The following is a 572,858-nucleotide window of genomic DNA, read 5'->3' as shown; positions in this document are numbered from 1 at the left end:
CAACAGTCTGTGGACTGAATGCAAGCACAGATGCTTTGCCATCATCACTTGGATGTAATCATGGCTTCTTGTCCCCAGTTATTATGCAGTGCTACTTCTCTTTTTATTGATTCTTAATGATTTTGCTTTATTTAGGCAAACTACCTATATTAAACCCAAGTTTTAAATGGAGTATCTACAAACTTGGGTGTGGAGGGTTTTGTTGAGTTTTCTCGTACCAAGTTTGAAAAACTTCTTTCTTTACAAGTGAAACGAGGTTAAAAGCTTCACTTGTAATTTTCATGCTTGGTGTTTAGCAGTCTGAAAGAGGGTTGGTTTCTTCTGGATTTTAATTTTTTCCAGGTGTTTGGAAGCAATCTGCTAGACACAGCACAAACTAGTAGCCAGTATGAAGTGCAGCTTCAACAGTGTCCTGTTAGTTGGGGAGAAGTCTCTGAACTCACTGAGTTCACTAGCCCCACTGTCTGGAGGCTGAGGATGAAAACAGCACAGCACTTTTCCTACAGTCCAAATCTCATACTCCACCAGTCTTACTGAAGGTCTTGGGTGTGGAGGAGCAGCAGAGAGGGCAGGTGGGTACTCAGCGTTGGCTGTCCAAGGGGGAAAAGCTACAGGAGAACTTTAGACATGCTTTTTAGGAATAGATCAACCTGGGTGACAACCATCCCCCTGCTGAAGGACATGTGTAGCTTCTGCCCCTCAGACTCTGAGCAACAGATAAAAATGTTTTAAGGGGTTGCAGTTGCAGCTCTGGATGGCTAAATTCAGCTGTACCATGTCAGTGTAACTGGAAATGTGTTCCACTTTGGATTTTATTCACATCAGCTAGTACCACATAACAAATTGTTACTCCTCTATTTCAGCTTGGTGTAAACAGAACAGAACCACATGAAACATCTGAAGAAACATCAGAAAATAACGGGAGAATAAAAACATCTCTCAAATTGATTGTACAAATAATTTTTATTGCTAAAAGGAAAAAAGAAAGAAAAAACAAAACAAACAAACAAAAAGCGCACCACCTCACAGCAGGATACTCAAATTCAATTGCTGTGTTATTTTAAATCAAGTTCTGATTAACTTCTGATTCTTGCACTTCAAAACTTCTTGATTACTTTAGATCAGTCTGAAGGGCTCAACTTTATTGTAACTCAAGGCACAGCACCAAAATCCAGTTCCAGCCTGACATCCAGTCAGGGTTATTCTGTGGATTAATCAGGATGCCTGATTCCCAGAGATTTTGTGCACATTGGCTGAGCAACTGATTATGGCTGTGCTACAAGTGAGTCAGGCTATACATCATACAGCTTTCCAGACAGCACAAGATGTATTCTACCTGAGGAAATTCAGTTGCTTATTATTACTTCACAGCTTGGATTCCAGTTGCTCACAGAAGTGACTTCCATGTTCTGGAATTATTTGGGAAATTTGTTGCACTCAGAAAGGATCTCGTTTTACTATCATGGTGAAATTCAAGCATATGATCATATTATTCTCAGAATCATCAGAAAATCCTTGCACAATAACACTATAATTGCCCTAAAGAAAAGAAAGCAAGAAAAAAAAAAGACAATTAGTGCATAATTCTGCCTGCTTTTGTCTAAGTAGCTGCGTGGAATGGTGATTTCTGTTAGAACTGAAAAAGACATTCCTATCAGGGACTGTTATCATGGGTATAGTCAGATATATGAGTACATAAAAATAAATAGTGCTCAATGCTCTTCTCATGACCAGGGTACTCAGGAACAGTATTTCCTGGTCTAGCAGAGTTCCATTAGGAAGTGTCAGGTCTGCCATAAGTTCCTCATCTATAGGAGGACTGCTCATGGCAGAGGATGTTCCTTTCCACTTTCAGCTCTGGGGCTACAAGAGGTGTTGGGCTGGATGGAGTCCAACACTTCAAGGCCCATGAGCTTAAGGGGGTGCTGAGATTTTGGACCACTAGGAGCTCCTAAGGACATTTTTAGGGACTAATAGGGATTACACGGGTCTTGGAAAGGCTCAGACAGCTGAAGAGGCAGTTGTTGGATAGGAATGGGTTAACCTGAGGACCGATGTTGCTCCTGGTTTAACACCAGAACACTGCTTTTACTTTTTGGATATTGCTATTCCTCTGCAAATCTTTGAAAATGGTTTAAGAGAGTAACAAAGCAGCATGTGAAGAGAACGTAAAATAAAGAATGAAATGGGCAGAAGGAATACAAATTTATTTACTCTAACAAGTAAAAGGAAAGAGAGTAATTACCAAACAAAATGGAATTATTAAGGTGACATTAACTGATTTCTTTGGTCTTTTCTTTTATAAAATAAAGAAGGAATGATAGAAGAATAATAACCTCAGAAAACCTAACATTTTGGAGATGCTACCATTTTAATATCATCACTTCTTTTACAAGAAAGTTTTCTGACGACATTTCCTCTTGTTTTCTACAGTTTGGGTGAACATCTCTCTTCAGAAAAAAATATACCTGTAAGTATGTGATTTTACTATAATTACTTATTTATATAAAATGTTGAAAAATACCTTTGGAAACTTTATTCTTGAACCTTTAATGTCAAATGCTGTTACAAGTGATTCTGTAAAACAGAGATAATTGTAATACAAAGGGTTACTTAACCATAAAGCCATCAATCAGACCGCTTAAATAACTTCAAAGCAATATGGCATATCTCTCAGCAGCAGTTGCCAATGTCATTTACTCTTTCCCTGATAAAGCCCTCACCTGGTTCTTCTCTCAGAGCTCTGACTATTTGTTGAAACCATGTTAGAAAATAGAAATGAACCACAGCGCTCCTGCAACATCTCCTCCAGACACAGCCTACTGTGACAACTCCAGTAATTTAACTTGTAGTAGTAGTTCAGTTGAATGGTAACTGAAAAGAGCTGGTACTGATTTTTAATGAAAGGAACACACAGACTGTATTTTGACCTCCTTACAGGTCTTTTTGGCCTAGTCCAACATCCTGCTTGAATTATCTGAATATGAGCCTGTGTCATGGTAATGCTGTGTAGGGTTAGCCCCCTACACAGGATTGTCTCTATTAAAAAAAAAAATCATACCTGGGTGTAGAGAATTTCTTAAAAAATCCATCCAGACATTTATCTACATAAACTTTGTTCTGGATATTAGTAGTGCCCATAGAACCTCTCAAGTTTCCTGTTCAGTCCATTGAAATGCAGTCTTTCCATGTCATTTTAGAGAAGTTAATAATAAGTGTCATAATGAGATGAAGGATATAAGTATCCTCATTTATGGAGATGGAAACTGCAGTGCAAGAACATTAAAACATAGAATTTGGACACTTTCTACTTTAATGAGGTTTTGGCACTGGAGAGCTGCCTGCTCTAAGGTCTGCTGCCTGCTAAGCAAGGTCTAGATTGCAGAGAGAAAAATCTGTTTGCATGGGTTGATTGCACCATGTATTTTCACACCAACCTCCTTTCAGCATTCCACACACTGAGTATTCATCGTCAGCTCCGCTGCAGAGGAGTTCTTTCCAGTGGAATGCTCTGGCACCATCATACCAGACATGGAAGACAATCTTCAAAAAGGGGATGTCACTTCCTAATTAAAACATGGAAAGCAGGAAAATGGTAACTGGTGGGGATAAAAAAATATATATGGAGATATGCTATTTAGATGAAAAATAGGTTTTGCTGAAATATACTATTTTTGAAAGACTCCCCCCAAAAGAAAAAAAAAAGGTATATCTTGCAAACTGCTATTTCCAGGAAAAAAAATCAAAAAGCTGGTTTTCAACAACAAATAATCAGTCTTAAAAAATATTTGGGAGAACAATTTCAAAGTCTGTTTTAATTTTTTCAGTAAAGAAAACAGAGCTCATTCAGCTCCACAGCTAACTTAAATAAATGTTCAGATGAAGACCTTGGTTTTAAGCAGGTGTTGCAAACTATCCTGAATGCTGCTAGCCATCATAAAGATGTCTTTCTAGGGAAGCAAACCTAGTTCAGAAGGTGATGTTTATGATACAGGCATTCATAAACATTTCATTAGCTGAACTTGTCAGCTTAAAGCTGTGTTTAAAGATTACTGTTGGGTTTGCACACAAAATCCTGTACCATTTCCAGCTTCTGGAACATGCCTACTCTTTGTAAAAGTCCTGCCATACTTGGATGGCCTGATGATACTCTCTCTCCTTTAAAAGACTTGGATCTTCTCCAGGCCAGGAGAGCAAATTGCACATACACCTAAACTGTCTCAGATTTGCATGTACAGTGACAGTCCATGTGCTCTGGTAACTGCTCCAAGTAAAACTCAAACACATTTTCACAAGTCATCATTTCTGTTCATCGCTATAGTTTATCCATTCCATTATTAATCACAGAAAGGGATTTCCTAAATCATTTGGCATTTAGGATGCAGTGTCAGTTTTTCAGTTGTATTTGATTTTTCAGCATTTCCAGAATATAATTGTCTAGTTAAGAGAGACTCACTTGGAATCCAGGTAAGAGTAGCATTCCAGTCAGAGTTGATCATTGTGCTGCAAGGTGTCAGATTAAATACGAAAACATGAGCTGCACAATCTACAGAAAAAAAGTATTTCACATTGATAGTGTGAATAGGTTTCTCCAGAAAAATAATAAGAATATACAGTTTAATACACAAAAACCACATATATATTTTAAATGTATTAATATAAGGTATATAGTATAAAATTATCTAATATATGTACTAAATAGTAAATATGTGTTTTATATTATTAATATTTTTTACATTGAGAGGGCAAAACTGGTATCATATTTCTTTAAGTAAGAAGAGAACTCAAGTTTTGGTTGATTATACTTTACACACAAAAAACAGAGACAAAAGTACCTTTATTTCTCTTTTGAATATATACAAACTTTTTATTAGCATTAAGTCAGCATGGTCTTCTGATAAAAATATTCCTACTTACGCTAATAATGCTGACAACAGCTAAAAATATTTTTAATGTACCAGCATATTTTCCAGGATAATGTAAATGAACTTTTGAGTAGATTTGCTCTGTTAGTGACTCACCTAGGATTTTTAAAACACACAAATATCAGCCCATGACACAGACACGGCAAGAAGGGACACATTGTGCTGTCCCAGAGCCTGACTGGTACCCCAGCCTGACAGAATATCACATTCCCTCTTTTCTTTCACATACTTCAAGCTTTTCATTGTAACACACTAGTTGATTCAATAGGCATAATTTATACAACAGAGTACTTGCAAAACAAGTTTAAATCCATTATCTTCTAATATTTCCTGAACCAAAATGTGCCTACTTCACTTGAGAATAAAATTCTTTCTCTCCTAACTGCTGGAACCAGCATTGTGGTAATATTTACATCTGTGAAGTAAAATTCTTATAATAGGGTAACTAATAAGAGAAATACACTTCTTTTTATTTTTCTGTATTCATCAAAGAAACAAATTTGAAAGAAAATTCACCATCCCTCAGACTACAGTAATTATCATGCAAATTTAACAAAAGAATTACCTGTTTTTCACTTACCACAAAAAGTATATGACATTTCAAGATCTGATGATGTACAAACAAATTCACTGATTCCTGGGGTGAATAAAATGAAAAAGAGGAGGCCAAACATAGTTACTTTCTTTTGCTCAGTATTCGATGGTATAAAACTTCGTTTTAGGGAAAGAGGAACAAAATTCAGCGCAGTCATCATCAGTCACATGTCTTCAGGGAAAGTTCTGTTGTTTATCAAATTCTCTGCAATCTTAGTTAATCCTACAGCAGCACTGTCAGTTATCATCAAACTAAATTTTGTCAAGAAAAAGAATTTCTGCTTTTGTTGTTACATTTTCCCCAGACAATGCAGCTCAAACCACGAGTGAAAAATGAAAGAGAAAAGTGTGTGAAATGCGGAAGTGAAATGACGTTATGACTACCAGAAGCAAGTTTAGTTGACTCATCATGTGCAACATTTTTAAAGGCGTAATTTCAAACACAGAGTTTCCTGTACATATTAAAGAGAAAAATCCACAATTGATGAAAACCAAGACCATTCTTTAATTTTTATGGTAGTCAGTAACTCTCTCATGTTAGTCAGTAACTCTCTCATGTTTTTATTATAAATTCCTTACAAAGTTCACTGTGTTTTAAGAACACACCAGAAATCTGGAGGAATGTAATTAGATGATGTATTTCAAAAGGAGTTGAATGCAACCAACTGACATTATTGAGTAGAACCCCTGCTGTCCTGCATGATGTCAGATACCACCTTCAAAGCTGCATCTATCACAGCTATACTTCTTAGTGGGAACAAACTCGAAAATCAATAACATTACAACTGATAATTCCCACATTGGCCTCCCAGGGTCTCTCTGCCACGTTCTCCCAGATTCTTCCCCACAGTCTCTGCTGGAGAAACAGCACTGTATGGTTTGCCCAGAGCACAGAGCCACACACAGGCCTGTGGCCAGGGGGACACCAAACATGAGTCAATTACTGCCCAAGGCTGTCCAGTTTTGACTGGCATGTTTCTGTAACAACACAGAAGTCACAGCTGAAGGCAGCTTACAAGCTGATTTTATCTTGGGAAGCTGAAAACACTCCAGGTCACAGATATTGATACTCAAGTTTGAAACACCAAAACAAAAGCCTCTTATAGCACTTTTGATATTAGGTACATGTCCCTACTTCTGTCTGTTAGTGCATTACTCAAAGAATAACATATTTGCCTTTACCTGCTGTATCAGTTCTGTGGACTGAATGGGACCAGCTCTTATTGCACAAACCCAGCAGTAGTGCTAGTCCCAGTACAGAAACAGATCAAATTAAGCCTAATGCCTCATTCAAGAGAGCACAACCACCACCTGACAGGAAACACAACTAAATTTTTTTCTCGCTATAAAAAAATATGGAAATCTACTGAATTTAATGGAGAAGTGACTGACAGAAATTAAGCAAATTATTTTCACACAAGTTACCTTCTTAGTTTGTCTATATGTCTACTGATTTCTCTTAGATCTGAAACTCTTTTAAAAAATAAAAAAAGAAAAAGAAGCAGTACATAAAATAGGCAGGTATTTGGGTTTGTGCTGAGCAGGAAACTCAATAAAAATTACAAGTGTAACTTAATCAATTGTTCTGAACCTTCCCATTCCCCATCACAGTGCCTGAAAGTTTTTATTCTCACAAATTCTATGCATAACAGGGTAATATTTTATATGTTACAAAGGTAAAGTAGCAAAAGATTAAGAAATTGCTTTTTAAAAGTCTGAACAGGTAACACAAAAGATAATGTAGGAATAACAGCATGCACAAAACCATGAGTGATTGTGCCCAGAGATAGGGAAGTTCCTAGATTAGTTCAGGAAGGTGAAAATTCAATCAAAAGTGCCTGGAACTACCAAATAATGAGCTACTACATGTAATAATTCATAAAATATTATTAAAAATTTGAAAATTAAATGTGGCTAGAGAATTCTCTTCAGTATTTCCAAATCTTTCTATAGACCACAAGAAGAGTCCCACTGGTCTGACAGAGTTCAAAATTTTAGAAAATTTCTAGCATTTGGCTTTTAAGTGGGAATTCAAAATTATATAACTTTCCTGACAGACCTCCACAGTACACACATTATGCACAGATTTTTGCTGTTGTTTAACAGGATGCTAATGAAAAATATAAGTCCTTTGTGAGCATAGCAATAACACAGTTCTGTTTAAAGACTGACAAATTTTGCTTAGAAATAGTAAAACATGCAGTGAAATTGAAATACACCAGGAAGGCTGTAATAGTTGAAAAAAGAAATGGAGCAGTAAGACAGCCACAAAGGAGCAATGAAGCAGCTACTAAAGAGCTACCTTTTGCACATACCGCCAAAAAAATATTCCTTTCAACCACAAAGCCATGACCAGTTGTGTGAAGTTTAATCAGTGAGAAGCCAAGCCAGGCTCTCTGCTGAGTCTTGTGTCAGTCTAATAGGTTTAGCACAAGTCACAGGTCAGTCTGAAGTGGGCAGGAGATGGCACTGACCATACCCCACTGATACACAGCATTTCCCAGCTGAGCGTGTGTCCCTCTGTGGCCAGACTTGGTCTGGTGTCACTGCCCTGTGCGTTGGGTGGCTGATGCACTCACGGGCAGAGTGGAAAGAGCACTGCAGATTGACAAGATTTTACATAAAAGCTCTCTCAATATAAAGGAAGACAAGCTCTCTGCCGAGCTGACTTTCTAGACCTAGATCAGGCAGAGGTGTTTTTTTTCTGACAATCCCTGAAGAAAAGTCATAGATGAGGAATGGCTCCCCCCTGGTGGTTCAGACAGACACATGCAGAAACCTCCTTCTCTTTCCTGATTGCACTTCTATTTCTCAAGTCAAGACTATTCCAATGCTTTAAAACAGTCAGCATAAGAAAGCTCAATTTTAAAAGGATCTGGCTGGCTAAATGGGAAAACAATAAGTGCTACTGTGTCACAGCTAAAATATTCTCTATGACCATGATTATAAAACACACAACCTTGACCACTGTGTTTGGTCAAATGGTTGTTAAATCAAAATAACCTAAATAATTTTAAAATATTTTAAGTAAATTCAGTTTTACATGCTTGTGGCTTTTGATGCCCACATAGATGCTATTCACAGAAGTGACCTCTTGTGATGATCACTGAAGTCCCAAACTTGGGCACTAGTGATATGAAGAGTCTGTTCTGTTCCTTTCAAGTCAGTATGAAGATCACTGCAGAAGATTATAAAGTTCTATATACTTTAATTTTACCAAATCCTCTTTCTTTACTATAATCTTTTTCTCATATATTCTGATCCAGAAGGAAGGTGAAAAAGAAAGAGAAGTGGAAAGAACTACACAATAATATTACTTCACTGAGGTTTTGTCACAATTTACTTCATTTATTTCAAAATTCTTTGCAAGTATATTCAGTAGGAACCAACACTCATACCAATTAACAGTACATAAATCCAGGTCTAAAGAATTTAAGACGTCATACCTATGACTTTTAATTTCTTTACATCTGAGATGCTGAGAATGGAAGTTTATTCAAAGCCTCCTCACTGATTTCTGATTAAAATCCTTAAAATAATTCATTATATTTTTATCTTCTTTCTCAATGCATCTAAAAAGAGCTTAACATACTTGTGATTGCTTTTCAAAATAATCACTTTGTATTTGGATTGTTGGCTGCAGATTAGTATGTTGACCAGATAAGCACTTATAAATCACTGAAATCTCCCTCAGGAAAGATTTACAACATACATGATCATCATATCCCATCATAGAAAAATAAATAACAGTACACCAGTGTAGCAGAGGAAAGTACTCGATTTCAAAGTGTTAGTCAGACAGAATTAAAGATTACATCCTAGTTCTCAGCATGTAACAAAATTTCACTTTAGTGGAAAACTATACCACATTTATTCAATAAAGAAAGAGGCAGTAATAATTTTCCTTGCAGGATAATTTGTGAGTTTTTGAAGTAAATAGTTTTACATCACATTTATTCCATCTGATTCTGGGTTTAGGGTTGATATTGAAGGCACTCCAACATAAAGGGCCTCCATATGAGGCATAAGACTGCATTCACAAAATAAAAATGCACTCAACTATCTGCATGGTGGATAAAAAGCCGTAGACTCTCTTCTCAAATCCCCTCACCCTATCTTTGACAATGTTTATATTGAAAGTAGAAAGTCATGCCCAGGGATACAAGAAAGAGGTACATGATTCATTTCCTCTACATGCAGCTGATGAAGTGCTTGAGAGTGCCAGGGGAGTCCAATCCAAGAGCAGTGTGCTGGCACATATCCAGCAGTGAGTTGGTAGCATTCAAGTAAAAAATGAGAGAGCTGTTGAAATATAGAAAAAGTGCTGTGCATTATCCTGGATATATTTTGTTAAATGCTGTATGAACTTTGGCTTAGTGGTTTGATTTGAATATATCACATTAAACCACTGGAGACTATTAAAATGAAGCAAATACATACCAGGTGGTATGGTTTTCCTGTGGAAACAATTATGTTGGAAATAACTCCATGCCTCTTGCCAGTAGGCTTATGGTTTATTCTCTGCAAGCCAAGTTTAGGATTAAAACTTACAGTTACGCTCTAAAGTCTTAATTAAACTATTAAAATTGTCAAAAAGAAGAGAAAGCAGAGGGTGAAGGGAGAAGAAAGGGATGTGTCCTACCTGAGGCTCACGGTAAGCACACCACAGCAACACTGTTCACCCTGGAATTCTAGAAATGGAGACAGCTGGACATGTTTCGCGGCTGTTTGCTCTTGTTCTCTGTTATTCCCTGCTTAAAATAGCTGCTTGCTGAGGTCTGTACAGCTCTGGGATAATCTCATTATAGTGGATCCAACTCCTAGCTAGCACACTTGTCCCATTTCTCAGTCAGGCTGCAGCAAGCTATGCTGTACACAGGGGCATGAAGAAATCCATGGTATGAGGCATGAAGAAATTTGTGGTATGGCCACAGAACTCCAGAGCAACCAAATTACAGCAGCTTACCAAGTTTCCACCTATTAATTTGTACTGAGCAATTGTAATAATCCACATGTCTGCTCTTAATTTTTAGAGCACAAAGAGATTTTCATGAAGTTTCCATCACCTAAATTAGGCCCTCACAGAGCCATGCAAAAATTTACAGCTTTTCTTCATCTTTGCCAGATGACTTTGGTTTGTAATAAAGCAAGATCCAGTCAAATTAGTTACCTTTTAATCCTACAGAGAGTGGCTAAGAGTGTGAAGTACTTCAGAGCTTTAAAGATTTCTCTTTGAAGTATCAAAAGGGGATGATTTTCTCATCACAAATTTTTACATTTGCAAGAAAAGGATGAGGGTTGAAGGATAATTTAATTTAAAAAATAACTTTTAAAAATGACAAGGAGCTTTGTACTTTATAATTAAGAACAGATAGGGACTAATGAATAATAATGTGGACAAAGCAAAAAACTTGAGAAAAGGGAGAGGGTCACCAGCAAAAAACCAGCATGTAGTCAAAGACTGAAAAGAAAAATTTACATATAACATGACTGTTCTTCAAAGGGAAAAAGAAAAAAAAAAAAGAGAAAACCCAGTCATCTATCTTTTGTGGAAGCATTTAAGGCTGGAAGGGGATAGGAAGAATGTGCCTAGGAAGGAGGCTTCAGGCATTTCATACAGAATCGCAGAACTAACTAGGTTGGAAAAGGCCTCTGAAATCACCAAGTCCAACCTGTGGCCAAACACCACTGTGTCAAGCAGACCAGGGCACTGAGTGCCACATCTAATCTCTCCTTGAACACCTTCAGGGACAGTGACTCCACCACTTTCCTGGGTAGTCCATTCCAACGTCTAATTGCCCTTTCAGTGAAGAAATTCCTCCTGATGTCCAACCTGAACCTCCCCTGGAGCAGCTTGAGGCCATTTCCTCTCATCCTGCCACTGGTTGCCTGGGAGATCAGTGACCCCCATCTGGCTACAATCTCCTCTCAGGTAGCTGTAGAGAGTGATAAGGCACTCTCCTGCACCTCCCTTCCTCTGGGCTAAACAATCCCAGCTCCCTCAGTTGCTCCTCACAGGATTTACCCTCTAGACCCTTCACCATCTTCATTGCTCTTCTCTGGACATGCTCTAGCACCTCAATGTCCTCTGTAAATTGAGGGGCCCAGAACTGAACACAGAACATGTGGTGTGGGCTCACCAGTGCTGAGTAAAGGGGGGCAATCACTGCCCTAGTCCTGCTGGCCACACTGTTCCTGATACACGTTGGTACCTTCCTGCTCTTCACACCAGATCAAGTGAAACTGCTACCAGGGTGAGATGTGAGACCAAGCTGCCATGAACACGTGATTGGCTGGTCCTGAAAAGGCTGCAGGAGCTGGCAGCCTTCATCTTAACTGTTGCCTTGCAAATAAGACAGCTTGAAAATCACTGATTTTAGAAAACTGGGCTTCTACATCAGTATTTCCTTCAGAACCCCAATGTGTACAAGCACATTCTCTAGATCTCATAAATTGTTTCTTCCATATCACATGCAAGGTACCTACACCCAAAGCAATTTCAGCAACTTCCAGCAATGAAAATGTTAGCAAGTAGTAATACTTCTGCAATTTGTACCAGTTTTAACCAAGTGTCTAAAACTGAAGAAAAATCCACTAGAACAAAATAGTGGTTCACATATTAATAGGGTTGCTAAATAGACATGGAGCTAACAGACTCTGGGAATCACCTGGTAGTAATTTGTTTATTGAAACACTTACACCACAGTTGATTCTCTTGCAGGATTTGTTGGTAGCAAGAGGGCCTGTTCTGGTTTACATATGTTTTCTACCTTAGAAGGACACCAAGCATTTCAGAGCTTCCCACTTGGAAATGCACTCAATGCACTACAAAATATCTTTATTAAGACAGACTGCTCAGAACCCAGAGCAAAGCAGAAACACATCTTGAATCTTTTTGGATTACAGCGCCCTTCCTTTATTTTGATTTTAACAACTCCAGGGATCTAAACCAGTCACATATGTGCAAGCATTCTCAAATCCTGTGCAAAGCATTCTCAAATCCCATTTTTGGGCCTCTCACTACACAAAAGACATTAAGGTGTTGAGTGCATGCAGAGAAGGACAATGAAGCTGGTGAAGGGTGTGGAGTATGAGTCTTATGAGGCACAGCTCAGGGAACTGGGGCTGTTTAGCCTGGAGAAAAGGATGCTCAGGGGTGACCTTATCACTCTCTACAACTGCCTGAAAAAAGGCTGTAGCCACATGGGGGTCATTCTCTTCTCGCAAGTAACAAGCAATATGACAAGAAGAAACAGCCTCAAGTAGCACCAGGGGATGTTTAGACAATATTAGGGAAAATTTCTTCACTGAAAGGGTTGTTGAACATTGCAACAGGCTTCCCAGGGAAGTGATTGAGTCATCATGCCAGGAGATATTTAAAAGACGCATAGATGTGGCACTTAGGGACATGGTTTAGTGGTGGTCTTGGCAGTGCTGGGTTAATAGTCAGAGTCAATGATCTTAGAGGTCTTTTCCAACCTAAATGGTTCTATGATTCTAAATAAGAATCTACAATCTAAATGTAGCACAATCTAAATAAGGTAGAAGCAGGCAGAATATTTAGCATCTTCTGTAAGTCTGGTCTTCTCTTTTCTTAATATAATAAAAGTACTATTGTTTTCAAGTTGCACATTGGAAGTACTAAATATTTTTTCTGAGACTGCATCACAGCCAGAATCATCATCTGTCTTCTGGCAGAATTCTAGATTCTTTAATATTATATTTAATCATCTGTGTGTCAGAAAGCCACCTACTAGCTTAACTTGCATTTTGCAACCAGAACATAAGCGGAAGAAATATTTATCTTCCACAGGCAGAAACTTAGCCATTGGGATGGAGATATCTTACTCTTGCTGCTTACTTCTGAATTGGCCAGATCTCAAATTTAGAAACAAAAATATTTTGCAGTGAGAAGAAAAAGATGGGGAAACTGATATTTGGGGTGGTTGTGGCTTGACCCTGGCCAAGTGCCAGGCACCTATGATACCTGCCCTCTCTGTTCTCTCTCCTGCTGCAGCTGTGCAGAAAAGACTTAACACATCACATACACACAGGCCTCATGAGCTGAGATAAGCTACCGTGAGAGGTCGCACTGTAAGGGAAAAACAGGCTGAACACTTAAAGTTGCAAAGTAATTTATTAACCTAACAGAGTTGGAGGATAAATGAGAAGTAAAAATATGCTCTTAAGACACCATTTCTTCATTCACCCCCCTCCGTCCTTCCGACCAACAGCTTGTGGGGGCAGGGTATGGGGGTTTCTTAGTCAATCCATCATCAAAATTTCTTCCGCTACAAACACTGTTTCTCCACTCACCCCCCTCCCTCTTGAGACACTGTGTCTCTGCTCACCCCTCACTCCCCTCCCTCTTGAGACTCTGTGTCTCTGCTCACTCCTCACTCCCTCTTTCCAATCAACAGCACCGGCAGGGGGCACGGTAAGGGGTTTGTTCTCCGTCAGGGAGAGGGGTCCTCTACTTAGCCATGGGGTCGCTCCCACGAGAGACAGTCCTCTGGGAACTTCTTTGGCGTGGGTCCAATCTCACGAGCAACATCCTGCCCGAATTCTGCTGCAACATGAGTCTCTTTGTCCATAGCATAGAGGCCTTTTCTCTCTATGAGACTCCCACTGGATCGCAGCTTCCTCCAGGCATCCATCTGCTCCTCTGGCATGGGCACCTCCCCACGGGCTGTGGGTGGATTTCTGCACCCCCAGGGGTGCAGGGGGACAACCTGCTCCCCCCATGGTCTTCACCACAGCTAGCAGAGGGTTTTCAGCTCTGGCGCCTGGAGCACCTCCTCCCCCACCTGCTCCACTGACCTTGGTGTCTCCATGCCGTTTTCCCCTCACATACTTTCAACTCCTCTTCCTCCTCAAACTAAAAAGAAGTGTGTGACTACTTTGTTTTGATTTCTTCTTAAATATGTTTTCACACAGGCATAACTAACATCTCTAACTGGCCCAGACTTAGGCCAGCAGCATGTCCATCTTCAGAGCCATCAGAGATTGGCTCTACTGGACATGGTGAAAAACTTCCAGAACATTCAGACAGAACACACAGGAGCCATCTTTGTGCCACACCCCACCCACTAACAAAAACTGGGCTAAGCAAAACTAACTCATGAACCCTTCAGACACTTCTTCAGGCCTACCACAACAGCTTTTGAAGGGTTTAAATTTCTCTTAGATGCTAAAGATATCTTGTTGATGTTCTGCGCTAAGCAAAACCAACACAGGTGCCTTTCCTTTACCTTCTCCGGCAAACTCTTATTTCCTGTTCTCCCTGTATTTGGCATTGGAAGATCAAGTTGACTTCACCTTTCAATGCAAGCACCAAAAGAAGTGAGTGAATGCATCAGACACGGAAAGATTACTTTTAACTAGATGTAAAACAATTTCAATGATGACAAGTAGTACAATCAGGTGATCAGAACAGCTTTGAGGTTCAATATAATTTGAACCTCAAATGTTCAATATAATTTATGAAAATTTCATATTATTGCTACCTATGGAATGATACTGGCCTAACAAGACTCAATCACGCTTTCAAAATTATAGCTGTGCCAACACAAAAGTCCTGCCTCAAAAATACTGAGATGGGATGACTTGCTTTTTAATTACTCGGCAAGTACATTGAGGGCAGAAAAACAACATTCAAACCCACTGGTTTAGTATCATCTGCAGTGTCATCCTACAAAAAGAAATGGAAGTAGTAGTGTTGGAAGACATTTAGACTCTTAAATACAGTTTTTCATCCAGAACTTTGGAAACATCTTGAAAGTTAGCTATAATAACTTTTTATTTGCCAGATCAGGATGACTGGCAGTAAGCATTAGATTTTATTATAAAAGGCACTGCTAATACATAAGGATTAACTTTAAAATTAATTTTAAAAAAACCCCAAAATTATGTCTTGAAATATTTAGGCCCTTTATTCTCTGAAAACAAGTACCTGTCAGTTTATGTGCCTCGGGCTAAAAAATTTAAATCCAACCTCTACATAATCAAGAGAGAAGAACCAGCGTAGTACCGCAAAAAGACCTGAACCCCTTTTGAGTGAGAGGTGACTTTCTTTGCACTGCTGAAAATCAAGAGGTATGTTTTCTAAAGGCACAATTTCTTCCCCATCTTACATAAATGCTGACAGATTGCATTTTAAACACTAGCTGATAGAATTTTCTGTAAGTTGATTCAAATACAGCACCTGTTGTCAGTGGGATGTTCACAGAGCAAATCTTATGCCACAGTGCTTTCCCCTGCCCAAGAAGAGAGGCTTTTGCTCTCCACCTTTGGGGACAGGGTTGCTCAGAGAGAGACTTTAGTTTAAGAAACCTGAGAGTTGCTTTGAGTAGCTAGAGATTACTGCAACACAGCCACTCTCCCCATGATGTCCTCTCCCCTGGGAGCAGGTTGTAGGAGGAATTCACAAGAATACCTGCTTTCCAAAGACTTCTCCTGGATACAGATGGTCTCACAAAGGGAAGGGAAAGCCATGTTCACTCCTTTTATACCACCACCAGCAGTGACAAAAAAGCCCAGTATTTTTTGATTAAGTACAATTAATATTTAAGGCTTAACAGCTTAACTACATACTTGATATGTAATGAGTGTTAATGATTTGTCTATTATGAATGGCTTTTTTTGACACGGAGATGGTGAGATTGCCACACAGCTCATGAATTTTACAGTTCTCTGGAGAGCTAACAATAAAAATCAAACCAAGAATAAACAAGCACAAGACGGGTCTAAGCATTTTCTTTTTTTACTGTATTTTATGTCTTGAACTCTAAAGAAATCTTCACATTGTTTAAAATATTTTTAAAAAGTGTCTCTTTTTATACATTCCAAAATGCATATGGAAAACTCCAGCTACCTGATACTTAAGCAAGTGTAATAGATTTTTACATTCTTTCGCAGACATAGTACTGCATTATGGACAATGACACTGACATTATCTTCAAATTATTTCCTCTCATCAGCTTCCTTTACTTTCTCTAATTCCTCAAATTTAAAAAATGAGGATTTGTCATAGCCCATGAGATGGTTATAATCCTGAGGATTTGGGAAAAGCGTAGGATTAACAAGCATTGATTTTGTTTTAGCATAAAATGTTGTAAACATCTTGGTGATGTCTGGAATCTTTACATCTTTCTGATGGAAAACAGTTGCTTTTTCTGCCAAGATGGCATTATAGGTAATGGCTGTATAGGTGTCCACTTCATCTTTATAATAGAGTCTGATCACGTAACCTTTTGTAAGGATATGCAAAGTAACCGGAGTTACAAATGTGAAAAACCCGATCAACCCATAAAAGGCAGCTTGGACGAGCAGACTTTCCACTCCAATACCGCTCTTGAGCATGATGTAGGGCATCATGAACAGGTTGAATATGCTGGTGGAGTAAGAGAAAAACCTCACACCTACATAAAATACAACACAAAGAAAATTAAGGTTAACTCTTATGAATAAAATTTTCTCTACAATTACATATATTCTTCTATCATATAACAATGCCCTTACTTGTACTGATGAAGTTACTGAAAATCCTTCCCCCTTTTTTTTTTGAGTTCACAGAGACACCGCTGAAAGCTCTACCCTGTCTTGTTGCCACTGTTCTGATTTGTTTGTATGTTTATGTTGGTTTTATCAAAGCTGATAGCTGGCTCTATTTCTATTAGATGCACTCAACTAACTCAGCTGTTATGCACACCTATGAAGTTTTTACTTCCCAAGCAGGAAAACTGATTTCTAACAAGACTTGACTCCAGCCATGGACATATGCAATGGTGCTCATTGAAGATATGGCATACAGGGAAATTCTCCCTTCATCAACAATTAATGTTGACATTCAGTGTGCATTACAAAGAAGTCAGTTTGGTTTCTCACCATGCATAAACCCTGGGTTATTAAATAATAACAAGTACTCCAGACCCATCTTGCATGTGGCTTGAAAGACAGTAGCCAGTGCTATTGTGGACCACCCACAGTCCTTAAGCCACTGTGAGAATCACGAGCCCAAGATGCTGTGACAAATAAGTATGTTAGGATGCATTTCAAAGACATGTATTACAAAACATCCAGTGGCTTTATTTTTCACTGTGTCTTTGTAACATTAAATGGTCAAAGCAAGATCAACGAAGTCTCATGACAGACAGACCATAATAATAACTGTCTACCTGGGAAGCATTTCAAGAACACTTCAAAGCACACAGAATGTAAACAGCAGTTCCAGCTCATCTTTGTTGCTTACTGAGTTGGCTAAAACACCCCAAGGGCTGCAAGAGAAGCTAACGAAGGCTGAGGGGTTACAGAGACGAACAGAGCTCCCTGCACACACAAGCACAGAAGCAGAAAATAAGCACTACCACTTTGTTTGTTTTGTTGTACAGAAAATTGAAATTTTGGCAAACTTGGAAAGGAGAACACTCACTTTTACTGTTCCCTTTTAAAGTTACTAAACACTGTTAACAAAAACAAAAAAAGGCAATATAAACCACTTCAAGTCACATACCTAACACTGTCTTTGCCAAATTTCCTTTATAAACTAATCTTCCATGTTCTGGATGATCATGAGGGGAGGATGTGCTGAGACTGCGAAGAGCTACTCCTTGAAAAGATGTAACCTGAAAGATGAAACCAATTCATGACTAAGTAACATCAGTGCTACATCTTATATCTTCTTATCCATCCATATACATATACACATACACGTACATACTCACACAAAGTTTCTCCTTGCCCTGAAACCATTCCCACCATTTTAAAATAGGGATTAAACTTAGGTTATGCTCCAAAGCATGCCAGAAACTCAAATTAATATACTGCCTGACCGTTTTAATAATATTCCATGTAAATATCCCAAACCAGCATTAAATGTCTGCAGACCCAATACTGAGAATTTAGGCATCAATCAATTTATACACAGCTTTGCAGGGAGACATTTACAGCACCTGTGCTCATCACATCTCTGCTTGATCATAGAATCATAGAATGGCCAGGGCTGAACCAGACCTTAGAGATCATCCAGCTCCAACAGCTCTGTTGTGGGCAGTGACACCTTCCACTATACCAGTTTGCTCCAAGCTCCATCCAGCCCAGCCTTAAACATCTCGAGGGTTGAGGCATCCACAGCTTCTCGGGCAACCTGCTCTGGTGCCTCACCACCCTCACAATAAAGAATTTTTTACCTCATGGCTGAGATTAGCTAAATGGCTTCCTTTAGATTAGCTAAAGCTGCCAGTTTGAATCCATTCCCCCTCGTCCTGGCACTTCACTCCCCTTTCCGACTTTCTTGTAGACTCTTTTCAGGTACTGGGAGCCCACAATCAGGTGACCCCGAAGCCTTCTCCAGGCTTACAAACCCAATTCCCTCAGCCTTTCACGGTAGGAGAGGTGCTACATCCCTCCAATCACCTTGGTGGCTTCCTTTGGAGCCGCCCCCGTGCTGGGGGCCGCAGAGCTGGGCGCAGCACTCCAAGCGGGGTCTCACCTGAGCCTATTAGAAGAGGTACGCCCCGGGGACAACCCCGCTTTCCTCCTCCAAATCCCCCAAGGGCAAAACCGCGAATCCCCGGGCCGCCGCCCTTCCCGCGGGGAACGGGAACACTGACCCCTCTCCCACACACAGTCCCGCAGCCCCCCACACAACCTGCTGGGGCCTCGCGGCGGCAGCGAACAGGGCGGCCCGGTGGCGGCAGGCCTGGGGCGCGGCGCCCCGCAGCCATGCGGAGGCGGAGGCGCGGCGGCAGGCGGCGGAGGCGCGGCGGCAGGCGGCGGAGGCGGCGGGGGCGGCGGCGGCCCGGAGCAGCAGCAGCGGCAGCATGGCGGGGCCGCGGCCGCACCGGGGACACCACGGGCGGTGCCGCACCGGCAGCCCCCGCCGCGCCGCCGCCGCGCCGCGCTTTGGTTCCGCCCGCGGGAAGGGTCCGGCCGGCTCCGCAGCGCCCCCGCCAGGCTGCCGGGAGTGCCAGCATCTCCCGAGCGCCGCCCAGCCACGGAATGCCAGAATCCTTCGGGCTGGAAAACCTCTGAGATGGCCGAGCCCAGCCCATGGCCCAGCCCATGGCCCAACCCATGGCCCAGCCCATGGCCCAGCCCATGGCCCAGCCCATGGCCCAGCCCATGGCCCAACCCATGGCCCAGCCCATGGCCCAACGCCACCGCGTCAGACACACCGTGCCGCCAACTGCCGCAGCCAATCCTTCCTTCAGCACCCCGAGAGATGGTGACTCCACACCTCTCTCGGCAGTCCATTCCAATGTCTAAGCATCCCTTCTGGGAAGAAATTCTTCCTGGTGTCCAACCTGAAGCTCCCTGGCATGGCATCAGGCCATTGCCTCGTGTCCTCTCACCAGCTGCCTGGGAGAAGAGGCCAACCCCACCTATTAAACATCCTTTCAGGTAGTAGTAGAAAGCCATAAGGTTTTCATTCAGCCTTCTGTTTTCCAGGCTAAACTACCCCAGCTCCCTCAGCTGCTCCTCACTAGATTCGTTCTCCAGAACCTTTACCAACTTCATTACCCTACTCTGCACACCCTCCAGCGCCTCGATGTCGTTAAGTGACCGAGAGGCCCAGAACTGAACACAGGACTCGAGGTGCAGCCTCACCAGTGCTGAGCACAGGAGACGATCACTGCCCCGGTCCTGCTGGCCACACTATTCTGGACACAACCCAGAATGCCACTGGCCTTCCTGGCCACCAGGGCACACGCTCGCTCAGGTTCAGCTGGTGTCGACCGAGACTCGCAGCACCTAACATGGCGGGGCTGCAGACTGCCCCCGGAACTACGCGCCCCAGCATGCACCGCTCCGGGCGCGCGGCATGCCGGGAGCACGGGCGCAGCACGGCCGGGGCGCGGGGGGGCCGGAAGCGGCCCGTGACCCGGGCGGAAGCGCTCGGAGGCAGCTGGGCCGACACCGCGGCCCTGCGAGCGGGGCGGAGGGAGCGGCGGCCACGGGTGAGGGGCGGCCGCGGGACACAGACCCCGCTGGCGCCGCGAGGGACACCCCGGGGGCGGGCCGCCCCGCTGGGCGGGGAGGGGGAGCCCCCGCAGGCGGCCCCGCAGAGGGCAGCGGGCCTCGCCCCGCTGGTGGCGGGGGCGCCGAGCGGGGCCCGGGCGGAGGGGCCGGAGCGGCGCCGGGGGCCGGCGGGGGGCGCGGGGCGCGGGGCCAGGCCGGGGTTCCCCCGCCGGGTGGTGGCGGAAGGCGCGTTCCTCCCCCAAAACAATCTCCTTGGAATCCCGGCGCCGCCGGGAAAGGGGCTCTCTGGAGCGGTGTTGGCTTTGAGCATCGCTCCCTAACTCCTGCCAGAGGGGACGTTCGCCCTTTTGCTATGCCAGGCCGTAGAGAGAGGGGAAAAGTTAAGACCGAAAGAATTTAGAACGCGCCCCCAGGGGTTGTTTTGCCAAGGTGAGAAGTGCTGGTTAAAGTGGTTTGGCTGTAATGGTCGGCAAATGTGAGCAAAGCAAAGAGGAGGGTGATACACCTACATACAGCAACAGAAATGAGCTTTTGAGTGCCGTGTGTTCCTCAGAAAGAGGTTTCGTTTTAATACAAGGGAACCTGAGCATTGGTAAGTTATTGAGGGCTTCACTTTTGTTTGTGAAAAGGTGATGGGGCTGCTGGCAATTTACTTTGACAGCCAATTTGGTCTTGCACTAGGTAAATTTTATTAAATATTTATGAAATATGTTTGGTGCTGTAGATTGTAAGTTAAGGTTTGCGTTCTGGGAAGACCTAGATAGTCACAGGCTATTTGTTTACTTGGCTCTGATGGCTTTTGGAATCAAACCAGAAAAACATAGATAAACAGGCAGGCGAGAGACCTTAGGATAAGACCCACTTCGTGCACATATTTCTGAATAATCTTCTATATGCTCCCAGTTTTCTTCTTTTGCTATAATAAAGACCAAAAAAAATTGTTGGGGAAGAAATAATGTTTTATTAACTGAAGAGTTACTTTGAAGGGGAATAAGTGTTCATTTGTTTTCCTGTAGTATATTGGCCACATCTTTGCACATGTGGCACACACCTTATGCCTTGAGGTCAGCCTTTTAATGAGCTTCAGTTATATCAATAAAACTTTCATGTTAGTAAAAGTTTTGCTAACATTTTCGTTGGGAGCTTTAAGTTAATTTTTAGAAACTTTTAGCACTTCAGCATTTAATTTTTTCCTTGTGTTGGAGAAAAGGTATTTGAAATTTTTTTTTTCTTTTTTTTTTTCTTTTTTTTTTTTTTTTTTTTTGTACCAGAGTAGGTGATTAACTGATTTAGATAGTTTCAGATAGTCCTAATGTTAAGACTTTTAGTATTGTTGCAGTGAGATAAATGAATATGGCACTCAAGGATACTCAGCTTCAGGTGTTTGACTGTGTTTTTACAGTTCTCGTGTTACAGGAAATCCTTAACTTACGTGATAAAAGTATGAGGTTTGTCAGATTAAATTAAGGAATTTTGATGTATTTTGTCAAGTTCTCTTTGCACCTGGAAAAGTTCAGGATTTAGTTATCTTCGTTGTGGAGTAGTTTGCATGAGAGTAGTTTTTAGTGAATGCCTGTAACAAGAGGGCAGAAATCCATGCCCTGTAAAATTTTACAGTAAGCCAGCAGCCTTTTTTCCTCTGATAGCAAGAGCTGAACAGTACAGGGGTTTTATTGTGTGTTTGGAAGAAAACAGTAACACTCCCTTGCTCGTGTTTGTTTGTTTTTCCTTGAAGCTTTCTGGGGAATTACTGAAAAGTAAAGTTTCCTTAGATACGAAAAAAATCTTAGCTAAGATCTTTGGTACTCTGTACGTGATGTCCTACCACATCTCCTGTTTATCTCAACTAGCATTCACATGTAGTATACCTTCCTGTCACATTCCAGTGTCCCAAAAAATTTTAGTGCGTGACAGTTTTGAAGTAGTGAATCAGCTGATTTGGAAACCATGCTGTACCAGTTTCTCCTCATGTTTGTTCTAAATATGCTTCGATGCTTACTTATATTAATTGTTTTTTGATGTGTACTGAGCAGTGAATGCTGAACTGAAGAGCAGAGTTTTTAAACAAGTTATCATACAGGGTAGAGTAGAATTCAGGATTGAACAGTAGGAGGCTGCTGTTGTAATGCACAGCAGCTTTTGGTAATTAATGAACTCTTACTGAAATATAAATGACACCAAAAAAATGTCACATTTGGCTTTTAAACAAACCCAGGAATTGGTGAAGGCATTTGTAATATTTGCCACACGTTTTCCAGAAATTGATAGTGTGGGATACAAATGTCAGTATACTGAAGCATACAAAAGTCATGTGTTCATCATACAGCTAATGAGTTGGAAGCCATTTGAATTTCCTTTAACCAGAATCTGAGTTTTTAAAGGGTTTTCCTGTGGGGTCAAAGAATGTGAATGCTTGAAATGTTTGCATAGATTCAGTTTTCTTGTGCTAATGAGAACAGAGCAGTGGGGTTCTGGAAGCTGTGCAGTAGTTGCTTGTGCTCAGCTACATTACTGTATGTTCTTCAAGTCTGTTCCACTCACTGACATACAAGGCATACAAAGAAATTATATCCTGGAAATTTGGGCAACCTTGGGAGGTAAGCACGCAGCTTTGGGAGTGAGCTGAGATGGTTGTGGACATGCTTCAGTTTTGTTCCTGCATTTGATGGTCAAGAGAAGCAGGAAAGAGATCACACCAAACTCACACCATCCTATTTTTTAGAGGTGTAAGAAGGCAAACAAGCAAGTAGGCAAACAAGCAAGAGCACATGCCTCATAATTGCCATGGTTTGAGTTTTATGGTATTTCACTGTATTCTTTCTACCTCATATGTGTAAATATTCTGGCAACTTGTGGCAATTTTCAGTTCTCTAATATGTAATGACAATTTTGTGTTTTCTGTAGCAGGAAGTCCTTTTTAGACTGGTTGGAAAGTTTGTGTGCCAAATATGCTGGGTTTAGTTGTATTGTACTCTCTGATTAAAAAGTGGCATGTAAACTCTCTTTCATGTAAACTGTCTCTTAATAAATGCAGGTTTTGCTTTTTTTTTTTTTTAAGGAGGTAAAGCAGGAGAACAGTAATATCTAATATATATGCTTTTTTTAGATTAAAGGCAGGGAGCTGAGCTACCTTATGGTAATGCCACTTAAGCTTCTTGAAGGGCAAATGGAATTGTGAATGTACTTCAATATAAATTAGTAGTTCTTTGCAGGAGTCTGAAATAGTCAAGTCAAAAATATATAGAAAGTACACGTTCACAAAACTTGGATTGTTCTCTTCCTGACTGCTGCATTGGTGTGGTCTTGGTGAAGTCAAACAGGGGCAGCTATAAAATGTGGAAGAGTAATTGAAATATAGGTAGTTACCAGGCATTTTCAGAAATCTGAGTCTCTTTATATTGTCTTGTCATTTATGCTGTTTTCATTGTACAGAAGAAAAATACAGAGATGTGTTTTGTAATAAACATTACACTGGAAATACACTGAGAGAAAATAATTTTTTGGAAGACATCATACAAAGTCGCTTGACTCGATGTATTATTTAAAACCTAAGACCATGCCATTGTCAATTTAAAAAAATGTGCAGAAAATTTCACTCCATACTCCTTTTATACTCCCTATATGCACAAGTGAGAATGTGTGGGAAGTATTTCTGTATCCTTTTGGTTCATTTTCTGTGTGCATTTTTATCTGGCTTTGAAAACATTCTAATCTTCATACAATGTCATGACAGACTGAACATTTCTTGATCCAGAAGAGGAACCTTTATTGGTTTTTTAGGTTTTTCAGAGCTCCCGAGTTTCTTGTTTTTCTTTTGTCTTCTCATTTCTTGCATTGACCCTCTGATTTTTCTGGGCTCTCTGCTGTTGATATTTTGTCAGGAATAAATCTATACTGCTGATAGAATTCATGATAATTTTTTTAATGACACATTATTACATCAGACTAGAAACTGAATGAAACTCAGTGTGTCCCTTATTAACATGTCAAATGCATCATATATTGGAATATATCACATATTATGTCTATTTCTTAAAAGCAGGTTGGCTTTTCTGCATCTTTTGCTTTTGGCAATAAGATGTTTGGGAGTTTTCTATATTCAGAACCAAATTTGGATTCTGGAGTAGCACTATAAATTTTATTCTTTCTTTCGTTTACGTTCATTTGTTGAACTTAAACAGTGGTATTTTGTTGGCATACTTTTCCCGCCAATGTTTATCCTTTCAATGATTTTTTTATATCTATCTTCATTCCAGTTTTGCAAAGCTGAATATGGAAGATTAATTTTTCTTTTATAAAACAGGCTCTTTGGTCATATCAGTGGATCCTCTCTGTCCTTCTTGTAATTCAAACCTTTTTCTTGAAAACGGGAATTCAGAATTGCATGTGGTATTCCAGACAAGCTGTTGTTCATGTGCAACAGTGTTCATATTTCCCTATCTCCATTGCAATGGAATCCTCAATGTGCATTTGCCTCTTTGTCCCTCACTGTTTTTTTTTCCTTTTACCCCCACAGAGTTGCATCATTTTATAGTTGACCACAGAATTACTATACCCCCAAATAACAAGCCCTGACTGTGTAAAAGAAGATTGTATTGGTCCCTCCATGCAGGAATCTTTTGTTTCATATGACTTAATTTCATGTGGCTTCAACTATGCCGTTTTTCAAGACTGGTCACTTGTGTGTGTTACGCTTTGTTCTGCTTTTGTTGCAATGCTTTCCACTTCTGCCTCATCCAAATCTACCTACTTCTTTCTGGCAGGATTGTTTTAAAAAAAATCAACATATTTTTTGGAGCAACTAGTAGTTCTTTTCTAGTCCAGTTGTTCTATGTTTGCAACACCATTCTGTATTCTTGTAGTCTTGTAGAAAGGTTCTTTCTCATTTTAAGATGACCTCTCATCACATTTGATGTTATACTGAGCCCAAATTGCATCTTGTTTGAGTTTCCTTTTTTCCAAATGACAGAATAATTTTTTAGATATTAGATTAGTTCAGCATGCCCTAAAACTACTAAGACTTACTGCATTTTTATACTGTTTTACTTTTTAGTACAACTGAATTCAGACCACTGAGCCTGATAATTTTTTTCTTGTTTGTTAATTACAGTAATTTTTTTTCTCTAAAATATGATAGTGCGTTTGATTTATTAAAATGCTCATTGTGTATTTTTGCGTCAGCTAATTTTTTTTTGTGTAGACTTTTTTTCAGTTCTCCATTTTCAATCTTTCAATGCATTAGCCTCCTCAAGTTATGCTTTTACCTTGCAAGGTCTTAATATATCTGCGTTCTCACTAACTAGCCCTTCTTTATTCCTGTATTTGGTGGCATTATTTGTATTGTAAACTAAGGAATATTTTATCATCACCAACACTTCCAAAAGGTGGTATCACTTCTGTGTTGGAGTTCTTTTTTCAAATATTATTATTTATAAATCATAAGTGGTTTCACAACTCTTTTGGAATGTAGCAAGTGGTTTTGTGGCTAGAAAAAGAGGTAGTACAAGTGATCCTCTTCTGCGAAGTAGAAGTAGTAATGTGAGATATTCCTTCAGTTCCAGAGCAACAAATACTCTCCAATAAGATGACTGATTACTATTTACAAAAACTTTTGAAATCCCATCGGTTTTGGGCCCTAACTGTCCCAGCACCCAAATGTAATTTCCTTAGATAAGTTCCTGGAATTACTGAAATTGATGAAGGCATTTAACAGTCCATATTAGGAAATCTCTGTTATTGCATACACGAATTAACTCTTAAAGAACATTCTTCAGTTGCTATATATTCAGGAATTTTCCACCTGCAAGAGTACAGGTTAAGATGTTCCTTATACCAGGGGTAAGGCAAATATTTTATTCTGTGAAGTCAGAATAATTTTCAAAGAGAGCAGCAATGTAAGCAAAGGATTATTTTTTGCTCATTTCTCCACAGACATCTAAAAACTATTGCTTTTGTGTATGTAGTTTCATTAGGTGTACCTTACAAAGCACCTTCTTGTGAAAGCTTGAGGAAACATTTGGACTATTTTATATTTGTAGCTATGAAAAAAGAGGTGGAATAAACCAGCATCCAAGTTCTGTGGAGAAGTGAAGCGATCACCAGTAGCAAAGAGATGTCTGTAGTACTTCTTCCAAATCTTGCTGCTTCCTCAGCTTGCTTACGTTTTTTGCTCAACTTTTACCAGAAACATAGGAGGAAGTGAATGTGGGGTGAGGTCTCTGTTTTGATCTCTTTACTGCCCACAATCCTGACTATCAGCTGGGAGACCACCCAGAATCATTGGTGCTATTATTTCCTGAATATGTGGGCACACAGCAGTATCACTGATTTGTACTTGGATTAATGTTTGCAGACTGGCTGTTGATTAGAAGGGAATTTTAGGACAGGTGGGTGGGTAGAATTTCTCTTCCACAGCAGAGATGGAGTTCAGGATAAAGACATATAAGTTGTATCTGAACATACCAGATTTGTTTTGCAAATAAATGCTTCCATTTCTCTAACTCTTTAAATTCCTCTTGGTGGAGAAGTATACATGCAGCAAGCTGGATGTGAGTGCATAAGCTATGGAAGCTCATAGTTAACTTACCATGTGAATACCTACATTATATGTCGGAAGTAGATTATCTAGGTGATACTGGTGGTGGTATTGGGAACTGTCAATCTTCTGTGAAGGACAGGTTGAAGGCCAGGTATTTAGTGCACACTGATTAGACTGATCCCTGAGCCTTCTCTTCTCTGGCCTAAACAACCCCAGTTCTCTCAGCCTGTCCTTGTATGACAAGTGCTTCAATCCCTCGATCATCTTTGTGACCCTTTGCAGGACTCAGTTCAGTCTGTCATACTGGACCCAGCACTCCAGGTGTTTCCCAGTAGTGCTGAGTGGAGGGGCAAGATCACCTGCCTCAACCTTCTGGCAATGCCCTCAATAAAGTCCCCGCTGCTGTTAGCCATCTTTGCTGCAAGGGCACACTGCTGGCTCATGTTCAGCTTGTCCACCAGCACCCCCAGGTCTGTTTATGCAAAGCTGCTTTCCAGCAGGTTGTCCTCCAGATGGTATTGGTGCCAAGGTCGAGGGTTTGCTTTTCCCATTGATAAACTTCATAGGTTGCCTGTTTTCAAAACACACTGCTCATCAGCACTGCATGTTGTGTACCATCATATTATTTTTGGAAGGGTGTTTATGGTAGCAAAAAGACTAATAAGTAAAGGAGACTTTAAAAATTGTACTGCTGACTCAAAATGTTGCCACTTGTATTTTTTTCAGACGCTCCTATTGCAACATCTGCAGTTGAAAAGAAACAATTTTATTTTTTAAGAAGAGAATGGGTAAGTTCACAATCTTACAGTGTTTATTGTTTTCCTATGATCTGAAGCATTTTCTCTCTCACATTGGTAGAGGAGGTGGATTCTAAGACTTTAAATGTTATCTTGTCACTTTTTCTTGTAGCCTCAAAAGTTTATGGAACTTCCTACAAATGTTTTGCAGGGGATTTTTGTCAAGTGACTGTTTATTTGTTGGAAGACTTGTTCAGAGCGTATCCATTCTAACAAAAAATTTCCCTTGCTTAACATGCACAGTCCCGAAAATATACATGCCAAAATAGGAATGCCTTTAGGCTTTTATAACACTAAACCTTTATATAGTGGACAAGAAAATTTCACTGTGTAAGTTTTAAAATAACTCTTTGCATGTTTGTTAACTAAAGTCAGCCTGTTGATTTGTGGCTCAGAGATCATAATACGGACTGATTTCTGATAAATTACATTTTGTGTGATATGACTACATGTCTGAAACTGTTGTTTCTGTCTCTACAAATGACTGGTTAATGAAACAGGATTTGACAGATTCTGGTTTTATCCGTACTTTTTCTGAATGTATTATAGCATGTTTGGCACTGGCAGTAGTTCATTAAAATTGGCTATAACTACCAGTAATTAAAGTTTAATTTCAAATTCACAAAACAACTTGATGGGGGAGATGTTTTATTTGCTATATTGGCAACAGTAATTCAACTTTTAAAAGTAGCACTGCTGGGATACAATAAATAAAGGAACAAAAAGTGAAGGGGGACAAAAGCTTCTGGAGAAACAAAGTAGAGACCAGGTATTCAGTGAAACAGAAGGGAGAATGAAAACAGAGAAAGCACAGTCAAGATTGGTGTGAGGAGAATTTTCAAATCTCCCTGGGTTCAGTGCTTTGGCACTTTCCATGCTTTCCACCAAAGGCTATAATACAGGTAAGAGTACAACTTAGGGTGTTCCTTATACCAGGGGTAAGGCAAATATTTCATTCTGTGAAGTCAGGATAATTTTCAAAGACAGCAGCAATGTAAGTGAAGAATTATTTTTGCTCATTTCTCCACAGACAACTAAAAACTGTTGGTTATGTGTGTAGTTTCATCAGGGTATGCACTGATGCTGTACGGTTCTGGGTCTGGTTGGGCAGTAAGGGAGGATGAATCTTATTTCATGTCATTTCTTCAGTACAGGAATGCTGACTGCTTTTATTCTTACCAGTGCTTCAGAAAGCACTTTTTTCCTTGACATCTGTATTTTTCAGTATCATATATGTGTTTTGCAAGTATTGCAAGTTCTAGCAAGTATTAGTATGATAAATGTGATGGTAAACTTCATGGAAGGAAGCAGTAGCATGTTCAATTCTTTTGAGAATGTCTAAAGAAAAATTTCATTCCTATGTGGATTTTAGAAATCATGTTAGAAATTGATGATGGAGGGATGTTAATAAAAGAATCCCAGCTTTTGCAAAAATGCTTACTTTAAAACAGATTGCTCATTACTTCAAGAAGAGCTGTCTTCAAATATGCAAAACTATTGTCTCATTTCTGGTTGTATTGGGTTCTTTGGTCTGCAAACATCGTAGAAAAGACTGCAACTTGCGTTTTTAGTGATGTGAATCAGTATATTGTGTTCTCAAACTGTTATCTTTTTTCCCATTATAGATGGAGAAGAGAAAACATATGGTGGGTGTGAGGGCCCAGATGCTATGTATGTGAAGTTAATATCCTCTGATGGCCATGAGTTCATTGTAAAAAGAGAGCATGCATTAACATCAGGAACAATAAAAGCTATGTTGAGTGGACCAGGTGAGTACAGGACACTTGGTACCTTCATGTTCTTTGTTTCCACTTTTGGACAGCTTGAATTTTTATCATGCAGTAAGGGAAAGTTGGAATAAATGATAACTTTTCCCCCTCCTGCCTAGTTTCTGTTTCCATCAGAACAGTCCATCTCTGTTGGGGTATTGTGGTACCAGACTTAAAATTGGACTGTGCTTTTGGAGAGTTAGTGATCTTACAGTGTCATTGCTACTAGTTTCCCATGGTACGAGAACTTGAGGGTGTTATATGAAACATGGAGCTGTCAAGTTCAGAATGAACAAGAGCTAGTAGTTCTTTATTGCTGCATCCGTGGCAGAACTTCTGGTATTTCATATGGAGTTAATTTTCTTCATAGCAGGTCACATAGTTCTGTGCTTTAGATTTGTGACTAAAACAGTGGCAATAACACACCTCTGTTTCCGATGAAAGGTGTTTGCACACTGTTCAGGCTTCCTCTGTTTCTCACTCTTTCCCCACCCAATGACCAGAGGAGGGTGTGCAAGAGGTTGGGAGGGAATACAACCAGACACATGACCTGAACTACTGAAAGAGATATTACATGCTGTATAATGTCTTGCTCAAAAGTGGAAAAGGAAGAGGCGTAAAAAAGGGAGGTGAACCGTCTTTTGCTTGGGAACTGGCTGGTCATCAGTCTGCCCATGAGAGGTGGTGATAATCTTCACTTGTTTTGTTTCCTTTCTCTTCTCTTCTCTCAGCCTACAAGTTTTCTTGCTTTTACTCTTCCTCTCCTCTTCCCTTGTACACAGCAGTGGCCGATGCGCAAGCAGTGTGTCATGTTTTGCTGCCTACTGGGGTTAAAGCCACATCTTCACAACATCCTATGGCAAGGAGTTCCTGAGCTTAATAATGACAGTTAGCTTGAGACAAACATGATAATCTTACAGAAGGGAAGGATCACATGTGTTACTGAGTATATGAGACTATATCTGGTTTAAGAAGTGTCTCAACTAATTTTTGAAGACCAAAAGGGTGGGGGAGGGAACAGGAGAAATTGACACAAGTGCTTTCTCTCTTCTGTGCCCTCATCCTGTGCGTTTACCTTTGGCCACTTGAGTGGTGGGCAGTAGGCTGCATAAAGCTCAGATCTGAATATGGTCATTCTTACGTTCTCTTTTTAGATTCTGGCGAGGGGGATTATGGGAGAGATCTATTTCTTTAATACATTTTTAATTACTTAGTAATATTTGGGCAAACTGAGCAATTGAAATTCTCAGTGCAATGTTTTGCTGTCTTTTGAATGGTTGCATTTGAAAATATGTAGTAAATGTTGTGGGTCTGTGTCAGCCTCTCAGACATCTTAAGAAGAATAGTTACAAGACCTGCTCTGAATTTATTCAGTGTGAATGAATAAGAGGCAAAGTAGCCTGTGTAGAGGGCTAGAAACTGACTCTGTAAAGGACTCAGCATTCAAGAATATTTTGTAAAAAACTTGCAAGATAAATCGGTCACAAGGAAAAGCACTGTTTCTGTCTAGTTCAGTAGGTCATCATTTAACTGATGTGTGTTTTGTTTCAGTGCTGTGACGTGGCCAACATGCATTCTTGTTTTGCTTCCAACTGTCCTTTACTAAAATTCAAGCCATACTGGCTTCAGTGCATGCAGATATTTTTACACAAATCTGTGTAGATGTTAGTAAATAGCTCTGCTTTGTAGCTAGAAGGGCATGCCCACATAAAGAGTGAGAACTAAACATTGCTAGTCTCCCATAAACATGGAGTTAATGTTAGTATTTTTTTGTATTGTCTTTCAATTTAATGAGTTGAAAGTCCAGAGATGGAAGGGAAAGAGAGACAGAAATAACAATAGGAATCCCATGGGACTAACCATAGGATCCTAACCTTTGTAGCATCCAGGATTCATAGGCACTACAGAAAGCTGATTTCAAATGTACTTGTGTTTTGAGATTTGAGTTTTGAATAAATGCTTTAATATCTAATAGGGAAAAACTCATACTGTATGTAAACTTTGCTCCAGTACAGCTAGAGTTTCCCTGTCCCTGCTGTATATCTGTTTTCACAGCTTATCAAGTTAATGCATCTTTGAGGTTTCAACTCTTTTGTCAAATCTGCCTGAAATTGAGAAATTCAAAGCTACCGGGTCATAGAAGGGGCTACTGATAAGTGTGCATATGCAGATATGAAACACCTAGAAACCTTTTTATTCCCCTTGGATAAGACAGCTAGAAATTTGGATTGATGCCTCTTAGAGTTAAGCACACTACAGTTTCTGGGCACCTATCAGCTATATTGGAAGTACACCTAAATTTCTGGTGTAGTTGTTCAGAATATTTTTGCTAGAGTTCAACCAAAATAAACATTTCATAATGCTGGGTATCTTAATATTCTGTACGGCTCTGAATGTGGCACATCCTGCTTTACAATGAAGAATCTAATACCCTGGAATATGGAACTTATGCAGGTCTGTTTAGAATGCATTATATTAGTATGGTAAATTGCTTCATTTTGCAGTGAATTGAGATTCTGACTTCTGGTTTGGTGTTCTTTTATGTTGTTTTTTTCTTTCTACAGGACAGTTTGCAGAAAATGAAACAAATGAGGTCAATTTTAGAGAGATCCCATCCCATGTCCTATCCAAAGTATGCATGTATTTCACCTACAAGGTCCGCTATACTAACAGCTCTACGGAGATTCCTGAATTCCCAATTGCACCCGAAATTGCACTGGAACTTCTGATGGCTGCAAACTTCTTAGATTGTTAAATAAAATAAATTATAATAAAAAATGTAAAACTTTTTTCAGTATTTAATACATGTAGTTCAGTTAGTAACTTTTTTCAGATAGCATGTTGCGTGTGTGCTGTTGAGAACTGTAAAGTTCACTGCAGAGGCAATTGCCTTCAGTTCTTTTGCATATAGCAATCATTCAGTTGGAGTTTGTTTTGCTGCTTACACAAATAAGGACCTTTTCACAAACTGAGACAAATAAACAAATATGCCAATTAGTAGATGGCTATGCCTTATCCTTTAGGTGTGGTAGAACTTTCTTTTAATACAATGACCATAGCAAATACTGGAGTTTAGTCGAATACTCTCTAAAAGGTAATTATAGTTACATTCAAGTAGCTGGTTAGGGTTTCTAGCTTTCTCTTATTTTTTAGGTTTCTAAACATCTGAACTTAATCTCCTTTGTAAGATAGCTGTCCTGTAGATTAGTTACACTAACTAGATTAGTAGTGCCCTCTTTGTATGCTGTCAGTGATATTCTGTTTAGGTTGAAAGTGGAGTACGTAGGAGAATGCTTAAGGCTTTTAAGTCATAGTATAGACATGTGCAACTTGTGTACTTGATAACATTTTTCTTTTATAACCTAAATTTACCCCGTTAGTAATTTCAAATATTCCAGTCACTTGTCTGTACAGTTAGACTGTGATCCTGCTGACAGTGACTTTTAAGGGGGAAAATAACTGTTACAATCTGTGTATATTATCTTCTATATAACATATAAGGTTATTCTTAATATACTGTCACATGTCCTGATAAGGATTTTATATGGCTTCAGTTATGGTTTATTTCCATTGTTCTGATTGTTTATGTAAAGTCTGTATTTAATCTCTAGAGTAGTAGCCATTTAAATTTTGTAATATAGCAATTGAAAAGATAGAAATTGTCCTACCTTTTACCTCTTCCTCGACCTCTCCCTTGTACCCATAGCAAAAGACCCTGAAATGTGGAGGTCTTTTATATTTGAAGGAAAGGACATTAAGCAGATGTTTTAGGAGCTGTTTTATAAATTTCATAGGTATTTCCAATGTTTTTACAAATATTTTAGGGGAAAAGGATTGGCAAGCCACTGACACAGTACTAGAGTGGAACGCATTATCCCTTGGTAGTTCCTGCTGGCAGTTCTGTTCTGTCAGTTCTTTGTTCAAAACAAGTTTCCATAAAGAAAACAACTTGAGACAAGAAGTTGCTTTTCGTTCAGCAGCCTGAAAAATCGTTCTGCTAAAATAATCTGTAAATGAGAATAAAACTAATGCATCATGAGAAATGATGCAAGAACAATGTAATTAGCATTTCCATCGGCCACCACTGCTTCAGCTTTGTTTTGATCAAGAAGTGATTGTGGTCTATCATGGAAAAATCCCACCAACTGATGGTGGAACTGCTTTCTTGATGTTTTAACTCACAGCTAAGTTAGAGGGCTGAAACTCTCCTCTAAACCTGTTTGTCAACATAAACACAACTTGGAAGAGATTTTCCTGGATGAAAACTAGCAATTTAAATAGACTATGCGGTCTGCCCATGGAGGAGGTCAGTTCTGACAAATGAAATTTTATTCTGGGCTTAAACAATGTTCACATTTGTCGGTGTGTTGATAGATTAGCTGACATTTATTCACGTCACATACTCTGGCACAATTTAATGTGTTTAATGTGGGGATGTTTGTGACTAGATTGACTTTAAAGCTGAAGTGCATTGTAGGGTGATTGTCTGAAATCCCATGTGTAAGCACTCTGGTCAGTGCTGTTAGTAACTCATTTTCAAGAGCTAGAATGATAAACCAGAGATACCCTGTTATGCTGCTTTTGTTAGAGCTGCTAGGAATACCCTAAAAGGTCAAGGAATACCACCATGGATATTTTAGTCACAACTACATATCAGTCTGAGCAAGTCTTAAGTTCACTCATCATTTTTAATAGTCTTGAGGCTAAAAATTATTTAGTTTTAAACTAAAGCAAAAAGGATGTAATTTTTTTAAATTGTGGGGTTTTTTTTTCTTCCCCTTTTTAGGCATTCTAAAATAATTCCCTTAATTTTGTTAGAATACATTGCATTTCATGATTCTGTACTTCAGCAGTAAGGTAAAATAGCTGGTTTAGCTCTGAATAATAATTTTGTTGGTTTTCTTTCAGCTTAATGTATCATACAGTAGCTTTGAACACTCAGGAATTGCAGTAGTGTCTTAGAGTGCACTATTTGCAAAACCACCGGCTGTTAAAACGAACCAGATTTCTAAGGGGGAGGGGGACAGGGGGAATTAGTGCAATTTCCATGATAGTTAAATGGGTATGCTATTATCAGACAATTGGAAACTTACCACGCTTAACCCCTGAGTTCTAAATAAATTTCAAAGTTGAAAATTTTTAAACCTGTGTTTCTGTTGATTTATGACTGCTCAGAGGAAGTGTTCATACGCAGGGGCATCATTTTCATGGCTATACTATATGGTGAGCAAATTGCTAATGTAATTAGTATTTGGGTAATAGGTTGTGAAACTGCATGTATAAAATTAAAGGTGGTGGGTTTTTTCATAGTTCTGAAGAATTTTTTGGATTTGAAGTATTTCAATATGTTTGTGCCGCTCTGAATTATAAGTATCCACAATTCTCAGCACCGAGTACTAAAAAGGCATGGTTTTTCTGAGCAGGCTTGAAGAGGATACTTCCAAGGATACTTCAAGGGTATTCTGCTGGGCATATTTGGAAAACTTCAAGTGTCCTATAGTGCTTCTTTTACTTAGAAAGATAGTCCTTTATTTGATGGTTCAGATTTTAAACTGAACTGCTGATTTAGCCATTAAAACCTCCAGATTCTGTACTGACTGTAAGCAGTGAGAAGAGTCATGCTGCATTATGGTTTGTCATCATTTGAGTATGTATAAGGTGCTGAAGAAGTCTCTGATAGTCTCCAGCATGGAATAGTCTGTGCATCTAGAATGATCAGAACTCCCTTCCACAAGCCATGAAGTTGCTTTTTGGTTTTTGAACTCGAAGAAAGGAGGATTCACCATGATTCACTGTGCCATTATATTTAACAGATGTTGAACACAGTATCCAAAAGGCATTTCTCAATTAACGGTAGGAAGTTTGGAAAATTGTTTGCTTCTGTCTGTTTTTTATTGCTGTGTATTTTATTTCACAGGCCTAAATTGCAGTAGTGACTTTGGTTTGTTCCCCCTTTTTACTTTGCCCACTGAAAGGGTTCTCCAAATGCTTGCCTGAATCTGTTGGTTTATGTAATAAAGTGGACAAAGAACTTTGTGGGACAAGAAAGTTAACTTTTCAGTCCATGTTTTGTATTCCTAGTTGTTTTTTGTCAGGTCTCAAATGTTGCAGTATGATATAAGGCAGTAACAGTTACTGCAGAGTCAACAAAAGCACAATGAGAAGTAGCAGTATTTCTACCTAAAAACTAAGGGTTGAAGCTGTGATACAACTTAATTTCAACACCTGAGTAAGATAAAAATAGGAGTAAGAGGAAAATAGCAGGAACACATTAAAAGATTGGGTGGATTTTGAAATTAAACTATGATGGGATGCTTGTTTTTAAAGACAGACTAAAGCTTTAGTAAAAAAGTAAAAAGGGCTTTAGGGATTTCTTTTTCCCATGGAAAAAATTCAACTTTTGAAGGATTTTGACAAATAATTAAATGTATTGGAATTGCATTTCTTTTTAAATGTAGCTCATTAGACCGCAATTTTACAGAAAGATACCAATGCTGTGAACTGCATGTGTAGCACAATGTTTGTATGAGCTAGAAAAGAGCACAAAGTAGACTCTGTTTTATTATCACCTGTGAAGCTTGAGTGTCATTCACTAAGGCAGCACAGACAAAAGAACAGGGAGTTTTTATCGAGTTTTTACCAGTGTTATGTGTCATGAAATAAAGCTTTGCATATGGTGCATCTGAAATGTAGGTTGTGCAGTTTCTCTTCTATGGGAGAAAGGTCACTGAGATAAAGAAAAACAACAACAACAGCAAAAAAGATCTATCTCTCTATCATTGCTATGTTACTGTTTTATGTTTACAGAATACAGGATTTTCCTCCCACGCTAAATGGGAGGAGATCAGAGTTGCAAGATTGTGATTGTTCTTTGACAAATGGAGTACTTCAACATTTTATCCTACTGAACTTGCGTAATCAGACAGTTTTCAAGATGTTAGTCATGTAATGTTTTGTGGCCTCACTTGTTGAGGGTAGAATTGGAAAATTAAATTAAAATTGCCCCTGAAATATGTACTGCCTTTTAGATCAGTGAAAGTAACAACTTGAGAACTTTTAGATAAATTAAAATCTACTGTACAGTGCTAAAGTTAGTAGTTTTCAGGATAGTTTTGTGGGATTAGTCTTTTGGGAATATATGCATGGATTAATGCTATTTCTTATTTATTTGTTGTTAATTTCTTTCTTCAACCAGAAGTTACTTTGAAATTAAAAACAAATACTGTTAATTCATGTTTAAAACTGCCTTTTCAGGTGAGAATTCATAGCTAAGGCTTTTCTTCCTGTGAAAAAAAATACCACTGGTATCCTATTTACACTAATAGAAAACTTTTATCTACCAAATCACCACCACCCAAAACCATAAATAATACATAATTTTTATCTTACGTTACTACAAATTCTTCTTACTCTGTCTAGCAAAACAATGGGATGCCTGTTATGCAGATTAATTCACTCTTACATAAAAAGTTCTCAGTGTTGGTTGTATCACCAAGCCTGAAAAACTTCTAGATCTTCATGCATTTGGCAAAAAGGATTTTTTTCTCTTTGTACACAGGGAAAAGCTTCCCACATTACCATACTAAGCTGACATATGTTTTTCAGAAGTGACACTCCATTTGAGTCAGAATTATTTGTAGTTTGCTACAAATTAAACATGAAAATGATGTATCAATATTTAACATTTAAGCTGCTTTCGTAGTTGTCATAAATATTTGAGTTGTAATAAACAACTGTGACTTAAGGAGACAACCATCTGAAAATACTCATCTGAAATAGTCCTGTTAACTGCTCACCTATTCTGTTTTTATATCATAGCTGTTTCATGGTAATCATATCCCATATGAAGTCTTGTCTTTCCCAAGGGACATTAAGTAAATGAACAGGCTGGACCAGTGTCATTTTGGCGTACAGGCCTGTGAAATGAAATCCTGCAAGCTCCGGAAGTAGTGTGCAGGGTCCAGCGAGGGCAGTGTGCAGACTGATGTGCGCAGTTGCTTCTTAGCCCTTGGGAACTGTAGTAGTTTTACAGACATCTGTAGAGGTTACCTGAGATGCCTCCTTTCCAGCTATTTTATCTTGCTTTTACACTGGCAGAACCAAACAGCTACTTAATTTTGAAAATACTTTATCAGTATATTCTTCATTGGTTATGAAGTCAGAGTCCTTTCTATGCATTCTTAACAACAACATGAAATAGGTATTCATGTAACTTGTGGGTCATTTGAGAAGCCTCCAGTTCACAGTTTTTGGAGGTAAAATAAAATTACTAAATTATAATTAGATTTGAATGTTGGGGGTATTATCACTGAGCAGCTTCTGAACGCTTGACACAGTAATCAGCCTGCTCACATGAGCTGTAGATGCTTTTGATATGCAAGAACTTTTAATAATTACATAATGTTACACTTTTAAATGAGTTCATCTACTTAACTGAGTCTAGTTCCTACAAAATCCTTCTTTAAATTTTTACAGCTTTTGTAAAAGTATTTATCTTATTATATATCTTATATATATATATATATATATATTAGAAGTATTTATCTTTACAGCATTTAAAAGAGTTAGAGGACTACTGGTGCCTGAAAAACACGGCTTGACAATTACTACAAATTGGTAATTACAGCACATGGTGCCAAGCAATAGGACAAGAGGCTATGGGCAGAAACTGATGCCCAGAAAGTTCCACCTGAATATAAGGAAGAACTTCTTTACTGTGCAGGTGACCATGCAGTGGAACAGATTGCCCAGAGAGGTTGTGGAGTCTCCCTCACCAGACATATTCAAGAACCTCCCGGATGCAGCCCTGAGCTTACTCTGCACTTACGTGCTCTGAGATTACTCTGCTTGAGCAGGGAAGTTGGACCAGGTGACCCACTGTGGTCCCTTCCAACCTGACCCATTCTGTGATTCTGCATATTACTAAAGCAGGCAATTCCACTCCTTTCCCTAGTCCTATGTCATTCTTCTTCCCCTGCAGTAATTACAACTGTATCTCCACATAATATGACAAATTATTTTCTGATCTGATGGAAAATTACTTTGGTATTTTTGTCTTCCTGTGGATAGGATGAAAGCCACGGGTCACCCAGTGGCTGCAAAATCGTCAAATCCTATACAAGAGAAGAAATGGAGGCATATGTTATCTGAGAACAAGACTACCTCCTTCTGTAAGAACTGCACTTGTAGCAGATCAGGAATAAGGTGAGACTTTCCCCTAGCTTCTTTTCATCCCTTTGAAAGTCCTGGGATGGAAATGACATTTTACCTGTTCCTGTTAAGAACTAAGGTGAAAATGGAGTACACTGTTGGTGAAAAACCTACAAAATCACTAAGGAATAAAACAACAATAAAATCTCAACAGCTGAAAGTTATCTTCCAAATTTAGGCTGTTTTAATTTTTAGCTATGTGTGCAATTTACTACTTTAATATTCTTGATATAATATTGTCTTCATTTGAGTCTGCATCTTTAGTTGATGATTTCTACAGGTGCATCAAGCTTGTTTATAAGATCTTCATTTCACAGACTTTTTAAACTCAGTGCCCTTTCTTAAACTGGCAGGAGTGGAAGAAACAGTTGACACAATTCTTCTGAGGGGCAGGGAGTCCTCCACACTCAGGAGATGCAGTGTCATGGCTCTGCAGATTATGGTTGTGATGCCACTTGAGTAATACAGGGAGTTAACCTGAATGTACAGTTGACTTCTGTGAAAAGACACAAAATAGAAAGCTAAAAAGTACAGCAGATACAGGCAAAAGGAATTTAGCCCCCATGTCATTTTAGTGGCAGGAATCATAAAGAAGCAGGCAGTGACAGTTCAGTGCGTAGAAGAATGATACAGGGAAAAAAAAGTGAGAGAAGAGGAAAAAAAATTGTTTTTGATGTTTGAAAAACATTATGGACAACAGAGGGAATGGAATGTAGAATTACAGGGACACAAATCAAAAACTATGTTTGACCTTTGTGAAACTGTCTTGGTATATCAGAAAATTATCTAATGGATACAGTTTGAACATTAGTGGCATTTCCCCTGTAAGTATAAGGTTATACAAACACTGAAGTGAATTTTTAGGTCAACTTCAAGAATATTTACCAAAACCATTTTAGTAGGAGGTATAATTTTCATTATTTGCTCTCTATGTTTTCAATATGTGCATCATAATCATGTATTTGACCAGATCAGTGTAAGATAGCCTCTGAAATAATAAAGATAACATTACCCCTGAAGCTTTGAATATTTGGGACCCAGGACTCTGATCCTTGAAGTCTCTGTCAAAACTTAGGTTGACTGGTGAAGGATCAGACTGCATTAGCTAAATACTATAGCTTTCTGTTTTAAAAACCAAGCTGCTATTTTGTTGTCCATCACTATACCTGCAACAAATCAGGAAGGGTTAATTGCAGAAGTGTTTTCTCCCACATTTTGTATAGGTAAAGGTCAACACTGGGATGAAAACAAAATTACAATAAGCAGCTCCTAGTGAAATTTATCCTTTCTGGGAACTGGGGCCTTTCCTTACAGGGATTACTGGAAAACTTAAGAAGAAAATACTGATATTCACATAAACTCTTTCTGGGAGTCTGGTAATAGCGTTTGTTTTCTTACTGTGCTTACGGGATTGATTCCCTAATCCCTATAGCATTATGCACCATTCAAAAACATCTCTGCAAGCCAGATTACCAAGAAATGAGGAAAGGGAAAAAACTCAATAAAACTCAGGGATAATTCCCCAGATGCCCCTATTCCTGTGATGACAAGGAGTTAAAAATGTTTCACATATATATTAGGCATTGCATGAGACTTTAAAAAACAAAGATGTGGCAACAGTGATGAAAGACACCTTTGCTAGTCCTGTAAATATAAACTTTTCTCAAAGTGAATTCAGAGATGGGGGATTCTGCCCACCATAATGCTTCAGTTACATACACACCCAGTTAAGATTGAGTAGGTAGTAATTAACTCATGCTCTATTTATATGCAGGACAAACTGCCTCTTTTTTTTCACACCTGCTATCCTCAGGAATGGGATTTGCAGCATAGATGAAGTTATCTCGGTAAACAATACTTTAGTGCAAAATAAGTAAGTGCCTTGTTTTTAATATTGAAAAGCTCTGTGTGATAGGGAAAAAAAGACTTCTTTAACATAAGGGCAGTTAAAAACTAATTTTTTTTTCAAAGGTGGCTTTTCATCCAGAGATAATTTTTCTTTATTACAGTCATATTTGTACTGAGTACAGTTTGTTTAAGACCACAAGGCTGATCGTTCCATGCAAAACCAGCTTGCAGGCTATGAAGTGTTCTGGCATTCATAAGCTTACGCTGCATCATATCTTCTGACCTTCAACAGGGTTTTCTGGAAGAGGCTTAAGAAACTGAATATAATGGTTTGAAATCAGTTTTATCTCACTGTGATTACATCAGCACAGATAGTCAATATGTCCATGTTTATAACCAAACACATGTCCATTGCTTAAACTTGATGTTCTTGCTGTCTTTGTGGCATATGGCATTAAGAGATGTATTTTAGGATAAACATATGTTTGGATCATGCAAAACAACAACAACTAGTAAAACGGAAATGGCAATGTTCCACTTAATGCTGTAACAGCCTATGTTAGTCCTGAAGAATTGCAGGAAAGAGAAACCTTTACCAAGTCTATGTGGCTACTTAATGCAATAAATCCTCTGCAACCTAAGTGGCCTTGCAAAATCATATACTAATAAATACTGACTTCCAGGGAAAATACATTAGAGCAATGTCAAGTTGCATGGCATCAGGAACCCACAGTTTGTGAATGAGAATTGAATTCAGAAGACAAATGTATAGGATGCAGCTTACATGGCGATACTTTTCCCATCCTTACTTTTCGTAGGCTAATCTCCTTTCCGACTCAAAAACCAACATATATTGATTCCATCTTCAGCAAATTCCAGCAAAGCCAAGGGGTTTGTTCACTTCTGCAGCTACCTCACAGGATAAGGATACTCCTGCTGCCACCCTCTGCTTAAAGGGTTCTGACTTTTAAGCAAATCCCAAAAGTTTGTATGCTTGCTTTAACATCAACGACACTATTGATGCTGGATAAAAGTTGGAAGCTGATGCCATGTTTTGCTGGGTTTTGTTTTCCTCCAGTTAGCTGTTTGCAAAGTTAAGGGTATTAAAAACATACCAGGAGGTAAAGCTTGAACATAGAGGTAGTACTTGCATCACACTAAATAATACAGTTGAACAAGGTAGGCAGGCTTTTGGGTGCAGAACCGTTCTAGAGGTCTAAAATTAAAGAAGATTTCAAAGGTAATACAAACTGCAAACAAATGTTCAATAATTTAATTGTTTGTATATCAGGCCATCTCTGAAGAATAAAGCAGGGGCTACCACTGGAGCAGAAGTGACCCAAGGATTTTTTAACATCACACAGGAGGAGGGTGAAGGGACAGAGAAATGGGCTTCAGTGTTTTTGGAATGTGCAGCAAGAGCAGTGGGGATATGGAGATTATAATGACCTATAAAATCAGTTTCTCTGTTAAATCCTTAGTTTTACATAACCACTGGGATTATAAATGTTATAGGTTGTCTTTGGATAAACATTTTGTAGGTTTATCTTGAGGATCCGTTAAGTCTGAAATACTACAGCAGAAATAACAGCTGTCTGAAGTGTGTTTCCGCAAGTTGTTTAATTTATCGATTGCACACAGTCACTCCACTAAGCGCTGCTTGTTTATTTTCACCTACATAGACATGACAAAATCATCTGGTGCAAAGGACAGGGGTTATTCCAGGAAAGGAAAACACAGAATCCAAAAATGCTCTGACTAAAAAATACACCCACTTTAATTTGGACGCGTACATCACTATCCACCGATGCAGAGAGATCAGATTTTCTGTGGCAGAGTAGCACCCAGGGAAGCGCACAGGAGAGAGCGCCTCAGCAGGAGAGCCGCCCAGCCCCGCGGGCCCAGCAGCCCTCCTCCCTCCCGGCCGGCCTGGAGTAATGGCACACATTGGAAGAGATCTGGGTCAGGTACCAGGAGGAAATTCTTTACTGTGAGGGTGGTGAGGCGCTGGCAGAGGTTGCCCAGGGAGGTTTGCGGATGCCCCATCCCTGGCAGTGCTCAAAGCCAGGCTGGATGGGGTTCTGAGGGTTCTGAGCAGCCTGGTCTGGCGGGAGGTGTCCCTGCCCACGGCGGGGCTGTTGGATCTAATCATCTTTAAGATCCCTTTCCACTCCTTAACATTCCATGGTTCTATGATTCCATGACCCTCCCGCCGGGGCATAGCAGGCGTGAGGGGAGCCCGGAGAAACCCCCAACAGGGAGGTGCCGCAGTCCGCGCCCAGCAAAGCCCTCCGGCCGCCGCGACGGGCGGCAGAGCGAGGCGCCACAGCCACCGCCCGCCCGCACCGCCCGCGCCCCGCGCACGCGCAGCCGCCCAACGAGCGGGCGCGGGCACGTGACCGGGGCGCGCGCGGGGCGGGGCGGTGCCGGCGGCGGCGCAGAGGGGAGGGGGGAGGAGGCGGATCCATCATGGCGTCGATGCAGGTGAGGCGTCTGCGGCGGAGCGCCCGGGGCAGCGCTGGGGCCGGGCGGCGGCGGCGGGAGCCGGGAGGAGCCGTTCCGCCGAGCGCGTGCGTGCGTGCCGGAGTGCGCGGTGCGGGAGTGCGCGGTGCGGTGCGAAGGGCGGCGCGGAGGGAGGAACAGCCCGGGCAGAGGTTGAGGGGGTCGAGCTCCGGGTAGCGGGGCCGGGGAGGGCGGGTGACGGCAGAGAAGGCCCGGCCCGGCCCGGCCCGGCCCGGCGGCGGGATGGAGGTGAGAACCGCAGGGGTGTGAGGGGCGAGGCCGGGACTCCGGCGGCGGGCGGGGCGGTGCGGGGGGAGGCAGCGGGCCCGGGGCGCGGGCGAAGAGGCGCCTCAGGGAGGCGTCGGGCAGCGATGCCGCTCCCCGGGCAGGCGAGGGAAGGGCCAAGGGATCTCTGCCCCCCGGGCCTTGAGGGGGTCCAGGTTCCCTGGGAGCAGTGGGAATGTATGGCACACCGTGCCGTGTGGGCGCTCAGGGACACCCTCCCTGTGGCATTGTGGGGACCGTGAGCGACAGCTTCGAGTTCCTGGGGTTACGGCGCTGTAATTCCCCAGCGCAGGGGGCTGGGACAGGCATGTCCTGTTCCAAGCCGCGTGTTGCCCGTGGGGTTCTCTTTCTCTGTAAAATGAGGTTGCAGTGTGGTGTCAGCCCTATGGACAGGTAATGTCTGGCTTTCTCGGCCGGATGGAGTTGCTGTAGGTTCAGTAGCACGGAACATCCTGCTGCTTGACAGGTATTTCCAGCTGAATTATTCATTCATACCTACTCTGAAAGAGTTCTTAAATAGGGGCTGCAGAAATTGCTTCGGTAGAATGGATCACTTTCACTGTGTGCTGCTCCGAGTGGGTGGTGCTTTATTATGGTTGGGGCAGGAGAAAAGATGGCTAGGTTTTGTGGCAGAGGCCCTTGTCTTTCCTTATTTAACCAGCCACTTCTCTTCTTTTCCTTGCATATTTGCAGTTTTACATTTGTTTTTATATGTGGATCATTTAGCATTCCTTTCATTTTGGTCCAGTGTAGCTTACATTTTTTGTCAGTAGTAATAGAACAGCCCAGTAGAGTGTACAAAATGAATGACATTTGTTTAATTTTCCTGATAACCTGGATTTAGCATAGACAAAAAGAATTTAAATATCGAAGCTTTGAACTTTATGGGATAAAAATTATTCTCGTGAAGTTTAGAAGCATAAATCTCTCCCCCACCCATGGTGTGTCTTTCAGTTAGTGAAATGAATTGAGATCAAGAAGTTGAACATACTGTACAGAATGTTCTTTTAGCAGTAGCTTAGGCAGGTAGTCTGATCTGCCTTGGTTTTATTAGCTCTTTCTGGCAAATGCGTTTTTGCAGTGCTCTTTTTCTAATGTTCAGACTTTCACAAGCTCAACTGCAAAACAGAGGCTATAATTTGTTAAGAAGTATTTTTTTATAACATTGTGTGAAAAGTGGGGAAATAACAGCTGTGAATGGGGAAGGAGGCACTCTGTAAAGGGACTTGGTGAACCTGTGCTGTGTTGCTGTGTCTGGCCTAGTAAATGACCTTCCACAGCGTGCCTCACCCTAATTCCTGTTGCTCCCTGTGTAAAGGGGAAAAAATGGTTACATATTAAGTGAGGTTGTTTAGGATACATGAATGACAAATGTTGCCTAAAAGAAAGATGTGTGGAGGGTAGTACTCACTTCCTGAAATTACAGCCATGGTAAGTCTAATGTTGTAATTGCTTTCATTTTAGAAATACCAGCTGCAAGATGACACTTTTTGTTTTCTTACATGATGTTCTGTCGTCTTTTGATAAGAAATTCAAGGACATTTATGAAGGTTTTTTGTCTGTGTGGGGCTAATTGCGTAATCCTCTAATTACTCTTTCCTATGTTTACTAAACTATTAATTTAATAATGTAGTTTAGCATATTGGAAAGGAGTTGTAAACAGGAAGCATAAATGAAAATTTAGTAAATGAACTGTAAAATTAGTAAGGTTATTGTAGACGTACTTCCAGATGAGCAAGATTTCAAGGCTCTGAATTCTTCTATTAATTAACATCTATGTGTTCAGTGTGAAAAAAATATTTTACTAAGGAAACTGGTCTATATAATTTTAAGTGGTTTTTTATTTGGAATAATTTAAAATTTGTGCTATCTTCTAAGTTGCCTGATACAAAAAAGAGATCTCCTTTTTCTGGTTAAGTACAATGTTTTTAAATACCCAATGTTTACCTGAAATGCTTTTGCAACTCATTGCCATCTCTGACTGTACCAGTAGTCTGACACTGTACTGTTATGACAATATTATTTATATTATTGATAAAAATGATACAATGGTGCACAAAGTAAGTTCCAGTTACTTCTTAAACTGCTGTAATTTTACTCAAGAGTGTATGATGCCCTAGGTTAACTAAATTTTGTTTTTACAGATCTGCTGAGAAGTCTCTGATTAAGTTATGAGAGTTATCTGATTAGCTTGTTCTTAGTCAATCTACTAGGGAAGTTTTGGAACTTGTAACAAATTGCCTCTTTTTGCCAATGGCTCTGAGCGTCGACCTGAAATAGTTACTGCAGTTCAGTGGATGCACAGTAGCTTGTAAAACTTGTGAGTTTGAGCCTTCATGTGTATCATTAAACTTACTGTGATTTTTGTCTGTGTGGACAGTCTTTGATGGTGGTTTTCTGTAGCCATTTTTATCTACAATAATAGAAGCCAATGTTGATGAGATCTTGTATTTGTTTTCTAACTACAGTGTTGTTGGTAATTTGCCACTGCTGGGCTGGTTTAAACCTGGTTTGCATAACTTTAGGCAAATCATATTTTTTCTCTAAAAAAGCCAACAAGACAGGCCTTTAAAGGAAGATGACTTATTTTCAAGAATTTTCCCAGAAAAAAGCCCAATCTTGTGCAACTTTCTCCTCCAAAAAACCACAGAAATATTCTGAAAAGATGTAAGTAATGTAGAACAAGGGAATAGAAGGGATTTGCTTTAGAGAATTTGGTGCAGCATCTTTAGTAATCTGAAGCTTTTAAAAGCAAGTGCTAAAGAAATAAACAGTAAACAGTTACTTTCAGAACAGCTGGAAACACAGAACTTACATTATGAATAGAAGAGAGGTAAAAAACAGCCAAGGAAGTTCAGTTGAAAATGTACAGAAAAATGTCATTGCTGTACAAAGTGTTAAATAATTAAAGCCTTTCCTTCAGTGTGCAGATATGAACTATTTACATCATAAACTCGAAAGATTTACTTTATTGATAACACTGACATCTTAATTACTACAATTTACCTTTCACCTCCTTTCAGTTTTAATACCAGGTTATTACAAACCCTGGATTTATTTGTGAAATTGTGAAAACATCTAGGGGAATAGTTTTAGGTAGTAGCTTATTCTATCACCAGAATTACTTCTCATATATTCTGTAAAGTTAAGCACGTAAGATTTGTACGTGTAGGTTTTTAAATCTGATTGAATACAGAGCTAATGTAATGATACAACTTTACTAAAGAGTGTAGGATGTTAGCTTTTGCTGTGCTTCTGTGTTATCCCTTGAAAACTGCTGTGGTGTGCCACCATCAAATTACATGACCATGCCAAAATAAAGTGGTACTTGAAAAATCTTGTTTCATCAATAGATTTTTTTCAAAATGTGTGTTTAAACAGCTGTTTAATAAAACAGCTGTGTGAGATGACAATGCAGAATTCATGTACTCTTTGAGATCCCAATGAACTTGTATCACAAAATGCAAGCTAGTAGCAATATGAAGGCTTCCTGCAAGTTTCACCCCAACATTTTCAAGCAGTGGGGTTGGGGATGGGGAAAATATTCACAGGAACTGAAATTTTAAGAAAAAATACATACGGTTTTGGTTACACTTCCTTCTATTCTTTACCTGCATTTCTAGTGTTAGTGAATATTCTGTGTTTCTAGTTGTTTTCAGAACACTTACTTATTGCTTAATCTTTGCTCAATACTGGCAGTGTTTTTATTTAGTGATTTGGCAATATATTTTTCTTATTTAAAAGCTTTGTCCAGGAAAAAGTATTAAATTATTTTTACTGTGTCTTCCAAAAAAAGCCACAACCCCAACCTTAAGTGAGGAAAGCTTTCAGTCAATCAGAACTTGGATGATAATCCACACTGGTTCTGTACTGTTAAATGTCACAGTACGGGATGCTATTTGCGTTGTTTCAAACAAGAAAAAAAGAAATTGAGTGGGTACTGTGGCTATATAACCAATTCTGAGATATAAATGTAATGAAATTATTGGTAGTTAATAATAATAATAATATGAAGTGTTTAGTGTTTCCATAGGTGAAATACTATCGAAGATAAAAAAAAAATCTTAATCATTATTTAAACTGAAAAATGCCAGTGCCATAATAGAAACCAGGATGAGTAGAGAGTAAAAATAATTTCTTCTGTCCATTAAGAGATTGTTACTCCTTTATATAACCTTTGGTAATCAGTCTGTACTGATATGTGATATATTAGCTTTGGCATATAACCATGCTACAGTAAAGTAAGATAAATACAAAACATTTAGTAATTTTACTGATGAGTTAGTTTAGTCTTGGGGTTTTTTAAAATAAAAGTTTTGACTTAAATATCAACTGAAGTTTAAATTTTATAGTCTTTATTTGGTAAAGATAAATAAAAGTTATGGCTTTAGGCCCTAAGGAGTCTCATTTGCTTATTTTTGCATCTGCCTGTGTAAATAGAATTTTGGGAACTACTTTGCTGTGCAGCAGCTGCAGAATTTTTGAGCTAGGATGGAAGAATTCACTCTGAGAAAGAGCAGAAGTTGAAAAGTTTATTGAAACCAGTGTCCCTGAGCATTATCAGCAGCTCTCGCTTACAAATAGACTAACTATACAGCTAAAATGTAAAAAACCCATTAATTCTTTCAACCTGTCACATAAAATATTGATGAATATGTGTCTGATTTCAATCAGGAAAATAGAATGGATATGTATTTATTGTAAAGAGTTATTCTGGTTGATTTCAAATATTTTTTGCTTACAGTTATATAGTGTAGTATATATAGTATTTTATACATGTGTTTACGCCTAGCTATTCAAGTTCTGAGAAGAGAGAAGTAGAACACAATACATGTGTGAGAGCCAGGGAATGTTGTCTTGTTAAGCTGCTCCCTTGGAAGGCTCTGTGAGTTTGTAATTAATAAGCTAAAGCAGCTTAGCTCAAACAATGTGCGAAACTTGGTGATCAAGTACTTTCTTTAATTGTCTGCTCCAGTTCTACTAAAAAAAAGCTAAGACTTTTAGACTAAATATTATACAGGGATGGGCCATACTGGTGACAACGCCCAGAGATTGAGATTAAATTACCCCCATTAATGTGAAAGAGAGAAGGCACAATTCCCATTGAATTTACCCATAGTTACGGCTGTGTGCAACGAAGATAAATGCTTTCAGCATAATGATCGGGTCTCTCACACAGCCTTGGTTTACATCTGAGAGATGAGTGTTCAAGCAGATTACAGACTAAAATTTCCACTAGGGCAGAGGGGAAGTGGATGACGAAGGTCTTCTGCTCAGTACTTGAAGCCAAAAATTTTGTGCATCTTGCATGGCTTTGAAGTAGTGAAGGACTGTGACAGAACTGTCAGCTGGATATATAGTTTTTGTCTTTTGAAGGGAGGAAGAGGTAATATCCATTCGCTGAAATGTATTAAAACTTTGTTTATTAAAAATAAATAGGTTAAACGTTTTAAATAAAAAGAGCAAATAAGCAACCTTTTGTGATCCATGAAGGCCAGGTAACCTGTCTTCTGCCTGCTTTTGATAGTTGAGGGCTTTCAAAATGTATTCTGGAATCTGCGTGAGCCTTTGCAGTTGTTTGGGTTGTTTTTTTCGGTTTGCTTTGTTCAAAAACGTATTCTAGAATCTGTGCAAGCCTTTGCAGTTTATTTGCTTGCTTTTCCTCAGGTGACCTTAATTACTGACATGAAAAACAGGTATCAATCAGGGATGGCAGGGAAAGAAGGGAGCGAACCTTATAATTTGCCTTCCTAAGAGCAGTATTAATGTGTTAGAAAAGAAAGGACAGGAGTTAATGGTGGTAAATCAGGAATTGTGAGACACCTCATTTTTGCTAATTAATGATCTCATTGAGGATACGAGCTATTCATCCTTTCATACACAGTACTAAAAAATAATTGTTTCTCCTTGGGTGATTACAAATACAAAGTTGTTTGTCATCTTTTTTTATTCAACTTAATTAAAAGTACTGCTTAATCAGCGTCAAGAAGAAAATCTGTATATATGTCAATAAACGGTGTTAGCAGTTTACTAGAGCATAGCAAATATAGTCTCTAAAAGTCTGCGGGAATAAAATGCTTCATCGAATTTGATGCTACTTGTTCACATTGATTTATTTATTCCTTCTTCATTAGGAATGGGTGGCTGGTAATGAGAAGGGGCAAGGAAACTGAATGGACTTAGGTTTCCTAAGTCAGAAACTCTCCCCCTGTCATATTTAGGGATATGAATTGGATGAGTATTTAAATCTTGTCATTGTTTCCTACTTCAAATATTTTAACTCTTTTCTCTCCAAAACGTTTTTTTCAGAACACAATTCTTCTTCTTGGTTACCAGCCCTTGGAATGTTTTTGTAAGGATGAGAAATTCCCTGGTAGACATATGGTTGCCCTCATTGTGCCAGCCTTCACTATTGTCTTAACTTCATTTCTTTAAATGAAGCAGTTCAAGTAGTGCCAGACTTGTTTCCTTAAAAAATAAAATTATCTGTAGTTGACTATTTATTACTGTGTGAGGCTTGTGCTGGGCATCGGCACATTTAAAGACTCCATTTACAAAGCAGATGACTTACTGTCAGTTTCATCTTATTCTGTATTAGTGGATTCCACTTAATTTGCTTTCAAATGACAGGTTCATTGTAAAAAATTTGATTATCTGGCAAAAAGCTTTTCAGACTGTGAAGTACAGAATGTTTCATTTGTGTGTGTATAGTTATTGTGATTTATCTTTAATTATGCTGTAGTTATGATTTCAGGTAGATCTTGTCTCTTTAGTTCAAGTGTGTTGCTTTGACCTTTCAGTCAAATATTTTAGAATATCTTGGAGCATATGAAGATAATATTCTGTTATCAAACTGAGAAATCAACAACCCTTCCTCCCACCACCCTCAATCCATAACTGAATTTTTAAAATTTTTAAAAGCTTGGAAGAACAAAAGAGGAGTGGTAGAAATGTATTGTAAGTAGCTCTATAAAAAATTCATGCATTGCCATTTGGTTCTTTTAAAAAGAGAGAAATGTACAAAATGCCTGACATTCAGATCTTGAAGTCTGGATTGGTCTGAGGAAATAACACTAGAACTGGGTTGCCAGATGTTAACATGTTTTATTAGAAATGAGGAGGAGACTAATCTGCTTCTACATTCTCAGTATAGATTGAAAACCTGCTCTTCAGCCAAAAATAGATAAAACTGAAAAACAATTCTTTGAACTAAAATCCCAGTACTGCTTTTTAATGGACAGAGTCTTTTGTGGAGCTGTTTTGTTACGCATTTTGCTGAAGCTTTAATTGACCACATCCAGCCAATTATTTATCTTCTCTGGGCCTTGATTAAAGCTGACTAGAAGACCTCTGATAGGAAAAAATTCATGCAGGATTGTGATAATCAAGTTTATGTGTTTGAGAGTCTGGAGCAAATGATGTCTCCTGAATTATTGGATATAATCTGCAGGGACTTTCTTGAATGACCTGGTTGACTGGGAAATAAAGGGGATTTTATTTGTAGAACTGTCCTTCTCTAGATTTCTTAAGTAGTGAAATGGAGTGTAGCGAGTAACTTTTTCTTAAATGTCACTGTTTTTAATTTTTATGTTGTTTCTTCTGTTTGAGAGATTTTTGGTACATTAAGTTAGGTTTCTAATTAGAGAGTAATGTGCAGTGAGTTCCAGGAATACTTAAACTATTTAAAATGTGTTGGGTTTGGTTTTTTTTTTCCTGTAGAGGAGTTTGGTTTGAAAAGCAGAACTATCTACCTTGTGTTTAGAATGTCATATTCTGGATTTGAGGCACTTTTCAGTAAGAAATGTGTGGATGGAGAAAACTGAAATACTGCAAATAGAGTTGTTAGCGGCCTTACTCTCTCAGGCTAGTAGCTTGAGCTAGCAGTCAAGCAGCAGCTTTGCTTATGATTCAACATGGTGGTGTTGTACAACACTGTCATTACAGCCTGTTAGCAGCTTCTCCTGTTCTGGGACAAGGTTGCTGTTTGTCTCTGTACAGTGACTGTCTCCTGCATGTAAAAACTTCTCCAAAAGAAAGGATGTTCTCTGTGAAACATTTTATAACTTGAATGGGGGAGGAGGTGACAGGCTGTAGCTCATAAGCAGAATGTAAATTCTTTGCCAGGACTCTATCATATTACTGACAGTGTTCTGGTGCTAACAGAGTTTGGGTACTTTTAAATTTTTGGATGTGGAAGAGAGTTTTGGTAGTTACGGAAGAAATATTGTTATGTCTCCCTAGGGTACAGCAGTTTTACCAATATAAAATAGAAGAGTGGGATTAATGTTTAACTTTTAACTATTTAAGAGTGAATTTTCTTCCTCTTTGATCTGTGACCCAGATTAAGATTTTAGTTTATAGTGTCCAGGAAGGCTTGGCCTTGAAAGACTATTCTATTCTTACATTCTTAGTTTCTTGCAACAAAGAGAAGGGAATTTGAGTGCATAGAAGTAGAAGGTTTGTAACACAATTCAAGTGTAGATGTTTTCATCCTGCATGCTTCCTAGTCTGTGAAGTTGGTTCCTTCATCTTTGTTTCTTCATATTGTCATGATACTGCCTTATTGGACATGGCTAGTTGAGTTCCTACCAGTCCAGGTGAAGAGGCCACCACATTTCAGTTAAATTGCCCATCACATCTTGTTTTAATGGTGAAATAAGGTGTGGCAATGGAACATTTTGTCTAGCAGAAGTGAAAGGAAGCTGTTTGCCCATTTTCTACTTTTTGCTCTGCTTGTACGTTTCTGCTCTACTGATATTTTTGCTTTTCCCCTAATTGTTCTATACCAAATTCTTACCACTTCCCTTATCTGCTTTGGGCTTAATGAACTCAGCTTTTCTCCTTCTTACTTTATTTCTCTGTAAAAAAAAAATCACTGAAAGAGGTTGTTTGTTGGTAAAGTAATTGACTATGATAGCTCATAATTTAGTTTACTCATTTAAGATATTGCTTATTTTGGACACTGCACCTTTCATGCTGCATTTCTTGAAGCACCAAAAAAGTGAAGTAGTCAAGAATTGCAATTTTAATTTTCTTTGTATCATTTACCTTTTCAGAGTTTGTAATTTCAACTCATAGGAGATAATAAGCCAGGAGTATGGGCACACATTCAAACTTGATTTGATTCAGGTGTTAATATTTTGCTGCCAGTCAGCAGAGCCAATGTCCCAGTGTGTGTATGCTTTGCCCATTCCAGTTAGGAAGAATAAAATGTTACCTGAAGCAACACTCTTTGGTTGGCCTAGGCGCTCTCAGCTGCATGTACATAAATTGTACTTGGTAATGACCCCCCTAACTTCACTGTACACATGTTTTTGTTTGCCCATAGCTCTGTTAAACTTTAACTCTCTGTGCTCCACTTTTCCAAGGAAGGGGCAAAGCTGTAGCAAGAGTTCTGACAATGGCTTAGAACTGAAAATAGACTCCTGATATTGTGATACTCCTTTTTAAAGGCATTGAGAAAGGTAATTTTCACGTGCCTACACGAGCTAGGTTCGTTTTCCTGGTGGTTAAAGAAAATACCTTTGCATTACTTCATTGTGAGGGATTGTGGCTAAAGTTGTTCTGTCTGTCCATGGGTATCCCTTGTTTGTGGTAGAATCAGAAAAAAAGAACCCTGGTTTTGGGCAGTGTGATGGTGATGATACCATATGTGCTTTAGGAATATAAGTTACTGACTTTTGTGGCAGCTGGCAGGGACAGAGAACAGTGAAATAATTTTGTATCTGTTAATAAGCATTTATGTGCGATAACATCCAGCTCAGAGGTACACAGTGACCAAACTACCTGTTTCTAGGATTGATTTTGAAATACTCTGATTGAAAACCTCTAAATTTCTTCCTGTCCTGTAGTGCTACCCCCTCTCTCTTTTCACATGTTGCATCTTTTTGCATGGCTTTGCCCTGCCTGTTTCTTTATGTGATTCATGAAGAATCAACACAAGTGAGAATTCAGCTGTGGCATTTGAGATGTTAAGTTCCAGTTCCAGAGGTGACCAAGTAAGATGTCAGTAAGGTGCCAGTTTGGATAAGGAGGAGTGTATATTTTTGGTAGAAGCTGTTGGCTTCAGACAGGTATTTAACTTGAACCCTGACAGACAGTGAGTGCTGTCTGTCAGGATTGAAATGACAGAGGTGGTTGTGAGCTGTTCTGGGGAGCTGTCAGGAATTTTACTCTGCTGACACCAGTTAATTTTGTGTTCTTTGTTCCGTATGCTTTGAGAAGTCTCATGAGTTTGATACTTCAGAAAATCTGTGGAGGATAATTGAAGGAGTTGCACAAATCCTGCCTGACAGAATTAGCAACAGGATACAAACCACTGCTATGTCAGTCCTGTCTCAAGTACTTCAATAAACTTTCTTTGGGAAGTGATGCTTGGATCAGTGTTAAGCTGTGTTCTTTGATTTCGTCCCTGATTCATCCTTTCCTGTAGTGATAAGTGAATAAGTAATCTTGGTTTCAAAGACTTCCACCTTTTTGAAAATACTTCTGTAAACTACCGATTACATCACTTCTCTGCCTTTTGCAGGTGAATATTCCTTTAGTTGTAGGACTGTGGTGTTAACCAGTCTTGGGTTTCTGATATTCTTAATCTGCTGTTCTGTTTCATTCTAGATAGTGAATGTTTTTATCAATTTGATACATTTTCATTCTGGTTTACTTTTAATTTGTATAAAAGAATGGTTAAGCATAAGATAAATCTCTCAAAAATAAGGAAAGGATCAAAGTTGGATTGTCTGTGCATCCTTCATGTGTTCCCCTATAAGTCTTCAGCCTGTTTTCTTTAACCCCTTTTCAACAGGAAGTGGACAAGCAGGAAAGGTGCTTCTATATGAAATCTTAAGATGGATTAGCAGAAACATTGAGAAGAGTGTCTTGTGATGTGAAAGGGACAGTAAAGCAAGTACAGCTCCCAAGAGCATAGCAGTGTATGGAAAACATCTGTTGGGGGTTATTTTAGGTATGACTAGCTGCACTAGCTTGTATTTTGACTTGAAGGAGCTGGTTGAGAGGCTGAAGCAACTTGAGTGTTTTATTAAAGAGATGGTGTTCTTGACTCATGGTAAGGAAAAAACCAAAAGCAATTGTGGTGTTGATTTTAGTTATGTGTATCTTAATGTAGCTGGAGTGTCAAAGGGCTACAGGTTTCTAGAAAAGAATACTAATGTATGGTATCAAGCTGTCTCAATATGGAAAAAAGTAGGAAGAATAATAAAAGTCAGTATGGCAACATGAGGACATATTCAGTGACATAAAGATTGAAGAGGCTTTCTAGAGAACAGAAAAGTGAAACTAAGTGATTACTGTTAAAGGGCCAAGCATGTAAGAGTGGAACCTACTCACAATTCATTGTCTTAAATTGGTGTATTTGAAAAGCATTAAAAGATGTTTTTATAAATTATTAGAAAGATGAGGAAAGGGATGAGCCTGTAAATAGGAAAGCAAAGCAAAGAATAGATGACAAATACTTGAATTGATGATAAATCATGTCAAACAAAAAGGACAGATTCAATATCATGTGGACACTGAATATTATGTCAGTCACTAAAATTGAGCTGTGTGGGTTGGTTTGCTTTTTTAAGTGTTTAAGCAACTGAATCTGAGACTTTTGACAATTCTTTTGAGTGACTTTCCAGATGGTAAATATTATTTTTGTTTTCCTACTATCATCTGCTAGTTTGACTTCTGGAAGTCACTGGACCGAACAGCCTCTGATACCTATCACACATAATATACAATTAGCAGAGACAATTAGCCAAATGGATTTAAGGAAAAAAACCACATTGAATTAACATGATTTTCTCCTCTTACTGGGCTGTAGCTGTTGTGAAAAAGGAGCAGTAGCTGTATTTTGACTGCAAAAAATTTCCACATGTGTTAGTGTGACTTTTGAATAAGCACACAAGAAAAATGTGGTACAAATAAGTGAACTCTATTTTTTTCTAAAACCATAAAGACCACAGGTTGTCAAAGTTGTAGTTGGTTGTTTAGAGTGGCTGTCTGATTGAGAGGGATGTTCGCTTCTGTTAAACAGAGTGAACCTGCCAAAGGGTATTTTGAGGGCAGTCCACATTGACTTGAAAGTGCTTAGTTGAGCAGAGATTGGGAAAGGTGAGTTGTAACAAATAAAAGAACTCACTTGTGTCCATGAAGCCTAAGAGAAGTAATTTGACAATAGTTTATATTCAATCCACCTAGATCTCTTACTGTAAAGAAAATTCTTCTAGTTATAAAAGCAAGACATAAAGCGATGTGAAAAAACGTTAAAGGCTTTTAACAGAACTTCCTTATGTTAGAAAGATGGAGAGGTATCTGTAGGTCCTGAGTTTATAAGATTCTACAAATGAGAGTTAAAATTGTCTGAAAACTGTTAATCTGTTATATTTTGTCCTGCTATGTATATTGCTGCCAGTTTTCTAGAATGTTTGTTTGTGAAAACAAAAATAATAATTCTGTATTCATGGCTGTCAAATATAAGAAAGGCTTTTCCACTGCTGAAACTGTTCCCTTTCAAATGCTTAATTTGAGGAACTTGCAGTTGCAGTGTGCCTTTTGTAGCTATTTTGTATGGGCTTGATATACCATAATCACTTTGTTTTTTTAAAAGTACATTTGAATCTTGAAGCTAAGAGTGTGTGTAAGAAAATTAATGTCCTTTGTACCGTTCTTGATCAGCAACACTGAAGAGAAATTAAATTCAAAAACATGAAATTAAACTTTAGATGTTTTCTGAATTACTGTGGTGATGAGGAACTCAGTTTCCTAATTAAACTATATGAATCTAGTCTTTAAGGCCTTCATTTAAGAGCTTTTTTTTAGACTAGAGCAGTCCCCTGATAATCCAGTTTCTGTATTAATGAGACACAACGGGAGACAAATTATTGCAAGTTGTAAGAAAGAGTGGAAGAAAAGAATGGTCCTTCGTAATATCTGTGGAAAATATCTTCCAAGTTTTCTGTATATCCCTAGCTGCATGTTGGGCTGTCTGTGCAAGCATGGACTCAGCAGCTCCAGGAAAGTGATTCTCCCTCTCTCCCTGGTACTTTAGCCCACATCTGGAGTGCTGTGTTTAGGGAGCTGCGGTACAGGACAGGCCTTGGGGTACTGGGGTGAGTCCAGCAGATGACAGGCAGGATGACGGGGGCTGAGCTGTGTGACCTCCAAGGAGACTGTGTTTCCTCAGCTGTAGGAAGAGAAGGCAAATGACAGATCTTGCTGATGCCTACAACAACATAATAGGAGGATATCAGGGGAAAATAGAGCCACAATGGGAAGACAAAGGGTGATAGATACAAGTTGGAACATGAGGTATTTCAATGAGATACAAAAGAAACATTTTGTATCTTTAGTAGTGAAACATTGGAATGCATTGACCAGAGTAGTTATTTAAAGGTTATTTTCTAAATGTTACTTAGTCTCTCTCTTAAAACATTTTTTTCACTGTTTGAATGAATTCTGGTTAGTAGGCCATTTGTGCCCTCTACAGTTTTGTTCCAGTTGCTAGTTGTACTCTCACGTTCTGGAAAAGGTCTATAGGCAGCTCTTTGTTATTCTGTACAGAAATAATTGAGTTGATGTTTGATAGAAAAAACGCCACCTTTTGAAAATGTGTGGCGAAAGCCTGCTAAAGATACCCAGCTATGTTCATCAGATTAGGAATGATTAACTTGTATGGTGTGGTTAATGGAATAGTAGAGCGTTTTGAAATGTAGACTATGTTGTGTTATTCCAGCTGGGGAAAATAGCCCCCAGCAAATAATGGGCTTAAATCACATCTTAAATGTGTGTCAGTTGGTCCAATAGAAGGAATTATCTTTGTGTAGACTGCCTTACTTTTATCTGTAGTGGCAAGATTAATACTTAGGGAATCTTTAAAAGCGGTTTTTTTCACTTAAGCTGTTTAACACTTTCAGAGTTCCTGTCATTGAGGACTGGAGAAATCCAGGAATTCATTACAAGATACTTCTTTAGTTCTTTAATTTCAAGGCAATTTATGCAGATAGTCGATATAGCTAGAGATAAGAAAAATTAAGTTCTGTGCCATCTCTAATAGGAGTTGTTGGTCTTCTGTCCTGATGGTCTGCAATTCTAGGGTGAGAGCCTCTTTATTTGGGAGGGAGCTGTGCTGAGATACATAAAAATCCATCAGGGTGTAGTATAATGGAGATAATGAAATACAGGTTTTTTAGGCAGACATGGGGTTAGAGTGGTTACAGTAAAGCAGACGGAAGTAATGTCTTCTACTGAAGCTTGGTTCTGTTTGGGACATTGCTGTGAATCAAGAGCAAATCCAGAGCAGGTGTATGTTTCTTCACTTCTGCACCCCTTCCTTCCCTACCCATTGTGGAGCTGTATCTAGGAACCTGCCATTAATCAGAATTGCACTGGAGTTTCCTATGCTTAATAGATGATAATCACAGTCAGGGTTTTTTTTGTAGATTTCCTTATTTCAATGTGATAAATTTATTTGATGTAAATTGTTTTCATTATAACACTAACAATGTTACAGTCTTGGTTTTCTGGGTTATTGAGTTTCTGTAACTTAATAAACGATACATTCATTTTCTACTGAACGTGCTCTTTTCAGCTTTATATGGGAATGGCATAGATTTTTTTCTTCTCATTTATTGATATTTCCGCTGAGAGCTGCAAATGGAGGTCAGATGGAACTGATTATCGAATGGTTTGGATTTGAAGGGATCATCTCATTCCAACCCTCTTGGATGTGACTGTCCAACGAATTCCTTATCCACTGAACAGTCCACCTGTTGAATCCATCTCTCTCCAACTTAGCAAGAGGGATGGTGTGGGGGACTGTGCCACAGACTCACCAGAAGTCCAGATGAATACTATCTGTAGCCCTTCCCCTCTCCACTGTTGTAGTCACTCCACTGTAGAAGGTCACCAGGTTGGTCAGGCAAGACCTGGCCTTGGCGAAGCCGTGGTTGCTGTCCTGAATCACTTCCCCATCCTGCATGTGTCTTTGTACGTCTTCTAGGAGGATGTGTCCCATGAACTTTGCGGGCACAGATGTGAGGCTGACAGGTCCCAGAGTCCTCCTTTCTACCCTTTTTCCAGTCAGCTGGAACTTCATCTGACTGCCATGACTTTTCAAATATGGAGAGTGGCTTGGCAGCTAAATCCACTAATTCCCCTCAGGACTCTGTGTTGTAGCTAATTTGGTCCCAGAGCCATGTTTATATTCAGGTTCCTCAAGGGGTCATGAACCTAAGCTTTGCTTACTGTGGGAGGGACTCTGTTCCCCCAGTTCCCATCCGCATGTCCATCCACTTGTGTGGGAAGAGAGGTTGCCATTGAAGACTGAGGTAAAAAAAAAAAAAAAAAGTTTTTGAGTACTGTAGCCTTCTACTCCTCAGTTTCTTCCAGTTGTCCGGGTCGGGGAGGGTATATATTCTTGACTTTCCTTTTCTGGCTTATGTTGATGCATGTTTGAATTGGCTAACTGGGAAATAATAATTTCTTTTTTGTCCTTAGAAGTATGATTTATTTGATATGACACTTTTGACCCAAAGTGTAAATAGTATTCCCTGCTGTTTCTCTGGGATATGGTGTTTGAATTCTGTTTTGAATTGCAAAGGCTGAGAAGCATTATGTTGTCCATATGTATCATTTATGCTGAATGTACAGGCCCTCATGCCAGTGTCAGCAAATGTTTTAGGATAAGAGCAACAGAGCACTTCAGTGGTACTCTGATGTTCAACTGTACATTTCAATTATTTTTTTCCTTTTGGTACTGTTTTTTAATTTTTTTAGAAAGGACCATAAACATAGTGTGTGAGAACCAAAAACCTGTGAAACAGAGGATATTTTTGCACTGGGGAGATGGATAAAAGAATGACTGAGTCTGTGTTAGACTGAAAAGATGGTTGCTGGAGAAAGGCCAAAGGTGCTTGAAATTACATAATATTAAGTGTTGATAATTTGCAATTTTTTTTAGGATACAGGACAGACTAAATTTTCTCCCTTCAAATTACTGTCAGATGCTGGTAGCTTAACGTGGTTGGTTCTAATTTAATTCTAAAATGGGGTTTAGGTTTCTTTTTATGAAGACAAAGTTGTGTAGTTTGTTGACATGTATAAGTAAATTGACTTACTGAATTATCTGCTGTTCTTATATACATTTCTTCTTTGCTATTTTTGAACTAATGTTTCCAAATCTCGTCTTTAGGGGAGTTTGAATTTCCATTGTTGTATAAGATTCTCATCTCTGACCTTTTAAAATATTTATCTACACGACAAAGCATACACAGGTTGACTGCCGTTGAGGTTTATTTGATGGTGGTCTGGGGAAGTGCCAGGAAGAGAATTCACTTCATCACATCTCTGCCGTTCAAATTAAGGATTTATAAAATGGTTTTGTAACTTTGCTCCTTTGCATTTTAATGCATAATTGTAGTGTTGGATACACTGTTACTGTTTTCTTAATCTGGGCAGAAAGAAAGAGGTGAACACTAGGGTTCTATCCTGTTTTTCATTGTGTGAGCAATGTATATAGCTTGTGAAAATGCTAGCATTGGGTTTTCATTTTTATGTTATATCAGTGCAAGGTAGGAACTTCCAGTAAGAAGCCCAACTAAGTTTTCAGGGCTGCTTTATAGAGATGGAAAGTTATTTCAATATTTTCAGAGTGTAAATTGTGAATGTATGAGAGCTTTTTCTATTTATGAGTTTTGTGGTTTAATTTATTGCAGTCCGATTTCGAAGATACTTGATGAGATACTGAATAATTTCTGTGTTGACAAATAAACACTTTTTTCCCCTGCGGATTTAAGTTCTGCTAAGCGCTGGACAACAGCTACAAGTGTATGATAAACCTGTATTTTAAAAAATTGGATATTGAATGGAAATGAAGTCTTAAATCCCCAAACGATAGATTTTTATTCTTTTGGAATAAAAGATAATTTTGACTAGTAGTGTGGTTGAAGTGAACTTGTAGGTGGTAAACCTTAAAATTGTTGGCAGGGAAAAGGACAGTAGAAATGAGAAAGTCTTGAATTTTTGTCATCTAGATGGCTTGGAAATTACAAAACATATTGTGTGACTGTTTATATGGAGAAAAAAGACTCTGAAAGCAGTGCCAATAACAGCACTTCACAGAGGTTGCATTTCCCTTGCTCAGTAGATTGTAAGAAACAGTTCTGGTGGTTGTTACAGAAACAGTTGGTTGCAGTTGCTAATTTATCCCTGTCAAAATAGGCAAGAGTTACCTGAGCTACTGGAATAACACTTTAATAAGTGCTATGACTGTAGGTTCTGAGATGCAGTTAGTATAAAGTTTTCAGTTTGTGTTGTGCAATCCAAATAGCCTTGTTTTAGTTTTCTGTTCTGTCCTCTGGGATGACTTAGAACAAGGCAAAGGCTTACACAGATGCCAAATAGAAATGTCTTAAATTACTTAGAGGAGGAAGAGTTGTGCTGTTAAAGTCTTGTAGATTTAATTGTAAATCTGATGCTGTTGTGGGAATATGAAGCGTTTGCTGCTGGGGGTGGAGTGCTCATTGATGTCTTCGTTATTTGACAAAATAATTTATACCTCCGTGTAGTTTGTAATGCAACCGCTCTTCCCTTTGCAGTGTTGCAAATGTTAGTGCCATTGCATTTTACCCAAAAAGTAAGTTTAAAGCCTGTGACTTATTTTGCCTGTGTCCTTTCAGTTAAATTTCTAGGAGAGGAGTTATCCTTTTTTCTCACCTTTCAATTTCACTTTGTTTTTAAATTTAAATTTTCAAATAAAACTCCTTTTACCTTTCAAAAATTGATGAAATGTACTTAAGTGTGCATGTTTATTGAACTTTAGTATTTAAAATATTCCATACAATTTCTTTATAGAAACGATTACAAAAAGAACTATTGGCATTTCAAAATGATCCACCTCCGGGAATGACTCTAGATGAAAAGAGTGTACAAAATTCAATTACACAGTAAGTATATATACTGTTTTATTTCTGCTATCATGCTAAAAACCATAAGTAATGAGAAGTTCTCTTCACATTTCCACCATTTACTCCAAATAACATTGTGAATTTTTGCTCTTAGTCTAGGCAATGAAATATTGTTCTTCTTAATAAGCATATGGCAGTAATATGTTGGACTATTTCAAGAATGGGATAGTAAATTCATTAAATTTTTATTAGGCATCTTACTGTCTAACAAACTGTCAATTGGTAAAAGCTTCTGCATATTTTAGAATAAAATAATTTAAAAATCTTTCATAGCTACTAACCTCTGAAACTCTTCTAGATTTATTGAAATAATGGAGTAGCTGTTTTAGAGTTCTGCGATATTTTTATGGAATATATGTCATAGCTCATGTTATATGTTCATTTCCATTACTTTCTTTCTCTAAAGCAAGTGGAGAAAACTTAAAAAGCAAAGTTGTCTGGGTACACGTGTTTGCACCTTTTTCCTTGCCTTGGTTTCTTTGGTGATTCTTGAAATGGGAAGAGAAACATGGTAAAATATTCTGTGTTTGTTGTAATGGACAAGGGTTGTTCTTGGTAATAGTTTGGTTTTTAATTGACTGAAATTCAAAAGATTCAGACTGTGTTGACTTCTTTTTTCTCATAATTTTCTTAGTTTAATTTTAGGGAAATGTTAAAAATTTAGCACGTATAAACGTCGATGAGAGTGTGATCTCAGGCTGTATGTCCTGGGCTGTGTTCTTGATTGACAGAGCAGCTTAAACATCGAGCTGAATTCTGATGTTTTCACACTTGCATTTTGGGAGGCACTCAGACCATGTTACACGAGGCTTTTCTGAGCTTCATATATACTGAGTTAAACACTCACTGCTTTTTAAGTGAAGCTGGCCTTTGTGGTACTTCATGCATATGAATATGACTAGAACAAATTGAAATAGCAGTTTACAGTTTTCTGCAAAAATGTCTCAATCTAATATTGCAAGTGGTATTCACTTATTTCAGAAAAAAATATTAAATCAAATAGAGCAGATGGAAAAATACTAAATCAAATAGAGTACTACCTCATTGTAATTGCTGCCATGTATAACTTTTACACCTTTCAATAACTTGCACATAAAAACCTCCTGTTTACTGTCATGCTAGATTTTGAAATTGTCACTGTTCTAGAAGCTTCCTGTCACAAGTAAAATTTTGTTTTCTTCTCTTTGAGGATTTTTGGTGTCGGGTAGCATGTTTTGAGTTCATTAATCAAGTTGCAGTTTGAATTGATTGTGTTAAAAATTTGTGTAGCAATACTTGTTTGGGCATTAAAGATGTTGAATAAAATAATTGGATCCCATGATGTAACTGGGTCATTTAAAACATTGAGCAATCTTTTATTTTAAATATACAAGGATTAGAAATTTGAGAAGGCTAAACTGTAAAGCACACAGGAAATATGGGTTCTAGTGATTCCTTGACCATAAAAGGAGCAATGTCAAGACAAAGTTATCTTCTACTTAGTAAACTATTTAAAAAACTTGAAAGTGGAAGTTCTGGATCACAAGAACCAATAAATCTGAAGAGTATTGGTGCAATGTATGTATAAATGTAAAAGCAGAAGGTGTAAGAAGAGATAGATTAAATCAAAGACATCTTCACAAAGTTGAAATATGAAACATACATCATCAGCCTTCACTGTACAGCCATCACTGTGCTACTGCTGAAGAGGCATTCCTCTTGAAGAGTGTGAGAGCTAGCAGTTCATTAAATATGCAGTTTTTCTCAAAAAACCCAAACCCCAAAACAACAGCAGCACAACCAGCAAAAAGACCCCCAAAGGGCGATAGAGGGGAGAATAAAAAATGTGCATGGCTTAAATACAGAGGGAGAGTATATATGACAGGAGGATGGAGAGGTTGGGGATAGGATCATCAGGGCTGCCAGTTGGAGATGTCGACTTTTCTGAGTGCACTGCTATTCTGCAAAATCTCAGCTGCCTTCCTTTAATTGATGTAAACCTTATCTGAGCATTTTTGTAGTCTCTTTACCTAAGTGTGTTGCTTAGATCTGTAAAACTCAATCAAAGGTGAAAAAGCAAAAATGGGAAAGTGATGCTGCAAAGGATGGTATTAAGTGGTCAACAGCAGAACTCTAAAACCGTAGAAGTTAGATAGCAGTTGCTATATATGTTGAACAATATGCAAAGCATGTGGTTTTATCTGGATTAAAAAACCACAACCCAAACCAAACAACAATAAAATCCCCACATGCAACACCACCACCCTCTTTCCCCAGCAACTCCACCTGTCAGTTACTTTAATGTTATTATGGTAAAAGGAACAGAAGCAGAAGAAAGAATACTGTCATATGTTGAGGTGTTACCTTTGTTACAGTTTCAAATCATGCCTTTTTAGTTTTGTTTTTATTTGCTGGGACCTTTTCATTTTTTACACTATTAACTTTTATGGTTTTGGTTCCACTACCTGCCAGATAACATTTTATTTCTGAGTTTTTCACAGGTGTAAGTACACTATGAGCTTTGCCCTTTCCCCTTGGATACAGGTTTTGTTTTAATAAACTGTATTGATGTTTTCTTTGAGAGAAAAGTAAAACGCAAAAGAGAATGTGTACTAGTAGTTTCCTTCCAAACCTGTTAAGCTTTCAAGGTTTTTTATTTCAGCTTTACTGTCTCACATTAACAGCCATTTATTGGGAACTGATGGGTCTGTGTATAGTTCAAGTCATAATTTCATTTATAATTGGCAACACCGTGTCAGTGCCTGTATGCAAAAAAACCAAACTTGTTTCTTTCAAATACAGACTTGATGTATTGCTCACCTTTGTGATTGTTACAGTGTTAGCAGAGAAGTTAGGTCTGGCTGTGATTGATATTTGATTTGATTAGTCCTGTGCTTCAGGAGTAAAAGTACTGATTTGTCAGTCCACAATGTTAACAGCTTTTTCCCCTATTCCATAGGTGGATTGTAGACATGGAAGGTGCTCCAGGAACACTCTATGAAGGGGAGAAATTTCAGCTTTTATTTAAGTTTAGTAGTCGGTATCCTTTTGATTCGCCTCAGGTAACTGCTGCCTTCTTTCTCTCTTACTGCTGCCTTCAGGTTACAGCTGTATGACACATGCTGAGTATTGTATCATCCACATAGCCAAATGTGAGCTTTGCTTACTTGAATTTGTATTGTGCAGATGCCTTGTCTTTAAATATCATTCTGCAGTGAAGTATAGGGCTCTGGTGTCTACTTGGACAGATGAAAGTAGTGTAAACTGGAGGCTTCTTTGATGTTGATATTCATGTCATGGAGCACAGGGTGAAGTAGGAAGATCCTCTTTACTGTGATGTAGGAGCCAAGTAAACAATAAACTGCTGCTTCATCCCTTCTTACTTTCAACATATTTTTTCTGGTTGATTTTCAAGACTCTTGCATCTTCTCTGCTGCTGTTTTTAGTATAGCTGAAGAAATAATGTGCCTCTGGTAGGGATTCTCATAGATAAATGACATGTTTGAGAGGCCTGCAAATAGCATCATAATTGAGGTATGAGCCACTGTGTTGCTTTCTTGACAACCTAAAGATCTGAAGGGACAGTAGTACTTCAAGACTGCAGAATGTGCTGTGTACATCCATTCCTCCATTACCTGAGGGAAACATTTCAAAATATGGCTGGTCAGAGTAGTGGTCAGCTGTCACCCCTGCTTTTCTGAAAAAGGAAGGAGAAAAGCAAGAGTGCCTTAGTTCTTGTCCTGTCTGTTTCAGCTCAAAGTTCTAGACGGGATCTCTGCAACTTCTCTCATTGGTGTTAAAATTGAAGCATGGAGCTGTGAGAGACACTTAACCCATAAACATTAACATACTTCCAGGTACCGTGATAAACAGTAGAATTCTGACTTTTCAGTCTTTTAAAGAACAAACTCACCACCTGTACTTCTGCACCTCATCAGGTTTGCGAGGTACTACTTATAGGTGATCCACAAGAGAGTAGCCACTTGAGTTTGGTTCCAAGTTGTTTTCATTACCCAACCTGTGTGCGTGGCTCTGTGCGATTTATTGTTAAGCAGCATATTAGATCTATACATCTACACTGAATTTTATCACAGAAAAGAATTAACAATTGAAGTACTGGATACTTGATTGTTTTAGATAGCTAGAATTTCAGTATTTAAAACATCACTGTGCAGTAAGGTCATTTTGTACTATAAACTTTGTGGTCATAATTACCTTTGCTGCAAATCTACTTACTGTGAATTGACAGTTTACACTTCTGCTGCATAAATGACTTGGTTCTTTTCTGCCTTTAAATGTATGTTGTCTGTCATAGCATGCATGCTTTTACTTACCTGGTCTGCCTAGTTCAGGTTTTCATGTAGAAATAGGATATTAGTTTACAAGTGAAATGCATTACAGGATTATAAAGGTAAGCCCTTCAATGCTTAATACCAGTTTAAAGACTTGTGAAAGATCATTCTGCATCCGGTTTCTCTTCTGCCTTAGAAACCTGTCTGCAATTTTGCAGATAATTTTAGCTCTCTAATTTCAGTTTCTTACATGATGGTGTTGCTTCTTGTCATCAGTGATGAGGTGGGTGTGTTGTGTACATGTTTATGTATTTCCATGCATACCTATATAGCTTAAGAAGCACTTAAGAAACTGCTGGGTATTACAGTTATTAGTGGTAGAGATTTATGGTTTTATTGCATAAAAGGAGTTGGAAAAGGAGTTCAGGAGTATAATACTGCTATGAAGATTTCACTTTTCCTCTATTTCCATTGGTTCTGAACCAATGATGTGTTTGACAAAAACTTGATGTAAGACCAGTAGTTGTCAAAATTGCTTTTCTAATCTTTTTTTGACTGTGATACTACCTTTTAATAGAGAGAAGTTAAGGTTCTAAATGCTTTTCTTCCATATTCATCCATGTCAGATGAAAATAGTTCCATTTGAAGTAATGTTTTAAAAAATATTTCCTATTTGGTAACATACTTTGGTTTCACAAGTCCTTTATTTTAATAGTTAATGAGATTGATGCATTTTAATTTTATTCTTCATGCTGAAACCTGGATGAGTAGAGAAGCTCTAGGGTAAAGTCTGCTCTAACATCCTCCAAAACCGCAACAAGTTGTCCCCAGTTTAATTTCTGTTATGCCCAGGATTATAGAAATATTCATTTGTGAATCTTGTTGTGCCTCTTGGTGTATAACATTGTGGCTTGTAAAATCATTAAAATCCATTGTTTTGGCTAGACAGCTGTATTCCTTAGGACATGGAAGACTGAGGCTGCAAGATATTGCACCGTCTTTGCATTGTTACCTTTGCATTTTCCTATGCTGTATAAATATTAATAGAAAGTCCCCTATATTTAACTATTTATTTAAGTCCATCTTCACTAGGTATTTAGGTTTCCATTGTTTATTTTACATTTCACTTAATAGATTCTAAAAATGAATGAACCCAGCGTGGTAAAGTGTGTTATTTAGTGTAAGTGAAAATTGCAGACCTACTTCTTGAATAAGATTATACTGTTTTCCCCAAAACAATACAGTTTTATTAAAAACATAGACTATAAATTAGTTATTTTTGTTCTTTTTTTTTTAGGTCATGTTTACTGGAGACAATATCCCTGTTCATCCTCATGTTTATAGCAATGGTCATATCTGTTTATCCATTCTAACGGAAGACTGGTCTCCAGCTCTCTCAGTGCAATCTGTTTGTCTTAGCATTATTAGCATGCTTTCCAGCTGCAAAGAAAAGGTATGGGCTTTTTTAGCACTGTTGGAGTAGAATAAGTAAAAGTTAGTAATTTTCTACTTTACAAAGTGAAATTTTCATTTCTCAAATTCTGAAATAGGCAAAACTACTGTATCTACATTTCTACTACTGAGAAAATACTAAGCTAGAACTGCAAAATAAACAGTGCAGTAAGTACTTTGTCACAGTTTTCCTGGTAACCTGCTTATACATCATTATTGGAAAGGAGTAGTGGATGGAACACTTCCAGTTGTACTAACTTTGAAGTTCAATCATGCTTTAGGACAATTCTCTGTAAAATTATCCTGCCTCTAAAGGCAGTGCGGAATGACTAGTGAAATGTCTTTAGTGCAGATGTTTCTAATACTTTGCATCTGCACTATTTCAGTGAACTTGATAGTTTGCATTTCAGGGAAGTGAATGGTGCTAAGCTGCGTTTTTGGCACTTATACCATAGACATTTTTGTAAAGAGATTGCCCTTTTACTTTTGACCATTTCTTTCGCAGAGGGCTGTCTGTGGAAGTTAGATGTGGTCAGAGCTTGTCCATGTGTGCTATCCAAACACGCCTAATTTTGCATCCCAATCAGTCCTAGTCATGTATGTAGTCAAAAAAACACCCCAAAATGGCCTTGTATTGTATTCTATCCTATGAGTTTTGTGTAATGATGACACTTAAGAAGAAAACTGAAGAATATGAAGTATTGATCTGATATAGATATTTAAGTTAATTTTTTCACCCACTCCAAGCTGAGCCTTGGAATGTGAATTGAATGTAATGCATCAGAATTAGATTGCAAACTGCAAAGGAATTTAATTTTGGGGTCTTTTTTGAAAAACAGGTGTTTCATGTGGGTTGGTCTATTTCATTTGTTTGTTTGTTTGGGGTTTTTTCTCTCTTTTTTTTCTCCCCCTATTTACCACCAAACTGTTTGATATTTTTTACTAATTTTTTTCTTGGATTATCACCAGTAAGAATTTGTTACCTGGATCTTTAAGAGATTTTTCTTGACAAAGGTCTAGTCCTGTCTCTTACCTCATTTTTGCTGCATTCACATGGTAACCTTTCATAAGCTTATTAAATAGGTCCTGTATTACAATATGAGGATTGTTTGATTATTTGTAGGTCTTTTCTTTTGTTGCAGAGGCGACCTCCAGATAACTCATTTTATGTAAGAACATGTAACAAGAATCCAAAGAAAACAAAATGGTGGTATCATGGTAAGTATCTAACTAGGACCAGAAATTTTTAACTTCTTTTTAGGCTGAAGGCAATTAAAATGTAGGAAAGTAGAATAAATATGTTCAAAGCATTAAACTATTTTTTTTTTTAAATTCAAGAAGTTATTTAAATCCTGTTTCTGAGTTACTTTGCTGTAAGGTTTTTTTCTATATCACATTTGAATAATTCCTGGTGGAAATTTAAACGTTTTAAATGGTAGGATTGAACTTTGAATGAAAATTCTTGTAAACTGTGTCAATCTATGACAAGTCTTAAGTTTGGCATTGGGGAAAGTCCATAATGAAACTAGGTTTTGCTCTAAACCATTTTTTTTTTTGCTATTGTTATTAACACTTTTAAAGCTTTTATGGTGTTGAAAAGATAGCTATATATTTGTAAACAGCTATGTGTTTTGATAGATTTCCACTCTTAATCAGAATTTCCAGTATGGGACAGTTGACTGACTTTAAAGGCTCCTAAGAAATAATACTCAATAATACAGTAATAAGATTCTCCATGTATATGATAAAGAAGAAAAAAAAAAAAACCCAAAAATTTTCTAGTGTCTGTAGTACTAGTGTTGTGTTGGGGTTTTTTTTTTTATTTTCTTTGTTTGGTTTTGGTTTGGGGTTTGCTTTTTCTTCTGTGCTTCTTTTCTTTCCATGTGTTCACTGTCTTGCTTTATACTGTGTGGTTTCTTTCTTCTGCCTCAGCATTTGTCATCTTCTACCCAGAGCTGCAATTGGCTTTGTGTGCTTGTCTTATCCACTCCATTGGTGAGGAGAGAGAGAAGAAGGGGGTAGAGATGGGCCGTGCTTTGTTTCTCTTCTCTCTTGTTGTCAATGCTTTCCTTGCTTTCCTTAGGAAAATTCTGTACTAAGGGTAGTTATTGGAAGCACAAGTACTTTGGGAAGGGATATGTTAGAGCAGGTAATACTGTATGCTGGTGTAGTACAGGAGAGTTGATTCCATCACTGCCTCTTGTTGAAGGTTCCACCATAAGACATCCTCTGTTTTTCATTACCTCCCCAGTCCAGGTTATGTTCTGTCCCTGAAGTGAAATCAGAGCAGGTATTTTGAGGCAGTGAGAGTTCATGACTGGAGAGGCAAATGCCAAAGCCTTCACCCTTAAAATTCTTAAGATTCTTAAAAGCCCATGGATGGCTTAACAAGAAAAACTTGATAGTTTCATAATACTTGCTGAGACCCTGGTAGTGTAACAGAATGAAACTCTGTTTCTCATAATACAGTAATAGTATCTCCAAAACAAGGTGCATTCAGGTACAGTAAGAGAGATGCTGTATGTCATGAGATTAAGATGTATTTAAGAAACTTGGGACCATCACATGGTTGTTTTTAAAACTGACTTCAAGAATAATAATCACATTGCACACAAGGATGGATTTTTCATCTTCACCAGATTATTCAGCTTTCTCTTCTCTCTGTGTTATTATGCTCTTGTAATGTGCTTGGTGCTTCTCCATTTCTAGGTTTGGTTTCTCTTAATTGGCAGTTTTGGGAGAGTTTTTGTTAACTTTCTATTTTCACTTGCTAATTATTTTTAAAAAGAAACAAGTAAAGTTCCATTTATTGACTTTATCTTGTGATTAAAATATGTTCTGTCTACTTTTAATTTGTACTAGTCTCATTTTGATGTAGAATAGAAATCTGTAAAAGGACAACAGTCTGCAGATATTACTTTTATTTCTTAATCATGAAATTCAATTTGCGTTACCAAAACAGCAACTTAGTATGAAATCTGAGTTACTGATTCTGAAGGTTGCTGTATTATTATGGTTTAAAACCATGAAGGTGCATACAGTTCACTGAATGGGTCTTAGTTACCATCCAGTAACAACGCAATGTTTTTTTTCCTGGAAGTCAGAAAACCTTATTCCTCCTCAAATTCAGAGCAACCTAAAAACCAACCTGAGGCAAGAGAAGGAAAGTCAGTTCATTTAAATAATTCATCCTGTCTTGCTTCTTGATTTAAAGTTCATTGGACTCCCCACCACATTAAATTCTTACAAAAAATAAAACATACCTCATGTTCACTGGACAAAAATTTCATAAATGACAGAGTGTTTTCCCTTCCAGTTTTGTGTGTGTGTCATTTGCTTCTTCTCTCAGTTAATTTTGTTTCTTCTCTGTGGACATAGAACAAAACTGCCAAAGCATGAACTTAAATTGTCAGTGTTTTCTAAACAGGTTTAAAGAAATGGTATGTTACAGTAAAATGGGAAGTGTGAAAAGATGCTTGTGTCATGTTTATTTTCTGCTCATGCTTCAACTGAAGTGTCACGTATCTAATCTCGTGGTTGAACCACATTTGGCTGGGTAAATGAGGGAAGAAAAAACAATCCCACCCAGGAAAGAAAACAACCTGTCCAAGGGTAACTGCTGGGTGAAATTAAATGCCAGTGCTAATACAACAAGCTGTGAAGGGAGATGCAGAGTGGTTCTACCACTTCTGCCATCAGCTACCTATTGGACTGGTTTAGCTTTAACGTGGCATTGGAACTCTGTGTTTTGAAGAGATAAGAAGAAGTCTGTCTTATATGTTAATACATACATTTGAAGGAAAATATTTTTTCCAGTATGTGCCTGGAATTTATTTACCTGGGAGCAAAATAGTGCAGGGTTGGGAGCTGATGTAAAGCAAAACTACATGAACACAAAGTGATAAAGTGGCACTTTGAGACATATTCTAACATGTAAATATGTATCTGCATTATTACAAAGTTTTTAATCTCTCATTTCATCCCTGCCCCAACACAGCAACTTAGTCCACAAGCAGAGTTATGGAGCCTCATTTGCTACAAAATGGTGTCCTCACAAGCTGTGTTTTGAAGCTCCTGATCCTTGATAACTGAAAATATTTCTAGATTGTCTGCTCTACCCAGTGCCTGTTTCAACGGTGCATTGACTTTCCTGTTGAATTTCAATCTCAGAGTTGCTCATGTTGTGTTAAAGACAGAGGAGGATCCTCCATATACAGTTTACTTGGGAATCCAGACTGAAATTAGTTTCATAAAGCTATTGCATGACTTTTTTGTTCTCAGGAAGAATTTTTTTTTTCCTTTGTGGGGCTGGGAAAGGCAATGGTGTTTGCTTTCAACCAGCACCTCCTTGCTGTTTTTGGGTTTGGAGGTTGGTTTGGTTTTGTTTTTGTTTTTTTCTTACGTAGGAAGTGTTTTCTCTGGTATTTGACCTAAAATTTTAGTACATCATTTAAGTATCACTTCTCTCTCTTGCATCTTTGTCCATTTTTTTTACATGTACCATAGCCTACTAGAAAAATGAGGTTTTTTACAAGTAATAGCATTGATACAATGTTTTCCCATGAGAATGTAGAATGTTTATGAGACTACGTTTTTTAGGTGTGGGAGGTTACATGTAAGTGCTTTAAAAATAAGCAGACAGTAAGTTTGCTCTCTGGTAACAACTCAGTATTTACTGCTAGCAGGTGCAAATATACTGCAGGTTGATGTGAAGGAGAATGTTTAAAAGGGAGAGCATTAACGTGGAGCATAATGCAGAAGAGATGGGCATAGAACATGCATTTTTTGTAATATGTTCTGTTCAATCACAGTACCTAAAATTTAGCATATGTAATTTACTTTCAGGTTCAAGATTTTAGGATTATAGTAGTAACCTATTTTTTTGCATAATTGTGTCAGCTATAGTTTTTTGTTGAATCTTACAAATACATGAATATACATGTATGTATATGTATGTATATATGTATATATACACACACATATACACACAAAAATGTATGAAGGGTTGAGAATGCATCAGAAGCGGCCCACTGTGCCAGGTCTTATCCCTATATATTCCTTATAAAAGGATGTCTTAATTTGATAACTGTTGTGGACCTGCTGTACTTCAAGGGTGCAAAATGCTAAGCATATTTGATTTTTCATTTTCCTGGCAAGTGTCTATCTAAATGTCAGGCATGGAAATGACTGCCCTTTTAATGGAGTATTTGCTGATATTAGTATCTTTGGGGCTGTATGTGTATATTGGAAGTTTAATTGTTGATACTCTCTTTTCTCCCTGAGTCATTATTGCACCAGATGACAGAATTATTTAATCAGGGTATTTCCTCTGCATGTTACTGTCTATGCTAGGAATTGTTTCTGCCTATAGCACCTTGCTAATTTGGAATTAGAATGTTTATATGTTTTCCATAAATGCTCTTCTTTTATTTTAAAGATGACACATGTTGATGCCACCATTTTGTGATCCTCGTAGCAGAAGATAGTCCTACTGAGAAAATGAGCACTTTGATCATTCAGTCTTTGAACTTTAACCTTTGACTGGAAGTGACCTATAGGCAATGAAGACTACTTCCTTTGACTGCATTTTTACTAGTGTGCATTCTGGGCGCATGTTGATCGCTGGTTCAGTCCATGCAACTGACATGCTTTTATTAGTCATACAGTATTAATGCAGGTGTCCAGAAATGTCAGAATAATTCCATTATTTTTATTTTGAGCTTTTGGAAGAATTCCAGGTCTTCATATATTGTGCAATAACACTGAGCTCCTTGGCGGTGTTGGTGCATCCATTGCCGGCAATGGACATTGTACCAGGGAAAGGTTTTGCTCCTGCCACTAAAAAGATTGACTCATGAGAGAACTTATAAAAGTTTTGGATATATTTGGATTATAAGCAAGGGATTAACAGTTACCTTAAATCCAGCCCATTCTTTTGTATTTGGATTCTATGCACTGTGACCACAAAACTAGCAGCATGAGTTAACATGCCTAGCTGAAGGACTGTAATGAGATCGTTACATATTTATTAAATTGTTTATCTGCTGTCAAATTGTTTTGACATGGGCGGTTTTTCAAGTGACATTGGCAGAGAGGTACAATGTTATCCCTATGGTGAAATAAAACTACTTTTTGTATATAGTTATTCATATCTCTGAAGCAAAGGTATGAGTAATTTAGGGTATGAGTGATTTAAACAAGAATTTATTTTGGAGATAGAGGATGGCAGTGATATAACTGAACTTGCTGCAGTCCATAATTGGGCTTGTAATTTGTACTTTAGAGCTTTTTCCAAATAGATTGCACACTGTTATTTCCTGCTAGCCATCAGCATGAGCCCTACTGCCTACACCAATATTTCATTTATTTATGTGTTCAAAAGCAATCCATATAACATTTTTTGTTTGCATTCACTGTTTCTTTTGTGTTGTATGTCATGTTTGAATGTTACAAAACAATATTTTGATTGAAAAGCTTTGTCAGAAGATATTTTCATGTAAATTATTTCTTTATCTTGTAAGCATCATCTTGTCTTTTAATCCTGTATTATAAAAAGAAAAAAAATACATTTTTGACAGAGGCTTAAAGTTTTCACAAAAAAGTGTGGACCTTCTTATTTAAGTTTAGACTAAAGTATATTTTCTTAACTTGCTTGTCCCACATAGCCATGCCAGTTTTTCCAGGCTTTTCTTCATGAAAAAAAGGGGAAAAAGCCTAAAATCAGACATTTTTCTGTGGAGCAACATTTATTGAAATTATAGTTGTTCTCAGCACTCTGTAATATTTTGATACTGCAATTAGGTTGTCTTTTTAGGAAGCACTTTTATAAACTTAATACCTTTACACATATGCAAAATTTCTATATTTTTTTTTTACTGTTGCCTTATTGTTGCACTCAAAAAAATAAATTCAAGCAATTAATGCATGAATGTCTAAATCAAGTAATAACTTGATGTAAAAGCAAACAAAAGCAAAAAAAAAAATTCTTAACCCAATCCAGAATGAATAACTACAATAACAAACAGAAAATTGGCTGAAAAGACTGATTTTTTTTTTTTTTTTTTAATCTGCTGTATTATAACTGACGTTTTATAGCCTTGTACATACTTCTCTGTTACCTATTGTTTAAAACATTTTAAAAAGTATAGATGCTTAACTCAGGGTGGAGAGAGTTCAGATGGATATGCGTCAGAGAAGTATTTTGTACAGCATCAGAACTATAGATACTGGCAGTGAAGTGAGGCTACAATATACTTCAGGAACTGCTTTTTTTTTTTTCTACTGTACTGAAAATATTTCTTGGCCTTTAAAACTCAATGGCCAAATCTAGCTTTGGATATGAATTTGATGTGTGTATATATTTTCACAATGAGCCTTTGAAACATAGAATTAATTTTCTTTAAAGAGCCAAAAAAAAGAAGTTGTTCTAATCAAAAGAAATACGCTCTAAACTTTTTGTTTAGCAAAATTTTATTGTTGTGAGTTCATCAAACTGGTTATTTTTGGAAATGTTTTTTGTGAAAGAGCAGTAATGTGATACTTTATATAGTCTTGTTAACTGCTCTGTATTAATTGAAACAATTGAGAAATTCACGTATGAATGGTTCACATAATGGATCCTATCAAAATAGTCCACAGGAAAGAGACCTTAATGTCACCAGGTAATGTCTGAAGAAATGGCTTAAGTACATCTCAGATTCAGTTACCTTTTCATATAGTGGCTTGTGAAACTACAATACATCGTTTCAGAGAAGCTTTATGACATACCATATGTATTTTGTTGAAGATGGGTGTTGTAGTGCAAAGCGTTATGCATTTTATTGACCTGTGCTATTACATGGACTATAGTGAAGTTAAATAACCAAATTTATGCTGCTCTTTATTAAACTCCCACCCCCTATAATATATTTAGATCAAGAAAATGCAAGGTAGATTAGAAGAGAATGTACCTCAGGTCTTCTAGTTTACAGTAGAAATGTCTCATTGGTTCTCTTGTAGATCTGTGGGTAAGTTCACCTATATAGAGAGGGCCAAGACAAAGCTTATATATCACTCAAGCCCTCAAAATAATGCAACTATTCTGACAATGCTATGATGTCCTGAAATAGGGCTTGAATTAGATGAAGGTGGTGCCATCCTTTCCCTAGGGTGACCCTGTGTATGTAACTTTCATTTGGAATTTCTCACGTGGAATGGTTACAGAATTGGCTTGAAACTATCTTGCTTTTATTTTGTGTCAATATTCATGTTGTTAAACACTTTGTTTTGTGTTTAGTGTCTTTATACTATAACACAATAAATTCTTGTTTTAAAATAGATTACTACCCTTGAATGGAAATATGTGTGGACCTTTTCATGGTGGAGTGCAGAAGCACAGTTCCTTACATTCAGCCACTCTTGAGACAAAGCTGCCAGTAATTCTAAAATGCTGTGATGCATATCAGGAGGAATTTGCATAGCTGCAAGGTGTTTCCACTTTCTCCAGAGAGTATCTGTTGTAACAGCTGAAGGAAATAGCTTATTTAGTAAAAAAAAAAATCACTAAGATGTTCAATTTCTCACAATGATCAAATAATTCTTTATCATGGTTTCTTTTTTTGGTTTTTTTTTTTTCTATTAGACAAGCACTTAAAATACTTAATGAGAAGTTTCAGATGCAGGATTCTTGTTTGCCTGCAGTGGTGGGAAGGGAGTTTCTATTACTTTGTCAGCATATATCAGGACTGTTTAATTAAATGGCTCCCTCATACCAATAATTGCTTTGAGTTTTGTACAATTTTCTCAAGAGATGATGTCTTCTGCTTTGTAAAAGGCAAGGCACTTCATGTCTAAAACATGTATTTTTATGAAAAACTAAGGTTTTTTTAATTCATGTATCATATGTTGTGAAGATTATTCTGGGTGCTTGATTTTTATTTACTACTTTCTTTGAAAGTCTGATAAAAAACTAAGATGTGAACTATATTTAAAGGTATGGTTTAAGGAGACCATAAAGTTTCCAGGTCAGTAATTAATGATGTTTTAAAAAGAGAGGGGAGAAAATCACCTGTGGTTCTCGTGTTTCTTAAAACATGTCCTGTTGATATTAAAAGGTTTGCAATAGTGCAGCTATGAAATTTCAAGGTTTGGGGAAGTCAGTATACTTTTTGCCTGCTCTGGTAGAGCAAGTGAGCATTATGTTGTCTTTGCATGTTCACAAATCCTGATCATTCTAAAAAATAGGTTTGAATGAATTTTCTTTTAAAACCAGTTACTTTTAATCCAAATCACCCAATCCAGTTTTGATTTCCTCTAATACATAGTGGTACCTGAATAGTTTGATGTTGAACTGAATAAGGGGAATTAAGCTGCCTTAGTGGTATTCCATCTTCAGCTGCAGTCACACTGCAGCATGGGAAGAGGGGCTTTGGATTTGGTTTGTGTGCCAGGTGCTTCTAGGCCTGCTGTTTCTAGGACTAATACTAAATTTCCAAACCTCCAGACTTTAAAATATCTTTATAAAATTGGAAGAGTAGAAATATAATGAGCTGCCCTTTACTATAAAATATAATTCAGAAATACAAATTTGAAAATACTTAGCATCTGCTTTTGTTTCATTTTACTGATAATAGCACTGCAGGAAAATCTGTTCATTCACCATTGCTTTTCTCCCCAGATTTTATGTACTTTTAAAAATAGTGTTAAAGGAGTTTTGAGCAGCTGATTCAATGTAACAAATTCTCTCTGGAGCTGAAGTGAATTTTTCTTAAATCACAAAGGAAGAGCATTTCAAGAACATTGTAGTTCCAAAGTAATTCCTATCCTGAAGTATGCAGGCTAAAGCCTCTAGGTTTCATTGGTAATTATCTTGTATTTGAAAACCTCAAATGAAATGCAAAATCAATGGGCTGTGCAGTGTGTATCAGTGTAGAGATTGGATTTATAAGCCTGTGTCCACAGTCTCTAATACAATACTTCATAGGAGCTTTAATGTGTGAGTCAGTGGTAGTAGGTTAGATTGCATTTAACTCCCTCTAGTTTACATACATGCTATCTGTAGTAGCTTCATCTTTTGAAGGGACGTTTTTCTCTTGACCTCTGCTGGTGAAGGAGCTGCTTACAAGAGACTCTTCTGAATAGGAATCTAGTGAAGAATTGAAAACCATAATGATAGCCTCAAAGAAAGATGTTACAATCTGGAATCGTGTAGCACTGACCACAGTTGTTTCCCTCATGCTGGCCTGGTTTTTGGTATTTAAAATCTCCATGATAAGACCTTAAAACTTTTCTCTTGCCTGCAGCAATTGGGAACCTGTTTTCTTCAAGCCCCTTGAAGTGCTCTGTGCCAAGTAGGTCAGGGTTAAATCTGTTCAGGTGAATATTGTGGGCCCTTTCTCTTCCCAGGACTACAATATTTTGGATGCTACTACAGACTACAGACTAGATCCAGACTACAATTATCAGGATGCTGCTTATGCATTTCTCGGGCATTTAATCCTTACAGATAAAATCAAGCGTGGTTTCTGCTATTATCAGAGAAGGAGGAATTTGTACTCCTTCCTTTCCTGTCTAATGATTTACATTCCTATCTTGCATCTAACTTTATTCTTGAGTCTGCACTGAGATGATTTAACATGGTTAACCTGTAGGAAACTGACTTAAGAAAAAGTGAAAACCTGTCTTCTCAATTAGCAAATTAGATCAGCTTGCTGCATAATCAATAGTTTCAGAGCTAGTGCAAGAAATGGAAAGCATTGTATAGCTGGGATTTGGAAGGTGGGGGCTAAAACATGATTTATGTTTTTAGAATTTTCTGCATAATATAAAATGTTAGCAAACTTGTGTTAGGCAGAAGGTGTTATGTGCTATGAGAAGCCTTAGAGCTGGAGGTCTGGATGGTCTATAACAGTCTGTGGAGGGGACTCTCCTATCTTTTTTAACTCCATTTTCTAGTAAAAAAACCTGAAGTTGTTCCAAAACTTCCAAGTGATCTGTTACCTCTCCATTTAGATGTCTTGAGTTTTACTGCTCAGGAACAGGTTGGCTTTTTGTGTTATGCTTGTTTGTTTTTAAGTAGCAAGTCTGTAGTCATTGTTCTGTGATGATATTCTTAGTTAACTTTTTATCAGATCAATGTTGTCAAACCTTAATCAAATATAGTTACAGATGCAAAGAAACTGCTCAGAAAATGCCAGTTATTTTCCAGAAGGAAGGCAATAATGTTACAAATCAAATGTTCTTGAGATTAGATAGAAAGCCAGATGTGTTTACAGACATCTAACACAGAAAACGTTTGTGTCCCAAGTCACAGATACAGATCTCATTTGTCTGTTGTATGCTTCAAGAACAGGACTCTTGCACTCTGGTAGAAGGTTTTCAAGACTAAACACACTGGCCACCATCTTATCCTTTCCTCTGAAGGTTTGTTCAAGGGACAGATGAAACCTGGTGGTTTTGATCTGTATGTATTTGTGCTGAGTCAATGAAGAATGTGTGACAGCTGTCACTCTGTCTGGTGATGAAGTGTGAATAGCTCTTGAGTCTCTCTCTAAGCTGTCCATATGTCTGCTGAAGACGTTAGCTACGTTTCACATGCACAGAATAAAATACATCTTTATTTATTTGGTGTAGGCAATTTATTGAAGAACAAGAACTCTGGAAGATGGCAGTATAGGATGTATACATAGCTAAGTAAACAAGTGACAAAGGGAAGTCTTCAAATCTCCAGGTGACTTAGCGTATATCAAGCCTAAAGTTGATTTGCATAAGGTTTTAAATTTGTGGGGGTTGAGGTGAGGGAAGAAGTTGGGAGCATCATCTTGCACTGGTATCTTCTGTATCACACCTGGTTTTGGACTATAACTCTTGTAATCTCTTAGATACCTGTGCATTGTCATCTGTCCCAAGCAGTAACTATGCTGGAGTAGCAGGTGACTTCAGGTTCCTTAAATAATAATAATCCAGACAGTCCTGTAGGGGGAATGATTTTTCAAATGCTGCTTTCAAATTGTGTTGACCAACACCGTGAGGATGCCACATGGAGATAAGCTGTGCTCATAAAGTAGGATGGGAGGGAGAACAACCAGTTCTTGAAGTTTTAAGTTTGATAGCATCTCAAAGATTCTCTAAAAATCAGTGGCTAGTGGCATGGTGTTTTGGGATTTCAGGTTTGGGTTTGGTTTTTTGGTGGTGTTTTTTGTGGGTTTTTTCTTAAGAGGACATCAGTAATCTATAATTCTTATGAAGTTCTTCAAAACTGGAAAAGGGCAAGTGAAATGCAACTATGGTCGTGATGCAACTGAAGGATCAAGGTCCTATATGAAAACCAATAGCGGTTTGTTGAGATATGGTATATTAGGAAAAGAAAAGGGGTAGCTCTCTCCATGAACTGACTTAATAGGTTTCTTTTTATGTTTGCAATAATTTTTCCAGAAACCCTAATAAACAGAGCAAAGCAGATTTCATACTGTGCCTGACAAGAGATTTTGAAGTCTTGGAGGTGCAAAATAGACTGGATACAGTAGTTTGCTATGTGTTTGTAATTCTGAAAATTTCTTCTGTTAGCTTCCTTTCTTTAGTCTGTAGGAATAGACTAAAGCATACCTAGGTACTACTTATGTCTTCCTGGTATCTTGGGTACTATTGGGGAATGCTGTATAGAAAAGCTTGTAATTCTTTTCCCTAAAAGCTTGTCTGGATATTTGTCACACTCAGTTCATCATCTATATGTTGCCCATCAGCTACTTTGTAATACTGAGGGTTTTTTTAACTAATTTCTGTGCAACACTTTATGAAAGTGAATATTATGAAGGCTTACCATTTGGATATTGGTATAAATTGTGATTTCATCCAGAAGGCAAGTTGCCTTACATTAGTAACTGTAGTATGCAATACAGTAAGGCTTAGGTCTTCCTGAATGATTTCTGAAATGTAAATCCATCTGAACTTTTTATTTGGTATTGGATGTACCTGGGTAAGTATAACAAGAATTGTCTTGTGCCAGCCAGCTCAGTCTGGAGCATCCCTGCACATCAAGTTTAATGTCTCAGGGTTTTCTTTGGAGTAAACCAAAGATCTGATTGGAACATTTGTGGTGATCTCTGCATAAGTTGATTCCATACTGTTTTGTGGTGAGCTGGTCTATGTATTTCAAGGCAGCTATTAATGCAGTAGTGCTTGATTCCGACTAATGGGTCCTGTCACTATTGAGTTTGTCACATGGCAAAGCACTTACTTAGTTCTTTCTTTCTTATATTTGCAAAGTATTATTTGGCCTCTGGAAGGGAATCCTGTTGCATAGTCTGCACCACAATGCTGCTTCCCTCTGTCATAGTTTTATTTCTTGATTTCAGTCTCAACAGTAGTTATATGTGTGGTTACATACTAAAGGTGGGTACTGATCTTGCTTAGGCCATGCATTAATTGAGTTGATTTTAGTGTATATCAATATTTGTATGTTTTACCTTACTTTATACAGTATCAAACACCTTATTAATTGCAGCTTTTCAATTAAAAGAGCAAGATTCTATCAACATTTACATGTTCATTCTTTGGTTTTTTTTTTAAAGCAAAGATACTGCATTAGAAATAATGTGGATAAAAGAAAGTAAGAACTTGCTAGCTTTTGTCTTGAAATTAAAACTTACAAATTCTTACAAAACACTCCTTTCAAATTTCGATTTTTTAATCTAAGATATTTATACTGTTGACTTTGTTTTTCTTTTATCAAGTGTATATATAAATCAGTAATACACTGGGTTCCATAGTGAACTTTAAGTGTAGCAAGGAAACACATAAAACAGCCCCAGGATTTTCAAGTCAATCTGTAAAGATGCAGTGCCTTGTAATTTGCTTGTGCTTTGTCTTTATATAGCTCTGAAGAATCAAAACATTTTCAGGCATGGGGATGTTTCCCTAACTTCTGTGAAGAAATGTGGGCACTATTCTTGTTTCAACTTCCAGAGAAATTCAGAGATGTACAGATCTGCCATAAACTTTGCCTTTTTAAGCATTTTTATTTATTATTCCAGGTAATAGATTGGTCCTATTCTCTCATTAAATGAACACTGAACTTCTCAAATTATGTGGGGGTTTGCTCTTGCTTAAATTGTCAAATTCAGCAACATTGAACCATCATGAAACTAATGCTTTTGGTAAATTATTAGGTGGGTGGGGAAGGTGTGGCTCAATGATGTGTTATACAGCAACATTTTAGTAAAAATATCCAGTTAGCACATTTGTGTCAATTCGCAAAATATCCTAGAGCTCCTATAACTCCCAAACTCCCATTGTCCTGGCATAGCTAGCGCATAATGGTGAACTGATGATTTGTTGACAATGCAAGATAAGGTGGGAGAGTTTTATCATTAATGGGAGAATGTTGCACTGACTGCTCATTTAAAAAAAAAAAAAAACTGCTGCAAACCTTACTGTCCACTGTATTACGCCTTCATATAGCAATAGAATTCCAGCTATTTTTGTCAGTTTATACAATATTTGTGCTTCATTACAGCCAGTAATTTATAATTTTGTCATCAGATCCAAAAGACTTTACTGAGAGGTGGAGTCCTAATTTTGGCAGAATTGTGAAATGATGTGAAGCCAAATAACTTTAACCAAATTCATCCAATACTGATGTGATTTGTCTCACTCTCAGAATACACTGTTACACTATGTGTTCATTGCTGTCCTCTGAGAAAGTTACAGTGCTTGTTGCTATGACGTGCATAATACACAGTAAACTTCTTGCCTGGTAAACTCTCTTGGAAATGGCTACTTTGAGGGTGAAACGGAGGACTTCAGTTGCATTTGATGTAGGTATAACATGCATTGATTCTGTATTTTCAGCTAATGTAATACCTGCTGCTTACTCAATTACACTCTATCTGTTTTAAAGCTGTGTGTTGCTACAGTCCCTAGAAGTAGCAGGAATCTTGTTGCTCTAAGAGCTGTTACTTAAAAAATTGGACAAACTGAGAATGAAGCTTGTGTGTGCTGGCAGGAGATAGTACTAACGACAGATTGGCAGCATTAGTAATCCTCTAAAAATAAACATCATTTGAGTGACAATGCTGCCAGTTGCCCTTGCTTTTAGTGTTTCCATTCATGAGATTCTATACTTAGAAGCATATGTAGGCAATGCTTTATTACCATTCCTATTGACCAGGATAAGCCCTTTATGTTGTGTACTGAGTCATGCTTGCAGTACTCGTAACTTCTGAGCCTTTTTTTCCCCTGGGGCTGGGAGAGGGGGAACCCTTTTTTTCTGTATGAATGCTGGGTACAGACAATTTCTCTTTTCTGCTCTTGCAGTTCGGCTTCATGTAAGTCTAAGGTAGTTCTTGTTCCAGGAGAATAATAATTTAAGAAATTACTTATTTAATACAGGTTTAATTGCTGTATAATTTTATAATGTTGCCCAATTTCCTTAAGTGAGTTTTTTACTTCTACAGAATGGTGGAAATACAGGTCCTTTTCAACTTGTTGCAGAATTGATCCACTATCCTGCAAAGTATTTAGCAGGGTAACTTAATAGAGATTATAGAGGGGGAAAATGGAGATTGCAGAAGGGAAAACATCTTTCTACTAATTAAATTCTCTTTGGACTACTTGTGTCCTTTTATCTCTTTATCAGGTAAACTTAATGTCAGGACAAGAATGTGAATGTGTTTAGTAAAATACTTAGTTTTCATGTCCAACACTGGCCTTAACTTCAAGATGTAAAAGGCCTAATCCCTGCTTTCCCTGGGATCTAGTCTGTTACAGTATACTACCTGTAAATGTGGCAGTAGATATAATTAGGTACAATCTCACCAGCATGACTCTGCAAATAAATGTAACTAGTATGGGCACTGCTGTACAAACTGGTCACATTGTGGGTGTCACTTTGGTTATGTTTGAAGTGCTGCAGTAATCTCTGCCTGCACTGAGAGGCACTTATGAGAATCCAAAGCATTTCAAGATGGGTGTGATCCTCTCGTACAACACTGTCAATGGAAATAGCATCATGTTTGGGCTTGTTTGAAGGCCTTTTTATGTAGTCAGAATGCTATCAGTAAAGCAAAACCCCCAGAATTTAATCTTATGGAATCTATTGCTTCCTTGGCCTGTAATTACACTTTGGCTTTCCCACACTTTTCTCCTGTGCAAAGCCAGCGTAGTCTCATCAGGTAGCAGTGTCTACTAATGCAGAAATGGGCCATTTCTAAATGTCTGTGTGCTTTGTAATGGAAAACCTATACACCATGATCTCCAGGTTGCTAGTACTGATATTATTCTTGCTGATTTATCAAACTGTAGTTAGATTTGTCTTCATTGCTGTAGTCGTGAGATGTGGAGCCCTGGCTGACCTGAATTATCTTGGTTTTCTTCTACCATGCTGTGCTCTGTGCTTTATAGAAGTAATCCAAATCTTGCTGGCTTTTGTTTGTGGGTTTGGTTTTGTTGTTTTTTTAATCTGCAAAACACATCGGATATATGAGAAGTTTAAAATGTTCACAATGGGTGATGAACTTGTATTAAGTATCTGTGCATATAGATACACGAAGTTTATGCAGTTAGTATACATATTAACTAGATATGAATAAATATGCAACATCACATTTTCTGAAGTTGTTAGAAGGTGGGATGACTGTACAGAAAGTTTTTATGGTACTTTGTGTTGAAAATAAGTGGAAAATTATGGAAAGAGCTGTCACAAATTGAATGTGCAAATTAAAACTAGAGGCTTGAGGTTATCTTTTGTGTAGTTTTGGATACATGAACTATGATAACGAGTGATGTGAAGTTTTCTGAATGTGCAGTACAACTCCTCATGTTTACTACAAAGTAATCTACCAGTATAATTTTAAAGTTTCATTAGCATTATTAGAAGGGTAAAGCATTTATGTACACTTTACAATAGCTTTACTATTCCCAGCACTGACGTATGAAAGCAATGGCAGCAAGTAATTACTGGGAAATACAATGCCACCTGCAAAGCAATCTGAATTTGGGCCAGTGGGTCAACTGATAAAGAAACAGCGTTGATACCTTAATGATAGAGAGACCTAGATATAAGCTGGTAATTGCAAAATCAGCACATCATTTTGGTTGGGTTCCCTTTGTGTTCTAAAAAAATGATACATGTTAAAGGAGATGAGGACCTGGAGGTTTCTCAATGTCCTTATAGCAACAGTGATGGAAAAAGTTCAATATATGCTGACAAGTGCAAGTTCTGGTTCACTTAATTTAAGTTCTTGAAGTGATTGTGTGATTCATCTGGTTTAAGGAACTCACATTTTAAACATGAATCATCAAAGATAGTGTGTTAGTGTGAGTTGTTAAAATTCATTGCTTGTGAGTCCTCGCTGGAGCATAAGAGTAAATGGTTTCCATTACCTGAGAAAACTTCACAGTATTTACTTGTAGTTTGTTCTGTCTTGGTTTGTTCATGCCTCTCATTCTATGTACTACTTAGTGAGAAATTGGTTTAATCATTTGTATGTCATGCATTGTAGTAAAAAATCTACTTTTATAATCACAGTTCTGCACCTGTAACTGGGGAGAGCAGTGGTCTGACTAGACTTAGGTTCATTAATAATACTGTGTTTTAATAAAATACAATCCCAAACTACTCGGTTTTGCTTTTAATGATTGGAAAAATATTATTAAAAAAATTAAGTGACCCGTTCTGCTGGTACTAAGCTATTAGAGGCTTTTATTCAGTTGAATGACCGACTAATGTAAATAATGCATTATTTGCTTATTATTGGTATATTATGAGCACTCTATTAGCTTCATTATGCTTTCAACTTTAGTATCAAAGAACCATCCAAATTCTTTAATAAATAAATAGTACAGCTATGAAGAGACTTTATAAAACTCTGAAACAGAATTCTGGAAGAAGCTGTAAAATATCCACTCCTGGAAATTTTCAAAAGGAACCCGAGCAACCTGCTAACTTCAAAGTCAGATCCAGCTTTAAAGTTAGTCCTGCTTTGAGGAGGCAGGGAGGGTGGTTGAGCAGAACTTCTGAACTCCTTTCCAACCAGTTCTGTCAATCTTCTACTCCTTAAATACATCTTTGGGTATTTTCTTTGAGGATTTATTTTTGGTTTGGTTTGGTTTGTTATACTAAAGTGTATTGAGGGGTGGAAACTCATTTCTTGATGATTATTTTTAAAACTACAATTCTAATAATAAAATATATTAGTAAAAATTAAAATATTTTGATTTTTCTTGCAAGTGAGTGTGAAAGTGCCAATTTATTTTTTTCTGAATCTGAGGTTAAAAATGAAAAGGCCAAATATCTTCAAGTGTCCTGCACTCATGTACAGACCAAATAGAATGACTCTGTCCTTTCCCCCACTTAGGTATTTGTGCAGGCATTTAGGCATTAATGTAGCTTTTTATTATTTTCAAACTGCATACTGAATTAAGCACTCCTATTAACAACTTGCATACTGAAACTAGATAGTCGAGCAAGTCATGACACTTGTGTTGTGTAATAATGGAGTAAAGTGAAACAAATATATGCAAACTGTGCATCTTGTTTTCAAGACCTGAGAAGTTTTTAGGTTGTATTAAGCTGCTTTTAATGAAGGTGCTGACTAACCTTTATCCTGTATCTTAGCAGTAGCAGAGAAAAAACCCTCAAACATAAAGTTGCATAAATCTAAAGAAGTGACTAGTAATGCAGTTTAGTTGTTCATAAATGTAAAACTCCAGTAATATAGGAAACATTAAAAAATAGACTTAAAATTATTACAAAATATATTAACCTTTTGTTTTTAAAATATGTATATATATGGTAAGTTTTGGGATAAAATCTGCTCCTTTGTATTACGTTTTCTTTCAGCTACATTCCATTTGCACCACAAAATGTGTATCAAGATACAAGACTTCTAAGTTGATAGATGTATCTCAAGATACATTTTTAAACTAAGCTTTAGCTTTTTGGTACTAGCAATATTATAAAAATGTTAATTTTTGAAATAATAGGACAGATTGGAGATTTTAGAGGCATGTTGGAATTACATCTATCTATTGCAGAAAGCTCACAAAACCTCCCTTGTAACCTGATACTGACGTTCATTGGATGCATTTTTTTTCTGGGTACACTGATGCTAAGTATGTGCTATACTTTAGGGTTGTTCTTCAAACTACTAATAGCAAGTAAAGCAAAAATGACATGACCTAAAATTATAAAGAAAAAACTCAAGAACAAACAAATGAAAAAAACCCCACAAACTTCTATGGACAATATCGTCATGATTCAGCATCTGAATGAACTTTACTCTCACAAAAATCTGTAGTAGTGTAATAAAAAGTACTTTACATTATTATCCATTGCTATATTGTATCAGAAGACTACATAAGAAACTGTGTTATACTGTGTATTTCTGTCCTCAGTTCTTAAATTAAATTAAGGGGTAAGGAATCACAGAATCAGAAAACAAAACAATGGAGGAATGAGAAGGGGAGAATTAACAAGCTACCACTGCTGAATACAGGGTATGAATAAAACTGTCGTAGCAAATGCTGAGTAAGTTGTAAATGGCATCTTAGTATTCTGATAGTATGAATAAAAACTTGATATCACTTAGTTGCTCACAATACAGCTCTGCCACTAGGTGTCATGACATGTATTTGGTGTTTAAGTTATCTACAATATGCAAGCTTACTACCAAAATTCACCTGGGCTCTGTGCTTTTAGCATGTTCCTACACCATGCTTGGGAATCCTATCAGGCTGCATATTTTTTCTTTTTCATTTAATACTGATCCACCTCTTGCTATGAAGTAATTATTGAAAAAAAAATCTCATGGAATAACAGATACTGGAGGAAATATGAACTCTGGATTCATTCTGATCCTGACTTAACTGTTGTATTTTTAAATTACATTTGCTGTGACTAATGTTATAACTCTCATGCCTATCATTAAAACTTAGTTGTGTAGCAAAAAGATGTAGACTTTTCCCCCCTCAAAAAAATCTAGTTTTGTTTCTAAGCCTGAGGAATTTTGTTGCTGCAGTCTTGCAAATCAGGTAGGAAGATGATTGCTTCAAGTTCTGATGCTTCTACCTGGATTTTGCATAGATTTAAAAATTTGTGGCTTGTTTTACTTGAGGCAATCAAGAAAACAGATTTTTACAAAATAAATTAGATAGATTGTGGATTAAACTGGGAAATCATTTATTAATGAACAATAAACTTTTGATGACTTTGAGATAAAGATTGGAATGTTCTCTTCATGCTAAAGAAGGTTAGAAAGTAAATTCTTGGATTCTCCCCTTTTACTCATCTATTAATTTCTAATTTGAAGGAAGAAACAGTTTGGACTTTAATCTCAATTTTACATAGGCATTTTTTGTTTCTTTTTTTTTAAATTAAAAAAAAAAAAATCTGCCTCGTTCTGCCTTCTGTAAGGGATGTGCAACCCTGAAACCTGGCAACAAGTTAAATATTTTTATGATGGCAAAACCAAAGGACTATTGGTTTTGGTTGGAAAGGCACAGAAACAGCAATTGAGCCAGGGCTTGATGTAGCTGAGCCGTGGCACTGTGTAAGGAGGGTTTGTGTCCACCTGCGGAAGGAGGAGGTGTCAGTGATGCACCGTGGAACCTCCATGGCTGAACCTCCACTGCTGCGCTCCCTGGCCCTCGTTCCTGCAGCTCCCTCCACGCAGCGCCCAGCAACTGCATCACTTATCTTCCCTTTCGGAAAAATTTGCCCTAATTCTAGACAGAAAAGAATTTTAACATAAATCATGTTTCCGATTTTCTACTTTTCTCTGAAAACGGCTTTCTCGGAGGGGAAAGGTGAGACAGAGGCACGTTGGAGTTACAGTGGTCTGAGCCAGAATGAGTAACACCAGACAGGGGAAATAAAATCAAACCTCTTCTCTGGTGTGCTGTGGTGGCTGCCCCCCTCTCCATGTATTTGTGCCAGCCATTATTTTCTTTTTCCGTGCCTCAAGTCTCGCTGCCCGCAGCCCGCTCTCTCTGGGCGCGCAAGGAGCGGAGCAGACAGCGGCGCTGGGGAGCAGAGCACACGCGCCAGGCCGCTCGAAACCCCTCTCACGGACCGGCACAGCCGCCGCGCCGCTGCTCTCCGCGCTCCCCCGGTCGGGGTTTCCCTCCTCTGCGGTGCCGAGGTCCCGCCGTGTGGTGAAGCGCGGCCCCGGCCGTGTCCCGGGTCCGGCGGGGGAAGGTGAGCGCGGGGCGCCGGGGCCCGCCGGGGCCCGCCGGCGCTGGGGGCGGGCGGAGGGCGCAGGGCCCCGCGCCGCCGCTGGGGGCGCTGCTCGCCGCCGGGCCGGGGCCGGGCCGCGGACGGGGCCATTCGCGCGGCGGGCGCGGGGGGAGCGCGGCGCCGGGAGCGCTCGGGGAGCGTCCCGGGGGCGGCGGGCGCGGCGGGGGCGGCGGCGAGGGGGGGCCGAGGGGGGCGGCGGGGGGCGACGCCCGGCGCGGGGGCGGCGGGGCGGGGCGGCGGCGCCGGCGGGAGGGAGGGGGGGGCGCAGTGGTTGGGGCCGGCGGCGGCCGCCGCGGCGGCGGGGTCAGTTCTCTTTAGTGTTTGCCGATGTTGGAGGCGTCTCCAAAGTGTCCCCGGGAAGCAGGTAACCGAGAGGGAGGGGAGGGGGCGACTTCAGCCGCGATGTCCGAATCTCCGTCCCGGCTTCCCGCTGCTCCCGCCTCCGCGGCGGCTCCAGGGCGAGGGCTCCGCCGGCCCCCGGCGCCCCCCGCCTTGCCGGGGCCGTGCGGGCGGTGCTGCGCCACGGCGCTGCCGGCCCGCTGCGCTCCGCTCCGCTCCGCTTCGGCGGGGGGCGGTGGCGCCCACCCCGCCGTTCGCCCCGGGGCCCCTGTCCGCCGCCGGCCGCCCGCCCGACGAGGGGCGCAGGAGGCGGGCGGGGGTACAGGTGGGCAGCGCTGCCGCCCTCGGGGCCGCGGGGAAGCCCCCCCTGGACCCGCTCCGCAGCGCTCCGCAGCTCTCCGCGGCTCCCCGCAGCCGGGTCCGGCTGCCGGCGGCGGTGGCTGCGCTAAGGCCGGGCCGCGGCCGGGCCGTGCGGCAGGGCCGAGCTCGGCGGGGACCGCGCCGGGCCTGCCGTGCCCCAGACCCCGAGAAGGAGTTCTATGCGACCCGAACTTGCTCCTCGTCCTATGTCCCGCCGGGCCCTGTGGCGGTGCGCGGCCTCGGGGACGCACGGTGGCCGCTCCGCCGCCGGCACGGCTGGGGCGCCGGGCACCATTCGCCCGGTCAGCGGCGCGGACCTCACAGCTCAGCCGCCGTGTGTTTGTACGTGTGTGCTAGTCAGTCCTCTCTTTGCACATCGTGCTCTGCCTCCAAACTTCGGACAGGGCCCCAAACTTTGCCATCGGTGCTGGGCTCTTCCACTCCCAAAATGGATGTCGGCATCTCTTCCAGGCGGTGGGCAGCGGAGCCGTTTACCGGCCTTCGCCCGGCACGAGGGCTTGGGGGCCGTCGGTGAGGTGGGACCCACAGAGACACTGCTGTGAAGTTGCCTAATTCAGGCTTCTCATGGGCTGGGTGGCATTTTCCCAGTGTTCAGGTGTCTGTTGGGAAAAAGTTCATCTTGATCACAGCCAGGCCTGGAAGTCACAGCCATGCCTTCCTGGAGAAGTGTGGGCTGCTTGGGGTTAGCTGTGAGGGCGAATCCTGCAGCAAAGCTGTTTGCCTTGTAGTGCTCAGGGTCCCACCTGACAAGTCAGTGATACCCATGCAAAAAATTTCCCTGCCGTGTATCTGGCTGGTGTTGCCTTACGGCCAGCAAGCTGTTTCTGTGAATACCAAGACGTAAGCTTCTCGAGCCATGCTTGGAATGCTCCCTGTGCAGCTACCGTGGTGCTAAAAAAAAGTTTATGCTGTACAAAAGAGTAGGTAAAGTGCTGCTGTTGTAACCCCTCTCTTTGCATGAAATACTGTCTTGAACAGTACTGAGGGATGTGCATGAGTAACTGCAGCCTTGCAAGGCACAAGTAAGGCTGTTGCTTGACACGTTGCTGTATCTCACTTATGTTTACCAGTGGCATCAGGAGTAAGGTCTTCCTGGGCTGTGTGGTAATTCCAGGTTACCACTCTACACCAGTGTAGTAATACTAATGAATTTAAGCCATTTACTGACTACAAGGAGGTTCTGTATAGGCTTTGTTGTGACATTGCTGCTTATATAAACAGTGCCAGCCTGACAGATTTCTGAATGAAATATTATTTTTTTTCTAGAAAGTCAGCAGCAGTGAAAGATTTCCAGCACTGTTTTCCAGCTGCTGAACCTTAGCTTTGACCTAGAAAAACTCAGAGATTTCTGCTCCTGCCACTCTTTGGAAAGATTCCTATTGCTGCCAGCTAGGAACAGGATTGAGACTGCCTGCTTGTTCATAGTTTTTGAGGGGAAGGGTTAGTTCAGATTTTCTTTTCGTTGCAGACAACTTTTCAACAATGTTGTTCAGCTTGGGTTCTGCTTGGGCTGCTCAGCCTGGAGGCCAAAGTCTTTATGTATCTTGTTGCCAGCTCAACCTACCTTGTTCCCCAAGAATTATGTCAAAATAATAATAAATTTGACTAATCTTAAATTCTGATTTAAGATAGTAGATTGTAAAGAAACTTTCTAACTTTGCTTGCAAAAGAACCTGATCAGAGGTGCGTTAATGACTGGACCAAGTTTAAGTAAGCATTTAACTCCATCAGCCTCTTCTTTTGGGGCAAAGATCAGGTTTGATTTTCCTCCACAGCCTTGTAAACTTAGCTTCACTCTAACTCTGGTTTACATTGGTGTGAATGTGGGAAGTGAGTCAAATACCATGTGTTTTATTTGTAAGGTGTCATGAAAAATGACCTTGGGAAGGTTATGCAACCTTAAGCCGTAGTGAAGCAGATCCTCCGATTCCAAGACTGGATCTCTAGCCATTGGGGAAGGTGCACCTGTCATGCTCTATCTAGACAGTTTGTTTTGACCTACCCAAAATACATGGCTATTGACTTGTCAGTCTTTGAAAACACTGAAAAACTCCCATGAATTAAGTCCAGTTCTTCACCCCAAAATACATCTTCTTGTGGTATCATTCCATTGGAGAGCTGGCCTTATAAAGGAAATGTGTAGGTTTTAGTGCCATTTTTGGGCGTATGTCTGATAGATATGTACACAGATTTTTTATCATAGGAGTGCAAAGTGTCTATTTCCTCATGTGGGTATCACCGATGTGGTGGGGAAGGACCTAACTCTGCATCTTTTCAGGATAACTGAAACAACAAAATTTCTGTTAATGAGTCACCAAAGCTTTGCTTCTCCTTCACTGCTTACATTGATTTCCTATCACCACAGCAGATAGGAAAAGAGGCCTGTTTTTCACCAGAATCTGTTATTTTGCATTTCTAATCTTTAGATCACACATAGCCTGTATTTTTCACAATAGTTCTTGAATTCCCTCTCCTCTGAAAAGAAGAGGAAAAATACAGAGGGTTCCATATGACGGAGGGGCATAAAGAGCACAAGGCAGGAGTCCTGCAGAGGCAGGTCAGGGAATGGGGCTGGCAGTTTTGCTTAGGAAGGATAGTGAAAGAGGGGGAATAGAATTGGTGGGAGCACATGATGAACTGTGAAGACAGGAAATGGAGCCTGTGTATAGTGTACTTAACATATATATATAGTTAATATATATATTAAAAGTGAAGGGCTCTGCATTTAGGAGGTCTGCTCATTGTCAGCACTGAGTCATGATCAGCATTATCCAAAGTATGTTTGCATTAAAAGATCAAGAGTTCAGTAAGAATCTGAGAGATGTCTTCTCAGGCATTGTTCTGGAAACTATTTAGAATAAAGAAATTGCTTGTCACAACTCCTAATGTAAAAATGAATTTTGAAAAGCCATCTGTAGTAGTGTAACACTAAAATCACATCCATGTCTGCAACTGCTAAAGTTTGTTCATACTTCATCTCAAGAGCAAGTGTTTTGGGGTTTGAATTTTGGTTTGTGGGTCTTTTTTGTTAAACTGGTGTTTTTTGGAGTGTTTCCCAGTAATTAAATCTGTATTCCATGGCCACAGTGTGTTTACCTTTGTCATACTCCATCTTTTCATTTGCTTTAGTTAACTATACATCTGTATAGTCCATCACTAGAATGTTACAGATTTAATGATATTTAACCAAATAAAATGAAATTATGAAATTTAAATTTTTCTCTGGTAAATACCACTTCTTTCATATTTAATGATTTAATATTGTAACTCCACTATACTTCTGTATCCCCATAACCTTCTAATGTAGTCACCATTAAAATGATGGGAAGGGGCACTTTTTAGACTGATTAGAACTCAGGCCTTGAGCTCAGATCCCCATTGGTGTTTGGGGTGGTCCCTGTCCCTGGTTATTCGCAGCAGCCAATTATTATGTCAAGTATAAGTTAACCTCCTATCCGTAGTTTCTGGGAGAAGATAGCTTACTAAGATATTTACCATAGTAGCACATGCTCACTTGGAGGGTATATTTGCAGTCTCATCTGAAAACTTCCAAAGGATCACAGTGGTCACACTTCTAGTTTCGCTGCTTGCCAGCTTTGAGGAGGCTGTTTTGCCTCCAGGCTGAAGGAAACAGTTTTGAGTGTAGGAGACTAGATTTTCTGGAAAAGTTTCTTGCAGTGATAATGGTCACCTGTTAGATCAAGAAAAGAGATGAGTAGCCTGATTTTTACCACTATTGCTGGTCTTAGTTTCATATTTCTTGCACCTGTTAGGTATTTGTAGTTCCCAGTTTCTCCTACAATGATCCCAGTTTAAAAAAACAGTATTATACAAATATAAGGAAGTATCAATATACTAAATGTGCAGATTGTTATCAGTAACTGGAATTGTCTGGATAAGTAACTGTCTGCAAGTGATAGAGTACTTTTCCCATAGGACCCAGATGACACATCCATGCAACTGATAAAATTTGAAGGATGAAATGAAGATACTCTGTTCCCAAGGTGAAAATGCAGGGCTGGTATGGGCCAATGTTGGGTCACTTAGAAGCATACGCAGTTGTTCTGATACAAACAAAAAAAATAATGAAATAACACTCTGTCATAGCTTTGGCATTGTTAGATAAGGTAAAAACAAGAAACAGTCTAAAGTTTCTTGTTAATTGTTTGTTTGTTTGTTTTACTTTTTTCCCCTTCTACTGGTCCTCCTTCACTCCTGGGTACTATGTTTCTTTTTTCCTTTCCAGACTGTGGAAAATATTTTCTCTGGTTTTTGTTTCAGTCTCGTGTCTCTGATAGTGTTTAAACCTGCCTGCTTTGAATTGTGTTTCATCTGAGGTGGCAGTGTCCATTCAAGAGGGTATTTTGCTTAAGAGTATATAGCCAAGAGACATTCCTTTTGTACCTGTTTAGGGCCTGGGAATTGCAATGAATGACTCCAGAGGAATTTTCTTGAAAACCCTTCTGACCCTCTGATAATTAAGTGCAAGACATGTAATAGTCTTGTATTAAATGAGTGTGCAGCTTCTGCATGGCAGCTAGGGCTGTCTGACCTTTGTGAAAGGGAATGAGAAGCTTGTCCTGGATCAGGAGGCAGGAAAGCTCTCCCTGGTTGTTCAGAGGCATCTTTTAGCATTATCTCTTAGCTGAATCCACTGGGTTAGATATGGGATTTGACCTCCTCAGAAGGGAGAGTGGTCCACAATCTTTTCTTCATCCCTTTTCAACGGGTCAATTTTTATTTCTTAGAACCTTAAGCAAGTGAGAGCTCACTAAAGGTGTCAGGACTGGATCCTGTTTCCACGGACGTGATGGATTTGCCATTCATGAGGACATTCTGGATCTTGACTTCCAGGCAACCATAGGTATTTGCCAAGTCCCAGGAGAAGAATTTAATGTTTAATTAAATCCTTCAGCTGTTACGTTACAAGGTTCTTCTGAAACTGGCCATTCCACAAATTACTGTCAGTGGCAGTTCACCAGAGGAGGTGGCTTTAGAGGCCTTTTCTCATGTGACCATTAAGCTACCTGTAAAACTTTGATTCTTGCTGTTTCTCCTCAAATCTCACTACAGTCAGAGCCCCTTGATACTTTTCAACACTTACAGGTTACAGGTAGGCGTGAGAGCAAAGGAGGACTGCTTCAGCTGGTGAAACTGAAGTTGTTAAGTGTATTTAAAGTGTCTTAAAAGAAATGTTAGCAGCAACTTGCCCATCCTAGATTTGAAATTGTTTCTTTTCTTGGATACAGTAGTAATTTGAATATTTTCAAGGTTTTTAAACTAGTCCTGTGCTCACTAGTAATTTTGACATGAGCACCAAAAAGAAGTGGCTTTATTTGCTGTCATTGCAAATACTGGTGCTGTTTACCTTTGCTCAGGTACCTCATAGCTGACAGGAGCAAGGGAGACATAGTTACTTGTGAGCAACTCAGACATATCCCCAAGACAGGGCAGGACAGAGCACTGCAGGTGAACAGGGTTAGCTGAGGTAGTTCTAGTTCCAGGGCCTCGGTTTTTTGAATGTGGGTGTCTTTGCTGTTGTGCTGGATTGCAGATCTGCTCCACAGCTCTGAGGTCTGCACTTCTACCCAAACTTCTGCTGTGTGTCATTGCAACCTAGATAGACGTTGGATGACCCTTGGCCTAAGAGCACAATCCCTTGTTAACAAGGAACATCCATTTTTGCAGGCAGTTAGACTGTATTAGGCATATGTCTGTAGCCTAATAGCATGTGTTCTTTTGGGGATCCTAGAAAATGGGGTCCTGTTTCCCTTTTGAAGTACTTTTTGTTTATTTGATTTTGATTTGGATGGTAAAGATCAGGAGTCTTAGTAGTGAACAGAAGTGTTAGTTCCCTACAAGTTCAAAAGTTTGTTCTTTTATGCTAGTTTAGAGTGGTTCCAGAGTCACAAAAACTAACTTTACCCTTCTGAGTCTAATGGCCCTGGTATCCTGAAAGTGCAGCAAGTGATAAGAAAGACATTCCTTTGAAGGGCAGCTCAGAGCATCGTCTACCCATTTATTCTCTAGGTGGTCATGAGCCTATGATGTTACAGTGTTGCTATTCCTAATAAATGCACATTTCTTTTTTGTTTTTGCTCAAGTCCGAGTACTCTTTTCTAATATTTTGAATAATTTCATGTTTCCACTGTATCAGCTTGCACTTTTAGCCAGAGTTATCCTTTGTTTCATTTCTGACTTTATCTGCGTAAAAATACTTGAGAGAATTCCAAATTTTAATTCCGTTTGTTTACATTTTTTTCCTCTAGTAGTTATGCTTATAACTTCCTTTGGTCTGGGGAAACAAGTTACTCTGAATCATCAGCTGTATAGATGAAGGTCTCTTATTTGCTATTTCATGATGTATCCCACTTAGTGCTCCTAAGCACTAGTACATAGGCTGGAGGAAAAAGCCTTGTCTTTTGTGCTAGTTCTGTGCCCTCACAGTGTGCTCAGCTTGAATCAAATGAATTTTTACCAGCACTCTTCCTTTCAGTTGTTAGTTGTTACTTTAGTGTCCTCCTTGCTGATTCAACTCCAGAAATAACCTTTTGCCATTCTGCCAGTTGTGCATAGCCTCTGTGCTGCAGTTGAATGTGTGGCAGGTTTATAGTGTTCAGCTAAGGATTATGTACCCAGCAAATTTTCTTCAGTGTTATCTGCCTTTTCTAACTCTGAGAGGATCTGTAAGTGTGCCACTAGGAAGTTTTTTGCCACTAGGATTTTCTTTCTCTTCCTGGATTGTCAAAATCATCTATAATCTGTAGTTTCTTCTAAAGATAAGTAATTTATTTGACTGTTTCGTTGCACAACTTGATAATTTCTGTCCAAAGCAAGGGTTTGCTACAAGGAAACAATAGGCTGTTACTGTCCTGTGAATTTTGCTGGGTTGTTGATGATTCTTTTCATTCTCAGGATGTTTGAGGAGTCTTTGATAGCTACTTGCTGCATGTGACTGGATCTGTTAGCTCCTTTGGTTTTCTCTTAAACTCTCCCAGACATGTCTCTTCCCATCTTGTTGGAGTCCAGTGTTAGTTGCCCTGTGTCACCACAGTCTATTTATGATCTGTCCACTTCCTTAATTTTTGGATTCTGTTTCCATTGTTGTTGAGTTAGGCCTGTGTCATAAATTTTGCAACATTTCTAGGCCTTGCCCCATCATAGGATCTTTAAATTTAACTTACTCCAGTTGAAAACTTAGATTTTGTACTTATCTTCAGAGCACTTGGTAGGCCCAATCCAATACTCAGTAATTGTTTTACCTTTATTCATTGACTGAGGAGAGCTGCACTTAACATGGAGAGAAGGCTCTTCCAGTTCATTGCAGAACTCCTGATCTGACAAGATACTCTGTGCCTGTGAGCAGAAGCCCAGTCCTGTCCCCCAGTGAGCAGGGAGCTAGTCTCTTTATGACCTGTATGTCAACATTATCTTACAGCCAAGCAATTCAAAAACTGTCTATGGAAGAGTTGAGAGAAGGGAGAGCCCCAGGAATGGTTCATGAGCAGAAGATGGCAATTTGACCCCAACTGTGTCTGGGAGCTGTGACTTCTTGGAAGCTGTATGAGATCTTGAAGTGGATATTAATCACTTCAGCTGTGAAATGTAGTGGTTTTGTTTAAATACACTCATGGAGAACAAAAAAAAGGCACACAAACCAGAATTTCATCTCCTCCTAACAACAGAGTGCAACACCTGTCGCTTTGTCCACTTAAACTGCCTTCTCTAAGGATCTTGTAGCTGTTAATTACAGGAAGCTGATGACAGTATGAGGAGGGCTGGTAGCAGGAGCTGTAACTTCTTTTCAAAGAAAAAGGCATGTTTCTGCTACTTCACCAAATTTGCTACTTCAAATGATATGAGAAGTAGTTTGTCACAGGCAGTCAAGGAAAAGATTTCTGAATTCCATTAATAAAATGCGATTTCTAGTTAGGGATTGAAGTTAAGAAGTAATTTTTGCTTGCCTCAGAAAATAATAATGGTTGGAGGGATGTTTTTCTTAGAGTAAGAGTATTTCGTAATTTAAAATCAGTCAAAGCATATTGGAAATCTTAGGAATATAACTACTACTTGTCAGCACAAATTGGAAAAAAAGTACAGCTTTTAGAAATATATATGAGAGAAATTTTAAAATATTAATTAAATCAGAAACTAGACACTCTAAAGGAGCTCTGATTCGACTCCAATATCACATATAAGGAACCAATTGCAGCTTTTATGCAAACTAGTCTGTAGTGTCAGTGTGTCAAGTTTGAGCCATGTTTTTTCCATTTACTTACTTAATCCCCTTCTCCACTTTTAAGCTGGTGACTGATTGTTAAACTAGTGTTTTAGGCGTCCCTTTTTCCAGCTGTTTTTCTTCAGGAAAGCTGACTAGCTCATTTTTGTTTAACCTAAGGTGAATGTGAGTTACCTGTATCTGGAGTAAGATGGTCTGATGACCACTTAATCTTTTTGAAAGTGTTACAGATACGACTATGTATCGCACAGTGTCTGGGGGAGATACAAGTTTCCAGTTTTCAAGCAGTCATATGTAGTTTGTAAGTCATGGTACGAAAGAGAGCTGAAGAGTTAAAATGCTGCACAGGCAGCTCTTAGGCTTTGGGGTAGTGCTTGCTCTCAGGTGCAGTTATCAAATACAAAAAGGATATTATCATCTAGTGTTGGGTAGTGTGTATGTCGTGCCTCTGATCCGTAAGGCATTGGAACAATCTGTAAGTTAGTTTTTGGGATCTACATCAAACCATGATGAGTTTTGCATGAGGAAGGCCTCCTACAAAGAAAGCTCTGATGATCACCTTGCTGTTTCATGAAGGAATTTTGCATTTTCTTCTCTGTAGTAATTGAGTGTATCCTGGCTGGGTCAAACTGATGGCTGTGTCTGAAGCAGTATTCTGTCTCGATGGTTCAGAGGCTTTTTTGGGCTTACATTTTGTGGCACTGTGGGAACTGGGTTAGCTTGTATTGGCTGTTGGAAATTTCCATGGCTGTTGTACCATCTTCTCTGTCTTCTGGACAGGAACAATAAATTGAGAGAGACTTTTTCATGAGATTATCTTTGTAAGGAGCAAACGTTTATATAAACCAGACTGATTTCTCCCCCTTGGGCTTTGGGTTATAAACAGGTTGAAATCTTTTGAGTGGCCAAACTGTCTCAGTTTCTGATGCAACAGATTGGCTTTCCTTGTCTTTTAGTTTTCTTCTGGCATTGAAATCTTCAAGTTGATAATCTGATTGATCTCCCTTACCATTTTAATATAGAATAGCAGTCCTTTTTTCCATCACGTTTCTAGATGAATATTAATAAAGTTTCTCTGCTTAGAACCTCTGTTTTATGTCTGTCTATGAAGTCTCTTCGTGAGTCTTCAAGTGGCTGTCTGGTATACGCAGGACCTGACTGATTTCTGTGTTAGAAGCGAAAATTAGCCACATGTACAGTCTGGGGTCATTAGTTTTGCTGTACTCAATAAGATGCACTGTGGCCTGAGTTGCTCTTTTTTCAGCTTTTTCATGTCAGCCTTGCTGTTGCCAGGGAAGCAAGGGAAGAGTTGTGTTCCTGCCTGTCAGTATGCTCCACTTTCTCTTAGGTTTCTCTTGTTACAAGTTTTTAGACTCTTGCTCATGCAAATGTGCACAATTGCAGTTGGTCCCCTAACCCCTGCATTTTCCATCATTGCTTAAAAAAAGACATGTCTTAGGCAAGTATATTAGGTGGGGAATCTCTGCAAAGGAATTTATTTACCTCTGTAATTGTGTCTGTTCATTTTAATAACATCCATGATCACTTACTTGTTGAAGACAAGTTTGGCAGTAGATTTTGGATAGGTTTCAGTTGCCTGTATTTTGGCATCTTGTGCAGTTTGAGACACAAAGTTACCCTGTCTGCTCCTTAGCTGCCACTCAGCTGTGTGGTTAGCTAATCCTAAATTAGAAGCCTACTTGTTGATCACCTTGAGTAACTCCCTGGGTCTGCTGGCTGTACTGACGAGTGGTATAATAAATTGCTTTAAACACATACATTATTGCCATTTCATTGCCTCTTCATGTCAAGGTTTCTCTGAGTTGCCTGCTATGTGCAGTGTCAGATGTGGCATGGGTCTTCAGAGAGGATGTCTGCTTCCTGAAGCAGCAGCTGATGGAGTAGGCATGTATCCAAATGTGGTATCTCGGGACGTCTCAGCTGGCATTGTGTATTGGGGTCTGTAAAAGACAACAGGGTTGAGCCTGGCTGGACACCAGACACCCACTAAAGCTGTTCTCTCACTCCCCTCCAGAGCTGGACAGGGGAGAGGAAATATAGTGAAGGGGTCATGAGTTGAGATAAGGACTGGGAAAGATCACTCACCAAATACCATCACGGGCAAAACAGGCTCAAATTAGAGGTACTAGCTGAATTCATTACTAACAAGATCAGCGCAGGATAATGAGAAGTGAAATAAAACCTTGAAAACACCTTCTTCCTACCCCTCACTCCTTCCCAGGTTACCTTCTCCCCCAGCAGTGCAGGGAGATAGGGAATGGGGGTTTTGGTCAGTTCATCACTTGTGGTTTCTCGTGCTGTCCAGGGAGAGGAGTTGTTTCCCTGCTGCACTGTGGGGTCCCTCCCACAGGAGACAGTTCTCCACTAACTTCTCCAGCGTGCGTGTATCTCATGAGCAGCAGTCCTCCCCAGACTGCTGCAGCATGGGTCACTCTTCCATGGGGTGCAGTCCTTCAAAGACAGGCTGCTCCAGCCTGGGAGCAGGGCCTTCTCTCTACAAACCTCCCACAGGCTCACAGCCTTCTCTCAGGCTGCTCTGGTGTGTGGCTCCTCCATGGGCTGCAGGTGGATCTCTGTATCCCCATGGACCTTCATGGGCTGCAGGGACACAGCTGTTTCACCATGGACTGCACCACAGGCTGCAGAGGGATCTCAGCTCCTGTGCCTGGAGCACCTCCTCCCCCTCCTTCTGCACTGACCTTGGTGTCTGCACTCTTGTTCCTCTCACATATTCCCACCCCACTCTTCTCTGGCTGCAATTACAGCTGCACAATAACTATTTTTTCTTCTTCTTAAGTATGTTATGTCAGAGGTGTTACCACTGTTTCTAGTTGCCCTAGCCCTGACCAGCAGCACATCCTTCTTTGGAGCTGCCAGGGATTGGCTCTGCCAGGCATGGAGGAAGCTTCTGGCAGCTTCTAACAGAAGCCAACCAGATAACCCTCCACTACCAAAGCTTGGCCATGCAAACCGAATTCACATTGATAAACCATCGTACTTCCATGCTGTATTTCCTTTGATTCCAGTGACAGTTTAGACACCTTGCTTATATTTATAAACCTAAATTATAGATGTCTTTAATCCTTATCTGACTCCTCATACCTGCCTGTACAGCAGAGCCATCCGATATGGGTAACTGTGCTGGTGTGAGAGGTACTGTGCATGGAGACAGCTTTGTAGATCACCGATTTCTCATATCAGTTACTTGACTTTTGCTGTAGTGGTTTAAGCAATTTACTACATCCTAAATGTTTGTTTATTGTATTTACTCTGTGACATATTCTATGTTTTTCAAGTTGTATAAATCCAATCTTGATTGCAGGGTAAGACTTCTGTTCTAGCCCTCTTGCTAACACATCATAATTAAATGGTAGCAAAAGTCCCCACCTTTGGCCATTTTGTTGATGGAGAAAATCTTTGACTTTAGTCTTTGGTTCCATAATTAGCTACCTCATTTGTCCTGTTTGTTTTTTTACTTTTCTTTTCAAAATTTCATGAAACAATTTTAAAGTGAGTTGTTAGAGACGGATTGAATCAGTGACAGATAGAAATATGTATTCCTACATAATATGATTCTGTGATAATGGTAATGTGGTCATGGATTAAGAGACTTGTATGCTTTTTGTAGCAAATTGGAACATTGTATTGGACATTAGGGAACCAATATGATTTCATGATGAAAGAAGTGTGCAAGATGAAGCAGTTTCTACCTCAGTTTTCTGAGTTTAAAGTCCTTTTTTTAAATGTTGTTTTAATGTGCTTGTTCTATGTATAATTCAAAAGGAAGGTTAAGCTGACTGCTGTTTGAAGAAGTGGTTGAAAAATATGACTGCAGATTTTAAATCTATTTCCTACTTGATTTTTTTCTTCCAAAATTACCTTCCTTCCTTTCCTCAGAAAGGTGCTTACTGACTGTATATAAGAGTTGGCAAAGGATAGTCCTCCATGGGTGAAAATATCTGTAAGCAACGATGGGATTTGATATTGTGACCTGTTGTTCGCTGCAGCTGCTTGGCCCTTCTTTGCCTTCCTGGGGCTTTATTTAAACCCTTTACTGCTCCAGTCCAAGAGCAGAGGAAACAAATTGTAAGGAACTGTAGTATTTAGTCTTCTTTAGTCTTTAGGAGCTGGGTTTAACACTGAGCAAGTAGGGGAACTTTTTTGTAAGCCTTGCAGTTCCTTAAATTTTGAGTATTAGTCCCTAACATTGTGTGTCAATTCCTTTGGTTGTAAAATGTCTCACCAAAACAAACAAAATAAAAGAGTTAGTGATTTCCACTCCTCATCTTATACTTCAGGAAAGTGAAATGCTTTTAAGGCATAACTTCACTTGCTATCAGGTATTACTTAGATGTTAATTAGCTGGTAGCTATGTTCATATACCCATTGAAACTAAGATTCTCTTCTGCAAGGCACAGTGAAAAAAAAGAAACCAGGCCACAGGTTTCTGAAGATGTAATCATCAGGGATGAGATCATGGGCTTTGTGAGGAACAGTGTGAAGGAGATGAACTTCAGTGTATGGCTTGGCAGCAAAGCTAAGCTGATTAGTAGGAGTTGAAAGGGCTAATTCCTTGCACCCACTCTGGGTCAGGAGTGTGTGGCCCTCCCGGTATAGACACAGATGCTCCTCTGATCTTTCTCCTTACCTGCACGTGAACTGGTTCAGTGAGGTAAATGGACAGAAAGTGTTGGCTTTTTGCTGTAGGGAAGTGAGGACATGGGATTGTCCCTTGCCATGGCAGCAAGTCATTAGATCAGTTTGGCTGCTGGCAAACCACTCCTCATAAGGTAAAAAGCAATGAAATTGATGAAGTAGCAAATGGAAAGGATCAACAGTGGGGACCAGCAGTAATGTAGAAAAATATATATGTTTTGAAAAATAGAGAAACCCTGTCTGATTGCATGCCTAGTGTTTCAATTTGTCCTATTTAAAATGTATAAATAAGATAAATTTTGTAAGTAAGTCTGGGTAACCATGTTCTGATTGTTGCTTTAAGTCATGCTCTTGCTAACCTACTACTGTGTGGCCATCTCGTTACTTGGTTTTAGAAGACATAAAAGTTTGAATTAAGCTTCTCTGAAGGTAATGCAGAGCTGTGTGGTTTTTGTCAACCCCAAATAAACTGCTAGATGTAACACAGTAAAAAGAAATTACATAAGACTTAGAACTTCCATAGCATTTTTTATATTAATGTCCACAAATATATAAATATTTGCTCTAAATGTGAGAAATGGCACACCAGAAATACGTTTTACCTTTAGGCAGCTTTGTATGCTTTTGTGTAACTGAACAAATAAATTAATATCAGGAGAATAGAAGGAAAACAGAGTGTTTAACGGAATTATAAGGCTAAAAGTAAAACCAAACCCTTCGTAATTAGGAAGCTGTTAACTATTAGAGTTCTGTGACTTCGGACTTTCACAGTGGAATCACATTAACAAGCTTCTAACCAAAATGGGAGTTGGTCTGAAAAAAACCCTTGAGATGCTGCCTGCTTAGACACTGCCTCTAGTCTATCGGATTGCTGTTCCTGTACCTTTCAATATTTTCAGTAATGATGTGGATGAAACAGTACACATTGAATTTGTAGATGCTATTATGCAGGCTTAGAGGAGACTTGCAAACATTTTGGAACTAGAATTAAAATTCTATGTGATCTTGAAAAATTTAAATGGTTGTCTTTTTTTTGTTTTGTTGGGTTTTTTAAAAATAAGAAAATTCAAGGAAGACAAGAACAAAGTCTCATTATCTGGAGAACAGTCAGATTCACAAAGAAAGCACAGGCTAGAATTTGCTGGATAACAGTTCTGCAGAAAAGGATCTGGGATCATTAATGTAATACTGTTGTGAAAAATAGACACTGCTTAGAAGGTATAAGCAGAACTCTTGGTTATATAAAGTACAAGGTATGTCAAGTAGTTTTTCCTGCTCAGCAGTGGCTGGCCCTCAGTTGTTCATTTGTAAAGCCCGTCACAAGTATGTAGTATGTGCCATGCATTAAATACTGTGCACAGATTAGATTTGGAACTCTGGTTTGTATGATGAAGCAGTGTGAAAGTGTGGTGACTCTACTGCATATGTGCATTTTCACTTTCTGCACAGATGAAGTCCAGTCTTCTGTTCTGACTATTCAGGTCATTCATTTCTCTAGCTGTTGGTTGTTTGTACAACTTGTCTTTCCAATCTGCTTTTTCAATTTTTCCCACATTGTGCAAGTGTGTTTGGTTTGAACACTCATTGTCCATGTTTTCTGCCTTTTGTGGTGTTTTATCTACTTTATCTGTCATTTCACCTGAGCATTTAATTCATATTTTATACCACAAGATCTAAGCCTATAAAGTGATTCCAGAAAAATAGAAAAAGTAATAATAATCAGAAAAAGCATTAACTAACTCTTTATGCTGTGTGGTGCTTTTAGCATGAAACAAGTGTATTCACAGTTGTTAAAAATATTCTACATCTATGAATGTAACTAAATATTTGTACTGGCTTTGCATGGCCAGTTTTGGTAGCAGCAAGGCTACAGGGGTGGCTTCCATGAGAAGTTGCCAGAAGTTCTACTTGTGTCTGACGGAGCCAATGCCAGCTGGCTCTGAGATGAACTTGTTGCCAGCCAAGGCCAAGCCCGTCAGTGTTGTTGGTAGTGGCTCTGGGATAACAGATTTAAGAAGCAGGAAAAGTTGTTGCACAACCGAAAGTGCAGTGAGAGAGTAGAGGAGAGGAGTGAGAATATGTGAGAGAAACAGCTCTGCAGACACCAAGGTCAGTGCAGAAGGAGGGGGAGGAGATGCTCCAGGCACCAGAGCAGAAACTCCCCTGCAGCCTGTGGTGCAGCCCATGGTGAGGCAGCTGTGCTCCTGCAGCCCATGGAGATCCATGGTGAAACAGAGATCCACCTGCAGCCTGTGGAGGAGACCCACAGGATCTGTGGCCCATGGAGAGAGGGGTTCACACTGGAGCAGGTTTACTGGCATGACTTGTGACACTGTGGGAGGCCCATACTGGAGCACTGTGTTCCTGAAGGATGCCGCCCTGCGGAAGGGATCCACACTGGAACAGTTCATGAAGAACTGCAGCTTGTGTGAAGGACTTGTGTTGAAGTTTGTGGAGGATTGTTGCCTGTGGCAAGGACCCCCTGCTGGAGCAGGGGATGAACATGAGGAGTCTTCCCCTTAGCAGGATGGAGTGGCAGAGACCATGTGTGATGAACTGACCATAACCCCATTCACCGTCCCTCTGGGTCACTTTCTGGGGAAGAGGTGGAGAATTCAGGAGTGAAGTTAAACCCGAGAAGAAAAGATGAGGGGGGAGGAAGGTGTTCTTGAGATTTTGTTTTAATTTCTTGTTTTCCTACTCTGATTTGGTTGCTAATTAATTAACTTAATCTCCCCAAGTCAAGTTTGTTCTGCATGTCACAGTAACTGGTGAGTGATCTTTTCATGCCCTTATCTTGACCCACGAGTTTTTCATTATATTTTCCCTCTCCTGTCCAGCTGAGGAGGTGAGCGATGGAGCACCTGGGATACAGACGTGGTCAACCCACAACGATGTTGTGTTTCCTGATAAATGAGATAATCAAATGGAATATTTTACAGCAATAGTTTCACTTTAAAATGTCAGCAGTTTTGTTTTGTTGTTTTCATGTAAGTTTGTTTTGGTTTAGTCATTTTTAGTTTGCCAGGAAAATTCACAGCTTGTACATATTTTAATAAGAAAGTTAATACCAACTGTTTAATGAAACCTGTGTAGCTGCCCTTGTACTAAGTGCTCAAAAGGGGAAGTGAAGAAAAGATGCAATTCTAGTACATTTACATCTCTTTACATGTTTGCAAGTGTCCATAACCACTGCTGAACATGAAGGGAAGCTCCTCTGGAGACACTTGGATGTAGGAATTTCCTAGATTTGAGTTGAGTTAGCCACCTGAAATGGGGTGTGGGGACTTTTCTAATTGTAATCTTAGTATTCTAGATGAACCATACCTTTTGTATATGCCAGATTTTTCAAAAATATCTGCACAGAAGATTTAAAAATATTTTGATTATATAACTGCATTTCATCTCTGACCAGCTTAGTGAAATCTCTCTTGAAGTCCTACATTTCATGTAGAGTGTATTTTATTATGTGTGTGCTTATGGCTGGAAGGCCCCAAAATGTTTTTGCTTCACTGTTTGTAAAATAGTATGATACTGGTATATGTATGTAAAAAATGTAAAGAAAAGGTGGAACATGTAGTTTTTGTTGCCTTTTGTCATGACATTGAAGACTGGCTGCCTGGTAGTGTGAAAATGATGTGCCATCAACATATCAGCTGTATTCTCTCTGTTGTTTCTCTCTGATAGTGGACTTTTAGAACTGATTACAAATTTATTATCTCCATGTCTCATCTGCTAAAGAGTTAGTAAGAGTTAGTCCCTACGCTTATATTACTGCCTAGGCGTCTTTGCTTATGCAGATTAATTTACAAAATAGTTACAGTTTCTAGTAGGAGTTCCGCAGCTTTAGATATATAAAAAACCCCAGCACCCAATATGTTATGATAAATTCTGATTTCAGAATTGAATATTCTATGTACTTCACTTTTAGTGTCTTTTTTTTCCCCTAAACCTTATCTTGTTAATTTTTACAGTTCATCGATACCATTCTTAAACTGATTTTTCTTCTTTTATTCTTAATAGGAAAGGATTCATCCCACAGTTTCTCCCTTTGAGACATCAGTACTGTAGAACATAGTATTTTATTTGGTTATTAGTAAGATCTGCTTTTGTGAAGAATAAACTTTTAAAATAGTGGAAGCTGAAGTGGTAATTCACAACGGGCAGGGCCCAAGACCATGTGTTCAGTAGTATCTCATGCAGTACCATATGAGGGATGCCTTTCTCATACTCATGTTTGTAAGCTAAAATGGTGTAAATACTGTGAATTTCTTAAACTTCAATTGTTGTGATGATATTTCATATTGTGTTAGTTTCATTTTAAATACGTTTAAAACACATGGTCTGATTCCACCATTATTGGCTTTGATATTTACAACTAAGAAACTTTTTCAGTTAATTCTGGTCTGTACTAATGTATTTAAAATCAGAAGTAGACATGTTGTATACAAAGACTTCTGTAGCTCTACACCTTCTCAGTCTTTAAGTTAGGCATATCTAGCAATACTGCTGTATTGTGTGACATTTGCTGTGAAGTGATAGTAGGATTTTTACAGTATGAATTTAGTCCATTTTTTAAACACATGAAGTATTTGAGTATATCTCAGCTAACTGCATATGTATATTTTTAATCTGCCACTATTTGTATTTTACTGAAGATACTTATGAAAAGGGCAGGCGATTGCATCTCAACTTAATTTTTTGTCTATTTCTACTTTTACCTTTCCAGAGATTTAAATCAGTTGTCTTCCCTCAGTAATAAAAATGGCATTCCAGTCTGAAGCTCTTCTCCAAAGCACAGAGTCACAGTAATAGGATTTATTATTTTAATTATACTAGTGCAACTGCGCTAAAGTACTTGTACTCTATGGTGCAATGAGTGATTTGGGATCTTAATCAAACAATATTGTCCCTCTGAGTAAAGACACTTGGATATTTTTTAATGGATTGGTGGGAGGGGGAGGGAAGGGGCAAAAATACTGATGGTAATCAAAATATTGTATGTAGTTGTACTCATTTCAATAAACCCTTCATTAGAATGTTTTTCAGGTGTAGGATGGGATTTCTTTTGGATAGGGAGAGAGAATTATTCCGACAGAAGTAGCAAAGAGCGTAGTGGTAAGGAGTGCTGCCAGTGATGGATGAGGGCTGAGCTCCTCATTGGCCTTAGCAGAGAGACCAGTCCTGCTGCTGGGAGAAGTCCCAGTTCCCCAGGTCCTTGTTGGCTGTTGCAGGTTGTGTCTCTCTATCTGCTCTGTACAGATCATTTCATGTGTATGAACCCTAAATAATACAGTCTGTGTCCATGCTACTGAGTAAAACATGTCATCCTGCTCCTTATGGGAAAAGAGAAGCCCAAACCTCTTTCCCAGATGACTGACTATGACTGGTTTCTCTCTTACTTGAGAGGATTACCTGAGATGCCTGCAGGCCTCTGAACTGCTGCTGTGTGGTTTTTGCAGCTGGAGTTTTCAGCCAGTAGCCCAAATTTTGCCAAGGAACATACAGTGAGTAATACGAAGGAGTGGTGCCCTGACCCTCGTTTGTTTATGCGTGTAACCTAGCTTGAGAACAGGTATTGGCAATAAAAAAACTAATTTGGACAGATGAAAAGAAATAATTAGTACCTGGCATATTCCAGGTAAGTGTTTTATCCATTGCATTAAATGCTAGTTTAGGAAAACTTGGTACCTGTGCAAGTAATTTATACGAGGATTGAAGTACTCCACCTGTTGACTGAATAAGCAGTGGTTTTTTTAAGAACTTGCAACTCTGGTGGGATTTTTTTTTGTTTGTTTGTATTTTCTTCCCCTTTTTTCCCCCCTCTTTTCTAGTTTGGTAGCAGGTGAAAAAAAAATTAGGAATTTTCTCTTGTGGCCTTATTTGGTACTTTATGTGCACTTTACTGGAGAAACAATGGCAAAAGATTGCTATGGCAGTTTGTTGCAAAGACATCCTCTCTTGAAGGTATTGGCAGGTGCTTATCTCATCTACAGAATCATTGTGTGGAATTTTATTCTAGAATAGTCATTCTTCCTGCTGTATTTCAGGCAGGGTGACCCCAACATTGAAAAACAGAACCTGGAGCCAGGGTGTGCGGGTTCTTCTCCAGTGATGTTCTTTGGCTCTGAGCTCTGTTACTTTGTGCATCCATTTGGAAGTAATGTTTGCAGAGGCATGACTTTTGTGGACAGTTTTGTGACCCAGATCCAGGAGCAAAAAAAGGAATGTTGCTAATACCACTGTAGTCATTTGACATTCAAAATGCAGAGTGCCCTGCTGATAATAATGTGTTTATTGCAGTGACAGGCAATGGCACAAGTTAAGATGCAGACTACAGCAAACCTGTCTGGACCCACCATGGCCCCTATGGTGCTACCCCTGCCAGTTACAGCTACAAATACACTGAGTCTGCCATCCTCAATGAATGGATCCATTTCGGAATCGGCTGCCAGCTGTAGCAGTCCTACTGCCAGCCTCGTGGATCCTGCACCTTCAAACAACTCACCAGGTAAGTTGGTTCAGGTATATTTTCTTTGGTGTTCAAATTAATCTTTTTGATGACTTGTTAATTTAAAAAGATAATAATTGCATCTTAAAGAGGATTAAAATAAAGGAGAAAACACATGTAGAAAAGTGTTTTAGCTAAATAAACTGTTTACTAATTTTAATTTCTTTAACTGAGCTCAGATTTGCAGTGAAGTTTTGATCAATGATATAAGAGCTCAGAAAAGAACATGTCTGTTTTGTCAAATTCTGAGTGTATCTTTTACAGAGAAGTTTTAGTGGGGCAGGAAAGTCTCCAAGTTTATTTCTCTTCCCTAGAACAGAATGTCTTCTGGCTGCTTGGCAGTATTTGGTGTTTCCTTTGTAGCCTAATAAATGGTGTAGTTCCTATGCTGAACTGGGTATAAAATGCAGAAGCGTTGCCCTAACAATTTAAGCAAGAAATGACAGTGTTTGTGTGTGTTAGGGATAAATATAAATAAATTGAAAAAAACCCACAGAAAGTGAAATAGTCTAAAAAAAGCAGAACAAAATCCTTAAAAGGGGAGGTGTTCTTTGGGAGTGCTCTGAGGGTGACTTCATTATTGTGAGAAAAGTCTAAAACACTGGGAGGAAGCCAGCAGAAACAAGTGGGGACCACGGGGTTTCATCTGCTGTATTTGTCTTGTAACTCTTATACTATTGACTTCTGCTTCAAAGTGTGGAGAAACCACTCTGAAAGAATAGTCAATTCCAGGAACCAGTATACTCCTGACAGTAAACTTTGGTGACACAGAAAAAATATAGAATATGCATATGCACCCCTGCACTGTTATTTTTCATAAAGACATTTTGGAAAGAAATCGTTTTGGGGCTTTCTTAACTGCATGTAAACAAAGCTGTTTGTTGTAAAGTACAAAAATTGTAAAGTACATATTCTCATATGATTAATATATAAGTGGTATTTAAACTTTGTATTTAGCATATAAGCAAAAATTGTGTTTTAGCCTAAGTATTTTCTTTTTTAAGCATGCTGCTTTTGCAAAGATTTGTGAAGTTGTGAAGAATACATTTCTCCACAAAAACTTTACAGACTCTTTATTTACAGCTCCTCTCCAAGATAACATGGCAAACCCCAAAGAGAAAACTCCAATGTGTCTGGTAAATGAGTTAGCCCGTTTCAATAGAATTCAACCCCAGTATAAGCTTCTGAATGAAAGAGGGCCTGCTCATGCCAAGGTAAGGTCACAGTTCCAGGTGATGAGCCATACCTTACATGCTGAACAGATAATGTCATGGTTTGGACAAGTGTGCTTGTCAGACCCAGCTACATTTCTAGTGTAAGGGCTTTCTTGCTGTTCTTTATTTTGCTATTTTTCCCCCCACACTTTCAGAAAGTATGCCTGTATTTCTGTTGAAGCCCTGTAGATCATTTTGTACCGTACTTTGTCTCTCATATTTGAGTTTATATGTGCTGATCTTTATATAGACCTTGTGAAGGTCTTTTCAGGGTATTACCACCCTTCCTTAATCTATCTGGAGCACTTGCTTTTTAGGCTGCATGAATCTTTCTCCACAGTCAACATGCCTCTGATAACTGCCTCTGCATTTTTTTCATGGTAATGCAGATGATGACGAATTTGTGACATTTTTTAAAGTGCTTCTTGATGTAATTCTGTGTCCGTGAAGTTGATACTCTATATTGGATCTTGCTTTCTGGGGCACAAACGTTATTACTGTGCAACTTTACAGTGGAGGGTGATGCTAAGACTGCTAATATGATTATAGCATAGAAGTTTCTAGTGAACTGACAGCTAATTCTGGCCAGTTCATATATCAGTTTGGATGACCAACTTAATTGAATAAGTAGAAATTAGGATGCTTTCAGGTGATGAGGAATACAGAGGAATATCCTCATGGTAATTTTCGGATATAATTTTGAATTTCTTCCCTAGTTAGGAGCAAACTGGGGGAGGAAAAAATCTTGGAAAAGTCTGAGCGAGACACTGGCATAAATAGTAGTTGCTTTGTACGTAGTATTTCTGGAGTGGCAAAATCACATGAGGCAGTGGGGTCAGGATGTAGATTAGTAACAGTTGCAGCTCCTCGTGGGCTGTCTCTGCCCTTGCCCCTTGTTTCTGAGTTGCACATTGTGTTGCCAGCTAGTGCAGAGCTGATACAAATCACCAGCCTTCTGGTCTGGCTGGCATTGCTGAATGGGTTATGGTGGTGGAAATGATATCAGCAGATGTGGGGCTGCTTTTAGCATCCCTCATCACGAATGGAAACTGAAGTGCTCTTCCTCTTCCTGGAGGCTTTTAATACCACAGGGTACACTGGGGGGTTGGTTTTACGTTGCAGCTTGGTAAATTTGTTGGGCTTTCTGTAACTTTTCACTATTGTGTTAATTTTGTTTTTTTTTTTTCATTTCTGTGAAAAGATAATTGCTTTGTTTGTGGTGTAGTTTTGGCTGTTTACATTTTTCTGTAGTAAAGAGATTTGAGTTATATTACATTCATATGATACTTAAAATTTTAATAGGATAAAAAATAGTTCACATATGGAGGAGAGGGGGCTTCTCCCAAGAAACTAGCAACAGGACAAGAGGATGTAACCTCAAGCTGTGCCAGGGGAGGTTCATAGTGTACATAATGAAAAAATTTTTGATTGAGAGGGTGGAATGGACTGCCCAGGGAAGTGGTGGAATAGCCATCCCTGGCAGTTTTCAAGAAATGGCTGGGCATGGCACTTAGTGCTATAGTTTGTGTGGTGTGGTGGTGTTTGGTCAAAGTTTGGACTTGATGTTCTCAGAGGCCTTTTCCAACTTTAATGATTCTATGATATATTTGTTAATACTTTTAAAGGAACTAATATAATTGAAGTGACTTACGTCTGCATTACCTGCACTTTTGAAAGCCAGATTTTCAATGAATTTCCTAATTTTTTGTTCTTTCAATTTGCCACATTATTTTAGTTGCACTCATAGTGGTAAAAAAAATACACTTATTTGCTTTATAGATTCAGAAGGATGTTAACTTTAATGTGTGCAGTGAGATAAACAAAATAGAAATTGATGAAGAATAACGGTGATATTAATACAATTATGCAGGCTTTGACCTATGAAAAACAAAGAAAAATATAAACTTTATTATTATGGCTCTATTAGCAGTTCAGTATAATGTCTTGCTAGTAATATGATGATATACCTGACAGAATATGTGGAACAGACCAGAGTTTGTCCTGGGAAGCATGACCCGAAGGATGTAATGCTGCTGTTGCTCTTTGCCATTTAAGGGGCTTCTCACATTGCTTTGCTCCTACAATAGTCTGTTCCTGACCACTGGTGGTTTTCACAATTTTCAGACATGCTCTACAAGATAGCTGTCTGTGTCATGACCACAAATGCTAGTAAATTTTTGTACCCTTTTTTCTAGTTGTCTCTGGAAAATAAGTTTTGGCAATTGGGGTGAAACAGTGCTGTTGGGAGAGAAGGTGGCTCTTCCTGACAGCACAGTTAGGGTTTCCAGGAGTCTGCCTTTCAGGTGGATTCTTCATCATAAGAGAAATCAAGAAGTCTTTGTTAGCATAAATGACATTTTCAAGTATGTTAGTCAGATTGATCATGTCTTCTGTCCTTCTGTGTCAGTGTCATTTCAGGACACAAATTTAAAAAGAACAGTGGCAAAAGAAAGTGGATGGTGGTACAGAGAAGAGGTAAAGGGGTAAGGGATGTAGCACTTCAGAAGCTGGGAAGGAGGAGAGAAAGTTTTACACAGAAGAAGTGAGGAGTAAAGAGTTGTCAGAGCTTAGAAAGACTGGCCTTACAAACCCAGCAGAGTGAAAACAAGCTCAAGCGTGGTGGCCTTTGCATTTCTGCTCTCTGGACATCAGGTAAATTATGTTGGGTGTAAGGAATAGAAATCTCCTCAGGTGAGAAATGTCTCTCAGTCAATAGCTGAACTGTTAGCTCTGGTATTCCAGGACCTGAATGTTCCATTGGCTGCTCCAGAGTTTGGATTATAGGCAGGTTTATTCCTTTAATAAAGGAGTAAACCTACTACTATGTGTGGGTTTTAGCAGGTGTTTTTTTGGCTGATATGTTAAGTGAAAAGGAGCTCTGACTGGTGGAAGTTTACTGAGCAAGCCCTTTATCATCCTGAATTCCTATTTATTGCTCTAAGCACTAAGAGTTATAGGCAGATAAGTAGCCATTATTAATAGTATTTTCATTTAAATTAGTTTTTCTCCTCCTATAAAAATACTACAATGATACTTTCTTGTAAAATATAAAATATATAAGCTCCAGATCCACATATCAAATTTCAACTCTTTTAGTAATAAGGATGTATGTTTGGGTACTTTATATAATTATGGGTATTTAGCTCTAATATCTAGCTTAGCTTTCAAATGGGGGTAGGGTTTGCAGAGTGTAAAATTAAGAGACTATTTCTCTCTCTTCAACAAGGAAATTGTTGTGACTGCTGTGGAAAAAACAACATGGCAATAGGAGCTGTGATACAGGGACTTGCATTGTGCTTCTGAAAATTACAGTAGGCCAAAACTCAAGGCTGTAATTAAGACACAAGTATGTATTTATAGAATTCAGTTTGAATGCACTGTGTGCATGTGCTTAGGCCTAAGTTGGGAGGCACATAGATACTTTTGTTCAAATGCTTGTTTGCAAGTACATGCTAAATGAATGTATATGTAAAGGCAGATTTAAAGGCTACCCACCATATTCATCTCAAAAAATTTGGTCCTGGATCTAGCAGGTTTAAATAATTTAAATAAGTATAAAGTTGTCATAATGAAAGCTTTACTTTATATACTGCTCATATTAATATATAGATTTTTTTTCTGTGACCTCAAATAAGTCTGTTTTCCGAGGTGGGTGAATCTTAGTTTACTGTGTGTATCTGACTATTAAATCCTGCGTTTTATCTAGGAAATTTATATGGCAAATGAATTGAGTTCCTAGCTTTTCTACTCTTGTTCTCAGATGCTAAAATTTAAACAGAACATTTATGTATCATACAGAAGATAAACTCTATCTAATATCTTAAATATGCATTGAGTTTTATCTGTACAATTTGCACAGCATTGATACTACCTGAAATAGCCCTCTAGTGCAGATTTTGAAATATATGGTTTTGATCAGTTAGTCCATTTCTGAACACTGAATGTTTACAGTTCCTGTCCTCACTATAGATTTTAAAATCAGACCTGCAGTTTCATTTAAAAAGATAGTATTTATTTTCTTTCTTACTGTATCTTTTAAAACACAGTTGAATTGTGAGTCTGCCCTAACAAATGGCATTATTTTTGGAAATTTGGGTGCGTGAGAAATTAATTCACTGTGTAAAACTATCTGGCCCAAAATCTCTGTTGCCTTGAGAAGTGTGTAATCATTTATATTCATTCACAATTATTACAAAATTACTTTTTTTTTTTCCCAGTAGCATGTTAAGTACTTGTTTTCTGCAAGTAGAGTGACTAAGCACATTCAAATGTATGAAGAAATTTGTTTGTAGCTGACCTGTAAATAGTGTTCCAAGAGCAGAGGATCAGTTTGAAGTTATTATTACTTGGTTTAAATATTATTCTGTTCTTTGATAATTGACATTCACATTACACAATTTTACTTTGTCATTTGAAAGTCCCAATGTTGCCCACTGATAAGGTCTCACTGATCTCTGGAAGAATCAGATGCATTATCTGGGACTTGAATACAATGAAAAGAGAGCATGGATTCTCTTCAGCCCTGGAAGCTTCTTTACAGATTGTTCTTATCCACAGTGATAATCGTGCCAGTGTTTACCTGTTCTTTGTCTTTGAAGATGTTCACAGTGCAGCTGACTCTTGGAGAACAGACATGGGAAGCTGAAGGAAGCAGTATTAAAAAGGCCCAACATGCTGCTGCTAGCAAAGCATTGAATGAAACTACCCTTCCCAAACCAACGCCTAGACCACCCAAAAACAATGTAAACAATAATCCAGGTATGACATTTTCCTCTGTGTGTTAGATCTTGTTAAACTGTTGGGATGTTATAGCACTAAGTAAGTTATTTTAACAAGATACTTAAAGTTTTAGGATGAAACTTAACATAGCTGTAGTATGATAAGATAATGCAGAACCTCTAGTGAGCTTTCACAGAAAAATTTTTAATGCACATATCTAAAATGGTTGAACTATAAGGGAATATATTGTTTAGATAATGCTCAAATGTGTACAAAGTGATTATTTGTGATCAACAGTAAGCAGACGGGAGAAAACCAGACTGAATTGACTAAAACACATGTCCCAGAGAGTTATTTTAACTAGTTTTCCAATTAAATTGGAAATTTTATCCGGTCCAATCCTGTGAAATTGCATCTCTGGTGTAAATAAAAGGCTGGGATTTGGCATGAGAACTTTGACAGGTAATTTCCTGCATGCTAAGTTTTCCTTCAGAGCAACCTGTGCTTTCAAAAAGCTTTCAGGTGGCTTTAGAAACTTGCTTGAATAACAGAAAGAATGTATACTGGTGTCTGGCATCCTTCATTTTGAGTTGTTACCCACAAGGTGCTTTCAGTGCATGCAAAACCTTCTAAGGTGCATATCTCATGCATGTGCTCAGTGATCTGTTCTGTCTTGATCAATGAAATAAAGAAAAAAAAAGTCATAACCTCGTTTCAGGTTAATGTAAAGGAAATCAAGCAGTGAGAATCTTTTTTATTTTTTAATAATCCTTTCTGCCCTGCCTCTTTCCCATTTTCCCTTTTAATTTCTGCCTGCCCCTCCCTCTCCTTTAAAAATATATTTTTCAGCCAGTTTCTTAAAATGGAGTAATTTTGCAGCTAATCTTCTCTTTGTTGGAAAGAGAAACGCAGGAGTAAATTTCCTTTAGAACTTGTGAGTATTATCATGAGCATTAGCCGTGAAGGATTGTTTGAGAGTGGTGTTGGTAGTGTTCTCTTGCTCCTCTGGGGATCAGTACGTTGCTTCTCCACACCCAGGACACTGGTTTTGCCCTGTTTCCTTCACAATCACTATGACTTCGGCTGCTTACAAAGCAGGAGGCTCAGACTTCTGTGAAAAGGGATTCTGAGTTTGATTCTTGACATGGCAGAATGTTACTGACTTTCTAGAGTTTTTTGGCTTTGAGCATATTCTTAGAGGGAAAATCTGATAACAAGAGAAATAAGGTTTAATTGTATTCATTAAAAATTGTATCACTTAACACTATAATTTTGCTCCAATAAAGGTGTATTGTATATGCACAGTTACCTTTTCATCAAAATAACATTTTGTATTTTTATGAAAAAGTTGAATTCAGACTAATGTCTTGCTCTGGAAAATGTAAGAATTGTTGTTGATATAAGTTTTTAAGTTCAGTGTTGCATAAACATTGTCCTCATTTGGCATACAAAGCCTCAATAGCAGACTGGAAAATTAATCATAGCTGTTTTAAGGGTAAATTTATTTGAATCTCTCATGAAAATATTTTCAGAATATATTATCTCCTTTTTATTGGAACGCACATTTGGCTCATTTAGGATTTTCTTGCAACAGTACAAGTGGGGATTACTGTAGCTGAACTTTTTATCTAAAAAGAAGAGAGAAATTGGATGTAGCTTATTTGGCATTTTTGAAACCGTGCGAGTGGATGAGTACTGGCTGCCTTCTATTTTTGCAGTCTGTCACCAGTAGATGGCTGTAGTTGCACTGATTTCCAGGAGCTCTCTGTTCAGTCTGTTGGATCATTTCTATGAGACCATTTGTTCCAAGACATAGTCTCAAGTTTTCAAGTCTTGCAAATAAAATATTTTTTCCAACTTGTGAGATTCCTGAATGACTGCGGTAATGCTCATTACTTCATGCATGTTTCAATTACTCTCTGCTCTATTCACGGTTTTATTTAATGGTATTCAGCAGAAAGACACATTATTATCTTTATAATTCTTTCAGAAAGTGTCATTATGTATTATAAGTACTTTGGAAAGATGAATAGCCAGCTTAACACTGACTTTCTCACTCATTTTTGAAGATTAATCCACTGCAACTACATAGAGAATGCTCTGAGATAGATTTTTAAATGTCCTTTTTCATTGCTTGTGATTAAGTTGGCATCTATATTCCAATCTTTAAAAAAAATGGAAATGTCTTTTTAGTTGTATCTTTTTAATTTAAGAATATAAAAAATATAATGTAGCCCTCTCTTTTCAGTCATGCTTGTGTGTTTTTCAGTATTTCTGGTTTAAGCACCTCACTTATGTTATTTGTTTTTCACAGGCAGTATAACACCAACTGTGGAGCTGAATGGTCTGGCGATGAAAAGAGGAGAGCCTGCCATCTACAGGCCATTAGACCCAAAGCCAATTCCCAATTACAGAGCAAATTATAATTTCCGGGGCATGTACAATCAGAGGTTTGTACTCCTTCTCTTATTTTATTTTTTTATCCTTATCATTATGTTCTGAATCTTCATTACTTTCTAGGTTATTTCAGAGTAAAAGAAAACTAACATTTTTGCTAGGGAGAGTCTGCAGTCTTATTTAGAAACATGCATAATTACCTCCTAAAAGAGACAGGTGCCCTGAGCACGTCACAAGGAATAAAGATGTGCAAAACCCGCTACTTGTGTTTTTTTAATCTGCATTAAAAAGCACATTATACAGCCATGGTCGTGAGGAGGCAGAGCATTGACTTCAGAGAAGGGTTTTGCTTTTCTATGCTGTTGTGTCTTGTGGTTAGAATCTGTGTCATCAAAAATGAAGCACTATTTTCCCAGAAATTGGGTAGAAAACTGGAATGACTGCAATTTGAAAATTGGCTTGAAACCATTCTCAGGTTTCTGGTTTTTTAACCGTTCTTCTTCTTCTGATTAAAAAACAGCTGTCTCAGTTTTTTAATCCTCAGTGTTTCGTTAGGAAAAATCCTTTATTTCTCATTTTTAGAAACATATATTCAGAGCTATGTCAATTTGAAATCTGAAAAACTTCTTTCTATGAGATTATTGAAAAGAATGAGGTTGTGAACTTGGAAGGAGTGTTTTGGTTCAGAATTACTCTTTATTAGAAATTGAATTTACGGCAATATTGAAAAATAAAGGAGTTTAAAAAAACCCAGTATTTCAGAATTGTCTAAGGAAAACATTTCAATTTATTTAATTCTGTTTTACTTTTCCCCAGACTTTCAAATCATGATAACTTGGTAAGTGTAGGGTTTTAACACTTCATTCTGAGTCGGAGTTTGTTTGTTTGTTTGTTTTTTGTTTTGTTGGGGGTTTGTTTGTTTGTTTGGTAGGTTTTGGTTTTTATGGCAACAGTACCTAGAACTATAGAAGACAAAAAAGCCCCAAAACAACCTAGAAGAGACCCTTTAATTACTCTATGGAACAGTGCCTGATTTTTGTATCACTTGTGTTATATTTCTAGCCACTGTTGACCTGGGTCTCTGGCTACATACATCATGGTGTGAAAAGCTGATTATGGTGCTTGAAATGAGTTTCGTTAATATTTAGAAATCCTTCATTTATTTGTATTGCTTTTTTAGTGAGATTAGTTTGACTAGCAGATATAATGCTATACTGGAAAAAATGAAAGCTGCTGATTAAAGGCATAAAATGTGGAATTCTGGAGTCTGAACTTTAATTATGGAAAGGTATTTGTGGAAGTAGAACGTCAAAATGCCCAGCAGTTACTAACCTGTAATTAGTAAAATATAATATTACTAACATGTAATATTTTATTTCTTGTCATAGAAAATTATTAGCATGTCTATTTCAATCTGTAAGTTTGCCTCTTTGGGAACTTTCTTTCGTGAGAGCCATGTTTTGGTGTTAGGGTAAAATGATACATTAATTTTATTTTTCTGGGTGCATCAGGTAGCCAAGGGCATTTGATTTTTCTGATCACAAAACAAACAGGCTGGATGGGACAGAAGGTCAGAATCTGTGCTTGCTTGTTTCATTGTGCTTATTTGAATGCAGTTACCCATGCAGAATAGCTAATAATGCTGTGGGTAGTAAATAGAATAATAACTAAAACTAAGTAGTAAGTAACTGGACATTCCTGTCTATCTGCATAAACACATACCTGCTGTGCATACACCATGTATGGCATACGCAGGAATGCCAGAGTAAAGAGCAAACAGATGAATGGTCTGTATAGACTGTTGATGGACTACTGTGTTGGAAATAATTGTTCATTGCCTTGTTTTGCATTGGGAACTGCTGGCCCTTTATGATCACAATAAGAAAGGCACTTAGCCTTTGTAAGGCATCATTTAAATGCTGTTTATTAGAGCTGCCAGTGTAAGAAGAGAATATTGCAGATAATCTTCCATACATTCAGTACTGTGAGCCCAGTGTGGTGTGGCGTCGAACAGGACTTCTCCCCATGGGCACCACACCATGCAGACCTCAGCCATAGCAGAGATTACCCCTCTTGGTCATTGACACTCTTGCAGGATTTTCTTACAAGGAGATGACCCTGTCAGGAATGATGGCCATGTGGGAGTTTCCTGCTTTGCTGTCAGATAAAGGCAGGGCCGTGCAGGTGGTACCAAGGGGGAGCTGTGCAGGGGCCCATCTCTTGCCACAAGCCTGAGAGATTTGAGCAACACAGCCCCATTCTGTGAGCCATGCTGGGCATGGACTCTTTAGCTGGGTATAGTCCATGCAGCTCAGCCTGGCTGCAGTGTGGGGCAGTGGCTGGGATGGGCAGGACCCTGCACCTCTTCCAGTCAGGATCTCTCTGCACCTCCTACTCACCCTCAGCACAGGCAAGTCTGGAGACAGATTCTGAATCTGTTACAATAGCCAGTGAAGTTTGAAATATGAAGCATATGATGCAGCACTGTATTATGTTCCTGTGGTATAATATGTTACATTTATTTTCTTTTTCTGCCATGTTGTATTTAGCATTAGTTTGCTGATTTTTGGAAATTGGGTAGTAGAATAGAAGTATTGCTGAAGTCCACAAATATATTCAGACCATATGGACTGTTAAAAACATGATTTGAAAATTAAAGTAGATAATATAATGCAAGAAGTATTTTTCATTTTCATCAGTTTCTGACTGTAAATTATTTGCTGTTATTAAAACAAAATATGTTAAGTAAGTTGGAAGCTTTGTCTTTTATACTGTGCCTGAATTACCTTTACCAATCCCTGTTTAAAAAAATGTGCTTTTCAAATAGATGAAGATACAAATTAAGATTACAAGTTTACATCAGTGAAATTTTGATTCTGGCAAGACTAATGGCTTGAGGAAAAAATAGAGTATTAAGTTCATTCCAGGGCATATCTTTAGACCAGTTAAGTCTAGTGTTTCAAGTGGCACAAAAGATCCTTTTCAGTATCTCATGGAAATGTGATCCCAGAGCTGCAATTTGTATGTAAAGTTGACGTCTAGATTCCATGTCAGGCTAAGATTATTTATGTCAAAGTGGCAGTGATTCCTCCTCCTTCATTTGTCCCCAGCCTTTTTGTCTATGAATATTTCTTGGCTTCAGCACTGGAAGTTGAGCTGCTCAGAAATTAATCAATTTTTGGGGGGAGAGGAAAGAAGTTACTCCTCAACTTACAACTGTACTTAGACACCTTCTTTTCTAGTCACACAAAACTTGTGCCTTCACCAGAGAGGGGCAGTGTGTATTTGGAATGTAAGGGCAGTTTAGGGTGATTTAAACATGTCAGGGACTACTGTCTCACATGCAGTGGAGCATATTTATGTGGGCAGTGTGTTGCACAGAGGATGTTGAAGCAGGTTTACATGTAAGGTGCAACCATCCATTTGCAAGACCTGCAGCTGATGGTACAAATTTATACTGAAGGTGATAGCTACTTTCACAGAAAAAAGGAAAAGGAGAAGGTTTTCCCAGTGGTTGGCATGGAAGGCAAGTGGTGAGATGTCCCAAATGAGCAATACAGCAAGTATTCCCTGTAACACTTTCCAGTAGTAATTCATTGGTTTTTGTCAGGACATGCCCTAGCTACCTGTTGCTTACAATGCTGATAGTGCTGCACCAGGGCTGATGTTGGATACTGTATGCTTATAGAGCTTTGCGCATGCATGACAGAGAGCAAGACATTAAGGCAGTATGTAACACTGGGATAAGGTCTTAGCCTTGTAAGTCTCTTCTTGTGCTAAGTTTGGAAGTGCAGGGCAAGTCAGCTTCCCTCTTGGAGTAGCTAAGTAGATAAAATAAAGTCCAGCTCAGAACTGGATGAGGTATGCATGTTTTCATCCTGACTCTTCACTCAAGATAGTGAATGCAGTACTGGCTAACTTGTTAACAGCATTGGGTCATTGCTATTACACTCCTTATTGTGGCAGGCTGGTAGTCTGTGTGATGCTGAGCTGAATCATGTGAAGTTACCAGCTTAGATCTCTTGTAGTCTGGGTATCTGTATGCTGCAGTTCATTTCACAGTGTAGATAAGAACTTGGAGTCCTCTCTGGATTTTCTTTATTGAAGTAAAATCCATGCAAGTTTGGTAAAAGAAATTTTGATATCCTCTGATAAGACAGAGCTTTTAAAAGTGTTGTCAGTGCTGAATCCAGCCACGTTAGACAACTTCTTATTTAACAAATATTTCTATATTCCTGACAGAGATTATAATAGTGCTCCTTTAGCACTCAAAATTTACCAGTTGTATGCTACAGATTTAAAGGCTTGCAAATTGGAGTTTCAAGCAGTTTTGAAACAAAGACACATGAAGACCTTTCAGTTCAGACACTATACATTACAGAAAAGCTAAAAATGGTGATCATTGCATTATTTCTGGGTTCTTTTATGTAGTTTTACAGGCTGACTCTGGGGAAGGAGGTGCTGATGCTTTCGGGGCCGAGTTGCTAACTGATGTAGCTTGCGTGTTTGTCAGCACAGCACTTGGCATGAGCCAGGAGAGCTGGCATGCTACTCAGCACAGGCCAAGCCTTGAGACAGCAGGTCAGGTTTGAGAAGTATTGGCAGAGCTGAGGACAAAACATGTGGCATACTCTCATATCTGTAGCCATGCTAGAACCCGTACTCCCTCACATCTCTGGCTTAAATGCAATTGGCTTAAACTATGTAAAAAAGAATTAAAAACATGGCTGTTTCAATTAGAGCAGTTAAACAATAAAATAAGGTATCAATCTGACTACAGGGTTGTCCAACTTGCCTTGTTACCATTGAATGCTGGCTTGTTTTATTTTTTTTTCTTCAGTTACAATTGAAGAGAGTTACTCCTGAAGTTTAATTATCCTGCAGTACTTTCAATTATAGAATGTCTGTGAGTGACAGAACAAATTATATCTTACAGACTTACCTAAACTAAGAATTTTCAGCCAAGAAATAAAACCACTTAAAACTGAACAGCAGCTTTTGATGTTTTAGTTTGGAAAGTAGTGTTAAAGAAATCATAAACCCCAACCCTTGTGTTTTGGGAGAATTCAGAAGTTGTTTTCATAATATATAAAATTCCTTAATATGTGTCTCACCACAATCTAGAGAGCTTGAAAAATCTATATTTAAAAAAAAAGAGGTTTCAAAATTAAAACCACTTGTGAAATATAGGAACAAAGGGAATACAAAACAATGACAAGCTAAAGAATGGAAATAAAATAATTAAAGCAGTTTCTTGCTTGGTTTTAAGGAATTTGGATGGTGTGATAGCTCTGCAAACATGTCACGCAAAGTGATGGTGTCCCTAGGATAAACTGCAGCTTCTGTGCACTTGGGCAGTTTCTGCTGCACTAAGCCTTCATCTTAGTCTTGTGTTTGGATGCTTCTTCCTGCATTTATGTTGTATACTACAGACTAGGGAGAAGACTATCCCCTTTCTGCTTAGGGCATGGGGGAGTGCACAAACCATTACTCCTTTTCTGTTTTTTCATAGCCCTGCCATTCTGAGCACATTTTTCTTTGATGTTAATGAATGCTTCTTTACAAGTGCCGTTTGCAAGACCAAACTCAGAAAAATAAAGCAGCAGCATATTGTTCCCTCTTGTGGACCCAGCTACGCTGCTTTGCCGCAAAGCACAGGGCATCACCCTACCTGGGCATGTAGCTCTGCTTGCCAGGTAGCCTGCTCCCCTGCTGGGTACTCAGTTGCTCCAGGGAACTGTTTGCATAGACTTCTTTGCTCCTGAAGTGATGTATATCAGCCCTGTGGACCAGTGCCTGAATACTGAATAAGCGCTTTAAAAATGAGGGATAATAAAAGAAAGTTTGAGGGCTGGTCTTTGGCCAACTACATCTGCAGCTGTTAGCTTCATAGTGGACTAACATGTTATCCAATCTAATGATCAAAGAGAGAATAGACTGTGTGATTATTGGATAAATTACTAAAATTGTCAAGTCATATTAATAAAAGGTTGTGTGGTGAAATAATGGAATAAAATGAAAAGTTTGTTTCTTTTGTGAATGCCAACGTAAAGATTTAATATGTGTATCAAAGGGAAAAGATTTGAGGGAGGTGTTACTTGACATGAGTGCTTAGCAATGCAATCTAAATCCTCACCCAACTTCATTTGTTTCACAAAAGTTGCACAGTCCTATGAGGGGGAAAAAAAAAAGGAAAATCTAGCCAGAGGAACAGCTGTAATTTTGAAGTGCGTGGGTTGCAATGCAGGAGACAATGTGAAAATCTGTTGATATTACCATCTCCAAAACTACACCTACAGTTAAGCAATCCAGTTACCTAACTTACAGGAAGAGAATGAAGTCTGAAATTTTCTTGACCTTTAGATGTTCTTCTGTGCTGCTTGAGCACCCTGTTTACCTTCTAGCAGAAGACTGCTCTCTGCATGGAGAGCCTCATCCGATTGAGGCACAAATACTGCAGTGCATAATATAAAGGGTTGTTGGACATGAAAGACTTCGATATTGTATTGATTAGATCGGCCGGCAGCCTGGAAAATGTAAAATTCAGATTGTTCCATGGAGTCTTTTTGTTACTCTAGGCACATTATTAGCCTAATATCTGTTGCTGAATTCCCATTATTGAGGCTTTATTTATGTTGGGGCTTGCTGCAACAGAGGAGGATTTTATGCACAGCTGTGTGTAAAGCAGATTGTTTTCCCAAGCATATATACTGTGGCAGATGTGGGACACTAAGTTGCCTAAACATAGGTCTCTAGTGCCACTTGAGACATTGTAGGGTGTGTGAGACATCCACATGGGACCAGTGGATTTGGCAGAAGACCTACAGGAGACCTTTACTAGAATGGCAGCTGAAGGTCAGGCAAGATACCCTAGAGCATTTAAAATGGCCCTGTGTAGCTAAGTTTAGGCAACTGAAGGAATCCCTAAAAGCTATGTTCAGTCATCATACCATTTCATATAATCCACTAGGACTCCAACTATTTGTGAGAAACTTGTCTGTTTAAAGGATCAGTTCTGTGTCACTTCATGTGGATGTTTTAGGTACATGACTGCATCTCAAATTGTACTGTATGCTTGTGTTTAGACAGCTAGGTGCAGCTCTTTACAGTGCTGGTAGGATTCGGGTCCAAGCTCAGATGCCTTTCAAATAGTCTCTGCCTGTGCGTTAGAAACTCAGTCTCCCTTTATAACCAGTGGATGGATTAGTCAGAACAATCACTAGTCTAGAATGTTTTTTAGTCTAAGGCTGTTTGTTATGCCTTAAACTAGGTTGTCTGTGTTTTGTATGGATCTCTCCAGAGCATCCCTTTTATAGCAACTTAGTTTCTACACATTAACTAAATACCTAAATTTAGGCATCTGAATCTAGAGCTGAATCCTGCTCTGAGAAATAATCCTAAGAATGTTGATTTGCAATAATTTTATGAGTGCTATAGTGGGAGTCATTTGACTGTCGCAGTGGAAGGATTGAAAAAAAGACAAAAATCTCTCCCCAGAGAGAAGAGGGAGAGAAAAGTATTAAAAGAACAAACTCTTTAAGGACATATCTGGGTAACAGCAGTTTTGAGGAGAGGCAGGCATGCAAGTACTGAAATGCTTTTGATTGAATAAAGTAGTATTTTGCTGCAAGAAGCTATTTGGCTATGGAGAGCAGTGGCTATGCTCCCCAAGTGAAGTGAACCCTCAGTTCTGGAGCCTGTTGTGTTGAACTAATTACTGCAGAACAAACCCCTTGGTTTGTGGGGGAGCAGCGTGGCGTGCCACTGCGATTTTTACTTTGCTACAGTTGTCAGCTTCAGACCTTAGCCATAGGGTACAAGGTCAGAAAGAGTCAGTGGAGCTTTGCTTGCATTTCCAGTCAGTGTTACAAAATTCTGTTCTTAAAATTTGCATTTTAAGGATTGAGAGGTGTAATGATAAAAATGTTTACTGACTGACTTTTCAAAAACTCCTTTCTACATTGCTTGCACTTCTCCCAGTAGTTTGGGAAAAAAAAACTTGGAAGAAATATTAATTGGAAATAAAAATTAAGAATTTTTTTAGAATAGCTTATATCTCCATAAATATGCTATTACTTTATTCTGAACAGGAGATATCGATGTCAAAGAATTAAAACTTTGGGAAATAAAGAACAGTCCGAAGAGTAATGCAAGTGGTTGCTCGGATTAGCAATTTAATTGTTCAGCTGTATATGGCTGATTTAGACCATTAGATGGCAGCATGAATTTGTGCAAGAATTTCTCAGCGAAAGCACTCTCAAAAAAAGTTGCCTTTTTCTATTCTGAAGCTTTTAATGACTTTAAAATATCATAATTCCAGCACAAATCAATTAAAACCAGGTTTTCTGCAAGGCTTTGTCTCATCATTTTCTTCAAGTTTTCTTCTCCTATAATAACTGAGCCTCTAATGCAGTAGCTTCAATGGCAGTTTTCCTTTTTTATGTAAATCTAGTGTGAGTAGAAGATGCCAGTTTGCCAGCAGTGACAATTAAATGTTTGGTTTATCTGCACAAAGCATGAGTTCTGCATTTAATCATATTAATTCATTCTTCAGGCCTGACCTAAAGACATTTTTTTAAAGATAAGGCTGCAACTTGGCCACTAAACCTGCAGTCTGTTCATACTAATGAAGCTTTCTGATGATTTGAACATCTATTTGCTTGGAAGGGACTGAAATTGCCAGCTGATACTCCATTTAGTTATGTACATTACCAGTTGAGACAGGATTCAGATCATATCTTAAACCGAAGTCTTGTACATCATCCTTTTATTTCCCCTGCTAGGGTATTGGCATTATGGTGTAATAATCCAGTCACAGGCTTTTAAATTAATTCTTTGTGTTCATCTTCTGCATGCTGCATTTCACTTCCCCTGGCCTGTTTGTTCCCACTAGTTGCCTGCCTCCCACACAGACGTATTGTTATAAGAAAAGTGTTGAGTACAGCTGTGCTAAGATTTTTCTTTGCTAGTATCTGTTTCTAGGAAAGGAAAAGGGAGAAAGTCAGTCCATTTCCTGTTGGTTTAAAACAGCAGAAACATCTGTTTGTCTTAAGATAGTTTTCCCAAAAGAACAGTGGCAAGGGAGCTTGCAGGTGATGAGCTTTGCCATTGCCAGTAGCTATCAGTTTAGACAATAGTGATTAGTATGGTTGGCTTAAAACAAAATAAGATTCCTAAAATGGCAGAGGATATTTATTCCTGCGGTATATTTTTTGACAGCTAATATTTAATTTCTACAGTGTTTTAAATCTTAAGAATACATAGAGTATCTGGGATCAGAAAAGTGAGATTTTGCTATAGAATCTATAGATTCCACTAAATTCTATCCAGGATTGATTTTTCTGCAGCCCCCTTACCCTGTTGTCATGAATTTGCACAATGCACACAAAATGGTGTTGGGTGATGTGTCCTGGCACAGTGTGCCTATAATCCTTCTGACAAATGCATCCTGTCACTACCATCCACTGCGATAATGGGTACGTTTAATCTATCAGGGATCAATAAAATATATACTCTTAAGTGTATTTACAATATTACTTTGACAGCTATTAAAATAATGTTAGGTAGGCTAAAAATCAAGCTGACAGACTAAGAGCAAGCATTGAGGGTAGTATTCCAAGTACAGTGTCTCTTCATTCTCCAAGTCAGTGCACTTACCTGGTATCATTAAAATTGTTTTAGCCTTAATGGTAGAGCATCTAGATGCTTCATCACTCTTCATGCCTAAAATGTGTTGCATCAGGCAAGACATTTACACTATTGCAGCATTCTGAACAGTCTTTGCTCAAGATGAAGTAGTTTTGTCAATGACCTCTTGGCCCTATTTGTAGAGGAGCTCCTAAGCCTTAATGCTTCCGTCTTTTCTTAATTAATAGTTTTATTCATTTTCTTTCAGGATATAGTGACCTTCCCACTTGCTTTCTTGCTCTGTCTTCTAAGAGGACTGCCCTTGCTTTTTGTGGTCCTTGACTCATGTTTTGACTATTTCTCCTGAACCTTCTTCAGTGGACAGTGTTCTTTACTTCAGGTTTCCAGCCTCCTCAGATCTTTCTCTGCTCTGGAGGAAGTACATCTGGCTCCAGATGTGTCTCTCCAAGTTTCAGATTGAATTTTTGTGTTCTCACAGAGGCTGAAAACATAAAGAAGTGTAATACAATCCTTATCTTTGGTTTCCTAATGTCTATCTTTCAACACTGCCCTTCCACTTGAGAGACTTCCTGTAAACCTTCTGATCCAAAGATCTTCAGAGCCAACAGCCTGCCCCAGCACCTTGTGAATCGCTTCAGTCTGTTGGCTTTGCAGCTCCCTGGGTGTTCTTTCTCTAGCCCTGCTTTTAACACAGCCAGCTTTACTTTCAGGTTATGGACAGAAGACTAGTCTTGTTGGTATGTATAAAAACAAGCATTTATTCAGAATGATCCTCCAGGAGCAGGAATATTTTGGGTGTGTTTTGTTCTTTCCACATATTTAGCTTTTTATTCACCCTTATCTTTTTCTTGTACTTCTGCTGAACTAAGGATATTTCAGTTGGGACACCTGTGAGATAGTGGGTTCAATGGAAACAAGCCTGTGTGGCCTCCTTGCTTGTTATGGCCTTTCTGCTGTGTCCAGAACCTGAATATTGGTTACCAGCAAATATGTTCTCTTTCCTTTGCCTGCTTGTTTTGGTAATGACAGAGGTGAACTGCTATTAGAGCTCAAACTTTACTTTGAGAGGTTGCCATAATTTTCCTGAGAGAAGAAAGCAGAAAGAAGGTTAGTGGCTAATTTTTTAAACAGCTTATAACTCGGTAAGATCTGTCTGGAATTGTACTGTATCCTTACACGGTCTTTGTCACTTTTGAACTGAAAGTTCTGCCACAGAATGAGAAAGTATTCAATATTCTGAAGAAAGGTTTTCTAGATTCTTTTGTAACAGAATATATGCAGTCTGAATGCAGAACTTTTCACCAGCAACCATTGTGTTCAGTTTCCCTTCGTATTTTGTCTATAATACTGATTGTGGTGAGTGCTTGCTTTCTGTGAAAGAAAGTACAGTTAACATTTCTTCTGAAATTCACAGTACCTTCCAAAGATCTGATTGCCTTTATAGGATATTTTAAAGAAGAATGCCAGTTTTAAATTGGTTTTTATTGTCACAGAAAAGATAGCTGCATGCACAGGTACTCATCAGGTACTTTGGCACTATAATTTATTTGGATTATATGTTTTACTAAAATGGGGCTGAATCCCTCAGTGTTGTGAGTAAAAGGGGAGTCATCTTTGTACAAAGACCAACCCAAAACTCTTAGCTTTGAGGTTTTGTTCCATCACAGAGGAGAATGTAGAGTCTAATTACCTTATTCATTTGGATTCAAGTCTGACACTAGTGTCAGGGAAATAGAAATGAGGATTCTGAAGGAGGTGGGCATCAGCAGCAGAGCCTTGATTCCCTTCAGTAAAGGTGATCTCTATGTTGACCTTGTTTACTAAGTCAAAGGTCATAATAACTATTGCACATATTAGGAAGAATTTCTTTACAAAAAGGGTTATCAAGCAATAGAACGGGCTGTCCAGGAAGTGCTTCAGTCACCACTGCAAGATGTATTTAAAAGACACATAGATGTGGCGCTTAGGGATATGGTTTAGTGGTGGATTTGTCAGTGCTGGGTTAATGGTTGGAGTCGATTTTCTTAGAGGTCTTTTCCAACTTAATAAGTAATAAGTAATTCTATGATTCCATTTTAGCAGACCTTGGTATCGTCCTTCAAGGATTTTTTTTACTCCCTGTTTTCTAGAATACAATTCAACCCCATGTTATAAACATTTCTTACATTTCCTAACTTTTAGAAAGTCTGCAACCTTGTATTTTAGTGTACTGATCTAACGGGATCTAAAATTTTTTTTGTTGATATTCAATGCTAAATTGTATTCACTGGATCAGCTGAGATAAGTCACTGTGTATTGGTGACCATTACTATGGCAGTCTTATTGCATCACTTACGCATTTTTATTAGCAATTAATTGCTATTTACTTGTCAGTCATTGGTGTAAATCTATCATGCCCATTAAAGTTTGAAAAAGAATTTTAAAGAATATTATGTCTGCTTCCCTAGGAAATCTGCTCTTTTTATATTTTGAAGTAGAAAGGAATCAAAGCACTGTAAGGCTTCATCACTCTATTTTGGATTCTGACATTTTGGCCCTTTACAAAGGCCCCTTCTCTACGGTTGATTAGCAGACACTTTCCTTTCCCCTTCCAGGTGTAGATAAAGTTTCCTTCTTAAGGCCATCCACTTTTTTGTCAGCATCCTGATATGATGTGCAGAGCACCATAAAATGCTCTCTCTTTGCAATTGACCAAGCTCTCTCTCTCTCTCACATTGCTTTTCTCTGCAAGTCTGATTGCACAGATGAGAAGATTTCTGGATAGAAGCTTTAGCTGGCCATGCGTGGCCATTTTTAGAGATTGAAGCTCTGATAACTAGCAAGGTAGGGGAGTGGGCATCCTCGATTAACTGCACTCATCTGCTGAGGCGTGGCTTGTTAAGTCAGAATTAAGTGTGATTTTTCAGCTTTTTCCATCTTTCAATCCTTTAATTGCCAATTTTAAATGATAGGTTAAATTTCTTACACATGATAATGCAATTTAATGCCTGTATGTTTACATTCCTCGAAGTGGGAAAAGAATGTAGACAAGTACACACTAATTATTTGAATTTAAGTTAATTTGGATGGTGAGATTCTCTCTGTGAGCTTTCTCAGGCCTTCTTCCTCTCTGGACTTTCAGGTTAATTAATTCGTATGAAGTCCTAGCCATAAGACGATTTTCTTAGTAACAGTTTTATTAGTATTATGTTATTGGTATAAATATATGATAACATGAAATAAGTGAGATACTTCATTTTCTCATTTACATAGTGTCTAGGCTGGCAAGTGACATGATTGGGTTTTTTTGGTATTTTGTTTTTTTTCTTTTGTTTTTTTTCTTTTGTTTTTTTTCTTTTTTTTTTTTTTTGACATGAGTTTCTTATGTAAAAAGAAAATGATACTGTAGTCAGCATTGTTTATATTCTTTTACTGTAATGGCTATTTGGACAGGATTCTCAGTAACCACTCTGCATGCTTGTAAAGATTAGTGAGTAATACAGTTCATGGGAAATTTTATGAGCTAAAGTAGATAAGAGTTTGAGATGGTTGTCTTCTGGATGTCTGCTTTAACCTCTAAATATACCATGTACATCACAACTTCATTATGTTTTTACCTTTTTTTCTTATTGTACTTGGTTTTATCTCACAGAAAAGGACCTTTTCTTTTTCCTTGTATTTATCTTTTGCTTCTCGTAGCTCTCATTCCATTTCAGCATTGTCCACTTGACATTTTCGTATGTATTAAGCTCTGGAGGCTGTATTCTTGCTATGTTCCTATATTATTTATGCTCTTTTTACAGTCAATAGTGAGTTGAAGTTTTGTTGACCATTTTCATTATTTAGTTATTCAGTTCATAAGTAAAAATACTTCTTCAGAGGCACATAACATTTTCCTCTCTGTTCTCTTTTTTGTTCTATTGTTTTTCACTTGTTTTTTCTACCTTAGTCTTCAATATACAGTACTTTGTGGGAAGTTCTTCTCATGATCATTTTTTCCCCTGGGTTTTTCCCTTTTACTTCTTCTTAGCCTTTTTTTTTGTAGCCCTTACATATCTCTTGCACAAGTTTCTCTTTGTAGCCCTTACATATGTATATGTAGCCCTTACATATCTCTTGCACAAGTTTCTCTTTGTTTTTAAGAGAGGGTATTTGGTCTGGTTTTGAGACCTTTCTGGAACTTTGACAAGTGCTTCATCTTAACTTCAAGGGTTTAGATTGAAAGAGAGAAAGCAATAAAAGTGGAAGCAGAGACCTGAACTTAGTGTTCATGGAAGCAGCTCTGAAACTAGTGCTACATAGCTAGTTCAGTATGTTTGCTCTATTACTGGTCAGCGTAATCAACGGCAGTTCAAAGTCCTTAACTTAAAATGTCTGTAGCTTTCTGCTGGTTTCTTCTAGTTACTTGTGATAAGAAACAGCTTTTTTACTTCTTGTTGTACATATTTACTATAGATGGTAAACAAAGTAGTGGTAAACGCAGAGAGTAAATATTGAAATATTTATTTCAGTCCAATGTCTGTATTGAGCAACTTGAAAGTCAGAGGAAACAGTGATGTGGCAATATTATCATCTTGTCATCACAAATTCTGCTGGGAAGATTCCACATTAGATAATGTTATGTTAAACTGAATCCTCCTCCCTCCTGTTTTTCACTCGGAAATGTTTCGATATTGTGATTGTGGAAACATGAGTCAATTTTTTTTACTAAGTTACTCATACTGCTTGAAGGAACTACATAGCCTCTAGCTCAGGAAAAGAAAAAAAAATAGAAAAGGGAATTATCATTAGCTTCATGAAAAATTCTCAGAGTCATAACAAAGTTTAAAAGAAAGTATAAATAAAGACAGACGAAAAGGTATAAAATTCAGCATGAAATTACTGTATACTAAAGGTAGATTGTGTATGACTGATGTGTTAACCTTATATGTTATGTGCTAACTCATTTTTTTAGGTAAAGAGAGTAAAGTAAATCTTATATTTGTGGGATTCAGTTAAGCATTTCATAGCATTATATAAGGATAATGTTTCCATTAAACTGAAGGAGAAGAGGATTTGTGTAAGAAATGCAGGGTGGGAAAGGAAAATAAAAATAATCAGCAGTATTAAAAGTCAAACTAGGAGGAAGATTATTATGTACAGTTCTTCCAGTGTTAGAATCAAGCTTTTAAGATATTTTTGTTGAAGATGTTTGCAGAAGAAGTAGAAAAATGTTCATGAGATGTATAAGGCATCAGTGATACACAGGAAGGTCAAGATAGGCAGGAAGACTTGGGTGATAGATAGGACTCACATACTAGAAATGCAATGAGACTAGATTTTCCAGTCTAAAATGTAAGATTAATAACATGGACACTAGTAGTACTAACTCTGTTGTCACCTGAGGTTATTCAGTTGGAAATCACAGAACAGAAATGTTATATTATCAAATATTTGCAAGATAAACTGATAAGAACTAATGTGGTTGAATTAATGGAGAGGCAGATGTGATTTTTAAGATGCCTTGAGCAAGATATTTCTGGTAAAGATACATAAATATTGCTATTATACAGAACACTGTTAGCCTTTCATATGGTATGTTGTCTATCATTCTTGGCTTTTGTATTTAAGAACAGGAGCAAGTATGGGGAAGGGCTGTGAAGGATTATCAAGACAGTAGGTAGCCTTTTATACAGAAGAGTTCTGAAATACTTTAATTTGTTCCCTTTCAAAGCAAAGGCTGACAGGGAATGGGAAAGCTCACCTTGGAGAGTAAACAACAAAAAAATAAATAAGCTTAGGATAGTATTGACACAAACCAAAATAATGTATGTAAAAGTATAGCCTAGCTGAACATTAGGACATTCCTAAGTATCAGCTCAGCTTCTAGATTATCCTCCCAGCAGAAGCAAGTAATCTCATTTGTTTTCTAATAGACCTTAACAGATAAAGAGGATTACATTATGCAGTTGACTGCAAATCATGGATCTTGACCGCTTAGTGCAGGATTTGCTTACATTCTTGCATTTGAAATAGACAAGGTTTGAGGTTTCTATGTCTTAAAATGGGAAACATCTTTGTTATGTTTTCTGACTATTTTTTTTAAATGAACAGATGCTTTTGAATCTCTTTCTGTTAATAAGTTTCCATCACATGGTTATTCTTTACAATTCTTACATAGGCAGTTAAACATTCTTTTGCTTAGGGATTTTCTAAAACTAGGTCAAAATTGGTTTCATAACTGACCATAGTAAATATTAAATAGAGAAAAAATATGGAATCATTCAGAATAATTAAATTAATTTAAAGTTTTTAAATATTTGACTTATAATTTTACACCATCTTTCAAATGAAGAATAATCTGGTGTGGCTAGCACAGTTTTTCCCATGAGAAGTTTTCTTGTGTTTTGTAAATAAAGATAAAGTTTGGATGTTGTTGGAACAGTGTCCCAGAACTTGAGCAGTGCAGGCCTGGCCAATCAGGCCTGGGAGAAGGCTTCTGACTGACCAATCTGGGTGACTTTTGAGAACTCTATAAATGTGATGAAATCAAAACAATAAAGGTCATTGCTTCTTGCCACTGAGAACCGATGCATTCATTACTCTGCTAGCTGCTCAACAGCGACAATCTGGGACAACTACACATGATTTTTCTTTTTTTATTTCTCACCTATGTAGCTGAGAGGAGGTCAGCATTCAAATAAGGGATATCTGTGTCTAAAACTGATATATAGCATGTGTTGCTCACTTTACATTAAGAATGTCTTGCTCACTTTACATTAAAAATGTTTTTGGAGGATGTGAAAGTAATTCAGAAGAAAACAGCCAGACTAATTCATCATAGGATGGTTTGGGTTGGAAGGGACCTCAAAGATCATCTTGTTCCATCTCCCTGCCATGGGCAGGAGCACCTTCCACTAGATCAGGTTGTTCAGAGCTCCATCCAACCGGGCCTTTAATGCTGCAGGGATGGGCATCCACAACTTCCTAGGTAACCTGTTCCAGTGCCTCAACACCCTTATAGTAAAGAATTCTCCACTCTTGTCCAGCCTCTAATCCACCAACATCCCCAAGTCCTTCTTGGCAGAGCTGCTCTCAATCTGTTCATCCCCCAGCCTGTGTCGATACCGGGAGTTACCCCAACCCAGGTGCATTGCTTTGCACTTGGTCTTGTTAAATCTCATGAGATTCCCATGGACCCATTTCTACAGCTTGTCCAGGTCCCTCTGGTGTGACAACCTCTCCACTCTGCTTGGTATCATCTGTAAATTTGCTGAGGGTGCACTTGATCCCTTTGTCTATGTTTTTAATGTCAGTATTAAATAGCACTTGTCTTAATGGAGATCCCTGAGGATCACCACTTGTCACTGATGTGCATCAGGACTGAGACACTAACCTCTACATTCTGGATGTAACCATCCAAACCCTTTCTTATCCATCTAGCAGTCCACTCATCAAATCCAGCTCTTTCCAGTTTAGAGAGAGAGAGATGTTGTGGGGTACCATGTCAGATGTTCTACAGAAACACAGATAAAGGATATCTGTAATCCTTCACTTGTCACTTGTCACTCCACTGCCACTAGGTTGGTCAGGCAGGACTTGCCCTTGGTGAAGCCTTGCTAGCTGTCTCAAATCCCTTCCCTGTCTTCCCTGTACCTTAACACAGTTTCTAGGAGGATCTGTTCCATGATCTTCTCAGGCACAGAGGTGAAACTGACAGACCAGTTGTTTCCAGGGTCTTCCTCACTATGCTTTTTTAAGATAGGTACAATGTTTCCCTTTTTATCAGTCATCTGGGACTTCATTTGACTGCCATAACTTTTCAAGTATCATGGAGAGTGGCTTGGCAACTAAATCCACTAATTCCCCTTGGGACTCTGTTGCAGCTCATCCAGTCCCAGAAACTTGTTTGTATTCAGGTTCCTCAAGTGGTCATGAACATGGCCTTTACTTACAATAGGAGAGACTTTGGTGGTGTGGGGAGGAGATTGCTGTTGAAGACTGTGGCAAAAAAAGTTGTTGAATATCTCAGCCTTCTCCTCATCTGTTGTTAGCAGTTTTCCACCATTGTTTTTCAGGGCAGAACACCTTCTCTGACCTTCCTGTTCTGGTTAACATACCTGTAGATGTCCTTCTTTTTATTCTTTACATCTCTTGCCAGGTTCAGTTCCAGCTTCACCTTGGCTGTCCTCTCCCCATCCCTACACAACCATACTTCATCTCTACACCCTTTCCAGGTTACCTGTCCTTGTTTCCATACCTGTGCATTTACTTCTTTCTCTTTAGTTTGACCAGCAATTCCCTACTCAGCCATGCTGATTTCTTGTTTTCCTTGCCCAGTTTCTTTCTCCTGGGAATTGCTAGCTCTTGTGCTCTATGGAACACTTAACTAAAGATCTGCCAGCTCTGTTCTGCTCCGTTGTCCCTGAGGGCAGTGTCCCAGGGGACCCTATTGACTGTCTCCTTGAAGAGCTGAAAGTTTGTTTTCCCAAGGTTCAGGGGCCTAGTTTTACTCTTTACCTGACCCATATCCCTCAGGACTAGAACTCCAGCAAGGCATGCTCACTGTAGCCCAGGTTGTCTTCAGTCTTGATGTCCTTGAGTAGCTTGCTTGCATCAGTGACCAGCACATCCAGTATCACATCCCCTCTGGTAGGGCTGTCTATTACCTACCTCTGGTAGGGCTGTCTATTACCTCACTCAGCTACCCATCACCAACTTCCACCTCTGGGACCTGGGTATTCTGAGGGCTGCTGGTCTTGATATTAAACACTGAGGCAAAGAAGGCATTAAGTATCTTTGCCTTTTCCTCATCCCCTGACACTTCTCTCTGCATTTAACAAATCATGAAGATGCTCCTTGACCCTTCTTTTGTTGCCAGTGTATTTATAGAATTTTTTTTGTTGTCTTAAACTATAAATCCAAATCAAGTTCTAGTTGGGCTTTGGTTCTTCTAATCTTCTCCCTACATGACCTTGCAACGTCCTTATAGTCCTCCCAAGTTATCTGACCCTCCTGCTAGAGATGATAGATTCTCTTTTTCACCCTAAGCTCTCTGTTTAACCAGGCTGGTTGAGAAGTTATCCTCCATGCATTCCAGGAGTCTCCTGGATTGCCTACAGCTCACCCTAGTACTTTGCCAGCAGATGTCAGGGTGGTTGAAGTCCCCCAGCAGGACAAGAGCCTGCGAGCATGATCCTTTCTGGAACTGGAAAAACAAGGCTTCATCTATAGGCTCCGCTTGATCAGGCAGCCTAGCCTGTAGTAGATACAGTTCAAGAAAAATGGACTGTAGTTCTCAAAAGGAGTACTTGGAAAAGAGAGCCTCTTTGTTCCCAGGTGTTGTTGTGGATCTGCTGAAAGAACCAGAAGGTGCACTGTGTGAAGACAAAAGTGACTATACTGGATGTTTCCTTCTTCAAAACATAGAACTCACATCTGTAAGAAATGCACGTGGCTAATGGACTGCTTAGAAAAATAGGACATAGCCAGGGAACAGCTGCACTAAGCAACTTGCTCCCCTAGAGAAATTTCAAATGTTACAGAGAAAAGGTTGTTCACAGCAAATGCTGTGTTTCCTACTCTCCTGCATGGTCTGTGGCTCTCTATCACTCCACTCACAAAACTCACTGCATTTTCTTGATTAAACAGTGCCAGCAGGGCTGCCAGTTTGATTGACTTCATGTGGAAAAGGAGCCAGATAAAAAAAGTGCAGAGAATGACCCTTTCAGCACAGAGCTGGCATCTGAAGAATGACTTTCCCATAACATGTTGTATCTCATATTTTAGTGGCCTTTATCTTGGCCAAAATGATCCCAGTTCCTCTTCAATTTGCATTATGAAATGGGAGTAGGGTAACATTTTCTATACCGCTTGCGTACTGGGGAAGTAATTGGGTTTAGTTGTTCTTTTTTACTTAGTTGAAGAATATGTTGACCGTTGGAATTTAGAGAAAACTGCACTTAACTTAACTTAACTTAACATGAAGCTAAATGTAAATAAATTTCCTGGTTTCTGTGAGCTGCGTCTTGCACTTGCTTTTTTTCCCCCCTTCTAAGAAGAAAGTTACAATATTTATCAAAAACATTTATGCCATTGAGGAATCCAGAGAAATGCAGGAAATGCGGTATGAACACATAACGTATGTACTAATACTTTATTTGTCTTTGTGTGTGTGGATTTGATGGCCAAAAAGGAAGAGGCCCCAAGGGCTCCTTAGTATGCAATTAATATTTTGGCTAGAAAAGCAGCAGATTGTTTCAGTATGCTGACATGTTATGACATCATATTCCAGTAAAATTATAATGAACAGAATTTTTGTTTGTCTCTGTGGCAAACCAAAATGAGTTTTCTAATTGTCAACAGACCTTGGTGATTTATTTAATTATAGTGGCGCCCACTCACACCAACTTAGTTAAGGTCTGTCAGCATTTCTGTTATGAACCCCTATTTTTAGGGGTTTATAACTAGTTGTAAATATTTACTCATTGCTGAAACTTGACATTCAAGGTCACAGTCATAGAGCAAGTATCCTTTTTCAGGTTGACTATTCTAGTGGCATTAGCTAAAAAGTAGATTTCTGATGCTGTGAACTTGGAGGGAATAGAGGGAACCTGTTTTCCAGACCTCTTATTTGAAGGTTCTTCTTAAGAATCTCAAATGTCCAGAGGAGCCAGATGAAAATGAGCTTCTTTTTTAGGTTATATGTGACTGATTGTGTATTATCTGTTATCACACTTTGTTTTCTTTCAATTGAATGCACCATTTCACAGGCCCTTTTGTTGTCTTCTAGCCTTACAATCTTCTGTCATTTGGCTGTGTTGGTCAGCTTATGTTCTGAGGAGTGTACCAGTATTACCTGAAAATCTCTTTTACATAAGAATTTTCTTCAAGGAAAATCCTAGCATTTGTAGCTGCCATGTAGAATGCAGGGAAATGTGTATTTTTTAGATGAAGATAATATTAAAACTTTTAGAGACCTAATGAGTCCATAAGTGAGGTGTTACTGTTCCAAATCCTGACTGTTTCAGTTCTGTGGCTTAACAGTGACAGAGGACTGAGGAGTGTAGAGCTGATGTGTAGATATTCTTGTGAGGGAAAATATTGTGCTGATATTGCATAATAATCAGCAAATTCTATACAAACAGTCCAAAGATTGCTAATGCTTTCTGCCCTTTCTAATAACTCCTATGTAGTACATTTGGAAGGTTGGATAATGATCATATACAACATTTTACCCCTGCACAGGCTTGTTCCTTACATGAGTGTACATCTTCAGGATGCAGAATCATTCATTATTAAAACTCATGCTGTACTTTCAGACTGTAATACTATGATTACTTTTGTGGCTTTTCTTAGTGCAGTCTCTGTCTTCATCACTGAAAAGAGGATGTTGTTTCCTTTGACACGGTCCTTGTTGTAGAGAAGCCAATATCCTCACATATTCAGTTCATTTTCTGAGGATTTCAGGTGTTCCTTTGCACTCTCCTGGCAATGCTCATATTATCAGTGCTCTGTTACAACTCTGCTTGAGGCCAAGGAGAGCAAGAAAAATTTAATCAAAAGCATGTAAAAGCCTAATCATTCTGCCAATGCCAAAGAGCTGCATGAGGCTCTAGAGCCACAGGCTGAATATCATTTTTCCATATTATCACATAAATAGCTCCCTAAACACTCTTTAAAAGAAAAGGTGGGGAGGGGAGAGGAGAGGGAAAAAGAGAGGGCCTGTTGTGGGAATTGAGTTTATAAAGTGGATTAAGTTCACGTGCTTTCCTCCTTTGCATGCAATGTAGAGAAAGGTACGTCTAGTAACTCAACAGGAAACAGGAACTTCTGATGGATATTGTATTTTCCCTTAATCTAGGTAGTTGCTAACAGCACTACCACATTTCTTCCTATTTAAAGTGAGGATTGTGAAGTAATGAGGTGGAACATGCTATCAAGGTGCCTACTGCTTTTGCATGACACAGCTTGTCTTGTGCTAAGCAGCAGCCAACACATGTAGCTGCTTCCAGTTCTGCATCTTCTGGGATGGTGGGAGGATTCCTGGGAACTCTTTGAGGAACTTGAGGGTGCCTGTTGCTGCAGTAAAAAGATAACTACAGGAGGCTGTGGCTTCTAGCAAGCTCTAGCAGCTGCTGGTAAGGTCTGTCAGCTATTCCTGGTCAGAATCTGCATTGAGCTTTCCTTCCAGTCATCTCCTGATTAGAAAGGGTCAAGCACCCTCTCAGCAGGTACTGGGGAAAAGCATATGTAAGTGCAGGGCCTAGAGCACCACTCCCAGAGACAGCCAGCAGACACAGCAGACTGCACAGCAGTTCATGCAGAAGGGAGTCAGAAACTCTGCTGAGGATGGGCTGTGTGTTCAGCAGTGCTGGTGATGCACCACCTCGCATGATTCCTAGCACCATCTGGAGCAGCTCTCCTGGTACATCAGAGACCTTGAGTCAGAGCTGGCTCCAGAGCTCTAGCTGGGCTGTAGAGATAGTGGTCTTGTCTGCAGGAGGTGTACACTGTCAGAGGATTTGTGTTACCAAGTCAAGAAGATGCAGGAAGATGTCAGCAAACTGTGCTGACATCACTAGAGCAAATGAGTAAGAGATCAGTTGGATCTTCCCTGAGAACCAAGTACAAGAGCATGGATTCCCAGCCATACCAAAAGAGGACCAGGGAGAGTCAGTGTTATTTGGGCTGGGAAACAGAGAGGGAGAGGGAGTCCTGTGATGGCAAAGGCTTGAAGCTGGTAATTTTTGGCATTGGGAGGAAGACTTCTGCTCCATCTGCAAATCTGTCACAATTTCTGTGCCAAGTGTTTGAATTCCATTAGGTGTGTAGGAACTTTGTAATAGTTTTCCAGAAAGTGTGGTCCAACACTAGAACAGGTTTTCCAGAGATGATGTGGAATCTTCGTCCTTGGAAATATCCACAGTACCTTGAACAATGCCTGAACAAGACAGTGCAACTTCAGGTCTTGACCATGTTCTGCCATGTGCTGCGTTGGACCAGATAACCTCCAGAAGCCTTTCCAGCAGGAGTTATTATATATAATTTTATGCAAATGTTACATAAGCAAAAGTATTTCCAGGCCTTAAAAATTCCCTCTAAGTGTGTTAAACCGTAAACAAGGAAGCAAATACCCACTTTTTGCATGTCATAAAGGCAACTTAGCTCACTCCTTCAAGGCCCTATAGCCAGAGGCTTGTTGGAGCCAGCATTATGTTTGGCTCTTTCCATATAAACGTATTTTTAGAATTAGGCACAACGTTCAGGAACATTGGGGCCAGAGTACTTATTCACACTTGTTTGGGTTTGAAGTGTGCTGCTCTCTGGTAAACTTTTTATTTTGTTTTACAGTTGAAACAACTGTGTTAAAATTATTAATGAAAATTCAGAAACTCTTAATACAAAAAAGTTGCCATCCATGTCCACAGATGAAAGTAGAGAGAGCACACTTTAAAAAGGATCCTTTGAGAGGAATAAAGAAAATGTAGAATTTTGTTTGAATAAATCTAGTACTTTGAGTAAATCTAGTTTTGTTGCGATGGACCTTGCTTTTGCCAATGCTTTTGGGATCCTGGGCTTTTTTACATTGCTGTAAAATATGGACAAGTTATTTGTCAGGTGAGGATCCATTTCTGCTAGGCATATTCTCTGTCATCTGACTTTTGCTGTCCCTTAGAGCTGTGCTGTGATGACAGGTTTCATACGAGCAGCCTTACCACCCTTGCTTCGTTCCACTTGTCTGTAGGACAGGAGTTGTCTCCCAGGCAGGGCTTCCACTGGAGTTTTCATTTCTCCTTAGGTTTCACCTTCTCAAGACTCAAACCAAGAAGAGAGCAAAGCTGGGCTGTAGGGCTGATAAATAGTGGAGCTCATTGCAGAGCTCCACAAATGTAGAAGGAGAGCTGGTTTGCAAACAGGAGCTCTGTCAGAGTTACCAACTGCCTTGATGAGGGACTGTCCATGTATTTGAGTACTGGGTTTTATTCTGGGAGAAAAGATAATATTTTATCCCCCAATGCTACTCTATTTTACATAAAATGGATGGTTAAAATTCCTAACTTGTATTGTTGTTTTCTTTTCATTACTTCCTTGCAGGTATCACTGCCCAGTGCCTAAAATTTTCTATGTCCAGTTAACTGTTGGCAACAGTGAGTTTTTTGGTGAAGGAAAGACTCGTCAAGCTGCTAGACATAATGCTGCAATGAAGGCCCTTCAAGCTCTTCAGAATGAGCCTATTCCAGAAAAATTACCTCAGGTTTGTGCTTCAGGAAACTTCTTTTTTTTTTAAATAACTTGCTTTTTCGCTGCTATGTCTTCAAGTGCTATATATATTGCTGCTTAAAAATTAAAATGTTGTGTCATATTTTTAAAAAATATTGAACAGAAAAATTGTTCTTAGAATAATCTTTCTAAATTGAAAGTGAAAATATAGTAACATTTCCTAGTCAAGGATGCCAAGTACTTGCAAGATCTCTGGGAGCAGTTGAAGACCACTTGGGATACTGTAAGTTCTCAATAGCAGGTGTGTGTTGGTAGGACACCAAATCAAATTCTCAGTCAAGTAAATCTCTGTGTCTTGGTTATGCTGAGATTAAGGGGCACTGGTTGCAGGTTAGTCATGAAAAACATCTCTGTCATTTCGTAGGTTAGAGCTGAAGGTGACTGGAGAAGGCTGGAGGTAACACTTTTCCTAGGTCATGATGGAGGGAGTACAAAGTGTTGCACTATGTGGAGCTGAGTGTAGCTCTCCAGAGAACTGGGGATAGGTTAAAAAAGAGTTTAAGGGCTTTGTGGTGCCAAGGATCAGGCTCCTCCCTGCTGCTGGCCATGGGAAGTGCACACAAGGCTGCTACACAGTGGTGGGATGTGGAACATGGAACATGGTCCATCTTAGTAAAAACTGTATTTCCTTCAGTTGACCATCTTGGTTCTTTCTTCTTTCCTCCCCAATCACTGACACTGTGCTCCTGAGGGAGCAAGGACAGACCTGCTGGTACGCATCTAGTAATTCCATTAGTAACTCAGTGAACTTGACTGGAATGGGATCCATGGAATATAGCACAGTAGTTAAATAGGTCTCTCATTTGGCCTTCACAGCTGTGCTTAATGCAGCCTTCTGTATATTCTTCTTCCATTTCAAGGTATCCTTTTTTCCTTTTATTAGAAAAAACTTAGTGAAGGATAAAATCTTTTATCCATATTAAACCACTGAAGAGGAGTATTGCCATCTTAATGCTCAATTGCAGAAATGTGTAGAAGAGCATAAGGTGAGCAGAAGCAAGAAGCAATCAGCCAACAGGGCAGAGCTGCTGGTGAATTTGAACCTGCTTTCACAAAGAGCTATTGTGTGTCTGCCAAAGCACCTCTGCTGTCTCATAGATGTTACACTAAAAAAGGCCTTACAGTTAAAGTATCAGTTGTGGGAATGAGGATCAAATTTAAATCCAAAGTGCCTGAGACACTCCTGAACATATTTTATCTTCTGTAGGGAAGTCATGTGACTAAGGCTTGAAACCTTATTGCTCAGTACTAAGGTCTAAGCCTTGATCCTCCCTTTTTCTCCACTCACAGTTATGTTCTCTACTATGTTTGGTGGAAAAATATGCAGGGAGTTAAGTTGTAGAAGGGACGATGGGGGATTTTCTGCACAGATGTGTTTGTATTAATCATGAAATTTTATACAGTAATTTCTAGTTTAGACTATACATATCTGGTTAAACCAGACTACAGCTAGAAAACCTAAATGTTCTTGACTTGAAGGCTGGCTGACAGACCAGTGGGCATTATATTATTTTATGTAAATTATACCAGTGCTTGATTAGTCTCCATTTCAAAGATAATTTGTGAGGTATTTCTTCTAGAATTCACTTAACTTTGTCTTCTATTGAATTGGTATTTTATCTTTGGTAAATGTAGCCAACAGATATCAAAAATCTCTTCCATATAAACGTTTACAGATTAGGCTTAAGTATTTTTGAATCATTTTGTACAACTAATTGTTTTCATAGTGTCTCAGTACAAAGTTGTTTTTTCTTCTAATCAGTAGTTCATTCTTGTGGCTTCTTTTTGTCAGCCTTTTAAATTATCAGTGTCCTTTATAGAGCACAAACTTAACTGAATACAATACAAAGTAATATTCTCACTTAGGTTTTTTACAGAATAGTAGTACCCCACTCTTTCTATCTGCATTTTTTTTTTTACTTTTAAATATTGTCCTTTTAACACTGCTGATCTTTCTCCATGAACCTAATCAATGCTTTGCCTATTCTATAAGTAAGGACCTACAGTCTTGATTTTAGTGGTACTTTACATTTCATTATTTGAAATGAGCTAGAGGTCCTACATAATTTCATTATAACTATCCTTGTTATTGTTTTGCACTGCACACTTTTTTTTCTGGTGGTTCTACAAATTTTATAATTTTTTCTGTTTTGTATTTAGCTCCAGATCAATATCAGGCAAATAAGTGGCTTTTTTTCACACTCAGAATTTTGCAACTATTTCATGAGACAGAAGGTTTTCCATGTCTGCATGCTGTAGATGAGTGCTGAATTTTTGGCCATGTGTTATCTTAAAGATTAATATATTAGGAGTTAACAAATGGTAGATAAAAGACTGATCAATTTAATTTTAATGTGAAGAACATAATACTTTTTTAATGCTGTTTTATAACTGTGGTATCTGCATTTTGTAGCTATGCTGGTGGCTGAAGATTTAGATCAGACTTTGTTATGTAAGATGGGAGCTCTGCAGGAATCCACCTAATTCAGCCCAACTGTCTTTGATGTTTACCTCCACTAATAAAAAATGAGGAGCCTGGCCAAGGTTACGTGGTTGTTGAGAGATCCCAGTTTGAAATGTTCAGAGCTTTGCAGTTTGAAAGTAGCTGGAAGTGAAGCCTCTGAGAACTAAGGAAATATGGCCTGGGGGACAAACACCAAAGGCAGTGGTTGTAAAAGGCAATAACTGACTGATCCCCGTGCTGATGGTTGTCTGAGAAAATTTAGATTTACCTGAAGTGTAAAGCAAAGCTGAATTTTAGGCAGAATAATGTTTCATTTGCCTTTTGTTTTTTTTGATCTCTTTGCCTCTCCATTTATTATGTTCCTATGGATAAATAAATAATGTTCTGTGTTGAGCAAGCTGTTCTCTGTCACTACCTTTTCACACTGGTCATAACTCCCAGAGGGAAGTTGATGGAGGGGCCATTAACCAGCTGGACCTGCTGAGGACACCTGTAACCTGGTGACCCAGTCAAAGTGTGGGGGTGATTGACTGAATTTCTTCTGACAGAAGTGCAGTCTTCTGTACTTTCCAAGAAGTACAGAATTCTTCTGTGCTTAGAAGGGGTACCCACAGAGAGACTGAGAAACAGGTCAAAGGATATGTTTGATCCTCATGTTTGACACAATGAGTGTGTACTCAGACAGTTGTTATCCATGTCATTAATAAGACTAACATCCATAGACATTATTTTGCCATCTGTAATTAATTTATAAATTAATATGTGTGTGTTCCTTTATTATGAAGCATAAGCACAACATATATGGCTTCAGTCAGCAGGTGTCTGATAGTGGGATGCTGATCTGGATGCACAAATGATGATTTACAGCCTGACAGGAGACTTCAAAAGTCTCTGAGAAACTGGGGGGAGAAGGATATTATATTTTGTTGATCTTCTAAGAATTGTAGTATGATTATGTATGCATCATTTTCAGAATGGAGAAACAGGAAAAGAGTCAGAAGAAGATAAAGATGCAAACAAATCTGAGATCAGCGTAGTATTTGAAATTGCTTTGAAGCGCAATATACCGGTCAGTTTTGAGGTATGTGTTACATTTTTATCTGTTACATATTTATCTTGCTAAGAATGTATTAAAAAAAAGGTACCACTGAAACTCAACAGAGTCAACATTTATACATAATAAATATGACTTTCATATTCAGGGAAATTATAAATAAAAAATTGTCAGTGTATCAGAATCTAAGACAGTGATTTTTTTTCTATTAAAATAGATGCTCTTTCAGAACTTTTAGAGACCTAATATTTGTTTGCAAACAGTTGGATGGCAGAAAGAAAGTTAAACCATCTTCTGTATAGGGCTGTGGGATTAGAAACTGTACCTCCACTCAATCTGATTTGAAATAATCTTCAAAAGCGTGAGCCAAAGTCTTTGCTTTAACTGTAGGCATTCATATGCTAGAAAAGTTCTCATTGAAACATTTTGCCTCCAGTGTGCTGTTTTCAGAAAGTCATGACTATCTGCCACCCTGTTTGGTTCTGTTTCACTTATCTATTTCTTACTTAAGCCTTCACAATTTTTTTTTGTTTGTTTGATATGATTTTATCTATGAACCTGCTTATGACACCTTTGTTTACCTGAAGTAATAAAGAGCATTTGGAATAACTCCAATGCTGTCAGTGAAGTAACTATGGGAGAATGAGTGATACTAACAGGAATGTTTTTCCTATGGGAAAGTTCTTACAAAACCTTGTTGTAAAAATCTAGCAATGTTGTGGTAGGAAGCACCAGATTTTCAAGCTGGTTCTTTTTTTTTTTCTTTTTTTATGCAGACAGTGCTAATGTAAGTGGCTTTTTATTTTATTTTTTGCATTTTGTTTTAATTTAAACTGAGTCTGCATGAAAGACATGGGCAGTGCTTATACTGGTGATGGTTATTTTCTCCAGTGCTTTTTCCTTTTAAAGTATAGGCATGTATTTGCATGTGAAAAGAACCAAAAACCCTAAGCTGTGGCATGCCTTAACAGTGTGCTGTATGCAGTTTACTGACGTGTTTGGCCCATGTCCCTGAATTGGCCAACGTCAAATATTGGACCTTCTTAGAAATCAGAGAAATCTCTCAGAAAGTAGGTAAGAAAGACAAAGAATATTGTTTATGACTAAGGAATTCTTTGGTATAACAAAGGCATATGTGTGTATGTCTTCTTCATTCCTGTTTGATCTTATTTAAGGGAGAGCATTTGGTAAGGAGAGAGTGAATGCAGACATACTTTGTACAGGAAAAATCTAATGTGTCACTTGGCCAAAGAATGTTAGCAACACTGAAAAAAGACAGTTTCTTGCTCTCCTGACAGGTTTTGTGTTATTTCCTGCCTTTAAATCTAAGTATAGGTGACATTCTCAAATAGAGTTTTGATTGAACTTGGTTCTGGCTTACTTTTCAATAAAACTGCTAAGCAATTATGAATAATCCCCAGGATCTGATGTTTCTAATAGTATTTTGTTTACTAATGGTCTTGTGTTATTCCAGGCAGGCATCAAAGCTTTTTCTAGCTTTTATTATGTGTGTGGTAGCTATAAAATGATCTGCCTTTTCTTCAACTGACAAAGCTTTAGCCAATGTTCCAACAGTGCTGGGTTATGCAACAAAGCAATGATCATAAAGTATATGTAGAGTGCTATGTAAATGTGTCCTCAGAATTGCACAAGGGGTGAACAGTCCTGTTTCGTGTAATGTGGCTAGTTTTAATTGTCTAGGAATTTTAGGATGAGTTTTAAGGACTTTCTGTCTATTAAGTTGTTAAATAAAAACATTCAATTCTAACAAAGAAAAAGCTTTACTCCATGCTTGTCACCGGTGCATTCTTGACTAACTTTGATTCATCAGCTATTAAGTTAAAATTCAGCTGCTCTAAAGCATTTGTGGGGCTCCTAATGAACAGTTTTTAAGGAGGAATACAAAAGTGATTGCTGTAGAAATCGTCAAAGTAGCTGTAGGATGGCCATTTCACTTCTTATTCCTGCCTTGACAGTACGCTAAAATCTTGCTTTTTTCTTTTTTTTTAATATGTATGGTTTTTATTCCTTATATGTCAGTAAGGAATAGCTGAGCCTGGAAGACATAACTGAGGTCATCAGCTTCAGATAATAGAACATGTTGGGGTGTTTCAGATGATCACTTTATTTTCAGTATTTTTCTTTGGATTGCAGTGTTATTTCCTTAGAGTAGCAAATATAAGATGTTTTTTCATTCTCAGTGTCAGGAGGGAAGGCAGTTTTCTGCCCCTCCATCCCAGTGTTCTGCTGGAAAGTGTTCTTATGTCTCAGTCTTACCACAGTAAGAAAAAGATTCTGCATTTAGAACCAGGGGCAGACCAAATTGCTCATTGTGGGAGAGTAATTCTCAGCAGGAAGTTTCACACCTATCTGGCTCCTGCTGTCCTGGGGATTAAGGCTTTGGATGATTGACTACTGAGTAGCTCTCAGATTTTGCAGAATGGTCACTCTTCTCATTGCAGTTTTACACTTAGACAATCATATCAGATTTTTTTTTTTTTTTTTTTGTAACTGAGGAAATCTGGTGTATGTGCCTGCACAAGCTCCTGGAAATATAGATATTTTAAAATCTTATAAATGATCATGTATTCACAGATGTAGGTGACATGGGTTTTTTGATCTGATTTTTGTTTCCTCTGGTTTTTGGGCTTTTTTTAAATGTCAATTTAATCCTGTAATAATAATCTTTTGAATTTTCTACCTGGCATCTCATTGATAATTAAAGCCGTGTTACTCTTTCACTGTAATCATACTGCTGTTTTTCATTTGTCAGCATGATTCATTAAGTTGAGCCAAATTAATTCTTGATGTAACTTGACCTTAGATGTGTTTTGGCCCCATGTGTTTTCTCTTGCTGTAATTATTCTTTAAATCCATGGAACAGAAAAAGAAAAGTGTATTGAACTGTCACCTTTAATCAAATTCTCAGCTTTAAATTAGCCATGATTAGGTCCACAGGTCGTATCTTTCAACTTAGGAAATAGTTTAATGTCCTAATGTGTACAGTGTTCTTAGATAGCAAAGGCTGAATTTCTTTTTTAGTGTTTTCTGTCCCAAGGCTCATAGCACAACTGTTTGAAATCATATGGAGTAAAAAGATCTAAAATCTGGGGTTAACCAAAAATGTTGTTAGGTAAATATTTTTTGCCTAATTACCAAATTTGGATGTTTAGCTTGATCCAGATCCCATCTGAATCCTGTGGGGTTCATTCCATTGACAACACAGACCTTTTCCATTTACACACTAACAAAGACACAGTTTTTAATGTTTTCTAGTCAATGATTTACCTTGTGTCACATACTTAAAATTTAAAAGATGAAAAATGCACCAGAATGCATTAGTTTTATATTAAGAAATATGTTTTTGTGTTTATGAAAATATAATCTGGTTTGGTATTAACATTCTTTCTCTCATATATATGTATACTTGTGTGCATTTATATAAATATGGGAAAACTTATATAAAACTAATATTTTAGGAACTCAGCAATTATATTTCTTAACCAAGTTATTTTGTCCTTTTTCATCTGGTCAATATAGAAAATTCTTGTGTATTTTATTAATACATTATATTGCATGTAAAGACAAGCACCTATATGATGGTATTAGTAGAACCACAAAAATACTAAGGACCTTAGTAAGGTTAATTTAGCTATGTTTTACAGCAAACATGTAATACTTGGATAGCAAAGTACAGGGATGATTTAAGATGCTGTAAAATAGAGTGGGAAACGCTGCAGTGCAATGAAGGAGTTCAACATGGATGCGAAGCCTGACTGTGTCTGGGAGCAGGAGATGCTGGCACTGGGCTCATCCCAGCTCTGGTGCAGGCAGTGCAGCATCCTGTGGCTCAGCATGGGTCAGTGCATTGAAAGCACTGCTGCCTTCTCATGTGGTCAAGCATTAGTAGACAACTTTCAAGTGAGGCAATGTTGAAAACACTTCTGAAATTAATACCTGGAACCTTAGAGTGGGAACAATCCTGGGCTACAACAGAAACATCCCATGCTGGCATAGATGTCATCTTATTCTGGGAAAATGAGACAAAGTTGTCTGTTAATTTTCATTTGGTGTCTTTTTATTGATATATGCTGTGGTAATTGTATTTGCTGGGTGAAGTTGCCACAAAAGAGAACTTAAAAAAGAAATACAAGCCCAAGGAGACCTCATTACAGTGCAACAGCAAAACTAAATAATGCAAGGGACATGACCTTGATAAAAAGAACTTTAATACAAAACATGTTGTAATAATATTAAGTTTGAAGGTTTAAGCACATTAAAGCTATAGTTATTACACCAAGAAGGCCCTTGTACCTTTGCCTCAGTTCCCTTTCACTGGGACATTACTCTTCTTCAACAAATTGTTTGATATAATTCCATCATCTGAAGAAAAATTGGTATTTTTATTGACTTTGAAGATATTATAAAGAGGTGCCTGTCAGATACTCTAATGTCTCCTTATACATATTACATATAACAAAGATTAAATTAGGTAGCTGCTTCCGCCCATCAAACAGAATAACTGAACCTTTTCCCAAATGAGGTCTCTTAATTCCTGATAGACATTGTCCAGACCAGTAAATGGTGCATACATGAAGAGATGGCTCTCTTAGCACTTGAAGTGCTGTGATTTGTGGGTGAATGCATCCTAGCACCAGCCTTCTAAAAGAAGATGTGTGTGCGTGTGTGTGTGTGTGTGTGTGTGTGTGTAAAAATGAAGACAGAAAAAGAGCTAAAGGAAGGCATAACATTCAGAACTTAATTTTTTTTCTATATTATTTTAACTTGTAGTAGTGGAGAAGTACTTCAAATGGGTTTTCTCATTGTCATGCTAAATATGTTTGGAAGGGAATGAATGAATAAACGATTTTTTTTCAGAAATAAGTGGCTTTTGTGTGAGTTATGGTTGCTCTTTTGATAATCCTTTTCAATACTGTTGGGAGGGACAGCTGAGAGTCATGGAGGCAAGAATGTGTCAGCGTTTCAAATGTATGGGATATTGCTCTTAGCTGTTTTCTCTGGCAAGGCAAGAGTTGAGAGCAGGCATCCTGCCTGCACCTATTGAGACTGAAGTATGGGACTATGAACATCCAATGGTTTAATGATAATAGGAAAAACATTACAAACAGGTTGAGATCATGCCAAATAAATACAATTTTGAATATATTTTGTGTAAAGAAATAGCCAAAGCCTGGTAGACCTTCATGGATTTAATTTCTTTAGCATGTGAAGCACCTTGCAAAGAAAAAAACCCACCAGCCTTGGTTTAAATATGCATAATTGTTGTATATTGTGTTATTCTATAAATCTTTCAAAAATGTAGGTCTACTCTTATTTTCTGTGAAATGCTGAATATGGTGGTTAGGTTTGCTTTAACTAACTAGTCCTAATATTCTGTCCTCAAACCTCATATTGTCAGTAATACTTGTCAAAGTTCTGTGAAAACCCATCTAATGCCTTCAGTTAGCAGGAAAACTGGACTAGTAATAAGTAAATTGCAGATATACACACATTAAGTTATCTTCTTGTAGGGTACTTTGACTCAGTGTTATTTTCTCTTAAAAGGTGATTAAAGAAAGTGGACCTCCTCACATGAAGAGCTTTGTTACACGAGTTACAGTAGGAGAATTCACTGCAGAAGGAGAAGGCAACAGTAAGAAACTCTCAAAGAAACGTGCTGCAATGGCTGTCCTACAAGAACTTAAGAAACTTCCCCCTCTTCCTGTGATTGAAAAGCCAAAACTTTACTTTAAAAAGCGTCCAAAAACAATATTGAAGGTATGTGTCCACCTTTGACACAATTAAGAATGTTTGCTGAGAGAGTAACAGTCAGATTTAAAATCAATAAAGGCTTATTTGTCATTTTCTGTCAATAATGTTAGAGTTTAGTTGTTTCTGTCAATATTGTTACTTGTTTGCCTGTGCTAATATGCTGGGCTTTTTTAAATCTTGTGAAGGCTGTGGGATTCTTCAAACAGAATGGCTTGTAAATAGCTCACATCACTGAAGTCTTCAAGACTTTGGTTCAAGTCTAGTGGAGGATCAAGCTCTCCAAGCAGCTTTGTACAGCCATGTGAACTTTTAGCATCATCTCCTCAGAGAGGCCCTTTTAGTGTATCTGGTGCTTCTCTCCCTGGGCTCTCTCCACTCCCCAGTTTGAAGGGGGAGAGAGATACCTGAAATAGTAAATAAATGGATACTACTTTAGTGCTTTAGCACTGAAAGCATGACTGTTAGAAATCTGTATACTGAGGATACCAGAAAAGCCCTTTAAAATAAGCAGATACTTTGGAGAGTGCAAAACGGAATTTGGAAAACATACAAAGGACTTATTTATCACCTTCATCTTTTCATTTGCCTTCAATACAGAGTAAGTGATTTTGCCGCAAAACCTAGATTAATTAGATACCTGTCTCCTGCTAAAATTCTGGGGATCTAATGCTCAGAAACTTCTAGGAAAAAATGGGCAGGAAAATTATTTAATGGACAACCATCAGCATTAATGCAGCTTTAAAGCTGAAAGATTGGAAAAGGCTTTTGGCTTTGGCTTTCACATCTTGGAAAGTTTTTCTCAAGAAAGACGCTAAGGGTATAATAATGAAAAAAATCTCCTATATTACCGTATACCATTTGCCATTATGAACTTAAATTTAATTATCCACAGTTGGCCTTGTTAGAAAGAGACATTAATTTCAAAATAAGCTGGATATGTAGATGGTTTTCACTTTTTGAATATCCAAACTTCTGAAATGTTTTCAATGTGCCTGTTTCTTTCAATTTAACATGCATGTGTTTTGAGCATCAAAAAAAGTGGCAACAATAAATTCTTTTTATTTGTATATATATTTATGAGGCTGTATCATATGGTCTGCTCTTTATTTAGCCTGCTCTGCATTTTGTCTCTGCCTGGCTTCTTGCCCACACAGCTGCCCTTGTGTATGACATTGTCATAGCTCTTTCACCTACATCTTCTCTAACTGCTGCAGCAGTTACACTATGTAGGATTTGCTGCACAGCTTTCTAAATATAATATCCCTCTCTGGTCTTTGCCTTCAGTTACTGATCATTTCTTCAGGTTCCTGAACACTTGTTTGTTATTTGAGAAGCTCAAGCAAGCATGAGTGCTCATCTTCTCTGAGCCTGCAAATGGTTTCACAAAAGGGAAATAGCTTAATAACAGAAAAACAATTCTACATTCAAATGCCATTTATATTTGCAAGTGCATTCTTTGTGTTATGGTATATAAATCAGTTAAGTATGCCTTCAGATAAATTTTTGGGAGTCTTAATTTCTTCTTAAAATCCACAAATAGTTTCATAGCTATGTGCTTTTAACGAGCTTTTGCTGTGTGAGCAATAATTCATTAAAAGAATTTCAGAGCTAGAGTTTTCAAGGACTGTAGTTCTTCCTTTGTCTGTGTAATCTTGGACTGGCCATTTTGTCAGTTCCTTTCTTTCTGTGCCATGAGATAATTCCCCCACCAACCATAGTTTTTTGAGACATTACTCTGAGGATTATTGTCAGTTAAGCATTTGAAATACTTTCGGGGTGGTTCACAATATGCAACAATTCTAGCTATTCATTTCATAAAAATATTTTGAGGGTAAATTCATATGACACACAGAGTAAACCCCCTGCACCTTTAGTTGCATTGTAGGATGGAAAGCCTGAAGTACTGAGAAAGAAAGCAGGAAAGCTGAGAGAGGAAGCTTCCTTATGTATGGCAAATTGGTTTTGTCCTTATGTAAATCCTACCTCTTCTTAGTGCATTGCATGTTCCAGCATCATTGCAACCTATTTTAAAGGACTGGGGAAAGGGTCCTAGAAACAGGCAATAAGATATAATTGACTGATGAACTTGCTACTTTTCAACCATCCTTGTGAGAATCTCCATAGGTAGGAGAGGGTATTCATATCTTGCCAATACCTGCAACAATGATAGACAGTTTCTTTCCACAGCTTTGAGCCTGAGGATTCTTATTTTTTTGTCTCATGATCAAAAATCATGAAAATGGAAAGTAAGTTACTTCTTATTCTCTTAGAGGGAGTGTTACAAAATCCTAGTACATGTTTCAGTGAATCAGTGTAGTCGTTATAGGGATATATACTGAAATAATGTTTTTTTCCTTTAAATCTGGTTTAGACTGGTCCAGAATATGGTCAAGGAATGAATCCCATCAGCCGTTTGGCTCAGATCCAGCAGGCCAAAAAGGAGAAGGAGCCAGAGTATGTTCTTCTTTCAGAGAGAGGAATGCCTCGTCGTCGAGAATTTGTTATGCAGGTATCATTTGCTGTCATGTTAGAGATAATGGCCTTGCTGTGTTTTATTCAAACTCAAGCAAAATGGTGGCATAATATGAAGTGGATCTCCCTCTGTTTAGTGTTTTGCCTTGCTGTCAGATTTAGAGAAGTAGTATGAAATACTACTGTCTAAACTTTCTTCTTTCTCTTGGTGAAACAAATGGCAATTTATTATGTGCCTTCTAGATGCTTTTCATGTAGTGGTTTTACATTTTTTTAATACTCTTTATTTCACCTGAGTGTTACTGTCTTTGTCTCTGATAATTCATGATTTATTTACTTTTATGGGTCTTTTTGGGGAAAAAAAAATTTGGGCTGGTGTTGATCAGAGGATTGCAACAATAACTAGTATTCTGAAATATGGGTATTAATATCTCCATAATACCAGACATTTTGACTTCAAAAAATAGTTGGTGTAAATCTTTTCAGACTTTGTTTGTCTCTGAAATACAACCAAAAAAGCCAACCACATGTTTTAGACTGTCCTCTGACTGGACCTAATACTGAAACAGTAGATCATTAATGTTCCTTTCATATTTAAATTAAGAACATGTACAAAGATTTGATATAACCGTGATATTTTGTTAGATAGCACAACAGCAGGTTGCGAAAGATTAGGAACAGGAAAGGATTCTGTACTCTTGTGTTTTCACTCAAGGGTAATTTTGTGCCGGAACAACTCAGAACAGAATACCTCAGCATGTTTTGACTTGTTGTCTACAAACCACACCAAAATGTCACTTCTGATCACAAGCAAAATTTATGATGTTCCAGCACCTCCTTCTCCAGAAAATTAGTTATGTTTTCACTTAAATCTTGAAGTTTCTCCTTCATGTCTCTGAAGATAAGCTAGTAATCTTAATTTTCTTGGATCTCAGTGGTCTTTCTTAATGATTTATTGTTTTTCTCTCTGAAAGAAAATATTGGGTTGCTTTTGTTGCAGAATCTTTTTTTGAATGTAAACTTGGATTTCTAACATTTTATGAGACTTGAAAGTATTTGAGAAAGAGTGATCCTATCACGGAAAATCTCATTTTTCATGCTTGGACCCCCATGGGACTGTCCACAGTTGGTAGTTGTTGTGTGAGGCCTCAGAAGGAGAACAATGTAACATAGCCCAATATTAGAAAGATGTCCTGGGAATTTAGTTTTCTTTTGGAAGAGTGTCAATAATGGCAAAGTCTTTGGTTTGAATAAAAAAGAAATCTTAAAAGCAGTGAATATGTAGAAGATTCCTGTGACTAAGAAGGCTTGTGAAAGAAAGAGTCAAAGAAACTCCATAGAGCAGTTGCTTTTTTACATATACTTTTAAACTCCATTTTCACCCCTTTGTAATATTTTCACACTAAAATTATACTGCTGTTTCTCCCACCTTCAGGAAGTCTCAGTGAATTCATTATGACATGCAAAAAACCTTATCAGAATAAAAAAACCTTTGTATAAACAATTTAAACCATGTTTTCATTTAATTTAATTGAATGTGGAAGTAAAATATCCAGAGATAATATGTTCATTTTTATCTGTCACACAAAGAGCAAGTTTAAATGTGATGAAATGGATCCAATTACATGTCCTGGCTACTAGATAAACAGAAGAAAACCTCTGATGACATTAGTTGGTGTTCTGTTCCCAAAGTTAATTTCAAAAAGCTCTTTCTCTTTGTAGTCAGGCCTTTAATCCTTGATAGAGGTTATAATAATAGCTAAACCAGTTTTACAGGTCTGAGAAATAGCAACACGTTGATTTATTGTGAGCTATGTTATAAATTATCTTTTTGTCTTGTCCCATTAAAGCCCCTCGATTTTATTGCATTTAAACTTGTAGCAGATTGGCTATTTTCTAATTGGTATTGTGAACTGCATAGAAGATAAGGGTTATATTTTAAGTTTATTAATATTTCTGGCTTAGGTAGACAAATCTTCTTACTTAATGATGTATATATATGTACTTTGAAGGGATGTTCATGATTATTATTTATTTTCATCCTCTTAATATCAAGAATTAAGAAGTATTTGAGTAAAGTAGAATTTAAACTTTTAGGAAAATATTTATATGGTAAGTTGAGGAAAGTGAAGAATTATTGAATTATATAAACTTCTAAATATAATTTATTCTTTATTTAGCATTTGTATGCTGGTTTTTACAATATTTTAAAGCTCCTTCCAAACCATTTCAGGTCTTTGACCTGTGGGGTTTTTTTAATTCAGATCACCTAGACTATTTTATTATTTTAATTTTATTTTGATTTCCTTTTTTTGACACAGTTTTGAAATTGTGCAGTATTTTAAGAAAAAATTTGGCAATTAGAAGGGCTTAATGGACTGAGCAAAATGCACTTATCAAAGAGCTATGAATATTGCCTAAGTGAATAGCAATGAGAGAGCTCATGTCACAAACCAGACACATACTACTGCTCCAAGAGTTTTAAGAATGGTACCAAAGCCAAGGATTAACTTGAAGCTGCACATTTTGTGAATATCCATTGCCTACAGTTTGTCCTTATTCTGGGGTTTTAATTTCTCCTGGTGTTATGAAAGGCACGATGTTTGTCAGAAACCCTTTGTGCTGTACAGACCCCAGGTCCACTGAGGAGCCTTCTTTTCAAGGACTGTTTGGATCAAAGCTTGTCAGCTGTAAGCAGTTCAGCCCCTGTGTTCCTTGCAGTTTGACAAAGTGGGAGGAATGCAAATATGGTTTTCATCCTTCTTTAGAAACCACTCTCGTTAAATCTCCAGGTCACTGTTTGTCTCTCCATTGTTCTGGGTACTGTCAATGATGCTGGGGAGCTGCTGCAGGCAACACTTCTTCCTACAAGAAAGTGGAATTACAGACCCTGGGGCAGTTCCAGTGTTAACACAGAGTGGGGGAGAGGCTCATGAGAGAGAATGGGGTTGACACAGAGGCTGGTGGAAAAGAGTGGCAACTGTGTGTGTGCACTGAGATGCAGAAAAATGTAGCTCTTGGGTATGAGTTTGGTGATCTGAAAAATCTAAACAAGCTCCTCTATGTGAATACTGTAGTTGCTCCCCTTTTGCACTAATTTAGCTTTTTCAAGATCTCATCTTCATCAAAAGAGCTGACAGCTGTTGCTAGATCAGCAAGAGTATTATATGGTGATATTAAGGAGTCTTGCATTTATTGTGATTATGATCAATATTTTCTTTTTAAGGTAAAAGTAGGCAATGACATTACTACTGGAACAGGCCCAAACAAGAAAATAGCTAAAAGAAATGCAGCAGAAGCAATGTTGCTACAGTTGGGATACAAAGCCTCTACTCCTCTTCAAGACCAGACAGAAAAGGTGAGAACCAGTTGTTATGATGTCCACATTTTAGCCTTGTCTAGATTCTTAAACTGTATCAGCCAATCACTTCATAAGAATGGAGGCTTAAATTTGGGCACGACCTGTTTTAGGGAGTTGCTTGACACAGGTTAGCCTTTGTTTAGCTGCAGCTACACATAATAGTAAGTGCAGCCTCTGCTCCAGTAAGAGTAATTAGGAACAGAAATGCAGTGGCATAGAATAGTGTGTGTGCAAAAGTGTACATGTGATTCATGTACCTATTTCTACTTACAAATCAGGATGAACGTGTCTCTTGGTTTTATTGTATTTTGGGCATCCGTGAGAGTGCAAAAGAACAGAAGGAACAGTAAACTTTAGTAATTTTCATATATGAAGTAGTAGTTAATGTTTTTCTTCCCATTGCATGTCCACTAAAAGCATTGCAGAAAAATAATGGCCTTTTCATGTTTGATCACTGATAAAGAAAATGTGTGTCACTTTTTTTAATGAAGAAGGAATTACATTTTAAATTCATATGTGTTGCAAGCATGTATTTCCATGTTAGCTATCTGTTAACTTAGCACTCCTCTCCTGTCTTGAGTTTATTGATGATGGGTTTTGTGACCAAAATTGGGTGTTAAAACTTTGCCTTTTGTATCCTGAAAAGGTATTTGTTAAGGTAGCTGACTAATCTGTGGACCCTAAACAGCTTCTGTCATATTCAGTCATATTCTGTTATATTCATATTCACTGCATGTTTATATTTTGATAATTACTTGTATATTATCTGCGGCTGCAACAGGTAGCTCAACAGAATGTTCTGCTGGGCTTTTCTAGGGACCACATGATAAATCTGAATGTAGTACACATACATACATACATGCATACATGCATATGTGTTGTGTGTATGTATATGTAAATATGAAGATACTCTATTCTATATGTTCTGTATTCCTAACCAGGAAAAAATAAAAAGTGTTCTGGTTACTGGGCTCCACCTCCTTCTGTTTTGCTCTCCTTTGAGAGTAGCAGCAATATGTGTGCTGTTCACTCTCACCTTCACTATATTCTTCACTATATGTCTTAGTCATAGACAAGTGTGAAATACTCTAAACAGAGTACTTGGAAGCTGGATGATGTTCCTGGTGAGAACACACTGTCCAGACACAGCCATTTAAAAAAAGGCTTCTGACTGAGTCAAATGATAATTCATTTTCACCAGAATGCTGAGACTTTTCTGCTGTAGAATGTACTTTCTGTGGTGTAAAACTATCAGCTTTTTCTTCACTGCCAATTTGGCCAAAGGGCTTTAATGAAAAACAAGCAAAACCAGAAAAATCAACATTTTTATTCTAATATTAAAACATAGGTTTTCATTCTTGAGTTGTATATTGGCTGAACTAATTTTACTCAGTATTTTTCAGAGATGAAGCCTGAAAAAATTCAGCCCACAACATAGTTGCTTTGGAGAGCCCTACATAGTGGAAACTTGCAGTTAAATTGAAATCCTTACCAAGAAATTGAGTGGCTAAAATGGGATGCTGCTACTTTGTTTCCCTACATTTATTAAACAATTGCTTACAAGTGCATTGTGTTTAGAAAATCAGGCTTAATTACATACTTTAAGATGTAGACATTTTAGGATTGGTAGACTGTGGCTAGTACAGTTTTTCCCATGAGAAGTTTTCTTGTGTTTTGTAAATAAAGATAAAGTTTGGATGTTTTTGGAACAGTGTCCCAGAACTTGGGCAGTGCAGGCCTGGCCAATCAGGCCTGGGGGAAGGCTTCTGACTGACCAATCTGGGTAACTTTTGAGAACTCTATAAATGTGATGAAATCAAAACAATAAAGATCATTCCTTCTTGCCACTGAGAACTGATGCATTCATTACTCTGCTAGCTGCTCAACAGCAACAGTAGACTAGTATACAATGGCCTAATATTATTCTGAACACAATGAACAAACATATTACTCTATCCAAAAAATGTGAACTACTCAACTTTGATGCAGTGGCAGTATCATAACAAAATCATAACAAATGTTTATAGCTTTTTTGAGGGTTTAAGGACATGAAATATCTAGAGCATCTGGTTTTATCTTCTGTATAGAACAGACTGAACATATTTGGAGATGCTCAACTTAGGTTGTGTAGCTTAAGGAATTTTAATTCTCAAATTAAACTGTGGTGGAGAAGAGGGAAAATAGTCCTTAGACCTCTATCAATTTGAGCATTGCAAAATTCCTTGCAAATAAAGTGTACAATAAATACTATTAGAAGGTACTTGTTTCACTGTTTGAATCCCAAATGGGGTGCAGTGTAGATATGCTGATGTAGCAGGTTGGCATCTAAATAGATAAATTTAGATTTATCTGTTTATTTAGATCTAGTTTTTTGATGATTTTAAAAAAGACAACTTTTTTCCCTGGTCCTTCCTTTTCTGCAAGTCCTTTCATACCATTCCTTCTCCCTTAAAAATGAAGCAAAACTAGATACATTGTTTTATTTTTCCTTAACCCTGGTACATAAAATGTGACTGTATTTATTGTTTTAATGGAGACCTTAAAGTGTTACAAGAGCTAAGTGCGGTGCTGATGGCAGCACACATAATCCAGGTAATGTAAAAAATAAAGGCTCTGCTCTTTTCTGAGTTAAACTGATTCCTGAAAGAAATCAGTAATGGTTGTGCAGAGCCATGAAGTGAGCAATCTGGAAGTATGCTGAGAGACATTTTGCAGTTGTCAGAATTTTAGCTCTATGGATGAGAATGGAGAGTTACAATAATATTTTCATGTTTTCGTTTTTTTGTTTCTTCTTACCGCTTGTATTCTCTTAGAGAGAAGAAAACCAGGGTAGATTGCATTCATGTGAGGTAGCAGTACTAAGGATCACTCACTTATAGATGAATTGTTGTTAAATTCCCCATCGTGATCAAGTTAATAAACAATAAAAAAGAGAAGAATGAGGAAAGTTGGAAATCTTCTTCTCTTATTGTAACAGTGTGCTTGTGCTGATATCCTATTACAGATGGACAGGATGCATTCCTGACAAAACCATGCTGTTGTCACAGCAGTAACTACAAACATATTTATAGATTTCATATTGCTTATTCATTTAAAGAACTGTTATCTTCCATATTTTCCAATATATATATTATCTGCTTCATAATATGAATAAAACAAGTTAAGTGAAAATAAAGTGCATGGATGAAGGTGACTAGTTTGAAAGCCAACTGTAATGACTGTCCTGCCTTTCCATCATGTATCTCCCATTTTCACTGCACATTGCCAAGGCTGTAAGCTCTTTGGGATGTACATGATGATAAAAAGCAGGGAAACAATCATTGAAATACCTGCTTTTAATATGTGCTCTTCCCTCCTGTTTTTGAAGTGAAATGTATCATCTAGTAGTCTGTATTATGAATGGTAGTAATCTAAACAGCCTTAATGCAACCTCTGAGAGGCAGAGGCACATTTCAGCTGGTTGATCCTTCTTCACATCTTTCACTTTTCAATCTCATCTTCCAGAGCAAATGATTACAGCTTTGTCCTGGCATATAGCCTGCTTTGCTGGGAGGTTTTCTTCTTGCATACAAAATCCCAGTGAAATCTGAAAAGAATAATTTTTTTCACATTCATAGAGCTGGTTGTCAATAGCTTAAGTAATGAGGAAGCTCAATGACTTTATCCAGTTTTATACATAAACCTAGATCATTGCTTTCCTATTTACTGTGTAAACCTCTGTAGAGGCTTCATTTGAACCTCTGTGTTAATTGTTCCCCTTTTCCACGTCAGAGTAATACCCAGTATTAAACATAATAAAATGAATTTGAAGACAATTAGCTTCCTCAAAAAGATATTAAAATAATGGAAAATTGCAATCATTTTTGCTTCCACTTCAGTAACTAAATTGATTCCTAACAAGTAAATATTTTTAAGTTACACCCAAAGTACTTTATAGTGTTTATACGTTTCTTCATAGGCAGTTATTAGGATCTTCTTGTTTTAGCATGTAGTTTCTCTGTTGGCTGTTTATGTTTTCAGTTGAGGGCTGCTTAAAACATTTAATTTTATTTAAGTCTGATTTGGTAACATATTGAGTTGAACCTAATCCTTGGGGAAACATTTATATTTCAGTGTTAGGCAATAGCTGTTAATGTTTATTCATGAAGAGTGCATTACTCAAATAACCTATCTTAGGCAAAAATTAAGATGAGTTAGCAAAATTTTGTGAACAGATGTGGCAATCTCAAGTCAACCTTTTTACAATCTTGCAACTAAATTTATAAACAGGAATGTTCTCTTTAGGGAGCAGTTTGCTCTTTACTTACTTGTCTTCTTCTACCTGTTTCAGCTTGGAGAAAACAAAAGTTGGAATGGTCAGAATGTTGGGTTTCCTGAGCCAACAAGTAACAGTAAGTATTGCTGTCTAAATTTATATTGATGCTATTGTTACTTCTCTTTGTCTCTGTATGATTTGGATTATCCAAGACAATTGAAATACTTTTTATAAATACTTTAGGGTTTTTGTTGCAATTAGATGAATTAACCCCTTAGTGTCCTATGTGTGAGTGTAGGTATGAATGAGTGTAGGAACAAGGAGAATTTTATTTACTCATTGAATCATTGAATCCTTCAGTTTGTAAGGGATTTTAGGAGACCTAAACTGCTTGCTCAAAGCACAGTCAGTACTGAGTTGAGGTAAGGTTGCTTATGGCTTTTTAACAATTCTCCAGGGGCGAAGATTCCATAGCTTCTCTGGTCAGCCTGTTCCAATGCTTAACTACCTTCACATTGATTTTTTTTCCCTTTTATTCTTGTCAGAACCTCTCCTGTTTGTTTATGACTATCATCTCCTGTTCTTCTGCTGTAGACCTCAGTAATGTGCCTGGCTCCATCTTTTCTGACAACCTCTTCTTAGGTATTGGAAGGCTGTTATTGGGTCCCAACAGATTTCCATCATCAAGTAATTTATCTATCTAGGCTCTAAAACCACTTATAGACAAGGATGCTGTGGGAGACATGATGTCAAAAGCCTTGCTAAAGCCAAGGTAATTGACATCCACTGTTCCCCATTCATGAAACCACTCATTTTATCATAAAAGACAATCACATTGCGTGCCCACAAGGGGCTTCAAGAGAACTGCATGATTTACCCAGGGACCAGAGTGAGGCTGACCAGCCTGCCTTTTTTTATTATAATGCCTTTCTCCAAGCATTGGACATCTCTTCTGATCTCCAGGACTTTTCGAAGAGAGAGTGGCCTCACAATGCTGTAAAGCTGGTTGACTCAGCACACTAAGATATTTGGTCATTACACTCAGCACATTTGGTCTAATGGATGCACAGCAATTTCCACGTGAATATGAGGAAGACTTTTACCTTGCAGGTGACTGAGCACTGGAACAGGTTTCCCAGAGAGGTTGTGGAGTCTCCTGCACTGGAGATATTCAGGAACCATCAGGATACGATCCTGTGCCATGTGCTCTGGGATGACCCTGCTTGAGCAGGGGAGTTGGGCCAGATCAGCCATTGTGGTCTCTCCCAGCCTGACTCAATCTGCAATTCTGAGATTTTGTGATTTATATGGGCTAACTTCTAGCTTTTCTCAAGACATCCCTGACTCTGATGAGGTTCTGCTGCTGGTAATTCCTCTCTTTATTGGGCTTTGTCTATAAGATACAAAAGCCCAAGAAACCTTGATGAAGACTGAATTCAGTTTCACTGCAACAGGTAAAGAATAGGACAGAACTGGGTGAGTTTATAACTAGATTTGTGCTGTTTAGAGATAATATAAATAGTACGTTGTTCAGATTTTCATGGGCCCTGGATTTTCGTCTAGAATCGTGTATAGTTTTGAACTTCTTAGGAGTCCCAAACATTATCTCATTCAGCTAAGGATTGTACCAGACATGGACATGCATATGAGCTACCTTCATTTTTTTGCCCATATAAATCTGAAAGACATGGTCCTAAAAGAAGTTTTTAAGGAGTTTCAGTGGTGTTCCAATATATATATGGTCTTCCCAGCCATCAGAGAGTGACCCAGAGACCTGAGGAATAGTTTGTGCTTCAACTTACACAACAGTTTGCTGATGTTTAAAGTAATCTTGGATTCAGCACATGCCATTGTGTTTCCCTGAAAGGGAGGATTATACAGGATCTAAGACTTCTATTAATTGCTTCCTTACAGCTCTGTCATCAGCCCCCATCAATACTTTTAGATGATTTGTGTTTGTATTGTCAAAATCTCTAAGGACAAGGCCTGTGAAATATCTTCAAATGTTAACATACTAGAGTTCGAGACAGCAGAATAAGACCTCTGGCTTTTTCCTGTCCTTGCATTGTCTTGCAGCAAAGATACTTATAGATGAAACCACAATCTTCTGTTACATCAACATGAAAAAACAATCTCTTTTTTCAGGCTGCTCAAGATAACTTTGACCTGTAAATCCGAATCTAGAAGGAGAACACAAAGGCAGACTCATTCAACAAGAGACAAGATCAACAGAAACTATATTTTAAACCTGTGCTGACCAAATAACTTATTTTTCACAGACTGACCTGCTCACAGGCCTTTTTACAGCCACCAGAGCCACAATACAGGTTTTCATTCTGGGGCACTTTTGTAATGCACGACGCCTTCATTTCCATTCTTCTGATCTACAAATAAATTGGAAGTCGAAGGACATGGAGCTAGCATACCAATAGACACAGAGCATTTGTTCAGAGACCACTGTTCTTTAATCTCTAAACCCCTTTTTTTGAGTGTTTCAATCTAGAGGCAACATTAATAATCAGGTGATTGAAGTGTATCACAGAATGTTAAAGGATGGGAATGAACCTTAAAGATTATCTAGTCCTAACACCCCCTGCCATGTGCAGGGACACTTTCCACTAGACCAGATTGCACAAGTCCTTATCCAGCTTGACTCTGAACACTGCCAGGGTGTTTTGAATAAAAGAAATCACTTTTGTGCATGATCTCTCATGCACCTGGGAAGTGCAGGTTTTTTTAAAGGCAGTCCAAACAAGTTCCACACTTTGAGATCAAAAATATCACATTCTTTCAAGTATGAATATACTAGGTTTTTTTAAGAACACTTGTTGGTAGATGAATTTACTCTTGAAGTTTTTTAAGTTATTTTTTTTGTGTTAGGAAGTTTTAAAAGAGGGCAAATGGAGCAGCTTTTTCCCTTATGTATCTTTCTTAGCAGAGAAATGTACAGTTTGGATTTCTTGTTACCATAAACCTAACTTTCAGTGGTCTTGAAACTCTGAAGCTCTGAGATTGCTGCATCTACCATTTGGCAGCTTTTATTCATATTTCCAGTAATTTTATTCCAGGAAAACAATTGTGTCCTGCTAGGGCAGGGTATTGTGCATCAGTTTCCTTTTGCAGACAGATACTCTTTCTTTGTGTGCATAATGCACTCTGTTTCCATCTGAGTCAAATAGAACTGGAATAGTAAAGGGAATTTGTATGCTTCAGTACAACAAAAACCAAAAAATCATAACAGATATATATTTTAGTACAGTTGAAGAACAGATTTCAGTGTACTCTTACTGTGTAGTTTGTTTTTGCTGAGAAATACCCTAGAGTCTGTATCCTAATTACTAGATCAATATATATTTAGTATTCTCTATTAAATATTCTTGAAAATTAACTTCTTCTGCTGCCCTCTATCATATTACTCTTGCATTACCCATGTGGCAAACCTCACTTCTGTTCCTCCTACTCACTGGCAAAGCTTCTTCCCACAGGTTTGCTTCTGTACCTCTCCTTGTCATTTCACAGTTTCAAAGAAAGATGAAATACAAAGCTACTTCTTTCTTGGTTTGGGATATCTTTGACATTCATCACGTATGAAATGGCAGGAACGTTGACTGAGTTTTTTTCCCTTATGCTTCTGGAAGAGACTTTGAGAGACTGTGAGCAGACCAGAAACATTTTTGCAACCCATACAGAAGATGTTTACTGTAAACAGAATCTCATTTATCTCTCTTGATTTGACTTAAGCAGTTATCAAGAGAAACAAAACATGAAACAAATAAACAATCCTATTACAAAGTGCATTTTCATGGGAACATATTTTTATTTTGTATTTCTGGATGGGGTAATCACAAACATCATACAGGATGTGTTCTAGGAGAAGTTGTAGATGAGCTATGAAGAACAATATGAAAATAAAAGTAAAATATAACAGTGCTTTTATTTATTATAATTCTAACAAGGAAAAAAAATGACCGTAACTGTTTTTACATGTCTCCTAAGTTCAATTTTTGATCATATAGTTTTTCTTTACCTATTTCCAACAATTTTGGGAGCCACAAAGTACTGAAAAACTGCTAATTTAAAAAAAAATACATTCAAAGCAATCATACCTCTCTGCAAAGGACAGACTCTTTGTTTTTCTTTCCCAACATTTTATTACTAGGGATTCATGCATGACTTTACAGTCTTTGTTCTTCAGAGTACATCTGCTCCTGCTGTTTGTTCACCACCTGAAATCATAACCATTTGTTTGCGACATCACAATTAGTTACTGTGAAGATGATTAGATTGTCACCAACAGATGATTATGATTTCAGATGGTAAATGAGCAGCAGGAACAGATGATCTCCTAAGGAACAAAGATACTTGATCTCATACAATTGTTCTCAGTGACCAAAAGGAAAAAAAAAAAAAAAAGGAAAGAAAAAAGCAAATAGTCATTCTGAAGAGTATCTTAAGTTTGGGATGAGAAAAAATTGATACTTTTCTGTAAATAACATTTATTTTAGTATTTTTAAAAGTCTACTTCAATATTAGTTTAAGAAATACAAAAAATACAAAAAGATGTGATACTATTGTAAGCCTTAAATATGTGGCCACATTCACACTTAGATATTTCTTCACCAGCTTTTTTGAGAAAATAAATGCAACATAAATTATGTATTTATGAAATTTTACGTACTAATACATCTTCACTTTGATGGAAACAAAATTTATATCAACTCTGTAGTTCTGGTCCTCACTAGTTTTAGAAAGACTTTTTTAAAAATAGTCCTCTATATGTTTGTTTTTCAACTGGGGATTTTGGTGAAGACTTCCAGCAGATAAGTTAATACCCCTGTGTTTCCATGAGCAGGAACAGAAGTCTACAGTTTGGGAATAAAGTTTTTGTTTTGTAATTTGGGCATTTTTAATTGGAAATTTTGTGTGTTATATTTTACTGGAATATTTAATTCTTTTGGGTATATTTCAAAGGTGATTTACAGTGGATTGTATGCATGTTTACTTGCTAAGTACTGCTGTTGCATTGGACTTGACTTCTGAATTGCTTCCAAATTTACTCAACTCTGTCAATTATAATGCAATCTTGCTAGGAGTTAGGTTGATACATCACTAAATGTTTGCTGAATTATTTGCCATTCTGACTAGAAACTGCAGTAAGAGGGATTGACAATATTTATTTGAAGACCAGAGAACAGTAGTTTTCCATCTGTTCATTCTGATATTTTTGTTCTGTTTTGTGGGAATTTTTTTAGCTAACAAACTGTCAGGTGAACATTATACTGTCACTGGAGCAGTGCCATCAGCTGAGCCACTTGTCCTCACTTTATATGTCTCACAGCCTTGTCTAGAGTCTCTTATTGCAGTTGGTTATGTTTAAATAATATCTTACCTCTGTAACTGCTGAGTTGATTTGCTAATTTTCTAATTAAATTTTCTCTCTAACTGAAGACACAGGAAAATTAAATTTAGAAGCAGAGGAAATTTGTTCAATTTTGTTTCTTTCCTGATCTACTGAAGCTATAGGCAATCCATGCTGTATTTGGCATTATTAATAACTGATGTGTTATTTTTCAGTTTCATCTAGCAATAAAAATAATTTTATCCAGCATAATACCAATTAAATGCAGCTTGCATATATTTTTTTAAATTGTTGAAAAAACTTCTAAAACACCTAATGGTAAAAACCACCATATATTGACAAAACAGGGAAGGGAGTGTTATCTTTTCCTTGCTGTTTTGAGAACTAGCCAAATTAGCATTTTTGTGTGTGAGTGGGATTTGGGCACAATTCTGGAGTGTAAGATGACAACTACAAGTGGTTCTTCTCCTTTTCCCACATTTCCCCTTTTCAGATGCTCAGTTATGTGCTTAAAGTTCTGCAAGTTTTGCATCTTCAGAGGTGATGATTGCTGAGTTTAGAGTACAATGTGTACTTATAAAGAGCTTAGTGTTTAAGCATGTGCCCAAAGCATTGGAGACTTATTTTCGTTCTTCAGCAGGAGAGTATTCATGGAGTACAGAGTACTCTGGGTTATGGCAGCTGCCTTTTGGAGATGTGTAGCTCCCAATAATATGATTTGCAGCCAAAAAAGGAAAAATCCAATGCTATTAAAATACAGGAAATTCACAGGGAAGGAGAGATCTAAAGTAATCATGACTGCAGTTTGCCTCTTGTAGTTTGCCTCTTGACTGAAACTCTTGTGAATGAAGGTGCAGATATATATTCAGGTGTTCTCTGGCTGGCTTACAGATATTCTGTCTATTTTAGATGGAGGTTAAAAGAAAAAGCATTGCAAGAAACCTGCTGCCTGGTTCTTGAGTAGTATAGATTGTGCTTATATAAGAAATACAGACTTGGGCTGTGAGGTCTGTGGTTTGGGTGCCCTCAGGCTGAGAAGGTACTCAAGTCACCTGTCTAGGAGAGTGCTTAGTCATTTTGATGTATAAAATGTATAAAGAGGAAACAGCCACCATGACAGGAGACAGCCAGCTCTGGGTAGAGATAATTTCAGATAATGTATCCTTTTGTTTTTCCCAGTCTCCTAAAATGCCGATATGAATTGCATTTATTCAAGGTTGCTAGTCTATTCATTTGAAAAAATCTGTACATAAAGTAGAAATACAGAGCTCTTGTTCGATGTTAACTCTCAAATTCAAATTCAGTTATGTAATTATGCAAAGTACCTGTATTTGGTTTTCTGTCTTCAGGTGACAAAATGGAGCTCTATCACATAATTCACCTCAGTAGTGTTACGCTAAATACTTTCAATTTTCTGGAGTCTTTTCTCCTTTTCCTACTCCCTTCCTTCCAACACATACATCACCCTTAGTCTAGGATAATAATGTCCTTGAAAAATTGAATCTCCTGAACTGAGACTTTTTTGGTGTCAGAACTAAACTTTCCTCCATGCCCTTTCCTCCACTCTTTCCTCCATGCCCTTTCCTTTACATCAAATGTCTTATCCCTCAGACTTCCACTCACCCACCACTTTCTTCTCCTCTAATTTCCTCTTCACTCATACATATGCTGTGCTTGTTGATGGACCCCTTGGTCTCCATAGCTTCAGCAACCTCTCTGTCCTTGTCTAGTAGATTTGTTCATGTTTTCATCTCTCCTTCATGTGGGTCAGGCCTTTGTTTCCATCATCACCATTCTCATTCCCCTCCTAATCTGTTAATGAATAGTCTCGCCTGCACAGGTTGCCTCCAGTTGCACTTAGGCACTCTCCTAAATTGCTTTACTCCCACAAACATCACTTTCTTGCAGCTTTTACAAGCACCTTGATCTGCCAGCTCACTAGCCTGATTTGCTCCTGCTCCAAATTTGCTGATCCTGTTTACTGATAAGAATACTGACCTTTCCTCTGTCTTTTGATTGGTTCTTTTCTGAACCTGCTTAGTCTTTATCTTTGGTTATGTGGTACATTAATATTGCTGGAAAATTATGATGCAGAAATTATCACGTAAAACTTACTGTGTAGATGTCTCTTTCATCCATATTGGATATTTCATAGAATATCCTGTAGAAATTCTCCACTGCAAACACTATGTCTCATTTTTACCAAAATCTTATGATTTCAAGCAGGAGTAAAGCTGGGGGAGAATTCAAAGGACTTTCCTCATATGAGTTAAATGCCAAATGTTACAGAAATGCACACAATTTAACTCCTGCAAGACTGCAATTTCTGTTTTGGCTATACAGAAAATAGTCCTGTGAAATTAGGGATATCAAGACCTGATTTAATGAAGAACTAAATAGTATTTACTTCAGCATCATGGTTATTTTAAGGTTAAACAAACTAGTATTTTAATGAGTGGCTTTATATAACATCAGTTTGTTTAAGGTCATGTAGACGAGATCTTTTGATTGAAAGACATTGTGTAATGACAAAACATTTTTTCATGTCTGAATATTGCAGTAGCTGGTGACTTAGAAATACCACGGATAGCTGTGTTAAGTAGGTAATGATTGCAGCTTGGTATTTCAAGCCAAGATTGTGTGTAGACAATTGCTGAGAACGTAATGGCCATGCTATTTGCCTATCCAATTGTTCGACTGACCTTTTCTGAGTTCCTACTGAGGTAATAAAATTTGAAAATATTCTAGTATATAAATAGTTTTTTACAGTGAGTGGGGTATAAAAATGATATTTACATTTTTCAGTCTTCTTATTGAAGTAGTTATTTGGTTTTGAAAATTCTCTTTTTTTTTCTTTTTTGAGGTCAGTAGATTTGTAATGGGCCATATTTTAGGGCATGTTGAGAACCTGCAAGTTCTAGGGAATAATTATTGCATTTGAGTATCCCCCATGCCTCTTAAGTTCCTTTTAACATACAAAATTGTGAAGTCAGGATTAGATCCAGTTCTAACTTTTCCTTCTCACTGGCTTATGACAAGATTTTTCCCTGTACTTTATGTACCACGTTATAAGAAGGCTTTATTCCATGTGAATACAGGTAGCATAATCTGAAAGAAAGCTTTTTGATGATTATCAAGTATTTTATTCAGTTCCAAAAATACTGATTATTTCTTTATGAACAGTCTTTTCTTCATCTAGTGATGGGTTATTTCAAATACCAGGGTGCTAAACTTGACTTATGAGCATGTCATATAGAGAATTATACCATGGTTTACTCTATATCATTGCACAAGATGTGAAAACACTCCTGTGTGCCATGTCCCGTTTCACTGGCTGTAGTGCAGGGAAGAGCATGTGCTCTTCAGCAGTGTCAGGGGAAATCATACTCCAGCTGGCACTGCTTCTGACACAAAAACAAACAAGTATAACTTTTCTGTAGCATAAGCGAAAACTTTGGGAGAAAACTGTATTCTCTGAGAATGAATAAAGGTGTGGTTTAGACCAAGTATAAATATGAAAAGTCAGTGAGTCACCCTGAACCAGAGAAGTCATTGAATGAAGGCAGAGTATCCCTACAGTACTGATCAAGTACAGAAGAGAAAATTAGCACTGACATATATATGTGTACATGCAAATTGGCAACAATAGCCTGATTCTGTAGACCATCTTGTGGAGTTGAATGATAACATTGAAATCTCAACTTTTTGTGTTTTCTGATCTTCCTGACAGAAACAGAAAATTGGAAATAGGACACGAGTGGTACCTGTGTAGATTCTAATGTCTGTGAGTGTGCAGGCAATGCTGACATCACTCTGAACATTTCTTAATTTAGTAGCCCACTGCTGTGGGGTAACTTGTTACTGTTCCTGTATCAGCAAATTCCATTTTTGCAGAGTCTTATTACATTAAGGCTTGTTCAGTAATGTTAGTTGTTCTTCTTCACCCCATTCCCCATTTAGGCAGTTCCTCTAGTTTACAAGATACTCCAGACAGTGGAGGACCCTTTTGTAGAAATGTCCCCTGTCTTCCCAGCCAATGGGACACTGCAGAGAAAGGGTTAGGGATAAAAATAACATCACTAAAATAGAACATTCAGAGACTGCCTTTATTATGGCTGCTGTGAAAAAAGGTGCAATCAATTACATTTCCAGGGGAAGGCTTGTGAGGGATAGTTGGACTATTTTGTATCTTACTCATACATTTGCCTTGGAGTCTAAGCTGTTTTGCAGTTATCTAGTATGTGACAGCAAAAGTAGACAATGGAAGATGAAGAAATTTATTCCTAGGTAAGAGAGGTCCTTGTTGTGTTTTCATAGACATCAGAAGATTGTGAGAGACTGCTAACAATTACTGCCAATGATGAGTAAGCCATGTTTTTTAAACATTAGTGATTACATTGCATTGCTAGCCTGCATATTTTTGTAGCACATTTGCCCACAGGTTTAAACAATATAAATGGAAATTATTTTAACATGTTTCATAAATGTACATCAAAGTTAATGTCCAGCAGAAGGTGCAGTGTTGTTGGTCTGTTATAGATCCTGTGATTCCTAATAATTATGATTCTTCCTGTGGTGTATGGTGAAGGTAGTATGGGACAAATATTTAGTGGATACAGAAGTCCAAGTTTTTTCCTTAGCTGAAAAATAACGAGAGTGAAAGTGTTTACCTGGAGATGTTCTCTTGCAATGAATAAAGATGTTAGAGGATAGTATTTCTTTCTCCCATGCTTTTTAATCAGCTGATTGTTAGAAGACTAATTAAGATAATTTCTGAAGGGTTCTTTTGTTCTTGCACTTAATCCTCTGTTCTTGTTGTATCCCTTGTCATTTGATAACTTTACTACTGTTACTAAATATATTTATACACTTTCCTATAATACAAAAGAGTTGAAGTAAACAGGCAACAGTGAGGAATGATATATGAAATATCCTCAGTAATGCATTAAAATTTACAATTTTTAATTACAATTAATATATGTTTTATAGAAGTTTTCAAAGAGACCAAGTTTTTATTGGCTTTTTAAAACAAGTTTGTAAGAAGCTTCATGAAACATAGGCCCTGAATATAAAAAGTTAATATCTTGCAACTATATTAATGTAATGTCTAGAATATTACATTACTTTGTTTCCAGAGATAATCAATGATGGTAATATAATATCTGCCTCTCATAGCCAATGTATGTTTTAAATTAATTATTGCTTATAAAGCACTTTGAAGTCTTTAGCAGTAAGGTGTTGCGAAGTGTAAAAGTACTATTATTAATTTAACATCACCATTAAAGTCAGTACTTTAAGAGCATTTGCTATACCCTGCTCAATATCTTTCTATTCATCATATGCTGCATATTAGTTATTTTAACATTTAGAAAGCTTAGTAATCTGGAAGTATTCCAAACCATTGTTCCAGACAGCAGTTAGATATTTGGGTGGATCATGTAAAAACAGTGAAATGGCTGAGAAAGCATGTAAAATGTTTGTTTTAAGTAATATTACATCAATGGAACAGACATCTGCAGCACTGGATTTGATTTTAAACTTCTTTAAACTTCTTTTTAAGTAACACTGTACTATGTTTTTCTAAAATTGATTGGGGGGCTAATATAATGTTATTTCTAAACAAGTAGACTGTTTTATCTTTTGTTCAGTTTTCATTTCTGTTTCTGAAATATTTGTGGGAAATCAGATTTACAGTGGGCAGCTCTTAGGAGGTGGTGAACACCTGCCACTCAGTATTTTGTTGCTGTTTGGTTTTGTAACCTAACATCAACCATCAAGATCTGTATTATCTTTTTTTCTCAGTTTTCATTAATCGTGTATCTTGTATTAGACTTTAAAAATACAAGCAGATGGTAGGCCTTAGAGGTTACAGCCTCAGAGAAAGCACATAAAGTCTCTCTTCTTATATAGTTATTATGGGCCATAAAATATTGCTATGTATTTACACAGTTGTTTATCTATTAGATTGTATTTGAAATTGTCCCAGATGGAGAAAAAGAAATTTTAGGGATCCTATCCTCCATCTTTCCCAGCAGTATTGTCTTGAATTTGTGCTTAGCTCTGGAGTTCAGCTCTGGAGTTCAGTCTACTGGCTTTGGAGCCAGTTGTAAACTAGGTAAAAGCACCCTTAATGTCAGGATCCAACCAGACTCCCCAGCCCTACCGAGTTAGGTGGGGAGAACAATCAGGTGAGTAACAGATATGTCTTGGTAAATGATATAAGCAGATGTTCCAGATTTCTGAAAGCAATATGAATTTAAAAGCCAAATGTATGAGTAAATCAATTAAAAGATTCACCTGTAAGCAGTTTGCTGAGTCGGCAGTGAGGAAGTTCCATTTTCACCATGGAGTTGAAAATGAGAATATTAATTACTGGTAATATTTTTTGAGTCTTCTCCTTGTGGTAGACATTTTATTTAAAAGTACTACTTGCACTTCTAGGATTAGAGGAATCCTTCCTAGGTACTGGAAATTAATTTCCTCCTCTTCTTTGAATTTATTCTACTTTCTGAGATTAATTTAATATGTACTGCAAATGAATTAAGCATTGAACCCTTTGATTTCTCTTGGGATTACTAAATCAGTTAACAAACAGGTTTATTATCCCTAGAATGAAATGCCATATGGCTCAGGTTCACTCATATTATATGCTAGAAGATTAAAGTATGTTCTTAATATGAAATTACACTTTTCAAGCTTATTTTCTTATGTATTAATAATAAGAAAAAGGCTTTCCTCTTGCATCAACCAACTGGTTACTTGTGTTTCCAAAAAATGCTGCATTGTATAAGAAAACTAGCAAACTTCAGACTTAATTCTTCACATTTCCATGCACAGGTTTATTAACAAAACTGATCAAGTATGTACTTCTGTTTCCAAGCAGGTTTAGGGTTGAGATATTTTCTAAAAATGTATTAAAAATGTTGAAATGTAGACACAGTGTCCCTAATTTACATGTCACTGGAAATACTTTAAAGTAATTCACATAAATAAATTTAGGTCTTTTTAATGTTTGTCTTAACTTCTGTTGATATTTAGTATGACACATACATGCTTCCTTTTTTCAGTATAAATGTTCTCGAAGGCAAGTAGCTATTTGAAGACTATAGGATGAAAACTATAGGGTATAGAGCTAAATAAATAAATACATTCCTCTTCACTGCAAAGCAGTTAGTCATGTCAGAGTAATTAGCACAGTAATACTGTAGCTGGAGGGCAGTTTAAGGTTTTTTAACCACAGGCTGCCCTTGTGATTCAGCAAACACTTTAAGCCAGCACTTGAGGCAGTCCTGTTACTGCAAAAAACTACACTGCCCTTCCTTTGCCTCTAACAGCTCATTCTCATGAACATCCCTACGTGGTCCTACAGGTGCTGGTGCTGCAAATAGAGCAGCTGGGGAGTACAAACACCAGCTGTAAGTGGGAGAAAAAACTAAACTACTTCTGGTGGCAACAGTGCTGATATAGACTAGTTTCAATTACTTGTGAAAAAACAATCTAGATTATTGTATCAGATAGGAGGTAGGTAGGGAAATATCAGATAGGTAGAGGAAGGTAGGGAAATAATGATTGTACTACTATTTTGAAGTAGCATCTCTTCCTCACGGTTTGTAGGTCTCTAAATATTATTTGTTCGTGTTGTGTATTTGATGCTAGCCACAGTTATAAAGTTAAGGCTTGTACCATTTTAAAAAGAGTTGGGGAAGAGGAAGAAGAGGAGCCCTTCAGATCTGCTTTGTTTCTAAATAAATTATGTGACTTCATTTACAGTTACTGTAAAAAAGATACTGCTAAATTCTTACTTTGTTTTTCATTGTAAAATTTGTTAATGAAAATAGTCTACACATCAAACCCATTCTAAAATAATGAGAATGATCTTTGATTTTGTTTTCAGCACCAAAGGGAATACTCCATCTCTCTCCTGATGTATATCAAGAGATGGAAGCAAGCCGCAACAAATCAGCCCCTGGTACCACTGTAAGCTATTTGTCGTCCAAAGAAATGAGCCAAACTTCTAGCTCTTTCTTCAGCATATCTCCTGCAACAAATAGCACGGCTACGATTGCCAGGGAACTTCTCATGAATGGAACATCCCCAACTGCCGAAGCCATAGGTCTAAAAGGAATATCTCCTGCTTCCCCCTGTTCTACAGTGCAGCCTTCAAAACAGCTGGAATATTTGGCAAGGATTCAAGGCTTTCAGGTATGGGAGGGGGAAAATGAAGCTCTTCAGCCAGAATCATAGCGTTGCCATCAAGGTTTCACTCTTGCCCTCTTGAATGTGGGCATGCATGTAACTTATCTTGTACAATTAGCTGGTGTCTGAGGCAGTTTCTGGGTCCAGGAGATACAACTTTCCACCAATATATGCATCCCTCCTTGTCTTTTTTGTTCTTTTCTTACATTCATCTTACTTCAGCCCATCTTTCTCTCCTTTGTCTCTTGTCCTTAAATAATTACAGGCTTTAATTATGCTTTTTCCTTGCATTTCTTTGAGAGTCTTGACCTCTTGGTTTCTCCCTTCGGCTCTGATCCAGAAGGTACCAATGCACTACCTTACCTTTGCATTTGTCTTCTAGGCCAGGTCATTAAAGGAATTTTTGTTTCCCACCCTGTACCTCTTAGATGTAACCTGATGTTGTGGTTTAGGAATGGCACTCCCCAGTTTAGTGCTCCCACTGACACTCTCAAAAACACGTGCCACTCACTCTCTGCTTCCCTTTCCCTCCTACCCTTGTGGTGGGCTGGAGAGGAGAACTGGAGGCATAAATGGTAAATATCATGGTTTGTGATAAGAAAAATATACTGGAAACAGCAATGAGGCACGAAAATGAACAGTAACAGCAACAATGCTAATGACAGAGGATAGAAGAAATTAACGATTCCCACAGAAATACCCCAAGAACAGCCAGTACCTGACCACTCCCTCTGCCATGCTCACTTGACTGGAAGAGACTCCCTTCCTCCAAACCAGGCAATGACATTAGGTTGTATAGAATAATATCCAGGTCTTAGCCATGGCCCCTCCTGGCTATTGCAAAAATTAACCCTGTCCTGGCTGGAATCAGGACATTATCCACCTTTATTCTATATCACCTATAACACACACAGATCCTACACCTTCCAACTATCTATATGTATATACAAGCACAGGTATCATTTCCATAGTCAATGGCTGTTCCTCCAAGATGTCTGTTGAGTTTATTTAATCCATGACTGTGGGTTCTATCTGTCCTAGATGTCTTCCAGGGCAGGAGGGCTGGTGTGCTGTCAGCTGGTTGCAGGCTGCATCAGGAACTCATTACTGGTGCATCTGGAGCAGTTCATACTCATTGTCCATTGCAGTTATGACATACAGGGGCAGTGTCATTCAGCAACCAATATTATACAGTTCAACACTACAGACTGTTCTCACCCAAAAATATAAACCCCTGAACATACATACGGCATTTCCCTGTCCCTCTGCGTTACCCACCAAATGCACCCAGGTCCTTGAACAAAACTAGTTCCATGGATGGCTTTGCCTTTTCTTGAGGCAGGACTAATTCAAGCTGGCTTCCCTAACACTTTCCTCATATGCACCACAGGGACTTACAGTGGTTGCTTCTACCACTGTAAGCATATAGTGCTTGCCTCAGAGGGTTTGTGGGAGTGTGGTGTAGTCAATCTGCCAAGCCTCCCAATATTTTGACCATTGATCCCCATATCGCAGGGGCTTTACCCTGTTGGTCTGCTTGATTGCAGCACATGTTTCACAGTTATGGAATAACCCGGGAGATAGTGTCCCTGCTTAAGTCCACCCCTCAATCACGAGCCCATCTATGTGTTGCATCTCTTCCCTGATGACCTGAAGCATCATGGGCCCCCTGAGCCAGAATTAATGTACACTTGTGTTGCCAGTACAGATCTACCTGAGACACTTGAATGTTGGCAGCCCAATCTGCCTGTCCACTGTTGTGATGTTCTTCAGCGGCCTCACTCTTGGGTATATGTGCATCTACATGACATACTTTTACAGTGAATTTCTCTACCCGAGCAGTGATGTCTTGCCACAGCTCAGCAGCCCACATGGGTTTACCTCTGCCCTGCCAATTGCCCTTTCTCCATCGATCCAGCCACCCCCATAGAGCATTTGCTACCATCCATGAGTCAGTGCAGAGGCAGAGCACTGGGCAGAGCACTGGGCATTTCTCTTGCACAGTGATATCAAAAGCCAGCTAGATAGCTTTCAGCTCTGCAACCTGACTTGTTCCACCTTTTCCTTCAGCTTCTGTGACTAGCTGTATAGGACTCCATATGGTTGTTTTCCATTTTCGATGTATCCCGGCATCGAATACAACAGGATCTGCCAGTAAAGAGAGAGTATTGCTTTTCATTTCTGGTAGCTGATTATATGGTGGGACCTCCTCAGCACGTCACCTTCTCTTCCTCATCTTCGGATGATAATACAAAATTAACACCTTCAGGTCAGTACATGATGGCTTCCAGGATCCCTGGGCTATTGGGGTTTTATGATCAGCACAATCCACTTATTCTGTGTAGCGTTAGTGGCACAATGTGTGGAAGAGGCTTTCCCTTGGAATATCTTGCCCAGCACTGGCAGTCAGGGTGCCAGACAAGTGCCAGTCACTTCTGAAACAGCTTGAACCCTTCACAAGATGCCAGTAACCCTTTTTCAGTTGTTGTGTAGCAGGTCTTGGGTCCTTTGTATCCCCAACTCCAGAACCTCAGGAGTCATCCTCAAGTGTCCCCTGGTACTTCTTGGCAGAGACTCCAGTAAGGACCATTCTCCCCAGCTGCAGTGTAAAGCACATTTTTCACTTCTTGTCCTGTCCTGACTGACCCAAGGGCTACTGCATGAACAATCTCCTCTTCTGTTCAGGCCCCCACTTAAAATAATTCATCTTCTGCATCACAAGATAGAGAAGCCTACAATCTGACTGGGCTCTAAAATATGCATTCTCCAAGAGCCCACAGCTCCTCGGAAAGCCTGTGTTTCCTTCTTGCTGGTTGGTGGGGACATAGATGCTGTTTTGTTGACCACATCCATTGGAATCTGATGATGTCCATCGTGCCATTTTACTCCTAAAGCCTGAGTTTCCTGGCAGGTCCCTTGACTTTATTTGCCTTTATGGTGAAACCAGCCTTCAGGGGGATTTGGATTATCTTCTCCCCTTTCTCAAAAACTTCTTCTGCTGTGTTGCCCCACACAATGATGTCATCAATATATTACAAGTGGTCTAAAGCCTCACTCTTTTACAGTGCAGTATGGATCAGTCTGTGGCAAATGGTGGGACTGTGCTTCCACCCCTGGGCAGTTGGTTCCAGATGTACTGGATGCCCTGTTGGGTCTTTGAAATACCCAGTCCTGAGGCAGTCTGTGCCAAGGATGCACAAGGCCTCTGGACCAGTCACAATGGGGTGGTTTTGCCATTCATTCCTGTAAGGCCCCAGAACTCACTCATTGAGTCTTGAAAGGGCTTACAGGTTTTTTATGTACCCTGAGTTAGATGCAAGGGAGAAATACCAACAAGATATTCTCAAGAGATCAAAACAACAAAACTTTACTGGCAAGCTTCAGAAAATCAGAGAACTTTGGCAAAAGTTTAGAGCAACATTCAGTCAACATAAAACATTTTGCAAAGCCTTAATTTAGCAAACTCTAAGCCTGTTCAGTTTAACAAACTCCAACCAATGCAAGTTTAAGTTACTCAAACTTTGAGAAAAAGGCATTAGAAGAAGGAGAATAAAGAGAAAAAGAGAGAAAAGATACAGAAAAGAGTGAATATCGCTACCACTGCTGGGTCTTGCAGCTACTATAAAATCCAAGGGAAGATAGGGTCAAGACACGTGCTTGTGTTGTGTCCTGGCTTAAGTAACCTTTGGCTTTCCTGGGCCCATCCTCCAGGGGAGACTTCTGGTCATGCAGTCACTCAGGAGCTGGGTTAGGGGCTTCAGAGATGGGATGTGGAGCATTGCCTCCAGTGTGCCAGTGATTGGCAGCCACTGTGGGGCTGGGATGTGTGGAGCAGGGTATTGCTATTGCCTCACCAGGGCAAGGCCTGACCTGCCCCTTTCCCCACACACATGCCCAAAATGTTTTGAGCAAGCAATCTCCTCCAGTCTCACAATACCCAGTCAGGTTCAGTACAGCTTCTGGTAGTCATCTGATTCCCCTGTCACTCCAGAAACAGAGATGGATTCTGCCCCTACACGTCTTGATGGTATCAGGGCACATTGTGTGCTGGTATCAACCAAAGCCTTATACTCCTGTGGGTCTGATGTGCCAAGCCATCAGATCCATACAGTCCAATAGATCTGATTGTCCCTTTCCTGCACCTCTCTGGAGGCAGGACCCCTCCAGTTCTGGTCATGGTATTTGTTGCTCACATATTTATGAGAACTGAAAGTCCTTCAAGAGGATTGGAAGTAACATCAGCCCTCCTAATCTGTCTGAGGCCTTGGCCACTGGAAACTGGAATGGCATTTATCCTTGAAGAATAGATGGGGTGGTGGTTCTTCCTCTCAACTCACGTACCCTGTGCTGCTAGGGCAGAGGTGGGTTTTCCATTTCACTTCCTCATGTCCTCTCCGTGGTCATGCAGGTAAAACCACAGGTTATGGTTACCTCATGGTGTGTACCCTGTCTCTCAAGCAGGGGGGTGCTTGCTCCCAGTAGCAAGAGCTCTGGTCCGTACTGGTGGGCCATGGGAAATTTCCTCTCTAGTTTGCTTGAGTCTTTCAAATCTGTCTGCAGTCTTGGACAGTCTTTCCACAGCTGAGGTGCAGGTTGATAGGGCAGGAAAAACATGATCATCATAGTGCCAGCGTCAGGCAGTCACCCGAAGCAGTGTTTGTTCTCCATCTTTCATTGACACCAGTACCAAACAGCTGGCATGTGACACGTGATGGCACGCTCTGCATAAACTTCCACCATATGGACTGTGTACACTGGACCTCATTTGGATCTACAGGGGACTGCTCTTTATTTGAATCCCTATTGATTACCTCCAGCACAGCTACTTCTGTCATGTACTGGATACCTTTCTCCATGGCATTCCACCTGTTAGGGTGCACTATTAGATTGTCCTTGAGAGAATATCCTTCCCTTTGCTTGACAGGAGTTGCTTCCAGAGGTTGAGAGTTTCTGTCCTCTTCCCAATCCCCTTGTCAATACCTGCATCCTGAGACAGGGATCCCAGTTTCTTGGCTTCACTACCATCTAGTTTCATACTGTGGGACACTGTGTCCCAGCATAGGAGCAGCCAGGTCACTAGGGGCTTTCATGGCTGGTGGCTGACGTATTTTTGCATATCTCACAGCTCACCTGGTGTAGTGGTGAGACACCAGGCACCCACCAAAGCTGCTCTCTCACTCTTCTCTGCAGCTGGACGGGGGAGAGAAAATATAACAAAGGGTTCATGGGTTGAGATAAGGACCAGAGGAGATTGCTCATCAAACACCGTCATGGGCAAAACAGGCTCAACTTAGATATAGGAAATTAGTTTAGTACTAGCAAAATCAGAGCAGGATAATGAGAAATGAAATAAGACCCTTAAAAACATATTCCCCCCACCCCTCCCTCCTTTCCACGGACAGCGCAGGGAGATAGGGAATGGGGGTTTTGGTCAGTTCATCACTTGTGGTTTCTCGTGCTGTCCAGGGAGAGGAGTTGTTTCCCTGCTGCACTGTGGGGTCCCTCCCACAGGAGACAGTTCTCCACTAACTTCTCCAGCGTGCGTGTATCTCATGAGCAGCAGTCCTCCCCAGACTGCTGCAGCATGGGTCACTCTTCCATGGGGTGCAGTCCTTCAAGGACAGGCTGCTCCAGCCTGGGAGCAGGGCCTTCTCTCTACAAACCTCCCACAGGCTCACAGCCTTCCCACACCCTCTGGTGTGTGGCTCCTCCATGGGCTGCAGGTGGATCTCTGTATCCCCATGGACCTTCATGAGCTGCAGGGACACAGCTGTTTCACCATGGTCTGCACCACAGGCTGCAGAGGGATCTCAGCTCCTGTGCCTGGAGCACCTCCTCCCCCTCCTTCTGCACTGACCTTGGTGTCTGCAGAGCTGTTCTCCTCACACGTTCTCACTCCGCCCTTCTCCAGCCACAATTTCAACTGCGCAACAACTTTTTATCTTTCTTCTTGAATGTGTTATGTCAGAGGTGTTACCACTGTTTCTAATTGGCTCTGCTGGACATGGAGGAAGCTTCTGGCAGCTTCTCAGAGATGCCACCCTTGTAGCCCCCCCACCCTTACCAAAAACCATGCCACTCAAACCCTGGCCCTGCCTCTTCCTCCTCTTGTGAGGGCCCTACTTCCTCTTTATCCCTCACTAAGTGAGCTGATTTGGTCTTGGATTTCTTCTTCTGTATAGGGGCAACCACTGGCACAGGTTGTTTCCTCTGGTTCATGTCGCAGTCGAGCAGCTAGCAGAGTAATGAAGGCACCAGTTCTCAGTGGCAAGAAGGAATGACCTTTATTGTTTTGATTTCATCATATATATAGAGTATTCAAAAGTCACCCAGATTGGTTGGTCAGAAGCCTTCCCCCAGGCCTGATTGGCCAGGCTTGCACCGTCCAAGTTCTGGGACACTGTTCCAATAACATCCAAACTTTATTTATAAAACACAAGAAAATTCTCATGGGAAAAACCTGTGCTAGCCACAGGTTCAGCTGCAAATCAGGCCACAGTGCCTGTAGGTCTGTTTTCCTCCTCTTTCCCCTGAGGTTGCTGTCCAATACTGATTTGTGTCCACTAAAGAGTAGCCAGGACCCAACACACTACAGTAAGTTGCCCCTCTCTGGAGTTGCCACAGCATTCCCCTTGCAAATATTCTGTCACTTTAAGAGGGTCCTGTAGTTGTTCAGGGGTGAACTTCCAAACCATTGGAGCAGAGAATTTCCCCAAAAACTAATCCATTTTCTGCCACATTTCATGACACTCATGACTGAGTGTCACTGGGGCAGAAACTGGGGCAGTTCTTTGAGTGAACTTCCTAAAAATCTCTTCCTTGACTCTAAACATGGTGCGGAATGAGGAGACCAGTGAGGCTTAGCAACAAGAGCATGCTTTCCTTAACATCCAAGAGAAATTCCAAATTCTCAACAGCTGAAGGAGGAGAAGGAGGTGAAAGGATTAATAGACTCCCAAAGATAGTGCCCGAAGTAAATGTAGGAGAGCAGCACTGAATACACATCGAAAATGACCCTCATTGCCCTTGATGTTACCAGTCATAAACTGATATCCCACAGTACAGCTACAAAACAATCCCAATCCCTCTCCCTGCTCTGAAAAAGAGCATCACATAGACCACATAGGGGGATATGTATAGGGTTAGGTGCGACAACCAAGTGACCAGACCAAGCAACGTTGTTTCCACTGGCTCTGGAGTTAATGCAGCAAAGGATTAGATTGAATTTGTTTCCAAGCTGCTCTGGGCAGATCTGTTGTTACATCAACCCTTTGTGCCACACACAGGGTGCAAAAAAAGGCTATCATGGTTTAGGAATGGTACTCCCTAATTTAGTGCTCCCACTGAGACTCTCCAAACCACATGCCACTCACTCGCTCCTCCCTCCCCCTCCTCCCACCCCTGCAATGGGATGGAGAGGAATATTGGAAACACAGAAGGCAAAGATCACAGGTTGAGATAAGAACAACTCATTGGAAGCAGCAGTGAGATAAGAAAATGAACAATACTAATGACAGAGAGTACAAGAAACAAACAATTCGCACTGAAACCCCACACCAATAGACAACTCCACACCAAGCACTCCCTCTGCCACACTACTTGACCAGAAGAGACTCCATTCCCCCTGCCCCCAGCAGTGTGTGAGATGTTATAGAATAACCTCCAGGACCTAACTGTGCCTCCTCCTGTCTACTGCAAAAGTTAACCCTTTCCTGAATCTTGGGGCACCTGAGAACTGTGTTTTTTCAGAAGGTGCAGCCTAGAAGCCAAGCTGGTGTCAAAGCAAGGCAGAATGTTTTTGCCATCACAGTCAATACTAGAGAATCTAAGATGAACCACGCTGGATCAGCATGGACATGTGACTGAACATTAACAGTGTTCAAGGACATGAGTCCTTGAACACTGTTTACCTGTATCCAGCAATGTCCAATACCATACATTTCATGGGACATTGGCAGCCTCTGTAATACATCCAGTAATTTCTGTGGTGCAGAAGATAGGAAAAGGAAGCCTATTCCCTATCCCATTACATGCAAAATTACATGTGTATATGGATAGTGGCTCATTTTACAGTGTTGAACCATCAGAGGATAGGACCAGATATGTAGAAATGTACTTTTTCCTCATGGGTTTTTGGTTTGAGCTTTAGTTTTGTGTGGAGTTTTTTCCCTTCTCAGAACTGTGAATTTGCTTTGTTTGAAGAGTTGGTTTCGTATGCTTTAGCATATGTAATTTGATCTGTAACTAAATTCTAGAAATGGGAGGTTTCTGTTGGAATTTTTGCATGCCTGATAATTAATTTTTTCATCAAAGCCCATGTAATTTACAAAGTTTGCAGTTGTTGGAAGTGATTTAAAAGAGGCTGCTAGAATTCAAGAAATAGTGTCAGATGTTCTGTTGGTATAAGCAGCATAGTTAAATTACTTTTGCTTACATCAGATGTCACCAGTTGTGAATTTGACCTAACACTGTTTCTGTCTGAAATGTACCTTCAGCTTTCTTTTGGTCTTCATTTTTGAAATGTCATTTTTGCTTCATTTGTTTGAATGTCTCTTAATGAAAGAAACAGTAATAGCCTCAGCCTCACTGTAGTAGATTTAAGCTGCTAATAGGAACTCAGTTGTCCTGAGTTCCATTTGTTACCTGCCTGCAGTAGAAACTGATGAATTCTGATAAAAAGAAACTCAATCCCTGAAGTTTTCACTGCTCACTTTCACATCTTGTCAGATTGCTTGTGTCTCCTAGTAATGCTTTATTTTCACAGAACTGATGCACAATTTATGTCACTGTTTTGGTTCCTACTTGCCTACAGTATGTGGTTACTGTAAAATGATTAGTTGTGTTTGTCCTGGTTTTTTTTCTGCTTTGGTTCTAGATGCTTTTGTAGAAACTGTTTTTAAAGGGTCTTACCTTGAGCCAAAAAATATAATCCTTTTCATCCATGAACTAGACTACTACCTTTTACTTGGCCCTAATACAAAGCAAGGGATTTGGTACAGAATCTTGGTTATTAACATCTATCTGCTGTGTATGTAACTGATGGTTTTACATCATCTTAGCATGCTTTTTAACACCTCGCTTGAATAAGCCTGGTATTGATGTGAAACTCTGCCACTGCTGGGTGGCTGAGCTGAGGTGGAGCAGTGAACAGAATCTCTGTGGGAAATGGCTCAGTGGCCTGTCAGGTGCATATCACAGGTCTCTTCACCATTTCAGCCTAGAAAGCTCTTTGTGTTTAAGAGTTTAAAAGCTGATTTCTTTACAGGTTAACTTTCTCAGGCATATTTACTGAAGGAGAAGACTACTGCATTTCCAAACAGCTAGCTTGTTTCATGTTTCCTGAATGACCCAAAATGATTTATAAATTGTTAGCATGTATTTGTATTCTGGTCCAGATGATAACCATAGTTTTGTCTTTCATTGAAGAACGTATACATTCTGTTCTGTTACAATGTATTTTTTGAATTTTTTAAAAAAATCAATAAATACTCATATGATGTTTCATTTCTAAATGTAAACAATGTTATTTGCTTATTTGAATGGTTTTCTTGAACTGCTTTAGCTTCAGGTGACACATCTTTAAAACACATTTATTTAACTTAAATTCTTCTAAACTGTTTGTATATGATCTCAGCCATGTTCTATTGTAAGCCCTTAATATTAAGTTATGGGGACCAATGTATAGTTAAATAGTAAAAAATTGCATTTTAATTCTTTATGGTTTGTTATTCTAAAGATACTTGTACTTGATAAGCAGCAGCTCAGTGCCGCTGAAGAACAGGTGTTTAGCTAGAATTCTTTCAAAGCTCAGGCTTCAAATTACCAGTGATAATTAAGCATAAATTCTTCAAGCAAGCCTTTACAAACTCTGAATAAAGCATTTTAGTGCTTGCTTCATATTCAGGAATACTATCTACCCAGTTAATTGTTTTGGAGACTTTGCCTGGAAATGGTTTAAAGGAAAATTCAGCTTTGGTAAAACTGTTATTTTTAAGTGACTATGTGGTATTTTGGCCATTGTTTTGTAACCAGACTAGGAAAGTTACAGTTATTTCTGCTGACCATTTAAGTGCAGTAAATTATTCAGAGAATTTGTTTAAATGGAAACATTTAGAGGAGCTGTTTACACATGTATAACTTGAGCCTCCAGTTTTTACTGAAGCAAAACACAAGTTGCAGGTAGTCCTGTAGAAAATTCTACTGTGAGTTTTCACAAAGGAAAGATTGTAAAAAATGTAAAAAGCCATAACTGAGTGCCCACAGTCAGTCCCAGTGCGTGGCTGTAGGCATATTTGGCTTGCTACATTGGCAGGGCTTGTAGGTCTTAACTTTTCTTCCACAGTGGCTCCATAACAAAACCTCACACAGGATATAGTTTCTATGTGATGTTCTCCTTTGATTCCAATGGTTACACAATTTTCTTTTGCCCTCCACATTTGTTTACTGGTAGCTGTTCCATTTTATACATTGATATACTTAAATATTTTATTGTGTGGCATTTCTGAATATTTCTCCTTTCCCCAATGGCACACATTTCTGAATGACTGCACGCACAGGAGAGGTTCTGCTGGATGCTCTAGAGTCAGGTTTACTTGTGGCTCATACATTCCAGTGCATGGGTTTGAATTGTTGGCAGGAATAGACTGAAATTAAATTTCTACACTTGTATTGGGGTTGACACTGAGCTCAAACCTTTCCCTACAGTGGCCTTAAACAAAACAAAACATTTTGTGGAGGTTGGATTTGGAAATCAGTGTAGGAGTGCTTGGATCTCACTACTGAGGTATGCATGTGAGAAGAATTTCAGGGACATTTAACCCTCAGTGAATTTCAAGGAAAGAACTGTAGTTTTGGTCTGATAACCAATGATGATTTCTCTGAGGAGGTCAGATTTTAAAAAGCACCTAAATACCATTTTCAAAATTGACACAAGTCCTATGACTAATAATAGGAAGCCATTTAAAGCTGTAAAATCGTCTAAAAAGGTAGATGCTTCTTGGTATTTTCATAAATATCTGTGCAGATTAGGTACCTTACCTCCAGTTCACTTGTAAGTGAGGGTATCCTGCAAACTTCAGCTATTTATTAGTTCTTTGGAGGGAAGTGTTCTATGCACTGAATCTGTTATAATGAAGATAGTTGTAGCTATAGTGTTAGTTGCCAGAGAGAGTGTATTTTCAAAGCTCCCTGCAGATGAATGAATCAAAAGGTGTTTTAGCAAATCTCCAGATAAAGTCAATGAGGGAAAGTGCAGCAAGTGCTAAAAACAAGAGTGTAAATCCAGATGATACTGTTCTGTCCTTGAATGTGTTGGCTGTGGGCACAGTTTGTGGCCACTGTCAGCTTGAGAGTGGAATCTCAGAAAATGGGCTAGCCCTGGAGAATACAAAAATCTCATCACTCGTTCAAATTAGAAAACCCAAATAATAATTAAAGGAAGGTTTTGAAATTACAGCATCAGGCTTCTTGTCATCATTAATGTAAACCAGATTTGAAAGCTGTGTCAGCAAAATATTTTTAGGAAATGGTTCTTTGAAGATACTATCTCAAAAATCAGGAAAAAATAGGGTACCAGAAAGTGAAAATGATTGCAGAATTGTGTTAGAGAATATTTTTGAAATAAGACTGTTAAAAAAAAATATTTCTTCGCTTGCCTTTGGAGTCAAGACCCCCTATAATTCTGTGTAGGTAACTGTACATCTAGTCACTTCCTTCCACACACTCCCAGATCCATTGGAGACTTCTTTCCCAGCAGGATTGACCAGACTGCAAATATTAGTGAAATTAGTCTAAAATAACAGTGTACAGTCAGGCCCAGAGGGAACTGTAATAAGCTGATTGGCTTTAGTGTTAACATTCAAAGTGTAGTGGGAATGAATGAATTTGTATTTAAAAATATAATGATTACTTACTCTAGCCCTCTTCAGGAAGCTTGAGAGTGACTGTGCTGCCATATATTATCAATACCTGCTTTTGTAAAATATGCAGTGGAATCAGGCTTTTGTTTCTTGTCCTGGTTTGTGAGGTCTTAGTCATGTGTACTAGCACTGTTCTTGCTCATTGATGAGATCAGTTTTTGTAAAATGATGTGTGGAATGATGCTGTGTTCTGTCTTCACCAAAAGCATTGAAACCTGGCCTTTGGCAGAAGGGTATTATCTCCTGTGTGCTTGTACTGTGCCATGCTCACTGGCCAGTACAATAATCTCAACAGCAATGTTTGTCTCTTACCCACAGGGAGTATAAACACCTTTAGAAATGGTTGACAAAGACCTCATTATCTCAGTTTCTGTGTCTTCTGAAAGCTGTGGGGGTTTTTTCTAATGGGAAGTTTGCACTTTCACCAATTACCAAACTATTGCCTGATATTCCGATTACTACAGGCTTTTGTTGTGGGTTAACTCTGGTGGGCAGCTTAAGCCCCACACAGCTGCTCACTCTCTCCCCCCTGGTGGGATAAGGGAAAGAATCAGAAGGGCATGAGTGATAAAACTCAGGAGCTGAGATGAAGACAAAAGCTGTATGTGCAAGCAAAGCAAAACAAGGAATTCATTCACCACTTCCTGTGGGCAGGCAGATGTTCAGCCATCTCCTGAAAGCAGGGCTCCATCACGTGTGATGGTGACTTGGGAACGCAGATGCCATAATGCTGAATGTCCCCCTCCTCCTCTCCCCAGTTTTTATCACTGAGCAGGATGTCATAGGAGTGGGATATCCCTTTGATCAGTTAGGGTCAGCTGTCCTGGCTGTATCCCCTCCCAACTCCTTGTGCACCCCCAGACTGCTCACTGATGGGGTGGGGTGAGAATCAGAAAAGGCCTTGATGCTGTGCAAGCCCTGCTCAGCAATAGCTAAAACACCAGTATGTTATTGACAGTGTTTTGGTCACAAATCCAAAACTTAGCACTACCCATGCTTTTGTGAAGAAAATGAGCTCCATCCCAGCCAAAACCAGTGTAATCTCCGTGCTTTATTCTATACTATTGACATTGTGCTCTGGTCCCACATTATCTGATAGATTCTCCCTTATTAACCACCATTTCCTGTCCTTGGATATATGCATGGATATCATTCCCTTAGTCTATGGATCACCCCGTTAAAAGTCCACAAAATGTCCGTTGAGTCCATTTAGTCCATGTGTATTCCATCTGTTTTGGTTATCTCTCAGGACAGGAGAGTTGGTGTGATGTGTGGAGTTACTGGGCTCCAAAGACAGCTCACGTTGGGTCACTGCTGCACTTCCACATCTCGTGAGACTTATCCTTGGTTGGTTCATATAGTTCCTGCTGTACTAACTTCCATAGGATGCAACTTAAATTCTGGGTTACAACAATTTAAAGGTATTCCCTTGACAGTCTCTACCTCTGGTTACTTCAGGCCAGATTATAGGGTTTATCAGTCGGGCATAACAACAGGGTTTGCAGCAAACTCCTCCCCTTTGCTGCTAGCCTGGCTAGCAACAAGGGGTTCCTGCTACAGTAGTTCCCATAACATGTAAGTCAAATCCTGTGTTACAACAATTTGAAGGTATTTCCATTACAATCTTCAGCCCATGTTCAGGCTCACAGTCCATGTGGGGCATGTGGGGCATTGTCCACAGACCATGACCCTTTAGGAATGTAGCTGCTCCAGAATGACAATATCCATAGGCCACTCTCCCTTCAGGGGAGTACCTGCCCTGCTATAGACTTCTCCATGGCCATGTATGTTTTTGAACATACATGGCCATGAATTTAGCCACAGTCACAGTTGTGTGAAGTTGAGTTCGAGCCTGTCCAGCACAGAAATGGCAGCAGTGCCCTGGCCACCTGCCAACCCATTCCTGTTATCAGTATATTCCCAGGCAGAGCAGAATAGAATGATAAGGAGAACAGGAAACAGCAGAAGCAAAAAGCAGTCACTAATGAGCACTAGTTACTAAACTACATCCAGGCGAGCAAGCCCCATGGCAAGCACAGGAGCCTGACAATTAACAGCTAAACAGATAGAAAGTTAGTATAGCATGCTCTGTTTAAAACAGTTCTTATCTCTAAGCCCTCATGCCTTACACTGGGTGCCAGAAGGGACTGTTACAGGTTTACCCTGGTGGGCAGCTCAGCTCCATGCTGCTGCTCTCTTACTCCCCTCCAGTGGGATGAGGGAGAACAACCAGAATGGTAAAAGTGCAAAAACTCGAGAGTTGAGATACAGACTATTTAATAAGGAATGCAAAAGCCAAACATGCAACTAAAGCCAAACAAATAATTCATTCATCACTTCCCCTGGGCAGGCAGGTGTTCAGCCATCCCCAGGAAAGCAGAGCTCCATCACACATAACAGTGACTTGTGAAGACAAACACCATCACTCCAAACACCCCCCACCCTCCCTTCTTCTTTTCCCAGCTTTATATGCTGAGCATGACACCATATGGTGTGGGATATCCCTTTGCTCAGTTGGGGTCAGCTGTCCCAGTGGTGTCCCCACCCAGCTTCTTACCCATCCCCAGCCTTCTTGCTGATGGGGTGGTGTGAGAAGCAGAAAAGTGCTTGATGCTGTGTGAGCACTTCTCAGCAATAGCTAAAGTATCAGTGTGTTACCCACACTGTTTCGGTCACAAAGCCAAAGCACAGCTAAACAAGCTGCAATGAAGAAAAGCAGCTCCATCCCAGTCAAAACTGGTACAGCTTTTTACGCTTCACTAACATCTTTACAGCTGTGTGCCACTGTGCAGAGGTCAGGAAATTGGAGAGCTCCTTTTATCCATGTGAACTTACAGTAATTACGCTTGGAAGAAAACTTACACCTTTTTGTCAGGTTATTTCCTATAAAACTTACCCATTTATTCAAGAGAACTACTATTTTTTGTTGTATTTAAAGGGAAAAGAGTTTTCTCCAAGAATGGCAGCAAGTCAGGCAGGATTTTATTTACCATTTTAGGGACATCTCTGATTTGCACAACTGCAGGCTACCTGATTATTGAGAGTCCTTACTTGGCTCTCAGAAACTTGCAGGTGTCCTGCTACTGAAAATCAACTTGACATCAAATGGCAGTGTTATGTAGGAAAGGACTTCTAGGTCTCCAAAGCTTGATTTATACATGACTAGCCAAAGGAAAGAAAATATGTTGGGAATGTGAAAGAGAGGGAGAGATAAAACAGAACAAGATGATAGCCAGAATTGGTCTCGAGAGAGAGCTTCATGTAAAAATCAAAGCACCTGGATTTCATTGCATTCTGGTTTGTAGGGTTTTCTTAATCACCTAACTTCTGAGGGCAGGTAGGCAGTACCACAGTTGATGGTAGTGACCCAAAGTAGACCTACAAGATGTAGTTTTATAGTTTCCATTTATTTCAGAAATTGTTCTGTGGACTACAGACCATCTAGTTTGTATTATCCTATTTTTGACCTTACAGGAAGTCAAAATGGTGATCGCATTCTGCAAAAAAATAACCAGAAGAATTATTCTCATACAAGCTTCCATAAGGAAAGGTATGCAATATGGAAACGTAGCATATTTGTTCACAGAGCATACTGCAGGAGGTAGTATTTGCTGCAACAAGAGTGTTTCTGAATTAACTGAAGAGTATGCAGAATTAGGAAAACAAATGCAAATCTAGGTCTCCAACTACCTGGCTTCTGGCCAGAATTCTTCTATTCTGGCCATCGTTGCCTCTCTTTCAAGCCCTTTATTCAAGCACTGCTGCAGTTTTGCTTTTCTTGTCTGCAGAAACAGCCAGGTGCCTCGTTTTTCTTTCATTTTCTGAAAGCAAAGAAGGTAAACAGAGAATAACTGGCTAATAGTACTGTGTGGGTCCTCAGGTGTGGTGTGGATATCACCTTGGTAACATTTTCACTTGTATGCTTGGCATCTTGCAAATAATAATTTGAAATCCTCCCATATATCCCTGCATGTAACTTGGTCTGTGGAAAAAATGTGAGTTATATTTTGATAGCCAATTTTAGAATTTAAGGGATTTGTGTATGAGAAAGTTTAAAAGCTACCAGGATCTCTCAAAGTGCTGCAGCCAGCGCTAAGCACACCGGGCTGTGTTCTCTGCCAAAATCTCCCTCAGTAAATCCTATTGTGACTTGATAACTTAGCTACAGACCTTGGCTTGGAATAGAGCCCAAACTTTGAAAGACTGAAAGTTTCAGTTGGCAAAAATGTGAAGGTGCAGTGGTGAATTCATTGCAGACTGGGGTTTAGTTTTAATTATAGTAAGGGAATTCAGCTCTCAAAAAAAACCCCTTAAAAAGAGAAGCAGCAAGAAAAGGTGAAGGAGAAAAGAGACAAGTTACAGTTTATTCCCCTGTCTGTGACTGAAGCTGAGGCTTTCAGAGAAGGTTTATTTGGCTATCATCTCCTTCAGTCTCATTCAAAACTGAAAGCACAATGAAACAGGGTGATTTTCGGAAGTGAAATGGTTGTTTCTTGTTTTAATTAAAGAAGGGTGGTTCTTTACGCATACTGCCCTATTTCTAGGTTAATGCACAACATCAGTGTCTGTACCAACCTCAGATTTCTTAGCCAACTCAGGCAGCTGATTTTCTATTCACAGTTTCACAGTGATCCTGTTCTCGCTTCATTAACGCAGCGTTTGGGGCTTTCACACGTGGTTTGTAAACAGAGAATCATTAATGTTTGCTTCACTCTTCACTTCAGTGACAACCTTCATCCTGAAAAAGAGTGTTCCTGAGAACATATTTCCATTCATGCTGTTGCTAGAAAGTTATTTTAAACCCAAGCAATTTTCTCTTTCCATACTAACCAAATTCCTCTCTCAAGTTGTGAGTTGTTCAGGTTGATACCCAAGGCACAGGCTCCTCTGCTAATGCTCCATACCATGCTCATCCTCTCTTATTAGCAGAACATAGACTCTCACCTCCCTCCTACTTTTTTGGCCATGTGGTGAAAACAAGAGGTCTCAGGGCTGCCAGTTTTTTCATGATTCCTTTGAGTGTGATTTATAAAATTAAGTAAAACTCCTCTTTCTAGAAACACAATATATACCAGAATAATTATAGGTGTATGGCAGACAAGTTGTTTGCTGCAAAAATCATGTCAGCTATAGCTTACATTACTTTGTAGGGCTTTGCAATGTGTTAATTTCTGAATAATTAATTTATTAATTTTTATCATGTTTTTATTATTCATTTGGGTTGTATGCAGTGTTTAAACTCACTGTGGTTAAGCTACTCTATGTCAACAACAAAAAAATATATTATTTATAGAATAGAAGAAGTGTACAGCACAGCCAGATAGTTTTCAATATAAGTGTGATTTTTATTTTTTTTTATAAAAAGTAATATCCTATCTCCTGATTTCAGGTTTTCTGTCAGACAAACAGGTCTTTGCACCTCTCAATGCCAGCCATTGTAAACATAGTTGCTCTCTTTGCATGTGCTCCACAGGGACACTGTCTTTATAAATACATACCTGGGTTAACATTTAACATATGGAAGGTGAGCAATAAGCACCTTACTGGACTAATTACCCTCTATGCTATGATGGCAACTGATTTTCTCTTCAGTGAAACTAAACATCACCTCCAGAGGTAGGACAGAGCTGGGTCTCCCTTGCTTGTTGAGCATAATATATGGTCAGACTTTGCAGTTCTCCTGAATCTCTGAAACATGAGACCTGAATTCAGGTGATATCTAAATAGCAGGGAAAAAAATCCTGTACAAGCTTCTTCAGCTCAGACTTGCTTTGCATTTAGCAGATATTTTATGTATTCTCTTTGGAGACTGTATCAAATAATTTTTTTCACTCTTGTTTGTACTTCGCTGTTTTTTGTAGATGTCAAGTGTCTCCCTTACTGCAGTCAGGAACATGAAATACTGCCTCAGTAACTTGTGACAACGCCTGTAGTCTGCTTGTTGTTGCCTATTTATGGTGCAGTAATGGTTTATTTCTTAGTCTAAACCCTAGGACTGTATTTTAATGAAGATTTAAGGCTATGATACAGCTGCTATTCAAACTGTGTGAGAGAGGCATGTTGGAATAGCTCAAGATTTACTGCTGAACTGTCAGTCTTTAAGCTACCAAGTGTCTTTACCCTTTGGTGCAGTAGCTGCGGTGGAAACTGTACCCACTGCTGTGAAGCAGACACGGCGATTAATGAACCTGAGGCGCGCTAATCAAACATATGTTTTCTTGGCACAATGATTGTGTTATATATCACATCCGAATGTACAGGCCTTTATCTTTCCTTAATGATCTAGCAAGGGGGCTTTTTAAAATGTGGGTGTTTTTCATGCGCTCCTTAGATTTGTTCCACAGGGGGTGGCCGTTAAAAACATCTGACGGGCATGCAGTTAGCCAGCGCCCTGCTGAGATTAGTAAAATACTATATTTAGTAATCGCACTACATCAAGGAACTCCAGCATTGCAGGAAACAGTTTGATTCAATGCTTTTTTTCTGATTTTTTTTAATTTTTTTTTTTGTATGTTGTATTATTTCATCTGGGATAATTTTTTTTTCTGCTTGGATTTGGGTTTTGTGTCTGTTTTTCAACTTTTTTTTGTAAAAGATTTGTTCATACAATGGGATTCTTTCCCCAGTTTTTTTTTGTTTTGTTTTTACTGTTTTCTTGTTCTACTCTCACAAAAGAAAATTGTAAAACAGGTAGTAAGAATGAAAAGTGGTATTTGGAAGGGATCTCATACTGCTCTGTGTCTGAAGAAACTGATCTATTATTTGTTAGGGAAGCTCTATGGATTATACAAGGATTCATGCTTTTAAGTACTAGAATACTATACAGTGAAAGCTCCTAAAACTGGCTTTGAGAAAATGTTTGAAATTAGCAAGTACATTAAATTTATTTTTGTGTCAGAAGAATTTCTTCACCAATAAATAAGCATGAAACAGACTTTGAACTCAGACAGGTTTGTTTCATTTTTTCTTTAATAGTTGACATGACTAACTATAGATGAACAATACAAAGTGAAAGATAAAAAACCCATATGAAAAAGACAGCTTTTCACCAGGATGCTAAAGGAAGTAAACTGTTTCATGATACTCTTGTCCAAGTCAAAATTAGTATTCTAACATCTGATTCTGTGCCCATTCTGGTTTTCTTGTTGCTGTAAATCCAAAGCAACCATGTAAAATCTTGGAAACTATTCTGTAAACTCAGGACTAAATTGGCCACTCTCCCTTTAAGGCGCAGATTTAAAGGAATACCATCCTTTGTTCTTACAAAATAGTCCAGGCTTGTCAATCCAGAAGATTTGTGCATTGCTGAACATAATGGCATTTTATTACCTAGTTTATTTCTGTCTAGCATTCTAAGACTCCTGCTGATGCTTTGACTCAGAGTAGTTTTCAGTTTGGAAACTTGAACTCCAGTGTCACGGATTACTTCTTTCATTTGGTAATTTGTATTATTTTTTTAAATTATTAAATGCTCAAGAAAGAAAGTGTTTGTCCTGACAGAAGTTGTGTTTCAAACTGTGAACACCTAAGCAGCAGCGTGTGAAAAGAGTAGCCTTCATTTTTGTTCCCCTCAGATTCTAGTTAGTACAGTTGGCTCATTTCTAACAGTAGCTTGGTGTATTATGGTCAAGCTTAATGATTAAGTAGTAGTACAACAGGTCTCTCACCTTCCTGTGCTGTGACTCGGTAAACCACAGCCCTTGTTCGTGCAAAAGGATAGATGTTCATATTCAGACATTCACTCTGAAGGCCAGCAGACTATGCTGTTCTTGAAGTTAGGGACATTGTATTTGCAGAATAATTTCTGCAGTTTAACTATGGCCATTATGTGAAATTGCATATTGATCCAGTTTTATAAAGCAGCTTATTGCAAAATAAATCCTGAAATATTTTTGTAGTTTCTATCAGAACACTTGCACATTGGGAAGGGTATTACAGTAAAGATAGAGTGAAGAGACATCTTTATATAAATATGAGAGAAATGGGAAATCTCCTGCTTTTGAAGCAGCATTACGATAGCAGTATCCTTAAATGTAATTCTTATAGAGTTTTATGCAGTGTAGTTTACTTTTGTTTGTATAAAATAATGTATAAATTTAAGAATTCTGGCTATGCCATTCCAAATTCTGTTCTAACACTGTAAACATTCATCTTATATCTTCCTTTATGTGTAGCTATAAATGCCTATCAAAATAATTTGCATCTCTTCAGTAATTTAAAATATTAAAAACAAGGGCCAAATTTCAACATAGTTGTCAAGTGGTTTCAAACCTTCACATACAGTTCTATATACACGCTCCAGTGAATGGTACCCACTAATACATACTCCTTCTATGGTGCTTGTTCCTGACTGAAGCAATCTGTAAAAGGAATATACACTTGCATCTCCTGTGAATATGGATACTGATAAAAAAAAAACCCATACATATATGAGTAAATATGTGGCATTGTGGAAAAATTTACTTCTAGAATTTTTCTCTTTATTTTGATGTCCAGGATGCCCTTTGTGTTATACACACTGAGGTTTCATGCCCTGCTCATACAGCACGGTGGAGTGCTGTGTTTGGGATTGTTGAGCTGGCTATACATGATTTATCTCAGGTGTATGTAGTTACCCAGGAGAAAAACTGGCAGTGCTGTGTGCTTTTCCCAATAAATGAGGAGGCTCATTTAGAGTTATTGCCAGGATCTTGTTGTGGTGACACCGCTTTGTGCTGTGTAGACAAACCTTGGAGGAGAATTATGTGTAAATCACTCATAATAGTCTGAGGCTGGAGTCTTGCATTTTGCTCAGAAACTTGCACAACCCTTACCAGAGACATCTATATGCTGGCCATTGTTTTCTAACCAGATCCCAATTCTTTTCCATCAAATCTCTGCTTATATGTTATCTAAATATAACATTCTGAATTTTAATGAGTGAAAATTCATTGCTGTTTAATCCTTAAATGCACTGAGCTAATCTGTGAATGTCCCTTAATTATAAAAAGTGAAGCCGGGAAATTAGGTCCTGGACATAGAGAGTAATTATTTTCATAACTCTTTTGTTTTTACCTCCATAACATATGAAAAGAGAAAATGACCAATTGTGGTTAGGCCAGAGGCCTTAATGGTGGATTACAGTCCTAGCACTGCCATTCAGTCCAGCCAGTGCCAAGTGGATTTGGATGAGTCATTTAAAGTCTGTCCACAAAGTGTCCTTACCTGCCTGACAGAGGTATGGTGAGATGGGCTGTACTTAAGCACTCCTGACTCTTAAGGCACTGAGGAACTTCTATATTATTTTTGTTGTCATGAATCTCAATAATGGCTACATAATCACCATCAGAGCACTTGGCCAGCCTTCAGCCACCACTTCTTGATCACAGATACTGATTCAGGTATTTGCTGTGCTTGTATGTTCCCCTGCCTTAAAGGGTATGATATTCTTAGAAGAGTTTAAGAATGTTCGGGTTCTTCCCACACTCAGTCATAATAGCATGGACTTATAAACTGAAATATTTGCAACATGCTGCTGTCCAAAACCCAAGAAGTATCTGCTGCTATTTGGGCTATTTGATAATTATTTGACTACTGTTATTTCTCTCTGAGTGCCTATTTTGGACATTCTGTTCAAATACGTATATAAAAAAACCCCAAAACTTAGATTGTAGATACAGCTTGAAGAGGAAATAAATGATGTAGTTTGAGGATGTAGCAACTGGTCTGATAAATAACAAAACAGGATTACTGGGAAATTGCACATACGCATGCCAAATATAGAAGTCTGAATGTTTCTTCTGACTGCACAAATCTGTAGACTACAGAGATTTGATGAAAGGACAAGGTTTTATTTTGTTTCTATTAAAAGTCCAGTCTTTTGTCTTTTATGTCACTATTCATATAATTAATATAGAAAGTGTTTATTTTGGTTCAGATGAAGAGCTTCAACAGAGCAAGAGATAATTAGAGAATTGTTGTCTGAGAAATTACAAAATAACAGCCTTGATACATTGAGATGAGGCCAAAACTGCATAATGAAATCCCTTTGGGAAAGTTGAGCCTAGAAAGGTACCAAAATTCTGAACTTATTGCAATTTCAATGTGGGACTCTAAAGGAGATATGAGTCAAACCTGCTGTTACAGATAGTAGTGTCATGAAATACTAATAGTTTTTCCTCTAGATATCTCCCGTTCTTTCAGCTTGTTAATAATTCTTTATTGCAGTGGACACTAGAGAATTGTATCCTCATATTATTCTGACTGAAAGTAAGCCTACAAACATGCAGTACAGTTCAGTAAGTGCCATTTTCCCGTTTCTACATGTGTGCTTTTCTTGGTCAGCAGATTTTAGCCCTTTTGCGATGTCATATTTGTGGTACAGAATCATCCTCTTGATCTTTGCTGCCCCATTTCGCCACATTGCATTCCCACAACACATACTCAGCAGAATATCTACTTTGCAACTAGTTGTGGAAGCTTGATAAGCCTTTGTCATAACAGTAGTCCCTGACATTTAAAGAACTTCAGTTTATATTTGCCAGCCAAATTTCATACCTTCATACCTCTTTCAATTAATCAAAGTTAAGCCATTGTATATGTGAAGGGGCCTCTTGTGGTTTCTAAGTAAGTAGTATGGCTTTTCTGGCAGAGAGCCACAAGCAATTTAGTAGGCACATACTGTGGGGGTTGAGAGGCAGAGAGGCAGGAATAATCTAGAAAGCTTTAAGAAGGGCTGAATGAATGCAGTATTTCTATACACAATACAAGACTTTTGCATTCTGTATCTTACTTTTGGCCACAACAAAACTGTTTTGATGTGTTGTCAGTAAAGTAATCCTGAAACGTAGCACCAGCTTGGTTCTCCTCTCACTCAGCCAGTTTTGCACTGGTTTTACATCAGTTGAAGTATTCCCAATTTGCATCTGTGGCAGAGAAGAGTTAGGCACAGGGGATTTAATACATGGTGTACAATTGTTATATTGTCACTAAACTGTTTCCACAGGAATAAACCTAATGTGGTTCCTAGTTTTCTTCAGAAATAATAATATTTATTTTGTAGCCTAAAAGTCAGGATGAGGCTTTACCATGTACCTTTTGCCTGTGAGCTATATAGCTGTAAATAGATACCAACATAAAAGGTCTGTCTCCAGCAGAGCTGATCTCTCTTTCCAGTTCTGACAGGGGTCACATAGTCAATGTAAATTACCACCATAAACTAAATTCCATCTCTGCTGTAGAACAAAGTGCTTGATCTGCCTGTCCAGAAGTCAGGAGCTGTGCAGAGAACTGTAATATTTCAACAATTCAACATGAGTGGCAACCTGTTCTTAATAACAAAATGCTAGCAACATTTAATTTAATTTTGTTTCATCATATTAAAATCCATCCTTCCTTTAGGGGACTTAAAAACCATCTGAAGGGAACCTGAAGACAAAAGAATAATTCTAGTAGAAGCACTATTTTCCTCTGTATTGCATGCAAGTTCAGGTTCAACATGCACATCTTGATGCCTGTAGGGAATGAGATACTCTTAGAAAAGGATAGTCTAGGTATCTCAAGAAGAACCTGAAATTTCCATTTTATCTGTCATTTTGATTTAATTGAAATATATACCACAATAGTAGTGTCAAAAGAGTTAGTGGATTTTACTAGAAATCCAATTGCAGTTGAAAAATTTAAACTATTATTGGCAAGGTTTTTGAGCTTGTAATGATGTACTTGGGTGTTTTATAAGTAAGCTAGAGTATGCTGTTAAAAATGACATGTAGGTTGGAAACTTTACCTTGAAACTAGATTCTTATGTAGATACAACCTCTCGAATTCAGTCTGAAAGTTGTCAGAAACTAAAGAACACAGCACTTCAAAAATTATGCAACAGACGTATCAAGGACAATTTGGCCCCAGTTCAGCACGTGACTATCTAGACTATTTTACACACTCCTTGTTTAATATTAAAGATGAATTCAATGTAAATGTCTGGAATTCTTCTTACAAGCTTGTTGAAAAGGGGCAGTATTTTAGCATGACTCCCTTGTGCAAACCTGGTGTTTAGCAGATTACGTATGTTATTCTGTTATAGGTACACTACAGTGATAGACAAAATGGCAAAGAGTGTATGACCTGTTTGACACTGTCTCCTGTGCAGATGACTTTCCAAGGTATCGGAAGCTCCATTGAAGCCAGCCATGACCAGGTATAATACCTTCACCCCACACTCTTGTAATTTTATTAATATCTGGTAAGGCCAGAATGTCAGCAGTAGTATATTTTAAATTTTGACATATCTTGTGCTTTTCATATGGCATGTTCTTGTCACAGGGATTTGCCTATCTTGCCCTACTAAAATCCTGATTAGATCCAAAGAGTGACATAAAGAGGAGACAAAACTATATTGCCTTTTACATACTTTTAAGACATATTAGGAAAGCCTGAAGATCTTGCTTTGGTTTTAAAGTCAGATGTAAGGTTTCTGCAAAGCTTTTATTTGCTTTTATGTATGTATCAGGTCTTGTCTATCCTATTTTTGCTAAAAGATTATGAGTAGTTGGAAAAACAGAGAGATGAAGCCATCATCTCTAGCATCATCTGTCACAAGAAACAGGCATTTGAGAGAGGAAAGGCATTTTTAATCAGACTGTGTAAAACTCCCATTTTGTTTGGCTGTTGCTAAAACATTTAATTCAAGCTTCTGGCAAAAAGCCAGGAGCAAAAAAAAGGCTCAATGTTAATGATTCATCACCCTGCTGCTTCAGATGGGAACTGAGGGGGACTTCCATTCTTGTTGTCTTGTCCTCCAACACTCGTATGTATAAAAGCAAGACAAGACTTCAATACTCTGAAAGTTCTAAAAGCAAAAAGGAAACAAGTAGAAGACAACATTAAACCAAACCTTGCAGCTTTTCATATCTTCAGTAGATTAGAAAAAATTGCCATGTTTACTTGCCTTTGCAGGTAATCTTTAAATTGTACCGTGTTCACACTTGCCGTGCATTTTATCAGACTCTGTGCAAGATTCTCTAAGAAAAAAAAGGAAAGTCACCTTAAGAACTGGCAGAATTTTTGGGGAAAAGTTTCAGGCACTCTTAGCCATGTTTTTGTTTGGTGGGTTTTTTATTGAAAGTTCCTAAGTTAGTTGTTAGCATAAACTAAGCCCATTAGTTATTTACATGGTAACATGAGGATACTTCCTGCCCTTAAGTGTTTGGTGTTTTACAGTAATGGAGAGCTGTGGTAAGTCAGACCATACTTTGACATTCAATTCTCATTTCATCCAGCAACTTGTTTATGCTGCTCTAAAGCTGCTCCATTTTTCTTTCAGCAAAGATAGGCTTTTAAAATATAGTTATAACACAAGTACGATATTTAGACATTTCAATGAATTTAAGGTGGTCCCTGTCAGTTTGGTAACAGCTACATTCTGGGCTACCAGCCAGCTTGGCCTTTGTTTTAGCATTTATTTAGGCTAGAGTATGATATGTAAACAGAAAAAAAGACTCTGTAAGCAGAAAGCACATTTTAACCATCTGAATAATTATATATTTAAGACTTCCAAATGAAAAACTTTTATTGAGCCTGCAAAGTCAAGCACCTAGAAATTAGGAAATTCCAGATTATGTGCAGCATTAGTTTGATCCCAAATGTACCCACCCATTCAGTCCTCCAAATACGATATTCTTCTGAGAAGAAAAGAATTTTGCATAAAATCACATAGATAAATATTGTATCATAGCAAATTCACAGATAGGTAGAATTAATTTTACTGGGGCCATTATGTAGCTAGAATTTCCTCATCTTGCTTCAATTTGAAGTTTAAAAAAAAGTTCATAATTGGTTTTAGTTACATAATTTTCCACAGGGTTCTTAAAATGGAAAGAAAAATGTTTTGTTATTGCATGATGGGGTGGTTGTTGTGTTACTGAACCCACATCACTTGTGCAAAGACTTCATCTGAGCTGAGAGCAAAAGAAAATAATAATCTGAAAGCCAAATGCCAATCAGTGGCTCACAAAATAGATCCACACACTGGACAGGATGCACAGATTTCTGCTCACGCCTTTCCTAACTGTCAAAGGAATTTCATTTTCTGGGGAACAGGGATGCTATTGACTGGGTACGTTTGATAAGGGGTTAGCAGGACTGGATTAAAGCATCATTTGCCACCACCTGAATAAATAGAGAAAAATTAATCATTAGCAAATCAAGTGTTTGTCGGGCACTGGAATTAATACATTATTGACAAAATTAGAGCTATAAATGGACTAGCTAAAAGAAAATTCCCCTTTTCTCTATTGTTTCTGTGTGACTGGTATGTTTTTCCTTGTCTCCTACAATTTTGCTCACAGTAGGTTGATTTGATACAGTTATTATTCTTTTAAGAATAGGAGACAGAAATGCTGCACCTTTGTTAAACTGAATTACATTTTAAAGTGCCAAATTAAATAAGTGCAAGATAACTGCATGCTATAAAACTTGAATTTTAGAAATTCTTCTTTAACTTGTGTAATGTGTTACTTTTAAATTATCTCTGTAGTATTGTGTGTTTATTAGGATGGGCTGGTCACCTGCAGCCTGTGATTTCAGTGGAGGGATGGTGATTTGTGTCAGCAGTGAGGCCTGGCATAGTCTGACTTCAGGAACTGTCTGCTTCTGTGCTTATGAAGATAATTTTTCTCACATTCATTCTAAAATATTGAAATCTATAATTTCTAGAAGGTTTTTATGGAACACTTTAGGAATGAGACTCTGGAATATTTTTTGGGGGAAAGGGATAAAAAGTGTTATGTGAGAGTATCTAATAAAAACCTGTATACCAGATCTGTCACTATATTGTGGCAGAAGAACTACAGTACTGTGGTACATGGCAGCTGATCACATACCTTGAGCAAAAAAAAAAAAGAAATGAAAAAGGGGAAAAAAACAGTATGTTGCCAATGGCATCTCCAGCACTATAGAATACCTTTTAGATTGGATTTGGCTTTTGCAATGTATCTCCTTACTCATATCCAGTGGGAGATTTGTTACCCAGCAGATACCAAAGTGTTTACAATCCTACATAAGTATATTATCTGGCTTTTTCAAATATGTCAAGACTTGACACTGCAGTTTTTCAAGTCTCTTGCTCTTTTCCTGTACTCTGTAGGGAGTTTTCATTCTTTAGATTGGTTTAGCTTGTGATTTTAATGAGTTCAAATATTTTCCCCACATACTTTGTCTGAGCAATTTCAGATTAATATAAACATATCATACTGGAACACTAATTAGTGTGTATTTCAAATGTCTGATTGACAAGGCATATCTCATTTGTACGTGAAGCAGTGTTGTGGAAGCAATTGCTGTTCTTTCATTTTTCTTTGGACAAAAAGAAAAACCAGGAAACATTCCTAAAGCACCCCTGCAATCTTTCCTGCCCTATGTTTTGTTGGGTTTTGCATTCAGGTATGCCAGCCTCTTTTATAAAGATTTAATGGGGCTCAGATTTTTTTTCCTGAATGATTTATTTCTATTTTTTGTTTCCCATTATCTGACTGTAACTATAAACTTCTCTTTCCTTAATGGCAACTATTCTTTGGAGGATTTTTTTCAGTAAAATTTAGCTACAAGTAGCTTTTAGTTAAAATGGTCTCCAGTTTCTATTGATTTTCTCAATCAAACCTGAGTTTTTCCGCAATGGTAGTGATGAGTGGTGTTTTTTACCTTACTGTGGGACTGGAGATGACCTGTTCTCAGGGCTTGTGATGGACTTTAGGCATATAGTGTAAAGCTGAGGAATTATTTGAAAGTGGGTGATTTAAAGTAACAGAAAGGAAGTCCAGGTAGTTTTGTATTTGTATGACTGAGAAAATTCAAGATATGAAACGTAAGAGACAGAAATGGGAAAAACTCATAGACAGGAGGCTATAGAAGCAAAAATAGTTGAAGCAGAAAACTGAGAAAGTGCAGGGAAATGGGGCAGTGAAAGTCTAAAGGCCACAGAAGTGGGATAAAGAGAGGAAATTAGAGTGAAGCAGAAGGGGTGGTCAAAAACCCCACCCAAAAAAAGACATCTTCTGCACTGCTACATCTCAGAGTACTGAAACCTGAATTTCTGATTACTGATAGAAAGAAATATCTTCCAATTTTAGAGAGCTGTGACGCATGAAGGGTTCTTTGAATTCTTGAGTGCAGACACACTAAGAACTATTAGGTAGAAGATGTAATGCTAGCAGTTGGACTAAATGGAGATTTATGTTTCCCCTAGAGGACTCTAGTCAATACCTTAAAATTATTATAGATATACTTCACTCAACAAACATCACTGGATTCACTATAATGGTAACTACGTTAAATTTGATGGCCTACGTCAAACAAGACAGCCTGTGACATAGTTTTAATCTAAGAAGTGACATTCTTCTGCTATGCATTGAACAAGCCAATGTCAAACTCAGCTTCCATGTTTACATATATATTTTAGAAACTTGCAATGTTACCATCTTTAGAGGCTTTATAATAATTGTTTTTCTGAATGTTATAGCTCTGAGTGACTGTATCTGCTTCAGGGGTATCACACTTCTGTGGTTGTCATAGCTGTGAAAGGAAAAACATCTTGAGTGAATTCTTTAGGCTTGCTGAACAGCAGGCAAATTGAAAGTATGAACATTCATTTTTAAATAAAATTATTTAAAAGTCAGTGCTGGTGATGAGAAAGAACAGCTTGGGCCCATTTTGAGATTTTGAATGCTTGCCATGGAGTACTCTTCCTGTACAAGTGAATTTTTAATTCCAAGTTACTTAATGTTCATTGAGGAGTGACCAGTTCTGTACTTGAATTCAAGGAGACAGATCAAAGAGTAGTGCATTTTCTTAAAGTCTCATTGCTTTAATACTTTTTGATTATTTTGGAGGTTTTAACATATGCATGTTTTTTGGAGCTGGCAATACTGTCCATTTGTTTATTACTGACTTCAGCTGTTTGTATTAGGTGAAGACCTAATACTCCCAATGAGATGTGCTGTTAAAGTGATACCAATGAACCTTTTATGCCTATCATTTTATTCCTTGATTTCTTAATGTTATCCATTATATTTGTGTTGTATATTAGACTGTATTTTCAAAACTCTTCGGCACTTTGCAATGCACAGACTAGAAAAATTTTACTTTTCAGGACAAATAACAATTTTTAAATGTTACATATAGTCTACCACTAGTAACGCTTTTATTTTCAAATATAAAAATAGCTGGAAAGAAAAGGAGCAGGGGCAGAAATTGCAGAAGTGGAAGAGCTATTGATAAGATAGACTTGATCAGAAAGCCCCACTTGGAGAGGATGTACTGAAAGGAAGATTCCATGCTCAGCAGTTTCAGAAATCACTGATGGAAAGCTTAACAGACAGCAGTGGCAAGCAAACTGAAATGTGGTCTGTAGCAAACCATCGTTGCTGACCTGAAAACATGCATTTCTGGGCAGGGGTAGCAGACAGTGGGGATGCCCAGATGTGAGCAGCTCCTGATGTCATTTGAATACAGGAAGGGTAGAGTAGTTCTCAAGGAACAGAAGACCTCAGAGATGTGTGACAGGCTCAAGTGAAGGTGCTTGGAGCATTAAGGTTTGAGAAGAGCTTTACGGTGTAACAGCAAATACATAACCCATAGGAAGGTCCACATCTGTTATGGGCTGAGAATTGCTTGTAGAGGACACTCAGGAGGCAGCATCCCGGGGATTTACAAAAGCCAAAGGTGACTAAAGGTGTAGTCAGTGAGTACATCAAGGATAAGAATGTGTCCAATGCTGTAACCAGAAAAGATAAATGGGGTTGTGTTTTTTGTTAAGATACCTTTCCAGGTCAGAAAACCAGATGATTTACTGGACACTACATTAATTCACGATCAAATATTGGGTTTTTTTTCTCTAAGGAGAAATTAGGATTTTCTAGGTGTTGAGATTTACTTCACAGTGGGTTTTTATGTCCTGGACATGGTCAAAAAAGAAAAAAATGTTAAGGTTTTCTTTAAAAAATACATATATCCATTTTTGTTTTCTTTTTTTCCCTGTAGTTGATATTATACGCTTCACATGTCAGCTCATTTCTGCTTTACTTATTGTAAATGCAATTATCATTTCTTCAAAGTGGCTAATTCAATAAAATGTTAAAACATGAATTATAATTAGTAAAAATTTTCTAGCATTTTTTCTGAAGTTTGGCAATTGCATTACAGGCCCTTCAGCATCAGGACTCCTACCTGATCTTGCGAAAACATCTCACACAACTAGGCCTCCTCCTGCAAGGGTCTCACTGGCTGCTGCCCTCTTCTTGAAAGCTCTGTAACCTTCAGGGGTGGGTGAAGCATGGCCACAGCTGAGTACCCAGCACTCCAAAAGAGCCAGTTCATGTAGGACAGAAATATAAACCACTTTTGATATATAGCACCACGCTTCACTCTTCTGTCTCTTAGGTTGATGCTGCAGTAAGGAGTCATCCCATCAGGTTTTAGTTAGGCTCACTGGATTGTTGTCTGCTATTTGGTATTTTTCCTCATCTGCTGTGCTCCCCATGACTCTATGTAGAAGTGTTGGTACATTCTCTCTGTATTCTTCATTTTCTGTTTCGCATTATGTCAGTCTGGATGTACGTGACAGAACATTTGCTTTTCCCTGGCAGCTGCTAAAGTTTTCCTTGATGAGCCCAAGATCAAATGTTCGTATTTGCTCAGGAAGTGTAATCTTTAATTTTCAAAAAGTGAGTTACTAATTAACTGCTGAATGGGAAAAAAATGCAAACCAAGGCATGACTATCTCCTTGCCAGATTCTTTCAGGGCTCTCATTCAGGGCTTCCTGAGTAGCTTCCCAATGTGACTGCTTCTTGCTGAAGATGCATAATAGGATTTTTCAGTGCCCTGTGTATGCATGTTTGTTTACACAGCAATGTCAGCAGGGTATGAAATGCTACTGTTGCAGTCTCTTCCTATCTTACATGCTTGGTGTGTAACTCGTAACTAATAACAAAGACTAAATGTTTTGGGGACTGTCTTCCTCTGTTGAAAAAAGAGAAAAAAGGTGAAACATCCTCATGACTGCTATTGGTGAGGTTTTACAAGAGTGATGAGGTTCACAGGATCACAGGATGGTTGAGGTGGGAAGGGACCTCTGGAAGTCTCCTGGTCCAAAGGCCCCTGCTCAAGCAAGGCCATCTAGAATAGGCTTTCCAGGCCTGTGTCAAGGCAGCTTTTGAGTATCTTCAAGGTGAGACACTCTACCTTGGTTGTTCTTTCCGTTTACTTCATCTCCAGTCCTGGCTGCTTCCTAAACTGCTGAGCTAGGTGTAAACTCAAGCTTGTAGCCAGCTCAGTAAGCTGAACTGATCCACTGGGTCTTAGATGAATACCAGTGCTGAAACAAGGGAGACATCAGGACTGCCCACCGGAGAGAAGAGGAGAGGAGAGGAGAGGAGAGGAGAGGAGAGGAGAGGAGAGGAGAGGAGAGGAGAGGAGAGGAGAGGAGAGGAGAGGAGAGGAGAGGAGAGGAGAGGGAACTATCCCTTTCCACAGCAGCAAGCTATTGGCTCAGCTTACCCACCTTGTAAAATGACATTTAAAGGGGATGAGGCAAAAATTAACTGTACAGAGAAGTAAATTTCTTGTAGAAATGTTAGTCTTCTTTAGTACCCTTAAAGCTGTTCACAGTGCAGTAGCATGACCTGGCACACATAGGAGATCAGGAGTGGCACATGGAGGGAGGAAGAGCAGGGTTGTAGCAGCTCTGACCCACAGAAGTTTAGCTGTTCTGGAACAGCACCCTTAGTATTTACTTGCATTAAAATACCTTAACAAGCTTTTCAGTGCAGTGTAACATGTGGAAGTGGAAAGAAAAGCATTAACAACATACAGTGAGCCAACCTTTCGTGGACCACAGACCAGCTGTTCGCTATCCTAAGTTTGCAATCTGTTTCTGGTTTGGTTGTTTTGCTGTTACTTTAAGCTCAGCTGAACAATGGTGGAATGTAAAAATCTTGATTTTTTTTTTCTGCTGTGGCTCTTAGGAAAGGGAAGAAGCTTAAAAGAGAAAGGTATTGGAGAAGTTTGGAAAAGTTAAATATGTCAGTTTACTGCCTTGTCACGCTTCAGCAGGAGATTCAGCCCACTTGTATTATCAAGAAATCTAACAGATTTTTCCCTGTCAGGGAAAAACATGGGGAAGACAACAGAGGTAGGTTCTTCTCCTACTCAACAGCTAAAAATGGATAGACATACACCTACTAGACAAAAGTTGGTAACAGAGATAGAAGCAAAAATCAAGTGGAAGGAGACCCACCCCCAAGTAGCTTGTCTTGCAGTTGGGATTGACAAGGATCTAGATTTTTCATCTTGACCCTTAACAGGCAGCATTTAAATTTTAAAAGCTTTATCCATTTTAATTTCTAGGACTGGTAAAACTTTTCAAAGTTATGAATTAAAACTAACACTCAGTCAAAGCCCAGCTGCCTCTTTTGTCGGCACCTCAATTTTAGACGAAGAAAGCCATTAGCTATATACACTCAACTTTGTTGCCCACCCTGTGCTTGCCAGAGTTGTTCTGGGGTATTTTCCACACACTATCAAAGTAATGCTTTGTCTGTTGATTTGTGTTTAATCACTTGTCATTCAGTGAAGTTGCTTAACGCTCTAATTATATAATTGGCATTTCAAAATATATTTCCTTAACCATTCTACAAGACAAAATAATGATTTGCACATGTGGCATTTGAAGAACTGTGCTTTTGCCAAAATTCTGTTTGCCACCTAATTTTTCCACATCTCTTGAAATAATATCACACGGCTGGTATTATGCATGCATCTAGCACAAATGAAAATTCATAATTTTTGGTTTGCACAGTCCTCATACAACCCTTGATCTACACAGTGCAAGTACAAACTAAATTTTACATTCTACACCCCTTCATTTCAAGGATTCATTTCAAGAAGCCAGGATCTCATAATAAATGCTCTGACAATAGACTTCATGGGAAATAAATGAGGTCAGGAATCATAAGTAATTAGTAACAGGTAATTTTGTAAGTATGAGCACAAGAAAGTTGTGGAGCTAGGAGCACTATGATTAAACTCAGTTCTTAGACATCCATGCTTTCTTCCATGGATGTTTTTTTAAATATACCATCAAGAAAGAGCTGAAGACTTACCCTGGCTTGGTGACTAATGGTTTATCTGAGAAAATTATTTCACTTTCCTTTTTTACATGCTTGTCATTGATGCCCTGATGGAAAATTTCAGTCATCTCCAGGAAAAAAGGTGTTTATACTCTTTCCTATAGCTCATTTAACATAAAATCCAAGTCCCTCTCTCTGCCTCCAAACTCATTTCACATACAGGTTTTTTGTAGTCACACTGGGTTTCTAAGATCATGGAGTCAGAACATCCCACTCTTTGAGACAGGAAGGAGTCACTGCCCAACCTTCTCTTCAAAGCATCAAATGTGCAATATCCTTACTTCATACAGGAGTTTGTGCTTGTATGTGCTTGTGTCCTCCATTTTGTAGCCCTTACAGACTGTCTTTGTTCCAATACTAATGCTTCATTCCAGCAAGATCCTTCACATATGCTAAATGTAAGACTGCTTCCAAGTAGTTCATTCTCTCAAGGATCCAAGACTTGAGATAATAAACACTAGAATGGAGGTATCGAGCAAAACCAAAGCAGTGAACTCTTAAGTTAAACTTTAAATTTTATCAATATTTCTTCATATTCATTCTTTCTCTTTCCCATCATTAGAGAGACTGTGAGACCTAGTTTTCCACAGATCCTTACGGCTGTACAAATAATTGATTTTACAGTCCAAAATCTCCTCTCTCATCCTTTATCCTCTCAAAAAAACACCAGTTCAAATTGGTCCAAAATAAAGAAAAAAATGCTTCTAGCCAAAAAAAATAATTAATTTTGTACTTAGGCATTTGTAGTGAAACTAAGAAAATGGCTGAGATTTACAAAACTGGTGGGAAAGATGATGAACTATTTTACCAATAAGCTCAGGAGTTCACACACTCACACAAGATGCAGAAGATGTAAGTTTTATTCCATGCTTACCCCCACAGGACCATGAATTCTCTTTAGGAACCCTTCTTATGCTACAGAGAGGCACAACTGGGTAGTCCCAGGAACACAAAGTGGTAACCACAGAGCAGTTCTGTTTTTTGACTCAGTGAACAGTTTGCTCAATAGAGCTGCATGAGCAGAAAAGTTTGGTGTAATTCTGCTTTGGTATTAACCCCTTTGTTCTGAATCATGAAAAGAAGGATTCATATCCTGGGAGATAAAGAGGCTTAAGCTATGATTTTTCACAGTCCAGTATTGACCATCAAGTGAATCTTCCCCTCCGGTTTTCACCACAAGTGGACAAAGCTGAACAAACTATAACAGAAAACTTCTAAGTTTCTAAAGGTATTTACAGTTGAAAATGCAGAATATCTGCCTGGAGCCTGGGAGCAGATTTGGCCAAAGCATAACTGCTCTTTCCAATGTAAACCCGTTTCCTGGGGGAAAATGCTTGCTTTGCTCTACAGCAAACCCCATCCCTGCCTCGGGTAGGTATCCAGCTGGTGGCGGCATTGTTCAAACCTCCCAGCCATGTGCTCCTCATGGTTGGAAGCTGCCACATGGACCCAGAGCTGAGACTGCCAGGTCAGGCTACAAAGGCAATTTTAGGTAGTAAGATGTTCAGATGGAGTCACTGTGTTCCCCAGCAGAACCTGGAAAGTCTTCTTCTTCCTCCCTTGTGTATTTCTTCTAAGCATAACCTGCAGACAGAAAAAAATCTTTCTTTCCCCAGCATTCAGTTCCTCAGCTGTCTGTAAAAGAGCTATACATTTGTTTCAGGATATTTAAAACTTGGTTGCATGGCATGGGTTCATAAAGGACATCTTGGCAGCTGCTGTTGCTGAATCTCTTTCATTGGCTGTAGATAAAGTAAGACAAGTGCCGAAACCTCAAGTCTCTTATGTTGATAGCAATGGAGCTCTGCAGCCACCATGCCTCACCCACTTGGATAAAAATAACACCTTTTGCTGATACTGGTTACAAGGCTTATCCCAGTAATGGAAAGATTTTAGATGGTTTGTGAGGTCACAGAACGCCTGTTTAGACATTTCTTCAAAACACTGGGCTTTTCAGTAAGTCAGTCTTACTTCAGACTGCCTTCCAAATATTTCCTACTTCAATATTGTTTTGAATAATTGGGGTAGTTTTTTCTAGCACAGCATGCTGTATGAAATTATGAATTGAGAAGATTTTTATGTTGTCATGTTTGATTCAATACTCCATTGTCATTTATGTGAAGTGGTATAATAACACACTGTCAGTAATTTAGTGGGGAGCTGGGCATGCATGAAGCTTTGTGCCTGTGAGTGGGGCTTCCCAGGGTGCCTCAGTTCATCAGTGCAGAGAATATTGCAGAACCTGGGGCTTCATTTTGGAATGTGCCACAAAACAGGATCATTCTTTCAAATTAAATAAAAAGTAAAGGCTCCATTTTTTGTGGGGTTTTTGGGTCATAATGTGTCTGTCCATGCTTGTGAGGAAAGTAATTGGAAAAAAAAAGGGTGAAGGAATGTTTGCTATAATTTAATGAGCTGCAGAATAGTTAAGCAAGAAGATGTGAGTTTGAGAGGGAGTTAAGGAAATTAAAAGGAAGCATCAAACATTGGCTTGATCCAGAAGTGCTTAAAACCCCATTTACCCTTACTGAACAAAAATACTAGCAAGGAAGTCTGACATGCTGGCAAAGACACAATTTAGACATGTCAAACTACTTTAAGATAATTTGAAAGTTTCTTGGCCCTCATTTAAATAAACTGGATCTTGAGTTTTTTGGAACTCTCCTGATAAGTAACACTTAAAACCCTTTTGATCAAATACCCTTTCTCAGGCAATTACACGTTAATTTAGAGGCCAGTTCAAAAGATTGCTTGTTACCTTCATTTAGCAAAGGTTCAAGTACTGCAATTTTCTGATCCTTTTAAAAAAGGCAAACAAGGAGAGTTTACACAATAAAAGTTCTTTTTTTATTCTCAAATTAATTATTTTGAAATATCTCAAGGATTACATCAGTTTCTTCCTTGCATTCATGTGCAAGATGGCGAGTATTGTATATTGTTAGTGATGCATTAAATTAGTTGTTTACATTATAAAATCTAAACATATTAGAATCTTTTGTGTTTGTCTTCAAAGATTCCTATTCTAATAAAGCTTTCTGAAACAAGTAAGGTTGTCTTTTTTGTTTAGTTTATGCATCAGTGGAGAACCTAAAGATTTGTAGCCTCTAGCCATCCCCGTCTGTGTTTAGTAGAGTGTAAGGAAATTGTGGTTTAGACAATATATATTATATTTTTATATAAAAGGGAAAGTTATACTTTTAAAGAAATCATTTTGCATTTGGGAAAGGTAACACCTGAGACGAATATAAATGGCAAGAGTCAAAATTCATACTCTTCTCTCAAAAATTATGTTTTGCTGTGGCTTTTAATCAAAATAAAAAAAGAATGTATAATGTCCTGAAAAATAAAGATTTTGGCTGCATCCTTCCTATTTTTGATGGTTTTTCCGGTCAAAGTGTTTCTAAGGGTTAAGTGATACAAGACTAACATTCAGCAAATGTTTGGTATTTTAAAGAAACTTTGCTATATGGACTCTCAGTTTTGCTCTATAACAAATGTTTTAACAGAGTTGTAATGAAATATGGAAAATAAAAGCGAAAACTGATAGCTTTAATATGACTGGAGCTGCTTGGTGAAAGTAATTTTCACTTTTGAGGGAAGTTTCTCAAAGTCAGTTGAACAGTGTGGCAGTGGATGTCCACATTTACCCCTCAGCACACTCCTTTTAAGTGCAATTTGTCTTAGTCCTTCATCTAGAGAAATGACTGCTTTAAGATCTATATACACTTACATATATACACTTTTTAGGTCATGCTGGTCATACTGCCTCTGCCTTATGAATCTTGTTTTAATATGTTTAGACATACATCTTCCTATCCTAACAGTGTTGGCAAGTCATGAGTAAACACCAGGATTTTATTTACCTATCAAAACCCAAAATAACTTACATTAAGTCAATGACCAAATACAGAGTTATATCAACTGAAAGGAAGAGTAGCAAGCTAAGTGTTAACTTCCGGAGCAGTTTATTTTCTGCGTACAAGATATGCCTTTTAGAATAACATGCCTAGAGCGCTCCATATCTCAATAGCCTCCAGGACATACAGCAATATAACAAGCATTGGGTTATAGTAAAACTTGGGAAATGTGACAAAATAAGCAGTGGAGTGAAAAGAACAGTACTGAAACCAGTTGAAAAAACAGGAAGGATAGAACTTGATAAAATTATGGAATATCTTAAGGAACATCTAGTTTCTGATCATGACAGTGAGAAAAGCGATAAGGAGTAAACTGCTATTTTCAATAAGCTTTCAACTTCAGACAAAAAACTAAGTGATTAAAAGGCACCAGAGATTTTTGATTTTAAAAAATGTAGCTTTTTTAAGTGATGTGTAAGATTAAAAGAAGAGAGTATATTATTTGCTTGAAAGATTTTGTTTTAATGAAAGAAAGCAGGAGAAGGCATGAAACAGTCTGATGTAACAGCCTGCCAGAAGTAGTTTCAGAGGTTATCACTGCTGACGTATTTAGGCAAGATGTGTTCCCTCAGCAGCCTAAGGACAGTGCCATGTGTAACAGTGTAGTAGCACTCATAATATCTGAACAGTTTTAGTAAAGTTAGAGGTTAATAATGAGGTTTTAAAAATAGTACAGACTGTGATCTGAAGTCTAAAGCACAAATCAAGGCCTTGTGAGAAAAATTAAAGGCTACATTTCAAATATACCCTCTAATTCTGACTTCCGATTTGAGATACTTTATGCTACAGTATTCATAAGCAAAGAACACCCAGAGCTTTTAAAACACTAGTTCATTAAGAAATTCTGGCTAAGTGTCCTGATCCTGTAAACATTTCCATACTCATGTAGGTCTGCATACGAGTTGTCCCATTAGACTACCAGATGATTGGTCTGTGCAAGGTACAGAGTCAAAAATGAAAGTTCAACTGGTGTGAATGGAGGTTGTTCTGAGGTGAAATACTAAATGCAGCTACATTGTCTGGGTTTAGGATCCCATCTTTGTTTTGGCTGGGATCTTGTCTAAGTGCATGAGAATCTCTGAACAGAGTCATGTTAAGAGCTGATGTTCCTATAGTAATTTTTTTAAAGCCCAGAGTACTGAAAGCTGCAGTTTCCACCTATCTCATGATTTTTATAGTAATTTTTATATTTATATTAAATTTATATTTTTATAGAATGAGTAATTTGTATTTTGAACACCATCTTGCTCTTTCTATTTTTTTTTACAAAATATTGTAGTTGGCACTTGTATGCCCATTGCCTCCAGCTGGACAAAAGTGACTGAAGGGGAAGCTTTTGTTCATAGTGGTAGAAAAAGAGGTGGTGGGAAGCATAGAAAAGTAAAGGCTCATTGTTGAAATCACAGAAATTCATGTCCCTTGTCCCGAGAACTGATATGTGGCTGGGTTGTATCTTGAAGAGCAGGGTCTCATTTTGAGTAATGCCTCTTACTTCCCTCCTAGATCTCCCTCCTAAAACCTTGTTCCAGATCACAAATCATTGACAATTGAGAGAACAGCAGCTCAGAGTATCAAAGGATGGTATTTGACTGATGGTTTGATAAGGAGTGCAGTTTTGAGGGGGATGATCTTTATCAGATGAAACAAAATTATAGGTCATATGTTATGAACTTATGCATTTGCAATCATGTTCTCCATTTCAAGTAGAAATTAGAAGGTAAACAAGCCAAGTTGCCAGCTAAGAGTGATATAACCAGGTGACATGCTTTGGTTTCTGTTGTATACAGAAGTCAGAATGCCTCTTCAGGTTGTGAATTGGACAGTGTGAGTAACTGGTGTAGTGCATTGGCTCTGGAAACTTCCTAAAGACAGTGCTCCAGAGCATGCAGCTGAAGTTTCCATTCCACTCCTTGTCTGGCAGATGAAAGAAAAATCTCAGTATCACTCTTGCTCTCCTCTGCTTCTGGGAGAAGTTGTGCACCTTTCTTCTAATCTCATCTTCCTCTACCTTTTACAAGATTTTGGCTTTCTCTTTGATACTCTTGAGACATCTTCCTCCAAATCTCTCTCACCGTAGGTATTGCAGGTCCACTGTCAGGTTACCCACACCTTGTCTCGTAAGCAGAATAACTTAAGCTTCTTTAGTCTTGAAATACTGGGAAGATTTTACATCTCCATCTTATTCGTTTTCAGAAAACATCTAATCTGTCAATATACCTTTTAAACTTTGGAGCTTAGATCTAAGTGTGGTCAAGTTCTAGCAATGCTTTCTCTACTGGTAATAGCACTTCCCTGTTTCTTAGTGTCATTGTGACCATGTGCCTAAGCATTTTCTGTTGTAGCCTTTGCATTACTTTTGATATCAATTAGTTAATGTTGTCCTTTTTCTGGAATAAATAATCTGCATCTGAATGAGATGGAACTTGCACCATTGTGAATTGCACATTGAAAGTGCCATTTTACAATGCTTACATGTCAAGGTTAGGGGTTTACTCCCTTTTTATCAATTCTTACTCTTTGCTTGGGAGAAGGCAGAGAATGCAGCAAGAATGCCTTATCTGTGCTGAAAGGTCTTTATATATGAAAAACAAGAGTAATTGTCCCCTAAATTTGATTATTTCATGAATTCCATTCCTTAAGTACTGAAAGTAAAGTTCAAAATGTTAATATGGTAGTATGATTAGGATGCTTTTGATGAATGTGGTTTGAATGAGGCTGGGCTCCCATTCAGAATGAATCCATCAGTGCCCAGCAAGTTTTCTAAGCAAATGTCATTAAAGGTTGCATTTACAGAGAATCCATTTGTGTTCTCTAAATAATCATCTGGCATACTCGCTGCATAATATCCTTATGTAGTGTCAAAAATTACAGAGAAAATAACTCCTAAAAAATGAAAATTTTCTTACAAATATGCAGGAAGCAGCATATATCTGAGCAGTGATGTTGAAACCAATTGATTAATCCAGTCCTATGTCAAAATACTTATACAATGCTGAATAAAACTGAATAAAATAAAATTACAACTATGATTAGGAGCAGAGGTCTTGCAAATTGCTACCGAGCAAAAAAACAAACAAACAAACAAAAAAACCCCCCAAACATAATGTATATATTTTATGTTCATTCTTACAGAAATTGCAAAAATGTCTGTGTCATTACAAAGCACTTGTGTGAGTAGTTAAAATTAATTCACAGGAGTCACTTGTATGTAAGATCACACACTTACATAGCATTTTCAAGACCTAGCCCAGACTACAAGTATATATCAACATATTTAAAATACCTTGTCACTGTGGTGTATCCAGTATGAAGTATACATCAGATACACAATCAAGTTATATTTCACATTTGAAATACATTTTAAATATTTTCCTTTGCTATAATTTCTTCAGTGCAATGTTTTCTTCTGCTGAAATCTGAGAAGATCTCTCTAATTGTGTAGTGTTGTGTTTCAGTAATTCAAGTCATGGTGCAGGTGGTACATGCAGTTTACTGATGTTAGAGATAGTATTTAAACAACTCCATGCTCAGAGGTAGTATATCAAAAGTTTTTAAATTGAGGGTGACAGAAACTAGTGCTGCACTTTCATGTTATCCAACAATGTGGAAGAATTTTGACATACAGCTGGAATGATCAAACCACACCAGTTTTACTGTCTAACTTCATTTGACATGCATTTCAAACATACTTCAAAATCATTAAGTTGTATACAGTCCTACAGTTGGAGAGTTTGCCTTCCTTATGGAACATTTTAATGAAGTCTGATACAAGGGAGCTTCTGATCTCAAAACATTACATAAAGCTGATATATTTTTTGGTAAATCTTCTTTTATGTTTAATTTTCAAGTCATGTAGAAGCCGTAGTTTCTACAGGAGCTGTTACTATAAAAGTGAAGCATGCTGCTACTAACCAGCCCACATTATTTTACAGGCACACTTCTTCCATTCATGCAGGAAGAGACTTGTCTAGAAATACAGAAAATTGCTTTAGCTCATCAGCATTTTTGTACATATGATAGGTAAAATTGGAAAACAAAGGTGGCGACAGGAAGCCCAGAGTAGTGTGGTGATACGTTATAAATTATATTATTTGTGCAAGCTTAAGATGAGCTGTAGAATATTTACTGGTTTGTTGTTTTTTGATAGAAAAGCCAAGAAAATTTTCTTTAAATCTTTTTCCTGATTTGCTTAATACTGATGTGACTCAAAGAACATAGGGGTAAGCATAGATATAAACACTTTGTTATTGGGTAAAAATTGTATGTAATTTAAAACTTTCTGTGAATACTTGCGTTTGTTCAGGACTCTGACATCTGGGACCCATAGGATTTGATTTACTTCTGTAGTTGCCTGAATATATGTGTCCTGCAAAAGAAATGAGGATTTCAAAACTTCAGAAAATTAATTAAGTTACAAAAAATAATGTAAAGAATAATGACTGAAAGTTAGTTATATTAAAAATATCTAAAATATTGAAAATGGCTTCCCGGGTTTTTAATTTAAACTTTTCAATTTTTTTGTCTAATTATTATGAAGCCTTTCCCCACAATTTTAGCTAGTGTAAGGTATTTTATGCCAGTGATGCCTTTTTCTGTCTGAGTACCAAGTGCATTATTGCATAGGGATTCACAAAGGGTACCTCGACAGAACAGCACTTCATAATTATCTGACAAAACGGCGAATGATGGTTTGGTGTTTGCTGTGCTTATCTGCAGCAATAACAAAGGATTAAAAGCTTCCTCGCTTCTGTGTTACAGTTCTCCTTCTTTCCCTGCTGGCTCACACAGGCGAGAGAGACATGTTTATAGCAAGTACAAAGCTCAGGAGAGGCTGGAGGAGGGAGCTGTTTGTAAGAAGTCAATATATGTCTCATGTAAGGAAAAGCAGTGTCCTGTGCAAGAGCCATTTCTGTTAAACAGAAGCCTATGGGGGAAGGATTATGACGTGTGATTGAGACACCTGTTGAGAAAATAGGCAACTATTGACAAGTCTGATTCATGACTGAGTGACTGCTCTGCTAGTCTTCACATGATCCCCACCGAGAGCGAGCCTCGACCGCCTGCTAAACAAGGGCTGTTTGAAGTTTCTTTTTAACATTTCCAAGACGTTAATTCAGCAGGACATCTCCACTGGGGTTCTCGATGTCACCAAATCAGCAGCTGTTGAAATCCATTCACTTCAGCATGAAATGTTTGCATAAGTTTTTTTCTTTTTTTCTTCTATTTGTGACAACAGCAAAGTAAATAAAACCCTAAAAATCCTGCACTACTCAACTTGTAGATGTGTGAGAACAGCTTCTGGTCACAATTGTAGCTGCTAAGGCAAAATATTTATTTGTAGAGAACAATGACAATCAGAGTAGTTTATTATGATACAGAAAAAGTACTGATTTTAGTAGACATTTCTGTGACATTTTTCTAGTGTAAACATTCAGTTAATTTTTGTGCCAGCTGTCGAACTTGTGTGAAAAGTGTTTTGAAATTGAATTGTCTTTGTTTTTCAATTCAAAAAAATCATAGAAGTCTAAAAGCAAATGTTTGCTATTCTTTCCAGTCAGTAAATGAAACACTGTTTTTCGTGAAGGAAAACATTTCTATCTGACTCACATTTCCCTGAGAAAACAGCTTGTATCATAGAATTAGTTTAGTTTGAAGGGGAAACAGAACAAGGCAAGACATGTAAACATATTACAAAGCTTACTTTGATATTTAAATGCTTTTTTTTTTTTTTTTATTTCCTGGCCATCTGAAAAAAGGTGTGGTGAATGTAGTCAATTGTAAATAGAAACTCTGTATTTTCAGTCAGCTTCATTGTTAAACCCGAGAACTGCTGACCACATATGAAGACTCCCGGTTTGAGCCATCCTTCCTCTGTTTATTAAATCTGTTAAGACTTAAGTGTATTTTTACAAGTTCATTAATGTATTCCATTCTCTCTGATGTATTTTTTCCCACTATTATCAGATTTCATTATATGGGAGGAATTATCAGATCAACCCATTATACAGCCGAGCAGCGTTAAGTCTGATTGGAATTTGGGCTTCCCTCCGTTTACAGGGGGAATATTGTGTAAATCAGACTCTCGGGTTTCAGTGGGAGGCACAGGGCTGCACAGCATCCATTTGTCAAGTTGATTGCACCTCAGTGAGGCTGCATTAGCTTGTCTTTGAACAGAAGTGAAATCCTATGCGAAGCTCCCCTTTCTGTCATTTACACTAACATCCATCCTCTTAAACTAAGGCCTCAGAGAAAAAACAAAGTGATGGCACAATATAATCAGTCACTCAGGTTGTCTGTCATCTGTTTTCTTAAGGAAATGACTTTTAAGTTAGTGGAGCAGAAAATTGAAGAAAATTAGCAGAAGGCTGTTGTAGAAGCAGGAGGAATTTTTAAAAATTACAGATGTACAGAGAGAAGCTCTAGTGCATGAAGCCAAAAGAAATGCAATTGGCTCTGGTTTTTGGTTTAGTGTTATTATAGTGCCAGCGTACCCAATATGCAATAATTCAACTTTCAATGAGACTTTATTCATAAACTTGAATTGGGCTGTAAACGCACAATAAAAAGCTGGTATGCACATTTTCAGATTTTATATCAGTGACTGTGTTTTATGATGCTGAATACTCCAGTAATTCTCACTCTTTTCCATGTGTCAGGAAAGCTGCCTACATATCTCAGAAATGTTAAGCTGGAGAGGCTGTTGTAAACAGCTCTGCAAAGAGGCTTGTAAGTTTATTGAAAGTCAGAGAACGGACTTTTTACCTGATGAAATCTAGTAAATAACATTAATTACTCACACCAGTGCCCAGTGAAACTCATACAGTACAGTTGTGACTGTTGCTACAGGGTTAGTGGTATAAATGAAGAGAAGATAAAGATGCACATGTTGCAAAAGGTAAAAAGCACCATATTTTAATATACTTCTTCTCCTCCCATCTTCCTAAACTCTTCTGTCCACTTTGGAGGTAAGTTTTTCATTAGGGATACTTTGGGTTCACTTCAATCACTAAGAGAATCAGTTTTGTCATGTGGATCTTAAGGGAACATTTTTCAGTGTGGTATTTTTTAAAGGAGGATTTTGTATAGCTATTTTAAGTTAGAGCAAAATAACACATTCCTAGTCTAAAATAAAAACAGTGAGTTCTTGCAACAAACTGGTGTGAATTTTGAATTTATTTAGTTATTTTGAAATAGATACGCCTTCTAACAGCTTATCATGTAGTAAGTGACTAGCATCTGTTAAATGTGCTTCTTTCTTTTCTCCCTTTTTCATTCTGCCCAAGGGAAAATTGCATGTGGTCTTTATTTGTTTATATGATGAAAATATAGTAGCCTAAATCTTACAGTGCAGTAATAGAAATATTACTGATGTTGGGTGAGAAACCTCTTTTCCAATATTCCTTTTTCCCCATTTTTTTTTGCTAGAGACAGGGGCACAAAACCTCACAAAACAAGTGAGGTTATTAAATTGCTCCATCTTAACATTCCTTGGAAATGTAGAAAAACGTTACTGTTTTCAATACTATGCATATCATGTTCCTATAACTTTCATGAATAACTGTAGATTGCAGCTAGTTTAATTTTTCAGTCACTAAGTATTAGATTTTTCTTGTGTCCCTTGAAGAAAACTTAAATTGGCTTGACAGTCTTTAATACACTTAAATTTGAATAGTTTTATTTAAAAAGTCAGACGTTTTTGAGTCTGCAGGATTGGAGCATAAATAAATCCATTTTTCTCTTCAAAATAAATCTTAAAATATTTCAGAAGGGAAGTATTTTTAAACAGAGCATGTGAAATTGTATAAAAAGTTACAGATACAGAAATATTAAGTGCACTGCTCATGCAACTACATTTCATTAAGATATAGATTACTCGAGGATGTGATATGAAGATGATAATGGTTACATTTTGCAATACTTTTCACTTTTATAACCTAATGTTAACATTGAGGAATTCAGGAACTTGAGAGCCCTAGAGATCAATCTTGATTAGTTTATTTTTCTTTGTTAAGATTTTGATAGCCTGATAATGCTTTTGTTTGAGAGAGTATTCTTTACTTCCTCTTGTGGGGCATGAAATATTGTTACACCCAGCTCTTCGTCTGAACTAGTGAAAAACAATTTAGGTAACTGAATCTTTGATGAAGAGACCTGAGATTGAAAGTTCTGGCATTTAATTGCCCTTTTACTCATAATTCTTCCATGTTTAACCTCAAAGGTGATTAAAAAACTTACATCTTAATTGCATAGCCTCATTCAATCATTAGTACTTTGCCTTGCGGCAATTTATTACAACTTTATTTCCCTGAACCATCAATGAAGATGATGCTGAATTTTATATTAGCCAAATGTCCTTTTGAGATTAATGTGGTAATATAGATTTTATGCAAGCCTTTTCCGCTTTAATATTTGTGTTATTAGATTGGGGTTATAGGTATAGCACCACTGCTTGGGCAGTTTAGAGAATGCTGTGTGTATTGCCTCAAGAACTGATGCTGGAGTTTTATTTGAAAATGTGCATCTGCAAGAGGAAATAATAGCAGAGAATTCTCTGATGTGCTTCTCTATAGCTATTTTTACTGCTTACTCTCACAAGGTTTTCCCCTTTCAAGATAATAGTTGGACTCCTGTTGTGAGAAAAGCACTGGGATCAGATGGGTGAGGAGGTGGGGATGAGGGTGCTGTGCCACAAATGCCATTGGTAATGTTGGGCAAGTCACTGTAAATTGCACTTATCTTTCACAGTGGTCTTTTGGAGGTTCCTACATTCTTAAAATTGTTAAGGGTTTCAGCTGCTAGTGCTATGAAATACCAAAACCCCCTTGTGTCAGTGCAGGATCAAGGTAGAACTCATCATGAGCATATTTCCTGTTATGTTCTCTAATTCATTTGCATAGATATTAAAATATGATAGGTAGAAAACATTGAGATGCTTATGCTACTCTACATAACTGCCATAATTTAAAAATTCACAGCTTCTCAGGTTAGAACTGGCAGCTACTGGCATCCACTTTGGAAGCATTTCTGCTTGCTCAGAGCTCAGGGACATTTCAATGGTTTGATGAATGCTTCAAGCGAGGTGTGCTGACACCAGTGCCAAAAGCAACGTCCTGCCTTTCCCCCACTCCTGACTTCTCATTCCTGACCCTCTTCCACGCTATCCTTTGAGCTATCACAGCTGTTTATCCTGCATGCAGTGAGGGAGAGGAGGCTGGGGGAGGACAGGACTGCTGCCTTCACTCACTGCTCTGGTACAACCTGCAGAAGTGTTGGTTTGGCTGCAGACTCTGGAGCCAGATGAGTGGGGTATGTAAGCAAACCAGAAGGGTATCCACAGCATTCCAAAAATGTGAAGTTGTAAAATACCATGGAACTTGGTGAATGTTACATCCTTCCTCTAAGGAACAGGTAAGCTCATGCTAGCAGCAGCTCATGCAGTAGTAGCCTCCACCCTAAACTGTAGCACATTTCACCTCCTGAAACAAAAGCATAAGTGAGAGCACTCAGGCACTTGAACTAAGTGGAAGAAGGGTATGACTGGATATTAAATAATCTCAGTGGAAATAGGATACGTCTGGAAGAGTAGGGCAAAAGAAAAAGAAAAAAAAAAAGGAGGAGAAAAAAAATACCAGAAGACTCAAAGGAGGAAGAGAAAGTGAAAATAAGAAAGAATTAGATAATCACTGTGGCAGTCCTACAAAGGTCTGAGTGCTGGCTGAAAAGGATTCAAGAAGGGAAGGCAAGGATTTTTTTGTTGTTGTTGTATATCTCCTGCATTGAAGGAAACAGGAGTGAAATTGGGGGTGGGTGATTTTGGAGGTGTTTTTTTAACTAGATATGCCTAAAAGATGCTTGACTTCATAATTTTCTCCTCCTAATAGAAACAGCCCTCAGGGCCTCAAACTTTGGCTAATCATTTAGGTCAAAAGGGTAATAATAATGTAGAAGACCATTAATTAGAAGTGTACCCTGGGGAAAGCTTGACCCAATGCAGAAGTAGAAAATAACCATACAAAACTCTGTAATGGGATCCTCTGAAGCTGAATGGGAAAATGTGGGCTCATACAAATATGCTCACCATCTAATATGAAACATAACTCCAGAAGTATGTATTTTTATTCCCTGTTACGAGTGAAACCACAGTGGAGTTACTGTAACACTGAGGCTGAACTAATCCCATCACAGGATCAGATCTTGGTAATAAATAGTTCCAGGTGTGATCCAGGGATTAGGAATGTTTAGATTTTTTTAAACTGAAGGTGTCATTTTTTTCAGTCTTTCCACTGAGAAGGGAGGATTGTGTGAGGTGTGAAACTCCTGTCTCTCAAAAGACAGACCTGCCTATTGCATATCCCTTTTTACTGGTATATCTATCTCAAATACATTACCGAGAAGGTTGGTATTATTCTGCATATGTTATGAATATGAGGTGAGGGATGAGGATGATCTGCATCTTGCTAGAAGTTAACTACGATGGTTATGGCAAACCTGGCAGTATAAACAATGGTGCAGCACTCTATTTCATGTGTTCTGCTGCCTTCCAGGTCATCCTTACAGTCTGCCATTTTAGTTATTGCAAAACTTAGGCCTTGTGATGGGACATGTTTGGAAAAGAGCAACTCTTGAATATGCCCATCTTGTGAGTGGCATTAGACAGGAATAGAATGAGGATGTATGTAAAGATTGTACCATACTGCACGTACATGAAGGGCCACACTGAGGCTATGTAGCCAATTTCATAGCCAGTGCCTTCACATTTCTCAGTCTTCATGCACTATGCTTAACCAAGTGCTAGAAGCTCTATAAAATAGGCTGAACTTGTGTATGAGGTTGTTAGTCTCAGTTCCTTTCCACAGGCTGTGGCTGCATGGGCAGCAGATAGATGACATAGCAGCTGATAGTGCTGATTAGCTCAGACACATAATTTGGATAAGTTTGTAGCTGAAAAAGGAGCTGCCAAAAGCTGGCTCTGTGATCACACTAAGCATTTATGTCTGTTTCTGTCCCATCATCCCTCCCCAGAATTTATACAATAGTATAACCATTTATACAACTTCATGGAATGCTACAGGCTTGGGGTGGAGTGACTTGAGAGCTGCTCAGCAAGAAGGGACCTGGGACTGCTGTTTGGCAGATGGCTGAATATGACCCAGCAGTGTGCCCAGGTGGCCAAGAAAACCAGAGGCATCCTGGCCTGGATCAGCAATAGTGTGGCCAGCAGGACCAGGGCAGTGATTGTCCTCCAGTACTCAGCACTGGTGAGGCCACACCTCAAATCCTGTGTTCAGTTCTGGGCCCCTCATTTCGAAAAGGACATTGAGGTGCTGGAGTGTGTCCAGAGAAGGGCAGTGAAGCTGGTGAAGGGTCTGGAGCACAAGTCCTGTGAGAAGCAGCTGAGGGAGCTGGGGTTCTTTAGTCCGAAGGAGATTAAAAGGAGATTGTAGTGAGGCTGGGGTTGGTCTCTTCTGCTGTGTCTCAAATAAAAGGATGAGAAGAAAGGACTGTTAAGTTGCATCAGAGGAGGTTTAGATTAGATATTAGGAAAAAAATTTACTGATACAGTGGTTAGGCATTGGAATAGGCTGCCCAGGGATGTGGTGAAATCATCTCTGGTAATGTTCAAGTGGCATCTGGATGTGGCACTTGGGGATGTAGTTTAGGGGTGATTATGGTGGTGGTAGGATGATGGTTGAATTAGGTAAACCCTGGCAATCCTGTGACTCTGTGATTCTTTATCAGACTAACAGGTAAGTGGTCACTTCCACTCATGTTCCATGTGTGCATTCCACTTATGGGCAGGATTAAAACAGATTGGGACCTGGAGCCCAAATCCTTAGCCCCCTAATGTAGAGAGATCAGAATGAAAAGAAAGTATGGTGAAAAAGAAAGAGTGCAGAGAAGACTGCATCTCTGTATCAACACTGGCACTTATGGGGAGAAAACAAGCAGGTGCTGGAGATCTGTGCAAAGAAAAGAATCACCAGTAGGCATCAATTATAGGGCCTCAGACTATGCTTTGCTTCAGTGTGTGCTGCTGAGCAGAGGCCCTGAGCCAGGGACAAAGTGTTCTGGGACATGTCCTCTGTAATACTTTTAGATTTCTCAAATAATTCACAAAGCTTTTGGACCCCTTTTCCCCAAACACACACAAAGCCAATTGTGCTGCAGAAGAGAGTTTGAGAAACTCTGTAAGGAAAGCAGCTTACTTCTTCAGCCTTTATATAGGCATTTTAAAGCAGATTGCATTATTCCCTATTTTGAGAGAATGACAAAGCTGAACACTTAGTGTTTGCAGAGTTAATATGCTTTAGTGTTTTATTTTGTATCTCTTTATGAGAGTTACTGCCTTATTTACATTGTAATAGTAACAGCGATGTTCTGCATATAGGTATATTGCTTTTGATTGGGAACAATACCAAGAAAATGGGAGTATTTCATGATTTAATTACTTGTGTTCTTTGCAAGAATAATTAAAGGGTCATGCCAAAATCTTATCAGAGCATGAATATTTAGCATGCCAAGACTGAAGCTATTCAAGTGGCATACCAATCATTTATTTGCTGACAAGATTCACTTTTAGAAACTCTCTCTTCACTCTTTCACTATTGATAGTTAGAAGCGTAAAAAGTGTAGTTATCAAAAAGCATTAGTGGGAAGCAAGAATAAATTTTCAAGTGACCTGTGGTTAGAGATGCTTCGGTTTAGAAAAAAATATCGGAGAAATGGTTTTTCAGAACCAAGCATATTTTCTGAAAAATCAAGGTATGAAAGTCAACCAGCACTGGCACAGCTACCTATGTTAATCCTTCTCAAAATCTTCACCATAAAATTTTTGGACTCTAGTTACTTATCTGGAACACTACTTTAATGTGTAAGTATTAGCTTGATTCAGAAGTGTCGCAAGTGAATAGGAAAAACTGGTGGTTAAATTGTTGTGAATAATTGAACAATCTAAGACACTGTAAAATGACTGTAGTCCATATACACTTTACAAACTAGATCCTATATTTGCCATTAGATCTTCCTAAGACACAAACATCTGCCTGGTTATTTTTTCATAAATGTTTTCTCTATAAAATTAATTAATCCATTCCCAAGCAATAGATCTAACCATTTTTCAGTAAAACACAGTTTTGAATGTTGCATATACCTTGACCTAGAGAGTAAATCCACAGCTTTCCTTGAAGTATTTTTGTATACTCACAAACACTGGTCATTTGCAGAAGAGACTTTAAAGGATTTATCTGTAGATGCTTGGAGGAACAACCATTTGCTGAAGTAGTATTAAGAATTGCATAAAGATTATGTTTAACATTTGAAATACATCAGTAGCACTGAGTCAGTTTGTTTGAGTGTCTCAACAACTAACTAGTCCCAGAAAGAATCAGCGGTATCCCACAAAGTGCTGATCTTCAGCATTTTTAGTGCTTTGCAGAATTGATTTCTCAGTCCCAAGGCAATTGTCCATATCATGCAAGTGCTGCATACTGTTATAGTCAGAAGCCTCCGTTTGAGACTAATCCAAGAAAAAAAATGCCAGTGTATTATTTCCAAGTTCTTTTTGTGAAATATTTGGCTTCAATGCATAGCTGATTTTCAAAAGGCTCTTTGAAAGTCTCTCTTTTGAAAAATACATATTTTTTTATGTGCATAGTTCATTTTTAAACCAAATCTAGCTAAAAATTGCCACATAAGCTGTTTTTCAATACAGGGCCAATAGCCATATTTTTGTGTCTCCACAGGAGGAATACATTTATATTTTTAAAATATAAGCATTTGAGTAGCCATATAAAATAAGCAGCATGAAGGTGCCATATTGAATTTATTAAGATTTCTCTCTCATATGTAATCCCAAGTATCTGGATCCTTATAATTTTATTGGCAGAGGGAACGAGTACATGGCTTGACAGATCAGCTGGGCTATGAATAGCTAAACATTAACACACAAACCTTGTGTTTTGGTTTGGGTTTCTGCCTTCAGTGTAGGTTAAGAAGCCCTCCTGATGATACCATCTCCAGACAATATTTAGCAGACATGTTTTGCCTATCCTGTTATCACTCCACCAAAGCCAGGAGATGGAGTATCCTTTGATCCCTGGTCCCTTTGGCTGTTCACTGCTCAGTTTTCTTGCTGCTCTTTGTTCACTAGGGCATAACTTCAAGCTCAGTAACACAACACACTTGCTGGACTGTGGAGCTGCCAGACCCTAGGAAGCTGTGATTCCTGTGGCTGTTGCTGTCCTTAGGATCACTGGGCTCAAAGAAAACCAAAAGCAAGGAACAGGTCACTGATTCAGTCTTTTTCTCCTTTGATATAAGTAATTATTAGGAAGCAAACCTCAACTTTCACTTCATAACCAGAAATTAGTACCATTTTTGTTTGACATAGTGACATCTTAAGTTGTTAAAGGGAGCCCTTGGTGGCTCTCAGGGATTAATAGGGGGAAATATTTCAGTTGCAGGTCAGCTGCAGGGATCTGTCCTGGGGCATGTGTGATTGACAGCTGTTCCAACGTGATGTCTGCAGGAGGCCCTGTGAAGGAAGCTGCAGGTTTGGCTCTGGGTAGGCAGGTGTCAGCACTGCAGTCCCACGCTGCCATAATTAGTAATCTCTGCCGGCAGTGCCATCACGGCTGCAGGGACCGCGTGGAAAGCCAGGCTCAGGGTGAGACCTGGGGGCTTTCTGCTGCTGGGGCAGTGCTTGCACGGGGAAACAGCGTGAAATCTGCACCTCTGAAAGCTCTCTCCTGGGATGAGGTTGCTCAAGTGAAGCAGGAGCCTGCCTTGAACTGCTTTGTGCAAGCGATTCTCTTTAAGCCTGAGCATTACAGCGTGGGGCAGCTCTGGAGAAAGTGAATGCCAAAGGGAAAGCTTTAATGCCCTTTCCTATTTCTGTCCCAGATTCCTTCCCACAAACCTGCATTTCACCAGCCTTTTTCCCTTACTGCTTCAGCTCCTTGCTACACTTTCCCATGCAAGCTTTTTTTCCTTGTAAATGATGTGAAGCAAATACCTAATGTTATCTTTAGTGCTGACACAAGAAAATTAGAGGAGGTATATTACAGTCCTGTTCAGTATTCTTTCCAGAGAAAACTGCTGGTTAGGTCAATTTACTTGGCACTGCACACTGCTTTAATCTTAACTGGAGGCCTGCTATAGATGTACAGCAGCTGGGTCTAATGTCTTCATGCATGGTTGCAAGCAAGTCACTTAATTTCTGTTTGTTGAGAGGTAGGAATCAAGCAAATTTTTCTCTGTTGAATGGAAACATTGTGGGGCTGGTAACAGGTGAATAAGCAATACTGGATAAGAAAACAACCTGGAATTAGTGTCTGAACTTTGAAGGGCTGGATTCCATAGCAGAGAATTCAGAGTTTCATCTCATTTATAGTGGCCGTAGTTTATCCCCAAACTTTCATTTTGAAGAATTTAAAGGAAAACTGGCTTGACAGACGTTGTCTGTGAGAAAACATGTTGCCAGTGAAGAAGCACTTAGTTTAAAGTCTGCTTGCTGCTAACTGGGGTGGTTTGTTTATTGCTAAACCTATATTCAGGGTACAAAAGCTAAATAAATTGCTCCCTTGTCATGCTGAGGTCTGCTTGAGCTCATGATGATCTCTTGGGTTATATTCATCAAGCCTGGTGACAAATGTCCGTAGAGGTAGCCATGGCTGTGCAGGCTGTCACCCATGGCCCAAGTTCCTGCCACATTCTGTGAAGTCCTCAAAGATTGGAGCTAAATTCATGTATCTTTTGACAGGGATTTAGTGTTATAACCAGTCAAAGAGTTAACTACTTAAAAACAGGTGCTAATAAAAATGCCCTATGTTCTGATTAAATGAAAGACGTATGAGCTATGGGCCTGTAGCTTATTGTATGACCAGTTAGGCTTCTGTCATACTAACTAATGGTAGCCTAATTCCAAATACACCTTAAAATTACCTAAAACTGTTCATATATTTATAAAATATAACTTTAGGTAAAAACGACAACAAATCTAAAGAGCAGAAAATGAAATCCAGGGGTTTCTTGTCACAGATGACATTGTGCTGTGGGCAAGGAGAGAGAAGGAGAAATAATCTTCTCAATTTGTTCTAATTCTACTTTGTTGTTCTTGTTCCTGTGTCTATATTCATAGAATCATAACATTTTAGGGGTTGAAAGGGACCTTAAATATCATCTAGTTCTATACCCCCTGCCATGGGGAGGGACACCTTCTACTAGATCCAGGTATTCAGAGCAGAAGATAATACTTCCAAGCACCATAATTTTTTATAACCAGGCCTTCTTCATCTGTACATGCTAGCTTTCATTTAGTGCATAGGCATTTATAAGAAGTGGGAAATCTCAGGCTAAATGGGATGCCAAATAACCCCTTCTTACTCCATAGTTGGCATTACTACCAAAGTCTCCATATTGTCAAATCACCAGCTGAGAGAACCTGCATTTCAGAAACATTTTACCAAAGAATCAATAAAAGGCTATTAAAAATTACAACCTGCGTGGGATAGAGAATTAGCAGAATTAATCATGTAGTTTCCATGTAATTTCCATGTATCTCTGCTTTCAGTTGAAAAAACAGCTAAGATGCAAACATTAGTGTGATATTTCCTCTCAAGCTTGGCTCCTTAAAGCACTTTCCTGTAAAGTTCTATGTTTACCTAAGCCCCTAGGGGAAAAGCCACCTTCCCCTCCCCTACCCCTAGTGGAGCTAATGAGCCATGCCTATTATCCTTCCAAAACTCTTGTTTCAGCAGAAATTAATCCACTTTCTTTGCCCGATTTTAATACGTGCCACCACGTTAAGCCAGGAAAATGAACCTTCTTGCCCTTTTATGCTCACTGGAGACTGACAGATAGGTAGTACTTCTTTGTGGTTTTGTTAGTCATGTAGTTTGACACGAAAGCTAAACCAGCTTAATTGCTCACTGCTACCAAAAGAGGCAGTCTCATCCTTTTCCTGCCATCTTGCTCCCAACTGCATGACTGCCCTGCCTCCTTTGCATGGCACTTGTCCCCAAGGTGACTTGGTTTAGAGGTCTAGACTTAGAAAAAAATATGAACCCTATAAAAATATGTTAATAGAATTACAGCTCCTCTTGGGGATCAATCAGGTGCCCTTGGTGGTGGAAGTCTGGGGCAGCAACACCTTCATGGCCTGAGAGGGGAGCGGTTGGACAGTCAATACGAGCAGTGACACGGTGTTAGGTTAGCTTAGCTGTCTTCCCAAACTAGTCTTGGTATTCTGTAGAGGGTAGCATAATTGCACTATTCCACAATAAACCCGTGGTTCCTGGTGTGAGTCAGCCTGTATAACTGAATTAACTTTCCCAGTGAATCATGTTTCTAATGTAGTCCATCGGGCATGGTTGCGCAGACCATCTGTTAGTGGTGAAACAGGGGTGTACGCCTGACACACCACCCCTTCTCTTGGTCAACTCTTCAGGCCTGTGGGAAGAATGAGATGGGGAAACTGACCAGTATTGCACATAATTTAATTTTTGCTGTCAAATTATTTGTAGGCTGGTCATTGATATGTCGTGAAAGACAGTAGTAGCAGCACAATTAATGGGGCAACACAAGGGCTGGAATGGTGATGGAGGAGTGGAGAGAGAAGGAGCAAGGAACTGCTTAAGCAGATATTGGCATCAAAAGAAATATCACTATAATCATGGCTGTGGTAAGGGTTTAGCAAAGGTTTTTCTTTATCTAAAGTGTAAGGAACATTCACATTTGAAGCAGAAACTCTGAGTTTAGCCATATTGTCAACATGCCACACTGTGGATTGTTGTGACAATCTCAAAGATTAGCAGGGTAAGGAAACTTGCTTCTTGTCAGTCAAAGCGGGTGCAACTCTGAGGCCTGAATATAGGGGAAGATAAAGCAGCTGTCTGGCCAAAACTGGCAGTAAGTTAGTTTTAGAAGGACTTTCTAGGATTAGATAGCATATTCAGTCAGCACTTGCGGGTCACACAAGATGAATGGGGAAGAAAGGGACTGAGAGCAGCAGCAGCATTTTGCAGATGTCACATCACCAGTCTGGGAACATACACAGCTCTGAAACTTCTCAGCTGGAGAAAACAGCCTGGATAGATAACAGGACAAATCTGAACCTGCAAAAAATTGGATTTGTATACATAAACCTACATTAGCATTAGGAGTTACTCTGGCATCAGTCTAACTACAGCTCCATGTTTGCTGATATCTTTCAATAAATGCTACTGCATGAAGATCTGCAGACCCAATGCACTCTGAGATTCTCAGCAGGGGGTTACTGAAGCAAAAGGAGAATGATAGAAGAATCAATCCCACAGTACAACAGTGATCTTCCACAAACAGCTTTGAAGCATTTGAATGTGTAATATTTTGTGGTTGCATGTAAAGTTCTCTGATGTCTTTCGGAGAAATTTAAAATCTTGCCATATGCTTCAACCTTCTTTTTTTTGTGTCCGTGGGTTATGTGCAAATCTTTAGGGTGACTGCTAGAACAGTTGTGAGCATATTGGATGCCTGCATGATTCAGGGAGCAATTTGAAATGTGCTCAGCATCCCACGCTGACTATAGCCCATTGAACTGGAGAGCTCTCAACACCTTGCCACAGCAGGCTCTTAACAAGTGGACTGCATTATGTTAACTTCCTTGGAAGGAAATCAAGTACTGCTCCCTTGAAATCATCTGTGCCTTTCTGCCCAAATTTTAGGGGCTGACAAACTTTCTCTCAAGTAATTCTTTAGTGCTACTTTGCTCCACAGTGTGTGAAGGAGGAAGTTTGTCACAGAAAGTGTCCTGAGGGCCAGACGCATAGGGCATGTCACTGCCACCTCAGGTTCTTAAGAGGAGGCTAAAAACAGTTTGTGTCAATGCTCCCCATTAGCTGCCCTAATTTTCAGATAGAAATGTGACTGTCACTTTGACTTAATTGCATCGTTTCCTAACAATGCAATGTTGTTCAGGTTTTGTTGTCTTGCCTGTACCATGTGTAAAGTCTTTATAACAAGACCTAAAATATTGGCTTGTTTGTAAATGAAGACTGGTATTTCACATTCATCCTATTTCTTATGGCCTTTCAAAACAGAGGCAGAGCAACCTATATACAATTTTGTGGTGCTCCTTTAATGAAACACCCCTTTCATTTAATGCTAATTGTGAATAATTTTTTTAGTCAGTACATGATCACCTGAAGTATTTTTCATGTGTGTGTACTGAGTGTAGCCACATGCTACATAGCATGTTACAAACTTGGAGTATTTCATGTGTGTAAATATCTTTTATTACTGAAAGTTTACTTTATGTACTGTAAGCCCTGATCTTTATTTTAGGACTTTGTTTTACTTCTAGCTGTCTCAGTTACTAAATTTGAGGCATACAGCTCCAATTCGCAGCTCAGTCACCTTCTATTTAAAAAATATGTTTCACTTGTTTCCCCTGAAAAATTCTGAATTTCTAATTATGAAAGGGAGCTGTTTATCGTTGTTTGAGGTGTTTGTTTGACAAGCAGTCATGCAGAAATAGTGCAATGTGTAGGCTTCCAGTATAAATAGAAGCAATCATGATCCAAACTGCAGATAAGTAATTGGAATAATAAGTAGAAATAAAGACGCTTTGTCAGTTTGCATTCCTTTTTCTGAAGCAGCTATGGGCAAGTGTAGAAACTGATCCTTATCTTTAGTTTTCCTCTCAAAATAAGGATAAAATTGGATTTAAGAATAAGATCTTACAATATGAATTTTGGTTTATGGAGGATGTATTCTAGACTGTCAAAAATAGTATGCCTAAGGCAAATTTGCTTCTAAAGAGAAGAATGCAATAAAGCTTAGGGTTATTCTGAAACTGAACTGCAATATATTATGAAATAGCTTGGTTCAGTAATTCCTGGATTGTTGTATTCAGATTTTCAGCCACTATGATTCTTTGCTGATTAAAAAAAATCCCCTGATAAATGCCAAGGACTAGTGAAATTAAGGGTCTAACTTCTTCTTCTGTCTGAACTTTCAAATCAAGAAGTAGATAATAATTTGCACTTTTCAAAAACAGCATAATGACCTGAAGCTCTTTAATGTATTTTAAAGAGGTGATTGAGAGTAATGACACTGAAAGTAGCCTCAGTGAAAAGTGACCATCATGCCTATGTAAGAGACAATATCTGACTAAAAAAGCTCTCAAAAATTGGTCCCTTTTCAGATGTTTTTCACTCTCTGAGGTAGGATCTAGAGGATGAAGTCAAAGGACTTCACATGGTGTATGGTCTGTGCAGTGTCTAGCATGACTTAATCAGCCTCAATGCTGCTCTAAATTATAGCAGAACAAAATAGTCTTCTGATTCTTCATTGTATAATCTACTGAACATGAAAGTCTCTTTTGATTATTCTTTGCTACAGGTTTGTAAATATTCTGGAACTAAAGAATAAGCAGATGCAACCCATTTTTTCTTGTACTGACAGTTCTTGTTGTAGACTAGTTGTACAAATAACTCCAGGACATCTGACAGCTTATTCATATGAAATGTGTTGGCAAAATTTGTCATGAATTGATTCCATTTCTTGAAGCTTCTTTTTGGTTCTCACTTTTTTTTTTTCTTCTCTGTGGGAGTATTTCTATTTTTTCAATCATTTTGGAATTTGGAAGTTTATTCATATCTCCTTAAGTGTATAATAGTTCAAGGAACACATAATCCCTTTCAGGCAGCAGCTTTTATAGCATGTGGTGGGTGCCTCTGAATCAGCATCAAATGTTGGCATCTCCACTTCCTCCTTCATCAGAAGTAGTGAAGTTTCATCAGAGCTAGAGAGAAAAAATTATTTCAAGAGAACATAAAGAAGTGGAGTTCCTTTCCTCGGGGTCGGGGGGGGGAAGGAAAACCAGAGCTAATATTAAATCAAAGAACACAAATCCACCTTTCAAAATCATCCTTTGTACTTCCTTCAAACTTAACACATTAGAAATTAGAAATTTTTCACTGGGGATGGACACTGGCGATAAATAATAATGAGAATTGAATATAATTTTTCATAAGCCAGAGCTCCTTTCCCTGAATATTTGTAATGTGATTTGATGTTTCTTTCAAGTATGGAAGCCTTGGATTCAGGCTATCCTGTTTCTGGCAGGTCTAGGAAAGAATAATGGAGTTCTTAATATGTATGGTCATATTAATAAAATGTCCACCAGCCTACTTTCTCCATCTTTCTGATGCATTTGATACAACTACTGGCAAAAATATTTGAGTTCACTATTTAGAAAATCACATTTGAGCTCCTGAGGCTGGTACACACTCTGTCCCTCAGCCTCCTACAGGGACAAGAAGCAGGCACCTGGCAGTTTTCCTTCCTGCCTTCTTTCCACCCTGACTTTCCCAGATATGATCCATGTAGGTGGGCCAGGGGAGCCATGGCAGCAAGGCAGTGGGAACCTGTTTCTGTGGCATTTGGCACATGCTCCCCAGGAGCTGCTCCTGTGCAGACCCAGGGAGGAGTCACCCGGGTGAGTGAAGTATGCTGGGTCTGCTCCTGAGGAGGGCTGAGAGTCTGTGGTCATTCTGCCTGATGTTCACATCTCAAATAATTCCACTGTATCCAAATCTTCCTCCTCCAAACTTCAAATCCCATTGTTCAACAATCTGAACTCGGTAAGAAATAATTCAAGAAAACGCTTCAGGCAATGGAATGTAAAAAGGTTTCTGCTTGTAATGGGATCCCAGTATTACTTAAATTCATGGATAATCTGGTCCTTTTTTCTTTTTAAACTGGATATTTATAAGATAGAAAATCCACAGTGCTTCAGCTTTCAGGAGCTTAGTGGGAAGAGCCCATTATCCTATAGGTAGGTATTACCCTCATCTCTCTTGCCAACCTCCCTGGTTGAAATAACAGCCTGAGAACAGGTCACTTTATATAAAATAATAACTGTGAGGGATTCATGGCTTTGCTCTTCCCAGATTATGAGCCCAGACACAAAAGTCTGACCAAAGCAATGGAGCCTTTACAAAACCTTTCCAGAGGAAGGGCTGGATGTCTAAGCTGTTTTCCCATCCCATCTCAGAGAAAGATTTTTGTGAGATCATATATCAACAAATAAACTTTTAGCTAAGCCATGGGAACAAAACCAAGTTGTTTTGGCCAGTAATAACATCACAGTTGAGTGAGGATGATGCAGAAACCTGAATTTTCAGATCTTAATTTTGTCTCATATTTCTAGTACTCTTTGAAATTAACAGATGATATTCTAGCTTATTTTTACTTTTACTTTATTTAACATTTAAATTTTTCATCAAAGACACATCATTTCTCAATGTTGAAATCAATATTTTGTGATAACTTAATTCCATTTCTGGATGCAGCAGACCTAGATTCCTTTCTATGCTAAATGGAAACAGAGTGCAGGGTATTTAATATCCTGTCATTGAGACAATGCAGGCTGCTACTATACAGGGAGCAGTATATAAGTATATGAGTTTTGAAAATTAAAATGAGCTGGTAAGCTAATAAAAGAGTAAGATACAAGTATAGTAATTGTTTTTACATCTAAGCGAGGCCACTCTAAATAATTATAAGCAATTTGAATGTTTTGAACAACCTCTTTAAGGGTAAACTGTGTAACCAACTCTTCATAACATTAATACCTTGAAATAATTGATTTTCAAATACTGAAGCAGGCAAAGCATGAAGCTTAAGACTGCAAGGCAATAAAGACAAATCAGATTTGTGTAAAAATCTATATTAAAAAAAGGTAGTACCAGTTCAGGGAAGCACAGATCGTGTTAAAAAACAGCCCTTGTCTTGTGTGGAAAGATCTCTATCATTTATTATAGGTCTAGCTTTCATTTTCATAAAGAAACAGTATTGCTTGAGGAGGTGGGCATGCACAGCTTTGTTATAACAATCTACAGTCTCAGGCTGCTGAATTCAGGATATAAAGCTGTTTTCAACTTTATACCCAAATAAAGTAAACACCTACTTGGGCTAGAGCAGAGCTGTAAACAGCCTGACCACTTGCTTTCATAATCTGAATTCAGCACCTGTTATTGCTCTGCTGTTGTCCAGTAGTATGCTGGGTCTGGCTGGGATGGAGTGAATTTTCTTCATAGCATCCTGTATGAGGCTACAGGTATGATTAGTGACAAAACCAGTGCTGGTAATATGCCACTATTTAGCCACTGCTCAATGGTGCTTGCATAGAGTCAAGGCCTTTTCTGTTTCACACTCTGCAAGCAGTTTGGAGAGGGCAAGACTTTGGGAGGGACACAGCTGGGACAGCTGACCCTGGCTGGCCAAGGAGATATTCCATGCTGTGTAACATTATGCTCATTAGTAGAGCAGGGGGAGAGTCCTTCCAAGATAACCATCATTTGGAAAGTGGCTGAGCATCAGTCTGCTGGCGTGAGGTGGTGAGTGATTGCCTTTGCATCATATGGTTCTACCTCCTTTTTCTTCACTTATTAAATGTTCTTTATCAACCCATTAGTTTTTTTCACTTTTGCTGCTCCAGTTCTCTCCCCCATCCCACTGTGGGGAGAGAGTGAGAAGCTGGATGAGGCTTAGATACCAGCCAGATTAAAAGCACCACTAATATTGGAAGCTTTCAAATATTTCAGTTCAGCAGAATATGGTGTTCTGGACTAACAAGGTGTATAGTACTGAAAGCTCCCAGCTTCAACTCTGATATTGCTGTCAATATTCAACTTTATTCTCACAGTATAACAAAGGTGTGGGCTAAGTATTCCTTCCTTTTTCTTTTCTTGTTTTTTAACTCTGTTGACAATGGCACATATTTCAAGACTTTGATCTCATATGTATTTCTTAAGACTAATCTGCCAAGGAAGTGTGAGAAGACCATGGATTTTGAGCATGCCATATACTAGGATCAAAAAGGAGGGTCCATGTACCTAATGTACACAGAAATTGGATAGCTTGGCCTTCAGTGTCTGTATATAAATGTCTTCATTTCAATCTTATCATTACATTACACAAAAACTGGAGACTAGGGCAGAAAATGTGATCTGGCATTTTATTATACATACAGCATTTCCTAAGTTACCTTGAGAAATCTCTTCTAGTACACAATAGACTGTATTGCTCTTTCTCTACACTGTACAGAAATAACAACTTCAACATCATAGGCAGTATGTTCATCAGTGGTCTGGAAGTAAGCATAAAATCATTTCTTGGTAATGTTTGCCCATAGCACGAAGGCCAGCGTGAAGCACAAAGGCCAGCAGAGCTTTAAAGGGTGTTAAGTTGTAGAATAAAATGCAGTAAGCCTTGCTGACACCACAAAGTGCATCCTGACTCAGCTAACTGCACACTTATTCCCAAGGAACAAGGGATGAAAGCCATACTGTCAGCATGGAGAATTTTGGCCCCAAAGTAACTGATCAGAGGTCATGTGAGATGGGCAACTGAGTAAGAACTCCCATCACAGTACTTGAACATGAATGTAACAAGTAATAGTAATTAGGATTTACAAGTCATATCCTTGTATATGGCATTGGTCAAGCTGATGCTGGAAGAATTCATCTAGTCCTGGTGTCAGCATTTTTAAAGGGATATGGAAACACTGAAGTAAGTTCAGAAAATAGCCACCAAAAAAAGTATTTACTTGAGGAAGTGGGGGAAATGCCTTCTGGTGAGAGACTTGGAAGCTCATTTGGTGTAATGTCTAAAGGAAAAAACTGGGAGCTGACTTGATTCTTTAAGGAAAAATGGTTTAGAAAAAAAATGGTTTGTTCCTAAGGGACTCTTTAATCCAGCTTAGAAGGACATAATTAGAACCACTAGCAAAAATCTAAAGGTACACAAATTCAGATGACAAAGGGTTCTGAACAGAAAAATGCTTACCTGTGAAAGAAGTTTCTAAATGTCCCCAACAGGACAGGATTTCTTTGGTCAACACTCAAGGACAGCAGTATCATAAGAGGATAGACTAGACCAACTCATGTTCCCTCCTGGCTTTATGAATTCATGACTCTACTGTGCTTTATAACTACAGAACAGAACAGAAATCTCACAAACCTGTAGTTTTCATCACTCCACCAAGTAGCACAAGCCAGGAAAATCAATGCATGTTATCAGAGAGAGAGTGTGGAGCTAAACTGAAGGATTAGCTGTACTGGGGTACTGTAGTGCCAGCTCACTTTCATAATGAAGTTTCAGGTGAAATCTGAGGAATTAATTCTACTACCTGAGGGTGCTTCTTTTTGAAATTGATGATCTGGTGTTTTTTCCACTTCCATTTGGGATTTTGAGTAGTGAATTCACTGTGCTTACATGATATTTTAGGTGTCTATCTCCTGCAGTTTCTAGCTATGATAAATTTCTCAAAATAGAGAGGAAGCCCAGCATCCGGCTCTGCTTGATGCAAGCACAATTCAGAAATGCAGTTTTGAAAATGGTTTAAATCAACACAACCAGGCTCATTTTTTAGCTTGTTTGCTGTTGTTTTCTGGGGAGAAAGCAGGACAAGTTGCTTTTTAAATTCTTATATGTAACTGAGGCCCTATTCTTACCTCTCTTGTTCAGTGCTAAATCCCACAGTTCTTGTGACATTCAAGAACAGACTTCCAAGAAACAAACACTGTTGTTCACTCTGGAGTTCTTTATCCATCCAACAAGTTACACTGCAGTGTTACTACTTTTTCAGCATTGGGTGTTTTTCCTTTTTTTAGTAAAAAAAGTGATTAATACTTTCCTGTGGATACTTACCACAGCATATATTTCCTTCCACAATATTTTTCTATTGGTAGAGTGAGCCTATTTTTCCATGTTTTATGACTCTATGAAAGTTTGAAAACTACAGAGAAAAAGTTAAAGAAGAGCTCTCAAAAAAGTTTGGTGACTTAACTTGGGCTCCAAGGCTGTGGGTTCAAAGCCCATCTTGGAGCTTAAAGTGGCAGACAGCAACACTTAGTTTAAATTCTCCCTGTTGGATACATCATTCAAGTGAAAACACAGACACAGTCTGTTTTTTTATCTGATGGAGGAGTTCTCCCTTTCTAAAAGTCTCCTTGTTCTCTACAAAGGGATATATTATTTTCTACTGCAATCTTAAAGATGTGGATTTAAGGTAGGGAATTTTTTTGTATCATAGGGGAATTTGTCCTTAAGCCACAGAACGGTGTGGCCTGCATGAAGCCTGCCCCAGTGCAGACCTTACTTTTCTTGCCCCCTTAATAATCAGAATCCATTAGCAGGGCTTAGCATATCCAGATTGGTCTTGCTCAAGTTAGTTGTTATATCTGTCCAGTTCCATTAGTACAAAACAGGGTTCTGCAGAGTACAAGGTATCCTGACTCTCCCCTGCCCCAATTCTGCATTTTTATTTCACGTACACTAAAGAACCCCACAGGCTGATTTTAAGACATCTCTGGCAGCTCTGCAGAAATGAGCAGAATTTTTCACCACATGGACAGGTAATATAATTCCATATTTTACAACTACTGTGATTTACACCTACTATGATTTATAACTACTGTGCTGGAGTTATAATACTCAAAGCTTCCTCATAAACTGTAGTCACTAAAGCATCTTGCATACCTTTCAGATGCCTACAATGCTTCTAAGTTGGGTTAATTTTATGAGTTTTACTGTAGTGGAAGTACAGAGAAAAGCATTTCCAAAGGCTCATTCCTCCCATCTACTTATTTAGGAGAGGATAAATCATGCTCTAGAGATATCTGTCTCCTTCTGCACACAGCAGACAATGAACTTTGACAACGTGCTTGGTGAATTCAGGGTTAAGTGAGCATGGGTCCATCCATCAATTACCAGCCTGCCATTTCTTATCCAACCAACAGTTTATTGGGGTTTTTATTAAAATGAAAGATACTACTGTATATGAAACAGTTAGCCTTATAAATACGGATGGTTCAAGGTTTTGCAAGAGCATTGGCAGTAGTGACACATTCTGGCATTTGCAGCCATTTTGCAAAAACTATTTGTAGGAGAAAACAGCTCTGCAGATTGATCAGATACATCTAGACCTGGGTAAGTGGTATATTGTGCAAGGATCTTGCAGGATCAGTTTTAGGAGAGGAGTTGTTCTGAGCAGTCCAGTACCCTGTAGTTATTCCTCTCCAATGAAAATCAGAGTTTTGTTAGTTTGAGGCTGGGCACAGAAATCTAGCCATATTTACCTCTATGGGAACATGTATTTCACTGGTAAAGGAGACAGTCATGAGGATGGCCTGAAACGAAAGGAAAAATTGTTTCAAAGTGGAGGGACAATTTAAATTCTTTAAGCTCTGCTTGTATTAGCTACTTCTTGGCTTCTAGTGTATGAAAGCTTCTTGGCATGTGCCCTGCCTGGGGTCGAGTAGGACGTGGGAGAGATTGTGCTTGGATGTCTGGAGTACTACCACTTGGGGGGGAAAATGTGTAGCATTCCAACAGATATAATTAATGACAAGTGTTGTTGTCTTTCTCCTGTGCCATCCACCCAATGGCTGCCTGGTGTTGACCCCTTGCTGTCCCGCTGACCTCGCCAAAGTTTATTTTAAAAAGGCATCCTTGCTTTCCCAAACTTTTCAGCTAGGCTTCCCTTGGGCTTCTTGTTCAGTACATGCCCACAGACTATGCCTGTGTCTACTGCTCAGTGATCAGACACAAGTGTTTCCATTAGAGGGATGATTAATGGAAACTTCCTTGGGAATGGGAAAGGGAGAAGTGGGTAATACAAGTCAAGAAACGTGTTAAAGCTGAACAAAGGAACTTTGTTTCTTTGTTTCAAAAATAACTTATTTTTCAAGTGTGCTGTAAATTGTCCTTACTGGCTTGCGTCCTGCCCACATCAGTAAAGTGCTGCAGTTGTTTCCACAGGGGTGGGCTTGAGAGAACTTTGTGCTTTTAATCCACTTTATAGTGAGTGACCACATCAAATAATTCCATTGGCTGAACTGGCTTCTTTGTTGGAAGATTTAGTAGATATGAGGTTTAATGCTACATAGTGCAGGTGCATGGAATTTTCTACATCTAAATGCAAAGTAATAAAACAATGACTGTAGAGGATAGAGGAATCCAAACTGGCTATTATGAGAGTGCAGCTGTCAAGTTACTCCTTGCTGGTAGCATTCTCCAAACAGAAAACTGCATGACCAAGTCCTTCATTTGCATTATGAGGATCACAGATTCTGTCTGATCTCAAGCCTCCCCTCACTCTCTACTTACCTATTTCCAGTTACAGGATGTTAGAGGCAAAAACCTGCTTCTTCCATTCCCTTTAGGCACCATGTTTAGCTCTTTGAATATCCAGGGATAGGATCCACCCTGTCAGCCAAAGCAATCTGCAGATTGAAGCAGTGCAGCAGTGAAATGGGCATGATTTTTCACTGCTGAGTGAACTGGTAAAAAACATTAATTAGGGACAGAGTGACTAATAAACTTGGGAAGAGACTAGAAGCTCTGTCCTGCTGCTTCCCAGGGAAAGCAGAGGGCTGGAGTTTCTAGCAGTACCAGGTAGGACCTTCCACAATGCTTTAAAAGGAAGAAGTTTTGCTGTTTTCCAGAAGAAATCAGAGCTTTTTTTGCTTGTTCTTTTTAGTCTAACAGTGTATTAAGAGCTCTGAAGAGACCACAATAGAAAATGCTACCTTCCCACAAAGCAAACAGCCTGGGTAGCAACTCTGCCTTCCAAACATTGCTGTTCATCAGAAACAAGCAACTCTGACTACTTGGTAATTTGTTATTTGGCATGTGCACATCATATTCTCTGTGGAGTCAATATTTCAAGGATAAATCTTGATCCTGTTGCCAAATCAGAAAAACTGGGCAGTTGCACTGTAGTGCAGCAGGGAAACTGATGCAGGGGCTAGAACTGCTGTTTTCCAGGTCTGAAGCTCCTTTGCCATCTGTACAGCAGCAAATAAATTTCATTCCATGTTTACCCCATCAGGCACGATGTGCCTGTGCTGGCTGGGACCTCCACGTTCCTGTGCAAAGGGAAGGCCTGCCCCTCCCCTACATAGCAAAGGCATTCTGCTTTTGTGACATCTGGGCCACTGCAGCTGTTATAAGGAGGGGTTTGCTCTTTTTAGAAATTATTAGCCAAGTAAGCATGTTGTTTATTAAAATATGCAGTGTATGTCTTAAACTTGTAACAGTGATATAGAAAATATCAGCAAATTATTCAGAAATTCACTGAAGACTTCTTGCTCCTGCTCAGTGAAGGGTGAAGGTTATATTTGATTGAACATGTAACTTTAAAAATACATTTTTCCCTTTTGTATTTTGTCTTTATAATGCTTAATAATTTATATTTAGTTGTAAACATTGTATGTTAAAATTGTATATGGAAAATCATATAAAAATATTAGAGGAAATTATCTGACTTCAGCTCTTTATATATGATGAACTTTGTTAAAATCACTGCAGTAGTTAAAACATGAGAGAGCTAGTGACCATGAAGAACAGATAGAATAGTTTTTCTTATGTTTCTCCAAAAACACCGTTCATGTACAAGTGTGTTGATAACTCAATGTGCAGGTGCTGGTAACACTGATACCAGTAGCACAGCTTTTAGACAGGCATGATATTGTAAATAAGACCTGAAAAATATTGAAGGTTAGCAATATAGCAATATAAGAAGCATATATGGCTATTCGAAAGAACAAAATTTGTGCAAATTCTGCAGAAGATACTTTCTTAAGAATGAGAATTTATTCATTGTAGTGGAAAATATTTTGCCACCTTCTTAATGAAGTGTCCTTTCACAGTCTGTTAAGTATAATAGTTATTGGATTTTTTTCTCCAAGATTGTAGACTTTTTGTCAGCTACCATTTTTCATTTCTTCTCTTTATATAGAGATTTTTTTGCAGTATTTGAATGATTGATATTCACTGTATTGCTAATTGTTGCACTCTTACTGGAGAAGACTAACAAGCTTTGTCAGTTCATTACTGCTTCTTTTGTTTTCTATTGCATGATTAATGCCCATTGTTGATACCAAGTTACAGTTCAGTCAATTGTGGCTTGAAAAGAAGAATGAAATTAATGTTAGGGAAATATAAATTATTAACCAGTTTGCAGGGGTGGCTGTTTCTAATGAAGTGAGTTTCTTTACTAAATACATTTGAATATCAAATTCCTCTATGGCATAGCTAGAAAGAAAGGAATGCCACAGCATTTTACAAGCAAATAAAATTGTATCAGCAACTCCTTAGTTCAGTAAAACATTTTTTTAGCCTTGTGGAATCTTAAATTGAGTAGAAACAAGACAAAAAATTGATAGGTCTTAGACCCCACCTCCAGGGCAACTGGGTTAGTCCAGTGCTTTAGCATCCTCAGTGCTGTGTGTCTTGAATCTCATGAAGCCTCACCTAAGAGGTGCACAGAGGTTTACACTTTCAAGGCCACATCTACAGACAGAGACCTGGACCCTTTCACATCTCTTCTAGACAAACACATGGTTTTTCAAGTCTAGAGCAGTTTGCTTCCAGATGATAGGCAAGGAGTAAAACTACAGCTCTGAAGTAGAAATATGGTCCATAGAAACACTGTATTTTACTGATAGAACTGAACGGTTTTCAGCATTGGATCTTCCCTTTTTGTGAGTAGTCCATAGGAAAAAAAATATGCTGTTTTGCATATGTATTTCTAAAAATGAGGGTGAATGTATCTACATAACAAATAAGGAGGGCAAAATGGGTTTCGTGGAGGAGCAGGTGGAAATACAAAAAGCAGTGGGGTCCATTAAGAAGCATTTTGCTTTATGGTTGGTCCCAGGCTCACTTTTTTATGGCTGGATGTGTTTTGCAGTGTAGTGAAAATACCCAAGAGAGTGTGTCTCTTGTATCCTCAGTGTAGGGATTAAGTTCTTTCTCTAAATTTTAAAAAAGTTTTCCTCATTTGCAAGGAAAATGGTTAGGTAAGTATGAAAGTATTCCTTATTGATGTCACTTCCAGGGACTTGCTTTATTTTTTGTTAGAACCACTGTAGTACTATCCTTTGCAGACTGACATTGGTTTACATCACAGTTTGGATGATCTTCTCCAGTTGTATAATCACAGACCAGCATGGGGAGTCTGTGGGTGGTTTTAAGAGATTTTCTAAGTTTCTTTGTTTCCTGAGTTTGGTGTCCAAACATTATATGATTTGTTTATACTGATTTCATTGTGAAGGAAAGAATAAGTCTGATCTCCTCTTTATTGTAACTTGATAGCATGACAGTTATCTCAAGCATGGTTTCAGTTAGGTCTTATTCGTGCTTGAGGGATATTACTGCTTAATGTGCATAACATTATGCTGGTATTTTCTCTGCTTCTGGTAGTAGCCTTAGAAATCCAGTGTTTCCTTCATTCTCTGATTGTACTGTTTATGTGACAGCTAAAATTATTAAATTCTTAGAGTTAACTGAGACTGGACATAAAGTTTTACTCTCTACTGTCATTTAAGTTACATTAGTATTTCTGCTTTTATTCTGAGTGAGTTGATTTTAAGTAACTTAATTTTATTCTCTGATGGCACAGTAAAATTGCTTGTATCCTGATCCTGGAAACCCTCTCCAAGGGTTTGCATACATGTGCAGGCTTATTGGATCATTTGCATAAAGACAGCTTGAATCGTGAAGGATTATTATTATTTATCTTAATAAAATCTTTTATTAAGATAGAGCTGTATATTCACTAACATGCCTTACACAGAAGAATGTTAAATGAAAGAGCATCCTGAGGGCTTCTTGGCTGTGGTTGAATAGTTGCTAGTGGTTTCCAGGCTTTACACAGTAACACAGACTTGCTCAGGAAACATGAACTCAGACTCTGCTCTTCCCACAGCTTTCAGGTATTAATAACTAAATGTCACAGGAGACTGCCTAAATGCATGTGCAGCTATTTATCTACCTGCCCAGAAAAGCAGAGCCTTCACATAACAAAATCTTAAAATAGTCAGGATTGCACAGAGAAAGGATGAGAAGGAATATTATTGCATGGTACTGGTTAAAGAAGCCCCCAAATGTCGCTGTTGAGCCGCTAGCACAGAAGGAAAACCCGGATTCTCAGCGTGGCATAGAAAAAGGCGCTTTTGTATTTGAATCCAACATATATATAGACTTTTCAGAGGTCACCCAGATTGGTCAGTCAGAAACCTCCTCCTAGGCCTGATTGGCCAGGCCTGAACTGTCCAAATCTTGAGACACTGTAACAACAACATCCAAACTTTATCTTTGTGTATAAAACATGCAAGAATGTTCTCATGGGAAAGACCTGTGCTAGCCACACCCAAAAGCGAAGTACTGGATTGCAGTTCCTGCTTTCATCGCTTCTGAATTTACTGTTAAAGCATCAATTAGATAAAGAACAGAAATTATCTAGGGAGCATGGGGTGATCCTCAGGACAGCTCAGTAACTGCTGAGATCAGTCTGCGGAGTCAGACTCCTCCTTTTCTTTGATCCATGTATGTTGACATTTCTTTTTGCAACTGCTGGATCTTCCCTATCACTGATCCTGAAGGTTAGATTGTGACCTAGGAGGTAGGATATGTAGTTTGTTGACATAAAGCTAAGAAACCTGTATGTCTCATACTCTGGACAGTAGTGCTCACATCCGTGCTCTTGACAAAAAGGGGAGTCTCACCTCCACCCACTTGTCTGGAGATCACCTTCCCAATGGCAACAGCAAGCTCTGCTCAGGCCTGTCAGAAAGCTGAAGAGCCAGCTGTCTTCAGGAGAGGATTGTACATTTGTAAACTCCAGCTGACCAAGCTGCCAGGCCTCTGCCTGTGGTCCTGTGGCTTTGCAGCTGAACTCCAAAGAGCACCAGGAGTTCACCTCTAGGCTTGGACTACTTCACTGCCTGCAGGTAGCTGCACACTCACCATGTAGCTCCACACTCACCACGTAGCTTTCTCAGCTCATTCTTCAGAGAAACTTGTCTCTGGTCTTAATGCTGAGTAAAAAAACTGAGTACTTAACTTTAGACCTTTGATTTTATTCCAGGGATGTGCTATTTAAAGCTTCACTCTTACAGCACCTAATTTGTAAGCACCTGAAGTTTTTATTGAATCTAATCCTGACAGGTGATTTTGTAACTAGCAAGATTTTGCGTTAGCTCTTTTTGACAGCTGTGGTTAATGAATTTTAATAATAGATGCTAGGATGAAATGATAAAATAGCCGTTAGCAGATCTTGCAGATTAAAACCCAGCTGTTTGGTAAAGTTTTTGGACATATATCTATATTTTTGATTGTAACTGTAAATGGAGGAAAAGCAGGTCCATAGATGCAGAGCTCAGTTAATCAGAATAAAGGAGTGTCTAACCTTCATTAGTGAGCTGCCAGTTGGAAAGGTTCCTGAATTTAAGAAGTTCTTGAGGAAATCTGGTTCCCACTGTCTCTCTTGAAGCACTTTTTGAAGCACACAGCACCCAACATATACCATTCTTACCAGAAAAGCACACAGAGTAGCAATCATGGAGATAACTGAAGGCGCCTCTTACTACTCTTTTTATCTTTCTACCTGTGCAGTAGCAGACTGAAATAGGAGTTAATGACTAAAGCAAATCCAGGTGAACAAGGCCAGTTTCTACTTAACACACAAACAGCAACACAAGCTGAATCTGAGGGTAGATTTGGCCTTTCCATTAAAAAGGAGATCTGTAAGCAGTAGAAAATATAAAATAACCTGATACAAAGTGCATCTACCACTTCTCAAAATGCACAGGAAGGTAGCTGCTACTGATTTTAAGTGAAGACTAATCCTTCACCTCAAGAGACATTTGCTAAAGAAATGCTTGAATTTATGTGTAAAATAGCAGCACTGGACTAGGCAGGGGGAAAATATATATTATGAGACTTTTCTGCATTGGTGTCATTTAACTTGATCACTGGAGTGATGAGTCACTGAAGGCAGATTAGTTTTTTATTTCACCTTGAGGAAATACCCCAATACCCTCACAGGATTTTAAGGTAAAAGGAGAAGCAATGAAGTCACATTACAGCTCCTGTATTGCAAAAAGGCAGGTCAAAATATTCTACTTTAAAAAAAAAAAAAAAAAGGCATATAAGCTTGAAAAGGCATAGGAGGGACAGAAACAGTATAGGTTTGGGGTTTTTGCTAGAAAACTAGCAAAAAAAACCTAGCAAAAAAAACTTTGCTAGAAAACTAGCAAAAAAAAAAAAAGGCATATAAGCTTGAAAAGGCATAGGAGGGACAGAAACAGTATAGGTTTGGGTTTTTTGCTAGAAAACCAGGCATTTTTTTTTCCTGCTTGTTGTATAATAAAGGCAAACTTTGGGGCACTTGACAAGTATTCTCATCCCTGAGATAGAGCCCTGAGTCAGAGCATAAGGCTCAGCCTCTCTTCTTCTGTACTAAGGAGTTAGACAATGTACAGCTTTCATTTATCCACCAGATCCAGCAGCATCTTCCCATTTTCCAGACACTACCAGAATTCTCAGACCCAAATGGTAGGTTGGAATTTATACATTTCACCTAAATTTTTAAAAATCTGTAGAAGACCTCTTTAAAAAAATTAACCTTTTCACTTCCCTCCTTCTGTCAGATTATGTGATGCTTTCCATACACTAACTCTCCAAAAAAAGTGGTTTTATTTTGCAATTCATCTCTAGTTCCATGCACTGAGAGCTGGGAATGCTGGACACTACAGGCTGCTAAGGAATGTATAGGAGCTTAACAGCAGGAGCAACAGACCCAGGTTAAAAATTCAGTGACCAGGAACAAATGTGCCTTTTATTTCATCTCCCAGCTAAAATCCTAGATACAGTTTATTGGCTTTAAACTTTTCTCATTTAGTAGAATAATCTAAGCTTAGTGTTTCTTCTTAATCACATCCACTTAAAATGGGACATATATGGCTCTATAAATTAAGCTAGCACAGAAGTATTCTTTGTTTAAAAGACTTGAAAATTGCTTGACAGTTAACTATTAAATGGTATCTAAAATACCTGGAATTTTCCCTGAAGGAGGCTATGCCTCTACGGAAAATGACAAAATCAAATTTAAACCACAAGTGATGGAAATGTACTGCTTGATTATCCCAAAGTCAGGAGCTAAGTGAATGTCTGAAAAATACTGAGCTGAAGTGTTTCTTCAAGGTGATACGGCAGCTCAATCGCAGGGTCATTCTTTTGAGTAAAACAGATTTTTTTATCCCACAAAACACATCAAGAGTATAAGTATTTCCATTCACTTTTAAATAAACCAGAGAACTGTTGAATTTTTTTCATAGAGACAGATCAACAAGTATATGAATGTGGCACACCAAGCAGTCATTAGCCCAGTGGTTATATTTTGCACTTGTATGTGATATTTTGACTGAAGAGTCTATCCTGGACCTATAAAACCTTTTCTCAGAAGTCATACATTCTCATAACATTTTTTTCTTGATTTGGTATTTTTCTGAGGAAGAATTTTGACCAGCTCTCCATTAGACTCCTAGTGGAATGTCAGATCCAGCTGCTCATGTGTCCCCCTGAATGAATAGGTACAAGTCCCCTCTTTAAGAAGCAGCAAGATCTGCAGCATCCTTGTACTACTGATGTACTTTTCTTCTCAAATTTGGGGTCCTGACATAAAAAGGCTGGAATGAAGGATATGGTGTTGCACATACCCAAGTGAAGGCAGGGAGCCAACAAAATGCTGTTGTAATTACAAGTGAACATTCTTGTATCATAAAACTGTAAAGAAAAAGCTATAAATCAGAGCTGGCCTGGTGGTCCCTGGCAGAAAAGCGCAAAAGATTTGAGCTCATTCCCTGAGCTGGCCAAGAGTGGGATCCTCATGGCAGCAGCAGCTCATTCCAAGGGAAGGGCATTCCTCGTGTCTCCTGAGTGATGGCCTTGAAGCAGTGATTTTGGTGGGAGTCAGATCCAGCCTTCAGCCCTGAAGGAGTGATAGTGTGAAAAGTGCTGGCCATTGTGAAAAGTAAAGCAAGCTGTGAACCAGAGGAATTTTTTCTTCAAGAGAGCTAGTGTGTGTATTTAAGAGCCTGCTGCTTTCAGCGTTAGGTTTGCACTATTGTTCAGATCCCAATATTGGATCTCTTGTACTTGAGGATGTAAGACTGTCCTTTAATTTAGGCAGTTAGTTTCATATTTCTGTACACTCACTCATGACCCTAAATCATTCTAAAACTTTTGAATGGACATTAGAAAAATGCAAAGAAATTAAATAATACTATCCAAAATGTAGTTCCTGTCACTAATGAGCATGGACCCAAACTTAATCTTCAGTTCGAAATGGGCCATTCTTCTATCCTGGAAAAATTTTCCTTTTTTATTTTCTGATGTCTCACAAGGATGTAGCTCTTTAAAAATCATTGATCTGTCTGGATAATTTACAGTTTCAAAGATAACTAACTAAGTAAGTAGCAGAAAGGTAGGAAAGTATGAAAGCTGTGAGCATTGGGCAGTTTTTTAGAGACATTCTTTAATACAAACTGTGTGTGTGAATACTTCCTGTCCCTCTGAAAGATGTGGCTTGATCTGAGCCTACATTCGCAGTTTGTGTTTGGCAAAATAAGATGATGTACTGTTGTTAAAATAAAAAAAAAAAAAAAATTAAAAATCCTGAGGGTGTGCAAGTGATTACAGCAAAACAAACCCCAAATTGACAGCTGCACAAACAGCACTTGCACAGCAGTGGTAGACAGCTACTAAGAATGCCCAGTTTCCCATCAGACTGGTAAGAATTTATAATTAATAGCACATTTGGGGAGTCTTCTGTAATAAAACCACAATTTAGTATGCTAACTTGATTATGGAAGAGATAAAGGAGAGAGGACAGAAATTCAGTATTGTTTTGCAGAGTGTGTTATCTCCCTGTTGATAGCAGTAAGAGAGCAAGACAGATGGTGTTTTCCAGTATCAGCCCCTGCACTGGTTTAAGAGGTGCAGTCCTGAAAGGTGAGGGGCTCTTTCCCGAACAGATGTGACCCCCTTCAACTCTGATAAACTTCCCGAAAAGATGAGGGAATTTGTACTGCACAGGATGTGCTCAGCACATTGAGGGATTGAGTTAGTAATGTCCCTGATAATTGTGGATACCTCATTGTAGGAGCCAGTTTTTATTTAAATTTTTTTAATAGGAGTATACACATCTGTCTTTATACCCAGCAGCTTTTCTGGCCCACAAGAAGTCCTCTGTGAATTTCTCCAACTGAGCTCAGTGGGATCTCTGTCAGCTGCAAGATTTATGTCATCTTTTTCAGTCCTGAGAACTGTTCCTTAAGCTTTTCACATCTGGATTTAATTGGAAAGACATTAAAAGACATTAAGTGTGCTGGAAAAGCATATTTTAGAGAAGATCTTTATAGACGCTTCCATTAAAGGAGCTGACGGTTGTAGGTTAAAATGGGATGAGGACAAGCCATCAACAGTTAGCAAAGACAAAATTATATTACAAACTACTTCAGATGAGAAGTTCATCCTGTAGCTCTTGGGTCTGACTCTGCTTGCACTTAAATCAACTTCAATTAGGAAAAAAAATACCAGCTGATGCAGTGAAAGAATACTCTAAGATCAGAATCAAAAACTTTTTTCCTTTTAGAAACACTAGAATTTCTAATTACATGCCATATATGCTAAATGTAATGCTTTTAGCTGTCAATCTAGATTTGGTACTTTGTTAGACGTACATGCACACTTGTAAAATGAGACTTGGAGAATGAAGAGGGGGATTGGTCATTAGGGCTCTGAGGGTGGAAGTATCCTTCTCTGAATGCCAGTGTGCAGGCCACAGGAGTAGAGTTTCACAGAAGCAGAGATAGGAGACAATTTAGTACATGGGCTTCATTACAGATGTTGTCATGCAAGAATCTACAGCCCTAAACTCCCCCATTGTTCCAGCTACAATTTGCTGCTTGAAGAAACCAATGGCCAATGCTTTGCATTAAGTGTAATCTATTGCTTTTGTCTACAAACCAAAGTTTCTAGTCATGTTTAGACTGACAAGCGCTTAAACTTTAAGGTAATGGACTCAGTATGAGAGAACAAACATTCTTTTATTCTAAAATTGCTAAAACCAAGGAATCTGATATTTAGGAAATTGCTCCCATGTCTAAAGCAAAGTGCATGGTCTTTAGACATAAAAATATGTCAAGTTTAAAGAAAAAAAATAGGTAGTTTTGTTAAATATCACAGGGGAAAAGTACTCTTTAGAATATTTCAGGAAAAAAAACTTGTGAGTGGCTTTCACCAGTGGCTTTCTCCACTATGCCATAGAAAATGTTTTGCATTGTTGGGAAGATGATAGCTTGATGAGTGATAGTGACAGGAATGAGGCATTTGAATTAAATGGCTGCAGTGTAGACTTTAAAATTTTCTATCATTAAATACCTTTACTCAGAATCTCCCCCTTTCTACCTTGGCCTATGACAAAATGCATGTGAACTAGTAAAACTGATTCTTACTTTTATTGCCTGACCTTGGGCCAGCCCTTTATGCTCTCTCCAGTTCCCTTTTCCTTAAAAACAGGAATAATTAAACTACTTCTGTTCCTCAGTGACACTTTGTCTCATGAAGGAGAGGATATTTGCAAGGAGAGGCAAAGAGTATCCAAACACTAGTGAGTGTGTTTTACAAGTTCAGCTTATTAAGTGAAAGAGTAAACATGTTGATATAAGTATTGAGTAGTACTTGATAGCTTGAACCTTATTGTATGCTGATTTTGGTGTGGATATTTGGGAATTCCTAAAAGTCTTTTAGTATCTTTTTTTTTTTTTACCACTTGTTATGAGCAAGTGCCTAAGGAAGCCACTTAAAAACCAGAATAAATGCTTATAGCTCATAAATTTTGTTAAAAGAGTTCTAGCTATGTCTACATTACTGCATGGGTCAAGGCCCATTCCCTTGTGGGGAATAACATGATCATTTCTGTACTGCTACCTATGTAGGGAAGGCAGTGGCAGTGATGACAAAACCAGGGTGGAACTGTAGAGGTCAGATAAATGAAGAGGATTGTCTAATACAGCATATTTTAGAAGTCACAGTGAACTCTTATGCAGTCAAGAGTCTCAGTCCACTTATTTAAAATCAAGAGGTCAAAATCTTCTTCTATACACATAGGGTTAATGACAGCAGACTTGCAAATCTATTGCAGTGATGTAGAGAAATGGCTATAAATAAATAAACAAATAAACGAAGTAATTCTGAGAACACAGCTGACAAGGATATTTTCCAGCCATCAGTGATGAGAGAGTGATTCATGGCCTTTCTTCAATGCTGGTGCAGGATTTTGCCTGAGGAAATACATTCTGCTGTTTTCAGTTTTACATTTGAAGCTGTGTTTCTTAAAATCTCCTGTAATTTTTGTCTGCAGCTTCTCAGTCATGCTTTAGTGTTGTCTCAGTTGCATGATTTAAACCTCTACCTACTGATACAATAATTGGCCATCTAAATACTCTCATTTGGAAGTCCCTAATTATTGAAAGCACCTATATTACTTAGATGGCTACTTCCTTCTGAAAGTTAGTGTTTAAGTAGCTTTTGTCTAAGGATATAAAATTAGAAGCAAGATTAATTTAAGATTAATTGCTGTCTAGTGAAATTCTGTTGTATATATGTAGTGTAAACACTTGGAAATTTAGTTTTAAAATATTTTTGTTCATGTTCATAAGTAAGCTGTGATGATGCATGATTCTGCATTTGTTCTTGGAATTGCAGCAACTGAAGGAAAATTTTGAAGTCATGAATTTAGAAATAAATTTACTTTAAAAGAACTTCCATATTTCTGGACAAAAACTATAGCAGATACACTGAAAAGATACTGAAAATATCTGACAAAATATTTACTTTTAATTCTATTTTAACTAGTTAAGGTTTATTTTAATTGCTGGTACTGGGTATTTTCACACCTCACTTCACCATTAGAAGATGTAGACACACCTCAGCAGATACTGGTACTGAACCTGAAAGCTCTTTTGAGATGTTCATGAGGAAGCATCAATTTACTGGTTTCCTGAATAAATTGTCATGAAGGCAAAAGTCTTGCTAGCACTTGAGTACGCTGCCCCTTTCAACTGAGAATATCTGTGGGGCAGGGATCTGAGAAGATGCAGATTAAATCACATCCCATACAGTCCTAGTCCCATATAGATCCTTTAGCAATTCCTTCTTCTCTTATTCCTTCTCTTACCTGCAAAAGAGAGCACAACCTAAACTTGGCAGCTAGACTAACTTCTCCATGCTGGACTAACCTCTTATATTGTGTTAACTTAGATGTGTTTGACTTTCAGTATTATTTATGAAATCCTCTTCATACAAAAGCATACCTTTTACTAACTTTTAAATAGGTGCTTTTCAGCATGCTTTTCTCTCTTTGTGACTGGAAAGGTTTGTATCACCATTAAGACAATGGAACTGGCTCACCCTAAGTGATTACACAGCTCTTTCTTGGGCTTTGAGAGAATGCTTCGCCATTCATTACTCCTGGAATTAGTGCGTGGTGCCAAGAATGGCAGTCAGATTTCTAGTGTGGTGGTTCCCATGGAAAATAATGCCCAGTTGACCCTCTCTACTCTTAAGCTGTCCCTTTACTTAAGTAGATGAAGTAGATGAATTTCAGTTGAAGATTGAAACCTATGGAAATAAAATTCCATGTTGAATAGTGTCTTTCATACATGCACTTCCCAGAATATTAAGAGGCATGGAGGAATGAGTACACATGCCCAATAACAGTAGGTGGAAGAAGGTGACATGCATGCTGTTGTTGATAGAAGCTCTGTTTAATATATTGGAAAAATTGTTCAAGAACAGTTAATCCTTACTTTAGGATTACCCCCAGAGAGCTGGCAAGGTCAGGCTGTACATGGATTGTGTGTCATTTAAATTCTGGCTGCATGAGTTGCCTGGGGGCAGCATTAGCTACTACGTGGGACTTGTTCTAAGCTACATCTGTGAATCACCACTCTGTTTTAAAATAGTGGACTACTCCCATCCTCCAAGCTCCTTCTCTTGACAGGTGCAATCACTAGCCTTAAGTGTAGTGCCTATCAGGTGACTATGTCTTTGTGCAGAGATTAATCAGTTTGGAAAATGCTATTTCCATGTAAACTACATGAGTTAATCAGATTATAACCCTGTGTTTTTCATGCATATCATAAACCATATGAGGAAAGAGGTTAAAGTCATTTAATTAAGGTTTACACTGTGCTGTGAAAAGCCTTTTTGAACTTAATATTCAAACAGATTTCAGCTTTGGTTCACATGAAATCTAATCAACTGGAGAGAACAGCACATTGTAAAGAAAGCCATGAAAACTCCTAGCAGGAGTTATTGCTTGCAATATAGTAAATTCATTTACAACAGAAGCTGTGGGGGAAAGGGATTTGTTTGCAGTGCTTAGTTTTTGCTTAGCTTGTATGTAGCCAACCTGACAAATCCAAGAGAATTAAATAGGTATGTTAAGGAGTCAAATTTTAGCTATTTTGTGTGTATGGATGTAAGTTTACACAAACAAATATATCTTCTCTTTGTGCATTTCTGTACACATGAAGTATTGAGTGTGGGCAAGTTAAAGCCAGGTGGAAGATTAGTCAAAAATTTCTTCATCTAGAGAAATAAAAAAACAATCACCAAGAACAATAGTTTGAATACATACAAATTTAAATAGTTGTTCAGTTTTGGGACACTGAGCCCTCAAACTCACTTCTACAGCTGTAATATTGTTGGGATTTTTTTCAATAGCCTTTAAATGTGAAATTAAAATCCCCATATTGAAAAGTCATGAAGTGCATCTCATTACTGATGCAGACAGCTTTGCTGCAATGTTATTGCACAGCTGACACTGCCTTTTGAGGCCTCAGTAATCAGGGAGAGGGGAAGACACTCACTGATTCAGGGGACATTTTTTCTCTTGATTTAGAAAATAAATAAACATTGATTTGTTTGTAAATGCAATCACTACCAGTTTTGCTCATGCATTAACTCTGTTGTTGCCTAGGCTTTTGGCTTGAAACTAAAATCCAGAGCTAGAGTTATATCTGTCTATCATGGTAACCTGGTATGCAAACATGTTCTCAAGCCTAAACTTGAGCAACAGAGATTTGTTGATGCACATGGCATGTGACTACAAGCAATATGACCACAATGAATCATTTGACTCTGCAAACTTGGTCCTGAACTTAGACCCAGCTACTAAAGACAGTAAAATCTTGTCCTTCATGACCTACTCTAGACCCTGACAAGCCAGTCTTGCAGTTTCTGCTGGTAATTTCATGTCTTCAGAAAACACTGATCAAGGCCAAGCTGAATATGTTTTTTAATGTACTTAGAAAACTAAGATTAGGAGGCATATCACCAGTGAACTAACAGTATGAAGCAGTGTGTTTATTAGGTTTGTCTCAGACCTCCTCGGTAAAGTGAACTGGAAGGGCCACAGAGAACAACAAACTTTTACAATTTTCAGTTTCATGGAATAAGCTGAAATGTAATATGGATTTAAGAGGAAAAACACAAACCACATACTGTGTTAAAACAAACGTGAAAATTTTATCGTGAGGATGTGATCTGAAATGCATATGGGCTAGTGGAGTGCCTGTCTGGTGTTCTTGCTAAAGAATGATCTAATGTTACTAGATTGTCATTATAAGACACTTAATCCCCAGAGTGAGAAACAGGAAGAATATTTACAAGTTTCAGTGCTATTTACTAATTGCCAATTGACTTGAGGAAAGCTAAAAAATGACTGGAAACAGCCATCCCCATCCTGATACACACACATACTAATAATGGAAATGGCAGCCAAGACAAACAGCTAGCAGTGCAGTGCATCCTGTTGGCATCGTATTTTTGGCACTGTTGTAGCTACACAGAAAACAAGTGATACAAGAAATGTGTAAGGACATCTGTTCTGTAACCTATGGGGCTTCACTCACAAAACAGTTGTAAAATCTTCTGGGGGAGAGAAAAATTTCTGTGTATCTGTGCAGATGCTCTATTGTAAGAAAAAATATCAATGGAAGGAAGTGTTGAGCCTTTAAAAGAGGAAATTGTTCACCAGATTCACTGTCAAATGTTCCATTCTTTTCTTTCCTTTTCATTTAATCTAAGTTATCTGCCATTCATAAGTTATATTTAAGCCAAGTGGTGTAAATCTATTGGGACTAATAGAATTGAATCATGGATTAAATTAGCCTGGTGTCTGCTTGTAACTCTTCTTCACTGCAGATTACTTGAGCTCTGTGTCACTGCTGACTATTCAGGTCACAGCCTCTAAGCTACCAGCTTCCTTCCTCAATCCAGCATCTTCATGTCTGTCTAGGGGCATGACGGGGAGAGAAGGAACATTAAAGACATCTATTAAGATCCAAAGTATTGTTTACTCACCTGCTTCTCCTAATTTGCTGATCCTTCCAAATACAAGCAGGCTATGGGAGAAAGACAAGGAGGAGTTTTTCGTGCACTGCAAGGCTCTCTCTACTGTTCATCTACTCCCCTTCAGCCACATCCCATGAATGGACATTTTAAAAAGGAAATATACTTTCCCAAAACTCAAATCTTGTTGCAAATGTTGGGATATAAGTAGCTAGACTTCCCCCACAGGCAACTTATGGAGAGGAAGACACGGTTCCTTGAAAAAGGAATCAGACCTCATATAAACCTGGAACATGTTAGGGAAGTGGAAGATAAAGAGGAGCTGTGAGGTGCAGGAGGTTGGGAGAACCTGGGAAAGAAAAGTTTGGCCCCGGAAGCAGCTGGAAGTCCTGGGTGGGAGAGTATTTTAAAAAATGGAGCTGGAAAAAAATGCAGACTTCAACAGTGCTCACAAAAACACCCTGACACCTGTAGCTGGAAAACCAAGGATACAGCCACAGGACTGCTTCCCTGCTGCTCACCCCCTCTGATACTTGGTTTCACAAATGCAATAGGTCTGAGATTATATCTTTTATGTCATATTTCAGTTTGGGAAAGGCATGGCTTGAAGAAAGGCAAGATGGAGAAATAAGACTGCACCATGTTACAAACATTTGGATTTGGAAGTTATGTTGGTATTAAACATGCTTATCACTGAACATCTTGAATCATATTTTCATTTTATGTGTTTTCTCTAATAGTTACATATTACTTTATTGATACCCATATAGTAATGATCCATGCTTATAGGCAAAGTGATCCTTATTTCATATTGTAGTACTTCTCTCCTTGCTGTTAGAAGAGAGGGGCTTTCTTGATCTGATTCTATTAAGATGGTGGCTAATATTCATCAAGGAAGTTTTAAATCAGTTTTCCTGGAAAACAACCCTGAAAGCTGCTCTGTAATTCTGTAGTTTATGTGGGATGCCTTGCAAATAGTTAGTTCTGTGAGTAAAACAGTAGTAAATAACAGAGCTACTCAGCCATTCTAGACTTAGGATATTTGTGTGGGTCTAATTAATCTCTTGATGATTTCAGGATTTCTGTTACCCCTAATCGAGTCCAGACCCTTCTGCAGATCATATGATCAATCTGTGATTTAATCTTGAATGAAACTTTACTTGGCTCTACAAACTCTGATCAGGGCCTTTTCGTCCAAGTCACTGTACAAACAAATAACCTGAACACAGAGTTCTTCCACAATAAGTTTACAATTCACACATCAGACCAGGAAGCTAAGAGTGCATATGAAAAAGTAAACAAGGTGGGTTGAAAAACGTATGAGGTAGCAGTTTAACTGTGTGGGAGGAGTGGATGTCTCAGCTTCCTTCTCTCCTTGCAGTGCTACCTGGTAATGGGCTTTGGTTTACCATACATGAGAAGGAAGGAGATTCTGATAATCTTGCTAATGTGCATCAGGAAAAAATGGATATGAGAAGACAGCAGATTCTTGTGTGCCAGTCCCTACCCATTGGATTCTTTCTCACAGTTGCTAACCCATGAGCAATTAAAGTACAAGGAAACACAGGAGCCCAAATCACTCCCCTTCCTCACATGATGAGTAGTGCTTGCTCTGTGATGCAAAGGATCTCAGGGAGAGGAGGAGAAGAGAGAAATTGGGGTGAAGGAATGTGTTGGGTTACTGGAACAGAAAAGTTAATTGGAGAGTTATTTATAAACCCTTATTGCCACTGGAGGAATTATTTGTGATGAAAAGTGATTTTGTTGTGCAGTAGTGATCATGGATGGAAAGACAGATGGTGGTTAGATCTTATAGGAGTAGAGAATGCACATCTGAAACTTCAAGGGACACTCTGACGTGGTGGAGAAAGAATTGTTAAGAAGAATGGAAATATATCAAAATATCAATAAAATCAGAAGAAATTAGGAAAGAGAATTCACTCTCTGGGGAACTCAGTGAGTGATAAAAGTGAAAGATGCAGTAATGGGATCTCATACAGGGGGCTCAGAACACATGGTAAAGGTGGAGTGGATTTTATGTAAGAGTGTTAATCTGAGGTTTACCAAGAGACTTTATAAAATGGTTAGGGCTTTCTTTTTTTCTTTTCTCTTTTTGTCAGGGCACAAACCATAACATTTCACAGACTCAAAAGATCCTACTTTCGTGCATTATGGGTGGGAGTACCTTGTACAGCCTTCTGAGGCTTTAGCAGCCAGTCATTACTATAGACAAATATGGGACACATGGTCTTTCACTTTAGGGCAGCCTGGCAATTTTTGTGCTGTTATTCATCTCACCAAGATACACATTGTCTAATAATATTTAAGTTGTATAAACATACCTTTCAAGCGAAGGAGTTGTTGAGAGAATCCAGGCAAAGAATTACTACAAAGGTCAATCTAGTACTTCATTACAATGGCAGCTCCTGTTCCAGGCAGAGTCCCTGCTCTCTGAGGAAATGAAAATAGAGACATGGATTCTTTCTGTCCCAACAAATAAGAAGAAAGTAGCAGTTTTTGCTTCACCATGAACACCCTTTAGGGCCTGCAGTCAGTTCCACTGCTCGAAGTGTTACCTGAGGGCAAAATGACTGTGAAAAGTCACCTTTTCTTTCCCCTGTGATTAGTTCTGAATGCATCTCAGGAGGAAGTGATTAAAAAGCAAAATCCATTTTGTGGCTCTGCTTTACATTTCACCTTCTCAGTAGAACTGACCTCAGCTGTTTTATTGTGCTGGCTCTGTTTTCAAAGTCAGCCATGTGGTGTCAGTTTCATAATCAACCTTTGCTGAATCAATTACAAAAAATCATATTTCTTTTACTGAAGCAGATAGAGGGAAGAGAAGAAAGGGACTCATAGCAGATGAGGCAGAAGTTGGTCAATGCAGAACACATGTGCAGAGGAAAATATTTGATAAAAGCTGACTTTTTCTATTGCTGATGCTCCCCAGTCACCCCATATTGGCTCCCCCTGTTTAGCATATTTCAACTACCTGTGTATAAGACATCAGGCTGTAACATTGTTCCAGATCCGACTTTGGAGTGTTAGTAGTGTCCTGCTGACCCTCTTCCCATTGCTCAGAACTTCTGCAACCATTTGCAAGACCAGTTTGTCTACAGGAGCTCTGGAAAGTGTGGGCTCTAGGAAAGCGTGTTGGAAAGCTGGAGAGACTTTACAGCCAGAAAGCCAAGAATCCTAAAAGCATATCCTATTCTTCATATAAGTGATGCAGCTTGCATTCACACAAATGGGAGTCACTCATGCCCAGGAAGGAGGAGATATCCTCAATCCATGCACCAGCACAGCTGTTCATCATGGAGCTGTTATGTACCCACTCTGTTAGCTCTGTAGCCTAAATGGCTTCAGTGTACAGGAAATTAATTTAATCTAGAACAGCAAAACATACATCTTCCTTCATTTGGTGCTCATACAATTGTGTCAGTGGGTTTTTTGACAACTCATTTTTTCTTTAGGCAGCGTTAAGTGCCTTGAAACAGTTTTCAGAACAAGGACTGGATCCAGTGGAAGGAGCTATGAAAGTTGAGAATGGATCACATGAAAAGTAAGTACCATTTAAATCCTCTGCATTTTAATGCCTGTGTGGTGTGGTAGATAAGAAATGTTAATTAAGAGCTTAGTTGCCCTTTTAAACCTGTGCAAAACTATTTCCTCTGGAATTTACATACAGTTTGTGACAATTTGAGAGGATAAACATGATTTCAGGTTTAGTGTTACTGATAATGTTTACTAATGAGCTATGAGACAGTCAGTCCTATGGAAAAGCTAAAGAAAAGGATTTTCTTTCCATTGTGTGGATTCTGTGTAAGTAGTATAACATGATTTTTGCCAAATGTGTTGTAGCATATGATATTGCCTGTAAATAAGGATAGCTATCTGCCAATAAGTCCTTATGACTGCAAGCTGAATTTTACCTCAGAGAATTTAAAAGTTGAAATTTCTTTCAGGTCTTAAAAAGCTCTGATATGGAATATTAGCTTTGAGTAGTAAACAATAGAACCAAGTTTCACACTGGATTTTCAATTATTTAAGAAAGTGGGATTGTCCATCCAGTAAAGATTTTTTTTCCAGCTGCTAGTCTGTTTATGTAAGAAAGTAGTCTTGTGTTACTAAATAAATTAGGAAGTAATAGAATAAAAGAAGTAAGACTAAAAGTGGCATTTGGAATTTTCAGTAGATATATTGTGGCTATTTATAAACTAATTTAATCAGAAACATTTTTCCATATGATCTCATCAGCATAGTATTTGAACATAAATATTGTTGTTTCACTTTAAAATGTTACCTTCCACACTGACCTTTGAATCTCATGTGCCATCTGGTAATAAACATGTCTTAAAGATGTGCAACCCTGGACCTTACCACTCTTGTTAATGTATTAATCTTTCAGACAAGTCAAGCATCTGGGAGAGAAAGCAGACAATAAACAGACTAACTCAGGCACCATTGCTCAGGACTGCAAGGATTCAAAGGCTGTCGTCTAGGAGCTTCCCAGCACCCACGGCTGCCACTGCATCCTTATAAACCTGTCAACACGCAATAGGGTGTATGTGTACAAGGAAATGAATGACTAATACCATTATTTGAGTCTTATGTGAAGACAACACTATTCTAACGCAAGAGATAGTATACATGGTACTGTTTATTCAACTGTGGAAAAAAATAAAATTGAACATTTCCCTTAGAACTCAAGATCAGAGCATAACTCAATTGCCCAGAGGCAGAAGAAGTCTGATCGTGTTACTGGAGGTTAAAATAACAATGAATTAACAAAAAGTGTTAGGAAAAAAAAAAAGGAAACTTTAAAATTGATTAATATTGAGGAAAACAAGTCAGCATTGGTTCAGTTATACAATTTTTTGTAGTGTAGTTTTAAGTTCAGCTTACTGTTTTTTAAATAATGCTTGAATATTTTAAAATTAACCAATGACAGTGCTGTGAGAATTGTAGTTGTTGTCTTCATATATAGTCATACAGCTTATCTTTTTATGCAGACATTATGCATTCTTCATTCTATATGAATATGTATGACTTTAAGATGCACTACTCAGAGTTGTATGCAAACAGAAGTTTAAATCTTGACAAGTATTTGCTTAACATGAACAGATGTTAGTTATGATCATTTTCGATATACTCCAGGAAAAAAGCAGATATGGTATTTGATTTTCCTTGCCATAATCAATTAAAGAGGCGTCTTGCCTCCAAGCAACATTTTCCCCTTCAATTCTGCTCTCTGTTGTGTGAAGCACATCTACACCCCATTCTGTGTGTTGTATCAAGCCACCGTTTGCATCAACTGAGTGTTTTTAATCTCTGCATTCGGACCAAGAGCAAAAGGGAGGACTGCAATGTTCTAAAGCCAAGGGTAGAAACTGTTGATGTAAAGATCATTCTTTTGTGAAAGAAGTGACAGCAGAGATAAGGCCTGTGGCTGCTCTGTACCAGCATATTTCTTTCAAGTGTGTGGCCAAATGCAGTAAAACCACATCAGTTCATGTGTACAATCACAGTGTCTTCTCTTTCTTTATCACTCACAAGTAGACAACTGAGAGAAAAAATGGAAAAGAAAACAATTAAAAACTAACAAATGACTGGCTACCACAGCAAAGCCAGGTTTTAACCAAGCTTTCCCCATGCCACTGCTTTCTACAAACTTACTGTGTTAGACCAGACATGCTGGTATTTTGATAATTTATTTATGCAAATTACAGATTATTTAATGCAACAAACAGATAAAGCTTAACTGTGTAACAGTCATGACAACATTGCACAAGCTTGTAGAAGCATGAAAACCAGAGATCACAACAGAGTGAGTCACACAGAAAAGCAGAGGAACAGCAATGTGAGGAAATGGTGCAAGGTACTGTGGCATTAATTCACCTCTGGGGCAGCCTTTCAGGAGAGCACACATCCTGCTCTCACAGAACCAGCACTTGGAGTCCTTTTTTTCTACTTCATGTTTCTCATGGGTATGATTCACTCTCACCCCCAGCAGATAAGGAGCCTTTGTTCTAAAGTTTGAAGTTTTCTAGGGTCTGACTCCATAAAAGAGTCAGGAACAAGCTGAACCTTTCAGTTCCCACAGATTTCCAGGGGCGTTTGGCACCTGGCAGACTCAAGTTATTCAGGCAGCAGCATACAAAAATAATTAGCTCTTGCACACCACCTTTCTCAGGGATATGTTAGCTGCCTAACTGGCAGCTGGAGCAGAAATTCTGCTCCTTCAGCTCATCAGACAGCTCAGAGAGCTTTGAAACTGTCTGCGTCTGTGCTTTAGCTGTACCTGCCAGTATGTGGGATACAAATGGCTTTACTGTCCCCTTTCACGGGGAACAAGAACAAAAGGAAGAGGCAAACTAATTCCTTTGTCCTAATGGAGAGATGCTGCTCTTACTGGGGAGAATGTGACAAGGAGAGTGGCAGTATGGTGTCCCTGGCATTGACAGAACCTCTGTGGTGTTTTCCCTGTCTCAGTAAACTTTAGATTAGTTGCTTTGCTGCAGGTGGGCTCTGCATTGAGCACCAGGCTGTCTCCAGTGCCTGTGGAGTGCAGCAAAGTGATGCTCGTCCCACTCCCAAAGAACAAATTGCAACCAAATGTGTGCAGCCAGCTGTCCAGGCCCAAGAGACCTCATTCAGTCCCTCCAATCAAGGCACCAGTAAAGAGTATCTCTGCGAAATTCTTATTTCAGATCCTCTTGCTTGTCAGAATAATGCTTGATTCTGATTCTGACATAAAACAAAGCAAGTAACTGAGCTGGGGGCTCACTCTTTTTTCTCAAAACTGTAAAAGCATGGAGCAGGTTGGGGGAGGTGGGTTATATAGTAGCAGAATTTCTAACTATTTTCCAAAAGCAGGGTTGACTGATGATAGTTCTAATCACAAGTTAGAAAGTCGGTGCAGCGCTATGTCAAGTGTACACAGATGGGCAGTTTGAAAGCACCTCCCAAGCCACAGGTTAAAAGCTTCATCACAGAGGCCCCAGTGAAGGCTGACAGAGCTTTTCCTGGAATAATCTGAAGAAAGAGTTCCTGCTCCCTACAGGTACCTACATCATTAGAAAGACTTCTGTATGGAGCTCATCAAGATACTGCACCTGAACACCACAATGTCATTTTGGTGTCATTAAGGCATTCCAAGGTTCTTGGGTCAGTGAAGAGATTTCAGTCTGTTCCACCTGCAGCATTTCTTTTCTCAAAGAATATCCTGCAGTATTCACACACATATACAGAAATGCACTTTAGTTTGGCATTGTCACCAGGAACCTCCCAAGAGCTTAAGGACAATTCTTGCATCAATGATGTTGCAGCAGCCACTGGACTTGTCTCCAATCTTCAGTTTTGTTGGTTCACAGCTGTTCCTCTTGGTCCCTGAGCTCTCAGTATCTGAAACCTGCTGGGGAGGAATTAAGTCAGATAATCTAAAAACTACTCTATTTTTCTCCAGTTACCTGATATTTTTTCAATTTTTTGCTTTCTAAAATAAGTACACATGGAACTGAACAGACTTTATATTTAGTTTTGTTTTAAAAGTATATAATGGACACTGAAAGACTGTCAATATGTTTGAATGTTACTATTAGTTCTAAAATGGTTGTTTATTTTTCTGACAGCAGTTAATATTTTTTATTTATTTTTAAGATTATACATCTTTTGAGGTATAGATTTTGTCCAACTTCTGTTTGCAAAGCACCAAATACAGTTTTGTTCCCCGCTGCACACACATCCCACAGATCTCATCCTATGTCTCAGAGCATTTTCAAAGATGAGCAAATGCCGTGTTTTACAGAAGTGGATCTAAGGTTTCGCTGGTCCTTAGGAATAAGGCATGAATAAGGAACAAAGCTTAGGATAGGCAGTTTGTCTATCTAGCAGACTACTGAGGGAACTGTTCTCAATACTTTCAGGACTCTGAACACAAATTGTCGTCAGTTCTGAACCTGTAGAACTCATTAATCAGAAGGAATTATGCTAAAATAAAAATAGGAGACTCAGGTATCTTCTCAGAAAATCTTTTCAACACCTTCCAGGGGTCAGTGAACTAAGAACCTGCACAGGAAAAGGCTCATCACTGAGAGAGTGGGGTATCCAATATGGCTCAAAGGATGGGAATACACATGGTTAATCTTGTATCTGAGTTATCACCTTCAGTGGAACACAACTGCCGACAACTCAGCACACTCTGTCAGCTTCTGTTCTTGCATGTAGCACTGCTCTCCAAAGGGGCAGATGTGCTGCTTCTGACAAATACAAAACACAGCAGCATCGGGGCCACGGAGCTGCAGAACAGGGTGTGTATTTCTGTTCCCAGCCATCCCAGCATTCCCCTTCCACTTACAGTGGAGCTGAATTTACCCTTCAGCTAGAGTCCTCATTGAATTCAAGAGATAATTAAGCTGGCATTTAATTTCCTCTGATTGAAGTCATAGTCATAGGATTTAAAATATTTAGCACTTATCGGCATCATTTTTAAAGGGTCTTTGGATAACAGTAGAGAGGAACCTTAGGAGCAGGGGAGTAGTTGGGATGAATGACTGCAGGAATATGGAATCTCCTCCTTCTTAGCCTGAAGTGACAATGAAATCTAATCCTTCCTAAAGTGTATGCAAAGCCCTTGATCTCTCTGACAGTGCTTTACTACATGCATTTTATTGGTGGGTGGCTGCATGTTATTGCTCTCATCTTTCTGGCCTGCTCCAATTCCCCATGAAACAGCAGAAGGTTTCCCATTTCCTGCAGTGAGAGTTGAGCAAAAATTTTAAGCGGGATTTGTTTTCCAGTTAATAGGCAGAGGGCTGGGTTTTTGTTTACTTGTTTCAAAACACTAAGTGGGGGGGGAAAAAAAAAAAGCTTGGTAAAATCTTTATATCCTCTCCCAGTCACATCCAGCATGCCCTACTCTCTCAGTTGCACACTGTAAACAGGTATTATTTCCTTTGCTCAAAAAAGAATGGCTTTTGCAACCCCTGGGCAGAGGGTGGCAGATGATTTTTAATGATAGTGAAGACAGGGACTGTGTCAGAGCCCTGAATACAACATGGAATGATGATTCTGTGTGCTTTGGGGAGACATGGTTCTGTGACCAGTGAGAATGGATAATGGCAATCTTCCATCAGTCTTCTTGCTTAAACATGGCAAGTTCCCTGCCCTGAGAAATAGTGTTCAATGTGGATATTTGGAACAGCTCCCCAAGGACACCTCTAGAAGAGCTGCAAGGAGAGAAACATGTCCTGAGGAGCCGCTTGCTCTGCCTTCCCCTCCTCGTGGCTGATGAACCCCAAGCTGCAGGTGTGAGGTACCATCAGGATGTGGCATGGGGAAATGCTGCTTCCCCTCAGGGTGTTTACCTGTCCTGCAGTCCTTTTCTGTTTGTGACTGCATTCCTGAGGAGTGATATGAGCTGAGCAAGTGTGTACATCAGTAGATGAGACGTGTATGAAGTGTTTTGGTGGTATGATTTCTATTATTCCACATGAACGGCACTGACTTTTGTTTTTGATCATACAGCTTGTTATTTGCTTTATGCAGTTAGTCATGGTTGGCTGTGCACTTTTGTGCTTGGTGTTTTAACTCCACAGCTCTTCAGTATAAAAGAAATTTAAAAAACAACAATGAAAATATTTCTAATCTATTCTTAATTAAATAGACCTCAATAATTGATTTATGGGAAGAAGGAAAACTAAACAGAGTGGTTGCTAACCTAAAAATAAAACCTATTTAAGGCCCAAATTTTTCTTTATTTGTGATAACCACGATTTAGGGGAGCCTGAATACCTATGAAGTTTTATCCAGTAACACACAATAAATGAGAAGAAAATTACCCTGGATAAAAAAGTTTATGCTTCTCACTACAATATATTAAATATATATTTGTGCATTAAAACAGATAATCTAAACATGCTTATGTACTTTCGTTTGTGATTATATGTGCAGCATAGATTTTGTTTTTTCTAAAGCACTGGTACCTGTTAAAAATGTTCAAGGATAATAATAGTAAAGTCAATGTTGTCTAATTCCCTGTTTTAAAATGGCCTGTTTCCACCCCCCACCCCACCCCCAATTAACTGTATTTGAACTGGCTGGAAATAGATTAGAATTTTGAAAATTTATTTGTGTTTAAAGATAGGAGGTCTTCAAATGTGGTTCAAAACAAAGAAGACATGTTTAAATAGGACAGGGGGGAAAAAATCAAAATGTGACATCTGTCTGTGGTAACTCAAGAACTTAAACTGAGCTTTTTTGCCTTCTATTTTTATAAAATGGCAATTTACTGCAAACCAAACTTGACCTCCTCCTATATGGAGACAAAATATAAAGTAAAAAATGTGCAGACCTTTTTCTCATCAAGGAAGAAGCTCCCATCCAGAGTGCAGCACAGTAACTATACTTTGACCAGCTCTGACACACAGCCTTATTAACCAAAGCCCCAGCTGTCATATTGCTGGGATTATTGGTGAATGAAAGTTCAACCCCACTGATAATTTGTAAAATTGGGAACTGTTTACAGATGTACTAGAAACAGTGCAGTTAAATATCTGGCAAGCAGAGACTGCAGCTCCCATGTACAATACATGGTAAGAGTAAACAATTAAATGAGTACAGAAATGCAATAGCTCCTTGCAAAAGAAAAGTCACCCAGCCCAAGGCTGGGCAGTCAATTGATGCAGCTCACTTCAACATAACTACTCTTATTATTGTGAAATACTTGTTGCATGTGATCAACACAGCACTGAGAAATATGTTGCTACTATTTCAATGTTTCTTCTAACTCATAGACAAAACAACCCGGGGCCAGAATGTTAATAGCACTGACTAAGTTAAAATATACCAGAAAGGATGAGATTTTTCTGATGTCTTCTGAAACTGTGATCCCAACTGGTCGCAATTATCGTGAACATCACCTTTGGAGTCATTTGGAAACTGCTTTTGAAATGCCAGCTGATCTATCAGCCTGTTTTGAATACTTGCAAAAGTAAGTGGCTTGTTAGGAGGAAGGACACTGTCAAGGCCTTCACAACCTTATGTACAAAATTTTGCAGCTGATTTTTCAGGCACCCAAAGGGTAAGTGTAAGGCTTCTGTTCCTTAAGGATTTCTGTTCCCTCCCGTAGCATCAGTTGTGCTCCTTAACTGCTGTGTTTGCACAACAGCTGAAGAAAAAGTTTCCACACATATTTCAAAAATATTATGAAAACATTTTTGTGAGCAAGAGTTTGTGAGAAATCAGAGACTTGATAGCTTTCAGGATTTATTTTTTTGTTATTTTCGTTTAAATTTTGGTTAACCAAAAAACTCTTTCTGCAAACAGAAGTCCTTTTTTCAGTTGAAGAATTAAGACAAAGTAGCAGTTTTGCAAAACCTATAAAAAAGGACCAGTACTGGCTTTTTAAAATTGAGCTAAACTTTTCTTATTTATTTTATATATTTATATATATATATATATAATCATTATATATAAACACTTTACTTAAACATTATATACATACAAGTATATACACTTGTGTGTTTCTGTGTGTGTAAATGGATTCCAACCACACACATTTGTGCATTTGTCTATGTACATGTGTACATGTCACATGTACATGTGAATATATATACACAAATGATCTGACTGCCAATTTGAAAACAGAAGCACCCATATTCTAAATGCACAAATGTTTAAGTGCCTTACTTGGTAACAAACTAAGTATGTAAAAATCTCCATGTATCCCAGATCTAACACAAAACATCTTAAAGTGCACAGACAGACAACTTCTCAAAGCAGAAGATTGCCCACATAAATCTCCATTTGTGTGCATGCTCAGAAGCAATTTGATTTTTTCCACATGAACTCCTGGAGTCTCCTACTCCAGACACTTTGGGACACTGAAGTTCCTTTCCACCCAAGGAGAGGATACCTTATCCGGTAGATGTTCAGGTATTCTTACTGGATTGGGCAAGATACAAAGTATTGGTGAAGGAGGAATTCTTGCCAACAAATTTCTGCATTTTACTCAGTAGCTAAGGCTGAAGTCTAACTTCATCCTCTGCATCTTTCTTCAGAGAATGCCCTGGGCCACCAGGCTGTAGTCTCTGCTGAAGCAGGACATCATCCACCTCTCCAGCTCATCCTCTTCACTTTGAACAGATCTATTCAGCATTTACTAAATTAGTGAGAAAGGAATACTATTCCTATTACCTAGTGCTTAGAATACGTGCAGAGTAGGATAGAAAAAGGTTTCCAAGTTTTTTTCTTAAAATAGTGAAATATCAGTATTAGCTGATGATGAGGTAGTCACTCATGTTCACTTTTGTACTTTCTGAACTGCTGACTATTAAATTATTCTGTAAAAAATACAATGTTTTCCATGGAGATGAAAAGCAGCCCAGTGACTTCCATGTTTTGGTGGCTAAAGCATTCTTCCAACGTGGAAAGTTATATTCTATCTGCTATTAAAATACATTGTCAACGCAACAAAAATTCATAGTAAGTCTGTGCATCTTTACAGTTCAGCCTGGTTTGCGAAAGCACGTGGGAAGTAGAGCAGCTGAATGTGAGGTAGGTATGTCACCCTCCCCATAGGGAAACAAGTCTTCTTACTGAGGAGGAAACTACCTTCCTTCGTGACTACTGCACTTGAGAGATAAACTTCTCTCTGAGCAACAGATGATGCAAGCCTGAGAAATGTATGACCGTGACACAGAGCCTTTACAGAAAGGCTCATTTTCATGGACTCAGTCAGAAGGAGACTATGTTCCAACAAATAACTTCAGTTTGTTTTCTTTCTTATTAATCATACTAATAAAGGGAGTATCTTGCTTTTCTCTTTAATCCAGAAGTTGTATTGTAACATCACATAGAGCTTCAATCTTCTGTGGCCCCTCAGCTCTGTTTTTACTTCTATATTTGCTTTTCCTGGTTTAGTGATAATTTGGATCCATCCAAATTCATTCCATCGTATTTCAGAGAGAAAAAGAGTTCAACAAAATTTGAGAACAAAAAGGGTGAGTCCATTGGAAATAAAATTAGCAGCTTTTTTTATTGCTTAAGGCCTCCACCAAGGAATAATTTGTGCAACATTGCTGAAAGCCAAAGAAATCCTAAAACAAAAAGAGTCAATAGTTTGATAAAACACAGACCTCCTGTGTTGTGCAATTAAAGGTTAGACAGGGTGATAAGAGTTTTAATTTACCTTTGGGAGATATTAATCAGATTTTGGATTAACTTAAAATATGTTTCCTGTGCATTTATTGCCAGGTGAAGGTCCTTCAACGTTTCCTCTGGTGCAGAGGAAGAGATAACAATTTCTCAAAGTGAGGGGAACACCACAAACCCAGATATGCTATCAGGAGGCTTTCTGTAAACTCCATAATGCTGTGATTTTCCTTCTAGCAGCCAGGAAAGCCAGGGGTACAAACTCCCATATGCGCTGGTTTGATGTGAGTTCTGTTATTATTAATTATTTATACAGCGCCATGCGTGTGCAAGCCTCTTTATAGACAAAAGCTAATATCCCCCAAGAGCTTGCAAACCAAAGGGCCCAGTGGTGCCAACACTTCTTTAGCTTTCCTAGGACGTCCTACCTGGAGTAATCCACCGATGTCAGTGGGCTACTTAGGTGCTGGTAAGTGCTCTGCTGGGTAGGAAGTGTTTGCAGGATTAGGCTGTAGTTAAAGCATGAAGTGATGATGCGTGATGAGGGAAGGGAGGGCAAACATTCCAGCAACAAGATCATGCTGTTGCTTTAGTTATAACGAAGGTGTCAAGGCGTTAGGGCATTTTTAATGCTTGATGTTATTTGTGATCCTGTTGCCGAGAAGGAAAAGCTCAGCTTTACAGGCCACACGGAAGAAATGAGCTGCTGAGGAAGAAGACTGCCTTCGAGCAGAGGGAGAGGCAGAGCCTGTTACATGAGGAAGAGGTAAGGGAAGATGTACAGGAAGAGATGCTGACCATATGCTCAGAGAGTCTCCATCCTCTGCTGCAGCTAATGTGTCCACTACATCCTTGAGAGCCTTTTTTTTTTTTAATATTGAGGGCATTTTCAGAAGTTTCCCAGTACATTTCCAGCTTTTGGCAAGTCTCAGGCACATCTGTGACATTTAGCTGATAGCCTCCTTAGTGAAGGGAAGGTTGCCAATGAATCCTTGTGCAACTGTTTATGCTACAAACCAAAGTATACAACTGCCAGTTTCACTCTTACAACACAGAGAGCATTTTTCCTCCTTAATTGAAAGTGTGGAACACAACAAAGCCTTTAAATACCGAGAAAACAACCAGCTGAAACAAGTAGTAAGAAAGACATCAAGGATGACAGGCAGTAGGCCCTCTGCCCAGTGAGACATGCAGCCAGGGCATGCTCTATTTTTAAAAGGAACCTACAGGCTTTGGGAAGAATATAGGATGTGGGGGTCAGGGGAGGGGTTGTTCTAGGCACTTCAGATAAATACATCTGTGGGGAAGGGATGCTGCCTTTCAAGGGAAAGCACAGGTCGGGATGTTGCTCCAGAGAAAGCCAGCAGTAGCAGAGAAGGCTGAGTCGCTGGACTGGTCTCAGTGGAAGTCTCTCCTAGAAGGCTTTTTCAGGTGAAGACTTTTACACAGAGGTATCAGCCTGTTGCTCTTCAGGCACTGCAGCAGAAACAGGGTGAACATCAACACCTCCACCCTAGAAAGATCTTTAGGGACAGACCAAGTGGCTGGGAAAAAGCCCTGCATTTCTGAAGGGTAGTGTAGGAGCCAGTAAACTCACTGCAGTTTTGCTTTTCTGTCAGCTCCAAGAGTTAAAATCTGGTCGAAAATAATTTTGATTATAAAATTAACAAAATAATGGGAATTAACAGGGAAACTCAAACAGAAGATTGGCTTTCAGTCACTTTCTGCAGCATGAATATTTTGAATTTTCTGCATTTTTTGGGAACCAAATGGGTGTCACAATGGTTAAATGAACTGAGAGACACCTCGCCCCTACACTTGGAGGGTGATGATGGCACTTGCACAGAAACAGACGTCACCAACCCTCACTTTTCTGAATCCCCACCCCCCCACCTTAATCCCTCTGTGATTTGTGAGACTCTTCTCTTTCCTGAGTTAGTCTGTGATACGTGACTAAATCCATTTCCATACATTTTTTAAAGTTTTTAAATAATTCTGACAGATCACAAAGGGCACTTGAAGCAAACAGACACATGTAGGCAGATCCATAGATTATGGAACTCAGATACTCTTAATTTTGTCTGCCCTTTTTGGTATTTAACCTGTTCCAGACAATATTACTCTTTTCTCTTACAAGTTTCACATTTTTTAACCTGATTTTTTATACTTTCTTAGTAATATGCTTTGAATTCTACATAAAAAGAACTGGTGATATAAACAGCCAGATCTTCCTGGCTGACAAATGTTTTACATATGACAAATACAAAACTAGCCAGGAGATGGTCTGGCTCTGAGCTCGTTTTCCATACTGTACAGACATCTTTTGATGTAAGAACCCCATATATATTTACTCAGAGCATCTGACACTTGAGATCAGGCTTTTATTGGTTCGAGGTACTCCAGGCTGTCAATCACAGCGAGGTGAGCCATTGTCCTCAGAGGTAATCTCACACCTCTCCCCACACAGAGGCATGATTGCAAAGCAAGAGTGGTGTCGCACATGCATTGGTGTAACACATGCAGAATACCACGAGATGCAGCACCAAGCAGCTCTCTCCTGCTTGCAGACAAAGATGGGCTGATGCTTCACAGGCTTAGAGGTGGTTCCTGGTACCTGCTGAGCCTCAACAGGCAGGTCTTGGTGTGTGCTTGGTGTGCTGAAATCGATGGTGGCCTGGTTTAGTATTCCACTGAGACCAGGTCCTCTGCAGTGGAGTGGAGGGTCCAGACACATTAAAGGAGATGCAGTAGCTCTGAGTGAGGAAGGGAATGGTCCTTCAAACTTATCAGATGGCTGTGGTGATCCTGCCAACAGCCCTGGGAGCATCTTAGTCCCATGACACAGCCAGCAGGCAAGGGAAAAATTCACTGGGAACAACTCTCCTCACCTTCTTTCTTCTGACCCTTGAGAATAAATGTGACATGGGACATCATCTTAGACCAGGAAAATAAAGCCTCTGGGTGCATTTCAGCTTCTCCTAACATCATTTCCAGACTGCAGCTATAGAATTTTATATTAGCTTTTGTACTGAATTGCCAGCAGAAATCCCAAGAGATGCAGTCTCAAAAGTATGCCTAAAGAGGGAATATGGTCTGGATGTAATTTAGCTGCCATTGCCCAGCAATTCCATAGATCTTTTTGACTTGTGACATTAAATATATAGAGCAAGCACATGAATGGATTAACATACACGGTCCTATAATTAGCTATGTTATTAAATTTGCTAAGTAGTTGGGGGGAAAGGGGCTTGTTTGCCATCTGTTTAAAAAGTATCTCTCTTTCCACTGAAATCTGGATATAAAAAACCCCAGACATGTGGGCATGACTGCCTTACATACATTACTGGGATTATTTCCCTTGAGTTAACCAAGACAAGCATGATTCATATACCAGTAGAATGTTGTGCAAAAATGTGCATAGCATTTTTTCACATAACGTTCCTTTTCCTCCCCATTATAAATTATGAATCATGTAAACATCATGAATTACAGAGTTTTGTTGGTCTGGGTTTTTTATTTTTTCACCATGACCCTAAAAACTACTTAATAGTAGTATGTAATTATACCAGGCAGTATGGTAATTCTTCCATGAAAATGATTTTTTAATTCTACTTTTGTCACTGTGTAACCACACAGTCATTTGCTTTAATTTCCCTAGAAAACTTGAAATAACCAAACTATGATTTTAGAACCCAGATACACACACACACACACACACACACACACACACACACATTTCCACTGACTTTGAATACAGAGCATGCTTGTATTGTGATAAAGAAAAATTGGCACTGGTTAGAAAAAATATGCATATTAATTATATTATTATTAGCCTCAGCTATGTGGAAATTGTTTAAAAGTATGAAAACAAGCTGAGCCCTAAATAGGTTAGAGTAAGACCCTGGTTCACGAACTCTTCAGTAGAGCTCTGTCACTCACTCAGGAGTCCCATGAAAGCTTGGATTGTGAGAGCACAAGAAAAGGACAGCATAAAAGAAGGAAAAAAACAACAAAAACCACCCAAACGGAAAGATTCCAGAGTATGGGAAGCCCTCCAAAAGTGTAACTGAGCAGTACTTTAAGCCAATATTTCTATGTAGAGCCTTACCTTTAAGCCACATTTCTTTAGAGTGATGAGCAAGCATTTGTGATTTCCAGTGAACCATTCACATCCGATTCTGCAACATGCAGACCGAATGTTGTATGAGCTTTTTTCTCAAATGGTGCATAGGATAGCAGTACAAAAGCACAGGTGAAAGCAAGGGAACCTGGATGAGCCGTTTTTCCATTTGCCTCAGGCTACCTGAAAGGATCTTCAGTTAATTCAGAGGCAGAGAGACCCACCTGAATATTATGAGTTTGGAGTTCATTCACACATCTGCAAGGATTAAATTTAAAAGTCACAATAAAGCAATGGAGAAGGCCCAGCATAAACCAATGGAGGAACATAAAGGGAAGGGAGCTGAAAGGTACATCAACACGCACAGTCTAACTCCAGGCTTCCCAAACAGTCATCGGAGAGGGTTAAGTTTTCAGCGTGGGTGCTCTGAGTCACTGCCTGGAGGAGCTCAAGAGGTGATTATTTATACAGCACATTAACCACACAGGACTATATAGGAGGTCTAAAGTTCAGAAGCTGAACATGAATACTCCCCAGAAGGTGTGGAGTTTGCATTTCTTTCTGTTTGCCACTATCCCCATGGTCCCTGTGAGCTTCTCCAAGCCACATTATAGAAGATGAAGAAACTTTCTAATTTACACCAGCCAGAAACAACTGCTATCAAGGAGCAAGACTAAACTTTCTTTTGCTGTGTCTTCCTCTCTGGTAGTGGTAAATATCAAATTATATGTGGGCTGTTTGTCCCTGCACAGAACAAAGTGGCCAAGATAAACTAGCTGGGTATCATTTGCACGCAAAAAAAAAAAAACCAAAAAATAAAGAAAATGAAAACTAAGAAAGAAACTCCCCACTAAGGACACTCATCCATCTGTTTTTCTTTAGGGATGCTTTAACATTAGCTAAATTTCACTTATTTACACCTGAAGAAGTTAAATGATCTTGTTCCCATGAACTCTCTTACAAATGCTGTCCTGGCCTGTGATTTATATAAAAGTAGCTGTTCCCTTAATTTTATTCACAATAGCTTCATTCTTACCGTATGAACCTGCTTTGTCAGTATTCGCTTTGATTTATGGAAGATTTCAAACTACCAAAATAACTATCCCTTTTCTTTTCATTAAAGCTAATCCCCACAAAGACACTTTCATCTGCTGATTAGTCATGCTTCAGCAATCCTTGCTAACCAGAGGCTAAGTTATTGATGTGTTAAAGATGTAATCGCAGAGATTCAAGACCACTGAAGAAAATTCAACGTGTTGTTTGACAGTGTCAGAATTTAGCAGTGTCTTGGCTTTTTGAACCAGGCTGGGTAGCACACACTCAGCAGCATGGTCAAATATCTTCAGTTAAGCTACAGGCAAGAAAGGCTGTGTTCAAGGAAGTGCTCAAATCCACACAGACATTGAAGATCATGAAAAGAAGGGGTAGGTGCTGCCGAAATACTTCAGGGAAGTCAGAGCCCCACTTCATTCACCATGAACAAACTAAATTTCAGTGTTTCTCTATGCTTCACCCAGCTTTTTAGGCCAAAGAGGCAACACATTTTGCATTATAAACTGTAAATGTAATTCATCATCATGGCTCATGTTTCCCCAGCCTTGTCTCATTTGAATGTTTATTTAGAAAGTACCTAAGCAAGGCCATCTTGTACTTTTTCATGCTCTGACCATTGTGAAACAGTAATTTCTTCCTGGCCATCACTTTCTCTAAGTAGTTTTACATTTAGACAATGACAAGTTCAAATACTAGAAGCACTTTCCCATGAACTGATTATCATTCCAAATGTTTAATTTAATAGTTTGTTGTGCTGTAGATGTGCTAAGGAGAATAAGGACTCATGGATCTCTAGAACCTAGAGCTAACAGAGGTCTTCAAGACTATCCCACCACCCAGTGAGGCAGCTTGAATTATGCTTCAGAAAAGGGGACATGGCAAGCCTCAACTGCCACTTCCAGCAGTCAGGACCTGTCTAACTCAGCTATGGTTGCCACTACATGACACGCAAGTTCATGAGAATACATCCTTGTCACAGCTACGCCACAACTTCCTCAGGTATATGTGTATTCATGGCTGATGCTTCAGTATCTTGAACTTAATAGCTGTGTGCTGTGTAAGAAGTTAAACATGAGTGAGACCTGCTCTAAATCCCGACTGACTTTACAACTGGCATGTAGAGGTCTCCAAGTAATAATCAGCTTAATTCTTGTGCAATCACCTTTTGGGACATAAACATACATTCGGCTGCCATTTACCCATAATCATCCAGCTATAATAAGAACCACTTCACTTGTGTCTTCATCTTTACTAATTGTAAATTAGTGACAGCAGGAGGCCACCATGGATGTCACAATCAGCCTGGGCTGGAAAATGGCTTAGCTGTTTTTGGGTAGTAAGGAACCTGAACAGATACATCCTGCTGAGCCTGAGCTGGCTGCCTTCTGGGCAAGGCCAAGTGTCACTGCATCATGTCCCCCTGCTGAAGGAGATGACAGCATGGAGACTCCTACACAGAGGCTCAAGTGGGCCCCAGCCCAAATGACACAATTGTGCCAGGACAGGAGCTGGGCTGGCTCTGTGCATCACAGAGCATCACAGCATCTGTGCACCAAAGCATCACAGCAGAAGTCCTGAATCCACTTTGTGCTGCTCCTCTCCCACGGCCCTGTTACACAAATAGCCAAGCACTGACTGCACTACGATGCCACTTTGTCCCATTTTCAAAACTGCTGCGTGGATGAGCCCACACTCCCTCATCACTCGTTCTGTTAGATGAGCTTCAGGCTGCTCCAGGTTTGGACCTTCTGTTCCACAATCTTAACATTGCTTTTATTTGACCTGGATCAGTACAGACATATGTCTTTCCTGTCTTCTGTCATTCAATCTGAAGTGCTCTTCACTGATAGACCTGGTCCTCATTTCCAGGCTTCACCCCTTCCTGTAATGTACTGTGATAGATGAATCATTGATGCTGCTTCTGCCATGTCCAGCATTGTGCTCATAGCCCTCCTTTGTGTCACTGTGCTTTTCACCACGGTTGACATTCACCCATATTATGTCAGTCTTCCTTATTCTGCAGCATAAACTCATCATCTGTCCTCACTGTTTACTAAATCTGTAAGCCAAATCAGAATCCCCCTTTCCTCATGGATATCAGCAGAGAGCAGTATGTACAGGGTTCGTGGAAGCCAGCTTTCTGCCTCCTTTATAGCAGCTGCTTCTTCATCTGGTGTATTTCTGGACAGACATCCTCCAGTTCCAGGGCAAATACTGCTCCTCAAGGAATGTTCTTGGAATCCTCTGGCTGAGCTTGGTCTGTGAGCCCAAATCCACTGAGCACATATAAATTAGTCCATTGTTAATTTGTGCTGGAAAGCCCTGCTGAGTATAGGAATATGCCAGGAGAACAAATCTCTGAGATCCTCTTTTCAATTGAAATGGCTTCTTCTCACTCACTTCATTTACCTTTCAGCTTTGTCCTTGCCAGCTAAGACTGATGACTGCTCCACACACCATATCAAAGATTTGCTCCATCTAGGCACAAATCACACTTGGAAGGGGCATTGAACTCTGGACCACAACTGGAGCTGGTCCTGCAGATTGCCTGCTGCATGATGCCCTGTGAGTTCTGTGTCAACCACTTGTTTGGTACTGTTACTATAAATAAAAATAAGAAAAATAAGCCAAATGAGCTTATTGAAGCCTTACCCCTCACTCATAGTAGAGTTTCGTATTATCTGCAGTTGGGACAGTCTGACCTTAGGCTGAATGGCAAATGAAAAAAACCTCACAGACTCTTTCAATGCTCAAATTAAATCAAGTCTGCTCTGATTTGTGTCAGGTTCACCACTCATATTTGTTTTGTGATTGCACATTTAAGGCATGGGTTTAGTTCCTATACCTCATGCAGCCTAAAGGGAAGACTTAAGAATTTGACTTCCCTTCTGAAATTCCTTTATTTCTTCACTTTTGAGAAATGATCAGTTACTGTGAGCAACTGATCAGATTAAAATGTACAAAATCACTCATAATCACTCACAATGTATATGTCAAATTCCAAGGAAATTAGGTTATTACTAGTGAAGAAAGACAGCACAGAGGAAAAGCATGTTTTCACTGTGACCTGGCAATTCACTGACTCAGAGACAGGCTATCTGTACCAGATCTGTGAAGCAATCCAGAATATTTCAACCAGCTGGGCTGGATAATGCTGACACACATGACACAGAGCCAATAGTTGTATCTCACAGAGGCTGTAACAGTCCTCAGTGTAACTAACAGGTGTTGTGTTGTTCCAGAGGCTTTCCATGATTCCGCCCTAGTTTAAGTGTAATGAAAAACAGTGTAGTTGGCATCCATATTGACTGACATAGACCCCTGATTTCTGTGAGTAACTGGGTACTGATTACACAAGAAATCAGTTTGTGCAGCTCTTCAAGTGACTCTTCATCCCTATTGCAGAGCCTGGAAAATCACACATGGATGTGGTAAGGAGCATGTCTTGTTCCTTTAGCCCAGGCAGCATTTTCACCTGATAGTGAGACAAGCACCCAATTCCTTCACCTCTCTTTTTCAGATATCACTGAGAAAAAGCAATTGCTTCTTTCTGAAAGGACACCCTATTATTCAGTTTGCAAACACTGATACATATGCCTTTGCCAATGGGGATATGTATCAACCCATTCTCATCTTGTTACCCAGGATGATGTTACAGACATCCTGATAAGATCCTGACAAGATTTCTTGACAACAATATGGCCAGAAAGGTACCCATTAGGTGGCTTTCTATGCCTTCCTCTCTTCTTCTTCCAGGTAGTTTTCTTTATGGAGAGTTAACTTTCACCAGGAGGAGTCTTATCCTGTGGTGCAGGTGTCACTAGGAATAGTCAAAACCCAAACATCTTCAGGTGATACACAAATACAAGCCGAATGCTTCTGCTTTCACATGGCCTGGAACACAGCTAGCAGTTTCTCTGTGATGGCACCTGAAAAAGCACACCTGAGGAGCCCCAGGCTCAGAGTAAAATTTACCCATGCCAGACAAGCTACTTTCTCTGTTGAGCAAGAGAACAGGACATGTTCTTTGACCTCCTTGCGTGTTGTTTTTTTCCCCCAAAAGGTGTGAAGTTTGTCTCCTTTAGTTTTCTGGTATTTCTCCTGTAATCTTCCAAAACATGCTGGTAGTATGACTAATGAAGTGGGAGTGGGATTAGCAAAAATATTTTCACTTTTTCTGCCACCAGTAGCTCTATCTCTGCTAGTAACTCAAACTCTGCCAACCCTGAGACCTAGGGGCATGTTCTAGGTACTCCTGAGCTTTCTTCCTCACCAAAATGTGAGATAGGCTGATTCATTCTACCTATGGATCTAGCCCATGGCTTGTGCCATCTCCTGACACAGGCAGGAAAAATTTTAGGAGAATGTTACTTAACCAGAAATGTGCCAGAGACCTCAACAACAATTTAGCAACACAAACACATTTTGATGCCTGGGAACATTTTTTTTATACTATTCATTTATTTTTTCCATTGTATTCCTCAAAAAAACTTGAGGGCTTTTTAACTGCTTTCCAGTCAAAGTTCTCCTAGACCCAAGATGTAATTACTCAAGGGTAGTAATTCCTGGCAGGCAAAAGAAATCCTTCTGGAGAGCACTTTACAGACAATCTGCGTGACAGCACAGAGATTTTTATTTGTTTTTTTCAGGGCATATCCAACAATTGGTGGTATGGCTGGAAGTCATAACATTCTGCGCATGTTTGGAAGTCTATGGGACAGGAATTGCTGGTCTCACCTCTTGTTCATATTCTTTGGCTATTTATGGCACAGAAACTGTGTCTGGCTCTCGTGCAGACTTATGGAGAAGGTAGAGTGAATCATATTTGTAGTGTGAATGTGTCTTTCATTCCAGGATATTCTTTCACTGGAAGAGTTCATAACAACTGGCTGGGTCTAGGGAACGTAAATCAGGCATCATGCCATCTGTATAATTCCTGCTGTAACCTGTGAATTTACTAGTGAATTTATCTCTTTCATGTTCCCTGAAAAACAAAAACAGACTAAGTTATTTCAAGTGGGCATGTTGAAGCCTTGATGCTGTAAGTGCTACAGGGTAGTGTAAACCATCTCATTCTTTGACAGTGGCAGAAGTTCCTTAATGCTCATATGAATCCAGGAATGGATGGCAGCAAATGTTTTGTCTGGTGCCTCTTCATCAAAGTTAGAGGGATAGCTACAAGCTAGGGTGTTTCTACCTCCTCCACTTTCATTATTGCCTAGAGCAGAGTGCCAGAATAATTAGTTCATTGACAAAGAACTTTATGGCACTTTTCTTAGAAGATCTCGTATCCCGCACAAGGCAACAACTCACAGGTCTGAGTCCAAGTACAAGAGGGTATTCCAGGTGGGACTGGGAAAGAAAAAAGCCTGAATGTTGTATTATTGAAACTAGTTCATGTAGTCCATTTCCTCCACCAGAGTATCACCCACCAACCAAATGACTTTGGATTCACCTCATACACTCCCAATCAAGTGTACAGAACAGACAACATTCACAGTGTACATAAGTGTGATAAAATTCAGGTCTTATCTCCATGTCAAAGGGCCCCAGGCTGTGGATCACAAATGTAAATGAGTGCAGCTGAATGTTTTCCCATTTTTGCTTTTGTTTTTACCATGGGGTTTGAAGTGTCACATTCTGTAATATAACTTCCCTTTTCTAGTCACAAACAAACGACATCTGGCCACTTTCAATAATAAACTTGAAGAGAGGGGACATTTCCTTTCAGCTTGTTGGGCCCCTTCTTAACCTTCAAATTCCAATGAGAGCTGTGGAGAAAGAAAACTTTAAAAAAAATAATCCCCTAATGATTAAACTTACCGATGGAGAAAAACTTTGCTTCGAGCCTCTGAGTACAGTTTGCCTCACACAATCTCAAACATCCTGACACAGTTAATGCTTGAGGAGCTGTTTGCTGCTCCCACTCTCATTCTTACATCATACAGGAAACCCTTGCAGGAAATGAAAGTTTAGCCAGCCTTCTCCTCCCTCAACACCTTGGGCTTACAAGTCTAAGACAGAAAGCATACAAGGAAGAATTAAGGTGGGGTAAGAGCATTGGAGAGACAGGCCAGACACAGATAAATCACACACCTTGATTTTCATGTCTGGCACAACATTCAATTTTCTTTCTGGAAGTGCTTCTGTGAAATAATCTGGGTTTCACTGAGCAGGAAGTTTTCACTACCTATCCCACATGGGGACTTGTCATTCAGGGTTGTATAGGCTGAGTCTGCTTTGTGCTGTGTCACCTCAGTGGGCATTTTTAAGGGATTACAAATACCTCTCTTTCTTTTTAAGTGAAAGAATGGGCTCCCAGACCTTGATGTACCCCCAGCCTGAATATTCTTGTCACCCTAAGGATGTGGTGCAGCCCTTTGTTTGGATGGAAAGAGTGTGGTTTCAACCAGACTAGCCCAGCTCTTTCAAACTGGGAGCAGAGAATGGCTGAGGTTATCAAGATGAACAAAAGTTGCGGAAGGCATTGTGAGCAGAGGTAATGAAAAGCTCTTTTCTTCTTCTGTTCTTAGTCAACAGAAATACCAGACACATAATTTTAAAAGCTCAGGCCAAACCACTTCCAATGGTGCAACATGTAGTACAGAAGAGGCAATTTAGGGACTGTGGCTGGAATTGCAAGGCCTCCTCCTGATGATCTACAAGAGCTTCTTTCAGAGCCGATTCAGGACAAGGGAAAGATTCTGAATGGTTTTCCTATGGCCTGGATAGTGGCACCATCCCTACCACCACAGATAGTTAAAGGTTTTCTAGATAAATGTTTTTCTCTTTCTGCTAAAAACATGTTTATGTGGAAACTTATTTCTGTTGAAAGTATTGAAATGCTAAATGGAAATGCACTATATCTGCTTCTGGCTCTGCCTGCCTGCCCAGCCAGCTGGCTGCTCAGCTCCCTTCTAGCTCCCTTGGCAGGTGCAGGACTTCTGTCTTGCAAAGTGCTTGTAAAAGCACCTTTTGGTTCCAAAACACTAGGAAGTGCCACAGCAAGAGTTGTCTGTTTTTGTTAAAGCAATTGTACAGCTATTGCCAAAGCAAAGCTAATGGGGACTGCAGGAGCCAGGCAGAGATTCAAACTTCTGGACTGACATCATCACAATCTGAAACAAGAAAATTTACTTTGAAAAAAAGGTATGACACTTTCCCACAAACTCACAGTACAGCAGAAAGCCCTCCAGGTTTCTGTGGAATATGAGGCCTGCTTGTGATTCTTCTACCAAAAGGCACAGGCAAGGCACCCCAGCTCAGGTGGGTTCACCAGCACGACTGCTTCCTCTCAGGATGCCACAGACTGTGCCGTGCCCTTGTGGAGTGCAGCGCCTCCCAGATCTCTTTAAGTGCAGCCCTCTCCTTTGCAGGCAAGTTGCATTCCCCCAGACACTCCCTGGGAGCACATTTCTCTGCAGGAAAATGCAAGTGAACCTCTTGTGGTGCACGAAGGAAATGCTTTGCATTGATGCTGTCACATCCAACAGACACGGCCGGCTTTTGTCTTTTTGCTGGATGTGGCCCCTGGGGCTGCACAAGTCTCCAAGGCTCTCCTGTGATTTGTGGCGTGGCACTCTCTAAAGCAGTTAGGAACCGACAGCGCTGTTGTGCAGCCTGCAAGATTCTGGAATATTACCTGGTAACACGTGACAGGAAAAATCACCCAGGGAGGTGTGGCTGCCCTGTTGCTGTTGTTTACAGGGTTTGTGTCTTGGCATGCAGCCCAGTCACCCAACACCCTGCCAAAGAGCAGCCTCTGTACTAGCCTTGCTGCAAGAGCATACACCAGCAGTTTGGAAATGAGAAAATAACTGTAATATTCATGTCCATCTACAGAAGAGTCCTCCATGGGAGCAAGCAACAGGGCTGGCAAGCCTGCATCCATTGTGAGGCTCACAAAATCTCACTTCAAAACCCACAAACCTGAGATTTACACTATTACCATCATAGACTAGTCTCTTCCTCTGTGCCTTCGGAGGCTGTGATCTTCCATGGCTTGTGCTTCTCACAGCTTCTCTTCCTGCAAGGGCTTCTAGGAAAAAGAGTACAGAATCTCTGAGGTTGAGTCACAGCACGTGGCCACACTGTTCTATGGTGAGGCAAAGGAAAACACAGCAATGCTTGTTAGAGTCAGTCAACTCTAACCCCCTGACTCTGCCCCAGGACACAGAAGCTCAGGCCACGTCACTGAACATGGGCTGCTGACTTCAGAGCAGTTGTATACTGTTCCCATCTCCAGTTCAGAGGGGATGCTCTGGGAGTCAGCTCAGCTTTCTAGTCCATGAGAAGTTCACCCATAGTTTACATGTTCCAATATTTTCTTGGTGACTAACAGTGTTAGTGAACTCTAAGGAGAGCAATCTTTCTGCTGTTGGGTGACCAGCTTGTTTTGCAGGTCCCAGCCTCATCTCTGGCTCTCCCTGCTTGCAGCCTGTTGTCCAAACACCTCCTTTGTCCCTGAAACCCTGTGGTCCAGTGCTTTACAGCCTGTCCTACATCTTCCTGACCTGCTACAAAATCTCCTTCCAAAAGCAATCATTCATCAGTTTGTTCCTGATGAGACTCGTTGATCAAAGCAAAAATGTGTCTTCTTGTATTCGCCACTATCAGAGAATCCCACAAGGCGTGTCTGATGTGAGCACCCACGTTCCCAGCAGCCAGGCAAAAATTGTAATCATGATTAGATGCACACTGCCCCCAGAAAAGACCTTGGCTGGGGCTGGACACTTAGCTGGGGTCCCTCTGGGGTGGAAACACTGACTGTGTGTGGAGACAGAAGGAACACAGAGCTCACCATGGCATTTCTGGAGCCCCTGTGAAGAGCCCAGAGCAGAGAGCGCCTGCGGGCAAACACTCAGAGCTCCCTCCCGTCCACTTACAGCATGCAGGAACGTGGCTTGGAAAGTCACAGTGCAAGTACATTGCCTGACTGACACAGAAAAGTTTCTGTGTTTATGGAAAAATGACCAAAAACAAGGCCTGAGCGGATTCTTTCATAATCAAGATCATTTTCTCTCCCACAAGCAGGAAAGCAGAGGGGCGTTGTAAGAGAGGGAGATTTTGTTAAGCGGATTAACATATTAACTAAAAATAAAGATTGGACATATTTGGAATTCTAAGATAATCTTGCTTTTCTGGTGACAATAGAAATAACTCAAGCCTCCCTCTTCTGCTTTCTGCAGTGCTCCAATTCATTCTAGCCTGTTAATTCATGAGTTTATCTATATTGTACATAAAAAAGATACATCTATGCCTAGAGCACATGCTGACATTTGGGTCCAGATGATCTAGTGATTGGCATATTTTGATTCATCAACCCAATGCTGAATAGGTTACCAGAAGATTTATTTTGAAAGAAAAAAATTGGTCTTTTTTAATTTAATTACTTCAAATGTTTTCCCCATATAGCATATCCCTTTCATTTTGTCCATACAAACTCATGGGCCTAATCAGGGAGGGAATTTTTAAATATCCCCTGTAGCCTTCACTTAGCCTGAAGTGTCAAACCTCCCTGCCCTTCCAAAAGCAGTCTTGGTGCTGTGCTTGAGTCCATAGCAGTCTGAGCAGGGGAGATATCCCTTGGGGATAAGGGTGTCCCTCCTGAGGCTGTACTGTCTTGGCGTGGCCAGTTCCAGTCCTGGAGATTAATTTCAGCTGTCTTGGGTACCTACTGATGTGCTGTGTCCTGAATGGTGTCCACCATACAATGTGCAGGCACACGGGCTTTTGCCTTTCCTCACGATCATAGCTCCTGTTGGGCTTTTTTTTTGCTGCAAATACGTGTTTGACTAAGCAAGCTGATACACAGACCTTCAGTTTTTCCAGGCTCCTTATTACTGTGGCCCCCTCCCTCACATCAAACAGAGCAGTCTCACAGGTGGCTGGAGGATCACCCCAGGATGTTGGCCTGGGGGATTATCTATGGCATCCTTTTAGGAGAGTGCCCAGAAAGCCAACAGCTCCACAGGGTGGAGGGGACTCTGTGCCTTCACTGCCTGTGTTATCTCCAGCTTGTGTAAATGAAGGTAACTGGCTTATTTTCCCATCTGTCAGCCCTGAGGGGAGCCTTTTGGTGCACACACCCAGTGCAGACTTGGTGACCAATTTTACCACTGCAGTCCAAAGTTGTGAGGGTTTCAGACCCTCCTCTCCCAATCCAGTAGAGAGCACAAGATGGCCCATGGAGAATTATTTTGGCTACCCACCAGTGGCCCAGACTGGGTGCAGTGTGTCTGCTGACCAGCAAGCAACCATTTACCTTCCTGCTGGGGCAGATCTATCCTACGACTCCGATCTACCTCACTCTCCTACAGCTTAAAGTATTTTCTGCTTTTGATCTGCAAAGACAGCTGAAATCTCTCAAGAATTAATGGAAAATAAATGCCATAGCAATCTTCTGTAGGAACCTTGCAGTGGGTTTAGATGCATATGTGTGTGTGTTTATGTACACATACATGCACACACAGACTGCACCATTTCAGCAGGGGACTTTCTATTTTACATTCTTCTCGGGCTAACACTTGCACTTTAATACCAGATATCACTGTGAGACATAATGAGGGTCATTAAATGTATTTATTAGCTTATTAAAGTGAACTGCCTTCACTGTTGCAGCTGGCTTGTGTTTTATAGAAACCCCAGCAAATCCCCAAAGTCACACAACAGGAGCCCAACACACTTTAGCTGATGACAGAGTAAATATCAAATTTACTAGGGCTAGCAAGTGGCAAACACAGTTCTGGTATGTTATTTGAAAACCTGCCATGAGGCATAATACGTAATTCTCAGCTCATAAGGGTAGAGTTGATTTGGAAGGAAATATGAGAAGAATTTGATAGGATTTAGTAATATTTTCAGGGATACAGTTTAATTATAAACAGCCAGGAAGCTCTTAGATACTAGCTGTGGGTCTCAAATAACCATTAAAGGCAGAGGAAAAACTTCAGCTGGCTATATGAGCTGATCTGAAGTGGATTTTAATCATAACACAAGATAGATACACCTGAAGTGCTCACATCGTTAATGAAGTCTATATGGAAAATAAGTTTATATTTTGAGTTAAATTCAGAAAAGAACAGAAAGAGCCCCATGGGTACTGATGGTCTAAACAAGGTGAGTGCCCAGGTAAATGCATTTATGTTTTTTCACTAGGCAACCTTCCTTTCTCACAGGCTGTTGTCTGTGAAGCAGCTTTTTATCTTTTTGATTTTTGAGACATTAATGCTTCTTCTTTCACACTGGGGTTCCTCAACCTTCATTTCAAACACTTGGGGGACTGCAATCGCAGAGTATTCTCAGTGACCCAAGCACAGATGGAGGCAAGAATGGTGCCAGTGCAGGATGGGGTGCTGGTGCCCAGCACCTCCTCCCAGGAATTGTCTGGGGAAAACACTGCTGAGGAGTCCAGCTGCAGTGAAGCCCCTCACCGTGGGGATGGGCAGGAAGCTCTGCCAGCAAAGCCCCAGGAGGACTGAGTTTAATCTCCCAGCCCCACAGATTCGGCAAAGGTTGGGATCCTGAAACTGTACCAGGATAGTGCTGCCCTGTAACCCTCAGTTTCTGGTAGTCCTGCACATGTGAAGATGATGGGAAAGGCTGCAACCCTCTCAGACATTTCTTGAGCTGTTCCTCCAGGGCAAAGACAAATCAGAAAATCAGATAGATAGATAGATAGATAGATAGATAGATAGGTGAAGTATCTGTAGATGCAGAATCAGCCACACTTTTGGCTGGAGATGGCTCCAGAAAGAAATCAGAAAGGGATTAATCACAAGGAAGTAGACTTTGTTTTTAAAAGCTCCTCTCATCTGAACAACCCTCTCAAATCTGGTTGGGAATAGTCTCCCAGGACACTAGATGAGCAATGAAGCCAGGTGAAGACAGAAGAGCTGCTCAGCCGCTGTGAGATAGCTGTGACTAAGAATGATGACCACTGTCTGCCTTAATCAAAAAAAAAATAATCCTGTGTCCCTTTTCACTCCCATTACAAGGAATTCACAAATGGGTTTGCATCATTTTCCATAAAGCAGAAGGAAAACCCCTGCTGAGGTATTTTTACTCTCACTCTATCTCACTGTCCTGCTCTAACACCCACAGTTCTCCTGAAGATACAGTCACTGCTTATTCAAAGTTCAAGTGTAGGGGGACCCTGAGCTGTTCTGCCAAAAGCTTTCCCCTTCCCCCTCCACCCCCGCCTGAATCACTGGCAGCAAACATAATGGCAAAGGGTGTCACATTCTTCTTACCGTAATTCTGTAAAGCAGACTGGGATATTTTCCGAGATTTCTTGTAAAGCTGGATGCAAGCAACACTGTGTTTGTGTGCATGTGCGCACACCCAACTGCCAGTAAATCATCTTAAACTCACATGTTTGGAAAACTAATGGCTGATTTGGCTGTTTGCTCATAACTGTGTGTATTCAAATTATAATTGAAAATTTATTTCTTCAGGCTTTATTCTTCCAAGCTCTTTGTTAAATTTCATATATGAATAACACGAAAGCGTATCCCAGATAGCCGAAAGGCATGAATTGTAAGTGCCCACACCTCTACACACACATTTTTATAATGGCTGAGGCTGACATGAGCCAGGAAATTCAGAGTTTGGTCTCACATGGTCTTAATTCATACCTTTGAACGCACAAAATCTTCTCCCTATAGAGTTATATTTTAAAAATAGCCAGTGGGACTTAACCCCAAATTTCTGCACAACTCTGATTACATTGGCTCTTTCTTTTTCAGCTTTATCTTTTACAGAGTTTCTTGACCATTTTTCAGAAAGATAACAGTTAGAAAGAGGGATTTGGGAAAATATTAATTAGTTTTCTATAAGACCAATGTTATTTTTGAAGTGCTGGGGTATTTTTGTTTATTTTAATATCTCTTAAGCATGTGTATATTTTATATATTCTTATCAACACAGTGAAAGATACTGTAATTAGGTGATCCAAGGACTCAACAGTTAAGAAATGCTAGAATAAACTGCTTGCACAAGTCTGTTCACTTTTCTTACCCTTATGTGCAAGGAGATGGCTTCCACTTAGGGTCAATGCACATTCACTCTGGCACTTGCCCTTATCAGATCCCTCTGCCCTCTGTGTCCTCCTGGGTCCCTGTCACCTTGGCCAGTCAAGCCCAATCCTCCAAAGTGCTCATTAGTTCACGGCCTCTCATCCCTCTCACCCTGTTTTTCCACGTCTCCTAAGCTCCTGGCCCACAAAATCCAGAGCCATCTCCCAGCTCTTCTCTCAAAGCGTGGCTCTCACTGAAAACTGGCGCATCATGGTGGAGAGAAATTGGCTGTAGATCAGGTGATTATTTTGCACATCCACAAATACACCATTTATCAACAGGTCTCCCACACACTTCGCCTGCCACCTGCCCAAGTCAGGAGAGGATACAACTAATTCCAGTTTGCTGATGAAGGCAAAGGAAGGATGTAGGGGCTAAAGACAGGAGATGAGAGTTTAAATCCAGCCCCCATTTGCTTGAGCTGAGCAGTCTGGACAGGACAACCTATGACTGCACAGACCTGACTGTTTATCTGCTGCTGCAGTCAGCAATTTGTCAGGGAGTTGTGCACATCTGGTTGCCTGAGCTGCTCTACATTTGGAAATTGAAAGATCTCTGGTCACACAAAGGAAAAGGTTTACAGGTCTGGCGGGCCTGACTTGGGCAAAGAGCAAGAAATCAAAACTGCAAAGCCCTCTACCCACCCACTTTTTAAAGATGTCCCATCCCAGCTTGCTTTGCATGTTCATTTGGCCCTTAAGCCAAAAACAGGAAGAAGAAAACTGGGTCCCTGACAAAGAGTAGGTCTTTTTTCCAGGAAACAAACCTGAAATGTTTTGACTGAAGAAGGAAGCATTAGCCAAAGCTGTGTCACCCCTGCCTGCAAAAGGACCTTTCCCACCAAGTAGCTCCTCAGAGCCTCCCTCAGCTGAAGCTGGGCAAGAAGTGAATCAGGCAGCATGGACTGAGCCATGCCCCCACAGCTGAATGTTCTGGGACTTGCCTGGAAAGCAGCTGAATTCTGGTTACTTATTCAATATTGTCATTTTTAACTCAGTGACAAGACAGTTTAAAAAATGCATTTCCAAGGCTCCCCAAAAACAGGCTACAGTGTCATACCACTTCCTATGTTGCCTGGGTGGTTCCTGCATTGCTAAATTTGTGCAGAAATGTGATTCTGAGTAAAGTCTGGGGAGAAGCAGTATCCCGAATGGAGCCCTGGCTGACAGCGATGTGAAACAGGGAGCAAAAGGACTGTCACCTGCAGCTTGAGACCTCCAGAGAAAGCATAGTTTCTGATTTTTTTTGTAAGTAAACAGGATTGTCTCAGAGAGACAGCTGACTCCATCTTCTATTTCCCATGCAACACCTGCAGCTCCACATATTTGGCTAAGGTTTGGGTCAAGAAAAGGGTAACATTAATATAATCAAAGTAATGTAATGAATTTAACTCAGTGAATGATTTCTAAACAGCCCAAGGTCTTTTGAGCTGTGAACTGTTGGGATTCTGGACCTAAAACTTGTCAGTCTTTCCCAAAAATGCCAGTGGGCATCTAATGTATAGAGTATACATTCACTGACAGCTTGATTGACGCTATGTTTCTAGTGAGATAGAAAGGCTTTCATCCACATGGACACATTTCCAGTGCCCTCAAAAGGTGTGTTTTAGGGAATCAGTTCTGGCTCTGTCCCTCTCCCCCATTTCCCACTGGGGAGAGTAGGATCAGTGCTGAAGACCACAGTCCTGGCATTGCCCACTATACAGCTGAACATAAAGAGCATGTGGGATTCTCACCCTGAAAAAAAAATCTCTGAATCACATCCTGAGTATTCCCTAAACTCTGTATCATCTTACTTACTTTTCCCAGTTTCTTAACATGCATTTTTATTCCCAGCTTTATTCACAGCATCTTCCAGAGTTCTGCCAGTTCACCTCCAGCGATCTGTTCCTTAGTTTACATCTCTCAATACAGATCTTGTCTGTGGCTGAAAGGATGTCCCCCCACCCCCTCCCAACCCTACATATTCTCATAAATCTTTGAAAAACCCTGTTGATAAAGAGCAGCTTGTTGGTTGTTCTCACTGCCTTGGCAGGTAAACCAGCCTGGAGGAACAAGGAGTTCTCTACCCTCGCGCCAGTGGAGGTACAGCCTCCCTTCCACTGTTGCCAGCAGTCTCCAAGAGTACAGAATAACAAAAAAAGTACCCCTCAAGAGCCAAGGAAATGTGACACTGCCTAAATTCAGGTAAAAGGTTTTTTTACACTAATTGCTTTGTGTGGTCAGGAACACTGATGGGGTAAGGAAGAAGTGGAAGCTGTTTTCTTGCCTTTCAGCAGAGGCAGCATCAATTGGCTGGGTTTAATATAGTGCCACTTATGATGGAGGTGTGGAAAACTGCTGTGAGCAGGAGCAAACTGCTTGCCCCTGGGCAGATTTTACACAGAATAAGCCATGTGATCTGGATGCAGACTCGGGGTGCTGAAAGAGAGGAGGCAATGGTGAGAGCTGTGGCATGTGTGTGTCCATACCCAGAACCCCTCACTACAAAGACCAAACTAGAAGGTGCACCATTTTAAACAGAAGAAACTGTAGAAAATGCATTCATAAATAACTGCTGTGTGAGGAAATAACAGATTTAAAACCTAAAATCTCTTTTTCATTCTTTACTTCTAGTCCACTCAAGTTTCAGTTGTTTCAAAGGACTTTCTTAAAAGAGAGGGGAAAAAAAAAGCCTGAGTAGCAATTTGAGCTTATGCTTTGTGTAACAGTCTCTAGCTTGAGCTCGTGAAAGTATTTTGCTTTATCTTTGATCCAGACACAAGCTGCTCAGTTCACTAACACATCTCAGAGCCTACAAGTTAACTCATGCTTTGCTCCTGTAACCCAGGCAATTATCTGAAGGACCCATGGACCTATTTTTATTATCCTGGTTTTTTGTTTATTTCCCAGTAGAAGAGCTTTTTCAAATTCATTGATGGACTTTTTGGGTATTAGCCACTGGGACGCTGAATGCACAGGTGCTCTCAAAAACATGAAGTATTAGGTTGCAGAATAACTCTGATGTGATCTTTTGACTTTTGTATTTGATTGCTTAAAAAAAAAAAAAAGAAAAAGCTTCAACTGACTACATTTAATTAGAGTTTCTCATCCAGCAAAGAGGCCAGATGAGTTTCTTAATTCTATGTTTCATTTTGGGACCTTATGTGTAATGTCAAATAGAGCAAATGAATTGCATCCATCCCTGATTCAGCACATGTAGACCCTTGTTGCTGAAGTTTCCCAGTCAATCTATCCTCTTCCCCCCACCCCTGACATAAATAAAGTCAGGAGTAGAAGATTCCCTTCAAGGAAATTTATCTCTTTGACAGTCAAACAGGTGGTGAAGTTAATGCAAACCCTCAAGAGAACTTGGTTGGTAAGAAGGGCTCTGCAATAACTAACCACAATGATTTACAAGGGACTAAATTGCCAGATTAGGCCTTGATAATTTTTCAACTCTTGACTTCATTATTACCTTGTGGATCTGGATCTTACATCACCTCTAGGAATGCCTGGGATCAAATTAAAGTGGAAACACCTGGCTGAAAGTCAGTTCAAAATACAGATTTAAGAACTAGGGGGGGTATTTGTGTGCTGGATCTGCTTTTTATGCATGGTAGACAGCTAAAAAGTTCTATTTCTCTGTGTTCAAGCTTTGTTTTCTAATGTCAGTTTGCCTTGCCTGTGTGCTTGCTAATAATCACTGCCCTTTGCACGGATATTCACTGCTTAGAGGTGTACAGATCTGTCATGTGAAGCAGATTTAGAAGTTAAATGGAGGGTCCAAGTGAGTCAAACTACAAACTCAAAGACTTAGATCAGCTTGAAAATCTGTGGTTTGACCTAACACAGCATGATTATCTAAGGAAGAAGGCAGAAGTACTCATGCAGCAAGGATTTGCAAAAGAAAGATGATCCAGTAGTTAAGATAAAATGCAAATTTTGTTTTAATAATGTGTGAGAACAAATAAAGATTTTTGCCAGGAATCTGGAACAAACAGTGGAACACTCAGAGGAACAGTAGACAGCGATTTAATGACACAATACTGCTACTACGCAGCTCTGTTTGAGAACAATTTCTTACAAGCCTTTATGCTTTCTTCCTTTTGCATCTCAGCTGTCCTTCACCAGCTCTCCTGCTCAGCTGGGGAGCTGCAGCCAGGACTCATGGCTGGGTTTCCATGGGTCAGGGAATTCAGCACTGGCACAGGAGAGGCAAAGCTGAATGACTCTGCAGCAGTAGGAACCCTTCACAGGACACCAGGTGGAAAGTCAACAATCTAGTCCAGACAGCTGCCAGGACACTTAATGAGAAGATGGCTATTTATAGAGTAAAAGAGAAATCCTTTCAGTTAGTTCTGCTGCTGGCACACAAGCACTGGTTGCTTCATCAAAGTCTCCAGCTCGCAGTGAGTCCCGCTGATTTTAATGGGACTCTGCCTGGGTGGCTTCAAATGACAGTTCTGGCTCAACACCCTTGATGGGTGAAAGCAGTTCAACCACACTTCCCATGTGGAAAGACTTAATCTGATGTGGAGCCATTCCTCAAGGAATGTGGCTCATGTGGCTGATAGCTCAACTGGGCATGACATGCCATTCAGAGAGCAGGGTACTGGTGAAGATGGGAAGGACTTGTTGCCGTGTTTCAGCAACTGATGCATTGCTTGGTCCTCTTTAAGGGTGAGATTCTCCCATGTGTGGTGCCTTTCTGTTTGAAAAATATGCATGTACAACAGGCTCCTGCCTGGGAAGAAGTGAAAGGTGCTTCACAGGAAATGGCTGCCCATGGGGGCAATGAAGCTTCCTGCAGATTTGTGCTCTTTGCCTATGTCCTTGTGTTTGAATTTCCAGGACTAGAGATGTTTTCACAGGGCTCTAGGTAAACAAGGCAGCACAGGGGCTTGAGGGGCAACTTCTCTAGCTCAGAAGGCTGGGCCCAAAAAATCACCTCCTTGCATGGACCAGACTGCAAGTCGTCACTCTCTCTCCTGCTTTGTGGTGGGCACTTGAAACTTCCCAGTGTAGGCTGGGAGAGAAGCAAAAGCAAAAGATGATGGTAAATAACATTCCCCTTGTGAAAATGACGTGACAGACGGGGAGCTTTTGCACTGCCCTTGCGAATGGATTCCTGTTCCCCCTGGGACCAGACCTGGCAGCCCTGGCACGGAGAGGAGGCCAGGATGCAGCACCTCAGCAGGTGAGAAACCTCAGAATCCTGACCATGACACTGGAATTGTCTTCAGGGAGTGAGACTCGAGGAAAAGCTCCAGACAGTGACAGAGCAGGAAGTTACAGCAGCTGTAGGAGCTGTGGTTAATGAATTTCCCAGTGGGGCTTTAGCTTTTGCTCCCTCTGGCCCAGAGTGCCGTATTAGTTTCTCCGCTTCCCAGCCATCCCAGTCCCACAAGCTGTTTCGTGTAAGAATTTTCAAGGCAGCAGATTGTGTTATGAGTCCCCAGTGAAAGAATAATTTTAGGTCCGTTTCCAAGTATTTAGTAACAAAGGCTTGACTTCCCAAGGTGAATCCCAGGAACACTGACAGCATCTCCACATCTGATCATTCAAGCACCAGGGGGAAGGAAAAAAATGAAAATATGCAAGTTTTTTTAGAAAACAAGAAATGTGGGTCCCACAAGCTCAAGAGTTGTGGAATTTCATGTGCAATTTTGTCCCTTCAGTAAAAAGGGGTTACCTTGGCTGACCTGACTGGTCTTATTAAATGCTCTAGGTCTTTAGAGGAGAACTTCCACAAGGGAATGCAAATATTTATAACACCAAAAAGACAGAGAAAGGTAAAAGCTGCTTGTTGAAGACTGAGAACACTTACCTCCAAGTTTATTGTAGCCACTAATTTCAGCTAAAAGTTTGCATCTTTTCCAGTTATGAAGAACTTGAGGACAATTTCTCTTCTGGTCCCTCTCCCTCTCTCAGTCTCAGTCCCAGTCCCATACCCAACCTGGCTTGGACAGTGACTTGGTGAAAGTTACTACTGTTCCCTTTAAGCAAAGGAAAAATGAATTATTTCCTTGAGAAAACACCATCTACCAACAGCTGTGGCTCAAAGTGCTCTGCCTATAAATAAGGACTCCATATTAAAATATAGCTAAAATTATTTTTAAAAACTTACTCCCAAAGCGTATAACTGCTTCATAGACCTATCATCACTTAGTTATCCCATCTAGTAAGAATACTTACACATCTTCTAAATGCTTCATTTATTCTAGTTTGCTACACAAAATAAAGATGTTAAAAGAAACTAAATGACTGCTTGAACAACCTGCATTTTCAGAACCACTCTAGTATTCCTCAAAAATTCTCAGGTTAGTCCTAACAGAGTGCCTTATTTTGCACATGCTAACAGATGATGTATTATGTGAGTCACATGTTGGTTTTAAAAGTCAAAATTTTTAAAGAATTGGACAAGTGATCACTTCTGTAATTCAAAAACAAAATACAGAGAATGCTTGTTTAAATGATCTTTATTTAGGGTCAATGCAAGCAGAGAAAAGCTAGCATTTTTATCAGGTTGTTTGGATTGTAGATATAAGTGAGAGATGCGGAAATCACATATCAATACTTTTGCTGGGCTGTTGTAGTCTATAACGTCTCCACTGGAAGCCTTGGTTTCATCTGCCTCATGCTTACCTCCCACCACCCGAGGACTTGCTGGACAAGAAGCTAGCAACCCTCAGCATTTCAAGCACTGCAGTTCACAGGCAATCCCTGGGAAAGCAGAGGCCCTGAGGATACACTGGTCCCTTGGAGCTGTATCTGCATGAGGGCTCCCACTGCTGCTACCATAGTGAGTTAATACGAGCCACAAGAAAGAACTGGTGATGAGAAGACGCCAATAAAACGAAGAGCACTAACACCAGCTTGATTTGGAGATATTTGGAAGACCTAAATTCCACCCTCCGCTCCAATCCTACTGTTGACATATAACTCCTTCCCTTACATGCTGAAGGGTAAATTAGGCAGAAGCTCCCTTTTAAAACAGCTGCAGAGGTCAATATTCCTGGCTCTCAACATGGCAGGAAAACCTAACATCCTTAATCACCGTGGGATGCTTCCATCTGCCAATTAACTACTCATCTATGTAGAGACCTAACTTGTATTGAGCAACATTTTTTTCTAAACATGGATCCAAATGCACCTGCCTGTTAAGAACACAGAACAAGTTTAAACTAACTTTGCTTATCTGCATCTTAAGTGGCCATATCCGAATGAAAGTTTGTAATTATCTTCTAAGGGCTTGTTTAGATGTGACAGTTAATGGAAATGAGAGTATGACAGACATTCAAAGGGCACCGGCTAGTCCCAAGTCCCAGAGCACAGAACTTACTCCAGAGCATCGTTCTTGTTCAAGTTGGGCTGAAATAGTTTATGTTATTGCACAATATAAAGGTAAGCACAGACACACATCGAAGTGCAGTTATTTCAGAATAACTCATGTAGGGACATGTGTAGAAGAGCCCTGGTGGAGGAGCTCAGGACTGTGGCTGCCTGCAGCTGCAATGGGAAGGGAGGGCTGGATGTCAGCACAAGCAGATGCCGTGCATGCACACACCCTGCAACAGGAGCTGTGACAGCAGGTACAAAGGTGAGATCCTTAGAGCCATCTTAGCACCCCATTCTTCCTCTCCCACTAAAAACCTGTCCCTGGGTACAGCTACTAGCTTTCCAAATGCTTCAGCATTGGCTCTTCCCCATTTCTTACTGCCACAGCAGCTTTTATCAAAAACTGGATTAGGAGAGAAAGGCTCCAGCCATCCCAGTGCCACAGGCAGTGGCCGAGGCACATGGTTTGCCAAAATGTTTTCAGTCAAAATAGATAGTATTTTAAGGGCAGTTTGGTCAGCCTGTACATACAGGGACACATTTAAAGGTTTAATTTTTTTCAAAATACATTGCGGCTAAGAACTACAATTGTCCTGCACAGGAAGAGGGAACCAAACATCCTGCCCATTTAACTTAGGCACAAACACACACAAGCACTTGATCCTGACTTCTGCACATTCATCCTTTAGCTCAAAAGCTTTTTTAAAATTTTGTGCAATAAATGAATTGTGTATTGTCAGCATTAAGCAGATGGATAAGTATGTAAGCTGGAATTTTATTTCTAAAGTTATTTTAAATATTTGGATTGTCCACTTAAACTATGTTTAAATAATGTTACTATGAATTTCTTCATTTCACTGAAGGCATGATAAAGCCATACTTTCTGTCACTAGATAGATCAGCACTTAAGGGCCAGGGAAAAAGCATGACAGGCTAATTAGCAGACCAGGGAGTTGGGGTTTCTCTAACTACATTTTTAACTTTGTTGGGTACCATCCCTAGACTGCTCAGCTTTTCTTTGTGAGGGAGAAAGGCATGTGTGTGACTACACACCTGGAAATCAGGCTTAGGAGCTTCAGGACAAAGTAAGACTTATTTAAGTGCCCTCATCAACTATTTTGCCTGATCTGCTGTTTCACGGACTGTTAGAAGACCTAACCTCTGTGACAGTTTTATTTCCTCTTTGTGTACTATGGACTTGGCAGCAATGGAAAACTGAGGAGAGCCCCAAAGTTTCTGTACTTGAAAAACCTGGGTTTTAATGGACAGAAACAAACTCCTGAGGTTAAAAACTTACCATCTGCATTACGATAATCTCCTTTTGTTGAACAGAGGACTTACCTACCCGGAGACACATCAGAAAATAGGAATCAAATTCAGAGGTTAAGTTAATGATTTTATATGCTTCAAATCCTTGAGCAGGTGCACACTTCCAGAACCATAGTGGCACATAACTTAGTCCTTTATGTGCATTCACTACACAGCTCTGATCCCTCTGAATTTTCCCAAGTAGCTTCTGAAGACAAGACTCATCAGGGTTTCTCTATACACAAAAGTTAGGACATACTATGATTGTGTTTTAATGTAAAGAATAATGCTTGCTCCTGAATTATTTATTAAAGGGAATGTTCCTGATTAGCTCACCTCAATTAGGTCTTCTGCACAAGTCCTTAAGATGCAAGGTAAAGTACACATTTATTGTGTGTTGCCAACTCTATATACACAGACAGGACTAATGGGGGGAAGAACAATTTATGCTACAAAGGGCATACAGCTTAGGTGGCCCTACCTGCAACTACATTAATACATAAAATAACCTACAAGCACATGATACAGGAAACTATTAACATCAAAATAAAAAATATTTGAAGCCTAAACTTGTCTGTCTTGCTCCAATTACTGAGTGGGTTCACCCAGTTTAGAGATCTGGCAACCCCAGATTCTTTTTAAAGACTAAGAAATACAGGAGAAGCCCTAGAAACCTCCTATAGATGAACCAGTGATGCAAATCATCCTGCTTACTGGGAAGTAGAGTGCTACAGAATGATCTTCAAACACCTTGTTTACATGACTGTAAACTCAGCACCATTAAGATGAAAGTTTTCTCAGGAAGCTCCTATCAGCTGCCTATCTGATTGGGTTGTTACAGCAAGACAAAAATACCAAGAGGTGCACCCAGGTCATCTCACCTGGGTTTAACAGGAAACTTTCATGGCATTGTCCCACAGAATGAAGGAAAATGTTCCTACATTAAGCTATTAGTCTATTAGCTATTAAAGTATTAATTTAAAACTTCTTTTACCTGAGCTACTTAAACTAGGCTGGCTTTATGAGAAATGATACAGCCTGTCAGTCATAACTCTGAAGAAACACAATTCTCATAGTTTCTGATTACAGTGTTAAAGGAAACTCTCAGCATCACATGGCAGCAGTTTATGGCAATATAAACAAGAGATCCATCCTCACTCACACATCTTCTCTTCCTGCTTTATAGGAATCACTCATGCAACTGGAAAGTCATCCAGTCAACAGGAAAACTTTGTGGACAGGTGATTGACTTCTTTATGTGGATTTTTTTTTTTTTTAAAGTGTGAGTAGAGATGATGGGAGTTTCAGGGTTGTTTCCAAAACAGCTCACATATATCAGAAAAAATTTTTCTGGAGGCTTGAACTGAATTTAGGCTCAGTCTCCCACTCTGCAAGATGAACACTATAAAGCTTCAAAGATCCTCCCCACAAGCACTTAAGCAAGTCTCATTAGATCTACAAGGTCTCTGGTATTCCCTTTCTCTATATGTATCTGCGACTTTTGGATAGAAGATGAAAAGTTACAGGAATGAGTTTTAGAAACATGCTCACAGAGTACACCAGTCCCAAGCCATCCCCAAGCCACGCAGCTGAAGAAGTGAGAGAAAAGGTAGTAAATTTAGAGAAACCAGGATGACCACACATTCAGTAATTAAAGTAGAACTCTGCAAGCCTTGAAACTTGCTTTTAAACTAAGTCTGTAACCACTGTAAATTGGCAGGATGCTTTATAGAACACCCTTGGTATTTACTGGCCAGCTTGTTTTTCCCTTTCTGTCAGGCTAGTAAGTGTCAAGTATCAATACATCAAATTTTAAAAGTTGCTTCTTAGTCTGACAGAGCAGTAAAAATTGAGACATCTTAGGAAAACAAATGTGCAATAAAATGATGTTATGTAATATAATTAAATTTGTTGTACTTGCTCTTAGTGACTTTGCTGTAAGAATATGGGAGCTAATTTGGCCCTGGGGAAATCTTCTAATGACTTTTTGAAAAGAGCATGGAATTTGGAGTAAGGGTTAATGTAAACATTTTCTTCTACTCTCAATTAGTTTCTAAACAGAGTTAGTTAACAACACTGCTCTTGACATAGATACCATTTAATTTTATACGTGTGCTATGTATACGCAGTAATAACTACAGCTGTGTTAAAACTACATTTACTCTAACTCACTAAGACTGCATCCACATAATTTTTTCATAAACCTCAATGCAGCTCTATAGAACACCAAAATTAATATTCTTCATAACCTCTTTGACCAGCTATGTCATCAATGTGTTTAGAAGACAGACAACACTGTCAGCCCCCAAAGCCCAGTTTAAAAGTACCTACTGATAGTCTTCAGTGATTACACTGTGAACCATGTAGCTGACAAAGTGGATACAGGGGTTGAGCCACAAATATTTGATCTGTGTTGATACCAAAGAGCTGTGGAACAGGCACAAGTAGTTTGTGTTAGTTGTCTTTAAATGAAACATTCCAATCACCATTTTAAGGAAAAGGTGGCTCACTTTAATAACCACAGGCATTGGTCACTATTTAACAAGACATTCTAAAAAAGTAATCACAATTTTTCTGATAGTAGTTTACAAGTGGATGGTATACATTAAGATACAGAGGTAGAATTTCACTTTTACAATGCTTCACTAATACAGATTACCAAATTCAAGGCACAAAATTGTTCGCTTTACAAAAAATACTGTAAAAATGTCATTTGCTGTTCTACAATGTGAGTACAACTCAAAAAAATCTTTACACCCTTTCATATTCTGAATGTAGAGTTGCATCAGGCATTATTCTATTTTTCCTTTGCTAATAATTGGCATACGACCAGCACTTACATAAACAGTTTGCATCTCAGCTGAGTTGCTTTGTCTTTTAGGCACGAGTCCAGTTAGAGAATTTAGCACAACAGCTTCCTTGGAGGGTGGGAGAACTCTGTCAGAAGTACGAATGAGGAAGAAGAAACATGTAGTCCATAATAGTAAATTGGACTCTGACATATAGAGGGAAATGGAACAGAGCATATGTCAAATTAAGTCAACTTGAAAAAAAGTCAGATTACATCACTGATGGCATTCCTAAAAAAACAGATGCCCAGTACAAGTTTGCTCTGAGAGTATGTAAGACAGTCATTTGCCTTTGAATTGGCAGAGATTTACAAATTTCTTTTAATCTTTGTTTAAATAGAACACACACAGTTGCAACAAAAGAGAATTACACCACAATTTGGCCATGTGTCCTTTAGAGAACTTGGGTGAATGAGTGAAGAGATGCATTCAGAAACTGCCCTTGAATTTGCTATAAGATCATAAGCAGTAGCTTAAACTGCAAGATTTCTCTCCCTTCCTAAATAACATAAGGGAAGTCAAATCACTTCTGAAACATTGCGTCTTCTAGTTGGAGACAGCTCTTAGAAGCCTTAGCAGACTAAGGAAGAGATATCACACAGTGCATCCCTACAGCAAGTAGTATGACTAGTTTACTGTACATACAGTGAGATTCTAAAGGACAATGGTGGCAGCTACATTGTAAAGTCATTCGAGTTACCTATCACATTTCCCAAATACTCTAGTCAGTTTTATTTACAGCATATAAAAATCCATTGATTTTTAGAGTTCAATACACAGGTTTAGGACCCAAGAGAATGCCACAGTAAGATGTTGACATTTGCATCTGATAGATGCAAGTGCACTTTGCAATTCAGTCATGTAACGTTATTGCATTCGCTTATAAATGTTAGTCCATCCAAAACTGTTAAATTCCATTTTTTGCTTCATTGTTGTTTGTAGCCTGTTTCCGTTGAGCGATGAAAGGATACATACACTTGTCTGCTCCCAAAAATCGGTACATGCATACAACTGCTTCAAATGGCAGAATACTGGGAAAAAGATTATAGATTTGTTAGAAAACAGCATAAAACAGAAACTCTGCTTACATGCACTTGTAAATACATGTACTTACATGCACTATGTACTTGGTCTCCTTAAAAACTACATAATACCTACTGGAGAGTCTTCTTAAAAGACTTTGGGGATTTTTATTTCACAGGGATACTTTCAGAGAGCACTGAAATTCTAGAGTCCCAACCACACAGGCAAGGAGAAAGGAAGAAGAAGCTGCTTATTCACATGCTTCCATCTTACACCAGATTTTCTGTTTCTTCACAAGCAGTGTGATAGCTTGTTTTAAAGTGAGGTGGGGGAGGGCAGCAAGGGCATCACAGAAGGCCTGGTAAAAGCAAAGCATCTGCTAAAAGCCACATCAGCAGAGGTCATCAGACATAAAAGATATTCTTTAATGTGGGATTAGTGTTAGTTAATGCCATTCTTTGATCACCAGATGTCTAACAACCTTGATTTATATTCTAAACTCAATCATCCATCCTCAGGAAGAAAGGTCCAAAGTAAAGAGAGCAATTTCCTTCCCCCCCCAGTCCAGATAAAATTCCAAGAGGTGATTATATGATGGATACCTGGCTACAGATCCTCCTCTCGTTCTCACATGAACAAAATATTGTTTTTATTTCAAATGTAGTACTCAGGGGCTCTAGTCTAGGACTAAGATGGGATTCCTCAGCCCCTGGAAATAGCAGCAGACACTTGCTCAGTGGCAAGCGGTGCAATTCCAGCCGTTAGGAGTAATGACCACTGAAGCACCAAGTAGATGTCACTGATACAGGTGTCCTCAGTGCCAGCACTACTGCTTGCGCAGTGACTGGAGGGCCTTTGATGTAAAGGCTGCTGCCTGGGGCATGGATTATGAAGAAGCTTTGATCTCCCTGTTGGAAGCTGAAGTGTTGAACCAAGAAACCCCGAAGGGCCTTTGATGTGGCTGTTGCGGCATAAGGCTCTGCTTGTGCAGGAAGCACTGAAGCACCCTCTGAGCTTCTGGGTGAAGGAGTTACTTCTTAAAGATACTGACAGTGGCCTTCATTTGGCGTCAGGATAGACACATACATTTACTCTTCCATGAAAGAGGTGAGTAGTGAAGATACCTCTATTTTCGGGTGAGCCAGTCCACCAAGAGACACTTGAGCCAGAGGAGAACAAACACCTTATAAGTGGAATAAAAATCACCAAGGTGCTTAGTTGCAACCATCCCTTGCAGAGAGAAAATAATACAATGCTGTATTTTATCGGTTCCCTCTACACACTACAGATTTAAAACAAAAGCTGTGAAGCTGTTCTCCAAAAATTAGAATTCAAGTGATGTCGCATCACTGGAATTGAAGCAGCTCCTGCATTATCCTGCATCACTGAAATGTCAGCCTGGCTACAGATTAGAACAGTTTTCATCCAAAAACTGCAATGTGTTAGAATGAAAGAAATAATTCCTTTAAATAGCCCTTCCACCAAACTTAGAATCTGAAAATTGGTTCTGAAAGTGCCAATTTTCAGTTTATCTACCATATTTATGCAAGTTGTGAAGAATCTGCAGGCAGGGCCTTCTCACACACTGGTTCTAGAGACAAGCAGCTAGAGGTTCCTCTGCTGGTAGCTGCCTCATTCCTAAAGAGGAACTCAAACACTGGAATTAAAAGTATGTTAAAAAGAAAATAGGAATCTAAGTGGGATGGAAGATACAAGAAGGTTAGAACAAGGATGCATAGATACACAGGATCTCAGTTAAATGGAGCTTCCCAAGCAAGAAACCTACAAGCATGCAAACCGAAAGAGAGACTTATGAATTGGAACAATATGACACCTACAGCCTGTGTGGGTGGGAGGGTGTTTGTATCCAGAAATTGGATGTGCTCACGTACTTTGTGGCACTTCAGTTCTTACCTTTTCATGAAGGTGACCATATACATGAGGCGAGGTGTGCAGATCATTGGCTGGTCTGTAAGGATGGCTCTCATAGCCTGCTTCACACAGTATTCAGGTTTCAAGGGTGGAAGGAAAGGCTCAATTTCTTTTCTGGAACATATGATTAAGATAGATTAATATGATACATAAAGGACCACAGACCCCAGTGAACAGTTCATTAACTCAATTTCTTTGGAACTTTTTCCCCATTCACTGTTAAGTTACGAAGACTATAGCTCAGAACTTGCACTGCCTGTGTACAAAATGTCTGAAGAGAGTGAATTCAGAAAGTCTCTTTTTGAGTCTAACACTAACCTATACTAAAGCAGATATAACCTTTATTTTTATATTTTCACAGTAACAGTTGAGTTACCTTTAAATACTTTTATGACACTACAAGCACAGAGAAGAAGCAGAATTCTACTCACCTGATTCTGCACCCTCTAAACATTCCTGTATCTACAAGATAAGGGCAGACTAAAGTAGTTTTGATTCCATCCTTTTCAGCAGCCTTCAATTCATGGCTCAAAGACTCATGGAAACCTACAGCTCCAAATTTGCTGGCACAATAATCCTGTGTTGGCAATGAACGAAGAAAAAAAAAGGCAACTTAAAAAGGATAGATATGAATGATGTTCAAAGCCAGAATGCCTAAGGTGATTCTGCATAGATTTTCAAAGCAACAACAAAAGACACCCACTTTTGAATAGAGCATCACATCAACTCATTTATCACTTTACTTTTGAGTTAATTAGTACAAATCATGAAAGCAGGAAAGCTGAATGTAGGAGGATATTACCTTGGATTCAAGTCTTTGAATCAGGCAGGTTCACACAACAAGTTATTCCAATTACCAGTTTGCTTAATAATAAATGGTGCAACAAAGGACTGAGATACCTAATACTACCTTGGGTCAGACTGCAAACAGCTTGAAGAGCTGGCAGAGCATAGGTACAAAAGTGTTTTAAATATTATTTTTAAGGTTCGTTTCAACAGCAGACAATCAAGATTTGAGTGTTTCTATGATACACAAGTAAAATGCTACTGCTCTCTATGCAATTATTTTTATTGTTGAACTCCCTGTGTTTTCTGTCAAATCCATCTCTGATGGTGGCCACGCCCAGTCTAGGAAAATCGTAGCTTTCTCAAGACAGTAAACATTCTAAAAAGCCCTAAGTTACACCATCTTCATTCATTTGTGTTATGAAACACTGCAGTTTAAGGTCATGGACTGAGCATTACCTATATGCAAAGAAGCATATGCTGATGGGGTAATACGACCATTATTATTTAAGACATATTTTCACAAACTGAATGCTTTTTGTTCACACTTGCATTTGTATTAATGACTCAAAAACCAAGACAAGCTCTAATTCTAACCTATTTTTATGCACCAGACAAGTCTCACAAGCAGTTGCTAGTGAAGGAGGTGAGCCATATCTTCTAGAAGGTTTGCAGTCTTTTCCTCACAGAAACAAGAAACATTACTTTTGAAAGCCCCTGCCCTTGGCTTCAAGCTTAGCACTGAAGATCTCGACAGGAGTAGGTTGAATGGCACCTTTCATGTTCCTAAATGTATCAGATAACTCAAAGATCTTCCAGCATTCTAGATGATCTGGGAAATCCCCAGCCATCCTAGACTTTTGCTCCAAATGCCAAGTCCACCATCCAAGCAGATGAATTCAATGCCTTTCCAAGTCCTGTAGCTCCCACTCACAGGGAGCCATGTGTTAATATAATACTCAGCACCATAACCTCCAAATATCTTTGAAGATTTGATCTTATTTTCTCTAGCTGATAATACAAAAAAAAAAGCCCCTTATCTTTGGCAAAAAGTGCCACATTTTTTTGTTAATTATAGTCTAACAAACCTCCACTCCAGCAGTACTGAATAACCCCAAGGAACTCGCAACTGTCACAATGTGTCCATGGTTCATTTCCAGCATCTTGGGAAGGAATGCTTTAGTGGTCTACAAAATAAAACAAAAAACCAAAACACACATAAACAACATAAACAAAAAACCTACTTCATGAACAATGGCAATGAGTTCTCAGAATTTCTCAGTTTATTATCAAGAATATAGAAATACAATTATTGTACAGGTTTTGAACTTGAGTTTGTCAAAAACGCTAACGGAAAATCTACAGCTTCTTTGTGAATTCAGACAGCAAGGATTATATCTCCAAAAATCCTAAGGTTAAAGGATCAATTGAGCTCAGACATGTTTATTTTTCCACAAGAGAACTAGTTATCAGGAGGAGATAATTTGACCTTAAAATGGAAGTCACATTTTTTAAAGACATAAAAAGAAATAAAAAGTGTTTAATTACACCATCCAGCACATCTCTGTTGAGAGCAGCACCAATTATCAGTTCTAATTACTGACAGTGTTTAAGTTAGATATGGCTAGTTTTATCCAAATAACTTATCACCTTAGGCATTTTATATTAAAAGAAATACTAGAGGCAGAGTTTTTGCTGATGTTACCTTTTTACCTATAATAGAGCAAACACCTTAGTTTAAATTGCTTTCTATCTTTATTAGTATCCATAGCATTGCTATAGCTAAAAAGACAATATAGACATTTCTGTTACTAATTCCTTAGGAGTTTAAAAATAAAATCCCAAAGCACATCTCAGGATGAAACTTTAATTTTAACCTCCAATTTTTATTTTTTGATAACAAAGTTTGCTTCCATTTAAAAACCCAAGTCAGAGTTAACACCTTTAAAAAATTTTAAGCAACACATTGAAGATACTTGCTGGAAGATTAGCCCTACCTTTGTCCTATCTCTCTTCTGAACATGACTCAACACTTCCCCATTTTAAATAAGTACTAACCAGAGCACCTTATTTGCTACCAAAAAAACCCCAAAACAATGAAGGAGTAAAATAGTATGTGTAGTTATGGTGTACTTCAGCTTTTAGGTTGTCAGTGTACCATATGAGATCACTTTTAAATTGCCCAAGAACTTCAGACAATGCTTTTTAATCACAAACATGCCTAGTTAGTATGTTAATCTCTTAGTGACAGAGCTACTAATCTATTCCAACTCACTCCGTATCATGAATGCTTTACCCTCCCAAAAACCTACTCTTCCCATGTAATTTGTATCCAAACTCAGAGCATGTAAATGCCCCTTAAGTATTTCCTACTTGCTTAATTGTTGGTCTGAGTCGTGTCAGCTGCATTCTTAAAAAGATGTGCAAACTACTGCTGAATCCATCTAATTCCATTCTTATGCTGTCTGCATTTTCCAATCACAGACGTCAGGACAGTTTTGCTCTAATGATTTTCACATGTTCTTGTACAACATTTTTGCCTGCAGGTGTTAAATGACTAATCCAGACCTCCTAACACCACACAAAAGAGTGTTTTCACTGGACAGCTGGCAGATGATAGAAGATTAACAGACCTCCTGACTCCTTGCCTTTTCTACTGTTGATTCATACAACTCCTAGATTCTGTCATAACTACACAACGAAGCTAATTATAAAAAATAATCTGAGAGCAAGCTGCCTTGCGTTTGTTTCTTTCCTCATGGCAGGGATCTCTAAACCTCTTACACAGAGCCTTGGACAAGAATTCAGTTTGCTGTTAAACTAATCTGTGCCAGGCACACAAAGTTTCAGCCTCTCTTCCCATGTTGCATGGCAACAAAGCCCAGTCATCATCGGGCAGCACCATCCGAAAAAGAGGCTTCGCTTGGATGGCACTGAAGTTTTACAGAGTGTTCTTTATTTGCAGCCTGCCTTGCACACGGCAACACCAACCCCGATCCTCTGTGCTTTCCCTGCAAGACATCCGTGCTCCCAGCTCAGTCCTGCTAAACAGTTTACTCCACTCCCGAACATTTGTCAGCTCCATCAGCAGTTTCCACTTACGTCTCAGCTATCTGTCCACATCACACTGGAATGACTGATTGCCACCTCGCATTGCCAGAAAGCTTGATAATGCAGACTGAAGCTCTGGCTGCAAACCACAGCAACTACAGAAAAGGGGCCATGGAGTTTGTCTTGGGGGAGTGAAAGAGGGGAAAGAAGTGGTAATAGATTTTTTTTCCCCCCTACCACTTTCAGGGCATGAATCAGTATTTTCTTCCAAGAGATGAACAGGCAAGTGCACCAAGCTGTTATCTTTACTATGGCACTGCTTTTTCTGCCTTTTTTTTCATGTATATGAGTTATAACTAAGTGTCCATAAGTGTCTGTGTTTAGCTGGGGTGAAGAACAGAATTTTCAGTCATATAAATATATATATATACATACATAAATATGCAACATAACCAAACTAGTAAATTTCAGAAAGCCCACTCAACTATGCTGTACTGTTTCAAAGCATAAAGATTACAAAGTGCATTTTCAGAGCTTATGGCTAAAGTAACTAATTTTCAACCAGATGAAATGAGCACATGACAAATACAGCTCGTTAAGGACACTTTTGGGTGACGTCTTCAGCATCTCAAGTGCAGACTTGAACAACTCCCAGCAGCAGTACTACAGTCACTTCATGTAAGTCATCTCTTAAAAGCCACTTATGGCTACATTGGAAAAAACCCACAGCTCCTCTGCTTTAAAGACAATTAGCAATTCATGGAAATCTTTGCATGAGACCTCAGTGTTCTGAGACAGCCAGTTCAGAGCAAGCCCCTATACTCTGTCATGGCACATTATCCCACAAATCCATTTAAAACCTGGAGCTGAGGCAGTCTATAAAGATAGCACAGCTATCATATGTAGAAAACTTAGCAGTCAACTATCAACATCTCCACTAAACGGATGTCAGAAAGTCATCTCGATTGCTGCCATCCTCCAGCCATCTGCAGCAGCTGGGAGTCAGCACTTGAAAACAAACGCTGTCAGAGGCAGACACACCCTACGGGGGGGACACATTTCCAGGCTCAGAGTGAAGGCTTGCCCACTGCTCCTCCCAGCCTCCCCTCGCTGGGAAAAACAATCCCAAAGTGAAGTTTTTCTTTCGTGGTATGAGCAATCCCCAAATAAATCAGCGTTCTTACTGAGCTTCTGGCACTGCACACCTCCCTGATCAAAGCAGCTTCCTCCATACTCTGGTTCCCAGTTTTTCTAACTAATACATAAACCAGATCAACCTAGTTTCTTGTTTCTAGTTTCTTTCAGCTTCAGCTACATCTGCCTACCAGACCTAAAGTCTTCTGTGGGCTTGTTGTGCTGCTGACAAACTAGTTAAGAGTTTGACTGGTTTAGGGCAAGATGCCTCCTGGGTGGCCTTCCCATCTGGAGTTTGTCTGAACAGGTACACAGCCCACATTAGTCTTCTAAGGTGATGCATGGACATGCTAATCCTCCATCAAAAAAAAAAAAAAAAAGGTATTACAAGACACCAAGCAAAAGATGTGTTTTGTCCATGGCATTAGAGGTCATGAACCAGGTCTCCAAAATTATTCAAATCAAGTCAAGTGGTTTAATCAAACTATCTGCCTTTTGGTTTGACCCTTGAAGCTTCAGTTTTACCTCTCACAGCTGCAGAGGAAGACATTTAACCAAAACATAAAAGCACTTAGAGCAGGATCATTTATTCATGACAAACATACCACAGTTTTCAACACTGAAGAGAAACCAGTAAGTAGAATATAGAGGATGAAAGGAATTGTGTTGTGATGCAGCAGGGAGAACAGTCAGGAAGTTATGCAGTGTTCAACATCAAGAAATGCAAGTTACGCATCTTCACCCATAATTAGCCCTTTTTTTAATTTAGGAAAAAAAAAAAAAAGCAAACCCCAAAAGCATAGTGAAAACATCAATTTTATAACCTGAAGTATATACTTTGATAGACAAACTAGGTAGGATAGATAGAAAAACCAGCTCTACTTTCTTACGAGCAGCTTCATATGTTCTATCTAGTTTAGCCTTTACATTTTTTTGGAACCTAGAGATCAATTCCTAATCTTCTGAGCATTTTCCTCTACGTTTTTGAATATACCAGTAAGGCCAAACTATTCCCAGTAGCTGTAACCAAACTTCTATTTCATGTGCACACAGCTTAAATGACTTCTCACAAGTGTGAAACTGAACAAGCATTTACATGTCACTTCATAGCTTTCGTAATCTGTTCTCAACATTTTGGTTTACGGCAAATTAACTTCTAACAGTCTAGCACTTCTTCCCTCCCCTTCCCCAAATTCTTTAGTTCCATTCTTAATGAAACAAAACTCAAAAGATTGTGCAACACAAAGAGCAGCACAGCTGCAATGTCAAGACAAATTAGTCTAAATACAGCAAATGAGAATATGAAGAAATACTGTGTTTGGGAAAGTGATTTTTTTAATTAAATTTCGGATTAATTATTCTTAAAGAAGAAAGCAAGCATCCACAGAAAACAATGTTAGCTGTATGCAGTTCAAGACAATGAATACTGAATGCAGAAAGTACACCAAAGTAGAAAAGTATGTGCTACCTCATGTTTAGAGAGTTGCCTTTGCAGCAAAGAAAGAAATAAACAGGTACCAAAACATAAGGCCCTTTAAGTTTCTCTTTTTTAATATAATAAATTTCTTCACACTTTCTATCTTCTGTCAACAGCCTTTTTAAGCTATTTTGATGGTATAAACAATCTGTATTACTGTAAGGTAGAAATGCCTTTATGCCAAAGTATATGCCAAGCTCATTTTCCATACAGCTCCTTCAGGTAAGGAGCATGGTTATTTTTTTTAGGCTTATCAAAAGAAGAGAATTTCTACATCACAGTTATACACAAGAGTGGTGTGCTGGTATAACAGAAAATAGTTCCTCCCAGGCCACAGCTATTCCTGACTGCCAGGGCAGCTGCCCGACAGCACAAATGAGTGCAACATTTGGGTAAATGTACTGTTTCATCTTCACGTTAAAAACTATTCAGGCAGCTCCAAGAAGTAAAATTGGTGTGGTTAGTCAAGGACTCACATCCAGATATCTCTGGGAATTAAAGTACCAGAGACCATAACAGCCTGCTGCCACACACGTTAACTAATCTGTTAGTTAAACTAACAGGGACAACCGAAGTTTCTAATCTAAAATACATACCCTCTCCCTCCCTTAGCATGGACATTCAGACTTTTTTTTTTCCCCATTCTTCTTCACAGCCTACAGCACAACACACTGCAAGTTCTCTTACTCCTGTTCAGGACAGCATGTGGCCACTCACTCCACCACAGAACCAAATACAGAGATTTCCACACACCCCAGTTTCTTGTTCCATTCCAGCAACCGAGAAGAAATGCACAAAGGTCTGACAAAAGAGCACCTCTAACTCTTCTGCAGACATGCTGTCCTACCCATAGTAGGTTTGTCCAAACTATGTGGTATTGCACTAATGAACAACTGTATGTTAGAAAGGAAGGTGCCTGAAAGGCAGAAAACCACCGTGGCAAGCTTATCAGTAAACATACAGAAGTTATTTTCAGCTACAGCCATACAGCCCAGCTTATTTCAGAAGACAGCCACTTTACATACAGTTTATAAACACAGGTTAAAACCTCACTTAAGGATTACAGGGAAAGTCATCGTCAAACGGTTTTAGAAGAGGCCTTGAAAACAGACCCTAGAACTCTTAACTCTCTTAGGAGGATTTATCCAAGTTAGGCAATATAACATCCAAAATGCCTTCTCACACACCAAAGCATGAAGTTGCAAGCCTGCATTTAACCATTTATTTTCCTTCTAGCTCTTTTATTTGGTTCCAAAGAGAACTGAGAATAATTGTCATTTGCACTATCATCTCAATTACTTTTCCCATTTAGCCTCCACATCCTTCCTAAATTCCCCTTTACAAGCACCTCTGAAGTTTTAGTGTAAAATAAGATTAGTAACTGCACTAAGACTACATGAAAATATCAAGTACTGAGCTGAAGACTAGAGAGACCACCCAATACAAAGGACGTGGCTCTGACAGTAACAGGCTGAATACAGCAGGCAGACAGAAGTCTACAACTACTGTTGACCTTGCTAACACAAGAGACCAAAGCTGTACTTTAAAGGACCTCAGATGTCTCTACTGACTGTTTTCAGGAACTGCTGGGCCCCTTCTGGATAATTAGCCACTGTCTAAGTAAATATTTGAATAGCTGTGGAAATTAGAACAATTTTTGATCTTTGGTTTCTATTCTCAAGAAACAATAATGAAAAATAGGTCAGAATTACAATCTTCCTAAAGTAATGAATTAAAAAATAAAGTCACATTTCTCTGAATTTTTTATAGGACTACCCAGATCCTTTTGAAGCAAAAAGGATTTGGAGATAAACATGACATCCTTAAGCTGAGCTTCTATAGGTGGCTCCACTAAAAGCAAGAAAGGAAACTATTCAAGGATTGTCCTCAAGTGTGCCTTGCACAGGCCCTGCATTCAGAACAAAAAAGCTAGATCTTCCAATATTTAATCTCAAAATAAGTCCTTTTGTTATTTATCTCCTGGCAGGCAACACAACCTTCAAGTTCTCACTAAAGGTTTATTTGTCCTTTACTTAAAACCCACTGTTTTGGGGCCACGGGGATTCCTTTAATATTGAACTGCGCCAGCAGTTAATGCTTAATATACATGCACAGTAATAATGCTACAATTGCCTTGCAACCAGAGGCTCATGAAAGAACAAGACAGACTTAAACAGAAGTCTGTAATGATGAGTAACACAGAAGCAAAGCCACACATACACTCCCCAATACCTTGGATAGCCTACATAAGCAGACGGAGTGAAACTACACATAAATCTACTCAGTTTAAGAAATGAAGGTAATAAAATAAATACCCTAAAGATGTAAGTCACAAATGAAAGAAACATCAGTTCATTTAAAACTGTAATTGATTTACCAAGAAATAAGTGTACTTCTCTCCAACTCCGCATGGAATACTGCATTGAAGTACATGAAATCTTAGATTAGTAAAAACGTAAGCTATTACTTGAAGCACTTGGTTTATAATTTATTATTAATTTATAGATGTAATTTTCTCTACCCTCATGACCAATCTACATACATAAAATCCCTTGCTTCTCCACAGACATTAAATCAGCTGAGAAGCACCAAAGTTGTACAAAATGAGGTTAAATCTTATTTATGGAAGTTTGTAAGTGGGTTTGTTAGTAGCAATAAGCATCTGTCACCCCATTTACTAAAGAAGTATGCTACAGCCCATACTTACATTACTACATTGTTTAGCATTTGCATTGTTTAGGGTTCAGTTCCAGAACCTCTCCAGTTTTCAAAGCCAATAGTCACCACTTTTTGCTATGAAGAGTTCAGTTATCATAGTGCTTCCTCCTTTACATGGAGTTAACCAGACAAAAGCTGAAACTGAATTAAGTAGTTTCCTTAATCAGAACTTAGTGGCAGAAAGCTGTTTACAATGGGTAGACAGTAAAGATAAGATAAGTAATGCTATTAAACAAAAAAAAGCTCACAGGAAACTAATACTACTAGTTATCTCCTAAACATTAATCATTGATTTCCACTCTTAACTACTAGAACTAATTATGCTATGCCTAGGGCAACTGAACATTGCCTGACTAAATTGCCTTTTGTATAGTTTGTTAACAAGGCTTAGTTGAAAAAGGCTGTGTCTACAGAGAGAGGGATATGAAAAATGCTTACGGAAGGACATTGCAACAGAAACTTTTATTACTGTTGCCTTATCACATCACTACATTGTCTCCCCCTGCCTTTCTTTTTAAGGGCTTAATTTCCTGTGATCTTTCCCCAAACTGGGGTAGAAAACAGCTTTGTTTTCCCTCTCATCAGAAGTGTAGGTTAAGTACTCACTACCTAAGTAATACAATTCTGGCTTCAGAAACTTTCCTCTTGAGCATCAAGGTGGACAAGGTATCACTGTCAGCTTTATAGTGCTCTGCTGCTAATTAAACTTCAAGCTCTCTTCAGGAAAGCTTTTCTGCACCCCCACCACTGCTATCACTCTAGATTTTGTGTGCACTTACCTAGGGCAGGGGTTTAGGCACATAAAACACAGGCAAAGGTAGCCCTGATTTTCCCTTAAGAACACATCACTTCTGTTTAAAAGAGGCAGTGTTTTATATACTTTCTGGGCACAAAGAAATGCAGGTATTCAAGCTGAACTACTCTTGCTATCACTGTATCAGTAAACAGAATTCAGAGCCTTTATGTTACTGGTATGTAATCTCCATCATTGTGCCCCTGAGAAATTTTATATTTTTTCTTCCTAAGAGATTTTATATTCACATGCTTTTTAAAATTATTTCCATCTTCAGATGTCAGGCCTGTCCTGTGAAGTGTCCAACCTTTCTAAATATGCCACCAGACATTTCTATAGAACCATCTAGCTGCCTTTAAAGAACATGATTGTATATATACAATACCATAAATGCACACCAATTTGTCCCCTTTTACCTGTACTTGCAGATACAGCTTGATTGCTGTATAAATGTTTCCTGTATATGCAGCAGTATACCTAAGTGCTTAAATCACTGATTATGTATTTGGACTTCCCTCCAGAGTTTGCAAGGCTTTGATTTCATATGGCTATGGAAAACAAAGCACATTCTCACAGGCTGCCCAGAGAGGTGGTGAAAATCTTCATCCTTGGAGGTATTAAACTGTTTGGACACAAGCCTAGGCAACTGGCTCTAGGTGGCCCAACCTGAGCAGGAAAGGTGGACCTGATGACCTTCAGAGGCCACTTCCCACCTGAGCCATTCTGTGATTCTCCACCTGAGTACACCAATTCCTTTCTCGACACTCCATTCCCTCTGCCTCTCACAGAGGAAGAAGTTCATAAGCCAGCAGAGACCTTGCACTCTTTGTCTCTATGTTAACTGCAAGTTTATCAACACAGAATCTTAACTAACTGGAAAGGACACTGATTTCTCTGCCACATCTCTCCTGTATCTCTCTGACAGGAGCTCTTGCCTGCAATAAATTATCCTGCTCTGTCATTGTTGAGCAGCTAGCAGAGTAATGAATGCATCAGTTCTCAGTGGCAAGAAGGAATGACCTTTATTGTTTTGATTTCATCACATATATAGAGTTTTCAAAAGTCACCCAGATTGGTCAGTCAGAAGCCTTCCCCCAGGCCTGATTGGCCAGGCCTGCACTGCTCAAGTTCTGGGACACTGTTCCAAAAACATCCAAACTTTATCTTTATTTACAAAACACAAGAAAACTTCTCATGGGAAAAACCTGTGCTAGCCACACTGCTCTGTCTGAAACAGTGTCTGTTCTACTTCCATTTCTCTTTCTCCTTTGGTCTCAAGTCCTTTCAGCTGGAGGGAAGGCCCAATGAAGCAGGGCAGAGCACCTAGATGAAATTCTTGTGGAATTAACATTTTCAGCTGAGTTCAGAACACACATGTACCATTTTGTTTTCAAAAACTAATTATTTTCCCTTGGCTATTACAAGCCCTCACATAAGTACACTACCTTACCAGCTTCTTAAAGACATTCTGAGACCTCACAAACAATTTTCCCCACTTTGAATTTTAATGGTTTTAAAGCTTGGTCAGAGCACTCATATTTTGGACTCTTGACAGATAGCAACAAGCAGGGAGAAAGAGTATCTCTGCCTAAGCAGTGTAAAAGTGCAAAACATAAATTGCCAATGATGTTTGTTGTGAACCTGAAATGCCAAACTAATCTAAAAGATGAGACAGAATAGTAGAGGTAAGAAGGCATGGTAAGAGGGCTGTTAGAGGCCCAGCTATGTGTTTAGTCTGCCTTACCCTGAAAAACAAGCATGTCTAGACCAAAGGGGAACAAACAAACCTGCAGACTTCTCCAGACAGCACAAATTTAGGGCATATCTAAGCATGAGAACTGACGGTTTCAAAGTACTCACTTTCAAAAGCTGACCTCTTCTCTCCTGCCCAAAGGCATTTTATTAGACAAGCTGATATTTATTCTCCACAAATATTAATCTCATTCTACTCCCAGACTATCACAGCTATCAAACCACAATTATTATTCATTTAAATGAAGTATTACACAGTTGGCAGCCACTGAAAAGTAAGATGCAGCTTCCAGAAAGTGAATCATTCTGTTCAAATCTACCAAGTTAGTATTTGAGCTTTCTAGATAGTCAAGACTAACACAGAGCTCCAACATGTCTGTGACAGCACTGATACAGTCCTGCAAATTCAGGCATTTAAGTTACAGTCCAAGTAGGTAGCACCACAAACTTTGTATTCTTCCACAGGCAGATCCATCAGTAAAGATGGCTTAAAAATAGGTTTATTCAAATGTCAAATTTTAAATTACTTTAGAGTTTTCTGCTCAAGTGACACAGGAAGTTAACACTTGCCTACTCCTTTCCACAAAAGGTGGTTTAAGCCTTGCTGAAGTTAAGTGACTAGAAATTCTACTTTGTTTATATACTGACAAATGGCTGTGTCAAAGGATTTGTAGTGTTTCAGAGCTATGTTGACATTAGTGTAACAAACACATTAGTCCCTCACCTTCATTAGCACAAGTTTGTAGCAAATGTCCAACCATTTGGAGAGCAGTTATTTATTGCCAGCTATTTGATAATCTTGACAAAAATGAAAACATGCCTCTGAGTCTGTGAAAAGTCCACATAACAAATTAATTTTAGAAAAAACTATTAGATAAGAGCTCAGAATATTCTGTTCAGTGAACAAGAATGCAATCTGACTTTTAAAGACACATTTTCGTCCAGCTTGCCATAAGCTTAGTCATCTTCTGGAATATTTAGTAAAACTTGGTAATTTAGTCTACAGGTTTCCAAAACATTACTAGAGGACAGTACTGTCAGAACTACTTACAGAAAATATGAAGTCATCATTCATGTTTTATGATTTATGTAGCAGGCTTTTTAAGAAGTGGCTAAGCAGAAAAGAACTGTCTCGTATTTTATAGATACCTTAAGGCCAGTACCTCCATAACAATGCAATTGCTAGAGTACTTGCAGGCAGACGAAAGCTGAGTCACTTTACTCATCCTGCCCAACTCAATCCCCAAGTCATTGTTTTGAATCACTTGCTCCATAATAAGGAAAGTGATTATGTTACAACTGAGTATCTCACAAGAGGAACAAGATAAGGGAAGTTTCCCTTTCCACATAGCAGTTTTATTTAGTGGAAACAGAAAACCAGGGATGGTGATACAGCTGAGTGGAGATTTAGCTTCAGTACTTCTTTAGGAAACAGTAAGACCCTAAAAGGCTATGACTTCCTGTGAAGTAACTCACTGAAAGAGAAGTAACACTTTTAAAATGCACAAAGCTTTTAGGTTTTAAAAACCCCAGGTGTTTCTGTTTCATACTTCTCCCCACCTTTCCTCAAAAGGGTATGCAAATAACAAACAATCTTAACAGGTAAACTTGTGCTTCATAAGCCAACAAAGTATAAAATGATCACAAGACTCCAGCTAATACAGTGACTAAACCAGCAACTAATACAATTTTCAAAGATTCTGCTTGCACAGGCATTTTAAACATGAGCAAACTACTCACTTTCTTAGGGGGTGAGTTTTCAAAGAGAGCAAAATACTTCCTTTGCCTGTTTGTGGAAACTATGCTTATTTCCCACAAGCTGAAACATGGCTCCAGCCTGGTTTTTTCCACATTCTGTGTTAGTACAACTGACTTCCAGAGAAGTCAAACAGTGCAGCAGGCAGAGAGATCACTGCTCTTGATGATACACAACAGAACAACAATGATAGTATTGGTTCAAGGTAAATAAACTAGAGCTGTAAACACAATATTATCTGATGTGTACAGAAAACTAGCTTGCCTTTATCTAAGGGTTTTTAACAGTTGTAATTAAAACATTGCCATCTCTTTAGAAGTCAAATTGTTACATTCAGACTGTTGTGCCACTGGAAGATTTGCTACAGCTTGGAATAATTTAAGAGTACTTAGCTATTTAGAGGATGTAAATCCTACTGAAAAAACAAACAAACAAGACCAAGAATGAGGTTTCACTAGGATAGTCGCAGAAGCCCTGTTCAGCTAGGTAATTTTACCCTATTCCTCCTCACCTCTTCCTCCACACACTGGCTACTCCAAGTCTAAAATGCTGATGAGGTGATTCTAGTCTCCAAATAGAAAAACGAATCAACTTGGACAAGTAAGTTAGCAACTTTCCTCCCTGCCCTGCAGATAAGTAGTGAGATAAACTATCTCACCCAAACATCAACTGAATATAAAAAGCTAGTGCAAGGTAAGACGCAGATTCAAGGGATGGTCCCACATGACAGACTGCCTCATAGTTTTATCCTAAATCAACAGAAATTTTGGACAAGTTACTTTGAAAAACATGATTCATGAGCTTTTTCAAAACACTGAAAGAAGTACTTGAAAAGCTGTCACACAAGTTCAAACAGATGGCAGAAGCAACCAGCACCAGGGCACATTTAGGTGCAGAATTCAACAGCCAAACAAACTTGAATTTCAAAAGGCTCACACCAAGTCAGCCACCTCAGTTCTGCAGCTGTTCCAGCATTCCTTGGCCTACCATGCCCTCCTACCCCAGTTGTGATAACTCACTCATATCAAGTGTTAATTTGACTGACATATATATCATTTTACTAATATAATTATTTACAAGAACAGAGTGTTCATCTAGAAGTGTAATCACAGATGTAAATCTCTCCCCCATTTGTGACATACCTTCTTTCAAACTAAACCCTCAAACCCCCAAGATTCTACGAATCTCAAAGTCTATGCCTACTCACCTATATTGTAACCACATTTTGAAGGACTTTGTAATTTTTAACTGACTAAGAAGTCTAAGACCACAGGTAAAAAACATACAGCATCACATGTAAATCAGCTTCAGTTTGCCTTTGCAAAAAGACATCTGCCATTTTTCACAAAAGACAGACAGGTATCAGTAACTCAGTTTTACTACCAGTGTCAATAGCCAGAAACCTCAAAGGTCAAAGGGAGCAAGGCTTATCAAGTGAGTGATGCACTGGCTTTTACATACAGAGAACTGTGGAAAGATTTAGTACTAGAGATACATAAGAAAAACCCTTTCCTCCCTGCAAAAAAACCCCGGAAGTGAAATCAAAGCATGAGAAGCATTGGGGGAGAATAACAGCTCACAGCTGATAAGGATAAAAGTAGAAAAGATTTAAGAAGTGCAGTGCTAAAATAGCAGGGATGGTGCTAGAAAACATAACATTCATCTCTCCTCAGCCTGTCTAGTCAGAGTAATTGATGACACTGAGAGCCATGAAAAAGGATTGCTTACCCACACAGATCAGTTAGGACAAGTCTTAGGCAGTGCTGCAAACACTGGGTTAGCAGGACACTTAGCTGCACCATAATTAGGATTGCTTTTCTCCACGTAGCTGTACCATAATTAGGATTGCTTTTCTCCACCATTGAGCAAACGAACACGGCTGTCTTCTACGATTCTGCTACAGTCACTTGGTTATTACAGAAAGTTAGTAACATAATAACATTAACTTAGCTGCTTGTCATAAAATAAAAGTGGATGTTACTTGTAGATGGAAGAATCTGGAACTTTAAACTCCATTGCCGTCCTAACCTCCACAGGACAAGAAAGGCAAATGCATGGTCTTTCAGATGAGTATTTCACTGAAACATTGAAGAGCTGCTCTCTCCACTTCTAGCAAGGTTAGGTACCACACTGGCAAAGACCATCACCACATTCAAGGTTTTCCTGTCTCCCCACATCCTTCACAAGTAACAGCATAATTGCAGACCAAGGCCAGGTCAGAGGTTTTTGCTTATTCAGCTGACCTACTGCGTTCCATAAGGAGGAGGAATATAACCATCACACTGATCACTCATCCAGGACATGTCTTCAGAGAAGATTAGCAATCCTGAAAACATTCACTCAGTTTGCTTACAAGTCTCCAACCCTGAGAAAAAGTCATAGCAGACTAAAGAGTGAGATTATCCCAAGTGCCTTACCTCTGCAAGCTATACTGCATCTCCAGCTTCATTTTAGATAGATGTAGAATTGCAAGCCACTTAATACTTCTGATATGTTTCAAGTATGCTAAGAAGTCTCGGCATGCTCTCTTCAGGACAATTTTCCCCTTCCTTAATTGAACTTTCACAATGATTTTCTGTGAAACATATTACTGTTTTCACCTAAATTCTTCAAGCTTAATATAGTTTTATGCACAGAAAAAACTGGCTGATCACACATTATGCTACCACCTTGGACACCAATCTACAGGCAACAAAAAATCCATGGGTCACAATTTGCAAATCTTTATTTTCTGTTCTTGGAGACTCTAAGATCCATGCACCTTTCAAATGTTGCAGCAAAATAAACTCCAAAGTATGTCTGAGAGAAGCTGTCACAAAATCTCAGGTGTAACTGAAGCAGTTTAATGAAAACATTGCAGAAGGTCATTCTAGAGTTGTTAACTGACTGGAATGAAAAAAAATCAAATACTTTACATCATCAGTGAGAAGGAGGGGAAATGCACAAATTCACCTGTCATTTGAACAAAAGAAGTCAGCATTCTCCATCACACAAGGAAGATGCTCCAACACAGCAAGTACATGTAGGAAGGCTGGTGTTGCAACACATTCAAAGAATCTTCAATATGATTTTCCCCCAGCCATGAGCATTGCTAACTAATCGAGAGTGCTGGAATCAATTCTGCTCACACTCCTTGATACCTAACTACTTATCATCAAAATACCATAGACAATGAAGAACCAGGACAGAACAGACTCAATAGCCCTTAGGGACTAGAGCTGAGAAACATGTGGAACAACTACAGTTTGGTGGGCAGCCCTGTGGAATCCCAATTATAGATGCTCAAACTCACGATTCCTGCACAAGGCAAATGAAGAGGCATTTTGCATAAGCCTATGACCTACCTACCACCCCATCTCTACACACTCAATTATGCATGTTGGCTCTTCAGATGAGCACATTGCCTAAAGGTTCATTTTTATCCTCTTCCATTACTATTCTGAAACTGGTATAAGATTGATACTATGGTCAAAGCTCAAACATACAGGTACCTCAACTGAAGGGTTTGGGTTGGCACCTCCATCAAAAAAGGAAGAGAAAACTTAGAAAGAAAAAAAAAATAGAAAAACCATGGAAGTTTTTAAAGTGATCACTATAACTAAAACATGATTGCAAAGCTAAGCTACAGACACATACAAATTGCAAGATACAGGCTACAAAATTAAAGACTGCATGCTGGTGACCGACAACTGTGCATGACACAATGCTAGTCCTCATAGACCATAAAGTAAATTCATGAGGAAAGCTCTGAATCAGTAGTCTTGTGCCTACTTTAACTCCAGAAATATTTATCCATCCCTTTATTTTCCAACACTTGTGTTAAGTACACTGCTTTTTAAAATGGGAAAGTGCAGTTTTCTACGGCATGCATCTGGAAGATAGTATTTTCTCATTTGATAGATTTCCTTTAATTTCTTGAGAAATGTACCCAAAAACATATGAACAGCAGAACCATACCAAAGCACTTATAAGTTTTAAGTATGACTAATATGACTATTTCCATAGCTAAGGGTATGATTGCTTTTTCCTTCATACTCACTACCCAGCATGCTACCACAGTATATGAAACACATGTGCTGTCCAGGGTAATTTACTGGTGGCATGTAGCTGGAATAATTGTGCAAGGGAAGAGTTAGTTTTGATGATACTTTTTGGATCACATACACATGTTTTACTTGAATTTGATCCCACTTATTTTTCAAAGAAAAAAGTCAAGAACATGTATATTATACTTTGTAAGTGAACTCGCGCATCTTGGTGCACATCATCATGAAATTTAAAAAAAAAGGGAAAAAAGCAATTAAAGCTGACTCCACTCATCTAAAATACTTCCAAAATATTAAATATAACTGGGTGACCTGTCAGTGGAATATTGTCTCTATATTTGATCTCAGGTGCTAGAATGCTAAATTTGATAACAAAAATTAAACTGCTATGCCAACAGGCCACAAGACTCAGTGTGGTATAATTTCAAGTAACATAAGCTGCTTTTTCTTTTCTAGGAGATGCCATTTGCACACTAAGTGTAATACCCCTGCATTTGAACTAAACAAACTATAGCCATAAGTGAGCTTTATTTAACACCAGGGAGCTTGAAGAGAAAACAATACATAAATACTGATACATTATAGATAACTATAGCCTCTCCAATGCTTTGGCAATCCTGTCAGTCTAACGAGACTGGTAAGTACAGCAGCTGCATAAATGGGTATTTGATTTAGTAATTCTGTATTAAATACCTTCCCAATGTATATTTAAATTTTAGATGTTTTCATGAATGCCCTAAATATTTGAATAATATTTCTCTCTTTAATCAGTATTTATCTCCCGCTGTACCACTGTCAGGCCACCTAAAAAATTACTTCAATTCCTACAGAGATGCCAGCATACCTTCAAAAAATCAAGCAGGTGTAAATAAATTAACAAACACTCCAGCTAAGAAAGCAATACATAAGTCTTTAAACTCTGGATCCTAGTCTCTCTCTACATGGATTTCTTTTTTTTTTTTTTTAAATATGACAGAGCTGGAGCAGAATGCTTTTGCTTCCCCCTTATGGTAAGTTGAAGAGAACTCTAGGAGGAAAGCTTTAAGCTGAAATATTTGGAGTATCCACACGACAAGGAAACACAGATCCCTGATCTCTCAGGGCTGAATATCAAAGATCCGTTGTACAGAAGGATCTTCATGTCACAGAATTTCAGAACCTGCTCAACTCCCTGCCCTGTCCTCTTGCCCAGCAGCCAAAACTAGGACTTCCCAGGTATTATAGCAATGGCCAAGATCAATATCTACTCATCCAGCAATAGATTATACTTCCAGAAAAAGCATTACAGTAGGTACAAGACTCTCAAATTGTCTCAAATTTAAGAGTTTGTAGCTTTATTCAATACAATGCCATTATCTAAAAACCAGTATTTTGATACTTAAGCTTTATTGTAAAACTACAAGAAAAAAAATCCTATTCCTATATTTGCTAAAATCAGATTCAGTGACAGCTTTAAGTTATATTGTGACTAAACATTTTTTAAATTTGAATCCTGACATATCACAGGAAGAAAGTTTCTAAGTCTGTAAAGGTTCAATTCTAATAATTGACAAGTACAGCCAAGTAAGTTATTATTCTTGCAACAGACTGGCAGGAAAGATAGTGTTACACTCCTGCTACAATTTTATGCATCTGCAAATTATAGTAAAGCAGAGCTGGCTTATTTCAAACTGGGAATGGATTTTCCCCCTATGTTTTCAATATCAGAAGCATTCAAGTTATCACAGCATGAAATAACAGGTTTTTAATACTGCAGTGGATTTTATGCTGTGGAAATTGCTACATGATGCAGTGGTGACATGTTTATATAGAACACTCATAGGAAGGATTACACAAATCATGCATGTCAGCAAAATGGAAAGCATCTGTTTAGGCTGTGGCATGCTGCTAAGGCTCTCCTGACTGCCAGTGTGTGATATGGTACACAGCCCAGTTGGAATCACAACAGCAAAACGGTGACAGATTTTCAAGTCACTGCCTACTGCAGAAGTTGGGCAGCCTTCCGATAGTAGCTGCTAACATAAAAGCAAGATTAGATCACCTGCATTCCGCATCGAGAACAGGCAATCTGATGTCAAATGTTTCAAGGGACAGTACTAGCACCCTATTTTCAGCTTTTAGATAGAAACAAAGAGGCTTGATTAATGACCAAGGGATAAAAAAGAATTTCCCCTGAACCACATAAAAAAGAACCCCAACAAACGAAAAACTCAGAAAGTACAGTCACTTAACTACTGAAGCAATATTACATGCAAGATCCACGTCTTTACAAAATCCATTTACAGCTTTTTGGACTAAACACCCTCCAAGAATACTTAAAAGCCTACATAATGCTCCAGAGTATTAGCTTTGCTTTTGGACCACCAGTTTAGCTGACACGGAAAAGACTAGCTGTATAAGACTTCACACATCTAGACACATTGTTCTATTTAAGTCAGCATTGACTTGCATCAAAAAAATTGGCTTCAAATCAGCTGATTCAGATGATATCTTATGAATTAAGTAGTATTATTTTCAACAGAAGTCCACCCACTATTGGTCAAGCCAACCTTTTCTGGGATCATGAAGGGGAATATAAGGAAAAGAGCTTTGCCAACTGCAAAAAATAAAAGGAAAAGCAAAGCAGGACAAAATCTACAGGAAGTTTACATATGAACAGATCCTCAATTAAATATAAAGGGTGTTGACTGCTTCTTTAAAACTTAAGCCAAGATCTCAAGTTCCGCAGTCCAGACATAGCTATACCTTCTTGGAGTAATTTTTTTTTTAATTTTAAAGTCACTTCATGCTAACATTTAAAGATGAATGGAACTGTTATGGAAACCCAATCCTAGCAATACTAGACCCTAAGTTTAGTTTTCTATTACTGTAAGAGACTCAGAACACACAGATTGCTTTAAAAAGGTCTTTGAAACTTTTATAAATAAGTGTATGACTTAGGCCTGAAGGAAGAACAGCTGGAGAATTTAGGATCCTCCCATATTTTAACTCATGGTGATGTCATAATTTAGAGTTCTTGGAAACTGTCAATTCAACATTTAAGCCACATCAATAACAGTCATTAAATCTACTACACATCTCTATTGGCTTGAGCACAATTTAACTTCTATTAAGGGGAACACACAGAGCTCTTAATTATAAGAAGTCACATGAGCATTCCCAGAACCTCTCAGATTGCTTTAAAATACATACTCTCAGAGTTTAAAAGAGTTTCTAAACATACTATCTCCTGTGCACTGAAGTTTAAGCACTTTCTGCAAGCTTTACAATACATTGGAAAGAGACTGCTCTGCCATTAAGTGTTCCACAGTGCAGATTTGAAGGGGCTCCTTTAGGGTTATGAAACAGCATTTCATTTCCATGTAAAAAAAGTTTGGCTTGGGAGGGCCTTCTAAGTTTTGAAGATGAGGCATTTTACAAAATTTTATTATGAAAAGGTAAGATCACTCAAAGAAGGTTTAAGTTGAAGTATATTTCAGATTGCTTAATCCTTTCATTGTTATGCAAGTGTATTTCATAACCTTATTTGAGGAGTCAAAGAACAGTTTTAATACTAACAATGGTCTCAGTCTGACAGCTAATGCTAACCCAAGTGTGCATCATGCCCTCCTTCAACACTCCAATTTATGTAACTCCACACCACCACGGGTTTAAAAATAAACCACACGGGAAAACAAGGTTTAGATGGACAAAAAGAGTTAAGATCACATCCTTGTGCTCCTTAATTAGCATCTGCTAGTTGTGGAGACAATACCATCCCAGAAACCATAGTTAAGATTTTCTTACTTCTACAGGCAGCTCCCAGAGAAAGATATGAGGACAAATACGCAGGATTCCTGAAAAAGTGCTCTTGGCTTGATTTCTTGAGAAATCTTTTTTGCCCTTCCTCCCAGCCTTCAAAAGGAACAATCTGCCTCCAAGGCAATTCAAACAACATTTTCAGCAGGGGTTTTAAAGATTTTTTTTCCAGAAAAGTGTAAGTTTGTTATTGTAACCATCATTAAAACAGCATCTTAAAGCTGCTAATGTGCTGGCAGAAAAATATGTGAGGAAGACTGAGAAACCATTCATTAACAGTTACAACCTTTAAGCAGATTCAGAGATTATTGCTTGTAAAGGATTTAATATTCAGAGCTGCAGAACTGGCCACAAGACTTCGAACTCTGGATTCTAGGAGGATATAGTTGATGTAAAACTATTGTTAACAATCTTAATACCAGAATTCCTGTTAAACAGAACAGTTAGTTCAAAACAAGAAGTCCCCGAAGCAGTGATCTCGCAAGTGAAAAGGAACAAGTGCAACACTCGAGGAGATAGGAGTTCAGGAACAGCACTTCATTTCCCAAAATTAATTACCAAAAAGGGCAGCAGAAAGGAGTTTATAGTTACCCAGAAGTGTGCGTGACAGTTAACCATCATGGTCCTCTCAATGAGCTCATCAGGACACTCCAGAAGATGGTGCCCGGAGACCACACCAGCATTGTTAACCAGGACAGACACCTCGCCAACCTCCTTGCGGACCCTCTCAGCTGTCGAGTAGACATTCTCTCTTTTGCCCACATCACAGGTGTACGTGTAAACCTGCAAGTTGCAATGGGGCAGCACATCTTTCTCTCCATCTCCAGCTACTAAAGAACAGATAAGAGAACAGAAGGGGTGGGGGGCAATAAAGCTCTTGCTCGTATTTTGACATTCAAACAAGTAGTCAAGCAGAAAGAGCAAATACAATTCCAAACCGCCAAAACTTCTATTTACTTTGGTGTCACTGCAGTACACCAGGAGTCGGCTATTTACTATCGCTGCTAAGTGTTTTAGGAAAAGCTGCAAGTTTTAAAGCCGCTGCTAGAGTCCGAGGCTCCCCGAAGCAGGTCTGCGCTCACCGCTGCGGGCACAGGGCCGGCTCTGGCTGCCAAAGGCACCGTCGGGGTGTCCGATAGCCCTGCGCCCGGCGGGCTGCAGCCCGGAGCCGCTCTCAGGGCCCGCCGCAGGTGAGCGCTGCTCCGGGCCGGACCCGCCGGGCGCGCAGCCCTGGCTCCGTGCGCCCCGGGCCGGGGCAGGGCAGGTGAGCGGCGAGGGCGGCGGGGACAGCGCGGGGAGCCCGCCGCTTACCTCCGGGGGCGGCGGCGGCCGCCTCCTCGGCCATCTCCCGGTAGATGTGCCGCACCATGCCCGCCGTCTCCTCGTTGCTCTGCGTGTTGATGTCCCACAGCACCAGCAGCGCCCGGCGCCGGGCGAACTCCAGGGCGAAGAGGCGGCCCAGGCCGCTGCCCGCCCCGGTGATCAGGCACACCTGCCCCGCCACACTTTTCTCTTTGGGCCGCACCAGCCACTTGGCCGCGGCCAGCACGAACGCCCACAGCACTCGGAAAGCCACCACGAAGAACTCCAGCAGGATGTTCATGCTGCCGGACCGCGGCGCGACCCGCGGGGCCGGCGGAGCGGAGCCTCCTCGCCGCCCGGCTGCCCGACCTGGAGCCGCCGCTGCCCGGGACCGCCCGCTGCGGGCACCGAAGGAGGCTCCGCTCACGGGGGTCCCACCGCCGAGCTCCCCCTCTCCGTGCCGCTCGCCCTCGGAGCCGCACGCCCCGCCTCAGTCACACACGCCTAGGACGGAGCCCGGACACGGCGCTGCCTGCCCGCCGCCGCCTCCCCGTCCTGTCCCGTCCCGCCCGCGGCCCCGCTACTGGCAGTGAACATCTTGCTCGAGCGGCCCCTCTATATAGGGCGGACCGGGAGGCCGAGCCCCTCCCCCGGGCCGGCCCATCCCGCCCCGCATTCCCGGGACCCCCCGCCCCCGCCCCGCTCCGCCCCGCCGCCGGGGGTGGTCCCCGACGGGAACGGGGACGGGACGGCCGGTGCTTCGCGCTGCTCGGGGCGGGCGTCCCGGCAGCTCCCGGCGGCTCCAACCCGCCCCAGCCCGCCCCCGGCGTGCGGACTACAAGTCCCGGGGTGCGCCGCGCCCCGCCGGAGCGCCATCTCGGGTGCGATGCCGCAGCGCGGGTTCGGGGAGCGCGCACGGCGCTAAAGGTTCGTGCTCGGGGCTAGAGACGCAGGGAAGCTGGAAGCGCTCAGGAACCGCCGGGTCCCCGCAGGATGCCCTATGCCCGCCTGCCTGCGGTTCCTCTGCTGGGCTGTGAGAAACCGGGGAAGAAAACCCCGATGGTTTCTTGGTCTGTCAGCCAAGTACAGAGGTCACTGATATCTCACCCGCCACTGACTGAAATAGGAGCTCCCAGGTACCAGCACACGGAAAGTATTTTCTTCTGTGCGATAACAGCGGCCGCTCCCTGTAGCTGGGCACCCTGCGGCCACCCGGCGCCGGAGCATCCCACTGCTGGGCATTTGCCAGTTGTAGAGGATGAGGACCAGAGCGTGCCCTTGTGATTTCCCACTCGTGGGTGTGCAGGACTCATCCCACTGCCTCTGCCCGCCTGCAGCCGTGTGCCAAAGTGCACGATGCTGACCTTTCTTCCCTGTGCAGCCGCCAGTTTTCAGAAAAGTTGGAACTTTGTGTTTGTGAACGCTGCCTCTCGGATTGAGCAGAAATTCGAGTTCAAAAGTTTTGGAAGAAAGTGCAGACAATCTTCGATATTGCAGGTGTTTTCGCGTGCTGATTTTAATCCCTCCTCCCCTTTTATAACACTGGTAATGAGATCAAGTGATACAAGCGTCTGTATTAGCATAAAATAACAATATTGTAAAAAAATGAACATTGATACACCTGTAACTAGGATCCAAAGCACTCCCAATAACGTTCTCAGTGCCGCCCGACACCTCTGCGTGCTATTAATTGGCAAATAAAGTCAGTAAATGCAGAGGTTGGCATTCCTTATCCCCAGCCCTGCTGTCTACACTTTTTTTTTTACACTGGACAATTCTTTGCTGCTCAGAGTTCCACTAATTTCTATTATTTCCCTGTGTGCAATGATGTGCCTGTGTCTCCCTGGGTGGTTTAGCACAGGCAGGCGCGCACAGGATCAGACCTACGAGCCACAACCCTGAGCAGCCTTCCAAGCTGCTCTGCTGGGCAGCGCTGCTTCCCGAACCGCCCTCCCTTCTCCACAGTGCAGTTAATGATTCCGTACGGCGAACAGAAAGGATGCCCAACCTAATGAAAGCACATCCCGGCAGAAACGGAGCCCGTGGTTCCCATTTCCCCGTGCGCCCCGCTAAACGATCCTGCGAGCGCAGCGGGCGGCACGGCCGGCAGCCGTACTCCGGCGGGGCTCCCTCCAGCCGCAGGGACGGGAGCACCCCTGGCATCCCCGGGCTCCGCTGCAGGAAGCGCTTCGGTCCCGGTGCTGAAGCAGGGGAACCGCGCTACCAGCGGGGCCCCGCTTCCCTCGCGGGCGGCCGGGGGCTGCAGCCGGGCCGGGGGCAGCGGGAGCAGCGTTCTCCCGGCTCAGCCTCCATCCCGCCCGGCTCTGAGCGCGGGCGCGAGGTGGCGTCCCGTAGGCATTAAGGACGGGGTTTAAGGCTGGAATAGGGGAAATCCTGCCTCACAGGAAACGCCTGGCAGCCCGACCACCGCAGAGCCCGTTCTCAGCAGGGAAGGCCGGGGCTGGCGGCGGAGCGGCTCCCGCCCGGCCCGGGACACAGCCAGTGCTCAGGACACAGTCGGTGCGGGACACAGCCGATCCCGGGACACAGTCAGTCCCGGGACACAGCCCACCCCAGGATACACCCGGCTCCGGCCCCGCCGGGCGGAAGCAGTTCCCGGACACTTTTACCTCAGGCACTCGCCGGACTCCCCGGCGCTCGCACGGCGGTCAGGCATAATAGCGGACGACCAAACCCGGGGTCCTACCGACGGGCAGGGCCTCGCCTGCGCTGGCGAATGAGCTAAGAGCGCGCCGCGCACGCGCACGCCCCTCTCTTCCGGCGCTGACCATGGCGGACAAGGAGTGAGTCTCGTCCCATCCTCTGCTATCCGCCGCCATCCGCGGCCGCCGCGCCGCCTGAGCGCTGCCCATACCGCGCCCGGGGCCGCCGCGCCTCCGCCGGGGCTGGGAGTGGTGGGAGGGGAGGGCCCGGCGCGGTGGAGATGGAGTCGCCGCTGGCCCGGCCCGTGTGCACACAGCGGCTGCGGCCGCCGGCCCTTGGCGGGACGGGGAGGGAGAGAGGCCCCGAGCGCCGTCACCGCCGGGAATTTGGGGCCGGGTCGGCGAGTTCCTCCGGGCTGAGCGGGTGGGCAGGGCTGTGTTGGTGTTGGAGCAGGGAGTGATTGTTGGCCGTGCTGGTGCAGGCGTTCCCCAGGGTGATTGTGGCTCTGTAAACGCTGCTCTGAGAGCTTTTGTCTCATCTAAGAATTTAAAACCTCTGGGACATGAGGGAATGGGGCAAAACTGGTGTGCAGGAAGTTCTGCCTGAAATTGAGGAGGATCTTCTTTACCATGCAGCTGACCACACACTGGAAGAGGTTGCCCAGAGTTTGTGGAGTCTCCCTCACTGGGGATGCTGTAAACCCATCTTGGCACAATCCTGTGTCATGTGCTCTGGGATGACCCTGCTTGTGCAGGGAAGTTGGACCAGATGACCCTCCGTGGTCCCTTCCAACCTGACCCACTCTGTCATAATCTGAGCAGGTTGAGAGTCCCATGAAATAAATTTCACAGTACTGCTAACTTAGCTTTTGCTCTTCGAGCACCTGTTAAAATGTTCGTTAATCAGAGACAAACTGTCTTGAAATGACTTCGTTTTATTCCCAGTTGTAGCAAAGTAGGACAAGTCTTTGCAGTGATCCAGGTAGGTTGTGTGCAGCTCTGGATGGTCTGTCAGGGTTCCTTGTGTGGTATAAAATGTGAATGGTGCAGATTCTGAACCAGAAAATCACTCAGTTCAGTCGCAGGGAACTGTCCTGGGACACTGTTGTAGGTCTGGCGACAGTGGGGATGAGGAAGACACAGTGAAGTGGCTCAAGGCAGCGAGGCCTGCACACCTCTTGTGTTTGAGAGTTTTGATGTTTGTCACATGTAATGTGTTTGAGTTTCTTTCGATCAGCTAAAAACTCTTATTTCTGTTTTCATTTAGAGTAAAGAAGGTGCCCTCTGTGCCCGAGAGCCTGCTGAAGAAGCGGCAGGCCTATGCGGTCATGAAAGCCAAACGTCAGAAGAAGATTTTGGCTATAAAAAAGGTTATTATTCACTGACCCCTTGAGTCAAATTGCTTATCTGCTGCATTATCAGCTGTTGCTACTGCTGATGTGATACAGTACAGAAGTTCACAGCATTTAGAACAAGCATGTTGGTATTTTCTTAGTGTTTTGACCTAAAACATGCTTTTAGTAGTTGATAACAAACCAGTTCTGGGCAGAGTTAAGGGTAAAGTGTACAGTTGTCTGTAACACTAAGTTAGTCTTATACAGGACAAGAGGTTATTGCCTTTGTGAGGGGGAGGTTGATGTATGATCAGAGAATCCTAGAACTTTAAGGGGCTGGAAGAGACCTTAAAGATCATCCAGTTCCAACCTTGTTGCCATGAACAGGGACACCTTCTGCTAGACCAGGTTGCTCAGAGATCCATCCAGCCTGTCTCTGAACATTGTTGGCGCATCTGCAACAGCCTGGGGTAACCTTTTCCAGTGTCTCACCATCCTCGCAATAAAGAATTTCTTCCTTATATCTAACCTGAATTTTCATTCTTTCAATTTGTACCCATTATTCCTCATCACCACAGGTCTGATGAAGAGTCAGGAATTAAACATTGTTTAAGGCAGAGTAGCAGTGCTGTATAACAGCCTGCCAGGTTCTCTGGAGCATGACTGGGGGTTGTTTTGAGCAGTGTGATTCTGATTTGTGTTACTCATGGGCAGTTCTAGAATATAGCATGTTATTTAAAGGTGATTTTTGCATGTTAAAAGGCATTATCTAACTTTCAGCGATTTCCAATTTATTGCAGTACCGCAAGGCACAAAGGAAGCTCATCTATGCAAAAGCCCAGGCTTACCACAAGGAGTACAGACACATGTACAGGCAGGAGATCCGTATGGCCAGGATGGCCCGGAAAGCTGGCAATTACTATGTCCCAGCTGAGCCAAAACTGGCATTTGTGATCAGGATAAGAGGGTAAGGTTGGATACAGGTGTTTTTGTTCAAAAGCACTGAAGTTGGCTTTCCTGTTACCTCTGTTTTGAGGGCTTAAATGCATTAACAAGATAAAGCCTTTAACCAGTGGCTTGAGAAGTTGTTGGCAGGTGTTATATGTGCCATAGGGGTTTGTTTAATTAAGGGCTAAATCGTTTTGTTGTCCACTGTCTTTAGGGATCCCTGATTTTTAAGAAGGCAATGCTGCAAATACATGCAGAGAGTTACTCTTTCTCACCTTTAACTTGACAAAATTACATGCCCCTATTCCCAAACATTCTGCTGAGCTTTTCTTAAAGTGTTTGTTTTGTTCTGTGCTGGTAAAGTGTTACAGAAAACTAAAAAAAAGGTGTGATTGGAGGAATTACATTCAGGAAAGCAGAAGCCTAGTTCTAAATTGTTGGAGTGTAGTACTTAGTTCGTTTGATGGAAATAGATGTTTTAACTCCATACTGAAGTAAATAGGGATAGTAAGTTAATTTATTGAACTTGCTTTATGTAATGCATGAAGTGTGTTTTCACATGGGAACGGTGCTATTGTGTTTTGGAGTCTTTTCAACCTGATACTTAGTGTTTCTGGGATGTTGATAACTCGTACTTTTTCATTTATTCTCCAGTACCAATGGTGTCAGCCCGAAGGTCCGCAAGGTTCTGCAACTTCTTCGCCTGCGGCAGATTTTTAATGGCACCTTTGTAAAACTCAACAAAGCCTCTATCAACATGTTGCGGATTGTTGAACCCTACATTGCCTGGGGGTGAGTGAAAGGCCCAGTTGTACCTAGTCAGGGTGCAATGTTGAGCAGCTTTTGCATTTTGCTGTGCTAGACTTCTCAGTCTTTGAGTTGAAAACATGATTAAGGCAGTGCTTCAGAGGTAGTCGTTGCTAGATGTGATTGCAGTCTCATACTGGTGTTCTTGAGAACTTGGTGTAAGATCTGCTTTTGTATTTACATTTGGGACATGCTGAAATGATCTTAAGTTCTTCTAAGGTATGGAACTCGAAATTAGGGATGTTAGTGTTAACTTGAAGTGTGGCTTGCAAAGCCTTACAATTCTTATTTTTAATACGACTGTTTCAGTTACCCCAACCTGAAGTCTGTGCATGAGCTGATCTACAAGCGTGGTTATGGCAAGATCAACAAGCAGCGCATTGCTCTGACTGACAACCGCCTGATCCAGAAACGCCTTGGTAAATTCTGCTGAGCAAAATGGGAAACCAGCTGGTTGCCTTGGGTGGTCAGTGCTGAGCTGGACATCTGTCCTTAGGTGTCACTGGAGTACAATGGTGTTTGGTCATGATCTCTACTTCTGTCTTAATTGCTTAATACAAAGCAAGCTGGAAGTAACTTCCATCATAAAGTATTGAAAACAGCTTTAAAGAATCAGATTTTAGCTTTTTTAATTTGTAATGTTAAATGTAAACTCCTTGACCTGTAAGGGTTCAGTGGAACATCGAGTAGTAAAAAGTGCTGTAGCATGAAAGAATCATCATAGCTTTGAACTTTCAGACTTTAATATTAGACATTGTGTCTTTGACGTTTGTGATATGGTAAACAGACTCTTTAAACTTGTTGAAAGAAGAGCTGGGTAGTAAAAGTGATCAGTGTATTCAGTAAAAACAAAACAGGTGTTGGGATATGGGCTGCTCCAGGAAGCTGCCTTCTTTTGCAGTCATGCCAGAATGAGTGAAAGTGACCACTTAAGTCTCTCCCCTTTTTTGGCACTTGGTTTGCATTTTGCTTCAAATGAGGCTGTGTCATGCATATTCCATTTCCTGTGCAATAGAAAAACAGATTCTACCGGTACATGTTGTTCCTGATTCTGTTGTAATCCCTTTTTATCGCTGTATTTTATGAGAGTTAACATGTAGCATATTGCTGAAGACTCTGGAAAGACATTAAGGAAACATGCTGTAGCATTATTTAGCAGCCTAACTTGATAGTGCAGTGAGTTTTCCTGAGTTACACATAGCTATGATTTAGGTGTGTTTAATCTAGCTTTTCTTCAAAGAACAGTCTATTTTCCCAAGATGCACTAAGTGCGGATAATTTTTTGTTTTTCCTCACTGCTGGCAGCAAATATTTAACAGTTGAAACTGATGCCTCTTGCCAAATGTGCCAACTAAATGTTGACTTGGCTGCATCTAATCCATTTTAATTGGAAAAGTCAGTCATTCAGTTTCATGACAGAGTGAGTGCTTTCTGACTTCCTGAAGTTTATCAAGATAAGTAGGCATGACAGTAATGATGTGATAATTTTTAGTTTGTTATTGACCAGTGCCTCTGTAGTCTTTCTGAAAACTATGTCTGAATTTTAGGAAAGCTTGGCATCATCTGCATGGAAGATGTGATCCATGAAATTTACACTGTTGGCAAGAACTTCAAAGTGGTGAACAACTTCCTGTGGCCCTTCAAGTTATCCTCTCCTCGGGGTGGAATGAAGAAGAAAACGATCCACTTTGTGGAAGGTGGAGATGCTGGTAACAGAGAAGACCAGATCAACAGACTCATAAGGCGAATGAACTAATGGTGAGATACTGCCCAAGGCAATCAACTGTTGAGCAGGCCGCTGTCATTATTTGTCAGACATTCAAGTTTAATAGATGCTTACTCATTCTTGGGTGGTACCTACAGTATAAAGCTATTTGAACAATACAGTGTTCTGGTTTTATTTTGGAAGTCTTACTAAAGCCTAAACATTTGGGAAGTTAAATTGTCAGTGTAGCTGATACATTTCGGAAATACAAACATTACCAATAACTTGTTTTAAAGATTTATTTGGTTTTATGATAGGAAGCCTTGAGATCTTGACTAAAACTTTCAACCCTTATTAATGACCTGTTATTTTGATGGAAGTCTTGTGATTGCAAGTAAGGTGGTTTTTTTCAGGTTTTTTAGAAAAGCTTGGTAAGGAATGGTCCAGATTTTCAGCTTGGTCAAGCTTCAGAATGATTCATTCAAAGTTTTCATGTGTAGTGACCAAGTTGGTAATTTTGAAAGACTGATTTGCCCATTTGAGTAGTCTGTTCTTTAGAAATGAGAAGGTTTATTAACACTTACAGTGATTTAACAGTAATAGCTGAGTCCTAAGTGTAGGACCTACTCCAAACAATCGGTCTTACCTATTGCTGTCATTCTGCTGTCTCTGCTTTGGTGAGAAGTCTCTGCCATTCAAAGCCAACACTTTTTTCAGAGTTCTTGTACTTCCCTTTGCTTTTTAGACACTAAACTAGCTTTGGTGCTGCCCATATCTTAGTTTCACTCATTTGGTTTGACAGGTATGCTGAAATTTAAGAAAACTTCATCGTGTTAGGGTGTTTACCCAAAATGATTCCTCCAAAGTCAAAATGGTTTTTTTAGTTGGCTTGTTGGGATTTATTTGGTGTGGGCTTTTTGTTGTTTGGTTGGTTTTTGTAGGGTTCTGGTTTTTTCTTTTAGATCAGATGTGCAGTTTACTTAGGAATTTCTAGCTTCAGAGGATTGGTTCATAAAAGTAAAATGAGTAGTGTTGTGACTTTACAGTTCAAAACACGTTGAGTTACATTTGGATGAACTCTCAGAAATTAGTTTCTGAAAGGAAGGTTTTACCTTGCTTTGTTTTGCTGTTTTGGTTTTTGCCTCGCAAGTCTTTAAAAAATACTCTTACAGCAAAGGCACAGCAAACTGGGCTCATTGGGGTCTGCTGTCTGTCCAAGGAGCTAAAGGAGATCTAGGAAATACTTTCCATTTGATTGACAGCGTTTATTCTTAAAGCTTTTTTTGTAGGCTGCTGATTTCTTCAGTTCAAGCTCCTTGCATGTTGTGCTGTTATCTCCCATCTGTGAAGTCAGCAGAGTTTTCAAGCACCAGTTATGTGGCATGTGGAAATTTGAACTTTAGGAAAATAGTTCCTTACTGGGGACCAGTGTTCTTGCAAGGCTTTTAGCTCGGCTATGGGAAGATGTTGGTAACTTTAAAAAGCAGAATTACTGCAACATTTTGTGCCTGGGGTGATGTTAAGTTACTCCCACTACTATTCTTGTAGAAATTTTGCTGCTGGTGGCAGAAACTTGGAAGAAGGCAGATGTGTCCTTGAAGTTAGTGTATAACCAAGGCTGAGGGAAAACTAGTTTAACCTTATGCTTCTGTCTGGTTTCTGAGCATAATGCTGTTTTTAATGGAAACACTGCAGCTTTTTTGTCAGTGTAGGTCCTTTCTCCTCCATCTTCCTGCTAAACATCAGATGTATAACGGTAGTCCTGTTTTCAGGAGCCTTCCTACAGGAGGGAAGCTTATAGTTTGCTATGGCAGTTACTGTAAATGCCTGTGAGGGTTGATATACTTGCAGAGAAACAAGAGATACTCATTCATCTGGATGCTCATGTTTTTCACTGGACTTGTAGCTCAGCATCCCATATAAGTGGCATACATTAGAACTTCATGTTTTAATTTGGTAAGAGACCTTGCAGTTTCTTATTTTATGCTTATAAATAGTTCTTAGGCTTTTCCACCTACGTAACTAAGATAGCTGATTATTCTTGTCTCTTCTACCTTCTTTTCCTGCTGTTGTGAATAGAATGCATTTTTAAAATACAAGTAGCCTACACATAGAAAATAAAAGAATGTTACTGCTGGGGCCATGGGCCAACTGGAGTAGTAGGTTCAGGTGATATACTGGCAGTACTTTCCAGGTAATGTCATTATGAAAGGCTGTGTATTTGAAGAAGAGTATTCCTCTTTCCTATAAGTAGGTAGTTTCCTGCTATTTGTCTTTACTTCTTGCTACTTATTACATAAGCCATAGTCTCAAATGGATTAAAAAAATAGACTTCCAGTACTGATTCCTTTGTATAGATTGGGAGGAAAGAGCATAATATTTGAAAGCAAATGTTGACAATTCAGTATTGGCAACATACTGAATTTCATTAATCTTTTGAGCAAACTTCACAGGAAGTTGTCCCAAGTCTGCTTTCTTGCTTTCATTTTTGTATGTAAACAGTCTCTGAAGTGTGCTTAATAATGAGAGTGGAGCAAAAGTTAGAATATGCACAATGTCTTGGCATGTCTTTAAATATCAAGTATAGGTACCAATTGTTCAAAGTAGAAATGTTTATCCTGTTAGGTCTGGTACTCAAAATCTATTTTCAGTGAAGAGATGTTAATGTAGAAGTTCGTTATTGTGTGTATGACTACTGCAATCTTAAATCCAGTGAAATAAAATGAGTATTTTCAGCCCAAATTATAAACTGTAAAAATGTATTACTTCTTCATGTGGCCAGAATTGTTTTAGATCTTCATGTGCCTAATGATACTTTTTTATTTTTTGCCTTGCAGATAAAGATGCCCAGCTGCAATATTTCGAAGTCTGGTCTGTTAATAAAACAGTCTTGCACAAAACAGTCTGTTGTCTCAATTGGTCTTTCTGTGATACTCTTCTGAAGTGGCAGCATTTGCCAGGTTCACTTTGTAGTCATGTTTCAAAGAGCCATAATTTGAATCAGTAGCATGTAGATACTGCTTAACCTTCATTTGGAGGAAGAAAAATGGGAAGGATTTTTACAGGTGACAGGTTAAGTTTTGAGTTGCAGCAATTAAGTTACTTTTGGTGTAATTAAACATGCAGTAAATGACAAACTGAGCTCCGTGCTGTTGAGTGGGCAGGGTTCCTGCTTGGTTGTAGTGCACTGGAAAGCTGTATGAAAGTCTTTCTATGTAAAGAAGCAGCAAGTGTAAATATTTTCTTATAATTTTAAGACCACAGAATCATAGAATGGCCAAGTTGGAAGGCACCTTAAAGATACACTCAAGTTTCAATGCCCCTGCCATGAACACCTTTCACTAGACCTGGTTGTTCAGAGCTCCATCCAGCTAGGCCTTGAACTAGCCCCTCTAACTTCCAGGAATGGGGCATCTACAACTTCTCTGGGTAACCCTTTCCAGTGCCTCACCACCCTCACAGTAAATAATTTCTTCCTAAAATCTAATCTAAATCTACTCTCTTTCAGTTTGAAGCCATTGCCCCTTGTACTGGCCCTACATGCCCTTGTAAAAAGTCCGTCTCCATCTGTATTGTAGGCTCCCTTTAAGTACTGGAAGGCTGCAGTTAGGTCATCCTGAAGTCTTCCCTTGTCCAGGCTGAACAATCCTGGTTCTTTTAGCCTTTCCTCGTGGGAGTGATGCTCCATCCCCCTAATCTTCCTAATGGCCCTGCTCTGGACTCACTCCAACAGGTTCATGTCTTTCCAGTGCTGGGGACCTCTGAGCTGGATAATTGCTTCCAGCTTTGAACATCTTCAGGTATTTTTTACCAAAGGAAGCATAAAATACTTCACAAAATAGTAAATTTTTCCCCACATTCTAGGTAATCACTCAGTTTAATTACATAATTTGTTTACAGTGTTCTACTGCAGATTCTATAGATGTGAAGAGCACAGGATTCATGAGGATATGTGCAGTTGCTGGTAATGTGTAGGTATAGCAGAGAACAGATTAGAAAGCCAGGGACTGGTAAAACATAACTGCATTCAAACTGCTTTCTCATCTTGCAAGCACTTTACTGGAGAGCCAGGCTGCTGAGGCATTTGGTGGAGCAGATCAATAAGTTGTGTCTGCTCTGACAAATTATTTTTTCAGGTCGGGTACAGGCAAGCTGTTTTAAAATCACCAGTGAAGGATCTCCCTATGAAATTCACTGCCATTGATTTTTGTGCCAATTTCTGCAAAAGCTTATTTCTGCACTTCAGTTTAAATAAAAGTTAACAATGCTTGTTTTTAAATAACATTGGGATTTATGGTGGCAGCTTAACTAGAACTAGTTGAGTGCTTTTGTTTGTAAATGTGTTTAGACATTGGCAAAAGAGATGAATGTCAGTCAGTGGGTCAGTGTTCCCAGCTGCTTGAACAACCAAGTTCTGAAAGCTGAACTGATAATTCCCCTCTTGTGAGTTAAGTTCCAAAATGTAGTAACACAGCTTCTTGTGTCTAATCCAGAAGTACCAACACCTTAGTCCATTTAATCTAACTGCAATAAATGAGAAGTTAGCATTTCCTTACAGCTATTCAGTGCAAGTAATTAGACTACTGATGCATGCTTGAAAGAGGTTTAAGGAGTGAATGAGTTGGAAATGGTGTAAGTATTTCATTAGGCATCTTCATAAAATAAGCTGTTTTACAAGGGAAAAAAGCATTTTCATAGTTACTGAACGAGGGGAAAAGTTTTTTGGTGAAAGTTATAATGATCACTTTTCATAATTAATGGAATTGATTTTGTAAGAGTACAGAATTGCTAATTTCAGTTTAGAATTGCACCAATGAGCAATGAATTTTCCATGTTGGGGGAATGTACCCAAGAAAAGTCTGTTAACTTCAGTATCCGTGTTCATTTGTTTCAGTTGGTAGTTGTCCCCTACTTCCCTACAGCATGTTCAGTTATTTTCCTCTGACACACGTGTTCTAGTATGTTAACAGGAAAGTATTTTGTGAACATAATGAAGCTGTATAAATGGATAGAAGACATTGTGTGATAGGTATAGAGAATAAAATATTAACTCATTAAATTAATCAGTGCTGTAGGACTTTGTTTTTCTGATAAGTGTGCCCATAGGTCCCAGATTTTGTTTAAAGGAGTACATGGACTAAAGCCATGAGTGAGGAGACAGTTAATTTGCTTTTCATGGTACTTAAGCAACTAATTTTTCTTGCCTGCCTCTGAGATCCTCTTTCAGAAAACAGCTGCAAAATGTTAGTACATAGTGTGGAAAGTAATATTAAAGTGTAGTTGTGTTTAAGCCAGTTATTCGGTGTAATTGGTCACCTTTTATAGTAGCACAGCTTTCAGGATTTTTGGTGTTGCTTTCCAGGCATGTCCCATAGTAGGTGTTTACAGAAACAGCTCACAATGTGATAGCTATGGTCAGAATTTGCACTAGAAATGTGGAATGGTCCACTTATTCAATGCATGCATTTTGGAGCATTTATGAGGCAATTTAAGTTAAAAACATAGCAGATAAAGACAATCTCTAAACAAAAAATAATTTAGATCCTTTGTTAATGTTCTATAATAAAGTTCAGGTTCTTGGAAAGAAATTACTTGCTGACTGTCCATAACTGCCAGCTTCTGACACGTTCTGAAATAAAATTTCTGTGAACTCCTCTCCCTTTACAGAATGACCAACATCTTCCTGTTAGTTCCTCAGAACTGAAGCCAGAAGTTTTACCTAATAGCTATTGGAGAAGCAACAGGAGACTGAAATGCTAGCAACTCACAAATTTTGCAGGCATGCTAAGGTTTATATGCTTTCCAGTTAATTAATATGCCTTTCTTTGCTGGTGTCCAGCTCATACAGCCTGTTTCACTATCACCAAGTGTAAAGTCATACATCTGGAAATGGAATGGTGAGCCCATCCCAAGGATCAGTGTTTCGAGAGAAAGTTAGGAGGCATGATGGATAGTCAGCTGAACATAAGCCCCCACTTGGCCAAATGCAATTCTTGGATGCATTAAAAAGGGAATATCAAATGGTATGGGGGAGGCAATACTACTTTTGTTCCAGTAGTGCTTACACTAGTGCCAAATGCAGTATCCAGTTCATGTGCCAAAAATCAAGCACATGCCTTATAATACTCACAGAGCTTACTTTAAAGGCAGACATGGTTACAAAATTAGTATCTACCTATAACTGCCTTCATGAAGTAGTTTGATAATAGAGAATTCTTTGATCTAACAAAGCTGTAATAGGATGAAATGTCTTGAAACTGAATCCAGATAAATGTTGGGCTTTAAGCAAACAATTTTAATGGAACATAATTAGACACTGGAACACTTAACCAGTGGTGTGCCAGATTCTTTGTTCGTGGTAATTTCTAAATAGAAGCTTAGATTTTTCTTTCTTTATATGCCATACTTCTAAGAGATTTGTTGAGGGCAGTGCTGGTGCCTCTCTTGCTCAGCAGAAGTTAATAAATGCAGGCCCTTCAGGTACTTGAGAGATATAAGTTAGAGCCTCGTTTGAAGGTGTCTGGCCACCCAGAGTGACATTCACAATGGTCATGGTGAGTGTTACATGCCTCACAAGGGAACTTGGATTACAAAGTCCAAGTGTAGTGCACAAAGTGCTGTATCACCTAAACCTCAGCATAAACAGGGCTCAAGAGAGACGTGGTAGGATTTCACATACTTCTATGGACTTTGCTGCTTCTGCCTGTTTGGAATGCAGATCTGGCAGCTCTCTCCTGAGAACTGGGATCCATGTGCTGTTTCAAGAATTAAGTAGCGCTTACTGTCCATGTTGAGTCCCTAGCAAGCAGAATGGTGTTTCTGCTTCATACAACAGGTTTGCTTGCACTTAGGCAATGGGTTTGTTCAAACCATTCCGCCCATGTCCCATTTTCTAGAAGATTGTCCTTTCCACAGAAATGTAGGTGAGAAAATCTCAGCATGTTGCTCCTCATTGAAGCTGCACCAAAAGTCTAAGGCAGGGAGATCTCAATTTTAGTTTAGATTAGGAAACTGCAAAGCAGACAGATAAAAATCTGAAAACAGTCAAGCTTAGACGGGAACAAAAATCTTAATCTCTCAAATCTCAGGGAAAATATTCTGCTTAACTAGTTTTGTCAGATCTAAGTTGTAGTGAAAATTTCTTTGTCTTCATAGATATTTGGCATGATTATGTCTACCTTCTTTTGTAAACTTCCCATTCTTGGCATACTTGATTTTTTCTAAAAGCATTTGTACTACACCAGACTGGTCCAGGCATTTGGGATCCTCAAAACATGCAGGTTTAGATGTAAGTAAGCTCTTACATGTTGCAGCTTTTCATGAGTGAAAAGCCTGAAAAATGAAGTACTGAGCTCCTGAAGTGCAAGTGCTAAGAACCAGGAGGTTCAGAAACAATTTTCTACACACAGTTTTTAGTCTGTCTGTAGATGACCACACCAGCCATTTCTAGCCTAACTGGTGAAAACTCAGTACTTGTGGCCTTGGCCATCTTGCAAATAAGAGCAATTTTTCAAAGTCCTGAGCTGTAAACAATATTCCCTGATTTATTTTTCTAAAGACAAAACATCTGCTTTTGCAGGTTTTTGCAGTCTGAATACTGCGAAATATTTCTTAATATAAAATATTAATTGCAGGAAATATCTTTCATGATGAAATAAATAGGTACTTGGTGGAAAACAATGAGAAATAAGGGTGTGTGCAATCATAGGGCCATGGGGTGTATATGGGGAGAAAGTCACATGCAAAGTTAAGTCTGTGGTAGAGAAGGAAAAGGGAGCAGAGGGAGATGTAAGCAGCAGTGTAACTCTTCACTTGCTTAGCGCTGTTTTGGCAGTGCAGAGGGGCTGTAAATCCAGTTTAACTAGCCAGCATGCCACATGCTTTACATGCTTCCCATCCTGAGCTGCTCTGGCAATCAAAGGCGTGTTGAACAACTTAACTAGTCCTTGGAGTCTGCCTAGAGTGTTGGATGTCTCCTGGTGAGTGTGTGCTGCCCAGGCCCTGCAGCACTGTCATGGAGCTCTACCCATGGCACATTTCCACTCTTGCTGCACTTTGTTAGGAGCTGTGCAAGGATTACCTCACTGACAGATCTGATGGCAGCTGTTATCCACAATATTATGCGCTTTACTGCACTATAAAATCCAATTGAAGATTTCAAGTTCTGATCACTCCAAATATCTCATGAATGGAATAACACAGTAGTACCTCATAATTTCAGTGCAATGCATATTTAATTTTTTTATACTGATACTGTATTTCACATCTCATCATAACAAGGCCTCCAAGATAAAAAGAAATAAAATACGACGAGCCAAGACAAGTACAAAAATGGGATTCAAGGAAAGCTCTAAGCATGTCTAGTTTTAGTTTGAAAAAACAGACTTTTTTAAAGCTTCTTTTGCCAGGTATTACTTAACAATTGAACTGTAAGAGAATGTTTAACTAGTAATACTGGCACTTTTTGGTATCAACCCTAATTTTCTAATTTTAAGTACTCTTTTTTTAACCTGACATGCCTTTTAAAAAATTTTGTATTTCCTCCTACTACTTAAATATAGTAGGTGAGGCTTTTCTTTGTTTAAATGGTCTCCTAATATACACATGCACACACACTTTGTAGGAGAAGCCATCAAAATTGAAAGTGCATAATCATGGGATCATAGAATAGTATCCTGACTTGAAGGGAACCACAAGGATTATTGAGTCTGACTCCTGGCCCTGCACAGGACAGCCACAAGAGTCACACCTTGTGCCTGACAGCACAGTCCAAACTCTCCTTGAACTCTGTCAGGCTTGGTGCTGTGACCACTTCCCTGGGAAGCTGTTCCAGTGCCCAACCACCCTCTGGGGAAAGAGCCTTTTCCTAATATCCAAACTAAACCTCCCCCTATGCACATTCATTCTGTACCCTCAGGTCAGCAGAGAGAAGATATCAGTGCCTGAAAATAAATAGTGGGAGACAGCTGAGTTGGTTTTTAGTTAGGCATACCAAGTGTTAATTATGTATTAAAAAGAAATAAACTAGTGATACAGTAGTGTCTAGCTCAGTGACGTTCTTTACTCTAGCAGACTAAAGGAGCCAGCATGTAAATGTTGCATTTAATTATAATAAAAAATGTTGCAGGTGAGGATGGTTTAGCTTTGACTTGACCACAGTGTTAATTGGTAGATGATGTGACTTTTGCTATTATTCTGATTTAGTTTTCATGATTGCTTTGTCCATTTAAAGCCTGGTGGTTCTCTGAAGTTCTGCATGACCTTTGCTGTTTTCGTTCTCGTGATTATGTCTGAAACTCTTGCTCCCAAGCTGGTGGTTTGAGGACGTGAAATATAGAAGACAAAAGGGAAAGAGCACAAAAATCCTTTAATCCTTTTATGAGTTTTTGCATACTGTATAGAACTAAAAATTACCTGGCTAAATGTAGAACAACCCTAGAGAATATGTATTTAGCACAACATTTCCAAACTAGTTTGTTTCCAATACTTTATAGAGAAGGACTGAGCTAACAGCCTTCTAGACTCTCTGTCCCAACATCTGGATTTCTGCTGTCATGGTGTTCATTTCTGTCTGTTCTGTTGGACTGGAATCCCTGGCTATCTCAAATGCAGACTAAATATTTTTAACTACTTGTTCTACTGCTTCCATTTCTGAAGTCTTTCTATGACAGCATTCTTAGCAAACTTTCAAATACTTCAGCACTTATATCAGTACTCTTCCTTTCCTTCTGCTGGGAGAACAGACCTACTCAAACCTGCCAAGGTTTACCTGGCAGACTGGAAGCTGAGCCAAGGCTCAGCCCACAGATACACAAGGGGAATCTAGAGGCTGGGAAGAAGCCTCTGATGAGTATCAGGGAGTCAGTAGCTGTGGCTGGGAATAGGATTTGTGTGAGCTAGTACACTGTGACCAGGGATGGCTCTGAAGCCAGGTGTCTGCAATCACAAACAGGGGAGAGGTTTCTTTGCAAACAGGGTTGGGACTCACCACCCTAAGTCCTGTCCTGGTTTTAGTCTTCTTCAACATGAATCTCTGACTCAGGTTTTCAGAGGTACCTAGAAAGGTAATATCAGTCTGTGCTCTTTGTGCTCAGAATAGTCCAACCCGCATACCTGGGAATCACAGGTATAAGCTGAGTTGGAAAGGACCCTCAAGGATCATCGAGGCCATCTCCTGGCCCTGCACAGCACCATCCTCCAGAGTCACACCATGTGCCTGAGAGCATTGTCCAAACACTTCTTGAACTCTGTCAGGCTGGTGCTGTGACCACTCCCCTAGGGAACTATTCCAGTGCCCAAACACCCTCTGCGTGAAGAGCCGCTTTCTAATATCCAACCTAAACCTCCCCTGACACAACTTCAGGCCATTCCCTTGGGTCTGTCACTCGTCACCACAGAGAAGAGATCAGTGTCCCTTTCTCTTCTCCTCACGAGGAATTTGTAGGCTGCAACTGTCTGTGTGTATTCAGTAATTTTCTGTGACTGAGATGGGTTCAAATTCACATGTATAATTCTGCAGCAAAATTACCTAACTTCTGACAAATTGAGTTTTTGTGAGTAATTGCTATGCTTTCTTTTGAACTCAGCATTACATATGGTTTGAATTATTCTACTGGCTTGAGTATCTTTTGGTCTATAGACATCTATTGTGGATGTTAAATAAATTTAGACTTGATATAAATACAGAGATTCCTTGCCTTGCCAAAATGTGCTTTCTCAGGACAGGCACAGTAGGAGAATTGCAGGAGAAAATTTTTGCTGCTGTAGTTCTGAAGGACTGAGCTTGTAGTAATGCTATAAATAGCAGTTTGGGTACCAATCTGCAAAGGGACCTTTGTCCAGAGCCAGGTCTGAGCCACCAGTTTTCAGCTGGAGCAAGAGTCGGTCTGGACTAGCAGGGGGAAAATATCCCTGGACTACTCACTCTTAGCTGTGTTCTTTTTCATTTATTCAAATGAACAGGACCTTCTTTTGAACATCACTCCACTTGATATTTTTAATTTAAATTGGCTTAATTTCTTACAGGTTTTACCCCTGTGTTTTGTGAAAAGCTGTGGAAAAATCAGGGTATGGGAATGAAATAACATTTTAATTTCTATCCCTTCCTTAACATGTTTTTTTAAACAAGCCCGTTGATTCTTCACTAGACGAATGATACAGATTAACAATTGGTTGTGTTGGGGTAACAAGCCAAGGCCTGAGATAAATCTGCAGAGTTTTTGTTCTGGATGCTGTACTAGCACTTTCTGGAAGACTGTGGTTGTACTGAAGAAACTATAGGCTAAAATAAGTAGAACTTGTAAATCAAGTGATGGCACATACATGTGATCTTTAAAATATAATCTTAGTAAATCATGTTACATTAAAACATTGATACGCAGTTAGATTTAAATCTACTCTTGCTAAATGGCTTGATTACTACTGGTTTTGTTCACTCCCTTGTCACTTTCTTTTTTCTTTCACAAAGAATGCATGATTGAGCAAAAGAGGCTATTTCTGCCTCAATTATACTTTTCAGAATGCAAATTTTGATTCTAGTGTTTAGCGTCTTCTCATGTTTTCAATCTGAGTTTTCCTGAACCAAAATTTTGCAATGGGAATGAACTTTCCCTTGCTTTTGCTCAGAAGTTGAACTTTTGAACTGAATATAATTTTTTTAAAATGATAAGCTCTTACTTCTGAAATAAACCAAATCAATATATTCAATTTTTCTTCCTATATTTTTAATGTGATGTGTTTTAACAGTATAGATAAAAGTGAGTGGGTAACAGTTGTCCTACATGAGAAATGGGCAGAAATTTGTTGGAAAAGTCTGCGTATCCCTGAAGAAAAGCAGGTCTTTTCTCCGTCTGGGAGTCAGGATGATGAAATTCTCCCTCCACAGATTATTTTCCCCAAGGACTCCTGTTACAGAGACATCTGCTCTTTAAGTGCTGAACTCAAACCTGTATATTTGTAGTACAGAAGTGCTATGAGCTGCTTCTGGGTCTTTCAGACCTTCAGGACCTTATCGAGATGCAGAAGTTGATGCTGGTGACAGCTCCATCAGACAGAAAGGCTCCTGCAGTAACATGCTGTGGAAATGTTCCTCCTGGTAACACCCTTGTACAAAGTTACACATAGCTGAGGGCTATTGCTCTAGTGTGTTGAAACCATTTTATTTCAAGCGATTGTACTTAAACTGAGATTCAACAATACTACTATTTGTTACATGAAATTTCATTAGAATTGTGTCCAGAGCAGGCCTCAGCTGGGAAGAAAAAATAGCCTCCAGTCCAAAATCTGTCCATTATCCATCTGGAGCCTTCACAAGTGAAGTACAAATCCTGTAATCAATTTATGTTTTTGGATGCTGATGAATATGAAGTATCAAACCGCATGTCAAACTATAACCTCTGACAAAGTTTTGGTCACTTTCTGAAAGTTCACCTGGGAAAAGCAAGGCCCTTTCATGGGGTGTGCATTCTAGGCATGGCTGGGAAAGGCAGGGCAGGTGGTTTAGAAAGAGTAATAACCTAAGCATTAAAAATAGTCATAGGTACTTAACACCACATACCTTTTGGTCACTCACACAAAGCCTGTAGGAACATGGCAGGTGACTGGACCACAGTTAGTTTGTAAATGAATCTCTAGATGGAGCCAAAACTGATCTCATGCCTGACTGTTGCAGACAGAAAAAATATTTTTTATACTGAAGGCCTACAACTATAAGAAATCATTCAATTCCATACCAAATCTTTGTATCCACCTGTAAGTTACTGAGGTACCATACTGATTTTTTTAGGACTTAAAGCCTAAAAAAATTGCAGTGCTAGTAGTCTAAAAAATTGTATATCAGGACATTTTGCTACATATTAATGGCTAATGTCAGAATCCCTTATCTCACAGTCAGTCTGCACCTGTGCATCCATTACAAACATAAAATCAGTATGACAATCTCATGGTGCATCCTGTAATATTTGCCTGCATGTTAATGATTTTCTGAATTGTCAGCCCTGATAGGTGCTAGTCACACATGTTCCCTTTTGGTGTTGTGTTTATGGTTTGACATCTGTTTTGTCTGTCATTTGTGAGCCCAGTGTTTTAGAAAATCATTTACTAGCTATGTCATATGTGCAGGCTTAAGAATCTCAACACTGTTCTTCTCTGTAGCCTCTGCTGATAGTTTAGGACAGAAGAATGCTTAAAACCATCTTTTCCTCGAGAAAAGAAATTGCAGACTGCAAATATAATATTGAGGAAAAATAACGCCTGTCTGGTTTAATATATTATTCTTGATTATTTGCATAATGTAGACCATATAATAATAAAGAAGCTCTTTAAAGTTGTGCTTGCTTTCATTTTTCCCTCATACAACTTCAAAGAAATGTGCGATTTCACAGACTCGAAGTGATAACTGACGTATGTGGAGGAGTAGGAAAGCATCTATGTTAAAACTGACCCAATTAAAACCAACTTGGTTGGTCTTTTTTGCCACAGAACCTCCTCTAGCCTACTGTCTCACTGGAGCTGAAGGTAGCTGAACTGTAGGACATTGCGAGTTTGCACCACATTGGGTTAAGTCTAAGAGAAAACTACAGCTCTGAAATATACAGCTTTTTGCACTGTCTGTGGAAAACTGCTTAGACTGCATGATCTCAGGTTCATGAGACAATTGCAGCCTCACAATTGCTTTCTTCCTCGGCAAAAAGATAAGATACCAGCACTTTCTGTGCTCACAGGTGCTGAAAAATATCCAGTGGAGCAAGCTGAGAACCATGAACTTTGCCTTGCGTGGAACCTTGACTGGCACTAATCCTTGAGAGATTCAAGTAACACTTAGTTGCTCAGTCAAAAGTCCCACACCACATCATTTTATTTCTGACTTCATTGCACAAGATAACTCCTCTTTTCAGAGAGTATTACATGCTGAGTGACCCAGAAACTTTTTGCCCCTAATAGTGGAGGATTTTTGCTCATATCATGGGACTGACTGATGGAAGAACTGCAAGTATATCCGTCACTCTGCAGACTCAGTTTCAGGGCAGCAACTGCCTTTACTCAATGTGTCACTGATGAAAGGTGTCCATTAGACACAAAATTATGGGCACTTTGTCAAGGTAATAAAACCACAGTCTGTTACAGTGATTTATTCCCTATCATAGTGACCCGCAAAGTGAGAATTGGGTAGATCTGGTTAGTGCATGCAGAGAGTGGCTTTGCCATTATCTGCTGTTGAATATGGATAACTGTACTAGGTGATATGGCAGCTCTATTTCTACCATGGCATTCCTCTATGATCCCTGGCAAAGCACTAAGAGCCAGATAAACATTCACAGTGAAACGTCAAAGAATAGAACTTTAATCTCAGAGCAACAATGAAATGTGATTTATGTGAACAAGAGAGTGTGCTCTGCGGTGACAAGGAGCTAACTTTAAAGTAAATGAGAACTTGGATAACTAATAGAGATGAATACTGAAAAATAGTTTGGAAGGAAGCTCATGAAGTCAATCATCTGCTGAAAGTATCGTAACTTCAAAGTTAGGTCAGGCAGTTCAGAGCACTGAGTTTTGAAATTCTCATGGGATGGAAATGATACCGCCTTTCTACATGATACCCAATTATTCTCACACAACTAATTTTCCCTCTTGCAATATGGCAGTTGACTTGTCTTCCTTTATTGTGCTATGTCTGTGTCCATTCTCTAAGCTCTTTTTAGGTACTTTGACATTGCAATTAGAGCCCCCACTTTCTTCTCCCTTAGCATTTTCCATCAGCTAAACAGACCTGGTTCCTTCAGTGTCTCATAATATATCCCCATGGCATGGGGATTGGAGCTAGACGGTCTTTAAGGTCCCTTCCAGTCCAAACCATTCTGTGATTCCAGATTCTATGACACTATAGGCCATCTTCCTGAATTACCTTAGTAGCCCTCTAGATTTCCTTTTGTGTTGGCATATCTATTGGAAGATCCAAAACTGGGCAGCGTACTCCAGATGTAGCTTCATCAGTGCTAGGTAAAGAGGAATAATCCCTTTCTTCAGCTTACTTGCCATGGTCTAGCTAACATTGGTCAGCATGCAGTCAGCCTTCACCATTGCAGGGCTCATGTCCACCAGAAATCGCATCTTTTTTCCTGAAGTGTAGATGGACAACATCCACAGCCTTTCCCTTACCCACTAAGTGCATCATGTGGTGATAGTAGGTCAAGAAGGACCTGCCCTTTAAAAATGGATTCCATTCAGCCCCATAATCTTGTGTGTGTAAGTGATATAGCATGTGGTAGACAATTTTCCCTTGGATTATGGAGGCATCATTCTACTCCCCATTTCTGTCTTCCAGCTCAGACAGCTGAGTACCCTAGACAACTTGTCTTATTATTCCTCTCTCTACAATGTGGGGTTTGGGATCTTGTCTCCCTTTACAAATGTCCTATCTTCTGTTCATCCTCTCTGATGTTACTGCATTCTCAGCTCCTCTGTTGATCCCCCAACTAGTTGCTCACCTGGTGACTTGACCAGGGCCCACTTCCAGCAGCTGACACTGCTTGAATTTGTGAAGCACAGGACTGCAGACTGCCACCTCACACTCATAGCATGATTGCCTCCTCTTTTGACTTGTGTTGGTCTTTATAACATGACTACATGCAGTGTCTTGCCATTGTGTGTCAAAGGGACCTCGGAATTCTGGGGTGTGGCCTCCTGCCCCTTTTCCCTGTGTCTTCTCATCCCCCTAATCTGTTCATAGCCCTTGTCTCTATGCATGAACAGACACTTCTCCTTTCAGAGCTCCTGTATTTTACTGCTAGTATCTAATGACAGTGAGTAAGATCCAGGGATTCTGGGAGAGAAAAGATGCCTCAGTTCATACTACCACGAAGAATTTAATACTACTACGTTTAATGGTTGCAGCTGTATGTTTCCTAATTCTCTATGTACCTGCCCAGACACCTCAGGCTGTTACTTGCAAAACCCTTGAGAACTCCCCACAAGAGTAATGGGACCTGCATTTTTGCGTATTAAGGCCTACTCATTGCAAGTGCCTTGAAGAAACCAGATCCAGCATGCCTCAAATTGGGCAACCAAAACCAGCAGGTATTTTGAAATGTGCCCTTTGTGTGGAACATCCCCTCCTCTACAACAAAGATAAAATATTTCACTTTGTGGAACACATGCACGCACTGCAGTGAGAAAAACTCCTTAGAGAATTCATAGCTCCATCTTCAAAACAATATGTATTAAATCATTTGGAGGGCCACACAGTGAGTATCAAAAGGAAAACAGTACTGGATTATTGTTCATTAAGTGAGCATCGTTCATCCGATGCACCAAAGGAAGCAGGGGTGCTGCTGAATAAAAAGCCTGTGGCTATATAATGACACTACAGTTTATTCTAAGGGTCACTGAAGGAAGAACATGACTTCCATGATATAAACTCTAGTATTAGTATATTATGTGCAAGGCATAGCCTTCCCACCACAGTTATCATAGGAAAGACTGCCTTTTTTGCTGAATGAAGACCAACTCCAGAATGTTTTATACCACTTCCTCAATATACAGCCCAACATTCTGCACTGTTGCTTTTTTAGAGTTACATCACTGATTGTTTAACAGCCTTCCCTGCCCACCACCATTTAACCACTCATTTTTTCATCCTTCATGCATTAATGACCTTAATTTATATCAGGAAGATGATGACAGAGACAAAAACGTAACTAATTAAAAGAAGCCAGTAAGATCATCAGGCTTGTCAGCTGGCTTTCTGGGGATACAATTTGTGACTTTGTGTCACTTCTATGAGGCTGAAAGACTAAACTAATATTTTCTGCCTTGCTGCGAATTTCTGAATGGTTACATTTTCATCATAGTCATCGCCTTTCTCTAATGAGTGTATTTGAGTTATCTATCATGGATAAAGGATGGAAAAAGGAGGTAATTATGACAGTTTGCAAGCTGTGACATATCACACTTAAACACCTCAGCTACCAAAAAGCCAGCATCGCCTTCAGTTGATGATCCTGCTTCTGACTCTTCACCTTCCATGCCATTTACACTGTCATTGTGTATTTAAATTGTACTTAAGTCCCTGTATGCCTTTTCATTCTATTACATTCATACTTGTGGTAAAAAATGCTTTGCTCTCTGCTGACTTGCTAATAACTGCACTTTCTAGGGTCATAAGCTTCACAGAGACAGGGGTAAGGTTGTATCACAGTACCCAGAAGGCTAACTGCTTTGTGACATTGGGGTAGAAGAAATAGTGTTATGCTAGCATATGTCACCAACCTCCTGAGTCTGATGATACAAGGAAATAAGTCATTCTTCACCAGTTCTGGCTAAGTGGTCAGTTCAGTTTAATCCATCAGTGAAGGTGGTTTCAGCTAACCAACTTGACTGTCAAGGGAGTAGGGAGCACCCTTACACATATTGTTGCAGGAATGTGTAGAGGTTGTAACCTCCAGGTGGTGGGCAGTGATAGCCAACTAAGTACACTGCCTCTAGAGCAGAAAGTGGCCAGCTTCCTGAGGACTAATAGCAATGATCCATTGAAGTCAGCCTTTTCTACCAGGAGGAAGCAGAATAAACTCTATTGGGAATAGAAACCCAGTTTAGATTGTGTGGTTTTATTTAATGGTTCCATAACAGGCCCAAGACAGGAACTGAATGAATTTACCGGCTTATGTGAGGTATCCAGCTATTATAAGGAGTACTACCAAGACTCATGAATCCAGGTTTCCTTTAGCACTCAAAATCACAGTGCTGACTCCCTGTTGTATGGGATAAAAGATTCACATACATTTAAGCATCTTTCCAAAACAGAGGAATACTATATTTTGGGACACACACATACAAGTAGGAGAAGTCACTTCCCATCATCTTCATACCACATGTTCCTGGGGAACTCAATATTTGAAATAATTTATTTTCTCCTATCCATGTTTACACAGGAGAAACATAATTAGATGTCAGTATAAAGAAGGCTGTAAGAAAGCAAAACAATCCAGAAAAGCATTAGTAATTCTTCTGTATTTCTTATTTCAAGAAACAAATAACTATTCTTTACTGATGTTGCACCACAGGAAGGGTGCAAGAGCAACAACAGACATCTTGGGCTGATGTCATTGTTTTCCACGACAATAGCTTCTTGAGGTAGTCTCTCTAGCAGTCAGGTCTTATTGCAAGATCTCATCTATTACTGGTGAGAAAGAGAAGAGAACACCCACAGACACTCTCTTCTGGGAAGTGGGCAAAATGATGGTCTGGTTTTTTTCCAACAAATAAACTAACAGCAGCTAGATTTCAGCCCGCTGTAGAGATTTCTCACAGCCAGATTCTCCCTCAGTGGAATCAGGTTAACTCTTTTTGCTTGTTCAGTGTTTTCTTTTAAAAACTGCATTGCTTTTCACAGGAAATGTTTGGTATTTACGAAATCCTTCTTAAAAACAGAAAATATTTTAATTTTGCACGGAGACATGCAATGACCTCTTATTATCTGGAGTAATAAGTGTTCCATTACTCAAATTATGAAGAGAAAAGCTTTGAAAACCTGGTGTCTAAGAGGAAGGTTATGGATAGCAGGACATGGGTGCCTCAGAGTAACTCATACATGGAGGTGGTTTAAGCTGAGCTGATTTTTTTGGTGTTAGTTCTGGCTTAGCATTGCTGCTTGGACATAAGTGTTGCAGAGAAGTCCTCATGGCTCTTCTTCATGCTGCCTAGTATTCAAGGCAATATTTATTATTTTATACAGAGTCCCAGACTAGGACTGGCAGAGTCATTCACACAATGGAGGTCATGAGTAAATAAGCCTTCTGGGAACCTAAACACCAAGGGACATGAGCACAGAGGTCTCTTGCAGAATGACTTTCATCTGAATGTCCAGCAGGGTTGATGCCAAGACTGACCTGTTAAATCCTGACACAACCAAACTGGACTCATGCAGAACCTTTCCGCACTGACAAAGCCAACCTCTGCAGAATCCTTCTCTGGCTGAGAATGGAACCAGCTCAGGGAACAGCCAAGCTAAAGCTGTAACCACAACAGGGCTCAAATCTAGACGTGTGAGGGCTTTAGCAGAAATTATAGCCAGAAACAGGCTGGTTCTTAGTGACACCAGCTCTGCATCTGGAACATGGTTAAAATCCCTACCACAAATAAACCTGATAACCAAAGGCTGAGTTCAGTGATGAGTATTGCATATTTTTATGATGAGCTTTGAAATATTACTCATGTTTCACTGAAGTTCATGTATCTGAAAGTCACAAAGCCAAAATAACTCTCTAGGAGAGACCAGCAAGAGTGACCTGCAGAAATAAGAGACCAGAAAAAGTCATCTGTAGGAACAAGACACGGAGAAGACAGCTTCATACAGATGTGGCTAGAAAGACTGCATACTGCCAAGTCACCTCTGAATTATCTTTGAGTAGAGTCTCTGGGCTGTAGATTAGACACATCATAGACAAGTGTCAGATTGGTTGAAACTACCAGGATTTATTAACTACAGACAAGACTGTACTAGCACAGCTGCACTGCTGTTAAGGCAGGTTTTCAAATGGAAACCAGGTTAATCCCTGGAGCTCCAGACACTCACAAAAATACCCTGCTATTGCCCCATACTGTTCTTTGCAAGAAGTTTCTTTTAAAAAGAGCTCATAAATACAGACTTTACTCAGCTATTTTATATCAACAACACATATCAGCAGAGGCGAAGGAAAGAAATTACCCTGACAGAAAACATTTATGACAGAAGAAAGACAGGCAACAGTATAACAAGGTAGAGGAATTTTATTTTATTTTACTTAATTTTTTTAATGGTGGTAAAGAACAGACTATGAAGCAATTAGAAAGAAATCTAACATTTTTAAAGGTTTTTTGCCTATATATTTCAAAAATATTTCAAGTAATGTTCAATTCAAATGGAAGATGAACAGTTCTTTAAAAAAAGGTTAAAATTAAAACCTTTTTCCAATTAAATAATTCTAATATAAAGAAAACCTGCACAGCTCTAATCTTCAACAGAACACCCCTATCAGGGATGCAAAAGCTGATGTCATTCTCTACTGTTACAAAGACCAAATCAAAGCAGTTCAGGATGGTTTGTCACAAAATCATCATCTAAATACAGTTTCCATAAAGCTCCTCCATCCTGAGTATTCCCTCCCTCCTATTCTAAACTTGGAACAGAAAAATTCAGTTTCTTTTTTTTTCTACCTTTCCTCCTTTCACTCATGCTTCTCTCTCTTTAGTGATATAGTTCACAAGCCTTAAACAGAGCTTTGAAGAGCAATGTATTGCTGTCTTTGTAAAACACTTTCACTGTTTTAGTCATCCAACTAAATCTAAATGCTGTTGCCAATTATTTATTTGGGAATAACTCAAACCAGAATGACTCAGCTCATACATCTGGCACAGATTCAGGAAAACTGATAGGCCGAACTTGATCAGATTTTTATCAGTTAAAATGTACTAAGTTTTTTTAAACAGTAAAAAAATATTGCCTAATAAAGGTCAATGCAAAAGTCCATGTAATGACAAGAAAAAGTTATTTTTGGATATTAATGTATTGTCTATCAATTCTTTATTCTCCTTGTTTAGCAAAAACCAGAAGAGGCATGCCACAGCACTTATGCATGAAACTAGAGCTAGTGCTCTTTAAACAAAAGAATCAGCATGAGAGCTCTGAGCATGTTGTAAAACTAAAATAATTAAAAATGTTGTAGGGATCTTAAATATTTATTTTAAGGCTGAGTCTAATTCTAGCCTTCAGAGACACAAGGCTGTCTACCAAATAAGGCATCAGATTGCTTAGTTTCTTTGAGATAAGCCATTTATTTCAATATTATTTAATGGTAATGCAATCAACCAAAACTTGACATATTTGGAACCAGCTGTTCTAAATTAGGCTCCACAATCTTCCAGATTCCAGCAAGAAAGTCAGGAACAAAATTATGTTATTTTATTTTGGATTTTTTTCCTGTATTTTCTATTATGATTACAGAACAGCAACTATGTAAGTCGAAAACCCACCAGATTTTACTAATGCCAAACCACTCAACCAGCAGCATCAAAAATACCATTTTATGAATCAAACTTGATCTATAAATTGAACCAAACTCTACAAAGCCTCATCGAAATAATTACTCAATAGGCCTTTACAAGAATGAAACAAGTTGGTTCTGCTGAAATGACCAAGAACAAGATCTAGGTTCAGGCCTTGGTAAAGGCTTTGGATCTTTTAGCTATGGGGCCAAGGAAAAGCTTTCCATCTTAGCCAACATGCTAAAGAGATAAGTATTTTCCTAGGTATTCAGGATTTTAAAAGTTGTTCAAGGATAGTTATACAATAGTGCTCAGATATTTTTATCCCAGAAATTCTGGGAAGGATTCCTAGAAAAGTTCTTCATTGTCATGGGGAGCAGCTGAAGAGCCCAGTCCAGGGCAGAATGTTAAGAACAACCAGCTGCAATCACAGCATCAGAACTGCTGGAATGATATCCCAAACAAAGTGAAGACATGGAAGAGGGAAAACAATCTAAGGGGCTGAAGGGAGGGCAGGAAAGAGGGAGCACTGACATCCTGGCTGATTGCTTTAATTCAGATTAAACCTTAGGTACATAGGATCAGGAGCAGCATTAAGCATAAATGATTTTTGCACTCTATTTGATAGAGATGGTAATATCAAATGGAAAGAAATTTTCTCAGGAAGGAGTCTGTCCTCAGGATCCATAAGATTACCTGATTGTAATTAGGTTCAGATTTCTTAGCACACTCCAGGATACTGCAGTTGACCAGCATGATGAAGGGGAGTAAGACTAGATAAATACCCAAAATTTGGAAAAGCCAGAGAAAAATGATAAACAATTCAGCTACAGCAAACAACAGTTCTACCTACCTGAATGAAATATATGAGAAGGGACATACCTTTATTGCAGCAACAGAATAATATCATGGGCCATATATTTGAATATTGCTTACATATTCAAGAGATTTCTGAACCTGTGGAGGTTCATTCTGCAAAGTTGTACATCCAAATCCCAAAAAAGCATTAGTGGAAAACACTAAACAAAAAATATTTGACTTGGACTGGAGCATAGCCTAATGCAGCCATTTACATTTCAGTTGATTTGGATTTTAGCTGTCAAGAGTGTTAGTTTAATCTATTTAAATGCAAGAAAGAGTGAAGAATATGCCTTTCAATTTTAAACACCAGTTTTGAGCACCAGTTCAGCAACCCTATTCAAGTAGTTGGATCCAGACAGACATCTTCTTCAACTAGAATTGTAAAAGCTAACAAAATTTTTGGTAAGGCCTCTGAAAACAGAGTCCTGACCAGATAAAGTAATGATGAACTGACACAAAAGTAGTGGTTTTCTCATTTTATCTTCACTAAACAGAAAAATTAGTTATTGAGGAAATACTCTAGGACAACAGCATAGGGTTCATTAAGCCTACAACATATTAGCAGCACATCAGAACTAAAATGTAATGAAAGCTTGTAGCAATCCAGGCAAGCAGAAAAAGAAATCTTGTCAAAGACTGATATGAGTAAATTTCGACGTGTTAGAGAATGACCATGTCCACCTGGAAGATTCACCCTCTTTGAAACAGAGCCAGATGAAAGTACATGAAAACCTTGAGATACATGAGGCAGTTGACAAAAAATTAAAACAATACCATACAGGTTTTTCAAATTATAAAATCCAGGCCTGGTTAGCCAGTCAATTCCCTTTATTGGCAAAATGTCCTAAGGGTAGTTTTGAAAATCATCCATAAGTATTCCATTTAGCTACACTGCAAGAGGAAAGAAAAATACGTAAAAAGAAAAAAAATACCCCACCAATACCCCACAGCTTTAACAGCTTAGTCATGATGATACTCTGTCAGAGAAGGATAGAACGTTTATGGCCTGATTCCTGAACATATTTCTTTGCAATAATGAGATACAAAACCCAGATTGTATGGATATTTATATAGCAGTTGGCAAGGTATCACAGCATCATTTATGTATGATCATCTTAATTTACATGGTCTTAGCTGCTTCATTCATTTCCATGACCCATAGATGCTGACCTGAAATGTAATAAACATGCTTTCTGACTTTGCAGTAGAACAACTATTTAGGAAGCAAAATGCAACTTCTGTGCAGACAAGACCTAATGATTTTGTCATCACAATTTCTTCTTTTGATAGGAGCTGACATCTAGTTTTTCAGTGAGAAGCAAAAATTTATCTCCTCAACAATAAATTGCCTAACTATAGGCCTTTTAGTCTGCACATTATCTAGTCACTTTAAAAATTCAATCTGTGCCTAGATTTGGGATGTCCTTCAGATCTCCATTCCACAATGATGTTTAATTTTGTACTACTGTGTTTAAAAAACCTAGGTATTTAATTTCCCTTCTAACCTCTGACCATGGTAATATTTAAATGTATGAAGATTGGACTAATTTGCTATTCTTTTCATATCCTCTATGTATCACATCTATGTTACTTCCTGGGTTCTATAAAATAATAATTGTTTAATGTCTTCAGAAATACTACCCCATTTCTAATTCATTCAATAAAAATGCTTAGCATGTTTATCTTTGTCCGATTGTTTTGTAAACGTGTGTGAATTTGGAAAAGGTAGAGCACCTGCAGCTCCTACAGACTTCTTCAGAAATCAGAAGGAAGCTTCATTTTTCCTTCCAAAGACAGATATCCATGCAGTGAAACTTGGCATATTTGTTTCCCCACAATTTGTCACTGTATGTTAAAGGAGATACTAGCATTTTCTTCCTAAGCCATCTAAATTTAGGGTGAAATCTTTGACAGTTCTTAAAAGGTCTGATTGGATTTCAAGACAACTATCACATTTTGTCAAGTTTCTAAGTTGGTTTGCATATCGTGACATTTTCTGCAAATCCTTCAGAGTCTTCTTCAAATTGAAGGAGATGAAGAAGTCACTAAAGAGAATATTTCTTACAAAGTTTTCAGATCAAAGATGCCAATTTCTTGGCAATAAAATGGTTATTTGACATTAGTGTACTACACTTAAGGACTAATTCAGTTTCCAAGCAGCTATCCACAGGCAGCGAACATTTAAAAAGGATATTCACTCATTGCTTTTCTACCCATTTCATCTGAAATACCACCCAGAACCACAAACAGCTACAATCTAAATGGTGCATCAATGGCAAAGTATATATCAAATTAAAAATCAATTTCTCCAGATTTTCCGACTGACTGGTGCTACACATGATTAAGAAAATTCACTAGAGGTTTTATTTGCTTGTTTTGTTTTGTTTTGTTTTTAAATTGTCTGGACATTTGCATCTCTTTGTTTGGAGAACTGGACTGTTGTCCTTACAATAGATTTGAATAAAACACTGGAAAAGGGGGGAAGAGGGGGAGCAGGGAGAGAGCATGGCACCAGTAATTGGAAAACATGGAGGAAGAAATAATCATTAATAATTAGAAATTAGATGATGGATGCCACTCAAAAGCTACACACCAGAAATTGTCTTTTTGTTTGCTCAAGGAGTTTGGTGAGCCATCCAAAGGCCAGGAAGCAAACCAGGAAATAGCAGATTTCTGACTGCACAGTGTCAAGGATCACTTCCACCAGTTTTCGCTGGTGAATTTAGAAGAACATTTGACACTCAAATAACTTTTAGGCAATTGGTGGCTTTTAAAGAGGGCTAGGACAGTACATGTTTCATGCCAGCATGCTGCCCTAGCACATGACAACAGGGGACTTAAAAATTTTGGTTCTCTCTCATCATGCAGGAACTTCATATCAAAAATATTGTATAGTTACTTTGTAGAAAAGTAGGCATCTAGTTATGATCAATTATTAATATCCATTTATTAATATTAATATCCTATTAATATTAATAGGTTAAGAATATTCACAAAAACTAGGTTCAGGCACAGAATGTTGCTTGCGCTAATTGATGAAAAGACAGACACATTTTCATAGTTTAGTTTTAAATTCTACAGACAATTCAAGGCAGAAGACCCTTTTTACCCCCTTAATTCAATTTTTTTTTTGGTGAATATTCCTTTTTTTGTGCGATGATTGAAGCTTTTACTTCTCATTTGAGATTCTAAGAATCCTTCCAGCATGGCTGCAAGGTTTTTTTATTGCATTTTGCATCCAGCTGTGATCTGTAAATCTATTAGAAAGAGTGTCAAATACCCATTGTTTGGTCCTTGAGCAGCACAATTCTTACATTTTTTCTTTGTTCCCATTTTCAGTAGTACTGTCATCTCCAGAGAAAACTTCATAAATACAATCTGTCTTATACAAATAAATTATGTTGAGTTGTGCTTGTTTCCCCAGATACCTTGGGTGTAAAAGGAGAAAACGAAATAAACCCACCTAGCAATTCTTCTCAGCACAGGCTTAAAATACTCAAGGCAGAGACCATCTGCACACAGCCATAAATAGATGGAAGGAACATATTTCATTGGGAGCATTCTCTTACCATCTATGCCATCAGTGTTTTAGCCATCGTTGTGGTAGAGAAACTCAAAGCTCCAAGTTTACTGCAGGATCACACGTACTAGACTTTTTTATGGGAGAAACTATGCCACCCAGTGGAAGTTTAAAATGATAGACTAAAAAGTGCTGAGGGAGAAGAGGGGGAAAAGATTTCCTTGGTATTTCAAAATAAGAAGTGAATTAAATAAATTTATTTAGCTAAACAATTTACCATCAAAAGATTACAAAGTGATATGATGGAACTACTCTGATACCCACAGCTGATTTGACACCAGACCAAAAAAATTCTTCAAGTTAATTAGGACTTCCTAAAGGCAGCTGACCAGGCCTCTGATTGCAGTCCTGTCTGCCATGAGCAGACCTGTTGGAATACGGTGCAGCATCTCCATTACACTGGAGTTTCTCTTCCAAGGAAAATAAAGCTCAGAGTGTGTGTGTGTGTGTGTGTGTGTGTGTGTGTGTGTGTGAGACCAGGGAGAGGGGAGAGAGGGAGAGAGAAGCCTGAGTAGGCCTATTCATTGCTCAACACAGAATGAACATGTTTAGGGCAAGTCTAGACCCAGAGGGACATAGGCACATCCAGGGCCACCAGAAATACCCAATATTTGCTAAAAAGAACAGCAACTAAAAAAACTAAAAAGAAATTTTATAAATAGTGTTATAAAATACAATATGTTTTACATAAACATTAATATTGATGTAAAGACACACAATATACAATATACAAAATTACAAACTTCCATAATATCAAATTATGGTATTTATGAATTGCTTACATTGATAGGGTTTTGATGAAAAATTATTGAGTACCATATTGCACAGGAAGGTAATTTTTGGATTCCAATGGTCAGAAACTCTTAGTTCCCAGAGTAACACACTGAACAATTTTATTCTTTTCTGCCAGTTTACCCACAAGTGTCTCTTCTTTTTCTTGTGTAATTGTCTTGTTTCTTTCCTCTCACACATTTCTACATCCTAATAAAGCTATTTCAGAAAGTCTTCAAAGATATTCAGGCAGAGCTTCATTTAAAGGATCTGTGCAATGGTAGTTAAGGGAAAGCCCCAAACCAGGAACTGTTTATTACATCATGCATAATCAAGTACTTTACAAAATAGTTATTTCTCCTTAGTATGATCTGGGCCTTTCTTTTGTTGCTTTGGTGGATGATTAATCTAGTGCTGAAGTTTGGTATTATGTTTTCAAATTAAACCTTAATATTGAAGAATGAAGTTACAGCAAAGCTGAAGATTGCAAGAGCCAACCTAACACCATCTTAACAGAGTAAGTCCCTAGAACCTTGAGGTAAAGACAGAGGAGCAAATGCTTTGAAAAAATATGAAAATGTAGTTAAAATATTTTCTACAGACAAAATGAAGATAATTAAGTTTGAAGCTTGTGTATTTTATTTTGTCCCATCACTATTGCTTTGTAGGCACTTATGATCACGTTGAGAAAGTCTATTTTGCCAAAGCACTTAAAAAACCTGCCAATAGTTTCCATTTTATTTGGAGATACTTTTCTTTCATTCATGTGTCACTGTACTGGGTCTGGCTCAGATGCTGTTAATTTGCTCCACAGAAGCCCTCATAATGTTTTCCAGTACTGGTAGCTGGAATGGTGTTCATAATAAATTCACATTTATACATTTGAGTCTTCTCCATATTAAATTGCTTTCAAAGTGAATTTCACAGTATTGACTCTCTAATATGCTTAAAGTCACATAAAAATGTGTAAATTCATAGTATTGTAAAAATATCCATTAAATGAATACACACAATTATTATAATCAGGGAAACTATTAGAAAAAAGGAAGAAATGCTGTAGGAGATTGTAACACAAATGATGGTCATTGCAATTATTACAGAATTCTGTTTTAAACAAGAAGCTAATTAAAGTAAGAAAGACTGTTGAAAACATAAATACTATATGTACCTTTCTTATCAAGCCTGTGGCAGGGTTCTTCTGAAAGTAAGTGCAATCTAAAATTCTTGTGGATTTATTTTTCTTGCACCTATAGTTGCATTAAAACAAAAAGTCCTGAAATGAATGTACCGGGTAATAGCACCACACTTAAAAACATAAAATACAAATGAAGTTGTCTGCCTTTTTGGATGTAGCTACTCTGCTTCCTCCAGTGCCCATGGCAGAGTAAGGAGTTCCTGTTTTCTCTCCTGTCTAGTGACGGGAATTCAGTCCTGTACTCCTGTGTCCCCCAGGTATGTGCTGAATCTGTCAGCTAGTCTTAAGCGTGGTGCCAAATAAATAACCATTGTTATTTATAAAACTTCCCCAGAATTTTTGGACATGCCATAAATGTATGTCTGTGCCATAAGGGAGAAATAGTTACTGCAACTTTCTCAGTTGTGATAAGCTTAACTTTCTTTATTTTTCTGGTGGAGTATGTAGGAGATGAAGGATTTTACATGGTGGTCAGTATGGCTCCTTGCCTATATAAAGTTACAACCAATTTCCTAGCCAAATTCCAGGGTGGGAAATTACACTACAGTAAACTGCAGTGATTTCTGTATTGCTAAACAGAGTGTAAAGCCAAACCAAAGATGACAGGATTTTCTATGGTATGTTTTGTATTATCAAAGAATGCACCACCATGGCAATAACAAAAACTATTTTTGTAGGAACTCGTCTTTCCTCACAGCTATTCTGTTGTGTTTTATACAGATTTTTTTCTCACCTTCCCTTTCCAAATTTCTTCCAATCCTTAAGGTGTAGATATACAGCCCAGAAAAAAGGAGATGGACTGGCACTCCTCTAACCTCAGTGAGCCTGTCTAGAGAAATAAACGAAAGCTATTTGTTATTTCTCTCTTGAAGTCCTTACTTTCCTGAAGTAGCCTAATAAGTAATATTCCTTTCCTATATCATAAAAGGTTTATTCCCCCATATGTACTACAAGGTAGACACCTTCAGCTTTCCATCCTCCTTCCCTTCCACCATGCATGCATGCAGTCCTCCTAATACCCAACTTCAAGGATTCTTTCAGCCCCACCTGCAGACCTATCACAGATACATCTCCCCAGCAGAGAATACTCTTTCTGAAAAAGTGGTATGAGAGGACCAGGTTTTTATTTTGATTACTATTATGAAGAAAACATGTGGGAATTCTCTTCGCCATTATTCCCTTTCTACCAAAAGCAGAATGGATGACTTGTATGGGCACACACTTGTCAGCTTTTACAAAGAACAGCTTTGAAGTGTAAACTGTTCTATTGTCTCAGTAGGTGGAAACGGAAACACCAAAGACGAAATCAATATTAGATTACCTAATGTGTAAAATAAGCACATAAAAAAAAGAGGTTTTATGAAGACCATAAGAATTCCTAACATTTTCCCCAGACCTGAAAGATGCACAGGGAAGGAATGTATAAAGGGATAGGAAGCCAGTGTGTCCTGTTTCAAAGGAATGGGTAATAGTGAACTCAGCCTTGAAAGAAAGCTAATGAATAGACAACTGAACAGTTGTTTGCCTGTGAGTTATCTAAACCCTGAACACTCTTGGTAGCAGAACTACAAAGGGTGAGAAGGGCTGAGCTCAACTATTTGGATTTTGTTGGGTAAATGTTATGAGCACAACAGTGGCTTCTTGTTATTGTGAGCATTTAAAGGAAGGAACTGAATCTCTGTGGACAGTGAATGATGGTACTGATGGCACTGGAGAAGTTATTTCACTGCTACATAGAACACACAGGGTGGCATGAATATATCTGATCTATTTTTAAAAAGCTAAGAATATTTCTGCCAAGTAGCAGAAAAGACAGCAAATTAAACCCCAGAGCCTCTCTTTGTGGTAAGTTCCAAACTAGTCAAAGGAATATATGGTATGCCATGTTGGAAATGGTTGCAGAGCACGAGATAATATTTTCCTCTGAAGTACAAGAGATGGGATGACTTGATAGCTCTGGAGTCTCTGGGAAAACTGTGTGTTGCCACACTCTCTTCATTCTGTCTCATGTGAAAGACTGAAGTATATTCTGCTTAAAATTAGTATTGACACATATGGAATATTAGAACCTGATCATAACTAAGATTTTGATATAATAATGAGTTTAACCAACCATTCATGTAATGGGCTGGCAATGCTAATATAGTAATGTGAAAACTTTAAAAATAGCAGGAAATTCAAGTTGTATTAGTAATCTAAAGTAACACTCCTTTGAATTAATTTGCTGAAGTTCTACAATATCCTGGGACTACTGTGCCTTCTGCCATTATTTTCATGCCAAGCTAAATGTCCCTCTGACCAGAGTTGTGTGATCACTTCCTACCTTAATTTCATAACAAAATTGACAAAGTTAACACAAAGCAGTAGGTTTCTGCTAAACTGACTTGTTTTGATCACTCAGGGAGTGATCAGGGAGTGCTCTAATAAGCAATTGAGTGGCAGAATGTGGCAACCTTTAGCAGAGGAGGCAGTGATGCAGCAATTCAGGGTAGGTAATTAATCAGCCAGCACAGATCCTGATTACTAAGGAGAAATTACTTAACATGGAGAAATGGACTCAGAAAAACACAGCACTTGGTTCTTATCACCAGGTTCTCAGGTGGAGCCACAGGACTATGGAACATAAGGAGTTGGAAGGGATCCATAAGGACCACTGAGTTCAACTCCCTGCTCCTCACAGAGCTACCAAAAATTAAACCATATAACTAAAAGCATTAGCCAGATGCTCCTTGAGCTCTGACAGGTTTGGTGCCATGACCACTGCACTGGGGAGCTTGTTCCAGTGACCAAACCCCTCTTGGTGAAGGACTCTTCCATCTGACCTTCCCTTGATGTATCTTCATTCCAATTCCATGTGCCACTGGAGAGAGATCAACACCTCTCCTCCACTGCCTCCCTTGAGGAAGTTGTAGACCGAGAGAAGTTTCTTAAAAGTGACCCATGCTGCAGTTCATAAAAGGACAAATTTAGCCATTTACTTCTTTCATCGTCTGGCTTTAACACAGCACTCCTCCATCTGCTTTGAAATGAAAACACACAAATGATATTCTTGATGCAGTCTTTTCACTCAGATATTTATGACCAGAAATAAACCTCATTTTTGTTCCTAAGATGCCCAAGATGAAAATTATCCTTTTCAAATATGAATTAAAAAAAAAAGAGGGTAGATGTGTACAACTGAAACTTACTGGCTTTTTTTCTAGAAGAACATATCAGATTTCCCTTTGTGCAGACATGTTGGGCTAGGGCTTCTCAAAATCCAGTCTTTCTCAGATTACTTTTAAGTGTGCTGAATTTTTTTTGTCAAACCAATGTATATCAGTAAAATCTAAAAGGAAGGAAAAGGTGTGGGAAGTATGCAAAGAATCAATTGTTCTTCTCCAAATTCACACCCAGAAAATGCTTGTTTACTTGCTTCCTTTTCTCTAGAAATAAAAGACTGGATATGTGTGTCTGCTCCAAAGATGATATGTGATAGCACCAATAAGTGAAATAGACAGACAGAAATTGTTTCACAACACACCATGGGAAGCATGTCAGCCCCTAACAGGCACCCAAATAGGTTCTTCCAAATCCCCATATTTGTTTACTTTGCTTGCCATCCAGCTAATATTTTTTCCCAATGTCTAATGTAATAAATTTTCTCAGTAGTCAGATGATTTGTGGATCACGATTACACAAGAGTGACATTGATGGGTGATATAATTTTGTATTTTTAAACATAAAAATTGATTTATGTTTATTGACTGCTGAAGAAAGGAAGATATTTGACATATTTTAAATGTAAATAAAATTGAACTTACCAATAAAGTTTTCCTTCTACAGCTGAAGCTTTTCTGTTCACCTCTATACTCTGGAAAAGTCACTTGTGTGCCACAAATTCACAAATGAAGAATGATTGTGTATATAATTGCTATGAATACACCATGGGTATGAATGATCTGCATTGATTCAGAACTGCCACAATCCTTCCTTCCCATGAAAATTTTCTGTAATGATGAAGAGTTCTCCCCTGTAAGTACAGATTGTCATTGAAGGCATTCAAGAAAATATTCAGAATACTGGTACATTGGTGTAATAATCCAGAATAAAATGTGAGTTTGCAAAGAATGGTTTTTGTGGTTTCAGCAAAGAATATTAAAAACCTGTCAAAACTAGCTAAAATAATATAAAACTCCCCAATTTTTCTTAAAAGAAAAAATAAGAAAGTCTTCTTACATGGCCACACATTCTGAAAACTTCTGCATATCAGTTTTGTTTCTTTATGAGTAAGAACTTGTCTGGTGCTGACTGGGCTTTATACTGTTTTTACTATAATGACAACATACTGTTCCAGCAAGAACACAGGATTCTTAAAGGCAGGATTACTCTAGTTATCTACTGGGGAAAGAATAGACCAGCCCAGAAAATGGTGATATACCAGCCATTAATGTGATTTTACATCACCCTCAGACATTAAACAAAGAGTTAGAACACTGGCACGGTAATGGAAAATTGTTTAAGTTAATAAAAAGAAAAGCTATTAAAAAACTCATAATGTCAAGAAATTCTTTAAGATTTTAGTGATGGGAAACAGAATCATCTGGTGGAATGCAAACAAATATAAAGCTATAAAGAGATCTGGTCTCCATTACCAAGGCTGTCATGACATCTTGTATTTGTGAGGTGGATCCTTGAAGAAGTCAGGTATCTTCCTCAACATGTGCCTGCCTGAACTGCAGGTACCACCTGGATCAGCTCTATCCCTCTGCAGTGTTCACTCTGCTTTTGATAGAAAGGAGTGTTGCATTTTTAATCATGTTGCCTATGTTACAGAAACTTGCCTCTGACCCACATGCACAGAAACACAGAGCCCTTGCAGCCAGAGATGAGTCAGATCAATTAGGGCTGGACCTTCTCTCGTTATACATTCCAAGTCTGTCTGCACTAATTGCAACACCAAGGATCCACAAAGCAAAGGAAAGCAATGAACAGGGCAGATTTCTGAGGTATACCAAAATCAATGAGCATTCTCAATTCTTTTAATGAGACGTATTTAATCACATTCTTTGAAAAGTTCTGTCATTATTTTCTTGAGGCTTAAAAACTCTACAGGGGGGACAAGAAGTTGTGACAGCAACAGAGGCAGCACTTTCCTCAAGGTTTTAATGTGAATCATGCTCTCCACTTGTTTAATTTTGAAAAAGGCCTCAACAGAACAAATACTATTGTGATTTACTTTTACATGTGAGAATGTCACTGAAAATGGGTCATTACACACACGCCTCCTTACCAATTTAACTTTATAATTGTCTTTAAAAGAAAGGGAAAAAAAAGAGAAAAAGAACAAAAACCCCTTCAACATTACTATATTTTAAATCTAGAAAAGGTGCAGCTACATATGAACTGATAGAGGGAAACCCTTGCTTGGGAGAAAGGAGACAGAATAGTTTCCTATGTCATGGGCCACATAAACAGACTAATCCTAAAACCACACCATCGCTATGCTGGATGGAAATGAAATAGGGGGAACTGGCTGCAGATCCAGGGCAAGGATCTGCAGAGGGGTGGCAAAGAGTGGGGAGCAGCTCAATGTAACATGAAACCTCAGCCTGAGAGACACAGTGCAAAAAAACTTCCAGTAGTGCAGAAAAAGTCTCCTTAAATTTCTAGAATTGTACCACAGCTTTTTGAAAAGGAGATTGCATGAATAAGAGAGAACCTGGAGAGTGTAATAAGCAGATAACCCACTCTATGTTCCCATGAGCTACAGACCAGAGGCAGCATGAAGCTGGGACAGTCCTCCTGTCCCCACGTGAGGTGGGACACAGCAGCAGTGCTGAATCACAGCCCAGAACAGTGACAGTGCCCTTCCAGCCCTCCCCTCATCTGTGATACAGAGCTGCCTCCTGGAACCTGCAGTGCAGTGTAGCCTGAGAAACTCATAAAGCAGTGGTATCTGGCTGTAGCACAACAGAGCCTTCATCCCTGTATGCACTCAAGCCAGAAGTACTGCAGAGAAGGCCAGACTGACACAAGTGGAAGCTAATTAAAAGAGAAGATATTCATTTGCTTTATTAAAATTCACTTATTTCGTGGGAAGTATCAAGCTGTTTACACTACACACCATAATAAAGGACTTACCTCTCAGAAGGAAATTAAGCATCTGGGTGCTAATTTGTTTTGCATATAATTCTTGAAATGCAAAAGACTGTAAAGACAAAATTTAGAAAACTACCTTTAAATATAAGTGGAAAACATTACCCTTAATAATGTTTCAACCAATTTAAATGTTAGTTAGCTTTTAAAGTGAACTCATCATCTGTGCTCTGTCACCAGCTTCAGTGTTCATTTTCCTGAAGATCCTGCTTCCTGTGAACACATTCTATTCTTTCCCAAATGTCCTGTGTTCCCAGTTGCACAGATGATACTCCTTGCTTGATGTGGCCTTTGCTGTGCAGTGTGCTCCATGCCATGGCCAAGCCTCACTGCCTAGTAATGGGCTGGATTTCCAGTCACTCTTACTTCGTTCTCCCATTTCAGTGCTCCAGGACATGTCCTAGGTGGTGAGATGCTGCCAGGCAGCTCGAGTACCTCTCACATGAAGAAAGACTGTCACTGAATTTCCTAAACCTTGTTTTGTTCATTTATTTTGAACTATCTGCCTGGCCTTCAAGCTTAACCCAGAATTCTCTCTGTGTCTAGCATCCTCCCCTGCGTCACCCCAAAGCCTGGTCTTCTATTAGCCAGTATGTTCACCTGGTGGCCCTCATGAATTACCACTTTGGGTCTGAGCTTGCCCTGGGACAGTCCATGAAGGGTTTGGTCCTGATGAGAGCTTTCTTACTCTCCTTTTTCAAAAGCTGCAAGCCAAGATCAAGAACTGTTGTGGGAGGCTGGGATGAAACTGGGTCTGGAGTAAAGGTATCTAAGTGAAAGCTGAGTGTTGTCAGGCTGATGAATTCTGTTGATCTGAGAAAAAATATTAGAGAACAGTTTATACAATTTTAAGCAGGCCCATAATCTGATTTTTTTCATTATTTTCCCCATGTTCAAACATAAAGGGATGTGTACCATCTTACTTATAGATGATGTTCCTACTGTTACAAAGCAGTGCAGAATAAGATCTGAAATTCCAGCTTCCATCTCTTAATTCACAACCTAGTAAAACATGTTGCAGTTTGTGTATAGTTATCTGACCTTAGCTTTTAACTTGCTGTGCATGCTATAGCAGCATTGCTTGCACTTGGGACATTGAGAAGAATTTGAGAGAAATAATCAAAAGCAGGTTCTCATTATAACAAGTAATTACATCATTTCCTCAGATTATATTTCAAAAAAATATCGTAAATTCCTTGTGGGTTTTTTTTTTGTTATATCAGTGTTATGCCTCTGACCCATGAAATATATATTTTTACATTAAACAAGATGTTAATTTTTTCTGGCAATTCTAGGGCCCTTTAGAAGAGGTACCAGCTCCTCCTTTCTCCCTTCTTGAGTCCTAGCCTCAGAAGTTGTCTGCTACAAGATCTTGCCCCAGTAAAATACTTCTGTGTGACTCCAAGACTGCAAGAAAACAAACTCATGCCTACCTGTGTATGACTGTATTTGTTTACTTCAGACACCACCATGAAAAAAGCAATTGGTTAAAAGTTGCTTTTTAGAGAATCGTAGGCTTATCTTGTTTCTTTATAATTGAGTTAGCAAAAAGCCCTCCGACTCTCTGGAATGCTTTTTTCCCCAGGCAGCCACACTTTACTGACTTCAGGTGGGCTCTTACAAAGAAAATTTCTGCCACACAGTTTTGCTTGTGCCTGAGACACTGCTAATTCTGTTGATAGCACATTGATCAAGGATGAGTTATTCACACACTTACAACTGCAACTGCCCTGGCAATCTCCTTAGACAGGAAAAAGCATTACAAAAACATGAATGTGACAAGAAGGGAAAGTTATATGACTACCTTGGTGCTGCTTGCAACACTGAGTATCTAATTGGGTTATCTGCCTCATGGAAGCCACTGAGCCTGCAGGGTGAGCATAAATTTGATACCTAGAGTTAAACAGGGTGAGCACTTTTCCTCTGTGCTGGTAACATCATCATAATGTGATTGTGATAAGGTTCCACAAGCTTCATTGGTTTTTTGGTTTGGGTTTTTTTTTTTTTTTTTGCTTTAACTGGAGAGCTCAGGAAGTGTCCTCAAGGCAACAAGGGTGCCAGAAAGTACAGGGAGAGCAGAAAGGTCCCACTACAGTAGGAGAACTTGCTCCCATTACAGCTTTTCCCTGCACCCTCACCACATTCCCTTGCACCCCTGCTCTCTCTTGACATTTTCAGAACCAAGGGGGTCCTGTGGTGTGTGAGTGCATTCTGAGGGCAGTGTGGAGCCTCACTTTCTGTGAGGTTAGGCTGGATAAAACATGGTAGAACAGATCATGCAGGAGAGTCTCTGGGGAGTACTGGACAATATGGCAAAAGAGAAAAATAAGAAGGAAGATGAAAGGCAAACGTATATATAGGGGAAGAGATAAAAACATTGAATTCTTGGTAAGTTTTAAGCTTTTCCTTCTTCCTCCACATAGTTATCAAATGTGATTTCAAACCAAAATTAATCATCCAAGTTAAAACACCACACAACCAGGGGATCCCACTGAAGCAGTACCATTCCTCACCTGATTTTTACTGAAGCATCATCTTGTAATTCTCTGCTTTATTAATTTTATACTATGGACTGATTATGTACCTCCTGAAACCAAATACCAATAGACACTATAAATGTTGCTAGAAATTTTTGTAACAGTTGCACTTGGAAAAACATTCCAACTTCAGATGGAGCTGGGCAAACAAATCTCTTGAAAAGTTTATAAATGGGGTTCTGGAATACTGAACAAATACATGGATAAAATTATGGAATGTAAAGCACAGTCCCTGTGTGTTGCCTCATTGTGGCAAGCAGGTAGTTCTCTATTTGGAAATTATTAGGAAGGCCTGCCTTCCCATGTAAATGATCCTTACAAGTTCCTTTTGAACAATAATACATTTAGTATAAGAATTCAGACTCTGGAGTTACTGAACTTTATGAGCTTGGCTTGGTTTCACTATGGAACTTTTAGCTTAGAGCATTTCAGTGTTCTGGCTTTGTAAACACATGTGAACAAACTTGCCAAAAATAAAAGTGAGATGCCCCTCTGTTGTTTTTTGGGTTTTGTTGGGTTTTTTTTCTTTTATATTATTTTCTATCATTAAGTGTTTCAAGAATCTTCCTGCCATAGCAACAAAAGAAAAAGACTCACTTATTAGATTTTATATGCCACAGAGGGGAAATAAAGCCAAACAAGCATTACGCTGCACATCAAACCATGCACATATCCAGCACATTAAATTGGAGGAAAAAAAAAATCTAATAAAGCTGGATTCTGTCTCATGAAACAGAGAAGCAAAATTGTTGGAGATACTGCCCAGATATTCAGATTCAGCCATCCAAGGCTGTCCCTGGGAGGCCTATGCAGTCAAACAGGACAGCTATCCAGAATACTAGTGTGTAAGAAAAATGCTGAATGCATGAAGAAATAGGTCTTATATGAAAGTCTGAAAAAAGGTGGGTTTATTCTCCTCAAGAAAAGTCTTCCAAGAGTTTTTTCCATAAATAAGAAGCTTATTCAGCAGCCTTTATGCCATTCTTCCCAGCAATTGCAGTCTCACTATGTGAACAGAGGTATGTAAGTATCACTTACATTATGTACTGAAACAAATGTGGGTGGACCCCCATAGTTTTGTCAGTCAGGCTTCACAAGGAGGTTGGGAAAAGCACTAGGCACAAAAAATTGCAGGAAAATAATTTCTTCCCCAAGATGCTCTAAAAATGCTAGGAAAGGCATTTAAATGCAAGGAAATAAAAGGTTTAGTTGATTTTAATGTCAGTTTTTCAGTTTGCAATGTGCCTTAAACCTGCAAGACCATTAGATTTGTTTCTCCTGCTGTAATGGTTGAGATTAATTTTCACTAATTACTAGCTTCTCTAGTCAGCTCCTGTAGTCTTCTCCTCAACATCACTGTAATCTTCCACTGCTTCTTCATTTAGCAACTAATTTGAGTTACAAAGACCTAGTTCCAATTTTAAAAGGAACCTTACGTAGTCATCAGTGGGAAGAATGAGATTTCATGGAAAGATTTATAAGAAGGAGGAATCTTTTCACATTTGCCCACAGGTCACAAGCTTTCTTTATTAAAACTGGGGATAATAATAGCTATCATCCACCTTTCAGGTGAATAGCTAATAACTAGTATCTAACTGCTGAAATAAAGAATGCCTTCAGAAGCTTCTGTTAGTAGTATTCAGCTGAAGAAAAAAGAGTCTTCAGTGTGAGACATTAAAGAGCATAAAAATCTCACAGAAAGTGAACACAGGTCTGTGTTACTGGGAAAATGAAGCAGGGGACTAATGAGTGAGGACCTGATGTACTGAGAGATCAAGTGCTCTCCATGAAGCCAGCATGAGCATTAGACACTTAATATATTTTACAGTCAAGTCCAACCATTTTATTTATAAGAATTAGAAGCAATAGCATGTGGGAGGTGAAGAACAACTCCATTAGTAAAGATAGATGTCTTTGTTACTAAAACCTTAAGACACCAGAGTTAAACTTTCAATCATCTGAAATATGATGAACACACTGACAACTTGCTATCTCTCCCAGTGGCTTAAGGGTGGAGGTGGATGCCTTTTCTCTACTTTCAGAAATGCATTGAACAGCTTTTTAAAAAAGATGGATATTCAGTACTTGGCAGGATAAGACACATTTCTAGATGCTTGAAAAGTTTGAAATTTCTAGTGAACATTGATGTCTTCCATGCCACAAGGGTTCTAACACTAATGTCACTCTAAATATGATTCTTGTATTGTGTCCTGTGACCACTCATCATTGATTTAAATGCTAGTAAAGCATCTGTGTCTGGGTTCACAACCTAATGTTAACTTAATGTGGTTAATTTAAATCTATCAACATGCAGCAGCTAAAAGTAAGGTTTCAGTACTTTTGTATTACTGATATCAGTAGAGAGAAATAGGGTACACATGGGGAGTGCTACATGTATGAGATGTTAAGTTAAACACATAGTTCTAGAAACCACAGTGATTTTTCAGGTTGAAGAGTGATGAAAATGTAAGCAGGTGGCTGCTTTGATGTTTGTGTTTCAGGGTACATTTTATTCTCAGTTTTTCCCAAATCATATATCACATGCAAGGCTCAGCAGAGTCACAGCCAATACCAGTTTTCTTACAGTGCTCTGTTTCCCAGAACAGCATTGATAGCTAATTGGGTTGTGGGGAATCAGGTATGGGTGAAAGCCATTCACACCTATGCCCTAAGAAAGATGCTACCAAAGTCAAACTACGTGGTAAAGTATAAGAAATTTGTAAGAAAAGGTTGCAAACAAGAGCAATTGTCACAGGCCAGCCTCTCCTTGTCTCGTTGCAAGCCTGGTAAGAGGGAGAGCAATCACAGCGTCTCTTTTGGTGTGACTTTCAACAGAAGGAGGTGCTTACATTCCATTTCAGTTTTAGCTTTCAGTAGTTCAGTTAATGCAAATTATCAAGTGGGGAGACTGACATAAGAAGTGAAGGAAGCTGACTGTGGAAGAAATTCAACCTCTTATGGTAACTAAGGATGTAGCCAGCATTATTCAGTGTCAGGATACGTACGTTGTTACACATCAGGTCAGATTTCTGGCACAATTTTTCTTCACAGGTGGTTTGAGACATCAAAGGGAGCTGCTGCAGATTTATTTCCACTGAAAACAGGGCAGTTTGCCCTGCCAGTTCCATGCTGGCCTGACTTACTGACATATGCTGCCCAATTGTTAGCCACACATGTTGTAGACATGCTTGAGCTACTCCAAATCTTTTAGGAATCCTCCTAAAAACCTGCTGGAATACCAAAATAAAAATAAATAAATAAGACAAGTTTTCAAAGTAGCAACAGCTATACAATGGATCTAGTTTGTCCTGAATAAGTGACAGCAAGATTGTGCTTAAGACTCAGGAGTGTACAGCAAGTATTGAAGACTTGCAGACTCATTTTCATGTTTGTCAGCAGTTGCACACATTCATTGACTGCACTGAAAATGTTTTGATAAGTAACAGCCTGAGAGTGGGAGTAAAGGGTTTGTAATCTTATATACATCAATTATTAATTATGAATGGCAGCTTAGCTTGCATGTTTTAGTTAACTCCTCTATGCCTGCCTGTCATGATGATACAGTCACAGGCTTAATTTGTTTAGATATACGTAGATTTTAATAAACAGTAGGTGGATGCTTTTAGGTGAAAAAGATGCCCATGAGTGCCAAGCACTTAATAAACTGCAGGTGTTTTACAAACAATGTGTGCAGATCACATTTCAGGGATCAGAAGTAGCATAAATCCTGATGTTTTTGAACTTCTCCTTGGAAGACTGCAGTGGAATTACCCACATGAACATAAAACTGAGAACCAAATAACTGTGGCAGTCATGCTCCAGAGAGCATAAAGCATCAGTAATAACCCAACTAGTTTTGACATGCCAGTCTGTCAGTCTGATGGTACTTTTTAAACTCCAGTATATCTTTCAAGGCAAGAACAAACCACAAAGGAAGTTAAAATGTTTCACTTTGGAAACATTGAGGAAAACTTGGTCTTCATTTTTGTTTTTGTTTACTAAGATAGAAAAGAACATTTTTCAAGTTACTTAGTGGTCTCTGCTGAACATGGAAAAAAGTATTACAGATCTCAGTCCAAGCCCTACTCAACTTAATGATTTCTGTAACCACATTGAACAACCAAAAAAAAAAAAAAAGAAGAGTTGCATTGCTTAGTATTTACATTTGGTTCAGATCAACCCTTCAGAATTCTTTGGAAAATTTATCAGTCTGATAATATGCCCATCTTTCAGCATGCTGGCAGAAAACAAGGGAAAAAAAAGATTATTCTGCTCCTTCCTTGGGAAAAAAAGGCAAGGTGAAAAAAAGTTACTCATTCCTTCCTAATGAACCTTTTTTCCTTGGGCCAAGTGAGTAAATAGAACCATACAAAGACAACCAATTTTCAAGGACTGAGCAGTGTAAATGTGCAGAGAATAAGCACACAGGTTGGTCATTGGCTTACCCATGGATATGTACAATTTGAAGAACTCAATATTCCCTTGATACTGCCATTAATTGGTTGTGATGATAATTTTTGCACAGGCCTGAAATTTGTTTAGGTATCCCATTTGCGGCAATGCCTGCAGGATTTATCATCTCTGAATCTTACTTATACTCTCACACTAAACAGGCAATCTTACATTCATGCTGTGAGGTCCATTTAAACCTGAGTTTATTCATTGCACTGATTATGTGATGCTGTTGCAGCTCCTTCACATTTTTGGCACTTGCCTGGACAGATGCAGTGAATTCAGCTGCACTTTAAGGGTGGAATCACACTTCATCAGTACCCATTTTTATGTTTGTTCATTTTATTTACCATATGCAAAACCAGTGTGGCCCAGCTGTCAGCACACAAGTCAGATCTGGGTAACTGGATGCTTCCCTCTGGTCCACTGCCTGCTCTGAAGAGCCAGAAGAAGAGAGCTTTCTGGTTTCTTCTCTCAAGATGCTTCTTATTGTGCTTGTGAGTATGTGTTGTGTCCATGAATGAAGAAGGGGATCTGCTTTGAAATTTTTCTCCAGCTGCATGTCAATGCAGGTCTGGCTTCAGAGCCATGGGCTACAAATGGTACATGACTGGCCCACAATGGTGTCCTCGAGCCCAGGGGGTTGGACTGTACTTGGTGAGAGGAACCATTGAATTCCAATCTATCCAATCTAGAAATGCTCAGGCACTGACTTGGGAAGCTGTGTTTTCTCTTTCTGAAAGAAAAGTGCTCCCCAGTCTCTGCTAGAGAGACAGACAGTCCTCCAAATTTTGACAAATCTCATCTGATACCTTTATTTTCTCTTATTCAAGATCTGGTTGCTTTCTAATATCTTTCCCTTTACCAGTGGGGCCATTCTTATCTGTTAGTCTGTCAGTGACCTGCTCCCCTGCCTTCCCCAGAGGTGCATAGGTGAGTGCATTTTCTTCCCTGTGTAGGAACAGATCCAGTGGAAATTATCAAAGATCCCACACTTCCTGTTACATGACCTCCACTCTGCCCTTCCCTGTCCATTCTATACAGAAGAAGCAGAAGTCTCTCTCCTTGCTTACAACCCTTTATTAGCATTACTATTTTTATTTGTTCCCCTTTGTCTTCACCAAAGACAGTCTGTGAAGTTTGCTCCTTCTCCTTGTGCTTCAGCATAAGGAAATTCCAGAAAGTCAGTATGTACATTTTGTCCATACAACAGGTACCTCACTACCTTTTCCCATCCTTTTCTTCCCAGTCCTGCTATATCCTTTCATACCAGTTTTCTAGCCCTGTGTTTGGTGCTGGTCTTTGTCAGAGACAGCAGGGTGAACTACATTAGTCATGGTGAATTCCACGATGAGGCAATTCCATGTTTCTTTTGAACATTTTTTTTTATTATTTATGGGAGACTAATTTTTTTCCAGTGGAGGTGCTCCTATATGGTGAGTTCAGAGTTACTGATAATAGTTTTGCTATTTATAGCTATAGATGGCTTAGAAGTGGGTCCAGAATGAAAGAAGTTTGCAGAAAACTTGAAAACCAAAGAACAAAAATTATATTTGTGTTTGGGTCCAATCCTAGAGAAAGCTCCCAATAAGCTCACCTGTACAAGGAATGAAAGATTATCCCCAATGAAGTTTTATAGGAAGTCTAACCCCACCCAGAAAAAGAAAGTGTTTCCAGTCTTTGTTTCATATAATTATTTCTATCTGTGCTCTAGAACATGTGTGTTTCGTATGACTACAGTATATTCAGTCTTACTTTAAACAGTGATAAGTATATTTATAGATCTGTGTAAAACAAAATATTACTAGCATGTCAGCATTTGGTTGATCTTCACATTCTTGGCTTCAGAGTGCTTTAAAATAAAACACACACACAAAGCAGAGTTGTTTTTTTGGCTCTGGTTTCCTCATTTTTGCCCACAACAGACCTGGCAGATGTGGGATAGCTGGAATGTGCATATCTAACAATTCTCTTCTGTGCCATCATTTGAAGCTGTAGGAGTGCAGCTATTTGGCTGTAGCATGAAACAGAGTGATGAATGTGATGAAATACAGATTTCATTTATAACCAGGGGATAAATACTGTTCAGGTCACGAACACAGATTAGTGCTTGGGGACAAAAACTCATGAAGAACTTATTTTTCAAGGTGGAGGTAGGGGTACAGAACTACAGCAATTAAACTGAAATGACTAGGTAGTTACTGAGAGTATATAAAAATAAATACAAAACAGGAACCACAAAAGGATGTAAGTTTCTTAATTGCTCTGGCCTTGTGACAGCCTTGCTGGAGAGTCATAGTCTGATTAATCATGATAACAGATAAACTGGACTGCTTCACAGGAGATTTTATATTCATAGTTTTGTGGAGAAGTTTAAATTTGTTTCAGAGGCCTCATATCCAAGATAAACCCAAAACAGAAAAGAAATCAGATAGCTGTAAAAATGAGTTATGAACCAAGACTTTCTCATATGACTATTAAGTCTTGATCAGTTTATAACAGATCAAAGAAAGTTCTTCCCAGTGTAGGCAGGACTGTTATAGAAGAAATTGTGCTCTTATCAGAGCCAAATCCTTACCCTGAATTCAGATGTAGATGCAAGCTTGATAAATGTATCTGTTTTTAAAGATGACTGCTCACAAATATATATTTGAGCAAAGGTGTTTCAAAGATGGGTTTGTGGCATTTAATGCCCTGCATCTGTGCACTGGATCAACTTAAAAAAATAAGGCTAAAAAGATACAGTCTATATAAGGTTCAAAAGCCCAAAAAACCTCCCTATTATTTTAGGAATAGTAGGGTATCCTGCATTTTTTATGACAGTGAGTTCATGGGAGTTTTTCTTTGTTAAGAATATCAGCACTGAATAGAGAGATCTGACAGGTCAGAGGGAAACACCCATTACCACTGAGGTCAAAACCACTGAGGTTAAAAACAAACCTGGTTTTCCGTCTGTGTCTTGCTTTTTTTAACAGCTCAATTATTTCTTCCAACAGGCTATATCTGTACAGTATTTTCCTTAGAAAAGCGCTCAGTGGCTGGCAAGTCGGTGAAATTACAGCTATCCAAGTTCAGAAGCACGGAAAGAGGAAATGTTTTCTGAAGAACTTTTACTGTATCCAATGTATTTCAAAAAGGGTGTGCCTGAACGGAAAGTCTTTCATGTGAGAGAACAACCTGATTGTGTGAGGTCCTTCTTGAAGATGTCCAGGTGGGGAATAGGCTTGGCAGCTCATACCGGAATGATATGACCAGCAAACCTGGGAAACAGAGATTTTCCTTCCACGCTGGAAAGTTTAGACATTGTTTTGCCTCTAGTCAAAAATTTAGTTGATCTGGGAGGGAAAGAGAGCAAACTTTCACTGTGAGTGTGTGGATGTGGGTTGAGAGCAGAAGGCAATAAGAAGTGGAGGATTCAGCCTGCTCTGAAATTTCCTGCAGCTTTGGGCTCTGTGTGTGTCTGTGGGGGGATATTGTTTATCCCAGTCACATTCAGAGCAGTCTAACAGCTTCATCAGTCTCACTGGTCCCTTTGCCTGAGACAGCTCTTCTATCAGGGACAGTAGCCACAGGCCACCATTCTGAGAGCTGTTCCCTTTGTGCAGGGAAAATTCTCTAAAGACAGGTCCCACTAGTATTATGGGCCATTTTCACACTCCAGAGATCATCAGAATATGCAGAAATAGTATGACTTTGACTTATAAAAAGAAAGTTATCGAAAGCAGGAAGTCATGGAATCTTGCTATTTGAATATAACAAAGTGCAAGAATTACATGGGCTGAAGGAAATCTGTTGGATGCTAATTTCTCTACTGGCTTTGGTGGAGTTAGTCCAGCTTTTAACTGAGCAGTGTCCAACATCTGGCAAATTTTTTCAGAATTTGTCTAATCAGATCCATTAGAATTTGCTGTTTTCAACAACTGAGACCTTAAACCATTTCCCCACAGTCATCAGATTCAGGTTCCGTAAGTAGGGAGTGAAGACATCGCTTGTTCTACAATGTCACAAATTCCCATGGGGAAATATATGTCTTTTAGAGTTTTTTCTTCAATTCCTTACACTATCCTATGACCTGTGCTCCACAGCCCAATAGTTCGACATGTATTTGTTGCATGACTCCTGAGCCTGAGATTTTTTAATCACCTAACAAGGATGGCTGTCCTCCTCCAAAACAACTCAAAACAATCCAATCCGATTGTTTGGCTTTGCCAGAGTGCTGAGCCAGCAGGTTGTTTGAGTGCCAAGAGTCAACGAAGCCAAAAATCAGGGTCAAAAGTTGCTATTAGTTGGCACATAACTCTGGCAGGCTTTACAGAATACCCTGATTAAAGCACTTGTTAAACCTTGACTGAATTGTTTTCCCCGTATTTATAAATAGAGTTTTGTCAGATTTCACTTTTTACTCTCCACATGCTTTTGTAAAGAAGTCTGTGATCAGGATGATGGAATGGCCACCTGAAGCAAATAGCAGGATGTCAGCCATACCAGGGGGATTTGTGTCATTTTACATTATTACCTGTCTGGTGACAGGTGCTATCTCCGGCATTACCCAAGATGGTTTATTTGCAAGGTCAGCTGGGCGCTGCTGCAATCACCGCTGCAGCTGCTGCTGCATCGACTGCAAAGAACCACCAGATGGTGCAAGGAAATAATTCATAGAATCGTAGCTTTATCGCGTGGTTCGCGTTGAAAGGCACCTTAAAGATCGTCTAGTTCCAACCTCTCTGCCACTAGACAGAGCTGCTCAAAGCCCCATCCAACCTGGACCTGAATCAGCATCAGATGGAAAGTTTCCAGCTGGCCTTTTCCAGCCTGGGCCAGGGCTCAGCCACTGCTTGGTGAAGCTTCACCTCAGTTTTGGTGGAGATAGAAGCCAGCTCCAACTGAGGGAAAACCAGATGTGACTTTGTGAATTTACATTAACCCAGCAGACTTGTAGCTAAGATTAGGTTTGCTTTCAGGGGTTTAGATGAAAAATTCAGATACTGACACAAGGAAGAGCAATTGACTCAAATTTTTTTGAGATTTAAATGGAATTCATTGTCTGTTGAAGTGTGGAAAGTGGGGTAACAAAAGTACAGTCCAGCTGTGTTTGGTCATCTTTCAAAGTTCAAATCCACAGTGAATCCAGGATTAATTGATGGATGAAGGTTTTGCATCCAAAAGGTGAAAAACCTGCTGATTTTTCAGGTCTTGTGCAGTTTCTACTTCCTTGGGCTTAATCTGGAAAAAATCTGGCAAATGCATTTTTTGTAGTTTGTGCTTGGCCCAAACTCAAAAGTTTGGAGTGAAGTTTCATTCCTTAGGTGTAAGTCCAGCCTCTCATCTAGGCATTTGGCATTTGGCTTTTAGGTGCTATTTGGACCTATAACTGATCCAAATATGATAGAACACAGCTGAGCATGTGCCATTCAGTCACAAGGGGAGGTAATCCAATAGTATGTGTCTTCAGAGCCTTCCTGGTGAACCAGAACACCATTAAAAGTATCATTGATAATGCCTGTCTTTAGAATGTCTTAAATACTTTATTATTTACCTCGTGTGTTTTACATTTGGATTTTTTACCTGTGTGATGGGCTAGGACTGCACTTCATTATGTGTCCTTGGTGGGGAATGTTTTCCTTGTGCATGGGGAAGTACAGCATTATGAGCACTTATTGTTGCAGGAGAGGGAAGTAACTGAAATCCACTTGTTGCCTGTGATCAAATCTTAACTTTCTAAACTTGTTGAACATCATTTTAATTCTCATACTTGTTAGAATTTGAAAGGTACAGAGCCCTTTTTGTAAATAAAAGAAGATGAGTCCTTGTACAGATAATGGTCATTATCTTATCAAATTTGTGTAATAATTGGCCTGTTGTGAAGGCTCCTTTATAGGGCATCTTGGAATAGTTACAGATAATGCAATGACAGCAGCATTTACCATGATAATACTATGTTTCTGTATCACAGAATGCAGAAACTAAAGGTGTAGCCTGAAAAAACTCACGCAGGATTGTCCACTCTACCAAAACAGACATCTCTGATATGGAACAGCAACATGAATTGTAGTGAGGATTAGGCTAGCTATGGAGATCTTGTGCTATTGTAATACAGGGTTTTATGGACCAAGGGTCAGAAAAAAGACCATCACTGGAATGAAAAAGAAGCCTAGGGAGCAGATGACTTCCAAAGCTTTAGGTGGCTAATTTCATTATACTCTTTCTTTGCCCAGTGGAGAAAGACAGGCCCTGCATGGCTTTGGATTGCTCCCCACAGGGTCTGTACCTCTTCCTGACTCATGTGGATGTCAAAGTTTTGACTTTTTTTGGCACCCTAGTAAGGGTCCTTGGCTGGCATGGATACCTCCAATGATGCACATTTTCTTCTGTATTTGGTGTGATGCAAAAATAGGGAGTACAAGCTATCTCTTTTGGGAATAGTCTTCTTTCCTTTTCTTTAGAAAGAAAATCTCTTGAATTACATTTAATTAGGACTTTTTTCCCTAGAATTTTGCAAGGCAAACGTTCATGATGAAACCAGCTAAAAATCCTTTTCCTATGAGAGTTTACTCCACATAAGAATGTTGTGGTGGATAATACCACCTCAGGAACTGCTGGGGAGCCGAGTGGTTCCAGTACAGCAGGGCTTCACTGGTGGGAGACATCCTAGTCTCCCCCCTGGAGAACACGATGGTCCCTCCCCAAATTATGTAAATCCCCCCAGCTGTAACCTAACCCCTGATTCCATCCCTTCCTTCTCCCCATTGGTTGTGGTGCTCCCCCCGCCTCCTCTCCCCTGACCCTCCAGCTATCCCTATAAATATAGACATCTAGGGTCTCCTCTTCCTCTTTCACCTTGGAACCCTTCAGAATAAACCTCTGGAACCTCCAGCTGACTGAGCGCTCTGAGTTCTTTGTCTTTGGTAACGCACGAGTTATCCAACTCCGTGGGTGAGTGAGAATATGTGCCTTACACCGGCACGGGTGTGAGAAGGGTCTTTCTGTACAGCACCAGAGCAGTGCTGGCTAGAGTGATCTCTCGATAGCTTAGAGACACTTTTGGTAAACGCAGAGGCCTGGTTCCACCCCTCCTCCCCCTCCGCGTTACAAGAATATTTTTTTTCCATCTTTTCTTTAATAGTTTATTCAGATAAAAATTTCCCTGCCTCCCTTGGAAAAACTGTAGGGCGATCAGAAGCCATTATAGCATAGCCTGGACTTTGCCTGTATTGGTAGCATTTTACTGATTTATACTCTTCCAATAATTAAACCCACTTTCCATGCACATTGATTGCAGTATTATAAAAAACTCACAAGTTGAGAAATCTGAGCAGAAATTACCCTTGTATCTGACTTGTGATATCTAAAGGATATAGTTCAATTATCATAATTTGTATAGCAAATTATAGGTATAAAAGTGCTTGGGTAATTAAAAGAATAAGAAATCAAGGCAGCTGCTTGTAAGATTCCACATTTTGAAAAAAGAGATTAAATTTGTGGGATAAATTAGTCCCTCAAAATAATGTCTTAAGCCCTAGTCTTTAGAAAGTTTCTGTCCACTTAGATCTTTCAATTGGCTCAGCCCTGGGTAGAAACTCCAAAAATCCTGGATGTAAAACTTCTCTTTGCATTATTATTAGCATCTGGCTTATGTCCCACATGACAAAAATCTCAGAATGAAAGGCTTAAGTTTGCACTAGAACTATATTCAAAAGGGTGAGATGAAAGGCACTTGAAAAATTACTTTTAGTTACATTACTTACTCATGTCTTTAAGGAGAACAAGAAAGACAGAATCATGACAGACTAAGGATCCAAAGGTCCTTATAGAATTAACAACTGACAGGTGTTTTATCATGAACATCCTTCTTTTCTTACTTCTCTGGAAGTAAGTGTGGAAGGAGTGTCTTGGATCAAGATCAATTTTGCAGAAAAATTAAGTCACTCAGCAGTATAGCCAGAGAGATTTTAGAATTGGCTCAAGCTAGGCAAATTGTCAAACATTAAGGTGTTTGGTGGGGTTAGTATTTTATAGTGTCTGTGCCTGAATCTGTATGGGGAGCTTAGTCCCACAAGGACTACCTCTGCTCTATCTTTCAGGGAAGACCTGCCTATGTTCCTCAGCCCTTCTTGCCAGGTGACTCCAAAGTGTGATGGATGAATGTCCATCTGGTGCCTGACACAAACTCTGGCTGTCAGAGGCATCCCAGCTTCTTCTATGCACAGACTAAATGTCTGAACAGAGGGAACATTCTGAGGGGTTGAATGGATATTAAGCTCTTGAGTGGTATCTTGAATGGGTATTAAGCTTACTGTATGAAATGCTGACTGCAAACAAAAGATTAACCACTCTAAAATGTCAACACAAAATTATTTATTTTTCACTATCAAAGTGCAAACAGTCTTCCTGTAAAAGAAAGACTGACCTTACCATTATCGTAAGGTGATCACTCTCTCAGGGACCAGAGCCTTTTGGCTGTAGTTCCTGCCTCCCAGTGCTCAAGGACTGCAGTGATCTCAGGGTATCTGTACTTTTATGTTTACTGCTTCTTCTTCATTGTTTAATAAGCAGCAGAGATACATTCCAAGACTTTTTCTTCTATACCACAAACAGCACTTAAACACTACAAGATGGATTCTCAGCTGGCATGTTACCTCACAGAATTCTGCAGGACCATGTTGATTCACATTTCCTGAGGATACAGAGGGCTTACTGGAAATACTTTGCAGAAGGAAGGATTGTTTCCTAAGCTTTTCAGTTTAAATCACTCAGCCCCAAGAATCCTTTGACTGGACTATATTATCTTATAAAAAAGTATATTCTAATAAAAAAATGCTATGTAATCCTGTTAAAAGTTATCCCCTGTAACTCCACCCAGCTGGGATGTACAACCTCAGAGGAATTCAGGAACTGCTGTCAGTATCTACCAAACCTACAAATGAAGTAAAGAAAGAGAACTGGTGAAAATGCCCAAAGAATTGACTTAAAGTCAGCTGCCTGTCGAGAAATATTCAAAACCACAGATGATTCTATTTCTTAAGGCCCAGCTCACCTCCTGTTCTGGAATGAAGCAAAGCGACAAAGGCACCAGGACTGTGTTAATATATTTTTTGCTTTTAAAGAAGCTATTCCCACTCCCCAGTTTATATAACATGTAATCAGATAACCTCAAATAGGATAGCATGATTTAATAAAGTTGTGACTACTCGCAGTGGTTATAAAGGAAAAATTCTGAAGAACTTCTTAACAGAGAAATACTATGCTAGCAAAGAAACTTCCCTGACTGCTCAATCGTTATTTCTTGCCTAAGCAATACGGTGGCTCCCTGTAAATTGTTTGGCCTGTCAGAACCACTGTAAGGTTGATAACAATGTAAGAGCAGTGTGCCTGCAGAATGCAGGGAGAATGTTTGTGCCTGGTGTTAAAGAGCCACAGTCTGTATGATCTGGCTGAAGAGCAATGGCCTTGCAAAGGTACAGATGGTTCAACCCTCAGCACAATGTAAGAGACAGAGTTGCAGGAGACAGCTGGCTCACAGGGGATTGATGTTGTCAATACGATTAAGAAAAAGTGATGCCATTGATAAAACCAAGAAATAGCAATACCACTGAAATAAAAGATGGGTAATCCTTTGAAGACCCGAGAGAGAGATCTGAAAGATAAAGGACACCTATGGGTGTTCTCCATGTGAAAATGAAAGGAGCACCCAAGTGCTCAGAAGAGCAGTCTGTCTCCACTCCCCAGGGATTTGGTTAGCCACCAGACAGCACGATGGGCTGCTGAGACTGGTGAATTGTAGAGATTAACTGAGCATATGTTTGTTCCTGCAAGCAGTTTTAGCTATGAAGAGGCTCTTCCCCACCTAATGATCTTGCATATTCAGGATACAATATCTACTAATGTTAAGAACTGTTGGTGCACATAATTGCATTCAAAGCCAATATTGTGTCTTGGCGTTATGCACGCATCTCTCTTCTTCATGGTAAAATCCCTTTCATCACAGTTACTTTCAGGCCTTTTGCCTATGAAACTGCAAAGATTATAACCTGAGTGTTTAATTTTTGCTAAATGCTAACCTCAATAATTTCACTGAAGGACAATGCAATATTTGACATATATGCGTTTTGTGATTGGACTGGAACATTATTAAAAATATATTAGGTTTTTTCCATAGAATCACAGAATATAATGAGTTGGAAGGGATCATCAAAGTCCATCAAAGTCCAACTCCTGGCCCTGCCCAGAATCACAAGAATCGCACCATGTGTCTGAGAGCATTGTCCAAATTTCTTGAACTCTGTCAGGTTTGGTGCTGTGACCACTTCCCTGGGGAGCTGTTCCAGTGCCCAACCACCCTCTGGGTGAAGAACCTTTTCCTAATATCCAGCCTAAAGCTTCCCTGCCACAACTTCAGGCCACTCCCTCGAGTTCTGTCACTGCTTGCCAGAGAGAAGAGATCAGTGTCTGCCCCTCCTCTTTACCTTGTGAGGAAATGTAGAGAAAAGATGTCACAACTGATAGTTTGTGTCTCTTACTGAGACAATACCTACCTGTAGCTACCACTGTTTAAAAATTATTTTGGAAATAAACACGGGCTCTTTCTCCCTGTCCTCTCACCTGTCATAAACCTCATGGCTATGTCACTGTAGCACTGCATCCCAGCTGACAGACAGGGTATTTTAGGGATGGCTTGGGGATGCATTTAGCACAGCCACATAACTCTCGTTCAGTAGGTAGTGTGAGCTCATGCCCATCCTCAAAGCTTTGTGCAGATATTCTTTCTGTTGTATTTCTCTAAGCCCAAGAAAAAAGTAGAATTGTGAACATTGCTTAAGACAGGAACAAACTTGAAGATCTTAAGGGCTAATCTTATCCCCCCTGGTATCTCTGAATCTGACCCAAGTCCTTTTTAAGGTAACATTTCTCAAAAAATATGCTATTCCGATAGCTAGTTCATCTTACATGACTTTGTCAAATCATGTTTCCATCCTTTGAGATCAGATCTGTTGGTCAGAGCCTGATGCTAAACATGCCAAGGTTGTAGGTTTGATCTGTGTATGGGCCATTTACTAAGGACTTAGACTTGATGGTCTTTGTAGGTCCCTTCCAACTCAGAATAATCTGTGACTCTGTGATTCATGTAATGTGAAATAAATGGCTGCATGTTGAAGAGCAAGGAACTCCCATTTAATGCAACTTAGACACATGGGAATAAAGGTGCCCCAGTTCAGCAGCATTTAACCTCCTCTAAAAACATCACTGTAGCCTCCCACTCCTTCCCGTAGGAAGGATATTTCACTGTTTGCAGTGTTCCACACACACAAGTGTAAGTGAATGAGACCAACTCTTCCTCTGCCTGACTTTTGCTTAATTGTAGGCAATTTTAAATGCAAGACATAAAATTTTTAAAATGTATTCAAAAAGGTTTATTTGAGCAGTAATAGCACAATTGAAAATTCAAACACGTTTCAATATTGCATTTCAGGAAAACTTTTAAGCACCATTTTACTGAGTAATAGCTAAATCTTTATCTTTGCTGATGCATATTCTACCTGAAAGCAATTGGTAGGTCCTTTTCAGATAAACATTTTGGCAGTTAATGTTGTATTGCAGTATTTTTATTAGCACTGAATGAACCTCTCAACACACTTCGACAAGTAAATGAGGAAGGAATCCTTAAACTTATCTGTGCAAGTAATACCCATAACATATTGCAAACAAAAATTATTTTATGTGTAGCTGAACAAATGAAGCTTAGTTTCCTATAGAGCTGTACATTACATGTCTTCATTCCCTCAGTCCCCTCTCCTCACTGCAGTATAATCAGCTCCTTTGTTATCTGCTTTCTCTTTAACTGAACAAGAAGAAGCAGAGTGCATTGATCAAATGGAGGCTGCACCAGAGTAGAAACACGACTATGTTAAAACTGTCTTTCCTTGTTAGGGGGATTATTTTGGTCTTTCTATTCATCTTCTGATTTCCCCAGAGTTTACAGATACCAAATGTATTGAAGTTTTCACTCCCTCTTCAAACATACTTTTAGTTTTTCAAATATATGTAAAATCTCCATCTCTTTGTCAAATGTCTTACCAAAATATACCTCAAAATTGTCAGAAATGTTCTCCTCAGTTATTTGTGTTACTGTGCAATGCTGGAAAAACACATTTCAACATTTAACGCCTCTGTCTGAAACATTTGGAAGACTTCTACCCACTTTTTATTTTCAAACCAAAATTGGCAGAAGTATATTCCTACTGTTCAATGAAAATGTAATTAAAATTAAATGCAGTGTCAATGCAATATGTTCAAGAATTTATGGCAGCAAAATTACTAATTCTTTGGCCATAGTTTTGTGATTACATCAGCTTCAGCCTGGCCAAAGTCCAGCAGGACTGCCCCATAAAAGTGAGTTTAGAACTGCAGCTGGGAAACCCTCCGTGATTCCTTGTCATTTTCAAACATTAACAAGTGTGTTTTGCCACTTTTCTTTTAAGCTTTCCAAACTGATTTTCAGGATACTGGGGGAGCCTTCTGCTGCTGGCAGAGCAAGACAGAAATGGATGTATTTTGAGGAGGAAGCAGACATTGGTCCCCTGTGATGCCCTAGGAATGACTAGGGCTATGGAAAACATGCCAGAAACCTGCTGGGAAGAAAGTGGGCTATTGCAAGGTCCTCTCTGAGCTGGACTGAGCACTTCTTTCCAAAGGTCTGCTGCACCACTAGCATCAAACACAGTTGGAATGTTTTGCCCATTTCTAATTCTTGCAGGAACCATTCACTGTTGTTGGAAGGTATTTGCCTCTGGGCTAAGAGCATTCATGCATATCAACTGGGTCCAGGACACTTTGGCACAAAAAAAAATATGCCAGAATAAGGTTGGAAAAAAGATGTTAATTGCTGTCCTGCAGAGAAATAGCAATATTATTGGTGCATGGAAATATATTTCAAGAGATGGTCTGGAATCTCATTGGCAGCCGATTTGAGGAGGGATCATGCTGGATTTTTTCTTCATATGAAGGGCATCTGTTAAATACAACATGAACTCTCAGCTCCAAATTCCTTCATACTAATGGCGGTCTAGAGTTAACTACACAGACTTCTGAATCTGGCTTATGGAGCTTAATCAAAAGAGCTGCATAGCTCTTCTCATGCATTTAAGGAGATAGCATTATAAATGGAGTGAAGGTAAAAGTGGGTCCCAACTTTGGCACCCTTCTTCCATTCCTCTATTTTCAGTCTCAGAATTAAAGCCTTCAAACGCTTCCTTGCATGGACAAATCAATTAATAGAAAAACAGATCTTTCAGTGCAGGCAACCATAAAACTAAAATGACTTGACTTTACCAGGAAAAGACATAAAAATGGGCAACAGCCTGGAAAAGCCTCAATATCATACCACATATGGTGTAAACTGATAAAATTAACATAGGTGATCTACAGATAATGTCAACAGTAAAACTGCATATGCTGAAGGCCTCCAAAGTTTAAATAAATATTTTGAGTAAATGTTATGAAAACCTCTAATCTTTCATGAGCAACTGTTCCAAGAAGGTTAAACGAAATATAGTTTATTTATATGAATCCCATTCTGATCTTTAGTAAAAATAAAGTACAGTCTGTGTTGGATTGAATGATATTGCACACCCAGCAGGACAGAGCAGAAATCTCGTTCATCTCAGAGGTATGTCCAGCCTGTGGAAACAAGAGATATTGACCTCCCAGGAAAGCAAGATGTATTTTGTTCAACATGTTCCAGTTTTACAGGCTCCAGAGTGCTTAAAAATGCAGGTTTGATTGATTCTTCTGTAGGAGGAAATCCAATTCAGTTTATTGCCTCTAAGAAAGCTATAAAAAGCCAAAGGGAACGGAACATGTTCTGAAACACTGTGTTGAGGGAGCAAGGTGGAGCTGGAATTCTGAAGCAGATCCATGCTGTTTCTGGGGCTGATGGACCTAATGAATCTTCAGTGGGGACAGAGACAAGAAGAGGTTTCAGGCCCTGTAACTGAGAAAATATTTCTTGAGAAACTACAGGAGCAAAGTTTCTTTCTTCATCTCCCACCTTCCCAAGAAGTCTTTCTCTCACACAAAATACCCAGTCACCCTCCTGTGCCTCTCCACTTATGGTGCATGTGTGGCTAAAGGAAAAGCATGGAGGAGGCTGAAATGTAGGGTAGAGAGAGGGGTTCCTTATCAAGGGAGCGACAGAAATCCTACAGTGCCAGTGAGCAGTGAGGAGAGCCCCAGATGGATGTCCTCGCTGTACTCTGTGCTGGGGAAGGGCAAGGCAAAGGAGGAGGAGGAGGAGGAGGAGGAGGAGGAGGAGGAGGAGGAGGAGGAGGAGGCTTTTTGGCAGCTGGGGATGGACTTGCTAAGGCTCAGGAGGCAGTGCCTCTGCAATCAGGGAGCAAGGGCCAGCCTTGCTGCTTTGAGAGTCTTTCCAGGATTTCAGCTCGGGCTCTGGAGAAGCTCCTGGTGGGATGGATGCAGAGATGGCTGAAGCTTCTCTATCACTGCTCCTCTCCACCCCTGCTGCTCCAGACTTCATTTGTGACTGACTGTAAGTCCTGCTGTATTTTATATATAAATTAACAAATTCCTGAAAAGTTCTGGGCCAAGGTTTCCATAACCCCTGGCTTCAAGTGGAAATGGTCCTTTCAATGGTCCACCAATGCATGTGGGTTGTTATTGATGGCTTGGGAAGTGGGATAAGGCCTTGATACTGTAATTTCAAGACATTCTGAGGTGTTGCAGAGGTGAGGACAATGTAGGAAGCAAAAGCAGATGCTGGGACCATGGAGAGGGCGGAACTGCCTCCCTCAGGTGGGTCTTGTGCCATTCATTATCTGTTTGAGAGAACAAGACCATTTTGTTCCCCTGGAAATGCTTTTTTTATAGATCCAAACCATGGCAAAGAAAGCAGGTGGAGTCAAGGCTGAATGATCCACACTTTCCATTCTTGATTTTTAAAGGCCAAAAATCTGAAATCACAACAGAGTCACAACGGTCAGGTTTTTATTTAAATGGACATCTTCAGTTTCATAAATCAATTTGCTTTTGGGCTGATACTACATGTGTTGAGTTTCAGATAATGACTGAGTTAAAGTCCCTGAATTAAACAAATAATACAGAACCACGAATATGTAGCAATTTTTGTAGCAATTTTTACTTCATAGAAATGAAAAAAAAATTGCATTTGATTAATAAGTTTTGGTTTGGTTGCATAACTGCATCATTAACTTTTCTTTGTGTTCATTTAGTATAAATTAAGTGACAGCAAAAAACTGTCTCATGACAGCCATGTAAAATGCTCCAACAACAGTTTATCCATTTACTGGATAAACAAATTGCTCTTTGGATTTTTGTGCTGCATAATTTATGGGGAATACTTAAATACAGAAACCAAATAAACCTGTATTCGTTGCCAGGCTGTGGGTTGCTCTATAAACAGGTGAAACTGAAGGGGAAAAAAAAGTGGAGAATGTTCAAAATATTGGCTTTTCACTTTTGGCTTGTGTTTATAACTGTTTTGTTCATGATTCAGTTTTTAAAACCTGAATGCGAAGCAGCCTGTGAACTGCACATTGTCTTTTATAATATCATAAATACATTTGAAATAATAATAAAATAAAATAATTTCTGAGGATTTCCCCCAGTATTAATATTTCACTGACTAAGTTTGCCACAGGTAGCATAGGATTCTCTTTTATTTATCTGCATTGTTACATATGATATTCCCAGATGATTCACTGAATATGGAAATTTTACTTTCATGTGAAGTATCTTTGACAGGACAGGCAGCAATATTTAGTTTTTGGAAAGCTAGTAGTTTCAAAAAACTTCCTTGTAGTATTTACAGATTACCAGTCTTGATGACCTAAGGTTTAAAAGAATATTGAACTGAAACAAAGAAAAAATATCAACAACTTCGGTATTACTTAAACATCATGTTTCCCTTGACAGAAACAAAATTTCATTCATCTGCACCATTTCCTTCCATTTTTATTAGCTTGGAGTCAGTGCTCTAAGTCCCAGTCCTACTTTTTTCAATTTGATAGGTCACACTGAAAACTGATAAAAGATGCTCATGTTTTCTTGCTACATTTGCAGTGCTGCCAACTGCAAACTTAAAGAAAACAAGGATATAATCCCCATAGCATATAAATGGTGTAAAAGTCATGAAGAAGAAAAAGAAAAGTGGGTTATTCGTAGTTGACTTGGGACTTTTCAGCCCTGAAACTATAATTGTCTCACATTCTGCATCCTTCGTCTGCAAGTTAAGAAGACAGAAGCTTTGCTTTGAATGCAAGGGCAGAGTCCCATGAAATAGAAAAGTTTTCGTTTTCTTTCAGCTGGAATCTTGAGGCTTTAAGAAAACACATAAGTAGTGAGACTTGTGATGAAATTGTGAGAGCTGGCAACACCTCAGTCAAGCTTGTTCTTCATTTCCAATTGAAGCTGAAAGGAAAAATGCCAAAACCATACTTCTGGTGCAAAAAGTGATAAACCAGCAGGAAACAGTCTTGCCCAGTCAGCTTTTTCCCTGAAATGAAAGACGAACATCTTGTAAAAGGTCTGCTCAGAGTTCCAGTGAAGTCAAATTACAAAATCAGCTCTCACTGACTCCAGCGTTAAAATAGTTTGCTCACTTAAGGAGTTCTTCAAGGGAAGAGAGGGTACTCTGCTACCAAAATGAAATTCAGATATTCTTCTGCTTGATAAGCCTGTAGTCCTTCAGAAGCTGGCAGACAGAGATAGATATTTATCTTATTCCCTCCTTACCAATATGAATTTCTGCTACTGGATTTGCTGCAAAATACTGAAAAGGTATACTGAATACTGTGCTTCTGTTTATTTTTAACAGAAGCTGAATTTATCAAGCTAAGTTAAATGTTTAATAGAAGTTGAAGTGAGTTCAATTGGGTAAGGGGTATAATAGTGTAAGTTTAAGGGTAAATATGTCACCATGATGAACAGCATGTAAAGCTGTATACTCATTATCTTTAAAACTTTATGGCAACGCTAGTGCCAAGTCATATTCAGCATCACAACATGCTTTTTCAAGGTGATTTCTTAATCCGGTTCAAGACCAAGTTGCCATCAAAAATGACTGTGCAATCATCTGTGCTTCAGTTCTGTGCCTACCATGTCTTTCTCATTAGCACTGGCTATTATGCAATCTTAGAATTGTTGGATCAGCTTGCATAGTTGCCTGAAAATAACCTCTTTTTTTTTTTTTTTTTTTTTATTTTTTAGCATGGGTAATATTTAGCTTAATCAGCAAGCTGATTTGGCTCTCTCTTCAGCCCAAATAGCAGACATGGGGTCAGCAGTGGCATTGGAAAGGCAGGACTAGCCTTTCCACAAAAGCACTGTCTTAGAAAAAGCTCAGGCTATCCTTTAGATTGGATGTTACGAGTTTGTTCAGGGTAACGAGGTCTGTCTCATTCTAACTGTGCTGCCTTTTCACCACCCTGCACATTAGGAAGCCCTTCCAACCTGTGCAAACTGGGCTTCAAAATCAGGGGAGGTCAACTGATATTTCTCCATTGACAGTGTGTTCTGTTTGCTTTCTGCAGGTGTAGATCACTCCATCATGTGCTAAGCAGAAAGCCCAAGGTTTTAATTTTTCTTCCTTATGACTGTTTTACTAAAGTAAAAACTAATGTAATAATTTTACATAATCATAATAAAAAGTTGTTTGTATACTACCAGAGTACAGAACTTCAAATTTTCATTTATATCTATGATATTTTAAATGATTATTTACTCTGCTTTACTTCCCCCTGCCTAAATCAAATTAATTTTATGCTAAAGACATGATTTCTATTAGGAAGCAAAGTAACAGGCTGAAATAGCTACCAACACATGGTTTTGTTACTTACTGTAGCAAGGAGTTGAATGTACTTCATTGAAAATCTTAAGCCATTATTTTAAGAGTTTCCACATTCCAAAGAAAATTCCCCACTACCTTGCTTGAGACCAAACAAAAAAAATCAGTGCTTGAAAAATTTAGGATGGAGAAAATTCTACAATATAACATGAAACTCTTTTGTGGAACACACCAGGGCGTTGATCTGTTACTCCAAGCAAATGCCTAATGAGTAGTGCTATGTCTTTTACTTTGCCACTGTAAGGGAACAAAATTGCTTCAGTGAAGTCAAAATTAACTGTATACTGTGACATATCAAGCCCAGATATACAACTGTCTGATGCAAGTAAACAAATACACAGCAGTTCGGAATTACTAGAGGGGAAAACATTTTTCTCATCAGAAAGCAATCATATGCTTGATAACAACTGAGCAATTAAAATTTGATTAAGAAGAGAGTTGTATTTAAAATTATAAAGTAATACTAGTCTAACAGGACATCCAGAGATCATCTGGCCCAAAGCATGGCCAGCTTCAAAGTTACCTCAGGTTGCTGAGGTCTCGTCCAAACAAATTTTGTGTATCTCAAAAGATGGTGGTGACAACACAGCCTCTTTGGACAATCACTTCCAGTGTTTTTTTCTAACTGTGAAGAATGTGTCTGTTCTTCCCCAGAGATTCAGTCCATAAAAGAAAGGATTGCACGAAGCATTAGAACCAAAGAGGGGAGCACGTGTGCTGGGCAGGATGCTGGAGGGACAGGTGGCACCAGAAACAAGGGGCAGATGGCTCCCAGAGCTGTGAGGTCGTTTGGGTCACTTGCTGAGTGGTAGCAGTGGGAACACTAGTGCTGTGCAGAACTGGAGGATGATGTCTGGGTCCATAAATAATACAAAAATAGCTGGTAGTTTTTGCTTCTGCTCTTTTGAAGGTGAAGATCTTCTGTCTGAGGTCACTTCATCTTGAGGGCAAAATGGTAAGTAGGCATTTCTGTAGCTCACACTGACATGAAGGTTGTGTAAAATGTTTGCATAGCCAGTTTCAACCTTTATAAAACCCCCTGTAAATTTGGATTGACTGATAGAAAAAGGCCATTTACAGTATTCTCCCAAGCAGGGAAATCCTGTAGGGCCATCCAAAGTGTGATGAGGCTGGACAAATTGCTCCAGGGAGCTGCAATACTTCCTTTATTGTCAGACTTCAGGCTCTTCAAGCTCTCCAACACTGCATCAGCTGTTGCAGAGATCTATCCCAGACCCTGTGCTGCAGCAGCAGCAGCACTATGGACCTGAGATTCTCTGCTGGTTGGCAGCTTCATTTTTACAACCGATAATAATTCAGTCCTACTAACAAACATGCTGTCTCCTTGCCTTAGGGCACAGCCAGAAGTTGGAATTGCCTTGTGCTATGTTTTCTCTGTGTCCTCCACAGAGCCATATATTACTCATTCAGGGGATCAGTTTAATCCCACTGCTTTAACTGAGCTGTGCAGGGCAATATTGGACTTACACTTTTAAATCTGATGATGTATAAAGAAGTTGAACATAATTTTTTGGGTTTTTTTCTATTAAATTCCTCACTGAGTGCCTGTTGATTTCAATAGAGTAGTACAAGTGATGAATCTGCTTTTTATGTACAGCAAGTCCTATTCTGTAGACAAATCTGTTTAAGGAAAGTGCTCACCACTTGTTTTATCAAGAAACTTCCAAAGAGAGTGTGAATTGATTTGTAAGAAGGTCAAGAACCAAGTAACACAACAAATTAACATTTCCTCCTTTCCTTTAAAAGTTTGCAGAAATGCTTGCTGAAAATACCCCCTTTAAGAAATTGGGGTTTTTATCTCTAGAAAAACTGCAGCAAAAATTGCTTAAAGCCTTGTGTTTAGCAGCACAATCAGATGCTGCCTGTGGCATAACTTCCAAAGTTCCAAACCCATTTCTTTTCCCCATAAACAATCAAGTTCCATTTTGTTTGAAATATTTTATATCCTGTGCTAAAGCACTCAGCTCATGCACTCATTTAAACATGTACACACAGGAATGTGCTGGGAGATTTTTTTCCTCTGGGGCCAAGAAAAGGCAATGGTGGAGACTAAATCTGAAGTTGGTGATGGAGATTCAAAGGTTACTGGATAAGCTCTGAGCCTCTGTGTGAACGTCCTAGATCAACTGAAGATGTGTCCAGGCCTATAAGGTTCCTAGAAACTTTAAAACCTCTGTGGATTAGGGAAACCATTCCCACAGCTTACTTGGGCCCATGGGCAAACACTGTCATCTCAAAATTAGATAACTTATGGGGCATTACAAGCAGTCTAGAGGCTCTAGGCTATTTCCTTCTGACAGCGTAATTTGGTCCTCGTGGGGTATTAGATGATTATTTTGATTTCATTACTAGCTTTACCTTCATCATCAGTCTTTGCAGAATAAGAAAATGAAACAGATTAGTTTTGTATTTATTAGTTGGTGCCCCTATAATTTTAGAAGATAGTTAATTTTGGCAGAAGACATACTCTATTCCAGAAATTACATCCAGTCATGAAACATGGTTTTCTGTTAAGCCTGAACAAAAATAAACAAGAGACAAAACCAGATGTAATTCTGCTAACAGTTCGGATAATCTTTCCCAGTAGTTAGCATGAGAGAAATAGAAATGAGTATTAACAATCCTAATACAACAATAACTGCAAATATAGCCCAGTGTTGAACTTCAGGTCAAGCAGGATTAGTGAAATGAAAGAAAAAACAAGTAGGCTAAGAAAAATAGAACAAAATTTACCAACTAAAACTATACCCAATTTGGAAAAAGCCATTGTGTGTGAGCCTGTTTGTAAAACTGATGCACTAACTTCCTCAGGCAAACTGATGATTATATTTTTCAATTTCAAGTACTCTGATCACTTACCTGGGAGAAAATGTTTGTTGGAACTTGCTGTATTTCTTCCAGACTTTTAATTATCCTACCAGGATGCAATTTACAGCCAGCATTTCAGGGTGAGTCTTGGAGGTGTGGTTCCCTTTAACATTAATGATGTGTGCATGCTGTGAAGATAGCCATAATCCCTTTGTAGATTAAACATTTGGTGCCTGTCAAACATTTTCCTAATGCTGTAAATCTGAAGACATTCCAAATGGGTGTAGGGCTTTCTTTTTTTTCCCATATGAGTGACTGCAGTATTTTTGATTGCTTTGGATGAACAAAAAGATCTCTCCGAGACTGGTGTTGTCTGCCAGAAAGAATTGTTATGAATGGGTAACCTTGTTGATGTAGGTGTTCAGGATCTTCAAAAGTCACCCTAAAGGGCATCTACACTATATTCTCATTGGAGCTAATGAAGTTAAAGTGTATAAAAGCTTACAAATTTGAGTTCTTTAATTTAATTTAAATTCACTCCCAGGTTGCTGGTGGCCCATTCTGCATTGATATACATTCAGTCTGCAGGAGGACAGTTCTGTGAGTTTCATGAGTGGTGGATAAAGCCAGAATGTGATCCCATGAGAAAAGTAATTGCTCTGCTTTCTGAGATACAAGCTTCTCTGTGCACTAAGTGCAGTGTATCTAGTTTTGCTCTCCATGGATATATCTGTAGCTGAACACAAAACTGATGTAAAAAATTTCAGCATCAAATTTGTAGACATTCTATGCTGCTCTACAACCAAATTAATGCACAGATAATTGGACAAAGAATTGATAAACATATTTCAGACAGAGAGGCCCTACTGCAGGCATCCTCTTCCCTGGAGACCTCTCCTTTGTAGCTAAGCCAATATTGGAATCCAGAGAGAGAGAGAAATACAACTGAAGTACTCACATATTCAAGCCAGATAGCAAAATTGCACATTTAAGAGAAAGATAAAAACAAATCAAGACACAAGACACAATGTAGCCCTAAAATAATTAATCTTTTTATATATTATTCAATGACACATATGATATGTACATTTAAACCCAGCGATACTGAGATAAATTCAGGGCCATGGATCAGTGGGTTTTCCAGGTGGGAAAAGCCCTCACACTTTTTGGCACTGGCTGGTGAAATGTCTGTTGTGCTTCATCTGCAACAGGCGAAGCTGAGCTGTCTCCTTTGGAGTTCCATGCTCTATCTGCCCTAACTACACATTCACCCCAACAGAACATAAAGCCTAGGCACATTTATCAGCTCTATCTTCTTCCAACTATGCAGTGGTAGTAACTAAGCTCTGGATTCTCTTCATAAGCAGGGAGAATCAAGGAGTCAGTTGCTACCATCTTAGAATCCATCTGAAGTATCCTTGAAGGAAATGAATAGTCACACATTTGCATCCAAATTGCAACCTGCTGTTGTGTGATATAAAGAATAAATGTTTTAAAAATGGCACAATAATAAATTTTTCTTGGGGAGCATTTGGCTCAGGCTGCGTAAACTGTGTATGCCCTTTAGCACTGTTCAATATTTTATGAACCTTCTGTACACTCTGGGTAATCTCCATTTTAGGTGACAAAGATGTACCTAGGCTGCATGTACACCAGGCCAGGCTTGGTGTTATCACTACTGAAGGAAGAGCAAAAATAGATGAACCCATTCTGAGTTCAGAGTTTGAACTGGAGCCAAATTCAATACCCTGGTAGAAAAAGTTTATTTCTAACTCTTTGTCCCCATATGGCACTTTCACTCCCTCACCTCTTCCTGCTGCCATTGGGAAGAAGGCTCCTCTAAATCACTTTAATTTGAAAAATCTTTTCGAAAAAGGGAGAGGCCATGCAGCTATTACACATCAGGAAGAAACCCAGATTAATTCAAGGCTATTTTATGAAGTGTAGAGCACTCAAAAAATTTCTGAGCATGTGAATTAGGCAAGACATGGAAAGGCAGATCTCCATGTAAAATAATGTATTTCCATGTAAGTTTCATGGAGTGATGCCACCCAAGACTTGGGATTGAACTCTTACTTAAATCTTATATTATTTGTCTTTAAAACAATGCACAGTGTTTTGTAAGTGGAACTGCAAAGCACTCAAGAATATTTACATTGCAGCAGGAGGGACTTTCGATTCTGTGATCCCTGCTCATGCCTGCACTCCTAGTTAGTGTTTGTACAAATAAGGACATAGCTCAAAAGAAGGAAGCACATAATAGTCCTCTCAGTGAGGAAAGTGCTAAGAAAACACTAACCTACTCCCAGGCCCTTCATGTCCAGCTCCCTGTGAGTCCAGGAGAGGCCACTTACCTGTGCAAAGACAGCCTTCAAAGAAGGAGATGGGAAAGTACCAGCTGAAAATTCATTCAGGGTCTCTGCAGAAATTTTTTCCCAATCCAGCTGGCTGCCTCCAGCTGAATTTCCCACGTCACAAACCCATTAGGTGCTGCATGGGCAGTGAGTGCCCATGGCTGTTGGGGCAGTGCCTGGACACACCATAGACAGAAGCAGCCAGGTGGAGGAGGTGGTAGGAGGGAGTTTGGCAGGTGATGGAGCTCCAAGGACACCTGCAGGGAATCTCCTGAAAGAAGCCTTGAAGGTATTGGTGGTAATGGAAGGATCTTCCTAGACTAGATCATCTTCCTGATACAAGCCTGCGAGGTCAACTGGTTTTTTGGCTGATGAGGCTCATTTTTTACCACATGTATGTACTGTGGTTCTGTGGCAGCTTAGTCAAAGGCTATTGCTATCAAGATAGATTTGAACACAAGGAAAAAAGTGGTAACAGTTGGACCAACTGCATATTTCTGAGCTTCTCCCTCCTGCAGAGGCACCTACACATCTCCTGAGGACCTTCAGGTCCTGGCCCTGGTACCTGCAGGCAGAAAAGGATACTGCAGTCCCATGGTATTGAAAGAACAGAGTTAGCCATGGCAGATCTAAAGCAGGTTCTCCAGCCAAGCCAAGCTCTGAGGCTCATCCCCTCACTCCCTCTTTTCTCTGTTATGCAGCCCTGCCCCATTTTGGCTGAAGGTCACTAGTGCATTACAGCAGGTTTGGTAGTTATGCTGCTGGAAGGATCCAAGGATGGGAGGCTGAAAACACAGCTGGACACATATGAAGACACAGCTATTGGGATTATTGTAGGATCTGGTGACCTCTCCATTAATTCTGGTCTCTAAACCAATGGTCTTTCTGCAGAGGTCAGTGCATCTAATGGAATATTTTAGGGACTCATAACCTGAAAAAGGTTGAAAATGCCTGCTACTTTAAAGTAGAGCTACTTTAACTGCAAGTCATCTGCCTCTGCAGGGGAATTATCTGGTGAAGTGTTTGCATTGCACAGATGACAGGTGACTGGGGATAATATTTTTTCCTTTCTTTCTGAAATACCTAGTTTCTTTTAATGAAAATACTATCAGTACTCATTTAATATATGCAGCTGAGACAGATTCTAAATTTGACATGTTTTGCTTTTCTGGTGTTGGATAAACTTTCACAGGTGTATTTAACAACATGAGTAATATTTGTCCTTTTAAAATGTGTAAGTCTGTATATTGGAGTGACTTATTTTGGTAGATTTTGTGGGTAATTTTGATAAATATATATGCTTCTTTTTAATTAGGCAAAATCAAAGAATGCAGTAGTAATTGGAGTACAGGAGGCACTTGGTTCTTCGCAAGAACTCCTAATTTCCTGTGGGCTCCCATTATGGATAATACTTCCACACAGATAAGCTCTCCCCTGGTAATGGAGCCCTCATCACATCAGAGGAATTTAATGGTTGACTAGTGTGGGGCTGGACTTTGGGCAGCCATGAAGAAAATGGTCAAGACTGAGTGTGATTTGAGATTCTGGAGGGAACTGATATGGCAGGGCTTCACATCTTGCCTCTCAGCTGAGACTTTGCATATGGAACAGTCTTTTTTCTATTTCTTCCAGGCTGAATCAGTGGGTCACAAAATTTCACTGCACCTTTACCTGCACAGTGCATACAGAGGTGTGTATGCATGTGGGTAGAACTCAGTGCAGCTACAATCTGTCTACAATGCAGGGACTTTAGGATCTCTTAGAGCTGACTAGATGAGTTAAATAGAGGTGCCTTATTAAAAGTCACATTTGCCTAAGTCATCATCTGACTGAAAAGTTTTATTCCCTCAACAAGATGTGCATGGAATTTGTATGGAAAAAAAAATTCAGAATGCTCTAGATGCTACAGATTCTAGCTGTGTGTGGTTTAGAGTATTCCTCTGCAGCATGAGAGCCAAAATCTGCCCTGTGCACTGACACAACTACATTCACTTACAAGAAGTGACATGGCTGTAACTAATTGAACTAAGCAGGCAAACTTTCACTGCACACAGCCAAAGATAAACTGGCTCCAAATATTTTCCCCTGAAAATATTTTCATGGTACCTGGCCTCATTTTAGCCTGAACAATACATTTTTGTCTCCAGACACTAAAAATAGTTCATGTACTAATTAAAAAAAAACAAGCTGTGACAGAAAACAATAAAGGCAAGGAAATGGGAGAGCATTTTTACATAGCCAGCAGCTTTCCTGGCACCATTGCTAGCTATGAAGAGGGTTATTAGCAAGCCCAGAATTATATAAACAGTTCCCTCTGCCAGCCAGTGTACATCAGAATCATAATTTACTTTCAAATTGTTCAAGTCAGCAGAATCCATCTTTTCATCAGTCCAGTGGAAAGATTGGCAGAGGTTTTCAAAAGTGGGATTATGATCAGAAAAAAATTACTCTTTCTCTCAACAGTTCAGTGCCCTGATTTCATAAACTCATAGCTATTCCTGCTTTCTTCATTGACAGAAATGTGTGTTTATTCCTGCTAGCAGAGCATGCTCATAAGCAGCAGGAGGGGGAGCTGCATTCTTCTCTTCAAAATGCACCATCATCAAAATCATCCAACAACTCCAAGATGAAGAAACTTTGCTACCAGGTGTGAAAACTGAGAAAGAAAGAAATTGACTGAGTTTTGAACTATACTAATACTGATTATAGTTTAAAACAGCAGGGAAAACCTGATCTGGATTTAATGAGAAATAAAGAGTCTTAGCCACTTTTTGGATGAATTTAAATAGTGAATTTGAGGATGAGCTATTAGTCTCTTTGGCATAATATACTGATGACAAAGGAGCTGACTGGGCCCAAATCAGGGCTCAAGTTTGCTCTGGATGTGGCAGGATAACGTGGCTGCTCAGAGGCAGTGCATGGAGAGGCTGGTGGCTGCAGTGTGCAGCTCAGAGTGAGGGGGCTGAGCCTCAGAGCCCTCCGGCACACCGGGAGGCCCCAGTTCGGTAAATCCTGCAAGATTGCACAACATGGAACAACTGAACAGTCCTATGGTGTATTATGTGCCTTGGGTTATGCAAGTGCTTAAGTGTTTTGCTGGATAGGTGCCCTAATCCCTCAGTATCGTTCTATCCTATCTTTAAAACTGTAATAACGATTCCTGCAGTGGGAAGGAAAGTAATTGATTTAGTCATGATTGCAGAAAAGAGGAGGTCTGTAAATACTAAAGAAAATAACCCCAAAGCAGGGGAAACAGGAAAGTATGTGGAATAACATCCTGGAATGCTTATTTTGTAGGAGGCAGTTCTGTTTCACAAAGTGTTAAACCGCCACCCTCTCTTACTCTGGCTGATCATGTGCCTTTAAAATGTAAAACTACCTGGTAAACCTGCAGGAAGATAGCTAACAAACAGGAGTCAAGTGGACTGAGTTCTTCACACCTAATGAATAGATGCCTTCACATCTGAGCACAGCCTTTGAAAGCAAGAGTGTCCTATTTGGCCTGAAGAACCAGAACAGATTGTCTGAATAACAGGCTGACTTTCCAGGATCAGGAGTTAGAAACCACATTGCTCTGTGCATCACTGGTCCTTCAAATACAGCCAGGTACTCAGCATATTCCCCTGTGAGTGAGCCCTGAGGGAATATTGCTCTCAACATTAGTAAGACAAATGAAAATTGGAGCAACATCAGTAACACTTAGAGGTTATATAGCATATGGAATGAAGATAAAAAAGTAAATGAGAAAATGTATAATGGAATACTATTACTCCATAAGCCAGAGGCTGTTAATTCAGTCACAAGATGTAGTCGTAGCCTAATAGAGTAAGGGGAATGCTCTACCATGTGCACCAGCTGAGCCAATGTCATCTTTAACTGCTGCTGGTGGAAACAATCCTGCAGCCTTCTGCCCGTTCTGCCCTGCTTTACCTCCCCTTCCTCATGCCGGTTCAGGTGCTCCATTTCATTTTGGCTCCCTGAATCTGAAAATGAGAAATTCAGGGAAAAGGAAGGAAAAGCATGTTTTCTAGTCCTGATATGCTTAGACTGGACATACAGATTTGCCTGACTTTTTCTGTATGGAAGCTTGACAGCAGCTCTGTGCTCATCTCACTACTTGGGATATTTCTTCAGTGATTTATGGGGAGGATGAAGGCCTTTAAAAATCAGTTTAAAATATCCTGATAGATAGCTCTTCTATATTTCCATTTACTTCTCCAATTCAAGCAATTTTGTGCATCATTACCAACCCCAACCAAAATCAATGGTTGAATTGAGATGCAATGAGCCAGTGCATCTCCCATGACCCATGACAAGCTTGTGCCTGACAGGACTGCCAAGGCCAAGTGGATGCACAGCAAATGACCTCCCTCAAATACAGCCAGGTATTCAGCCTGCTCTCTTTATGAGTGATTTGATGTAGAACAGCTCGAGCTAGTCATTGAAAGAGCATCATGCTTTCTGTATAACATCATGGGCCACAAAGCTATAGAAACCTTCTTTCATGTATCCTATCCTCTACTGTGTTTTTATACTGGTTGATCATTAGTGAAGATAAATTACTCCTCATTTCTCTTACATATAAACTGTTGCTATTGTTTTAAGCTGTCAGCTACACTAGCAAACACCATGAGTCAGTTATTCACCTTAGCAGGGATTATTTCTTATCAGGAGAAAGTCTACTTTTTCAGAACAGTGGGAACAAGGGCCTTGTATGACAAATCAAGTTGTAGCTGACTGGGGGGCTCTCAGGAAGCATAGCCCTGTGTAGCAGGATAGAGACAGCCTGTAGCCTTTGTAGTCACATCAGTCACCATGCTGTCTCAATGTAAAATGCAAGCAAATTGCTTTTGGAGAGGTATTTCTCTCAAATAAGTAAAGCTGTGTGCAAACATGAGTCTGAAAGAAAAAGAAATGCCCTGCAGGATTTTTGAAGTCTCCTCAGTTTGATGCCATTGAATTAACCTCCTAGCAGCAAAGAAAAATTAGCTCTATTTGAGCAAGTTTTAACCTTCCAGAGAGTTTGTTCGTGGGAAGGTGTGGGCACATGGAATGCTGCTGGCTGACAGATAATATATTTGAAAAATGACTTTGAAGTTGAGTTGAATAGACCTTATATCAGGTACTCAAAATCACTATGGCTGCAAGTTGAACTTGAAAAAATAAGAAAGGTATTTTACTATCAAACATAGATTTGTACCGAGGCTGAAGCTTTTCCCACCTGCAGGTTCTCTCAGTCTTCTACCTAGTATTATGGGTAGATGTGTGCGACAGGAATGGACAGAGAGTAGAAGCTTGGCTCTGCTTTAAGTTCTTTATACAGAGAAAGTATAAACAAACATGGTAAATAATAATGCTGGTAAACAACAGAGACCAGTTCTCATTCTAATTTACTGTTTGAACACACTTGGCTCAGTTTTGTCTTTGCGGTATTTTAAAGCAGGGAGAACTCCATGTAAGGCGATGAGGACACTTGGGTTGGAAATAAAACAATGGAACAAGACTCATTGGAATTGTGTACATGTTTGAAAAATCAGTTGAAAAAAACCTTCCACAGTCTTGGTTTCTCTTCCCCTCTTAACATATAATGCTGCAGTTATACATTTTAGTTTGGGAATCTGAGTTTAGAGTTTCCAAAGCTAAAATAGGGCAGAAATGGAGAAAAAAATGGCTGACAACTTGAGCTCAGTCATGGTTTTCAAAATCTCAGAGCCAACAGCAACACCTGTTTTTGAGAGGACTACAATACAGTCCTTAGATTTCTCCTCACCTCTGGGATTAAGAAGTATTTTGGCATGAAGTGCACATGTGGAACAGATGCCTGATGACCTCTGCTCCATGCAATGCTCCTCTGTGGCTTACAAGAAAGAGCAAGGACTCTGCACTTTCCTTAAGCTTACCTACACAAGCATTTTAAATCTCTGCTTCTTTTGTAAAGTAATTTGCCTGACAAAAAGATAACCAACAACAGGGTACTGAGCACCACCAACTTTCTGAGGACCATCTCATGTCAGACTAGCAAGAAATCTCTGCCTGTTTTGCTGGAATTGCTTGTAAGGGTTTCAATGCTGAATCACTGCCCGAGAACACATCACTGTGTTTCTTTGTCCTTAGTTACTTAGCTCTACTTTAATAGAAAGGAACTAAACTGAAAGTTAATAAACCAAAGTATTTGCTGGAACAAACAGGGTGAGCTTGTTCTCTAATCAAGATTCTCTTGTTCCTGGTTGCTCTGAAGAACCTGCTTTACTATATCTAGTAGAAATTATAACATTTTTCATTTGGTTTTCTGTTACTAGACTATTGCAGACATATGTTCTTGGTTTATTTTCTGTAAACATATCCACTAAGAGAAAGCCCCTCTTTGACCTGTTCTGGACTCATACAAGTTTTACTGACTTATCCTTTCAGCATAAGTCATCTTCACACTATTTATCCACCTACAAAGGTAGTTTCTACTACTATTTGTTAATATTTTGCCTTTCAGGTGAAGCACAGGAATACAATAAAGGAAAGGAAAACATAAAGAGGCATTCTTTCTCTCACACTGCTTTGATCAAGATGGGCTCCAAGTCTTGTTCTCCTCTCACTCACCCCAAGAACTCCCCCAACATTTGCTATACAGGGTTCAAGTTTTAGGCTGGCAATATGCCAGGAAGTTCATTAGTGGCACACTGGATAACAGTGCAGACCCAATCCTCAGGCATTTAGACAATATTTTAACAGTAATGTTTGATGGTTAGAAGAAATTAAACTCTGTCTGGCCTGAGCTGCCTCAGGGGGTCCAAGTACCCACATGTAGTAGATAATATAACAAACTGTTACCTCCCTCATAGGCAGCTTTGGGAGACCAGATGTCTCGTGCTTTAGTAGCTATCTGCAAATTGAAGTGTGCAAAGCTAACATATTTTTGCAGTCACCTCACTACTTACTTTTGGGATTTGACTTTTGGCTAAAATTATCAGGTTCCATTAATCCTGAAAACCTCTTAGCACTGAAGTGAACTGAAAACCAGAATCGAAACCTTTTGTTACTAAGAAGTTACTTGGGAATCCATCTCGATCCATCTTGCTTTTCTTGTGCACCTGCAAGTACAACTTCTTTTGTTTGTTCTGGAAACACATTAAAAAAATAAAACCACCAAAAAACCACAACAACAACAAAAAACATAACACATGCAAATGCTGCAGGGCATGTGTGACATGCCCTGAAATGAGAAAGAGCCCATACCAATAAAGCATAGCTAGTGGCCCTAGGTCATTCCCATCCACTGGGCTGTGTGGAAATGGCTGAGGATGCTCTGGGGCAACTTTATGGGTCACTGTGATGTGAGTCACCACTGGACAGGGCATGGCTAAGCTGTTCACAGCTGTACAAGGCACTGCTGGTTGAGACACTGCTGTGCAGGTCGGTCCTGTGCAGGACATGGCTGTGTGACACTGCTGTGAAGGACATCGCTCTGTGGCTCATCACTGCATGGGACACTGCTGTGCAGGACATGGCTCTGTGGGAGGGACATCACCGTAAGAGACATTGCTATGGGGGGTCACTGGAGTGTGGGACACTGCTGAGTGGGACATTGCTGTAAGAGTTATCACCATGTGGAGACACTGCCGTGGGAGGACGTTGCAGATCATCACCCTGTGAGTCCCTGCGGTGTGGGACATGGCACTGTGGATCACGACATGCAGGACATCTCTGTGCAGGACATCACTATGAGGGTCATACCCGTGGGAGTCCCGCAGTGTGGGACATGGCTGTGTAGGTTCCTGCTGTGCAGGACATCCTGATACAGAACATCGCTGTGCGGGACATCGCCAGGTGGGTGCGGCCATGCGGATCCCGCGGGAAACACCCACCGCCTGGCAGGACACCCCCGGGGACACGTACCCAACCCATCTCCCGCTCCCCGCACCCCGAAGCTTTGCCGTGGCAGCTGTGCCGCTGCCCGGAGCCTTCGGGGCTGGGAGCGGGGGCGGCCGCTGCAGGGCAGGGCAGGGCAGGGCAGGGCAGGGCAGGGCAGGGCAGGGCAGGGCAGGGCAGGAGCGCTCCGGCCGCCCCCCGCCCCCGCCGCCCGCCCAGCCCGCCCCGCTCCGCTCCGCCGGGTGCGGCGGCGGCCGCAGCGCGCAGCGGTGGCGGGACGGGACCCGCACGTCGGGGCAGTGTGGCGGTGGCCGGCGTGGCGGTGATGGGCGGCACGGCGCTGTCCGGAGCGCTGTGGCTGGGGCTGCTGTGGGCCGGGAGCGGGGCCGGGGGCAGCTGCCAGGGAAAGTGCTGCCAGGGCCGGGATGCTGCCTGTGTCGGCGAGGGATGGAGGGAGGGAGGCGGCTACGGGACCTGCTACTGCGACGGAGGCTGCCGGCGAGCCGGGGACTGCTGCCACGACCACAGCCAGGCGTGCCCGGGTAGGTGCGTCCGGCCCGGCCCTGGCGAGGGGCGCGGGTGGAGGGCGGCAGGCTGGGACCCCGCGGCCCCGGCCCGAGCTCGGGGACAGGGAGCTGCCTGCCAGCCTGCCAGCCTGCCAGCCTGCCAGCCTGCCTGCCTGCCTGCCGGGGCTGCGGTGGGGCTCCGCTGGGCTTCAGAGCTGCTGCTGCGGTCCTGGGCTCAGGGCTGCGAGGGGCAGATTCTTCCCTCCCCAGCCCCGGGGCGAGGACATGAGCCGGGACTAGGCTGGGGCAGCGCCAGGCTCAGGAACGGGGACAGAGACTTTTCTCTCCCTAGCGAGAAAAGGTTTCCAGATCAGCTGTCGTACCGTGACAGTATGAAGTTATTTTACCTCTAAAATATTATGTTACTCACTTTTCGCTCAGGCAAGTCCCAAAACCAAATTGATTGCAGGGGGGATGTCCGATTACAGAGACAGCAGGGAGATTAATTTAGCACCGCCCGTGTCTCTCAGCTGATTCCTCACATCCTGACAAACAAATATCAATGAAATAATTGAGGAAATCCCCACGGAGAGGTTTTGTCTAGGAGCATGAGTCCACAAGAATTTGCTGTGAAGGCAAAGGCTTTAAAGTAAGCATAAGAGCATGAGTGAGAGGGGAAGGTCTGACCTCCCAGTGGGCAGCGGCGAGGAGGGGAAAGTAGCCCAGTTCTACAAAACTCAGTATCTGCTTTGTAGGTATTCACAGCTCCTCTTTCTGTGGGATTTCTACCCTTTGCAGTCTTCACAATTTGACTGACCTCTCTGTGCCTGGGATGCAGGACACAGACCTTGCTTTGCAGGTGCAGAACTAGTACTCAGTCAGCCTAATGTCTCTTCCCAGCTGGCTGGACGCATGCCAGCCTACAGGCAAAAAGTCATGAGCCTCTGCTGCACAGTCCTGCTAATTAGGGTGTATTTAGCAGGCTCAGTGCCATGCTGACATAGCCACATAGCTTTGGGACCCAAGTTGGCTTACAGCTGCCCGGGTTGGGAAGGAGGAGTACAACTGTTGGATGGTGTAGAACCATCCTAAGGGATGTAAAGCTGCACAGAAGAACTCAGCAGAGCAGAGCTATGACCCGAGGTCTCCAGATGAAACGTGGTCAGCTCTCCCACAGCTAAATAATCTCCCCAGAGTAACAGAAGGGAAAAAAATGCACCACAAGGTCTGACAGGAGGTAGCATTCTTAATATTAGCATTTTTAAAATACATTGTTCTGTCATTCAGTAAAGTAGAGGGAGAACTGGCAAGATCCTTGTCGTACAGACACAGCATATCGCCTCTTCATTAAATCAAATTATTTTTAATACTCAAGCATAAAAAGAGAGAGCTGATAAACACGCACAGTGTTAGCATTAGAACACAGCTGTAATCCTTTAGAAGCAGCTCAAACTTGTGCTTGAAAAGTTCTAGTTTAAACATTTTCTTTACCATGACTTCTGATATGACTTCTGGCACCTGATGATGCCCTGCTGTTACTGAGATGCTATTTTTTGTCTGAGGCTCAGTGGTGATTGCCTCAAAAATGTGTGTTGGTACAAGCACACCACACTTGTACCCCGCGTGGGCAGTGTGTGCCCTAGACCCAGGCAGGAAGATGGGATTCTCCCTGCAGCCTCCCTGTGTCTCTGCCTCTCCTGCACCAGCTGGAATTTGACAGTCTCTGGTGGCCCAGTTCAGGGAGCTAAACACGCAGGGGACTATTTCTGTTTCTCTATTGCCCGTTTCTGCCTGGTTTGAGTCCCTGCGCTGCCTCGCAGCCCAGTTGTGTGAGCACCAATGCAAACACAGAGGGAACAGCACATTTTGCATTGGTGTGTGCAGCATGGAAGGGTAGAATTTTGGCACTCTGACAAGGTGGTCCTAGAACTCATACATCCAAAAACTACAAAATGTATACATTTCAAAAAATTTACAGGAATTCATTCTTTTAAAGGCAAATGATCATATACACTCTCTATGGCAAGCAGTCATAAAGTGATACTCTGTATACACAGAAATTCTAAATAGTCCCAATGGAAGTTTATATCAATTTACACAAGTATGGCTGAAAATTTTGAAGTCTTTTTTGTTCCTGTTGGATGTTAAGGTCTCCCCATTGATTATTCTTGCTAAAATCTGTCTAAGTGTTTAATGACAACAAGTGTGTTAATTGTCATAGTTGGCATAGTTTTGAATATGTTTTGAATATGGAGTTCAAAACTTTAAAATGGAAATGTGAAGAAAGATGATCAATGTTTCTTGTGCTACAGCTTGTTTGTCATCTTGTTCGCAACTCAGGATTTCAGCACGTGCAGAAATGACATTTCATCCTTTGGGAAAAGTGTAAAGTGCCTCAAGTATAAGTAATCAAGAGATGTGTTAGGACTAATACAAAAACAATGCTCCAAATTAAAAGAAACCATTGAAAGAGTGAACATCCTGAAGCTGCCAGTGGCAGGGTAAATTGTCATGCCTAAAAATCATTGCAGGTCTGGTGCTTTATAAATAGATGGCTCAGCAGAAGTCCATGGACTGTTGAACCCAAGTTCAAGAGTTTTTAAATAAATTTCCTTATAGTTCTAACAAAGAAGAATATTTTTTAATAAATGAAGAATATTTTTTAAGAAAGAATATTTTTGTACACAGAGAGCATTTTAAATAGGAGCCACTGTCCGGTGAGAAAGCTTGAGAAAGGGATCAGCTCGCCATTTGAATTGAAGTGGTTACTCTGAGAAAATCCAGACATCCTCATATGTTACAATATATGTTGTACAATGAACATACTACAATCCTCCTTTTTTCTTTTTCCAGAGATGGGGAAAAATTAAATAGAGTTTGACACAGAAACAAGGATCAGTGTTTCATAGTACTGCAAATGGAAGACAAAGTACTGACTGCTCAAACTGTATTTCCCAAGATAGCAATGTAATTTTTCTGTGTATTTTTGAAATTTCAAATGTCACATTAGCTTCCACGTTTTGGCAAGGATCTGAGAACAAATCCCATCTTTCATTTTCCTTTGACTTGCATCCTCCTCATTGTTTCAATGAATCACCATTTAACATCTTTGTGTTAAATAAGCTGAACAAAGAGCATCACAGAGAGGGATCCATAAAGATAAAGCTATGGGTCCCTGATACTTCTTTTCATGTTTCAAGAGATGGCACCATTCCTTTTATGTCAGTTCTAGGACCCCATCCTCTGTGCTTGAGGAATTTGACATCTTTCCAACAAGGCACAGAATTGATCTACCCTCCCATAATAGTTGTTGGGTACTGACTGCAAGAGTGACATTATTATCCCACTGCCTAAATTCCATTCTAGCAACCCAATATTCTTATTTTTCCACATGACTAGGGCAATTCATCCTTCTTATTCTAAATCTTGAGGACCATAAAATTACCATGTATTGCTGCAAATGACCAATATTAACTGTCAGCTTGGTTTAATTCCAGTAAGACATGAAGTCATCGCTTTATTTGTTATGCAGTTACTCAGTCCCTTTGGGAGTTTTTTTCATGGAAAATGTGATGTTAGACTTGATATTATCTGCTTATGAAGGTGCTAATATGGGATTAAAGTTCTGTGGAAATTCTTATGCAGGTCATTCATGCAGCCAGCTTGGAAGAGAGTCAATAGATAAGGAAACAAGCTAGAGGGACACTTACTGTCCTTTGGCTACTTGGGTAGAACTAAGATGAGTGTTCAGGCATTCAAGACTGTGCTCTTACCATTAAATGAAGGGGGTCAAGGAGACTGTTTTCCGACCTTGCAGCTAGGTGGCAAAGACTGTGAGGTCCATACTGCATTTAGCACTTTTCCTGGCTTACCCATGATAGAGTCTAAGACATTTTTACTGTCATTGGTTTTCTTTTCTAGTTCACAATTCTTGGAATAAACAGTCTGAGGTTGTGTCATGTCCCTTGGGGTACCTAGAGGTGTCTGAGGGCAGTGCCTAGTGCTGCATGTGGCAAAGGGAACTTCTTTTCTGTTGCTTTCCAGCACTGTTCTACAAATCATACTCAGAAGCTGTCTGGGAGGTGTGTATCAGTAAGTAGAGGAAAACACCAGAGAAGACTAATTGTTGAGCAGAATGGACAACTGGCGGCTCAATACCCAGGGCAGCTCTGTGGTTCTGTTTCATGGAAATTCCTTAGAGTGTGGGATGCAGTATCATCAGCCACAATACAGCTGGTGCTGTCAGGACACTCAAAAGTGGGAGAGTTTGGTCAGAACACCTGGTGCACAGTGAGAACAGAGGAAGGGAATTTTAGTAGTGTGGTAAGGACATCTGCCAAGTAGCCTCTTTCAGAGGTTTTATCTGCTTTATGACATTGGTAGTGGTCCAAGAAATTAGAGATGTAGTGACAGAGCAAACACTGCTATTTCTATGTTTTATGAGAAGAGTCACAAACCCCAAGGAGATTGTCACATTCTACTCTTTCTTCCCAATGTCTTGTACTGGCAGAATCCCAGAGGGCATAAAATATTATCCTGAAAGACTAGTTTGGTCCCATCACTTTCTTGCAATACTGATACAAAAATATAACTAGTGGTTAAGCTGTAAAGCTTCTTGGGGATTTAAACTGTAATCAGGAAATATGGAAAAAAAATTGAAAGCATGTGATATCTTCCATTACAAGCCAGTGAGAAACAGTACACATGGGAAGGGAAAAAGTTGTATTTAACTAGATAATGAGAAGCATGACTCAAAACAATCCAGAACTAATTTAAGATGGCCCAACCATTGATCATGTGTATTTTGCACCATTCTCTAACCTGGAGCACCTAGCAGGTGGCCTCCAGGAAAAGAGGCTATTGGGAATGGACCACCATTCAGATTAGAAGTCCTTGTAGGCCGCAAATTGAGGATGGCTCGTGTAGGGAAATGATTGTTTATCCTCAGAGAATTCTTCCTCTTGATGGATGCCCAATGTGTGAGCCATTTTTCTTATCTGCTCTTTCACTGCTCTGCCTGCCGAGGCTGTGTAGATGAAGTTCCCAGGTGGAGGTGTTGTGTTTGTTCCACCAGTGAGCACCCAGAAATCATTCTCCTCCAGTCCCTTGGGGCTCAGCATGCAGTATGGTTTTGAAAAGTTGTAGTATTCATTCTAACTGCTAAAGGGGAAATTGTTAGGCCATACAGTTTTCAAAACCTGGGACTTGATGTTCCTGGAGATGAGGGTGAGGAAAGCAGTTACATGGAGATGTGAAATGGCTGTGTGTTTTTTACAGCATATTGTTTCAATGGACAAATAAAGTGAAGACTTCTGTGTTATGTAGCTTCTTACTCAGGAATAATGTATCTGTACCTGATTTTTTATTTTAGGAATGATGCTGCAAAACCTTTCCTTCCTCTGCCTGAGGGAAATGAAGTTTCTTATGATTATAATAATGGTACTTTCCCCATAATTTTTGATTAATTTCAGATGAAGTTTGGGATTCATGAGAACTGAAATTCAAATATCCAGTGGACTATTCTATAGTTGGGAATGTGCAGGGCCTGGGTTAAAACAGGGAAACAAAGCTGTGGCAGTGGATATATTCCAATGTGGAGAAAAAAGTTAGAAATTGATCAGAGAAGAATCAAGTGTGCTGCTACTTAATGTTTGAGCCTTTAAACAAAATCTGGTGGTGTAGGAACTGCCAAGGCAGGTCAGACCATTCTGGTGTAGATAACCCATGAGCTGGTCTCCTGTGAGGCTAATGCTTTATGATTCAGAAGAGGGTACAGAAGAACCCCACAGCTGTAGTGAAAGGTTTCAATGAGGGGCTGTTTCTTTGTGGACAAGGGATGGAATGCGAAGCCAACCATTGCAGGTGGGTTTGAATTTTCAGTTTATGCAAACTCCTGGAAGAGCATTTAAACCCACATAAATACAATCAGAAGAGGGGAGGTAAAAAACCCCAAACCAAACAGAAGAACTCCTCAATATAATCTTATCTCAAGCTTTTGAGAGCAATTAGGATAAAACAGAAATCTTGACTCTTCTAACAATGTTTTAATACTGCTTTGCAGCTATTCCCTGTGTTGTGGGGGAGTGGAGTCATTGGAGTGGCTGTGCAGAGCAGTGCCATCCTGGGCTGAGGATACGTAGGCGCTACGTACAACAGGAACCTAAAAATGGTGGGGAAGCGTGTCCAGCTCTGGAGGAGAAGGCTGGCTGCCTGGAATACCTGACTTACCAGGGGGAGGACTGTGGCCATGAACATGGTATTCTCTCTTTGATGTCTCTGTACTTTGTGTCCATCACAGTTATCATAAATGTTACTGATGTCAATGAACAGCAAAAAAACCCCTACCCAACGAAAAACTCCATCAATCTACAGTTAGCTGGTTAAAAATATAATTTAAAACTTTACTTTCTACTGCTATATTGCTTTTTATTCAAAATTTTTTTCCTACTCTGGCTTTTCTTAATTTCTATTAAGCAAACTAAGCTGCATGCATTCCTTCAGTTGGATATATGTATGAAATTATTTCCGTGCAAAGTTAGAACACAAATTCAGTTTGAAACAGGAAACAGTACTCCCTGTGGGATTCCAGTACATCTTATTTCTTCATAGACTAGATGGCATGCATTTTTAGATGCTTTTCCTCTGAATAAAGAGAGAGCTTAGCTGTAGGGAATGGGGTTGAGGTCCAGTGTTGCCAACACTTTACCACTTTTTCAATAAAGTGAGCCAGCATCATCATCCACAAGCTCCTGATTCATTCACCATTACAGTAATTCAAATATGACTCAGCTGTGCCTTGCTGTTTTACTGTAACTGTTTTCTTCCTCAGTTCCTGCTTTCATAACTACCTCTGAATACGGTAAAGAAAGAAAAAGACAAGCAGCATCTTCTCTCTGGCCTTCAGACAAAGAAGCAGCAGGGTAATCTATTTATCATATGCATGTGGGTCATCTTGTTCAATAGAAAACAGCTGGCTACGGAGAAAAATGTAATTAAATTTGCAATAATTAAACAATAAGCCATGGAGCCATAGCTTGTACTGGTTTTCTCTCCTGCATTTTATTTGCATGTTCTAGATGTTGTTTTTTATTAGTTGCTAATTGTCCTGAATTAGAAACTGGAATTATGGCAAATCTGATGATAGCTGCTTTTGAAAGCTAACAGTAAACTGCTAAAATAAATCTGAATGTATCCCAAGTGTAAGTCTGAGAAATTAGATGTAGGTCTCAAAGCAAAGTGGCCTGAATGTGATTGGTCTCAAGAGACCTTTTTTGTTTTTTAAACTAATTGACACGAGCCGCAAAACATTTTCTTTGGTTACCAGTAGAGATGGTTATGAAGTTTAAATTAGGCTATTACTGGGTCTGTAATGCTCATAATGCTTTGTCCTGGGCTATTTTCCCTAGAACAATGAAGCGTCTCTTTTCCATTTTCTCTTTCAGCAGCATAAAAGAAAAAATATGGGTTACCAAGATCTGTTTTTCAAAATAATTTAAGAATTCAGAACACTACCAGAAAGTGAGATTATACATAAAGCACTCAACTGGGGCATAGAATGAGAAATAGTTTAAATAATGCTTTTAAGAATCCATTGATTAGGTTAGGGTCAGAAAGAAATTTGTTAGCAGTGATAATTTGCACTTCACAACCATCACCCTGACGATATGTAAGTACATATGAAGAGTCTACTTAGCTCATGCTTTATCTATCACAGTTTGGTGCTTTTCCTTCTGAGCAGATACTGTGTGGAGTTCAGAACAGAATCTCTTTCACACCACTGTGCTTCGGAGACGCGTCCGTACGCCCGCTGGATGCAGTACCTGCGCGAGGGACACACGGTGTGCGTCGCCTGCCAGCCCCCGGCTATGAACGCAGACACGCAGCGCTGCTCCGGAGATGGCCATAATGCAGATGGGTAAAGAGAACCATTTCATCTGCCTCTTCTGCAGCAAAACCCAGTACAGCAGTTAAAACTTCTCATTAAAAGCTGCATTTATTACACCTAAAAAATAGAACAACTCGTATTGTTTGTAGAGCTCAGGTTTACCCTTTCAGTTGTCACAGAGAACACTTTTAAAACCTAGATAAAATTGGGAAGTAATTTCAATATAAGAGTTTAATGCTTTGCATGCTTTATTCACTACTTTGAAGGAATGATGGAACTTCAGTAGTGGAAGAGGACTTTTTACACCTATGGGCACTTTTACTTAAAAATGGTACTTCCTGCCATAGTGCAAATCTGATTGCAGGTTTAAAAATGGGTACTCCCCTCAAACTTATATACCTGGTTTTTAGAAAAATAATTGTGAAAGTACACATTTATTATTCAGAATGGATTTTTATTTAATCCGTAAATTTATTAATATGCAAACTGTACAACCAAACAAACCTGTATAACCAGCTATTCAATGCACCATCTTGGATACTAAGGAATATAATGTCTGCTCCAGAAAGCATTTTAAGAGCTAGGTGAGTTAATTGAAGTCTGATATGATTAAACAAGTCTAATCTTCTGACATTTTACACAATACAATCCAGTAACATGAAATACACAGCTTTTAGTCTTCTAATTTCTTACTTATTGTCACATTTCAGAGACAAAATCTTACATTGGGAAGCAATTGGCAATTCTCAGTGCCAAGGAACCTGGAAGAAGATCCGGCAACTGGAACAGTGCTCCTGTCCCCTGGTGCATAGTTTTATTTTCACATAAACATTGAAAAAAGCCTTTAAAATGGCAACAACAACAATAATAAGAAAATTAACACCAAGAAACCTGCATATTTCTGCTGCATTTTCTGGAACCTTAACAAATTTTAAATGAGTTGGAACTTTGGCAGGAGCATTTCAAGAAACTCTCTCTGCCTTAATACAAAATGCTAAGACTGATCTCTGTATTAGAACTCTAGAAGCATGTTCCCATGTTTCTCTCTTGTAATTAAAGAGCTAATGTTTTTAACCACAGTAGTTGCTTTTCCTAAAGTTCTTGATCTTTACTGGCCACAGCCCTGTCTACAGGCACTGTTCCTACTCAGTAGTGAGTGAGCCAGCCAAACGTTAAGTCTGAGAATAGTTACTGTCAATATTTAGTAGCAAGGGTGAATAAAGATGAATCTTTGAGAACTAAAACTGGTTTCAGTTTAGGTCTTTTGTTCTTCTCCAGTATTATCTAGACAATTTTTTACACTGCAACTACATAAGTACTCTTCCTCTGCACTGCAGTTTTCACACTCAGCCACCTTCACGAAGACATATACCTAGTCAGAATTGTTAAGGAATTGGTCTCCTCAGAACTTCATGTTACTAATACAGAGTGTAGCTTTTCTGGTAGATGAACATAAACAAGACTTTGTGACTAAGGCCTTGGCGAAGTGAAAAAAAAAATTACTTATTACTAGTCAAAAATGCTCATCTACAATAATTAACATAGAAAACTGCAACGTGTAAGCACTAGCAAAACTGCTATGCAGGTAGCTCACATCCTTGGCTTGTAACCTATTATCACCTTGAATTGAACTGTTACAGCACTTAAGTGGTTGCATCCTGCACTTTTTCACTTGTCAGATACCTGCTATGACTTCTTGAATTGTTGGCTTAGAGCTGCTCTAGCCTTCACTGCTGAAGGACAAAGCTTGAATATTATTGAGATCCTGAAATTCACGAAGTTTGCTAAAAAAGAAATTATGCATTAAGGCTGAGAAAATTTCCTTTAAAGACATGCAGCATCTCCATGCAACATAAAGACTCCTGCTTGCCACTGTTTCTAGCAGCTGCAAGAAGAAACCATAACATCTCTTGGCAAGAATGCAGAAGGTGATCTGGTTAAGGTCCACAGTTAACAGTGTGTTGTGAAACAAACCTTTGAACTGTATTTTACCATTTTATCTTAAAGAAAGCAGGCCTCCAAAACAGAAAGCAGAGAGATTATCTTAATACTTTAACATTTCAGCCTTGAAGAATATGTTTTCCTTTGTAATGGGGAAAATTATCTCAGAGAGCTTTGTTTTATTATGACCAATTTGGACAGGTGCTTTCTCTTTTAAGGTTCTTGAGAAAATTAAAACCTTAGCCAAGAAAAAAGGTACATAAAACATCTGAATTGAAGGGATTTCACTTTTAAAAGAATGCTGTATATAGTTCAAGTCACTAGGTTCACAGCAGTTTGACAGTTGAGAGCATGAGTTTTCTGAGATTGTGGAAATCTCTTCCAAAGGATCTGAAACTAGACAGACCGGATGGTGCCATCATCCATCTGTTCCAGTGTGCCATGAGCAGGACATTTGCAGTGGCCAGCAGATACCTTGATAGTGACCCCTAGCAAAGTTTATCTTTGCTTGCTGTCACTGCAGACAGTGGAGAGCACGGATGTGTCCCAGGAGCTGTGCTATCAGTGACAGTGTGGACTCGCTAGTGAGCCCCACTTTGGCCATTTGTTTTTGAGCTTTCCCTTTCCTGGTGGTCTGGACAACATCACTTGTCAAGACAAGATAGGTGGCACAAGATAACCAAGAGATGTTAAGTGCTAGTAGACTATTCCTTTCCATGTAAAAACAAACAAACAAAACAGTACCTTTGTTACTTGCAAATACAAAATTATATGAATTTACACATTTTTAACTGCAGCAAAAAACCTCAACAAACCACCAGCTCACAAAACTAGCAATACTAATACATGCATACTTTTTGGTATAACTTACAGAGATGACAAGTCTGACCAAATTTTCAAAGTGAAGCAAAACAAATTAGAATGGGCTACATGGCAGGAAGCAAAATGATAAAAGGTCAGTCTGACAGGTGATACAGATCTTTAAAAACACAGAACACTTGACTTTGTATTAGCCTCCCTCAAGCTAAAGATGTTGCCAGTCAGATCTAATATCCCTACTTTCATAACAGACCTTTAATCACTGCAACCATTTTTACATTTCAGAATCTAGGTAATCTATTATTGCATGTAGCTAAAAGGCCAGACTTAAATGTGAAGTCATCATTACCTAAGCAAGTGAGCTTACATGAATGTTTTATACCAAACACTATTCTGTTCCATGTTTTAGGACAGCAACCCTGCTGGATATTGAAACTAAAATAAGATGTTATTCTGAAAAGCTAGAGTAGGCTCTTATATAGGGAAAGGTCAAGAAGAGTTGGTTGCTGTAGTCCAAATCAGCCTTATTTGATCTTGCTCAATGTTCTCCACCGGTCTTTCAACATGACACTTGTTCGCTCGTTGAAGTCACCGTTGGCCAAAATTTTAGCCCAGTTACCCACTCCAAACTTCTTTACTCCTATTTTCAGCTCCACGTCTTCTTTGTCAGTCCATCGCTAAGGCAAGAACAGAGAAAACACTGAATATATGAACCGAGAAAGGTATAAACAGAAGAATTAATCTTATAGCAAATATGAAAGCAAGTTTTCATACAGCTCTCTAATTATTACAGAGTACAGATGTCAGAGGGTTTTTTTTTTGGAGCACTATATCTAGAAACTAGAGATAAATAAGAATTGTAAATGGCTGAATCAGAAGGCCTAAAATTTGGTGGAATAAAGGAAAGGTTGGTTTACCAGAGTATGTAAAAATATCTCCTCCTATAAGTAACAGATCACTTCCAGCTATCAGATGGACAAATGGTGTTGGCTATAAAGTGGAAGGGAACATTAGAGAATCATGTTATGGCTCATCTTTACATCTGAAGCCTTCAAAATTGTGAAGAACTGGGCAGAAAAGGAAATACAAGTGCAAAGGCACAGCCTCAACTTAAAGCCACCTAGCAGATCTGATGAGTGCAAGGAAACGTGAATTACTGGGGAACAAACATCATTTAACTCTGTAAATAATGTACCTAGTAGAAATGTAAATCTTATGGGTGCTGTCAGTACACAAATGCATACCCTCCTGCTTGAGCACAAGGAAGGGTGAGCAGGAACACCCAGCTAGTATTGACTGTCAGTGGCACAAGAAGTCGATGTGTTAAATCCCACATCCATGGAGACAGGAAGAAAAAAATAAATTTATCTCTTAATAACACGGAATCCTTATGGGATCTTTAAAACATTCTGCTCTTGTAAGAAACCTCAATTCGGTCTCTGGGAATGGGTCAGGTGACAATTTTGAGTGCTATTCTGCATAGGTCCACCCTTCCACTGAATTTAAGCTTCTAAAAGTTGCAGCAGCACTCAGACATGAAAGATAGGGGGGTGTCTCTGAGGGGGAAGGAGCTTAGATAACATTCAGCCTCAAAACTGTATCAGATGAAAACTGTATCCTGGTTATTGTCCAAAAAGGGAAAATGTGGAATCTACAAAAAGTGCAAGCTGAGGTGTATAAAGACCAAACTTCACATTTTAAAGCTGGATTTATTCCAGCCTAATGAAAGTATCAGTGCCTCTTCAGTAAACTATGATCACTGACAAACCACAATAAGCAGTGAAGAATTACAAGTAATAATAGTTCAACTGTATTTCTAAACAGTTAGGAACCTAAACCATCTGAAAAGTAGTCTACCCTTTATCAAAAATACTTCCTTTTCCCAATTCTTCCTGTTCCACAGATCTTTTGCAACATTAGCAGTGAATAGCTTTTTTTTTTTACTATTATTAAAAGGCCAGAGATTCCATTGGAATCATGTAGTGCATCTCATTTCAGAGCATGCCAGAAAACTTTCCTAAATAAAATCTTTATTCAAGTAACACAGTTATGCTTGACCTATAGCACCAGATAATTCAAATACTTCCATCAACAGAGACAATCACAACCCTTGTTACTTGCAATGATTAATTATATTTGCTGTTAAAAGGGCTGTTTTTAGCTTGTTTTGGTTTTTAATTGTCTATATTGAGCTTTTTTAAAAAATAAATTTCTTCAGTTTATTGTATAAACGCGGGGCCTGCTTTGCAGGTAAATCAGGGACTGACTAATTTTCTTTTCACTGAGGAACTGCACAGAGCAGTAACTTGCCCCCTGCCCCACTGACTGACAAGCTGTCTGTTCCCTCTGGGACAGAATTTATGTATATTCCAGCTCTGCACTGTTACAGGACTGGTCGAAAGCCTGGACATAATGCAGCACTACACTTGAGCTCACATCAACACAGTGCCTGGTCCACATCAATGTGACATCTGGCCAGCTCAGAACACCAGCAGAGCAAGCTTGGGTTTGCCAGGCACAATGTGGAGACACTGCCTCATGTATGTAAAGATCTTGTTACTCCTTAGAGTCAGTTCTGCTCCAGTAACTTGTCTTCTTTTATGCATTATGGGACTCTGCTCTGAGTTTTCTCCTTTAGCTTTAAATATAGGGATTTTTCTTCCATACAAGTCTGACTAAATTCTTAACACCCAGATTTTCAGACACATTATTAAATTTAAATAAATTGTTATCCAGGTTTTAGACAACTCCAAGGACTTGCCATATACTTAACTGGATATAAAACAGAGTACAAACAGTTCCCTAAATTCTGTGACACTTGCATCTGCTAATTTAGGAATGAGAAAATAAAGGACGCTTCCTTTCAATAGCACTGCAGATTGTTCTATGCAGCTAACTGAAAACACTGCAATGAAAGGCTGAAAATGGGCACTGAACCATTGCAATGAAATGCCATTTACAAAACAAGAGCAAACAATGCCAACATTGAATGAGGGACTACATGGAAAAGGAAGTTCTAGAAGTCAACAGCTCTGACATTCATTGCATTCTTTCATGCATGAGGACAATTTTATAACCCAGATGATTAAGCAGAGGAGCAGATTTATTGTTTAAAAGGCCAATTATCATTGCTTTCTCTAAAACATTTATGAGATGTTTCAGTGGCAGGGTGTAAAGCATAAATATCACAGAGGCAGCAAATGCCTACAACATTTTTAAGCGTTGAAAGAAACACAGTTCTGAATCTCAAGTTCCATTCAAGTTCTTTTAAAATTTTCAATGCCACTGTCAGATGCAGTTCTCCACAAATTCAGTCTTTATATTTCAATTTAAGTTTAACTATAACAACGTAATTAAGCAAACATCAATTTTTTTCTAATAAGATGAGTGTGTAAACCCTAGACCTAGACACAGTGCTTGTAGGTGACCCATAACAGACTAGCTCAGCATAAAAATATGCAAGTACAAAGCTCTCATTAGCTCTGTGTCAACTGTGGTTCAAATAGTTTAAATCTTGATGTTGAAAACAAGCTTGATGGAAGTGTTCATGCTTACCAGCAACTGGCTAACAAGGTACCTATCCCAGTGTATGCTGGAATAAAGTAATTATGTTTTCAAAGACAAAAAGCAAATCCAGTAAGTGCTGCTTCTTTTTTCTTTTTTTTTTTTTTTGGGCACTGATTGTATCTGCAGCTTTTAAAGAGGCTACCAGTGATGTAACTATTCCTGGCATTTGTGAGAAAGTGAAAAACTGTGTACAGGGGCTTAAACCTTGAGGACAGATAAGGTCTCACGGGACCTCAAGCAACTTGAGGACAGCATGTAACTGAAGATTTAACAAGTAGTTCAACTTCATTAAAAATGTTTAAAGAACTAGGAATAAGTACAACTCTCCTCAAGAGCAACCTGGAAAAAAACCATAAGCAGATTTGGTCTTCCCTGTTATACCAAAAATGAAACACCAAAATGAACACCACAAAAATGAAACAGCTCACATCAGAATGGATGTGTGATGATAAATTGCGCTGTTATCTAAACAGAAAGACTCCACATTGCTTCCTAAGAAATATTATGAAGAGGAATCCAACAGTGGCAATACATTTATTTAATATTAATTTCTTCAGTTATGATAAAATGCTGAACACTTATGAAGGAAAATTTGCTATAAACAAAAATTAGCTTGAAAGAGTTCATGCCAACATCAAATCAACTTCAAATTGCATTCTATTACGGCATACACTTCTGTGCTTCCCACCAATAGGGAATTCTAGCCTTACTGAAGACAGTAGGATTATCTTAAAAGTAATTCAATGAAGTAGGCTGGCCCATGAAGGGAACACAAAGGACCATTTGAAATGTAGCATTATAAGAAGATCCTACTATTTGGTTTATAAAAACTAGAGTAGCTTCCCAAGTATGTTTTTACAGCAGATAAAAGTATTGAATTATAAAATTGCTAAATCTTCAACCTTCTAAGCTGGAAAACAAGTTGCCTCTGATATTTGCCCAAAATTCTCGCAGGCAAATGACATCCTGAATTCTTTAATCCAAACTGTGGAAAGAATTTTTTAATTTCAAACTAAGCTTTGGTAACAGTGTATTTCATCAAATAAAAGGCTTGGAAGCATTAGCAACAATATTCGAGACTGCAAAAATATATTTTATTTCCTGTCTTTAAAAAGAAAAGGACTGTAAGAATTTCAAGGACTGTAGCACTTGAATAATCTACAGAATCTTAAAACTGGGCACTAGATTTAAAATTTAGGTTGAATAAAGGTGAAAAAAATATTCTGTGTAGCGCAGATTAATTTTATCTCCATTTAGAAAAGAGAAAAGGTACAAACCTGTCTTTTTCGGCTACAAGCCAAAGGAACTCCACTTTCCCTCACATTTTGCAGGTTGTTAAGACCTAGAAGACAGTTAATATACATCCAGAACGATGAGGAGTCACCATCAAGACAGCAGTTTTGCATTCTAACATTTACACATGACAAGAATGTACACTATTTTGATATGCTTTGGCAGATAGAGAAAATTTCAGTGTCTGTTTACATATAAATATACTTCTACATATGAATACCCATGAATCTTGCCATAGTCCAAGGACCTCCAAATATAGGCTATTCAGAAAAATCCACTGTATTTTCTATACAATAGAGCTCACAGAAGAATTATATTACAAACATGTAAAAACCAGTACATAATAATAAGACACTTCATTTTGGTAGAAACATTTTTACTATATGCACTACGCTCATTTTACACAGTGAGAATGGGAAGTAAGAGCAATCAGAGCTATGATTCTTTGTATACAAATTTCATCATTGCCAAGTACATGTCTTGAATGCTTGCCACAGTTAAAACCTGATACATCTTAAGAGTTTATCCATCCATGTACAACATGGCCACATGCAGGAACTACATCATTTCCCTGTGGTAAGAGGGTGCTATTGGTCTCAAAAACTTACTCATAAGTATTATATTATCCATGTTGTTAAGTTTTTAAGAAGTAATACCAGAAAATGCACAAACATCCTAACTTCGTGCACTTTACACTTGGTTTTTCCAATCAGCTAACCTCTTTAGTTCCTTCCCAGTCAAGTTACCTGGACAGAATTCAGAAAGAAATGAATTTCAGTACTCCTCTATTAGCTCTCTTTTGCACAGAATACTTTAAGTCCCATAAACCAAACAAGCAAACCAGGAAATAGTGAATGATTTTGCGAAATTAATTGCTAGAGAACCTTAAGCCATGTCACAGCTTCCTAAATATGGCAATCAGCAAACCTGCATTTGTACAGAAACCACACACAACTTGGAGTGTTTCTTTCCATTTTTGTATTAATTGAATCACATAGCAGTTAGAGGAAAGTGTTTAACATGACCGTTTTGAAAGTGTAAAAATAAACTAATACTCACTCTGAAGAGCTCTGCTCTCTTTGGGTTTCTGTCCTGAATGACTCCTGCAAAGAACACAGATGTGAAGTAAAAATACAAAGAATTTAATGAAAAGTCTCTGACCAAGAGCAACAACAATTTTTTTACCTTACTGTGCGTTTTTTAATGTTTCCAGGTGACTGAGTTGGAATACACTGCTCCTCTTCCGCCAACCTTAAAAAAATGACAAAATTTATTTTCTAGGCAGCAGCTTGCCATTTGTATGATTCAACAATATTTACAGGAAAGAAAATTCTAACACTTCTCTACAGAAGCAATGGCATAAAATCACTAACTGCATCAATGCATTCACCCTGTTAACTTTGCTTCCTGGAGAGTGAAAAAAGAATCAAAATCCACTGAGTTGGAAAGGATCCACAAGGATCATCAAGTTCAGTTTTTAGCCCTGCACAGACATCCCCAAGAGTAACACCATGTGCCCAAGACCATTGTGCAAATGCTTCTTGAACTCTGTCAGGTTTGGTGCTGTGACCACTTCCTTGGGTAGCCTGTTCCCAAGACACTACACATTTAAGTTGAAGATATGAGGCATTGAGCTGCCTTTGCAAAAAAAACCCAACAAAAAAAAACTTTATGACTTGTCAGTCCACAGTCAATTTCCTTAACTGATGTAAAATATTCCTAGTACAAAAATGAAGAAATACAGACTCTATCCCAGCTAAAGACTGCAGCTTATTCTCCCCGAAAACAAGTTGTGATAAATTTAGAATATTAGCATTTTCCAGAAAATCCATGTAATTATTCTTAAGGTTTGTGCTGCCAGAATCATGAAGCAACGTAACTATTTCCCTTCACACTAGTATCATTAAGAGGTAAGCTGTAAGGAAAATGTAACTGACTGTTTCCATTTCCTTATTCTTTTACTTCTTGAGATAATCTATAGCCTGAAATTATTATTAGAGAGCTAAAAGGAGCTCAGTCAAGCATTAAAAAGCAAAGTCTTTTCTATGCTTTTATTATAGACTGACAGCTGAAAATTGTGCAACCTCACAAATAATTAAACTTAATGACAAGCTATTTGATGCCAAAAGTAACAACCACAGAAGAGCACAAATTAAAAAAAAATAGGGAATATGCTTGTAGCTAATTTTCTATTGGACAGCAGTTTGGAATTTAACATCCCTCCTTCTACCTTCTCCTTGTTCTACAAGTTTCATGTTACTATCCAAGCACATCCCTTAACAGTATAATACTTAACACAAACCTTTGTTTTGTTTCCAAATCACTTTTGTCATTTTCATTGACTTCCACACATTGGTTTTGCAATGCTATTGCTCCCAATCCTTTAGACTCCACATATTTTGTGGCTTCCTGTGAGAAATGGAATCAATACCTTAAAATTAAAGCCAAGCAGTACCTAGACAGCAGTTTAGGCTAGGATTAGTATTAGACTAGGATTAATACTTGCTATTAGGACTAACACTGCTTATTTCACAGACATTTCATATTAACATTAAAATAAGTAGTTTTAAAACAATTCTAGCATGTTAATTTGAAATCCATAAAGACTTTTATCAACTAATAACTTGAAGAAATTTTAGTCATAGCTGGGATTGATATTTATATGGACACAAAGAAATACAATCAATACTTGCATAATGAGTGAATTTATAAATGTGTGAAGTACATTGCAGAGCTTAACTAAGACTGCAAATACTATCAAAGTACTCCAAAGTCTGTTTTTGGTAACAAGGTTAGAAACTAAAAACTGACAGGTCTCAAGTTTATCTAGTTCTCTAGCACTAGGGAGGAAAAAGCAGAAATGTAACACTTTCAAAAATGTCTAATCAGATCTTAGGCTTGCAATATAACCTTTTTTGCACTGTCAAAAAATATTTCTAGCATCCAGCTTAAACTTTTAGCCACAAACTAAGATTATTTCTCCTTCATTGCCAAGAGAAGGATGTAGTAGTTCATTACTCTTTCCAGAGTACCTAAAAGGGGTCTACTACACTGAATAAAGATGGGTCAAACTTCTTAGCAGGGCCTGTAGTGATCAGACAAGGGTTAATGGTTTGAAACTAAAAGAGGTGAAATTTAGACTAGATATAAAGAAGATTTCTTTTTTCTTTTTTTTTTTTAATTTTGAGAGTGGCAAAACATGGAACAGGTTGCCCAGCAAGGTGATTGATGCCCAATCCCTAGAAACCTTCAAGGCCAGGTTGAATGGGGCTCTAAGCAACCTGATCTAATTTAAGATGTCCCTGCTAAATGCAAGGGGGTTGGACAGGACTACCTTTAAAGGTTCCTTCCAATCCAAACTATTCTATGATTCTACTTCTACATCTGGCACTACATGAAAAAGAGACATTAACAGTTAAAGTCAGAGTGTTCTCCTGTAGACGATGCAGGGTACACTCTTGGGAAACCACTGTGTGCTATACAGAAGTGGGAATTCTTCACAAAGCTGTCTCCTCCATGTGCCAGAGTAAATGTTCAAAGTAAGATTTGCAATGTGGGTGCAGGCAGTAAAACAGATGTGCAGGCAGTGGGGGTGCAAGGGTGCAACGACAGAGGGCCTAAGCATGCTAGTATGGAGTTCTGGGCCTTTTCCAACACCTCCAAGCTCTCACCTCCTCTTCAAAGAAATAGCCTTGAAAAATAAACTTGAAAACTAACAGTCAAGTGAAACCATTAAAAGGTATTTCTTGTACTGTATTTTGAATGTATTTATTAACTTGTCTATTCTTTCGGGTAAGAAAATGAAAAAACACAGAGGAACTTCAGGATTGTTTATTTAAAAGTTGCTTCTTATTACCTTTAGACGTCTGTGCTTTTGTAATTGAATAATTCAATATTCTTTTATATGAAGTAAACATAAGAGAAATTCTTTACAATCCTCCTGAAGATGAACTGCAGAAGGAACGTTGTTCTTGCCAATTTTAAGTCATTTTTGAGCAAGACTGTTTGTAAGAACATTTGTATTTACAGGAAAACAGCAATAATAATTTTCTAGCTCCTAACTCCTCTGATATTCCTAAAGCTTTTAGCCAAATTAACAGGTCTTGGTTTTTTATTTTTAGGATTAGAAGTCACATAGGCTTAAATAAAATAAGCATTAAATGTACAGCCACATTTTTTAAGGAGTTCCATATTAAAACTGCTTCTCTTGAACAGATCTTGTTTTAATTATGCTACTTTCCTATTTTTCTAATCAAAACAGTTGTGGGAAAAACATTAATGGAAGATATTTTAGAGGAGTCTTGTTCCTACTAACTTTCTCCAAGACACATTAATTAGAACGAACAGGTTGAATATAAGACAATTCAAAGGAAAGTAAAGTTTCCTTTTCATCTAATAACTGACTGTTGCCTAAACAAATCCCTTGAAAGGATAAATCTATTTAATTATATCAAGTAACTTTTTTCAAAGGTTTTGAAAATACTTTCAACATACCTGTATTAAGAAGTTATTCTCATTTTCTTTCATGAAACTTTCAACATAAGACTTGATTTTACTTATCAAAAGACTGTAACTGAAGCTTTGGAGAAGAGGAACATATGGATCCTTGGTTTTAATTACAGTTGCCAGCTTCACCCTTAAAGGCTAAGAAAAGCACATCTTTATACAACACGAATCCTGCAGTAAACTTGATACCTATGCTAAACAGGAAATACAGAAAGCTAAATGTGATGATTACATAGTTTCCTTAATATTCTTATACAACTTTGTGCTGCAGTTTAAAAGGGTTCTAAACTCAAATAGTCTTAATACCAGGCATTTATCTCATGTGCCCAGTAAATGGTAAAGTGTAACTGGCTAGAGATCCCCATTTTTATTTCCTTTATGACTAACACTGAAGGCAGGGTTGTCAAAGGAGGAAAAACACCCAGAGAAAGACACTGATGACGTGGTTCCCTCTTCTTATTTGCTGCCTCAAAAAGAGTGCCATTGAAAGGGGTGTACAGTGTTCAGGAAAAGGACTACTTAGTACAGCATCATTAAAGATACATCAACACCAATAATCCAAAATTCACACTTTGTCTTCCATTTACTCTGAATTTCACAGAAGCCAATATAGCCAGGAGAATTATCTTCTGTGTATACGCTGCATTTTTATTTATGCATTTGAGTATTATTATCACAGTCTACACGTTCCAAACATCCAAATCCTCTGAATGAAAGTATATTTGAAGAGGAAGATATACACTGGCTATCAATTACATAGAGCATGTGTCCTAGTATACCAGCTCAAGATACAGGCAGCTTTTAAACTTCTTTTCTTTTTGCCTGCAGCCCTTCTTTTGCTCTTTTCTCCACCCCAGCAAATTCAGGTGTGTGCACTAACTATTATATTAAAGAGATATTTACTCAGACTTGCAACCTTCTGAATGATGCAGTCAACTTCAAACCAGGAGGTGACCTGACTCACGCTGTCTTCCAGGCAGAGGCATAATAGCATTCAGTCTGTGCAGAAGCTAATGAGACTTCCTTCCCTCGGATGCTTTGGTACATAGAACACTAATCATCAGAGGTGACAGTCCATGGCATCAGAAATCAGCAATCTCGCTGTTAGGAGTTACAATGTCTCTACCAGCATGCTGACACTGTCTTTGCTCTGAGAAAACAGCACTATCAAATTCCCAGAATTTGTAGTGCCATCTCACTCCTCATATGAAGTGGGAGAGGGGATGAAGAACAACTGCTGCTAGAAACATTTTACTCCCACAAATTACCCAGTATTTCTATCAATCTCCTAGCCACAAATTTCGTTTTATATTTTAAAGTGCCACAGGTGTGAAAAGTGACTGTGTAGACAATAATGAGATTGAAGCTACGAAGGTAGGATTTGCTAGCTTTGGAAACCCACTCCCCTCTTTCTCCTCTGAAAATCAAGAGCTTTTAATGCAAGTTAAGCAAGTTACTACCTTATCTGATTCAGAGTCTGTAAACAGCCTTTCAAGAACTTCAGCAGCTTCCTTGAAATATCCTTTTTCCATATGGACTGCTACAATCTACAAGAAATATAATTACAAGATCTGCTGAAATACTTTGCACCTGAGATTCAGAAAAAAACAAGAGAAGTAAAAACTCTAGTTTTCTAAGACTCCAAGAATTCAGATGATTATATATTTAAGGGTCACCAACACTAATGTACTTCTAACAGTTCTGAAATTAGTTTTGAAATTTATTTCCTTTTTTTTTTTTTTGCAGTTGGCAGCTTTTGAAACAAATTTGAACTGGTACAAACAGGAATCATATGAGATAGAAAAAGGTCTCTTGTTTACTCTGTATTAAAACTGAAAATTCAGTTTAGTCTGCTAATAGCCCAAGCTTTTCATAAAAGGGGCTTTGTTTTAGCACGATAGAATCATAGAATCTTTAAGGTCTTTTTATCAGGTCATCAAAACCCATCAAGTCCAACCATCAACCTAGCACTCACCACCACGTTTCACCATTAAACCATGTCCTGAAGTGTTTTTTCCAAACACTTCCAGGGATAGTGTCTCCACCACCTTCCTGGGCAGTCCGTTCCAACGTTTTGCAACCCTTTGTGTAAGTTTTTTCTAATACTCAATCTAAATCTTCCCTGGCACAACCTGAGGCCATTTCCTCTCCTGCTGTCACTAGTCACCTGGGAGAAGAAACCAACGCCCATCTGGCTACAGTCTCCTTTCAGGCAGTTTAAGAGAGCGATAATGTTTCCCCACCCTCCTTTTCTCCAGACTAATCACTCCCAGCTTGTTTAGCTGCTCCTTGTAAGGGTTGTGCTCCACTCTTCATCAACTCTGTTGCCCTTCCCTGGACACTTTGCAGCACCTCAATGTCTTTCTTGTCCTGAGGGGCCCAGAACTGAACACAGCATTTGAGTACAGGGTACAGGGAGATAATCACTGAGTACAGGGAGATAATCACTGCCCTGGTCCTGCTGGCCACACTATTCCTGATCCAAGCCAGGATTCCATTGGCCTTCTTGGCCACCTGGGCACACACTGGCTCATGTTCAGCTGCTGTCAACCAGCACCCCCACGTCCTTTCCTGCCAGGCAGCTTTCCAGCTACTCATTCCCAATGAATAGGTAGCATCCTGAAGCATTATGAGTAAGTCACACAGACCTGAATTTGAATCAAACGACGAATATCTTCATGAAGTTTTCCCAGTTTAATTTCTTCCCTTTCAAGTAAAGTCCAGAAAGACAGAGCAGATTCCAAAGGTGAAATTCTCTTATCATTTTCAAACTGCAATCCTTAGAAGGGGAAAAAGCCAAAGTATTTATAAAACGTAAAGGATAAAGTTAAACAGATTACATTATTTATATGCAATAAGGTAATATGTATTCCAATTTCAATTCCTTTTTCCTCAAATTTTAGGTGTGTTTAAGAAATCTAAAGCAACTGCCTTTTCAGAGAGACTGGTTTTTTCTACCCCTGCTAATAACATTACTGTTGCATTTTCAGGAGATATGAGTCAGCTAATTACTGTTCACTTAAAATGCCACTTAAAATAGTGCTAAGCTCAGCATTAGGTATTTGGGCTGGCATTAATAATACATTAAACTTAGCATCAGATATCACAACATTTGATACCGATGCTCTTAATTTTGTAAAATAATCACCATTACATGTTGATTTTTTTTTCCTGAGTCTACCACTATTTGCACGTCTTAACTTTTAGTTGTATTTGAATTGCTTAAAACGAGAGGGAAATTCAAACAGCTCTAAACAGGAGTCACTGAAAAAGCAAAAGCAACCTCCCACACCAGTGTACTGCTGTGCCAACTCCAAGGTTTGTGCAATTTCCATTAAATAGGATCAGTGACCAGCTCTGGCAGAAATCTAGCCTAGCCAAATAATCATCCCCTCAACACACCTAAACAGTTTCCCAGTGTGGTCATTGCACACCTGCACAATGAGCGTGCCCATGGAACATGCAGGAGAAGCTGGCAGGTACACAAATGCTTCCTTCCCATGGCACTGCCAACTTAGTTCAAGATGTTTGCTGAACTACAGCCTCACTTATGCCTTCATTTTATGACACCAGCAGAATCTCTTTCAATAACTTATTTCTTTCATTATTTTTCAGATATAAGGTAAACAATTTACACAATACTGAAGAAATAAGAACTACTTTATACCCACTACAGTAAGTCAAACAGTGACATTTCAAACAGAATACTGTGCATTTATACACGTAACTATTGTGTATAAATGCATTATGTGCATATTAAATGAATTATGTGCATAGATACACAACTAAAACAAACCCCACATGTTTCTCTAATTATTGTCATGTCAATCAACTAGCATGACACTTCATATTAAATTTGTTTTAATGCTGTAAAACCATAGTGTTTAGCTCTTAGACAGCTGACATCTGAAACAGACTACTCTGTGTGATCAGCAAAGATCAAATATTTTAGTAACTAGAAAATAACAGAAAAGCTACCATATATTAGCTTTCAATGTACATTGTACAGCTACACCTGATGTAAAACCTATTACACACATTCAATCTTCCTCACTACACAGGTAATTTTCTACACTCTTAAGATAAAACCACACAATGAAGTCATATTCTCAAGTATTACATACGATAATATAACTTTAAAACATTATCACAAAACTTTCATAATTTGTATATGATGAACTATTTTAAATATTAGAATTTGATTCTCAAGCTAAACTAAATCAAGATGACTTATACCTCACAAGCAACATAGGGAATTTAATTGTATAAAAAAATAGACTTTGTGGCACTGCTAGGCTAGAAAACACTTTTTTCTTCCATGCTTATGCTTTCAAGACTGTTTCTAAAGTCTTAAAATTCCAATGAGTTTTATCAAGCAGTAAAAAACAAAGTTAAAGTCTTCCAGAAACTCAAACAAAATCATCTTGGCTAAACCAAGAAGTTGCAAATGCAGCTAAACAGAAGATATGGTAGTGAACAAGTGCCTCAAGGACTTGCTGCCAGCTGAGTCTTACAGTCTTCTGTAGGAAACATGGGCAGATATCCTTTTCATCCATATTCTCATTCCTGCTGTCTGTCCTACTTTAACCTATAGAGTTACATGTGCAGAAAGGAACACACATCCTGAGTTTTGAACTTCCAAGTATTGCTCACTAAGAGCTAGTCAGTCCTCTCCAGTGTATCTCTTTTGGTGATACTACCCTGACAAAAAAGGCTGGTAATTTAAGAAGTATATAGTCATTAAACCTCCATACAGCTAAGTCAGCCAGCACAGAGTAACAGCAGTCCTGCAGACAGCTCACTCACATATGGAATGAAGACAGTCCAAAATATGGAGTTCATTCAATTCACGTTATATATAAAGATATCTATATTAAAAAAAATAGATACGTACAGTAAAGGGCACGTGAAAGCATATCTAATACACGTCTGTACAAGTTCATGCAAATATTTAAAAAAAGTGAAAAAAAGAATCTGAATATTTACCAAGGTTCTTTCCTTGTGCAACTCTTATCAAAAGCTGACAGAGATACACCGTTTTTTTCTGATGTGGAGGTATTTGGGAGAGACCATTAATAAGAGCTGGAAAAGAAGAGAAAAATTAAGTCAGTCTTGCTCCAGTACTGCCACAGTGTGGCTAGACGTATACTAGACACTGTGTTATCAGATTTCACTAAATTTCTAACTCCTTAAGAATCCAGTGAAGCACATTAACTTAAGACTGTTCCATACTAAAAGAACTTAAATAATATTTAAGAGCTTGACCAGAAGAAGATATCCTTTTCTGAGGAAGCAGTGGAATTAATCACAGGCTTATATTAACCCAATTCAAAGACCACAGTATCGAATTTAGGTTTTGTTTTGGTAAGGAGCTTACTACAAAAGACGGCTGTCTGCTCCAGAGAACACTTCTGTGAAATGCCCACAAATTAGGAGCCATAGGCAGACCGGTAACACTTGCATGCTTGCTATAGCAACTTACAGAACTAAAGCAATAGAAGCTACAAGGAAAACTTACTCAGAAATATTAATTTACTAGGGAAATCCGCCTTGCAAGGATGGAAGGTCACAAGGATTATTACACATCTTAAAATGGGAGCTATCATGAGTTTATTCCTATCATGTGGGTTACTGTGAGTTCCTTATGATAATGTGCTGTATATAATAATTCATCTTCACGGCATAATACAGAGCATTCAAAATGAAAAGTGGATCACGGAATAGCTGGGGTTGGAAGGAGCCTCTGGCTATCACCTGGAAGCACTGCCTTTCTGCACTTGCTTCAGTTTGAATTGGCCTTCCTGTTGACAGCCAATCGTTGTTTCAGTAGGGTCTCACTTAGACATATGCAAGAGTAATAGGTCTGTATTTCTATGAAAAAAACCGCACCACTTTTCTATTGCAATCTTATGACCGTGCTTAGCTTTTCCCGAACTTTTACAATACTGACTTTATGTGAGAAACGTCCTCTCACTACTTAAAATTTTGAAAGGATTTATTCACTCATTTTCATAGTACAAACGACGATAAGAGGCTTAAAATGGCTGTCTGCTGTTACACAGAGCGAAGTGCAGCACTGGGTGCTTAGCCTCCCGTGGGGGGTAGCCAGAGGCACACCTTCTGGCTAGGGGGATACAGTTTTTATAACCCCAACCCTGCCGCCTCCAGGTGCTCCGATGGACTCGTGGTCTTCAGTCCTCCTTGGCTCGTCCTTTCTAGGGTCTCCTGATAGTTTAGCTGCTTGCCCAGCTCTCCTCTTTCTTAACTATAACATTTAAGTTAGCCACAACATATTAACAATTAGACATAACAAACCTATAGAGATAGGCATAACATATACACAACTATTAACAGATACTTAATAAAGCTTTACGAAAGCCAACTCCGTGACTTCATTTATAACAAACACCACTGACAGTATCTCTGTCTTCCCAGCTATACAAAACTTCTGAACAATTCTCCTGCTGAGTTGCAGTCCCAAGGCCAAACACCGAGAAGCAAAAAAAAAAAAAAAAAAATCTTGCAGCCCCCCCATTCAATGCGCTTAATTAAGCTATCTTTAGATTTCTTATCTCTTTCCATAGCCTATATCAATCTACTCACTAATCATTCTTCACACCATTGTATTCCATTCTTTGCAGAAGTTCGAACCAATACTGCTACATTCACTTGAATCAAGAACATACACACAGACAAAATGTCCCCCAGAGCGCTAACCTGGTATCCTCAGGCAAACTACTTCTTACAGAAGAAAACATCATAAATCCATCAAATTTATCTGGGACGTAGCCATTTACTTCTGGTTCTCAACTACTCTCAGTCTTAATGTTATTTCTGCTTTTAAATATATGTTTTTCCATTCAAAACCCAGTCACCCGACTTCATCTCATTTCAGCCAGACTCCAGGTCCTTGAGCTCTTTCTGGCACTGCTGTATTGCCACAGTGTGCGAGTGCTGCAGACACCCCTCAAGCCCTCGACAGGCTCCCGGGTAGCCCGGCGATCTCCCGACGGCCCCGGAAGAGCTGAGCAACCCCCCCGAGCGGCTGCTCATGACCGCGGTGGGCAGCGGGCTGCGAGTGCTTCAGCACTCCCGCCGTTCGGCGTGCCGGGAGGCAGCTGCTCCTCAGGCCCCGCCGCCCCGGGAGCGGCTGTGCGAGAGCGCCGAGCGCCGCGCAACACCCCGAAACCTCTCCTCACCCTGCGCTACGTCCCTCCACCGCCGGAACTCCGCGCCGCCCCGCTCCGCGAAGTGCCGGCACAGGCAGGAGCAGGCGAACTCCAGCATCCACTCGGCACCCACAGCCTCCACGGCCGCCGGCGGGGCCGAGCTGACGGAGCTGCTGACGGAGCAGCTGCCATCGCCGCGCGCCGCCATCTTCAAACCGCGCGCTAACGGCTGCCGGCCCCGAACCGCCCCGCGCTCCCAGCGCCGCAGCCAATCAGCGCTGGTGCCCCGCCATCTCCCCACACAGCCAATCAGCATGGCTCTCCGGCCTGGCCCCGCCCCATTCTCTGAGCCGCAACCAATCAGCGCGGCCTCCCCGCCCGGCCCCGGCTGTCGTCACCGCGCGCTTGTTTTGTTCCGCGAATTCTTGCTGTGCTGGAGGCCTCGAAGCAGGGGCAGTGAGTGCGTGCTGTGGGGCGGGCGGTGTTGTCAGTGGAGTCATGGCGTTGGCTTTCGTAAAGGGTTATGAGGTTTTTGTTATGGTTATTTGTTAATGCTTGTGTATATGTTATGGCTACCTCTATAGGTTTGTTATGTCTAATTGTTAATTTGTTGTGGCTAACTTAAATGTTATGGTTAAAACAGGAGAGCTGGGCAAGCAGCTAAGCTGTCAGGAGACCCTAGAAAGGACGAGCCCATCGGAGCACCTGGAGGCGGCGGGGTTGGGGGTTATAAAAACTATCCCCAAGCCAGGTGTGCCTCTGGCTACCCCCATGGGTGGCTAAGCACCCAGCGCTGCACTTCGCTCTGTGTAACAGCAGACAGCCATTCTAAGCCTCTTATCGTCGTTTGTACTATGAAAATGAGTGAATAAACTCTTTCAAAGTTTAAGTAGTGAGAGGACATTTCTCACACTCAAGGAGGAAGAAGGTAGTCTGTGAAGGGCTGAATTTATTGCAAACGTTTAAGGGCAGAACAGTTTTCCTCTCAGAGTCGCCATGGAGGGTGAAGCAATGTTCTGGTAGGTCTGGTGAAAGGCTTTCATCTGAGCTTTACTTCGCTTCAGGGAGGAGCAGTGAGCAGTGTGGTATCAGGATGAATGAACTGATGGGCCTTTACTGCCTTTTACTCTTGTGCTCATGCTAAATTTGCGCCCACAGCAATCTTGCTGTGGCATAAATAAATTGAGGTCAAAGAGAAAAGAAAACGTCATTTAACTTAAAAGAATCATCTATTTAGATAGATATTAACAAAATGCAAGATTTAAGTTTGCACTTTGAAAGACTTAATATAAGGCAATAGATGTAAGCTTGTATTGTAGTGAGCTTTCAGATGTGTTTTTGCCTATCTACAGTAACAACTTCGAGGACACGAGTTCTTCAGAGTAGACAAATTGCTCACATTTGCCACGGTGCTTGGTGGTCCTAAGGGATAGTGGCAAGCCTGAAACTGTGACCAGCTTTATCATGCTGCTGCTAATCTCAGGAATCAAAATTCTCAGTGGTTGACATGAACCAACTAGATGTATAAAATGAGATTATTATGCATTAATGTTTAATTGAGCAGCCATTTTGTGAACTTTGTAGTAGAGACTGACCTGTGGAAGGTGGAACAGAGCTTGAAATTACCATGAAAATAGCAGAACCTCTATTGCTGAATGTAACCTCTGCTCAGGATTAACAAAACCATCTCTTACCATCCCTGTATTCAGCACAAATCCAAAACACAGCTCCACACCAGCTGCTGTGAAGAAAACTGACTCTGGCCCAACAAAAACCAGCACAGCACCCAGCCCTGGGTGTCTTTTAGGAGCTCGTAATATCGTCTGTGGACATATGGATTTCATACTGCTTATCTCTCCCCTTGACAATAGAAGGAGCCTCAAAAAGTATTTCGGAAAAGATGCCTCTCTTGTAGGTAATTTGAGGTCAGATGAGTCTTACACTGGGTGAGCTTGCAGCAGCATGAGAAATGGTACTCTAATGTGGCAAAGAACATGTTTTTATTCTTATGAATGAGGTGTAAAATCACAGTAGGTCAGTTTAATTCCTAAGCCAGTTTTTTTCTTTCTCTTGCAGGTGTTTCTGCCAGTTCTGTCTGTGATGGTGGTGGCAGTATTTTTCTGCCCAGTTTTAGCTTCTGTGACCTGGCCTCCAAACATGCAACATGTTTATGCTTTCCTGTTTATGCAGGCAAGTCTTAATGTTTATCTGACTTTTATAAATTTTAAATTGCACTTTGCATTTCTTGATAAGATTACTTGCCACTTAGAGCTCCTGTTAGAAATCTCTCCTGCTGATGGATCTGCTAAGGGCAAATGTGAATAATACTTAATCCCAGTACTTCTAAAACCTAACAGGGGATTTTGTTTAACTGAGAGTGTAAAAGGTACAAGTTAGATCTTAGGTGTGATATATAGGTGTGCATATGTGTATATATATATGAAAGTACATACGTTGTGTATCTATATACATGTATAGATATATATGCACATATATGCATGTATATGCATAAGCAGAGAGTTAGTATGTATGTATTTTTGTCTCTGTGTGTATACATACCTATATATAAATAACATACTTAACAGCATCATTATATAAATATACTTTTGGTCTCCAAACTTGTCTGGATTATTCTTGGTTCATGTTAGCTCATTTGTTAAACCTTCCCGTTTTAAAGGCTTTATTCTTCTGTTCATCTGACACATTTTTTGGTTGGAATTTATTTTTAATAAGAGTATTTTAGGAATGTGATTAAATTGACAGATGCTTTTTAATCCCCAAAAAACTGTACATTTGAGCATTTTAGCTATTGTAGAACAACGCATACAAATTCAGTGCGAAATCTTACAAAGCATCAAATAGGGCAATAAGAATTATTTACCCCCTTCATCACAGCAACAGTACTAAAAAAAAAGTGGGTTAATGTAAAGTAATTGTTTGAATCTTAGAATTAATATCACTTTAGGCCTGGTTTTCTTTTTGACATCACTGGGAAGTAAGAGGCTCCTCCCCCCATTTTTATTTTGTATATGAAAGCAAGATAAATAAATTCTTTTTTCTTTTGACAATTGGGCCTTATTAACTTAATGGAATATTTAATCTTAAAAGCAAAGAACCATTACACAAGAAACATCACATAATTAGGTGATTAGTCTATTAATATATGCTCCTGTGTTTATAACTGCAATAGAAATACATGTGTAAAGCAGTTTTGCAAATTTGTTGATGAAAGCTCAACAACACAACCAGTAGATGGCCCCAGCCTAACGTTTCCCTTATACTGTGGTGCTCTGGTTTGCTGCAAGTTGGATTGGTGAAACAGTTTTTGCTAGAATATTCAATGCACTGATATATCAAAAATTAGCCATCAGAATAATAAATAAAGACTTTAGGTGTAGCTACCCAAAGTATAGGGTACTCTTCAATAAAGCTGGGAACCAACTGAATGTTTAAGGAGATTTGACTTTGTGCTGGGACAAATCCCCCCAAATGAAAACAAGTATACGAAGAAAGTGCCTTTTCTCACAGGTGGTGATGCACAAAGAATACAAAATTGAAGTAAAATTTAGACCATTTAAAATGCTGTAGTGAGTAAAGTCCATGCAAGTGAGGAGCTGAGCTGGAAATTGGATCCTGCTGGAAGAAAGAAAAGAATCAGTGTGTATTTTCACTCAATATTGCATTGGAAAAAAACGTTTCTCTTGCTATTTACATTTTTAAAAAATCACAAGAAATAATGGAGTTTTATAGGAGTAATATTTTAAGAACTGAGTTCTACTGAGTAATAAAAGGAAGAAAGGATTTTACTGTGACCAAAGCACCAACCAGGGATTTGTAAATGCAGGTGTGATGCCTGGCAATGCCACAGAGTTTCAACTGATCTTTATCAAGTAATTTATTTAAGCCCATATTTTAATATGTAAGTAAAAGTGAAAGACAGAAGAAAAAAAATGTATGTGACAATAATATTGTACTGTAGACCAGATGGTTAGAAAAAACAAGCATCAGGGGGAAGTTGCTCCATTGGATGTGTAATTTCTTAGATCTGCTTGAGCTTGTTTATACACTAATTCCATAAGCTTCTGGGTACCTAGTGAATACATGTGCCAGAGTATGTTTGGGTAATTGGAGCATGTATCTGTTAAGAATACAAACTTTGAATTTAGAGGTTTAGCAGTTTTAACATATTAGGGAATTCAAAAGACCCAGTTAAGTATAATATGAAATGAAGTGCATCTAGGTATCCATTTATTCTGTATTTTAGACGGAAACAAAGGAAGTATAGCCAAAATTATTCACTGTCTTTGGATGCCTAAGATGAAGTATCTTGGACCTGATTTTTCATAGTAATTCATAAGTTTAGACTGCCTGTAGTCCTCTAGAATTAAGTTCCAAGAATACTAAAAGAGGAAAGAAGGACAAGTTATCTCAGTCACTTTGGTTTCGATGAAGAGCAGGTATCACAAAACTCAACTTCTGACTAACTGTGGATAGCTGCATTTTCTTTAAGATCGAAATTACAACTTTGAGATTTTAAGATTTCACAACCTAAGTTGGGAGGATTTGAAATGGGCTATAGAAAATGAGGAAAACAGAATGACAATTTAAAAAAATTGTGATTTAAATTATTCCAGTGTGGTCTTGTGTATTTTACAGAGAAAGAGAAGTTTGAATTTTTCTGGGCAATATTCAAATTTCCTTAATCTGGCAACCCTTCTGCAAGTGCTTTCTCATTCACTCTATCAGACTACACTTCCACAGCAAATGAGGGATTGGCTACCTCACGTTTAGCGTCTTCTTCAACATAAACTGTTCACTTACTCCCAGATTCAAGTGAATGGGGATCTTCTGAAAAAATACTCCTATTAAATGACCTGCAGTTTGAAAAGGTACTCATACAGTGGAGCTGAATTAGCATTATAACAGCAATCTGTGATATTTCTGATCTCCTGAATGAGTCACGGATGTTCTCTTAATGCAGCCTCTCTTTTGCCTGAGTTTTTTTAGAATGTGAAATCACAAAGAAGCAAATACAGAATTAAATTTATAAAGATTTCTTATTGTTTCTGGATCATTACAGATTTTCAAACACTAATTGTAAAGGACAGAATTCAATATTATAACTAGTATTAACTATTGTAGCCAAGGGCAATTCAGTATTTTAATATTACAGCTTGTTTCAGTGACACTAGTGGGTCTCAGTTGCTTTCCTACTCGAACAAACCTCAGAAAATACTCTATAGAAGTGGGACTGTTTTAGTACTAGAATACATCAGACATTCATTTAAATTTTTAATTCATTTTTTAAACTTTGACTTAATAATTCTTGTAATTCATACTTGCATATTTCATAAGTTCAACCGCACACCAAAAAAATTTGGATTTTTTTTTCAATACTGTGGTGTTTTGACTACTCCTGAGCAATACAAACTGTCACTTTTCTTTTTTGCTTTAGTGAACTGCCTTATCTCAAGCTACTAGTTGTTTCCCATCTTATTTTCTCTCCCCTGTCATCCTGAGAATGATAGAATGGCTTGGTGGGCACCTGGCATCCAGTCAAAGTCAACCTACTATGTAATCCTATCAAGCTGTCTTCACATTATATTTTCTGTAATACTGCTTGCTTAAAGGATGAAGAAAATTGGGATTTAGAGCTTCTGTTGAAGCTGTAGATTTTATCATGCAGAGCTACTAAAATGAGCCTTATTAGCAAGCCTTTGTGCTATGGCATAAAATTGGCTAGGGACTTTCTTTTGAGAGCAGAACATGTTGTTGCTCCTGGCAGCAAGTGGTAAATGCATGCAGTGTTTGGGCTGAGACCTCCTTACATGCCACTACGTGTACAGTAAATCTTTATTGTGAGGGTGAAGAGGTTGTCCAGAGAGCTGTGGATGCCTGCCTGTGGAGGTGTTAAGGCCAGGCTGAATGGGGCTGGGAGCAACCTGGCCTAGTGGAAGGTGTCCCTATCCATGGCAGAGGATTTGAACGAGATGGTCGCTAAAGGTCCCTGTTAGCCCAAACCATTCTGTGATTGTCAAGTTTTGGGTCTCAGGTTGTCCAGAGAACCTGTGGATGCCCTACCTGTGGAAGTGTTAAGGCCAGGCTGAATGAGGCTGGGAGCCACCTGGCCTAGTGGAAGTTGTCCCTGTCCGTGGCATTGGTGTTGAACTAGATGGTCGCTAAAGGTCCCTTTTAGCCCAAACCTTTTTGTGATTCTGTGTTTGTCAAGTTTTGGGTATCAGGTGCCCTCCACAGTAGACTCCCACCAAGGACTTGGGGGTTGATCAAGCTTGGAACTTTGCGGGCACTGCCAAGCAACCTTGCAAACGTTCCATAAACGTTCCATTTCAGTTAGTCAGGTAGTGTCTCCTGCTTGTGGCTTACTTTAAGATTTACAGTTCAAAGACTGTGCATGGGAGGATGTGTTTGTCAGGTGCTTCATGTGTAAAGATTTTGGGGACAGCCAATGTTTAAATAAGCCGCCGGTGTCATCATTTTCAGATTGCCAGTTGGAGAAAGATCTTCACGCCAGAATATCTTTTATGTGTGGGCTGGTTCTTGTGAACTAAAGTGATCGCTTCACGTTGTGGCTTTCAGTAGATTTAACTTGCCCTCTAAATTGATCTTCTTGGCACCAGAAGTGCCTTCCTGTTTAATTAACTTTTCTTTCATGCTTACAAATAATTTTATGATGTCCTATTAAGAAACGGCAGAAAGTTGGATGCAGGCAAAGTGAAGCAGTCCTAGTATTTCTGCCTGTGTGTCTGTGAATTAATTCTCTTTGGGAAGCCCATACTGACATTGTTTTCTGAAAGGTTTTCAATGTATATCAGCAGAGATATTTTTTTTTCCCCCTAGCATATATAGTCATAGAAAATCAGCATGAGACTGTAATTCTAGTTAAGAGAAGAATAAACAACCTGTTGTCTGAGGATGGCTGTGAACTAAAAATGACTTAATGCTATCATGTGGAGCAACTTAAGTTCTATGAAAAACTGCCATAATTTTGTCATCTTCCTGTGATCTTCAGAATTGTCTTTCTTCCAACTAAATTAGATTCTTTTTGTACTGTGTTCAGCAAGATAAAAAAATAACCTGAAACCAATATATATTTGCAAATCCTCAAACACTTGTTTTCACATTTTTCTATTAAAAAAGTAAACATTTGACCTACTTTTTAGGTAGTATTGAAAAACTTGACTAAGCGTCAATGACTCTTGCTTTGTGCATGCTATATTCATGCTGACTATGTGTGTTGTTTTCAGTGGGGTTTTTTTTGTATTTGCCTTTCTTTGCTCTTACATGTCAACTTTGTATCTTAGTATTGCAGAAGCAGTCCTGCAAAAGAAATGGATGACGTGGAGACGCCGCCTAAACAGCAAAGAACGGTAGACCATGGAGGGTTGCACAGCACAGAAGAAGTGGATACTAATGTAATTTACTATTTTTTTACATAAAGGGCATCTCACATAAAGAAATTATTTAGTTATAATTTTAATTTAGCTGTGAAAAACTTTCTCCAAAGCATAGTGTAGTCTAAACTAGTATTTTTTTCTTGCTCTCTAATTATAATTTAACATCTTACTATTACAGTCATGCCAGAGCTACGTTCCTAGGTGGAGGAAATATCTTCTTCAGAAGACATGAAAGAGCAGGGATATGCTGAAACACATCTTATACTATGCTTGCTGAATTGCCTTATGATTTCTGAATGGACAAAAAATAAAAACCCCAGCTTTTTACAAATAGCTGTCTCAGGGCTTGGGTTTTCATTCAAATCTTACTAAAAACTGAACTCACTGATTCCTGCTTTATCTGTGTTTGTTCTTGTGCCAGCCCTGCCTGCGAACTCAAGTAGTCCCCTCTCCCAAGAGGAACTCATGTTAAAATGATAGACACTGATCAATCATATTTCTTCTGTCTTGGTTTTGCTCTGTTAAATCAAGTTTGTCCACTGTCCTCTTAAATGTCAGGCACTTTGTTTTTTAAACATGTCCATAGCCTGCTTTCATAGTTGTTTTTGGTCAGATATGAATTAATTTGTGCTTTGTTTCAACCAGAATTGACCATGGTACTTTGTAAGTCATCTCTCAAATGCCAGTACATTGGGTTTTTTTTCTACTAGGAATTGCTTTGTCCTGGGCTTTACCACACTTTTGGATAATAACCTGTGACTAATTGATACACTTAGTTTTGTATTTGGCCAAATGTTTAACTTTCACATCTACTAAACCCTATTTTAGAGTAGAAATCCTTGTTATTAATCCTGGGTTCTAGAGTGGTGGTCCTATTCACTCCTCCTGTACATTAATTTAGTATTTTGCGATATGGAGTGCCTTGAAAATGATACTATAAGGCACCAGATATGCCCACAGTTTTTCTTCATGTTTGTGTCTGATTTTTCCTGTTTCTTTTAATTAGGAAAGCCTAGATTTGGAAACAACTGATGAAGAAACAACTGACACTTCAGGTAGCATTGTAGGCTAGCTTTGTTTTAAAGGCTAGGTTCTGTTTTAAATTTCTCTCGATTCTGTTCTAAATTTCTTTGATTATGCCCTAGCTAAAAGCTTTTTCTTAAGCAATTGAGATGGACTGAACTCCTGGGTTCAGTCAGTTCAGTTCAATTTTTAATCTATTGGGAGATCTGTGTTGCTCTTGACATTACAAGCCATAGCTACTGACTCTGGGGCTGTACTGGTGAAGAGCTCACAGGTGTTTAGAGGAAAAAGTCCCCAAACCCAGTGTTTTTCCAACACATGTGCATGAGAAAAGGCTATGGACAGACAGGTGGGAATACCTGTCATGTAGTGCATTTTGAATACATCATTATTTGCAACAGTCCTTAAGGAATTTACCGTTATGTGCAGTAATTTCATCAGAATGAAGTGAAACAAAAGGAAAAAAGCTTTGCTTTGTTGAGTGCTATCAGGAAACATTGGAAAGTAAGTTATAGGCACATTTTCTCTTAAGAGCTAATTTCTTGCATGGAAGCAAGATTTTTTAAAATGCAAATACATACACTCAGCTTTAAATTTCTTACCTTCATTCCACCAGTAAATTTTCTTAGATGTCTGTATCCTAAGCACATTCTGTTTTTTCCCATCTGTGATCCTTATTGTTTTTCAGTTAAAAAAAAGGATCTGTCTAGTCTTGAAAGAATAATAATTAAAGAATTTATGCTTTTATTCATGTGTTTTACAGTTCTCCTTAAAAATCAGGTGTGCTTTTTCACTTCTACTGTGCACTGATTAACCCCTGCCTGCCTTGAAACTTTCTCTGAACTTATAGATGGCTGATACACATCTTATTTTCTGCCTCTTTGACTATCCTACTTTATCTTAAACTTTCTTGTGACATTATTCTAAATTCTTTGCTTTCAACAGAACCTAGAAAATCTGAGACAGATTTTTCAGTTCCATCTTCATCTGTCAAAGAGAGAGATTCATGCAAAGCGACTAAAAGGTTTGTGTATAGTTAAGTGATAGTTCTTCTTTCTCAATAGTGCTGTCACATGACTCAATAATGCTTACAAGAGGTTTAGGACTGGTGGCAACTACAGATGAATAGTATGGTTATTACTGTGGTAGTCTGAGACTACAAAGAAAACAAAGTCTGTCAGGGGGAGGCCATCCTTTTTACTAGCCATCAGATTTTATTTGAAAATGTAGTATTTATGGTCACTGATAAGGTGATGATGAGGGTTGTGGCTGAGATTGTGTAACTGAAATTCATTTGTTCTGGAACTGAAGTCAGAATCTCCCTTTGAAAACCTTAGACTATTTAATCTTGAGAGATGTAGATTATTTTCTTAAAATCAATTTAGTTAGAGGGAGAGCCTGTATGGAATTTTCAATAGATTTTTTTAAATCACTCAAACACTGATTCTGATGTTTCTTTGGAATCAGTTCATATTTCTGTATGAAACTATCCTTAAACAAGAAAAATGTTAAATGAAAATGTAAATTATGAATTGCAATAATAATGACAAAGGGGTGTCATATCATGTAAACAGTTAGAGCATGGAGAGTGCCTTCCTTTGCTTGATAGGAATACTTTGTTTAGCATCCTTGAAAGCAGACAATTATGGAAGGAAGGGGGTTTGAAGTCAACTTTTAAAATAAGTTTAAAATGTTGATGTTTCACTGAGTGGCTACATAATGCTAAGTGAAACTTAATTTGTGTGTCTGAGAGAGAGAGACTGGGCAAAACGAGTAACTTGGTTAAAAAATGTATTTGCATGCTAGTGAAACACTTTACCTTCCTAAGAAAAATCAAATATTGCTGTCACAAGGAAAATCACATAATATACTTTGAAATCAGATTAATAAAAAGTCCAATGATATGAAAACTTACTAGATTTCAAAGTAAACTCTGAGACAGTGTTCACGTAAATTTTGGTATTACCTAGCGTGCATTTAAATTTTTTACTTACTTGTTTGAATGTTTGCAGACAGAGATGTGGAGTCTCCACAAGTGATTCCATTTCCACTTCTGATGATGATGATGAGGATTTTGAAATACCGAAGAAGAAGAGAAATATAAGAAGGTTAATGAAATTGGAGAATAGGGGAGGGGGGAGTCTACCTGGGAGGACTTTGCATACGCCTAACTGTGAAGTGCTGCCATCTTCATCATGTACCCTTTTTAAATTGTAGCAATATTTAATAATTCCTGTTGGTATTAACACCTGTAAATGGAGTTTCTGAAACAGGATTTTTAGAATTGACTTTTAAAAAGAAATTTGATTTCTAGGTGGGAATGTGGGGAGAGGTAGAGATACACACTTTGAAGTATTTTCTTGATGTAAAATTTTACTGCTTCTGTGCTTTACTGTTGTTTTTTCAGAAAGAAAGTCACCATAAAAGAAAATGCTATAAGTAGGGGAAATAGGTTTTGTTACTTAACAAATGCTCTAGAAATATTAATCTAGTAACAGTTTAACAAATGAGTTTTCAGTGTGACATCTTTCAGATATGTATCTTCTGGCACACACAATCCAAAGTCCTCAGGAAGGTCCAGGAGTAGTGTGCAGCCTTTATAGTGTTAATCCCCACTGAAATAAGTATTCTCTTGGGCGGTAACTTTTTGAAGGTAATAGCTAAAACTATTTGAAAGATGTCAGTGTGTTTGGGAAGGGGAGGAATTCTTCCATCATATTAATCAAGGTCAGTCCGTGGTCTCCACAGATGGAATAATTGTTCTAAATTTGCATTCCTATATATGCTATGTTGACTAGCTTGAATATTTGTAAGTGCTGAGAGCTGTTAAAATAATAACTCAGTTTTATATCTGGAGTGACCATTTTTCTTTATTTGCTCATAGCCACTAAATGTAAAAAGTTGGAATGAATATTTAACTATTTGGGAAGTTCATGCTGATTTATAAGGTCTTTTGCATTTACTTGCTATCATTAGAAAAATCAAAAATCTTCCACCTGCATGGTAAGTTAGAAAGGACCTTTTTTCCTCATTAATTTAAATCAGATCTATCTGTTCAGCTTTCAGAAAGGTGCCTTAACAGGAGTTGACAAGGATATCATGAAAGCTGGAGGAAGTCTGGCTGGTGTAGAGCAAATGCAAATAGATGGTTCAGTAAGTATTTTTGATTCATCGTGGCAGTGAGATATTCACAGTATTTATGAAAGCTTCCAATAATGGGCCATCTACAAGTCCCTGGGTTTATAGTTTTCTCTCAAGCAATCCAGCTTCTCATGGAAGCTTATTGAAGTTGCAGCTTTCTCTAACATATGCGTTCTGTTGACTTTAGGTACAATTTGATGGTGTGGGTGGTCTTTCTGACCACATTTCATCTTTAAAAGAGATGATCATTTTTCCATTGCTTTATCCCGAAATCTTTGAGAGATTGAAAATTGAACCTCCAAGGTAACATACACTGTTTAAAACTTTAAGTTCTAATTTACCTATTTTCAGGAGAATTCAACTGGGGCATCAGTATGTTTTTGTGCTTCAAAATTCTCAGCAGTGTTGATTTTATTTTAACAGTCGTGAAATGTAATTTTAAAAAAATGGATAGAATCCAGTATATATGTAGGTCCAAAGATTTACTGTGGTGAGTTCATCCTTTCAAAGTGACTTGCCTTTCAAAGGTGATGTTGGAGATTTTTTCTTTAAAGCTCTATATGTAAGTGAACTTGATTACTTTGTAAGCAGGAAGTAGTTTCTACTAGTAGTCAAATGTTTGTTTAATGAAAGTCCAGTTGTCTCTGCCACCAACTCTTTTTTTTTTCTCCAAGTTCTGAAGTATCAGTTTTACAACTGATAGGAAGCACAACTAGAAACTTGCAAGTGTTTCTTGTGCTGGAGCTAAAATAAGCATCTGTCCTGTTTTTACACAGCTAAGTGCCTTCTGTGCTACAAAAAAAAAAATCAGTGATTTAATTTGTAGCTTTATATATTCTTGGTCAATGAAACTCATTGCATATTGAACTAGGACCTAAAATTCCTTGCTTTCAGTAACTTTAAAAATATTCCAAAATAGAAAGAAATTATTTCTGTGCTTTGCTTCTTTATTAAGTGAAATTCTTTTTTGAAGCAGCAACGTATTGGCATTTCTAGTTGATGTAAATGCAGAAATGAAGAATCTTCAGCTTCGGAATACTTCCTTTGTCACCAGCAATGGGAAACCAATTCCAGAAACTCAAAGCTTTTTAAGGGAGAATTGAATGTTTTACTATAAAATCTCGCCTTATGTGAAAACAAGAATGAATATGCAGTGCATCATGGAAAAATAAACTCGTGATTCCTAAGTTAGCCTAGTCTCAGATTCTGCATTGGAAGTTTGTTCTTGTTTGGCTCCAACCACTCCTGCTGGATTGTCAGAAGTTTTGAAAGTGTCCTTTTGGGATGCTGCAAACTCTTCTCAAGGTTTTGTATTTCTGCATTATCCTCTTTGCTAATTTTGTTTGCTGCCTTGTAGAACCATGTAGGAACACTTTTGACTTTTCTCACACTTCAGCTGTTACTGCTATCTTATCCATGAGGTGTTTTGTTTTGGAGAGCAGAGTTGTGTATTTTAAGGATGGGGGCTGTAATAGGTGCTTTTCCATGCTGTTTTTTTCTTATGTGAATTTTTTTTTTTTTTTTAATTCCAGAGGCTGTCTATTCTATGGTCCACCAGGGACTGGAAAGACGCTACTTGCTCGTGCACTTGCTAATGAATGCAGTCAAGGTGACGTGAAAGTAACATTTTTTATGAGAAAAGGTGCTGAATGCCTGAATAAATGGATAGGAGAATCTGAACGACAGCTTCGTTTATTATTTGAGCAGGTAAGGTTGAAGTGGGCCATATGTGCTGTCTGAGTTGTAAATAATTTTTGATGGTTGTCAAGAACGCACTCTTTTTTCATGTTTTGTCAGCTCCTTCTACTGAGATGGGATTGCCACTGTTTCCTTTATCAGTGGAGTTTCAGGAGCTTGAAATATTGAGACATACTGGGAAAGATTAGTAAAGCAAGCTGATGCCTTAGGATTTTAGCTTTGATATTTTTCATGTATCTGTGATCCTGTAATTCTTTTAGTGTATGGCTCTGGACTCCATGTAGGGTGCTAAGCTGCTGTTCTCTCATTTTTAGACAAAATGATTCCTTTCTAAGCTCAAAATTCAAGGACACCTTACTGTCTCAGGCCCCAAGATATGTAAACAACAGTAAACGGGGGAGAGCAAACTTGAAGTAACTGACTTCATTACCTAAAGCTGTAATTGGAAGATTAAACCCTGATATGCAAATGGACAAAACTTATGAAGTATGAAAAACCTGTGACCCATTGTCCATTTTGGGTGTATAGCCCTTGGGTGGGCTGTGACTGCCCTCAATGCACCTGAAGACCCTTCAATAAATATAACTGCTTTTTATTCCCTTAACTTTGTCTAGTGTCTGTTTTAGGTAAGCCTGTCAAGGCACCAAACAAGAAAATCCCACCAAGAACCATTACTACCACCCCCAAAATTCAAAACTCCCACCTACACTCCCAAACCACCCCCCCCCAAACAACAAACCAAACAACCTCCCAAAAAGTCACAAAAAATGTTTCAAGAAGCAAGAGGTAGTGGCTTTAGATCAGAGGGAAAGAGATGCAGGCTGAAAGCATAGTTGTTTAAATTGGTAACAGAGGTCTGCTTCCTGAACCTGTAACTTAGTTAAGTCCTGTCTATTCTTGTGGTTGCCAGATAGATGTGAAAACTACTGGTATGGTTTGTTTCTTGTCACCCAGTCTCAGTGGGTTGACATAAGCTGCTGTCTTCTGTTACTCGTGCCACTTTACTCTGTTAGCTCAATTAGCAGAGTCTGAAAAATCTAGTTCGTGCCTTTCCAACCATGATGTTTTCCAAGCATTTTCACTTTCAAATAGTGCTCTTTTCCTGATGTCAATATTCCTGTGTTTTCATTGTAGGCCTACCAGATGCGACCTTCAATTATTTTTTTTGACGAGATTGATGCTCTTGCTCCTGTACGGTCCGATAAACAAGACCAAATTCATAGGTAGGATATGTTTTGTATCTACACAGAAGCTGCTTGATCTTTGTGAAAAAAAGATGGCAACTTAACTTCAAGTGACACATTCATTTTTTCCTGAAAGTTAGTAATTCGGTGCAAATGAATCTTAGATGATTTTTGAATGGCAATTGAAAACAATTTTCTGAGCTTGGCACAGGTCTGTGATACCAGCACAAGGTCTGTGATACCTTATCTGTATTTTGTTATGTCCTAAAATGAGTGTTTTGCTAAATAGCATCTCATCAATAAAAACTTGTACTTTTCGGGTGGTCATTGAAGAAGGTTATTTGTAACTGAAGAAAATTTACTAAATTGGTAAGTGAAAATCCTATTTTTCTGTTAGCTCTGTTGTGGGGACACTTCTGGCACTTATGGATGGCTTAGACAGCAGAGGAGAAGTTGTGGTAATAGGAGCCACCAACAGACCAGATTCTATAGATCCTGCTCTGCGAAGACCTGGGCGCTTTGAACGAGAATTCCGCTTCAGTTTGCCAAACAAAGAGGTCAGAACTTTTACTCAACCTTAGTGCTTATGTGACAAAGTCCATTTTTATAACTCACCTCTGTAACAAGGCAGTATTGCAGAGCAGTGCAACTCTCCATCTGTACTGTATGGCTTGCACAAAAGAGGGATATCTGGAGACATTTCATTGTGCTGTGCAGGACAGACCTGGCACTGAATATATGTGATTAGGGTGATTTCAACAAGTAGTTAGTTCTCTAATTAGTTTTGGCTCACTGTGCCTGGTGAAGAAAGTGGGATGATGAAAGTAACTGAAATGTTTAAGAATGAATGTATGAATTAGTTATAAACTACTTCTATAGCATCTTGAAAGTGAAAGAAATGGTGAGAGAATTCCTCCTTAGCAGCAAAAACTTTGATCGGGGCTGGTGCTGGTGCAAATTAAGCATGTTAGGATCTTACCAGGAGTTATTGACAGGGACTTGGACAAAGATGTGAAGGATACTGCACTGGTGCAGGGCTTGAGAAGCTTCTAGTTCAGTCACAATAGCTAACCAATATAAAAACGGGTATATAGCAACCAAAAAATACTGAAGCGGGGGAGATAGCATGCAAAACTGGAGACCTCTTTTTGTGTTTTCTCTCTGACTATCTCTGATATTTCTTGTCACTTCTTGGAAAAAAGGATAAAATGAGTTATTGGATTGACAGCTAGTAAAAGTCCACAGACATTTTTCTTGAGTTTTTGTCTGCTCTCAGGAACAGGAGATGAGAAGCCATTAAAAAGATCTAATACATGATTCCCTACTGTGGTAGAATTCTAGAAATCTGCCGTAATTGATCTGTGTACCAAGAAATACTTAATGAAATTTTGCTGAATTTGAGAGAATTTTCTTTGATGAAAAATCTCCCTTTGTAGATAAGAATTTTACTGTGATTTTTTTCTTCAGAATCATTAGGTCTCACACTTGGGAAAACTGATTTTTATTGAATATGTAAATGCCTTTTACTTTACTGCAGCCCCCAGCAAGAGTTTAGTGTAACAAGTTGAGAATTATTAAATTTCCTGGTTGAAGAAGCAGACAGCATATTATTAACTAACCTTTAAAATACTAAAAGGTTTAGCAGATAAGCATTTGTATTAATATAAGAGGTTTTGTGGGTTTGTACTGTCATTGCTCTAAGAGAAGACTCAGGACAAACTAAAACGCAACTGTTTTCAGGCAAGAAAAGAAATTTTCAAAATTCACACACGAGACTGGAACCCGAGGCCATCGGACAGTTTACTTGATGAGCTGGCTGAAGAATGTGTAGGTGAGTTTGAACTTGTGACTTGAGTCCTAGGAAACCTGAGCTTGTACCAGGCAGTATTAGAGCTCTCCTACCTTGCTGCAGAGAGAGGCAGCTGGCATGCATTGGGAGCAAAGTTAGGTGCTGCTTTTAGTTTTCTTTTTGTCTCTCAGAACATTGAATGGGTTTGGGACATCTTTCCCAGGAGCAAAGTTTTGACCAGCAGGCTGCTACATAAGTACAGGATATCAGGCTGTGAGCCATGTAACAGAACTTTTCTGCTGTGCAGTAACTCTTTTAACTGTCTCTTAACCTGGTAATTTTTGGCTGTGTACAGAGTTTTTCAGTGTTGCACTTTAGAAATACTGGCCTTGAATTCTGTTTTGTCTGAGAGTGCCATAACCCTCGATTCTTGTTTTGTTTATTAGGATACTGTGGTGCTGATATTAAAGCCTTGTGTGCTGAAACTGGTCTCTGTGCTTTGCGGCATCGCTATCCTCAGCTATATGAAAGCAGAGAGAGACTGCAGATAAACATGGATTCAATTAAAATAAAAGCAAATGATTTTTCCACTGCCATGCAGAAGACTGTTCCAGCTTCACAGAGGGCTGTGCCTTCCCCTGGGCGGGCACTACCAACTATTTTAAAGCCACTGTTAGAAAGCACACTGGAAAGGATTTTACAAACCTTGCAGAGAGTATTTCCCCATGCAGAGCTTGCGCTAAAGAAGGACCAACAGCAAGGTATAACATCTACATCCACTTGTTTAAAAATCTGCCAAGGCAAAACTTGCGATTCATGCAATCAACATGCACAAACCTCTCAGTCATAATGGGGGCACAATTTTATACTTGATGTGTACACAGAGCAGGGTGGGAGCTGTGAGTGACTCTCAATAGCAGTCAAGAACCATGTGTTCTTTGCTGGAGCACTCTCTTTCTCACAGTGGCTCACATCACACTTATTATTTGCAGAGATAAATCTAAGGTTTAGAGTATTAGCACATCTTTTCAAATAAATGTTCAAAGCAGGAGAAAGGTTTTTCAGGTGTCTGGGAGCTACAGAAGTTGTTCCTAACCATCTTTATTCTAAAGAAAAAATCATACAAGTTTTTGCCAACAGAGAGATAATACCTGATGCAAATCATGGGACAAAGGACAGCTTTGTAGAGACTTGTGCAATCTCCTTTGATTTATGGTAGAATGAACTCTTCAGAAAATAACATTCAAATGATGAAATACAAGAGAAGTGTTTCCCAGCACTGATTTTGAAGGCAAGAGAGAGATACAGACTATATAGGAAAGTTAACAAACCTCTTTTTAAATCCTATTTCAGGAAATTTTGTGATTGACAGTGATGAGGAATCACCATCAATCTCTGAAGAGAAGCCAACTCATAAAATGCCTAATGGCAAAAAGGTAGAATTCCGCACTTTTAGCAGGTATGTTTGTCCCTGTTATGGTTCAATTTTTAAGATGGCTGAGTCTGTAAACTGTTTTGGTGTGAGGGATGCTACATGAAGGAGTTAAGAGTATGTGTGTGTGGGGCGACACATAAGTGTGAAGATACAACTGGTTACTGCTGTTCTCACTGCATACACTGCCCTGACCCATCAAACTGAACTGTTGTGTAGGTATTTGACTGGACAGCCTCCCTGTGGAATTTAGGAGTTGTTACCCCAGACAAAAGAATAGTAGACGTGCTGGGGACTTGCAGGATTTCTCAGCAGAAGCAGAGTACCAGTTTGTGAGAAAGTAGACTTTGATAGTGTTCCTGTTCACAGACCAGCTTATTATTTTGTGGAACAGGGAGAGTATTTACAAAAACATATGCAAAAGAAAAACTTTAAAGTATGTTTTCTTATACATCACTCAGTTTTAAACTTCTTTTCTTCTTGTTGCTGTAGAAATCCTCGTGACCAGCCAACATCTTACAGGCCACGGTTCTTACTAATTGAAGAGCCAGGATCTGGGCAAGCTTCTGATTTGGCAGCTGCAGTAATACATTCCCTGGAAAAGTTTCCAATTTATTCACTAGACACACCAACTTTGTTTGCTAGCGCATCACCAGATGAACTATGTGTACAGGTAGCTTTTGTTCTCGTTAGTCTCATAGGATTAGTGTATAAACTAGTGAAGCAAGTGAAATTCATTGTTAGTGGAAGTGGCCTGATTTAAATGTGCTGTTACGTTTTCTTCTGTCTGAAAATCCACTTTTCTGATGGAATGATAGCAAGTAAGGCTGCTCTACATAGCCATGTTTTCCATTTGAAATGTAACAGGGGGAATGTTATTAGCAGCTCAGGAAGATGGGAAGTGTTGCTAATAAACCCGTCTCTGTGACAAGAAGTCGTGCTGGTCTCAATTGGTATTTAGAAAGTTGTTTGTATTGCTTCTTAAGACTCTGTGCTACCAGTAGATGGCTCTGCATCAACCTGATGGCATGTAATGAACATTCTGTAGCCTTTTTTTTACATTATATCTGTAGGACAACCAAGGTTTTGAGGAAAATAATTTTTTTGTTTGTTTGGTTTTTTTTCACATACACATATTCAGTTTTTACTGTTGCAGTACATGCTGCAAAAGCACTAAAATTCATGGAATACTTAGATTTGTATAGTGTTGAGTTTTCATTAACTAGGAAAAGGAAATATAAGCAGATTAGTGCTGTTTTACTTTGTTACTTTTAAGCAGGAAATCTATTTTGTTTCTTGGCATCACTGCATTAAAATATTTTGATATCTAGTAGCAGCATTTGAGAGCTGTACAAGTCAGGACAGACTGGATACTCATTTATCCCATAGGAGGAACAAGTCCTTTTTAGATTGTTAATCTGAAATGGTGCACGGAGAATTTTGTCGTGTGAAAGGACTGTTCTTCCCTCATGCAGTAGATGCATATTGTCTTCTGTGATTGAGGCGCCATCTGTAGGCAGTGTCTTGTGGTTTTCCATCATCTGGTCTGATGGGTGCTTTGGTAATGAGAGGCTGTGAGTGATTTAGCTCTTCAGACAGTCTAAGGACTACACACCTCTTATAAAATGTGCTTGAAGTTATGGATTATAGCCAGGCTTCTCGTGCTGTGTTAGCCCTCATCTTTTCACATAGACCTTTGTGTGTTCAGACTGTGCTCCAGCCTGAGCTGGGTGTGTGTCCCCTCTGAACTGAAAATGGTGTAGCTGCAGTGTGTAGTGATTTTTCCAGGAAAGCACATCTTGCTGAAGGGTGAGATTTGGTTTTTTTTCAGGCACACCACTACATCAGCTGAGTTCTTAGGCTCTTTAGGAGTTACCTGATACCTAAGTAGTTTTGAAAACAGGTAGAGATTCAGGTCTGTTCCTGTCTGCATGGCAGTGTCTATATTTGAGTCAAAGTGAAAATTTCACCTGATTGTTAAGGAGTAATTTATGAGTTTGTCTTGATGTCTTGCCTTTATGCCTCTCATTTCATAAGATAGTTTGACTGATATGTAGTTATTTAGTAGCATTTTCTACATGATGTAGTTTTCTTATCCAAGGTTTCATTTTACCAGTTGATGCGTGAAGCTCAAAGAACAGCACCAAGTATCGTTTATGTCCCACAAATCCCTTCCTGGTGGGAGACTGTTGGACCTACACTGAGATCTGTTTTTACAACACTGCTGCAGAACATCCCAAGGTTTACTCCAGTTTTACTCCTTGCAACATCTGATGTGCCACTCAGAGAACTCCCAGAAGAGGTATTTCAGTCGATACTTTTCTTCCTTTGTTATTCAATTTCTTGTTAATTTACAACTCCCTGATGCACTGGAGTTCTGTGCCACTCTTAAGCAAATTCATACATATGACTCAGGCACCCAAACCCAGTCCCTTAAAACTTGCTTAGACAAACAACTTGCTTAGACAAAACAAAAAAGCATTTTCTGAGTAGGCATTGAGTTTGAACTTTTTCTCCCTTCTCACATACTCAAGCTTATTAGACAGATGTATGGACTTGGTGTATGGTTTTGGTGGCTACAAGATAGTTAGGTGTGTCCTGAGTGAAGACTACATGGTTGCTAGGAAAAAGACTGTTTTTCTGAAAACATTTTTACTGAAAAAACAGAGGTATTTTTACTGAAAAACTACAGAGGTCCCACTGTTATTGATGGAATGTAATTTCAAATTTATATTGTTTTTTAAAAATTTCAATTGCTTCCTCCATCTGGGTGAAAATTCAGCAAATTAGAAAATTAAGTTCCAGTTTCTGTTTAAGCACTTGGAAGTAAATTTTTAGGTGTATTCTTTAACAAAATTCATTAAGAGGACATGCTGAGCTTTGTAGACATGTGAGACTGTGCATTAAAGAAAGCTGTTCAAAATGTGAATGTACTGCTCTGATTATTTTGTCTCAGTAACAGAAGTTTTTGTATTGTTAATAAGTGCCTTCTAAAATAAGAATTGAAATTCCTTCCATGGTTTCTGGTAGTAGAAATGAGAGAATGGAATACAGCTTGGAAGATTATTTAGATTAATTAAAAATAAAATTAGAGGAATCCCAAACACCTTGCTAAAAAGCCAGCACTTGTCTGCTGATTCTTGCCATTTTCCCTCTTGGATCTATAGTTGCCATATAGATCCAAGCCAAAGGACAGCAAGGCAGGTAAATACAAAATTAGCAGCCTTGAGGATGGGGAATCCTCAGTCACCCCTTTCTCAATTGTTTATCATACAGTTTCTTCCAGGAGCTCAAAATCTAGAAGGTGCTCCTTTAGAGAAGGTATTTTAATTTGCCATGCTATAAAAACCTAGTCTTTCAAGGCCAAGAAGATAACTTTTCATTGATAGTCTTATCCAGATGAGTATTCAGTTTAATTCATCTTTTTTGGAACAGAATACAGGAAATTTGTGTGGCCTTGTATAGCTGAAGTATCTTTTCTCTTCCTGCTTTAGATAAAAGCATTGTTTAATAATGAATATGAAGAAGTTTTCAGAATCCCGCGTCCTACCGGCGCTGAAAGAAGAGTTTTTTTTGAGGACTTAATTATGAAGCAAGCTGCTCAACCTCCTGTAGTAAAAAACAACACTGGTGAGGAGGATATTCTACATATAAAACTTTGCTAACCCTAGGTTAACAGCTAATACACTATTTGCTTTGGGGATAATTTTCTATCAGTCATTTTTCATGTGCTTGTATATGAGTACCATCAATTAACTACAAATTTCTGATTAATTTAAGCTTGCCAGCCTTTGGAAGTGCTGCCTGTAGCACCACCACCCAAGCCTCGAAAGCTGACAGAGGAAGAAATAAGACAGGTGGTAGAGCAGGAAGAGGACACATTGCGTGAACTTAGGATTTACTTAAGAGATGTGACTCAAAGACTTGTTGTTGACAAACGTTTCAGAGCATTTACAAAGCCCATTCACCCAGAGGAGGTTAGTGTTGACTTATAATACCATTATAGTTGTGTGTATAATTCATAATTCCTCTGTGTTTCTCTTTCTTGGTGTTTGTGTGCTCTTTCTAGGAAGGTTTATATTTGGTGTTAGGACTGTACTACTCTGAGTTTCCAAGATGAAGGAAATTAATTTTGCTTTTACTTGACTTCTTGAGGCTCTCAAATGTTTGTTGTTTGAGTATTCACTGAATGTCCTATGTTCTTTCTAAAATGTCTTTAAAACTTTAGAATATTTCAGTTAAAAGGGACCTACAAGGATGATCTAGTCTAAGTGCCAGTTACAACAAATGGCAACACAATTTGCCCATTAAAAGGTTTGGATACCTAGATGTGTTACAGTACTAAAAAGCAGAGAGATGACTTTCTTTGTATTTATGAACAGTACCTATAGGGCTGTTTTAATAAAGTCTAAAGCTCTTTGATTAACTGTCAATAGTTTTTGTGAGAACAGGAGTAGAAGCAGCAGTTTGCCAAATAAATTTTCTGATGCTATTCTCAGTTTCATCTGGGGCTTTCCTCAGTATATAATCAACTATAAGGGCTGCATATTTTCTTTTCTCCCATACACTTCCCGTTAAATTTATTGAATTATTCTAAGCCAGAGGCATATACTTCAAAGTCAGTTGAAATTTTAAAATAGTTTTACATTGCAGCAAAGTCCCATTCCCTTAAGCTTCCACTGACTTGTCTTTTCCTTTCCTTGTAGTTTCCAAGATGTGAATAACTTATAAAAACATAGATGTCCTCATCTAAACTAGTGATTAGGCTCCTTTTATGCTCTGAGTAAAGAAATGGGCATCCCTGGGTCCAGTTATCTCATTGTAGAGTAGATGCTTAGGACAGGTGCTTCAAAATTACAAATACTGCAGACTTCTGCTTGCAGCCAACAACAAAGAGAATCCAAGGTGACTTTACTGAGAAAGGTTTCTCCGCTGTGATTTTCTGAAAGGAAATTAAATTAATCCTGCCAGTTCCCTTCTCTGCTCCATACATGCTTCTGACCACCCTGCTTCTTTGTTCCCCCCTGTCCTGGTCTGTGTCTTCAAAGACATCTGAAATAGCTTTTCAATTTTCAAGAAACTAGCTGGTCAATATCTGCATCTTTGAGCGTGTTATAAATATTTGGGGATCTCAAGTCCTTTATTTGACTTTATGAAAAGAATTAATCTTTGTACCTTAAATCTCTGAGCATGTATATTTAATTTGTAGGATACTATTAAACAGCCCATGGACCTCACGACGGTTCTCTCCAAGATTGACATGCACCAGTACCTAACTGCAAGAGATTTTCTAAAGGACATCGATCTAATCCGTACCAATGCTTTTAAATACAAGCCAAATAAAGGGAACGGAGGTGAGGGTGTGTTTTTTATCCCTAATCTGGAAAAATTTTAAATATATAAATTGATAAATTTCATCTGTGGACAGTAGATGTGGGATTAGATAATTTTAAACAGCCCCAGAGAATATTGCTTGCTAGGTTGTAAATGTTTTAGCATTAGATAAATTAGTTGGGTATGGGATTGTAATACATGTGTTGATTGGTAACTTGTACTTTTTCTTAAATAATTAACTTTTCTGTTGTTATGCTGAAAATGCTGATTGAGATAACCTTTCAGAATCTGCCTATGAAAAAAGAAAAGTCATTCTAAGTAACCAAAGTAAAGAATTTCACTGACTGGTGGAAAATGCTCAGTTCTGACTGTAAAATTTCAGATCAACTCCTGAGGCACAAAGCTTGTACTTTGAGTGATACTGCATATTCCATAGTGAGGCATGAAATGGACAAAGATTTTGAACAACGTTGCCAAAAAATTAAAGAATCCCGTAAGGAAAGAGGTATGTTTTTTGATGCTGAGAATTTTAAGACTTATCTCATGCTTTGTAACCAGCCGCACAAGACACAATTCTTTGCTCTGTGGGGTGTAAGAGAGCAGACCCAAGGTGTAATGAAAATTGGAAGATGCCAGCAGCACCTGTGGATGCCTCTACCCCCTGCTCTAATGGCAAGTTGTGTTTTATTCAGACTTTCTTGGAGAAGGTGCTAAAGTCACTGCTACCTTCTCTGTTCCTGTGGCCTAACAGCAGGTTCCTGTGATGCTTGGTTCTTCATTCCAGAGGCATTAAATTTTTCATTATGCTGCTTCAAAATGTGGGGTAAATTCTGAGGTCATTTATTCAGTGTAGTTGTGAAGTGCAGTGGCTGCTTGGCGTTGTAAGAGCCTGGCCTTGTTGGTCCAACTGACATTTAATGGCACATACATCTTGAAGTTCAGAACATTGTCTGTGGCTGTTCTGAATATTCATCTATTTTTTAGTTACATGAAACAGTGTTTGCCCCTTCCCTGCCTATAATATATAATTATTATATATATTATAGGGAACTGATCTCATTAACTTCCAACATTTTCTCTGGACACATGTAGGGAGATGGTACTGAAGCTCCTGTGGTTATTTTTCTTGCAAGATGCTGCTGCTCAGTTTTGAAGAGAGAACTTTTTTGAGAGTGTTTTGGATTACTTTTTTTTTTTGTATCTCTTTGTAGATAAGTCAAAAAGAAAATGCAAAATGAGGGAAGACTCTTCAAGTATCGCAGCAAAGAAGAAGAATGTTCCGTCTGTATCCTCCCAGGCTACTCCTGTGGAAAAACACGAAAAAGTACCACAAGTACAACAAAAAACTGGGGCAGCAAATGAAAGTGAGAGAGTGACTCTTGTGGCTAAATCACCTACTAAAGAAAAGAGTGTCGTGCTTCCTGAATGTTCAGACCGAAGAGATGAGAGTAAAATGCTGGATTTCCAAAAAGCCAGAACTTCTGACGTTGGGAGTTCAAATGGTAAGTGAAAGGTCAAATAGGTATTAGGTCCTTTCTATTCTTGAGGAGGACTACACTATTTATTAGGTTTTAGCCTTCTTGAATTTCATTCTATTACTTCTTTTGTGTCTCTCTCAAATCAACACACAGTGTTTCTTGCATAATGATGCTGCTCCTCTGTTTATGCTGGCTAAAGTCATGATTTTCTGCAGTGGCTGTGTTTTCTTGATTGTGTGTTTTGTTTTTCAAATGGTACCGAATTGTACAAGTATCTTCCCAGTAACTGTACTGCTGTACTTTAAACAGCATGGACCCAGAGACTCATGTGGAATGGAAGAATTATGTCCTAATGTTTGAAATGTAAGATGTGTGGATGTCTTTCCTAACCTGAAATACATTTTTTCTCACTGTGTTCGGTTTTAGTTTAACTTCAGGTTTACTGTGCAGTGCTGTAGTGGCAGCATGAATATTTTTTCTTGGTTTTACCCTGCCTTTTTTGTCTAGTGCTTTTTTTCATGTCTGAGTTTGTAGTTTTTATGGACCAGCTCTGGAAAGATAGAAGTCAAGCATTTTTCGGTAAAAAAAAAAAAAAAGGTAACACTTTTGTCTCTCTTATTGCAGAGGGCTACTGTTTTCCAGGTACAGGATACTTCACTGACACTATATTCCAGATAAAGACAAATCCTGACTTAAAACATGTGTGTGATTCCAGATTCACGAGCACATCCTACAATTTGTGGGGGACATTCTGCGGTGGATGAGCAACCGCGAGTATGTGACAGCAAAGAAAAGAAAATTCAGACACAGCAAGTGTCTGTGAATTACTCTGAGCTCAGTGTAAGTCTAATTTCAGTTTTGTTAATACTGAAGTAGGACGTTTTCTTGCTGCCTGTATGGTTTTAAATTAAGTCAGTTGTTAGCCAATGCCAATTCCAACAATTCATGAGAGGGATATATAGCTTGTGAAATAACTTAACCTGTAATGACTGTTGTTTCCACAGCTGGCATAGATGGCTGCTTTTGCTTTTGCTGAACTGAATTTCAGGAGAATGTGTTCTCTTTCTAAGTTTCAATGTAAAAGGACTTAAATTTTAATTTATCTCACTGACAACCTGCTCCTGCTGTTGGTTAGCAGGTTTTATGATGGACTAGGGAGATGGGTGTTTTGGTTCGCTGTTTGCATGTTTTCATTAATTAGGAACTAGAAAAAGACCTTTGTTTTTAGCTTTGATGACTGTAAACCTGAAATTAGGAGGTTGACCTCAAGATCATCCTGGATAAAATACTAACTCCTGCTTTTTTTGAATGCTTTCAGAATTCAATGTTAGAATTTTGCATCCATACAATTACAGTGTTACAAGATTTTTCTAGTCCCCTGTAGGAGAGTTGTTACCCTAGGGTACAGCTGGGGAAAGGATCAAACATGGGCTTAGCTGCAGGGGGAAAAAGAGGTCCCTTTGCATGAACTGGAGAGGGTAGAAGAAGGACCTGCCCTTTGGGGGATATAGCCATGTGGAAAATTCAGGAAATTGCTAGGTTGAAGTCCTGGAGGTTGGTCAAAACAGAGGGAGCTGCTGTTTACCTGCCCTGATGAGAAAGGAAGTATTAATTGGTTGTTTTCCCGTGTGTGGGGAGAATGGAACCAGAGGGAAATCGCCTTTGGTGGAGGGGCTTGCCACCACAATTTCTGTCATATTTTTAAGTGTTGATCAAAATTGTAGAGGTTAAATTAGCTTTCTAACACGGCTTCCTAAGGAAGTAAATTTCAGGGGGTTGTGTTGTTCATGTCTGCCTGTGTATTTTAAGAAGCCACATAGGTTTTTCTAGAATCAGGGTGCTAATAGCATGTAACCTGAAGTTACTGCCTCCTGACTGGAGAAATGGTAGGGTTGAGCCCTTACAGATATTTCAGCTCATGCGTGTTTCAGCTGTGAGGAGAGAGCTTACAGTCATGAAACACATCTTTTAGAAGACTTGTTTCCTTAACATGGGTGTCACTGGAACTCACTGCTTGTACCAGAGAGCCCCTCCAAAAGGGAGCTGCTTGGTTTTTTATGGGTTTTTGTTTGGTTGATTTTGTTTGTTTGTTTTTTTTGGGTTTCTTTTGCATGTGTGTTCACTTACTTGCTTGATATTAGGCGTAGAACTCAAATCTTGCAGTAACTGATCTGAGGGAGGCAGAGTCTGAGGGCAAGCAGTTGTGAGGCAGTAATATTTTTGTTTGGTGTGGCTGCTCTCTTCAGCTACATCTTCCCACAATACTCAGCTACTGAACAGCCCCAGCAGTGCTGCCACTAGCTTGTTAGTGTTGCTTTCCCAGACATTACCACATTCACATCTTTGGTAACACAAGGAACTGTGTGAGAGATTGGTAATTTCCTACAGACTACTCTGGTAGTTCATCCGCTCTTGAGTTGAAAAGTAAGAGCTGACTTAGTCACAGTACAGATTCAGATAATGGGTAGAGGTAAGACTGTAAGGATGCTTTTGTTTCCATCTGGCACAGCTATATATGGAAGATCTGCAGCCTTGTTTCCAAAAACACATTTACCAAGGCTTTATATTGCATATCTAATGAAGTGCAACCATGACTTTCATGTGGCAGCTACTCTGTGACAGGGTGGATAGTGTCATTCCCCACTGTTCTAGAAGCAGTTGATTGGCAGTTATGATCCCTGATGTTATATAGTGATGAGTAAGAAAATATTGTCTGAAATACAAGCCTTTTCTCTGATGTATGGAATATTAATTTGCTTCCTCCAATTAAATCTTGTGAAAAATTTAATCAGTTTTCTGAAGTGCCACTTTTATTTAGCACTATAAGAAAGTAGGATGTATCCTGTGCTATTCTGAACTGTACTTTCCATTTTTTTGCTTCAGCTAGTGCTGGATTCGGTCATTATGGCAACAGAGAATGTCAGCATATCTCGCATGGAAAGACTCTATGCTCTTCTTTGCCAGTGCATTTACCGACATCGAGAAGATAATGACAAAACTGAATTAGTGAAGGTAAATTCTTGCCTCATAGCCCTTTCTGTCACATATGTGTGTGTGTGTTATGCATATGTATGTGTGCACTGTGAACATCACACTTATTTGGCATTACTCTTTACTGCTTAGTTGCCTGTTTCACAAGACTTATATTTCAGTCTGGAAGAAATTTATCCATGTTGCAAAACCGTTGTTGTATGTGGCAAAATTGTTGGCAGTTTTAGCAGGAAAGGGCTTGAAGACAGTGGGTTCACTCACTCAGGCTTTTCAAACCAGTTAACCTCAGTCTGTCAATAGTCTTCTCCAGAAGCCTTTCAGGGGTGGGAGTTTGTGAAAGGAGAGTGTTTTTCTCAGTGTGTTGCTTCCTCTTCCTCCCCTTGCAGGCAGGTACACATGGTAATGCTTATATAGTGGTCATTCCATTGAAAAGAAATTAAGAATGAAACATAACAAGAATTTGAGACTTTTTTCTAGTCTTGCTAGACTTACTCTTTAACTAGCATGGCTCAAGCATCTTTAATTTGAGAAATGGGGAGTTTTCTGCCTATGACAGTTTGATGCTAATGAGTCAAATTCTCCAATCTCTGCCTCTAAGAGAGGATTTCTGAGTTGTCAGAACTGGGCAGAAACCTTCCACAGGCACCCATGGTCCCAGCTGGGTATTCCCAGTATTGAGTATATTCAGATAGGTTGGATATTCAATCTTCAGATTCAAGATCCTTGAATCCATTTGTCCTTCAGATGCTTGTGCCTGAAAATAGATAAAATTCTTTATGCCTCTCAATCTGCCTTAGAGCAAGCCTTTTCTCTTTGGCCCTGGTCATCTCAATCTCTTCTTCCACAGCTGATAAAGAGGATAGACTGTTCTGATTGTGCAGGGCATTCCTGAAAAATGCACCCTTCTCTCATCTAGCGTAATGATGTTGTTTAGCATGAAAAGGGACCTGTTTATGTTATCTCAGTGATTGTGAGCTTTTGTGGCTGAACCTGACTTTTTGTTTATTTTCTACTTCTATCTTTAGCTATAAAATATCTCCTCCTCAGTGTACCTGCATGAGTTGGTCAGGAGGCACCTGTGCTGTATGAAGAGAGAGACTTTAACAAATACTTAATCAGAGTGCCGAAAATAACAGTTCCAGCTTTTAGCTGTGGCTCTTTGGGAGCTGCTTCTTTTGTCGTTGTTGAAACCATCATTGATAAATATCCATGGTCCCATAATACAGTTTCCTTCAGTCTCTCTAGCCTACTCTATATTTTGGGTGCCTAAGTGTTTGTTTGAAGCTAATGGATCTAGAAAGATGTGGTGGTGGTAGCACACATATTGGCTAAATGTTACTAACACCTGTGTGTCTGAAGAGATCCTTGATTCTTTTAATGAGGAAACAAACAGGGTTCTCTAGCTTGCATTCACACTGTGGCTCCTAATTTGTCTTTTTTTCCTTATTAGGCAATGAAGAAAGAAATTGCAACGTTACGTTACCTGTGATACTTGACTTCAGCACATTCTAATGTTGATGTACTGCTCCCAAATAGATAAATTATGTTTAACTTCTCAGTAATTGCAGCAGCTGTAGAACAAAGAATAGAAGAAAGAAACTTCTTTCACCATATGAAGGAAACCAGACATAACCTTGAGTCTGACTGGATCATCCCCTTGCACACTGAGTGAAAGAACCTGTTTCAAGATAACAATGTTTTCTTTCCATGGAAACAGCATGAAATTCTTCTAAAGCGTGTTGATTCTGACTCCTGATGTTGTCACAGAGCTTCCAGTCATTTTTGTCACTGTAAGGCATGGGAACAAATTTTTTTTTCCTCCAACTTAGTATCTAGTGAAGAGTGCTGGAAGGTTCTGGGTTCTGCACCTTGGATGCAGCAGCTTTGTTTGTGTGTACAGACTAGGGAATGAGGGGCTGGAAAGCAGTGCCACAGAAAGGGACTTGGAGGTCCTGGTTGATGGCTGAGTAAGAGCCAGCAGTGCCCTGGCAGCCAGGAGGGCCAACCCTGTCCTGAGGTGCATCAGGCACAGCATCACCAGCTGGGCAAGGGAGGGGATTGTCCTGCTCTGCTCTGAGCTGGGGCAGCCTCACCTCCAGTGCTGTGTGCAGTTTTGGGCACCAAAATATAGAAAAGACATTAAACTATTAGAGAATATCCAGAGGAGGGCAATGAAGATGGTGAAGGGCCTTGAGGAGAAGCTGTGTGGGGAGTGGCTGAGGTCAGTTGGTCTGTTCAGCCTGGAGGAGACTGAGGGGAGGCCTCATTGCAATTACAACTTCCTTGTGAGGGGAAGAGGAGGGGCAGACACTGATCTCTATGGTGACCACTGACAGGACCCAAGAGAATGGAATGAAGCTGTGTCTGGGGAGGTTTAGTTGGATATTAGAAGAAGTTTCTTCACTCAGAGGGTGGTTGGGCACTGGAGCAGCTCTCCAGGGAAATGGTCACAGCACCATGCCTGACAGAGTTCAAGAAGAGTTTGGACAACACTGTGATGCATGTGGTGGGGTCCTAGAAATAGATATGGGGATATGGGGATATGAAGGATATGAGTATAGCACGTGGGTAGGCTGAACTTTAAATGGGCCTGACAGAACTCCCTGCTGGAATGCAGAGCTTCTTTAGCAGGCCTAACAGACTATGAAGTTCATAGCCTGCAACAGTGTTAGATTAAGTAGTTTTTTATATATATCCTGGAAAATATGCTGAGATCCAGTGTCATTTCTTACCACTGTTTACCTCACTTAATCACTGTTTTGCACTGTCACTGTAAATGTGTTTTGCACATTCTAGTACCTCAGGAGTTTCAGTCACCCAAACATTCTCCATTGTTTTGTTTTGCTTTTTTTTCCCCACAAACACTACAAATTGCAGAGGTTTCCTTGTTCTGAAGGTTACCTTTCCTTTTACATCTCTGCACAAATTGGTTACCTATTATTTTCATCTTGTCTCAACTAGAATCAAGAATCCTATTAAAAATACTTATCAGAGAAGCTAGGAAGGTGGAAAGAGAAGTCATGCATTGAAAACCCCAAGGTACATTATCAAAGTTTTTGCAGTGTTAGTCCGGTTTAGCCCTTTAGTTGTCTTTTCTTCCTAAAAGGCACACTTTCAAAGCTGGTGAACATTTTCTGGTGTGTTGTATTATAGTCTTTTGTTGCATAACAGAGCTGCTCCTTGGCTCACAAACTGTAATTCCTCCTAAGTGTTACAGCACAAGTTCTTTTTTAAAAAAAAAATCTTACTAGCAGTGCTAAGCCAGCAGACAAATTGAACCAGGAGACTTTAGAATGAGATATATTAAAATTCTCACAACCATGAAACATACATTTAGTTACAATAGAGGTTATATAGTATTATATGCAGTTACTTTGGAACAAAGGTGAAGGAGATGGTTTAATACTCTTGGTACATGTGTAATCAGCTAAAATGCTGCTCTCCTATAATATACTTTTTCACATTAGTCAATGGTAATAGTTATGAGATGTTGAATGATGGAAAAATCAAAGTAATAGAACCTCAAAAGTTCTTATAAAATAATATTACTGAAATTATTCATCATATATAGAAATACAGGACAGACCAGGCTTATGGTAGAATTCTGACTAAAAGAAAAGATTTTGACAATCACATCTGTCTAGAAATAACTTGACAGTAACTTTCCATTTGGGGAAGGATTTTACTTTTGAGTATGCTAAGATTATGCAAGGATAATACCATGTAGACATTGCACAGATTCATGGGTGTTGTTCCTGAGCCAATCATACAGAAGCAATTAGATGCAGTAAATTTCTGAGAAGGCAAAATATATGGGTGAGGCTGGTCTGCAATAGAAAATAGTTGAAGTTCTGCAACTGCATTCTGTCTTTCCTTGATCCTCTGGGCATGCATCTGCTGGGGTTTCAAACAGTTTAGACTTTCCAAAAGTGGCAAGGCTGAATCAATGACTCCCTTGTCTCATTTGCAGGCCATGTGAGTGCTGGGGAATTCTCATGGTGAGCTCTAAACCCAACATTTCTGTATTTCAACAGCCTCTTTTGGAGAGCTGGAGGTTTCTGTCAAAGCACATGGCCCCTTTGTGAATATTGTTGCGTCCAAGGGGACCGATTTCCTTACAGAACCCTGATTATTGGGAAAGGAAGAATTTTATGATTAATTACCTAGAGAAAGTAAAAGAGAAAATGAGTCTTATTTCCTGGGACCTGATTAAGGGCAGGGTATTATCCAACATACATATTCCCATTTTGCCTTTTGTAACAGATTACTTGATTCAGTATTAAAGATTTCATCTGCATTCCTGTAAATAAATGAATTTTATGGAATAATATGAAAAAGCAATTTAAAAATAAATGAAACACTGAATTTCTCCTGTTGAGAGTACTATTGGTACTTGTAAGATATTTGGATGATTTCTGAAGCTTAGACTATGGATCTCTTTGTATGCTTTAAATACTAGAGACTTGAATGGCTCATTAAGCTAATATATGTATGAAAGAATAAAGGCTGCATTATTCTTAGTTAATGAAATGCAGTTTTAGAGACAAATGTATTACAATATTCAATATTATGAACTCAGAAGGGTCTCTTCCCCTTTGCTGAGATTAATTCATACACAGAAAAGGAACTGATAGGTATTTTATTCTGTCCCAGCTGAAGAGCTGCATATGAGACTTGAGTTAAAGACAATATGGTTGCTACATAATCAAGAGCTGTGTTCATTGGCACATTCACATCACTGAATGTCAAGCCACTGTTTTGCTCTAGTGTCTGGGACTCCCTCTAGAAAGAAGAATTGTAAATTGGAATGGTGTGTAGTACTGACTGTCATCCATCTTGCTTGCTACCAGAAGCAAATACTTCTGACAGTTTGACTTTACTTGATGTCTCTTCTTATAACCAGGGAGATGCTCTTACAGCCCTTATGTAAAACTCCTGATGAAATTATATGGAATTCTCCTTGTCTAAGATCACAGAATCATAGAATGGCTTGGATTGGAAGGGACCTTAAAGAACATCTAGTTGCAACCCCCCTGTCATGTGCAACAACACCACTAACTAGGCCAGGTTGCTCAAAGCCCCACCTACCTTGGTGTTGAACAATTCCAGGGATGGGGAGTCCACAGCTTCCCTGGGCAACCTGTGCCAGGCCTCGTGACACTCACAGTGAAGTTTCTTCCTGATGTCTCATCTAAGCCTACCCACCTTCAGTTTACAGCCATTCCCCCTTGTCCTAGCACTACATGCCCTCGGGAAAAGTCCATCTCCAGGTCTCTGGTGGACACCTTTGGGTACTTGATGGCTTCTATAAAGTGTCCTTAGAGCCTTCTCTTCTCCAGGCTGAAGAACCCCAACTCTCCCAACCTGTCTTCAGAGGAGAGGTGCTCCAGCCCTCTGATCAATCATGCATTTAAGAAAATTAAACAAATCCGTACTGTTTACATGCTTTAATGAATTTAAATTATATTTATGGTTTACCTTTTATGTGAATGAAAATTTTCTGATAAAGATACTCAGAAAGAGTCCCTAAATTACTGGCCAAATATTTATATCTCTGGTATACTGAGTAATGAGTGACATTTGGCACTGTTTTCTGTGGAGTTACGTCTGAGATACACACTTGCAGCTTAGGTAACTATATTTCTATAAAATGATCATTAGAGGCCTCTCAGAAAGTCTGCTTGTTTAGAAGTAATTATTTATTTATGTGTTTGTTTTTTCGCTAAATGTGCCAGACACTAGGAACTAACAGCTTTACAACTGTTCCCAGTGTGAAAGCAAGGTCTTGGAAATATGATTCTCTGGCTCTACTGATTAGCTGAGCATTGAATGTATTAAGCAAACTAGAAGAAAGAGGATGAACTTGCAACAATGTTAAATACTGTGAAAATACTACAGAGAGATGCACTTTCTTGCATAACTGTAGAAGTGTCAGAGAAGATCAGTTGTTGTGAACACCAGAAAATCTGAGATTCATTTGAATGGGTGAAACTAAATCTGGTGCTGTTTTCAACCCAACATTCCAAATGAAAAGGAAATAATTTACTGTTGTTCAAAAATGGGAGGTTGGTAGATTTCATTAGATTTCTAATGCTGTGTAAATAGCTATTGTGACAGACAATACCTCTCAACACATTCACAATAGAAAAGTAGTTTGCCTTGATCACTCATCACAATGAATGTCAAATTAATTTACAACATCAGTATACTCCTGGAATTGCAATTCTATTCATTGTGAGCTTTTGATACAGTGGTGAGTCCCTGAGTTTTAATTCTGCAGAAGTCATGACTAGAAATTCCAAGGAAACAAATATGCTGATGATCCAAAAGTCAATTTCATTGTTAACTGGGGGGAAACACTGAAGTGAAATGGTACTCACAGAAAGCAGAAGTAGTTGAATATTTATGTAGTGGTGTCTGTTTGAATCTTTTTCTTCTTTATTAATTTTGTGGGTGAGAATGAGGTCTCAGACATAAAAAACAGTAGCTTGTCTTTTCTGTTATTTTTAACAAATTTTTTACGCTATAAAATGGATTTTTTTCTGTATATACTAAGGTCTTTATTTCTTTTGCTTACTGGGAATCTTATTTTGTCCTCCCCAAGAAATGTGAGTAACTTTTGACTTAGTTTTGAAATATGTAATAGAAAGGTTGGAGCTTTTCTCCCATCTTGCAAGGTAAACATATGGAACCTGAAGTTATTAAACAGGATTTGCTTCTGTGCTTCTGATGAGAAGGGTGGTCAGGCAAGCAAGAGTGGCTGGTAATTAAACTAGTAGTTGTATTGTTGCTGCTCTAGGAAGCTTCCTCTTTTGGAGATGCAACTGCTTATACTAGAATGAAATAATTCCAGTCTTTGTATGTTTTAATTTACTGCCAGCTATAAAAGCCTCATAACAATCCCAGTGGTGTGCTGGTGTTAACACTTCCATTTTTCTGTGTGCATGGAAAATGATGTCCTGGATATGTGACTTACTTTGTTTCAAGTATGAATTAGAGTTGTGAGAACTGTGAGATCTTTCTGCTGTGCCTTGGTGAACTGAGAAATCTGTAGATTGTATCACATATGCAAAGTGTTGCAGAGTTTTGGTTTGCAGACTATGGTGCTAAGACAGTGCCACATTCCATATGTGCTCTGTGCATGTGTGGGTGTTTTATTTATATATATATATGTATGAAGAGTCACTTGCTCAAGTGGTCAGCAGACTTGCCACTGGAGGATGAGTCACAGGGATAAGATGTTTGTGTTACCCTGGTAAAGGATCAAAGAACTGAAAACCTAGTTCCTTTCTAAGAATGGTACAATTATGCCAGCCTCTTTATATATTTTAATGAAATTATTAAATCAAAACCAATGGTAGTATATACAGACAATTTCTTGAGTGGCTGCGAGAATGAATTCTACTTCTTTCTGGATCTGTGTTTTGTCATTGGATGCATTAGTGTTTAATAAGTTAGGAACATTTCCTGCAGCTGGGGTGTTCATAGTGGCTCTTTTAACTGTGGATGGTCCAGAGTCTAATTGGACTAAAGTTCACTTTGAGCTCTTTTCCATAATGAATGCATTAAATTGCAGAAGTACCTGAAGAAACTTTTTAAACTTTCATAGCATGGATGTGAATAATGTACTGATACTACAATGTTGAAAGCTCGCCTCTTGCCATCTAGTAGAAACAAATTGTTGTGGGAAGATATTTTGAAGAATAATGGCAAATTGCCATTTGAAAACTGCAGCATCAGAGAACAAATAATAAAAATAGATTTCTTTTGCAAAGTAAAGCAATAGTTTCATTAGTAGTTTTAATAACAGTGAATGACAACATAACTCAACCTGAATGTTTTACAGTAGGAACACCTAAATGGTAATTTAGCAGTGATTCATTATAAATTCTTGCTGTGCTGATTTCCAGTGTGGGAAAGATGATAATCTGTAGAATGCATGAGAATGAAAGGTGAGAAATAACAAATCAAACTTATTTATAATAACTTAAAAATGTTATTGAATGGCACTGTTCCTTCTGGTGCCATACACTTGGTATGTCTTTATTTTCTGCAAATAAGACATACAGTTATGGTAGTTCAAGATTACTAAGTACTTCTTAAGACCAAAAATGTTTTTTTAGCAGCATTGAGTAAACTCTTGTTCCCTCTGGGCCCCCTGATGTTAGCTAACAAAACTGCAGACAGTTTTTCCTCATCATCTGATTAATAGTGTCTGTTTTTCACTCAGTAAAATTTGCATTCAGAGAGTCAGCAGAAACATGGTTTAAGACTATACAGTAAGTTAAGGTTTAACATGATATCCTGAATATTTAGGTTGTTTACTTTCCTTATATTTACATCTAGAAATGCTAGTGATTTTTTTTCTCTGAATAGATTATGGTAGGGTACTTTCTGTGCTAACCTACTTCTATCTCAGTATTTTGTCAATGTGATCTCTACTGACCCGCTCTATTTCTGGTCAGCCAAGAATATTTATTTCTTTAGGACCTAATCCCAACCACATATCACAGTTGCAGGTTATCATAAAATACTTTTCCTGCATTCTAGCTGCACTTGTATTCAGCCATAGGTAAGATTGCACCAGTAAAATAGTGGAGATTTTCTGTGTTGAATTTTCTCACTAGCATCGAGTCAGTTCCTTTCTTAGACTGCTTTGGATCTTGGATGAGATGCTGGGGTTCTGGACATTGTTTTTTTTTTTTTAAATATGCTTCACAAGAAAGAATAGAGGAAGAGGAGAAGATGGGAAAAGATGAAATAGCTAGAACAGAAAGATTTCCTGAGCTCATGGCATGATTGAAGAGATGTTGAGCTAGGAACTACAGTGGTGTATCTTGGTCCCTTGACTGACCAGTGCTTTTTGCAAAATGCTCCCACTTTTTTTCTCCTATGTGATTTAGTCTCCTTTCTGCGCAACCAAAATCTGAAGAGGCCCAGATCTTGCTGCAGGATGGAATGTGCACATAGAACTGTAGCTTTGCAAACACTTTTGGGTACCATGATTAGATGTGAGGGCTTCAGACTGCTTGGTTATTGAATAATATATAACCCCCCAATTCTTTCCTTAAAATGCAATTATCCAGATCAATGCCAAGAAGAAGAGGTTCAGACAAGCAATAAGAAGGATGTTTTGTTTTGGTTTTTTTTTAAGGAAAAAGGAATTTGAGAATGTGTTTGAGTTAGAATAGAAAGACAGAACAAATTTGGATTTTTGTACAGTGCTGCATATTCATAGAGGGAACCCTTGGATTAAAAGCAGAAAGTTCTGCAGTGCAGTGAATGGTGTATTAAGACATACATAGCACAGTGAGGTTGTGAAAGCATCTCTATGCTCATAAAAACTGTAATCAACATGGTCACCAAATGGGCACACTTGGACTTTCATTTTTATTCATTGCAGTGCTATTCAGATGTTGAAATTAAAAAATAGCTTTCTAATTTGAACATAACAGAATTATATTCCTTATTTTCTGAATGGTAGAGTTGCTCTATTATAGGTGGATTTGCAGCAAAACTTTGCCTGTGAAAAAAAACCCTGTTATTTTCGTGACTTATCTTAAAGGAGTAAAATAATTTCCACTGTAACTTAAATTTTCTTGTACAGTTTTAAGCTGGACAAGAGATTGGTTTATCCACTACACCTGAATATTAGGCTGAGGTACCTAGATTTGACTAGCCAAAACAGGCTGCCAAATCTTTCCATGCTTCTGTTTTCTATCCTGCAGGCAATACTGTTTACTCACCCTTGTAAAGTCATTTGAGGCTTTGTATCTATGACAGTGAGAGTAGCAATTAGCAGTAATTCTGAACAGAGAGGGAAGAAAAAGGCTTAGAATCACTACATTTAATTAGAAAAAAAAGGATTCTGACTTTATTTGCATAGCCAAGTGATTTATTTCTGTACACATTGTCAGAGATCCCTGTATAATTTTTTTTAGTAATGACATCTAAAGACACTATGGATAATTGTTTTGATATATATGCAATGTTCAATGTAAAGCGGTTTCATGAAGAGAACTGAAATGAGACACAGATGATTCATTTACACATTTATTTACTATCCTGCTTATTCTATCAGACTGAAATGGAGAACAATGCATTTATTTTACAGACATTTGACATAAATTAAACAGATATTTTGATGTTGAACAATTGTACAGACTACAACATGCATATTAATATGTAGATTGGTGCAGCAGTACTTGATCAGCAAAATCTAGTATGACAAAAATAATAACCACATTTCCTTTTTTATGAAGTTAAAATGCAGCTGATATGGAGACATTGATACGAATACCACTAAATGTGAGAAGTTATTAGTCTAATGAAATCAAATGGTTAGTTGAAAAAATAAAGCTATTGTCAAAGTTTTATCTACAGAAAGAAACTAAATCAAAATGTTTCTAACAAATACAATAATAATGAAAAAAAGCATGTTTGATGCAATTACCATTGCAAAATGCCCTATTATTCCCCTGCCCCACCCCCAAATACAAACAATGCATGAAGCAAAAGCAGCATATTCTCCCACAAAATGTCTGGGGCATTTTGTAAAGGCAGATGAATGAGATTAGACAAGACTTATCACATATGCTTTTATCTCCTAGTGACAGTACTTTTAAAGAAAGATACGTTATTAATAGAGCAATGTATGATGAAATGTTGCTAAATCTGTAAAACTGAACAATAGTGAAGACACTACTATCGCCCCAAGAGAACTTGAAAAAATACTGTTGTGCTTTTTTTGTTTGCAGCATTCAGAGCATTCACAGAGGAATACAAAGTAAAGTTCATTAAACTCCATAAAACTAATAATAGTCATGCTACTGTATCTATGAAACTAACACAGTAATGACGTATAAACATGAATAAGTACATATTTAATTAGATATTTACAGTGAACTTAAAGCAATAGGCTATGTATTCAATGCTCAGCTTCTTTGTACACTAATCCCTCCATGTTTCAGCTTATCAGCATGGCTCCTTTGATTTTTGAAAGAGTTGTACAAGTAAAACTCAGCAGAACTCTGAAAATTTAGAGATATGAATCCAGAATTCTGCATCCTAGCAGAAGTACCCATGATTGTCCCCAACAGTAGGTTTATTTTTTTTTTTTAATGTATTTTGTAATGTATTAGAAACTGTTCTTTTTGCCTAACGCTATCATATATTGCTTCATCCTTCAGTGTTATACGGGCAGAATTCCCACTGGTTCTGCTTAAGGACTTCAAGAACAGGCATAAATGTTTTGTGTTCGGAACCTTCACAGAGAGATGCTATCTGAGCAAAACTTAGAGCAAAAATATCACTATAAGACTTATGTCCTCCACCTTGAAATCGTTAAAAGAAGTAAGATAGGAACAGGCTTTTTGTTCCTTGTGTTACTGTACAAATATGTCCCAGACATCAGAGCAACTAAGCACACAATCAAAACCCTACCAATTTCTCAATTCAAATAAATTTCAGCTGGTAGTCTGAATAGGAAGGTATCTAGACATGGCAGATCAGTACAAAATAGTCAAGCTGGGCTTCTGATCCTCCATCACTCTACAGAAATTTGCTTTTATTCATATATAATTTATATACTCAGTATAAAGCAAGAGTTACTGTTAAGTGAAATAAAGCACAGCTGGTGCCCTCATGGAAGTTTTCTGGTTCAGCTTCATCTAAAAGTAGTCCAGTTTGCATGGTGCAGGGTTGCTCGGTGTGAGCCAAAGCATGAGAAGTGGGGGTAGCTGAGAGATTCATGTCAAGAGAGCTCTCCTGATTTCCTCTAAGATGCTAGTGGGAACATAGCCATAGACATCCAGTTTCAGAAGTGTACATTACTCCTGCTGATGCTAAATATGTATTTAAATAGTTATTTGAGTTAAAAAATTACCCTAATGAAATTAATTACACAGACTGCTCTTAGATTCATGGTTTATGTTGATCACAGGATTACAATCAATGTCTAAGTTAATGCCTGGTCACCATTCTGTTTGGTTGATAATTACAGGAACCTTATCTTTTTTAGATTAAGTATTAGCTAATTCCATGGGTTTTATCTACTTTTAAGTAAAAAGAGCAGTAATATATTTGTATGCTACTTCCTTGCTCCACAGTCATATTCATCAGGATCTATGTCATAAGTGTCATAAAAGAAAATTAAATAACAATCAATAATAATAATACAGGACTCTAAAGTATCATTGGAATTTTGGAAGAAATCTCCATTTTACTAGAAGGTAATATTTCCTAAATATCTTAACATTTTAGAAAAATACTGTTTAAACCTGCAACAAAAGAAATACAGAGACAAATACATTACCCCACCTGCAGATATTCCATGGTGTATGATCAGTGAACAAGAAACCATCACACAATCCAAATAAAATTTTGTCTCTCTTTTTTGCCTGCCAGTAGCCTAACCTTCCTTTGTTAAGGAAACTGATAGAGGACCTGCAAAGAGTTTGGCTCCCAGAACACCTGATCTGTTTTAGATAGCATTTCAGCTGGAGTTTAAGCTGAGTACCACTACAAAACCAGACTGGACAAGAGACAAATATTCACACTTAGACTGATGGCTCTTTTAATAGCATTTACCATTCAACTGCTTTTAGAAAGGTTCTTGCAAGAACACTGAAAGCTTTTGCGTGAATGATGGGGACAATGTGGGAACACTGGAGAATTCAGAGCACTTTACAACTAGAAAACAGGGAGAAGTGACACTCAGTTCTTGTTCCTTGGCTCAAATTCAAATTCATCTGGCCATTTCCACCACACTACCAAAGCACTTTCCTGACAAACAAAACACACCCATCATCTTGTTGGGTGGGTTGCCTTTTGACCACTCCCAAGAAGAAAAGGTTGATATCTGGGGGGCAATGGGAAGAGATGCAAAGATCAGTAAAGACAGAGATAATAAGATACATATGGTATCTTATTTTTCAGGAAAGTCTTCTGAAAAATGATTACAGATCAGATGTTCATGTGGCAGGTGAGTTGGTACTAGCATCACTGAACCTGTTGGTTCTAGGTTAAAAATGATGATGGAGTAGAAGTGGAATGAAATCTTTTGCTATCGGCATTTTTACCTCATTTTGTGTGAGCAAGGATTATTTTACATATGTTTTATTATCTCTCTTTTTATATAGTACACTAAAACATGTCTTGTTTACTTACAGTTTTCTGCCCTTCTTTCCCCTTTGTTGTATTTGCATTTCTTGCTTGAGCTGTGCTGGCTACTTTGAAAAAAAAAGACATATTTGTTGCATTTTTTTGTTTATAAAATACGTTTGCATGATCAAAATATTTATCCTCTATCCAAGTGATTCAAAAATTATTTGAATGAAAAAGCAAGTCAGTTAAGTCCTGGATATTTTTACCAGTCTGACTGTATTTAAAATAGGGCTTCAAAGACAACAGGCCTTTGTATTGAACTGCGGTTTAGAGAGGAGGTTGAAGCAGCTAATTAAATAACTTGAAGGTAAACCAATTAAATAACTTGAAGGAAACAGAAGCTCAGTCAACATGTAGGGGAAGAGCTCTACTTTTAAAAGAACTCACTGTTTTTCAAGGAATACAAATACATTGCCCAGTATTACCTATTAGGAAATGATTCCCGAAGCCAATTGTTATTTTGATTGGTGAATGTTAAGAGGCAAAAATACAACTGTCTGTACACACTTTGGGTCACATAATAGTGTGCTACAAGGCTCTTCATGTCCGTTGCTCTAGTGTTAGATCAGATATCACCTCTCTAATATCACTAATGTTTGAATTTTGAGACCAATTTGTGAAGTGAGGACACAGTGCATTAGATTGCTGCAATAGCACAGAGGCTTCTATATTCTGTAAATGTAGCATTAAAAGGCCTTTCGTGTTTTCATTTAAAAAAGTGTATTTTGTATAAATTCGGTAGTGCAAAAACTTCCTACACCATGTTACATTCTTTACATTATATACTTTCCCTGTAAACAGCTTTCCTGTAGGAACTTCCTTTGCAGTTTGTGCGATATATTATTCCCTCCCAGCCCCCCACCCAAATTTGGATTAATGTGACTTTTTCTCAAAAACTCTTCTAATAACTCTGTGAACATTTTCTAAATATATGCATTTGGTTTCATCATTGAAAAGGAATTAAAACTTTGATTCAGGATTCTGCAGTTAGTAAAAAATATAAAAAATAGATTAATTGCAAAGCTATCTCCCTGAACATTCTTCATTTTCCAGTGATATGAGGAGTCAGACCCCTTTCATGTGCAGAAAGGAGTCACTTCTCCCTAAGACTCCTTGAGTTGCTTTGAAATTGCACAGCTGGCATTAGAGACTGACTCCAGAACTCAGACACATTCTCCCCTTACTGTGGTGAATGGGTAATAAGTCTGAAATGGCTTCAAAATTTTAGAAAACCAGAAAAATATAGTTGCGTAATTTCGCATAATTTGCTGCATATCAACTCATGATGAATGAAGTGATCCTGGCCTGCATTTCTTGCACCTGCTGTATTGGATAGAAAGCTAGATCCAGTCCTGCAACTGCTCAAGTAGATGTTTTAATCAGGAATTATGCGAGTTAGGTATTCAGAAGTGGATCCTGTGTAAGCATTCAAGACTGGAAAAACCATGTCCAAACCTGTGCTTCTGAAAATAGTTTTCAGCATAGTCAAAAGTAGATAACAAAATTATACCAAAAGCACTTCTAAAGCTTAATAATTTTCCTTCCAGTATTTAAAAAAAATAAAGCATCTTTTAATAAAGTGAATTGCATTTCTTTTACTTTCAAAATAAATGTGCTTCTCTGAAAACACTTAAAATACAGCAGCAAATAAGGGCCTGGTCTTTCATCTGATTGATATACTTAAAGCTCCTGCTGACTTTCATCAAGAGGGAGGAACTATTGTCTTTCTCACTTATATTTCAGTCAGTCCCTTTTTCCACTAGATTCCCATTGGTTTCAGGGGAAATTCATCTGGACAAGGATTGAGGCCTTGACTTCACCCCTTTTGAATTTTTAGTGATTTTAATAGGGCAGAATCAGGTTTGTGTAAAGTTTAGCTCAGGAGAGCTTAAGGAATCAAATCTCTGTTCCTGCACAATATTCCCTATGGCTGGACTCCTCTCTTTCCATCAAGTGGCATTGGTCTAAGGGGGTTTTCCAAAGCATTAGGGCCACCTGGGAGAAAAAGCACACAGAAGGAACATGACACAGACCTCAGTCTCACCAGAACAACATCATTGTCTTGAATGGGAATTTTCTGTGGATCCAGAGCATGGGACCAGGTCCCATTTGGTCTTAATTTGGACTTCAATAGTTCACTAGGATGTAAAGGCAGATCGAACAGGCCCATGTGATTTCATAAAACTGCACATAGAAAATACAAACCAACACTTCAGGCATATAAAAATTGACTGGCATTTAGTTTTAGTCACCGAAAATATCTAGAAACTAAAAAATAAATGTAGAAGATTAATGACTATAAAATATTAAAGAGCTAAATTTTGGGACAGTGCGACACAACATGATTGAAAAGTGTTACGCAGAATGCCACATAAATACATAAAACTGAATGCAGCAACAAGTTGAAATGAACTGCAATTAAAGACAAAAAAAAATATTTTATTTTGAGAATTAATGACCAGACATTGTTTGAAAAAAAAAAGACATATTCTTGGTTATTCGAATGCCTGAAGAGACACCTCAATATTATCTTGTTACAGAAATAAGAAAACTTATGGAAATAGAGAAAATTTAAAAAAGAAAAACCCAAATGATTGTGCTATACTCATTGTTTGCCCCAGCCACCAGGATCAATATTTTGGGGCTCTTCAAACTTGCCTCTTTCCTATGGGCCAGGCTTGAGTGAGATCTGTGGCATTAGCCCACCCATTTCAAGCAAAGGGCAATGTTGCAACAAAAATACTTGTTCCTTTACATTAAATGCGTGAGGTGCCTGGTTGTTACTTATTTAAGTGACAGAAAAAGACATGAGTAAAAATTAACCTAGGTGCACTATGGTAAGTAGAAACCTGCTGTTCCAAACTATGCCTTGGTCAGTCTAAAGTACTTCTAAGTCTTCCTAAAAAAAAAAAGAAAAGGAACACTTTTTAGGACATGCCTGTGTAACTGCATATATTTGCTTATAATTAGAGTTCATGAATTGGATATATTATTTTTTATGATTTAAGGAATTAAAGCAATCTATAAGCTTTTTTAGAAAAATGCAGCATAGGATGCTATGGATGCCGGATAAAATAAAAACCAGCTTTTTTGAGACAGTCTTTAGATGGGTACTTTGTAATGAAGGCTTTGGTTCAGCATCTTTCTTTTACAAAGCTGGAGAAATCAGAGAAATTAAAGATGCTTTGGCAGTTGTCAGTGGAGTGATTGACATTTGCTTTTATTCCTTTATTTAAGTATAGTGGAAAGCCTGTACTCCATTTCACAACAGCTATGGAAGGATGGGTTGAGGCAAAGTTGGTGAGTCAAGTGATACCTTTTGTTAGTCCAAATGATTGAGCTGAAAAACACAGACAAGCTTTGGGGTATGGAAGACCTGAGGCAAATCACATGTACTTGAAACATTTTTTCTCCAGCTATATGGTTTATGATAACAAAAGATACCACTTTCCCCTACAAACCTTGTCTCTTATGTCCTTACACTGTAACAGCTTCAACAACATTGCCATTACTGAAGTATGAGCACTGCATGGAGAACGAAAGGTAAGAGATCAAAGATCATGTAGAAGCAAATAGTATTAAATCAAAGGAAAAATAAGAATGTGGGAATTTATTTTTTAATATGAAGTTATACTCTAAGAGGTTGAAAACTTTTGGGTGTATCTGTATAGCCATTTGGCACTATTTATTGCCACAGAAATAACTATGATTTTTTAAATTTTAAAATGGAACTTAGTTTCTCAGTTATGAATTGTTGGCAATTTTCTATAAAAATAGCAAATGCTTCAAGTTCTGGTCATTAAATCTTTGCTTTTCCTCACAGGATCATTAATTAAACTGACAAATGCAATAACTGAAGTTATGCAAATAAAAAAAAAAAAATCATGATTTACAGCACAGAAAAACTAAAATACTTAAGTCCTTAATTAACAGATATACTCAGGAGCTTTTTAACAGAAAGCAAGATACGTAAGATGCTTTAAGTAGAAGTTGCAATTTTGCAACATAAGTCTGTACAAAACCTCCAGGCAGCACGCTGTGAAGGAAGTACCTGTGTCCCAGGAAATGCTTTTTCCATAAATCCTTGTTAACAGTAGCTTTCCCCCCAACCCCAAACTATTTACAAGTATATGCATTTTGCAAGCTCAAAGCACCTTGTTTCACATCTTTATGAATGCATGCATTGACATTTCATCCTTTCATGTGCAAATTCTAAAATTCTTTGTAACTCAGGAAAAAAAAAAGTTAAAAGAGTTCAAAACCTGTCTACAATCATAAGTGAAAGGATCAAAAATGTCAGATGTTGCAGAACACTGGCTCCTAACAGAGCTCTCTTTATTGTATTCACCATTCTTCAGTAATTTTTTCCCTGTTTTTTTCAGTTTGTTACAAAAAGCAGTCTTTTTTTTTTTTTAATTAAACAGTATTTAAACTAAACAACTCTTCATGCCATGCAAAAATAACATTTTATGCACTTTTGTTGAGGCTTTCGATGTTTTAGTTCATAGGCATTACTAACTGTGTTTTAAGAAAAAGTATTTTTATTGCTTCTGTAACTAGTCACATGCTAGTTTCACGTGTGGGACAATAACCAGTTTCTCCTGGACTTGAATGAATCTCTGGAGCAAATAAATGGTTTTCCATTTTGTGAGCTTCTTGGTTACTGTCTGGCTTTACCTCACCCACAGCATGGTAAATGTCTTGAGTACAGTTGTGGCTCATGCTTTTGGGTGAAGAGCTGATCTGTGGCTCCCCTGTTAAATTGTTGCCATCACTGTGTTTATCCCCACAGCAATTTGTCTTGATATCCTGTTTTTTCTCATGTTTCATACCATGTAGCTCCATAAACTCTTCTTCTTCTCCAGTGTCTATTTCAGTGAAGCTTCTCCTCTCTTTTGAAGAGTAAGTGAAACTTTTTTGTTTGGGAAAGAGAGGGGATGATTTTTTAATAGGTCCCTGACAAAGTGCAGATGCATCAGCAGGTCGTTCACCTTGGGGGGAATTTTCTTCCAAGAGAATGGTGCTGATGTGCTGAGGGGTGGCCTGCATGAAATCTGCTCCTGCTGTCACTGGCAGTGGCCTTGCAGTGCTTGGTGGAGTTTGTGGAGCGCCACCTCTATTGTCTTTGAAATTAACTTTAAGTGATCTAGATTTTAATGGGTTGCTACCTTTCAGGGAACTTTTGGGGCTTTCCATGGCAGTGTCAAAATGAAAATGACCATGTGAAACAGTCTGGGATCCACTGCCGTCACTGATAACAGCTCTGTTGATTGGATTATAGTCAAAGGTGACATCAGTTGGAGAAAATCCTCTGTCTTTTGCAAATGGTATAAACTGAGAACTTCTTGCTCTTTGGTTTTCTTCCAGATTAACAGCATCAGTTGGAAATCTCATTTGCAGGTGAGAGCCAGGAAACAGAGAGAGGGGAGACCTCTCTGTTTCTGTGAAGTCAGTTGCACAACTGGCAAAACTGTCGATACTGGATGTGCTTCTCATGTCCATTACGATGTCCGCAGGCCCAGTTGGCAATGGGTCTCTCTGACCTATAACTTCTTCCATTTCTATTTCTTCTTCATACATGGGTGGCTTTGCTGACTGGTCTTGGTAACCAGCATTAAGATTAGGCTGAGACTGAGTTTTAGTGATTTCATTATACAGCATCTCCAGTTTTTGGGCACTGAGGTGCTGTGGGCTAGAGGATGCTGCAGCATTGTTTAATTGCTCATGGGAGTCTTGTTGACTAACTTCTTGGTACTTGTTCTCGTAAGATTTGTTTGAGCTTGTTTCAGACATTGTCCTTCTGGCCCATTTCCACCGGCTTGGGGACAGGTGGCTGTCATCAAGTGTCTCCTTTGGATTGAGTGGTTCTCCAAGCTTTCCTGAATCTACTGCCACATCTATCATTTCCATACTGCGAGCGAAGGCATCTTTCAGATTCATGGAGACAATACTGCCATTTCTTTTAGCTCGCTCAAGTGCTTCTCTCCTCTTAATTGCCTTCTCCTGTCTTTTCTGCTCCTTATAAAACTCTGAGAAATTGTTCACAATAATTGGTATGGGCAGGGCTATGACCAGCACTCCAGCGATACAGCAAAGTCCTCCAACTATTTTACCTAACAAGGTCTTAGGATAAATGTCACCATATCCTACAGTAGTCATAGTGATTGTTGCCCACCAGAATGATGCAGGAATACTTGTAAATTTTGTAGCATCCTCATCTTTTTCAGCAAAGAACACAAGACTTGAAAATATCATTATTCCCATGGCTAAAAATAATATCAACAAGCCCAATTCATTGTAACTCCGCCTGAGCGTAAAGCCTAAAGACTGAAGACCTGTTGAATGTCTGGCGAGCTTAAGAATCCTTAGGATCCTCATAATTCGAAATATCTGAACCACACGTCTGACGTTTTGGAACTGCAGGACACTTTTATTGGACTCCGTGAGGAAAATGGTGACATAGTATGGCAGGATAGCCAGCAAGTCAATGACATTTAATGGGCCTTTGAAGAACTTCCACTTATTTGGAGAGGACAGAAAACGCAAAAGATACTCCATGGTAAACCAAGCAATGCACACAGCTTCAACGTGTGCTAGCTGAGGGTTGTCGTTTGGCTGCCCAAATTCATCTATTTCTTGAAGCTCCGGCAGTGTGTTGAGAGACAGAGCAATAGTGGACAGTACGATGAACAAAATGGACACAATGGCCAAAATCTGTAAAAAAAAAAGAACAATGTTTTGGTTAGACTGATACAAGCGTACTTGTCAGGGTTTGATTAAATCCTTTAAAATGTACATGTGCCAAATAAACACAGAATGGTGGAAGCTGTTTTGGCTGCTGCCAATATCATTTTGAATTCTGCACAGAGAGAAAACACTAGACTCATCTTAGACATGGTCAATTCCTGATTGCTTTACTGTCTGCAGTAAACCCATTCATTTCAGAAGGCAAGCTACAACTGGTCTTACCATTTAAAAATTATAATAGGAGGTGATATTTATTATTGCAAGTCACCAAGTGAAGGATATATAGTTCCCGCTAATGTGCAGAACATTATAAATTTTCTGCATTAAGTATAACTATGTAAAACTTTACACAGTGTGGAGAATTGATTGGGGGATACCATGTGTAAGATGGTAATTCAGTATTACATACTGCACACTTTCCTAGACAAGCATAAATTTATGAGCTGAAAGTCAAAGTTGAGAAGAATAAACAGGAAGCATGTTCAGGAGACTAGTCCTGCTGAATTTTCATGTCTAGACAAATTTCAGATGCTACAAGAATTGAAGTTATTAGTCCTGAATTAGGCTGAGAGCAAGATATTAAAAAGTAAGCAGTATGAAGGTGAATTGAGTTTCTCATAATTATTAAAAGCTGTTAGTAGACAAAGGCTTCCAAGAAATAAACCTTTCCTTTCTGTCTAAAGAGATAGGTTTTCTAATAAATTTCATCACTCATTTTCATAGAATCATAGAATCACAGAATCAATTACAGAAACATGGAATCATAGAAACATTAAGGCTGAAAGAGATCTCCAAGACCATCAAATCCAATGTTTGACTGAACACCACCATGCCAACTAAACTATAGCACTAAGTGCCCCACCAGTTGTTTCTTGAACACTGGTTTTACCAGAAAGTTTAGTTAATTATACACTAAGGAATATGAGCAGCTTTGAGACAGCATGCAAAGTGTTAAAGTGATACAAAAATTAGTATAACACTTGGAAAAAAATACATTGTTTTGGTTGGAAGTCCTAATTAAATCCAGGTTTTTATTAGAAATACTAAAAAACTTTTCTCCTGTTTTAAAGCTCAGTTTAAGCTCATTCATAAAAGCATTTACTTTCATTTCTCAGAAATGGTGCTGTTAAGTCCATTTGGTGATGCTCCAAGGACACACTAAGTCTGAAAAAATTGCTGTAACACCCAAGAAGAGTGAAATGCAGCTAAGAAGAATACAAGTGTGAAGAATATATGCAGAGAGACTGGTCACACAGTGGAGATAATGGCTCTAGAGACAGAAAGGCCACCTCACTGCAGCTCAGAGAAAAATAGCAGTAAACTTGCTTCATCTATGGGTTACCAAGCAGATATTAAGCTCTCTAAGCACAAACTGAAATTGCTCATAGTGTAAGGTGTGTATTTGACATCATGTTGTACTTATGTACTATCTCTGGCCTTTTCCTGCTACTAATAGTACAAAACAGGTATCTATTCTGTAGGTACCTTTCATATTCTAAAGTATTGAAACATATTTATTTGTATTTATTTGTATTTTTGTGGGGTTTTTTTTTGTTTGTTGGTTTGTTTTGGTTTTGGTTTTTGTAACTGCATTTATTGGAGAAATAAGATCTATTCACTTCTCCTGCCAAGTGAGTTGTGGACCATCTGTCTTCGTCCTTCATACAGCCCATTCAGAAAATATCCTTAGGGTAATCTATCCTATTTACTTGGGCTATACACTTCTTTAAAACTTCTGCTATCAACACCAGCAAAAGAAGGCAATCTTAGTAAAGAATGAGGGCAATAACAGTGCATCTGTAGGCAGGGCTGATTAATGAAGTTTGTAGCTAGGACTGAGGCAGACAAAAGGCAACACTGTAAGAGAGCAATAACTACCTTTCAAACTGTGAAACCTGCCTGTATCAGATTTCACTGTAATAAAGCTGGAAGCTTAAATAAGGTGTTCTAGGTTATCCACTTCACCCAAATGACTGTGAAATAGCTAATGCAGGCTAGAGTTCTCTAAAGTACTCAATAACATAATTACACTTTCAGAATTTACAGAACAAATGAACAAGGCACAGGTTTGAATTGTTGAGCTTGCAGTTTCTGTCAAGCTGATGGAGCCTCATTGGGGCCAGCATCAGAATGTAAATAACAGGATTGGAAAAAGCTGTATAATACCAGGACCCAATTATTTTACATACATTGTTCTTTAAAAAAACCACCCAAAAAACCCCCTGTAAGAATGTATCTGCCCAACTGTCATCAAACTGATTTTAATTAGGAGACACTGCCATTTCAGTCTGTCATAAGTAATTTATTTTATGCTTAAATGTTCACCAGCATACAAAAGATCCTAGAAAAGTGAATAGCACCCCCTCTTATAGCATGTGACAATGCTAAAACTCCATGCATTTTATAGGTCTTGGGCACAAAACTTTCCTGTTCAGAGTTGCCACCCAGGGTGTTTTATTGAAAACAAGCATCTATCTGTTTGTTCCAGCCACTCATTCAAATACTGGTAACACACAAGCCTGAACTATGCCAGCTTTTAAAATAAAATATACAGTATAGCAAGCCTGGAATATTCAGTGTTTTATTCATATAATATATAAGCATGAGCCTGTTCTTGGTGAAAAAAAATTAGAGCCAAGTAAAGTAGTTTGGTTTCTTCTAATGTAAGAATTTCAAGCTTTTATTTGTTTGGGACTTTGTTGTGTAATTAAAGCAGTGCATCATTCCACACACAGTATGTTTTAATTATTGCAATTGATTCGATTTCACAACTCATTAGGAAAAAAAATGCCAGGGGAAAACTCAGAAGAACAAGAGCAACTATGAGAAAAAGAAGACCAAAAAAGACCTCCCTATTCTGAGTCTACATAAAGAACACTTTGCAGATAGTACCTTGCTGTTAAATTCTCACAGAACAGATGTAAATTGTTTTAACAGAAGTACAGACTTTATAAGAAAGACCTGCAGCAATTTGCTAGGCTGGCTATGCTAATACAGAAGAGCAAAAATCCACCACTGGCTGAATCTTTCCTAGCAGAGCTTCCTGTTTATTACGTATGTTTCTGAAACTGTATTCTGGACTGAAATTCCTGGAAAGCTTGCGTACCTCAAGTAATTAACCTTGAATGACCACAGTTCTTGACATACTATTTCAACCTGCATTTAAACAATAATCTGTTAAATGACAGATTCTGGCAGGTTTTGTCATTGAGCTATGATACTACAAAAGCACATAAAAATCCGAATTCTCTTAAACTTTAAAAATATTTCCTTATATACAGGAAAAATTTTCTAAAAGTGTGGACCAATTAAAATTTCTTTCTTATGGGCTGGATATGAGGCATTTGAATCTGTTGATGATGCAATGAATAGTAAAACACTTCTTGAGTTAATGATGCATTCTTAACAGCCCCCCCAGATGCTATTGTTTCTAATTTTTGAGGGGCCAGGACTGGTAGCAATCTTCTGAAAATGTAATTGTTTCCCAGTATTAAATTACCACTAAAAAGTGGCTTTTTTTCCTGTGCAACATCTCATTGCTTTTTATTGCCAGCAGTGTGAGGAATTCTGCATAAAACGGGAATAAAACTAAGGTAAAAAATAAAGGTGTAATGGAATAGCTGTCAAATTGCTTCTTGCTATTCTACAACAACTGATATGACATGTGAAATGATATGATATGTGAAAAGGTTTTTGACCTAACTCATGTGCCAGTGTAATTTTTATGTACAGAAGAGAAAAAGTATGCATCAGGTTCACACTAAAATACAGCTGCCAAGGGGAGGTTCAGTTGAGCCCTACTGATCAGCCAGTACAGTATGTTTAATTAATATAGATTTCAATCTGAAAGCAGGTGAGACTGTATTAGCAATGGCAATTCCTTAGTCTTCTTTTGATGAGAGTAGGATCTAGGGTAGAATCTAGAGCATTTAAATAATAGACAGCAATACAGTCTCATACTTTTCAAACTTCTAGCTTCTGGAGCCACTGAAAATTATCAGGCATATTCTTCTCTTCCTGCATTTAAATGTATGATATTCTCTTCACAAAAGGTTCCCTGGCAGTACCTTTAGCTCTGCCTTTAGAAAATCTCAGAAAAAATTGCTGTTCAGCTTTCAAAAGTCTTCTGGAGAATTGTATCAAATTTCTTGGGCACTTAGCTATATATTCTCAGAAGCATCTGCTCCTGGGAAAGAGGTGTTTTGATCTAGATTTGAGCAGCTAGATAGCTGGAGTTGGTCTAGGTTATTCAGATCAACCTGAGAGCTACCAAGTGCTGCAGCCTGCAGGCCACGCGGTATCTTGCATGGAAGTGTCCTCAGCTTGCAGCACAGAGCTCCCAGCTCTGGCCAGACAAGACTCACAGCCACACTGGCAGCAGAAGAAAGTGAGATCATGGACATTTTCATTTCTCTGAGGGAGTAAGCTCCTGAAAGTGGAAGACATATTGATAGGCTTGATGAGAATTTATAGCAGTTAGTTTACATCAGCAGCATCCTTTACTGTCAGGGGTCTTCACATTGTGATACTGGGTTTGCAGCTGAATGGACAAAAAGTCTTGCTCAGTAAGAGAGCTGTCCTGTAGATCTGTCTAAATCTGTGTGCATTATGTTCTCGACATCTGGGACTATCCAAATGCACATTGGAGAAGCAAAGACAACACTAGAAATGAGTCACTTTCCAACTGTAACTATTACCACAGGAGGAATCTCAAGATTAGTCAGGACACCAGTCTGTAGATATTTAGGAGAAGGGGCCATTATTATGTTCTTCTGTGATGCAAAGAAGAAGAACAAGGTCATGATACAGCATCTTGCTCCCCAGTTGCAATGTTTCCCTCTGTTTTGTTTCTGGGACTTCCCAGTTACAAGCATCACCTCTTGCTTCTGACCCACAATTCTACATTGTGCTGCTTTGCAGAGGGGACTGTACTCAACTCACACCTGGAATTCTGCACTCCCAACATATATCAGTGTGCCACAGATCACATTGTGAACAGTCTGACAGAAGTCTATTACTTTGAATCTAAGGTTTTAACAGACCACACTGAAAAAGTTCAACAAAAGGCAGGGTGTTTTGCTACTAGTAACAGGGTATGTCCTTTACTGGTTAATGTTTTTTTTTCACATAGGGTCCTTGGCCAAGGGACATGAAAAAGGAGACAAATAGAAACAAATCCTAAGTGGATTTGCTCCAAACTGGAGCACAGTGGAGTTAAGGCAAGCCTTAAGCATGCCAATTCTAACCAGTCTCAACAGTCCTGCCGAAAATTATCAAGTACATGTTTGCAAATGTTTCTTGTCTTAATTGATGGAAAAAAAAGTTTCCAGTTACTAAAATAGTTTAAATTTTGAAAAAGAAGAGAGGGGAATAATTCAACAGAATAACATAAATTTAGTGCAGCTTACAGCTCTATCACTGTTGCCCTTTCAGGAACACATCTGACAATAGCTTTGACAGCATGTGTAATCACTGGACAGCTTCTCTCTGCTGCTCTTGATCTCCCTTCTTGATGACATTGTTTAGAATTCTGACCTTTCATTTCCCCTTTTTCCTAGATTAGTATTATTATTAATATTTTTGAGGACTTGATTTGAATGTTCTTCATTGCTCTTTCAGGGATATTCATTATGCCTAACATTAACCACATATCTGAGGGCTAAACTCTCATTGTTGTATTCATCTGGTGTCTAAGTGATACACAGTCTTTTCTTTTTGTCTCTTTGCACTGGGATCACTATCAGTTAAAAAGCTGAGTTTAAAAATACTCATTTAGAAGGTTTTCACTAAAGATTTCATGACTAGTTCCATAAACACTCCTATCATATTTTTAGATATGAGAATTGTCTACTAGTTCATTAGTTGATGAGAAAGCTTCAGTTTAGTGTGACAGACAAGTTCCCATGAAGACAGTGAATTCAAGTGCTTCTAGATGTTTATTCATGGTTCCATGAAGTTCAGTGGTGACTTTACCAGGGATGTGCTGTCCTACCAAGATCACCCAGACTAGGAAGCAACATGTGGGACCACTTTTGTTACTGTAATGTGGTGTCCTTCGTAGAGGGTGTCTGTCCAGACCTGGTGTTTCTGTCTGAGTAGGTTCAAGGCAGGTAGGAGATTTCTGCCCACCAATTCCAGTATGCAAGGCAGACTAGTGATGAGAACATCTGCAGGAACATAAAGATTGTAGTCATAGTGGAAGGGGTGATTACAGGTAGTTAAAGCTGAGATTTTGCCACTAGGTAACTCAAACTTCTTAAAGCACAGTATTAGCCAAACAAGATGTCAAAATACCTTGATACCTTGAAACTGGCTAAGGTAGGTTTACCTGACCTGAAAACTGCATCTGTTTTGGCAAAACCTTCACTTCAGAAGCTCAGTCATAAAGCCTTTCTCTGTATCTGATATACTTCCTGCTTGAGAGCACTACATAAATTCAATTTTTTCATAAAGCCTTTCCACCACTTTGTGCTGACCTTCCTGCTCCATGGACAAAGATTTGCCTCAGAAGACAAAGTATCTCAGACAGAATAAATCTACCTATGAAAGGATCCTTTGTTCTTTGACATTAGCATGTATCCTTCTGGTTTAAAGTAACGGTAATAAAATGCATCTCTCCTGCATTGTTACAGGTAAATTATTGGCTTTTGTATTTATGCTATTAGGATAACAGTAATAGAACACACCCCTCCTTCATTCTGGGGTGAAGCTAACTCCATTTACTTCATGACTTAATTATTGCCTTAGGGAAGGGTGGCCCTGGGGTTTGTACCACCTAGAATTTCAGCACAGGAAATTAGTGAAACATGGGTTTGAGGATTTGATTATGGCTGAATATTGAGGTGGTTTGGTATAAGGCGACTTAGTGGGTACTATGGCAAATGAGGACCCTGGAAATGGACTGAGTCTCGGTGAATCTGAAATCAAGAACCATTAAAGTCTCCTAGAACACTAGGGGCACATTAGGCACATGGCAGAAAACTAAGCAAAACACTGCAAACATTTGCAGGATGTATTTACTAAATATTGCAACCAAAAAGTGATTTTGGAGACCAGAGAAATTGCAATATGCACAAGTAATAGACAATAGATTGCAAATGTGACTATCAGCTTGATCTTTAGCACAGCCCTGAAGAAACCTGCTGTGATTCATTATGGCAAAAGCTGAGGTTAATACTGGGGGCATCTGTTAGACTGGCAAAGATGGAGACTTCAAGTAGTTACAGATGAAGACAGTCTTCATAGTTTGGGAAGAGACATATGTATTCGATTCAGCATCAGTGGAGACAACATTGAATACTGAATCAGCACAGAGCTAATGAAAATTATTTTTTAAACAGATTAAGATCCATATTGAGTCAGATCTAATATTTTTCTGCTGTTGTTGAACAGCAAAAAGCTATTTCAGCTGGAGACATGAAAAAAATTATTTCATGATATATAGCAAACTGTCCCCTAGGAATTAATGTGGAAGACACGGCAGATCCAGAGTAAATGTAGGTGAATTGCTCTGTTTTTTTCACTAGGAGTTGGATAAGACCATAAATTTGACTGTCATGTTATTGACAGAAATGGAGCTACTACCTGCTTGAAATGATAGTGTGGTTAGTTTAATCAATTAAATAATTTAATGTAAGGTAGTTTACAGTGAAAATAAAAAGTGTATCTAGCTGATGCTTTCTTTGCTCTATAACAATGTGAGAGATTTAACTTCCCCTTACAGATGGTCACAAGAAATTAATTGAAAGAGTCATGTTAAAGGTTTTAGTTATATATATAACATTTTGACCTCCTACATATGATTTCTAAATGGAACAATTTGCTTATGTGTGCAAGAAAAGTCAGTTACATTTATCAAAACTGAATGAAATGTCTTTAATAAAGCCCCTTCTTGTCCTCGTTCTGAAGTTTTCTAAGTCTTTGGCATATTTCTTACATTTAAGCTGTGTTTTGCACTAGCTGTCTAATTTTTGGGCAGTGAAAGCTGAGTATCATTACTTAAAAGAATGCACTAGACTCTTCAAAATTTGCATTGAAGTCACGACAAGGAGCTTGCAGTTACCAACCCTTTTGCATAGCAGACCTCATGCAAGATCTGTTCTGTGGTACTTCCACAAAAAAAAAAAAAAAAATTTGGCTTCATGACATGAATTTCATTAAAACAACAAAACCAAAACAGAAACAAAACTGAAAAACGCCACAACAAAACAGCCCAAGGGCTGGAGCTCGGCGGGAGCTGTCCCCCGGCCGGTGCTGAATGCCATCGTGGTGCATCCACACCCACTGTGAACCACTTTATTCTGTCACCTTACTGACATGAAGGTATGCAAAGTATACAGTCTAAAAAGACAAGTCATGGAAAATAAAGATAGCTCTGGCATAATATTTGTTTCTTGGAAAAAAAAACCGGTGAAGGAGGCAAGGATCTCACCAGAGGTGAGGTATTTCTTTTTGCAGCTTGCCATTTAGTAAGTTGTTCGTAACACACAGCAAATCATGGTGGAGATAAACAAGGAGTTATGTAAAATCAAACCCCAACTGTTTAGCTCTAAGGAGTTTAGACTAGGCTGTTGAATGGATTTAATAGGGGAAATCAGCACACCTGATATACAGATTTATTCTGATGCTATCTATTCTGATGTTAACATTCAACTTAAAGCAGAAAGCTGGATGAAACTGATTTTTAAAAAGTGGAAACTGGAAATTAAATTTCTTAGCTCTCACTGCTTCTATTTGCAATTTTGGTTTAATGGAATTTGCTTGCACCTGGGACCTCAGGTTATTAACCAGGACTGTACACTTGAGTCTAATTTGCTGACAAATATACTAAGAGTTTTGTTTAAACTATTCTCATTCTATCATCTTCTTACCATTGACTAAGACTGTTTTTTAGTCATAGAATACGAGTAGGGGTGGCCTTCCTGAAGGCATATGTTATCTATCAGATACTCAGACTTACTTGAAATTATGACAGGCAAAAAATTCAGATGTAATATTTATTCACACTTTAATTTTCCTATCTTGGCTTCATGTCAATTTCTATATAATTTTCAGAACTGCAGCTCTATATAAAACATCTATGCTAATCTATGGTTTTATATAAAGGTTATGCCAGTATTTGCCACACTTGTAGAATTGGAGAAATTGTTAGGAAATGAATGCAGCCTGTTGTCTTTTTTTGCAATAGAGTGGTTAAAGGTCTGCATATCAGACCTAACTATCATAACTATCATTTTGTTATGTCACTCTAGGATTACTTTTGAAACTCATCTGTAATACTGCAGTTTCAAACCCTTACTAAGGTGTGATGTATGCTGTAACACAGACACAGAGTATCAATGCTCTTCAACAAATATGTAAATGTCCTCACATCACATTTAGGAAAGTCAAATTGTAATTGAATACAGATCTTTTTCACAAAATATATTATCTATTATTAAAATAAAATTAAAAGGTACTGCTCATGCTGCTGTGAGCTCAGACTAATAGGATAGAATATGAGAAAATGCCTGTAAATTATGTGAACCTTCCAGTTTAGGGCTGTAATTCATACTCTGCTTTTAGCACAAATACCTCAGACAGGTGCTGAACAGAGTGTTCAAGGAATGTCTGTTTTATTCCAAACTATGAACCGGAAGGAAGAAGGGCTGAATATTCCCTGCACTACAGAAAGACTGGTTTTGTTCTGACACAAATAAATGCCTATTATGCTTATGGTCTATTCCACTTAGGGTCTATCTATATTACACGGCTTGGTTTTGTTCTCAGAAAATCAAAGGGAGGTTTGCTGCTGCCTTTAGCCAGACCACACCAGTGAAGTTTGAATATTTTAGTCAGTTTTATTGTGGAGCAAAGGAGGGCAGTCTGACACGCCTTGGTCGGATGTTCTGCAAAAGTTTTGATATTTTTCCTATTTCGCATTTTAACCAGTAGATGTCTCTGTTTTATCATGCAGTTGTTGACAAGGACACACTATTTCTGTTGTCACAACACATACTTAGTAAGAAAACCATTTGTTTCTCATGGAATGAATACACGTGAATGCAAAAATGCAGACTTAATGCTCTCAGCATACCCTGTCCAACCTAAGCCCCCAGAAGCTTTGGTGAGAGCTCTGGCTGCTAAGCAATTTTGAAAATCATCTTTATGGAAATGTCCCATAGGATTTTAAGAGGACAAAAGGGGAATTGGTGAGATTCTATGGATATTCATCTAAAAAATGTAATAAATTTAGTACAGCTTTCTTTATCCCATGGGAAGGCTCTCAGAAGCAGCTTACAAAACAGAAGGGAGTATTTGATTTCTACCCAATGCCTCAGGAAATTCCAAGTTGTGATAGATGAATTATCTTCTCTGCTTCACAATTGTGTAAGATTCTATTATTTCTACATCTTTAGGTATCAAGAATAGTAATGTAGATTATTTGAAACTCTTGCATATAACTGAAAACATCATTGTGATACAATCCTATTCAGACATCTGTGTTTTACAAATTTGAAAAAAAAATAGGATATATACAGTTTTTCTAAAATCTCTCTGGAAGAGATCAGCAACTCTAAAAATGATATTAAAGTTCTATTATTTTAAATACATTAAAAAAAATTGAAGATATATTATTTCAGAACTTATAACTTCCTGAACTTTAGTAATTGTCTAAGAATGTGACAGGTTTCTATCAGTTGTTTCCTGCCTTAGTCTTATTCTCCTAAGGCAGTAGTCCACACATGTAAAAATTTAGGAGCTATTTTTTCTTTTTTTAATCTCTGTTTTCCTGGGTATCTTTATATTTGAGATCCTGGATTAGGTCATGAGAGAGAAAAAATACTGGACTGGATCTACTCTGATCCTGAACTGAATCAGAACTTTTTGTTTGTGGGTTGCTCCATCCTCAGATGCTCCCTTGTAGAAATTCCTACAGAAACTGTTTGGACCTGTTGTGCCACATACTTTTTGAAGTAAAAAAGCATATTATCCTAGAGAAGAAAAATGTTGCCTATTTTAGATGGCAGCTGTTCCCACATGAACAAGCAGTATGTTGGGGCTTTTTTGTTTCCCATTGAGACCCAAGACAACGTTGGAAACAGAACTTCTCCAGCTGGATGAAGTGTGCTGCCTCAAGTACAAATATATGTTACAGACTTCCCCTGTGTGTTCACACCTCCACACACTGTGGCTGTTTCCCCTACTGCCAAGTGGAGCCATAGGTGAGCTATTTTTCAGCCCACATTTATGCTCCAAATGCACTGTGACGAGAGGCATAGATGGCTGGTCGGAGTCATCAGTCCCATGTCACTCGTTCCACCAGGGTGGCCATTCCCAGGAGCCAAGCAGAACACTAAGTAGCAGAAACATCAGGCCTTACCCTGAAATGGTTTATTATTAAATACAGCTTTCCCCCAAATGTCTGAACAATGAGGAGTTGATTGTAGGACGGAACGTAAGTGTTGACTAGCTGCAAAAGAAGGACCAAATTGTCTACCAAATCTTCCTGGTTGTCAAACTGATGGCCAGGCCACAGAAGCCCCACAGGTTTACATGGCTGCAGCTACACAGCAGAGTTTCTACAGCTCAATCAGGCTTAAGACAAGAAACAAACCTGGAAATAAATTTGTCAGGTACAAACAGCTATAATGCAGCTATCTGTAGCAAGGTTATGGACAATAAAATTCATCTTCAAAGAACCCTTGAACGTGGAACAAATACATTACACTCTGGCTATGCCTCAGGAAGTATCTTTCATAGCCAACAATTTCATAATACATATATTTTTTTTTCTTTTAACTGCCAGCACCTGGCAATTTATGATAAAGACTTGGAACAGAGTCTTTGGGGCATTTAAAATTGCTTCTATCTACACACTGATTACATATACTTCTACTTGTGGAAAGCCACACAAACACCCCATTCCCCACCAAAAACCTCAAAAATTTGCCGGAAGGGCAATGTGATTCTTTATTTTGCATGATCTTTATGATTAGGGATAGAACTGCATGAGTGATTAAAGAAGAAAATGGTTTGTGTTATTATTCAGTCTGAAGTGCTAATCAAAACAAAATAAATAGTTTTGAAAAATCTCTTACTGTGGAATGTATATGACAAAAGCGTGTGGCTTTTAGTAATTACACTAATGGCAGTACTGGAAGAAAACAGCATAATTCAGATATCAACTGGAATAAACTGGAATATATGTAATATTACTCTATACTGTTATATATGTTTTCTCTGAGATGTAAACATACAGGTATGGTCTTTAAAAAGGATTATTAATTATTGATCTTGCAGATTATAACTGCTTCTACTTTATTCAGGTTTCTTTATGTCCAATTATTTTTCTGCAAGCTGTATAATGAGAAACACATTTTTATGGGAAAATACCTGGTTTACTGTACCTAGAAGCTCACTGACACTGAAGTATTTCACTGCTATTAACAGAAACACAGCAATGGCACCATGGCTGAGGTTTGTTTCTTTCAAAATGATTTATCTTAGTAGTCATGGAAGAGCACGCTCCTGTAATTGTCCTCTGCTCCTTTGAAGGATATGAAGTGGGACAGAGGTGATTTGTTGACTTTAGTACAATACATTTGACATTATAACAGAAAAGTTAATGTCAGCCTGAAAGGAAATACCTGGCAATACTGCTTTTGCTGTCATGCAAGATGGAGAAATGGATGTGATGTGGAGATTAAGGAGTCAAAGCACAGGAATATTTGAGGTGCTTTGCAAAATTTGGGATCTTGACTTCTGAACTGAATTTTCAGCATCTGAGAAAACACTCCTCTTCTTTGAGCTCCTCTTTATATTACAGAACCTTATCCTTTTGAAATATTTCCATTGAGACAGAAAATGAGAACCTAGTTTGACATGAAATAGGATTTAGAATTATGAGACTATATTAACTCACAATGATTGAAGGAAATACACCATCTGCCATCAGCCCCTAATATCACCATTTATAGATACATTTCTGCTCAAACAATTACCTCCCTGCTTCATTTCCATATCCTGGTTCACTTCCAGGTTCTTTCTAGAGGCACATAATCATCTCTGTGTGAGATGAGATCAATATTCTTGATAATATACTCCAGGAGAGTAATATGGACAGAACAGTGAAGTCTAAAAGCAGGAACAAGGATGTTTAGATGAGATTTGTGCATGACCTCCACCTCTGCACAAGTGCCCCTACTGACAATTCCAAAATGGGAGGGACTTTTGAGTATCCTGTCTACGTGCTTGGACTGAGCCAGAACAGACATTTTCATCACTATCACCAGCATGCTTTCAAATGTACCTTTTATAGCCACAATTTGACACTGCATCTGATTTACAAGAGAAAGCACTCATATAGCAACTGTACGATGGTACTGTACATATCTAATGCATCTATTGGGGGAAGTCTGCTATATGTATCTCAACAAGATAAACAGTAATTTCTATGGATTTTTATCTGCAGGAGGCTTGTTTCAGAGCAGCATGATTTGGGTAAGAGATTCCCCTAAAGGCATGTGAAATCGTAAAGGAGGAATAGTTTCCAAATCTCTCTCAGTGGAAATCAGAGAGCCAAACAGTAAAATGGTGCCAATAAAGAAAGTGAGGAACAGATGTACTTTCATTGTCTGATCCTTCCACTTACAGTTAGTCTTTCAATATGATGAACACCATTGCTAACATCAAAATGTGCAAATAAAGTTGCACTGGAAGTGTTAAACATCAGCAGTTAGTGGGGTCACTAGTTTTACACTGAATCTGAAAGCTGGGATGAAAGGGCTCATGTTTTTTACCTTTACATCAAAAGAAAACATGTTTCCTCTGAAACATCCTCTCAAAAGGAAAAGCTGCTGTCCCCACTCCATTACAGCATTGGTCTTTGATTAAAATTCATTTAGTTTCTAACTTTGTAGCTGGAAAGAAAAGCAATATTTATTTTGGAGTAGCCAATTGCCTTTGATTTTGACAAATGACTTAAATTATTTGCTTATCAGATTTACTTTAGGAATGAATTGTGTATTTTTTACAGAGGGTGTTACAATTCCTACAGAATTTCATCAATTTTCCATTAGTGTGCCAGTCTTAGGCAATAATTACTAAAGCAGAGGCATCATATTAACCTCTTGATACCAGAAGTTGGAATTAGCATATTAGCACTTAAACAATGTAAACATTGGCCCACTGGTGACAAGGGATTAAACTGTAGCATGCTGTGTCTGCTGGGAATGAATTCAGTATACCTGCCCTAGCATATTTTCTGCAGTGCACAAATCCTTATCCAGATGCACAGAACTCAGTTGGAATATCCTCGCAACTTCAGGAGCCAAATGCTCATGTAAAGCAGGAGTCAGGAATTAAAATCATACCTCAGTCTGATGCATCTCAAAGCAGCTCAAATGAATGAGCCTTCAGCTTTTCTTACATTTTCTTTTTCTGCACTTTATACAGTAATTATGGAGAATTTTTGCAGAGAAGACGTTTGTGCATATTGCCAGCAAACATTTCTGATCAGTAATTTATACAAAAAGATATGCTTCAGAATCTGATCACCACAGTAATCCTAGATGTAGGAACCGTATTGTTTTGTACCAAAATATTAAAAAATTGACATAGTAGAATTATAGCAGCAGCAATACAATTTTGAACACAAATTCAGTGACTGAATGATTATTTTTTCAGTGAGATATCTGGCTCAACAGCTATCATGCATTTTTTCTTCCTGTAATATTTAGACATAAGAGGAAAACAGAAAAGAAAAAAGAAAAGAAAAAAAGAAAAGAAAAGAAAAGAAAAGAAAAGAAAAGAAAAGAAAAGAAAAGGAGAAAAGAAAAGAAAAGAAAAACATATAGCCATAGATGCTTTATATAAGATTTTCTATTATTTATTAAGCATATCAGAAGTTTTACAGGAATAATGTTATGAAAGGGATTTGTTGTTCTGCATTATTATTGCCTCAAGACCTGATGACCTGTGAGTTATCAAAACTTGCAGGTAGGTCTTGAAATTGAAACCCAGGTGGCATTTCTAGATATGAGCTGTTTAATTTTCAAGAGGTTCAATGGCAAGAGCTCCTGGGGAAGGCTGTGGAAGATCAGGCCTATGGCCTCACATTTCCTAGCTATAAATTTCATGTTGTATAAAACTTCTACATAAAAACTACTGTATAATGTCAGCTTTACATTGGTCTTACAAGGATCAATTAATTAGGTAATTCAATAAACTTTCAGAGATCAGTTCCCATTTAAATCACAGCATCTTTCTGTCTCTTTCTTTTGCAGGAATGAAAGATGGGGAGAGTTATTGTTGGTCAGGTACAGCCACACAGGCATTCCGTGTTTGCTGGCCATAGTCTAAGGACCTGCATTGATATTCTTATTATCAATTTTTAAATGATTCTGGAAACAATACCACAGTGGGCCAACAGTCAACACTAACCACAAATGTGCTGCCTCTCTGAAGTGCTGGTTTGCATGACATGACTTTGTGGTGTCAGATAACTTGTTTTCCTTATAATTAAATCACTTGCTACCATTTACATTCCATTGTTTGAAGAATGCAGTTCCCTTTGAAGTGGGTTCTTCACAGACAATTGGCAGACTCTTATCTGCATCCAGATTAATCTTGATACCAAATGAACACAAAAAGTAAAATGGAAAGACAGGAAGACAGGGACACTGTACCAACTGAAGTACTACATTTAATGTACTTTATATGTTTTTTGTTTGAGTTTCTTTACAGGAAATGGGGGCCTTTATGAGATCAGGGCATTATGTAGCAACAAGTGCTCTTTAGATGGTTAAAAATATAATTTATTATTTTCTATGATCATTTAGTTTTGCATATCATTTATATATGTAAGAACTTTTTACAACAGTAAAAAAGGCAAAAAACCCCTTAGATTAAATGAGAATTGTGTTATCACATTGATGATAATTTTCATTTCCTCATAGTGAAATAAATACAATCCTCAAAGATAAGGGCAAAATTTGAGATGAGTAAACTGTTCTAGAGGTCCAGACTTTTTATAGCTCAGTTGCTTGGAGTAGCTTATATTAATTCTGTTCACGTTCTCCCACATCTCTAACAGATATCATATAGTATTTCCAACAAATCATTGCATTTCCCTTCCTTTCCATCCTGAAAGACATTTGTTTGTGGAAGTTCTGCCAAAATGATGAAAACATGACTAATGTATTTATTTTATACATCCATGCCAGAAAAAATTTGCAAGTATCTTATTTGAAGAAAAGTCTATTAGGAAACTTGAAATGAAAAAGTCCTTTTTCTTTGCTCTCTACTAGTCTGCAAAGTGGAAAGACTGACATTATTAATTATTCTCACTGTACCACCTTTTCACTATATTTTTAAAGTACATTACAATTCCTATTTGCCAATTTATAAGCTTCCACTTCAGCAATTTAAATGAAGAAATAACCTTTATGTGCATGTATCTGTGGTTATCTATCTTAACTACAGAATCTGCAAAAGCAGAAACCTTAATTACCTTAATGCAATCAGGAAGGGAACTTCTGAGTCCTTTCAATACAAATGCCCTATTAATGGCTTTTCCAGCTGATCTACAGAATGCAGAGTTAAAACATATGAGAACAGCTGATATGCTGATAGACAAGAGGTCAAATCTTTACAGGGTCACATATGTTACTGCTGAAAGCTTAAGCAATTGCTTGCACGCATGGTTATTTATAGTATTGAGTGAACCAACAGTATTGGTATCTGATCCATACCTTGGATAGATAAACCAAACTGAATGCCAACTCAGGGAACAGATGTCCATGAAACTCATCTGGTTGACAGATGCCATGAAGTTTATTAAATATTAATGGCCACTTAAGCAGATTTTGTCTGCTACTTTTTCTCTGGAGCAGTCACAAAATCCCAAATTTTCTGGACTGCATTATAGTCTGTGAAATATGCTACTTCAAGGTCTAGGGAAGGTTGCCTCTCAAGCACTTTCATCAAGAAACTTCTTTCTGTATCCCCCCACAGGTGTGGAAGTTATCTCTCACTTGGAACATGACTTATATTGCTTTCCCTTTAGCACATTTTTAAGTCTGATTATCCTTCTTTAAAAATGGTTCTTGGATGCAAACATATGCAATGAATACAGCAGTGAGACAACAACACATTGCGACAATAAAACAACAGTAAAAATAATACGTCTAGTTTATGAATAGTAGTAAAATCCCTTTGCTTGGATCAGGGGTTCTTAAACTGTTTAACACTAAACTGCCATGAAAGATACACAAATACGGCCTAGGAAGGCAATAGCTTCCTTCTGAGCAGAAATACAACTAGGAACCACTCTTGTTGCTCTCAGCATTACCACAGAGATGATACAAGAGAAAAATAACGTCGGGGACTTCTGGAACCCTTTGTATTTTGCAACAGATGAAACTACGCAGCTCAGAACAATGAGCAGCATCTCTTCAGGACACATGCAGGAGGCTGTGCAGCAAAGAAGCAGAAACTTTACATATAGTGAGCCACTTCACATAGCAGATTATGTGGTAGCCTCTCATAATGGAATTCCCCCAGTGTGAGCTTAATTTTAAGAGATATCTGCTTACAATTGTAAGGGATAATATTTTGCAGGAACATTTGAATCTCAAGTAAGAGACTGGAGTATTGGCTGTGACTACCTACAATTACCATTTGAACTCTCTTACAAAAATACAATTCCAGACCTCCACAGCTGCTCATATATTCATGTACTGTACAGATGAGGAGGACAACCATATCTGCTCAGACTATCTAACTTTCACAGACTTTTAGATACTTTGGGTAGTCTAAAATGTACAAAGGGTACTTCTAAAACAGACAGAAGAACATTGTCTCAAGATTATAGTCTCTGAAGTCACCAAATCTCAGATTTACTCAATGCTGCCATTTACAAATCTCTAGATTTCATGAAAGCAGCAGATGGCAAAAATGCATTTCTAACTCATTTATGTTCCATTTAGTGGGATGAATTCTTTTTGCTCTCCTCATAAGTATCCTTCCAATACAATTCTAATGTTATTTCCTAAAGCTCAAATGGGTTATGAAGTTGGGGTTTTTTTCTCCGTTTCATTTTGTATGGTTTTTGAAATGACAAAGAAATAAAGCTTCAATTACATTTCAAACGCAACACCTGTCAGCATTCACATATATTAGACATGTACACACATATGTTCACATACACACAGATACCTACATATATGTATTTGCAAGTATGTACACTCATACGTGGAGAGATTTCTGTTAAATATCTACAAATGTGAAAGACAAAGGCTTAATTTAGGAGCATTTAGGGTTGCAGGCTACATTGCTGGCATAGTGCTAAATTCAATTTACTAAACCCTTTATGCAATGTTTTATTACACAAAAAATTGTAGATATGCCAAAAGTAACAAAGCGGATTGGTGTGGAAGATTTAACAAATTTATGTCGCTCTGGAAGCCTGAATCAAACACGATATTCCTGGAGCTTAATTTGGATTGCTGGTGCTTTTTAAAGTAATTAAGAGCATACAGTTAGGAGTCATTTGAACCAGGCTAGGAATACTCATGGAAAAACACAGTTTGTTGCATATTTTTCTGCACTTTGTCATTAAGGGTTCCTTTCTTTTTTTTAGTGCATACTGCTCTGTCCAAGACTTTCCATATATCAGTTCTCAGTTCCCACTGATTTCTGCAAGAACTGCACCAATGGAGAGTGGCAAGAAAGCAAGCTCAAAAATAACAATGGAAGTGCTTACACACCATGGTAAAACATGGGCTACGAGGATTTAAGGCAGATACTTGTGTAACAAGTGCATACAAAGTGATTTTTTGTTCATTCAATGTGATTAAATACCTGGAACACCCTTCCTCAGGGTTCTTTGTGGCTTTTTTTCTTTTCTTTAATCAATTCACAGTATTTCCTGATTTGCTTCACCAACCTTATATCATTTCAACAGTTCTCTTTGTGAGTAAGATGAAATGGAGAACATCTAACACAGCCAGTTCAGTTCCAAATTCAGTTACACAGAAATGTTTTTAATGTAATATTGTACTGTGATATATATCCATTTAAGCAAAGCACTAATAGACACAAGAGAAAAAAGAAAAGAATGAAAGTATTACTGGACCTTACACTAGACCTTCAGAAAAAAAAGCAAAATGAAAGCCTCTCTAGACTGACCTGTATATTAGAAGAGTTAACCACATAGCACAGATATGTCAAAATTAGGAGTATCTACAGAATACTAAATGAATCCTGGAAATACTTCACCAGTGATTTAATGTTCATTATGTATCATAAATATTGATCACTAGAACAGAGAGGCAAGGATTTACTGAGGAAAATTTTGAGAGAAATTAAAATTAATAAATATTTCCTCCATGCCTTTTCTTCTGTTTTAATGGGAAAAGTATTTTGTTTAGAAACCAAAATGTGTAAGGTATCCATTACAAATCTGAAGACTTTTATTTAGAGGGAAAAGCTTTTCTAAACAAATTTCAAGCAGTAAATTTCTGATTGTCTCCATTGCAAACTACAAATTGAGCCTCGTTCAGGCACAAAAAGAAGAGTGCCCATCTTCCCTCTGCTCTGATTTTAGTGGGATGATATTGTAATAGCACTTTTAAATGAGTTCATTAAAGTTAAGGGTGTGAGGTTTAGGTGGAATGAATCTGAATTCTGATGTTCATCATATTCCCTGATACTTCATAAAATCAGTAATTTGCGTATGATTCTGTAAGGAAGTTGAGATTAAATAGTAAGCACTGCATATTAACCTTCTCTTAACATGTGCATAATATAATGTAATACAATACAGACTAATATGTATGGTAGTATGTCTGGGAAGGGTAAAGTTAATTTTTTAGCTACAAGAGAATTCTGTATTGTTCAGTGAGGTATCCTCAGGTGCAGTGGATTCTACTAGTACTTCCTTCCCAAAATACTATTTACAACCCTTTGAGCCTGTCAGTTCAGACAGTTTTCAGACCACTTCACTGCTCACTTACCTAACTTGTATTTAATCAATTTCTCTGAGAGAATGTTATAACAGAGAGATTCAAAAGCCTTATTAACATTCACTAATCTCCTCACATCCACTAAGAGTGCCATGTTATTACAGAAAGGTATGAGGTTAGTTAAGCATGATTCTCCCATTTGTAAATCCATCTCTCAGTCACCTTCATGTCTTTAATATAGCTGGAATCAGCTTCCAGGATGATTTGTTCCACAACCTTCCCAGGGACTGAGGTGTGGCTGACCAGTCTATTTTCTCCTTGCCCTTTCTGAAGATACGAGTGACATTTCCTCTCTTCCAGTTCACATTAGCTGCTCCTGATCCCAACTTTTCAAAGGTAACTGAGTGGGCTTGTGGTGGTATCACCTGACCCCTCATAATTTGTGAGTTTATCCCATCACATCCCACCAATTTGTGGATGCCCAGTTTGTTTAAATGTTTCTTAATCCAATTCTCCTCCACGGAGGGCAAATTCTTCTTGTCCCAGAACTTCCCAGGGCTTTCACAGATCTTGTGATTGCTGATGGTTGATCTTATTAGTAAAGACCCTCTGTCCTGACTCAGGCTGCAGCTTCAATGCTGCTAATGAGAACTGTATAATCTTACAGTAGCCACGGATGGGTTAGAAACAATTTTCTTTGACATTTGAGTTCAATGCTTGCTTTTTTAAAACAGCTGCTGGCCAGAAAAGCCTCATTTTTCCCTACCAGCAGAGATCTGCATGTAGAAGTCCATTCATTGTGGTGAATATGTGGGACTAGAAACCTCAGGACATGCAGCAGTTTTGAAGGAGTAGCTCTTTGGTGAACCTAATCACATGCCACTACTTCAATGCTCCTAGTCATGAACTAACCAGGTTAAAACTAGCACTTTCTGTACATGCAAAAATACCTTCTATTTTTTTTCCCAGAATTCCGCCAATAAACAGATAAAAGGCACAGAGTGGCTCATAAATAAATATTATAACCCACAGAAAGCAGTCGCCATAATTTTTTGGTTTTACTGCTGAAAAATTTCCATTCTGAAGACCAGTTTTATGTTCCATATAGAAGAACATCTTGTTACCACAAAGTACTGAAAGTCACACATTCTGACTTGTTAGATATGGCAGAAATTGATCTTAGTCCAGAAAGTAAAATGCCATGGCAAAATTACCATAACTATAAATTGCATTTGAAGACCACTATTTCTTTTTTTGTGTGTGTATTAAGTGGTAACGTAGACAATAAATTCAAACATACATTGGAATGAAACAATTCAACAAACGAGGAACAATTGAAAGGGTTTCCTAGAACTGAGAATGGCCAGAGTGACAATAATAATGAAACACAATTCTAATTAAAAGAATACTTGGGAAATAACTCATAGTTTGGGATTTTCTGAGACTATTTTGCAGTTTTTTCCATGCTGTACTAGCCTGATTGCTAACAAATTTTCTCTTTTACAGATACATTTCTCTCATTGTTGTTACCTGAAAACTGTAAGGAGAATATATTATATCAGGCAAGGAGAACTTCCTTTGCCAGAAAATACCTCCCATTTGTTTAGAGCTTTTATAAGTTTAAACAAAAGAACAAACTCATAACATAACAAACTTTTGCATGCTTATTTTAATGTTTTATTGATATGGTAGAAATAAATCACTGAGAGGCAAACCTCAAAAGATTTAGAGGCCACATCCAAAAGGACACTTAGAAAGTTGCAAGGAAATCAACTGAAAGCAGACATTTCCAGCGGCAGGGAGGCAGGGATGCAGAGGAACTGTGCTGACAGTGCCTGCACAGCGGGGTTCCCTGAGTACAAAGGCACAGAAGGAAGGAATTGGGCACTAGGCTTCTGCACAGTCACAGAAAGCTTTTCCCTTTCAGCCCTGCTGTCCAGCGACTGTGGTTAATGCCAGCAGATAACAGCTACTAATGCGGCCTGGGATGAGCAGAGGGATTGACTGTGTTTGCTGAAGGGCAGAGACAAATATGAGCCAGGAACAGTTGAGGCTTAAAAGAGAAAAAAATAGCAGGAAAAATGCTGGGGCAGAAAGATGGCATCTTTTAGAAAAATATGCTATTTTTCTCTGAGATACAAACAGAAGACCTGTTAGGAAAACTGGGGGCTTGGTTACAGTACCCAGTTTTTGAAGCAGGGCTAAAAGCTACTTGCTTACCACTGTATTCACTAAACAGCTCCATTTAGCAAGTACGTGTTAGCAAAATATATAACTAACATTTCTGAACTGCCATTGGTGCAATATGATATTTCCCCAAAGCATATGGACTTGGAAATGATCTTCCTTGCCATTGGCTGGAGCAAGTGCTTAATTTTCTGATCCTTTGGATATATTTACATTGTAGGACTGTCACTCTACAGCCCCTACCTAAAGCCCCAAGGTCATTAATCCTCTCTATGAAAGATATAAAGCTACTGGAATAGAACACTATCACCAGACAAATTACAGTATATTTCTGACCTTGTGTCTTAAATATTTATCATTGCTGTAAGTAGATTTGTGGGGCTGCTCTTTTGGAGAATATGAAGAAAGCTGCAATGAAGGGAAGCTTGTCACTTATTCTATTAATAAATAGGGCACTTCAAGATCCATCAATCTGATGCCTTCCCAAAGCAATAAATTCAGCTTCAAAAGAAAAAAAAAAACTTCAACCTTCTGTTGTAGTTTTAATTTGTCATTATTGTATGTGTATGTTTGGTTTGATGGTTTAAAATCAAATTCTTAGGGACAAAATTTGGCAAAAATATGAAAAAATTACCTTTACAAAACATAATACTGAGCTTCACTTTGAAATCTATGTCATTATTCTCACATCTATTTCCAGACTTTATTAGGGTGTGTGGTAGAGAAATCCCATCAAATCAAATCAGAAGTTTTGAAGAAAGGTTTTTCACAGTTGTCATTTATCCTGCCTGGTTTTGACTCTGTTTCAAATAACAAGGAGAAAACACCCTAATCCTTCAGTGAAAACACCCTCACCTTTCTCTTAGGTCCTTCTTTCAAAAATAGGAGGTATCGAATACTTTCATGCCCTATCATACACCTCAGATATGAAATACAACTCTGTCATAGACAATGCACTGCAACACTGAAGAGGTCAGTGCTCATGGGAAGGAAGCAGTAAATTAACTAGAGACAATATAGGTTTTTTGTTTTGTTTGTTTGGGGATTTTTGGGTGGTTTTTACTTTGGCTTTTTTGTTTGGTTGGTTTGGTTTTTGTTTTTTTCTTTTTTTTTCTTTTTTCCTTTTTCTGTTTCTCTTTCTCCTTCTTTTTCTTTTCTTTTTTTCCCCCAAAGGAATTGTCCAAAAGAAAGCAGAGGAAAGGGTTGCATGAACTCTATGAGATGTTGTCTTGTCTGTGTTGAATGACAAACTCTTTAAATAATCAGAAAGCTTCCTCATAAGCTTCATAGCAATTCAGATGCTTATTTGAAGCACATGGTTAATATTTTCCACAAAATGGGAAGGGAAGGGAAGGGAAGGGAAGGGAAGGGAAGGGAAGGGAAGGGAAGGGAAGGGAAGGGAAGGGAAGGGAAGGGAAGGGAAGGGAAGGGAAGGGAAGATGATGTTGGGCAGATAGTGAACAATGGGTGCAATGGATAGCATATGTGTGTGTGCATGTGGCTTGGTGAGACTACTGATGGGATCTGGAGCAAGAGCAGACAATAAATATTTGATTTTTTAAAATAGTCTATTGTGGTTACAAGCCAAAATGAGAAGTCCTGAATGAGTATGTTTCCTCAGGCTTTTGCCTAATGATCAGGCTTGCCTATGTATAATGTCAGTGCACATGCACAGTTCACATTCCTGCAATGGCAGCTTCCTTTTCAGCCAGAAAGTCTGTACAGAGTGGCAGGTAGTGTTTAATGCAACCAGTGGTCCTGTGACGGTCTGGAGCTAAAGCTTGACTGTCTACAAACATGTGACACAAGAGAAAAAAACTGAAATGGCACATTACTACTCACACAAAAGAGATATTTACTTCGTATGATTTACATGTAACTGATAGAAGTGTGTCGTATTTTGGTAGACCACACAAATCAAACAGATCTTCCTGTTTGTCTTTAAATAATGTAGTAATAACAGTCCTAACATAGGACACTAAATTTCAGAGATTATCTTTGTTCTTTAATAGCTTGCCCATTTGCTGGCATCAGACTTTGTTTCCTCCAGGCTTGAACTAAGCACACCTGCAGCAAGCAGTTAGTTGCCAAACTGATGAGCTACGTTTTTCACTTCTTCCAGAATCAGAAGCATCATCCTCTATAGTAAAATACAATGACAAATTCCTACCCTTCAGGTCTTTTGAGTATTCCGTTGGATGGTTCCCTCCAATGCTGAGAAGTATGCACAAGCACATTAGCCAACACATTTTGGTATGTGTTTGTGTAAAAAAGTAGTCCATAAGCTATATATTATTGGGCACTGACACCAGTGAAACTCTTGTCCTCCTCTACTCTGTTCTCCTGTGTTTTACCAAGTGTACTATGCTTCATTACAATTTTAGTCTCTTCAGATCAGCAGCTGACCTTTTCCTTTGTTATGGAAAACTCCATGCATATTCCTGGAGCTATTAATAAAACGATTAATAAAAATAAAACAATAAAACAAACGATTAATAAAAATCACCTAGTCCCTAGCTGCTGCACACAGAAACTCTCCATACTAAATTTTCTAAAATCATAATCTGCCCCTAGGTATTTAGTACTGTGAATAGCCAATGATCAGGCTATAACCTGGATAAGTTCAGTGGAAGGATGCATTTTAAGCAGTTCAGAGTAAATACATAAATACCTTAATTTCCAGAATTGTCAAATAGAAAACAGTGTCTGTACAGAAACCTTGTTTCACCTCTCTCTCTACCTCTGTTCTTTTATGTTCTCTTTCTTGAAGTTTTAAAGTTCAGCCTCATATCCATGATCTGTTGGTTTTAATGCCTCATTACCTAATGCATGACATTTAATAAACTAATCACCTAATAAAGCCTAAAAATGGTTCTGTTCTAAACTACTGTTGAAGAAACATCAGACGGTTTGTCATCCTGTACCAGGAAAGAATGAGTAAGTGCTAAAAGTGGCTTCACATCCTTTCTATATATAGAAATCCTATTACAATTACCCTTAACTGTCCTTTGCCTTGCTGTAGTAGTTTCCCCTGTGTCCTCTGTACCTCCATAAGTAAATACAATAAGATGCCAGGGTTTGTCTCTGTGTATAAAAAGAAGAGGCAGTCCTGATCCACTTCTAGTGTATAGCTAATTTCCAAGCAAATGTGTACTATCCTCATTCTCATCTTCACCTTTGTTTCACAGTTTGCATGTGCAGTAACAGTTCTAGATGTTGCACCTATCTTCACAATTTGAGAATTAAACTGTTTTTCAGAGTATCTTCCATTGCCACATCTTGTGTTTGGAGTTCAAAATATTCAGAAAAGAGCCAGGCAGCATTAATAGCTTCAGGAAGCAAATCTATGCAGAATTCATGTCCTGCATAAGGAATGAAGGTGGATTTTAGTGAAGGACCTGCCACAGATGGATAATGGTTATAATAATCATCTGTGCATCTAATCACTTTTTTAGCAGTTCTTTAAAAGGTTTCTTTGTTAATGAAGTTTTTTCTTCCCGTTGCTGTCAGTTCAGAGCCTGTTTCTTTCCTTCTGAAGATTAATGGTCAGTTAACTGCTCACGGCTGAGCAAGGCTCATTAAAGAAATATTCTCTAATCATCTACAACACTGCCAGTCTCTCCTTATTCTAAGCATATCATTTTGTGGAAACAGGATCAGAGATTAATTGAGTCAATTAGCAGCTAGATTTGCAGACTGTTTGGGAGACCTAAGATTTCCCACTTACCGTATTGATTTGTGTGCAAAATGGCATCTAATTTTCCACACTTCTAGGACTGGCAGGCATCCAGTCAGTTATTTTTCTATCCTAATGGCTAAGAACATATCATGTGATCATTACCAATAAGTTGCATTTCTTTAACCTTCCTTCTAAATGCAGTCATTCTATTTAGGTACTTGAGGGGTTGTTTAATATATTTTTCAAAAATCAAGCTAAGTTGGTAAGATATAGGCCCAGCCAAGCTTAAATCTAAGACATTAGCTCTAAATCAGGAGTTGCATTGCTTTTCCAACTGAAAATGGGCCAACTTCCATACTAATTGATAACCTACAGATTTCTGGTGAATCACTGCTTTTCAAAGAAGAGGACTAACTATAATTAAATTCCTCAGTGTATATATATGTGTGTATATATATATAAAGAGAGAGAGAGAGAGAGGGAAAGAGAAGAGAGAGAGCGCGTTTAGGCTGCTCTCTCTTCCCACTTGTCTTTGTCATTCCTTATCTCAAGACAGAGCTCACACAGTTGATGGACAGCTTCTGGCCATTGATCAGGATCCTGGAGTGGGTTTCAAACATTCAGAAAAGCACGGCTACCTTCTTCCTGGGTGTGCTTAGAAGTACATGAGAACAACTTAATGAACTAAACACTGCTGCTTTACAAGTGAAAACTGGCAGAGAAAGTCCTTTCTGTTTAATCTTTTTTCTTCCATCCTAAGACTGCTAAAGTACTTCCCAATAATTAGCTGTAAAAGAGCTTTTATGTCTTTACAAGATGCAGCAGAAGTCAACCATTATATCTGTTGTTCTGTTTGTGAAAATAAATTATGGGGAGCTTTGACTTGCAGGAGTAGTTTTGTGGCTAGCTCTGCTGAGGAAGACCACCCCAGCCAAACCATATTCTCCTCTTGCACGAGCAGAAAGTGTACACTTCCTGCTGACTCTCAGCATTTCTATAGATTTGCTTGACGTAAAATCTCAGGAAAAATTGCTTTAAATACAACTTTTCCGGTAAGCAGCGGAATATTGTGAAGACCAGCTTTTATGTTAATAAGAAAAGAAGTGGACATGCACATGTTTCTATGAATGACTGTCACACATTTATTTCTGTCTAAAATAGAAGCTAGTGAGACAGAAGTGAAGGAAGGAGAAGAACAAACTTCAGGACCTGATTCAGATAGCATTTAAGTCATTGAGAAGTGGATGACTGATTTGAATGGGCTTTCACAGGGATGAAGGCACCTCAGCTGCAGAACTGAAACACCTCCAAAGTCACAGAACATGATCACCTGCTACACCAACTGATATTTACTTCTGTTATTTCCTTATAGATAGCCCTCAGTTTGGGAGGTTAAGCAAGCCCTTTGGAAGCTGTGCAAGTCCTTTAGTCTCATTTAATAGGATAAGCTCTCTATTGCTCAGGTTATAACAGCAATTCTTTGGCCTTCCTTCAATTACTCTTGCTTCAGCAAGGAATCAGATCCTCAGTGTCCAACACTTTCATCTAGAAGTTTTTTGCTGTTCACGTGTCCAAAATGAAATTGAGAGTTTTAATCTGCTTGTTTACTAAGGCTCCTTAACAGCCTTAATATCCACCTCCTCAGTTTTCCATCAGCAAGTACCACTGCTCAGCAGAGTGGAGAACAGAGATAATTGCTTGAAAGACAAAAACCACAAGTAATGCAAGATTGCATGAGCCAACTCATTAGTGAGCTTCCTCTTCACTTCCAAAGTGCAATTCAAAGCTCTGGGCCAGTTATGCACGTAAATTTTTGATTCCTGGGGATTATTTAGCGATGGTGGTGGGAAGCGTGCTACTGGAAGAAACCACAGCTGTCATTTACTTAGTGGGTGCAACAGATTCTTGGCTACTTTGTGTAATCAGATTTGCTTCTTTAGCTAAATCATAGTATCCTGTTAGCTTTAAAAAAACACATGAAACCTTGTTTCTAACCTAGCAGTTTTCTGCCTCTTCCTCATCTGTTAGACCAGATTACATGCTTCCTATTTTACTTTCAGGCCTGCGATGGGAAAGCATCTTCTGTGGAGTTCCTTTTAAAAGAAACGTTTGTCACTAACTCTTTTGTCTCTTCTTTTCCTCGTGTTATCAGCTGCCCCTTTGCCCTGTGGCAGGCAAGTATTCTTGAAGGTGAGAAAGCACTGTGAGAGGAGCACTAGGGAAATGGGAAACTTTCAGTGGGTCTGAGTTAGGTTTGGCAGAATTCTGGTGAAAGTTGACCCCACAGTTGCCATAGGACAGACTGCTGAGTAGCCATTTATTAAAAAATACCATGATTAGCCCCTGTCTCTCTCAAAAGAGAGTTGGCAATTTTATGAAGAAGGTATCTGAAGTCTTGCACTATACTGAGAAACAGCAAAAGGCAAACCTTTTGAAAATTATACATCCTGCAATGGAAGTAAGATTTTTACTCACAGTAACCTCCCATGTTTGTGTTGCAGTTTTCAATACAAAATTAAAATCTTGCATTCAGTGAAGCTGGCTATTTTATTCAAGAGTAAGGGTTCTAAGGATCATGAATACTAAATTCTATTTCTATAATATCATGGTCACAGCAGACATTCAATATTACAGGCAAAGAAGAAAACATCCTTTAGGTAAAAGACCTCAGTGTATGAATAAAAGGTTCTAAACAAAGTACAATTTCCCCTTTCAGTCTCTTTAAAATGCTCACATCCTCCTGAGTTCTAGCAAAGACCATTAACTTCAGGTTTGTAGCTATCTCAGAAAGTGTTATTTGTCTTTTATTCCTAAGAGTGGATATTAGTGGTGACTTACAGCACATGGCCAAAGCCCAAAAAATCCACCTGCCACTGAATTTAGGTAGATTATTTGTCACTGAAGTCCAAGATTACTTAAAAAATACACCACTTAAGGAAGTACCTGGAGGGACCTAAACTCTTTTGCTACTTTCCCTTCCACTTTGAAGCCTCCTTGGACACACTGCTCATGGGCAGGATGACCCTGTGCGAACTGCTACAGTAAACTGCCTCTAAAGAAACCAAACAGACAGCAAGACCAGGATGAGAATGTCACAGTATTCACAGCTGCTCCTCTGCCAGCTATGACTGAGAGACCTGCTGAAATTTTTCTTCTAGTAGAAACCAAGGCACAGAGAACCTGTGATGCAGGGAGGGGGAAGGCTGTGGGCACCTTGGTCATATCCTGATCTGCAGTCAGGCTGTAGCTGGGATGCACACCCAAACCTGAGGGCAGGAACTGTCCTGCTTTTGCATCCAACAACCTGACTGACAGGCAGCTTCTTGTTATTCTAGCGAGAGGCATCCCCTCTGATATACAAACCTGATAAAGCAGAAAATATGTGTCCCTTGTGATTTCTCTGTTTAAGAGTCTCTTTTTTAGAATCTGATGAAATGGTTTGGGGTGGTTATTACAACCCCAATTTTGTAAACCAAACCAAACTCTTAGCAACACAATGGAACTAAAAATCCAGGTATACTTATTTGCCCGTTGTAAAAAGTGTGCTGCTAAACACAGTGCAATGCAAATGAGAGGCAATTTAGCATATCTGACCACAGACAATCATTCTCTGAAGAGTGGTGTGTTTAGATACAAATGATTACTCAGTAATGAAATAGCAGCAGTAGTGATGAACCTATTTCCTCAGTTCTAATTACATAGGCTCCAAAGAGGTGTAAGCTATGTTCCCTGAAAAGCTAATTATTCTACCAGGAACACTTTCTGCATTACAAATAACTTAATCCCCACAGGAAAAACTGAGCTGAAGTAAATGTGACAATGTTTCTACCACAGGGAAAAGAATTTGATCCAGAATTTTTAACCATTCAAACACTGGAAAAGCTCATTTTGCCCCCTTAAAAATAAATATATTTTGATAAACAGTTCAGATTTTGCAAGGTTCTTGATCTCTCTATTTGGTTATTCATTACAGGGACCATTTTAATCTCTTTTGCATTTTTCCAGAAGACATCACTTCTGATTTTCTATCTAAAGTTAGTTACTCATTATCTTTAAAGTATCTTAATAAATGCTTTAATATGGGGTTTTAATAAAACGACCTTACAAAAAAAAAAAAAAGTCCTAAAACAGCAACAGAACTGAATTAAAGAATTCTTCATATAACCTTAATGTAGTAATAAAAATTAATAAAATAAAAGTGGTCCCATATGTAACAGACTATTGCCTAGAAGTAAAAGAAATGCTTATTGAGACCTCAAAGGCTCCCTAAAGTCAAAAGGTACAAGGGGGAAATTAGCACTTGGGTTGTAACACCTCTGATTAGACACACACTGCATAAGACTAGGCAAAATTGTAAGACTGCTACTTGCCAAATGCTGCTATTTGAAAATATACAAACTTGTCTGCAGTTTTTCTTCCTGGGGTACTTACTCTGTATCCTTTCTCCTCCTCTTCCCAAGACTAGCAGCAACACAGGTGGAAAGGGAGGGAAGAGGCAAAGTCCTTGAGGCTTGCAGTATCTCAGATTTCCAACTCTTGCCCTATGGTTAGGAAGATTAATGTACCCATGTATCTAAATGGAGGAGCCAACACATCCTAGCAGGGTCACAGAGAATTGTTATATTCCATTCTAGAAGCACCCTGAGACCCTTTCCCCTTTCTACTATCTGTTTCTTTTATTTTTCAGCTCTGTGCATGGAAGAAACCTACCAACTCTGGATTTAAGTATGACATTCGTAGATAATATATTCTTGTATCTAAATGGCTTGTTTACCTTAAGAGAAACTTAAGAATTTTTTTGAGATAAATTCCCACCAACTCACCCTGCAACCGAGAGCAAGGGAGTCAGCAAGGTGCCCTTTTGGCTTGTTGAAAAACACATTTCTCTGGAAAAGCAGAGCCACTGAAAGCAACACTGTACCTCACTAGTTACCCACTAAGAAGTTGCTACCCACTAAGAATATATTTTAACTGGGTAAGTTATAGTATAATCAGAATGGTAAATGGATTCAAATATTTAAGTTTCAACTGACAGATTGAGGGTAAGGGCTTATATTCATTGCATGTGGTTTTATAGTACCTAATTTTTGTACTTAGCATTGCAATGAGGATTGATAGAATTAATCCAAACCCTTCACATAAAATGAAACAACATGAAAATGAGATGACATATGATTCATAAATTATGAAATTATGAATAAGATTAGAGCTTTATGTCTATGGTAATAAGCACAAGAAATACTTCATTTCAAACAAAACAGAACAAGGCATGATGGGACTGTGTTCCTCTGATGTATAGTCCTTATGGATCTGTCTGGGATATTTGACATAACAATAAAGAAAATAAACAGTTTATTGAGAGGTTACAGTCTTTTCATGATATTGACATGCTGAACTCAGTTTTTAGTATGGCAATTTGACTAACATAAAACTTGAACTGAGATGAATGAGACATTTAGTTTTTAAAAACCTGATCCCTATTTTCAACTGAAAAGCAGCAAAAATAAAGGAAATCAGAAATGAAATTGTTTTTCAGTCTATTAGATAAAGAAACTCGTATGTCATTGACTAGGTAATAGCTTTCTCAGAACTAATGAATACTCAAGATTGAGTCTGGTGGTGATGCAGCACAGGAATATGGCAAGGAAAGAAAATACTAAATGTGATGTGGAAATCAAATATTTGAGCTGAAAGCAGAGGGAATTTTAAAAACAATGAATATGCTAGTGCAATGGCAGATGCAGCCTCCAGTAAAAACAAACTTTCACTGCTTAGATTTAAGATTAAAATCACATTACTTGAAACAGTGAAAACCTGTGAGGAAAAACATACTTGATATGCTTCAGGCTTAATCCAACAAAATGTTTCATTAAATCCATGCAACGTTTTGAACAGACCTAACTGCCTTGCCTATGATTAACAGTCCACCTTCAGCTTTCAAGCCTTCATTCCTCCCAGGCTCTGACTAAGGGAATGCCTGGTATCTCCACGAGAAACTTTAGCACTGAAGGATGCCAGCTAAAGCAGGGTGCAGAGGCATGTTTTCCTCAGCATCACAGCCACTGCAAATGTGTCAAGCTTGGTTGCTATGCTTTACATTGTTCCCTGTGCAATCCAGAACCAAGTGAAGGTCACAGCCTTCATCTTCAAGGTATCTCCTCAGCAAAACAAAATATTGAGTTTTCAAGGATGTAGAACACAGCTGACAACTCTTCTCAGGTAGAATGGAATAATATGGCTACAGCTCATCTTTACAGAGAATAGGACTGGTGCAATCTGACATTTAAATAAGAGTATCAGGCACCCCCACCCTGAAACAGAAGGCTCTTTTCTTTTACCTTGTCTTCTTACATGGGTATTGATGATGTTACTTAGTTAATATGCATTTTCAAAACCAAACATTCAAGTACTCACTTCTATATCTGGGGAAAGGGTTGGAGAACAAACTCCCTCTCAGGCATTAGATACAGTGATTAAGCAAGATAATGAGGTACCTCTCCAGTTCTGGGCTCCTCAGTAGAAGTGGAGACATGGAGCTCCTGGAGTGGGTCCAGTGGAGGGCAAAAGATGATTAAGGGACTGAAACATCTCTCTGATGAGGACAGGCTGACAGAGCTGAGCCTGTTCAACCTTGAGAAGAGACAACTGAGAGAAGACCTCATAAATGTGTGTAAATATATGGAGGGAGGGTGTCAAGAGGATGGAGCCAGGCTCTGCTCAGCAGTGCCAAGCAGTAGGACATGAGGCTATGGGCAGAAACTGAGGCACAGGAAGTTCCAGCTCAATGTGAAGAAAAACTTCGTTATTGTGCAGGTGACCATGCACTAGAACAGACTGCCCAGCAAAGCTGTAGAGTCTCCCTCACTGGAAATATTCAAGAACTGTCTGGACACAATCCTGTGCCATGTGCTCTGGGGTTACTCTGCTTGAGCAGGGAGGTTGGACCAGACGACCCACTGTGGTCCCTTCCAACCCATTCCTAACCCATTCTGTTATTCTGTAACTGATTTAAATTACAATGAAAAACATGGTCAGAAAACAGAGGGGGTGGTTAAGATGTAAAACCTTTGGAAGAATATAACATGCAAAGTTGTTGGGATGAAGGAGGAGAAGGACAGGGAGGGAAGAAAAGGTGTGAAGGTGTGAAGAAAGGGATTAACAAGAGCATTTTAAATATATTCCTAGTGTTTCTCTGATTTCCTATTTTCTCCATTCATTATCCCTTTTTTAAATTGATACAAGAAGCATTTGACTTTCTACAATATGGTATGGGAGGAATGAAGAGATGTGTCCTTCAGCCATTCTAGATGCAGAAATCACCTGTCTGTTTTTGGTTTTTCAGTATCAGTTACCAAGAACAAATAAGTAGTTTTTTACTATCTCTGGTTTGGGCAGTTCTATTAAAAAAATTGCTTCCTTTTACAATACATAACCTGCTTTCTAAAAGAAAGGGCTGCATGGTTCTGAAGAGTGAGCACTTCCATCTTAACTTTGAATTTGCTTTGTTACTAGGGCAGGGCAGATTGCAAATCTAACATTACAGGCAAACAAAAAATTGTTTGATAAAATAAATAATCTCTTTTCCATTGTATTTACAAGGTGAACAGGCTTGATAGTTAAGGAGATAGAAACTATCCCTCCTCTGAGCTACTGGTAGAATTTCTCCCAAAATCCCAGCTTCTGCATGGCTATCGAACAGCATGCCCAGGAGCTGGGACCAGCTCATCTGTGCTTTGGCCCTCTTTGTGATGAGGGCAGATGAGGTGATCTTTGGCTTCACCCACTGCAGACTTAGAAACTGATTCTAAAATTACTGATAATGACAGTGAATGCATGTAAGATTTATTGCAGATCATTAATTAACTCATATATGACTGCGTAGAAAGGTGCTCAACATTTTTTTAGGACAGGACCAGTATCTCACCATTTCAGAAGATCTGTAGCATTACACTGTGTTTCTGAAGCCTGGACAGATGAAAGCTGAAGTGATGAATATTTCCCAACAAGAATTTATCACCTTAGAGCAACAGTTACTGATGAGTGAGTGAGGCAACAGAGAAAATTATGCTGATCAACAAAGCAATGTCTTTGGAGGAACTTGTGATTCTTCAGAGGTTAAATCAGTCAAGTGACAGGGATCCTGTAAAATCTTTATTTCAAGTGCTTGCTTCCATAAAATTGTGATAAAAATCTGATAGGTGAAAGTTGACAGGATAGCTTTAATGGAAGAACAACCTCTCCTGATTTTTAAATTCTCACATTTGAAATTCAAATTCAACAGTATACAAGATAGAATTTTTTTTTTTTTTTGCCCATACTTCAATAATCTTGCATTTTCCTGTCAGGACGGCTAAGATGAGAGTCTAGTTGTAGCACACATTGTATTCTGGCTAACTTTAACTGAGTTTAGCAAACTTTTCAGTCAACGCTTTCGAAAAAGTAGCAGCAGAATTGAGGGTAAACAAAAGCAGTAGAAATACTTCATAGGCAACACTTCTAAAGTATTAAGATATTGGAAAAAACATGGATAGCAATTATGTGAGGCAAAAGAATAAGCTATGGACTTGCTGGAAAAGAATTCTTTCTGATGATAAAACCTCCTATTTGCCTCCCTTGCAATTTTAGCATGCACAAGCTTTTTTGTTTAGTAGCTGGTTCTTTTCCTGGTAACTTTTCCTCAGATACCTGAAGTTATTTCAGAGTGGCATTCATCTGGGCACATCTGCTCTTTGGATTTTTTTTGCAGAGGCCTGGTATGGCCAAAAAGCTGTAGGAACACCAGGGAGCAGCTGCACTGTGTTGCCTGGGCTTGTGCTGGCTCCATCTCTGATCACTCCTGGGGAGCATCCCCAAGAAATTCCCCAAGCATCTCTGCTAACACCAGCTGCTTGGGAGCCAAATATATTCAGGCAGTCTGTCCTATTACCAGAGACTATGATTCATTTAAAAGCACAGAGATGAAATGCAATTAGCATTAGTGGTGATATTAAAGGGAAGTTCTGGAGAGGAAAGACTAGGAGAGAGACACATTTTTGCCTGATGTTTTTCAGCTACTGAGACTATTTCTAGATAAAAATAAGCGAATAACCCTAAGCATTTTTGTCACTTATTATTTAAAGGGAATTATCATGGCTTGGCATTAAGTTCTGAGGTATAATTCACAGTGTTTAAAATAACAAATATGTAAGATCCTCTTGGTAAACAGATCCACAGAAAGGGCAGGCAGATGGAGGTCTGCATGCTGTTTTGTTTTATGTCCAGCATTACTTACATTTGGTAACTACTGAAACCCTTAAGCTTTAAATCTCCTCTTTCTCTTATAAAATGCTATGAGATTAGGAGGTCCGCGCTAATCAAGTGCCAACCAAAAAAAAAAAAAAAAATTCAAACCCATTGTGGAGCATCCAATCCTGTCCAAGTCAAGGGTGAAGGAATTGCCCAAATCCTCAAAGATAGACCTTAAGTATTTTTTTCTCTGCTTAATACATTTTGTAAAATACGAAGGTAAAGATGTTTCTCTGTACCTGAGTGTCTGCTGAGAATAACGCATTAGAACAATGAGCAAAGAAGAGAATAATGCATTAGTTAACAGGAACAAAAAGACCTTGTTAACTTGAATGCTTCAGAGTCTGGGATTCACACTCAGATTATCTCTAATCCATTGTGAAAACAAACATTTTTTTTCTCTTCTTTTAAAGCTTCTTCATCTTACAGTTGGGGTAGATTGAGTGACTTGAGTGTAGAAACACAAAGAAGCAGATTATAGCATATAAATCTCTGAGTTTAAAAGATATCTCTTGTAAGTGCAATTCCAGGTTGGAGGCATAACTTGTTCACATTTTTTTTTAAATATCACAAAACATTTGTCTACACTCTTCTGTGCCTAAATACCTTTCCCAGTTTTCTTACTTGCCAGGAAACACAGCAACAAGATTTGTGAAGTATTAATTTAACTGCATAGGTTCTGTAAAAAAAATTATTTCTGACATTTTCTAATGAAATGCTTTGATTTGCTATTTAGAAGATGCAATTTAAAATAGCAAAAAATATACAATGAAGTACATCTTTCCAAGCTGAACAAAACTTCTCTTTAATTGAAGATTACATTTTTCATTTTAATAATTTCAAACATGAAATTGAACAGGCTACAGTTAATAAATTAAAAAGTATGTATTCAAAATGTCCCCATGACTGTATTGATATTTACATTTCTAGCCTGCTTGGTTTAGTGCCAAATCTGTATCTTCTAAGAGATAAAAGAGAGTATTGCTTAAAGAAGTGCTAATGTCAGTTCATTAGAGTCCTGTGACTGAAGGCCTTAAGCTGAATATGTGGTACATTTTACCCTTAAAATGATTACCTCCATATTAATTGAATTTCCTAAACATCTATTAAGGAATATAATTTCTATCACTATTATCTTAATTCTTTATTGAAGGCAAAGCCCATGAGTGTTTAAAATGAGGTCAATTTTGCTGCAATAAGAATAATGTTTATCAGTTATACTGAGGACAAGACTATGCCACCTTATATTAGCTACTTGAGAAGGAAAAATAGAATTTGCAAGTTCTACTATTCTCTGAGTCTAACTATGTCAGTGTAATAAAATCTGATTTAAAATTAACTTTTTTTTTTTTCTTTTTGGCTGTTTGGATGGCTGGAAATTTGAAGAAAAACTTTCAGTGTGATGTATATTCACTGAATGGGATGTGCTGAAGCCAAAAGTTCTGTAAGTGACTCAACTGTGAAGTATGCTGCAACTGTGAATGAAGTTCAGGGTAGTTTACTGGCCTCTTGACCGGTAAACATGAGATGGATTCTGCCATGTAGCAGGGCATAACATTCAGAATATTACAGAAGTCATAAAGGAAAAGAAGTACAGTGCAGAATTGGTCATTTACTGAACATTCATCTCAGTTTTGGTTAAGACATGAGCCCAATTTAGATACAATTATCAGAACAAACAGCTTGAAATCCTGAACCCTCCTGAACCCCTCTCATGATTCTCGTCCTCTCCACCCAAAAAAATGTTCTTGGGCCGAAAGTCAGCTGTAAGCCAAAGTAAGAGCTGATTTTCTTTTTTTTTTCCCCATGTGCATGGAAATCCCCAGAATATCTCCATTTCCAGCATGCTCATTTCAGCAGAATGCCAGAAGGCTAATGGAAGACAGAGGTCAGCAAGTTTTTAAACCTATCATGGATATTCTTGTTCCTTTATATTGAAACAGATTTCAATGGAAACTTTAAAAGCCAAAAGTCATCTGAAAGGCTGACAATTTGAAGGCAGGAGTATCCATACAGTGTAGTATATTAGAACCTGAAAGTGTAAAAGCTTATTCCCAGTTTCCCATAAAACACACAGATTTTCAGAGGTACAAGCACTTTCATCCTGCCCTTGCAGTTAAGAGACTTCATCAGTTCTGAAATTCAGAAGATGGGGTCTTGTCTTGGGCATGGAACATACAACACATGAACATTTAAAATGCAAATTCAGAAAAAGATCTCAGTAGGACTGGGTCTGAAACCCATTTACATTAATTCCTGATTCAGAAATACATCTGTAAGACTATTCTCTCATTCAAAACTAAGGATTTAGATGCAAATATGTGATGGACACACCATAAGAATAGTTACAGAAAACTTTCCAGAAAGGTCAGCATTTTTGGTCTATCAGTCATGAAACAGTTGCTTTGAGCAGCAGGAATTATCAAACATCTCAAGATATTTAGTGTAAAGATGCAGCTTTTGATGCCAGTCAAATAAATGCAAATGTCAGCTTTCACTGGCTCATAACCTCCACAACTGTAACAACCAGCTTGGAAATGGGACAGTCAGAGCATGATCATTGACCTAAACACAGGCACCCAGTGTATTTTAGGATGCCCTACTGGACCCTGACTGGCCACCAGCTACTGCTCCACAGGGGCATGGGTCTTCTGTTGCTCTAATGTCACATCTGCAAGACTCATGCAGATGCCCTGGATACCCCACCAGAGCATCTCAAATGACACTGGATATCTACATTTAGGCAACTGAATGGAGTCCTCTGTGAGAAAAGAATGCAAGCAAAAGGATCCAAAGCTGATTTCTCAGATCCATGATTATTTTTAAATTATGAGAAGCTCACCAGTGATTTCAGAATGCTTCAGCTGGCAAGTATTCAACTGGAGTATGCAAAGTGATTTTTCACTTGTCTGCAATTAATTAGGCACTGGAAGTATTCAGCAAAGTCTTCTCTCAGATGAGCATTTATAGAAAGGATAACATTTTGGTGCAATTCTTTTACTAACAGGCTGCTTGGGAAACTGCAGTGTTTTGTGAAAATTTTGGACTGACTGCTTCAAAACCTTGACAATATGTTTAGTCTGCATAAATGAGGGAAAACATATTTTGTTTTGTTCAGCATGCTCTGAACTTTCACAGTTACATAATTATCCGCTCAGATGGTCCCACAGTCTTATTTTGACTGAAAGGGAAATTGGAAATGTTGATAAAATAAACCCAGGCTGGAAGCTTGGCAGCTCTGCCATTTGTTGGAGGGAAAAAGACCCAGGTTCAGGACTTTCTTTAGCATGGGATATTTTTCACTGCAAACTGTTCCCTGACATGGTGATCATTGGCTGCTACAAGGACACAAAAAATGCCTGGACTATGCTTTTCTGGTGTTCTCCTGAGTAAAGATATTATGAGAGCATTGAGTTGCATATTGTGGGACATGCTGAGATGCTGGCACTTCATACCACCCAGAATCTGAATCAAAGTGCTTGATCTGATTTTGAAATGAAACAGCCCAGGGCTTTGTTTCAAAACTTTAATTTCTCAGGAAGCCTCATTTTTTCTTTTCCAATACCTTGTGTGTAAAACTAAGGTGTCAATGATTTCCTCTGCAAAGCATTTTGGTGATACCAATGTTATGCACTATTGAATACACAGGTATGATGAGTCAGAAAGGACAGGTATGATTTCAGCCATAACGAGTTGGTAAAAATAAAATTGAATGAAAATTTTCAGAATATTTCTTGTCAAATATTTGGATAAACCCAGCCCTGTCCATAAAATAGATTTCAAAGTGGGAAACTTTCTGCTGTGAATTCTCTGAAAATCATTGTCATTCCTTAGTTCTGCACAAGCCATACATTACAGTGTAGTTGTTTACAGGAAACAAGGAGTTTTCCTTGCCAGCTCTTTGCCTTCATGTCAGCCAAGACCAAGATAGTCTGAACGTGTAACTGCCCTGCATCTTTAATCACTGTCTGTGCTAGCAAAGAGTGAAATCTGGTTCTGGAGCTCTTGTTTTTAAAGCATCTTACATCCCTTGTCCCCAGGTGTAGCTGCCAACATGGTACCCAAGGCAGCTGAGGCTTGGTTCATTAATTTTTCATGTGTGCATCAACATGCCATGTTTTTCTGTTTACAGTTTCATCAACTGATTCTTGACAGACAATTTTTCACAGGAAAATCTGAACTGCTGCAGCAACACAGAGGCAGGCTTTGGGCAGATCTAGAAGGGAATGCAGACCCTGTATTTTCTCTTGCACACAACCAGTGGTGTGTCTGCTCAGTGTTCCTGAGCGTGTGCAAAGTACAACTTGACGGAGATTTCTTAACTTCTGGGACTGCTAAAGAAGTGCATTGCTTTTGGCTCCTTGCATGTTAAGTTTCACAGTAAAACTTCTCTGCTTACTTCAGTTCTGCTGGTTTCATATTTTCTTCCTTATCAGAGCTGCTCAACAAAACTGCCCAGGCCATGACGCACCATCAACCTTGCCTGTCCCTGCTCAGCCTCCCCAAGAGCTCCCTGCTCATGGTGGGGAGCTACTGTCAGGGCTCTCTCCACTCTGCACAGGGCACAGGATCCCATGTCAGCCTACTGGGGCAACCATCTGCCATGGGCTGTGCTGAGCCAGGCCCTCTCCTGGCCCCACAGCCCAGCATGGCCCTGTCCTGTCCATGCCTGGGCAGATGCCCAGTGTCTGGGGCTGTCCTGTGCCTCCCTGCTTCCGGCTGGGGTGGGATGTGATGAGCTGCCAGACCCTGCCCTGCTGTGCCTGACAAGAACCTCTAAACTATTATTAATGACTGAAACTAAGGCAGAGGGAATCCACACCTTTGTATGGTATATATTTGGGGATGCCATGTCCTGGAAACGGTTAGACATAACGCAATGGTCCCAGCGGATAATCACTTCAGTCATGTTACTGGAATACAAAGGCTACACACTGTAAATCCAGACTAGGCCAGGAAATAAATGTCACTTTCTCACAAAATCCCTTGAGCATCCATGGTCCCAGAAGAGCACAAAAACTTTGGTTAAAACTATGTAATTTTCCTATGTAAAGAAAATTAAAATTGAGGAGAATGGAGAATATTGGAGTTGGGGGTCCTCTGGATATGAACTGAACACAACTTTCCAGAGCCTGGCAGCCAGATGTACATATGGTATATCTCTCAGTGGCTTTCTCTGGGGTATTGACTCTTCATAATCCTTGGATTAAGCTTAGGACAAGATAAGGTGTGTCCACCATGCCTGTGAAGGGCAGACCTACTGTATCTGCCTGTAGGAGACCCTGCCCATCAGGACTCAGTGAGACACAGGCTGTCTCTTACACTGCACAAGCTTCCCCACAGCATCCACCAGTAGCCTTCCTGCCTTCTGCAGCCTTTCTCTATAGACTTCTTGTGCCTTTATACAACTTTGCATTTCATATTAACAGAAAGTTTTTCAGAATTCAAAGTCTGAATATTTTCCAAGGTGTAAATCTAGAACCATACCGTGTCCTTTCTGATGATCAGAACAGTTAACCTTGAAGACTAAAATGAAATAACATTTTTTATTTCCAAGAAGAGCTCTGTGCTGAGAGCACTGACAGTCTCATGCTGCTTAGCACCTCCATTAGTCTTCTTGTATTCCAGGCAGAAAAGATCAGTGGGGCTATAGTTTCTTGCAGATATTCAGTGCTACAAAGACCTTAATTCTGGTGGACAGGAGATCCACAGGAAATGTTTCTCTCTTGCAGTGCAGCCTGCAAACTGGCCTGAGTGACTTTTTCATGACAGATATTCTGTGGGTCCATGGGTGATGTTTCTGTTTTCTTTTTCTTCGATGGGCCTGGATTTAAGGGATAAAGACTATTTAAACTTCTCATCTAGAAGTTTTTCTGTCAGTGGGACACAAATATCGGGGCTTCAGGAACACATCAGGACATGCCTTTTCAGGACACTGCCCACTCCTCCAAGCTGAATACAGTTTACTTTAAGAATACAGTCTGTTTTCATACTGCATAATGCTCGTGATTAAACATGAATTTTTCATAGCTGTTAGAGCCTGGGGCAGTCGCCAAGCCCCAGCTGATAAATGTTGCTTAAATGAAAAGACATTTTTTTGTCATGCTCCTGGCAATTCAATAATGATGTGGACAAATCTCTGGCAGAGTAACTGCCAGACCCTGCAAACTTTCAAACAGAGTTTTTTCAAACGTCATGATAACAATAGGTCAAATCTCTAATTTTTGGTGCAGAATCATATACCACAAGGATAAAACTAATTTCCTTGTAACTCCTACATGACACTGCAAAATTTTTGCTTTGATTTGAAAAACATACCAGGAACACATAGAGCTGAAGTAAGAAATAGAAATATAGGCCCTGATAAATAGCATAAGTGATGAGCCATTTTATTTTGTGATAATGCCTCAGGGACTGTCACAGGACTGGCTCCCTTGTGAGAGGTGCTATGGGTATGTAGCAGTACAATCACATCTGCTCAAAGACTTTGCACTCAGAAAAGCAGTTTGCAGCAAAAAGAACAATCTAATCCCTGTTTTACATCCTGATGAGTGAGGCGTGAGAAGTGCCTTTGGTAAGCATGAGAGGGGAATAACCTACTTCACTGCTGTGTAGGCTCTAGTATTATAATTATATTATGAATGTCATGTCACGACACAGGATGTTATATAGGCAAGTTTGTTCATATATCCCATTGCTGGAGCTGGGAAAACTGTTCCTGATGAGTAAGTTAAATTCTTCAGCAGTTTTAACTTTTAGCATTAATCATAATGATAATAAAGTTCATGCTAATAGATGCATTCTATAATTTAGGTATCTAAATATAGCAATTTCCTGAGGCTCTGACAGTGTGAGGTATTAGCCTTTCCTGACTGGTGTACTGAATGGGACTTTCTGCTGGGAGCAGAGTGAATCATGGATTTAATATATGTAAATTCTTTCATGTCAGATCTTTTCATGGTTTACAACCTGCCTGCTTAGACTCACAATCTGTATTTGATATGGCTATGATAAGAAGTTTTGCAATATTTTCTTACTGCATTTTCTTATTCTTATACCGTGAGGGAAAAGGGTTGTTACGTGTTACACGGGAAAGGCAGAAGTTATGTGTTCCCTTTTGTAATACAAAATAAATGAAGATGAAAAATAAGTGCAATCTCTAAAGCCCTATTATTTTAAATTTATGAATCATTAGCTTTCAGTACAATAAGAAATAAACATAATTTAATAGGCAAAGCATAACAAAGGGAACTTGAAATATGTTTAAGTGATTAAAACACAGTTATCAGTAGGTTGCAAAATGCAAAATAGTTTTAAATTTTTTTTAGTTATTAACTGGATTGCTTCACTTATTATTAGCTTAAAATTTTTATTCTCCACAACTTATGTCTCACTTTCCAAAGAAGACATATTTAGATAGAATATGCATGCTGTTTCTGCCATGATGAAAACAGGGAAAAGGAAGATGCCCAAACCTCTGCCTTAGGTAAAGGCTATTGCCCAGACAAAAGAAAAAAGAACAAACAGGTTTTTTGCTACTGCTATAATGTGCTGTTCCCAAAGAGGTGACAGGAATGTGCAGAACACACAGCAGTTGCTTTGGAAAACAATAATCCCCTTTACTTCTTAATCTTAGTGAGAAAGTCTAGAGCTAAGAAGGAAGACCTAAATTAAACCAGACTCAAGAATTTAATCAATTTTGGGTAAATTTAGCTCTCCTTCCACGTAATCTGGTGGCAGGGTGGTGAGACAGCAGTCTTATGACAGGATATGTACTACTGAAGTAATGTGTTGATGACCACAAGCTGACCTCAGATTCTACATAAGGAACACTCCTGGATGCTCATTTTGGTACCACAGAAATGAATCCAACAAATCTCACCTCCAACCTGCTGTTCATTATTCCTAACCAAGGGTAGCACAGAGCCCTTCAGTCCCAGGGATGGACACAGACAATACAGCTTAGAGGCACCTCGGAGTTCCTCAATATGTAGGGAATATTGACCACTTCCAGGGTCATGCTAAAAACAAACTTAGGGGCATCAGCACACAGCCTCTTCCTCCTTTCTTACATGCAGAAGACAATTTCTCCTTTCCAGTATATCCTCTTTTTTAAGAACATGACCCAGCTTTCTGGAGTATTTATGGTACTAATAACAGCAGGCATTAGCAGCGTTGCCTGGATGCTCTCCAGATAATAAACAACGTATGGGATTCCTGCTGGCAGGCTTTCCCTCCGTAGCCAAGAGGAATCAGCTGAGATGCCCGCAAAGCACAGACCGACAGCTTGGTCAAACAGAGCTATTTCAATAAGCCCTCCATGAAGCATTAGGACAGAGGATGGAGGAGCACAGCAAGAGCAAATGCTATGCTGGTGAACATATAGATAAAATCTAGAAAACAGTCCCTTAATTGCTGGGTAAGGATGGACAATTAGTGCCAAGAATATGTTTATTACTCTATGTGTATACAAGAGTGCATCCTGGTATTCTGGCTGCTCTCCAGGACTCCCAGGGTCTGTGGGTAATTATAATAGACACAGAAGTGTGACCTAACTACAGGTCCCATAAATTATCCTGTTGCATAGTTTGTTTGATATTTTCTTCTTGATTTTTATATGTACTACATATACAATTAAATAAAATATATTTATCCTATACCAACATTTTACCAGAAGAAAAAGCAGAGAGAAAAAAAATAATTAAAAAATCATGATCAGGATCAATTCTTTTTGTTATGATTACTTTGCCCATATTTACCTACTGCCCTATTCAACCTTTTAACTATTACCTTTCCTGGATAAGTCTGCTATGTATCCATTTCTTTAGTTTGCTGTAAGTACTTACTTTCAAAAACATTTTTAATTCTGAATAGGAATTATTCAAGTTGAAATTTTATTTTAGGGTGATCAAAACCCAAACACAAAGCTGGGCCTTTGAAAATTTTCAAATCTGAAAAAATATGAACTACCCAAAAATCTGATCTAGAACTGAGTTTTGTGTTACAAGAAATACCTGTAACTTGTAGACAAGTTACAGGTATTTCTATATTTTATCACCAAAATTGAAAAAATTTAATCACAAATTCCCCTCTCTTTTCAAAGTCTTTTTTTTTTTGTTTTTTAAGAAAAAAATTAGAAGTAACACAAAGGTTTTTTCTTCCTTCTTTCCTACAAATTTACCAGAAGTTACAGAGATCAGTTTTAGTGGAACTACATTAGCATGGAAACCCTTTTTTTATCATAATCATTATCCTCCCCATAAAATACAGTGCTCTGTATCCTTCTGAGTAATGTAATGTGAACTTTGCAGGACCTAATAGTGCTACATCAGTCAAAGCCTCAATTACAAACACAGGAACTCAGTTTGATCTAAATTGTCTAATAACATAACCAGTGGAATTTTGCCCAAGCTACACCAATCATAAATGTCCTTTATAGCTCAAAAACAAACTGCTTTTTCTTCTTCTTTTGTCACTAATGGGCAAAAGTGCTTGATTAATAGAAAAGACATCAGTCTCCAAAGGACTTCTGTGACAGAACTTGACAGATATAGCTGTGGAATACAGTCAAGATCTAGTGCAGTGTCTATAAATGTAGTAGATTTCCAATTTCACATTAAAATCTGTCCATTCACAGCTGAGGGCTAGCATACCTTCAGAAACGGGGAGGTTTTGTCTGTAGGCAGAAAATGTGTGGGAAGCAAGTGCCTGACAGAATATGCTCTAGATAAATAAGGCAAGGTGGAGAAAGTAGGAGGTTTGGGACAATGACTACCTAATTCAGGAATGAGGCTCAAAGTACAAACATTCAGCTTGAAGTCAGCCTCCAACCACCACTGTGTGAATGGTTTGAGCTTTACCATATTCACTGCCTTGTTGTATGTGAATCCTTGTCAAAGTCTTATCAGCTGTGCGGATCTAAAGTAATCAAAAGGAGCCCAAACATGTGAAACAAGAACCTGGTGTTCCATTAAGAATAAGCACTTCTGGACTTTGATCTAACACATCATTGAATATGCCATTGTCCACTTTTCTAATGCTGTTTTTCAGTTTGAATTTGAATACGTTTTAATTTTTAATGTAATTTACTTCAAATGTTCTTAGTAGCAATAGCAGCAAAATGAGGTATGGGAATGATGATAGCAATGTGAATTTGAATTGATAACAATGGTCCTCTTTTATTAGTCTATGCAACAACAAGAGAATAGTAATCAATCCCTATTACAAGGTAGTTATGGACCTGTGCCATCTCTATTACATTTAGTTTGAGCAAAATTTTGGTTTTACTTCTTCCAATGTAAAAAAAAAAATCACAATTCTCACACTGTGTTTTCTTGTTGTAACCAATTTTTGGCTATGTCTTTATACCACAGCACCTGAATTGCTCTGTGGGTGCCATTAGTCAGTGCCGCTAAGAAATAATAATCTGTTTCCTCTATTTCAAGTCATATGGGTGACTAAGAATGGGTTCTGGTGGTCTTAGGCCCAGTAAAGAAAATTGCAGGTAGTTTCCTTTAGTTTCTCTCATACGAACCTGTGGCAGGACCAGAGAAATTCAGTCGATGATTGCTATGAAAACTCTGAAATCTCCACAGATTATACAATTGAAAATACAGCAAAACCTGCTATATCCCAAAGGCAGGGATTTGTTCTAGAATTATTCTCTGAAAACATTTTGTAGAATTAGCTTGAGAAGCTTATTCTAAACCATGACAAGCAGTTTGGGCATGCAATTCACACATTTGTTAACACTCCTGCTCAAAATCCAGATACTCTTCATTTGCTAAAAGGAACCACTTTGATATCAATACATCAGCCTGGTGTCCACAGAAATGCATAGGAACCCTGGCTGAATGAGTTTTAGCTGGATAAACATGTCTCTATAATGTCTCCAAGGGCACCTTATACCTAGTGAGGCTTCAGTGCCCTTACCTCATCAAATGGGCTAACAAATCTCTGCCCTGCAAAGCAAAAAGCAAACCTGGAAAAACTGGGTCAGATTGGGCAGAGTGGCACTGTGCTGCATGAGTGCTCCAGCTCTTAAAAGGAGATTCTGGCTTTAACTACAAACTTAGCATCTGCTTCCTCCAAACATCTCTTGGGCTTTGCAGAATTTTATCCAAAAACAAAATTCCCCACTCCAACCTCCCCTTTGGTTCTAGCAACAGTAACTTTCTTATATTTTCTTTCAGGCAGAAAAAATTGCAGTGTCACACTATATACTTCGGAAGGAAGACGTTCTGACTGCTGAGAAGACAAAACTCAGGAAGGAGTGGCACCTCCAGCTGTTAAGCCCAGACAGTCTTCTGCCCAGTAAATGCTCTAGATTTCTAGAAAAAGAAGGAGCACCACCACCCAATTCCCCAACACTAAATAACTTCTTACCTTGCAACAGTTTATTCTGGGGTATTACAGGTATGAAATCATTAATATATTACACAAGAGAGCAACGGTGCTGCTGTAGCTGTGGCAGTCTAAAAATACATGGCATGGGGTTTGCAGTGAGAGATGGTATCCTTTGCTAGATCAACCAGCACAGTATTAAAAAAAGGGACAAGCTATTGCGTGAAAAAGTTTTTTTTTTCTGATGGCTTGATATAACCTTCTTCTCAGCCTCTAAGAACGCCTGTAACTAAAAAATATTTGCCTAAGGATGACCACTGTTTCTTGATATTTAATTATCATGTGGCCATGCAATAGTTAATTCTATGGATCATTTAGTAATGCATCATGCTGTAATAAGAAAAATAAGAACGAATTAATGAAACGTCAAAAATCAAAGTGAGTGTTGACATTTATCCTGCTATTGCCAAGTTTTGATCAAGTTTTCCACTACTCTTACTAGTTCCAAAGGTTTTGCTCAATGTTTCAGCATATTATCTCAGACTGTGGCTCACAACTGAAGGATCATAAAGAAAATAAAAGAGGAAATGAAGAAGGATAGTATTTCTTGAAACTGTGGTCAGTTATTCATCTGGGTCAGCTGTTGCAATGAATGATGTCATGTAGATCTCACTTAGCAACAAAATACAAATAGAAAATATTGTTCCACTGAATGCAAAGTACTGCAAATTATGTAGATAATGAGTTTTTAATGACTAAGTTCACTTTGTGCACAGTCTCAGAAATGTCCCTGTAAATGCTGTTTATGTCATGAAAAGGGCACATTAGGTACAGTTTACCACTCTGTACTCCCTCCCTGCACTTACAGCAACCATTAGAGAAGAGATTTGAAGGTATTTGAAGCCTTGTGTAATTACCTCACATGAAAGGGAACTTTTATATCAAAATTCAGTGAGAAGGGACATTTTGGTAACAATATAAAGTCAAAGTACTACAAAAGAGCCTAGGATTTCTTGAGCATTTTGTCATGTATGTGAATATAAAAGGCTACAATTTAATTTCAGGTTAAAACTGCAATTGCAGGTATATAAAAACCAAAATGGTTCATTTTGCTTGACCTTCAATTTGCTACTATAGAGCTAATTATGAACATTTAGCGCTTTTTTTCAGAAGGGAAAAAAGGCCATACATACAGAAATTTGGTTAATAAGAGAGAAATATGGAGAATAAAAGTAAAATCTTGAGTTGCCTCATTATGATAGTAATTTTTAACTAGTTCAGTCCATTTTATACACATTGTGACAGCCTGGATATGATGACAGGGGATCCATATCTGATTCACTTGGAAATCAGAAGCATTTTATTTTGATTTTAAGGTAATTCATTACATCTTTCATGATGAAAATGCTGACTGCATCATAAAGTCACGGTGGTTTGTATAGCCTGCATTCTGTGTTTTCAGAGGCCGTTTTCTGATGTAGTCAATTATAAAAATCTATCAGTTTTATCAATGTCAAGGTCAAAGTACTAAATACCTTTGACTAACGCACAGTGACTTCATAATTGCATGCTGATAAATACAGCAGTATCACTTGAAATGTTTTATTTAGACAGACTTAAACAGTTTTATTTTCATTTCTAATTCTTATTTATGGCATAATGTTAAAAAAAAAGACATTTATTTTTAAATATATCTTTTTCCCAGAATTTTTCAAGGTTAAAAAGTCAATTTGTGGTTGGGTTTTTTTATTGTTAAAACTGTGGTTTCCGATGGAAAAATGTTCTGTTTTCAATTTCCTAACGAGCTCCTGTGGTAGATACAGTACATAAAAATTACATGGCAATCAGTACTCTTTTTCTATGGCAATTTTGCATGGCGTGACTATTTTACATTTCCTTGTATATTGAAAAAAAACAAGAGAAAACATTTAACCCTAATTGCATTTTTCCCAGTAAATTATCTGAAAGTTTACAAATGTCTTTGTCTTGGTTCATTATCACAATGCATTTCTGTATTACATGGTTCAAATTCTTCACAGTGTTTTGGCTTTACTGATTTTGGTTTCCAAAAGTTGCTGGTTTTCTATTTTCACAAAACCTGGTTTTCTAGTGAGCACTGGTTGCCTTTGTAGTGATTTTTCAGCACTTCTATCCCAAGCATGTTTTCTCTTAGAAAACACCTCACCAGTGTTCACTGTCACTTTGTCAGGAATTTGAAAATGCCTCTTCAAGCGCTAAACAGAAATCCAAGGAGTGTAAAATTTTGAATAAAAGTTTCTCAAGTAGCCTAAAATGAGCAGTAGGGTGTCCACACTGGTTATATAAAAGAAACTGAGAAGTAACTATTTATTGATTGCTAACACATTGACAAAATGTTTGCTAGCTGTGCTCTCACCTCCATCCCTGTGGCCACAGCTGATTGCTTACTCATAAACCTTTTGAACCCAATTAGCCTCACAGTAATTAGCAGTCCTCATAAACCCCACAAAGTTTGTAACAATACACCAGAGCCATTTATGACAGACCTTGTAACGATGAGCAATACACGCAGTGGTTTTACCCCACCCTTGAAATGTTTCTTTTCAAATGCAGACAATGTGAGCCACAAAAGCAATTTTGCACACAAAGAGCCAATATCACCTAACTTGGGCAGAGAGCTAGGGCTGCAGCAAGAATGTCATCTCTGTTCCCCTGGGTGACTTGGAAATCATCACATTCCTACAACAGCAAACTCAAAGGTTCATCTATTTTATACGGGATGCTGTCAAGTCCAGTTGGTTGAGAAATTACAACTTTGTATTGATTTTCGACTCCTTTTAAAAGGCTCTACCAGAAGTATAGTGTTATGCCATCTTTAAATTAAGGATGTACTAGTTTTTATAGCCTGTGTCTATCACTAACATCAAAAAAAGGAAAACCACAGAAAGAGCAAGTCTGTTTTCCTCTGTACAAGGAAAGAAACTATAGCCAATAATTTGACTGGGCCTGTGAAGAGTAACACAAATAAGATTATTTAAAAAAAAAAAAAAGAGAACCCACTTGACAAGAAGGTGGTTTTATAAAACAATACACAATGGGTCAAATCTACAAGGAAGAAAAGGAATTCCCAAGAATTGGCTGGGTTGAAGGCTAAACAGCATTTATAAATTAGCTGATGCTTAAAAATGTTATTCATTATGCTCTATTTATCAGCTTGTAAAGGCTCCGATTTTAATTTATAGTAACACTCCTCCTCAGTCATCACCCTTCTGCCACTTTTCATTACATTAGAAAATTCAGTTCTGTATACCCTGCTGTCCCATAGAGAAGCAGAAATTTCTCTTCTTCCTCACCTTTTCATAACAGTATGCATTTTTGCCTAAATTATACTGAACTTTAGTAGTGCAATAATTTACTGGGCAACTCCCCACCACCTCAAATCTGTGTCCATGAACACCATAATGCATCTTGATTTGTCTTCTTGATAGCAGAATTTTAAAATTCAATTTTAAACACAAAAATGCCATCCCGTTTGATTCATCAAGTGGAATAAAGCCCTCTTGCTGAGAAAGCCATTTGAATGAGGGTTAACTGTGACCTGTGCTCCTCCACAGTCCTTGGAACATCTGGCCATATGGGCTGTAAGCAGATTAATCCAGTGCTTTGCACTCTCCTCCTTTAAACAGCTTAAAGGTTGCTGTCTAAATAGCACGGCATGTAATTTTTTAAAAAAAGATCAGCAAATATCTAAAATAACTGGGACCAGATAAATAAACTCTCTCCACGGGAAATTTTCAGAGGACCTGAAGAAGCAAATTATTTGAAAATTACTTGGGTTTGTTGTGGTTTTATGTTTTAACTTGATATATCTAAATTTAATCTTTCCCCAAGTTGTCAAATCCTATCAAGCTTACATGATTGATCCAGACATACAACTTCCACTATTCCCACTTCTGACAATTGTAATAGACTGTTTTAAAGTCTGGGTAAAGAGACCTGTAGTAACACCAGCTTGTCTGGATGAAGCCTTTATGCCTCGGTGAAGGATCCCTCCCAGGGTGCTGGTGGCAACGTACTTTTAGCTTCAGCTGTTGCTCCAAAAAGCTGGAAAGTTCACCCTCCCAGCACTGACCACCCAGCTGGTGCCTGTTAGTGCCCAGAGCCATGTAGGCATCTTGCTTGACATGTCCTATGTGGAGCAAGCAGAGACAAGGCTCTGGCTACCTTCCTCACACTGACTGATGCTTTTGGCCGCAGGAGCAATTGCAACCAGACTGTACTGACAAACTAGAGGTCATCTAGGGGACACTCATGCAGAGGCTTCTTTCCTACCTGTTTTTTCTTTCCCAACAGCATAATAAGTCCTTTGGTTGCTAAAATAACTAGTGCTTTAATTCAACTTCCTTAAAATTGATGAAAATTTACGTTTTCTTTTTTTTTCTTTTCCACTGAAAAAAGGCAAGCTCCTTACAGGTGGAATTTCAGTTATTTTTGAAAACAGGAAAATCAACTTAATTGATTTTAAAATCTAAGGTTTTACACAGAAGTAATTATTTTAAATAGAAGTTATATTGAAGACCTGCTCAATATGAGTTCCAAGCCATGTGAAGTCAGTATGAGACACATTTTATCCCCATCTCTGTTTCTAGATTTTATTTGGTAAAAGCAGGAGCTACACCCCACAACACCAAGCCTTTACTTTGTATGATATTGTACTTTCAGGTTTTGCAATACATCTAAATTCATATTTGTCTGTTGATTTCCAAGCACCTCATCTCTCAGCCCTTGTACTTCATAGTTACTGCACTAGAGATTCAGCTCTGATCACTATGTTTCGTGTGTACAGCATGATCAGTCCTGGCCAGAACAGTTGTTTGTCTATGTGAGTTTGAAGAAATTGTCTTCTTCACAGGTGCTGGTGGTCACTGTGGCTCTGCAGACAAGATGAAGTCTTATCATCGTCATTTTGCGTAGCTACTAATTTTAAAGTTGTCCATCATGATTAGTTCTGGGACTAAATCCTGTCAATTACCAACCATGGTGAGTTCAAGGTTGTCTCGCTAACTTTAAAGAGAGGGACTGAGGAAAATCTGATGATACCCTCTAAAACAATATTAGAAAACAGCTTCTGAAGTTGGATATCTTATTAACATGCAGAGCAGCACATTGCCTATTACTCTGCATTCCTAGTTAATGTAGAAATTATTAGCAGACAGCACTAACTTAAGAAATGATATTTTGATTAAGTTATTGAACTCGTTCTATTAAAGAAGACTCCATCACTGAGCTGACAATCCCTGCTCCGTGTTCTGTTGTGCATCTTTGAGGAGGGGACCTGCATGGGAGCAGAGTGCCAAAGGGGAGGACAGATTGCACTGCAGACAGATTGCAGGAGCAGTACCTCAACTAAGGCACTGCTTTAAGGACTAGATCTCACCTCTTGCTTAAGTTGTAGGTATTGTGTACAACAAAAGACCATCCTGAAACAAGAAAATGGCAGCAATTCACAAAACTTTTGCCCTGATCTTGCCACTGACAATATACCACCAACCAGTTCAGGTCAGATGAGCGCATGATGCATGATCTTTTTGGATAATTAACAGTGGGGCTTTTGAAACACTGAAGGCTCAAGTAACTCTTTCTTTCAAATAAAACATATGCAGCACTGACAAATGAATTCTTTATTTCTAGAGCACCGTGGAATATAATTTTTCAGTTCTTTAAAAACTTCTGATCTTATATTTTTCCCATTCCATCTGGGTTGTAACTAAGGCCTTTCTAGTGAAAGCCCAAATCTCAGGACATAAGTTAGAATCTTCCTCCAAAATGGAAGATAACCCACATGAACTTCCTTCAGCTCCCAGTTTCTGCCAGAGATTTCTATTTTATCAGCTCAGTTGGGATTCCTGACTACTAGATTACAGACTTGGTATCTCTTGCTGTGCCCTAGTAACTACTCAATTATTTAAACATGGAATCGCTCCAAGAGATGCTATTGCAAGAAACACTTTCCGTAACAGCACAGTCAAGGCATTCATCTGGGACACTGGAAACGCAGGGTCAAGTCCTTGTACCACAGAGGTTTAAAATCTTTATAAAAATAATTCAATTTATGCTAGACACTCAACACCACTGGGTCAGGGGAACATAAGTTCAGGGCTATATCCTGTCCTAGGATGGAATTAACTCCACCACTGGTTATTGGGAAAATAATTTAACTGTTGAATTTTGGCAGAAATGAGCTCTTATATTTTGTATGATGGCACCCTAAGAAACAATAGAGATCCTCCCTACTCAGTAATGCAAAAGTCTAATTTTCAGTGCTACAGACACTGATAAATATTTGGTATGAAAACCAGCTATTTTGTGGAAGTGCAGAAGTTTTATTAAAGTGATAAGGTATTAAAGCAAATTTCAGAGGTTGGTGGTGGTGGTTCACTTTCTCAGGAACCCAGCAAGAGTGTTTTCAGTGCAAGCAACAAAGCTGCCTTGGAACTAGGTATTGAACCCAATATTCCTATTGGGGGAGGGACTCTTGAAATGCTCTAAGTCCAGCAAAGATCCATGAAGGTCAGTGGACCTTTGTGGCTTCACACCTGTTAGAAACCCAGCACACAATCCCTTGGCAATGAAAACCAAACCCCTAGAAACTTAGCTATAATCACTGGGGAAAAGGCATTTGCCTTCAGCTGATGGTGAGACTGCTGCTGTATTTCCATGGCTGCTAGGAGGGCTGGAGGTGTAACTCCTCTCGCTTTGGGAGACTTTCACCATGATGATGTTAGAGCTGCAGGCTTCAAGTTTTGTATGGCTCTCAGGGGGTGGAGGAGCAGTGGTAGCACTGGATGAGGCTGGAGCAGCATTCAGGAGCTGGGGACCAGCAGTGCAGCCACTGCCCACCCCAGAACAAGGGGCTGCACCTGACTAGCTGCTGCCAAGGCCCCTGAAACCTGTATGAGCTTAGAAGAGCAGGCAGATGGAAAGCACACAATCATCCTGTATGAAAAGCCCTGATTCACAACAATTGGATGTGATTTGCTGAAACTCAGTGATTTTGTGGTATGAATGATTCTCTGAATACTGCTAAGATAATGCCTTTGTTCAAACTGATACCCTGAAATAATTTATATAAACACTGTTAATTACATGCTTGAACTGTATATCAATTTTGTCTGTACCCACTGATTTCTTTCATAAAACAGAGAAATAATACTTAACACAGTTTTCCTATACATCACCAGCTGCCTGTCTGATTCCTTAGAAGCTAACAAAACCAATGTAGATGACAGTCAAGACAGGCAAACTCAGGTACTCACAAATCATATTTACCTTCCATCACTGCCTTTTCTTTTCTGATTCATCTATAATGAATATCCTTCTCTCTTCATTAGATTCAGTTACTGTTTCTTTGTCTAGAGTAACATAATCCACGTTGTTTAAAAACACAGTTCCCTATCTCTGTTTCTTTCCCTTTACCATTAGTATAATTGGGATGAAGCTTTCCCCACGAGACCTACAGATAGAGTTCGCAGTAATAAGTTATTGGAGGAGGTTAAAAGTGAGAGACCTTTAAGGAAGGAGTAAACATTGCAGCAGCTGCTCAGATGAGCAAGCCTGGGTATCGTGAGGTTCTGAGTGCCTGCTGCTGCCACGTTACACATGAAGAACTAAATGTGATGCCCAGAGGCAGAGTACATGCATGTGACAAGGTAGGATGCCTTTCCCCCCCTCCCAGGTGCTTTCAGGCACAGCAAGAACAGGGCCAGCTCCTGAAAGCCACACTGCAGCAGCTTCTCAGCCACTGCTGCTGCTGCCACTGGTTTTCAGGAGAGGATGACAGGACACAGTGAGCTCCTTCCTCATGGCTCTCAGGGATAGCACTGCAAGATATCCACATATCACAAGAAAGAGAGAGAAAGATTTGTACAAGAGGGAAATTGTAAGATTTCCACACTCTTTAAAATAAATCTCTTACCCTGCACAGTGACTTATCTCTTCCGGGATTATTTTCACAGCCACGGATTTCCCTTACTTCTTCACTAAGTGAATATCCAAAGTAAGACTTTAGTACTAAGACATATGGAAATCAAACAAATCAAGATCCATATAAGCTGGCGTCCTCTGGTTGACCTGTCATGTGTGGAAAGCAACTTAATCCTCAGATTTTGGACTGCATCCAGCCTATAAAAACATGTTGACTGTGAGGAGAGGATTGGGAGGCAGGCTGAGCTGCAACAGGCAGTAGATGCTGACCCTGCTCAGCAGTACCCTCAAAGAGCTAAAAGCCCACAAGTCTGCGGGATGCATCTCCCTCTGCTGCTGCTCCTGTCCACTTTGGCTTGTAACAGAGTAAGCCTTGAAACAACAAGGCTTACTCTCTGTGTAAGGCTTAATCTCTGCTGTGAGATCAGTAACTGTCAAAATTATCAAATCAGTAAAGGGAAAAGTTGGGGTCTCAGATACCTCTGATGATGTGTGTTAAAGTTGGCAAAATAGCACTACAGCACATGTTCTGATATTTGTTTCTCCCAGCTGTGCTCTATTTTGTGTTTTGGGGGAAAGGATTGAGCTCCTAACTGGAGTTTATTTCAGTTCCTTCTCCTTTCTATAAGAGAATCCAATATGAACAGTAAGCATAATTGGAAAACTATTTAAGAGCAATATATTACAGTAAAGTAATGAAGTGGGCCCTTCTCAGCATATTACTGTCTGCTATTAGTTAGCATTTTATAAAGCAGTGCTGTCCCTGCTCTATTGCAATGTAAGTGCTTGTATCCTGCCTGTCACAAAGAGAGGGCTGGCTCAATCTGTTTGGCCACTGACTCTGCCACAATGCCAAAACGCTGCTGTGAGCATCAGCAGAACATGCCAAAGATTAGACAAAGAAATCCTGTGTAAACCAGCAGAACACAACTGCTCTGGGCCCTCTGAGGGAGGTTTGCTCTTTGAGCTGCCCAGCTTGTCAGTGAGTCTCTTCCAGCCCATGCACCATCAGGCACAGAAACTGGAGCCAGGGGCCAAATGCAACCCGAGCCAGAGCTGGCAGCCAAAGATGCTGAGGGATGCACTGGTCCAGAGTCCAGAAAGACAAGAAGCAAGGTCTGGCTATGCTGTCCCCTGGAGGAGACAGGACAAGGATCAAGGAGCAAAAATTACTCTACTAGAGGAAGGTTGAGGGACAATGCTCAATATCAAGAGGGGTATGCAGCTACTGCCAAGAGACACTGCGAGTAGACAAGGCCAGTAGAGGTTATTGAATCCTCTACTAAATGAACAAGGCACACATTTAGTAGTTGGATTTAGCAGACCCTTTCAGTGCAAGAGCTGAGATGTGGAGCTCTGAGCTTGGGCAGAATCTGTTACCTGACCCAGAGCCCATGCTGCAATAGCAGAAAGGTGGTGACACAGTGAGGGAGGAGGAATATAGCTTGGGCAACTCACCTCTACTCTGCTACACCTACCCTTGCTTATGGAGAGCTGGACCCTGCAACTTTTTTGGCACAAAAACGATGAGAGTTGTGCACCACCTGCAGCTCCTGCCTGCCTCACTCCACAGCCCTGCAGCACAGTGAACACGACCCATCCTACCCTAGACTATGGGACAATAAGGTCTTCAATGAGGCCATGCTGCAATTACCTTTCAGAAAAACACACTGGTGTGTGGACCAGTGGCATACAAACACATTAGGACCAGTCTTTTTAAAAAACCTCATTTGAGCTCACCTGATACTTAACAAAGCTTTTTTGTCTTTTGATACCTAACAAAGCTCTCAGGCCCCTTTAACCCCTCAGTCCTGCTCTTATAAGCTATAATCTCTCATAAGACAGACACAAGAAGGAAAAGGTTCCTTCATTACAGAAATCCTGCATAAAACACTACCCTTTGAATAGTTTTGTTAAGATATTAATGTAGCTGAAAATGGCAGAATTATATAAACTCTAATGTAAGATTTTTCACATTTCATGGAAACACAAGGACAAAACAGCACATTTTCTATTCATTACATGAATCTTCATAAAACCTCAGTCTTATAAAATATAATGTCAGGAAAAATCTGATTAAATGATGCTGTTCTCCCTCAGGGAAAACCTACTTCAATTAGAAGAAATTGTGTTAAAGCCTGCATTTCCTGCTCCATTTCACCTTATTTATCATTTCAATAACTTTATACTAGGCTAAAAAATTGCAAAAATCAGTGACTTTCAGGTGAACACTAAAAAATATATGCATTTATTATACTCACCTATTTAGACTTAATGCTTTTCAGTTGTCTACTTTCAGAGCTTAAGTACTTTCTTTAGGCTTAGTTTTCTCAGCCTGACATTTTTAATAATCTCAATATTTAGCTACATCAGTCTCTAGCATAACCAGAGCTACCTGCTTTAATTTTGGTCCAGAATAGCCCTTGAAGTGGATAGTCAATGTTATTTTGAAACTACATTCAAGTATTCTCAGGCATTAAGTATGAAATTTGACTCTTGATTAATAAAAATCTTTGGTGACTCTTCAAATTAATTGCATCAGTATTCATTTAACTTTGATTTAGGAAGACAGTTGTATTGTGAGTGATTAAATGTTTACTGAGAATACACGTGAAGATTATAAAATAATAATAGATATTTTGTCTTTTCCTGCTTTGGTCTGAGTTTGTGTCTATTATGTGTCTATGAATTCTAGTGATTCATTTCTTATCATTCAAGTTGCTACTCTGTCAAATCATAACCAGCTTTAAAAACACTAGCTGAATTCATACCTTAGACCACTGACACACATGGCAGAGGTATTAAGAAATAAAGCATCTTGACACTTGTCTCCTTAAAATATGGATGTTCCCTTTGTGTTTTCTGTTGCATATGCTAGACTGCAAGAGAATATGCTGCACTGTATGAAGTGTGTGACATCTGCTGTGGCTAACAAATATTAATGAGCTTGCACATGCATTCTCCTTCAATTCCTTGGGCTCATGGCAAAATTGTGAAGGCTGATGCAAAGGCAGATTTCATTGGCTACTTCATTTCCTAAATGCTGGAGGCAGTTTGGGGAAAAATTGGTTGAATTGTCTTCTGACAGGGTAGGGGACACCAAGGAGCCAGGTGTCAGTCATCATGTCAGTGTCACTCCCACTCAATTTGTCCCTCCCAAATACACAGCCCCTCTAATTTAAACTTTGTTTGCGTTTTACTGGTGAAATTTTTGGTTGCTTTCTGGACTGATGCATCAGCTTTGGGGAGGGACAAGGACAAGCAATACTCCTGCTGATGCAAGACTGGTTTTGTACCTTTAATTATATCAAGTTATCAAGAATATATACTTCTGGGCAGTGATTTTCATAATTAGAATAAGTCCTAGATTAAATGAGTTTTTGATATATTTTCAGTTTCTTGTCCACCTTTTTGAACACTAGAGAGAGACCATCTGAAAAAGAACATTTCTGTAAAAGGCTTAGATATTGTTCAATTACTTTTCAGTGCAAAAACCCACCAAAAAAAAAAAAAAGACATATCCAACTTTTTCTATTCTCTGACTGGTAAAAATAAGAATTCAATAGGAAAGCAAAAAAAATCATATGATTCCTTGCTTTTGACTACTCAAAATTTAACTTTCACCCTGTACAGAGAACATGGTGCTTAGCAGAATATTGCAATGCAATGTGCAAAATATTAATCCTTGGAACTTTCACTGAAATTTTTTGCTAATGTGTTGAATTGTAGTAAGAACTTTGTTACTCTGGATGCTGAGCACTGGACTCAACCTTAAGAAAACCTTAAGGCCTAGATAAGGACAATTTTGGCTGAAAACACATCAAAATTCAGTGTCAAAATGAAGGAAACATTTGGAAAAAAACTTAAAAAAATAATAAACAAGGCAGAAAGGAAAACAGAACAATCAGTACACCAGTGACAGCATAACCAAGCCCAAGATCACTGAAATCAAAAAGAGGAGTACAAGAAATTCATGACTGGCATAGATCCATTTCTATGTAGATGGTATATGACGAACAGAAAGAAGTGTTTAACTCTTTTTTTTTTTGTTTGTTTGTTTTTGTTTTCACAAGAAAGAAGTTTCTAAGAGCATGATGAAGTACTTTCTCGCACAATTTACTTTGAAGCAGAGTTTGGTTCCTAAGATTGAAAGTCTCCTCCAGCTGGGGCTAAATGCTCTTCATGGCCAGTCATTGTTTTGGACTCTACCCTCAGAGAGAGGAAATGACATGTATTTGTGAGCATTTGGAGGGAATTTTCCAAATCAGCTTTCTCCAAAAGAAATTTAAAATCCAGAACTGTGATCCTAACTAAACCAGAACATACTAAATGGAGCTGATTTGGGGATTTGCTCCAAACCAGCCCAAACTCCACCACACCTGTAAGCACTCATCTAAAGTAACAGTTTCTTGCTGTGCTACCATCCATGTCTCACTCCCACTGATTTTAGCTAAGCCCTCCCCTGTATTTAAGAGGATGGTTCATAATACAACCAAAGTGTTACAGAGAAAAGAAATCAAGTTGCACCACTGTATGTCTTCCCTTAAATTCTCCAGAGGATCAACTCTCCCTTTGGCAGTGTTGGTTCCTGACAGGACCCTGTAAGCTGGGAGGCTGAATGAAGCACTTGTGAAGGTGCCATGAGGAATGTCTTCTGCAGCTGAGTTACCTGAAGAGTAAAAGCTACAAATAATTTTGTAAGGCTATAGTACTATGGCCAGGGATGGAAAGCTTTACTGCCCGGAAAAAAGTGTCTGGGTGTGAAAGAAGAAAAAGCAGCAATTTACACAACTTCTCCAGGGCTAAACTGCTATCTCATATTTAGGAGCTCTTGCCATCAAGTATCCTTAGTTACCCGTGGAAACTAGGCCTGTGTGAGTCAAAACCACAGACCTGAACAAAAATAAACACAACTGAAAATCTTCATTTGAGCTGATGCAGATAATAACTTTTCTATATGCTTTTCTTTGGTAAATTGAGAAGATTTGAGAATTGCAATAACTTTGGGGCATTTATGATAAAAGTAAGAAAATAAATTCTGGACTCCTTTTATAAAAAGAGACAATTGACTTCCAAATACCAAGGAAGATACAGCTGTGCAAATATACACAGCACCACCATCTGGAACTCAATCTCTCCAACAATTAGCAAGTCATTTCCCAGGCAGAAGGGAGTGTCCTGCTCAAATCCTGCCTGATTGATTCAGCACAGTAATTGGAATTCATAGATCTCTTCTCCAAAGACAGAGCTCTAGCCATCAGACTGGAAGTGTAGTACAGACAATGAGGAGACTCTAGTCTCTCTTCTCAAAGATGCTGAATATTGTCTAAATTACTGCAAATCGAGTTAAATTGATTGACATCATCACAGAGAGAATGATGTTGAGCCTGTAGCTCATGTGCCAATAGGGAGGGTCCATGACATTTCCAGTTGAATCTAAAAGGTTTTAATTCATTTTTCTAAGAGCTCCTAATGAAAATAAGTTTTCAGTAATGGGAAACTAGGATTTTTTTTTTTTTTCCTAGAAAGGGTTCATCCTTCCTTCCACATCTTCCAGATGTGCTTCATAGAGCACATGGATGTCAACATCCTCACTTGCATCTGCTCCTTCTGTGAGAGAAGTTTTCAGGTAGCAGCATGCAAAATGGAAAATGCAAATTACAAATTAAACATCTGTAAGGTAATCATTTGGTGAACACCAGTAAGCCTCCTCAGGAGAATACAAGAATTTTAGTTAAATTATTCTGAGCTGCAGAAATGGGCTCTTGGGTGTCCGTGCATGTATATACATATAAATAGACATACACGTCACAATTCCAGTTTTAGCAAGGGGAATATGCATATCTTGTCTCATTACTCACATTCCATTTTCTACTTTGCCTAAAATATATTTAATTACATCCCAGCATGGAGTATCTTTAAATTCTTGCTTGGAAGGAGTACCCACCTTTCTAAATTCTTACCTGGTTAAGCTCTTTTCAGAGGAACGGCTCTCAATTCCATTTTACACAAGGAGTACAGAACAATTTGCCAGACTATTTCTTATACAAGAAATAGATTATACAAGAAATAGACTATTTCTTATACAAGAAATAGATCTCGTCTAGGTCTGTTGTGCAGCAAGAAGGCAACTCTGGATCAGCACTGAAGATTTCTTTTGCATATAACATTAATGGCTTGACTTGCTTGCACCTTCTATTTTAGAGGCAATAAATTATGATATATTTACTGTTGGTAGGATAAAGTATTAGGGTATTTTTAGACACTTCACCCTGTGTATACCATATGTAAAGAAAACAACCTTAGGTGCAACTTAGCCTACATATTTCAAATTTAGTCCCATATTTTTTTAATACATAATGGTCTGGCATATTTTTCTTCAACTATATGAAATTTCATGTTATGGCTTGCCAAGTTATTTTAAAGAGATTTATAAAGACAGCTCATAACATCTTCAGAGGCTGAAAAGCTGTTATATCTGTAGGAGGGATGGAAAGGAATCTGAAAACCATTTTCTGGAAGGGGCTAATGGCTGAGAGCATGAGAAGAACCTAAGAACAATTTCAATGGTATTTACAAGAATGCATTTTTCATTTAGCTCTTGGAAGAGGCTCTCACATGGGTCAAATGTGTCTTGGCAATTTGTCAGTAAAATGCAATTTGAGTTTGAAGCACTCTGAACTAAAGCTTCCAGAGCCTTACTTGTGGCCTGATAAGGAAGGTTTCATTTCAGTAACGGCAGACCTGATTCTCTATTTCCTTCCTTAAACCATTAATGTCACTAACTTGGTGAATACATTCCCAAAGAATACATTCCCATTCAGCTCCTGAATGTCAATACTAGAGCAACGATCACCAGGGTCACAAGCTACAGGACAACTGGAGAAATGGTGTCTGGACTTCTGTCATGCCTACATACAGGAAAGGACACAGGCAAAAGCAGAGATGACAAAGTGACACCCTAAGCACAGATTTTACTGTGTGACCCCTCACTGTGGCCCACAGCATTTTACTCAGTGTCAGTTTGCTCAGTCTCCAAAGGCAGCTGAGTTTTGTGGCTGAATAATCTATTCTGCAGGTCAGAGGAGTTCCCCACAGAACAGGCTGTACTAAGCAATGACCTGAAACAACAACTAATGAAGGTAGTAGGCACACCAGAAGCATTTAAATGCTGACAGAGAGGAAAATCTTAAAAAAAATCCTGCTCAGAAAGATGATAAATCTCTTTACAAATTGCATGACAGTTGGTGGTACATCCACTACCCCTGTTTACACATTCATTTGTGAAAGGGCTGCTTTACAGTCACAGAGAGGATGCTGTCCAAAACCCACCACACATCACTCTCCAGGGAATCCATATGGAAATCTTAAAAGTCTAAGCCCCATTTCTGGTCAAATAAAACTGCTCTTGAGTTCTTATGCTCAAATCCTAAAGAGATGATACTACTTCCTTTCCATAGCAATTATGGGGAACTCTTCTCAACAACACAGCCTGCTGATGAACTTTGATGATACTATGAGTTTACTACATAAACTCATGACTGTATTTTGCATACATCCACGAGCAATAGTGTCATTGCTTTTTCTCTTAAGTAGAAAAAAAATCTAACCTTGATTCAATTAAAGACCATCTAATAAACAAAGTAGTTTCTACTCAGAGCGAACAGCATTTAAGTTTATTTTTTTTTTGCTTCCAACAATGAGAAAGAACAATGACAAAGATCCCATGAAAAGACATGATATGTTTTAATTTCCACATAGCAATCTTTATCAAACTGAAAATGATTTTGCACTAACCTTGAAAACGTTAGCTGGCTGCCTAAACCTCATGGCCCTCAAGAAAAAATAACTGCCAGTGGAGAGGACATGAAGGTAAAAATGCTGTATTGGATAATTCATTTACATAACACATTTAAAATGCTATTGTTCGGGATAATGATAATCTTTGTTAAAAAAAATGAAGTAAAAATTCTTCAGACGGTTACTATGTTTCTATATAGACATTTGGTGAAAATTAGGTTCTATTACTCTAAGTGTCAGTCAAGCAGTACTATTAAATACGTCATTACATGGAACACTGCAATTACACAGAACAGTGACTTCCACAAAACTCATTTTAGACTCGTCAATTCTAGTAATTTATGCCTACCATCACCATAAGCAAATGGGATGAAGAACTCATTTTATGACTGCTAGCTGAAAGAAGATACAAGAGGACAGGAACTAATTGCCTGGACCAATATTTTATTTATTTTTTCCTCACTTATAAAATGGGTCTGCTAGAGCGTCTGTAAAAACATAAAAATGGAATAACACACTACATTGACTACCAAGGTTGGCAAATGTTATGTTATAAAAGAATCTTATAAACATCTATAAATCTCCAAATGGTTAACTGATAAAATACCAATAGAAAGTACTAAGAATAAGTAGAGACTTTTCTGGGTTTTTGAAAAACAATAGAAGTCCTCATTGCACACTCTTCTTTGCAGTCCTTGATCTGGAACTCCTGTCATGCCCTGTAGAGAATTTAATGGTTTGTCCAAGCTTACCCACACATCACTCATTGAAACAGAAGACTCTTGATGGGATTTGGAAAGGTCAATAGCTCAATTTCTAATCAATGTATCACTGAAAGTCAAGAAGTCTTTAAAGCCTGTTGAGCTAGTGAGATGCAGGGAGTTACAAAAATAGTAAAGAATTAATGTATAATGATTCAGATTGCTAATAGAATAAGGAAGGATAAGGCAAAAAAAATATGCTTGATAAGATTCCCATATAAGTGTCATTTTCCCCGGAGTGAAATCTTTCCAGGAGTAATGTAGTCAATCATACTGATTTTTAACAACCTGACCCACACTGCAGAACTGGTTAAAGAAGAAGGAAAGAAAAATATTCCATCTTTCTGATAAAACTCCAGAGGGAATGTCATAGATGGAATACAGAAAATCCATTTGATTAGTATCAAATAACTTTTCTGACAAATTCTACATTTTTGGAAACTCCTTGCCCATGTATGCCCAGTTTAGAGGCCTAGCTGAATCACTCACAAATGTATTTTTGAATATGTTGTTCAATGTGTTCCATGACATTTTAAGTAAAATGCACAATGAATACATTTGCCCAGTTCTCAGATAACTGAAGTAATTAAACAAAACTGGGACTTGGCCAGGACATTGGAGAGAACTAACAAAATTACAAAAAATGTCATGGCAATTTTTAATGATGCAAAAATTACAATACAGCTTTCCCTCTCCTTTCTGGACTCATGGGGGAAGATTAATTGGGTGCAGGCAGAGACAACATGGTCTAGTGACTGAGCAGAACTACTGTCTGGGTGTAATTACTGTCAAGCTACAATATAATTACCCTAAAGTGTGAAAGGTGTAGAGATCTCAGTGTGACATGTCAGCAAGGAGTATGGGGCAAGATAGGTAATATGAAATGTGGAAAGCAGGCCTGCCTGCACACTCATTCCCTTCTTCATTGAAAGTATTTCATAAATGTAAAGATATCAAGCAGTGAGAACTTAGGGAATGCTAGAATTAGTGGATTGTATTCAGCATTTGTCCTTACTTACCCGTCCCCCTCAAGGCATAAGAATAGTTTTTAATGACTTGAGCCCATACAACTTTTTCCATATGCCTCCTATCTCATTCAGTGAGTGCATTAAACAGCACTTGATGTTGTGTTATCTCCTTGCCCAATACATTGCATACATTTCAGTATAGGAGCTCTCTCCCAAATGTAATAGATACTTTCCTGGGCTGTTCTGTAGTACACAGAGGACCAACGGGTGATTTGAAAATTTTATTTTTATATTTTCCTGACCTGTAAGGTGATGGAACAGATATCATCACCATTTTGCAGGTATGTTATGAAGTGAAATAGATATTAAAATTGAGACTACCTACTATTTTTAAGCTCCTTTTGAGATGCCCCAGGGCTGACTTTTCAGCACAGGTAAAATTTGTACGGTGGTTAATATATTCTGAGAACAACTCTTTTAAGTTAAGCTGTGCCTGGCATTGCCCATACTTCTCCAAATTGGAACCATGCTGCTCTCAGGCAAGGCACAACTGTACCGAGAAACCTACAATCAAAGGCTGTGCCAAGTCTGATTTGTGTGACTTGCTCACTAAAGCACAGAAGGCAGCAAGAACTAAGGAAAGAATCCATTTCCTTGGACCAGAGTCACCTTAACTATGAGTAGCCTACCTCCTCCAACAGTTCCATGCACTGCACCCCTCAGCTCTTGCAATGACAGAAGCAATATGCAAACAACAGTCTTCCTAATCTTACTTAATTCTGCATTTGAGTGAATGGCAACACAAAGAAACACTCTCTTATGACAGACCAAGAGATTCCCCTTCCAAAGACTGTGAACTTAACAGGAGCAGTTTGACAAAACCTACAAAACTGGTTTTCATTGAAGATATGGAATGAAAATAATTTGAACAAAGTATTCTAAGTCTTGCGATAAATAAAATTCATATAGAACCTGATTATCTTACATAGTCTGCAGTGAATGGAGGAGGGGAACAAAGTGGCTCTCATTTGCACTAAAGAGAGGATGGTGGTTCATACATCTATTTCTGCTTGTATCTTTAGTTTCCAAGCGTGATTTCCAATATACGCAGGAGCAAGTCTTACTCAGGTGAATTCACTAGTTCAGAGCATCTGAACTTACATATTCACCTCCAAATTTACAATGATGTGAAGGAGTTGCAGTCTACTCCCTTTCTGAAATTTCACTATTTAAAAACCAAAATATTCCTTCTATCTGTCTTTTATAAACCCAGTATAGGATTAAAGTTTTTTTTCTGTTCCAAATAACTTACAGCAGTTGAAGTCTGCTTCCAGCCTGTTTCTGTATGTCTCACAAGCATTAAAAGGAATATTCCCTGAACCTCATATTTCCTTAGTTTTAACATCCTAAAATCAGACTACAAGCTCAAGGATCACAATCACAGCCTTGGTACTTCAGCCTAGTTTCTTTTACCCTATGAAATGAATATTGCTTGAGAAGTAAATCAATACCAAGCCTTGTATAGTGAACAGCAAAGATACCAAACTGCTGCCCCTTTTCTGCTGCAGCATTGTATTCTGAAATCAAAATCAACACAATAGCTTTCACAGCTGATGGACTGGGCTGGTGAGAACTGCTCTGTTCCTGTAAAAATCAATGCATAAGGCAATGCAAACAAGTCTCACGAGAGCAGGCGAGGTTTGTCAAAGGCAACTCTTGTTCCAAATGACATTGTAGTCTGGTGCTGACAACTGAATGCTAAAGTTCTGATTCATTCATTTTCCTTTCACTATAAACATTTTCTTTTTCCCCTGAAGGTCCATTCAATCTAGAAAACCGATGGCCCTTGGCAGTATTGGTTATTCTAGTGTGGTCAGTAAATATGCAAGGAGGCTTTGACTTCTAATTTCCCCCTGAGTTTTCAGCTCTGCCTGGACTCTGCTCAAGGAATGAACAAAAGCACAGAGTTTCAGCAAGCCAATAACTGACGTATTTACCAAAATGAACAGTTCTGTTCTCTGATCTGTTTTTTGGTCTCTGCACAGGCAAACAAATAAGTGGGAGTTTTGCCAGTGTAATGAATTTAGGAAGCCTTCCAAAATAGGAATAGGATGTGTAGACAGCAGCAGTGCAATAAATAGCCATGTTCTACCCCCTCCAATTTTCTGCAGAGAAGGAACAGAGATGGGACTGAGCAGCAGAATTCAAGTTTCAAATCAACAACTGAATGAAATTTGGATATACTTTATTTCTGACCTCTGAGCCTCCAAAAAGCCAGGCACAGGTATTACATAAGCAAACTGAGAGAAAGACCACCACTATTTTTTTTGAGTCTTAGAAGCATTTCAAAAGCTACTTAATATTCACTTAAATTATTCACAACAGAACACATTAAGATAGATCCTGTTCTGCAAATGGCAAACATGTATAGAATTTGTAAAGAGAAATTCCAGATGGGCAGCTAAACCTTTTCTGAGTTGCAATCATATTTTGTCAATATTTACCATTTCCCAGATCACTGGCTTTTTCTTCGGTTTTGTACTCTTTGTTTTGCCACTGAAAAAATACTGTGCAGTGAAACTGTTCATTAATCCCTGCAAACATGTTCTTGAAGAGAATAAATAAGGAAAAATGCTGTTTACTAAATGAACAATCATAAGCAACACAAATTGGGTTTGAGGGAGAGTATAGCACAGAACTACAGTCTACCTTATCCTAAATAGAGACCATTAATTATGGGATCTAGGGTAAATTTCTAGAACTCTTCTGACTCCAGCTTATTTTCTCTAAGCTTTTACAGCAAGCACAAGAAACCCCAAGCTCCATTTTCAGTTGAAATATGTGTTTCCTTCAGCTGGAAATGAATGGAACCTAGAACTCTGCCTGAGTTCATATCTTCTCTGGCTGAGAAGATATGAATTGTCTGTCTTATTGATCCTCCTGACATTTGTTTTGATCTGGACACTGAACAAAACAAACCCAAAAAATCAATTGTTACATTGCCTTAGTGAACAAGAATTAGATGCAAATTAGGGAATTTTTTACTTTGTTTAATGACACAGTATCCACAGTTGTGCTGGTGATTTAAGGGAAGGATCTGGTCAGTGCTAACTCTGTCAAGCCAATGCTTTCATGTTAATAAATGATACTGTGAGGAAGAAGTAAAGAGCTCAGTAATACAAGTACTGAATCCTGGCCCTGAGTGAAGATGTCAGTTCTGTGTCACACAGACAGTCCCTCCAGATTGGATCTGGACATTCACTTGCACATAGTCTTCAGCTAGTACCTTCCTTTCCAGATGACAAACTTCATAAGGTGTTCCACAGTGCGTGACAAGCCTGTGCACTCTAGTTCTTAATGGGAGGGGAGGGCTGCTTAAAGCAAGAATTTGATTGTTTGGAATAAAGCTTTTGGCCCAAACTGCATGACTCGGTCCATTTACATCATGAAATGCTATATTAAATCTAAAAACACATTATCTTACCCATTGAGCAGTCTTCTATTAAGTATACTCTGAGCTAGTCGATGATATATTTGAAAAAGCAATGTAGCGAACAGAGTAGACCTAGATTTCACACTGTCCTGAGAGACACGTGAACTCTCTCTGAGATCAACACTGAATTAAAAAAATACTGATTTCAATGGGACTTACGGAAATACAACCACATATGAACTCTGTGTAACAGACAGATTGAAGTATTTGGGACCTGCATGCTTGGGGTTTTTCTGCCAAAATACAAAGGACAGTGGGGAGCGTAGTAAATGCTACCAAGGAGTTTAGGAAGCAGGAATCCTTTTATCTTTCTCACATATTCTTGGGCTGGCTGGGCAAAGCACTAATGTGCTGTCTAGACATTTATATAGAAGCTGATTTGGTTTGTAGGAGAGTGAGCTATATAAATGACTAATTACCCTGTATCTTACATGAGCCATCTTCAACTGCCATATATTTTATTGAGATGAGCATATTAAGAGGCATAAAGTCTATATGGTAAACCCTGGAATGTCCCATGTAACTTAATTTTCATAGATAAAAAATGCAAAACAGTCTTTCCAGCGTACCATGACTTTCTTCAGGAAGTAAATCCATTAGAAAATGAAAGCTTTCTAATGCAATGATAGGGCATACAGTCTGATCATCTGCATGTGGGACTGGCGCTCACAAATTATTGTTCCAGCTGCCACCGGACAGCTCTCTTTATCAGATCTAATTTACTCATTTTTTATCAAGCCATGAGAGAGACATCTTAATCATGAAGAGTAGGATTTATCTCACCTAATGTCATCTTTCTGAGGTTAGGCAGATGGTGCTATCCTCGAGGCAATGCTTACAGTCAGAGGAGTGGGGGTCCTCCTTGAGATACCTGCTGTGGGATTGAGTCCATCACCCTCACATCTCTTGCTGCTATCAGATCACAGGCATTTGGCTTAAACCTTGGTTTTAGCCTTCTGAAGCAGGGTGGGATGAATCCTGTGCTTCTTCCTCAGAATACTAGCGATGGAGGTGAACTAAGGCTTTTAAATTTGAAACTGGAGACTCAACTTTCCCCCAGATGATAGCTATGTGATGCCTTTGTTTTTGCTGAATCCATTAGAGAGAGAGGAGCTCACAGGTATTTAGACTGGTGCTAAACCCATTCAGCTTCAACTGAAGGAAATGTCCCTGTGAGATATCAACCACCCAGCTGATATGACTGACTGATTCTGAATGCAGCTGGAAACACTAGACACCAATACAACATTTGTGAGTTTGCTGCTCTAATGGCTCGTAAGCACAAAATCTGACATGAGAACAATGCTATCAACTTGAAAACATCTGATTTCCCTTATTGGCAGCAGAAGGCGTTCCAAACTTGATACTTTATATTTTTTGCAACATAATTTTGAATACAAATAGATTGAAATAGCAATAACATGAAGGCCTTTAGATAGTTGCCTAGATCATGTTGGGTAACTCAGAGACAGCTGAGATGAGAAGATGGTTCAATGAAAACATGAAAATATTTTAAGTTTAAATATTGGATATTATTTTTAACAGGGACTTGTTGAAATCACGTTCCCTCTGGCTGTCCTTGCATAGTCTCCTGCTTGAGCTTTGTTGTGCTCTTGAAACCAAACAGGTTGAAAGCTCTAAACCACAAAGATTCAAGACACTCAGAGATGCTATGAGTAAGAAGGAAAGCAGTGCACAGTACATAACGTTACATCACCACCCTGAATTGTTAATGCCTTGTTAATACACATATTCTTTAATACTGGTTAGGCTAAATATATTGTAATCAGGTTTTATTATTCCAACATAGAAAGCTCTGTGTATTAAAAGTAAATGCATGCATTTTACTAAAATGTATGTGGGAGTAAACTGACCAGCTTCAGTAAAATTATAGAAATTGACCTCATTGTTAGTCAAGGCATCTTCTCCAAATGTTATTTTCTAACATTTTCCATTTTCCTTTCCTGCAAATCAAGTTAATCCAAATATAAATAGTGTAAAATATAATGAGTAACTGCTGTGAGGTCAGAAGTGGGTCAAAGAAGGATAAAGAAATAATCTCAAGACCAAAGGCCATTGTATTTCAGATACACAGCTTATAAATGGAGGGACTCTATAAATTTTGAATTAAAACTGGCAGGCTGAGGCTGATGTGATTGACATCCTTTTCCAGCCACCACAGTCTGACTTCAGTTTGTTGCTATGGATGGTCACGTGTGAGAAACACTACTCAAGTGAAAACACAACATACTATATGGGAATTGATTATTTGTCACCATCCATAAGAAATGCATTAATTTAATTAACTTAATGAATTAGTTTGATTCAAATTCATTGATTTTCCTTATTTTTCTGGGCTAGATGGTAGTCTCGAATCATTATAATATGCCAGAAAAGTACACCCAAATACCACATAACTACAGGAAGATTGGTTTCAGCTAATACTCTAGTTCCCTGTAGTTGGGACACCAATCTCTAATACTGTGTCAAAATATATAACTGCTTTTACACATACAATATCTGGAATTCCTAATATGATTCATCTACAAAGGATAGTTCTGAATACCTGCTGATGCAATAAAATAATCTCAGAAGTTTGATTAAACCTTTTAGTGTCACAGTCCTTCTTTTTCACATACTGATCACAGCCCAGTATGGGCTGCCCTGCTAAATGTGATAGCTTTTCTTCTGAGTTTGTTGTTTGAATTTTCCTTCTGTTTAGCAAACACAATGGAAGTACAATACTGCTGGAACATTGCTTACACAGTCTGCCCAGGGGACAAGCCACAGCGAGGTATTCTAGCCTAAGCCAATGGCTGCAGATAGATTCTAAGAAAGAAAATAAATGAAAAACTGGTAAAAGGCTAAAAACGCAATCTGAGGCTCCTGTACATGTCCAAATACCTATACTTTAATAACGTCAATTATGGAGGAAATGAGGGCATTAGAAATAATGCTGCCTTGACCAACACAGCCTCTTCTTCCTCAAAAAGGCATTCCCTTGACTTTCAGGACTCTGAGATTATTTAGAAGAGTTAATGTGCTGTGATTAACCTCACACATCACTGTATGGACAAGAACTACATTCTCTAATATGCTGCTACTCTAAGTTTTGTGACAAACTTCACAAGTAAATTTCAGACACGTATCTACTTTTCATCCTTCCTGTGATGTGTAGCAGGCTCAACTAAGTCACAGTTAAGGCCATATCCAGAAAAAGCTATTTCTTCTGCTTGGTTTTAAACTCTGGGTTTTAGAGGCTTAGCCATCTATCTGACATTATTGGTAATGAATGATGATAATCAACCCTGAAAAAGAAGCCCCAAATGAATGGACTTCAGCACAAGAATACCAAAACTTCATGTGACAGAAGGACTACTTCAGAGATAGGGCCTGATGCTATTCCTCAGCTGTGTCATTGCTATCTGACATCTCCACAATTACCACTCCTTTTTGCAGCTGAAATGGTCCTATCCAACTGGGAGATCCTTCCAGCACTAAAAGAGAGTAGTCATGGATAAAGCACAGGGTGCCACCGTTTGTCCAGAAGGTGAAAGCCTGGGGTTTTTTGGCAGAACATGTCCAGCAGAGGAGATGCTGGTACCACAGGACCCTTTCCAGGGATCTGTATTAGCTTCTCTGTAAAGAACTGTAAGACACAACTCAGCTCTAAACTGACTCCAGGTCTAATGCTGGCTTGGCTACTTTTTAATGACAGAAAGTACTCCACCAGTGTGGAGAACGAGCAGGAACATTTTGGCTCACCTGCTCCACTGTGAGCAAGTAGACAGCCCAGTGTTTGTGGGACTGAGATTCTTCTGCCCAAGCAGTGAGAAGAAGGAAATCAGCATTTTGTCAGCAATTTTATATGCTTCAGGTTACTGAACTGGAAACTTAGAAGATTGAAATCAACATAAACCAAGCTGATATTTTTTGGTCAAGGTATACCATGTAAGTATGAGATTCATTGTGTTTTCTAATATTGAAATATGTGAAGTAAAAGGATTAAAGTATTTGTCATCTTGGTGTCTCAGCCCAATTAGCTGCACAGTCCTGACAGAGTTATAGAGAAATTTCTTTTTTGATCATTAGGTGCTAGACATAAGAGCAAATGTCATTTTGAAAGTGAAGATGAATATATAAACTACACAAACAGTTCTGAGAATTTATATAATACCACAGAACATTTCTCCTGAATTCCTGTTTAGGAATTAGGGTTTGTTATGGTGACTGAGCCCAGGTGCACTGGCTGACGTCCATATGATAAATTAGATTCAGCTCAAATTCCTCTTTTCAGAAGAGCAATGCATTCTCTCTTCATCCTGACACATTGTATGGTGGTGGTGCCTATTATTTCAAAGATGCACCCAGCCTCAGAGACACTTGTACTTTATTGATAGCTGAAAAATATCCTTATACCCACAGCTCATATTCTCTTTCAGACTCTGCTCTAATTCACAGACCAGACTTGCTATTGCAGGTCTTACATGAAAGTGCTTAACCTCTTTTGCAAACAGCTTTGAGAAGCACAGAAGAGCAAGTGAGTCACCTGGGTGATAGCTAGCCCTTCCAAACAGTAAGAAACAAGAAAGCACAAGGGGAGAGAAAGAGAGCTCAAGATCATAACAGCCAGTTCCTGTGTCCAGAGACATCACTACAACATTACTTTCTAAGCTTGCCTGGAAAAGTAGAGAATAGCTCACATCTGCCCCAGCCATCAGTCAGTGAGATGTGCGCAGAACCTTCAAATAATACACTACTTTTCCCAAACACAAAAATTTACCTCAGTTCTTTTTCATGTCTAATATTCCACCTGTAGTAAGTACTATGTAGTATCCTTATTACTCAACCCACCTCTGCACTAGACAAACTGTGCTGTCATTGATGTGTGAGAACTTGCAAGGACTGGATATGAGGAAGGTCAAAGGGTAAGACAAGAGTATGATACAAATATGATCTTACCATTCACCACTGTTCAGTTTTTAAGTCTTTCACTTTGATTTGTCATCCTCCTTCCCTTTTTCCTTCCTCAGCTACAGCTTTCTGTCTCAGTGGTATAAATTCCTTTCTTGGTTTCATTGCAAAGAGAGGTTTGCTTATAAATCTATTAAGTGTCTTAAGTTGTTTAGTCACAAGATGTGGAAAAGAGCACTTTGTTTTGGCATGGAAGTAGCAGCACTGTGCGCTGGTATCTGATATCATGCCATTTAAAACAATGGGCATGCCTCTAGTCTCTTCTTTAAATCCCTGTTTTTGACTTTTTAATGTTTTCATTCTTCTTTTGTCTTATTTCATGTCTGAACCTGGTTCAACACTGTTAGAACTGTAAAAAGGCAGTGCCAAATTCTATTCCAATATATGACTGGCTGCTAGTAAATCATGACGTATTTAATTCATACTTCATTAGGAGTTTACTAGAAATGCTGTTACTACCCATAATGACATCATGGGACAAAAAAAAAAGATTTTTATGAGAAAAGCATACAGGAAAAGTTTTTCCTATGCAAAAAACTATTAACAAGTATCTTTATTGTATTATCTTTCAACATATGGGAGGGGAAAATAAATTGCAATCATGTATTTGCCAAATGGAAAAGTACTAGCTTGGTTAAAGGGGAAAAATTATTTTCAGACTTCTGACAAGATTTTACAAATAGCAAAGAAATGTGAAATTAAATTAAATAACATAAAAAAAATTGCACTTTTGCTTTTTTTGCCCTTATTGTTTATTCCTCCTAATAGACCTGTTTACTCATTTTTTGCCTCTTTTGATCTGACTTGATGGAGTTGCCACCCCTTCTCTGGCTTTCATTGTAATCTCACACTTGGCCAAAGAACAGAGGAAATGAACAAAGCTGTTGATATGTAAATAACAGCTTTGAAGATAGAAGTACCAGATTGTTCCTAAAAAGAAAAATGCAATTGCTTTTTTTTTTTTTTTTAAACCAGATTAAAAAAAAAGAAATCCTGATGTATAATTCAAGTGGTGCCTGAAATCAAAGATTCCATTATCTCTGAAGAATAATCATTTCAGTCAAACCAGGTATTTCCAGAGAGCTGAGGAAATTGTATTAAGAGTTCAAAATGTTACATTCTAAATGTTGTTGACAAAATTGCTTATTTCAACCCTATTTCACTTTCCATGTATTACAAGTACCTTTTAGCAGGGGATTTTAAGAGATGGGATGATATTCCCCTGCATAAAAGCAAGTGAGGGCCAAATTCTGATGCCTCAGCTCCTGCAGGTGGTATCTGAATCACAGAGTCACAGAGCTGGAGGTCACCTGGTCCAACCTCCCCATCATCAAGCAGAGCCACCTTGAGCCATTTGCCCAGAACCATGTCCAGAAGGCTTCTGAAGACCTCAAGGATGAGGACCTCCACCACCTTCTTGGGCAACCTGTGCCAGAGCTCAGTCAGCCTCACAGTGAAAAATGTTTTCTGATGCTCAGAGGGAACCTCCTGTGTTTCAGTTTGTGCCCATGTATGGTTTCTCTGATCCCAGAGAGAATCTCTCCTGATCACAGAATTCATGATAAACAGGTGCCAAACTCACTGAAATCAAGCCAGTGACTTCAGTATTTATGGGTTTCTGTATAACTATAAAGATGAAATTAGGTCCATTTTCCTGCAGATATTAATGTAGTTTGCATTGGTAAGACCGTATTTCTGAATGAAGTGTGTTCATGGAATGATTTATAGGGCTTTCACTACTCAGTGAGATACCCTCATGCTTTAGTCTAAACATGCAGTTTGTGGTGTGTGGATAATTTGCAGATTATGAGTTGCACGTGCACAAATATGATAGAATGAACCTTAATAATTGAAAAGGGCTTGATGCAAAGCAGCCTCAAAAAGAAGTAATAGTTGCTGAGGCATTGCTCCAGAACACCCAAGAAGAGCATTATTGATTGTCCTTGTGAATAAACAGGATTCAGCAATTATTTATTTGAACTACCCAAAATGAATAAAGTGTCCTTTTTTAAAATCATGATACCAATAATGGATCAGTGGAAATGAGCATATCTGCCCCATCTGCTGTCTAAGAGCTACAGAAGGTGTCTTCATGTGTCAAAGTGTGTGTCAAAGACTCTTTCCCAGTATTCAGAAACAGTTATATTTTTACTTTTTGGAGAAAGCCATGAGGAAACTCAGGAGAATCTCAGCTGAAGTTCAGGTAATTCACAAATTATGTAGTGGCCTCTGCTAAACAGCCCAGTTTGCCTCTTCTTTGGGACACTTGGATGTAGACAGTTTGATGTGTTATTGATTCTGTCTACATTCTGAAAACTGGCAAAGTGATGCTGACTTCTGCTTTCCAAAAGGTTACAGTTCTACTTGATGATAAATGATGGGTAAGCACTGCCATTAGTAAACAGTCAAGGTGTCTGATGGACAAAGGTCAATGAAAGTAAATAGCATATTTGGCCTGACCAAGTTGGACCCAATTCAGAATTAAAGGGACATAAAATTATCTGCTTTTATCTGGCATGTAGGCTTATTAACTACATTTATTTCAAACATACAGATACAGAAAAGACTAGCTCTACAATTCTTGAAATCTGATTTTTCTTGTTCTTAGTGACTATCAGCAATATGAGACTATAGCATTGTCATGGTAAGCAACAACCTAAGTTGGGGTTTTTTTCCACAGTGTTACTTTTAATATGAAAATAATATATTTTTGTAGTCCTCAGTACAAGCAGATGAAAAAGACAGGTTCAGGAAGAAAAGCAGCAAGTTTTTCCCAAAAAGATGTGGTGAATTAGAAATACTTATAAGCAAGAAAATAAGACTGAATGAGAGAGATTCCAAGAAAGTGAGCAAAATGATAGAGTAAGAGCACAGGGTACTGTGGGAATACTTGGCTGACAGATTGAGCCTGGAAAGTTAAGAAAGAAAGTAGAAGCTCATTTTTGCCCTTGGATCCATAGACACAGGAGAATGGGAATATCTTCAGTCTCAGAACAAAAGGAACCTAATGCAGATAGGACCCAGCTAGGTTTGATACCCAAGGCTCACTGCTCATCAGTGGGAAGATGAGCAGAAAGATGATTATAGGGAGGGAATACCTCCCTGTGAGGAAAGGTTAAGAGATTTGGGATTGTTGAGCCTGGAGTAGAGAAGACTTTGGGATGACCTGACTGCTGCCTTGCAGTACTGGAAGAAAGCCTACAAGAAAGATGGATAGAGATTTTTACAAGGGCATATAGTGATAGGACAAGGGGGAATGGCTTTAAACTTTAGATTAGCTGTTAGGTAGAAATTCTTTACTGTGAGGGTGGTTAGGCACTGGAACAGGTTGCCAAAAGAGATTGTGCATGCTCCATCCCTGGAAGTGTTCAAAACAAGGCTGGATGGGGCTTTAAGGAACCTGGTCTAGTGGGAGGTTTCCCTGCTATGGCAGGTGCATTGGAACTAGATGATCATTCCAACCTAAACCATTCTATGATTCTGTGATTCGTGAAATCATCAAGATTTCTTTTTTTCCCTCTGGCATATCTAGCACTGACATCCAAGACAGTTGTCCTTCTTTCAGGCAGTGCAGAGATTTGCATTCCACTGTGGACTTCCTTGTCCCTCTGTGCCCATCCCCTGAAGCAGCTCAGAAGGACAATCCCTCTCAGTGCAGGGGACAAGGGCAAGGTGGAAGCTACCATATGCATATTCTTCAAGAAGCTTTTTGGACCAGAGCATTAGATTACACTTCTGTCTGAAGCTGCTGCAAAACTACGTGCTCAAGTGCCAGGCTGAATCATTCCCCTGAAATGAATTCTCCATGTGAAGCAATTCAGCAACTCTCTAGTGGGGTGTTGGGTTTTCTCATCTTGTCCTTGCACTATGAGAATGCCCTTGGCCACTACCAAGCAATTTCGAAAGGAGAAAAAGGAGAAAACCACTTTTCACAGTGTTCATTTGACTGAAACTGGAATTAAATGCTATTCTTCTCACCTCACAACCTCCCTATTGTATCCAAGTACAGGACAAGAATAAAGCATATGAAGGCTATGCCATTCAATGAAGAAAAAAAGGTGAGGTTTGAGATATTTCAACTTGCTTGCTTTCTTCTAGCATGAGTTAAAAAAGGCTTAAATCTCTGGCCTCTAAACTCATCCACTCACTCCTAGTGAAAAAAAAAATCATGGCATATGCTAGCAATAATCCTGTTTACCTCCGAGTAGACTGGAAGATTAAAGTTTCTGCCAATCTACTGAGTGAACAGTCAGGCAGCAGCCCTCTGTATATTCCAAGGCAATCAGAGCTCACTTTTAATTAAAACACAACGTGGGCAAATAACTTGTGGAGACAGTTATTAGTCACACATTAGATTGCCCCAGAAACTGCACAAATTTAACCTAAAAAACCAGTGGCTTAATTAAACAGTAACTATACAACTTCAGGAACACTGTAGATGCCTAAGGATATCTGTGGATGCATAACAACAGAATCTCAGTTCTGATGTGGCCTTCCATGCTACTGTGAGGTCACATTTGCTACTACTATGAACAACATTTTGCATGTGTTTATTTATTTTGATTCACCCCAAAGCAATGTCTCTTATTGAAGCTGGGATCTGGAATATCACCCATTAGCACCAAGATGATGATATAATGCACAGAGTATACAGTCATTTGCATTGAAGGACTTCAAAATACTTAAAAGGTGTTCATCTGAAGCCTTTACATGTTTTTAACTGTGTATCTGCAGCAGCACATACAAGATTTTTATCCTTGATTCGATGGATTTTCTAGTGTATCTATCATTGGTTAACCGAGAGGAAAATGTCTAAGATTCTAAACATTATACTTATGCTCCGAACTCAAATCTTTCACAAAAAATTCTTGCAAGGACCAAAAATGGTACTTCTTATTTATTTAACCTGACTCTAATAACTGGGGAAAAAAAAAAAGAAAAAAGGTACAAGCCCACTAGTGCCACTTAGCATTTGAAGAGAGCCTTTTGTGAACCTTGCTATTAAAATGGCTATGATAGTAGGAAGCAACTATAATTTGGCTATGAATCACAGAGCTATTCACAAGAAGACTCTTAGCAAAGACAAAGGCCCTGCTGTCCATTAGGAACCCGTGAATTGCCTTAAGATAAATGCAGCTTGTCCTTCGATGTAAAGCTACTTGTCGCAATCCAGCCAGCAGTCTCCATTGTTCACCTTAATGAAAATGCACTCTGGAACAGAGAAACTGTCTAATTCATTACTGCAGAGACGAATTTTTTCCACCAACTGCTCTGTACTGAAAAATTTAAAAATCCCCAGTGAAAGCAGAAACAGACTTTGTTTTTTTTCCACACAAAACGTAACCTTTATTTGCAAATGGCAAAAGCCCCATTTTCTTATAAAAAATAAATAACAGTGGTGTTCTTTTGTGTGTATTTAGCAGAAAGGTAAATCTCAAAGAGCTTTCCTCCACACCATCTTTAGAAAGAATCTCTTCTTTCTGAGTTTTCTGAACCTACAGAGGCTTTGAACAAGAGGAGGCAATTTCTTTGACTGCATTTATCTTCCTCCAGACTCCTTTCAGTTAATATTTGTCAAATATTTGTTAATTGCTACTCAAGGTGCTGTATCAGGAATGCATTTAATTTACCTACTGAGCTTGGAACTGCAGTACAGAAAGTGTATCTATGGATATGCCACTGTAGAGTAGCAACAATAGCTTTGGGCTACAGCTGCTAAAAATAACTTGCTCTATGCTGCAACTCAGGTATGAGGGATTCAGACCATTCATAAGAACTACAATTAAAAGCATCAAATGGAATGAAAATGCCCTCCTCCATCACTCTGGCAATTCCTTTTTGATGAGTCTTTGCAGCGGTGGACTTTTCCTCTTGTTTTGTGTGTTTGCTGTTTTATGAAAGGCATGGCATTCTTTTGATTTCTTTGCTAGGAAGCAGTATTTTTAGAGTTGAAAAAGAGAAATGGGCATCATTTTAATTTCAGACAGGCAGCAAGGGAAAAAAAAGACATTTTTTCAAGGACAAGCAATGTTAAGACTGTTGGCAATTTTTAAAAAAGGCAATTAAAACAGCAGTCTTCATAATAAATAAAATCCCTTCATCATTTATATAAAAAGTGGCCTCCTGCATACATTTAATTAGCATATTTTCCTTCGCATAGTCCTATGGGCATGGTTGACCTACTCTTACCAAAGCACACATCCTTGAAAAGCAGTCCCACTGAAGTTGAAGAGATTGATCATGCAAATAAATCTCTCATCACCTGGGCCTCAGAATAAACACTGCACTGTGACAGTCAGAGAAGAGCTAAAACCCTGCCTGGCAACCTTGCTGGGAAGCTGGCTGTCAGGGATCCACGCAAAACCAGGGGCAGCAACTGGGACCACACGCTGGGATGGCTCAGGGGATGGGGACGGGGGCTCTTTTCCTCAGCTTCCTATTTTCTCGAAAAGCAATCCTGAAAGACAATGGTTGGTGTGACTGGAGCAGCTGCTGGCTTGCAGCAGCTTTGGCTACTGACTTTCCAAGGAGAGGTGGACAGAGCCCTTTTCCTGCACGCTGACCAGCACAGGCACTCGTGTGAGTGCAAGTTGCTCCTGTTACACCACTGGCAGGAGCATTCTGGGGAACATGCCAGCCAGGGACTGTGCCAGGGCTGGTGGGGCACTCAGGCCCCATGTCCTGCACAGGGGGCAGGCAGAGGAGCAACCATGGCACCTGGCCAGGTGTCTGGCCACCTCTCTGCTGACCAGGCCACAGGGCACTGCCCTGCACTGGAAGGAAGGGGCTTAAATCAGCTCCAGCAGTGCATGATTTATTTGCTCCAGTACTCAGGCTCCTCTTTACCTGTTCTACCCGTGCTTTGTCCCTTCCCTGCTACTTACAAAGGGGACAGAGCTTCTGGATGGTGGTGGCAGCTGTTGCTCTACTGTTTTCTTCCTCAGCATATCCCCTCTGTAAAGGGGAAGAGATCTTCTCTGCTCCATGTTAAGCAGCAGCAGCAGCACAGCAGACAAGTGCTCACCTGTCCTGTCAATACCAGTGATCTAATCGGGACTGAGAATGCCAATAAAAAAACAATCCCTTTTTCTTTTTTCCAGCTGGAACAAACTGAACAACATCTTTCCCCTCCCCTCATTTTGTCCTGCCAAAGTAAAACAAACCAACTTTCTTACCAAAATGTTTTTTGGTCAAAACATCTCTTAAATCTGAAACAAAATGTTTCAACCTGTGCCAGACACACAAAAAACAACAGGGAATGAAGGGCTGGCTGCATCTCCATCACTGGTTCCATCTTCCAGAGTAGCAAGCAATGGGGACATTTCTGGGACCTGAACTCTAGGCTCTAGACGCAGTTCTGACTGAAGGGGTTCCAATCTAACCTCTTGCAAAATGAGCCAGCCACTCTGCTACACCATTCTCATGCTCTTGACAGTGAATGCTTTAGTATTTATAATAGTATCTTTCAGAGAGGTAAACACTGAGGAAACATATATTGGGATTTTTTTTTATCCTGATGGTTTAAAGCACTGTTGAGACAAGAGAATTATAGTTCAAATCAATACAGGCAGCAATGAACTCAGCTCTCCTATATTTTGCTTGATTAATGACATTTATCACTAGATGCTGAAAAAGCAGAAGGGACATTGACTGTCCCTCTGTCAAGATATGATGACTCCTGAACAGCCTAACATGTTTACCACTGAAAGTACTTGGCAAGTTTGATCTAAGTCCATGTAGGTTTTGAGCTGTACACAACCACGGTTTGGCAAATTTTCTATTTGTACTACTTGTAAATTTAAATCCTGTTTTGCAATACTGTTGTGCAAGAACAATGATTTATAAGGAGTCATTCAAAAAATAAGCCGTATATTTATTCATATTTTTGTGAAAACTGAATGCATTTTGCATGTGAAATATTTCCTGTCTTAAATTCATTCTCACAGTGCTGTTTTCCATACTAATCAGTACCCAGTATATTCAGCATATTCAGACTGATATATCAGGATGATAGTGGTTAAGTACAAGTATTAAATTATTCATGTGAAAACATATGCTGCACTAACACTGCCAGAGTGTTTATAAGCAATATGTCTAGGGAAAAAAAAAAAAGAGAGAAGAGACAAGAATGATCCACAAATTAAAAACAAGAGATCTTGCAAAATTGTCATCACTAAGATGTAGTAGTATGCTAATGAAAATTGCTAATTACACCAAAATAGGAAGTAATGTCCATTAGGTAAGAGCTGAAATATCACATAGGAAAGAGTGCAGTTAACAAAACAGGGATTGGACAAAAGGGAATGTGCCAAAGCTAAAGGTTATGTTCACAAGTTGTCTGCATGGTCAAATAAAACAAGGGTCAGGTTGAAGAGCCTCTGATATATACATATAAGAAACAGCCAGTGGGCAGAAGCAGTGACTCTGAGCAATAAAGGGACACATTCACCATTGCAGCCTAAGGCAGGGAAAGCATCAAAACCACAGATCCATGCAGTGTCTGGCCAGTGTGCTAGGATCTCAGCACAGTGCCTTTTCTGACAATCACATTGCTGTTACAGGACAAACAGACTCCCTTGCAGATGGCACTATGCAGTCATAAGTTTCCTGCCCAGGAACAGTTCTTAGACAGACATATATCAACTTCCAAAGGAAAAACACTGCCAGGGTCATCTGTTTTCATAGCTATCATGTAGTCGGCGAAAACATCTGAGAGTATTTTGTGTTATTTCTAAACCCTCCAATCCATCTTTTACAAGAACTTTTAAGGTCAGCAGAGAGCAACACGTGCAGCAAACAGATTTACTGGGCAGATTAGCTAAGTGACCTCATAAAGCGAACAAAGCATGCTGCTCTTTCAATCAGCATCTTTTTAAATCTGTTAACTAACACTGAAATATTTGCTTTGACACGAGAGTTTGCTGCAAGTGTTTCCATGGTAATTCTTGGCCTCTCAACTGTGGGGACAATTTCAGCTAACTCCAGCAGATAGAATGGGCTTAAGGATATCTTTCCAGATAGCCTGCAGACTATTTTCTGCACAGACCCTGGGAAGAGCTGCAGTACATATGGGGATGAGGGAGAGGGTGGTCAGCACCCTCAGCAGGCTGTGAGCCCCAAATGCTCTATGGTGTTAAAGGGCAAGGGGTGTAAACATTCCTTCCCACTGGTAAATCTATCCCCAAACTGGATGCTGCTGAGATTAAAGACAGGAGATGCGGGATGGTGTTTTCCCCTGATTTTCCTGAACTCTGCAGCTGCAGCACAGCTCTCAGTCAGCACAGCAGCTGGCTGCAGGCTCCAGCTGTGGGCCTGCAGCCCATTCTCTGCAGGCCCCTTGTGACCCAGCAAAACCACTGCTCTTGGACAGCCCTCTGCTACAGACAGCAGGAGGACGTCAGGCCACGCGAGCAAAATCCTTTCTTCTAATCACTGACTGCCAGCTGATCCCACAACGAAAATTCTCGTCCACCTTTCTAAACAGCTGAACTGCATTTACGTGTATTGCTCCTTCCAATACCTCTACAGTGCAGATATATACAAATAACACCTGGTCTTTTAACTAATGCAACTAATATGATTACATTTTGTACACATTTTATACTGCAAACTACATGTAGTCATGCTCTAACCGTTACCAAGAGGGTTTGAAAATTTTTCAAATTTATTTTGAACTCAAACACACTTATTAGGATATGTGACTTCTGCATTCTATTGTTTTCACATTGTTCTCTAGCTTATTTTGGCAGTTGATTATTGCAGAAGAAAGAGTAAAACTCTGGCTCCAGTAGATTAGAGGCTTGTGAAGTTCCTTCTTTGACTGTCTCACTGTGCACCCATCGCCCTCTGCTCTAAAGCAAGGGGTCATCTTTGCTGTAAACAGATATACTGGCAGAGCAGCTTGATTACAGGCAACAATATTACACTTACTAAGTCCATGTAATACTAGAAGATGCTGCTTAGATCTCCTATATTTGGGAAGAACTACAAATAATTCTCCAAATTACAAATTTACGTCACTTTGTATCCTGGGCTGCATCAAAAGAAGTGTGGCCAGCAGCTCTAAGAAGGTGATTCTCCCCCTCTGCTCTGCTTTTGTGAGACCCCAGCTGAATTGCTGTGCACAGTTCTGGTGTCCCCAGCATACAAAGGAGAGTGCCAGAGGGTGACTCCTCATCAGGAACGGCGGTGATATGACAAGAAGTCATATCTGAAAGTCGTAAACTGAAAGATGGGAAATTTAGGTTAGATATCAGGAAGAAATTCTTTACAGATAGTGGTGAGATACTGGACAGGATACCCATGGATGTTGTGGATGCCCCAACCCTGACAGTGTTCAAAAGTAGGCTGGATGGAGCAAGGTCCATCTTTAAGGTTTATTCCAACCCTTTAGCATTCTATGAAATACATAAACAACAGGCCTATACATATTATGTGTGTAATAATACAACAACACAAATATTGGATCTATTTTGCAAACTATTATGTATGCTATATATAATATTATACATCAGTAAGACATCTATATACATGTATAAAGATGTACAGACCTGCGTAAATCTATATAAAAAGATTATGGAACATGCTGTGAAAGCAAAAATACTTGTTTGCTATAACAATGAAGAGAGCAAACACCCATTAATAACATCTGTGATGCACAGAGGTGCGGGAATAAGGATCCTCCTTACAAATCTTTAAATGTAAATGATATAAATTGCCTCTGCTGCACCTTTGGGTGATTTTATAGCTGCATGTCATCATGACATACAACCTCCAAATTTCTATCAGCATATTTCATACTGAAGTTTCTTTAATGCCCATTGGTTTCTGGTGTGTAGTACTTGCTCATTATTTTTTATTCTGTAATTTTGAATAGAGCGAAAGCAACTCAGAACGAAAGGCCAGGGTCAAGTCATACAAACACTGAGTGTGTGCTGCAGAGAGCATTTCCATTTTGCTGTCACAAGGCTGCTGCCAGTTAGCACAAAAGCACATTGCCCCAGCAGGTTTTACAGAGACGACCTTATAGCTCTCACAGGTTCAAACTGCAGTTCTGTGTGATGGGACATTTCTCCTTGTGGGTTTTTTCACACCCTTCACCTTTGGGCAGGAGAAGTGGCACACAGTGAGGGAAGAGTCAGGAAATCACACCAGACTTGCCGAAAGCAAAATGTCTCCTGACATATTTACCAGCTTGAGCAGAGCCACAGTGCCAGCAAATGTGAGATGCTAATTGCTCTGAGCCTAACAAACCATCCCACGTGGTTACAGCTGCAAAAGGAGCAAGTAGTCCCCACTTGGCTCCTCCATCATCCCATCTGGCTCTCCGATGCTGGGCCCCAGGGACATGTGCCACTAGCCCTGCTGCAGAGGAAGGCAGAGGTGTTTGGGGCTCTCCAAAAAAGGTGATACAGGGCAGGCCAAAACTCCACTCGTACACCTGTCACTGATGAAGCCAAACTGGGGGTTTCCTAAATCTTACCTTCTCTTAGATTCTTCATTCTGGTCTCTTTGATTCTACTGGGAGTGAATGATTTGTGATTTAATTTTGACTTTCACAGACAGCCCTGAATAATGTATTTACCCGAGATATCATCAAATATGGCAGTCAACAGGACTTCCTGGCTCCCTAACAACTTTCTCTTTTGGTTTTTTGTTTGGGTTTTTTTGTTTTGTTTTGTTTTGGTTTTGTTTTTGTTTCCATTCATTATGTAAATAGTTTATTTGTGCTATTTGCTTTAAACAAGGATGTTTTTCCTTTTATTCATCTGCAGACACGAGCTATCACATACTAAGTATTGAGTCTTAAGGCCTCAGATGAGAAAAGACTCTTGTAAGCTTCAGTATGAGATTTGTATAAGTCCTACAGAATTCTTAATGTACTTGGAGACTGACTTTTATCTCTGTTTTTAGCCTTCCTATTTAATTTGACTACTTCTATAAAACAAAAATTAAACTTCCAATGATCTTCAACTGAATATTTGAACCTTGCCATCATGCCAACATAGCTGTTCAAACTAAAGCTGATGCAATAGGAGGAAGTAGGAAAAGAAAAGATACTTGAAGATGTTTATACTAGAGAAAGAGATATGGAAAAAAAGCAGCATCTTTTTTCAGGAAGTTATGCACTAAGAAGAGCTATGACAGACAAAATGAGCTGGTCGTGGTTGGAAACAAACAATAATATTTCTGGTTTTGAGATGCACCATCATTTCCTACCAGGGCTGTTTTTACTAGTATCTTTTAAATACAGATAAATCTTGTTTCTCATTTGAAAAATATCTTATTTTAGTTTTGCTTTGCTCTCCTTTGTGGTTCCAAGACAGTAGAGAACTATGACAATACATTTAATTAACTTAATCATGTATGATATTTTCCATCAAGAAAAGGCCACAGGAACAACCACATCAAATTCCAGTCATTAATCATATTGCTTTCAGTCTTTTTATCTTACCACTTGTCTTAGATTTTGCAGAATTTTACAACAGACATTGGGTTTTTCATCTACCTGCTAATTTCACGTTGAGAGATTCACTACAGTGACTACAGCAGCAGTTGTGTTTAATTAGAGCATTCTTGTCAGCTGGGGAAGGTAGGACAGAAATTATTGGGTAAAGTTTCCATATAATATGTCCCTGGTGGAGATAAGTGCTAATAACAATTAGAACCTCAATTCCCTGCTCTAATCCCCTCTTTCTGGGGTTGTTTACCACTGAGAAGGAACTCAGTGATAAAACAAACAACTGGTTGTCTGGGAAAACACCAGGAATGCATCAATCTGAGGATGTGCCAAAGGAAGCAGAGGATTTGAACTCTTTTCTGGCAGCTACAGTAGGCTGCTGATGTGGTCAGCAGGCTCTCAGGATGAGTGGCTGTGCCACAGTGTCATCCGGGGTCCAGAAAACTGTGTATTCTTGAAGGTGCTAAACCTGTGTGCTCTGGGAGTTACAAATCAAAATCTAGTCCACAACTCTGTGCATTAAGCTTCTTGTTTGTGCTTTCCATTGCATCTCAAAACTGTATACTCACACTCGTTAAATTATTACTGGATCACATCTGGCACTGTATTGGAAAATCTATCAGCTTGCACTATTCACAGCCTTATGAAATCAAAATTGATTTAGCACACACACACGTGTATCTATGTGTTTGTATGGAGGTTTATACAGAAAAGTGACCTCTAAGCATCCTGTTTGAAGAGATAAAGGGGTACATGTGGGAGTATGCATGCACTTGAGCACATTTGTGTGCTTGAGTAGAACACAGTATATAATGTGTTCACAAATACAAATGAAATACATAACTATTTAAAAAGTTAGGTTTTGCACCACATTTTGTCTTTCACTGATGATTTGTTTTGTAACTGAGCAGTGAAGAATGCTCACAGCACTGGTTGAAAAAAATCACATCTACTTTAAGCTATTTTAATCTGAGAAAGCATCTAATAGTGCTTTGGAGAGATGGAGCTATTGAGGGGAGGACCAACACAAATAGAATGGTTAGAATATGAGTAACGGGGAAGACTGATTAGAGGATAATCATGAACACAAAAAAATACAACAACCCTCTCCCTTTCTCAGGAGATGTAGTATCTCTCACTGTAAGATGTGAGGCTCACTGAATCCATAGTACTGAGAGAGACTGATATCTCCCTGAAAATGGAGAGAGAGTACGATGAAAAAGGCTTTCATAAAAAGATAAAAACCCTCTGTCCCCCAAAATATCATAACCCAATACAATTTCATGTTTCAACATATGTGTCCTATTTGTATAAGATTATTTGAGTTTTCATAAGGGATTTCATCCTCAGATATTTCTGTTCAGATCCCTGAAAGTTCAGTCAACATGTATTACTAGACAGAACTTGGTTTAGATTCAGATATAAACACCTTAGTTAAATTCTTCAAATAAGGGTGAAGAAAGCACCCTTACTTATGACAGAAGCAAGACTTACTTAGTTATGGACTATTTCTAACATCAGATAGCAAAAAAAATTAGTGAATGAACATAGGGTACATTTTTTCCCAAATCTGTAATTTCAAGGCTCTGTTTTGTCTTTGAACACAACACATGATTAATCTCAGTGCAGGATTTAAAAAATCCGCTTTTAGCCATAGGATATACTCAAAAAAGAGGAAGTAAAATGTGGCTTGTGCTAAACTTAGCAGCTTTGGCAATTAATCAACTTTATTCATTGATTCAGTCAAGTGAAATAGTTTGTGAGATAAGTATAGGAATTGTTCCTGCAATTTTGAATACTACTACATATCCAGCCAAATGGGCTTTAGGATAAAGAAACCAGGGCGATTTATTTTTAATCCCTTTAGTTGCTTTTATATTTGTTCTTTCAGATTGCAGAGAGTAAAGAATATCATACTTACCCAAACCCTTGGATTATTTCCATGCAGAAGATTTGACCTTAATGCTCTGTCTGTGTGTGTAATAAAATCAGATGGGTTCAAATGATCCTGGTACAGTGACGCATTCTTGATACTCTATACTTATTTTAAGTATGAAGTTCTGGTGACTTATGCCCACTCCTTCTCTGCCAGCCCATGATGGGGTTCATGTTAACCTCTAATAAAGGATGACATGAGGGCAAGTCTTGCCTATCCTGGAAGCATGCTGAGCAGGGCAGCGAGCTGTTCAAGCTTCCTTTCACCATTCTCAGGGTGTCTTAGATATGTTTTTACTTCAGCATCTGCCTCCAGATATATTTCAATTAAAACTAAATGTGGAAGGGAACTTTGAATCCCACATTGTATATGCTTCACCAAGGAGAAACCCAAATTTCAACATCCCATTGGGAACATCTTCCTGCCCAATGCAAACCCTAAGTTTTGTCTGCTCAGATCCCAACCCCACTGGCCACATCTTTCTCATGCCATCATGATAACATTTAAGAGCCCTGAGCAGAAAACCTCAAGAGATTTCTCATGAGGCCACACTGAGGAAATAATTGCTACAACAATATAATAATAAGTCCTAATTGCTATGACACTCCTCTCATCTATTTGGGGTGTGTGTAAGGGATGAACTGAGTACTCAGAGCTTTAAAATTAATTTCATGCAGAATGGAATATGAGCTTTTAAAGGAGGAGAGGGAATAGAAACTCAGTCCAAAAAATGAAACTGGAAATAATGGTGAAGGAATATAATGTTATTCTGTATAATGCAAATGATGAGGATATGAATGAAAACATTTTAAGAATGTTTCTGTGCACTGAATGGAACATTAAAACCTGCTTTTAGCAGAACTAAGCAAAGACTCTCAAGCCTGAAGCAATCTTAATCCCAGGAAAGACAAGCATCATCTCCCAATGTCATATACTGAAAAAGGTATTCTACATTTTAGATAAAACTTTAGAGTGGTTTTTAAATTATTTTACAAAGCATTTCAGTACCACTGCTCATATTTCACTGAGTATGTGTGACTAGACAATTAAATGGTTTGCTGGAAGTCACCATAGGAGGACAGTGGTCCAGATCTTGTGCAAATGCTTTACTGTGTCTTCCCTGGTTATGAAATTATGGTAGTATTGACTATCATTAGTCAATTATATATTATTGATAGTCCTGTTGTCCTATAACTTAATTTGGAAAGATACACTGAAAAATGCATTAAATGGTTAGGATCATCTGTCCACAAGGCTGAGTAGTGAATACTTCTGTGTAAGAATGAAATTAATGGCTTGCAGTACACACAGACTGATCTAGCAGATTAAGTTACTCAAACTTACTTCTGATGTCAAAACACTCAGAACAAGTCCAAATGCAAGAGCTGCTCAAGGGCGCTACCAGTATCAGGCGCAAGACGAAGACAGTCATCATATCCTCAAACACTGGAATAAAAATATCTGGCAGGAAAATCAGAAATAATTACTAACTTTGCATTAGGTCTTCCAGTCTCAATGTACCTGTGCAATTCTGCCCTATCTTTGCAGAAATATTTTTAATCCCTGATACAAATAACTTGAATCCCTAATCCTTTTGTTTTCCCCTTCCCAATTACAAGGAGCTTTCGAGAGCAGTAATAAACTAGAATGAAGAAATACTGGACTTTGAACTCCACTGCTGAAAAATTCTTTCATCTCTGAACATTCTTATTCTTGTTCTGATTCTTATTCTTATTCTTATTCTTATTCTTATTCTTATTCTTATTCTTATTCTTTTTTATTCTTATTCTCATTCTTACTTTTCTTACTCTTATTCTAATTCATTTTATTATATTGGGGCATGTGGTTTTTTGAATTATGTAATTATACATAGCAATCCTCCACATAACGCAGCTCTCTTTTTTACTGCTTCTGGTGCTAACATCTATAAATGCTATTAAAGTGTTAATAATTAGGGGTGTGGATCCTAACTATACCTATTGAGGCCATAAGGTTTCTTTTTCGATTCCATGCTTCTGATTAGCATTCCTTTTATACCAGATACAAACTCTTTCCAAGGTTATCTGCTGAAAAGCTTCAGGCATGTCCTACAGTTGTTCACTTCTCATGAAGCTCACTAGCAAACGCACTGTTTCCAATAATTCAGAAGTGATCTCTTCCTCTGTTGCAGGGGTTTGGTTGTTTGTTCAGGGCTTTTTTAATATTACCTAATGGTACTGGACAAGGACACAGGGATCAACACTGGTCTCAGTAATTTCCCTCAGAAATTGTTCTGGTGTGTTTCAAAGACCTCCAAGACAAATAGATGCAGCTCACTTTTGTACAAGTACATACCCTGAGGAATCATCACCTTGCTGTCTTCTGACCAAGAGCAACACAGAATCACAGAATGGTTTGGTTTGAAATGACCTTAATGATCATTTAGTTCCAACCCCCCTGCCATGGACCAGGGACATCTTCTACCAGACCAGGTTGCTTAAAGCCCCATCCAGCCTGGCTTTGAACATTTCCAGGGGATGGGGCATCCATAAATTCTCTTGGCAACCTGTTCCAGTGCCTCATCACTCTCGCAGTAAAAAAACATACTGATTAATTGCATGGAGATAGATTAAAATTTGGGTACAGTAGCATGCTCAGGCTCTTTCTTGGATAGATTTCTCAACTGACACTTTTCTGCAGCAACACAAATAAGTGTACAGATTTTTTGGGTCTGCTGAAAATACTGCTAAATTCAGCAACGAGGTTAATTCTTCATGAAAGTGGTACGGAAATATGCTACACATTGTTGGAAGGTGGTGGCCATGTGGGTCCCCTATGTACATTTATTTAGGCTGTGCTGAGTGCCTGCAGGTGGAGCAGAAAGGGCTGGTGGAGCTGCTGGCAGGACATACTGACCATCAAAGCCAGCCAGCACCACCATCCTCCCCTGCCCACCCTCTCCATCCCAGGGCTTAGTCCTACATTGCTGCAGGGAGACCAGAACACAAGCATCCACTTTAGTCATAGGGTATTTAGTCCCCTCTGGGCAATGCTTGTGACACTCTGCTCTAGGAGCTGGTGGTTACATCAATCTAAGCTAGATAACTGATTAAAGTATTTAGGCCATCTAATTTAATAAGTTACTAAATATTACCCAATCCCAGGAAAAGGAGGAAGCTACTTCTGAATAGAGGAGAGAAAATAATTTGCCGTCTGAAGAGAGGTCAGAGCCTCATGTAAGGAAAAAATAAGATGGTTCCTGGATATCATAAAATAGCTTACCAAAACAAATCAGAGCACTACTAGGAGCTTTAGAAATCTATCCCGAAACACCAAATAATCAATAAGTTAATTTTTCAAATCTTCAGACTGGTGTCTCATTTAACATATGTGATCTGTGAAAAGGACAGAGACCTATAACCTCTCTTTTACTCAAGGCTACTTTCAGGGCCCGTAGATACTGCCATCTGGAGAAATGCAGCAATATACACTAGTAGTAGTATACACTACTAATATTTCTTAATACATTCTTCTTCTAAATATTCAAAGAAACGAGGTCATCCCAGATATTCCAGTATGTTAGCATTCAAACATCCTAAATCAAGTTAATCTTTTCTGTAACTTCTTTGTCTTCTCAGGGTTGCCTCTTAGAACAAAATGGTCCACTGTAGCTTATGAAATCTTTTATAATTCAACAGTAACCATCCTTCTTAAAAACCCTCCTAAAACATCTACATTAAATTTAAAAGGTGAAATTGTCCTAGAACAGAACTTCAGGCTATAAAAATAAATCTACAATATAATTATTTTGGGGAACAACTGGCAATTAGAAAAGACTAAATTCAAGGACAGTCAGGCACTTGGTGTCTTTGCTAAAAGTCAGAGGTATGATTTACTTTTTCTGTTTGATTAGGTCATCAGAAAAATAGCATAATTAGGAATAGTAATGAAAACCTTGAGTTTTCATTTCAGTAGAGAACTTTCAGCCAACTTTCTCTCACAAAGAGGAAACATATGTGCCTTTCAGCAACCCATAACATAAAATATGTTTCAGGTGCCATATGCTATCTTTCCTCTTTGGATCCCATCATAGAATCTGTAACCTCTAAAATTTTTTTTTTCAGCAACTGCTTCTTTCTATCAGTCCTACCTCAATTTTTTAATCATAAATTTGCATTTTGGACATAATTTTTTTGTCAGACATGGCAGGGTCATAAAATCAATTCCAATGAGCTGTGCAAAATTAACAGATGAAATGGTGCGTTAGGTTTGTTTTCTCCACCATGATCATTAAGTACAAGGCTGGCTCATTATGGGAAGACAATGTTTAATCATCCTCCAAATTCTGCAGATGGATTTACGTCTGTGCATATCCCCTTCTGTGCTGCTCAATAGCCAGGCACAGTCTGTTCCAACAGTCTGTAAACAGCACCCTGTTCAGCAGGCTGCTCTGGTTTAGCAGAGCATTTCAACATGTGAGTGGGTCTGGCTGGTTTCAGAGGAGATTAAGCCCATATTTAAAGCTAACAAACCTACACCAAGACACGGAGATTGGCCTTGTGTAGGTACACTGCTGCTTTTGAGAGCTGGAGGACACCACGAGCTCTGAGGGCTAACACCAAGAAGGAGCAATCTGGCAACTGCATCTTGATTAGCCAGTGCTGCCACTGCAAATAAAAGAGTGGGAAGAACAAACAAAGCTAAGAATCCCCAGAGATCTGAAAGCAAGAACAAATGTTGAATAACCATTTTCTTCACAAGATTAGAAGACATTCCAAGAAGAATTAAAAATATATATCAGCTTATGCTTACCATTTCCTTGTCACATTCCTGGCAACAACTTGAGGTTAAATTATGCTTAAGGGAATCTTACTTTGGTCTAATTTCTCGACGTAATTATTTCCCTCCCAAAGGGATGACACATGGGGGAGGCACTTCAGTGCTTTGAGGTTCTTTTCCTCAAACAAGACAAATGAGCAATGACACCCAGGATTTTGCCTGGGACTCTGTTCTAGCCTTGCCCTTCAGCTTCTTGGCTGAAGAAATCATGAAAACCATAACCTGGCTTCTCTCAAAGAGAAGCCTTGGTGATGCTAAGCCTGGCACTGAAGCTACATTTCTAAGTTTCCGCTTCTGAGTATCAGATTTTAATGATGACTTTAAGAAAACATATACGACTCATTGGATAAAAACTGTTGGCTAATATAATTCTTCAGTTGCTATTCGAGGTACACAGAGCATGGGGTTAGTTTTCTTTATTTGATTATCTTACTAGTTTTAAAAAGATATTTTTCCTTAAATAATTCAGAAATTCTATCAAGATTAAGAAGCTTATTCTCTCTCTGCCATTGCGTACTTGACACTGATGAAATCTCTTGCACAGCTATGAAGATGGGCACAGCAGCTGTTTGGTGTCATGGCAGAAAGAAGACATCTGATATATGGCTACTACTGCCTAGAAAGGAGGAACCAGAAAACCCGAGCTGTCTGAAGAATAGAAAGCATATGACAACAATGAGGCAAGAGATGCAGGTTTTGTTTAAATCCTCAGAGGGAGTCTTCAGGAGAGTGGGAACCTCAGGTCAGTGAAGTCTAAGCAGTGGTCATATGATTATTGGGCCATGCATCAGTCAACTGATTGCTCAAATGCTCTATAGTGGCAAAGCTATTTACTGAAAGTTAATGCTTTCTTACCAAAACATTAAGATAGGCATCTCTACATTCAGAAAAAAGAGATGATAAAAGGTGAGGTAATAACAGTATATGATGACAGCAAAGAAAATCAAATTTGGAAATACAGTGACTAAAAGTAGATGTTCTCCTGAGAACTCACACATACCTGATCCCAGACTCACTGTGAAGAACAATGACAGTTGCAATACTGCAAGGCCCTTTTACTGAGTATTAATGAAAAAATAAAAACTGATTCATCTTCTTACCTAGAAACTAAGGTTGTCGCAGAAACTGGGCTATTGTTGTAGCTCACTGGAAACCAGGGGTACAGAACAAGCTGTCGCTGGTGGAAGTAAACAAAACAAATATTGGTGGTGCAGATAAAGAATTAAAACCTTTTCCTAAATGGAAAACACAGGAAAACCATTCAACAGAGGAGAGTAAATAAATTATATACTATTTGTGTCATCTAAGGATGACAGATATGGATGACATCCAAATGTAAACACAGAAATCCTATACAAATGGCAGTCAGTTGATCCAATTGACCCTGAAACTGGTACTGTTAAGGAGACTTCTTACTTTCTAATCTTGCATAAACTTAGTGACAGAGCCATGGGGCAAAGCACCTTTCTCTTCAAATTAGTATTACAGAGCAACCAAGTTGTTAGTCTTCATTTTCTTTGACTCTTTTTTAATATGACGTACCATATATTAAAAATAGAAACTTTAATAAGATTATTTTTGAACATTTTAACACAAAGTAGCATGCTTTGGCAGCTTCTCCTACAAGGATAAATTTAAAAGAAATTATTCTAACTTTCTCCAGTTGAGCAATCTTCTCACAGCTTGCTGTCTCATCTCTTTCCCTATGTTCTTTAGAAGGGGACATTTTATGTCAGGTTATTTATTATTACATTTATTAAATATGTTATTATTAATTAATATCACATTTAAGTAATTCTAATTATATAAATTTAAATTATTATTGCTACATTTTATAATTGTTAAATTTAAATCAGGTTATAGAACTTAGCAGGGCCTGCACCTCTGCTTATTCTGCATTTAAGAGACTTACAGATTCACAGTCATGCTCTAAACAAAAATCAGCCAATACATAAATAATGATGCATTATTATTTTATTATCATTAATAAATAATCGAAACAACAAGAAATTTTGCCTGAGTCAGAACTCCATAATTTGACTCCAAGACTGGAGTTTATTCTCTGATGGGAAGAGACCCAGTAATGATGGGATGGTGTGGGCCAGAATACAAGACGCACCCATTTCATATTGATAAGCACATTTTTTCCCAAGAGAGCATTGAAGTTTGAGAAGTGACTTGATGCTGGAAAGCCACAGGATCATGTGAGAATACCTGTGCTGTAGGTTCATCCTTGTGGATGTGCTGAAAAAGTATGACTCCAAGTTATACGGAAATAAACACGCTATTCCACGTTATCTCCCTTGCTTCCCAGGGAAATAAGAGTCTCTTAAATAGACTTGAAAGCAGATTTTTTCATGCTGAGAACAAATTATCAACAGTCAGGCACTAGTTAATAATATGGGCATCTGAGAGAAAGGTGTTGGTATTCAAATAAAAGTAGGGGACAGGCAACTTCTATCTATTTGTGAGTTAATATCTATTTGTGAGAAAGATAATGGCCACAGCACAAATTAGGAGCTGGAAAGAGGAATAATGTGAACTCTTCCAGGAAGACAGCCTTCTTACCATGTTCTAGAAAACCTACATTTAGAGTAAAAATTATTTCTATCAATTTCTAACAATGGTAAGAGAAGGTTTCACAGCCAAGAATCCATTTCTTCCATCCTAGAGTGCGCCCTGCTTCCTGCCATAGCAATCGAGGATTTGTTTTGCAAATCAAACACCAGGTTATCACACAGGGACAATAACCAGAGTTATTTCTGAACAGCCACCATATTCAATCATGGGATTTGGAGGCGTACCTACTATTGTATCAAGGCAAGAGAGCGCTGCCAACTCTGTGACTACTCCAGCTGGCAGCAACACTTCAGGGGCGGCACAGGCAGAACTTGCTGTACTTCATGCACTGAGGTGCTGCTGGGTTTTGCACACAAACCCAAAGTGTCAGGTGCTGTGAAACGACTTAGAAGGTGAAGGTCAGATGAAGCTGCACAAGTGTGTGCCAAGGCCAAGTACCAGGTTGTGTAAAGGATATGATTCAGCAACACTGGGTATGAAAGCCAAATGCAGATCAATCCCAAAATGTTGAAGACTCACACGGAATCTGTTAATCAGATGTTTTATAAGGTTAAATTTCAGTGAACTGTCAAGACTTTAAAAAGTAGCTGCTTCATAGCCTGATTCTAACAGAAATCAAGTGATCACAACTGCACTGCTGTCTGGTTTATACAAGCAAATGTCACACTGAAGTCTCATATGGGCTTATTTCACAGGGATAAACAACAACTCTCTTCAGGCAGCCTTCTTGGAGGAAATGGCAGGTCAAGTTTCCAACGGTTCTAAATATAACAGCACAGAGAAAGGCAAAAAAGTGAGGGGAGAAAGAACATTATGATTGTTTGCTTCCTATTACATTTATTTTCCTGTGCTATTACCAGCATTAAATCTGGTAATACAGCATTAAATCTGCAGCATTAAATCTTACAGCATTAAATCTGCAGTGGCATCCAATGGTGCATCCCAGAAGAAATCCTTCTGCACGATGTGGCTCTGGGAGTGTCATGACAACCTGTCACCAAAATGCTGAGGGATCTGAAAGGCAAGGTTTCCTTTCAACCAGCCTTCATGGTTCAGCCTTCCTACGCTGTTCTGTATTGTCACCAGAAACACTGGGATCTGAATCCCTGTGCTCATCCAATTTGAAACAGGCATTGATAATTAATTTCTGCTAAGGGTTCCAAACACTTATATTTAGTCCCTTCATTATAATGTTTTGATAGACCATATGATCTTTAGGCAGCTAAAATAGCCATGATTCCTCCAACGCAGATGAATGGCCCTCATTTGCCCTGATGAACAATGCAGTAGGGCAGCTTCCTCCGCGTACCTTTTTCTGCCTTGTGTGTGACTGATGCTGTCAGGAAGAGGAATGTTCCTCATGTACTCCATGTAAAATAAAGGGCTTTTACAGAGGATTTCAGCTAACCTCCCACACTAAGCTGAAAATTCTGAAATAAGCTCCACTTCTACAAATCAAGAGGAATCCAGATAGGGAGCTCGTTAAACAAGCACAATCTGAATCTGAAATGGGTTGAGGAGGGTTTTTTTCTTTTTTAATGATAAACAACTTCTATTGCATATTGCAAATCGACTGTCACAATAACAGATTGGGTTCTTCTGTAAGAAGCTAACTAGCCAGATGTAATAGAAGCAGACTGATTATTTGTGCATATTGCATTTTGCAATTCTTTATGTTTATGAGTTTTTAGCCGGGTACTTTGAGAGATTCGTCAATCTCTCTTGGAAAAACAATAGATGCTACATGTAATATCACATTATGCTAACAATCGACACTGACTAATTTTCAAGAACAATTTTCATCTCTAAAACATGAACTGAATTTTATAAATGAGGCCATTTTCCTCTTAAAAATGAAAAATTCCTGCTGTTTTCCAAGATTATATATTCTAAGTCTTCCAAAGCGTAATGGCAGAATTATTCCACCAGGATCCTATAATGACTGAACATTATTTAATAATTTCCTGTTGATTCTGACTTGTCTGTAGCAGGGAAAAATTCCTTCCATTCAGAAAGTCTCTTTTATTTATTTTGATGGGATTGATTTAAAAATTATTACATATGAAGGATTGGAAGCACAGGAAGAAGATACACAGGAACAGATTTTGATATTTTTATTCATTGGAGTGAGCCCACTGACAATAAAGTAACTAATGTAGACAAAGCAGATGTTACAGCAGGATCTGGACTGCTGTGTTCATTGAGCACTCTGTCTCCATTGGAGTTTCTTCAAATTTAACCTTCCAACCTATCTATGAGGTGGTTTTGGCCTACTGAGGCTAACAGTTAATTATTGAAAACAGAGAACTTAATTTGCC

At 39.0% G+C, this 572,858-nt stretch overlaps 11 protein-coding genes and 4 long non-coding RNA genes across 31 annotated transcripts in view; 7 read left to right on the top strand and 8 right to left on the bottom strand.

Moving 5' to 3' along the window:
- Positions 1 to 944: 944 nt before the first annotated feature.
- LY96 (lymphocyte antigen 96) lies at positions 945 to 7,422 on the bottom strand. Its single transcript, XM_085053054.1, has 5 exons — positions 5,506 to 7,422; positions 4,457 to 4,546; positions 3,438 to 3,566; positions 2,525 to 2,577; positions 945 to 1,539 (listed from the first exon to the last, which is right to left on the bottom strand). The coding sequence occupies exons 1-5, from the start codon at positions 5,678 to 5,680 to the stop codon at positions 1,438 to 1,440; spliced, it is 549 nt and encodes a 182-aa protein (XP_084909180.1). The 5' UTR covers positions 5,681 to 7,422; the 3' UTR covers positions 945 to 1,437.
- An 8,838-nt stretch (positions 7,423 to 16,260) lies between these two features.
- On the bottom strand, positions 16,261 to 19,436 carry TMEM70 (transmembrane protein 70). Its single transcript, XM_085053053.1, has 3 exons — positions 19,168 to 19,436; positions 18,031 to 18,142; positions 16,261 to 16,939 (listed from the first exon to the last, which is right to left on the bottom strand). Exons 1-3 carry the CDS (start codon positions 19,339 to 19,341, stop codon positions 16,482 to 16,484), a joined length of 744 nt encoding a protein of 247 aa, XP_084909179.1. The 5' UTR covers positions 19,342 to 19,436; the 3' UTR covers positions 16,261 to 16,481.
- Positions 19,437 to 20,337: 901 nt separating this feature from the next.
- ELOC (elongin C) lies at positions 20,338 to 32,599 on the top strand. 2 transcript variants are annotated; one of them, XM_085053055.1, is made up of 4 exons: positions 20,338 to 20,476; positions 27,763 to 27,824; positions 29,459 to 29,602; positions 32,167 to 32,599. In XM_085053055.1, exons 2-4 carry the CDS (start codon positions 27,821 to 27,823, stop codon positions 32,355 to 32,357), a joined length of 339 nt encoding a protein of 112 aa, XP_084909181.1. In that variant the 5' UTR covers positions 20,338 to 20,476; positions 27,763 to 27,820; the 3' UTR covers positions 32,358 to 32,599. The 2 variants fall into 2 exon arrangements, with proteins under 2 accessions (XP_084909181.1, XP_084909183.1); XM_085053057.1 differs by lacking the exon at positions 20,338 to 20,476 and adding an exon at positions 20,770 to 20,927.
- A 10,481-nt stretch (positions 32,600 to 43,080) lies between these two features.
- UBE2W (ubiquitin conjugating enzyme E2 W) lies at positions 43,081 to 75,680 on the top strand. 8 transcript variants are annotated; one of them, XR_014850163.1, is made up of 7 exons: positions 43,081 to 43,144; positions 61,298 to 61,389; positions 64,349 to 64,451; positions 66,979 to 67,134; positions 67,232 to 67,301; positions 68,276 to 68,351; positions 72,571 to 75,449. XR_014850163.1 is itself a non-coding variant. In XM_085053051.1 (6 exons), exons 1-6 carry the CDS (start codon positions 43,130 to 43,132, stop codon positions 75,462 to 75,464), a joined length of 456 nt encoding a protein of 151 aa, XP_084909177.1. In that variant the 5' UTR covers positions 43,081 to 43,129; the 3' UTR covers positions 75,465 to 75,680. The 8 variants fall into 8 exon arrangements, 5 of the variants coding, with proteins under 5 accessions (XP_084909177.1, XP_084909176.1, XP_084909178.1 ...); XR_014850162.1 differs by having other exon boundaries at positions 68,257 to 68,351; XR_014850161.1 differs by lacking the exon at positions 67,232 to 67,301 and having other exon boundaries at positions 68,257 to 68,351.
- An 11,807-nt stretch (positions 75,681 to 87,487) lies between these two features.
- On the bottom strand, positions 87,488 to 88,132 carry LOC146442133 (uncharacterized). Its single transcript, XR_014850160.1, has 2 exons — positions 87,992 to 88,132; positions 87,488 to 87,833 (listed from the first exon to the last, which is right to left on the bottom strand). It is a non-coding gene; the product is annotated as an uncharacterized LOC146442133 (long non-coding RNA).
- Positions 88,133 to 88,168: 36 nt separating this feature from the next.
- On the top strand, positions 88,169 to 259,413 carry STAU2 (staufen double-stranded RNA binding protein 2). 5 transcript variants are annotated; one of them, XM_085053043.1, is made up of 15 exons: positions 88,169 to 88,305; positions 108,284 to 108,491; positions 109,575 to 109,705; positions 114,304 to 114,463; positions 116,739 to 116,874; positions 140,525 to 140,684; positions 144,148 to 144,255; positions 149,794 to 150,006; positions 152,372 to 152,509; positions 155,699 to 155,830; positions 160,164 to 160,224; positions 173,342 to 173,649; positions 197,623 to 197,736; positions 257,365 to 257,453; positions 258,300 to 259,413. In XM_085053043.1, the coding sequence occupies exons 2-15, from the start codon at positions 108,293 to 108,295 to the stop codon at positions 258,391 to 258,393; spliced, it is 2,043 nt and encodes a 680-aa protein (XP_084909169.1). In that variant the 5' UTR covers positions 88,169 to 88,305; positions 108,284 to 108,292; the 3' UTR covers positions 258,394 to 259,413. The 5 variants fall into 5 exon arrangements, with proteins under 5 accessions (XP_084909169.1, XP_084909168.1, XP_084909171.1 ...); XM_085053042.1 differs by lacking the exon at positions 88,169 to 88,305 and adding an exon at positions 88,580 to 88,708; XM_085053045.1 differs by lacking the exons at positions 88,169 to 88,305; positions 197,623 to 197,736 and adding exons at positions 88,580 to 88,708; positions 189,036 to 189,111.
- LOC146442132 (uncharacterized) lies at positions 247,373 to 256,468 on the bottom strand. Of its 2 annotated transcripts, XR_014850158.1 has the most exons (5): positions 256,234 to 256,468; positions 253,904 to 253,944; positions 250,529 to 250,712; positions 248,215 to 248,293; positions 247,373 to 247,819 (listed from the first exon to the last, which is right to left on the bottom strand). It is a non-coding gene; the product is annotated as an uncharacterized LOC146442132 (long non-coding RNA). The 2 variants fall into 2 exon arrangements; XR_014850159.1 differs by lacking the exon at positions 250,529 to 250,712.
- A 6,048-nt stretch (positions 259,414 to 265,461) lies between the features above and the next one.
- Positions 265,462 to 303,903, top strand: LOC146442129 (uncharacterized). Its single transcript, XR_014850157.1, has 4 exons — positions 265,462 to 267,809; positions 286,050 to 286,136; positions 287,327 to 287,478; positions 303,056 to 303,903. It is a non-coding gene; the product is annotated as an uncharacterized LOC146442129 (long non-coding RNA).
- LOC146442130 (uncharacterized) lies at positions 270,922 to 282,513 on the bottom strand. Of its 2 annotated transcripts, XR_014850156.1 has the most exons (3): positions 282,428 to 282,513; positions 276,954 to 280,254; positions 270,922 to 271,346 (listed from the first exon to the last, which is right to left on the bottom strand). It is a non-coding gene; the product is annotated as an uncharacterized LOC146442130 (long non-coding RNA). The 2 variants fall into 2 exon arrangements; XR_014850155.1 differs by lacking the exon at positions 270,922 to 271,346 and having other exon boundaries at positions 276,676 to 280,254.
- On the bottom strand, positions 296,408 to 322,926 carry RDH10 (retinol dehydrogenase 10). Of its 2 annotated transcripts, none has more exons than XM_085053039.1 (6): positions 322,346 to 322,926; positions 321,626 to 321,861; positions 301,598 to 301,696; positions 300,155 to 300,300; positions 299,706 to 299,837; positions 296,408 to 297,799 (listed from the first exon to the last, which is right to left on the bottom strand). In XM_085053039.1, the coding sequence occupies exons 1-6, from the start codon at positions 322,635 to 322,637 to the stop codon at positions 297,676 to 297,678; spliced, it is 1,029 nt and encodes a 342-aa protein (XP_084909165.1). In that variant the 5' UTR covers positions 322,638 to 322,926; the 3' UTR covers positions 296,408 to 297,675. The 2 variants fall into 2 exon arrangements, with proteins under 2 accessions (XP_084909165.1, XP_084909164.1); XM_085053038.1 differs by having other exon boundaries at positions 321,626 to 321,864; positions 322,346 to 322,923.
- Positions 322,927 to 325,001: 2,075 nt separating this feature from the next.
- RPL7 (ribosomal protein L7) lies at positions 325,002 to 332,695 on the top strand. The gene is made up of 7 exons (XM_085053040.1): positions 325,002 to 325,140; positions 326,267 to 326,369; positions 327,134 to 327,300; positions 327,936 to 328,073; positions 328,398 to 328,507; positions 329,636 to 329,846; positions 332,631 to 332,695. Exons 1-6 carry the CDS (start codon positions 325,127 to 325,129, stop codon positions 329,842 to 329,844), a joined length of 741 nt encoding a protein of 246 aa, XP_084909166.1. The 5' UTR covers positions 325,002 to 325,126; the 3' UTR covers positions 329,845 to 329,846; positions 332,631 to 332,695.
- A 68,823-nt stretch (positions 332,696 to 401,518) lies between these two features.
- On the top strand, positions 401,519 to 410,731 carry SBSPON (somatomedin B and thrombospondin type 1 domain containing). The gene is made up of 5 exons (XM_085053037.1): positions 401,519 to 401,808; positions 407,834 to 408,028; positions 408,602 to 408,692; positions 409,511 to 409,687; positions 410,368 to 410,731. The coding sequence occupies exons 1-5, from the start codon at positions 401,592 to 401,594 to the stop codon at positions 410,483 to 410,485; spliced, it is 798 nt and encodes a 265-aa protein (XP_084909163.1). The 5' UTR covers positions 401,519 to 401,591; the 3' UTR covers positions 410,486 to 410,731.
- On the bottom strand, positions 410,091 to 429,198 carry TERF1 (telomeric repeat binding factor 1). The gene is made up of 10 exons (XM_085053036.1): positions 428,983 to 429,198; positions 426,770 to 426,865; positions 424,432 to 424,562; positions 423,244 to 423,330; positions 421,772 to 421,921; positions 419,580 to 419,686; positions 418,463 to 418,528; positions 418,337 to 418,380; positions 417,262 to 417,326; positions 410,091 to 413,094 (listed from the first exon to the last, which is right to left on the bottom strand). The coding sequence occupies exons 1-10, from the start codon at positions 429,158 to 429,160 to the stop codon at positions 412,942 to 412,944; spliced, it is 1,077 nt and encodes a 358-aa protein (XP_084909162.1). The 5' UTR covers positions 429,161 to 429,198; the 3' UTR covers positions 410,091 to 412,941.
- Positions 429,199 to 435,297: 6,099 nt separating this feature from the next.
- Positions 435,298 to 458,191, top strand: LOC146442124 (ATPase family AAA domain-containing protein 2-like). 2 transcript variants are annotated; one of them, XM_085053033.1, is made up of 23 exons: positions 435,298 to 435,385; positions 436,275 to 436,385; positions 437,374 to 437,422; positions 438,336 to 438,414; positions 439,403 to 439,498; positions 440,450 to 440,543; positions 440,719 to 440,834; positions 442,064 to 442,238; positions 443,364 to 443,452; positions 443,811 to 443,970; positions 445,154 to 445,244; positions 445,649 to 445,963; positions 446,556 to 446,661; positions 447,127 to 447,307; positions 448,751 to 448,936; positions 450,129 to 450,264; positions 450,415 to 450,611; positions 451,844 to 451,988; positions 452,351 to 452,473; positions 453,180 to 453,470; positions 454,162 to 454,286; positions 456,334 to 456,458; positions 457,888 to 458,191. In XM_085053033.1, the coding sequence occupies exons 1-22, from the start codon at positions 435,365 to 435,367 to the stop codon at positions 456,451 to 456,453; spliced, it is 3,006 nt and encodes a 1,001-aa protein (XP_084909159.1). In that variant the 5' UTR covers positions 435,298 to 435,364; the 3' UTR covers positions 456,454 to 456,458; positions 457,888 to 458,191. The 2 variants fall into 2 exon arrangements, with proteins under 2 accessions (XP_084909159.1, XP_084909158.1); XM_085053032.1 differs by having other exon boundaries at positions 456,330 to 456,458.
- An 8,290-nt stretch (positions 458,192 to 466,481) lies between these two features.
- Positions 466,482 to 572,858, bottom strand: part of KCNB2 (potassium voltage-gated channel subfamily B member 2) — a 186,221-nt gene continuing 79,844 nt past the window's right edge. Inside the window, exon 3 of the mRNA XM_085053035.1 lies at positions 466,482 to 476,315. Coding sequence (XP_084909161.1) covers positions 474,162 to 476,315 — 2,154 coding nt within the window. The 3' untranslated portion in view covers positions 466,482 to 474,161. The remainder of the gene's footprint in view (positions 476,316 to 572,858) is intronic.

Source organism: Lichenostomus cassidix, chromosome 2 (genome assembly GCF_008360975.1).
Source record: "Lichenostomus cassidix isolate B80296 chromosome 2, HeHo_3.0, whole genome shotgun sequence".
Taxonomy (NCBI): domain Eukaryota; kingdom Metazoa; phylum Chordata; class Aves; order Passeriformes; family Meliphagidae; genus Lichenostomus; species Lichenostomus cassidix.
This window is presented reverse-complemented; position numbering and strand designations above follow the sequence as displayed.

Excerpts from the sequence above, each read along its gene's own strand:
- SBSPON (XM_085053037.1), top strand. The coding sequence starts at position 401,592 with ATGGGCGGCACGGCGCTGTCCGGAGCGCTGTGGCTGGGGCTGCTGTGG. Across the intron at positions 408,029-408,601 it reads GGACTGTGGCCATGAACATG|TTCCTGCTTTCATAACTACC; the intron begins GTATTCTCTCTT and ends TTTCTTCCTCAG. Across the intron at positions 408,693-409,510 it reads TCAGACAAAGAAGCAGCAGG|ATACTGTGTGGAGTTCAGAA; the intron begins GTAATCTATTTA and ends CCTTCTGAGCAG.
- STAU2 (XM_085053043.1), top strand. The coding sequence starts at position 108,293 with ATGGCACAAGTTAAGATGCAGACTACAGCAAACCTGTCTGGACCCACC. Across the intron at positions 108,492-109,574 it reads ACCTTCAAACAACTCACCAG|CTCCTCTCCAAGATAACATG; the intron begins GTAAGTTGGTTC and ends CTTTATTTACAG. Across the intron at positions 140,685-144,147 it reads TTCCAGAAAAATTACCTCAG|AATGGAGAAACAGGAAAAGA; the intron begins GTTTGTGCTTCA and ends CATCATTTTCAG.
- LY96 (XM_085053054.1), bottom strand. The coding sequence starts at position 5,680 with ATGATGACTGCGCTGAATTTTGTTCCTCTTTCCCTAAAACGAAGTTTT. Across the intron at positions 3,567-4,456 it reads TACTCTTACCTGGATTCCAA|GAAGTGACATCCCCTTTTTG; the intron begins GTGAGTCTCTCT and ends TGTTTTAATTAG. Across the intron at positions 2,578-3,437 it reads GTGTGGAATGCTGAAAGGAG|AATCACTTGTAACAGCATTT; the intron begins GTTGGTGTGAAA and ends TCTGTTTTACAG.
- TMEM70 (XM_085053053.1), bottom strand. The coding sequence starts at position 19,341 with ATGCTGCCGCTGCTGCTGCTCCGGGCCGCCGCCGCCCCCGCCGCCTCC. Across the intron at positions 18,143-19,167 it reads CCGCCGCGAGGCCCCAGCAG|GTTACATCTTTTCAAGGAGT; the intron begins GTTGTGTGGGGG and ends TTCATCTTTCAG. Across the intron at positions 16,940-18,030 it reads TTTGGCAAAGACAGTGTTAG|GTGTGAGGTTTTTCTCTTAC; the intron begins GTATGTGACTTG and ends TATTTTATGTAG.
- LOC146442124 (XM_085053032.1), top strand. The coding sequence starts at position 435,365 with ATGGGAGGATGTGTTTGTCAG. Across the intron at positions 435,386-436,274 it reads TGGGAGGATGTGTTTGTCAG|TATTGCAGAAGCAGTCCTGC; the intron begins GTGCTTCATGTG and ends TTTGTATCTTAG. Across the intron at positions 447,308-448,750 it reads CAGATGAACTATGTGTACAG|TTGATGCGTGAAGCTCAAAG; the intron begins GTAGCTTTTGTT and ends TCATTTTACCAG.
- UBE2W (XM_085053047.1), top strand. Across the intron at positions 61,390-64,348 it reads GTACAAAATTCAATTACACA|GTGGATTGTAGACATGGAAG; the intron begins GTAAGTATATAT and ends CCTATTCCATAG. Across the intron at positions 64,452-66,978 it reads ATCCTTTTGATTCGCCTCAG|GTCATGTTTACTGGAGACAA; the intron begins GTAACTGCTGCC and ends TTTTTTTTTTAG.
- ELOC (XM_085053055.1), top strand. Across the intron at positions 29,603-32,166 it reads AGCTATGTTGAGTGGACCAG|GACAGTTTGCAGAAAATGAA; the intron begins GTGAGTACAGGA and ends TTCTTTCTACAG.
- TERF1 (XM_085053036.1), bottom strand. The coding sequence starts at position 429,160 with ATGGCGGCGCGCGGCGATGGCAGCTGCTCCGTCAGCAGCTCCGTCAGC. Across the intron at positions 421,922-423,243 it reads CAGACTCTGAATCAGATAAG|CCTTTAAGGGTGAAGCTGGC; the intron begins GTAGTAACTTGC and ends TGCTTTTCTTAG. Across the intron at positions 419,687-421,771 it reads AGAATAACTTCTTAATACAG|GAAGCCACAAAATATGTGGA; the intron begins GTATGTTGAAAG and ends CATTTCTCACAG.
- RDH10 (XM_085053038.1), bottom strand. The coding sequence starts at position 322,637 with ATGAACATCCTGCTGGAGTTCTTCGTGGTGGCTTTCCGAGTGCTGTGG. Across the intron at positions 301,697-321,625 it reads ACTGTCACGCACACTTCTGG|ACCACTAAAGCATTCCTTCC; the intron begins GTAACTATAAAC and ends TTTATTTTGTAG. Across the intron at positions 297,800-299,705 it reads ATGGTCACCTTCATGAAAAG|TATTCTGCCATTTGAAGCAG; the intron begins GTAAGAACTGAA and ends TCTTTTTCCCAG.
- RPL7 (XM_085053040.1), top strand. Across the intron at positions 327,301-327,935 it reads TTTGTGATCAGGATAAGAGG|TACCAATGGTGTCAGCCCGA; the intron begins GTAAGGTTGGAT and ends TTTATTCTCCAG. Across the intron at positions 328,074-328,397 it reads GAACCCTACATTGCCTGGGG|TTACCCCAACCTGAAGTCTG; the intron begins GTGAGTGAAAGG and ends CGACTGTTTCAG.